A 576716-nucleotide genomic window follows, 5' to 3' on the forward strand; every position below is an offset into this window, starting at 1 on the left:
AGAACTTCATTCATCCATCCTTCAATATCTGTTTCTTTCTAAGTGGCAAACACAGTTCTAGATAATGGCTACTGAAAGCTTGTGTTCTACAAATGGACCAGGATCTTAGTGTTCAGGAACAACTCCTGAGGTGTGGGAGGTCTCACTGAAGAGCTGACATATGTAGTGAGACTGGCAGGCCAAGATCCACGGACACAGCATTCCAACATGTCTGAGCAAACCTGGAAGTAGAATGAGGTGCAAAACACAGAGAACAGGCCAGGGAGGTTGAGTAGAGTTCCTCAGGGGGAAGAAGTATGAGGTGTTCAGCAATGGGATTTCTTATGGGTCCATGAATTTTTAGTATAGCTAATTGCAATTTAGTGACCTCTTACTTTTCCTATTTCTGATACTGTTTTAATCAGCTTTTTTTTGGTGTGTGTATGTGTGTGACTTTGACCAAAAGACCCACCAAGAACAACTTAAAGGAGAAAACATTTGATTCTGCTTTCAGGTCTCAGTCCATAGATGATTGACTCTTGCCCTGAGTCCAAGGTGAGGCACAACATCATGGCAGAAAGGCATGGTGGAGGAAATCAGTCAAGGACACGACAACAGAAAACAGAGAGTTCCACTCACCAAGGGCAAAATATAAACCCCAAGGGCATACACTCTACCTACCTCCAGTTGCTATCCATATCTGTGGATTAATCCACTAATTGGGTTAGGACTTTCATAACCTGATCATTTCTCCTCTGGCCATTCTTGCATTCCTCACACATTAGCTTAAGGGGGTATTTCATATCTAAACTATACCAGTTACAAAGGTACTTGGTCATATGCTTACTTAATGTTATGCAGAGCATTTAGTCCAATAAAGACACATATGGTTTCATAATGAATTACTCAAGGAAACTACTCATTCCCTGTACTTTATGTGTTTAATATCACCAAAATCTTTTTGGATGCTTTTTTCCCCCCAATTAAGGCTTTCCCTTTACTTCCTGCTAATAGTGTCTTGATATATTATAATAGCTTTTTGCAGGAGTGCTATTAACAAGAATTACAGTGTGGGTTTGAAGGAAATAAAAACTTTATAAATAAAATAAGAGATTTTGCAAAAGTCATCCAATCAAACTCTCTTTTACATGTCTCTTCAACATTTACAACAATATCCTTAAGCATATTAATTCCTTGTGACTCTCTAGGGATTCAGAAGTATACATACCTCCATCTGTGGGGTGGATTAGTGACTCAAAAGCATTATTCTATTAGAGCAATATGAGGACATTAATTTATCAGTGCCCAAGTAGTTTCCTTCCAAATATTTCATGAGAGAAACTCATTCATCTCAGCGTGATATAAACTCACATCTCACAGGAGGTACCAGAACTTCAGGGGCCACACTATCCTTTACCCCCCAAGACCATATCAAATCTAAAGGTTCTCTTATTTCTTTAAGTATGCTTATGTTTGTTTTTGTTTTCATTTTAGTTTTTAATATTGCCATGTGTATGCCTACTAGCAAAACCATACATCACAATTAGTTTTCTTATTTAAGTATTGTGGAAGTGTTTTGAAGAAAATTAAGGTTAAGTTAGGACCATATTCTCTGTAATGCCATGTTAGTTTTATAGATGAGGAAACCAGGTTCAGAGCAATGACTTGCTTAGGATCACTGAACTGGTAAGTGCTGGAACCAAGGCTTCAGTCAGACGGAACTCAAAAGGGATATAACATACTTGTAGCAGACTTACGACACTGCATAGAGGCGCTCTGCTAAGTTGGTCGCCATTGTTTTCCAGTGTGAGGAAGGATTTGGAAATTATTTTATTTAAAAATGAAATTGTGGTAGTTTTTGAATTTTCCTGAACTAAGAATTCAGGGTATTGGATCTTGCAGGTTAGTTTTGGGAAACTGGAAGCCTCACCTCCTCTTGTAGGACCCTTGTATCTATATCCAACATTTTCCCCTTTCCTCTATCCAACTCTGAAAAACCTTGACATCAAAATAACTTGTAATTGCTCTCTCCAAAGGATATTTGTGCTTTTGTCTTGTCTTTGTGGAAGAATTAAAAGTTTTGCATCTTTGCAAGAGATTTTAGGAACATTGTCATCAAAAAGGTGGCTACTTAATTTTAGATCATTGCTCTAATATCATCCTAGATTGTTAAGTATAATATTCTACTATAATTGATCTTTATCCAATAAAACAACTTCATGAATATTTCTTCACTATCAAATAATCAATGAATTTCTTTTCTAGATTTGCCAAAATACTAAACTATGAGAGAAGGCATTTTTTTTTTTTTAAATAAAAAGAAGTAAAATCCACACCCTAAACCAATATGCATTAAAGCCAAGATACACACTTGGGTCTTTACTGACTCAAAATTAATTGTACAGACATATATTGAGCATCCACCGTGGTCAAACAGCACTGGAGATTTTTACCAAGACAAGCGATTTGCACCTGTAGTAGCACACAGTTCAGAGGGAAACAGCATCAGGTAAACACACATATTATGCAATGCGTTAAAAGTAATGTAATGAAAACAATATATGGATACCTATTAGAATTTATATTTAAGCCTCCAAGACATCATATTTTGACTAGGAAATTGTCAGTAGAGCTTTACCAAAGATCTTAGACTGGAGATTCTAAAAAGGTCAAAATAAGACATTTCTCCAATGTCCAAGTAGATGTTATTAAAGATTTCATCAATATTTTGGCAGAACAAAATATTTTTTAAAAAAGTTTTCTTTCATTAGATGTGACTGAAGGAGACAGAGGTTGAGGAAAGACATTGAAATTATTACCCAGACAACAGGAACGTCTAAAACTGTCCTGGCTTGAAGAATGATTTCCATGGGAAGATCTATATAAATATATTTTTATTCTACCTTTAGTGGATAAATGGTAAAATTCATCACTTATTTTGAACATAGAGACATTCTGGTTGTTGACAGTTCACTAAGATAACTTAGGAAACTCTGCTGTTAGGTTTCAGTGGAATAAAAAGATTTGCTTTGATAATCGCTGCACTGACTATATGTGCCATAGTAAGAATATCAGTGTCTAACTTAATATTTTTGTTATCTCTCTTCTCACCAGAAGATGAAATGTACCGTTTCTAATATACCTCTATGGTTAGAGAAGTCATTTGTCCTAGGATTACTAAGACTGTCCAGACCATAAAATTTCAGACACTTCTCTTTAGATTTCAAAAGGATCATCAAATACATCCCATCCAGACTTCTCATTGTCCAGATCAGAGACCTGAACTCCAGTGAATTAGGGTACATTGGCCATGTGACACAGACATAGGAGACAAATCCAGAAACAACCTGGCTGGTACCAGCCTCATGTTCGTTCCAGTACAAGTGCTGCTTCATTTGTGGCTTTCCAAAGGCAATTTTGAATTATTTACTGGTGCTTGAATTTCTGGATTCATTGTCAGCATCTAAAATACTGTGTAAACAAAAACCTAACCAAACCTTCCATAATGAAGCAGTTGAATCTATTTTGAAATGCCATTCAGTAAAGCCAAGTTTCAAGGGGATATATGACAATCACATTTCAAGATGTTCCTGAAATAAGTTGTTGGATCTAAAACTTGATATTGGTCTTCTAAGAAGCTAAGTTTGGTGTTGGAATTGACTTTGACTACTCTAGGCCATACTAAGATCCCTGGATTGGCCTTTCTTCACAACCTGTGGGATTATCTTTTTCCCTGTGCTCATCTTTCAAAAATGGTAGATTGGAGGTCTGTCTTTCAATCTGTAAATATTAAGAGAAGATGAATATGAAAACATGTGGTTTCTAAAATACTGTGGATGTACATCTTAAGGGGTTGGCTTTATTTCATTAAAATTTTATTATAAAATTTTATTAAAAAGTTAGTGATTATTGAAATACATAAGATACATATATACTGTATTATAAAATCATAATTCAAATTCCCCATGTTGCTTTATTTACTCTATCACTAAAAATATAACATTCATGCCTATTAGAAAGTTCCTTATAAGTTTACCACCCAAAGACGATTTAAGTCAATCATTTTGTGGTTTTTGCCCCATATTTATTTCAGTTTATTTATATCTCTCCTTATCTCTTAACCAAATCTGCACCAGTTCCTCTACCAATTTGTGTGTTGTTTTTCTCCTCCATTTGCTTTTTAAGTACAATTACTTTTATTTAATCTTAAATATATTTAAAATACATGATTTTAATTTGGGTATTTCTTGGACAGTATAATAAATTAGTCATTTTAACAGAGATTTTTCCATTCTAACCTCTTTTTACATTAAATCCAGAACTCATTGGCTATGTTTCTAATTTGTTAGGATTTTGGTAATTTCCATTAGTACAGTTTGATGACAGCAAAGCCGTATGGCCTCCTTATTTTACCCCCAAATAAATTAGACTATTTTTACACATTTGGGTGAATTTCAGGTTCACTTTGTTAAAATTTCAAATATTTCTACTTGGGAATTACATTGGTTTTAGGAATTAATTTGAGGGCAATGAACATTCATTGTTTCAATCAGTTGAAAAATATCAATTGATTTCCTACTATGTGTCAGGCATTGCTCTGTGAGCCAGCTCTCCAGCAATTTATCTTGCAGACAAAAATCCCAGTGACTCTAGAGCTTACACTCCTGTTTTGAGATACCAAAAATAAACCAGTTCATAGCTGCAATATATAGTTTGTCAGGAGGTAAAGAGAGTACTTTTATCTGAAAATAATGAAAAAAAATAATGAAAAATTTACTTCTTTAATTGTTATATTCCTTTTTTTTTTTTTTTTTTTTTTTTTTTTTTTGTCTTTTCTTGTGTCATCCAGAGTCTACATTCTAGCAAAGAATGGCAGCCTACTGCATGAGGGACAACCTTCAATCTGTTTTTTCTTTCTTTGTTTCAAATCTTCTGCTGTGGTAATATAGTAGCCATCCAAATGGATATGTGTAGGTCCTAGTAGGTTTGTTTGCGTTTTCTAATGATTAGTGATATTGGACATCTTTTCACATGATTGCTGACTCTGTAGTTAATCTGTTTTCTTAAATAAATTTGTATTGGAACATAGCCACTCCCATTCACTTAAAGCCTGTCTATGTCTGTATGCACCGTATCAGCAGAGTAAAATTGTTGTGACAGAGCTCACATGACTAGGAAACCTAAAATATTTTTCCTTTACTAAAAAATTTTGCCTGCCCTTGCTATGGAATATTTTTTGGAACTAGCTACAGCATGCACAGAAATCGCTGGCAACATGTGTTAAAACACTGACACCTGCTCTCTACCTCCTGGAATTCAGGATTCAAGGGAATCAGGTGGGGAGGGCATCAAGTTACGCATATTCAACAAATTCTCAGAGGGTGCTGATACTGCTGGTTTCCGGACTGGTGGCTGAGAAGCACTAGTCTAGAATCCTAAGGGAATGTTAGATAATGGTGATGGTGGATATCCTTATTTTAGTCTTTATTTATTTATTTATTTATTTTTTATTTTTACAGACTGCATTTTGATTCATTGTACACAAATGGGGTACATCATTTCGTTTCTATGGTTGTACACAATGTAGATTCATACCATTCATGTAATCATACATGTACATAGGGTCATGATGTCTGTCTCAGTCCACCATCTTTCATACCCCCTCCCTCTCATTTCCCTCTACATAATCTAAAGTCCCTCCATTTTTCTCTCACCCCTACCCTCCACCCCCATTATATATCATCATCCACTTATCAGGGAAAATATTTGGCCTTTGGTTTCTGGGGATTGCTTATTTTGTTTAGCATGATATTCTCCAATTCCATCCATTTATCTGCAAATGTCATAATATTATTCTTCTTTATGGCTGAATAATATACCACAGTTTCTTTATTCATTCATCTGTTGAAGGGCATCTAGGTTGGTTCCAAATCTAGCTAGTATGAACTGAGCTGCTATAAACATTGATGTGGCTGCGTTACTGTGGTATGCTAATTTTAAGTTCTTTGGTATATTCTTAATTGTATTGGAGATGCTTGTATTTGAAGCATCTCCATTTGACATTGATTGATGTAAGATACCTATTTAAAAATGTGAAAGAAGTATTCTACTTCTGCTTTGTTCAGTGCTTTTGTTTTGTTTTCAGTAAGTCAGGAATAAACATTTAGGATTTATCACAACTTAAGCACTTATCAATTTCTGAAATAAAATCTATTTTTAATGCATTGCCTTTATATGAACTTGTGTATGTGTGTGTGTGTGTGTTGGTCAAGGTGGTTTTAACATTCCCCTGGGTTTGACGAGTCCTCAAACCAGTTGCTTCTTGTCCTTAGGTTCCTGATATCCCTTGAACTCGTAGTTTTCCCTGCCTCTTTGCTAGGTGAGACTTTTTACAATATCTTGCCAGTTTTACAGTCCTGGAAAATATTTGTCAAAGACCTAGGAAATTTTTTTTAAATGGGACTATCAAGAAAGAGAGTGACCCTGTCTCTCAGAATATATGGGAGAAAATGAACCCAACTTTGACAAGTACCAGTTAGGAAACAGAGGTGGCCTAGCCACAGTGGTGAGCACCCTGCCCACACCCCGCCCCCTCACGCCCGCCATCCTCTGCTGCTTTTTCACTAGATCATCCCAATGATTCAAAACTCCCAGCTTTTGTTTCGGTGGAGAAAGTTCTATCTCTCTTTCCACCACAATGGTCTTGAATAAAGGCTTCCTTGACTGTTAACCTTCATTCAGTGCAATTTGTATTGATACACACACACACACACACACACACACACACACACACACACACACACATACATATATGGCTTTGAATTATTTTTTACTTTAGTATTTATGTATCCAATTGTATAAGTAAAAATGTCTCAAGGCTACTTTTATAGTATTTTCACCCAGTTGAAATATCAATCATTTAGCAACCTTATAATGTTAAAGAACAAATTTTGAACATTTTATGGTATTTTGACCCAGGTTCTATAATACAGAAATTCCATTTTCTTTTTTTTTTAATATATTTTTATGACTTTATTTTTTTAATTTTTTTTTACGTAATGCTGAGGATAAAACCCAGTGCCTCACAGTACCTACCATCTGAGGTAGGCACGGTGGTGCGTGCCTGCAAGCCCAGAGGTTCAGGAGGGTGAGGCAGAAGGATTGCAAGTTCAAAGTCAGCCAGCTGTGGCAACTTAGTGAGGCACTAACCAACTTAGCAAGACCCTGTCTCAAAATTAGAAAAAAAAAATAAGTGCTTAACTCAGAGGTTAAGCACCCTGGGTTCAATTCTTGGTACAAAAAACAAAGTCTGCTTCCAGACTCTTAACTGAAACAATTCTTTAGACCATTATACCTGTGGTTATAGATCTCTTCATTTTTCCCCCTACTATTTCTTTCTATTGGTGTCAAATTTGATAATTAATATTTCCCAAAACAATTTTACAAAGCAGTAAATATTGTTTACTGACTTGTTTACAATTCTCCTGTTTTAATCCATATTTTGTGTCTACATATTTCTTGTCTTTTTAATGTTATTGAATTTGTCATAAGTTTGTCTGTTTGACGGTTCTCATTGCATGTTAATTAGTCCCCTCTCCTTTCCAAAGAAATAGTACTCTTTTTTCCTAGTGCATGACTATGTTCATATCTGTTTTTTATTTTTTTCTCATTTTTTCAAATTTATTTTCATAAGGCCTCTTTAAATTGTCAAGATTTGAGTACATTTAAAACACAACCTGGTTTTTATTGAACACAGTTATCACTCAGAGACTTGCAAGATTTGCTTTTTTATCAATTTACACTCATAATACTATTTTTATTTTATGTTAAATCATCAAATTTCAGAAATTTGATAATGGTCTTTTTATTGTTAATGCTATCTATAGAATTGTTAGCATAACCTTATGTTTTTAATGGAAACCTACACCTTGTCTTCTTGATATTTAGCTTTAATACATAGTCCATATTTTATACCCTTTAAAAAGTAATTTTGCACCTAAAAAAAATTGTGCTTAAAGAACTTGAATGCTGAGCTGAGGAGAAAAGATGGTGGTTCAGGGGATAAACATTTACAACTGCTCTGCAAGAATGAATTAAATCAACTGTTCTGTAGTGGCAACAGAGGTAAGGAAACAGGGAAAAGCAGGAAGGCAACTCAGTGAGCCAACATCATACCAAACAGAGAAAAATTGAAAGCATTTCCTCTAAAGTAGGGAACAAGACAAGGATGTCCACTCTTACCACTCCTACTTAATGCAGTACTTGAAATTGAGGCAGAGCAATGAGGCAAGATCAGGAATGGGAAAAGAAGAAGTCAGATTATCTATGTTTTCTGATGTCACAATCCTATACTTAGTAGATCTGATCTGAAAAACTCTACCAGAGACTTTCAGAACTGATAAAAACATTCATCAAATTAGTAGGATATAAGATCAACATGCAAAAATCAATAGCTTTGCTACACTTCCATAGTGATTATGCTGAGAATGAAATCAGGAAAACAGTTTCATCCTTAATAGCCTCAATACATACATACATATATACATATGTATGTACATACATACATAAAATAACTGGGAATAAGTCACAACAAGAAGGTGAAATAACTATAATGAAAATCATAAAATACTAAAGAAAGAAATTGAAGAAGACCTTAGAAGATGGAAAGACCTCCCATACTCTTGAATAGACAATAAATATTGTCAAAATGACCATATTACCAAAAATCTATAAATTCAATGAAATACCCATCAAAATGCCAATGAAATTCTTCACAGAAATAGAAAAGAATCACTCCATTTTAATAGATGTGCAAATCAAAGATGTCTGAAATAGTGAGAAAACAAGCAAACAAACCCTAAAATTCATGTGGAAGAATAGCCACAGCTATTCTGAACAATAAGCTCAAAGTTGGAGACATCACAACATCTGAACTTTCATTATAGTATAGAATTAGATTAATATATACAAACAAACAACAACAATAACAGAATCACATGGTATTGGCATGAAAACAGACCTGAAGACCAATGGAATAAAATAGAAAAAAACAAAGCAAAAACCCACATTGTTACAGCATTCTGAAATTCAACAAAGATGCCAAAAACATATGTTGGAGAAAAGACAACTTTTTAAAAAAATGGTGCTGGGAAACTGGATATCCATGTATGGAAGAATGAAACTAGATTTCCATCTTTCACCCTGCACAAAAATCAACTCAAAGTGGATAAAAAACTTAGGAATCAGACCTTAAACTTTGTACCTGCTAGGAAAAAAAAAAGTCTCATGACTCTAACATATTGTTGCGGACACCAATTTTCTTAACAAGACCCCTAAATCTCAAGAAATAAAACAAAAAGTAACAAGTGGGGTTATGTCAAATTAAAAGCTTCTACGAAGCAAAGGAAACAAGTGTTTGAAGAAAAAGCCTACAGAATGGAAAATATATATATTTGTTAGCTACTTTTCTGATGGGGAATTAATATGCAAAATATATAAAGAACTCAGAAAACTTAATACTGTAAAAACAAATAACCCAATCAGTAAATGGACAAATGATCTAAACAAACATTTCTCAAAAGAAATATATGAAAAAATTCTCAAGATACTTAGCAACCAGGGAAATGTAAATCAAAGCTACAAAATATCCATCTCAATCCAGTTAGAATAGCAATCATCAAGAACACAAGTAACTATAATTGCTGGTGAGGATGTGGAGTAAAAGCTACACTTATTCATTGTTGATGGGACTGCAAATTAGTACAACCACTTTGGAACGCAGTGTGGAGTGGAGATTTCTCAAAAGACCTGGAATGGAACCACCACGAGATTGAGTTATCTTACTCCTTGGTATTTTTCCAGAAGAACTCAAACCATACTACAATAATACATGAATACCAATATTTATAGCAGTGAAATATACAGTAGTTAAGTTATTGGATCAGCCTAGTATCTGCCAACAAATGAATTGGAATGAAAATATGGTACATATACCCAATGGAACTTTACTCAGCCATAAAGAAGAATGAAATTATGTCATTTTCTGGTCATTGGATAGAACTGGAAATCTTCATGCTAAGGGAAATAAACCAGATTCAGAAAGTCAAGGGTTGACTGTTTTCTCTCATATATGGAAGCTAGAAGGAAAAAGAAAAAGGCATAATAAAGGCATGTCACAAAATGGAAGGGAGACCAATAGAGTAGAAGAAGTGGATAGAGAGGAAGGGAGGATGGGAGGGCAGGGGAAGTATTGGGAATCATATCTACCAAATTATGCTAAATCCATGTATGAATATAATACAATGTATCATACACACATATACAGACTTACATATATTTATACATGTAACTGTATTACACTAATTAAAATAACAATCATCACAATAATAATAAAAGAAGGGAGATCAATAAAGTAGAGCAAGTAGATCAAAGGGAGAGAAATGGAAGGTACCAGGCAATTTCAAATTATGTTATGTATATGTATGAATATGACATCATGAATTCCACCATTAGGTATGATCATAATGCACCAATAAGAAAGAATTTGGACTCTGAAATGTATCAATTCTGCAGAGTTGCTTGCATTTTTGAAACTCACAATATTGCCCCATGAGCTAGATCTTTTTAAAACTGAACTGAAATGGTAGGAAGTAGGTTGCCTGTTTCAACCAAGGCTTGACTGAGTGCGTTTGCCCAGTTAGTCATGCTCCAGACTGGGGAAACCGATCCCCCTTTCTTTTTCTCTATTGTTTATTTACTGTAGTGTTACAACCACCATACTTCTTTTTATTGATCTGTAACTTTTACTTCTTTCACCTAGGAGGAAAGTAAGGGGAACTCTGAAAACAAATGTCTTTTTTTAATGAAAGTGAGTAAATTTGAGGGAAACTTCATTAGGAAGTCTATTTCCTATGTCCAACTTGAAGCTAATAACCATGGTCTAGAGTCAAGGGAGAAGGAGCTTCCTTCGGAGCAAGAGTACTTTTCACTTATGTTCAGCTGCATTCATTGCCTGTTTGTAATAGAACAAAAATTTTTACTGAAATGACATATGGGAGATTAGTACATAATTTCTGACTCATATCCACTTAATCCATTTTTATTGAACTTAGGGAAATATGTGTTTCATATATTATTGTCGTTTATGATGTTCCCCAGTGAGGTAATAGCTATTAAGTTATTGGAGTTTGAAGGAACTTCTTATAATCAATTTGTCTTTTGCACAGAAAAAGAACCATGTCTGCTACCCCTAAGCTATGGCTAATTGATGAGAGCTGTAATTGGCTACCTTCATTGCAAGCAAGTCTTCAGTTCCATAGGCCATTTTTTTTTTCCTGCACCACAGAGGTTGTCCTGAGTCATTATTTTGGAACTAATAATATGTGGTTACTCTCCATATCACACTGACATGAAGGATCCTTGGCAAGAAGGAAACTTGGCATAACGCTTTTTAGCATTGTAGAAACTGATACGAAAGTAGTTAGTCTCAAAGACCCTAATTGTGGGCTAATTAAATGAAGCATCATTCTGTCTTAAAATTCACATTGCAAAAATATCACTGTATACAATAATTCTTATTCATTGTATATTTAAACACATTCTTTAACAACTTGGAAATTTAAAAAAAATATTAACAGTTCCCAACTTATAAATAAAATCAACCTGGGAAGCCTCTAAACAGAGTTCCACTTTAGCTTCCTAGCATTTTCAAAGCCATAATCATTCCAAATTGTAGTGAGTTTTGCATTATAACATGGCATTTATATTTCTGTACTTTTATGATTTTAGTAAAATGGTTGATTTCTTTTACTTATGTAAAAGCATATAAAATTGTATTTATAGCACTCCTTTTTATTTTAAATGTCATTTTTGACACACAGAGATATCAGTTATACAACCAAAGAAAATAAAACTATAAAAGTATTGAGGACTTTCAGCCAGATACCAGTGGTCACTAAGGAATCTGAGTGAACCTTGCTCTCTTGGATGAAAAGCAAAGCACTAAAAGGATACACTTGGCCCAAATAGAGATATTTTCTTGGTGACATACTTAGAAAAGGTAGAGAATGTAAGGAAAAAAAACTTTCCACCATGTGAACTAATGTAGTACAAGACTACGTAAAAGCATTCTGCACTACCTGCAGTGGAGAAACACCCAGTTAGGTGGAATCTGCTGAGCATTATCAGGAAGAAGAAATGAAAAGAAGCATGATTGGCATATTCCTGGGCCAGGCAGGGAGAAAATGAGGGAATCAGCATGAACCTGAACCATGGGGTTAACAGGCAAGCAATAGCAGGTTAGAGCTGGCAGGAGATTAGTAATAGCTCCTGATAAATGACCCTTATGAGGATTAAAGAACATGTCAACAGTGGCACTTGCTTCCACTGTCTTGTTTGAAATAGCCACTTGTAGGTTTGATGCAGCAATGAAATAATCACTGGTTTATTAGTTTCAATCACACAGAAAAAAGTCAAATAATGGACCACAATTTCTTCATATTAAAGCAGGAAGATGAAGATATGGAAATGGAATCACAGGGGTCATATTTATTTTGACCTGCCCAGTATATATTCTCCAACTTCTAATAACGTTGTCCAAGATCATTCTTGGGGTCCCTGTTCAATTCTCAGTCTTTGAGGATGGGACAGGGATCACCCTGATCCTAGCTCTAGAAATCATTTTGTGATCTTCATCTGCACAACTAGAGCATAATATAAACTACACTCCACATTAGTCCGAAGGGGTCTGCACTGCTACAAAGATTGGCTCACCTGGAATTTTGTTAGCACAATAGGGAAGTAGGTAGGAAATCCCTTTTCATGAGGGTTGGAGGGAGTGTAACATGTTATGCTGCAGCTTCCAGGTTACCACATTAAGAGGACTGTTCAAGAAAACTCCCACTTGGAAAAGAGCTTAGCTGAGAGCTAAAGACTGATGGGTTCCCGACACTTCCATACTATATCTTGCTGTGCCAAGGTTTCTCCTGCAAGAGTTGAGATTTTCTTCCCATGCTTATGCTACCTTCACTTGGCTTTTGTCAGTTGTAAACAAAATAATCTGAGTAACCAAGAAACATTGTCAGGTTGGAGAGATTTCGGATATTCATGGTAGGACTGATGTACATGTGGTGCTTTTACCAGCTCCACTGAGACGTCAATCATTCGCTGACTTGACATATTCAGTCACTCTTTCTTTCTTATTCATTATTTTTTTGTTTTTTGTTTGGTCTACTTTCTCATACATTGCTGTGACCATTTCTACTTTCATACCATAGATTATTTCATTTTTCTGGGTGAATTTTCTTACCTGTTTTTCTCCATGTGACTATATATTATATCTCTAAAGAATCAATCTTTGATCCTGCCCCAACTAATAAGAATTCTCCTCTACACCCTGTTTTCCCACCTGAATTCCTTCTGAGTTTCTCACATACAACTCCAGACAGGACTCTGGTGTTCCTGTGGGTGTGTCCTTGAGGACTCTATCTTCTAGTCCCCAGCCGTCCCCCTGCCCTTTGCTTCCTGGATACTAGGAGGTGAGCAGCTTTGCTCCTCCATGCACACATACCACCAGTGAGGAGGGAGCTGCTCTGATAGTAATAACTAAAGAGTGTCTGTGACCCAGGTACCATCAGGCCAGAAGTGAAACAGGTACACCCAGGAATTGACATTCTATAGCCAGGTCTGGAAATCTACTAACGTGATGTAAAAGAAACTTTGCAGAGCTGAAACCTAGTTGGGAGAAAAATTTAGAAATGTTCTACCACTCCAAGATAAATTGGGAGAGGGAACAATAGAAAATAAATGGAATATTTAAGCACCAGGTTGGAAAATCACATATGTATGTATTGATGAGATTCAAGTGTTTAAATAATACATTATACACACACACACACACACACACACACACACACACACATACTGTAGGAGGTGGGACTTAGTAGAAGGAAGTACGTGTGTGGAGGTATGCCTTTGATAACTACATTGTGTGTCCAGTCCTTTCCTTCTCTTTCTGTCTCTCTGTATCCATCTCTCTCTACCTCTCTCCTTCCCTGGTTGCCTTGAGGTGAGCAGCTTTGCTCCACCACACCCTTCCTTTATAAATACATATATTCTTACTGTGCTAGAAACTTTCAAGTGGAATTAAGGAATGCAAGAATATTGTGCAGTTATGGACCAATGGCATAAGATTTCACTGTTGTGTAGTCCAGGACTATTCACCAGAGCTTTCTTTGGTTAAATAAATGTCTCATATTTGTGTTGTTCAATGTGGTTGACATGTGTAGCTATTGAACACTTGAAATGGGATAATGTGATTGAAAGACTGAATGTCAACTATTGGTTAATTTTAATGAATTCTGATAGAGCTGATAGCTATCATATTGAACAGGACAGTCATAGGGTATTTATACTATTGATGGGGAAAAGAGTAAAGGATAAAAGATGCTCAAAGTAACCGGCTATCAAACTGACACTGTTGGGGTGTATATGCTTCGGCAGTTGCACCAAGTAAAATTGTCTTGAGAGTATGTACTAGTCAGTTTTCTAGAGAAACAGGATCAATAAAGTTATGGTTTGTATCTGGAATGTCCCCTAAAAGTTTATGTATTGAAGACTTGGTCCCCAGGGCAGCAATGTTCAGAGTCCATTGGATCATGAGGGCCATAACTGCACCAATGGATTAACCCATTGATGGACTCATAGCTGGATGGACTACCAGGAGGTGGAAAAAACTGTAGGAGGTGGGACTTAGTAGATGGAAGTGCCTGTGTGGAGGTATGCCTTTGACAACTACACTGTGTGCCCAGTCCTTTCCTTCTCTTTTTCTCTCTCTCTCTCTCTCTCTCTGTCTTTATCTCTCTCCCTCCTGGTTGCCATGAGATGGGCAGCTTTGCTCCACCACACCCTTCCACCGTGATGTACTGCCTCACCACAGACATGGAAATGATGGAACCAGTTGACAGTCAATTGAAACCTCTGAAACTGTGAGCCAAAACAAAGTTTTCCTCCATTAAATTGTTTCTTGCTAGCATTTTGTCACAATGATATAAAGTTGATTACTACAAATAGGATATGTGCACACAAATATACAGATATACATATACACATAACTGATACATACACATACACACATCTATCTATTGATCTATCTAGACTTATTATAAGAAATCAGATCAGAAGTTATGGAGGTTGAGGAGCCCCAAGAGCTGCAGCTAACAATCTGGATTCCTGAGCTGGTGTGTAAATTCTTGTCTGAATCCAAAGTCCTGAGAACCAGGAGATCCCTAGTGTAAGCACCAGTCCAAAAAACATGTACTCAAGACCCAGGAAGAGCTGATGTTTCAATATGAATCCAAAGACTAAAGAAGACCAAAGGTCAATGCCTCACCTCAAGTGTCTAGGCATAAATATTTCCATCTTACTCAGTCTCTTGCTTAAGTCTTCAGTTGATTGGCCTAGTCTTATTGAGGAGGCAATCTGTTTTTCTCAAAATTCTGATTCAAATGTTAATCTCATTCAGAAACAATCTCATAGGCACACCCAGCATAATGTTTGACCAAATATTTGAACACTTCTTGGCTGTCATGTTTGCACATAAACAATTGCCAATCATTTCTGTCTTCTCACTGGCTGATAAATTATAAGGAAGGAATGCCTTCTGGGAAAGGTTTACTTGATGTTTAAAATTATGTAGAAATGTATTCTCTCTCCTTTTGGTATATAGTGTCAAAACTTGATTCTCCTGTTGGAACTTCTACAGCTGCCTCACTATCAAAACAAGACAGAAGTCAAAACATATAAAAGGCAGAATAAGAAGAACCTCTGAGAAGCAGCACTGGAGCCCTGATGTATGTGCCTGGAGTCCGTACTAGTTTATGAGATTGTCAAGATCTATGAAGCATCTGAAAACATAACCTTTTTGCAAACCAACAAGTTGTCTGCTATGGTTTCGTAGATAGGCATAGGCTTGAGTTTCCTAAGTATATGAAACAACAGATGTTTTAATTCTTAAAACAGCAGTAGTAGAGTATTTGCCCTGCTTCTGAGTCCTTAACTCTAGTATGATATGATGAAGGCCACATGATACCTGTTTTTACAGGTAACAACATGGGTTGTTACAGGAAAGGAACCCTTAGCTTAGGGAACCCAAATCTTTATAATTGGCAGTAATTTTAACAGCCTATTTCCTGTTGCTCATCATGGAGATATTATCTTTACTATTCTGTACATTAAACAACCCTGCTTCTTACTTTGGAGGGAAGAAAACACTGACTCTCTTGCAAGGTCACCTACTATGCAAATAAGCTTGGGAAAGAGACTAGAAGAAAGGCAGTCAGCCCCTCTGCTCATCAGATACAGTAACACAGGAAGTCTGTGGAGGATTATCTCCCTACAGAAAAAATTTCAGTGTTGTTTTAGCTGATTTGCACTGATATTTTTTTGTCACTAGACAGAGAAACAATCCTTACTGAAACATGAAGATGATATAATGATATAAATCTTTTTTTTTTTTTTTTTTTTTTTTTGCGGTACTGGGGATCAAACTCAGGGCCTTGTACTTGCGAGGCAAGCACTCTACTAGCTGAGCTATCTCCCCAGCCCATAAATCTTTATCATGGGAATTAATATACATGTGAGTACCCACTCCAAATCCACAATGTGAATGAGGCATGTGAATTTAACTCCTTAGAGTAACTACGTCCTATGGAGATAGTTATAATGCAACTTACCCAACTTTGCCCTCTCTAATGGCTGAAAAATAGCATTTCTCTTCTCAGTCCAGGCTTGGGGCTAATATGTGAGAGGAGAATGAAGAAAGAAATTAAAAGGAGGCTTGATTTCCTCCTTCCCTCCAGTGCCTCTACAGAGAGACAAAAAGGAGAGGATCGGAGGGAAACCTTGCTGGATTCTGTGTTTTTCACTAAATGCTAAAATGTTTGTCCCCCAAAGTGTCTAAATCAATAGTAATTGTTTATATCCATCAAGTCACCTTTTCAAACTTTTTTCAGAGCTGGACTTCTTATATTTTCATAGAAAATTAACCAAAGCTTTTGACAACCTATTTTCTATTTCAAAGTGAAGTTGCTACACAGGTTGTCAAGTGATTGAAGCTATGAATCAATGTCAAATGATTTTCCTGGAAAGCATTTTATGAAAATTACAGCTGCATTATTCAAAAATAGTTCTGCATTTTTTGAACTTGGTGAAGAAAAAAGGACCTTGTGAATTTGGTTATTGAAAATGGGTTATTTACTTTTAATGAATAGAAACTGTTAAATATGATGAACATGTTAATTTTTAATGAAGCTCACACCTAAGTCTAAAGAAAATGACATGGGAATTTGAATAACAAAGAGCTAGACATATATGCATGGTGCCTGATGTTTTACATTTTCCTAGTAAGGAGAAGAGCTTGTGCTTGGCTAAATAAAAAACCTAAAATGAAAAGAAAAAAGGATTATTCAGGTTATATTCCTCAAGTTGTTCCCAAATTGTCAGATATTTCAAAATCAAAATAAAATGGGGGAAAACATTTTGGCTTATTAATTTAATCAAGGAATATTGGTTTTGTTTTTTTTTTTCCTTCTTAAAAATCATGATAGCTTTTTTCCCCTGCAGTGATCAAAACAAAATTCCTGTTCTCATGGAACTTACATTCTGTAAATGATCTTCTAACAATTCAAATTCAAAATGTCAATCAGATTTACTCTTCAAATGCATTCACTTAATAGCAAAATGAGATCAGTGACTTGAAACTTTGTAGCAATAACTTGAAATATAACATATTGATTCTTGTGTTCTTTCATCTACTTCTTTGACCACCTAACATACAAAAACAACTGAGAGCATGCACACCAAGTTCTCTAAGTTACTTTAAATATGCTTTTCTGTATCCTAAAATTTGTTTTCCCTACCCAACTCTCCAAATATATATCCAGTTGAATAAAGGGTCTTGAAATCTTGATTTTTACCCTGGTGATGAGTAAATTACTCTCCTCTGTATTAGCCCAGCTGTGACCCTCCTTGTTTAAATTTACTGGATAGTAAAGAGCAATGAATAAATTTGGATAATTTTATTAGAGAGTTTAGCCTGAGAATCTCATAAGTAGCTCTATTTTGGTGCTAGGGAAGGACAAAGGGGTGTACCAGGGGTGCGGCTGATCAGAAGATGAAAACCATAGTCCAATTTCTGAAAGTGTTTACAGTTTCCCCTGGGTTTGGAAGTAGACCATAGATGTCATTCGGGAATATTTTAAATTTTGTCATGTTCCCAAAAAGGGTAATAAAAACTAAGGATGTGCTTAGAAGAAGTGGCTGGGCCTCCAGATCTCAGCTAGATGAGAATGCCTGACAGAAGCTATGTGAGGCCATCTGGTCTATCATCGAATGTATCAAAATATGAAAGTGGACAACATCAAAAATGAGAAAGCCACTACCAAGATGTGAGCATTTGGACCACCAACATCAGCGATCAGAGCCACGAGGTCTCCAGCAGTCCATGTAGATGATCAGCTGTGTGCAGACAAACCTGAACTGCACCCTGTCCACACTGATATGCTGGGTGTTGCAGAAGCAGGTGGTGGGTCCCTCCTTTTCCTGCTGGGTGAGGGTGCCCAACACATTATTTTAGAAACTAAACCCACAGAATCAGAAAAGAAAATATTTCACCAATGGAGAGGGGTCTCTGAAGTGGAAATTTTGTACTGCCTAGAGACAGAATAGCAATTTGACCTCTAAAACCATTTGATCGGGTAGAGATTGTCATAGCGGTTTACAGACCTACTTGGGTGTGGACTGAGGTGGGGTGCTGGATACAATCATCTAACAAACCATATCAGAATGCAACAGCAGGTGCCGGGTTTCTCCTGTGTGGGCTTGTGCATCCCCACCAAGGGCACTGTTTCAGAAGGCTGCACACCAGCCAGGCTAGTTTGGGTTGAATCTGCCCCTTTGAAAAGAGGCAGTGACTACTGAGGCTCATGACCATCCAAGAAGTACATGAAGGCAAGTCATGCTCCACTTCTCCACTTGCATTACATCCGCTCACCGTCCAGAGGTCAAAGCATGTCACATGACCAAGCCACCCAAGGTCACTGGAGTAGGGAGGCACTCCACTTCAAAGAAGGAGTGGGGACTGAATATTTACTAAATGAACATTATTCCCATCCATGACACCTACAGAATCAGTTAAGATCAATTTAAAAAATTTCATTGACAAAATTATTTTTAACCAAATATAGAATTTATGAGGTATGGATTATAAAACTATACCCATCTAAATAGAAGCCTCAAGAATTCCCTTTATCCTCCAGGTACCTGTAGGCCCTCCCTAACCCCCATAAAAATATCATTTTGAGTACACAATGGGCAGTTTTCTAGATGCCCAAGACAACTTTTTAAATTTTGTCTTAAAATTCTAGAAGTCAGAAATGTACCAGAAAAATAAATTTAAAAGTTTTTTAAAAATTATATTTGATGTTTATTTGTGACTGGTTTATACTTTGATGTGTTTCTCTTTTTGATTTATACAAGAATTTACTATGTGTGTTTCACCTCGTAGTTAGTGTCACTCTATTTTCTACCATTTGCTATGTTGTTTTAATTATGAGGAATGTAGCTGTTAGTGGGTACTTAGTAAAAGGACTGGTTAAAATACAGATACAACTTCAACTATGACTGTTATATCCTGATGAGGGATATAATAAAGTTGTTTCTTTCCTTTCTAATTTTAAAGGTAGACCAGTATTCTAAATCTTTGCCAAAATTCTGACCTGTTTTGAATTTTATTGATACATAAAAAATGTTACAGGTGGCTTAAAAATTTCTTTTTTAATGTTTTCTCCAAAATGTAAACCCTAAATTATAAAATGCATATTCTTCATTGGATGAATTTTGTTTCTTTCCATATTTATTTGGAAATATCTCTGAACTGGTAATCAGAAAAGTTTGTTGAAGAGATGCAGTTAGAATTGTTTGCTCACTGTGCTGTTGCCCCGGGAGAGACCAGGGGCCTTCTCACAAAGTTCGGTGAAGCCTTTTAGTGGAGGTGTCTCAAACCCTTAAGGAAGGTAAGGTTGATATGTAGAGTTTCCAATCATATCCACCCTTGCAGGATTCACCCCAGAGATTGTCAGGAAACAATTTGAATAGATCAGCCTGTCTGCCTTCCCTCTCTGTCAAGGGTGCTGGCCACTGAGGCAGGGATCCAAAACAGCTTCATAATCAGAGTTTCATTAGGATCTGAACACTGAAGTCTCTTGGTATCATGTCAAAAAGCAAAACACAAGTGTTTTTGAAAATGATTTTGTTCCTGTTTGTTTGGTAAAAGAAAAATTTTAAAAAGTGGTTAGGACTATTGACTTAAGTTTTTCCGTATTTGAATCCCAATCCTGTTTCTGCCACTAACATGATTGATGCTTAACAATTCACTTTTCTGTTTGTGAATCTGGGAGGGCTTATATCTGCTTTTTAGAGTCGTTTGAGACTTGAGCAGATGCATGTAAAGTATTTCATACAGGACTCGGCACATTGTAAATGCTCAATATATTATGAGCATTATTGGTATCTGGCCATTTCCCCATTAATTTGGTAATAAATCTCTTTCCAAACTGTGATCCATTAGCTCTGCAATTGTAAGATCAGGCACATGGGGATTTTGATGGGCAAGGCTTGTGAAAATGCATCATTAAGCATTTTTATGGTATGTTTGAATTGTAACAGAGCCAATTCTACTCTTGAGTAGAGACAACCTTGTTCTCTCCTTGAATAGATTTTGGCATGCATATTTATTTCAGCTCCACCCTGTCTGCCAGGCTGTGTGCTTCTTTGACAGAAAAGTGTAACTGAAGTCACATGGGCTTCTGTTCCGAACACTAATAGGAGCTGCTCAGTTACACTTCACCTTCCTGGCAGCTACTTGAAAACCGGCTCTGTCAGATGGGGTCATGGGAACACTTGGATCAGAGGCATAGTCTTTACATTTATCTGTCCTCTTTCATCAGCCTCCCCAAATGGAGAAACCGGAAGCAAAGTTAGTAAGTGTGTCGTCTTTTAAAGAAAACCAGGTTGATCTAAAGCTGCTTAAGGAAGGTCATCATAGGAGGTGAGAATGTAAGTTTCTATTACCCACAGTCGTGACTCCTAAGATGCACACACTCAAGAAGCAAAAACACTTTTGGCTGTTTTTTTTTGTTTTTTGTTTTTTTGGTTTTTTTTTTTTTTTTTCTTTTTCTTTTTAAGCAGCAGGACTTTGCAAAGATTTTAGACGATTGTTCATTCTCACATCCCAAGAAGTGTTCTTCAACTGCCTTAAGATCCGTTTGTTAAGAGGCATCCTTCCAGTATCCTTATCACTGGAGGAACATTGCCTTGTGGGTTATATTTCCAGAAAAATGCTTGTGATCTGACTCCTGCCTTGCTCTTCAGCCCCCAGTCTTCGTTAGTCTCCCTCCTTCTGCCTCCCTGCCTCCCTGGGCTACCTTTTCCCCAGACAGTCTCAGGTCTTTTGCAGTTTTATTCCTTTGTGTCTATTAGTGCTTCAGCAGGAGATGGCAATTTATGAACAGTAAACACGATGGTACCTTAATATTTCTTTATTATCTAGGATTCAACGGCCACCCCATGCAGTCTTGTGCCACATGACGCATTCCAGGGATAACCCTGTGCAACATGTCTGTGAACTGTATCGCCCTTATTTGTCTCTGCAGCTTTCTCAGGTCTTGCTCACTCTCCATTTCCAGCCCCAGGCTCAGCACTGAACACAAAGATTTTATGAATGATTGAACAAATTGAGACATGAAATTAACAAAATCATGTGAAATAAAAGCATACTGTTTTCTTTCTTTAGTTATTGGCGAGGAGTGGTTGAGGGCAGAGGCTTTGAAGACCCTAACTCAAGTGTCTGTCTTCCCCTGTTCTTACTTAGATTTAAACAAGTTACTAAACCTGAAAATCTGGTTTCCTCATCTCTAAAACCTGATGCAAGCCCCTATCCTCACAGGACTGTCATGTGGAGAACACAAGGGGACCCTTGGCAATAGCTTATCATCATGACTCCCAAGCTGTGCTGAGCACCCTGCGTGCTGGTGCAAACTCACAGGGAGACTATTTGGAGTTTTCCAGGAAAACATGGCACACAGACTAGCAGCTTGATGGTCTGAGCATGAGACTGCACTATGTGAACTCTGATGCTGTCATATTTTGGGGAGGCTGGGTTTTGGTGGTAATGAAAAGACAAGCCTCATGCAAAAATTGATGAGGGGCAGGAACCGAGGTTGGCAATCAACGACCACAGTAATTTTACATTGTAAGAAATCGTGTGATGCCCAATATTTCTATGCAATGCTTTAGTTGTTACGAATATTTTATATTGGAATGAGAATATCTTGCTTTTGAATATCTTGTTTTTGTATCAATAATTTCAAATTGTTACAAAGCTGTTAAAATATAAATGGTTATTTAGGTGTTCGAGCCCAACCATTTAATAAAGAGAACTATTAGGTATTTCTTTAGGCCCGGAGATGACAGGAAAAGTTTGCTGAAATAACAAGGCTCCATAAACCTCCTCCAAATTAAGTGAAGAGCTTCTGTGCTCAGCATAGTGGGTGATAATTCAGTGGACATTAGCTGTTTTAGGGACAATACAGTGAGATACTAATTTGGGTTTTATGTTTTCTCTATTTTTTCTCTTATCTTATTCTGTTTTCAAACATGCATCCCTGTACCTGGTGTTTTATTACCATAGGAAAATTTTAGATGATAGAGTGAAAAACTGTTTCAGAAGACTTTCCAGGGTCCGGAAGGCCAAAGATTGTGTCAGTTCTTTAGAGAAATGTGGGAACAGGATTGAGGGAGGGGTTAAATTTGAAACTGAACATTGGGAGAGACTTCTTATTGCAAATGACAGAAGCTTAATCCAAACTAGTTTGAATTTAAAAGACAAACGAAGATATACACCTAATGACAAAAGTCGGCAGATGGGCTTTTGTCCCGGGGGTCCAGGTGCATGGATGAGGCAGACTGCAGTTTGTCTCCTGCATCACATGGTCCAATCATTCTACGAGTCCCTTGAACATCAATGGAATATGCTGGCTTCTTGTTGTGGTCCAAGGAGGTCTGGATGATAGGAATATTCTGGACCTGTTAGGTGAACTAATGTTTCTGGGGCTAAATGAAACTTGAGAACTAGTGATCCACTGTAGAATGTGATTGAGAGTATCCCCAAGAGGGTCCTGTTCTCTGTGTATCTGCATACTCCACTCATGTCATACAGAGGCCTCTGCAGACTCTGGACAAATTGCAAATACCACTTGCTGACCTTTTTATTCCAAACACTTGGGTAGTTCTTCACATGTACTGTTTATTTAACACTGACAACACCATGAATTAAGCTACCATTTTTATTCTCTCCACACAAAAGGCCTATAACTTGCCCTGGATCATACAACTACTTAGTGGCAGAGAGCACATATAAATTCCACAGTCTGAGCTCTCACTGAATACTGATAGGGAATCTTCACTGCAGATGATAAAAACATCATTCAAACTAGTTCACATTTAAAATAATATATATGTATTACATGTTTATGCCATTATATGTAAGAATATGTATTATTATTTGAATATACACAGACAGCTTGCACACATATGTGTGCGTGTGTGTGTGTGTTTGTGTGTGTGCAGGCGTGTATGCATATAGTCAGTTTGTAGATGGACTATTGACCCACATGGATCCGAGTGTTGGAATGAGACAATTGGCAGTCTGTCTCCTGCATTTTGTGGCTCTACATTCCTCTACGCTGTCCACACTTTGGGTAGATTAAATCCACAGGAGGAAAGGTGGACTTAATCTTCCCAAAGATTAACACCCCCCCTGCCCCCCGCTGAGCTGCCTGCTGATGAACTAGCCCTGCAGGAAGAGAACTCTCCTTTCCCCAAAGTTCCATCTGAAGCTCCAGAAGTCTCACTGTCTTGGCTGCATCACTGCTCAAGCTTGTGCCAACCTCACTGTTACCTGGGAAACAAAATATGTCTGTTGCCTGGATCTGGATCACCTGCCCATCCCTGCAGCAGGTTGGATTCAGCCCTACCCAAATGAGAGGTTTAGACAGTGAGGAAGAGTAGTTCTCGAATAAGGTTGGACTGTTATTAACAGTAAAGAGAGAAAAGATGTTGGCAGGCAAAACAATTAGCCAATTAAAGTACCTCCATTTTGTGTTTTAATAAGAGATGACCTTGAGTTCTTACACTCATGTTAGAAGTGAGCAGAGCACATTTATATTTCTAGAATCATCTGGATTGGGCGCCACTGGTCGCTGTGGATTTCCCATCATGGCTGACACTTCATCTTGCACCTGCTTTTACATTTTCACACAAGGAAAAATGGCGGTAGAAAACCATCCAACCAGGCACCCTTCACTGGTATTCAGGCTTCGAGCAGGGAAGCAAAACCATATCTTCATCTTCATCTCGACTCCATTCAATTACCGGGAGAAAATGTTCTTGGACATCAGGTGGGTGTTTGCCTCTTGTGGTCTAGGCAATCTCCTGGCTGTGCCGCTCCGAGGTACTCATAATAACTCCTCTGCGTGGCAACTAACTCCACGAGGATTCAGTTGCCATGCAACTGCGTGGTAGTTCTCCATAGTACTGCCTTTCCTATGATTACAGACTGAGGAGCTTTTATAGTCATAATAATACCTTACACTCATGCCAGGCCTTTACATAAGAAGATCCCAAAAGGGCGAATAGAGTTGCGCTTTATGTAAGTCTTTTCCACCAAGCACTAAAAATACCCCTGCTCCCCATTGAGCTATGTGGCAGCCATCCGCTCCCAGCTAAAATATATAATAGATATTTTGGCAGGAAGTGATCCAAGGATTACTCATCAGAATTAAAATGTGAAAGGTATTTAGGTGGACATAATAGAAGCATCCTGGGCACCACAGGGGGGATGCTCCTAAGCTGACAACTCTTTGGGGTGTGTCTCTGATTTGGCTATCTGTCAGGGAGGGGTGTCATTATTTCTGCAATCTGTACAGAAGGAGGGGATCAATTGAAAAGAGAATGGGGTCAGGTTCTGCTGGGCCACCCAGCTGCTCCCAGTCTTAAATAGGCTGAGGCCCTCTGTGCAGTCACACCAGGGTAGCATTTGATGTGGTGGAGACAATATTCTAGGTTTCTAATGTCCTATTTTTCATTCTGATGCACAGTGACGCAACTGGCAAGATCTAGCACATTGTTTAAATCCCTTAATAATAAACATTCAGAAATTCAGAGTTTATTATACACCAAACAATATTCTCTCTGAAAGTAAATGAGTCGTCGGGTTCCTTGACAAACACACTTATTAACCTTCTCAATAAAACTATCAGACAATTGAGGAAATCAGAACAAAATTGGTTTGGTCTGAATTTTAACGAACCAGCTAAATAAGTTACGGAAAATAATTTGAAAGGAAAAGGCCCTATTTGCCACAACAAGGCAGTACTTATTTTAGAAGGATGTCTTCCCAAACCCCTGTCTTCTTTCAGCAACCTCTGATAGAAGGTTGGTCCTTGTCTGTGTCTACTCCAGTTACATTGATCTGTCCAGGCTGGAATGTTTTTATCATGTCTTTTTTCCATAATTGTTGAGTGCTAGTTGTCTTTTAATATTCATAGACTCTTCTTTTAATAGAGTCCTTAAAATTTATGTGGACACATGGCTGCCCTGGATAAGACAACTTTTTAAGTCTTTCTTGCAGCTAAGTTTGGCGGTGAGTCTAAATTCTGACTGTAAGTTTTGAGTAGTGAGTCATACATCCTTTGAGTCCTGCTTTCTTCTCCTCTGGGAACTACAGAAGTGGACAGACAATTCCTCTCCGTGATAAGGACTATGAGCCATGAACTACAAGTCTTGAATGCTACTGACAACCTTGTCTACTGTCACATAAAGATATTTAGTTTCTATTCAAAGGATATCAAGCCAAATGTGCCATAGGGAAGAAGAGGGTGGGAAGGAAGGGAGAGAGAGAAAGTGCATGTGGCAGTGTGAGGCTTCAGCCCTGCATCCAGGTAGCTCACATGTGCTTCTGTCCCCAGCCCTCTCACCACCGACTGCTCAGACGCTCTGTGATAAAGGAATCTATCATAGAGGGTTTTTCTCCTTCCCCTCTTCTCAAGTTGTGAAATTCAAGTTTGGTTTCTGTCAAGCAGAAATTCTGATTCATAAATCAAGATAGTCTCTACAACAAAATAGATGGCTTTGTGAATATATTCCCATGAAATTGCCCATTTGGCATCAAAGTCACTACAGGACAGAATGAAAAAAATCGAAGACTTCTAATGTGACTTGAGGTGAAAATTATAGATGAGAATCAGCTAAATATTGACAAACAAACAATTCATTGTCCTCTATGTCCACACAGAAAGTCATGAATGCATTTACATACATATAATATATATATGGAAGTTTTATACATATATGAAAGTTTTGTGCATACAGCTATTACTTGTAGTTTTCAGTTTTTAAGACCTCCATATGAACAGAACCCTACAACTATCCATGGGTTTAAGACAGTTTAAGGGGCTACCTTAAACTTTACATGTATTTCTTACATTGAAAATATTTCCATTAAACATTGACTACTAAATGAAGTGGTTGGAAAAAAAGTCAAATTAAAGACACTAAAAGTAAACTTAGGTTATTTTTAGGTGAACATTTCATAAAGAACCCTAGATTAAAATAGGCTATGTACATCATTAGCTTAAGGTTTGGTTTTGCCTTATTACAGCACCCTGCTATTCATATATTTACTTATAAAATAAAAGAATTATTTTATTTTTTATTTTTTGGGAGAGTACCAGGGGTTGAACTCAGGAGCACTCAACCATGAGCCACATCCCCAGCCCTATGTTTATTTTATTTAGAGACAGGGTCTCACTGAGTTGCTTAGTGTCTCACTTTTGCTGAGGCTGGTTTTGAACTAGCAATCCTCCTGCCTCCTGAGTCTCCCGAGTTGCTGGAATGACAGACATGTAACACTGTGTCCGGTAAAAGAATTAATTTAAAGGTAATCATTATAAAGAATGCTCTGAGTATTTTATATAAGTCCATTCCAACTGAACATGATACTAAAAATCATTGAAATTATAATGAATTTCAGATTCCTATCTGCTAATAGCTTAGACGTACAACATTCCCCTCTAATTCTATCCAGTGATGTAAAATTTAGAATGTCTCCTACAAATTAATTTTTTTCCAAATTCCATTTCTTAGTGTAGTTCTACATTAATAGTCAAACAGGTAAAATTTAGAATTGTAGCAGTGCATTGGATGAGAATATAAATATGTATGTGTGGGTATATTTGTGCATTTTCATATTGCATTTTAAGAGTTTTCTGAACTTGAATCTTTTCAAAGTATGCTTTGTTATTATTCTGACCTTTTTTCCCTGATTCTTGATTTTAATCAGGTCACAGTGACTTGTAAAAAACCATGACGTTATATCAATAAACAGGAATTAAGGAGAATCTGAGTTTCACAAATTTAGTTCACTTCATATCAGTTATATACCCAGATTTAGTCCACATTTTCACTGCTGTGACCAAAGACCTGCTTAGAGTAATTTTAGAAGGGGAAAAGTTTATTTGGGGACTCAAAGTTCCAGAGGTCTTAGTCCATAAATAGCTGACTGCAATTCACAGGGTTCAAGGTCAGGCAGAACATCATGGTGGAAGAGTGTGGTGGACGAAAGCAGCTGGGGACATGAACCAGGAAGCAGAAAGCTCTGCCTCAACAAGGACAAAATATATATCCCAAAGGATCCACTAATGACCCACCTCCTCCAGCCACACCCTACCTCCCTGCAGTCACCAGTTAATTCTTATTAGGAGACTAACACACGGATTAGGCTAAGGGTCTCATAACTCATTCGTTTTACCCAAATGCTTGTATTATCTAACACATGAGCTTTGTTGGGGGGACACCTCCTATCTACACATTATAACATACACTACACTGAACAGTTCACTACATGATCATGTAGGACCTACCTACATGATCTAGGTAGGTCCACCTAGAAACATATCTGGGCACAAAATATCATTTCCCAGATGTAGAGATAGAAATTCGGTCATATCTACTCCAGCCTGTGACCATTTTGGCCTTCTCTCTGGGGGACAGAGCACCAAACTGGGAGCCAGAATATTAGTTTCTGACTGCAGATATTTTGTTAAAGGATGGCACAGATCACAGATTTTTGTGGCCTCAAGTTCTTTTGTTGGAAAATTCATTATTTTCATTCTTATTTTATTTCCTTTAATGTAATACGGCCTTCTTCTCATAATATTTCTATCATTTGATAAGGAATATTTTTTATGTAGATGAGAGAATTACATTTTGTTTGTGTAGAGGAATGACTTGAAATTTGTAATTTAAAATTTAACAGAGGCCTGTGACTAAATCAAACTTTTTTTTGGGACACATTATGTAATGTAATCATTCGTTTTTGTACTTAAAAATAGAACATTTCATCATTTACAAATTGGCAAATATTGGTAATCTTCAATGGCAGATTATCATCTATATAATTTGGTCCATAGAATCATCATAATATTTTTTAATTAATTATTTATTTATTTTTACAGACTGCATTTTGATTCCTCATACACAAATGGGGTATAACTTTTCATTTCTATGGTTGTGCACGATACAGAATCACACCATTCGTGTGATCATACATGCACATAGGGCAATGATGTCTGTCTCATTCCACCATTTTTCATACCCCCCTTCTCCCTCTCATTTCCCTCTTAATAAAATAAATGGAATACGAAGTCACCTTTTTCTCATTTTGATAGCTTGTCCCTTCAGTGTCTCAAAGCCACTTCACTAGATGCCCAGGAATAATTCATTCACCAAAGATTTAGTTTTAATTCATAGTTTTGTGGCTCTACCATTTAAGTCATTTAAATTCGTGCTGTATAGCTATGGGAAGTATACTGATAATAAGGAGAGGAGATTAAAAAGAAGGAAGGAGAGAAGGAAGGAGGGATGGAGGGAGGAAGGGAAGGAGAGAGGAGTGTTTGTCTCTATTTTAAACATTTTTCAGCAAGTGGTATTTATAGTACAACTACTGATCGCAGCTCCTGTTGTAGGCAGCCATTGGGTGTCTAATGTCTTCAGGAGTATTTTCACTTCCCACATTAGCTCTTCACTCTTCCTTTCCTCCAGTGATGGTGTGTGCTTGTCTTTCTTCTTTGTGCTTCCTTCCGGTATTACTGCTAGTCTCTTACATTTAAGATCCAAAGTGATCTACGCTTGGAAAGTAGTTCATTTGCTTTCTTTCATCCTCGACCATTTTTCTGAAGCCATTATATTACTTTTTCTGAGGCATAGCTTTAAGTCTTTTAATTGCTTGAAATTCTGTTTCATCCCATTCATCTCAAACATTAAAAGAAGAAAAAAAAAATAAAATTTGAAAAAATGCGATTTTTAGAGCTACAAATTAATAAACTGTGTCACCTCCATGATTCATTTCTATCATTTCATAGTATTTCTGCCTAGGTACTCTAGCCTTGGCCAGAAAAGTTGAGGTATTATAATTGGAGAGTCAGAGATCTGTTTATAATTTAAAGAGTCATTGAACTACTTGATAACCTCAAAATTAGAATTTACTTGTATGTGAACACAAATAACTTGGAAAGGGTATTTAGTAAAGGTCTACCAAAGACAAAACTTGTGAAGAAAAGAATTTCAGAAACTATGCTGGTCTCCATGGGGTAATGATTTGGGGAAGGGACTCTTCCTCAGGGCTCACGGGTCACTCAGGTAGAAACAGAATTGGGGCTACAAGTCCTCAACATCCTCCATGTCCCCTTCCCTGAGGCCTGAAAGACCTTCCATCCAAACCAAGCTTCATTCAGTGGTAAGAAGCCAGACTGGGACTGAAAGGGTCATCAGAGAACATACCAAAGTTCCCCCATGAAACGTAAATAAATCCTGGTTACTTAGTCAATATTCATTGAAAATTTCTCTTTGCCAAAAAAAAAAATCAAAAAAAAAAAAAAAAAAAACTTTCTTAATAATTAGAATGAGTAAGGTGGAAAATAACATCAAGTCCCCTCCTCACTCAAAATTTTTCTATAACAGCAGAGCCAAACAGGAACTTGATTTATGATAAGTACATTATTAAGATAAAATATGTAATAAAAATGCATGAAAGATAACTAAATAGGGTAATAGGAGCTAAAGTTTTGACTTTTACAAATATTAACTCACAACACCATAACATAGATACTATTTACACTTTTACCAATGATGATGCTGGAACACCAAGTTAAACAATTGTTCAAGATTACGCAGCCCACGAGCAAAGCCAAGATGTAAACCCAGCTGGATAGATGGAGGTGACAGGGAGGTGGGCATTCCAGAGAGAAAGCAATTAAATAAAACTTCATCCAGGAAACTTTGTATTTCAATTTATAGTCAACTAGAGTTACAAGAACATGGGACATTGAGGAGTGATGATTTTGAATTTATTATTTTGACCCAATGTCATTTTTTGAGAGTATATGAAGAGGTCATGCTTTACCTAAGTGATCAACTTCCATGGACACCTTTGTCCCTCTGATAAGTACACTTGCACTAACTAAATGAGGTTTGAAAACAACCTTGCAGGAGAATATATTGTCAGCCTCAGCTTTCATTTGTTTCTTCCATGTATCTCTCTAATTATTGACGGGTATTTTCAAATACTTATGAGCTTAAATAAGACTACTATGTCAGCACTCAGGCGAGACAGCCCGTTGCCTTTGTTGAGTGGAATGAAACTGAGAGGGTGTGCAAGGTTTGGCTCAGTAACAAGTAAGGAAATCACAGAAACCCACCTGCCCCCAAACGGGAGGACTTGATCTCCTAACTCCTGTTTTAAATATTTTCATTAGACAGGTTGTGTTTCCACCCACAACCTACTCCTTTCTTTATGACTTTCTTCCAAACCCTACTTGACCAACAGGCTCAGACCTACTTTTGAATTTTTATGTCTCTATTCTCAATATTGCCAACTTGGTAATACATCAGGGACATTTTCATTCAACAAATCAGTCTGACCCAGTCTTCTCATTTAAAAAATAAATGGACACCCACAGATTCGAAAGACTTCTCTTTTAGGGGGAATTTTGTGAAGATGGAATTTTACATTTTCACCAAAATTAACATATAAAATTATAAAAATAATATACACACTTGTTAAAGGAAACTAAGGAACACATAAATCCATTTTTTTAAAAAAAGTAGAAAAATGCCACCACCCAGATATAAACAAAATTATGCTACTTTTTCTGTACTAACCATTTGCTTCTACATGTAATACTTGCAAAATTTGGGGAAAATCGCTTTTACTCTCAATAATATAATTTGTAAATCAAGAAGAGTTCAAGTGTCTATTCACAAGATTGGTGTGGCAATTGAATGGGTTAATAAAGTACAGCATATGATAAGCACTGTGTATGTGTTTGTTATTATCATTGTTATTATGAATATTATGTCTGCACATGATCATTATCTTACATCATGCTGTTATGTTTTTTATTTTATTCAATTATTTGGTAAAGTTTAGTTCAATTCCTCTTATATGTAAGATATCGATCTATACATTAGGTGGCAAAATAAGCAAGGTACCTCTTTCCATGGGTCTTGCATTAGAATTCAATGAGAAGAAACTGAAGAAACTAAAACAGTAGTAAAATATGTGTATTCAATATACAAGTGTGGCCATATGGATGTATAAACAAGATAAGTGGTTGGTGGGGATTATTTGCAAACAAAGCAGTCTCATTGTAATAACGAGTGCATGGATTGGTTTCCTTTTTCAGACGGAGGCATCAGGAAGAGAATTCAGACAGAAGGGACAGGGTGCCAGATCTGAGATCTAGGTCATTCCAACATGTAGAACTCAAAGTTGAAAAATGTGACCAAGAAGGAGAAGTCCTTGAAATAAGAAGGAAAACAATACAATACGTGGAAAACTCTAGTATTCCAAGTGGGATAATTTCTTATTTGACAATTTTTTTCTTTTTTAATAATACAAGCACATGCAACTACTTAGCTGTGATATATACCATACTGCAAATAACTTCCAAGTTTTGATTTAAATGTTAGCTTTATAAATGTTTCTCCATTTAAATATTTTGCACTTTTATATATTTGATATGTATGTATATATTTATTTATATTTATACATTAAATTAATGTTTTTAGATACAAATATTTCAAAACATTAGAATTTCATTTTTTATTACTCACATATAGATTTTATGATTAAATTAAAATAAAACAAAATTTAAAATTTAGTTCCTCAGTTGCACTAACTACAAGTTAAAGTGTTCGATAACCATGGGTAATGAGTGGCTATTGTATTCCGTCATCACAGAAAAATGTTTTTGAAAGTGCTTCTTTTGAAATAGACAACAAAATCATCTCACTTATGTTAAACCACAGATCCTGATGCAAATGATGAATGGACTACATGTTTGTGCCCTCCCCCTGGTTCCTATGTTGAAATTCTAATACGATGGCATCTGGAGATGGGACTTCGGGAGGCAATTAGGTCAAAGTTCTTTCATCTCCATTTCTCCCACCTCTTTCTCTTCCATTCGAGGAACCACAGCGAAGGCCTTCACCAGAACCCAACCATGCTAGCACCCTGATTTCAGACTTCACCCTCTAGAACTGTGAGAAGTCAATCTCAATTGTTGCCGCCATCCAGGCTATATGCTATCTTGTTGTGACATCCTCAATGGACTGAGGCAGTATGCATGGGGACCTGAATTTCTGCATGTTTAACAAGTCCCCAGATAAGGTTGGTGCTGTGAGTTTTACAACCACACTTTGAGTTGCAAGTGTCTAGATTTATTTGTGTGTGAGAAATTGCAAAAATTTTTTATGTGCATACACATACGTTTCTGTTTATTTAACTTTGTTACATATTGATATGTATGTTTATCATGTGCTAACTATCCATATATGCTTTTCTTCAACTTTTTAACCTCTTCTATTGATCCAGTCAAGTCTTGTGCTATACTGGAATAAAATCAATGTAGATTTGCAGGATATTTTAATATTTAGTTAGGGATATGTGTTGCCAATAGCTTTTCAAGTTCCATCAACATCAAGCTTATTTAAATTGGAATTAGATTCACTAATAGTGAACTTACTAAGGAATCATGCAAGAATTGATTCTAATCTAGAAGAAGAAATTCTTCTATTTTCCCATACCTTTTTGTCTGTTATGAACTGTATGTGTTCCCCAAAATTCACATATGGAAACCCAAATCCTAAAATGTGATATTTGCCGTTTCTCTCTCTTCCTCTCTCCATCAGGTGAGCTATAACCAGGAGGCATAACCAGAAGACAACCACAAACGGGGAAGGGAACTCTCATCAAAACCAAAGCCACCAGCACCCTGACTTTGAATTTGCCAACCTGGAGAACTGGATAAATCACCTAGGCTGTGGTGTTTTGTTACAGACCACTGAGCTAAGACAGTATTTCAAAAGAATTTTATTGTTTCTAGACATCAGCTCCTCATGTTCGTATATGTAGTTGAACTTCTTATAAAATTATCTTATTATTTTTACTCAGTTTTAAACTGGTTATGTTGAACTTTTCAGGTAGAAAACTTATAGAATCCCTTTTCAAGGATTTAGTTTATCATATTTTTTTTTTTTTTTTAAATCAGGGATTGAATCCTGGGGCATTTAACCACCTAGCAATATCCTCAGCCATTTTTTATATTTTATTTAAAGACAGGATCTTACTAAGTTGCTTAGGGCCTCACTAAGTTGCTGAGGCTGACTTCGAACTTATGATCCTCCTGCCTCAGCCTCCTGAGTCATCGGGATTACAGGCATGCATGAATGTGCCCTAGTTTGGCTACTGCTACTTTAAATTTTTCATTCGTGATTTCATTTTTTATATTCATTACAGGTACTTTGAATTTTCTATTTATGCAAGACATGCCAACTGTTGGGACCTTCAGTCATGCATTCATTCAACAAATCCCTAGCACTGGCTAGAGGCAGTCACTATGCAGGGACCCAGGGAATATAAAGGAAGAATTCCTGTCCTTAAGGAGTGTCTAACAAGTACATGTGAAAAATGAAACAGCCTTGTCGAGCAACCTATGAAAGAATTCTCACGACTGTTTTTAATTATTCACTGCATATTTCACAACAGAGAACGGACACCTGCTTTTGAGTATATAAATTAGGATGGTACCAGGGTAAGAAAGATGATTTTCAGAACTTGAGTGGATATCATCCATTCAAAGAAACTCAATGGTTGGTTGGAATGGGGGGTGTCTGATTCCTCGGATGTCTAAATCTTTTTTTAAACAGTATTTTATTATTTTTGAGTATAGAGATAAATATATTTATACTATTTATGAAATATTCACAGGAAAATATTGCTGGACAAAACAAAAAAGAAGTGGTTGGATCTATTCACAAGCTTCTTGCCATGAGAATATTCTTTTTATGCTCAGTTTGCTCCATTGACACTATAAATGTAGTTTTTGTATATCATTAAACCTTAAATCTTTTTTGTTGTTGTTGTTGTTCACACACTGAGTAGCTTGGATCTTGGAGCACCCTAACTGGCATCTGCTGCTACATGACCCCAAGTTATCTGTGTAACATCTCGTTGTCACAGGGAGAAATCATGAGCAGCATATGGTTCCCATTCTACCACGACTTTCATCTCATGCTGTTACCAGAATGCTTAGAAATCCTGATTGGATGGGAAGGAGATCAGCTCTTTCCCTAGTGGAATAATTTCATTATAACAAAGGGGTCACCTCCCTAAGCTAACTGTGGAATGAATAATAGAAAGACTACAGATCACGGGGTAAAAAAACTAAAAAGACCTTTTTTATAAATTATGACATGACTTCAGAGAGGAACTCTTGATGTTTTTGAATAAACACTTTAACATATAGGCAACTAGATTGCTCCTGTCAATCCTTACAGTTCTCATCTGCATCACTTTTATACAAAAAGCATTCCTTACCACCTGGTAATGTATAGAATAAGGAGCACGTCAGGACTGTGCCTCTCCTTCTCTGCCTTCACAGAATGGACCTATTTAACCCTAAAAGTGTCAACTCATTATGTCTGTATAACAGAAAAAGCTAAATTCTACCCTGACTTGAGAGCTTTGAGAGACATATCAAGTCATGCTACCTCTCAATGACTGGTATTCTATGGACACCGGAGTCATTATGTTGACCAACATATAATCTGAATGTACTGGACCATTTATAATTTTATTCTATTTCTTTTACTTTTATCTTTTTAGATATATATGACAATAAAATGTATTTTAACATTTTATACATACATAGAGTATGACTTTCCATTCTGTGGTTGTCCCTGATGTGGAGTTACATTGGTTGTATATTTATGTATGAAGACAGTAAAGTTATGTCTGAATTATTCTATTATCTTTCTTGTTCCATCCACACTTCTTTCCCTTCATTCTTCCTGTCTAATCCAATGAACTTCTATTCTCCCTACCACGTTTTGTGTGTTAGTATCCACATATTAGAGAGAACATTTGGCCTTTGGATTTTTGGAATTGGCTTACTTCACTTAGCGTGAGAGTCTCAAGTTCCATCCATTTACTGGCAAATGCCATAATTTCATTCTTCTTTATGGCTGAGTAATATTCCATTGTGTATATGTACCACATTCTCTTTGCCCATTCATTTGTTGAAGGGCACCTACGTTGGTTCCATAGTTCAGTTATTGTGAATTGAGCTGCTATAAACATTGATGTGGCTGCGTCACTACAGAATGGTGATTTTAAGAACTTTGATATATGCTGAGGAGTGGGATAACTGGGTCAAATGGTGGGTCTGAGGAGTGGGATAACTGGGTCCGAGTTTTCTGAGGAATCTCCATACTGCTGTTCAGAGTGTATACCTTTCTTAATATAAGGAATTTCAACTTCAATTTAGTCCAGTGAATTTTTCTTTATGTAGTATTGGAATGGGTAGAAGTAGGGTCTGAATTTGGTTTTACATACTTTTCTGTTTTGTTCAGTGAGATCTAAAGAAGTGGTTCTGGACATCAATACTCAAAGGTGCCATAAACTAACTCCCATAGACTAGTATGTCTCCAAAGAAGAAACTGTCCAATTAGCAGACACTGAGGCCTGGAACGGAAGAGTGTTGGACTCAGAAAGTGATGTGGTGATTCCCAAGTCCTATTCTATGATATAGGGATGGGGAGGTGGAGAAAAAGAGAGTCAGGGAGGAAAGGAAGGAAGTGAGGGGGGAGGGAGAAAGGGAAGAAAAAAGGAAGAAATGGGAGGAAACGTCATGTTGTTTTCTAAAGTTGAAAATATTCCACTTCCAGCAGTAGCTATTATCATAAGCAGCTATTTACCTGTTTGGGGGGATGAAAATCCTTGTATATTTTTGGCATTTTTTCGTGGTACAATAATGGCAGGTTATTTTTAACCTTAGAAGCTATATGTCAACCTCGCCTCACTGTTTGATCTGTTCTGGTGCACAAAAGAAGGTACGCAGTCCACACAGAGAGCGAGGCTCCTAACCCTGGGCAGCCGATGGGTGTGAGGCTGGAAGCAGCCATTTTATTTACCTGGCTATTATTTCCTCATATGTGGAGGTGGGCTCCCCACTCGCTTATCCAAATACAGTCATTCAGTCTTGATACAACGACTAGTCATGATAAAATATTCTCACTTCCTGAAAGTCTGTTATATAATTTCCATATAAAGAATCTTTCCCACCTTTGGTCATGTGCTGAAAGACAACTTTTATAAGAACACTCCAGTACCAGAAAGAATGATCCATTAGTAAACCCCGTGATCACAGTAGGGGAGCTGCTGCTAGATTAGAAGTGGAACTTGAGGCAATTTTCTACAATGTGCTAAGGTTTTAGGACCTGAGAGAGGGAGATGAGAAGTGGGAGAGAGAGGGGAAGAGAGAGAGGAGAGAAAGAGCACAGGGGAGGAAGAGTGAGCAATGGGGTCTCTTCTCTTTCCCAGTTCTGTTTTCCTTCCTTCTTTTCATCAGTCTAATCTTCCAGGGTAATTTAGAACATTAAGCAGACGTCCTGCCCCTACCACAGCCAGATGCCCAAGACCTGGAAAGAAGTGAAGAGCTCCATGGATTCCCTTTAAACCACATGAAATCAGAAACATGATCGTATTGCAATGAGCTGATTTTACGACCCACCACAACACTTACAAGTTACAGAAACAAAGTCTACAACATCGTAGCATAGTCCCGGATGGCATTTAAGAATTAGGAGAACAAACTTTAGTTTATTATTTTTAGGGTCAGTCGATGCATGAAAAATTACTTTAAATACCGAACATATTTTTTTTTCTAAGAAATTGGATATGAATCTAGATATCTATCTCCTGGGAAAATCAGCTTAGAGGTAAAGGTTATTTACAATGAGAAATGTTGGGGGGAAAAATGAAGAGGAAAATGTACAGGTCACAACTGAATAGTAAGTCCATTTTCCTCTTAAAATTATTATTAAGCATAACCTATGGCTTATTGTTTACCATAGCGCAAGCTTAACATATTTTAAAAATTTGTATTTTTTATTTTTTCTGAGGAAAAGCAGGCTAGATAAAAAATTTGGACTCAACACAGTGTATGTGTGTGTGTGTGTGTATTATATGTGTGTGTATATATTACATATACATTATATGTGTGCATGTATTATATATGTGTATATATAATATCTGTATGTACATATGTGTATATATATGTACAGACACATGCACACACATGTAAGCTGTGGGTATGGTCTGAGTTATATGTAAATATTCAGTAAGATATTAAGAACAGATTGAGAAGAGTGTTTGGGAACAGTAGTAAAATAGAATGACTTCAAATGATTTCTGCAGTGAGTCTATAGGGGTTCATGGCACACGGGCAATAATAATTTTGCCTCTTATTTTAGTAAAATAAAGGTGTGCTCTGAGCGAGACCTTTGTTCCCCGTGTGTCGCTGAGCATGTTCTTCCCAAGCAGGCGAGTTTTGCTCTCCTGCCACGGGAGCAGGTGGCATGAAGCTGTTTTGATGAGGTTACCAGGCTCCTCCCCTCTTTCCCCAAGCAGCAGCCTGAAGTACGTCAGCAGTGATTGTGTGCATGGCTGGGCTGCGCAGGGCGGGTGGAGGCAAAATTGACATCAAACAAGGGTCTCAAACTGAGATCCCAATGTTCCCTTAAGTTGTTGCTCCCTTTTATTAGCCCCGCCAGGGGTGAAAAGCTTTTAACTTAAGCATCCTCTGTACTAAGGACAGTATTTTTTGATGGATTCATATTGTTCTCCACCATGAAGATTGCATGAGTGCTCCCGTGGATATAAATGAGGGGGTTTCTTTGCCCTCTACTCATTTTATTATTTAGTAATCAGACTCCAGCTCAGTTAGATAAAAGAGAGAGGTTCTGTTGCCTAGATGTGAGGCCTTTAATGAGGATGGGAGCCCCCAGGGAGCCGAAATCCAAAGTAGAACGATGCTGCTTTCGGGTTTCTTGTCATTTCTTCAGTTGCTTCTTCTACCTTTTCCAATGGGCCTAGGGAGCAGGAACTATCCAAGGTGCTAGGATGCGGGCAGCTTCGCTGTTCAGTGCAGACGGATTGCAGAAGCAGAGGAGAGAGATTACCGCTTATTTCAGAAGGTAGGTTCTTTGTTTCAGAATCCCTGATTAATCAGCAGCAGCATCAACAGACTAAGGCAGCTGGAGAGGAGAGAGAGAAGCGGGAAGGGAGGGAGTCGGGCAGGGAGGGAGGGAGTGGAGAGAGAGAGAGAGAGAGAGAGTGCGGGTTGTCACGGGGGAGGGACGTTGCCACAAGATAGGCTGCTCCAACCCTTCTGTATGTAAGTGGCAATGAGAAAGAGCATCTTTTTGGCCGAAAGGAGACATTTAGAAAGGATGTTTCTGATTTTTGTTTTCATTTATTTTTGTCTTTACAGAATATAATCAAATGAGGGACCTTAGCCAGCCTGGTAATTGCTTCGCATCTTGTAATCATCTGTGTAGCAAAGTGGGTAAAATCGTCCAATTTCTTCCCGGCTGGACCTGGAAGGAGAGGGGCTGTGTGCTCATCCCCACCCATTAGCTATGCCCTCTTTTCTCCGAATGTCGATGTAAGGAAGCCAGCACCTGTCTTCTGCCACTGCATCTTCCTAGCAAACTTTAAAGGCCATTTTATATGATAGGAAGAACATCAAGAATGCTCTGATCTCTAGTGATGAAGAATCTGGGATTCGACACTTTCCCCATCCAGACACAATGCACTTTAATTGAAGAAAAACTGAGCTGAACTACAAGTCTGTCTCTTATGGTGCTGGATTACTCCTTCAGAACTGCCCTGAGATCAGCCGTGAGAGGGCTCTGACACACAGAAGTCACCTTCTGATTATTGCACTTAGCTCTCCCTGGGGACTTAAATTTTGGTATGTATCTCATTTTTCAGATTCTCTAAGCATGCTGATTGAATCCACCACGAAATAGATCCAGCAACCTGGTTATGAAATGGAACGGGTTTTAGTTAGGGATACTTAATGCTGAAGTTTGCATGTTTTATTAGGTGGAGCAGAAATAAAGCCACAGTGAAGGCATCCAGTGAGCCTCAGCCTATTTTTACTCCTTTTCCCACATAGTTACATTACCATGGAAATGGTTAAACGAGATTTTCATTAGTAAAATAAGCCATGTTGAATTATTAAAAGCATTGAAAATATTTTCCAGGGTATTAATTGGCATTCAAGTTGTGCATGCTAGCTCTTTATCCACTGTTCCATACCATAAATATTTTACAACAATCTCTTAGCACATTTGTGCCAGCAATTTTACATTCTCAGAGGAGACACACCACCACAAAAAAAAAAAAACAAACTACCAGACACACACCAAACTGAAACTGCTTCTTCCTGACTGATCAGTTCTAAACCTCCTTGAGAAACATATTTTCAATCAGGATCAGGAAGCTGTCATTACTTTTATCCAAATAAATTATTTTCTGCAGAACTTTAGGTCTTATTGAGTACGTTAACTTATTTTGTTCAAGTGTTTCCATTCTAATTTTTCCAACTACCTAGTGATATTGTGAATACAAAAAATGCAGGTGTTTCATAGCTGGAAGAATTGTTACATAAAAAAACACTCTCTATTCTCATTTGGAAATCTTAAAGTTGTTTTGGTTTTGTAGAACTAATTTTTAATAAATGTAGTTTTTTTTAAAAGTATAATCCATTTGAAAAGTTTACATGATATAGTTTTAGTCATTTTAACATCCAAGAATTTATAACCAAGTAGTGTGGAATAATGAATAGAAAGCAAAAGTAAACATTAACTCTTTTCCTAATATTTAATGTTTTAGCCAGCACTCCAATTTATTTTATTATATTATATTGCTAAGTGTTAACTGTATAAATTAATGAGAAAACATACACACAGAAGTTACTTTGTTTCTCTGTGGAAAGTGCAACATATGCTATCCCACTGGGCAGACATGGACTCGGGGAGGGACATAAGCAGTTCAGAAAATCAGTGAAAATGAACCCAAGGGAAAATATTACAACTTTGCAAGGGACTAAAGGGAAGTCCAAGAACTTGAAGTATTTAAGTTTAGAGGGAGAAGAGGTGTGAAGATCCCAGAGAAAAGATGGTTGACTATTGTTTGAAATCAATCAATCAATCACAGATTTCCAATGCAATTAAATGGTTTCTGCTGTAGCTCCAGTCAGCAATTTATACAACGGACTGTATCTACTTTGCAAATACTGCCTTGTAAGCGTCTGGAATCAATTGGCCCAAGGCTTCCAAAAGTCCCTCAGCCAGGAGCACTCTGCACGAGCCCCTGTATTAGTGGAACTGTGCAATCCCTTTAGACCAGCAGCAGGCCATGACAATCTGGAAGTTGGGGGGATATCCGATTTGTGATGCGGCTCCATTTACATGCTTTATGCCCATTTTGCCCATTTGGGAAAGGGAGATAGTAGAGAACTCACTGCAAAGTAATTTGCTTTCTGAGAAAAAAGCAATCAGTGCCTTTGTAGTTCCTCAGCAAGCTTTCTTGGTTGTAACTTCAACGTTTCCCATTTCGGGCAGAACAGCTGCATTTTGATGACATTGAGAATAAGAAAAAGAGCGTGACCATGTGTGGAGTTGAGAAAGGATTTTGAGCATAATCAACATGGAATTATAGCACTAATGTTTTATAAGAGTGTATCATAAAAACAATTTTGATGTGATTTACACAGGTTATGGATTATTGCTGGACTATCTATCTAGTCTGTTGATTTGGTCCCACTATGTGAAGTCAGCAAATTTTAGATAGCAGTGTGCAAATACATTTTACATATGCATATGAAGCCTGATTACTTAAATACTTAAATGTTCACTCACAATGTGTTTTCAAATTGATCTGCGTGCATGCACAAAATGTAAAAGAGTCTTCTCTTCTGCTAAACAACAACAAAATTAGTCAAAATTGCCTTGGGAAACTTTTCCTGGATCAATACTAATAGGAAAAATAGGATTCTCTATCTCAGGGAAGAGGCAATGATAAGAGTGGGCGGGAAAATCAAATTTTAATAACTCAGATTCTGATATCTTCCATACAGCATTAAGACAGGTGTTCAAAAAACTGCAGAAATATATAAAGAGACGAGAAAACTTTCCCATCTGCAAATGAAATGAAAACATAAATTTGAAGTGAAGATGGAAAGTCAAACCCTTCATCAGGAAATGTATTCCCTTGTACTTATTATGTTTTTCACGCTTATCAAATATAATAATAATAGCAGAAAAATAAACTGTACCTTATTCTAGCCCCAAGATTATCTTACGGCGTTAACTGTGGCCTAAAATTCAAAAAGCTTCTTATGGAACTCTAAGTATCAGGGAGCAATTCACTCCCAAGCCAGAGCTTTTTCTTCCCTAGCACACAGTATAGGTGGCAAATATCCAGGTTAAGGGCGTTCTCATTACTTTATATCATGAGAGATCAAAGTTTCAGATGGCAAACAACTTTATTTCAGAAATTATGGGTAAACATATAAAGAAGAAAAAAGGAACCATATCAGGAAGTTAATGATTAGTGAATTCAGATGAAAATATGTACAGAATTCTACTCTTGGTAAATAAAAATAAAAGGTTCACAGTAAGGCTATGCCTGACAAGTCAGTGGACACATCCATTTACATCCATCCTTATGGAACTGAACGTTGATATCAAAATGCATGATATTACACTAATGGAGGATTTGCTCAGAATTTTAAGCAAATGGAAAAAAATGCTTAAATGTATATGAGAGGAAAGCTGGCATACTGAATATTTATCTGACTCTTTTTGGACATTTTTTCTCTACCGTATCAAAAACCTTCTGTCATGGGGAAACTCAAGCTTGACCTGAGTTATTACCATGTTCTGTAAATTAAGACTACACTCAGTGTATACCTTAATTGACAAAGGGAATACACCACACAAATACATGTTCTTTGTTAAATTCATTTTTATGTACATATTTCTCAAAAAATGCTTCCTATTTTTTTTTCACTTTAGCACTAAGGATCATAGAGTACCTTAGGTTTTTGTAGCCCCTGGATGGAAGTAGTAGCTACAGAAGGAGAAGAAAGGAAGGAATTTCATTTTTTTTATGTTTCCATGGATTCCATTCAGACACACTTAGTTTATGTTCCACATGTGTATGAAATGGGTAGTTTTATTTTTGTGGGAATAATTATATGTTACTTTCAGCTCTACATTAAGAATAGGAAAGAAGTATTTATGGATTTGCAAAAAAGAAAATAATAAGGTTATTGACTCAGTTCGAAGTTAAATGCTTAGTGTTTAGAATATGGTAAGAATTCCACCAGTTAAAATGCATCTTTGCTAGTTGAGTGTAATTTATTAGTTTGGGAAATGGAACAAAGTCATCTTTGTGAAGGGTGTGGTCCATTGGATATAAGTATCAAAGTGAAAGAATAGAATAAGATAAAGCTGACCAATTAGTCATCCAGTTGAATTTAAGCCAATATCTGTACCTTTTATAAGAATGACCTTGTTTTAATCTAAAAATTAAACAAAAGGATTGTCTCTTGAATGCAGAACACTGAAGTGGAGGAGGAAGGCATAAAATGAGGTTGCAAAGTTGTCTCAGGATTTTTTGGAGATTCTGACTTGGTCATTTTAGGTCCTTTCTCAGAAGAGTCCCTGATGTGAATTGTAAATGATGGCCACAAATTCTAAGAAACACAAACAGCACTGTACTCTTTGGATATATCAGTACAGTGCATTACAAAAAATGAAGGCCACAGATAACCAGTTTTTAACCAGTGCACCATGAGTGTAGGGAGGTGGGACTAAAATCAAATTTGCTTTGAGCGAAAATGGTTGCAGGCACATCCTGGTTCATTTAAAAGAGCTTCCCATCAAAATGCAATGTTCCCCTTCAAGCTCACCCACTTTGTCCTTGCTACTCCATCAGTGTTTAGAGGTCTAGAAGGACAAATTCTTCATACTAAGATATATCTAGATGCTACCCGGAGGAGATGCCCCTTTTGCCTCTTATCAAGTAGGGTCTCCTATGATGCCAACTTAGAAAGTGGGTGCTGAAGACAAACCTTTGTAAAATGCTTGTCTCCGCGGAGCATAAGTGGACTTGGTTTAATATCCAACTCACACTACAGCCGGTCTTGGGGGTTTAGAACACGCTTTACTCAATGCCCATCTCAGCCAGAAATATACATTTTTTTTCTGGGATGAAGAGATTTACAATCCTGCTTGGACTGTGGATTCTTACTCCATCAAATGGTAGTTTAAATGAATTCAACAATTAACATGAGGTTTGCTTTTCTTTAGTGAGGACTTGAATCTATTCATTCATAGATCAGTTGCCTAGAATATATCCTTTTGCCAGAAAGGTGGAGTGCAAGATGGAAATGGGAGATGGAAAGAGTTTTATTCTCCACAGGACCCAGTGCTCTTGTTTTCCAGAGGTGGACAATGGGAGACAATGGATTAGTGGTCTCACCACAAGTGTTTGGCTGGTGGGGAAAAGAATTAAGTTCTGTCTTGGCCTCCATTTGCATATACATGTTTAAGGAAGTCGAATTGTACTAAATAGGCTACTCACCTACCTTTAAAAATAAAATCATTTTTATCAAGGAGTTATTAACCGTCATCCTTGTACAGTTAAGAATTTGGAAAAGCATCTGATAAGTGTGTTTCTAATAGTTATGATCATGTTTATTGAACACATATGCATTTTGTAACTGAATTTTCAAAACATAAGTGAATTTCGATAACCGTTTATTTTTAAAATTTCTTTTTAATGTGGAAACTGGAGCTTAAAGAAGTCAATTAACTTACAAAAGTGATAGATCTAGAAACTCCTTACTTAGAATTTTTAGCCGCATTTCCAGACTTCTCATCTCTGTCCTCCTGGATGTCCCCAGAGCCCCCAACAGCACAAAGTACATTTTGCATGTAGACAAGTACACAGGAAGATGTGATTCATAAACACTGAGAGCATCCTAGTTCATGTTTGAAGACTGCCTTCGATTATTGAAGTGCTCCTTGTCTATCCTCAAAAATTGAGAAAATAAAGTGTTCATGACCAACTAGCGAGGGTCACCTGGATCTGTGTCCTAATTGCACAGACATGCAGTCATTTATGGCTCTTTTCTACCATAGTGTGTACATCTAGGACAGAGTTCTGCCTTCATTAGTGCCTGGTTCTCAACAGGTGCCCAACACCTTCCTGAATAAATGAATGATAATGGAATGGAATACTTCTCTAGACTCGTCACATGAGCATCCATTCTATTTTCATTCTGCATAGTTTTACTTAGATGCTATGGTTGCTTTTCGTTTCAAAAATTTTCATCACCATTTAAAAATATTACTTCTCATAGTATAACTATTTTGTAATAATATTACCTAATATTTTTCTCAGAACAAAAATAAAGTCCAAATCATTTGAAAGATCACTAAGCAAGATAATGTTCAGAAGTCAACAATCAACCTTGTTAAGAATCAGAATATATAAATTATCAGAATAACTGGTGTAATTTGGGTTGGAGGAAAACTTCAGGGAAAAAGTAAAAACCTTAGGATAATAATGCCTCACGCAACTGGGAAATATACAGTTTTGCTAGAGGGTAGAGTGGGAGTGATCATTTCCAGCCTGAGGCATTATCGCTAGCATCCTTGTAATAATGACTTGGGTTGCTTAACTCCGGGAAACTTAATTGCAATACAGTTATGCTGATTTTTTTTTTTTTTAAAATCCAGGCACATCTAATGTTGAAGATGGGGTAGAAGTGAGTTTCCAATAATAGTAATGCTTTAACTCTCTGAGAAATATTTTCTCACATACCCCTCCCTGAAATGGCAATCATTTGTAGCTGTAATCTTCTCTTCTGCCCTGTGTCCACCACTTAAGCATCTAATCTGGTGGACTAATATCAAAATACAATTCAATTACATTATAGTTGGAATTAAAAGACCATTTCATATCTAACCCACTAGGGCTCAAAACAAAGTATAATAAAATTTTAACATAGCCAAAAAATCATTAGTCTATAAACAAAGCCAGTCTCCAGGTTAAAACATTTTTAGATTGGTGGAGAAATCCTAAAATTCTGGATGGGCTTCAAATACGGATTGACTGGCAGCTGGAATGCTAATAAACTCTGATAAGAAGTGATAAGAAGTGAAATTTCCATAGCTACAATCCAGGTTATAAAACATGGTTATACTTGTTAAGAAGTCCAGACTAAAATGATTTGTGATGAAAAGAAAAAAAAAAAAACAGTCTGGGACTTTTACATTAAATAGTTGGACTGATATTTTCAAAACACCTTTTTTTTATGATTTTAGAAGAAAGTAAAAGGCATAAGCTTATTTAAAACTCTTCAATGACCATTTTCCCCTTGTTAATTGGTTTTGCTTTTGATTTTCCAATCTGATTGAAATACACCAGTTTTCTATATAACAGTGAATATGCAATCGAAGACAGTGAGCTTTATTAAAATAAAAGAGTACTGGCAGTGATGTAATTAATTTAACTTTGCTTCTATTTTTATTCGATTAAAGCACAGTTTCTCTAAGCCCTGGCTTCAGTGATTTGGAAAGCTCCTCTTCAAGGTATGCTGGTTCCACAGCCTGCTTGCTCTTCTTTCCTTCTTTCCTTCCTTCCTTCCTTCCTTCCTTCCTTCCTTCCTTCCTTCCTTCCTTCCTTCCGTCCGTCCGTCCGTCTCTCCCGCCCCTCTCTCAATTCATACACACACACACATCCAGTTAACATTAGTGGTTGCCCTTCTTCCTGCCACACCTTCATGATGACATGAGTTAACTTACCTGCACACTGCTGTTGGACTCCATTCTAAACTCTTCACAGTCCTCCTCTTAATCTTCACAATAACAGGAGGTAGGAGTTACTACAACCATCATGTTAGAGGTGAGAGTAGTATGTACTGGTTGAGAGACCCATGGTTTAAAATTTTGTTTTGTCTTGATTTGATGTGATTTTAACCTCTCAGAAATCTGTAATCCCAGCAACTCAGGAGGCTGAGGCAGGAGGATCACCGGTTAGAGCCCAGCTTCAGCAATTTAGCAAGACCCTAAGCAACTTAGTGAGACCCTATCTCAAAAGTATTTTTTTTAAAAGGACTGGGGATGGAGCTCAATGGTTAAGTACCCCTGGGTTCACTTGCTGGTTCTCTTTAAGCCTTCAGGTAGAAGTGATATAACAAATTATCACTGCTTGGGTCACCAAACTGACCAGGATAACAAAGTGCTGGTGATCTACTGTATTTGAGTTAAAGTAAATTATAATAAGAAGTAGTTATTGAGGACCATTATGGAAAAATAGGGGGCCCAAAATGGATTATGTCCTACAGAAATTATACTATAAATGTCTTTGATTGCTATGTTTTGTATGAATAATTCAGATTTATAGATTTTATTTAAAAAATTTCAAGAACAACACATAATACAAAAAGGTTTTTTATTAAATAACTTTATCATTTATATGAAATAGCACAGAAAAGTATTTATGACTGTAATACATGAAACTTGGGTCTGATATGTCTTATTGGTATAAGAATCCTTTTTCAGCCAGCCACTGTGGCAAACATCTGTAAGCCCAGTGACTGGGGAGGTTGAGGCAGGAGGATCACAAGTTTGAGGCCAGCCTCAACAATGTAACAAGCCCTCTCTCAAAAAATTAAAAAGGACTAGATATGTACTCCAGTGGTAAAATGACCCTGGGTAGGATCCCCAGAACCAAAAACAAACAAAACCCCCACATTTTGAAAAACGAAATCACGACTTTAATTACGTAAACTAGATGGCTATCTTCATGCACAATAGCTGCACATTCATTTCACCTTTTAGTCCAGTCATTTTGACCTTGGTCCTGCTAATGAGGGAGTGTTTGATAGTCAGGTAACATTAAATAATAACACTTGAAATATTCCAGAGAATTGTAATGTCCAGGGAGATGTTTCTCCAAATGGATCCTCTGGAACCGTGGGGGACTTGGGGACGCGGTCGGGTGACTGCACCTTGCTCTGCTCCCCATCCGTGCTGAAGCTTGATGCCTTCTGCCCCTGCAGGAAGCGTCCTTCTGCATGATACCCTCCAAGATGACAAGCGCTAACCCGGAGGAGGTGGCCCTGGACTCCTTTCTGCAGTACATCGAGGATCTGGGGATGAAGGCCTACGACGGCCTGGTGATTCAGAATGCCTCGGACATTGCCCGGGAGAACGACCGGCTGAGAAACGAAACGAACCTGGCCTACCTGAAGGAGAAGAACGAGAAGCGCCGCCGACAGGAGGAAGCGATCAAGCGGTAAATATAGTCCGCGTGTCCTAAGCTGTGTGCACTCGAGAAGTCTGCGAGCGCTGCTGGGGCTGTGCCGCTGTCCGCTGGTCAAGGAGGGGCTCTCAGAGCTGCTGGACCTGATGAGATGGGGTGACGGTGGCAGTTCCACCACGGCCAGGGCACCACCCAGCCCGTGACAGGGTCCTCCCCTTAGCGACAAGTTATTTGCTTGCGTGTTGGGCGCATGGAGGTACAGGGCGGCTGGGAAAGAATTCAGTTCCCTCCAAAGGATCTTGCTCAACGACCTCTTGGGAAGAGCCCAAGTGGACACACCACCACTTTAATAGCTAAAGTTGGATGAAAAGCCTCATCTTGAATGGTCTTTGTTTACAGCTCTTACCTTAAAATAGGGTTCATCTTCTCCCTAGAATGTGACCAAATATCATCAGTAATTAACTTTTGGTGGCCTCTGGAGGCAGGTGGAACCCTCAGGGTGTGCTCTCTGTGATAAATTTTATGACTCTTCCATCTCTTACTTGGTACCAGGTATCCCAGGTTGGTTCAAATGAATTATACTCAGGGTGCAAAACCTACCAGCTACAAGTTCATGAAGCTAGATTGCAGTCTTTGAAATCCCAGTGGCTTGGGAGGCTGAGGCAAAGCCAGCCTCAACAACTGAGCGAGACCCTGAGAAACTAAGCAAGACCCTGCCTCAAAATAAAAAATATAAAAAATAAAAAAAAAAAAAAGCTCTAGGGTTGTAGCTCAGTGGTTAAGTGCCCCCTGGGTTTGATTCCCTGAAACAAAAAGCAAATAAGAAAAAAAAAAAAAAAAAAAAAAAATGTGTCCTGGGGCACAATCACCAAAAGAAGGTTGCGTTATGGTTTTTCAAGAGAATGTTACAGTGTTTTAAGCCTGTGTTGGCCAATGGCACCTGTAGACTAACCTGTTGTGTTTGATGAAGTCCTGCTTCTTCCGTGGAATCTATTTGCTAAGTGCAAAAATCTAAAACATAGGAAATAATTCTATCAATTAGCTGCATAACTGAACAACAGTTAAAGTATTTTGGTAGTTCATAGTAGATTTTTTTCATCTAATCTGGCATTAAGATTTTGTTTGCTCTCTGTGAATATTATGACATTAATGATGTGCTATTCATGCTCATAAGGAAACCAAGTAAGGAGTGAGGTTGCACTCCAATATTTTGTGAAAATTAATTTTATGTGAGAGAGAGAGAGAGAGAGATTTGGAAATAACACTAGAAAGAAGTGATGTGGAAGACTGTTTTGAAAGAGTGTATTTTTCCTGTGGACTAGTAAACCAGGAATGTATTCTATTCCCAGGTCAAAAAATATTGGCACAGTTATGTAGGTGATAAACATTTTCACCATTTCACATGTTAATCTTTAAAATGAATTCATTTGCTGTTGGGAACTGTGTTAGATTTTATTTCCACCCTCTCTGGGGTACACCAAATGCCCTTGGGACATTTTTGTCCTGTGGACTGTTTCCAATGGTCTCCTGTATGTGAGCATTTTACTTTGGTTTCAGTTTTGAGTTTTTCAAAATTCTAAACAAAAGGGGTGATCTTATAAGTAACTTCAGCTCTACAATCTGGAGCTTCCTAATTTTGGTGTTATAACTTGACAACTAGTTTTTTATAAGCATATATGAAATTATTTGCAGAATCATTCTATTAGCATTCACAGAGCACCTGTGTGTTCCATACTTATCCATACTAACAACTCCAGTTTCACTAACAATCTTCAGTAGGTTTCTATCTAAAGATATGTAAATACTGAGAATGGAAATGGCTAACTTTTAGATGGTTTACTGTCATGCGTTCAAAGGGGCATAACCAACTGTGCAGAGGAAGTCTAAAGTCCAAGACAACACAGACCAAGAATTTGTATACATGGAAACATGGTGAAACCCTGTCACTACATAGGTGAGGTTCAGGAGACCCAGTTATGTGAACTTTGAGTTGGTCTCTACTGGATTAATAAGCAATACTTTCCATAATTATGATGAAAAGCATAAAAGAGACAGCTCAGAACACACATTGATTTGAAAAAAGGAGCCAAATGATCTGGACACATTTATTTCCACATCACGCCTCCATGCCAAACAGAAGAACAAGTCTTCAGTTGAGAATAGAGGGGGAAAAAAAAAAAGAAAAATGGGAAGGAAATCGCCTTTCTTGTTATGTTCTAATTGGTAAGAGTTGATGGTGGTTTAGACAAGGATGCTAACTGTAGAGTTGGCGTAAAATAATCAAAATATAGGCAACTTCTGAATTATTTGATTGATGGATGTAGGAGTTGTAAAAGGAAGAAATTACAGATTTGGTTCTGTTGTTGTTTTCTATTTCATTTTGATTTTGCCTAAACTGGACAATGATGTTTCACCTAATGAAATGGCAAAGACTTAAAGAGGAGCCAGTTTAGGGACAATGATTGGGGAGCAGGCGCTCAGCTTTGGTTGGTCCATTGTGTGAAAGATCTCCCATGTTCTTGGATAGGCAGAATTAATATTATCAAAATGGCCATACTTCCAAAGGCACTATACAGATTTAATGCAATTCCAATTAAAATCCCTATGACATTTCTCATAGAAACAGAAAAAGCAATCATGAAATTCATCTGGAAGAACAAAAGACCCAGAATAGCCAAAGCAATCCTGGGCAGGAAGAGTGATGCAGGAGGTATCACTATACCAGACCTTAAACTCTACTATAGAGCAATAGTGACAAAAACGGCATGGTACTGGCACCAAAATAGACAGGTTGATCAATGGTACCGGATAGAAGACACAGAGACATACCCACATAAGTACAGTAACCTCATACTAGACAAAGGTGCCAAAAACTTACAATGAAGAAAAGATAGATTCTTCAACAAATGGTGCTGGGAAATCCATATGCAGTAAAATGAAATTAAACCCCTATCTCTCACCCTATACAAAACTCAACTCAAAATGTTGTGTGAAGCCTTTTAAATGCCCAAGTGGAGAGTCTGGACAGGCAGCTGGATAAGGAATCTGGGACTCATGGTAGAGATCAAAGCCGGAGGTATGAGTGTGAGGGCCATATTCTATAGGGTTAGCAGTCAGGAGCAGGAAGAGAACTAGTGCTTACCCTTAGGCAGAGGTGAGGGCAAGACCTAGGACTGTTCCCTGGGGCTTCTACTTGCTCATTTAATGGGAACAATAGAAGAATCTCCTGGAAGTGCAGTTACAGTTAGTGAGAGGAGCAGAAGAACCAGAAAGGGAAAAGATGCCTCAAAGAGGAATGGAAAATGGTTGGAGAAGAGAGGTTTTGCTGATAGGTCAAACACACAGAAGCCTATGAATTCACTGCTGCCTTTGCCAACTCTGTGTTGATAGGAACAGTGTCTTTGGAGGACAAAACCCACTGGAATTATCTTCTTGAGAAAATATGAAGAGAATTGAAGCAAAATATAGGGAATTATTTTGAGAACTTCCAAAGTAAAAAATAAACAAGAACCATGAGAGTAGTTGCAGGGCAAATGTGATATATGGTTTGTTTTGGTTTGGTTTTCATTTTGTTCCCATAGGCAGCAAGAAAACTAGCATGCTGGTGTACAGGAGACCCTGGGAAAGGGAGGCATTGGTGACTCAGGGAAGAAAATGGACTGAGAGACTGTCCTTGAGGAGCGGGGAAGGGAGAGATCTTGGATGGAGCATGGACTGCTCAGAGGTCAGAGCATACGGGAGAGCGAATGAAAACTAGAAAGGCCTCCTACCTGGTCCTCTAAGGCCACAGTGTGAACTCAAAGCAGGAGCCAGACGATGAAGTCAAATGTGTTGGAACACCAGGACATCTGAGAATAAGTAGTGGGAAAAGAAACAGAAGGACAAAATTACAGAATGATTCTGTTTGCCTGCCTTCCCAAAGGTGTAGGACAGCTACAGCTTCAGAATGGAAGGGAAAGCAGGAGCCTGAGGCTTAGGACAAGCTCTGGTTGGGAAACAGCGTGCTGGGAAGGTGACCCAGGCGCACGCCGGTTTTGTGCCTTGCTGGATGAGTAAGCCACACGGCCTTCTCCCACAGCAGTGAGCCTCACCCCTGGGAACGCCCCACACTCAGCCCTCACCTCAAAGGCAATCAGCAGGCAAGACTGGATGATAATGGTGGGAATAACACGCACACTTATGGGAGGTAGTCCTGAGTGAGGTCAGTCATGGCCCAAAGGACAGTCCATTAGTGTCCTTGTAATCATTACATGTGCCAGGAATGGAAAGATGTAGTATGTGTCTTGCTCTCTACACCTCTTCCTGGTTTTTTTTTTTTTTCCCCCAAATCTTTTTCTGAAATTCTTACTGAAAGGATCAGAATACTAGTAGAACTTCCAAAATTGTTGACACTTCTCTGATTTCTTTTTTTTTTTTTTTTGTCCCCAGAAGCAAAGCCCATGTACAGCATGAGGGTGCAGATGTCCCTGGATATGGCCCGCATGGTATGGGGGGCGGGCTACCTAGAGAAAAGTGAAGGAAGCCAGACAAGCCATGGCTTGATGGTAGGAAGAGGGGCCCAAAGCGTCTGGCACTGCCTAGGGACAGTGTATTTCCTCAGGTGGTCCAGTCTCTGAATTTATTATAAGGTTCAAATTCAGTTTTATTCTAGTCACATGGCAAGCAAGGTCCTGAGGTTTTGACAATTTAAAAATAATAATAATCTTTTTGTCCCCCTTCACATACATTTTTAAACGACTCGACTTTTCTAATAAGAAATGTACGTTCTGAGGAAGGCTAAAGCAGCAGTGGTTGCATAGGGTGTTGGGGGTTCCAGAGATGATGACAGATGCAGAATGTCCACAACCAAATCTAACATGCATTTTAATATATTTTTACCATGCAGTTTATGTCAAGTAAAGAAAATTCAATGTGGCATTAATGAACGCAGTCTAATTAATTAAACTTACTTAATGTGTCTCCTGAATACCTTTTAAAATAAATACTATGATTTAATATATAGGCTATAAATGCCAAAATTCTAAAGAGGAAGCATGTTTGACCTTGAAAAGGCATTGATGATAATTCTCTGTGAAATATGCCAGTTGCAATTCCAGAAATGTGCAGACTGCCAAGGATTGCTTAAAAAATGGAAATAGGATTTCATATGATTGACCTTCTGGATCACATATGTGCTGAAATGCCTTTTGTGCTGAAGATGGGAAGCTTAAAACACTGAGCTCTTAGAAAGAGAATATCCTGCCGCTTTCTCAACGACCTAAGTCACTTAGACTTTCTAAGCCCAATTCCTTATTTTTAAACTAACTTGAGCCCCTTGTCACTATTAACTTTCTTATACCTTCACTTCCATTTCTCACGTGGGATTTTACTGAAAAAGCTTGCTTGGTGATAAATACTAAATAAATAAAAAAGTGATGCTGTTAGTGTTTTTCTTAACAGCTCCCAAATAACATTTGGTGGGAAAGAAAGACTTAAAAGGGAGAAAAATTAATGGGGAATAAAAAAAATTCTTTCTGTGGTTCTTTTCTGCTTTTAAAATCCTAATGGCTTTGTGCAGGCACTGTTAAATGAGATTAATTTTTCATTAAATAAAACAACTATAAGGAAACAAACATGCAAAACTCATAGCTTCCAACTAAGTCCATTCTAGACGGATTACAAAATCCTATTTGTCAGAGTAAGGGAAAAGTAAGAAACGGGGTTGAGAGTATATTGAAACATGAACTTGGCTCAGGGAAGGCAAGTGACCAGTGAGAACAGACTCGGGCCCCATCCTGTAAGGATGACCTCTGTGTACCTGTTAGGTCCCCTGGATGTTCACTATTTACAAGCAACCCTGTGTTTAGACCATCAGGTCAGGATTTACACTGAAGGTGATGGACAATCAACTAGTCAGGTGCAGTGGTGCATGCCTGTAGTTCCTGTAACCTGGGAGACTGAGCAGGAGGATCGTGAGTTCAAAGCCAGCCTCAGCAAAAGGGAGGTGCTAAGCAACTCAGTGAGACCCTGTCTCTAAATAAAACACAAAATAGGGCTGGGATATGGCTCAGTGGTTGAGTGCCCCTGAGTTCAATCCAGCCTCAGCAAAAGGGAGGTGCTAAGCAACTCAGTGAGACCCTGTCTCTAAATAAAACACAAAATAGGGCTGGGATATGGCTCAGTGGTTGCGTGCCCCTGAGTTCAATCCCCAGTACCCCTACCCCACCAAAAAAAGAAAGATCATCCTATATCCTACGTACCCAAAGTACAATTAGGGTTCAGGATTCCCTTCAAATATATATATATTTTTATTTCTGAATTCTGAAATTAGCCCCTGTACCATCTAATTTTGTTATTGTTCATAGTATTTTGGACACAAGCAAATATTCCTTAAACTAAAATATGTTCCCAGTACATATCTTTCTGACATAATTTTATTATAAGATGGGGGCTGGATGTTTTTTTTCTAATAATGCAAATGCTACATTAGTGAAATTTCCCCAAACATTGCGAGTCTGGAAGACAGCTCTAGACTTCAGCAAAGTGGTTTTGACACAAAGGACTACTTAGGCTGATTAGCAACGTCTCTATTCCCTGTGGATGCCCTCAAGGGATCTATCTGAGGTTATATTTCCTCTTTAAAAGTGACAGTCAGAAATAGAATTAGATTACTTACAGCTTCTTTTTAAAAACACATGCAATTTCCTATTAGTAGATGTATTTGAAAGTTATTTATATTTGAGGGTTTCAGAATTCTGTTATGCAGAGAGAACCAAAAGACACCAAAGTTCATCCTTTGGATCATCAGGAAAAAATAAAAAGATGTGCCTTTCTTTTGTTAACACGTTGCTTCCCCATAAGCAAATGGTTGTGACCAAGTAGTGAATCGGTTGTTATTTTAGATGATTTCTTTACCCTGAAACACATAATTACAAAAAGAGCTCTTGAAGAAATATTAACTGTAACATAAATTTTAGATATGTACAGTTTCAGAATCATACCGTGATTGGTGGCAGAAGACTATGGAAATAGGGACCACTTATCGAAGTGCTTTTTAGTGAATGATGTGCCCACTGGGTGCAGCTCAAATTGCTACTTTGTTCACAAATAGCTCATCTCATTGGGTTTGTTTTCCTTGGCGACATGTAGAAAAAATGAAGCGCCCTATTTGTATATGAAAAGGGGTATTGAAGCATCATTGCACAGGTGGTTGAAGACAGTTAAATGAACAAAGGTTCAGAAGCACAGGGCTCAAATACTCGAAATATGGGTCAGTGAGGCTTAGAGTGCAGGAAGTCCTGTGCAGTGCCCCAGGTCCTGTGCTCAGAGAAACACAGGGAAAAGCCCTGAGCCACACCATCCAGAAGTAAACTCCAAGCTGTAGCTCCTCAGGGTCTGGCTGCACGCAATGATTCTGCTGATCTGATCTGATGTGAGTTTCTGACCTAATTTTGCTGTAGGACTTAGTGCTCAGGCAGAGAAAACAAGGTTAATGTGTTGATAAGGGGCGAGATTAACAGCAGACAGTATCTTAATAACCCTCTCTAATTTTGGCTTCCTCTTATGTTTGTGATTAATTCAAATCACTTTTCTATTAATCATTTCAGAGGGCCACAAGCTGCTTTGCTTGTTTTTATGTTAAAATTGTGCATCCGGATTGTCTTTGTCAAAGCTAAACAGTATATTCAGGCATGGGAGGAATTTTGGTCATAGTACCAAAGGCATGGGAGGTGCTTATGCATAGAATCATATGATAAGAAGAGATAATTGAATAACTTGCTTTGTTTGTCCCTCTCTGATTGTTCTTTTTTGAGCCGGAAACCATATTTGCAAAACCGATTCGTAATGACTTTATTTATATATATCTTTAGTGCTGGTGGTGAAAGTGAATAATACTGTTACACTTCCAGACAAACATGATGTCTCTCTTGCTGGTCTTTTGCTTTCAGTAGAGGTCACTAACTGCCATAAGATGATTAATCTGAACTTCAGAACTCATCAACTTACAGTTTACCTTATGCGTATGTTTGTAACAGTGGTGATCCTTGACTTCTGGTTCAGTCACCTGCCAGGACAGATTAGGGCAGCATGAGGAACTTTAAGGCAGCCTCTCCGGGTCTCTGGGCACATACCTTTTCCAGAGCTCTTTTTAATGCTGGTTATTTGAACTTTAGTTACACCCTGGACCTAGCACTTACTTTAAATTTTAAGAAGCAAAGTGCCTGTATGACATCTGAAATAAATAGACAGATGTTGGCAAGAGGAGGGTTTTTCAGAATACAGTTGTATGTGGGCCAGTTAGCATGAGAACTGAACTCTGAAAAAGTGAACCTTCCAAATATCCAGCCCTGCGACAACTGAATGATTTAGAAGAAACCTATTGGATACGCTAAGGTAATCTTTCTTTTAGCATTACTGTTAAATATTTAGAGATGGTTACCTATTCTCTGGCCATTGCCTTTTGTTCTACCACTGTTTCTTTGGTTGGTTAGGTTATTGGAGGATATTCTCAATGTTTTAATTAATCATGGCCTTTTAAAAATATTTGCCAAAACAGATAAGGAAAAGAAACCATCAAGGATCAAGGCTATGAGTCAGGGGATATTTCTTTTTTGTGACTGAAAGTGCAGTATCTCTGGGAGAACATGTTTAATGTAACTATTGAAGCTGCTAAAGTAGATGCCGAGCATGCTAATAAAATTGCTCCAAGCCTCTGTCCAACTGTGAGGTAGCCTGAAGAAAATGTCTCTATTATAAATGTATGGGTTGCCTTGAAATTAATTTTAATCATGAGCTGTAGAAGGCAAATCAAACTCCCCTCAAAAAGATGAATCTCTGCTTGAAAGACATGCCTCCAGTTAAAAGTTATTCTCAGTAATGTTCATACTAGGCAATAAATAACAGAATATTCATATCCATGCTAGAATATGAATATAACTAACCTGCTAGGAAGCAGAGGGAAAAAAAATCACTTAAAAAAAAAAAGAAAGAAAATCACTTAGAATAAAATGTACAAGGAAGATTTAAAAAAAAAAAAAGTAAAAAAGCCCAGCATTTAAAATCCATTATTTTAATTAGTAAATTGCATTTTAGTCTTTGATTTGAGGCTAAGTATACCACTTAGCATATTCTGATGTTTGAATAAGAAATGAAGTGATTCAGCATTGAATGAAGAACATCACCAAGGAGACTTTTAATTTTCTTTCAGGCTGTTGTTTATATGTGTCACACAGCTATTTCATTTTTATGTGAAATTTTATTAAGCATTTACTGAGCATCTATTTTATGCCAGGCATTGTTCCAGGTGCCCAGGTTAAAGCAGTGACCTAACAGTAAAAAAGTGCTTGCCTGCCAAGAGATTTACAGTGTTGTGATGGCGACGGGGGCAGAAGCTGGGGAAAACAGACAAAGAACAAGTCAATCAGTTAGAATGTGATAAATTCTATGCAGAAAGCCAAAGCAGGGAATTGGGGATCAGGGTCATGGAAAGATGCAAATTTGGAGAAGTTTGCTCATGGAAAGGCTCAAGGAGGAAGTTACATTTGAGTGAAGACCTGAAATATGTAGTGGAAGAAGCCATGCAGCTGCCTGGGGTAACAGGTTTCTGGGAAGAAGGACGGTCAAGAGATCATGGTCCTGGGTAGGATCATTGCTGGTGTGTTGAAGGAGGGTCAAGGACATTATTGTGGCTGCAACAGAGCCAAACAGGTGAAGCTGAATGAGGTGGGTCTTGGCTCAGGCCACAGGCAATGTGAGTTGGTCTTGCAGGGCGTGGAAGTCCCGGACGGGATTTTGGCTTTACCTCAGGGAGAAATTGGGATAACTCTGAGGAGGATCAAGCTGTGGGAGCGATGAAAACAATTGAGCTGAGGGAAACTCAGGCTCGGACCTGCGTAACCAGTGCTGGATGTGGTGGGAATGGAGATATATTTTAAGGGTAGAATTTGCAGAATTTGGTGACAGATTAGACACAGGGTAAGAGAGTCACATTAAAGGCTGGCACTTCCACTAACTGAGATGGAAAAGAGAGCAGAGAAGTAGGTTTGGGGAAAGGTTTTACACATATTAATTTTGAAATGTTTATTAAGTTTCTTATGATTTAAAATACCTGTTAGAACTTTCTGGTTCTTTTTTGACAAGTCGTAGGTATGAAATTGAGAGTTTTAACAGAAATTTGAAATACTCATAAAACTCTAAAAGTTACACACAAACGTTCTTTATGTTCACGTTTGAGGAGAGATTTTTATTGCAATAAGAAAAATGAACATGAAATATGCCCTCTTATAAATGTTTAAATATATGCTACAGTATTATTAAGGGTGGATACAGTGTTGTACAGCAGATCTCTACAACTTTTCATAGTGAACAACCAAAACTTTATATCCATTGAACAGCAAATGGAGGGTAAGTGTCTGGATTCACCAGAGCAAATGAACAATTTGCCTGCAGGCCTCTGTTTTGTGCAGTTAGTAGAATCAGAGATCTTGACTCTAAGAGCTACGTGATCCACACACTTGGGGGCTTTCTAATTCAGGGCCAAGCTTACAGTCCTCCTCGAATTTAAGAAACCAGGTAAGAGACAAGTCGGCCTACACAGGTCTGACATTTTCAAAAAGGGAAATTGCTGTGAAACAGGCAGATTCAGCTATTGTTAGCATTGGTCATTTTGACTTAGGACCTCTCTGCAATGATGGAGACATGAATAATTAGTTAGCTAATTGATTCTCACGGGACACTTTTTCACTTGGAAGGTATTTTGGTAAACATGTTGTAAGAATTGAACGTGGACTGTGGGATGTGGATAGAGGGCAACAGAGTTTAGGAGCAAGGAGATTCCGGTGTCTGAGTTCAAGAGAGGGTTAGTTTCTTCACTTGCTGGCTTTAGTGATATTTATCAAAATTTCCTTAACTCTTAAATGTCACTCTTTTGTTTTTGTTGGAAGAAACCATGTTCATTTTGTTCAGCTGTTAGAAGAGGGAACAGATCTGACATGAAACTGTGGAGAAACCAGTGGGGGAAGCTGTTTAGAGTTGATGATTGCCACTATTCTTAGCACTATTATTATTATTACTGTTATGGCTTTTCTGACTCTTACCTTAATTTTCATTACACAATGTCATTAATAATGACATGGAGCACCATGTTTGGAAGGGTCCTGCTCCACCTACAGTAAAAACCAACGTGGAAAAGGGATAGATTGCTTGGAGCATTTGCTGATGACTCCAGTCCCCAGCCCCCAGCTATGACTTACATTTTACTTTATCATTTCGTTTCATCTTCTTGTAAACATGTTTTGTCCTTCTTTCCCAAAATATTTAAAATGACAGGAGGAAACTTTTGGCATATGCATAGATTCCAAAGGATGCAGTAATCAATAGTTTTATATCTTAATTATTAAATCAGCTTCCAAGAGCAGAGGAGCTGTTTTTTGCACATAGTAGGTTTTGAAACATTTGTCAGTGCAGATTGTGGTGAGCTCATTCAGTGCACTAATGATGGCTTTCAAGGGAACCGTTAAGCTGGCGTAGCCTGTGTGTGTACTCACAATGCAAATATAATCTGCTAATAAATTTCCAAATATTTTAAGGGAATTACCTTGAAAGTTTAGCCTCTTGGCACATGAACTGTTAAATTTGCACTTTATGGAAATATATTGTTTCTGTAAAATTGCTATATCATTTAGCCTATAGCTGATGAGAGACATAAATAATGGATTCCAGTGGTAGATCCATGGTATTTACAGGAGTTAAAATTTCAAATTCTCTTTTTCTTGATGTTTTGTCATTTAATTTCCCTTTTAGAGAGCAAAATGTTCTCCAAGTCTCACTATAATCGCTATTGCAGGTTGCCCTTTGACTTGGTTTGAGGATGCCGGGGAGGCTGGCCCCATGGTGGTCTCCACTGCCCTGTGTCTGGGGAAACAGCTCTCTCTGCTCACAACTTCTTGTTCGTAACTGTGACATGTTCACCTCTTTAAGAAAAGGAACCACACATGAATGGAGAAGCTTGAGTTTTTAGGAATTGTCCTGAAGGAATGCTTAACTCCCTAGGATGCTCACTGTCAGATTTCAAGAACTGTTTGCAAGCCTGTTTATAAAACACAATTGCAATAGTACTTGTTCTGGAGATAAATGACCAAACAAGAGGGGGAATCACTTTTCAAGCAAGTTGTTTTCTATGTCATTATGAAGAGAACTTTTTTTTTTCCCCCCAACAGTTAGTACTTTATCCTATTTAGGGGAGAGATGGCATTTTGTGATTTACAAAAAATAATGAACTATAATGGAGAAATTTTTAAAAATGATAAAGGGAAATATCTACAGTGATCAGAGCAAGTAAAGACACTTCACTCAGGAGAAAGGGGATGACAGTCCTTTTATCCTCCTCCTATTCCAGGCTAAAAATCCTACAGTGGGAGATTTTTATTCTACGTGAGACCAGAATCTGAAATAATTCATACTCATGTTTCCTTTAAGGTGTTTGAGGAAAAGATCTTAATCAGTGTAAATTACTCTCTCGTGTCTAGAAGCCTCTGGATGATGAAGCAGAGCTAAGAGAGGTGCAGTTCATGATTTCTCTGCTGATTTTTCCTGAGTCCTATTCAAAGTTCTCAAACCCCAGCAGATCCAACTAGATCAATAAAAAGATAGTATTTTGTTTAGAAGAGCATGCCATGATATATAACACCAGTTCATACAAAAATACTCATTTCCAGAAAGTAGTTTTTTCAAATGTCAAATATTGTTATTAGATTGTTTCTTCTTTTTCATGTAATTTTACTTTCTTCCTTCTTAATAACATGGTAGGATTTTAATTCCTTTTTTCCGTTTCCTTTATAATTGGTTTCAATTTCAATCTTTAGTTTTTAATGTATTTGTTCTGTTCTATGTGCCCACAGTTATTTAAAAAGCCTAAGTATTTCAGATAAAAACAAAGCAGGGAAACACATTTTCAAAATGGTACATTGTTCAACAGATTAAATGGGATAAAGAGAAATGGGGGAGGGGGAGAGAAAATGACTGCCCAGTAAAAGCCTTTTTAGCAAATCATACTGAATCTCATTAATAAAGAATACGTCCACTGAAGTCGTACAATCAATCTGCTGTGCGCATTAGTGATGTCTAGTCCAATTCAGGTAGATAAATTGTTCTCTTAGTGTCAGTGGGCTGCCACTCAAATCACAATACCAATAATACATGCCATGCTGAATTTCTCCTGATTCACGACAAATTTTTTTTCACTGAATTAGACTGAACTAAACAGGTATAGATGAGTGATATCTGTTGCAATGAACTCTGCCAACAACAGGGGAGAAAAAAAAGGATAGATAACTGGAGAGACAAGCAATAGACAGGGATGCTGTAAACCAATTTACCAAAAAGAAACTGGGAGACGATATTACAACCAAACACTCTTGCCAAAAGTGTCAATTAAAAATACAACCAGAAAGGTGCAATGGCACATGCCTGTAATCCCAGTGGCACAGGAAACTGAGGCAGGAGGATCACAAGTTCAATGCCAGTCTCAGCAACTTAGCAAGGCCCTAAGCAACTTAGTGAGAATCTGCCTCAGAATTAAAAAAATAAAACAGGCTGGGAATGTGGCTCAGTGGCTAAACACTCCTGTGTTCCATTCATCATACCAAAACCAAAACAAAACAAAAATACAACCGAAAAGCATAGTCAGTACAGAGTTCAAAACCTCAGATGAGAGCATTACTCTAGTGTACATAGGTAACCATCAAATGGAAAGTCTGGGACGCAAGAAGAGAGAAGAGAAACGAAGTCACCATACACTTCCAGGAATATTTTAATTAGAGACTTAACGTGTTTTCTAACCATGAACCATTTCACTGAATGACAGGTACCATGACTAGTATCATTCCAATGAATAGCTCCAGAAACACTCATTATAAATGGCTACTTTTCAAGACCCAATATAATATGGCTTTGTGAGGCTCTGGTTGAATTGATACCATATGATTTTTCTAAAGAAGTCAATCTGTTTCACATAGGACCTGAAAATAAAGGCACCTGCTTTTGAATCTATAGTGGAAAGGAAAGTATTCTGTCACTTCTTACAAGATTAAAAGTCTCCAAGGAGAAATTGTGCATGTAAGAGATCATTTTGAAATGAGGTGGAGACACTGAGCCTGTGCAGTTACAGAGCTGCATTAAAGTGGAGGAAGGAGAGATTAGGGTGCTATTGGGTTTTAGGAAGGAATGTTTCCTGTGGATTTGTCATTAATGCAGTGACCCTATCTGTCCAAGTCTTTCCATTTCAATGTGACTTAGAATTCGACAAAGAAGTCAGCTTAAAGGTATCAACACAATCCCTTGTATAAGTTGCCTTTAGCAAAAGAACCTCTATCTTTAATTTAACACAATTGGCAATCTTGGTGGAGACAGAATGTGATTTAGTTAACACGAAAAGAGAATGACCTCGGTCCCCCTAGAGTTGAATGAGAAGTTCAGTTCCAGCCTGACAGCATGTATGAACTATTGTAACAACAATAACCTGGAAACAAATGGAAAAGGCCTCAGGAACATGGGGAGAGATGGACAAATCCCTCAGCCGGAAGCCTGATGCTGTCCTGGACAGTGCAGGAATGTTTATGCTTAATGTTGAACTGCAATAATGCATGCCCGTTAGGTCACCTCAGCCACACAGATAAAACCCTATTTAAGGATTAGGCTCGTAATGATCAACCTGATGCAATAAAACTATCTCCGTGGGCAACTAGTGGCTCTTGTTAGTTGCTGATAAGGATGTGATGTATGCTGGTAGACAAGAAATAGTGTGAAGTGAATACATTCCACTTGTCTCAACTCCTAGAAGGGTAAATTTAGTTCATATAAGTCTCATTCTTTTACTGAATTAATTGTGAAGATATTGTCAGTAGTGGAAAAAATATGCCCTTTCTATAAAATGTCCTGTGGTGAAGATTTGGAGATATTTAATTCCTCATGTGCTTAGCATAGTCCTCAGGTTACTTAATGAAATGCAATGTCATGCGTTAAGATCAGCCCAGATACTCGAAGTCAACTTGTTTTTTTTCATTTTGTTTACATTCATATCTGAACTTTGGGGGAAAAGGTAGTGTCAGATACCCCTTTCAAATTCTTTTTTTTTTAAATATTATTATTTTTTAGATATACATGACAGTTGAGTATGTTTTGACATGTTGTTCATACATGGAGTATAATTTATTCTAATTAGGATCTCATTCTTGTGGTTGTACACAATATAAAATTACACTGGTCAGGTCTTCATACATGAACATAGGCAAGTTATGTCCAACTCATTCTACTCTCTCTCCCATCCCCATCCCTCTTCCTTCATTCCCCTTTGTCCAATCCAATGAACTTCTTTTCTTCCCCCTCCCCCTTTGTATGTTAGCATCCGCATATCAGAGAGAACACATGGCCTTTGGTTTTGTGGAGTTGGCTTATATCACTTAGTATGAGTCTCCAGGTCCATTCATTTACTGGCAAATGCCACAGTTTCATTCTTCTTTAAGGCTGAGTAATATTCCATTATGTATATATACCACATTTTCTTTATTCATTTATCTGTTGAAGGGCACCTAGTTGGTTCCATGGCTTAGCTATTGTGAATTGAACTGCTATAAACATTGATGTGGCTGCATCACTGTAGTATGCTGATTTTATATATCTTTGGGTACATAAAGAGAGGGGTAACTGGTTCAAATGGTGGTTCCCTTACCGCTTTCAAATTCATTTAGATATATTGAAAAGAAGCTGAACTAAGAAGATTCTATTGTGTATTAGAAATGCTGGCAATGAATTAATGAAGATGAAAGTTCTTATCAAATTGTTTTTCTTCAGTATTTCAAATTAATCAAATATCCAATTTGTATATTTCTTCCAAATATTTTCCATTATTAATTTGTATTATTCAGATTCTAATTATCTTCTCAGGACAAAGCAAATAGCCACATCAATAATATACCACACCACTGTAGCAGCAGTCTTCCACTTGGCCTGGCTTCAAAATTGAAGTAGGCATTTTTAAACCTTTGGATATTGACTTTTGAGAAGTGAATTCCAAGAGCTTTACTCTGCCATTATCTATCAAGTCCTTACATTTACATATCCACCAAAAAAAAAAAAAATGACAGAATGCATCAGTAGGCAATGTAATTACCAATATTTACCCATCTAAACTTCAAAATTCAAATTATAATTTTCTTTCTTTTCTTTGTCAATCTCATTTTAATCTATTTCCTTCTGCCACCCTTATTGCCTTAGTCCCCATAAAACCAAAGCACTAAGTGGAAATAAATTTGACATAAAGAGAAAAGTAAAAGGGGCTAGACGAAGTAAAAGACATTTTAGCCAGGCCATTGCAGAGCAAGAACTCCCAGCTGGGAATCTAGGCTCTGCAAGTCAATACATTGTAAAATGTTTCTGTAGAGTCACTATGAACAGAAACCTTTGGGACTTTGTGAATTAAAAATAATTGAGTCCATTTCTGTTATAGTAAAAGTTGTATATCTACACTCCTTAATTATTGCAGCAACACTGCTTTTCTAGAAGCCAAACATTTGGTCACCTCAGCTATAGAAACTGCTTTTTGAAGGGAGGAAGCATTCCTAAAAAAGGAGACAGAAACATTTTAGGTGGTGAATTTAAGTGTGTAAAATGATCGAGCCTTCTCCCACTGTGGAGGCAGGGAGGCCAGGTCCAGCTCCGGATCTCCAGCCCAGGAGCAGGCCAAGGAAACAGGGGTGGGCATACACAGGGTGCAGTCACCTGCCAGTCACTTTTGTTTAAACTAACGTTGGCGTTCCAGAATTATTATTTGTATTTTAGTTTTTGTGAGCATGTGTGTGTGTGTGTGTGTGTTTTGGTGTGTGTGTGTGTGTGTGTGTGTGTGTGTGTGTGTGTGTTTCATCCATTAATGTTTGATGGATTACTCACAGAGCATTTCTCACCAGGAATTCATCCAACAAGTGAGGGCACTTTGATTATTAAATTGAGGTCTCATGTTAGAGGCCATTAAGCAAATTATTTAGTGCATTTCCTTCAGAAGGCAAAGGCCCAAGTATAGTATTTTATAACTGGTTAATTTCATGCTACAATTAAATTCTTGACACACACACTTGCAGTGGGAAACAATGTGAAGGGAAAAATTAAAGAGGGCTTTCTACTGTCCAGTTTCTATTTGAAAAAGAACTTTCTAAGGGGTCTACATCACACATGTAAAAGACACATTTTTTTTTTCGTCCTATGATAGGATGGAAAGCAGCTGTTGTGTAGAGAATAAGCAAAACAGAAATAAAGGCTTCTGTTTTTAGATTTGCTTTTAGATTTTATAGAACCAGCAGGAGGTTTGTTTTATAATAGATATTAGCAGTCACTTTCAATGAAGATAATTTCAAAGGAAACTTTTTTCTCAAATAACAAAAATGTACTAATTTGATATACATGTTATATATGTCTAATTTTCAATGTGATGACCAGATTGTGAGAAGATGAATGTGTGTGCTTGTGTGTGTGTGTGTGTGTGTGTGTGTGTGTGAGAGAGAGAGAGAGAGAGAGAGAGAGACAGAGAAGGGGAGGGGGGAAGGGGAGAGGGAGAGGAAGGGGAAAATTGAAGTGTAAGCCAAACAAATTCTTTATGGTGCTAATCATCCAAAGAAAGATAAGAAGTTTGTAAGATATAAATTACTAATAATGAAAATCAAATGATCAATATGATATCCTCTGGGGAATTAGTTACACATTTCAGCTGACTCTTGTTTTCTGATTTTTTAAAAAATTTCTGCTTGTTTGGTGTCTTCAAGGTGTAGCCGTTTGAAGTACAGAGCCAGGGTTTCTTCCAAGTAAAATTTCAGTCCTAACTCCTGGTTGGGAGTATGGACAAATTACTTAGATTCTCTGGGCTGCGTTTTTTTCCATGATAAAATGGTGATGGAACCAGTACATATGACTTAGGATGTCTGTAAAAATAAGGAGGATATCAGTTACATGGAGGGCTTAACAGAGAACTAAGAGAAAGCACCGAGACCTGAGTCACTCAACTCCACACCTCCAGGGCAGCCCACGAATCTACTCCATCCTCCACGTCTGGGGTAATAGACACTCAGAAAATAGCGTTAAATGATTCATTGAACAATTGGCTAATATTATTACACTTTGTTCAGGGATGAACAGGAAGTTTAAAATGTGGTATAAATCTGAATAAATGCTCATTCATCCCTCACCCCATGATAAGAACTCTTTTGACATAAATAATGCTTTCATTCTCAAAATTATAAAGCTGTTCTTTTTGGCTTACAATTTTGTTGACTCTTTATGTGGCAAATAAAAAGACCACATATTGGGTAGATCTATTACAATTAGTCAGTTTTGCTTTACCTTGAGTGATTTTATTAAATTCATTCTTGATAAAAAGTTGGAGAGTCCCATTGTTTTAAGAGTATATGTAAGTGCCACAAAGACTGTGAAATGAAAGGCGTTTCCTGGTATTACTGTCCTGAATGAGCCCATTTAGTTTAGATATTTTGGACATAGAAAACAGGTGGGCAATCTAATCTGGAATCATTGAATAAAAGACCTGGGAAATTTAAGAATTTTCTAAAGAATTTGAATAGTAAAGCTAAGATTCCCTCCACACAACTCAAAATAGAGAGATGAATGTTAGGGCATCTCTAAATTGGTTAGCTACAGAATGTTGCCAAGATAATCCTCATTCAATATTTAACACTTGGAACATGTCCACAAAGTGGTCATTTTAAAATGGGTGATGAGATACAAATAATGTTACTCTATCAAATTGTATAATTTTAGGCAAATTTATTTATTCTCAGAGTATCTCAAGTTTCCTCAACTATAAAATTTGTAATCGTAATGATCATATTGCCAAAAGGCACTGAGGACAGAATGGAGTGTCAATATTGCTAGAGAGGTCACCGCTTTCCAGCCACAGAGGAAGTGTGATTCCTTCACAAGGTCAATCTCTTCTCACACCTGTGTCCTTTATGCTCGTCATCACCTGCATCTTGGACAGATCCCTATGACTCCTTTCAGACTCAGCTCAAATAGCATCTCTCTGAGGCCTTCTGTCATCTTCATAGACCTTATTGTTTAACTTTTATCCATTCCCATAGCACACCCTGCATAGCATTCAAACATTTAATGCATCTTCTGTAATGTCTTCCATTCCATATGCAAATTTAAAACTGAGTCAAATAATGGTGAGACTCCGACCAAGAATCCCATTCAAACAAGTGAGTCTAGTTACCTGGAATATTTGTAAAGTGATTCAGATCTTTGCTAGAGTCTCTCAAACAATAGCCAGAGGAACATTTCTTTCAGAAAACCAAGACGATGTTAGTCTGTGCACTGGCAACTCAAGACTCTTCTCTCTCTACTCCCCTTTCTGGTTAAGCTTTCTTTTTAAAATTTTGATTCATGGTACACAAATGGGGTACAACTCTCATTTCTCTGGTTGTACACAAAGTAGATTCACACTGTTTGTGTAATCATACATGTACATAGGGTAATGATGTTAGTGTCATTCTATTATCTTTCCTTCCCCCTGTCCCCTCCCTACCCCTCATTTTCCTCTGCACAATCCATTCTTTCTCCATTCTTGCCTCCCCCCACCATTATTGTGTACACCAAGATAACTTTTTTCAATTTGGGGAGTCTGATGTGAAGGCAAGATAGGCTGATTGTTCCTTCTTCCATCTTTGTGAAGTTCTTGAACTTTGCACAAGAAAGCCAGTTCCTGATCCGACCTAGAAAGCAAGCATTCATCTTCCTTGGGAAGGAAAGAAAGAATGAAGTTTAAAATAATTGTGACTTAAAATGTTCATCATTGTTGCAGTCACAGTTGATTACCGCTTTCTTCACCACCTGAGTTCTTTCTCAATACAGAAATCAAGGTGGAGCCTTGGAAGATGATTGTAAACAGTTCTGAATGTCATTAGCAGCTCTGTTCTTCAAGAACCTTCTCCCTCTACCTCTCTTTCCTTACTCGGGTACCCTTGGTCCCTGGGTCAGCAAATGCTTTCAAAAGTGTATGGAAAACTTTGCATACCAAGGTTTCTGTTCTCACTACTCAACTCTGCTCTTGTAGTATGAAATCACCCACAGGAAACCTTAAATGAAGAAGTATGGCATTACTTGAAAAAATGGTGGCAAGCAGATTTGGCCTGGGGGTCATTGTTTCCCAACACCTGCTAATCTCTCCACTGGTTTTGGTCAAAGTATTTTAACCATCCAGGCCAATTCTTCAGAAAAATCTCACTGTATTCTCCCCTTCTCAAGGATGTGATGCTTCAGAAAGCATTGGAGACTAGACTTTAGAGCGACTTGCTGAATTCTCTAGTTGGCTTGTTGATCCAGCTGCACAGTCAAATTCCAAGAGTACATGGGGGAAGTTTTTCAAGTTCCAGGATAGGTAATTTTCAAGAATTTGTATAATGGAAGAAAGATGTATGTAGTCATAAAGAATACAGTAGCAACTAACATTGATTTAATGCTTATCATATACCATATCCTGTAATTTCTTTACATATTATGTTTATTTAGTCCAGATGATATTCACACGAGACAGATTGTATCATCTATTCTATATGAAAACAAGTCTTGGAGACTTCAAGAAATTCATCAAGATCACCTACTCATTTAGTGGCAGAGTCGGGGCAGACCTCAGACATACTGGACATCAAAGAACAGTTTTGAAAAGGAAAAGAGAATAAGATAGGAAGGATGCATCATTTCAGGGATGAGATTTAGAAATAAGCAATGGCTCACCCATCAGTTACTGCTATTTGAGTTAAATAAGGCAGATCACAAAAGTAGCCCTAACAGAATCCAAATTAATAATCCAAATACTGAATTTGCCTTTACCTAGTGACACTATGGAGAGTCAAGAGGACTTTCTGAACTTTTTAAAAGGATATAAATGTTCCAAAACCAAAAGTTTGGTCTTTGGACAGCTTTAAGTCAAGTCTATAATATTATCTTCAGATTTTCTAGTGATTTAGTGTAGCTGAAATTTTGTAAATTTCTATGAAATTTTGTATGTCCATATTTTGAGGAACAAAGGAAAGTGTTTTTCTTTTGAAATTGATAATATTCAAGTAGCTGAAAGTCCCACTGTAATATAAGACTTATCATAGCAAAATTTGAAACAATGAATCTGGGATTAATATATTTTTAATTATATATTAATAATCCCTTGCCTATATTAAGATAAACTATTTTTTAAAAAAAGATTTGGATGTAACAAATTTGCTTGCAGAACCCAAGGGAACCCTTGCACAAGTGCTAAAATATCCATAAAGTTTCTTCTTGATTTTTTTTTAGTATTAATTTGAATTCTGGTGCATCTATGATAGTGCAGCGTATCAGAAAAAAATGAGTTGCACACTTTGTGCTCACCATGGCAACCCCAGCATCACATGGTGCACGCACTAATCTAGAGCCAAAGAGCTTCACAGGCTCACACACACACACACACACACACACACACACACACACACACACACACAGAGTTCCTCCTGGTCACGTGACTTTGCCTTTAGTCAGTAGCCCTTGCCAGGGTATTCTGATTCTTGCAATTCTGTTTTCTTCAAATCTGTTCAGTCAGGTTTTCTGTCTCTATTTCTCTTTCCTTTTCTCCCCTTTCCTCCCTTCCTCTTTCTGGTACTTTCCCTTATCTTAGAGAATGAAACGGGTAAACTTTTAATTTGCTATCTAAGATTTTCCCAAAAATAATCCTATTAACACATCCACAGCTGGACAAAAAGCATTTTGGAATGTTCAGGAATTTATTAATTTACTGTTTGTGTCTTAGAATGTATAGCACATGAAGCCTTCTTAAAGACTAAGAAAAATTTAAAAATCCATATTATAAGTCATTGGAACTTGCACAAGTTATTTAGATTCTCTTCTTCAACTTTGCAAGGGGCTATTATTTGCTTAGCCATTATTGTAATAGCATGTAAGCTACTTATTAAGTAAAAAGTGATTTATTCTTTCATCAGCTATTCACTCTGCTGGTTGTTAGCTCAAGAATCTTCTGTTATGTTGGATGGTAACTGGAACACCTATTGTACACTAATAGTGTGCTTGCCCCTGCACAAAGTTAACTGCATATATCAACTCAGGTTCCACCACATGAAAAAGAATTGTTCCTATCACCATCTCCATTCTACAGATAAGGAAACTGAGACCCAAGATCTCAAGACCCTAACCATGATGCTGATTTTGTTATTAAAAAAATCCCAAACATAAATACAAATACAAATAGGAAAACAAAAAACAAAGAAATCCTACAAATTTTGAACTCTCTGAGGCATATGAATCCTGTCTCTTGAAAATGGTGGTTCTGTGTTTTTCAAAAGTTGTATCAAATGCCAGCCTAACGTTGTAATCCACTTGGATCAAACACCATGGTTACATGATCACCATATGCTGCTGTTATAGAGGAATCAACCTCATCAACAAATGGTACATTCCTAGCATTCCTTCAGTCTTTCTGTTTACATATTGGTTTAATTAACAAAATTCAATTTTTAGCTTCTTGCTGGGACTCTGCTTCTCTAGTTTAGCTTCAAGAACATTAAGGCAGCAGATTCTACAAACAGGCAACTCCCCAGATCCTATGTAGGGTAATTAATGATTCTTGTGATTTGTGGTAAAGCTTTGAACTTCAAGGGAGTCCATTTTCAATTTCGAGTGTCAATCAGACTCCAATGCTGTTTACCAAGTAATCACATTTATGTGCAAATGTTTTCAGTTAAGAGCCATTGAATAATTGTCTGCCTCTAAAGTAACTCTCTCTCTCTCTTTCTCTCTCTCTCTCTCTTTCTCTCTCTCTCTCTCTTTCTTTTAAATGAGCTTGTTCCATTTTGGAAATGATCCAGAACAAAAATGTCATTAGCAAGTTCTGGGAATTCATTTGCAAACGCATTTATGCATTAAGAAATCCACTTATAAGGCAAGCTATGTTGCATCTACTAAGAAAACTAAAATACTGAGGATCTAAACATAGGAAGAGTTGACTGAAAGTTCCTATCAATGAGTAAAGTCTTCAGATTTCCATGAAATGTGAGACAATAATATATAGTATTTCAAGGATAAACACTGTATTGTGTGAATGGCCATATAATTTATCTGATGATGGGTTTTAAAACTCTTGACTGCAGAAGATAATCAGTAATTGTATATATACATTTGACTGTGCTATGCATGTGTGTTCAAATTCACTTAATAGAAAAGGTAATGTAAATAAAATTATATATATGCATACACACATATATATGCACATGAATATATATATGTATATATACATCTATCTTGAGAGCTAGAGTCATTTGATTCAGATCTACACATTCCAAAATACTAATTAATGTGCCAGTTCATTTGTATCAGAGGCAAAATAACCTTGACTGAAGTAAGATATGACTGGTTCCCTCCTATTCCATCTGTGATAGTTCGAACATTAACAGTCCAGGGCTGATAGGGCTTCTCTGCCACGTTTTGCCTCCAGACTCCCTTAGGATTTTGTTTATCATCTCCCTGCAGATTTCCTCTTGCGATCTCAGGTGGTGCTCTATCCATCTCTTCCCCCCATATCAGCATTTTAGCCATCAGGAAGGGAGATTCAGGTTCCTTTATTCTAGAGCATGACCAAAATATGGTGTACTTTCCTTTCACTCAAATCTTGAGCTGCAAGGGGAGTTTGAAAACGTTTTCAGCTGGGGAAGAAAATGGATATTTATTGAGCATCTGAAGTCTCTACCCCAGCCATTTTTAAGGCTAGAAAATATATGCATGGTGCTGAGGGCAGTATAACCACCTCAAGATCTAGAAGAACATTTGAGGTTAGCAAAAACTTTACTTATCACAAAGCACTGAAAAAGCCCTATAAAATATAATGAAACAAATATCTGATAAATAGCTATGAAGAGTAATTATGTCAAAAATCATGGCAAAAACTTCTTTTTGCCAAAATCTTAAAGCATGAACATTTGCTGCGTATAGCCAACCCTAAATTAAACACGAAAACATCGCCAAATATTTTCAAAGGCAAATTACAAAAGATACATTGAAAGTTTACAACGAATGTTGTATTAAATGATGTATTTGTATGTTTTAGCTTTTTCTGCATGAGTAGAATAGGAATATTCAAAAACCAAATGATTGAATGTTCTTTGAATATTTTGAAATAGTCTTGAATAAATGATTTAAAAATTGTTATAGTTATGCCATTGACATGTGAAAGTTGTGTTTTTCAAAGATCAGTATTTACGACACGTAAAAATGACCGTGAATGGAGTGATCGGAAATAGCACGTGTCTCTTGAATTATCTGTGCCAGTATATTCTAATATAAGGCTTTGCCGTCATCAGAACTGCCCATGAGTCTCTCCTTTTCAGTAATCAAGGAGGGGTTTTGTAAATACTGAAGAGAAGTGTTCTCTCCCCTGATGCAAAGGGTGCTGCTAATTCATGAAGCAAAAGGATTAAACTCATATCTCAGAGGAAGAGACCAAAAATCAAACGTCTCGCCTAGAAACTTTGTCACAGTGAAATGCCTAGTCAAGATGCTGCAAGGAATGGGGGTGGGTGCTGCTGAATGGCCTCAGAAGCAGCTGTCACACTGCCCTGTGCTGCAGTAGCTTCCTAGGGGGATTGAGAGCTGTTCAGGAATTTCTATCAGCCCTCAGTCAAGGCAGCACAAGCCTTTTCACATATAAACAGAAGCAATAAACCTATTTCCCTCATTGAATTCTAGCACAAATTTGAGCTGTTGGGGACATAGGTAGCCAGCTGTTCCTAACATTCAGAGGCATGATGCACATGTAATTAAAAGTGAACATGAAAAAAATAATGTTTTGGGTTTCCATGATGGGAGATGCAATTCCTTTATTTTGCAAATGTTCATGCATTCCACCCATGTGGTTGGTTTCCTACTCTGTGCCTGCATTATTAGTAGACTCTGGAATGTGTATCATGAGCTTGGAGGTGCTGTGTTACAACAGCTGGTATTTCCTGATAATGTATTTTCTCTGTGAACTTTCTCCTCTGAAGACTGTGTACTGTTTCATAACTCATACTTGGAAATATATGGGGCTACCATTATAGATGACACAAGTCTAAATGCACACACACACACACACACACACACACACACACACATACATATGGAAAACTGATAGTGGGAATGGTTGAAAAGAAACTTGAGATCCTTAAGATATGATCAGTCTTCTGCATCTGTGCCAGCCATCAACACTGAACTGATCCTTCATTGGGCATAATGTTATTATTCTCAGAAGCTATTGTGCTACTGACTGAGTGTGCTCTCCAACAAGCCTGAATGTGTCATGGGGTATGAAATGTTGTTTTATCTCACAATAATACTCTTTCTGTGTCTTGACTCATAGTTACCTATAGTTTACGACTTCTTTACTAGCCATTTTCACATATGATTTTGTTTTGTTTTTGTGACATTTCTCCTCTGAATTTACATTCCAGAGAATTGTCATTTGCCCTCAGAGATCTTCAATATTCAACCACACACTGGAAGTAAGACAAGCCAGGCATCACTAAATGAAGACACTATTTCATTTTATTCAATGTATAAAAGGCAATGAAGGATCAGATAAGAAGGGAAAGTGACCCATGTAAAGAGATTTTTAAAAATCCCAGTATTATGAAACTCAACTGTATTTGTATTATGAAGACAAATGAGGATGATTGAAATAAAAACTCCTGAGAGTCAAATGATATATTTTTGAATATACCAGTTTAAATCTCCAAAGAAGTAGTCAAATTGAAGTTTAAATATGTTTGATTTTTTTAAGTTGGACTTGACTTGTCAAATATTCAAATTCAAATCAATGCCTATTGATACAGCCAGCTTATTGATTTAGTTTATTTTAGCAGAGTAAATTGTATATCATTCCCATTCCTAATTATTTAAAAGCCTAAGCATATTCTACATTTTTTTCTAAATTGTTTTCCTTCCCCATAAAGCATCAGCTCAATATCCTAAAGGGATGAATTTGTGCTATAGCAGTAATCCTTCTTGGCTCAGTTACACTTATGCACATAGATATAAATTCAAGCATGCACATACTCATTCAGTTAAACATGTATTTACTATAAGGCCATTCAGGGCAGTGGTAAAGGACTTAAATTCTGGAAACAGATCTAAATTTAGTTTCTGGCCCATCACTTGCCCTTTTTGAGCATTAGTTTGCTTTCTTGTAAATGAGATATGAAAGCAGCTCCCTCATTGGGTATTTGTAAGAAATGAGGCATGGAATATGCCAGATACTAAGTACTGGCAAGTTTAAGATGTAGTTATTTGCTGATCGCCTGCTAGGGACCAGGCACTGTGACTTGCATCATGTACTGGACTCCCATCTCTGGCCTCCACATCCCTCATCTAGTCAAGTTAACACACAGCAGCCAGATTAATGCATCTTATCACATTTGTTCCCTAAAGGTTTATATGCTTTCCTTTTTCTATAAAATAAAGGTCAAATAAGGCCTAGTCCAGTGTTCAGAATCCATTGGTGTCTAAGGTTGCCATAATAAACAAAGCATCACAAATCAGTTATCTCGATCAAAAGAAATGTATTGCCCCATAGTACTGGAAGCTGGAATCTCAAGATCAAGGTATAGACAGTATTGGGTCCTTTTGAACTCTGTGAGGGAGAGTCTGGTCCAGGCCTCTCCCTTGGCCCTGGTGGCATGCTGGCAACCCATGGCGTTGCTTAGTGTGTAGACGCCTCGTTCTGATCTCCGGCATAATCATCACATGATTTTCCTGTATATATATATATATATATATATATATATATATATATATATATGTGTATCCAAATTTCCCTTTTTATAATAACCACTAGTCATATTGAATCAGGGGCCCACCCTATTCAGATGACGTGTGACTTCATCTAATTACATCTGAAATAACCCTCTTTCCAATTAAGGTCATATTTTGAAGTTCTAGGAATTAGGGCTTTGAAATATAAATTTGATGGCATGGCACAATTCAATTCATCAAAACTTTTACTTCAATTCACCTCTACATTATGAGTGAGGTCTCTGGCTAGAGATAGGAAATCCAAAACAGGATCTGCAACGTAATTGCATGTCACAACCTGGTTTCAAAATTCAGCTTTCTTAACTGACTGATTACTTTTATTTCCTTTTTAACTTTTTTTTTTATGGGAAGAAAAACAAAAGGTTGCTGGTCATTATATGTACCATACTTTCCTTCCTGTTTATCTATTATAAGCCTAAAAGATACCAGAGTGTCGTAGTCTGTATTTTTAGTTCTCCTATCAAATGTGGTCTCCTTCACACTCTGTCTTGGCCCTCTCCAGTACCACTACTCTTTCCCCATCCTATCCCTGCTCAAAACACTCTCCTATAAACTTCTACCATATTAGAACCTCGTTCCCTCAGCCATGGTTGATGCTGTTGTTGAGGGAACAGATATGGAGTAGACACAGAGCTATACCATGAGCTGACAAAGGGAATGGTCAAGGTGAAGGAGAAGGTGACTAAGCTCTGAAGTGTAAGGTACAGGTCAGCCATGTTGCACCCATGAGATGAAGTTAAAGTGATTTGTTATTTGATGATGTCCAGCAGCTGTAACTAATGGAAAGGTGGGTTGCGGGATGGAACAGGGACAAGTCACAGTCCCTTCTCCAAAGCCAACTGGAGGGGCTTCGTGAAAATAACAAAAATGGTTGAATCTCATGGAAGATGCAGTGACAAGTTCAAAGTTTCTATTCCTCTGTTTTGATTATCTAAAGAGAGGAGCTGGTATGTACTATTAGTCTTGCTGTATTCTGGGAGAGGTGTCAGAATGAGCCAAAAGGCAGCCAGTCTGTCCCTGTCTAAAGTAGCAGCCATCACGTCTGGCTTAATGCCTGGGGTGGTTTGTGTGACCTTCTCCCCTCTCCAATCACACTGCTTGTAGATCACATTGTTCCATTTCCCCACTTCTGCTTCTAAACAGAATAAAAGTCATATAACCTGATAATTTTTTTTAACTCCTTCAGAAAAAAAAGGAACCTTATCTACCATGCTAAATAAACTCTAATCCATTTATCTGCAAATCTTATATGGTTTTTAATTGCTGCAAATATTTGGCTACATGCTTCATGCATACATAAAATTCAATCATCCTTTCAGTTGAAGAAGCTGAGGTTTAGAGAGACAAAGTGAAGTACCCTACATCAAATAGCTAGGAAGTTTTAGGAATCCTAACATATCTGGAGTTGCCTGACTCCAAAGCTCATTCTTCCAGCTCTTGCATCTTGTTAGTTCTTTTTCCATGAACCAGTGATGGACAGGGGCACCAATTCAAGTAGTCACCGACTAACTGACAATATGATTTCACTAGGTACTCTGACTAATAATGGTTTCCCTCTCTTTCATTCTCTGAACAATATAGCACATGTGTGGCAGAAGTACAGCTGGTTAGATCTGGTTGTTTTCGCATCGTTTTAAGTTACAAGTTGAGAACCTGAGGTGTTCCTCATACCTTACCTTAGCTAATGCCTCCTGAGTTCTTCACCATGCCCAACCCGGTGCTGACTGCCTTGCAGTCAAAACTCCTAATTGTCTGTTTCTGAGTGTTTAACTTTATTGGGTATAAATAAGTTTCATCTGGAGATCCATCACATTAAGTGACATGATGTATAAAGTTGGGCACATTTACGAAGCTATTGCAGTGGCCTAAAGAGACTGCCACAGAGCAAAAGATTCTGGCAAATGCCTCATCAAAGGCAGACACACCCTCTCATTCTTCACAGTGCGGTGCCTTTGCTATGGCATTGCAGTGACAGACTCATCCACCAAGCTCTGGACCAAGATTTAAAAGCCCTATTTGGCAAATGTTATAAAATCATTAACAAATGCCCAGTGCTTTTTATGTAGGACTTTTCTTTGATTTAATTTCTACAGATAAAAATACCAGCATGGTTCAGTAGATAACTTGTATACCATCCTTATTTTCAAATAAAAGATTTAGGAATTAACGATAGTTGGTATCTTTAAGATAATGCCATGGGGGAAGTCCAAGAACAAAACAAGAAGACAATAAAATGATTTATTCATTCATCTACTCATTCATTCAATGCATTAACAATAAGCATTTATTTTTTGTACTAAGAATTTTGATAGTGGATGTAGTAAAGCATATAGCTTGTTCACCCAAACGAGAAGGAGGGTATTAAATAGTTTTCTGGGAAATGTAATATGTAAATCAAACCTATAGGATAAGCAGAAGTTACCCCAGATAAGATTGTGGAAAAGAGTGTTTTAGAACAAAGAAAGAAACATGCTCAGAGGTCCCCAAGCATAAAATGCTTAAGAAATCCAAAGGAGCTCAAGGTGACTGAAGGAGAATGGAGGGGGTAAGTGGGATGTGCTGCAGAAGACAGCTGAGGCCAGATGATGTGGATTCATGTGTGAATCCTAGTGGAGGTGTCAGAGAGTCGGACAATGCCAGTGGATGGTTTGAGGACAATGGAGAAGTTATAACATTGCTGATGACCTAGACAGGAGAGGGAGCTACATGAGGGTTCAGAGGGAGTCCTGGCAGAAGAGAGGGTTGAGTTCCGTTGTAGACCCTGAATACATAATATCAACAAACTCCACCCGTGGTGATAGGTTTTCTGCTCGTGCCTGGGATCATGGCTTAGGCTATAAGAAGATAGACACATCCATGTATCCAAATTTGGTTTTTGGAAGGCAGATTTAAAGGATTTACTTGAGGAAAGGAAGTTGAAGATACAGACAAATGTGTATTGGAAGAAGTAGCTCATGGAATCCAAGCTAAAGAAGAGAATTAGAGCAGAAATGGCTTCATAATTAGGGAGAAAGTAGGAAGGCTAAGATTTGGAATTTCATTTAGATGAAAGAACAAGCGGTAGAACGGAAGAGGAAGCGCGGCAGTGAACTGAGAGGAAGGAAGGTTGTGACAACAGAATCAGGTGTCTGAATTTGCTGTTTCAGTGGTGGAGAGTCTGATCATTACAGACTAGAGGCTGTGGCCACCGGGAGTCATTGAAGTGGACGTTGTTGGAAATGAAGACAGTGAGGACTTGAGAGAGAGAATGGTGTGTGAATCAGTTTCCACTGGATGGTGAAAGACACCCAGCAAGATGGTAGGATATGGAGCAAAGGGGGACCCATGTGCCCCACATCCAGTTAATGTGGGACAAGGACAGTGAGGAAAGCTAGGCAAATGCAGGGATCAGCTGGCCACTGAGGGCTTGGGTGCAGTCATGTGCAGGCAGGGAGAGGCTGATTCCACTTTCATGGGTGACCCACCAAGTAGTGAATGAAGAGGTTCCATTGGACACTAACACTTTAATGAGAGAACGACAGAGTGAAGACATTAATGGCTATTCTAGGAAGTGCTGGAAAACAGTTTTGGTGAGATGATGTAGGGCGAAGCTTGTGGACCGTCAAATATGGTGGTGAGTTCTCATCACAGCAGAAAGGAAAGTAAAACAAACAAAATTCAAACGAAGTGGGCTGTCTCCAAGAAGACTGTGGTTTCTTTGCGCTAATGAACCATAATAAATGCTCAGTAAAGACTTCTCAGTGTGCAGAGGATTATTCATGTGGAATACAGGCTACAAAGCACAGAGTGGAATGGTTTGAGAGTGAGAGGAATGAAGTGGAGTGAAGACAAGGTCAAGGAGAGAGTGGAGTAGATCCGGTACAAGGTATGGGCTTGTGGAAAGACATAATGTTTGGAAATGTGGAAAAAATAGACTATTTTGGGGAAGGCAATATTACATCTGGGGCAGGGACATCTGAAGATCGCTAAATTGTGAAGCATGAATTTACTTCAAGTTTGCCAAAAGATTTAGTTCTCTTGGTGGGTGGAGGCAAATTTGTCAAGAATTTTAAAAACCTGCTGAGCTGTGATAAGTTCACCTGGTGACAGATAAAAGAATCCTTCCTCTGGAGATGCCAAGCAAGTTCTGACTTCTTAGAATGTAGCCCCCCGGGGCTTTCCAAGGTGGCCAGAGGCCTTGGTCAGTGGTGCTGTGAGTGGAGTTCAGTTGTACTGAGCAGCATATCTTTGTTAACTTCTAATCGCAGACCCTTCAAAATGCAGATGCGCCATAACCATATTTCATGACAAGGTACATCCTTTGGAAACTCAATTATCAGAGTAGTGAGGACTGTCACAAAGCAGTGTGAGCTCTCATGTGGCTCATGCTTTCTAAGTATAAAGCCCTGTAAGTCAGTGAATCTTTCTATAGAGCTAATGCTAGGCAACAGTACGCATTTCCCAAAACTTGTATCTATTCAGCATAAGCACAGACGTATCAGTAGGAAAATGATATAATAAATAAAGTCTAATTTAGTGAGGGAAATGTGTAACAGTAGAAGTCTCAGTGAGACTTACTTTCATGTAAGGCACCAAAAATTAGTTTCAACAAAATAGTAAGTAGATTCCAGAGTCTGATGGTCTTCTTTCAGAGACCAGCTATGCCACTTACAGTAAAGGGATATTAGACCAGTTTCTGAACTTGTTTAAGGTTCAGTTTGATCATTAATCAATAAAAAATGCCAATCATGACAATGCCATCTATACCTAAGCACTAGGATCAGTGCCTTATATACAGTAATCACTCCATGAATGATGGTTATTATCACCAACATCATCGTCATCATCAGGAACAGTTACTGAAAGGTCATAACCAATGACTCTAGAGGCCAAGAGGGAGGTCACTGCCAAGTCCATGGAATAAAAAGAAAATAAGGTAGTTGTCTGACAATTTCATTATATCAACATTCAATCGCTCAGAGCAGAGAATTGCTCATAAGAGTCAAATGGCCTGCTGCTATTGACTTTAAACTGCTTGAAAAAAAAATCATATTTGTTCCAAAGCACAGGAGTAGGGAAAAGAGTTGATTAGACATGCAAGAATAGAAAACACAGCAGCACAAAAGTAAAACAAAACAGAACAAACAACAAAAACCCGACATCTCCCATTTAAACACTGCAGAAGGGCCAGGGGACATTTTCTGCCCCCATAGTCATTCTACTCCTCTACCCCTGTGCAGAAAAGATCATCAGACTATCAAAATCTGAAGGCACTGAATACTGAAGGCAAATCACTTAATTTATGGTTTTGCTACATTGACATTCTATTGAAATATTGACAACGAAAAATGGATTGTTTTACTTCTGAGTTTCTGGAAACTGCATTTCTCACAGTAAATGTTTGAATCCTTAATTATAACTGTAATTTGACTTCCTGTGCAATGAAGAAAAACATCAGTCAGAGGCTGGTACTATCCCAAGTGGGTAGAGCATCAATCAGAGGATGGGAGGATCTATCTCCCTTGGTGGTCATAATTTTTATTGTGAATGAGAACATAGGTGTTTAGTTTTTTTTTCCTTAGGTTATGATCATTAGGATATTGATTTTATTTCATACCTGCCTATGGGAATTTGCTTAACCTGAGCCCATTGTTGAGGGATGAATCTCTTCCTTGTGTTTAAACAGATAGTTTCTGAACCTGGAGGGACAGGATTCTTCACCAAGGGCCTCTGACATTCCAGTGCCTGGGGAAGAGCAGTAAGGGAGGTTCAGACTGCACCTGCATGACCTGTAATTGAGTGTCACTGGTCGTCTAAGCTTCCAACTAAAAATATGAGTTTGCTCATGGTAGAGAAACCTGTGAAGAAGATTTTTGCTCTTGACGATGGAGAATTCTCCAAGAGTTACCATGACAGCCTGGGAGAATAGAAACAACAGGTCTTCCTGTGCTGATACCCCTCTGGATTTCTGGATGTTCATTAGAAATTTTAAGCTTTGAAATACATATAGTTTTAATCAGTATGTGTTCCAGTTTATGTATCAGGTTTGTGTCATAGTTTTTTGATTAAAAATAGAGGTACTGATCTTATGACCTGATACAATGTAAGATGCCTCTCTTAAAAGTCTCTTTCACTCATGACCTACTTCTGTCTCACTTCAAATTGGCAAGTAAATGGGTTGGTTCTTCCTGCCAAGTGAGTTATTTAAAAGAGGAACATTAACTTATTTGAATGGGCTTAAGTCAATGTCATTCTGGAAAATGTGATAGCATGCCACACTGGTGCTTAGTCTCATGTACAGGACCTGGGCTTTCAGGAGAAAGACAATTAGAAGCTGCATAATTATTCTTTAATACCAGACCTGTACTTCCAGCAGCTGCCATAGATAGCTTCTCCAAAGCACACCTTAATCATTGCATTGATGAATAACTGACTTTTCTCATAGACCTTTTTTTTTAAATATAGTTACAGCTTTTACAATATTACTTTTCTTTAAAACACCAATGTTTTATTTACTGATGAAATACTACATTCTAATGAAAATATCTCAATTGGTGAAAGATGTTTTTAAAAAGCATATGCACAATGTTTGCATAAGAACTATGTGATGTGATTCACTGGGGACACTGGGCAAAGAGCCAGGATCATAAAATGAAGCTATGTCTGAAACAAAGAGTTGAAGATGAATGGGGTGATGGACAATCAGCTGAACTAGGAACCCAGGCAGGCTATGTTTGAGGATACACGGGGGCTAACGATTGGAGAGAGAACCCCCAGATACCTTAGGTCAAAACATGATGATTGATTAAACGTAGCAAGACTCTGAAAGACATGAATATTGACAGGCATCAGGGTATTTAAAATGTTCTGAGATGGATGTTCAGAAAAACAGCCATGGACCAGAACAAAAGGCAGGATGAAACAATAGGACTTGGATGCCAATAAATCAGGTAAAACTATGACTAAAATTATAACGAGAAAAGATGGATGGTTTCCCATACTGGCTGGAAGCGCACAGATCAAGGATCAAATTACAAAGATCTGTTACTGCCAAAAAAGAATATGCTGGAACTCAGAACCCAAGAAGGAAAAGGACAAGCTTACACAGTAAAGGCAGCAGGGGACTCTAAGCAAGGAGATGGAGTGGTAGCTGCCATGGAAGTAATCAAGTTTTGCTGGTTGGCATAATTTCTTGTTTAAAACAGAAAAATCTTCCTAGGTCTGGTCTCTCTAGGAGGTTCATCTGACTGATGTTACAAGAAGAGGTGGTGTTTCCAAAATGTGTCTTGTGCAGTAGTAATCCTTCAGGGATGCTCTGTGTTTATAAATGCCCACTGATTTTACAATGATTGGGAATGTGCCAAATACTATCTCTAATATTTATGATGCACATTCTTATCATAGAAGCTCTAAGAAGTTGTGCGGAAATAAACCTTTCATTTTTATTCTGTATTTCTAGAATTCCCCAAACTTAGCCCTTGTTGGACAACAGAAATCCCAACAATTCTGCTGTTTGGAAAAATATTTCTAGGCAGAAAAGCATGAACTCAAATCCTGCATCAACTCCTGACTCTGGGCAAGTTACTAATTTCTTCCCTTATAAAACTGAGGTTATTACTAATTTGACAGAGTTATAGGAAGACTCAAAGAAGACAGAAGAATGACAGCATCTACTAAATATTTAAATATGAGCCTTTTCTTCCTGTCATTCCTAAAGCACTGGTAGGCATTATTTTAGGACCCTGGGCACACTGCTCCAGGAATGGACATACGGTGATAAATGATCCTGATATAAATTGAGATTCCTTTACACATCAGTACTTCTTGCTTGACCAGAACCAATCCACAGGTTTGTTGTAAAAAATGATGAACTAGTACATATGTGGTTGCATGGCAAAAAGGGAAAAAGAAAAAGGAAAAGAAAATACAGGCATTAAAATTAGAACTACATTAGCAAGAAACTACCTGTAAAAGAGTAAGATTCTGTTAAACACTTAACCAACTACTTTTTTCTTCAAAATTACATAAAAACAGTACACATAGAGATTTTATATGCACATAGAAATAGTGCACATAGAATTTTGAGTTTTCTCTTGAGGAACAGCTTTACAGTAATTGTTCCATATGATTTTTACTCCTTTCCTTTATACTATTGAAGTTTATGAGATGATTGTTCAGACTTCAATGTTAGTGATCACTGGTCACAGACCCAGGTGAACTAACATACTTGCAGAGATGCAATTCTTGGCCATGTGTGTTCTACTAGCCTGAAGTTTACCACATGGCTTTGCATGGTATTGTGCCAAGCCAAAATGGCAGCCACTAGTTAGAGTGAAATGATCTCAATGGGTTAAATACATAGTGGTCATTATCTGCTCCTGTTGTATGTTTTTCAGATAACCTTGGAATTATTTTAAAAGGTTCAAACTGCATATATTCAAATGGCATCAACGTACTAAGAATTATTGTGCAAGTCATTGATTCCCAGAGAGATTTGTTTCCTCTCTTCATTATGGCATTGACATTTCCCATAGAAACTCAACATGCGGGCTAATGTTTTCTATACCAACATAGCCAGAATCAATACAAGTTAAATTATGTGCACTGGAGACTATGCTTACCCTGCGTACAGTGTTTCTATCTCCCTAGTACACAATCCATCTGTATCCCAACTGTTTCTGTTGGGAATACAAAATTGTGATACAGACTGAGGTGCTCCCCATAAAAATTGTTACAGGAACCTTTATATTCCTGATATTTGTGTGTTTTATTGAGCTTGTACACACACACATACACACTCACACACACTCACAGACACATGTGCAACATGATAATATAAATGTATTAATGAAAATTAAGAGACTAGTATGTATTCAAATAACTTACCTGGAGAAACTATCACAAAGTGTGCAATTATGTATTTTGATTATGAAGGATTTCTAGAATTTGTATATTTGTATTGTGGTGAGAAAGGGGAAGTGGATTTCTGAGTTCTTTATACTTGATTAGCCAGCTGTAACTGGGACCACTTTCCTTCCTCACTACTTGCTTGCCAACTTTTGGTACCATATTAAAATAACGTGGGTTTTTAGAAGTACAAACATTTCTCCAGTCTACTTTGGAAATGTTAATAATATGGGCAATAGTATTTAAAAGAAGATACTACTTGTTTATGTCATTGATTAGTGCCTTCCACAAAGTTGCAAGAAACTCCGAAAATCTGGGACATGTCCCTCTTATTCCCTCCCCTTAACAGCATGAAATATATGGAATGAAAACAAAACAATCAAAAAATATCCTGTATCTTCTGTTTCTTACCTGGCAATGAGCTTTGCTTCTCTGCACTTTGTTCAGATAACTAATCTGCACCAAGAATATTTTGAAGAAAACATGTCAGAGGCACATCACTGACATTTGCTGTGGCAAAACATTAAAGTATGTTTAAGTTACTCACGATTAGAATATATTTCAACTGTCCTAAGTAGAAATGGTGTCTTCACTTCCATAATCAAACTATCACTTTCACCAAACTGATAAGAACAGAAAAATCTTTCTAGTGTTTTAATTAATAACAAAAATTGTATTAATTGAGTAGAAATGACTCTTGCTCGCTGATATTTCCATATTTGAGTTTGAATTTATATGAATCCAAGAAGCCTTATCTTCAAATGACAGATGGACAAAGTTTTTAGAAAACCATCTGGAAAAAATACAGTGCCTTTCTCACTGCTGACACTTTTTGACACTGGGTGTGTTTGTGTTTAATTTGCTGAATCTTGTGTATAGTGGGATTCGCATTATCTGAATTTTTTAAGTGAATGACCCAGATTGGATTTATATCACTCTAATTCCTTTTAAAGATGGCACTTACAAGAAAAATATAGGGCTTAAAACAAAATACGTACAGCCCAATTTGGTGCTGGGTTGAAATAAGAATGAATTAGAACAAAAGTGACCTATAAAGTACTGCAGAGAAGAAAATGGGGATGAAAGATTTTAATCAGCGAGGTGTGTGAATGCATAAACGCAAAATCCAAATAACAAATTTCCCTTGAGGTTTTTATTTTATTTTATTTCCTTATGAGTAATGATATTCATTCATACCTTGGGCTATTAACCTTGCTGCATCTAAATTTCCTCATCTACCAAACTAGCATTAAAAACTATGGCATTATTGTGATGATTAAGTAATTGAAAGCCTAAGAGAGCTATGGAACTTAAGTGACGATTCAGTGCTACTATGTTTTTGTCCATTTATTGAATGATTCTACTCTGCTGAATCTGGGGTACTTAAACAAATAATATTCTCTGGTGTGAATAGTTCCTTTGGGTGCACATAAATGTGGGGAAAAAAACCCACATTAACAATTATTTTAAAAATGAGAAAATATGAAGGTCTATAGAAACACAGAGGATGGAAGGTCTAAAAGAAGAAGGGTCAGAAATGGGAAGACCCAGTACTGTGGTGCCTGCAAATGGTAACAAGCCACAGTGGTTTGCAATTCACTGTGAAATCCAATTATGTGCTATCGATTTATTAAAAACATCATATCCTTCAAGGCAATTGAAATGTCCCCGTTAAGTGGTAAAACAGCCCGCGCACAGCAGCAGGATGATTAACAAGGCCACAAGGATCGGATCGCTACTGCAGCTGTTGGGTTTGGCTGGCAAGGAGACCAATGAGCCTGAATGGATTCAGACTGTTTTTATTTCCTACACAGACAGAAAACACAAGGCCAGCATAGTGTCAGCTCTCCATGTCCTTAGTCCCATAGGACCCCTTACTAGAGTGGCCGTGTGAGACAATAGTGATTCTTCCACTAAGAAGTCAACACTGAACTAGGGCCAAGCAGTTTTATAGACTTACAGGGAGTCCCGCACCTACAGCCTAAGGTGGGGTCGGGGAGCCAGATTGAAAAGAAATTGCTTCATGATGGCTCCTTACCAGATTGCTTACCTCCCCCAGCTCGCCAGAAGTTTCAGGGTGTTCTACCAAAGGTCCAGTAAGACAGTGTTCTAGCTTCTGTGGTTTAGGAGAAGACATGCAAAGTCATTCTACTGGAGCTGGTCCCTTATACTTTAGGTTGGACCTCCCGTTCTTTGATTCCCATGAAAGACATTTCAGCTTCCCTTAAGTGGGTTTTTTTTTAAAATTATTTATTTATTTATTTAATTTTTTTGCAGCCTGCATTTTGATTCATTGTACACAAATGGGGCACATCATTTCCTTTCTATGGTTGTACATGATGTAGATTATGGATTTTTTTTGGTTTGTTTTACCCGACAGTAATTTCTATTAATAACTACAATTACATATGTATAGAAAGACATGTTATTTATATATGAGATTTGTTAATCTTAAAAGATCTTTACGTATTTTAAACTAGTGCCAGATAAATGCCAACTCCATGACACAGTCCTAGAAAGATCTATATTATGACAATATACATCTCCTACCAAAAAAAAATTTTGAATTATAGAGTCTAACACAAATGTAGGATACTAGCAAATAAGAGGAAATATAAATAAGAAAGTGTAAGTAAGAATGTTGTTGAGCACATTCCAAACTTGAAGGTTCAAACCTCAAATCTTTTGTCAATTCTTTAAATTAATATAGAAAGGATGAAAGAATCAGACAAAACGATTAGATAAAAGAGGTTGAATGATCAAATATAATAAATGTAAGAGACTTACAGCACTAAAACTAGAAGGAACTTGGAAGTGTCTGGGGAATAGAAAAATCAATGTCCTGCACATTTTACTGCATCATTTATGCTTAATTCAATATTAGCAATTTGAATTTACAGCTCCCTGGCCAAGAGATTATGGCAGGAGATTCTGACAAGAGAGTAGTCCTGAAGAGCTGCTCAAACAAACGTGATTCTTGTGAATGTTCTCAATGTTCTTGGGTCTGATCTTAGTTTAAAAAAGACCTCTGGGGATTCCATATCAACTGGAGTTTGGGAAGACTGAACCTGGGCTAGAAAGGCAGATGATCCTGATAAGCTGACCCGTCTGATGCCACCTGAGTTTGACTTTTACAGCCCTGCTGGCTAAATACAGAAGGCTGGTAAATGGTAGAACAAGGAAAGCAAAGCATATGGGTAGAAAGACAAAAATGGAGACCGTGGCCAAGTGAAGCTCTTGGAATCCTTTCAGCCAGTTACCATACCACCTCCTGCTTTTGAGGCCATCAGCTATAATTCAATTACAATCATCAGTAACCCTTACATATCAGGAGAAAGTGACATGGTTGTGACTAGGGAATCTCAGACTTAAAGGAGACCCATAGAGTAATGGAAAACAGAGAGAGATTTATTTAAAATGAAATATTAAGAGGTTGGTGGGTGGAAAAGGATGTCAGATTATTTAAGCAGATGCCTCTCTTTTAATGGAATATCTGAATCAATGTGCCCATTCTTTACCTGTCAATTACAAAAAAGTATGTGAATAAATTAGTCCTAAAAGAAACTTCTTATACTAAAGGTTTGGGTCTTGGATACTTCTGAGTGATTGATTTCTGGAACTAAATTAGCATCTATTCACATCTTTTGTGAATATGCATAAGTGCATCCAGGCTTAAGAATCCTCAGTAGTGTTGGCCTTCTCCTCTCCCAGAGAACTCACAACTTCTTATGCTGCAATTTTAAAGCTTCCAAATTATCATCACTGTTTAGAGGCACTGAGTGGTGACCAGCCATCCTTTTGGTCATGCTCCAGAATCAATAGCAGGCAGCAGGGGTTCAATGAACATGTTCTAAGTGTAGGTTGTTAATTTTCAAATCAGTTTGCAAACTGTGAGCTTTGTTTTCATTCATCATCCTTCTGGTTAGCATGCATTCGGATCCATACCCACATCAGGAATGAAAACGATGCATGTGTGTTTCTTATGAGCATTTTTTATAACGTGCACGATGAACCCCTTGGGTCTGATGAAAATAGCTCGGTTACAGAAATCATTGTGTCCTGTAGCATTCAATATAACAGATAATGTATTTTTAATAATTAAGAAAAATAAGAGGCAGTTAAGGAAATACATATTTATCAACAAAATGACAAGTAATTTCCTGACCATAAAATAATAAAATAGAAGATTGTATAGTTCAACTACAGGTGTGAAAGATTTACAGTGAAATATGAGATGTCTACTCACTGTCTTCATTCTGTAATCTAACTTTCCTTAACTGTATGGACTTAACAGCACTAGCCATACTATGTCATTGTGAGGCTCAAATGCAACAATACATATTCTACACAGTATAAACTCTAATAAGCTGAAGAACTCTTAGAGTACTGTAGATATGAGGCACTGTCTACCAGGTGGAAAGCTTTGCTACTTATCAGAGGATATGCGAGCTTGTTATTGATATAGCAAAAATTGCAACGTGAGCAACATTGCAAGAACATTAAATGCATATAACACAAAAGCGAAACAAAATTCTGACTGTTTTCTTACCAAATGCACTTTCATTTTCGAGAATGTACTTTTTCTACCTTGCTCTCAAAGAAAGGAGACCTCTCTCAATACGTGTGTTTCAGACACACATAAGAATTTTCTTATTTATCATAACTAGTTCTGATAATCTGACACCTAATAAATATGTGTTAGGTACCTTTTGGAAGTGCATACCCTGGAGGGTCAGAGAAAAACACATGGTCTTGATTCCTACCTTAAGGATATTCTACTTGGGAAAAAGGTGACATAGACATTAAAAAGAACAAATTCAAAAGTCATCTTGGTAAAATGTCACGTGACCATCTTGGTGTAGGTCTGGTGGATGTTGATTAGGGCACAGCATCCTAGACTGGAGTGGGTGAGGATGGCTCCCCAGTTGGAGATGTGACTTTTGGTGACAATTTTCCACTGGAAAGAATAGATTTAGTTGAGCACTTCTAAGTACACTTATAGAGAGAAGTACATGAAAGAAGTTTCTCTTTCTGATGAGAGTGGTCTAGTCTTTAGCAGGGATGGTAAACCCAACTCAAAATGTCTTGGTGCAGCTTTTGAGCTCAGTGAAATGAACGTCATAGCAATAGAACTGGCTTCAGGCTCAAATGGTGGCCCTTCAAGAGGCAGGAGAAGACACTGTGAATGACTACTGCCTGCAGTTATCCTTCGCAGGTTCAGAGCCCAGTTCTGCCCGGTGATAACTGTATGTTCTTTGGCACACCTTAAAACTGGGGGCCTCAACTTCAACTGTAAACTCAATCATGTTGCTGAGACCTACGGTCAGCATATTTGCCTTGGTAATGCTGAGAAAAATGCCTGGCGCAGAATAATGCTTCAGAAGGGTTAATCTTACGATGGTTAGGACTCTGCTCTTCACATCTCTGCCACCTCTCCCCACCTCTCAGGATCCACAGAGTGTTTAACCCTTCCCAGGCAGAGGACTGGAAGAGAAGGATGTCTTCCTTTAGGTCTTGGCTTTGTCTGGTTGCTCTTATACCAATCACTGTGGCCAGAAACCTCCCAGTTCTGACCAAGCCTGAGCGCTCTTCCTTGGAATACTCTTGGAATAGGTGAGAAAATGCCACCAAGAGTAGGGGAGGGGAACTTTTTCCAAAGCAGAACCGAGGTGCCCTGGACATCTATGTGGAGACTAAGCAGTGGGTAGCAAAAGCAAAACAATACAGTCTACCGAAGTCTGTGGCAGGAGGGATAAAAATCAATGAATTATTAAAAGGAGGGTGGGCACCAGTCAGTGGAGGGTTTCCATCTTTCGTCATGGAACACACAGGTGAGCAAAATGAAGCAAGCTTGGGGACAGAAGACCCAACTGTGGTTGCCGGGTACCAGGAGGATAAGAAATTCTCCCCACCATCTGTCCAGGCCCCCTGTGAGGGACAAAGCCTTTGTTTGATTTTAAACGTGCTTGATCTTTCAATATTTATATTCTCCTTGTCTTAGTAAATATACATGTAGAAACACAAGTGTTCCCTTTTTAAACAGAGAACAATTTCATTGTAGCTAAGGAAGCCAGTGGGCTTTTTTTTTTTTTTTTTTTTTATTGCACTCTGCTGATTTAGATCTGGCAAGACGCCATCACTATCTATAAGAGTAATTTAGAGGCTGGAAATTATTGTGCTCCCTTTTAAAACTGTATCTATGTAATACAGAATGAATGCACTTACCAGACCTAGCAGATGATGTATTCTTCACGGAAACCATTACTGGGATTGTAATTTAAAGTAACAGGTGAACCACTTTAGAGCCTGATAGGAACTTCTGGCTAATTCTATTTCAAACCTCGTGTCACCTCCATTACTCATTTTACTCAGGTACAGATAGGTTTCTGCAGCATTTAAGAAATATTAGCTAAAATACTGGGTCAAATAATGTTTTCCTTAGTTTAACAAGTCTGTTGTCTAATATTTTAATAGGAATGGAAAGTTCATTCATTTGTATACTCATTCAACAAACATTTCATTACTTTCTTCTAAACCGTGTGTTCCTGAGTTGATTTCACTCATTTGTTGAATCCTGTCAATAATTGTGCAGTGAGTACTGTGAACTCCCCACCTTCTCTCCCACACAAACTCACATATACATGAATTGTTATTGATAAATATTAAACGATTTGAAAAAGGCAAATGCGTCACTCCTTAAAATTTAAAATAATATGACCCCACTTAACACCAATTACCAGAAAGTGTCATTGCAGTTGAGGGTAAGATAAAGACCCCAGTCTATTCATGGCTTTATAATCTGAGGGGTTTGGATTCAAAGTCTGTCCCTGCAACTGATTACTTGAGTAATTGAGATAAAGTCCTTAACTTCTTCACACTTGTGTTGAAAATGGAGAATACAAGGGTAAATGTTAGCTGGTATCAGTAACCACCGAGATACAACCTGAATGGACCCGTTGTGAGCAAACAGGTTAGTGTTACAGTCTGTGCCAGATTCCCAGGAAGTGCTCAGTAAATGTTAGCTGGTATCAGTAACCACCCAGATACAATCTGAATGCCCTCCTGTGTTTCTCATTGCCAATGGCCTCTCTGCCTGCAGCTCAGTGCCTGAGAAAGGCAGGAGATTCCCTCGCCCTCAGGCAGCCCCTTTTATCTTTGGACAGATCTCTCAGTTGCTTGGAAAATTACTTATTATGAGGAATAAAATCCTCCCCTGAAACTTCTTTACATAGGTGTGAGTCTTACCCTTAGGGCTGCATTGCACATCTGTCTTTCCTCTTTGCCTTGACAACTCCTCCAACAAATAAAGACACTGGAGGGTGCCCCTGAATTTGATTTGTTTTAAGCTAAGCAGCACAGGAGTGCCTGGGGCATTTTGTTGATTCATCTTTTGATATTGTTTATCTTGAATTGTTTCCTTTCCAAGTCAATGTTAAAAGACAATAAAATCTAACACACACACACACACACACACACACACACACACACACACACCCCCAGCTCAACTTCATCCTCACCAAGTGTTTAGCTAAAACCTACTTGTTAGTTTCAGCTTTATTCTTTGGCCTTTGGAAGCCAGAGTAACAATTAATTAATTAACAGTAACATTAATCGCTGTTTTAATGTGATTCCCAGAATTCCCAAATATGTGCATGATCGACCATTATGACATTATTTAGAAGACCTTCAAATCCAATCAGCACATCTGTTCAGTAAAAAAGAAGACATGTCATTCAGTTTCATAGTTACATCTAACTATTCCCTTTTAAAAATAGGCAAACTTTAAATGTAGTTCAAAATGTAAAAGTTTTTGCTGTTTTCATAAAGATTAAAATTCCATCAATGATTTGTAATATAAATGTTAATTCATTATTGTACAAATGAAATATGATTATGAAAGCTGTTAATTTCATGCACCAAAACATTAATGAAGGCCTTTCAAGCAGTTAAATAAACAGGAAAACATATTGACAGCTAATATAAATGTTTATATTAAATAAGAGACTGTTGGTTGTAGCAATGCTTCTCAGACTTTAATCTGCTTACAAATTGGCTGGGGATCTTGTGAAAATTCACATTCCGATTCAGTGAGATTGGCCCAAAGATTCTGTTATCCCTTGCAAGCTCCTAGGTAATGTCTATTTTGAAAAATATTAAATCCTACTTCTGAAAACAAATAGCTATTAATACAAATACATAGAAAACTAGAATGAGATAGTAGAGTTCAAAGTGGTGAGAATTGTTTGATCATTACAACCAACAAAATAACTTTTAATTACTGTTTTAAATTTTCAGATAGTAATTCCTTTATGGTAACATAGGACAATTTAGAAAAAATATCTCAGCTACTCATTTTTTTAGAGTAGTCGATATTCTTGCTACAATGTAAAACTAAAAATTTTGAAGTAATAGATTTTTTTAACAAAAATTTTGATCATATAACTTTATTATTTATATTTTCAAATGAGAATGTGATGAAGAAGAAGAAGCATTAACATAAGTGATAAGGAGAGGGAAATTAAACATTGGTTGGTTGGGTCTTTGCATGAATCTCTTTCTTTTTCTATGATGACCATTTCACACTTCTGCAGAAACATTTGAGATGCAGGTTGCATTGGTTAAAGGTTCATCAGTCACTAAGCCTCTTTAAGAGTATCGGCAGCTCCTAAAACATTAGTGCTGGCTCACCGATACACAGACCTACCATTCGAAGTCATATCGTGGGGTCCTGTGATAGGCATGTACTCTCAATCAGGAATCACCTGAACAGTTTTGGGACTTCCAGACGCACTTGGCCACAAGAACATTAGCATATTCATCCCCAGGCAGATTGGTCTGGTGTCCAAACGACCTCCTTAAATATGTCATCTGGTGAGTTCTCATCAAAGGCAGTTGTCACACAGTTTTGCATATAAGCCCACCTCTTAATTAGCAATGGGTATATCCCACTCTTTGAAAAACACTCTGAATTTATGAGACATGGATCTAGGAATGAGTCACCTTGGCCCAGATTTTTCTCCATGGGACCACATTTGAGCCATTTGTCATTAATAGCTTCTCATGCTGTCTTCATTTCCCAGCCCGAGATCTGAAGCCTGCCCTCCTGACTGGCGTCCTAGGGTTCTCGACTCTGAGACTGACAGCACAAGCTTGGCTTAGATCTCTGGGTCTGCCTTTACTTTCCGTTCTTCTCTGCCTTCCATTATTGATTCAGTGTGGATTTATCAATCCCTGTCATGTGCCAGGCACCAGTCCAACCCATGTTCCAGAGTCAAAGCAAAGTCACCCTTTGCTCTTCCTCCACCGTCCCTGTCGTATACCCAGAGGTAGTCTCTACTCAGTTCTGAAACCAAGGCAGGCTGGTATTTCATGCAATTATTCACATTCCTTTAAAAAGGATTTCAGGTTTTTCACTACAAGATATACCAGCATTACTAAAATGTAGATGTTACCAATCCTTCAACAAAAAACAACAACAAAAGGCCACCTTGAGTATATCCCAGCACTTTAGATATTATTGTGGTTGTCTTTGTGAATCAAATAAAGAAAAGAAAAGAAAGAAGAAAAATGGCAACACTAGAACTAAAGAAACCACTGATGTACATGCTATAAAGATAGGAAAACCTGAATGTAATTAAACCTAAAACAAGTAATAGAGCAACATCTCAACCTCTGAATCCACAGAACATGATAGACTCTTGTCAATTTCTACCAGGCTGAATGTGTTTAGCTAATAGTAATTATGATCCAACAGATGACTCAATTATGCCATATGCCATTTTATTGGCCCCAAGAGTATATTTGTGAATACACAGAGATAAATGTAATTCATTATTATGTTAATCAAGAACAAAGGTCATGTGGCAGGCAGGTAGGAAAAACATAGTGTGTAATAATACATTAGATTTACTCTATTAACCATTACAAGAGGAAAACAACAGATTTAATACCCAAATGCACCCACAGTGCAAAAGCGATTAGACACAAAGTTTTTTAGAACAAAACTTTTTGATCAAGAAGAAATAATTTGCAATCATTTCTAAGAACTTTTGGGCAAATAATTTGTTGAACTTTAAGTTCTTTTTCTTATTTCTTTATTTGATTATTTGGTATTAAAACTGAACTAATTTCCACTGACAAGAAATAATATTCAGAGTACAAAAGAGATTCAGTTAAGGGATCATTTATAGAATATATGTTGATGAAGGCATTCTCTTTAGCTTTGTTTAAGGGTTTGAAATACAGGTCAGAATCTAGAAAAATCAATGTCAGTATAGTTTTTGAAAAAATAAAATCAATGTTAGTAGAACATTAATCCTTTCCTTTAGAAAGATTATTTAAAATTCTGATTTTGATAGGAGATAAAAGGTTTAGAGTCATCTGATGCCAAGCAAAAGCAGTGGATCCCTGTGCTCGGAAAATAGGGTCCGGAGCTCTGATCCTCACTGAAGAGCATTCTGTTAGATCCTGTGTTCCACCACAGCAGGCACCTGACCCTTGCTTCATGTCATGATTTTTTAAATCAGTGTCAAGGCTCTGGTAAATAAGTGCTCAGTTAAGATTTTTTGATTTTGCCTAACCTTTAGCTATACCATATTTGAATTCATGAGCTGTATTTGAGTTTACTGAAATATAAATGTTTAATTTCTTCTTACCACTTTGATCTAGAAACAACAATCTAATTTTAAAGTAACCTTTTTATTGTTGCTGCTGACTTTTAAACCCATTTATTTTTTTCTTTTTCTAGAGACCAATATGGAAAAGGTGAACAGCAGACCCCTTTTCTGCATAAATAATGTTTTGTTTGAGTTTCATTATCAATTTTTAAATTGATCTTCTCTACTTCTAGTTTGAGTCTCATGCATAGTCTTTTGTAGTGTCTCTTTATTTTTGTAGAAGCAGAAACATCCATGTTCACCAGTTTTTCACTGTGACTAGAGCAAATGCAGAATGAGAAATATTTGTAATCACCTGTGCTCCATTGTACCATATCCATTTTAAAGAAATCTTTCTAATGTGGTTGAGCAGTTTAACTTGTTGGTAGTAATGGTTTTAAATCATGCCTGTTTTAAAATATTTGTTTCTTATTTGAATGATACATTGAACTATAATTGAACATAGAGTCTTCTTTCTCATCCACACAAATGTAGCCTCGAGATCAGGGTGAAGTTCAGGGTTACAGTTAGCAGTTGTTCATCTTTGTATCCCAAGGGACCAACACAGTACCTTTTCTCAGACAGGTGCTGGAATAACATCTATTTCTGTTAAACCAAAAGAAATTACTCCTTCTACCAGTGGAAGAACTGTGTCTGCAGGTTAGCATAAATTTCCATTTTATTATTTCAATATAATGAAAGCCAAATTAAATGAGCATATATATATTTGAAAGAACAACACATGATTTAATCATGATTGAGAGGTAAAGTCTCCTCTTTATGCTTTGGAATCCCATAGATGAAAAGATCAATAAGTGTAATATTTGTAGGCACTCTGGTCCATTTGGAGGGATTTATCTGGGCATGCTTATTCAGTTCTTTCTTATCTTCTTTCTGGAGTAAGATTACAGGAGTAAGAAGGTTTTCTATGCTAGGCATCTTTGAGATTTAAAATTGACGTTTAGGAAACAAATGAACATGGAACTTCTGTGGGCTGGATAGATAAGTGACCAAAAGCTATTCTAGTGACTCTAAGAGGGAATAGATTATTCATAAAATGGATAGGATTTTTTTCCCCCCAAAAAAATGTCAGTGATAATTTGCAGACAGGCATGATGGCAGTTATTCGTATACTCTGTTAGAATCATTCTTCCCCTGCAATAGTTCTGCTTATCCCTCAATGATGGCTTCCCCTAAGTGTCAGACCACTGCTAACACATTTGCTCTACAGATGAAGGGATATAACTGACCAGTCTTGGGTTATGGCCCACAAAATCTTCTGCCAGGGACTTGGGAACATATCAAAATTTCTTCCTATAACTTTGTAACACTGAAAGTACCACCTCTGCTATCATGCACAGTCACGGCACATACATCTTTTCTCATTGTGCAGTCAGTCCTTGGAAAGTGCATTCGAACACCATATAGAAAATGAACATTTTATAGAGGATAGAATCAGCTGCAGACCTGGAAAGGGTGAATCAGTAGGGAAACTCTGTTCTTGGCAAAAGCTTCGAGGAGGGGCAGGCAGAGTGAATTTGAAAGCTGAATTGGTCTCCTGTGCTCATGGAGATGGAAGTCCTTGAGACCTTCATCCGTTATCAATGGGCCAATTTTCTCCATCCTGATTTTTGCTTTGTAGCTTCTACCATATTTTTATTTGAGGGTCATCATAGGGCAGGAAGGGAATCTAAGAATCCATCTATCTTAAAAAGATACTCCTACAATTCCATTATTCTCCAGGAATGGGAGATGGGAGGATGCTTATTTACCAAAATCAACAAGTCATGTTCTTCTTTAGTAATTAATGTTAAGTAAACCTTACTGATGAAAGAATCCTAGATTCTGAAATATTGACGATAACAATTACTGTAGACTTAAATTTTTCAAGTTCAGCATCATTGTTAAGAGTTGAACAAAGAGAGAAAATGATTTATATACTTTTGCTCTATTATTGAGTGAAAGCATGTCTGTTCTCCTGGCACAGATTGCAGTATAATTAAATGTGGGTGTTGCAACATCAACACTAATTAATTAGAAATGTAAATTTCAAGAAAATCTTGATCTTAATTAGAAAGTGATTTTCTCCCTGAAGTCTGTACGTACATCATATCAAAATAAAATGTATAAATATACTTTTGAACATATAAATGTATACTGTGTGAAAATTTGTTATATATATATTTATAGAGGTGTGTTTAGTATATAGGTTTAGTTCATTAGATTTGTTGTTCTACCTATATTTCTATGTAAATCTCTAAATAAATACATAAGGCCCATGATTGTTATTAAATTGGTAGGGGGTGGTTTCTAAGGTTGAAGTCATAAAAAAGATGGAATTTTGATTTAAAGAATGAAACGAAGATTTGTTTCTCTTCCTTCTCTTTCTCTTTCACTCTCTCACTGTGTGCTCTCTTTGGCCTTTTCCTTGCTCTCTTCGCTATTCCATCAACACCTGACATCATTCATTTTGGTACGTCGATTAAGTTTTATCTGTTTTCTTGACTAAATGCACTAGACTAGAAGACTCCAGTTTCCAGTTCTTCCATTGCAATGAATGGCTTTGTAACTTGCATGATGTTATATGTGGGTCAGAGAAGAAGCGCATCAGCTATTCATCTCCTGGATCTTATTAGATCATACATTTCCAGGTCAGCACCGAAGAAATGTGATTCCCCATAAACCACAGTGAAATCCCTGACTTTGCAAATGTGAATGACCTGAATCTGAACATAATCAAAATGCCAGACAAGAGAAGTATTTTTAGTAATTGTGAGTTCTGATCAGAGATCAAAATATCCCTTGGAGTTCCCTCTAATAGCTTTATTTTTTTTTAAATTTTTTTAAAAAATGATTCATTTTAAGTTTCAGTAGTATGCGACTGAACATTTAAAAATATTGATTTAGAACATTTAAAAATATTGATTTAGTCCAGCACAGAGGTACATGCCTGTAATCTCAGCAACTCAGGAAGAAAAGGCTGGAGGATCACAAGTTAGAGGCCAGTCTTGGCAACTTAGTGAGACAGTCTCTTAAATAAAACAAAATGAAGTAAAATAAAGGATTAGGATTGTAGATCAGAGGCAAGGCATCCAGGCAATCTTATTGACATATTTTTATATGGTTGTAATCATCTGTTTCCTACTCACTCATGATTAATAACAGGCAGTTCAAACACAAATCACCTATTAGGAACAGATATGTAACTTGCACAGTCAGGTAGGCCAGGTAAGAATTGAGCAGGTAGAGACTAGTGAACCAGAGAGGGATGCCCCAGTTGAGTCTGTAGCTGACTCCCTGCTCCAGTGGTATAATACACACAACCATTCATTTTAGTATGTGAATCCTGATCTAGCATTTCTAAGGGCAGGCTCACACCTGCACCTCACCAGACCTGGACTTGATTGTAACTACCAGCACAGAGCAAAAGCCTTGGGCAGGTCTGCTGACAGTGCTGCAGTGTGGGACAAAAAAGGCCCACTTCCATCTCTGACATTTGGAATTATTTTGCAGCATATTATTTAGTGGCATGAAAATTTACAGAAATAATTCTGTCAACTTGAATAGGTCATCCATCAATCAATCATGTATGTATTTTCATGTATTTGTAAAGTTGATATATATTTGAAGAATGTTTCATTTGTGCATCAGTTGTTACATTTTCAGAGTTGCTCCTACTTTTAAAAATGGCTTATTCAGCCTTGTTTATAACAGAGAGAGATAACTTCTGGGCAAATTAATTTGCCCCCCAAATACTCTGAAGTTATCAGGAACAGAAGCTGGGCTTTTGTTGTGAACCAACATTCAACTATACTATTTGGACAAATTGTACCTTATGGACAAAATGTATTCAATCAAATCATTTGTTTTTTTGTTTTTTGTTTTTAGTTTTTGTTTTGTTTTGTTTTGTTTTGTTTGGTACACCATCTTATTCTTTCCCAGAAAATCCCTGTTTAGGTCTTTTTCAGAAGACCCTGAAAGCAGTCAGGAGATGAAAAGCAGCAGGCAGAAATGGGACAAACAAAGCAGTTTAGGTGGCTTGGGATTGTGAGCAGCATGCACTTTGTGAATCCTGATGCTCTGCTGTGTGGAGGGGCAATCGGGCCCATCCTGAGGACTCTGGAGCAGCAGACGCATCGGCTCCTTAGAGCGCTGCATGACACAGCTAGTGTGCAGCAAGACCAGGCCTGCCGGTGGCTCTAAAATGAGCTATGAGATGGGAGGATTTGGGAGAAAATGACAGTCAACTGGCTCCCAAACGTGATACACATGGAGCTATCCTGCCTAAAACCCCTTCAAAGAAAGACTTGTCCTCTAAATGGTTGGGCCTGGGGTCAGCAGTGAGACACTGATTGGGGCAAAGGTCCAGGACTGATTGGGGAAAGCTAAATGAGAGACAATTTTGACAGCTATGTAGCTTCAGAACTGCCCCATGCTGTCAGCCAAGGGTGTCCTAAGGACTGTATCACAAGTCTACCCAAATCTGCTTCACCTCCATCCCTCTGCAGGGGTTGGTCCCAAAGGCACTCCCTGGAGAACATCCTGCTTTCCATCACACCACCTCTCTTCATGCTTTGGCTTCAGGAAACTTTAGAGACAAGCAAAGTGAGAAGTCTGATGGAGAAAGTGAGAGAAATTAGGAAGAATTCTCTCTCGATTTGGGAATAAAACTTGAAGGGCCAGGAAAGCAGAGTGAGTGATGACAGAGGACCGGTGATTAACCAATAGAGCAGGATGCTGACTTCAGGTACCTGAGTGGCACAGGAGCCTCTGGACCCACGCAGGTCCTGCCGGTGACAGAGGTTTCTGGATCCATCATTGCCAGATCCTTTGGCTTAAGAACAAGTTAAACAATTATTCATATGAAATTTCTGAGTCTTACAGTATACAGGCTGCCAGAAGAGATTGACATTAGTTTTCTGTTCTAGAACAAACAATATGCCATTCCATTCACCATGTTTGGAAAGGACAGTAATCACTTGAGCAGTGATTGAAGCACAGGTGTGCCCTGGTTTGCAAAGGAAAGTGACCTTCATTGAGCGAGCAGGGACAGGGAGCCAGGGACCTTATTTCTGCTGGTCTTGCATACTGCTTTCCCTCTTGGGCTTACTTACTGAAACTCTCCACTTCTTAGAGCAGTATTTTTGCTATACATTTGACATATGATGAGCTATTTAGAGACTTTTATCCAATTATTGTCAAATATTATAAATATGTACACCTAATTCTGGGATAGTAGAAGTGAATGAAAGTTGCAATTTAGAGTATATAAAAGAGCTGATCTGGGGAAAACAGTGAATTTCTCAGGTTCCCCATAATATCAAGAACAAATGGGGGTGAAGCAAGGGCTGAACTTACCTTTTGGGTCTGATTTTCTTCATGAGTGACAGAAAAGGAACTTCTTTTCCCTTTTTCCTAGAAAATTTTGTCTAAAAGCAAGTTGCTGTACACATTCATGAACAAGACCCTCACGCAGATATCCACATTGTATTATCCATCAACCTTCACAACTCTACATTCCTGTTGGAGTTGCACAGCTCAGGACAGCCTCATGTGTGAACTTATATCACTGTGTGTTTTCTAGATCTATATACATTCTAAAGCAACTCTAAAGCATTGCTGAAAAGCATGCCTAAAGTCCCATCAATGCATTTTAGAGTCTAAAAATCGAAACTCTTTTTTTTCAACAACAATGGACTTAACTTTTCCACACTCAGTCACTTCTGTGATTTTGTGAGGTTTCTGTGAAATGCTCTGTTCCCTAATATTCAGCAATTCTTTATGCATAAAATAACCACGCTCTTAAGAAGCAATCAGCAGGCTTATTAAGGTTCACCTACAATTGAAGGCACCACGTTGTTTATTAATTTACATTGCAAATGTGGTCCTGGTGGCCTTAACCAGTCACTTTAATGGCATGAGTGCTTTGCAGCACATGGATGAGCCTGCCCTTTTTCTGTGCTATCATACAACACTGAAAAAAATAACCTGTATACCACATTTACTGTTACTTCAAACAATGCCACATCCCCCAAACATTTTTCATTCAAATATTTGCAAAAGATTGATACCCCTTCAACAAACCCTGTTTTCCATCTCCCTATTCATTTTAGAGTACTTAATGTATAATCTTTTATTTTGCTGATTTTCTGTGGGTATCATAACCCCCTGTTAGATTTTCTAGTTAACTTTATCTTCAGGATTAAGAAAAATGATCATTTGGGACTTGCTTGGAGGATAAGGGACTGCTTAAGTGAAAACATTAATAGGAAGATGGGAAATATTTTAATTTCCCTATTTCAAGCATTCTTTGCCATATTTAAAACCCCAGGTATGAGCCTAGCTCTGCTCCCCATGGTGAAACTGATTAGGAGTTACGCCAGGTTAAGACGGAGGCCACAGTTGTTGTTCTGATGACATTCCTATTTAAAATGCTCTCCAGCACTACATGCATACTTAAATATAAAAAGGGAGGGAGCCATCCACCCTCAAAAATCAAAACTTGAAGTATGAAGGATATGTCCAGATTTTATCTAAACAATTCTGATTAGACTGATATCTGAAAACTTTTATAATATTGGAAGTAATATTATTTGGTGCAAAGTATTAATCACTGTATCTTCTTGGCTTTGGTTTAACCTCAGTAGCCTTTTTCCCGCCTGAAGTAGCCTTCCACTTTTTAAAAATACCTCTGATTAGACTATCAAGATCTTGCTCCCTTTTAATCAGATTTTTTTCCTAGACCAATCAATTAGCAAAGCATTTATCAAATTATCATGCATGTGAGAATTCCATGCTGGGCTCTGTGACTCTGGAATTCCAAATAGGTTCAAATAGAGTCCTTCACATTTTCTTAACAGAGAAATTAATTTAAAGAAGGAAAATAACACTATGATACCATATACAAAAAAAAACAATTATATAGCATAAACACATTCACTAGTTGGATACAACTGCCCGTTCAACAAGTATTAATTGAGCTCCCAGTACATTCCAGCTGCTACTTCAGGTCCCCTGGATTTGGGGATAGAAGAAGCAACCAGATTAAGTTCTCCAATGTATCCTGCAGTTATGGAGATCCAAAGAGTGTGAACTAAAGATATAAAATGAGGACGGGTTTCCAATAGTGTTTGGATGAATACTGAGCATTGAGAAATGAGTAATTAAACCCTTTTTGAGGAAATGTCATGGGTTCAGTTGTGTCCCACACAAGGACATGTTGAAGTCTGGACCCCTGGGTACCTGCGAATAAATAAGACCTTATTCAGAAACGGAGTCTTTGTAGATATAACTAAATTAACATAAGACCATGGTGAATTGGGCATGCCCTAATCTAACTAGTTTCTCTCTAAGAGGAAGAGGTACAGACACAGTGGACAAACATCCATATGTAGACATTAGCAGAGATTGGAGTGATGTATCTGGAAGCCAAGGAATGCCAAGAATTGCCAGTCACACAAGAAACAGAGACTGTTCTCTATGTTCTTCAGAGAGAGTATGGTCCCATCGGCACCTTGATTTTGGACTTCAAGCCTCCAGAAATTCCTAGAAAGATCTTTCTATATTTTAAGTTTCCAAGTTTTCAGTATTCCCTATGACAACTTTAGAAAATGAATACAAAAATCCAAGAGCAGTTAGTGAGAAAGAAAAGATAAACAAAGAAACAACAGAAACAGCCAGTAGAAGAAGAAAACAAATCATTCAAACCACTGGGTCGATTGAAGTGGGCCACATATTCTAGAAAGAATTGGCATTTAGATTAAGGGCAGGATTGAATGATACATGAATGAACTTAGCCCTAGACAACAGAAAATCATTGAGAAAAAGAGGTATGATAAAAGAGGCTTTTTCAGAGATTAAACTAGCACAACAATATCCAAATTCGGTTACTCTTGGACAACATATACCTGCCTAAGAAAAGAGACTGAGAAAGAGAAGTCACCAAGGACAAGAGAGGACAAAAAGAACAAAGAGGAGTTTCCTTCTAGTTGTGATATTGATTTCATGTAATTTGCAAATGTAGAAGTTTAGACAATACACTGGAATTTCAGCCTTGCCAATGAGAATTTCCCTGTCCATTGGGCAGGTGGTGCTTGAAAACTGATTCCAGCTGGCCAAAATAAAGGGGAGAAATCTAATCACTGAAAGCAAATAGCTAACAGGACTATTCTGGAGATTTCACAGTGAAACATATTGCAGCTTTGGGCTCCATATAAATGGTAGAAAATTGCCTTCTGCACTTCCCATTTAGAACCTGAACCTGGTTCAGCAAATTGGGATGTTTTCCTAATGTTACTGTGACCTATTTATGTGTGTGTCTTTGTGTGTGTGTGCCTGATGTAACAGAAGTGGTGACTCTTCTCTTGTAATATGATTGTAGAAATTCCTGCCCTTCCCTGTTTTCTTCACTTCTGCTCATTCCTGTTTTACCTGCCAAGACATGTACATCATTCCCCCAGTTACTAGAAATAAAAGGAAAAATCCACCAGGTTTCACTTTGACCTATTCATTAGCACAATTTGAAACTCCAAATTTCAGGACAGAAGTGCGGTCTGGCATGCATGTGTGGGATCTCTCGAATTTCCGTTGGTCTTGCTAAAATCTGTGCCACACTGGGGGAAAAGTGTATTCAGCATTCCTGGTGAGTAGAAAGCAGCTGGAATAAAAGTATCTCATTGGGGAGGGGCAGCATATGTCTCCTGAGAAGCACCCCTTTCCCACAAATACAGGGCATGGTACGTTTGGTCTCACCTGCATTCTAGAAGATTAATGGCCAACTCTTTACTTAGGACTGTGGTGAAAACTCAAAGCACAACAAAGCACACACGATACCATTGACCTACAAGGACGAGGAAAACATACTAAGATTCCACGTGTGTATAATCTTACATGAATCTTTCATGAAATATTTATTTTTAGATGGCAATGCCAAATGCATCTTATTAGCATGCATCCTTAGCTTTGCAAATTTGCACACAGTTTAAGTTAAAACAACACTGAGAACTGACCTTCAATGGATGTAGAGGGATTTAAACAAACCTCCATTTTTTGTGGAAATTAAACAAGTGCCAGCCACTGTGTAGAAAATGTCTGCTGGAAACCTTGTCTGTATTGCTGAACGTGTCATAAACAAGGTTGTCCCCAAATGATGCAATTGTCATTTGAAAACCGAGCCTGAGCTGTTATTAATGTAGCGTAGGGATGTATGTTTAGGAATCCTGCCTTTGGTGACCTTGATTGACCTTGATCCCTGGATATCATTAAGGTCATGGGTTAAGATTTAATGTCTTAATGTCTGAGATTATAAAAACTATATCTCCTTTCAAAGGTTTCTTCCCTCCTCTGCATAGAAGACATTGAGGTACATTTTAATTTAAGCAGCTTTTAAAAGTGATTTCACTTACTACACTTTTGGTGGGTCCCAAACTGGACATGCCGTAACACAGGAATGGAAACAGCCTGGGTGGCCACCCCAGGCACAGCTGCAGGTGATCTAGGCAAACCTTTGTAGTGAGTTTTTACTAGGATCCAGGTCTTGGCTGAAGTGCTTTCTGTGGGCATTATCTCACATAGTCTCCATATGTGAAACAGGTTTTACCTTGTTTTACACAAAGTAAGCTGAAAGAAGATGAACGTCCACACATGTGCATAGTAAGTGGCAAGGCTAGGTGTGACTTTGGCTCTGACTGCCTTCAAGCCACGTTCAACTCTTACTATGACAGCGACATGCTTTACTGCAGCACAGAAACCCCCAAACCACCGCTGACGTCACATACTGCTAAATTTAGCATGCAAGATTTAACTCAGAGGTTAAAAACTCTTATGTGTTAGTTAAAAACTACTGACAATAGCTCTCACTGAATGAGTGTTTACCAGACTCTCTGCCCTGGCTATCTATTACCTCCATTGATGTCCTTACCACTCTCTGAGGAAAGCACTGCCATCTTTGTTAGGTTGATGTATTAACTAAGCATAAAGGTGATGAAGTGACTTGCCTAAAGTCACGTATCTAGAAAACAGAGCTGAAAGTTGAACCCTACACAGTTGGTCTAACGAACCAGTTCCTGAAATTCATACTGCCTTCTAAAAGAAAGACGTTTTTCTAAATTAGCCAAATTTGATGTCGTGCCCTCCAAAAATTCAGGCACCCATTTGGTTGTTCTTTAATTTCCTGTGTAGCTGATTGTCATCTACTTACCTACGCATGTTCAAATGCCAATGAGCAAGAAGCTTTTGATTAGAGGAGTGACTTGGGAGAAGGGAGTAGGGAAGGACTCTGTTAGCTTCACAGCCCCAAAAGGAAAAGCTGTTGCCATTGGTTGACTCTGAGGCATGTGTACAAACGCTCTGCTGCCTGAGACCATTTGGTGTAGAGGCAAGACACCTTCAAAATTAAATCATCCCTGAATACATTAATCTATTTTCAAACATGGTACACTACTAATGCTCTTAATTACAGCCCCCAGTAGTTGAAAAAGGGACAAACTACCAAGATACTTTCACTGAGAGCTATTTAAAAATCCTAGGAAGTTTGTCATTTTTAGAAGCATTTATAACCAAATAGTAATTATATTTTTAATTTAAATTTTGGGCACGTGGATGTTTCTGTGAGAGTTCTTTGGAAAGAAATGAGATGAAATATCTTTTTGCTGGCTAGGAATAGCAAAATAGAGCGTTACACTTTGTTTTTCAAAACACTTCCTGTTTCAGAAGATTGTTATTTTCTGTATATGTGGATGAGTGTGAGGATCCACATAACTGTGAAAATTTTCATCTTAAAGCAAACATAGTCCTTAGCATGATAATCTAGTTCCAGGAAGATCAGTATTTACCTTGTCTAGAAGAAATCTTTATTAATATATTTCCTCTAATATAAAATTTGTATGTACTTATGGAAGAACATGGTAGAAAATTTTTGAAGTACAGAAAGTTATGGCAAAAACATAAGGAAAAAGGACTTAGAAGTGAAAAGAGCAAGTGCAATCACTATTTGCATTTTTAACCTGTCACCATACAGAATGTAAACTCACCCAAATTGACCATACTTCCCAATCCAAGTAAGGGATTTTTTTACTTGCCAGGTTTCACACTGGCAAAAAACTAAACCAAACTACTCAACGTAGAACACTAACAAAGTCTATTCTCCCTCCCGTTCTACCCTCATTTGGTGACACTAAAATTAGTTAATGATAGTGATGATATTAGAAACATACACAAAGACCAAGGAAATGAGCGAGACATACTTTCATTTGATTGACATTCTGAGTAGAAATTCAGAATGTCAAGTAATAATGTAAAGTAAAGAGCAATTCTGCATGAAACTGAAAAGCAAGAATGATTCTTTGGCAATTTTCTGTGTTATTATTCTCATAAAATCTAGATTGAGAAAACTTAATTAGATACTCAGATGTGAGACTTACTATTTGCACAAATAAGTTACATAACTGATTTAATGAACTCTTTCATATATTATCCAACAATCTTGTCCTTGAATATACAGAGTTAGAGAGTAAATCAATATTTTGTTCAACATTCAAATCTCCCACTTCAGATTTTAGATACATTCTTGCAATTCTGAACTGATTTTCAATGAGAAACTGAAAAACGCTTGTGTCTGGGTTTTGTTAAGCTACACGTTTAGAATATTTTCTGGTAATATTGATTCTGGAGAAGACACCTCATGTGATATAAAATTTTCATTTTGTAGTGAAAGTAACAAGAGTGGAGAGCTCCAGACTGAGAGAAGTGGGTGATTTTCCTGTAAATATGTGGGATCAGAACCTGTTTAATACAAAATCTCAACAGAGACTTTAGAGAATGAATCTGTTCACAGGTTAAGTGAATCAAGAAAGTCTAAAAGGCAGATTAGTTTCAAAAGATATATGAGAATATTACTACATAAAAAATAGGGTAGGTTTCTGTTCATTGTAGAATAATTCTATTTCTAGTTCCTTTACCGAGTGATGGGCTGGTTTATGTTTAACTGACTCTTAAAAAAGATACACATGCAAATTTATATTTTATAATACACTTCAAGTTTAATTGGTACTATTATCATTTTCTTATATCCACACAATCAAAACAATAAATTAAACCTTGATTTGTAATATTTGCAGATTTTCATGATGTAAATATGATTATTTCAGCTGATTTCTATGTAGGGCCAGACATTCCTGAACACAGAGTAGCAAAGTTCCATACATCATGACACAGCATTATGTCTGTCAGCTACAACAGACCTACCTAACTTCAAGATACAGAGAATATAAAGATGTACAATAATCAGGAAATGGTGAGTTTTTGGCTATGTTTACTTTGTTTCTATTATAATTTATTGAATTTCAAATTTGTATTGTTTGATATTTAAATAATGGTTGTGTTTTACAGAAACTTCCTGAAATTTTAACAGTTGTTTTTTCTATCTTTACCACCCATTTGTCATCTACCACTGCTTAAGTCTTTGAAGAAATGGAACCATGTAAAATACAATTACACAGTGCCTCAATATCATCTGTCGTATGTGTCATACTCAACGTATGTGAGGTATACATATGTGTACAAAGCTTCGATGTACATATAAATCACTTGGCATCTTGTTAAGATGCAGATTCTAATTTAGAAGGTCTGAGATTCTTTGTTCTGACAATGTTCTAGATGTTGCTGGTGTCACTGGTCTGTGGATCAAAGTCAGAATGGCAAAGGTAGCTTACTAGATTCCTTAGAGACTTACAGTAGAAAAGAGCCTCTCATTTGCTCACTCACTCTTTGAATGACACCCTTGAGTTTAATGTGAATTATTATAATTTTCTCCATCATTTCTTTAAATGCAATCAATACATTCTCCTCCCTTGCCTATCTCTCTCCATATGTTTGAAAGGGGCCTTTCCATCTGCCTAAACAGAACAGTATGCAATTAAGCATCATTCTGAAGAGAAAAATGGGAGTTGGGAATTGGTATAGATGGCTATGGCCTCTCTAGAGGGGTGGGGGCTACCACTGAGATTAGTAGGATACAAATGTTCAGGAAAGAATTAGAAAATCAAGCCCGGCATAGTGGTGCAGGCCTGTCACCCCAGCAGCTCAGGAGGCTGAGGCGGGAGGATTGTGAGTTCAAAGCCAGCCTTAGCAACTGGGAGGCCCTAAGGAACTCAGTGAGACACTGTTTCTAAATAAAATACAAACTAGGGCTGGGGATGTGGCTCAGTGGTTGAGTATCCATTAGTTTAATCATCAGTACCAAAAAGAGAGAGAGAGAGAGAGAGAGAGAGAGAGGTGAAAAAGAATCAGAAAACCAAATTAAAAGTCCTCATGTGAAAGTTTATTAATCTCAGTTTTAAAGCAAGTGTGTAAGGAATCCCAGACCAATTCCAATTCAATGAGATACTAGGTCACAGAAAATAAGAAAGCTCTGAATTTCAGTCAGGGATACTTCAAATTAATCTTGTCAGCATTTATAGGAATATAAGTCATTAACAAAACAAAAAAAAATGATCTAAATTCAATCTGTGCTAAGTTCAATCTGTGCTTGTGCCTGAGGGAAGGAAGAATCCAGAAAGAATCTGAGTCCTCATATGGAGGATGAAGACTGAGAGGCCGAGGAGCCACAGTAACTCAAGAACACAATGGTACAGCTGAATAAATAAATCCTGACAGGAGAAGGCAGTCTCTTCTCCCACCCTCTCTCAAGTTCAGAATAGAAACATGCGAATTTTGTTAATCAATCCATTTTTCTGTACGTTGAAGTGACTCTAAGGCAGAACTCCTAGTAGGTTTATTAATACAACAGAGAGGTTTGTGGTCATAAGACTTGTATACTAGTGAGAAGACATATATTCTCCCTTTTGCCTTTGACCACAGGACGCATTTGCTAGAGCCAAGTTCAACAAATAAGTATTTAGTTTCATTGTCTGTATTGTTTTTGTTCTTAGCAGCATGCCCTTAAATCTTTCTTAGGAGTGATACAGGTGAAAAGCTATGTTACTAAAGTTAAATACAAGACAGCACGATTTGAGTAATTCAGGAAAGGGCAACCAAGGATCCTATCAGAGGGTGGAGAGGAAAAGTCTGTGTTGAACTCTGATGTAAGAAGCAGTTTTCATACCATATTATAGATGATTTCAAAATATCTCTTATCACCTATTAGTACAGAAAAAATGACCTGTAAATAGCAGAAGGAATGGAGGATGACTCTCCATGGACAGTTCATAAGAAAATTGTTTTAATAGTGAATGAAAAAAGGAAAGAAATATGACATGCGAGTTTAGGATGCTATTGGGACATCCAATCATTGGAGAGAAATTAGAGATCTGGCCTTTGAGTGTTTATACTGAGAAAATTTCAACAGCAGAGGTGATTAAATAAGGGAGAGAAATAGATTTAGATTTATATATGATTCTCAGAACAGTAAACAAGTAGCAGTAAAAAAATAAAAGGAAACAATGGAAAAGAAGGGAGAATGAACAAGAAAACTATTGAGGCGGGCAGAGCTTCTCTTTACCTCCAGCTAGAAGAGGAACCCAGTTCAATAAATCTGCGGCCACCAAGTTCTTCCTCTTTGCATTTGGTATAATCTGCATGAGAACTTCTTATGCTTGCAAAATCAGGTCAGCTATTTTTAATTTAAAATACAAGTTGTTCTAAATTAATATTATGTCTCAATATATTACAGTATGTCAATATGATCTTATTAAATGAATCTCAGGTAGACTATGTAATGAAAAGGTCCAGACAATTTAAACCACCCTAAACAACCCATTAGGATCATTACAAAGCACTACTACTTAATGCATATCAAAAGTCCCTTAATAAAACAGTATGACAGGCTAAAGGTTCGACTTTGCATGGGGTACTCATAGTCCAGCCAAAATCATAACCTATAATAGCTTTTTTGAATTTGTTCCAATGCAGTGTGAAAATGCTTAGAATTCCAAAGTACCCTAGTTTTTTTTTTTTTTTTTTTTTTTAATTCACGGAAAATTAACAAAGTTATTTGCTTTTGCAAGTCACCTTGTGTACCTTGTAGTATGAACAGCATTTCCTTAAGGGCAAACTTCAGAAGATTCTGAGGCTAAATTTAGCAAGACTGTTAGGATATGGTAAGTGTCCCAATATTTTTAGAATATGTAATTTCGTCAAATTCTTCCCAGTGTGGTTTCCTTCTCTCAGTCCTGTTTTCTACATAGTAGCTTTCTTAATGCAAAATATTATTCCATTTACATATTCTTCAGTTGCCAACTGATCCCAAAGGTGAACATATATTAAGAATTCTAGTTCTTTGACTTGTCTACTGACAGTGTTGGAATTCACCAGCTAACATAACCTTGGTAAAAGTTAAAGCAATCGCATATGCATTATTGTTTAAAGAAATCCAACCTGCTCTAAAGATGCAAATTCCTTACTCAGACAACCATTTCTGATAATCTGGGACATTAATAAATTTCAGCAAATTATTTTCTAATAGGTACAAACTTGTTTAAGATTATTTTAAAATTCATTATAAATTATGTACAGGTATTACTGGGGAGAGAGTGTGGAGAAATTCTTGAAACCCAGAAAATATGATCTTTTACCTCTAAGACTTATAAATATTCAAAAGGGAAGATGGATATATAAATTGAAATTGTAATATAGAAATAAAATATACTGTAAATAATTGGAGGCATAGTAGGAAAACAGGAGGAAAAGAGTGAATAATTAGGTGAGATTAAGGAATATTTTGCAGATGAAAGGCCATTTGAGCCAGTCCTTCCTTGAAGGAATGTATGTTTTTAGTGGGATAGGAAAACTTCATTAAGTGGACTCACAGTCACAAGAAGGGTTTTTGTAGAAGGGCAGGTGCATTGTGTGACTGGCTCAGAGGATATCTTGTGAGGTTATGCAAAGATGGCCAAGGAGTTGGATAGAGCACCTTTAATTGAAAACAAAAAAAGCTATTTGTTTTAATCAGTTGTTCTGCTGCAGTGACTAAATGACCCAACCAGCACAATTATAGAAGAGAAAAGGTTTATTTGAGGGCTCACAGTTTCAGAGGTCTTAGTCCATAGAAGCTGGCTCCATTCCTCAGAATTCAAGGTGAGGCAGAACAACATGGTGGAAGAAGGTGGCAGAGGGAAGCAGCTTGCATCATCAGGAAGCAGAGAGAGAGAGAGAGAGAGAGAGAGAGAGAGAGAGAGAGAGAGACTCCATTTCCCAGACACAAAATATATACTCCAAAGCCACGCCCCAATTCCAGTCTCCTCCAGTCGTACCCTACCACTTCCCATACCCTACCATACCCATCAGGGATTAATTTACTGATAGGGTTAAGACTCTCACAACCCAATCATTTCTCCTCTGAAACTTCCTGCATTACCTCACATGTGAGCTTTTGGGGGACACCTCACATCCAAACCATAACAATATTTAAGAATTACACATACAGACCTGTGTGTGAAGATGACTTAAAACTTGTTTGATATGATTAGACCCATAGAAGACAATTTGGTTTCTTTATGAACACAATTTAATTTTTGAATTTAATTTTTTTAAAGTTGCTACAAGTTGATTTAATAACATTTACCAGGTATTAATTTCAGAATTTACTCTTAAACTCAGAGTAGACATCCTCCTGCTTTTGTACAGTGTCTTTGGTGTGACGCAGCTGATTTTCAATCCAACAAGACTCCAAAACACTGAGCTTGTTTCTCTTCCCCCTTATTGTTCCCTGAGTTGACATCCCTTTGAAATTTCAGAATCAATCTTAATTTGTGTAGCATGAAATCAAAGGGAGAACTCAAAAAAACCTTGGATGATGGCTATTGATCTTTGGTTCTTCTTTCTTAAAAATGCCTTTCTTCAGAAATATTGTCAATTAAAAATATCACAATATATAATTCTTCATCTCTGAGGAGGCAATTAGGTTACTCTTGTTTCCCTTGTAATTCTTCTTAATTAAAGTTTTTTTCATCAATGGTCAAATTCTCTTCACAAAATGATCAAATTATAATGATAACCATTTATTTTTTTTTTTTCAAATTAGTTATTGCCATTTCATCTACTGACCTGTTTAATCCCTGAGGAGGGATTAAAAGTGGAACCTGCGTGTTAGCATGGATACCGGTTCTCCTCTCAAGTGCTTACTCTTCCAGTCCTACCCTGTTGCCACCATCACCTACCATTAGGCACTGTATCAATTATGAGAATGTTTAATAATCTTTTTCCTGCTTCCCTATGCCAGTAATGTTTAAGGGAATATTAAAAAGGAAGGGTGGCTACTAATAATGGATAAATGTGTCACTTCAAAGGAAAGATAATATGGAGATTGCTGAATGGTTCTCCTTCCATGCTTTCCTCTGAGGAACAGCAGAAAACGGAACCTTCCAGAATGTCATTTGTGCTCTTGCTGCTTCACTGCCTGTTCCCCCACTGCCACCTCCTTCTTCCTTTCCAGGATCATCAAGTTCCCTCCTCTAGGTCTCTTAGCTGGATTCCCTAGGTGGTTCTTTTCCCCAGTCAGCCCTACCCTGAGCAAATGACTGAGGTAAACAAATGTGCGATTTTTTTGCAAATGGGAAAAACAGCAGAGTGAAGGAAATGGAGAAACTGCTGTATAGAGGCAGGATGAAGCCTGTGGATCCAGTATTTCAGGGATTCTATGGACTGTTCAGGACTTCTTCAGACAGCTGGTAAATATTTTATCCCTTTTGGAGAAGAGCCTGGCTGGTGTTTTCCTAACAAACGTTGCTATAGTGCACCTGTGAGGATTCTCTGCACTGCTAATTTACCTGCAGATGAGAAATAATGTGGAATCTTCCATATACTAAATTGTTTAAAATTTTAAGTTATAGCACAATGCCAATAAACAGGTACTATAAGGTCTATAAATAACAGCACTATCTGATGTATTTAAAAACTGGGTAACTGAGTTCAAATTTCATGTTAAGTGTTCTTATTTTGAAATCATTGTTATAATAGTAAACAAGAGGACTGGAGGAGACTTCCAGAGGTGATGGACAAGTTTATGGGAGCTTGTGGTGATGGTTTCATTACCACTGAATTTGGGCTTACCAAATTGTATACATGTACAGCTTTTTGTTTGTAAAAAAAAAAAAAAAAAAAAAAAAAAAAAAAAAAAAAAAAAAAAAATTGTAAATATTGGGAGAAAAGTGTTAATCCATCATTTTCCAAAATTCTTGCCCTGGTTTGAGTGGACACTATAAAAAGTATTGGCTTCCTACTCAGTTCCAGAGCTGTTGATGGAGATGGCAATTACTGGGTGGAAACATTGTGAAAATAGCTTCATTTCTAATTATTCATAATCTTGACAAAAGCCTCTCAGGCATGCACTGTATTTAAAATATAAGAGTAATATACCTGAGAGAAAATTTCCTCTAAATAAATATTTACCTTAGTGCCCTAATAGTAGTTCATTTTCAGTTTTACATGGAAAACCAAAATAGTTGTTTATATATCTGAGTCCCCAGAATTGTCTGTACAGAAATCATTTGATGATGTAGCTGCTAAGTGAGTAAAAGTGGTTTAACCATTTCTGCTCCCAGGCACAGGAAAATTATACTCTTACAAAGTGTGCTTTAAATTATATCAATGATATCAGGGATCAATGTTTCCTGGTTAAGGAGTTAAAAAAAACTAAAAATACATGTAGGCAATTTAATTCAAAAAGTTTAGGTAATTATACATAAATGCAGGTTTTTTAAAGTAAAGGATTCATACTTACCAAGATGTGTCTTAGGATGTGATTTGCAGGTAAAAGTTGGAGAACTTGGGAATCTCCCAGTTCGCAATTTTTTTTTCTTACACCATCAGAGTTAATAATGATCATTATATATTTATAAAAAATCAGGATTTCAACTTGGTGCTTTATGCATGTAGGTATTCCACTTTGCTAGAAGACATATTTGACACAATGTTTGGACTGAAAGAGTGTCCTTCTTCCATTGCATGTTCCAGAAATATCTATCCAACTGGACTATGAATTATACAAGGACCAAAAGAGCATCCTTCTTCCATGGGATGCTCCAGGAACGTGTGCAGAATTGGACTGTGTATTTTTCTATGAGGCCACACCAAGTCCATGGCACTCAGTTTTTTATGGTGCTATTATCCTAGTGAGAAGTGGGTGAATTCACAAAAGAGTAAGCAGTTAGGTGTATCACCTAACTATCACCTTAGGGACATGTATGGCCCTAAAGTATTCATGTGAAAACTTCTTGTAAGGAAAGCATATCAATTCATGAAAAACCATAGGGTACATAGCAGAAGTTTCAAATAGCATTTTCAGCACTACTTATAAATAAATACTACTTCCCACAGAATTTTTTTTTTAAGGAGACAGTTTAAAGAGAGAGAGAGAGAGAGAGAGAGAGAGAGAGAGAGAGAGAGAGAGAGAGAGAGAGAGAGAGAGAGAGAGAGAAAGAGAGATCCAGTAGCAATTTTATGTCTTTGTCCACCTTGTTCTTTTAGGTATTGAACTCAGGTGCACTCTACCACTGAGTTACATTCCCAGCACCTTTTACTTTTTATTTTGAAATAAAGTCTCTCTTAGTTGCCCAGACTGACCTTGAATTTGTGATCCCCCTGCCTCAGTCTCCTGAGTCTCTGGATTTGCAGGTGTGAGCCACAGTGCCTGGCCCCACCTTATTTTACCCTGCCTTTGTAAGTAAGACACATACTACAGACTCATGGAAAGGATGGGGCTCCAGCATATATTTTTATAGTTCATAAATCCCATGTGAATAATTATTCTTAGCAAGGAGCACAGCCCTTCACCAGGGCTGGGCCACTCACATCTGTGGTTTCAGGATAGATGCTGAATAACATGTGTTCTCCTATTGATGTGTCTTTCATGTTCAGATATCATTTATCCTTTTATACAATTTCACTTCATAATCTCCATAACACTGTGAAGTGATAAAGCAAGCATTCTCTCTATTACAGGTGAGGGGCTGAGGATTAGAAATTAAATGACTTTCCTAAGCTACTTATCTCAACTAGGCCCATGGACTAAGGAGTCCCCCTGCCTAGAATCCTGATGTTCTATCAGATATCTTTTTTTTTTTTTTTTTTTTGTTCCTACTTGATGATAAACCTCCTGCCAAAGGTTGACTGGTTTAATTTTGGATTTCCTCACCAGAAGAATGAGGGATAGAGTGCTCTAGAAGGTTAGCACCTGCTCTATAATTCTGTTCATCTTACTGCTGAACAGATGCTTTGGGATCAGACTTGGCCAGACTCATTCAGATGTTCTCAGAGTGTGGTCCCCAGCTGGCAGCATCAGCAGCATCTGGGAACTGGTTACAAGTGAAAGTTCTTGATCCTCTCCAGTTCTTTTGAATCAGAAACCCTAAGGGCTCACCAGTTTGGGTTTCTACAAACCCTCTGGGTGATTTTGGGGGAGAGTCTCTGAAATTTGAGATCACCAGCCTGACCTATTCAGACCCGCACTGATGTGCTTAGAAGAGCAGTCATTGGCTCTCAAAACATTTTAGTAACTTCTTACCTAAGCCAGATTTGTGCTTGCTATGACCCAGCAGCTCTTTTGAAAAGGATATTTGAGAGGGAAGCAAGATTAGGTATCTGCAAGGTTATTTGCCCTCTTTAGTCTCTGGCTTCGTGATATTTTCTAGAGGACTGCTTGAAAGCAATGCAAGGGTGAGGAGGAGCCAGAGACTTGGTTGAGTAGTGGGAGTGTGCTCCAGGGCAACCATCTAGGACTAGTACATGGAGTGTACTTGGACTCCATAGCCCTCTACTGAGTCCCACAGCCCCACACTCAGGGCAACACCCAGAAGGAGAAGATGGATATTTTCCAAATTGTTCAAATGAGTAAAATGACCTGGGCAAAACAGGAGAGAAACATGCCATCACCTGGCAAAGTTTCAAAAGCCTAGGTTTGGGTCAGGCTTTCTCAAGAGAGGCATAACTAACATTTTGGACTGGACTGGGTATATTTTTGCTTAGGTTGTTTTACTTTTTTTTTTTCCTTTTTTAGTACTTGGGATTGAACCCAAGGGTGCTTAATCCCCTGAACCATATTTCCAGCCCTTTTTATTTGAGATAGGGTCTTGCTAAGTTGCTTAGGGCTTCATGAAACTGCTAAGACTGGTCTTGAATTTGCAGTCCTCCTGCCTCAGCCTCCCACGTTTTGGTGGGTTTTGGAATGTTTAGAAGTATCTGTGACCTATCCTCATTAAATGCCAGCCTCAGTCCCTGTGTTGGTAGGCTTGACAATCAAAAGCCTCTCAGATATTGCTAAATGCTACTGGGGAAGGGCTCGCCTCTGGTTTGCATGAAAACCAGACATAGGGCATTCCCTTTGTCCCTTCCCCTTCTCAGGAGCCTACGCATGGTGCCCAGGCTGCAATGGCCTTCTGAGCCTTCTTTCTCTGGGCAATTATCTAAGTGCCAGTGTAATAAGAGCATGCCCAGCTTCTTGAGCAACTTCATTGTTCTGCCTGGAATACAAATCAGAAATGCGAGGTACTAGGGGGGCATCTGGTGTTCCTGTGCTCTGGCAGCAGCCAGCTTTGAAGAACAGCCAAGGGTGGGAGCTATGGAAGTAGATGAGCTGAAAACTGCCAGCTATTAGCGTTTCGGTGGGAGGTAAATGTTCCAAGCACTGATACTGCCGAGAATCCTCCGAAGGCCTGTGCAAACAGAGGAGCAGGCAGGAGAGTCACTGAGCCTTGCCTGCTGCTGAGCTGGGCTTACGGTATTACATAGACGTGATCTCTTCCTCCAAATGCCACTGACTTTCTCCACGGAGACATTTGCTTCTCATAAATAACCTTTGAAGTAATCTCTGGATTTATGCCTGGGCCCAACTCATCTAAATTCATTGTCCTCAGTCAAGGCGACCATGACTATTTAAAAATACAGAAGACACTCACCAGGGCCCACTTCCGAGGTGAGTGTCTAGAGAGCAGGTTAGGTTAGGACTCTCTTGCCCACACTTCTGCTCCTCTTCTTCTGACAATTCAAACTGCCTTCGCCCTCTCCTTTGGGAAGACTGTCTGACAGTAGCCATTAACTCCTCCCCCATGCGCATCCATTCCAGCTGTTCCCTATCATTCCCGACATTTAAAACATCTTAATAGGAAAGGCCTTACAGGAGGAGAACTTTAGCCAAGAGTGTAAAAGAAAAGCAACCCTAGGATTGGGAAAAACAAGATCAGCACTTCTGAAATCACGGTCAGACCAAATCCCACATGGTCATCTGGTCACCTGCTGCTTCTCTCTCCTCTGGCTCCTGTCCTCCATAGGCTTTGCCTGGCTTGACTTCTTTCATACTCTAGGAAGAATTGTCATGGTCTCTGCTTTGCCCTGGGAGTTGGGAAGCCGTGGCCTGGCCCTGTCTACCAGCTCCTATCTGGGCAGGAAGTACACACCAGGGATCCCTCTGAGGTGCTGCCTCCAGCTCCAGCATGGCCCCAGATCTCCCTGGGCTCTGCTGTAGGCTGCAGTTTCCTTTCTTGCAGGTTTTCAACTTAATAGAGTCTAATGAGGGATTTTGAATTAGCCTTTATAGACCAGTTTTCTGATCTGACGACACAGACACAGTGTTTTTTGCCAAGGCTCTTTGTTCCTGAGTATTTAGACATACAGTAGCCACCTTTATCTGTTACTTTCTGTGCACCCCCTCCTGCACACTTACACCCCAGAGGAACAATCCCCTAGGTGACATCTCCACATTGGAGCGTTTTCAAACGCATCTTCACCATCTTTGTGTCCATGGCACATCTGTTCACAGCGCTGGCTGAGGCTTTGGGGATGAAAGGAAAGGTCCCGTAAGGGATTGGAAAAGAAAGCTTGGACTCATTCTGCATCACGTTCTCTTTGTTCTCCTCCGAACTTTCTTCTGGCCACATCCATTGGCCATAATAGTGGTTAAACCAAAATTTATGTATTTCCATTTCACAATCCGGCTGCTGCTTAGAAAAAGGAATCGTAGAGAAAAAGCTCTCTATTGTTTTCTCACAGAACTTGAAAGAGAACAGGCATGCCTGGCAGCATGTGCCTAATAAAGTCATAATGCTAGGCTAAGAATGATAGTCCTTGACTTTTAAAAAAGATAATAAACAGATTTTGTTTATTGAATTTTGGGGAAAAAGCTGGACTGCTCATTTTGTAAGTCAATCACATAAACTTAATGGAGTTTTAATTTCATCTCTTGGATAGACACTTGCTTTCTCTAATTTTAGGAGTAGGTGGGCTACTTCCTTTTTTTCCAGTAAGGGTCATTTGCTTGGGGTGGATTTTAGACAGTTCCCTTAAAGGTGCACAGAACCCAGGGAGACAGTTGTTATGAAGTGGATTCCACTCGAGGGATCACTCAGTGTCTTATTGGTAGAACTGAAACAAGAACTTCCATTAAAGAACAAACTAGCTCAAAACCACATAATAAATTGTAACACATGCTCCTCAGGTAAGGAAACGAAGGCTTGCTAGCACAGCTTTGCTAAGAATTTGGGGAAGAGCTGCTACAACTTCATCTAGAAAATGCTTTGACGACTGATGATGTCGATGCTCAGTCGGAGCAATGGGTCTCATTCGCTCAGCCACACCTGGACTTCAAGGTCCGCATATGCTATTTTCATTTTTGTAGAAGCTTTCTTCTGTATTAGAGGTTCCCCTTTTTATTTTCAAGATTTACCAATAGTTGGTAGCTACTCATAAACTAGAAAATAGATTCCTGTTTTCCTTCTTACTAAAGGTGTAAATTTATTTCCCTTTTGAAAGATGAAACCTGTACCAAATTTTGTCATGTTTTCTGAATCCCCGGACTTTCCCCAGCAATGTGGGGTCATGCAGCCAGGATCTGGATGTGAAAGCAGACAGAACAGACTCTTCTTGAAAGTGTAGCGGCTGGACTCACACAGTGCAAAGCTTCCCCACCCTGGAGACCTGTCTGAACACCAGTGCTCTAGAACCCTGACCCAGACCAGATGATAGATCTCTCTGGGGATGCAGTCCTGCCCCAGCATTTAAAAAAATCTACCCGGATGAGTCCATGGGTGAGAACCACTGAATTTCAAGTCCATTTCCCAAAGGATGTTCATCATTCTGTGAGATTCCCAGCAAATACAGTGTGAGAAATACTGCAAACCGTGAAAGGTTTTGGATATTCACTATCTATTCACTGCCTGTCATTCACCCCTTTAACCTGCAGTTAAGAAACCTGTTGAATTGTCTTTAACTAGGTTTTCTAAAAAATAACTTGACTATGAAACTTCTTTAGTTCACATGTTGCCCATGACGAGAGCTTCTATTTGTCAGAGCAGGTCAGGAAACATCAAAGCACATACTCTAGAGACTCTGGGCAGTTTCTAGCTCTGAGACTCAGTTTCTGTTCCATTCCATTCCATTTTGTTCTATATCATTCACATACAAAAGTGTCCCAAAGGTAGTCCTTTGATCATTTACAACATAGCCTTGTCTGACTCCTTTAGTAATAATACATGAGGAGGAAATCATTATTCTGAAAAGAAAACAATTTAAGAAAGCTCCATGGATGATGGCTTGGATCCAAAATGTGTGCTGCTAAGTGAATGAAAAGACCAGCTGTGAAGAAAACTGGGGCTTTTCTTTGTGGATGTAAATACATGTGCTCAACTCTGTGCAAATCAGACTTCACAAGTAGCACCTACTCTTCTTCAGTGAGCCTCCTGGGTGGAAGAAATGGTCAGAAGACAGGATTGGATGTTGTTTGAGAAGATTTGATAATCCAAATCCAGGATTGCCAATCCAGAGCCTAAAAAGATCTGTGCCAGGCTGACCCATACGGAGACCTCTAAGGCATGGCCCTATAAGACAGAGACAACTCACTATTAAATTGAAACTTGGATATTCCTTTGTATTTTCTCAAATGTAGAATTTCCAAACTTTGTCCAAAATTTTGTTACCTAGTTGACACACCTGGAATAGGGCTGGGTACTTTTGTAATAAACTGCACCACTAGTGACTGTTAAGAGGGGGTGCATCCAGTTGTGCCCACCTAGATGAAGTGTTACACACTTGACTGCTACAATGAGATTATCCATTTGGCCCATTATCTAACCAGTAATTTGGAAAGGTGCTTATGTTCCAAGCACTGCACTAGATGCTGGGGAGAGAGTGTGCACCAAGTTGCATGAACTTCATAGTCTTCAGAGTGGTATTTTACATGTTTAATTAACATCCTTTCCTAATATTCCCTAAAGAATTTTTAACAACAGACTTTAAAAAGACAAAAAAAAATTAAATAAAATTGCTGTACTATAGAAGGGCATCACCTATAGTTTACTACCTTTAGGTTAAGTACATAAGCAATGAATGGCATTCTTTGAAATACAATGAAAGAATCAAATTTTGGATAGCTTGCTCTTTAAGGACATAATCAATTCCCTAGCCTGCTTGTGTTGAATAGAAGTGTCCCCTTGCTAGTCAAACCCCTATCTCCTTCCTGGGCCTCTGTGTCTTACTCTGCTTTGTTATTCATGAATCATAATTTGTGTTGAACACTACCACCTCACCCTGCATTTGTTGAAATGTTTTCTTTTGTTTTTTCATTATGGATTTTGACTCAGAGAATTTAAGTGGCTGTGAACTGGCAATCTCTCAGCAATTTCCTGAAATTCAGATTTAGATATGATCTTTATCAAATTTATTTGTACGATTTTTACAATTAGTTGACTTTGGAAAGAACTTGTCTCCCCCTCCTCTGACACGTGTGTTGCAAAACTGTCTGCCACAGACGACGGCTCTCCAGTGGGTTGGGATGGGGGTTTACACCACAGGCGGTTAGTGATATTTCCGGTCATGAGAGACACGTACAGCCTTCACTTTTGGCAGGAGTGCTTTCCTGGTTGAATATGATCTCAGAAAGTCTCATACACTTTGCAAAATCATCGATTATCTGATACTTCCTATAAGGCAGTAAAAGATTTTCTAGGTTGTGTTTGTGCTTTAACCATGTATTTTCTTTATTTTCATTATATGTTGATTGCACATTCTCAAGTCATAGAAAACTGGAAAACTTCACCCTATCTGGCTATGAAACCAGTAGATAATGAACAGGAGGTAGTTACATGAACCAGAGGGGTGTGGACTGAGTCCAGAGCCCGGATAGAAGAGGCCAAGGAGAGAAATGTTCCTGGGAGGTTAAGAGAAGTCCACGTTTACTGCTCCATAGTGCACAGGACAGGTGTGTGGTAGGAAGAGCAAAGTCTTCACATACTCACAAGTCACAGATATCACGTGAAGGTCATCAGAGACAACGCTATTCTAAACAAGTCGTCTTGGGATATTGGAAGCCAAAAGATTCAAATATTACATTTCTGCACTGAGACTCTATACTTGAAATAAAATTTTGTTTTCTTTTAAAAGGTTCCCATGTGTCCTGTCATAAGATCAAGGGAATAGGCAGACCTGGTTCTGAACCAGTTCAGTTCCAAGCCATGCAACCCTGGGCAAGTTAAATAGGTGCCTTAAAATTCATCTTTGCCTTTGCAAAACAAGGATAACAATAGTTCTAATACACAGGGCTCTTTGGAGACAAGTCATGTATAGAAGAATGTGTTAAACATAGGTGGTTATAATTTTATTATCACTATCATTATTATTATGGATATTAATTTCCGCACTATGTCAAACCATTAAATCAAGTATCTGGGATCATTAATCCTCAGTTCAAATGTAAGCAGTGCAGGATGGGAGAAAGACAGACCGTCAGAGAAGCAGAACATTCCACAATTTATTCTACCAGTCTATTTACAGATCAGGGTGTGTTTCTTTCTTCATAAAATGGGTGCATTCATTTCTGTATGGTTTACAAACCAACATGTTGTAGGAGGAATAAATATATTTCATAGAAATGTAAAAGGCTTTGATAATTTAGGTGTGATTTACATGATGATATCTTGCTATAGTTTGTTTATTATAAAGTGTGATTGACTGAAATAAGAACATCTACTACAGTAACATTTTCTTTCCTTGTTTGAAGGTGCTGGGGTTTGAACTCAGGGCCTTGTACATGCTAAGCAAGCACTTTACCCTGGAGCTTCATTCCCAGCCCATTTTCCTTTTCACAGGGTCTCACTAATTTCACCAGATTAGCCTTGAACTTGCAATCTTCCTTCCTCAACCTTTGAGTAGCTGGGATTATGAGGATGCTCCACCATTGCCAGTAGTTTATATATATATATATATATATATATTTTTAAAAAGTATATTTAAAAAGTCTTTCCAAAATGCATACTAGTAAGTAGTGAGATCACCATTCACTATCTCAGCAAGAAGTATGGGTTGATGCTGGATCCTTACCTGAGAGCTATGGAGTGAAATTTGCCAAAAGTCATGTTTATCTGATATATGTTATGATAAATAAATAAAAATGGGAGATTTTACATAAGTATGTGGATTTTTATACTTTCCCCAAACAGCTGATAGCATTGCTTTTCCACCAGAAGGTTTACAAGGGAACAACCTATTATCTCCACCAGAGCCACCACTGTCTGAGCACTGGTAGCTCTTACTTGGATTAATGAGTTAGACTCCTGACTGATCTTTCCCTATGTTCTCACTCTCTAATTCATTATTAATTGGGAACTTGGTTCACACTATGTTACTATTGTTCAAATCTGGCAAAAAGGTTAGCAATGACCTTTACAGGGGAAAAGGAAAAAAGACTCACTTAGTGGCATTTGCTGATTTCTCTCTATAGTGGCCAATCAAACTTCCCATGTGATCATGTTGGATTGGGGAAGATGCATGAGCAGCTCTGCCATGCCCACGAATCCAGCTCCAGGACATGACTGGAAACCTCTGCAGGGACCCCCGGAACCTCTCTAAGCCACGTCTTTACAATGACCATGAATCAAGTCCACATTCGTGGCTACCCCTTTGCAGTCAAGTCCAGCTCCATGCTCTTTTCCCTAGTTTAACCTTCTTTACTACCCAGTTAATTTGTTAACTGGGGATGCACCCTTGTCAACCCACCACACAAATTGTATAACAACTTTTGGCTCTGTTAAGAGAAATAGTTTCTAAAGCCAAGTTGGGGTTGGGAGATGCTGGCAGTTCCATTAATGTGAGAGAACGTGACTCATAGATCACTGTCATTCCTTGAACTAGACAAATTGCTCAATGGCTCTGTGTCCCCACAAAGCTGGATGTGAACCACAGTTTCTGTCACCTGACCTATGTGACTAGCCTAAGGATCTCTGCAGGGAAATGGGAAGTATTGCTTTACTTAACTTTGGAGATGACTTAAAATGGCAAGAGTGAATCAGTTACCGTGATTGTGCAGTCATACTGGATCCTTGACACTGTACAAGTTCAATCACTGATCCAGTTCTGCTGGATTTGTCTTCTTGCTCCAATTAGCCAGTCGCTTCTGTTCCAGAGCCCACCTCCTGGTCTTTGAGGGAAGATACCTGCTATTAAGGTATGAAATCCCATTCCTTCTAGAAAATTCTAAGGACTGTGAGCCAGGTTTAAAGAAATGATATTTAAATAAGCTTTCTATGTGTGCCTGTCATCTCAAAGTATGGTTTGGTGGTTTTGTGGACTTTTACGAACTTAGTGCCTTTATCTAGGAGAATGTTAGTACTCTTACTTTCAGTGATGTTTGGGGGTTGAGCTGTGGTGGGGATAACTGGAATAGATCAGCAAATGCCTGTAGAACTTGTACACTCAACACAGTACATTTTTACTTCCATCTGAATAGGAAGATCTCATTTGCTTGGACTTCACATGACTGACGCATGTAAGACATGGGAAAGCCATAGAGCTTGATAATGTCTATTTTTCTTATCTTGTTATAAGCGAAAATAACAATAAAATGATTGTACTAATTTTATGCAAACTCTGAATTTGGCAAAAAGTATTGAAGAGACTTTATTTTCATATCATATTGTCATATAATGAATGTTTTTAAATCAAATGCTTTGTAGGTATCCAAGTCAGGGAATGTTCCCTTAGGTCAGCAGACTGACCTAAGAGTGGAGAAAGCAGCATACCGGATCTGGTTTATGGCTGAGGTCATGTGTGCCTATGATGACCATCTCCCCTGCTGTTACCCTGAGTTGACTGATCTTGACCTCTTCATTTGACACAGTTTTGCTCATCCCATTAACACCTGAGTACAAGGACAGGGTGTTACGGATATGTGCCAGGGAGTGATAGTAATGAGTGGCCATAAAATTCAAACTGCGTATAGAAACACATGGGCTACAGCAATTGAGGAACACAGAGAAGACTGCAGGGCGAAGGGTAGGAGGGTCTCAATGACAGTTGAGGTTGAACGCACAGAGGAAATGAGCTGGAAAGGCCAATGTTGGTAGGCAGTCAGGGAGAGGGAAGCTTAAAATTGAGGTTATGGGAGGATAAAGTTTGGGCTGTCGTAAGGTCCAGGGTATGACCGTGAGAGTGATGGTTAAGGCAAGAAATAAAGATGCTACCTGTAAGGAGATTTATAAGAAATTCTGTTCCCAGGGAATGTATGTTTACTTAACACTCTTTCTCACTCCTGAATTAGCATACAATTTATAATTCTTGAACCTTTATTTTTTTAAATGAATTGTTTGTAAAGAACTATCTTTTGGTTTCTTTCTAGATCCAGATTCTATATTTTTGAAGAGTTACAAACTCAAAAGTAGAAAACTAAAACAGATGCCCTTCAGTGACGGTTACAAATGTAAAAAAAAAAAAAAAAAAAAAAGAAAAAACCTTGACCATATAATTGTCCTTCTTAAGGTGAACCATTCTTCAGTAAATGAGAAACTCGCTTTTCGGCAAGGCACCATGAAGTCACATGTCCCTGATCCCTTTAGATATCTAGAATGGTTTTATGTTAACAGAGTGAATCTTAGATTTAAATGTGCTTTTCCCTTAAACTGTTAGCCCTGATGAATGTGCATCTTTCTCTGTTGTACAGCCCTGGTTCTCTGTGCTGTCATGTATAACAAATAACAGATGATTAAATATTACAATGAGGTCAACTAAGATTTTTTTCCATCCATTGTAATAGGGAAACTGTTTTTTTTTTTTTTTTTAAGACCCGCTGTGGGCATTAAAACTGTGTCTAATATGTGGTGATAATAGCTTTTAATTTGTTATGAATATAGATGCAGGAGATGAGGTTTGATCAAAGACGAATTGTAACACCAGACCCTGGAGCCCCTTAAGGCTACAACATGAAGCAGATAATCCAAGTGCTCGCCTTGACGCACAGCCTTGGATTCAATTATTTTGTCTGAGGGAAACCAATCAGGGAGAGTGGGTTGTTCCCGGAAAGCCATTCCAGAGAAACAGGGAGCCAGTCTTCTGGCCTCTGCGTAGGCAGTCTGTGACATCTATATTTCAATCTATCATATTATTACATTTGGGTGCATTAAGTAGATGTGCCACCTGTTGTGCGTAAAGGCAGTCCATTGGCCCCTCCATTTAGAGTAACTAATGGATCCATGAATGAGCATTTGGCTCTTAAGTCGTATCTCTAGTGATTCACATTTACATGCCACTCTGATTATAAGGATGAGGGATGGCAGCTTAGTTTTTAGAATTGTAGGCATGATTTTTTTTAACGGGCTTCAGAAATGCCAGTCAGTACAGTTGTCAGCTTTATCAGTTTGCCAAGGTAGTGTGTTCTGCAGAAAGATTCATGAAATGCTTTTTGTTCTTTAACAGGAAAAACACCTCATGAATAAAACCTGACCTTGTTTTACAAGCTCACTTTCATCCACAAATATCCTGGGGGATCATTGGGTAGGATATGACCATCCTATTTAATAGACGAATGAACCTACTTGGAGATGAATTCACTAGTGGTCACTCAATGATGGAAGATCAGAGCTAGGAAAGGAATGTTCTAACCAGGGTGGAAACAAATGTGTGTGTTTGCAGTACGGGTGTATTTGATTGTGTGTGCGTGTGTGTGTGTGTGTGTGTGTGTGTGTATGATCCATACAGACACGTAGATTTTTTTCCACTCTGTAGATAGTGTAGATAGTGGCTTATTTAGTGATTATTTAGTTCTCTTTAGAGTTTGGGAATTTCTGGGTGACATAATATGTTATTCTCAATATTTTACTGTATTGTTTCACTTCCTTCCAAACCCAATTTCTACTTAAAAATATTTTGGTTTGCCAGACTTATGCTACTAAACTGAAATTGCTAGACAGTTGGGACCCATTAATTTAGTGTATATTTGAAAATGAGTTATAATAATTTGTAACCATACTTTATAAACATAGGAATTAATTTATTTTAAATCCCCAAACATCTGAAAGCTATATTTTCTGCTCAAAGAAGCACATTGCTTATATATGACATAAAGGCATGTGTGATATTTCACCCTCATCCTTAAAAATGATAGAATCTCAAGTTTGTATACAATGAAAATATAATAATAAAAGGCCATATAAGAAGAAAATTTGTCAGGTGCGATGGCGCTTACAGCAGGAGAATCACAAGTTCTTGAGGCCAGCCTCTGCAATTCAGCTGGAACCTGTCTCAAAATAAAAAGAGATGGGGATGTAGCTTGGTGGTAGAGCATTCTTGAATTCAAACAAAGAGAAAAAAGGAAAGGAAAAAGAGAAAAAGAAAAATGGTGACATTCGAAAAGAAATTAAAACTGAAGAAAAGAGAAAGAACTGAACTTTTCAAGGAGGAACTAACATTTAATTTGATCTGAACTTGAAGTATGTTTTGTTCAAATGCAGATGTAGTTTAAATGGGGAAAAAAGATAGGGCAAGCCGATCGATGTGAGCAGATGATGTAATTAAATAAAAAGGACGGTGGAACCACATAACGTAAAAGCCTTGGTTGTCTCACAGAGGATCTGGGCTCTAATTTGGGCAACACTGAAGATTCTAAAGAGGGGCATTAAGGGGGTCTTATTCTTTTTTAGGACTATTTTTTTTTTTTCTGGTCAATGACTGGATTGCTGAAGGAAAATGAGATAAAGAATCCAAGTGAACAAGCAAGGCCAAAAGTTAAGCCTTAGAGATGGTTTGGAAAACAGGGGATGGATGACCTGTTGAGTAGGTATATAACAAGAATTTGATGTGACTCATTTGCAAGGTCTTGGTCTCTGTGACTGAGATGATGCTGTTGAAGACAAAGTCCATGGAGAAAACAGGGAGATGCTGCTGAGTTTGCTTTGAACGTGTTGGCCTTACGTGTCAAGGGTACATCCACTGGACTTGCACTTCCCTGATCTAGCACTTTCTTGGGAGGAGAGATACAAGTCTCAGAATGCAGGTAACAGTAGGCTATCAGATTTAAAAATCCATGAACAGGATATTGCTGATGTCTGAATAACTGTCATTTGTCAAGGAGACTAAAAGAAACCCAACCTCGGCCTGTACTAAAGTATGAGGTATAAGAAGATAAATCAGTGAAGGCCCCTCACCAGAAAGATGATAAAATGGGAGAGAGCAGTATTAAGGTAGCCAAAGGAAATGGTACAGTCCAGAAAGAAGCTGTGGTCTAGACCAGAGAAAACAGCTCTAAAGGGATCAAGAAGAACCTAGGCAGAGATAAAAGAAAACTTCTAAGTGTATGCATTAGGCAAAAAATAATAATAATTTAATAGACTGTGTGGTGATAGAACCCTAGTACAGGAGAAACAGAATAACTCATAGGATGATCAAAAGAAAGCAAGTCACCCTCTGAAGCATCTGCAGCAGCTGACAGTGCACGGGAAAGAGAGAGAGGATCGGTAAGTAAAGATGGATGAATGAATGATGAATGGATGAGAAAGAAGGAAAGAAGGAAGATAGGAAGGAGGAAGGGAGGGAGGGAGGGAGGGAGGAAGGAGGAAGAGAGGGAGAGTGGGAGAGAATGACAAGAGAAAGAAAGAAGGAAAGCTATTGCTCTCAAGTGTTTGGGGATACGTGCCCCTAAAGAAAGAGGAGCTGGGATATTTGGGATTGTTGATGAGAATGAGCCAATGGAGGATAAAAAGAAAGAGTAGTATATGTATAAATAACGTGGTGATATAGATTGAATCAGTAAACCACAGAAGGTGTACTGTTAATTATGTAGAGGAATTCAGAGATAGAAAAGAGCAAGACACAGGGACCTCCCACCAGGAGGCTACATCATCTTAGTGAAGCAGACTTTGAGGGGATGTATTGAGGGGCTAGGCTTGGTTTTCCCAAAACTGGGGTACCCTGAAGCTCTCAAGCGGTCATTCTGAGGTATGTACCATTTGTAATTACAGTATTATCTTAACTCTTAAGAAGGGTAGCCTTCGTCAGTTGCACTTCTCATTTAGAAAGACATTGGATTAATTTGGGTTTATACAGAAGATGAAATAGTGATGTATTTTTATTCCTTGATAGTTCATTTTTCACAATGATGCTATATATACGTGTCTAGGATTTCCTGATTTTTCTGAAAAATATATTTTTTCCTTTCACTACCATAAGTCCTCTTAAGTTTAAAAATACTTCTGAGACCAGAGTAGACTATTTTGCAAGAGACTTTCACTATGCTCAAATATTCTAGATCTCTAGTGACCTACAATCCTTGAGATCTTTCATCCAAGACATTTAGAACATGTTCCATTAAATCTATTTTTTAAATGCTTTTTCAGTACTGGGGATTGAACCCAGGGCCTTGTTCATGTCAAGCAAATGCTCTACCACCGAGCCATATCCCCAGTTCTTGTTCCATTAAGTCTTAAGGCAACATAATCTGTAGAAGTGCATATTACAAATGTTTGAGAAGGGTAAATGCCTTATGTTTAAGACAGAGCTGACATTAAAGCTTTTTTATTCCAGTCCTCTGATTTTGTTTGGCAGATCATACCATCTCTCTGTAGAAGGTCAATGAATGTCTGGCAATGTAATTGAGAGCTTTACAAATTCCAAGAACACTCATTTTTTCTGGCTGTGAAATTTTATGCCAGAAATAACTTTGGGTCATACCAATCCCTTTCTGCCAAGATTATGGAAAATCCATACTCTAAAAAATTAGGGTACATGTTTTACTAGTTTTGCTAACTAAGCAATAATAATAAAGATGCATTCAATGGTGAGGTCCGCCATGCTGTGTCATAGATAATGATCTGAGCTGGAAAAGTCACTGGTTACCTTTTTACTAATATGAAACTTTTCAGAAGAGAAAATCCACTGAAACTATACTGAAGAGTATGACATTTGTCGTTCAGTTCTCATGAATTGTTTGGCTCTCTCCTGAATCCAGGGCATTGCTTTACATGTTACCACCTTTGGGAAAGTATGTTCTTCCCCCATGGTCTATTTCCAAGCTGCTTTAAGGTTTGAGAGCAAACGTAACTGCCTCTCTCATAAGCATACAATTCCCTCTCCAGAACATAAGTGTGTGGGAAGGCCAGAAAGTGGCCTCCTGGCTGCGGCATTCAGAGTACCATGGCTGTCAATCAAGATGTTTTACAAAGTTAAAGGAGAATGAAATCTAATCCAGGGATTTGTTAAGTGAAATTTGTTTAGAGCTTCTGCTGCATTATCTCAGACATCAAGTTATCTTCAAAATAGTATGACAGGTTGTTATTGATAGTCTACATTTTGAGGGGAGGAAAACAAATCTAAAGGATTTAATGTGCCTGTGGTTTTAGAACTAATCTGCAGCAGAGCTAGAATTTTCCATGTAATTTTTCAAATTGGTCATTGGGATATGTGAAAATAACCTTTGGACATATGAATTTCTTTTTCTTTTGATACTGGAAATAGTTGTTGACTGATTTTGCTTGTCTCCTAGGGTCATTGCAGCTTTTCTTTCCAATAATAGTTTCAGAATGCCAAAGCCAAAGGATCAAAAAGGAAGGTTCTGAAAATACTAGCAATGCTTCAGAACTCATATCTTTGTCTCACTTATAGTACTCCTACCTTCTGTCCACTTGCTGCAATTAATTAATTTAGGGTCTGTGTTCTTAGGGGGCTCAGAGATTAGTGGACAAGGTCAACTACAGAGTTGATAAAGGAGAAGGACAGACCTCTGAAGGTCCAGAGGAGAGACATCAAGTTCAGCCTTGAGAAAGCCTAGTTGATAATAGAAAGTTTTCTCAAAGAAACTACATCCGAATTGAGTCCTAATCATGACCAAAGGGGTAATTTCAGGCAGAGTGCAGGGTGATTGCTGTCTGGGGTTATAATTTACTTGTCATTTTGTCTCATCAACACCTTAGGCGTGTGGTTACTTTTGAATTTTATCTGTTAATTAACGGTCTGGAATGCTGTCAGGGTGGGACATGTCATAGTAGGGGATTCGTAAGGTGAAGGAGGAAAATGGCGCAGATGAGACTTGGCATAGGATCCAGGTCATAAAAGACCTGGAATATCACGGAAGCATTTGAATTTTTAGTCCAGAGAAATGGAAAGGCTTTCAAAGGGTTTTAATTCAGAGAGTGACATGAGCTAATCTGCATTTAGAAGGATAAGTGTGGCAGCACTGTGGAGACGGATCAGCTAAGAGGCAATTGTATTAATTTAGCCAAGAAGTGATGAGCACCTAAAACCGAAGCAGGGCAGTAGAGATGGGGAGGAAGGGATTACCCAGATCCCTGCATTCGAATTGCTGGCTCTTATAACAGGGACCGAAATTAACAGTGTATGAGTATGCATAGAATTTTGCTTTCTCCTTCCTCATAAATTGAGAAAATGGTAACTGAAGGAAAGGTGAAAATAGAGAATATAACTATATAGCATTACCATCCACCCTGTTGCTTAAAAAAAATGAGAGAGAACTGTGATTCTTAACTATTCCCAAACATAAACATGTGCATTCACTTTGTTAATAGGTACTTATGAGTTGCCCCTTTGAGCCAAGCACTGTTCAAGCCAGTGGAAATATAAGACAACAGGTCTGATCAAGTTCTGCCCCAAGATTCCCGTCTGATTTCTCAATTCCTCCAGATCCTGACTAGCAGCACAGAAATCTTCCTCTCCCCACTTCTCTCCCTCATCTGGTGAAGTCTTACTCATGCTGTGCATCAGCTGCAAAGCCACTTCCTTTCATGGGACTTCCCAGTCGCTCTGCAGTCGTGAGGGCCCCAGGACTTGTTCTTCCATGGCTCCTGCCTGGTGCTTCCTCTCAGTGAGCCTCTGGCCACATGGTGCTGAAGTCATGCTGGTGCTGTAGTCCATGATTTGCTGAGGACACTTACCACTCAGCTTTGAGAGTAGTCACTTGAATATTTTATGAATAAATTGTGAGTAACTTAATTAAATTACTTAATACAGAAGAGTTTCACCCTACTTATATATTAGGCTCATAGTACGCCTTACCAATTAAAGTTTAAGTGGACTTGAAGTTAGCCCCTTCTGCTTGGGAAGTTCAAGGCATTATATGTGAACATTTTTTTAATTTCTAGCTTCCACCACTAGATTGAAAAAAGTGAGCCACATATGGTTCGCTAAACTCATTTCTAAAAACTTGGCAGGTTCTCAAACCATATTCAAAGCTTATGTCAGTTTTGAAGACACAAATAAAATGCATTTTCCATAACTTCCCCTTCTTTGGTTGAATTTTTGGAAAAGATCTCCCACGATGTGAACTTCTGCAAACTATATTCTCAACTGAATCTGAATACCATGATTTGAGTTATTTTTCATATATCCCCTCTTCTGCAAGTCATGACACTTCAAGGACTAACGAAATCTTATTTACGTATAAAAATAAGAAATGTTTTAATTTTAGATTCCAAAGTACCATAGATAATAACATATGTTAATCTCAAAAGCACTTGTCATGTTTTAAGTAAAAGTAAGTCTCTTAAAGATGTTCCATAGAATTTGCTCTGGCTTTAATAAGCATTATGTATCAGGCCTGTCTCTTTAGAAACTCAGAAATGAATAAAAGGAACTTTGATAGAGGACACGCGCGCACACACACACACACACACCCACTCCCTGCTCTAAATACCTCACTTTATTATTCTGATGAGCATTATATCAATAGGCAGTGGTAATGACCTCAAACTCTTGACAAAAAGCTATTTGTAATAAATAATTATATGTTAGTTTTTCAAGCATTGCTCCCGAGTCATGATTACCCTAAGCTCTAACTTTCATTAAAAAAAAAAAAATCATGATTTAGTTTGAGAGATATAACCATAAAATTCATTGAATAGATTTTCTCAAGTCTTTATTAAACCAATAGACAATTATGGCAAAAAGGATAAATTATTTACTTTTGTTCCCTTTCCTTCACTTTGCATTTTTTCCTTTCTATTTGGATTTGGAAGTACATAGCATGACAATTACCATTAAAGCCCACTTACAAACATGGAATTGGTTTATATTGTTAGAATGTTTTTGTTCATGGTGTTTCGGGGTAAAAATTTGTCATGAAAATGGCGATGTTATAGCTTAGAAGAAAAACTTAAAAACTGACATAAAGTTTCATGGCAATCCAGGAAGGAAGGGAATATACACTGTTATTTGTGAAGTTTCATGATTTAGTCTGTTCAGACTGCTGAAACAAAATACCCACAGATTTGGAGGTTTATAAACAGCAGCCATTTATAGTTTTGAGGCCAAGTCCAAGAGGCAGTCTCTTATGTCTACTGAAGGCCTACCTCCTGGCTCACAGAGGGCCTCCATCTTGCCGTGAATTCACACTGCAGAACTGGAGAGGGAGCTCCTGGGTCTCTCTAATAAGGGCACTAATCACATTCATGAAGGTGCAGTCTCATGACCTAGTCAACTCCAGATACCATGAACTTGGGGATAAAGAGTCAACCTAACGATTTGGGGGAGCTCCAACATTTGTCTATAGCACCTCTACTTACATCAGCTATGTTCCTAGGTGATTTTAAAATGTCTTTTATCACTTTAATTTGTTATATCAATTCTAAAAAATATTTTATCCATTATAAAGATAAGAATAATTGAAGATCAGAAATTATATGCCCCTTAACTAAAATTAGATAATTACTAAATACTTGGTTATGTATCTCTTGTTCCTTCTGGAATACTAAATTCAGGGCATATGTGAAGCCTTCTAGCTTGAAGAAACAACATATTTGATGTTTAATGATATTAATCTAAGTATAGCATATGAAGCTAATGGAAACTGAATTTCCTCTCTTTAGGACAGGTTTTTTTCCTCCATTGTTTTACTTTATTATTTCTATAATAGATCACCATTAAAGTTAATAAGAAGGTGTGTAAAAGCCCCCTTTGTAACACTTGACCTCAACACCCAAGAAGCAGCAATAAACAGCCCAACACAGGAAACTGACATCTGAAAAAAATAAAAGGTAGAGGAGTGGAGATATTAAGAACATAAAAGTAGGAAACAGATATCGTAGAGGATATGAAGTGGTGAAAATGAATGTTTGAGCCTAAGGCAAGAAATGCAGAGATTATGGTTTTGAATGAGCAAGTGGGGCTCAGGGAAGACATTAAGGGTAATGGCGAGTGAGCAATTTGGAAGAAAATATGATCACAGCTTAATTTTACTGGAGCCAAATTTCCACGTCAAAGTATACTGCATGATTAAAATATGTGTGTATGTGAACATGTGTGTGTATGTGTGTGTGTATATATATATATATGTATATATATATATATAAAATAAATTAACCAGGCATTAATTATTTCCATTCATGGTGTTAAAATAGAAAGAATATTTCTAAACAATAAATAAGTAGGACACATTCATTTCTTGCTTTGAATCCTTCCTAGTCCTTCCCTGACACCAGGTAGCTTTTCTTTTCTTTTTTTTGGGGGGGGAGGGGTGCTGGGGATCAAACCCAGGTCCTTATGCTTACAAGGCAAGCACTCTACCAACTGAGCTATCTCTCCAGCCCCCAGTTACCTTTTCTAACACACATTAGCCAAAGGCTTTTGTCTAGTGACTGCTGTCTGCAGAGCATTGTGCTGGTTCATTTAGGACTTTACAAGTATCAGAATATCCAACTATATTTGTCTCCCACAAAGTGGAATTTCATGCTTAACGTACCTGGGATTGCTTTAGCAGCAGGCACAACAAGATTCAGGTCTTCTGCAATGCCAAAAGACCTGGTCTCTCTAGTTTCCCTTCATGGGGCATGAACGGTGAAGGAGGTCTGGGCTCCAAGCCAGTGCAGCTTCCACGAAGTGCTTGCCAGTGCTTCAAAGACTCATGGTGACCAGTGGGATTCAGTGTCCACTTGGCCAGGCCTGGGCAACATGCAGATGCAGAGGAAGAAAGTTGACTCCTCACAGGAATTTCCACTGCCAGGAGAAAGGATAATGAATTCCTGGGAAGGAAAATAGCAGATGTCTCCAAAATTCTCTAACAAAGCCCTTTATTTGGTCATCCTCAAATGTTACCTACTTCTTTATTTTTTCCTTTTTAAACAAATACAGGCTAGTGACTGTTTTGTGAGCAAAAATTCAGAATTCTTTCCCTCATGAAGCTGAAAATGTTCTTCAATGTGGCTGTGGTGAGTGTGGACATATGATCAATTGTGTGTCAGATTCCATAATTGGAGCAGATGCATTTATACCTTTCTCTTAAATGGTGGACTTTAGGTAGAGGCATACTATCAGTTCAAATGAGAAAAGGTGTAGCATACTAGTCTCTTGGATCTTTCTATGCTGTTTTCCTAAGCACAGACTATTTTACTGGGCATGACACCCTGGGCATTGTTCTGGGGAGTGGAGATATTCTCCTTGGGTAATGAGGGTTGACTTTTGGCCTTGTGCATCCAAAGAGAAGACAGGAGGAAGGCAGAATCAAATACAGACCTTCCAAGTCATGCTTTTAATGAGTAAAGTCAAAGTATTGATTTCCTTCTACTCATTCACAATGAAATGCCTAACATGAAAGATTCCAACAGTTAACAATGACAGAGGTCAACTTACCCACAAGCAAATTTTATTCTCTTTTTACAGCGTTGGCCTCTATTTCCTTTTCAAATGTTTCCCATTTATTTGATAGTTAAAAGTGCCCTTTCTCTGATACCAGGTAAATAGATCTTATTGAAAAATAAACAGAAAAGAACTTCCCAGTGTTTCAGGAGTCTACAAAGTTAGGAACATAACAGATTACTAATTGGAGATGAATTTTTTAGCTCAACTGTACAGATTCACTACAGAAAGCAAATATTCAAGCAAGCAAAGTCCTAGGTATCCCTTTAGTTTATATTTCAACTTCCAGATGGATTTGCAAAAAAGGCAAGGCACATGTGTGGATGTAAACACACACACACACACACACACACACACACACACACACACACATACATGCACATGCTTATGGAGTAGGATTCTTTTCATCAATGAATCCCAAAGAAGAAGACTCTACTACAAAAATACTGACACGTCTGCTTTAAACCTTCAAACAAAAGCAATACCCCTGTCACTTTTAAAGATGACATTTGACCTCAGGAGGTCACCCTTCTCAGGGGTTGTGTTTTCGTTTCTGAAAGGAAGCAGTTCGTGGAAGGAGACACAAAACATCCATGCTAATGGATTTTCAAGAGGACCAGGAGACAAGTGACAATCCCTGTTGACTACCACTGTCAGCACAGGCTCAAAGGTCTTGTTTTCTACCTTTCTGCATCAATCCTTGCTAATGTGTGCTTTGAAATCATGATGCAGGTATTTTAAGAAAGTTAAGGGACTATATTTGCCTAGATGGTCTTGATTCTTTGAGTTTACCATATACTTTGACCTTCTTTGTGTGGAGGGTTTTGAGATTATAGGATACCATATGCCATGCTTTACAGAGTCGACTTAAAATGCAAGTGGGAGAAGACTTAAACATAATAATTTTAAAGCTACAATTATTGGCTACCTATTATGTATGAAATTTTGTGCTAGGTACTTCATGTGCAGTACCATAGCCATATTAATAATTTGATGGGGCTGATACAACTACTAAGCAGATAAGGAAATTCCCTAGGGATTCAGTGGCTAATGTTTTTCATCTGCTAAATGATGTATCAGGGAATTGAATCCATAACTAATAATCCTAGTGCACATGGCCTGCCCATTAGCCAATAACTTCTTTGGGGGAGAGATTTACAAACTATCAATTACTTCTGGAAGAATATTCCCTCTTGATTTAAGTAATATTTTATTCCTCATGTTTTATGACACAAAAAGTAGCCAACAGACAAGTTGATCTTGCAACATTGCTTTCATTGTGGGAGAAAAAGCATACTTGTTTAAATTCAGGATTATGAAACTTGTTTATTTTTATCATATGGGATGTGTCAGGCTTAATCTATCTTGAGTGTTGGAGTCTGATTGCGAAAAGACTCTGCTTTCTTCAGCCCACATAACTTTCACTTGGAGCCAAGTAGTCCTACAGTAGAGTTGGTTCCTCACTCCACAAGCACCATTTAAATGTTCAGTCTAAAGCAAGAGAGTGACCTATTTTCACAAACATTTCTTCTTTCTGGGATCTCACATTTGTTTTTAGACTTTCTTTTCCTTGGTTCTTTGGTTTCTGAATGTAATAGGTTGTATGACCATTCCCAAGTAGGTCAGTTCAAGTCCCTGGGAAGGACACCAAGATGGTGTTAGAAGGATGAGTGATTTATTGAGGAGATTGTTTGTGAGACAGGAAGAAGGAAGAAGCTTGAATAGGTCAGACAAGGCTCAAGTCACAGTGTAGGTCCGGCATCTATGAAAAAGAGGGGGAAGAACAAGTGATTGATTAGGAAGAGCCTCTGACTATGGTGTAACAATGGGAAAGTCTAGACCAGTTCAAGAGGGGAACCCAGACGTAAGGATTGCCCTGCATCTTACTCATACAATGGCTAGGAGCTGCCCAGTGAGAGAGTACACTTGCCTAAAATGTCATGGCAAATTTGAAGATGGTAGTTGGCAATTGTCAGCTAACTCTTCTCCTCAGAGATGGTTCTCTAGAGGCATCTCCATGGGTGCCACAGTTCATCACTTAGATGTAGTTGATACCTTCCTGAAGGTTTGAGTGACAGCTCTTTCTTGTCTTTCATCCATTTCTTCTTGAGTAGAAATTTACCAGGGTACAGTTACTGTGATAAAAGATAGTCCTCTTCATGGCAGGTTAATGCACCAGATGCTCAATATCTCCCTCCTCCACCACTCTTACTTCACCTTGTCTACTTTAGCACCTCTGAAGGCCTTATTGGCTTACTCAGTGGTGGGACTCATCTCTCTTTCAAGAGAAGTTGGTAACCACAACCCTTCTTAACCAGAGTTTCTGTGTATAACCTTTCAAAGTCACAATTGGTGAGAGTAGGAAGGGACATCCAAGCGAATCACCTTGGTTCCATACTATTTCTCTCTGCCGCATTTAAATGAGGTTCTACATCTTCCTGCTAAACAGAGCTAATGGTCTCTTCCACTTGGTGACCCCTCTTCTTGCCCTCTGTTCTCTGTACAAAGGAAGTTCAAATTGCCTCAGAGATACTTGCACATTTTTGTTCACTGGGATCCTTGCTATGTCTTTTATAATAAATGTGTCCTCCTATGGGGACCAGGACCTTTAACTGATTAAGGTAGAATCCATAATTGTAAGGGTAGCATCTGAGTCCATTGTCAGTTGCTATGAAAGAATACCACAGACAGAGTAGTTTATGAACAACAGAAATTTATTCGGTTCAGTGTTCTGGAGGATGTCAAGTCCAAGAACAAAGGGCTGCACCTGGTGAGGACTTCTTGCTTCACAGAACATGCTGGAAGGCATCACAGGACAAGAGAGCAAGAGATTGAATTCAAAACTTCAAGCTCTTTTGTAATCAGCATTGATCGTTTCATAAATGCAGAACTCTGCTGACCAAAACACTTCACACTAGATCTACCTCTGGGCTCTGTTACAGTGGGGATTAAGTTTTCAATGCATGCTCTTAAGGGGATCCATTCAAGCCACAGCAGATTGGAAACACAAAGTTCCCCAATGGGCCACTGGTAGTCTTCTCAGCTAACTTCATTCCTTCATACCTCATGGTGAGTTCTCTCCTGCAGAGAGATTTCATTGCCACCAGAGCTGCTACACCAGGTACTTGGTCTCCCACTTGTGAGAGGTGCATGCACACCCAAGTGTTATCATGTCATTGGCATTACTTTCCTGTTGGAGGAAAATGTCCCCACCATTGACTTCAAGCTTTTCTGTAAGATTGGTTTCAGTCAATGGAATATGAATGAAAGATTATGCGCCACACTGAGCAGAGGACTTAAAGAGCATTGTATTCATTCATGCTTTTCTTTCTCTCTGAGAGAACAACATATCCTAACAGGGACTAGATCTTAGAATGAAGAAGACATGTGTAGCAGAGCCCCAGCTTATGAACAGCCAGCACAGTTAATACAAGCAGTTACACAAGTTGTTATAAAAAGTTAGGGACTGGGGTCATTTGTTACTGCAGGATAACCTAACAAAGATCTGACTAATGCACTGCATGCTTTCTTTTCTGTGATATTTTGCCTAGTATTTGTGACTTCCTGGCTGCTTCTAATGGTTATTGCCTCAGGAATGGCTCTACCATTCTTAACGTTTCCGAGGGGCCCTGGATTGTCTGCATCAAAAACATACGGAAGTAATTTTATGAACAAACTACTTGGCCATACTTCCAGAGATTCTGATTTGACAGATACAATTCAGTTGTTGTCCTTAGTATGGGGTCTTAGAATCTATATATTTTAAAAACCCCAAAGGACTTAGAGCAAATTCAGAAACCGATTGCAGGCTGCTCCGTCCCAAATTTTCAGTCTGTTTGGGCTGATCAGCTTTCCTGGTTTCTTGAAACTAGCTGTCGGTCCCCTTTGTTATTTAACCCTAGCCTTGGTTTGAACAATGCCCTTTGTGCATTCAACTCACTCTGAGATCCACTTCCTCATCCTACACTCACAGCCTTGCTAAATGAGACTTGCACCTGTACCTGGTATTGTTTGAAGCACACATTGAATTTCTCTTGGAAGAGGGGTGTGTGTGGTCTGTGTGTGTTGTGTGTGTAAGCACATCTGTGAACAAAAGCAGATAGAGTTAGATGACATTGTTTTGTGCTGATAAAAAGATAATTCTGAAATGGATCAGCAAAGCTAATTATCTGTCTGGGAAAGGTGTAGGCCTTATTTAGGTCAAAAGTAACAGAGAAATTGCTGATACAATTATTTCTAGTAACTCATGAATGTCTGTGTGCATTAGTATATGCAGAAATCTCCCCAGGTGGCTGTGTAGCTGGAATGAGATTACTGTCTAAATAAACCCTTAAACCTTGTTTAGTGATACAGCATCAGAAATAAGGGAAAGACATGGGGATGAAAACAACTTGAGGCAAAGTTAGATGAAATCAAATATTTCATCTTCCATGAGAAAGATCAAAGTCACAATCTTCACAAATGTTCCCAGATTGTTGAGCCTGCCTCTCCCCTCTTCCACCCTTATTTTTCCTTAAGTTCTGAATGATTTTTCACAAACCATTCTGATGAAGCTTCTCATTTATGTCTTGATTAATGCTCTTGAAATAAACACAGAAGATGAAATGCACACACAGATTTAGGGCGCTTGGAGCTATGACATGAAGACTCACACTTAGCTGGCATTAGATGTCATTCATGCTTCTGGATATTTCTCTGGTTCATACACTGGGATTCCAGCCACTTTTACTGTAAAGATGAAAAGTTAGTGTCTGCACATCAATAAATATTCAGAAAAAGGTGAACTACATAAAAATATTTTTGATTGAGTGGCACTAATATCATTGGAATGAAATGCCAGAATCAGAGTCTAATGATCTTATTGAGTTCTTTCTGGCTTTATCCACAATGGGCCCATAATTGTCACAAGCTCCAGTTGAAGAGAGGTAAAAAAAAAAAAGTCTCATTTTCCATGATCGTTCCCACTTTTGTTAAACTTATGACCAATGTTATAATGATATTAAAGATATAATAGAAAGATTACAAATCTGACCTTGAATTTTATCATGCTATGAATGCAGAGTCTGCCAAAATTAAGGTTAAAAACTGCCTAGATGAGTTTATGTGCCCAGAAAGGCAAACTCAGCATGCTTTCAAAATTCATAAACTCCAAGGTGTACTTTACTATTTATACATGTCTAAGAAAATCAATTAAATAGTTCTAATGATGCTTCCTTTCAATTTTTCTATTGCTGCATGAAGTTTGTAGGTGGAGAAACTCTATAAAAATCTATCTTGTAAAAGTTCACATTTGTATTCATGTCATAAAAGAGTCACTATTACTTAACAGTATGGAGAGAGGTCCAAGGGCCATTTCCTACATGACTTTTCAATTTCAAATTGAGACGGATTTCTATTTTTAAATGTTTGTTCAAAGTTTCCTGTGTCAAACTTAAGAGTCTTACATTTGAAAGCTTTGCCTACTATGAATGCTTGTGAAAAATTTAAATCCATCTCAGATCTATGCTCTACACTTTAAACTACACCTCTTTACTAGATGCTGCATTTTATTCTGTATATTTTCTTGTTAATAATGTTAAGTTGCTAAAGTGACTGAAGCTCTCAGGAAAATGGAGAAATTGAGTTTCTTCACCAATTTAAAAAAAAGAACTTTCTCTTTCTGCTCTGCTCCTCCCTCCCTCCCTCCCTTCCTCTCCCTCCCTCCCTCCCTCCTTCCTTCCTTCCTTCCTTCCTTCCTTCCTTCCTTCCTTCCTTCCTTCCTTCCTTCCTTCCTTCCCTCGCTCCCTCCCTCCCTCCTTTCTCTCTCTCTCTCTTTCTCTCTCTCTTTCTTTCTGGGTTTGGTAATAGAACTTTTGTTAGTGTTTAATTTTTCCCAATATACTAGGCAGATAAACTAGGGATGATTTTGATGATGTGCAGAAGACTGAATGCTGAGCCCTCAGACTCAGCCATCTATCAAAATGTGGTCTATGAGGAGCTATGGTCATGGAATCCTTGTTTGCTTTTTAAGCCACTGGTAAGATTTCCCTCCATGTAAAGAAAAGCAATCAAAGCTAACGTGTATTATGCTGCATCCCAGCCACCCTTGGGATGCTAAGCAGATGGGCAAAAAGATATCTGGAAATGCTAAGATTTCTGATTATCATCAAATTCTATTTGCTTCATGTTCATAATTTAATGCAAAAGTACAGAATGCTTTCATATGCTACTTAAAATTGCTTTAAAATGCAGCCCACTGTGAAATATGTTTCTTCACTGGTCTCAAGTTAAACCTTGCGACTTCGCACATTGTGAACAGTCCCCTCTGACCTGCACCCCGGCCCCTTCTCCCCTCATGGACTGTGCCTGCTTTCTTTTACAGCATAGGTGGAGACGTAGGGCGAGGCCACGAAGCCAGCTACGTGGGCAAACACTTCCGCATGGGCTTCATGACGATGCCGGCCCCTCAGGACAGGCTTCCCCATCCCTGCTCCAGTGGCTTCACGGTGAGGTCGCAGTCCCTACACTCGGTCGGGGGCACGGAGGATGACAGCAGCTGTGGCTCCCGGAGACAGCCGCCACCCAAGCCCAAGCGGGACCCCAGCACCAAGCTGAGCACCTCCTCCGAGACGGTCAACAGCACTGCGGCCAGCAAGAGCGGGAAGCCCGCCGAGAGGCCAGAAGGTAAAACTCTCAGGCCACCACCCCTCGCCCGCGTCATGCCGGTGAGGACCTTGAAGTCCCAGCCAAGAAAAGCAAGGGGGAAGGCTATTGAATTGGTCTACTCTCAAATAGCCTCTTTTTTTTTTTTTTTTTGGTACTGGGGATTGAACCCAGGGACACTTAACCACTGAGCCACATCCCAAGGCCTGTATTTTATTTTGAGCCAGAGTCTCGCAAAGTTGCTTAGAGCCTCGCCAAGTTGCTGAACTCTTGATCCTCCTGCTTTAGCCTCCCCAGCCGCAGGAGTAACTGGTGTGCTCTACCGCATCTGGCTCAAATACCCTCTTAAAGCTTTGGATCCTTTCAAAATCATCTTGCCTAAAACAAAACAAAACACACACACACACACACACACACACACACACACACAGAGAGAGAGAGAGAGAGAGAGAGAGAGAGAGAGAGAGAGAGAGAGAGAGAGAGAATAGAGAATTAATGTTTTCTAGCTTTTATGAATACTATCAGAATAACTAAAGGAAGTATTGTGCATTTATTGCAGGAAAGTCTTAATACAGGAAAATATAAAAAGTTTGTTATCTTAACTTTTATGATAATCATTTTAACATTATTTTTCCAGTGACTATGAATGCATGCATGTATGTCCTGTGTGAGTATGTATACTATACATTTCAGTCTCTCTCTCTCTCTTTTTTTTTTTTTTTTTTCTGATTTCTACCCATACCTACATTTTCCCTCACCTATGCAATATGTAGAGTTCAGATACATCCCAGTCTCCTTGCTGGCCTATGAATATAAATCAGGTCTCATGAGTTCTTTAGCTCTTGCCTGAATAAGTAAGTTTCAGCTTTTCTGAGCTTTTCCTGAGAGCCCTTTGAGGAGGTAGACATCTTAAGGGTACTCTGACAGCAGCTGACTTAGTCAGTTCCGGCTGCTGTAACAAATTGCCCTAGACTGGGTGGTCTATAAAGAACAGCATTTTATTTCTCACAGTTCTGGAGGCTGGAAGGAGCAGGATGTCAACATGGTCTTTTCCGGGTAGACTGCTGTCTCCTGCTGTGTTCTAACAATGTTAATCCACTTGATGAGAAGTCCACCTTCAAGTCCTCAGTACCTCCCAAAGGTTCCACCTTCAGATACCACCATATGGGGACAGAGATTTCAACATTTTAATTTGGGGGGCACAGCATTCAGTCCATTGCACAAGGCCATTCAGAAATTTACATATCAGTTTGAGAGCAGGGTTCTCAACTGACTGTATAGACTCCCCTGCCCTGTGCACTCTGGACCTTCTTCATAGCAGACTTCCCTGATTCCCCCAGATATCGAGTTTCAGCTGACGTTCACAGCAGAGAGATGGAGCCAGATGGTCCTTTTCTTGATTGGGCAGAATTCTCGGCCACCTGGACTCCAGTTCTCCATGAAAGCTCCCTCACCTTCTAGTCTTCATCTTTCTGTAGAAGCTTAAAATTGGTCCATGAGATTAGGTGCCCTTGAGGTACATGCTGTTTCTCCATTCACCTTCATCTCCCCTTTCTCCCTTCCTGGTGTCCAAGTGCCTTTGGCCAAGACAGTAGTTCACTGCATTATTGAATAATACAAATAAGTGCCTGGAGATGGTGGTAATCCATCAATTCTACAAGGATAAATCTCTTCTTAGTCTGTTTTTTCTACTATGTGTATATGAATAATGCATCATGTGTATCTGTGCATACTCATTTAATAGCACACATGGAAATAACATATACAAGGGTGTATATTTGCAAAATAGAAATCATAGAGCCTAGCATTTCTTGTGTTATATTTTCACTTTATGTGACTATTTTCTGGGGATTTTTTTTGTCAAGGAACATCATTTTTAATGGATGGAAGTGTACATCATAGGAATGTATTTATTATTTACTGATGTATACTTACATTGGTTCCAATTTGTTTAGCTGCAAGGAAGAGTAATACAGTGAACACGTGTATTTAGGGATGACTCTGTTCTTTCTCTGCCTTCTTAGAGTTTATTAGAAATTGGATATTTTTTCTCATGATTTGGGATCATCAGTATGTTTTCCAACTTGTAATACATCAATGAATAGACACTTTTAGAAAACACAGAGGTGTTTAGTTCACTTGTTCATACACCACAGGGCTCCAGAGACATGACTTTCATAAATTTTAAATACCATCTCAGGTTTTCTCTAATAGTGATACAAGGTGTTTGTTATTTCTCTTTATTTTGTGTGATCCTGTGTCCAGAAGTCGTCCTCTCCTACTTCAGTTGCCAGAAAACTACACAATCAATAGCATTAGATTATTTGCAAAAGAAGATTACTGATACTGATGTAAGGCCATGGTTTCTGAGTGATGAGGTCCTGAATGTAATATGGAATCATTCAAGAATAGTAAGAAATAAAAGAACCCCTGAAGGGAGAGCAAAGATAAGACAGGCAGGAAAGGAGCGGAAAGCAATGTGTGTCATGCTGCCGGAAATGCTCATGGGTTCCTGGAAGGAAGGTAGGTACACCCCTCCACTCAGCCCACCTCTGGAAAGGGGTAACAGGTGCTTAGAGTGAGAACGCAGGGAAAATCATAATTACTGTTCCACAGGGAAAAAAAAATTGAGAGACCATTCAATTGTGTTAAAAATAGAACAGACCCCTATCCATTTGGGATGCTTCAGGTGTCTGCTTCCTGGAGGTTATAATTCTCTCTTAGATCCATTCACCATCTGAGGACCTAGGGTTCCCAATGGCTAGTTACCAAAGAGAAGACAGCGGCTCTATAATCTTTTACATCATATGAAGGTAGATGAGGGCAAAGTGACCAAATTAGGACATCAGTGACTTCAGTTGGACTTTGAAAGTTACTTGATGAGCCAGAAGGCCCATAGAGTACGAGCTCTGAGCCCAACATTTGTCCTCACAAAGGAGCTCTTGGGACAGATTGGGAAGCCCTCAACCGTGGTAGGTATTCAGGGTCCTGAGTGAGCTGGATGAACTAAGATCTGGTGCAGAAATGGTAGGCTTTTATGGAAAAGTGATTGTCAATGCAAATTTTACTCTCTCCTCAGAACACTTAAAAGGCAATTGCAAAGCAAGGTACAGTCAGATCTCTTCTAACATATTATGACCTCAATAGTAAGAGAATAAAATCAGTTATTATTGTACAGAGATGGGGGAAATCTCAGTTCAGAGGTGGGGAAATTTTTCTAAGTCCAAATGCAAATGTAAACTCAAAGTCAAAATTATATAAATATGGAGATTGCTCTTTTATGAATTCTCAGTTATTTATAATTGCAAAGTTAACTGGAGTTCATTATAGAACATGTTTTCTTTATAATTTTCCAGCTATCAACATTATAACAGATAAAAAGTGACTTTTATAAATCTTAGCCCGTCTTTTCTTTTTATATTAAATGTCAGCAAAATCAAAATATTGATTCAGTGGCATTAGAATGATTTCCATGGTAACCAGCTCCTATTTAAGTACAGGATTATGACTTCCCTATGGATAAAAGTAAAAAGAACTGGACTTGTAATAAAATGGCTCTTCAGAATAGAAAAAGAAAGACAGAATGAAAGATAAACTTGAACACAACAACAAAACTCATATACCAAGAAAAGTACAATTCATCATCTAAAACTTATAATTCTCTCACATTAAAAACATACATGTACTACTATATGTAAAGAACATAAAATGGGAATCAGTATAATATGAATATTTTAATTACCCTTTTCTGTCACTTCAGTGTGGTACCTGTTTATTTTTAGGCGATATTAAATGAAATAAAAAGAGTTAACTAGAAACAATACAGGGCCTTAAATACAATGTGTCTCATGTGTGATCCACCAAAGAAGCCACTTCACAACCTCTCCTCAGCCATTCCTACTCCATTAGTGAACTACCTCATTCCTCAATAATGTCATTCTAAGAGATTCTGTATGGAGTGGGCAAAAGGGACTGTACTTAGAGGCAAATACATTAGGCAAGTGACCTAGTGAGTTTTTTTTTTTTTTAACCCTTAAGATAATTATTAAAAAATACTGAAAAATTGATAGTATACTGCCTTTCTCATGGTCTTATGACCACCCAGGGATCTAATGCCAATGAGTGCATGATTGAAAGAAATTGCCGTACAAATAGAAGTCAATACAGTTTTATATGTGTAATTACCACTTCATAATATTCTTGAATAACATGAAATTTTGGTTCAGTATAACACATATATTAAAAGCAAATAAGATGCCAGGTGTCAGGTGTGCTGACACATGTCTGTAATCCCAGTGGCTCAGGAGACTGAGGCAAGAGGCAGGAGGATCATGAGTTCAAAGCCAGCCTGAGCAACAAGTGACTAAGCAACTCGGTGAGACCCTGTCTCTCAATAAAATACAGAATAGGGCTGGGGATGTGGCTCAGTGGTTCAGTGCCCCTGAGTTCAATCCCCAGTACCTCTCCCCTCCAAAGAAATAGTAAATAAGAGAGGAAAAGAATAGATATACCCACCCATTCTACATGTTGTTAGAACTTAAGAAATTTTACATATGGCTATTATTGAAAAGATAGATTTTTAAAAGTGCTGATTAGGATGTAGAGATAAGGGAACCCTTGCACACTGATGCTGAGAATGTAAATAGGTGCAGCCATTAAGGAAAACAGTCTGGAGAATCCTCAAAAACTTAAAAGTACAACTACTGTATGATCAGCAATACCACTGCTGGGTATATCCAACAGATTGCAGCAATATGTTAAGGAGAAATATGTACTCCCACATTTATGACAGCAGTAATAAATAATTATTCACAGTAACTGAGGCACGTAGTCAAACTAAGTGTCCACCAACTGAAGAACAGATAAAGAAAATATGACACATGACACACACACAGACACATATACACATAACACACAGTGGAATATTTTTCAGTGACAAAAAGAATTTTCAGCAACATGGATGAATCTGGAAGACATGTTAAGTGACATAAGACAGGTACAGAAAGACAAGTACTATGTGATCTTACATGGTACTTGAACATCAAATAACTGAACTCACAGAAGCAGAGATGGACTGGTGACTACCAGGGGCTGAGAGTTGGGGACATTTTGGTCAAAGGATATAAAATTTAAGTTAAATAGGAGGAGAAAATTCAAGAGTAAAGTTCTATTGTGCATCATGGTGACTAAAGTTAACTATTGATATAGTAAACTCTTGAAAATCACAGTAGAAATTAAGAATTCTGAGCAGAGTTTAAGTGTTCTTACTACAAATAGCCTGGGAAGTGATGCATTTGTTAATGACCTCAGTTTATTTTTTCCACTGTACATATTTCAGGACCACATGGCAAACATGATAAGCATATATAATTTTGATAATTAAAAAAAATGAGAAAAAATTTACACAATGACCCAAGTAAACAGGGGAATACCCTATGGGTATAGTAATTTGTAATAATATTATGACATTAATAAAAATTTCCCTGGTGTTATAAGCTTTTATTAATATTATGACTAAGGGTTCGATAAGGGTTCCCTTATTGAACTTATTTTTTTAAAAAATTATGTATTAACTTCCATTTTGTTATGAGTTCTTCATTCCAGTCATTGATAACATCCTCTCATGACTTTCTGTACAAAGCAATGAAGAAATAGTTTCTAATTGGAATAGGTACTCTAGTTTCTGATTTTGTTTTTTAGAGATGTTTGATGGAGTCACATCTTTTGATTCAAAAACTGGAATGCCTGCTGAAATGATTATCCTGAAAAACTTGGAATGTGTCATTGAGCCAGAATATAATAAAAGCTAAGTTTATTCCAAGGTCACTGCCTTAAAAGCAACCAAAACCTCCCAAAAGTTGTTTCAGTCAAATTTGTTACTGTTATGACTAAAAGAGCTAACAAGAATAATTTTAGGAGGAAAAAGTTATTTTGACTCATGGTTTCAGAGGTCTCAGTTCCAGATGGCCGACTCCATTGCTCTGGACCCAAGATGAGGCACAACATCATGACAGGAGTGTGTGGTGGAGGAAAGCAGTTCAGGATATGGAACCAGGAAAGAGAGAGTAAAAGGAGAGAGAGAGAGAGAGAGAGAGAGAGAGAGAGAGAGAGAGAGAGAGAGAGAGAGAGAGAGAGAGAGAGAGAGAGTCCCCTCACCCAGAGACAGAATATACACCCCAAGGGCAGGTCCCCATGGACCCAGCTCCTCCAGCAATACCCTGTCTGCCTACAGTTTACCATCCATCCAGCTCCTCCAGCAATACCCTGCCTGCCTGCAGTTAATATCCAGCCAGCTCCTCCAGCAATACCCTGCCTGCCTGCAGTTACTATCCAGCCAGCTCCTCCAGCAATACCCTGCCTGCCTATAGTTTGCCATCCATCCAGCTCCTCCAGCAATACCCTGCCTGCCTGCAGTTACTATCCAGCCAGCTCCTCCAGCAATACCCTGCCTGCCTGCAGTTACTATCCAGCCAGCTCCTCCAGCAATACCCTGCCTGCCTATAGTTTGCCATCCATCCAGCTCCTCCAGCAATACCTCGCCTGCCTATAGTTTACCATCATCCTGCTCCTCCAGCAATACCCTGCCTGCCTGCAGTTACCATCCAGCCAGTAATTCCTTATCAGGTGATTAACTCACTGATTAGTTCAAGGCTCTCATAACCCAATCGTTTCATCTCTACACGACTTTGCATTGTCTCACACATGAGCTGTTGGGGGACACCTCACATTTAAATGATAAGAGTTATCCAAAATATTTAATTTAGAGTTTTTAATAATGTTTTCATGCCTCCATTTATTCATCAAACACCTTGTTGTACTGGAGATTCTACAAGGAACAGAAGTGGTGCTTTCCTTCATTTTGCGTACCATTTTCTTTTTAAATTCTCTGCCTCAACCTGTTTGAGTTTATTCATTTTACAGAGCCAGCAACAATTTAAATGAATGATTTCCAGAAACCAAAGTACATATGGCAAGATAGCTCTGGGAGTTTCTTCCTTTTAATTAGTTGTTTAGCGAGGGAAGAAATAGTTTTGCATATTTTAATCATGTGTTTCTTCTAGAAAGAATATTTATTGCTCTTTGACTGTTTGGTGTTGACAATTTAAAGGTGCCTTAATCTGGTTTTCTACCAATGTTAATTTCAACAACAATCTGGGGGTAGTTGAGGAAAGAAGAATAGAAACAAAATTGAGTATTTTTCTTTCTTTCTTTCTTTTTTAATCTCAGGGGAACTGATAGGTTTCCCAGGTCAGAATCCCAGTTTGGAACCCAAGTCTGCATCAGTAATGGATGGCCACAGACTCAATTTTACTTTCACAGTTGCCAGCCCAGATATATGGTGACCATACTATTTTTAAAAATATCCTACTTATTTTATGACTTAGCATAACAAACATCAATAAATAGGGCCGTGGAGGCAAACAAACCTTGTTTTCCTGTTAATGCTGCCAACATTAAGTGCTCCTTCTCTCTCTCAGCCTCAGTCTCTCACCTGTGCCGTGGGACTAGCAAACCCGGCCTCGTGTTCTAGGCAGAGTTCTAAAACAGTACCCAAGATTACCTCCTTGCTGCTTTTCCACTGTGTAATCCTTGGACCTGACACCCTGCTGCTGGCTTGAAGATGGAGGAAGCCATATGGCCAAGCACGCAGGCAGTCTCTAGGAGTGAAAGCAGCCTCCTGGCTGAAAGTCAGAAAGCACAGAGACTCAGTCCTATAACTGTAAGAACTGGATTTTGTTGATAACAAGAATGAACTTCAAAGTGGATTTCCAGAAACCAAGCAGACAGATGAGGACTCAGCCTGACTGTCACTGTGACTTCAGCAGGTGGGACCCTGAGCAGAGAAGCCAGTCTTTTGGGTTCTGGATGTTCCCAGACTTCTGATCTATAGCAGTGTGAGCTAAGATAGGGTATTGATTTGTAAACTGCTAGATTTGTGATAACTTGTTAAGAGCAACAGCTTACAAAGAAAGCTCTTAGGCAGAGGAATGAGGACTTCAGTCCATTAGCAAAGCACCTGGTTCTCAGGGGTCTGGCCTCCCTTCCTCCCTGAGATAGTGGGGGGTGGTGAAGATGATGGCAGTTACTTTCTAGACTTTCCTGGTCATACTGAAAATAAATGAGATGAAGGAATCTCAGAAAATACTGACATATCAAGACTTTTAACTATCTGCTTAGCTTTTTCTTAATTTATTTTGCTTTTTTTCCTGGAAGGGTCTTTCCTTTCTTTTCAACATTTTTTGTTCCTTTAAAGAGCACATCAGTGGTTTTTCTGGGGCTTTCTGACTGAGTCCTTTAGGTAACTGCAGCTCACCTTCCTTCATATGACAAGTGGCACTTGTCCTTCACAGCCTGTTCCCAAGAGGTGCTCTAAGCCGCATTAATCACCATAAGAGTAAAACACAAAGAAATGCATAAGCAAGCCCTGGGAATCTCCATCGTCTTAGCATTGGATAGTGATGGCGTTCTTGTGAGGTTCTTGTTCGTTTTATGCGGAGGGGCTGGAGGAAGTCATCACTCAAGACCCACATTTCTGGATTTCTCTTTCTGGTTGGCAGCATCAAAAGCTACTGTAAAATCCCCCTGTCACCAGGTGCTGTTCAGATGAAGATGGACTTGTACATCTACCATGGGTGGTCTTTGCCTGAATGCTCCTAAATCTCCCAAATGAAGCAGTGTGCCAGTCACATCTCAGGCAATGCATCTTCTTCTCAGTCCTTGCCATGTGACTGTCTAATCCAAACAACTACCTGACCTTTGAATGGTCTAACCCAATACTTTTCTTCCACTAAGAGTCCAGCATCGGCCTGATTTGTCTCAGTTCTTGATTCAAAAGAGGACTCCTAATCCACATTGTTGGCACAGATAGATTCTTCAAGGAGAGGTCAACAAGCCCAAAGGTCCTGACTCTCTATTTTGGTTGGGGCACTGATTTTGAGGGCGTTTTATTGTGTGCAACAAACCACTGCAAATTTAGTGTCTTCAAATAGCATACTTTATTGCACACCTTTATTATCCTTCTCAGGTTCTCTTGAGGCTGCAATAAAGGGTGCCTAGGGGGGTGCATTCTGATCTGAGGCTCGTGTCCTTGCTAAAGCTTATACAGTTGTTGGCAGAATTTATTTTCTTGAAATTATGGAACACACAGTAGATTATTCCTTCAAGGACAACAGGCAAGTCCCTTGGACGTTCATTCTCTCCCTACAGGCAAAAGTTGGTCCTCTTTTAAAGAGCTTACCTGAATAGCACAAGCTCACATAGAATGACTTCCCTTTCATTAACTCTGAGTCAACTAATAGGAACCATACATTTAGATGGAAAATCCCTTTATCTCTTTCCATGTGCTGTAACTTAATCACTAAAGTAAAACACCATCATATTCATAGTCCTGCCTACTCTCAAATAAAGAGAATTATGTAAGTCATAAACCAAAAAGAGCAGGAATCTTCAGGGACAGCCTAGAATTCTTCAACTCAGAGTGATGCTGAGGAGAACAGTAATGTATTTCTTTCCCAGAATCTACCCAACTATCTATAGGGTACTTCAAAAATCAACTTGTGGGAAAGTTAATTAGCAATGCCAGAGATAAGGTCTAATTCTATAGGATATCATAATTGGTAAATAAATAGGGCACAATAACTTCCCTTCCCTTGTTCCTTTTTGTCTTTCCTTTTTTTCCATAAAATGGAAGTCATCCCTTCTGCCAAGTGCCTGGATTATTTTATTGGGTTGAAAGTGAGAAAATTTTATTTCTTTTGACATCATTCTTATAAGACCTATGGAAATACTTTCCTTAGTCCAGCAGCTCCCAGGCCAAAGAACTTCTAAAACATAAAGATCCAAATAGAATATTAAAACTAAATTGGTGCAAATATTAAAATTGCAGTGTGCATGTCCAGCAGTCTATTTGATCCCCACTGCTGATTTTCCTAGTTCCTCATCTCTGTTTCTGACCCAGTATGCTAGCTTTACCCAACAGTCACCTGCCCGCTTGGCACAGTATCGTTGATATAGCAGACATCCTCCTCAGTGCTTTGTCCTGTGGATGTCCCCAGACACCCTGATTGTTGCCGTTGGTGGTGGTAATTTAAGCTGGGTACCTTCCTGATCTCTCTCTGCCTGTCCAGTAGCATTTTGATGACAAATGGTATGAGACCATTTGTTCTCAAGTTATGTAAGTTCTCAATTGCAGTAATTGCATCAATTTTCAATAATAGCTAAATGGACCTCAGAAAGCACATCTCATCCAGTGAAGTGGAGTAGAAACAGTAAAAAACACAACCTTCAATGCAACTTTCCACATGGTCTATTTTTGTTGGACTTTGAACTCTCATAGAAATTTATCTCTTCTCTTCATTTATACTAAAATATTTAGAGAAGAATGTAGTTTATTGTTAATTACTACCTATTAAACTGTTTTAGAAAAAATGGAGGAAAGGACATCATAGCCTGCCTTCCCTAAGTGACTTCCAACTCTCTTCTCCATGAAACCCTCCCTCTTCTCTATTTCTCTACACTTAAGTTTGTCTCCTAATTCCTAAAAAGAACTGTGACCACCATCTTTAGAAGGCAGCTGAGGGCCTGCTGGTACTTACATAGGACAGTTTCCTGGGAGCTAACCTATCCCAATCCCAACATTCCCAAGCCTAGTCAACATCTTTCAGAAGCATTTCCGATGAAAACATGTTCCTCATTTGATTACATAAAGCATTTGATACTTTACTGAGCTTTCAAAATATATTTTATTTCAAGAATCTGCCCTCATCTTTATACTCTCTATCTCATAGATGCAATAATAGTGGGAAGGACTCTTTCTAATGGATTAACTTCCCCTAATACAGGTTGGAAATGGGATCAATTCATATCAGACTCCATCCCTGACCTGGTGGCTCCCTCAAACCCTGATCCTGTCTCTGTCCTTTCTTATTCAGCTGGAAGCTAACAGGCCTCTGCACGCCCCACTGCCTCTGCTCTCACTGTTGCACATCCACAGTTTACTGCCCGCTGAGTCTGCCCCCACTGTGCCACTGAGTTGACCTTGGTTCCCATCTCAATGGTGGTCTTCTATCCCGATCCTTTGTTATTTCTCTTCAACATTTTAGACTGTCAGCTGCAATGCTTCCTACTTTTCTAACCCTGGGCACTTCATGCATGGTCCTCTACTGATTTTCTTCCTCTTCATCTTCTCTCATTCTTTTTTGAAAGGATATTTCATTTGGCTGGATACTTAAATAATGATGTCTCCGGGCTCTGCCTTTTGCTTTTCTATCTCTCATTCTAATATTTTTTTGAATAAGTCATGAATTCTACGTATGCTCCAATGTCTGCCTGGATCTCTGACTTACTTTTCTCTCTAGCTAGTCTCAAACTCTTCATATTCACACTGACCCAGTTGTTTCCTGTTTCCTATCTTGACACCCAAATAAAGCCTTCTCAGATTGTGTTCCTGGACCCTGAAGTTTTATCAGTGATCCAGTCTGACCCCTCCTGCTTCTCTCACGTCTGTGACTCCATCCCCTAGTCCGTTTGCGCTCCTATCTCAGGCCATTGCCATTTCCAGCTGAACAATTGCATGGATGCCAAACTGGTCTTCCTGCTGCTTCACCTTCCCAAATCTATCTTCCCAATCATCCAGAGAGGTTGCCCTCAGGTAAACCTCAATCACAGCACCATTCTTCTCATGATTTCAACTAAGCATGTCACTGTCCTGCTCATCGTATATCTGACCAAGGCAAGCTGGTTAGCATGACCGTCATCCTGATCATGTCTCCTGTCACTCAGGGGTCTCATAGCAGACCCAAACTACCTAATTCTCTCTAGACAGGCCAAGCTTATTTCTGCCCCTATTCTAAATCAGTCTCTATAGCAAATTTCGACTCATCCAACAAGGTCCCAGGTCTACTGCTACTTTTTCTATCATAACTTAATGTAAGTGCTTTTTTCCCCCTGCAACTGAATTATATTGTAGGTGAACTGCACTGCAGGTATAACTTCATTTCATCTACAATTAAATTTTAATTTTATTCTAAACATTTGACTACACTATTTATTTATTTTTGTATTCCAAGGAGTGTAAGCATTCCAGAAGGACCTGGGTCTTGTCTTTTTGTCTTTGTACCTTTAATGCCTACCACAGAATAGTGCTTATTAGGCAGTGTTGAATAGGAATATTTTGAATATTGGACATTTTCACAAATACGTTTTTCAGGAAACTAGTTCTTGTGCAAGGTTAATGGGTTTTTAGGTGTCTCTAGTGTAGAAAGAAGTTCAGACATTTAGAGAACATTAAGGACAGGCCCGGGATCCACAATCCTGAGTAAGCGTGTCCTTTGTCTGTTCGTCTCTCGGTCCCACCCTGTTTTCTCTATGATGTAGTAACTCACAATTTAAAAGATGAGATTGTTGTGCCCTTTTGCCTGCTATTAGTTTTATAAAACCTATGTGTCTTCTGTTGTTTTGAATTTCTGAATCCTGATTGGGACATAAATCAGTTATGGGTGGCAGCAAAGAATACTGCTGATGGGTAGCAGGTACCTCTTAGTTTATCTGAATAATATAAATCAAAGAATGTTTGACTTGTGCCATTTGGATCAGCTAAAAAGGGATATGTATCTCAATTAAGATGCAAAACAGAGCTGAGAGTTCATTCCCTTTAGTGAATGTTAGATATTAAATTTAATTGTTCCTATGCTTGTATATTTCAAGATCTCACTTGGAAATTTCTAGCATATTCTTAGAGACCAGGTTTATTCTTCCAGATTAAGAGTGTTTTTCTATTCTACAAGCACCAGTTTTTGAGTGGTTCTTCATCCTACCTTCCAGGAGAGTGTATAAAGCCATTTTTAAGGCAGAGTGACTACATATGTGCATAAATCTTGCCCTTAATTGATTTCAATGAAGCATACATTTATTGCTGAAAAACTGCTTTGATTTTATGGTCCTATGTCGGTACTGAGAGTGTCTGTAATATGAATCATTTTATATGATTTTTCTTGTTAAGTGGGAGGGCAGTGATTTAAGACTAGCTTTTTATTTATTTAATTATTTATTTTGCTATTAAAATATATCAAATTAAGTTGACTGCATGGAGTGGAACAGAAACACATCACCCATGGGAACCTCTGCTTTCTGACAAGTTCATTTAACCAAAATGACTGAAAACTGAGAAACAAACAAAGAGAGTGCAGGGAAGCCAAACTCCTTCTTGCACTAAGGCATGTGAATTTTATTTTTTTTTTATTTTGTAATTTTCTTTATTTTTACTTAGTATAAACTTAATTTCAGGTCTGGAACCACATAGCAGATTACAGGCAATTAGCAAGCTTGAGAAAAAGAATGGAAAGAGGGCTCCATGACTCTAGATAAAGTTTCAAGAGTTTAATCACTTAGTACCAAGACAGAGAGCACCATGCGCCCACAGGGTCTTGCTCCTCATCCCCAGGGACAGCTGTCTGTGGAGTATTGATTTCCCTGAGGATGTTATTAGTCAGTGAACATTTATCAAGTGTCTGCTAGTTACCAGGCACTGTGGTAGGTTGTGGAGGAAATTATCCTCCCCTAAAAGTCATTACAGCCAGCAAGGACCACTGACTAGCAGCCACAGAGAGGTGGGGGTCAGTGCCTTGGAAGAAGAAGCACAGGTATGTTGTAAGCATAGGTCAGGGCACGAACCCAGACAGGAGGAGTGGCTCCTCAGAGGAAATGTCTTAAACTGTTGGAACAAAGGATGCCATGGATTTTAAGAATATGTCTCATTAACATACTTAAAATAAAATGTACATTGCCACTGAGTGAGAATTCTCTTACCTTTCTGGAAAAAGTGACTATCAAAATTGGGTTATATCCTTGCATTTCCAGATTGTTAAAGTTCTCTTTCCTTTATATGCTACAATCTTTATTTGGGGAGCTGAGGTGTTTATTTCATTTTACATGGTTTTCCATCTCTATGAGGAAAAAGGTCTAGGATCTCTTTAAATGAAAGCTAAGCGCACATAATGATGAGGGTCTCTTAAACGTACTTCCACATAGTACACCAACAGCTCCCATTAGTTATAGAATGGCAACAGAAATGAAAATTAATTGTAGTTTTCCCCTCTACCTATGTCTGGGTTATTTGGACATGATATTTTACATGCTTTTTAAACTTTGGAAAATGAAAGAAAATATATACACTATATATTTGCCATCAAATCAAGGAAGTCAAAGCAATACAGATCTGTTCCTTAGTTGAAATGTCCCCTTACATTTCTACTCAAAATTCAGATTTCGGTGTTTGTAAAATCTTTGTTTTAACAGCAATGTGCAACCAGTTTGAAAGTGAATATATTAAAGGTAAAATTAATTGTCATATTCAAAAAACAACTTGAGTTTGGAGTTGCCGATTTGGTTAAAATGGCTAAATGATTTGGAATATTGAGATAATACTCATTTGGTGGGCAAGATAATATTCTTATTTGGAGGCTGCATATATAGTGGTGAGCAGCTTCTGTAATTAACTATCGAGGACAAGTAGAAGAATTGGCATTTCCCTCAGTCCCAAAGGATATGGAAATGCTCACTGCATCCACTGCAAACAAGTTAAATTCCCCCATTATTGGCCATCTCTCATTTTTCAGAGAGATGGCTGTTTGTGATTGTTACTTCAACAAATATTTATTGAGCACCTCTAATGTCCCAGGCACTGTTTTGAGATGGACCCATGAGCAAGAGAGGAAAAGATACTTACCTTCATATTGTTTATAGTCTACCAGAAGTAAAACAGCTGATAAACAAGCAACACTGTAAATTCATGAACTTAAAAACTTACACTGGAAGGTAATCAATGCTCTGGAAGAAAGAAAAATTCTAAACTAGGTGAAGAGATCGAGAAGGTAATTCTAAGTGAAGAGGACAAAATAGACTTTATCCTCAGCCTAATCAGGGGACGAAAACCATATGGTAAATTGAAGATGGAAAGTTAAAGTATCTTGAACCATAACAGAGGGTAGAGTAACAGAGCACTAGCTAGTAAAATGTAAAGCAAACTGCAAAGAATTCAGGAATAGAAGACAAAGGAGCAGTGCTGAGACAGAGCACCCTTCAGCCCAAGGGAGGCCCAGGGGTGTCACTAGATAGTGAAGACATTGCTGGGGAGCTGTGCAGGCAGAAATGTACCCTCTGGATTTCTAAAAATCCACCCACAGGTGATGGGGAGAGCTATTCTCAGGGGTTTCCTCCCCAGAAACCTTCCACAGTAACATTGTTTGGGATCAGCAGGCAGTTCATGACTTTGGTGTTTCAAGAGCTAAATCCAAATGGACACTGGGGAAACCAGCTGATGGGGCTTGGCCAGTGAAATGCTGCAACCATGAAGCAGAATCCTTTTCTGCTGCAATTATATCCAGCATCCTCTACTGACAGAGCTTAACATTAGGCCAACCAACCCTGGAGGAAATAGCTGAGGGCCACAATTCCTCTTCCCAAGGAAAACCAGATGAATTTGGAACATAGAGACAATCAATTAATCACTTGCACAGACAGTAAAGATGTGAACATCTGGAGGTAGCTTTTGTTCCAAGTACAGAAAAAGTTGCTGAAGAAGCCCAAAGGCTAGAGAGTACTTAGCAAGGAGAGAATGGTGGGAGAAATATTTTGGATAAAAAGGACAAGAGCAGGAATCAACATCAGAGGGAAAAGAAGGTGTGACCACGTAGGACCTTCCTTATATGCCATCTTAAAGGCTTTGGGCTTTATTCCAAGGAACCAGTGCAGGAGTTTGAGCAGGAGGGTGGCATGACCTATCCGGAAAGAATCACTGTGATGCTGTTGAGGACAGATTCCTATAGGTCAGTCATACGGTCAGAAAGATGACATCCACAGGAGGCTGTGGGTAGTGGCTTAGGTCCAGTGGGAGCCGTGGAATGGGAGATAGAAGTGTCGACTTTTCTGTTGAAGCAGTTACACCTATTCCCATTTCTGCTCCTCCCTCGTTGGAAATAGATATAGATAGATCGTGATATCTTTAGGATATGTATGTCCTAGCTGTAAAAACTTTGCAGTGAAGAAGGGATGCTGGTACTCTATACAGATTAAGACTCATTAAAAGTTTGTCAATGATTACATTTACATTTATTTCTTGTAAGATAAAAGACTGTATGCAAGGCACCAATGAGCTTCAGTAAAAGATCTATAGTGTTTAAATTATAATATAGCAGTCAGAGCCATTTCATAAAACAAACAAATGCAAAAGGTTGTATTTAACTTTCATCTCTCTCAAATGCAACTCTGGTTTAGAACTTGTCTGAGATAAAGTCCACCCTCTATGACATCCCCAAGACCACTCTAGCTGCCTGTCAGCCACCAAGCCATCTTCCTTTTGGCTTCCCAAGCTCTACCACAGGCCATGGAGCTCAGTGCTCAGGACCTGTGCTGCTCCCTTCTGCTGGGCAAATACGCCTGCTTCCTGTCCCCTTGCCTTTACCCATGGCATTGCTGGTACTGCCCTGCATCCCCCTGGCCTTTGCGAAGTCCCTTGCGTGGTACATACTCCTGCCTCGAAACTCACTCACTCGTTTCCTGAGTGAAGACCTATCCCCTCCTCGGTGGCCATATTTCCCTTTTCTCTGTGCTCCTTACCAGGCCATGCCAATGGCCTCGACATTGTTGGCTCTTCTGGCTGACCATCTTCTCCTTGGAGCAGTGCATTCTAAAGGTCTTACTCTTCTTTATATCCCTATTATATTTGTTATTTTAAATAAATTCATATTGAAGTTAACTTTTATTTACTTGGAAATAAGTCCTAGAAATCAATATTAAATCTAGTAATTAGAGACATGTCATCAAAAAATAGTTAATTCTTGCCAACGCTTTTTCACCATTATAGACTGAATGAGATATTTAGCCAGTAGTTACTTTCTCTCCAGTAGTATTTATTGAACTGGGAAGAAATTCTTTCCAATATTCAGTATTATTTGTGGCATTTCTCACCCCAACAAGTACAATAAAAACCACATTATATTACTACATTTTTAATATGAAGGGCAATTATTTTCTCTTGGCTCTGGTATTTATGGAGACCATCACACCAAGGAGGCCAAATTCTTTCTGAACCTTTTTCATATATTACCTCCTGAGTGAACATGACATGAAATATGTATCTGTTTTATTAATACTCAAGTTATCATCAAATGTAAGTGATGAAAATACATACCTGTGTACAAAGCAATGCACCCCCATATTCAATGGAATGCTCATGTATCTTGAAATTTACTAGGGATGTTGAATTTCCTGAAACTTCAGAACTCTAAGAGAGGGAGCAAAACAAAATAAAGAGAGAATTAAGTGAAATGTATAGCCATAATTTGTAGAAACATTGAGGAGGAAACAATTCGAAGATATCTGTCAAGAAAGAGAATAAATCAGCACTGTAATGAGAACCCATAATTTGACAAGAAAAGGGTCCATATTGGGAAATACTTCTGAAAACATTTTTTTAAACTTAAGAACTCTCCATCCTTAAAGGATAATTTGGGGCTAAGTTGTTTGGTTATCTTGAAGTAATAAGCCCAAAGAGGTACTAAATGAGTCCTTAAGTGAAGGTAAAATTTCTTAGAAACTGGCCATTAGAAAAGTTTCTCCACTTCCTAGAAGGATACTCAGATTCTATTCACTTGTTTATCTTGTCTCTGGTATAAAATTTTTGAGTTGCATTGTAATTATGCATCTACATATTTGTTTTCAACTCTAAATAGGGAACTACTGTAGTACAGGAGTCATATTAATTTAACGTAGTGTTTGGTGTTCAGTTAAATGTTTTGAAAGAATAAGAGAATCAAGCAAAGCTCGTATGATTCTATACTGAAAAGGCAAAAATATAATATATACAATGGAGTCACTGTGGATATGGGAAGGATTGGTAAAGAACTGGTTTCAGATTTCCATGCTTGAGATACTTGTCAAAAATTCAAGTGGAGATGTGGGGATGGAGAGTAAGCAATTGGATATAGTGCTCTGAAGGACAAGGTTAGAGATACAGATATTGTTGTCATTAGAATAAAGATGACACTTAGCCATTGAATTAGATAAAAATCATCTTGGGAAAGAATGCACAAGTTCAAAGGGTCTACAGACAGTCCATATTTTACTCAACCTCAGTCAAGTATGAGAAGAGAAAAAGCAGAGAAAAAGTAACGAGTAAGTTAGGGGAGAAGCATGAAGTATTTTAAAAGCCAGGTCACAAGAAGGTATTAAGATATACTGATTAATGATAAAAAAAAATGTTGAGAACTTAATGGGGCTGAAGAGAGAGAGAGAAATCTATTGGAGGTCACTGGTGATCAGGGCAGAAATACTTTGGGGAGTGAAGGAGGAGCAAGCTAAATTGGAGTGTAGCTGAAGAGAAAATGTACTGTGAGAGAGTGGAGAGAGGGCAATCCTGAATTTTTGAGAAGATTTCCTATAAAAATAAGCAGAGAAATGGGTGGTGGCTAGAAGGAGATGAAGGATCAGGTGACCATGGCAATACATTCTTCTGTGAATTGTGGGTGGAATGGGATCTTGATGGAATGGTGAGGAGACAATCTGGAAGGCAGGGAAAGACTGATGAAGGTGAGGGACAAGATAACCAAGGAGAACAGTCCCTGAGAAGCTAACACCTTTGTGGCCTGAGAGAGGGATAGGTTTTTTTCCTCTGTACTCAAAGAGAAGTTCAGGAATCGAATGTGAATTCTGGTTTCTTCTCTTGGTGCTGATGTCATGAGAAAAATTCTTCTTGGTGTTGTACCAATTATTTATTGCTATGTAACAGACTACCCCATAACTTTATGCCTTAATGTTTATTAATTATTTTTCATTATTCTGAGGTTTAACTAGACTAAGTTGGGCAGTTCGACTCCATGTGGTGTAGTTGAGATCTATGCACTCAGCTGGGAGCTTGGCTGGAAGATGACCTGTCACTCTGTAGCATCTATCTTCATGTGGCTTTGCAGGGGGCAGCTGTCTATCTTCACAGCATAGCAAGTAGTTTCCAAAAGCAAGCACTTCTAAGAGGATATTCCTGCTATACAAGTATTTACCACATCTGTGTGCTCTATGCTTGCTAATATTTCATTGACAAAGCAAGTCATATAACCAAAGCCTAAACCAATAAGGAAGAGACCGCACAAGGACATGCATACCAGGAGGTCACACTCCCTGGGGACCACTAGAGTAGCTGTCTCTCACAGGTTATTTTTATTTCTTAAACAAAACACTGTTATCTGCTAAAAGTTAGCTAGGAAAGAAATGCAAAAGTGAGACTTTCATGGGAACTAGAAAGACATCGTAATGTTTTGGGGCACTTCTGAGTGCCTACATGACCTATATTCATACCTGTAATAGATAATAACATCAATCTTCCATTATTGTGACTTTGTCTAATATTCTTCATCCACTCTCCATTGCACACAGAAAGCAGACAGATCCATGAGATTATTTATAGATGCTCACTCTATTTGGGAGAAAGAATATGAACAGTAGGACATGACACTATCTATAGTATCTATCTTTTTTTTTTTTTTCTTTCGTCAATCCCTCTTACTCTTCTTCTTTAAGGAGAAATCAACTTGAATAAAATTATGTCATTTGCTGGTAAATGGATGGAACTGGAGATCATTATGCTAAGGGAAAAAATTGCTCAGAAGGTAAAGGAATGAATGTTTCTTCATATGTAGAAGCTGAAGATGGAGAGGAGGGTGGAGAGAAAGAGAGGGAGAGAGAGGGAGGAAGAGATAGAGGAGAGGGCATTGGGATGCACTGGGGTACAAAATCTAACAAATTATCCGGTCTATGTACAAATATACCAAAATGAATCCTATATATTTACATAGATATAATGCACTGATTAAGATAATTATAATACTAGAAGGGAGATGATTAGAGGATCAGGGTAGGGAGGATGGGAGGGAAAGGAAAGGTACTGGGGAAGGAGATTGGGCACATTATGTTATGTACATGTACAGATATGGCATAAGGAATCCTACTATTAGGTATAATTACAATACACCAATAAAAGTAAAAACCAATAAATAAAAACTCATTGTAATAAATTTAGATGTTCCTTATGTGCAAGCCTATATATTAAAGTCTTGGATGCTGATAAAAAGAGGTGGTTGACAATTTTGCTTCATTTGTGCAATTTAAAGGAAGATTGACCAAAATTCCCCTCACATTTTCAAAGGTTCCTAGTTTAGCTCATGTCCAGGCACAAAGAGAGAAACAACATATCAAATTTGTTATTGAAACACAGAATTTCAGCTGAGGAAGAATTCAGCTGATACGGAAGGACTGGAAAGGCTGGAAGAAGACACCTAGGTGGTCTGGAAGCAGTAAGTACAGGAAGTAGCTGCTATCCTATTATGGACTGAAAGTTTATGGCCCCCTAAAATCCCCATGCTGAAGTCCAATTCCCAATGCAATGATTTCAGGAAGCAGTGCTTTGGGGAAGTGACGAGGTCATGAGGGATTAGTGCCCCTGGATGAAGAACGGACTCATTCCCTGCCCCCCCACTCTTCTTTATCTTATGAACATACAAGACAGAAGCCTACAACCTGGAGGGCTAAGTGTGCTGGCACCCTGATCCCAGACCTCCACCCCCCAGTACTGAAAGAAATAGTTTTGAACACAGATTGTAGTACTTTGACTCTTGTAGGCAGTACTTAGTAGAGTAGTTAGTACTTAGTCTGAAAGAAGACTTCCTTTGAGAGAAAAAGAGAATAAAGCAATCTAACAGGCAGCACCTAGCTTCCCTAACCTGATTTGCAGAGCCCCAAACCCTAGACTCAAGGACGGAACACAGAAGGGTGGAGATGGACGAGTGATGAGGTCATGGCACCCAGCCCAGTGTCTTATAAGCATTGTCTCGGTCCTCTGCCTCTTCAGCTAAGGGAGGGGGAAGAACAAAGGCGAGTGCAGACTGGAGGAAGGTGACTTCACATGTCTTGATCCTTTAGGAGGCCTTAAAGTAGGGCTGGACCAGTGCTCTTCTCTCTTCATGTTTATGAATGTGACTGCAGTTTTAAGTTTTCAATATCAGAGTGTATGCCTTCCATTTCCAGCTTATAAGGTAAAGAAATGAATCAACCATTATAAAGGTTTTTAAAAAAAGATAAAAAGTGCTTCCCCAAAATAAAAATTAAACAAACAACATTTGCACATTCAATTAAAACTCATAGTAATCTGGTCTCTTAGTTTCATTACTAATGTTTCAATATGCCAGGTTTTCACTTTTCAGTGGCATTAATAGCAGTAAGTTAAACAATATATATACTAAAGTAGCTCATGTTTCTTTCTTGTTTCCACCTCTGGCCTTAATATAAACTACCTGTATTGTAGAAAAATTCCCCAATCTATAAATGTGCCATCAGAAAACATTTATCTTGGTAACAGCAAAAGCACAGATCATGGGAATTTTGAGCAGCTTCTATGAAACAACCAAGCTTTCAAAACTCAGTATCAGAGCACCATACAGAAACAGCAAGCATTTTCCAGTTTTCCTTCCCAATTTTTATCTTTATTTCCTATGCAAAATATGCTCATGCTTTTGGCATGATTTTTAGAGATCATTTGTAGACTGAAAGGATCATATTCTAGCTTTATTCCAGAAGAATTTATGTTTTGACCAGCAATTTGGAAGGAGGTGTGAGCAGCCAAAATAAATATAGGCTCCGGTGGGAGGTGAGAGCAAGCATTTTGTTTCTTATATTTTAAAAATATATTTTGTGCACCTGAGCTGAGTGTTCATTACCTTTTCCTTCTTTTTTGCAAATGCCACGTAGAAGAAAGCAGGGTCAAGTGTGGCTGATCAAGAAACAACCCTGTTCTCCAAAGCATTCCTCTCGTGTTGTTTAGAATCACCATCACAACCAGATCCTTTGTTGTCAAAATCTCTTAGATATCCCGTAGGTTAATAATAACAGACTTGGGTTTTAGGGGTCCCTGAAATCTCCAGATTAGGCTTCATCCAAACATCTATCAATGGTGCATGTGTAATCAAAAGACACGGCCCGCATGCTGAATGGATCTTGACCAGATTTTCCTGAGGACATGGAAGGGTGCCCTGATACAGTGCACCAGGGAGCCCTGACTTACAACCTGTCAAAGCCTGACTAGCTCTTCTTCTCTTCCTCTGTCTAAAAATAACAACAGCAAAATTCATTTAGAGCTAGGAGCACAATAGGAGCCCTAGGGTTTCCAGAATCTCCATGGGAGCTGGTGAAGGATGCAGATGAAAGAGATTACTGAGGAGGCCCTCCCTCCCTTCTGTTCCACTCACCCTGGGCAGCCACCACCTAGACATTAGCTAAAGTGCGCTTCTCCCTGCCCCCCAAACCCTGCTGCCCCACAACAGTCCTTATCCTGTTCTTTTGTTTCCGTGGTAAGTTATTACTTTATCATGTAGTTTATTTGTTTATTATGGTTGTTTATTGTCTGAATATTACTGGTATGTAAACTCTAATGACAGCAGGATCATAAAATAAAACTACAGTTATAAATATTTATAAATAAAAACTTCATTGGAAAGCTAGCTTTCTTTAAAGTGAATATTTTTACGAATACTATCTTAGGTAAACAGACATTTTCTGATTCTGAAAAAATTCTTTGTAAATATGTTAATTACATGAAGCATAGCCTTTTGTGGATGTTAAGCATATTATATAGGCTGACACCTGCTGCTGGAAACAGAACTTTAGTGGTTGACCATGTTGTCTTTAGTTATGTTCCACTTCAGACCATCAGTCAGGTTCAGGTCTACCATAAATGCCTCTCATTCTGGGACCTATGATAAATGGCAGCAGCACTTGGTACATGGTTTTCTCATGAGCATGACTGAAAGATAGCATGTTTCTTTTACGTTCTGGGAATTGAATATCTTATTTCATTTTTGCTCCATCCACCCATCCATCCATGTATCCTGCCATTCATCCACCCATCTTTCCATTCTTCCATCCTTTCAAATTATTTAGTTCCTGCTTATTACATATCAAGTATTTTAGAAAATGGAGGTGTAGGATGAATAAGATTTTAAAAATCTTCCAATTTCACAGAGCTTTTATTTTAGCAGAGAGCATAGATGTATGAGTTGAAACATAAATACAATTTTAGACAGTGAGAATATTGTGAATAGAAGGGAATGAAGAAATAAGGTGAGAAGCAATGTTCTATATGTAGCCAGGGAGGGCCTTTCACAAAATTTGAGCCAAGAATAAAACAACCAAGCATGTGCATGTATGTAACCAAATCTATTACTCTAATCAGGATGACCATACAAAAACAAACAAAAACCTTGTTAAGCTTCTACATTTTATTATTTTTACTTTTTTTTTCTTCTCCTTCCTTGTGTCCATTTGTCATGTTTAAGCTGTCGGGTGAATACAAAAGAGGGCTAAGTAGGGTAGGCAAGGCTGATTGCCAAGATCTACAATTTGCCCAGGAATTTGAAGACTAGTTGGAATCATGTTGAGGGGCAGTTATTTCTCTAACAAAGGCAATTAATTGAGCAAATAAAGTAGATTAATGCTACCTAATGCATTATAGTATTAAATTAGGAGATGCAGGGAAAAATCTTCAGAACTACTCCTTTCTGACCTCAGTTTTACTATACTGACAATGCTGCTCTGGGTGTTGCTACATTTGGATATAATTTGCTCCCCCAGGATTCAAGCATTGGAGACTTGGTCCTCATGGTGGCAGTACTGAAGTGGTGGATGTTAAGTGGTGGGACCTAGAGGGTGGGTTTCAGATGATCCATGGTGTTGCCCGCAGAAGAGATCATGAGAGAGGACTCTCTTTGGCTTCCTGTTTGAACCTGTGATTTCTTCCTCACACATACTCCTGCCATTATGATGCCTTCAGCCATTAGGCTCACCAGACACCAAACCAATCAGGCTGCTCAATCTTGGACTTTCCACTTCCAAAACTATGAGCTAAGCAAACCTCTTTTCTTCAAAAGTATCCAGCTTTGGGTATTTCATTATAGTAATGCAAAACTAACTAATACATGTGCTGATCGGCTTGATTCTGCAGTAAAATTCTCCAACAGTGTGGTCTGATTGTGGAGGAAGGGCTGGCTTTGCCAATCAACAGTCCCAGTTTTAGGATGTGAGCATCTATAGGGTTGTCATCATTCTGCCTATCACAGCTTCTCTTTAGATTTATGACTATATCCCCTACTAATTTGGGAGACATCAACAGAGTATTTTTTAATGAGACTAATTTGAATCTGGGGAATAGGTAAGGAGAACAAAAGCATTGCCTTAGCATGGTGATATCACTTAGCTTCCTACCAAGAACGCAGCACATCTGGGAGCTGAGTACTCTGTGACATGTTCCCAGAAAGCTCCAGCCTATTTGGATTTTTAAGTGGAATTTGAGTCACCCTTGAGGCTATTTTATGACAACCTAGAGAAATTATTTTTATTATATTGGGAGGTGGGGACTGTCTCTCCCCACCTCCTCTGTTTATGTTTTAGTATCATTCCCCCTCTGTCCTTTTGATGAATTCCAAATTGTTCCTGGGAGGAAACTGATGATAATTCTAATTTCAGCTGCCCGTGCTTTGGGGACTGATTTGGGGCTTGTCTTTGATATTGTGCTTCTCTAATCATAATCCTGATTTTTTGAAATATGAGTGTCAGTGGAGAAAAGGCTTGCCAACTTCATCGCTCATTTATCACCGAGAGGATGCTTTTAAGGAAGGTCTTAAATGAAGGCATTGTACAAATGCCAAAAGCAAAAAAAATTAAAAAGTGCTATGTCGGGGGATTAGGAAAAGCTTCCCATTGTCTGACCTCAATTAGAAAAAGCAGAAATATTTCTAAAGATTGTTTCTAAGATGCCAGCATGGCTTACTGGATGCTGGATATAGTTAACTCTCGCCTGAGCTGAAGCCTCAACCATTTGTGATCCAATAACCTCCTTCCATTGCTTCTTTCCAGAAATTCCTCCTGAATGTAGGTATGGTCTTCTCAGGTCCTATGTTTGAATGTGAATCTTTGCATACTGGGAGTGAAGAGGAGTGATTATGTGCAAAATAAATGGGAAGAATTTTAAATTTTCTAAAAGCTACATAAACAGAAGATTTAATTATTTGAGATAAAAGAGGGAGGGTTTCCAACAATTTTTTTTCATTATTACTCTTATAAAGAGCTTTCTAAGATATATTTTCTCTAATTATCCTCTCATGAAATTTTAATAGCACTGATATACTGAATATCTATTCATGTGCCATGTGTACATCTGTGCTTTAAACGTGGAAAGAATAAGACACTTTGCTCCTTCCCAAAGAACCAATTTTTATCATGTGGGAAAAATATTGCCCTCATTGAAAATTCATAATGTAAATCCAAGGGGTATGCTTTCTTTCCTCCCCACCTTCATAATATTGTAATTATGTATTTTAAAAGTGAAACCTCCCTGTAAACATATGTAACTGTATCACCAGTGGGTTCTACATCATGCACAACCAGAAGAATGAGAACTTATACTCCATTATATATGATATACCAAAGTGCATTCTACTGTCATGTATAACTAATTAAAACAAATACAAAAATTTTTTAAGAAGTGAAACCTCATTATGTCCTGAACATTATAATATATACATATGCAAAAACAATGATAAAGAACAGCCCTTGCCCATCCCCACCCCTGCTGAGTCAAGGAAATATTTTCAGTATTATTCCAAATACTTTTCCATACACACACACACACACACACACACACACAAAGTATACACATACATTACAAAAATATGATTTCATAAATAGTGATCACTTTTCTATGTTGAGGAATAGTACAACAACATTGCTTTATTTTTTTGTAGAGTACTTCATTATAAGTTATAAATACCTCATAATTGAATGCACAATGCTCTTTTTGGATATTTCTGGGTTTTTTAAATAACTTATTCTCAAAGAAACAGCACTGTTAGAGAGCTGTGGACATCTCTTCCTATATGACTGAACATCTCTCTGGGATGTATGTCTGCAAGACCAATCTTCCAGGCAAAGTCAAGGCCCTTTTCAAGAAATTTGATACATGGTGCAGAATTTCACACCAGAACACTGTGGTTTCTTTCAAAAACCATAATCATAGCAGAAATTTGGGTAACTGAGTGGTATCTTTCTTACCAATAAAATATTGCATTTGCATCCAGATGATTGGGCATATTTTTAGAGGGTATAATTGTTCAATTGGAACAGAAAGTCTCCTGAGCAAGCAAGAACTGGAAGGAGATTTGTGATGTATTCAGAATTTTACATGTGTAACTTGGCTCAGCGAAACTATAGGTTTTTTTATTTCCTGGACAATGGGGTAGGGAAAATGGTTTTAGTCCAAGTTGATTTTTCTTTGATCCATTCTAATTTCCTTTCATTTTATTATTTTAAAGTTGTCTACACCATTGCCCATCCTTGAATGAATTTGCTATAGAAAGTCAGAGATGGAAGAGATGCAGGTAAAAAAGTTCTTCCACAAATGCTTTTCCATGATTTCTCATGAGTAATCAAGGAAAAAATATTTTTTGATTGACTGGGAGATTATGGGCACTGCTCTAGGCCTGGGAGTTGTACTCATGACTAAAAATAAGCACCCACCATGATGAATTTTATGTTTCAGTGGAGGAAGGCAGACAATAAGCAAGTAAGCATAAATTAATAGGATGGCAATTACTAATGGAAGCCATGAAGATAGATAAGTGAATATGTGTTGGAGTGGACAGGAGGCAAGGGAAGGACCACTTTAGGTAAGGTGACCAGAAAAAACTCTCAGTGACTATATGATAACTTGAGATGAATTAAAAAGAAGAAGTAGAGGAAGGTGCACAGATATCGCAGGAAGAAATCCACCAGGCCGATGGAACGGCAAGTGCAAAGACTCTGGGATCACTGCATGCTGGGCAATTTAGGAATGGGAAGCAGTCCAGTGTGGTGGGAGCAGAATAAATCTGGAGAGGGGTCTGGAAGATGAAGTTGGAAAGGGGCAGGCCTTATGCTTTGGATCTGGAATGTCCCTCATGTGTTGAAGTCTTGGCCCCCCAGGAAGCAATGTTCAGAAGTGGGGCTTTTGGGAGGTGATTGGACCAGGAGGGCTCTGACCTCATCAATGAGTCAATCTATTGATAGACGTATAGCTGAATGGACTGTTGGAAGTCACAGAAACTATAGGACTTGGGAGTTAGAGGGATTGAGTCCTTAGGGAATATATCTTGTGTCTGGTTCTTTCTTCTTTCTCTTCCTCTATCTCTCTGGTTCCCAGCTGCCATGAGGTGAGTAGCTTTGCTTTGCCATGCCTTCCCACCATGATATTCTGCCTCACCTAGGCCAAGAATCAATGGAACTAGTCAACCATGGACTGAAATCTCTGAAACTGAGTCAAAATACATCTCTTCTCCTTTAGGTTGATTTCCTCAGGTATTTTGTCAGAGTTTTGGAAAGCTGACTAGCACAATGTGGATTACTTAATGTATGGCATTATAAGATGCAGTACCTCATACTTTGAATCATTGCATTCATCCACTCAACTATATTTTAAAATTCCTGCTATGTCCCAGATTCCTGACTATACTTTGGTCATAGCAGGAAGATGAAGGCAGCCAGAGCTGTCATGGAGCAAGGATTCTAGGGGAAGACAGATAAGCATGGAGGCAATTAGAGTTTAATGCGATTGGGTGAAAAGAGGGCTTTAGCTGGGTAACAACTCACCTACATAGTTGCAATACAAAAATCGGTAGATTTCTAATAAAACAATTTGTGTTTCTTTCAGCGACCTGCAAATATCCTTCTACATTTTGCATTCATGGTGTCATTTTGACATTAAATGTTAAATCATCTGCTTAGCTCAGTGGATTGAGCCCAGGAATTTGAGGCTACACCTTATCATTGGTTTCCTTCAATTCATAGCAAAGAAAAATAAATAATTTAATAAAGGACAGACTCCCTATCTTCTGAAATGTTTTATATCTAACGAGAACTTAGTTAAAAATTAGAATATTAAGAAAAGCTCACTGGAAATCTGAAAGATGGAGTGGGGCAGGAGGGTGTGGGTGAGGCAGGTTGGATCCATTGGTGCTTTTCCTCTTTGTTTTGTCACTTGTTAGTCTCACTTGCTGGTAAATAGTTAGAAATTATACATATTAGGTTTCCTTTTACATGGTAAATTCACTGCAGGGAAGAACAGTTTCTGCTATTGCTTGGTGTGGGCGTATGACAAATGAGACATAAACGAGAAAAAACAATTCTTTCCATCAGACTCTGATCACAAAAATACGTAGAATAACTCTAGAAATCCAGGGCCCGTGACTTCTGCTCACTCTAAGTGCATTTACCATGTGTGCCCAATATCTCAATTAACTTCCAACTTTGGGAATTTCCACTATTGTTTGAAGCAACTTGCTGGGCTGTGCCTTTGGGAAGCTCTTATTCTCTGGTTTAAGTACTGTGTACTTTACGGCGATTGTGGAAGAAATTTAGGACATGGGTTGATTGCAAAGAATTCATATCTCCAAGGCAACACTGGCATTCTTATTGGCTGAGAACAGTTTGTCTTCCCTGTTTGGGCCTTTGTGTTATTTGAAAGGCATCTTGGGGGCACATTTGCTTGAGGACATTCAGTGGAGGAGATGGAAGAGGCAGCTCTGTTCCCAGTTACCTTGCATGCTTGCTCAGTATAGTCTGTACCTGCTGAGCAGCCCAGGACACCACCCCAGAATTATTCCTGTTAAGATAAACCTCCTCTCATGCAGGATCTCTCCTTGGACATAGCCAACTCCATGTTCCCTTATAGTTGTTTTGTCTGCACCTAATCTGCCAGTTTATCTTGAGGACACTTTGAATCTTTTATATTAGTGACAAGCATTTGCAGCTTCTTACACTATGACTGTTTTTCTTTTTCTTTTTCCTTCTTTTTCTTTTTTTTTAAACTGGAATAGAACCCAGTGGCACTCCACCATTGAGCTACATCCCCAGTCCTTTTTATTTTGAGACACGGTCTCTTGCTAAAGGTCTGGCTAAGTTGCCAAGGCTTGCCTTGGACTTGTGATCCTCCTGCCTCAGCCTCCTGAATCTCTGGGATTCCAGGTTTGGACCACCAGGCCTGGATTCTGGTTCTTCTTTCTTTATTTTTCTATATGGATGTCTCATAATGAGACAAGTTCTACCCATTTACTTCATTGAAAGGTACTTCTGAAATAAATTTAATAAAGGGTGTTTAGAAGGAAATGGCTCTGTTAACATTGACATCTTGTTACTAGTAACTTTGTAAAATTCATGATTTTATTCTAAAACTGGCACCGAGCTAGTAGGGCTTCAGAGCTAAGGAAGACACACAGTCTTTTCATCTAAGAGACAAGAAAGACATTATCAAACAACCGCACATTGACCTGAGATGGTGGCAACAACCAAAAGAGGGAGGGTTCCAGGGAATTTTCTTTGACTTTTAGGAAAGAATGAAAATTAAAGCAAGACTTAAATGCTTAGTTGGAAAGGAAGCAGAGGAATGCAGGGCATTGCAGCTATGAGGAGAATTGACAGGAGAGCCCTCAGCAGGGCAAGTATTTTCAGGTCTGCTTCACTGAAAGAGAAGCCTCTGGCTGCAGGCACTTATCAAGGAGGAGAGCCCCAAGAAACTTGGTGGGAGAAAGAGATCAGAGCCATGTCACAGAAGACCTTCTGTAGAGTAATAATCGTGGGACTCATGTGGTCAGCTTTCTGTCAATGTGACAATACACAAGGGAATCAACAGAAAGGGGAGAAAGTTTATAACTGCTCATGGTTTCAGTCCCATCACTTTGGCCCTACCAGGGCAGGAATGTGTGGTGGAGGAGAAGGTCACTCACTTTGTGGTAGATGGGAAAAGCAAAAGAGGGAGTGAGGTGAGGCTGGGGACCTGATATCCCTTTCAAGGACAGTCTTCCACTAGGCCCCAGTATTTCAAGGTCCCAAAACCTTCCAGTAGTGTCATGGACTGGAGACAAGGCTTGGGCATTTGGGGACACATCTAACTCACAGCAGAAGGCTTTATCTGGATTTGAGCAGGGGGTAGGAGAAGTGTATTCAAGAGATGGTCAGAGTCAATTGAGTACAGTCATTTAACTATCTAATAGATGTTTACCTATAAATGATCACAAAACAGGGCATTTCTGGATATATAGATGGATATAGATACATGCACATATACACACAAATTCACATTTGAGTTAGAAAGCATATTTGAGATAAGGCTTAGAGACACTTTTCTACATTTTTTTTTTTTATTAATCAAGATGACTATGAATTGAAGGTTTAAGTTTTAGGTTGACATTCCAGCCTGGTGAGTTAGAGTTTGAAGATATGACTTAGGAATGGGAAAAGATTTACAAGGAATCATCTGAAAACAATCATCTGAGAGTAACACAGCATGAGTAAACTATATGCCCTCTCCTTTTATATATCCTGTGCTCTGGATTTTAACATAAAGAGAACAAACCTAAATTCACAATTAAACCAAATAATAACATTTGCAGCTGTCATAACTATTTGAGTAAAGAAAGGCTGGATTCACAAACATCCCCATGACACCATCCAAGGCAAGGACAGCTGAAGTCTCCAGGGAGTGGCCCACACTCAGCCTGTCTGCTCAGAAACTGCTGTTTCAGAAATATTGCTTTTTTCAAAAATTACTGTGGATTCAGGACAGCCAAATAAAAGGAGCAACAAAAGAGCAAGTCTGTTCTAAGCCTTGGGTTTAGAAGTCGAGCCTGATTACTTTTCATTGTTTCATGATGCCCCAATGTATCTTTAGTAATCCCTAAAGAGCAGAAAAGACCAGTGTCTGGTCCCCATGACCAGTGAGAGTCCGCTATGGATCGAGCCATTGTCTCAGGATGACTGGGACCATTTTCCTTATCTGACTGTAGCAAAAAGAAAGGTAATTTAAATCCTACTGAGGAGAAGAGTTACTGAAGAATTGGGATTAAATGAAAACTACTTAAAATGAAATAAAATCCTTTCCCTTTTCCAACTCTAATCATCAGGAAAGCTTAGTATGAACTACTCAGAGATCATGCAATATATGTAAAATCAAAAATGAGTGACATAAATGTAGTAAATGTATGTGTTCATTCCATAAACATGGTAGAAAGCTTGGGGATATTCTTGGGATGAGTTGCCTTTTTTGTTTTTCTTAGAAAATGTTTTTTATCATCTACTCACAGTCTTCCTAAATTGGAGAAGCATAGTGAAAACCCCAGATGCTATTTCACAAAACCTTAGGAGTCTGTCTATGGTTTGGGAAAACTGAGTTTGAATCCTGGTTGGAGAATTGCATTACCACACATGTATGTGATTTATAGCTGTCTTTTTCTGTTTCGTTGTGGTTTTAGTTGCATTTATCAATTACAACTCACCCAAGAAATATTGTGAATGTGTGTGTGTGCATGCATTTAAAGATAGAAGGAACCAAAAATGCCAACACTGAAATGATAATACCCAGAAAATTCTAATACCTAATAGTTCAAAAAAATTAGATTTCTCAAAGTAAATTCAGTCCTGTTATATGGATATTCATGGTATATAAACCTAATTCAGAAGGAAACTGGAATATTGATCTCATAGTTCATTAAACATAAAATCTATATTTATTTGGTAATCATTCATTTTACAATTTCCTAGAGCTGGTGGGTTCTTTGATATTGGCTCCATTAATTTTTATAGCACTGTGCTGAATAAATGTGAAGTATGTATGAACGCGTCTGCCTTCATTACATTGCTACCAATGCTGTCAGAGAGATTTTTAAAAGGAGAGTGATAATAACTATAGCAATATTGATTCTACATTTAAGCACTTCCGATGTCCCAGACAGTATGCTAGATACTTTAGTGTAGTGTCTTAGAATCTTTTCAACGTCCTAGGAATAAACACCATTATGTGCATTTAACAATTGAGTTCAACAAAACTTGACGAGATTAGTGCTGAGTTTTCCCCAGATTACACAACTAATTTTGGGGTTTAGAATTCAGGCTAATCTGACTCATAAAATACTATTATTAATACTTGAAAAGGTTGATTAGCACATCCTTCACCATGTATTTGTAAAATAAATGTGACCACTATCTACAGAGTCAAATTATTCTTTGAAAGCAAGGCAACTAGAGTCAGCCCTCTGGGGTCCACAGTCACAATCTGTACTTAAGCAAGTAATTCAGTCTCTCTATAACTAAATTTTAATGCCTGAAAATGGAGTTTTTAGTAGTATCTACTTCATGGGACTATGGTGAGGATGAAATAATTCTCCTCAAAGTATGTTGCCAGTGCAAGGTACACACTTGCTAACTGGGAGCTGTAATAATAATAGCAGTTGTTATTACTGCTTCCTATCGATACAGCAGCTGTTATTATTATTACCTTCATTATTGGAGCCATAGCTCCTCTAGGGGAGCTGGTGGCACATATCAACACAACTTCAATGAGTCTGGAGAATGTTTTATGGCTTTGGAATTTCACGCTGGTTTCTCTATGATCTCAGATACTTAGAAAGATCAAAAACATTTCTATCTTTATAGCACAACTAGGCGAAGTTACAAAGGGTAATCCCCAGTGGACTGTGTCTGTGGAACTGTAGGGATTGGCTTCTACAGGGTTGACTGCCCCAGGGACAGAAGTAATGTTCTAATCGTTAATCAGATTTTTATCCCAACTCGTTTTTCCTTACCATAATATCATCCTGGGTGGAATCCAAATTAACTGATCTTCTATTGGGTTCTAAGCATCATGAGTTTTCCATGGCCACTTTGATGTTATCACATTTCCTCCCTTGTGGATGGGAAATCAACTTATTTTGTAACTTGCTTTCACTATAGGTAGAGATGCTGCAAATGATAGCTACTGTGAACTTGTGAAGGAAACTGAGTGATGGTTTCAAAATATTCAGTTAAAGCAAGAACAAAGTTATAACCAGGGGCTTAATAACGCATTTGTCCCTAAGTTGTAAATGTGTGCATTGTCTTTCCTGGCTAGAACTTCCTAGCATTTGATTAGCCTCTGGATGGAGATGATTCATATACAGAGATAAAACCACCCCAGAGAGCCCTTGGCTTGGAAAATAGTGATGATACATGTTGTGTATTTATTGAAATTATTTTCTTAAATGTGCCTGAGATGAAATGCTCCTAAGAACTCTAAGGAGGTAGACTCTCATTTTAAAAATTGAAAATGGAGGAAAGATAGAAGGAAATCAAAAGGGACAGATGAGAAAAAGGATTTGAAAACTTTAAATCAAACCTTTGTAGTCCATTGCCAGTGAACAGTGATGGCAAGTAATCATTGATGGCTTCACTAATGGGAGCAGGTCTGTGTTGTTTGTTGGGACTTTCAAAAGATAAGTTGATTCTGCCTTTGAAAATTTCATGGCTTTTAGAAGAGAGAAGATGTTAAGCAAGTACCAGGTAGGAAATGAGGAAGTTTAAGGTGAGGTGAGGCAATAACTGTAGTGAGAGGGAGGAGGTGGCGACATTGGACTTGGAGCTTAAAGGTTGAGAAGTTTTCTTTAGGGAAGTGACTGAACACACCCGTCTGGGGGTCCAGGTGCAATGGCCAGTCAGCCAACAGTGAAGGTTATACAAAGGATGCCGGTGGAGGAAAGGATGGAAATCCTTTGTTTGGTGGTGACTGTGGCTGGCCTGCCATGGTAGAAGTCATTATCCTGCTGCCTCTGGTGCTGGCTGTATAGATCTTTGTGTGACAGAGAGATCCCAGCCCAGCATCACTTTCATACACAGGACAGGTGAGAGCTGTAAAGGAATTTCAGGGTCACTTGGATCCCTATGTCTCTCATTGGTGTCATGGTTTCTAATGGCCTTGCTATATTAAGTTTGTATCCAGGAATACATTTTCTCTGGGAAATGACTGAACCCGATTCATGATCTGGGACAATGCTTACAAAACCCATCAGACCTTAAGTGCTTTATACCTTGTGGTATCTTGCTTGCTTGTGATTTGCCTCTCCCTGTTCCTTTCCTATTTCCCTATGACTTGTCCTTAGTGCCTAAGGGAGCTGAGAAGGAACATTTTAATTTTTCTGGCCTTTGTTTTTTGGCAGGTGAACTATTCAACGTCCCTTGATTTCTCCCCCTGGATAGTTTAGTAGTCCTTCATCAACCCCTCCCCACCCACACTTTCATTTCTTTGGCACCTGTTACAGCTCTCCAATGGCCTCATCCCCATTTTTTGCCACTGAAGTTGAATGATGTCTAAGGTAATGGCAAGTTATAGGTTGCTCATGGCTCTTTAGGGTGACTGTAAGTAAAAATCTCAAATGCCAACTGTAAGAATGCCAGAGGTCTTCCACTCACTCAACAACCAACAAATATTAACCTTGAACCTGCAATATTCTAGTCAGCTTACCCCAGTTGAGTCAATAATGATCAAGAGAGACATGGAAACACTCACTGTTCTCAAGGAAATTAAAGTCAAACAGGGAAAAAGCAGATACCTACACAGTCATCTGAAAACTCACACTAACCAACTGAGAAAAAAGCAAGAGAAATACCCAATGGTAACCAGCGTTGACTGGGTGGTCATGGGGTGACATCGATGCTGAGATCTGAGTGACACAAAGGAGCCAGCCATGGGCAGACAGTCCCCAACTTAAAATGGTTTGGTTTTCCACATTTTGACTTTATCGTGGTGTGAAAGTGATACACACTGAATTTTGAGCTGTTCCCAGGCTGTTGGTATGAGGTATGGCACTCTCTCAGGATGCTGGGCAGTGGCAACAGGTCACAGTTCCCAGTCAGCAAGGTGATCACAAAGGGAAGCAAGGACGTTCAACAGTGTGTTGTGTTGCTAAGCTACAATGTTTGGTAGGTCAGGCGTATTGAGGAAAACTTACGATGTTTTTAAGTTCGAGGTCGTTTATTGGGACAGAATCCAACAGGAAGGTGAGAAGCACTGCACAGGGGACACGAGCACTCCTGGGAACAGGAATAAACTTGGTGTTTTAGGGAAACTGAAATATTAATAGATACACTTTTGGAGGACCTGACAAGTGGCAGGCATTCTGCTGAGGGTTTTAAATGAACATATTCATTTTCTCATTTAATTCTCGTTATCAGCCCTGTAAATATCTCTTTCTTGTAGAATAACAAATAATGGTTTAAGAGTACTTGGTACACAGTGTGAAAGGACTGGAGACCCCATCTGTCTGACTGCAAAGCCTGTTCTCTTTTCACTATACTTACTTTTCCACCTTTCTCCTGACTTGTGCTCTGCTTTACACCTCTCTTAGGTTTTGAGACCTGATATCTTTGCATACCCTCCAAATGGGATCATCCCTGCAGAATAGCTCCGCTCCCTGGTGGAAATGTTGCCTCCAGTTCTTTACTCCTGCTAGACTTGAGTGAGAGGTGAAGTGGCAGGTGGAATCTGAGAGCCCACCGTAGTATACTCAAGGCAATTGCTGCACATAGCCACCATTTCTGTCTCTTACAAGCTGGCCACATGTCATGGGCTTTCCCTGTCTAGAGCAGGAGAGAGATTTGAAAACAAGGTACTGGGCAGGCATGGAGATATCAAAAGAGAAACTTGGGATAAACACTGTGAACAGAGGGCCATGTCTTTTTGAGAATGATGGCTGCCTGCCTGGAGAGATTTCCACAAATGGTGTCACTGTGGTATTTACCCTGGTGCCTGAACTGGCCTCAATCTGCAGGCTCAGAAACTCCATCTCATCACATGTCATGGAAATAAGCTTAGAAGCATTGGGTGGATGAAACCAGAATTGTGCTTTGCTCACTTCTAATGAGAAACATTATGCATATATTTTGGAAATGAATATTATTAAAAGATTTCTTAGTGAATCTGAACTTATGAAAAGAAGGACTCATAGGAATTATGGATGTACTGACTTCAGGCTCTGTTAGCATGCTGTGCCCATCTTTATGACAGAGATTTAACAGAGGCTCAGATCCCCTGGTTGTGGCTGGCAGCGGGTGGGGTGAATCTCCTGGTTTTGTATTTCCTGTGGCAGCAAACTTTACTCTGATCTGTTCTTCTTTTTATGTGTTAATACTGTCTCTCTGATTTCAAGTCAGTCTTTTTGACCAGAAAGTAACCAATCACTTTTTATCTCTTCTCTGCATCATCCTGTGGTAAATCTTTCATACTCAGAAAACAATCTTACTTCCTAAATTTCTACATTCTGGAAGGATGCTTTCTGCATCCTCAGGGTACAGTCTGTACTCTAGTTCAATGAAAATGACAATAACATTTTTCTATGAGACATCCACATGCACAGGAAATTAATTTGGAAACTCGTTTTGGTTATCTACTGCTGTATGATAAGCCAAACCAAAATGCTATGGCTTTATGGCTTGGAAGAATGATTTATTATTTTTTATTGTTCTGTTAGTTGATTTGACTTCATGGGCTCTGCCTGTGTGACACTGGTGAGGGCTTCTCATTTGGCTGCACTCAGCTGGTGGTTGGTACAGATTAGAAGTTTGGTGAAGGCTTCACTCCAAAAACTGGTCTTTCTCCTCACATGCCCTTTTCACATGACTAGGCTGAGTTTCTTCATGGTGTGTTGATCTAAGGGGTCTTATATGAGAACTGGCTTTCAAGATAGAGGAAGTGAAAGCTGCCAGTCTTCCTAAGTCCAATCTAGAATTCTCATGTTTGTCCGTTCTTTTGGTCAAGGCAAGTCACAAGGCCACCCTTGCTTCAGGAAAAGAGAAAGAGATTTCAATTATTGATAGGTGGAATGCATAATCTGAAAAAAAGGAATTAAAGGTGGCTATATTTGAAGATTATCTATCCCTATTTGACCTCTAGCTACAATATTTCTAATAGGCAAATATTCTCAACCTTTTGCCCAGAAGTTTCACTATATTGCAACATGATCTTGAAATCTAAGATATCATCATCTAAGTCATACATATGTACAATGAGACTCATGGGGTACAGCTTCTCAGGCAGGTCTCCTTGGTTGCAGGTCCTCATAGGCAAAGGTTTTGAATGAAAAGCACAATTGATCTGCACTATGGAAACTCAACATATTCTGCCACATCAGAGACAGGAAAACTGCAATGCACAGTCTCATTTGAAAGAAATGGAGATAGGAAGATGGATGGTACATATGAATTCACTGGTCCATGTCTATTCAGGAGACCATTTAGATACATGTGACCAGTTCTCTCTAATCTGAGAGCAGAAATACTTGTTTACGAAGGTCAGCTCTGCTTCCTGGTTTTGGGCGTCTGTGGTTCTTGATTTTCCCCCCTGGATTCTTGAATCTGGCTTTCCAAGTCATTCTTTCTGATCCCAAAGACATGACCTGTATCTGTAGGTGAGCAAATTGTTCAGTTCATTTGTAGCCTTTCCTAATTTGGAGGCCCAATGTTTTTATAAATTTAAATTTTGAATCTCTTCTTTCTGTTTTAGTCAAAGTTGGCAAACTACCTTTATAATTTCAACAAATCATGTCATATTCCATTTCATTAGATGAAAGAACCACAGATTGCTTTGAGACAGGCCATTCTCTACTTACAGATATGGTTATAATATTTTAGAACAACACTTGCAGAATTCTCTTTTTTAAAATGTTTTTATTAGTGCATTATAGTTATACATAATAGTAGAGAGATTCTTAAATGCCCCCAGTCCACTACCTTAAATCTTTCAGAGTTCTCAAGAAGGGATCTTCTAACCAAACCCATAATTTGATTTTTACCACAGGTCATGTTTTAGTGGTAGGGCACTGATTCTGACTTTACCCTGAGGCTGTACTTTTTAATTTTAAAACCTTTTGCTACCCAGACAAGGCTTCTAGGCAAGTACTGCCATGGAACTGTTTGCCATCCTATCTGCTTAGGAACTGAGAAGTTCCTTCCTTAGAACCTCTCTCTCTTTCAATGTTTGATCAGGTGGCTAAAGAAAGTCAAATTACACTTTTAATATTTTTCCAGAACTTTCTTTAGTGAGGTTCACCATTTCACCAGGTATATTTTGTATTTTCTACATTACCACAACCAACAGTCCTCTCAGTTTTTCCTCAGTCTGTAACACAGCTCTTCTTTACTCCAGCCTCTGATAACAATTTCCTCATTGTTATGGTTTGGATATTACATGTCCCCAAAATGCTCATGTGTGAGACAATGCAAGAAAGCTTAGAGTTGAAATGATTAGGTTATGAAAACCTTAAAGCAATTAGTGAATTAATCCCCTGATAGGGACTAACTGGGTGGTGACCCTAGGCAGGTAGGATGTGGCTGGAGGAGGCACACCCTGGGGGTGTCCCTTTCGGGTATATATTTTGTTGTGAGGAAAGCTCCCTCTATCTGCTTTCTGGTGCAATGTCTTCGGCCACCTCTCCACAACACTCTCCCACCATGATGTTCAGCCTCACCTCAAGTCCTAAGCCCTGAGGAATGGAGCCAGCTATCTATGGACTGAAGCCACTGAAACTGTGAGCCCCCAAATAAAATTTTCCTGCTAAAGTTTTTCTCATCAGGTCTTTTGATCACAACAACGAAGAAGCTGACTAAAACACTCATGAACTTTGTAGCTGCTCAACAGTCTTCTCACTGTCTTTCAAGTACATGCTTCATCAAGTCCTAAAGCTGATGTACAAGTTTTAGACTTTTGTTATAGCAGCACCACACTCTGGTAAAAGTTATAGGTATACATAACCACATAATAGATATCCCAATATTTAGAGACATAAAAGCAGTGACTATATTTGCTCATAATTCCATGAGTCAAACTCAAGAGGACACAGCAGGAATGATCTTTCACAGATGCAAAATGTCTTCTCACTAATCTGGAAGAACACAAATAGCTGGTGTCAGGGTGACTGGGATAGCTTTACTGGGGTCATATGGGTGGAATTTCACATATGGCTGGAATTTCATTTTCATTATTGATTCTGCTTCTTGGTTCTCTCCCCCCGTGGCCATCTTGGGTTTCCTCATAAGATGGTGACCTCTGAGAGGTTAGACTTCTTCTTACATGGCTGGCTTCCTTTGGAAGAAGAGAGAAGCTGGCAGATTAAAAGGGCGAAGAAATAGATTGCACCTCTTGTTGAATGTGAAGGTGCACATAGGGAGAGAAAGAACTGGTGAAGCCATTACCAGAGACTACAAATCAGTGAGTTTTCTGGGTTAGGGTTCTTCAACCTTTCAACCTATATGAAGTACATGTGACTTAGGGAATTTCTGTATGTTTACAAATAAATATTATTTCAAGATACAAACTTTACCCCATCACATTGCTATTATTTATGTATGAGATGTCTCCCAAAAGCTCACATGTGAGACAATGCAGGAATGTTCAGAGGTGAATTTTGAGACATATAACCTAATGAGTGTATTAATCCATTTGAGAGCTTAATCATTTGAAAGGATTAATAGGTGATACCTGTGGCAGGAAGAACATGGCTGAAGGACGTAGGTTACTGGGGAAGTGCCTTTGGAGTTTACATCTTGTCCCTTGTGAGAAAAGCTCTGTTGGCAACCGGACTGTCATGAACTGAGCTGCTTTCCTCTGCCATGTCCTTCCTCCATGATCTTCTCTCACCTCAGACATAGAGTGATGGAGTCAGCTGAACATGGGTTGAACTTCTGAAACCAGGAGTCACAAAAACTTTTCTTCCTTTAAGTATTGCTTGTCAGATCTTTTGGTCACAGCAAAGAAAACACATGAAATGAACTCATGTTTTCTAATCTATTTTAAATCTTTGTTTGTTTTGGTATTTACAGTAGGAACAAGAAAGTGGAGTAATGTACAAAATGGAGTGGGTTTAGAGTTGTAGGACCTGTGCTACAGTCCTGGATCTGGTGGCACTAAAAGCAGATAACTCAAATCAGTGTTTGGCTTGGGACAAAGTCGGGCTTGGGACTAGCTCAGCAGTATAGTTTGAAAGTTGAGTGGAACTGCAGGAACTCTGGTTTAAGTTCAAAGACGTGGTTCTATCCCCCTTCTCCATCTCATTTGAGGGGCATGACACTGGGCAAATTACATGAAGAACTTTGAAGAACCCAGGCCTCGCACACACTAGGCAAGCCGCTGAGATACACTGAGTTACATCACTACACTGAGATGAGCCACTGAGATTCGCTCCTAGTCCTTTTTGAAAATTTTATTTTATTTTGATACAGGCTGCCCTCGAACTTTGATTCTTCTGTGTCAGCCTCCAGAGTAGCTGAGATTACAAGTATGCGCCACCACACCTGGCTTTAATCAATTTTGAAAAGCAAGTTATAGACTCCAATTGCATTTTACAACTAGTGAGTTGACTAATTCAAAGAACAATGAGTCTGATCCCCTGTCTATGTAACAAAGTGAGTGTAAATAAAAATGTTCTTCAAAGTAATTTTCCATTTCATGCACCTTGAGTGAGGTGAGGAAGCTTATGTCTTTGAGTTTAAATAGAAGCTCCTTCAGTTCCACTCAGACTTCAGATTACCTTGCTGGGCCAGTCCCAAGGCTGACTTGGTTCAGTTCCACCCAAATACTGATTCTAGTTCTCTGATTTCTATTGCCACCAGATGCAGGACCATAATGCAGATCCTACAACTCTAAACCTGCACCTTATCACACTTTCTTGTTCCTACTGTAAAAAGGCCAAGGGCATTTGCAAATTCCATCCCTTAACAAATATCTTAATTAAAAATAAACAAAAAATGTAGTACTGTAGGGCTTGTGACTGCAAAAATAAAAATATCCCTCAGATCTGTGCAATTGTGAGTTGTGAAAAGAGAGTTATTGTGAGCACAGTTCTGCTGAAAGTGGTAAAAGTGTCTCTCACTTTCAGAATCATCCTTTTGCAGCATCGCAGTGTGAACAGTGTTTCCCTCCAATAGATTCACATTTCCCAGTTGGTATCACTTACTTGAATATATCTCTGTAGCAAGATGTACAAAATTATGGTCTGTTTTTATGGCCTAGGCTGAGAGGAATTATACTTTCTGCCACATACAGAGTAGTGAATCACATAGCTCCTCCCTCGTGTCCTTATCTCAAAGGGTGTAGGAGATTGAATTGAAGTTATGCGATTTTCTTTAGAAATATAGTTGATTAGGAATTAATATCTGTTTATCAGTCACATGTGGAGTGTAGGCTGGATAATCTCTAAGACTCCAAACTGGGATTCTGTGGCCACAGAGTCTTCCCAGGAGGGCAAAAGTTGACCTGCATCCTGTCTCTTTTTTACCTCTTAGGTGAAGAACACCGACAGATGCCAAAGCATGATTTCACATTACATTTTTTTTAATAAGAAAACTGAATTTCTGAAGGATAGGTTGACAAAGGACATGCTGAATTTCCAAAATTAGCTGTGAAAGACAGATCATCTAGGCATGACTAAAAGCCGTGCATAACCTTTGTGCTCAGATATATCATTTCAAAAATGTCACTTTCTGCTTATTCAATGCTACTCTCATTATTCTATTTTAAGCATTAAAATTTGTGTTCTGGAGCTGAACAGAAATTATTGCTCCTATCTTTGGGCTTATTAGAAATAATTTAAAATTCATTTAAGAATGATAAAAATCACCTTTTCATTATGGTTGAATTCAGTTGAATGTTGAAATTTGCAATGCAATTTTTATTGTCTTTTATTAGCAATATTTTAGTCTCTACATATGGAGCTCGAGACTTTTTTTAAGTATCTTATGAAAAAAATTTCATCTTAAAATGATTTTTTCCTTTACTTTTTAATTGCCTAGAGTGAGCTTGAAGTAGAATAAATTATGGGACAAGGTAGCCAAAAAGTCAGACTTTTCCTTATACAGAGAAACTTTGTAAAAAGCATCTATGAGACTTGAAACACATTTTCATTGCTCTACAAATTATTTGCTCAATATATGCACATGGTAAAACCAGAGGATACAGGGGAAATGAGAAAAAATAAGTTATTTAGAAAAGAAATTCCTTCTGTTTTGATTTTTCTGAGAGGAAATATGATTTTGAGTGGGGGTGTATAATGAAAAGAAGATCTTGAAAAGGCAAAAAGCCCCTTCCCCCCACATTCATCTTGAAGGAATGGATCAGTCATTTCTGAATTATTTATCACTGTATTATCTGGATCAAAACTAAAGTGGAGAAGTAGGAAGAGATCTGTTCAAATTACATGAATCTTCCAGCAGGGAAGGAAGAGGGAAGCAGTTTGCCTAGGCAGTGAGGGGTTTCCTGGGCAAGGCTGGCTGGAGAATCACTTCAGTTGATGGGCAGCAAAGAAGTAGAACAGAGAGGAGCGTGGAGAAGGAATGCCAAAGCAAACAACTCCCCAAATGACAACATCAAGAAAATGGGTCAGATTTAAGAAGCACGTGCCTTGGCACAACTTAGAGACAGGCTGAAGAGTCAAATCAAGAATTATGAAAATAATAGATCACATAGTGAGAGGGGGCTCTTGGAGAGTATCTGGTATGAGCATCTCTGTTTGTAGCAGGAATGTGCCCTGTGGTGTTTTTGCAGGAGGTGAGCAGGGACGGAGAAGGGGACATGAGACATTTAAAAGGCTGCCTGGGGAAGTTGTGGTAATTCCTAAAATAACAAAGCCAGTCAAAGTATCCCAATGCCATGGAATGAAACCAAAGCAGGTTCTTATATTGTCCCACTGGAACAGGTCTTAACATAAGGTTCAATGAGCATACTGCTTAGTTGGCTCAGGCTGCTGTAATAAAATAAGTAGTTGATTTAAGTCTCAGAAATGTGTTCTTTTTTAGTTCTTGAGGCTACAAGTCCAGAATCAAGATGCTAACATGGCTGACTTCTGGGGTGGGCTGTCTACCTGGCTTGTGGACTGAATATCTCTTTTGTGTTCTGACATGGGGGGAGCGGGAGATTCTCTCTCCTTAGATCACATCAGGAGATCCCCACTCTCATGATCTCATTTGAACCTAATTATCTCCCAAAGTCTCCATCTCCAAATGCCATCAAATTGAGGGTTAGGGCTTCAACATATAAATTTTATTTGTTGTTGTTGGGAAGAAGAACACAATTTGGTCAATAGCAACTGTCAACTTTGATCATCTCACAGCCACCGTAGGAGTCATATAGTATATTTGGTTTTCCTTACAGACAATATCTATAATTGGTTTGACATTGAAATTGACCCAACAGTTCAGACTCTTTCTTATGAATCAGCTGTTCTACCTTAATTCCAAGTAGGCTGTGTTCTGGGGGTGGGGGTGGGGGAATCTTTTTCTTCAATAATGTCATAGATTTTAAGTGTCTCTTGTTCATTTGTTCCATTTATTTTGGCAAACAAAACACAGTGTCATTTGCTCACATTTTGTGTACAATTCCCAGCATTGGTTTTATACATTCCAATGTCACCTTCTAATCTGTGTGGGAAAGAGAAATTTTGTTTCTAGGCTTGTCCAACTAATGTTGCTTCCATGAATACCATACCACTCTGAGATCTACCATTGATGGCTAGTAATTTAGGAGAGAATAATGAAAATCGTATTCTAATTATGATTGATTCTATAAATGGGAGTTATTCACCTTGTGGAGAACACACCTTAATTCTTAAGACTCAGGTTAACCATCTACTCATAAAGCACCTAACCACGCAGAAGCCTATCCTATAAGGACCCCCTCCTACCATACACCATTCAACCACTAAAACCCAACAGTTAATGGCAAATATTTTTCCAGAGCTTGAGTTACTTAATTTAGAAGGATTCCTTGTGGTTGAGGATGACAGGAAACAAGTTTTGAAGAATAGTCTGTGTGGGATTTGTTTCCTCTTAATCCTGATCCTTTCAAAATTCTTTCATTGCTAAGTCAACACCTTCATTGATAGGTAGTTTTACACTGCTCCATCTCATAATTTTACTGTACTCCAGCTCATACTGTTGCATATAATCTGATGACTATAATCACGTGAAAATTACTATACTCCATAGATTTCAAAATCAGTAAAATCAATGCTAAGTTGGGTGGTATAGGGAAGATATTGATTGCTTTTTTTCCTCCTAAAAATGAAGTGACTGAATAATTTAAGCCCCATTATGTCTCTTGGAATTTTACTTTGGGCACTAAAGGACTTCACTGCCACAGCCCCCCTGGGAAATGACATCAAAATATTTGCTCCCATGGGTTAAAGGAAAAGTCTAGACACATTAAGAATCTTCTCTTTGAAAGCTGTTTGATTGTAGGGAGTATGATTATCATCATGATCCTGATGGAACAGAACATTTGAAATCATTGAAATCAACTGAGATAGTCACTACTAGAATATTTGATGGTTTCCATCTTGTTATAGGCATGCATGGTGCATAGAGTAACCACCTAACTAATCCTTAAGCACTTTCTTCTTTAGTTTTGGTAAAGCTCCTAGGCCACAATCATGCTACTTGAAAAAAACAAAAGGGAACTTAGTAGTTTCCTGATTTGTGCCTTGAGACTCCCCTCTTAAGGCTGAAAATCATAGAGAAGCCTAATTATTTCCTTGAGGTTAGCACCTATAAACTAAACTGTCAACTTCGACGGTAAGCCACCATCTAGTGTAAGCAGCTACATTCTGTCACATTGCATAATGATGATAATCATTATAATCACATATCAACACAATGAGATAATGAGATAATAACCAGGCTCCAGTACCTTCCCTGCATGCTAAACAATTGATTTCAGTCACAGACATTTGTCAGCTTGTTCCACCTAACTGGATGATGTCAGAAGTTTATGTTCTGTCAAAAGAGGGGGCTTCCAGCAGGAGGAGAGATGCATTGGTTCACACATCTGCTATGAATTTCCAGCAGTTATTCTTGAAGATTATGTATCATTCCCTGGGTTTCTCTGTTTTAAAACTCCCCAGGAAGTTCTGATGTGTCATCAGAACATATCTAATAAAGTTTCTTCAAGACAGCATTTAGGATATCATACAAGATCTTATGAACAAAAACCAGACAAATACACCATAATCAACAATACCTGGAGATTTGGAGATTAACTTGTCTAGCCTCATAAGATTTTTACATTAATTTCCCCTGAAGTATCAGATCCATCTTCATAGAAGCTATTTATTTGAACCAAGACGGAGATTAAGTCTAGCAGGCTAGGAAATATTTATCCTAAATGAAAGCAAGATGCGATCTTGGGGAACAGTCACATCAGTAAAAGGGCTCAATGTCTATGGTGTTTTTGTGAACACTTGTGCATTACAGACACTTGATTTTAAATAAAAATCCTGAGTTTCTTCCTCATTTCTTGCAGTTCAGTTTTATGAAGTTTGTGATTGCTGTTATGCCGCAAGCTTCATCTGTAGTTTCTGTTTAGAAATTCCAACTCGGGTGAATAGCCCTGACATTAAAGTCTTTATCAGCTTTGGAGTATTAATTAGTCTGAAGATGAGAATTCCTGTTGTTCTGTGTGTTAGTTGATTTTGTAGTGGTCACCAAAATACCTGAGAACAATTTAGAGAAGGAGAAGTTTATTTTGAGCTCAAGATTTCAGAGGTTCAGCCCATGGTTGGCTGACTCCATTGCTCTAGGCTGAAGATGAGGCAGAACCTCAGGGCAGAAAGGTGTGGTGGAAGAAAGGACGCAGCTGGTGGCAGCCAGGAAGCAGAGAAAGGACATGAGGAACCAGGGGAAGAATATGCAATCCCCAAGGCATATACCAGTGACCTATTTCTTCCAGCTACACCTCACCTGCCTGGAGGAACCATCTTTCAATCAATTTGATTCATTAATCCATCAAATTGACTAACACACCAATTAGGTTTAGCTCTCACAATTTTAATCATTTCACTTCCTACACGAACACAGGAGCTTTTGGGAGAGACCTTCCATCTAAACCTAATGTTCTGCCATCAGGTTTTTCTAAATATAGGAAACATTTGATTCTATGGTTGATTTTTAGTCTAAGCCTCAAGCTAGAAATGAAGTTGGCTATTCCTCCCATCAAAGTCACCAAATTTATAGCAATAAATAACAGTACAAATCGTTTTTGAAAGCTTTCCTATTATATTCATCTATTTTACTATTTTGTTCTTTCAGTGTCTGCCAAACCAAGACCCCACAGTGATGAATATTCAAAGAAGATTCCCCCTCCGAAACCTAAACGGAATCCAAACACTCAGCTTAGCACGTCTTTTGATGAAACGTACATCAAAAAGCACGGGGGGCCCAGGAGGACATCGCTGCCCCGGGACTCCTCCCTCTCCCAGGTCAGCAGCCCGGCAGGGGACCCCGAGGAGGAGGAGCCGGTGTACATCGAGATGGTGGGGAACATTCTTAGAGACTTCAGGAAAGAGGACGACGACCAGAGCGAGGCCGTCTACGAGGAAATGAAGTACCCCATTTTCGACGACTTAGGCCAAGATTCCAAGTGTGACTTTGACCATCACAGTTGTTCTTCGCAGTGTGCTACTCCCACGGTGCCTGACTTGGACTTCGCCAAGTCCTCAGTGCCATGCACGCCCAAGGGGCTGCTGTGTGACATCCCCCCGCCCTTCCCTAACTTGCTGTCTCACCGACCCCCGCTGCTGGTGTTCCCGCCCGCCCCAGTGCACTGCTCCCCCAATTCCGACGAGTCTCCGCTCACGCCCCTGGAGGTCACCAAGCTTCCCGTGCTGGAAAACGTGTCTTACCTGAAGCAGGCGGCCGGCGCGTCCCCGTCCTCACTGCCCGCCCACGCCTCGGGCCACGCCAAACTGGAGAAGGACCAGCCGGGCGCCCTGGGGCCTGCGTCCGCCTCGTGCGCGCTCTCCTCGTCGCCTCCGCCTCCCTCCACCTTGTACCGAACGCAGTCCCCCCACGGCTACCCCAAAAGTCACTCCACCTCGCCCTCGCCAGTGAGCATGGGGCGGTCCCTGACCCCGCTGAGCCTCAAGCGGCCTCCCCCCTACGACGCCGTGCATTCAGGAAGCCTGACCAGGAGCTCGCCCTCAGTGCCTCACTCCAGCCCCAGGCCCGTGTCGCAGGATGGGGCCAAGATGGTCCACGCGGCGGTGAACACCCACGGGCCGGCGCCCGGCGGCTCCCGGTCCAGGACGCCCACCAGTCCTTTGGAGGAACTCACCAGCCTCTTTACCTCAGGACGCAGCCTGCTGAGGAAGTCGTCCAGCGGCCGGCGCTCCAAGGAGCCGGCGGAGAGTAAGTGTGCCGAGGCCTCGGGAGCCACCCAGCTCGCCCGACCAGAGACGCGCAGGCCCCGAGGCCAGCGGGCCAGGCGCCCAGCGCAGGGTCTCGAGTCCCGTGAGTCCACAGGGCAGAACGCAGAGGGCATTATTTTACTTTTGGCCCGCTAAACAAAATGGGATCCCCTGAATATGAGTGGAAAGAATGACAAGTGGCAATTTGCACACTGTAACATCCTACTTAAAATGAAGAGGGATTTTTTTTTTTTTTAAGAAAGTGTAAAATCAAAATTCTTACATTGGGTCTGAAAAGTTTAACAGAAAGCAGACTACTATGAATTTTTTTTTTTTTGGGTGGGGTTTAGGTTTTCTTTTTTTTTTTTTTAGTTATACATGACAATAGGATTTATTTTGACATAGTTGTAAAGGCACGGAATATAATTGGTTCTAATTGTTGAATTTTAAATAAAAATCTTGATTTTATATGACAGGTAAATCACATACGGAATTATTAAATGTTACAACCTACCCTTTGTTTACATTGAAGTCTTTATCAGAAAACCTTTTTGGATAGAATTTGGAATGTAGGACTTTTTTTTAACATAAGGAATGATCCTCTCTGCAATCTTTATGTTGTTTTATTTTTTGCTTCACTGAAAACCAGAATATACTCATCGTTTTCCTTTTAAAAGCCATATTAATTCCCATCTTAGATTTTATAGTCTTCCTGGATCCGTTTAGATGCAGAAAAATCACTATCAACACTATTTTGACCACTTGCTTTCAACACCAGAACACTTCTCTACCTAAAGAACTCTTTTATAAACCCCAAGCAAATTATAAGTACATAGTAAAGTCAAAACATATCCAGGTCCATTTTCTCCACGTCTAATTCCTGAAGTTACACTATCTTCTTAAAAATACCTTAGACAACTAAACTGATAATTAATCATTTACCTCTCAAATGATCCCATCCCATGATATTTAAAAATCTATTTATACAGTCATACTGAGGACTTTCCCTAAAAGGAAAAGAGATCCTTAACACTTTTTGATGAAAAAGGTGATGACAGCGTTTCTAGTTAATAGTCATGTGTAGTTATAGGCCACTTTTTCTTTGATTCACTTTTTCCCCTTTTACCTGGAGAGGTTTATGAAAACGTTAGCTACTTACATAATTATCCCCCAAAGATTTCACTTGCCTAAAGGCAGCATTTTCTAATACTCTAAGCATGCATGGATTTGCCTTCATATAGACATACAAAAATTTTTTTTTAATTATTTTAAGATTTGAATTTAAAATGAGAAGCAATCTCTTTTTAGAGCAGTGTTTCCCAATGAGGACAATTTTGCCCTCAGGTATATTTGGCTATGACTAGTGACATTATTGGATTGTCAAAACAGTAGTACTAGTGGCAAATAATACAGCCTGCTATCCATGAGATGGCGCACACACACACCCACACCCCCCCCCACACACACACACACAAATGAAAAGTAAAAGATTATCTGATTCACAATGTAAATAGTATAAATGTTGGGAAACCCTGGTCTAGATAATTTATTAAAACTTAAAATTTCCTTAACTTGATTGATTTGGTTTTCACATAGATCAATAAGTATTTTAGAATAAAAGACAACAGGTGAAGAAAAGTGTTTTGCTTTTACATACATAACTGTTGGTGTGAAATTAATGGAAATTTTATCTTAGAATTGTTGAAACTATTGAATTTTCTCCCTACCTTTCGGCTTCTTTGGGGGATTCTAAGCAACTCCAGCTGGCAGTTATGCCAATTAGCTAGAAAAAGTATATGTAAAAGAAATGATTAACTAATGAAGTTATTTCTAGAAAAATCCATCTGTTAGAATCGGTCTGTGTGTTATATGTCACAGAATCCTCTATTCAGAGCTCTGTGTGCTTCTAAAACAAAGCTTGTTCATGGAAAAGTGATTCCGATTCTTTACAGCTTTTAGGGAGCTCAGCTGGGAATCCTTCCCATGTACTATTAACCACGTATCAACCCTTGAGAGAAATGGCTTGCCCTGAATCACATTAGCATTAGTATAAAAATTTACATAAGTGGGAGGGAGGAAAAACTCAGATAGTGCATATGAATAATCAAACTACTATTTCCTTTTGCCGTCAGAGAAAAATAGAAAGATGCCATTAGATTCTAACAAAATCATCAGAAACATTCTCAAATGTAAAAGGCTAGACCAAAATCTCAGATAATTGAGAGTTAACTGATAGTTGCTCTCACAGTATACTCAAGGATGCAACTCTTCCCTGTTTTTCTTGCCTGATAGGATCTGTAGATACCTGTTGATACCTTAGGAACAGAGTAAGTGACAAGAAATCATATTGTATTCAAAACTCTGGAGTCTTATTGTTTTTTAACATTTCGGAATTTTTTGCTTACCTTTCATGGATAAAAGTGAATTGGATATGTCTCTTGTCATGCTACTTTTGCTTTATTCGAAGAGTTGATTTTGATAATTTCCTGGTATCTACCTTAAACAAACATAATCTTTGTTTTAACTGAAATAATCTCAAAATTTATACCTTTGATTCTTATTTTTAATAATCTATACAAGGTACACCTAATGTGACAATTTCATATGTAAAAGGTCACACTTGTTGGTTATTGGGCAGTGAGAAAGATAAAATAAGACATGTGTGGTACATTATGAATAAATTCCATTTTGCTTCAGGGTTTTCTAAATACAGTCCTCATATTAATTGTTATGGAAGGCATTTTCCCCTGGTTGCTGCAACATTGCAAAGTTAATTAATTCAGTACATTTGATAACTTCTGTAATTAATACTTTTTCTTTTATTTGGTTACCAATATATTTTTAAATTTGTGCAGAGATGGATTATGTGACACATGTAAGTTGTGATACAACTCACAGGTCAATGCTGTAAATCTTTGTGTCCTTCTAAGAAGTAAGCCAGGTGCAAAGATACTTCACAGAAAACTTCAGTGGGTTACAGAAAACCTAACTGGTGGTGATTTTTGACCCGTCACATCTTCTTATTTTGTCTATCCTTTATGACTTTGATTGGAATCTTTGAACATGTAGGTCATGAATGAGCCATTTTGTTTTAATAAATCATATGCCATGAATCATAGAAATCAATATCCAAGACCAAATGGAATAAAAGAGGAAGCATTCTTCTTTTCCTCCTCTTAGTCCATTTTGTGCTACTGTAATAGAATACCTGAGACTAATCTATGAGAACAGAGAGTGATTTGGTTCATGGTTTTGGAGGCTGTGAGGTCCAAGAGCACGGTTCCAGCACCCAGAAAGGCCTTTGTGCTGCCTCTTTCCATGGTGGAAGGTGGGAGAGCAAGGGAGGATGAAAGCTGGAGAGCGACACAGGGTCACACTCACTTTTTTTGCTCTCAGGATGACTAACTGCTCCTGGGAACATGGGAGAGGTCCACTCATGAGGCCGGCCTCCTTCCCTGGTCACCTCTTCCTAGGCACCGCCTCCCAACACTGGTACAACAAATATATCCTTTAAAATACTCATTTAATATACACTGTATTTATACAGGATGCATTGTCCCATTTTTAAGAAAATGAAGAGTCTCTTCATAAGCTGTAGCTCTCTTGATAACTCAGGGTCCTTGCTCTGATGGTCAGTGGTATGCCGACTATATGCTGATGCAAAGTGCCTAGCAAGGTGGCCCACACACCCTGCGTGGAGGCTGTCATTGTTCAGTTCATTGGTAACAGATGTGATGCATCTGTCCTAAGCAGTAGCTTAGGACTGCTGGGATGGCCCCAGGGGGTTTCTGGAGGTGTTGAGCCCAGTAACCTACTTCTGCTCTTTAAATTCAACTCTCATCTGTTTCTATGGTTTTCCCACCTCCTCCCCCTTCTTGCAGGTGGTGTTGGTGATGCATCTAACCTTGCTCCCCTTTTTATTCCTTTCCTCATTGTATTATCATACAGCTCATCACCTGGGAACCAAGAAACCAGATGCTCAGACTTGTCCTAGGAGTCTCTCCAATAGTGAAGTATGTGAGCTCCAGTGTAGAGACTGTGAACTTTCAAAGGCTACTTTAACCCACTATTAAGTCTCAAGTGAACTTCCTGGATTCATATCTGAGAGGTCAGGAATATCAGCTTCCCCAAAAGTAAGCTGCTCTGGGAAACATGTAAAGATCATTGGTTCATTTTAGGACAATCTACACATTTTGTTTAGTCTACTTCAAACTTTTTTTCATTGAAATTTACTAAAATAGTTAAGGACTTTCCTTCCATCCTTTTCTTTCTCATGAAAGCAGTGTTTACATAAAGGACAAACTCAGATGTTGAAAAGCCAAAGGGGAGAGAGGAGATAGTAAATGATGATTTTAGAACTGTTGCTTCCAGTGGACAATAGGTGAACCTTTAGCCTGTGACTGCCCACCAATCAGCATGTTTGCTTTGGGCAGGGCTTCTGGATGGCTTAGTTGGTGGCTTGAAGCCACCTGGCCAAGCTAGGGGCTAGAACTGGGACCACCAGAACTCTGAGTTTCTTCAAAGATACTCAGGAGTTGATCTACATTCAGAACAACTGAAGAGTTCTCAGAGGATACCATGAAGGAATTCCAGAAGGTCTAGTAGGACTAAGGCCTGTTAGTTTTGTTAAACATATTAAATAAAGATGCTACAATTTCAGGAACCTTCTCTTGCTGTTTCTTGGTTGTCCACCAGGCTTTGAGTCATACACTGCAGCCTCAAACTTTTTCCTGCCTTAGCAAGGCACTTCTAGCAACACTGACAGGAAATCGAGCCATGAATTGGGTTTTGATGTTGCTTTTGGTCCTGGACCTTAGGGACATGTCCAGACTTGAGAGAAATTCCTCACATAGTTCAAAGCATGGCAGACAAAGGACATAGAAAATGTAGGCGATTGATCTGAAGATCTCCTGCATCACTTTACCCAGATATTGTTAACAATATTGATTCCTGGGTCTTATCATAGATGGTTCAATGAGGAACTCAGTGGGTTGAGCCTGGAATGTTGACTATTTAACAATCCCTGGTGACATGGACACCTTCTGTCAAACAATACCTTAATGACATGGCTAAATATTAGCATCACCATTTGCTTGTAAGCAAGGAAAAACTGTAATATATTGCTTTTATCTAACAGAGTAAAAGACAGAGTTTGTGCAACAGAAGCAAGGGACATAGAGAAAGAACAGAGAGAGCTTCAAATGAGTGAATGCTCCTTTACTTTCTCTGACCAAGTGACTGATAAGCTGGCAGCATGTAAAGAGGACAGTCAGGTGATTGGGGTGGATCAAAGGAGGGAACAATTTCTCTCCCTACTGACTCTTCAGAGACAACAGAACCTGTGGTGGGTCATCTGTGAATAATGCCTGCCAATCTTCATGAGAATCCTTCATGAGAATTCCTGGACACTTAGCAGCACTGGCAAGAGCTCGTGGAGACAGAAGCAGGCAGGGCAGACGAGACTCACCAGGCAACAGCCCTCATCCTGGGAGTCAGTCTAGGTGATCTAGGCCCTTGATACAGGGAGGACTAGCCAGAGTGAGGGACGACACCCAGATGGGGCACCACGACTCAGAACAAGAGTCACCAGACAACACTGGTCACGTCTTGTCACTGTGGTAAAGCAGAGAGAGTGCTGTGCCTCAAAGGAGACACAGGAGGGTGGGAGTCGTGGGGCACAAGGAATAGGGAATAACGGACAGTGAGGATGAGGGGGTCTGTCTCCGTGACCAGCCAAGGATCTCCAGAGTGGAGACGAGGATGGGGATGTTAATAGAAGAGTGAGGTGATGGGGTTCTTAGAAAATGCCTCAACCTCAAGTAGGCTTGTCTCAGGACACCATCAAGACCAACTAAGCTAAAAGCAGGAGGCATCAAAGAAACTAGTAGTGAAGACCTAGGGAAAGAAAGCAGCATCCAAGTCTTTCCTGGAGAGCACCACTGTTAAAATAGCAGCAGATTCTTTACGTTTATGCTGTTTTCTGTACCTCAGGCACTTTTTTTTTTTTTTTTTTTTTTTTTTTTTTTGGGTACTGGGGATCAAACGCAGGGCCTTGTGCTTGCAAGGCAAGCACTCTACAGACTGAGCTATCTCCCCAGCCCACCTCAGGTACTTTCTAAGAGTTTTAAATGTATTTATTCCTCCTAACAATACTCAGGAGCAAGTTATTAACAATTTTAAAGATGAGAGAAACTGAGGAACTATTTGCCCTGAGTCATGTGGGCAGTAGATCTGGGATTTGAACCAGATTATTTGGTTCCAGTTCCTTGTCTTATTGATTATTGATTTATACTGGATCATTTTTCAACTTCTTTCCCTGCCCTGTTGCCATTAAATCCACCATCTGACTTTGAAACTCTAAGGGTTCATGATGTTACCACTCCCAAGGGTGTGGTAACAAGAAGAAACCAAATCTGTGCAAATGATATGGCCGGATCAGTAGTTGTCATCAAAATAGGAAGGAAATAGTAACTCTTTGCAGCACCCACCAAAACTCATTTTGGAATATGTTAGTCACTTTAGTAAGGTCTTCTGAGCTGTGCCTGAAGTTATGTGGTCTGTCCAGTGCACCTCAAAATCACCTAAATGATGTGGGTGAAGAGATGTGAGTGAGTGCAGATCTCAATGTCTCTAAGTATAACTTAAGAATATCTGTGCAGGCATCTGATTTTTAGCACTGACCTACCCACAAGAAGAGTCCATCCTAGGGATGTAGGGCTTTTGTCTTGACTGCTTGCATCTCAGTCATAGCTAAGCAGTAGATTGATGGCCCATGGCTACCGCAGAGGGAAAAGGAATCCATCCATCGAAAACACCAGCCAATGCTCAAAGGCTATGAGAACCCTCGTAGCACTGATCTAGAAACCAATTCAGGCAAAACAAACCAAAAGAACTTCAAAAAGGCTCTTTATAAATGCTTTCCAGTGCCACTTCATTTCCCTTTAGACTTTTGTAAGTTGACTGAATCAGACCTTTTTTTTTTTTATTTTTAAATACAGTTCTCCAAGAATAAGTTGGCCTATTTGATTATTTTTTAAGCTAAAAAAAAATTCTATTTGGGATAATGAGGTTAAATTGAGTATAAGTAAAATTTCTTGATTTTGAAAATGCATGTGACTCCTTGGTTAATTGGGACCATGACATTGTCTGTTTTTCTCATTCAGTTTCTCCTACAATTGCAATATAGAATCACTGAAGAAGACATAATTTCATAAATAATTGCTCACCTTTCTGGGGGGGTGGACTGCAGCTGTCTTTGATTGATGCAGGCAGACATGTTTATCCCCTGTGTTTATGTTCTCTGGCTGCTGAATCTTTAAGTGCAATTTCTTGTCAGCAATTTAATCAGCAATTCTCTCCATTAAGAAGAACCTTCCCTGCTTTAGATTTTTTAAATGCAGTAACATTTTCAATTCAGAAATAAAGCTACCTCAGTCTATTTTTTTAAATAAGATTCCCTCAGTCACATTTAATTTTATGCATATGAAATACACTAGAACTGATTTCTTTCCCTCCTGTTCAATTAGCTGAAAAGAGAAACTTAATTCCTGACTTTTATTTGCTATCATGAATTCTCAACACTTTAACATCTACAATTAACTAAATATGAGGTCCAGGTGAGTGGTTTCCTACTGACCACACCTTACTGCCCATGTCCTATATTCTAACTCTATGTGACTCAGAAGTCTAAGAGAGGCAGTTTCCATCTTGGCTTAACCCTGAATAGGGTTTGAGACTCTGGATGGTCACTTCACTGTCAGTGACTCAGTTTTCTCACATTTCAAATGAAATATTAGATGATAAAACACCGAGTCTCCTCTGCTACCCTACGTGGTACTTCTTGGACTACTGGTTGATCTGAAAATCCTCAGACAAGCTTCCTCCCTGACTTTCTGTCTGATGTTTTCTCCCTTGTGGAAAGAACTTCCCCAAATTCCATAAAACAATATCAATCTAATTTTAAATTCCAGCTCAGATTCTAACAACTCCACAGAGTTTTCCATATGCTCTTTTCTTTGTTTTCTACAGTGATATGAAACTTATTCTGATGCGTTCTAAAGTGTGTTTTATTTTGTTTCTCATTAAGACAAAAAACTAGGGAGGATAGGACCACATCTTTTCATCATGTTTCTTCTCCTAACAAGTGGTCTAGTACAATCTTTCTCAAAGTTGAAACATGATAAATATTTATTGAACTAGTTGAATTAATAGACACAGTAACTTGAGAGGGCTATTGAACTTGAGAAGAAGAAAGCCACATGAGAAATGTTTGACCAACCATTAAATGAAAAAAGGATCAGCTTCTATGAATTAGGAAAAAAATTACATTGCAATCAATACAGTCATTCAGCAAAAATGGAGCTATGCAGAATGCTGAATTCATTGCTTCTGACCTTAAGTGGCACACTTTACAGAATGGCTATTCTATTGCAGGCAGATTTATTGGGAAAAAGAAAGAAATAAAGAACATTACCATCAAGCATTTAAATGTGCATCATTTTGAAGATGTCAGCCATCATCAGTTTCTACACAAATGAATGAGCTGTGAAAATTGATCCCTTTTTGATATTTGGAGATAAAAAGATACATTTTTAAAAGAAAGTAAGAGACTAACATTGTAAAGAAGGAATTCTAATCTTATAACACTTTACATTATTGAATTCAAATAAGAGAAAGAGAACACATTCAAATGAGTCATTTAACCTCTTTGAAGGAAAGGTACTGCATAAATCCAGGGAATGTCACGATATCACTGGTGGTCTTGAATGTATGTATGCCCAGGTAAACATGAGTTTTAGTTACAAAATGTTTAAAAGCTTGTCCAATTTTCAAAAACAAATCAGTTTTTCAGATTTTGATAAAGTAATGTCAATCTCAGGTTTAATAAGTGTCTGCATTGGTGTTTCTTGGTTGAAGCAATCTCACTGTTGCTTTTGATGGAAGTGAGGTTAATTAAGTATTTCACTTCTAGTACAATAACCAATCACCTGGAGAATCTGGGCTATTGCTGCTTCCAAATTAAAGAAATAAAAATACTGAAGATAGTCTAAAAGGAGAGGAAGGAGAGTTAGTAAAGCAGTCTATACATTTTAGCCAAATGTAGCCAGAACAGTTGACTATAAGGGAAAATTCCAATCCAGAAATTTGTACTATTTGTACTATTCTTTTGACTGTAGATGTGATAGGAAAAACTCTCTCCCAAATTTTCTGCTGGACAAGTTTTGGATGCATTCAAAATAACATTTTCTATTTTTTGAACATATACTCTTGTTATGGATGAAAATTATAGTTAACATGAGAATGAGATAAGAAATGTTAGCTACAAACAATCAGAAAGATTGGGGTGTCAGTGTGTTATCCGCGGTGCCATGGGTAGGTATGTCCACTATGTCCTTTTGTACCCAAAGGACAAATGAGAACTCCTAAGAACTAGAAGACTTGGAAAGGATTTGATTGTTAGTGTCCTCCAACAGAATGATCAGAACTGAAGTTAAACATTGCTCTATTTAAATTATTACCTTCTGGAAATCAAAATTGTCTCCATATCCACATACTAGTTTTGTTCTTTTGACCAAGTACTTAAAAGTTAACCACTTGCCAATGATTAATGACAAGGGAGAGGTATCAAAATGAGGAAATCTTTTTGTGAGTGTCAAAATAAGAGAAATTTCAGAGTTAAGACAGATTGCATCACCGTAGTTCTTCTTCAGCTTGCTGACAATCTCACTTTAAGCCTAAAAATTGCATTTTGGCTTCTGAACCAAGGTATATGTATGGTGGCTATTTAATCTTGACTGTAATAAAATTTCCTATTGAAGTTTTAAAGGAAAAAAAAAATAGAAGCTTGCAGATAATCAATGCAGACAAGTTCTTTGCCAGAATATAATATAAATGACCTCTAATCCAGTTCCTAGTTGAGTCCTCATGCCCCTCTAAAGACTCATGAGCCGTGTCTTTATTGTACACATTCCTCTAGGCATTCTTCTCAGCTGTCACCAGAATCACTCACCAAGCTTTATCTACAACATTCTAAGCCTTCTCCAGCTTGCATCTTCAAACGTTTCCAAAGTCTACTTGCAAACTAGTTTCAAAGGCTTCTAAATCTCTTGGTCAGGTTAGTCACAGCAATGATGGCACTCTTGGCACCAAGTTGTATGTTACTTAGGTTTTTGTTGCTGTGATCGATTTGCAGGAGAAGGAACAATTTAGAGGAGAAGAAGTTTAAGTTCATGGTTCCTGAGATTCAATCCACGGTTAGCTGACTCCATCACTTTGGGCCTGAAATGAAGTAGTACATCAGGGCAGGAGGGCATAATGAAAGAAAGGTGTTCACGTCATAGTAGCTAGGAAGCAGACATAGACTGTGAGGCTTCATGGAGAAAATATGTAATCTCTACAATATGCCCCCTATGACCTAGTTCTTCTATCTACACCCCGCCTGCTTACAGTTACGACTTAATACAGTCATTCTTCAAATTCTTAACCTATCACGTGCATTTATTTGCTGATTAGGTTACAGTTCTCGTAACCTAATTATTTCACCTCTGAACATCCCTGCATTGACACAGGATCTTTTAGGTGACACATCATATCCGAAGCATAAACAAATAAACAAACTTTAATTGTTATACAGCTCTAAAGGGTGATTATCAGATCCTACGGTACAAGTAGAAAGAATAAATATTTCACTAAAACACAGGCTGAGGTTGAAAATGAATTAAATATTCAAAAATTCCCTGTTGTTTGTGCAACTTTCTATTCAGTTGGACTTGGGTAAAGGATCTGACATCTTAAGTGAATTGTCCTGGTACCTGGATGTCAGGAGCATAAAGAACTGAAGAGGATGTAAGTCATTCTCTGTTCCCACAGGAGGCAAGCTGTTTACAGGTTGCTAAATGAAATCTAAGCCTTGAAAGCTGAGGGAATACTATCATACTGAGTAGTGACCCGTACCCTTCCCCTATAAGAACAACTCAACACAAAGAGGCTACTTTCATTACATGAAGGACTGGGCAACATGAGGACTTGATTGTGAAAGATAACTTGCCAGCTAGAGAAACAATTCATCATAATTATGTGTTTTTCAAATATAGTGAATATTTCTTAAATTTTCTGGTTATAAATAATTTTCCTCATGAAATGAAAACTTTGCTTTCAAAAAGCAAAGTATTATCCAAAGAATTTGGTGGAAACCATGAAGACTCAAACAATTAATATAAAAACACTCAGTATGTACATGAAAGACTGTTAAAAGTATGATTTGCAAAGGCTTGATTTTAAGCACAAAGTCTTGTTTTATTTTAAAATAATTACCTAAAATTTAAAAAATAAAGTCGTTATTTGAAAAAACAGAACATTGTCAAAAGGCAAATGCTGGAATTCTATTTTAAAATACTTGTATAATCTCAAATACACAGAAAGTACCCTAACCTGCTAAATACAGATTTACTGGCAAGTGGAAGGAAGGTAGAAGTGGCCATCCAGAATGTTATTCATAAGGGAGAGGCTGCAGACGCAGAAGGAGCTGTGCAAATGCTCACTGTCAATTGTCTCCTTTTTGTATGACTTCCATGGCTTTCCTAGTAAAGTCTTTATCCAGATGCTAATTAAGCAGAGGTTTACTTTGCACATCAATTTTTAATATTCATTCCTCACAGTTAAATGAAACCTGCAGCGTGAGGCTTCTCCAGTTAAAAGCAGCCCTGACCTACTTCCTTGTGAAATCAATGGAGGGCTTCACAACACTCTTGAGTAGCTGACATTTAGGGAAGCCAGCTCGTAATCTGTGTTGGTGTAAAATGTGTTTCTCTGGGTATCAGTATTCTTTCCTCTCTCCCTGTCTGCCTAGCTCCCTCCCTTCCTTTCTTCCTTTTTATCTTGTTTACTTCCCTCCCTCCTTCCCCTCTCTCTGCTTCTTTCTGCCCTGCGCCACCTTTCCCTTTCTCTTCTTTCTCTTTCCCTACTTCCTTCTTAAAACCTAAAAATGGCCCCAGCACGGCAAAAAAAAAAAAAAAAAAAAAAAAAACCTAAAAATGGGGAAGTCTGTGGAAGCTGGTGAGCCAGATAAGAGAGGCCACCCTAGAGTTATGTACCCCCGGGGGGATTGTGGATTGATGTGTCAGCTACATATTTAATGACTTCAAAACTAATAGGAACTCCTAGGTCCGAGATTAAAGAAGGAAAAGAAAGGCCTAAAAGGCACCCATTTACATTCAAATAAATTCCACACACACACGCACACACACACACAAGCAAAATTGAATCCACCAGGATATGGTCTTCAGATATTATATTCCAAGACTTTGAAAGTAAGAACATATGGCATGAGGCAAACCTTTTTGAAGACTAGTGTGACAGAGACCTGAACTGTAGGACATGAAAATGAAATAGGAAGCAAAACAACCATACAGAGAAGCAGTAGTCATTAGGGTGTGGAGGAGCTCGCTGAGTCTGTCTGGCCAGAGGTTCCTACGGATGAGGAGGATATTTCCCTTTAAGGGTTAACCTGCAGCCACACAAATGTGAGTGTGCAAACTTGACCCATGACCATGGAGAATCTTCCTCATGCAAAATTACAAAATAATAAGGTGAAGTGGGCCTAAGCCTATAAGAATCATGGAAGAAGGTAGAGTAAATTCAGTTTTATGGTCCATACATGTGAAGAGCAATTTGAAGTCCAGGCTGATTGTGTTAAAGTTGAAGATCTATACCTTTAAATAAATCAAATTTAGAGATGTATGTTACTTCCCCCCAATGAGTCATGCCAATACTGAAATCCAAATATTCAAGGACATTTTCTGAAGGAAAACGTGGCCACTAAAAGTGCTGTTAGGAAAAGAATGGAGGAGGAGGCAGGTGGATTTAGGATCAAGCTCTTCAGAAAGATGCCATTTCTCTCTCCCTTGCTTCGAGACTGGGCCCTCTGGCTTTCCTGGCCCACGCTCAACATTTCCTTAGATCCCGAAGCTTGTGAAGACCTGGGCATCCTGGTGTTACTCTGATGGCCTGTGTCTGGCAACCCTCAGGTGATTGAGCCTCTCTTTGAGGTTTACTTATAGCTTCACGTAAAACACCTGCACTGCAAACACCACCTCTCCTCTTTCTTATTCCTTTTCTTTTTTCTTATTTTTCTCCTCCTCATTTTTAACCTATGAACCTAATCCAAAAGATGGATAGAAGAACCTTCTGAGGTATTATTCATTAACCAGATTGATTTTGTCAGAAGGAAGTCTGCTACCAGATAATTTATGGAACAGAATAAGACAGTAATAAAAAGTATCAGTAGCATTGGGAATAAGGAATAACATCTAATACTTGTTCTGTTTTTTCCCCCTTTTGTCTTTGTATCTAAATCACACACACACACACACACACACACAAACAGCAAGATTCTGACATCCTTTGTGATTAAACAGTTTGCCCATGAATTTGTGTGTGTGTGTGTGTCTGTGTGTGTGTGTGTGTGTAAGAGTGTGAAGAAAAGATGATGGCAGGAGTTCAGATAAGGACAGAGGTGACTGTTACTTAGCCTAAAAGAAGATGAAAAAAATAGAAGAAAACAAAAGAGTTGGCAATGATATTGCCAAAAAATGAATCCAAGAGAACTTTCATTCTTTTCTTTCCTGGACCCAAAAGAGAATAAGTGTAGAATAAAATCAGCAACTCCCTGATCCTTCCTTAGACTGCAAGCTAGAACTGGAGCTCAGTAAATATTTGCTAGACTTTGGGAATAATAATATTGAACTCCCTCATATTACAGACAAACGAAATCCAAATAGATCCAAAACCTTGAGCAAGAAGACCCTGATATCCTGAGAAGCATAATTAGAAACAGCCTGGTACTTCCCAACATTGCTCAGGACAGCAATATTTAAATATATTCCTATCAGTATTGCCTGCAGCTTGACTTGATATTCTTAAATAGATTCTTTTAAAATGTTATTTTTGGTAAAAGAAAAAAATCAACTATGGTTAATTGACTTTTCCCAGTGAGCCTCTTTTCAAATTAATATGTGTTTTTCCCCATACTATGAAAAACCTCTATATTTGTCAACATTTATTCCCAAATACTGTTACTCTCTCTAACCATATTTATACATAGAATCAATAAATTGAAATCAGCAACAAATGCAGTAGAGTGTACATTCAATTATGTAGCCATTGAATTATCCCTAAAAGGGTTAATATTTCTGCCTTACTTGTCTTATGAAATTTTAATAGCTATGTCATCTTTATCCTTCCCAATATGGCTACTAGTAACTGTGATTCCAATAATGCCAAGTTTTGCATTTTCTCTGGTAGACATTAAATATTCTTATTACCCTTTATGAAGAAGGAATTATTCTTCTTAGCATTTAGTGTTTGCTTTAGAAACAATTATGAATGTATTTTCAGAATTACATATTTCAGGAAGAATGGAAATGATATTTTTCTTCCCATGCATTAATATTTTTAGTGCCTGAATGCCTCTGATTCTTTTAGAGATTGAAGCATTTTTCCATCTGCCTGTTAAAATGATTTGAGTCTTAATTAAAGTTGACTGCACCTGTGCGTACATTCAACTACCCACACAACTCCCACCTAGGAAGGAAAAGCATGTCTGTCATTCCTTCAAAAATGAAAAGAGGGGACTTAAAAAATAGATATATAAGACAGACAACACAGAGAAGTGGTAAGTAAGTTTCTTGGCTTTCTTAGATCAAGGACTTTTTGGCGCCCAAGGATTGTTTGGCAATTGGTGTAAAAGAGTTTTCTTCCCTAAACCGCTGACTGCCTTCTTAGCCTGAGAAAGCCAAATTCAGAGAATCAGAATTCAACAACAAATTATCATGGGTCTCCTCACTGGTGGCTTATTTGAGTAGTTGGATTCAGCAGTCCAGCCTTTCTTTAGTTATGAAATTGGGGAATGATCATAAGAAAAATAAATTAATAGATAATGAAGAACACCTTCAATATTTGAAAAGGGGGCTATTTTTTCTCTATAACTTTTCCCCAAGGAATTCTAATAACTCCTAATAATTCTAATAAATACAAATAGATTAGCCCCTATATACATATGTGTATATGTATGTATATGTGAGTGTATTTTTTAACCTTTTCTTTTGGGGAAAGGAGATAATATATTTTTATTTGAAATATATTATTTGATAATATATTTTTACACAGAAGTAAAGGGCCTAACTAATACACGAAATTAATAATCCAAAATATATTAAATATTGCTAAAATATTCCCATAGGATTTAACTGAGATTCTGAACCTTGACTTTATTTTAGAAAGAGTAGATATGTTTAAAAGTTTCAGATGCCAAGGCCCAACCCTCAGGGAGGCTTTTTTAATTGTGGTTCAGGTATAGATACTTTTTTTGAAAGCTTCCCAAATATCTCTAATATACAGTCAGAAATAGGAAAATCTAATATTGAATTTATTCTGGTACTTATCAGTAAAATCCTAGACTTGAAGATCCTTGAGCCTAGATGCCTCATTTACAGATAAGCAAAGGTGTGCTCTGAAGGGAAAAGCGATTTGCCCTAAGGCCTCAGAGTTAATTAGGGACTAAGTCTAAACTGGTGGAGGGAGGGCGTTTGTAACCCCAAAGACAACTGCAAACACAGCAGTGGTTGCACCATGCTTTGTTAGGACTCCTTCTGACACATGTCTAGAAGGTTGAACTCCTTGTACATTGTTTCAAAATTGCTGGCCTGAGTTTAGGCCCTGCATTTTTGGTACCAATTTTACACCCTCCAAGAGCATGTAGGTCATTTCTATAATAATGTGGTAGTAGCCTATGCAGCAGGAATTTGATTCTGATCCACAGATGCCTGTTGGTAATTTCCTATGCACATTGACTCAATCTTGAGGATATATGACAATGTTCTACATTGTGCAAGTTTTCCCAGTTCATAAAATGTATTTCCTTGATTTTTCCAGTGATTCTCTTTCTCTCACATTATCCAAGAGATTATTCTGCCTTTGCTACTTAAAAACAAGTGGGAACAGAAACAGTAGTGACATTGATAGAATTCTACGTTTTTCCCTCCATTATAGAAAAAGTTCATTTGGATTCCTTGCATTCGATAGATAATTGGTCTACATTTCCCCCGAGGCCCTAGTAAGCAGATTTTTCTTATGAAGCAAAATCCTATTCAGTTTCTCATAAAAGGGCAACTCAAATCATAACCGCAGATTTTTTTGTTCTGTTCACACCATTGTTACTTCTCCTAGGGCTTGGCATCATTTCTCCTGCATTTTCAGTGTGTGTGTTTGTTCCTGCTGTTGGCAGCTTCCAAAGATACTCTATATATAACCACCCTCTTCTATCCTGTGGTGAGATACCATTAATTAGTTTGAAATTCTCCTTAAAACAGACCAATATCACAGTTTTAAGAACATTGGGCTTCTTAGGGAGGAAGAAGACAATAAGAGATACTCTCATCAAACATCATTTCTGGAATATATTTGGGCTCAGATAAACCTTGTTTAACCTCAACCTATAGAAACGAAGCATATGATTTTAAGTCCTGGGTATTTATTTTTCATAGAGTTTCAGATTCAGAAATTGTCTTAGAAGTGGGTCTGAGTTGTCTTAGAGTACGCAGAGGCAGAGAAAGAAAACATACCCAGTGTCACAACAGATCATGGCACGGCAGGTGCATTTCCAGAGTCAAATTTTCCCAATGATTAAATCGAGAGATCTTTTCCTATGCCAGTGTCTAGTCTGCACTGCTATTACTAGGGCAGCAGAGAACAGAACAGATCTAAGATCACACACATTTGAGTCTACATGGCTTCTTTCTTAGAGTGTTCTTTTTCTTTCTTATTTTTTCAGGCTGTTAGTTTCATGTTAATTTGGTGCCTGTGTCCTACTCAAGAATGACTCTAGTTGCATGTCTTCTGTAACTTTTGGTACACAATAAGGATGCACACAAAACATACTACATGAACATCTGTGTCTGAACCAGGTTATTGAGGTCCACAACCCTAAAATTCTGCTTAAACCATAATGTAGAATTCTATTTTTCCCTACAGTAGATTTCTATCAGTTCTGTCTCTATCAGCTGTGTGAAGAGCTACATTCAGAAGGAATCAACAGAGCTTCAATTCTGTCATGTCTTCAATGGGAAAGAAGGGCTAAAAGCACACCACTACCATGACAGGGGTCTCGGAGAGCTGTGGGCATAAATATTTAATGTGGCAGATTATAGGTTGGCATTTGCATTTTTATGCTCTATTCTGAAGTAAAAAGGATTGTTGAACAGTAAGGACACTTTCCATAATCATGTTCATTTTTAATATGCAGAGAATTGACTGTAGGTTCAGAGTAGTTATTTAATGAATTCTCAATATAACCTTGTCTGGTATTTCTCTCACTAAATCTTGACATCAGATTCAAACCAGACAATGGAATTGGTTAACAAAAAGTGATTCTTGTCATCAACAGGTGATTGATTTTGAATTCCCAAAAATATGAACATAGTGTGGTAGTCACAAGTTCACCTGCATTAAATATAAAGACTAATAATTGTTTATCAAGCAGATATACTACTAAATATTTAATAATTCTGCATTTTTGCTTCTAGGCCTATACAACCCTTTGAGAAGACTTTTTTAGATGTTGGTGACATCCTAAGGTTGTGGTGGCAATATCTGGAGTTATGTGGATTTCAAATGCACAGAGATAAGGTGGTACTGATGATGAACATGTTAGGAAGTTTTTCATCACTGTGAACAAAATACCTGACAGGAACAACTTAGAGGAGAAGCAGTTTATTTGGAGCTCATGGTTTCAGAGGTCTCAGTTCATAGTTGCGCAACTTCAACCTCTGGGCCTGAGGTGAGATAGAACATCATGGTGGAAGAGAATGAAGGAAGAAAGTTGCTCAACCCATGACAGAGAGAGAGCACAAGGGGCAAATATATATAATCCCCAAGGCATGGCCCTGGTGACTCACTTTGTCTAGCCATGCCCCACCTGCCTTCGTTTACCAGCCAGTAAGCCATTCAAATTATTAATCCATCAAATGGATTCATTCACTGATTAGGTCAAAACTCATAATGTAATCATTTTGCCTCTCACATTAATGCAGAAGCTTTTGGGAAACCATAACATTAAGCTTCTGACCTTGGGAGCTTCTTGCAATTCATCCTTCTGGTCGATCTTGCATACTGTCCTAGATGAATCATCCTTTAAAACCAATGGCATGACTATATTCTGTTCCTTAAATACAAATGCAAACTCTTTGACCTTTTACTTGAAACTTTAATGGGTTTCTTCTTTTTTATGTAAATTCAGATCTCATTCTTTCTAGTTTAAAACTTGTCTTTGAGCAACAGGCTAAATTTGTTATGGAGCCATTGTTTCTCTCCATTCTTCTTTTGAGAGTCCCTGTTGTGCTGTTTGGTCAGGCTGGATGTTTCTGGGTTTTTATTTATCTATACTCTATGTATCCCAGTCTTCTTTAACCACTCCAAGGTGACTTTCTGGAAAGGAGGGTGTAGGCTTTTCATTTCTTTTGCATCATTCTTAGTCCTGGGCACAATGCTCTGAATGTGAATATATGTGATTAGATTTGGAAAGATGGTATCCATGGCTGTGGTTCTGTTTCCTATCCAAATGTTACTCTTGACTGTTCTCCCCCTCTATATTCCAGCCCTGCTTCTCCACAGACCTTCTATTGTCTTCTCTGTTCATTCCTGTCACTGGGTCATTGTAATCACAATGATTTCTAAATTATGACTACTGCAATCTACCCTACAGAACGCTGCCAACATTTCTTATAAATCCTTTAATAGGATCCCCGAGAACAGTGCCTACTAGATTACAAATCTATCAGTCAGAAAATAATTGGCTGATAATTTTAGATCTTTAGGTCTTTTTGATAATTATAGGCATTTGATATTCTTGCATTCTGAACAAACTAACCAAGGATGGGGAGGATCAAGACAGCAAGCTATAGTCATCCTAAGTCCCAAATTGGGCCATTCATATGCTTCTTATTTAGGCCTCCCAATTGTGAAGGCTGCTGTAAGAGTTTGGAGGCCTTTACTTCTTGTTCTGCCACTTCTGTTCCCCCTCCCCAGCAGTATTTCCCTGTCTACTCGTTAGACCTTGAGGTACATCTAGCAGTCTCAGCACCAGCTTTTGGTAGGACAAACACAAGGCAAGAGGATACACGAGGACCCCGTTCATGTCCATTAATGCAAGGATTCCTGTGGATCAGGCTATACAGGGAGAGGTCTAGAAAAGAAGATGGGCATGGGCACAGGTTTTTGGTTTCATAACTTCTTTCTCTATGATAAGGATGCAATAGAAAAAGAATCAGAATGGGAATCTTCAAAGTGCAGTTCCAGGACAGGGACTCTGGTAGCCTAGGCCTTCATTATATTTGCTTTATGTAAGTTTTCTTCAAGTAAGAGACTGAAACACCATGATGTTAAAGTATAAATAGCATAATATTATAGGAGATTTGGAAAGGTCCTTAAAGGTTCCTTAACATTGCAAGACATTCACATTTTTTTTTTAAATGAAGAAATGGAATTCCAGAAAAAATAATCTGATAACCTTGAGCCAATACAATCAAGTATTTCTGGATAAGTATTATAGCCTCATTGCACATTGGTCTCCTCATCAATAAAATGGGGATTATGTAATTACATAATAATTATTCTGCAAATATTCATTCTCTAATGCCACATCTATTTCCTACCACTCCGACACTTGACACGGTTCTGTTGGAGTGGAGGATTCAACACTTGACACAGTTCTGTCGAAAGATCATCCTCCCTCTTGGGGCCCATAAGTGTGGCGTGTCTCCATGTGCAGTTGCTTTTAATACTAATAATCAATATATCCTTTGATTCAGATTATAGAGACTACTGGGGAGATTTCATGGTGCTGGGACACAAAATAGCATACAATAAAGTTTAATATTAATACTTAGATGAAATTATAAATAAGCAATTATGATTTACTCAAATTTTAGGGAGCCTATGATTTCTTTTAGTATACAAATTCTCTAAAAGTTATATATAAGTATGTGAGAGTATTCCTCTGAGCTTCGATGTGGTGTTTGGTTTTCATTGCTTTCTTAGTGTTTATGATTAAGTTTAAGGATATTTTTCCCACATAATAAATAAATAGGCTAATCATAGGTATAATTTGTATTCTTCCAATGTCTAGTTAGAGTTTTAGTCCATCATTGAGTACATGAAATAGAATAAATATTAACTATAAGCTGATATCTCTATTCTCTGTTAGTAATAACAAAAAACATTCCACTGTTAATAACTAACATTAGCTGTCTTGGAAGGGGCAACTTCTACAGAAGCTTAATGTCGCATTCTTTCAGGGAAATTAAAACTAAACAGAGTCTGGTGCCCTCTGCCTTTCTGGGAACTGTTTTTCTTTTTAAGCTTCATATAGTAAACATGTTTCTTGAATAAGATCATTAATTATACTCTTGAAGATTTTTACTTAACATTTCCTTGTATTAACCATGAAATGATGTAATCAATACCAAAGGAAAAACATACAAAAAGACTCTGTGAACAATAAAGATTCAGACTCAGCCTCAGAACACTTGGTGTCTCTGTGTGCTGTTTCTCCACCGTATTGACGCCTCCGGTCCACCTCGGACCCCCGACTGCTGCTCGGGCTGGACCCCGGCACTCTCTCACTCATTTATTCACATTTCTTCATCTTCAAATAAAATCTAGAGGGCACCAGAACTAGATTAAGGTTCCACGTACTGTTGACGTATTAATCCACTAGACCTGCCATAACAAAGTGCCACCACTGAGTTGTGTGTCTTAAACATATATTTTCTCATAGTTCTGAAGTCCAAGACCAAAGCTTTGGCAGGTTTGCTCTCTCCTGAGGCCTCTCCTTTTGGTGCACAAATAGTGACCTTCTTGAGCCCTCATGTGACTTTTTCTCTGTATGTGCACGCATCATTAGTGTTTCCTCCTCACAAGGACACAAGTAATATAAGGCCCTACCCTTATAGCCTCATTTAAGCTTAATTACCTCATTTAAGTTCCCATCTCCAAATTACTCACATTGGGGGTTAGAGCTTGAACATGTTAATTATAGGGATAGAGATAATTCATTCCTTAACTCGAATAGTTTATAGAAGGAAATAGTCAATAATTGGAAATTTCAGTTACATGTCAGGGTTTCATCTTTTTTTTTTTTTTCTCTAAAACCAAGTCACAAAATAAAATGGGATGGATTATCTGAATTTCAGTCCTATCTTTGCCAGTAGCAGGCCCTGTCATCAGGTCACCCTTTCAGTTTTCAAAATGCATTCTATATAACAACCCATCCCTTGAGATTGTACTTACGAGAGGAAAGAAAATCACCCTAGATAAAAAGATGATAAAAATCTACAGATTACATCAACCTGTTAGATTTGCAGTGTGCAATAATTCAGTAAAGACTTGAAGAAATCTTAAGAGAAACACCTGCAGGTTTAATTTTGTTTAATCCAGCTTGTTCTAAAAGTAAACTGTGAAATTAATCTTTAAATACACCTACAGTCCATTTAGTTATAGGGTGTTTATACCATGTGGAATTTGTGTTTAGCCTATATTAAAAAAAAATCTTAATTTATGGACTTCAAGTTTTTAGCAAACTGGGTGTGTTGGGGTGCAGAAAGGAAGATAGCTGGGCTGAAAACAAAATTTGAGAATGTATTGGAGATGGAAATGAAATACAGAACTGGGGAGATTATATCACTCCATTATAGAAAGTCTAGGAAAAAATAACCTGTTATGATTTAGACATGAGGTGTCCCCCAAAGTTCATGAGCTATTGCAAGAAAGTTTGAGATGAAATGATTGGTTATAAGAAGTTTAACCTCAGTGCATGAATCCCCTTGATAGGTTTTAACTTGGTGGTAACTGTAGGCAGATAGGGTATGCTTGAGGAAGTGGCTCGTGTGGCATGCCTTTGAGGTATATACTTTGTCCTTGTTGAGCAGAACTCTCTCTCTCTCTCTGCTTCCTGGGTGCCTTGTTCCCAACTGCTTTCCTCAGTCACACACATCCACCATGATGTTCTGCCTCTCCTTGTGCCCCAAGGAATGGAGCTGGTCTTCTATGCACTGAGACCCCCGAAACCATGAACCTCCAAATAAGCCTTTTCTCTTCTAATTGTTCCTGTCAGGTCTTTTGGTCACAGCAGAAAAAAAAAAAAAAAAAAAAAAAAAACTGATTAAAATAAAATATACTCCAACCCCAGTTTATAGATTTTTCCTTCTTTGGATTCTACTAAGGAAAAAGGAATACTTATAAGACTATGGCCTCTGTCTCTTCTCTCTACTATAACTAGAGTAATCTTTTATAAATCTTAATTTTGTGTATGTATTTTTTTATCCATACATAGAATATTGATTTGCTTTTCTTTTCTCAGTATAACAGTGAGATGCTTTCAGGAAGAAGACCTGCCATACTGAACAGCTCCCAGTTGCTGCTTATTTTCTCCTCCTTTGTTCACTCCAGCTTTTTAGACCTTTCTCTTGTCTAACTTGCCATGTGTTGAACAAATATTTTCCTTTGCTGCAAAACTCATCTATCCCATCCTCCCCCTCCCATTTGCCTTCTTGAATCACTGATTAAGATCTCTTGACTTCACTACTAGGAAAAAAATAATCTGTTGTAACTTTTCATTTCAACTACCATCCCTACTTGTAGATATTATCAGAACTCTAATCCTATGTTAGTTCATATAATTATGTTCTTCCTAACTTAGAATAGGAGCCCCATCCAGAAGTCATGACATTTGAGTTCACTGTGCTGTGCCGCGAGGTCATAGTGCCTGACATTGCAAAATGTCTAAACAAGTATTATCCAAGGCAAGCATGTATACATTACCACTGGTTGGACAAAAGAAAATGATATACTCTTATTTTTACATAAATTAATCCAGGGAATAGTATTTCAGAATAAATGGCTAAAATCAGCCTTAGATGATTTGCATTCTGTTTTCTGATTTACTTTGGCGTTACTAACAAGTATTGCTTGGTGACCGTGGTTTGGCTTGCAGTGCTATGCAAGAGTACTAATGCAGTGTGCCCCATCTGAAAACTACTGTGAGCTTCTTTATAACTGTGTATTACTGTGTCAGCAGATGAGTTGTGTATGATCGAAATCATGCACATTCACCCCAAATCTCATCATATTAATTTTCTTGCTTATACAATCTTCAAGTTTTCTTTTAGAAAAGTTGCTATTGCTACTTTTAATAAGATTAACAATCCTTGTGGAGAGATTCCAAGCAGAAGATAAAGCAAAAGTAAGCTTCCCTGTTCAGAGATCAGAGTTCACATCCTGCTTTTACCAGTTACTTACCTTTGTCTGGCTTTGGGGAATTTATGTAAACTTCTGTTTTCCTTGATGAGTGTCTTAGTCAGCTCAGGCTACTGTAACATAACACCTTTGACTGTGTGGCTTAAACAGCAGATATTTATTTCTCATAGCTCTGGAGGAGGAATGTTCAAGATCAAGGTGAAAGAATGTTCATCAGTTCCTGGTGAGCGTTCTCTTCCTAGATAGCAACTATTTTCTCTTTGTAGCCTCATGTGGCAGAAAGAAAGCACCAGTGTTTCTTCTTCTTATAAACACACTAATTCCCTTAGGACCTCATCCAAACCTAAGTACCTCCCAGAGACTCCACTTTGGAGTGTGCAATAACATTGTACAGGGGCTTAGTGTGCAAAATTGGGGGACTCCAACATCATCCATAATGCTGAGTTTTTTTTAACCAACAGGACCCCAAATTTGCCTTGCTGAGCTTATTAACCCACAGATAATTGAACTGTATTTTTTTTTTTTAAACCAGGGCTCATATTTAGTTGAGGTCTTCTAATCAGATTACAGGGAAAATGTTGGATCTTAGATTTGCCAATGATCCTAATTAAATCTCAAATTTTTCTGAAGAGCACACTTTTTTCATTTATTTTATAGTTCATTGTGATTTGATTTGGTGGAGTGAATAGTAGGAAGGATTAAATTATATGACACAGTCATTTTGAATAATCTAAAGTTGAGGTACATTTTAGAACAGAGTCTCATGAACTATTTGGCTTTTTTTCTTAGAACTTTTTTATTGGAAGAATAAATTTTTAGACTTAGGAGGATCTTCAGAAACTATTTGTTTCAAATTTATAATTTTTGAGGGGAAAGTCAAGCCTCCGCAAGGATTGCCTCCTCAAATCCCCAGAGATTTTTAATATTGGTCCCATTCCAGAATTGTTTACAATTTGTGCATTTGCTTGGAAATATTTTTGTATTTTCGTTAATATATACATTTACATCTCTAGATTATTTTTCTGTTAAAGAAATATGCATTTTTCTGAATATTTTAAAATAATTGTATTTTGATCCCCAGCTCTGCAAAATGAAAAAAAAAATCATTATTTAATTATTTCTTAGACATAATAGGTTTTCCAATATTGGGAAAAAAAAAAAAAAAAAAACTAGGGCCATCCTCATTCAAATGAATATAAGCAAAATATACAAGCTCTATGAATGACCAGGATACAGTATTTGTTAACTGAAATCATGTCTTTAAAATATTTATTAAATACTCAGGAAATAATATCAGATTTGTAAAGAAGTTTTCTTATCACTAGAGCTAAGAGAAAAAGCATTGTATGAAATTTTGAACCATATTTGGCAACCTAACTAATTTCTCAGCCCCTTACATTTTCTATCAGTATGCCAATGAAAAATATTTTCTTTATTTGAAACTCAAGTATCTTATATTGAGACTGCTTTTTAAAGGAGGGAAATGAAGGTTAATATTGGCTAACGTCTGTATTAGGGTGGTTCAACGACCTCAGCAAACGGCTGCTGGACCTCGGTGTCTTGATAGAATACGACTTCTCTTTAGGTCGTGTCACAGGCCCAGGATTTTGTCACAGGCAGGATGATAATCAAATAGTGGGTTCAGTCAAAGAGGAGATGTTCTTCCCACTGTTATTGGGAGGTTTCCATCTGGAGCCTCTGCCAGCTCCTAGGAACTCAGTGAAGTTTAGCCAGAAGATAAGCAGCTTGTGAGACGTTTGATGTCCAGCCTTGAAGTAGCCAGATCACATTCCGGTGCCAGGCCTCAGTGAGGTGGCTCTTTCCACCTGAAGGGAATGCTGGGAAGATGGACTCATATGATCCCCAGGGAGAAGGGTGACAGAGATTTGGCTCATGTGGCTAGTCTCTAGGTCCTCTTGACTTTCACAATGTAAGCATAAACAAAAGTATAGATTGTGTTCTCCAAATAAATTGTGTCTCTGCCCTATGTCATTAGAATTTCTGGATGAAAGCATTACTAAAATCTTTCAACACCTAAGTGTTGCTGATGACTTCAGAGCAGGCTTTTTAGGGTAGAAATAATTTGGTAGAAATATATTTACAGCCCTCACACACTTTGACTAAAAGTGAATGATTCAATTGTCTGTATGTTTCATTGAGAAATTTAAAAATTCTGTTTTGGAATGGCAAGTAGAATTTATTGGGGGAAATAAATATGATTTCAAATTGTTTTTAATCACAACCATAAAAAAGAAATTATTGAGTGTAAGCCAGTAAGTATGTGAGTTCCAAGGTGTTGTGGGGAGAGGTTCCCATGGATCAATGGTCAGGAAACTCACTTCTTCCTTAAGTCTTTGCTATTTGCCATACTGTGACCTTGGGCAAGTTGTGTAGGTTTGAATAAAACACTTTTACTCCTGCGGAAGGATTAGAATTCATGGCAGAGTCCATGCTACTTCAGCGTGTGTCATCTGTGTACCAAGGTTTTACCTTACTTGGTCTCTTGGCACAATCTGGAGTTTCTTTCTGATCATTTAAAATCAGGGAATCTGCAGATGCCTGAACTATTGTTCTTTCTCTCTCTATTTGAAGGGAAGGCATCTCTTAGATGTAGGAACTGACAAAACTGACCCCAAATGACAGAGTTCACACAAGACAGAAGGAATAATAAAAAAATAAAAAGTTGCCCTGCCCCCGACAGCCCTTTCCTGGCAGAGATGGGAGCTTTTGCCCTCTGTCCCCTCCAGGCTCCGGGGATGGAGTGACAGAAGTGGGAGTAGAGGGCCCCAGGGCTTGCCTGGACTCTGGGGTGAACTGTCTCTCTGTCTGGAAGGCTCTGATCAGCTGCACGCAGCACAGTTGAAAAAGACATGATGACATGCAATTAGATGCCAGGTCAGGATGCCTGGAGAGTGAGAGTTCTAGATTTGTATTCTGAAGATGAGATCATGGGGCGATAGACTGCTGCACTCTGGATTCTCCAGGGTGTTTATTTAAGAACAGGCAAACTTTTCTGAGTTGCTACAGAACCAGGAGAACTGCTATGCTGTGCATATGTGTCCCTTAACATTCATGTGTTAGAACCTTAAATGACCCAGTCTCAGGTCTTCTGTTATAGCCCCGTGAACAGACTGAGACAAGTAGCCAAAACCAAGAAACAGTAGTGGGAAGGAAGCTGACTTCGGCTCTCTGTAGGAGCTTTTTAATGGTTAGAGATGTTCAAAACTGAGCCAGAGTTTCCCAGGAGACTAGAACTCTCACTCCCTGGGGCTATCCCACAGAGGAGGAGGACCACCTCAGTGATTATGAGCATGAACGCCTGACTTTGAACAAGCTGCTGCAATAGGTGATTTCCCAAGTCCCTTTCAGTTCTAAAATTTGGTACCTCAATCTGGTACTCATCTGATGATGCAACTTACTTCTCTCTGAGCACTTTGAGTAGGTCGTCTTTTCTTCTTAATTGATCTGCCTTGACCACCTTCCGTTGTTTCATCATTCGGAAGTTGGAGCAGAATGGAGTTAATTTGCTCCTGTTGATTCTGCCAACATGAGCATCAGTCCTGAAGCATTCTTTATGTCTGTAGTAAGTTCCAATGTTCATCAGCAACGTGTGCTTTGGGTCCTGTATTGCCCAGCGCAGTGAAAGCTCATACTTTGTAACCAAGAGATCCTCTTATGAGATTGTGAAATGTCAAGAATAATAGCAAACATAAAGTTCTCTTATCTGTAGTTGCTGAATCACCTCATGCTCATAGAAACAACTAAATTTAATGGTAAATCAATCCTTTTAGATATTGGAGTGGAAAGGAAAATGGAATGATGATCCTGTAAGAAAATCATGTGATGGATCAAAATTCCAAATAATGCTCATTCTTCCAGGAAAATTATATATATATATATGTGTGTGTGTGTGTGTGTGTGTGTGTGTGTGTGTGTGTATGATCTACTGTTAGCAAACTAAGTAGAAATATTTATGATTTAACCCAAAGATAATTCTGACTACAGTCATGAATTCACATTCATGAGTTATTGAAGGTTATTGATCCATGCTTGCCACGGCTCATGTGCTAGGAGGCATTGGCGAGATGGTATGAGCCTTAGCTGTGGTTAGAGCAAAGAGTGAAAGCAAATAAGTTAACTATTCTGGCTGAACCATGTTTGTGTATTTGTTCATCTTTTGGTTCTCACTGGGGACTCAGCTATTGAGTACCAACACAAAAGATGCTTACAATCAGGTAGAGGGGCAGATGATAAATCAACAGCCACAAATGACAAGCAATGTATTGATATGTGACCTGGGAGTACAGGTGTGGCCTCTCTACACTGTGTCATAGAAGGCATGGGCTAGGCCAGAAATTACAGATTTCACTGTCGCATCATGTTTTTTAGCCTACAGAAGTGGAGACCATCTCTGTACCTCATGGGTATGCCCAGATGCGTATGAAATGCGAGAACCAAAGCCAATGTGTCACTTTGACTCCAAGAAGCCACAGCCTCTTGTCACCTTGACCCAAAGAAGCCACAAGTCTCTTATATTATTTTTGTCACATTGTTTCAAGGCCCTTGAGCCACATAGTAATCTACCTGTCTAGGTACAGACCAACAAATCAGGGCTGACATTGAACAGGAGACAACACTACACCAACAGATCAGGGCTGACAGGAGGGGACAACTTTGCACTTTTATTTTATTGTGATTGCTACAGATGAAGTACAACCACATGACAAGCTCCGAGATCACTTTCTGAGGCAGGACTAGGCCATCCCAAGTCTTATTACTAACCCTTTACTCCCACCTTAAGTTCAAAGTAGGGAAAGGAGGTAGGAAAGACTTCTTGGCCTGATAGCCCCAGAGCTGAGTATTCCCAAAGGACAATACTTGGTAATTAGCTACTTATTTCATTTTGGAGGTAGAAGTGTATCAGGGTGAAGGATCATAAACATATAGAGAACAACCCATCAAACATATTATTAATATTTGTGATGAGAAAAAATGTTGAGGGCTACCAAAGCACCATAGAGGAAGGACCTTGTGTTTCAAATAGAAGCCTTGGATCCTGATTCTGAAGGCCTTGGGGAACCTGGAAGCAGTGGAACAAAAAAGGAGCTGAAGGGGTCCATGACAGGAGTCAGGCAGGTAGGGAGTTTGCTCTAACAGAAAGGAGGAAGGTGAGGACCAGAACTGTAGCAGTGATGGAGGAGGAAGCAGCTTGAAGAAGCATGGTACATTTCTGTTTCCTGTCTGGATCCCAAGGGCTGCTATGCCCAGGACACTCCCCACGTGGGGCTAGCCTCCTTGTGGGTGGTTCCTCAGGCAGCAGTGAAAGAGTTGCTAGCAATGCTATGTAAGGAAACTTAAGTGCATTATCTCTTAATCTTCACAGGAACACAACAACAGCAATTGTTATTATCTTCACTTGCAGAGTTGGAAATTGAGGTTCAGGAACCTTGACTAAGGTTAAGTAGCAAATAAATGGTGTGGCCGAAGTGTGAAACCAAGTTGTCTGACTCTGGAGATCCTGGTCTTCTGAGCTAGAAAAAGAGCATGTTTGGAGCCAGTGGTAGTGCTGTCTGTTTTAACCTGCTGCCCTGTTCCCTACCCCAGGCAGCACGAGTCAAAGCCCATTGGTACCATATTTTACTTTTCAAAGATGTTAAAGGGGTCTTTAGGTGGGGTGACTTTTAAGATCCTTAGTTATGGGAGAGGGAATGTTGATGAGGAAGAGCAAATAGGGGATATTGCTAAGACTGGTATCTGAAATGGGCAGTTCAGAGGAGGAATGCATCCAAGCCAGGAGAACCAAGCTGTTCTAGTGCCCCAGGTCCATGACAGAGAAGAGGAGAACAGAGGCAGGCAGGCAGCTGTGTACTGGATGTAGGAGAAAGAATCAGGAAGTAAGAAAACTTTGAGAAGGAAGGTCAGTGTCAGCTGCATGAAGTTTGAGACACTATAATCTTAGAGAATATTTGGTCATGGAAACACTGATCCCTGATCTGTTCTCCTTGTTTTCTTTTTTGGCTGTAAGAACATTAAGACAATGATATGCAAAACACAGAGCCTGAAAAAAGAAATGCAATTCAGTAATACATGGATTTTCACAACAAGAATTTGATTTGAGATCATATTTCAATGTGAGAGCCTGATTATAGAGCGGGTGTCAACATTTGCTTAGTTGCTCATTCGAGGAACAGAACATGAGGAGCACATTCTATGTATTTGGCACTGTGTGCTACCAGCAGGGCCGTAACTGTGAACACCGAGAAGCATAAATTCCACAGAAAACTTTACCATAATATGTAGGATGGATCTTGTTCCATGAAGTTCATGTTACTAAAATCAATTTATGTACTAAAATATATGAATATGGATAGTTATATCCTTATTCTCCTGAATAGATTTGAATTTACAAAATGTCTTTATTATGTATTTCTTAGTCTGAGTATACACACACACACACACACACACACACACACACACACATTTATATATGAAACCAGATTTAATTCCAAATAAAAATGGTCATTACTACACTTATGATTTTCCTACAGCTTTTTCAGCTCTGCTTTCTACCTAGGAGACAGACATTTATGTAGGCACAAGTCAGAGGAGTACAATTTCTTCAGTTCTTTTATTTGAGTTTCTCTAAATATATCTGCCCAAATTCATGGCAGACTAACCCTTGGCATTTGGAAACAAAGAAAAAAGAAAAGAAAAAAAAAAAAGTTCTTTTTTTTTTTTTCCTCCAAACCTGCCTGAGCTTTTGTGTCGTTGAGTCATGAGACCTGAATGACACTCCCCTGATAGGTACATAGGCATAACATGAATGAGAATGGACAGTGATGTGGCCATAAGTGCCTTGACCCACATCTTGGCCCTTCTTTTGTTTTTCAAATGCATAAGCCTGCAGGAACAATATTGAGCCCAGTGTTAGGATGGAGCAATGTTTGTCTTTGACTAATTCCAATTCCAGTGAGAGAGGATTTTATATAAGTGTGTGAACGTTAAGAAAAAAAGGAAGTTCTTATTATTGGCAATGGAAGAATATACACAAGCAGATAGTAAAGCAAGCACCCAGTGGTTTGTTTAAAATATGGAAGAGAATGTGGGGTGAAGCAGATGGACCACTAGTCGCTGAGGCTGTGACATTTGAAAGCCAGAGTTACATTTTCTTTGAAACTGTGAAAAAACAGCTTGGGAATAGTCTGGAATGTTCTTTTCTGATTCTGCTTTCATTCCATTTGTCTCTGGGAACTGAAAAGCAAGTGATGGGTAAATTGTCTTATCCAGTGATTATACTAAAATGTATTACCTTTAACATATTTTGACACATAATATTTGATTTTAGTATAACTGGAACTTAAGTTTATAAAAAAGTCCATTTAAAGACCCCAAATCCTGCAGTTGTTATGGGATGACCATCCTGATTTAAGTTCATCTCATAGAATGTTACTCATGTCATGCATTTACATAACTGCATAGCATCTCAGAGCTGGAAGGAACTATAGCAATGTGAAAATAAAAGAAGATCAGACAAATGAAAATGGGCAGAGATTTTTTTTATTCAGAGCTTGCATTTGGCAGAGACTCAGAGGCAGACAGGGGAATAGGAAAGCAAAGTGGAAAAAGAAATGCTAAATTTAGCCCAAAGATGCCTCCATACAATCTAACTTAGTGTATAAACAAACTGCAACCTAACTTAAGATTATATACTTATAACAAATAGCAGAGTTTAGGCCAATCATAGCAGCCAAGTTTTCAGCTAATCACAGGCTATAACTGCCAAAACATGTCCAATGCTGGAAATGTAGCAAATTTCTTCATGTCATTTTTGTTATCTGTCTATAAATATGGCCTGCTCACATCCCTGAATGAAGCTCTCTGAAATTTTATTGGTTTAGACTACTGCTCAATTCATGAATTATCTCTGCTTAAGTTCTACTGAATTTAATTTGTCTAAAGTTTTTCTTTTAACATAAGAAAGTCTTCAGTTATGCCCTGACTGAAGGCTATTAGCCTGGGAAAGTGGGAATCATGCTAACTAGAAGTAGGGCATGCTTCTTGATTGGTTAAAGGTGTATATTTGGCTTTATCTATTTTGTTCTCAGTTGGATACTGGAGCAAAAATTGGGGAAGTTATCAGTTATTAGTGCAGTTATATTAGCTTTTTGTTATTGTGATCAAAACACCTAACACAAATAAGAGGAAAAAATATTTATTTTGGTTTACAATTCAGAGGCTTCAGTCTGAGGTCCTCTGGCTCCATTGCTTTGGGCCTGAGGTGAGCCAGAAAATCATGGCAGAAGGAAAGAAGTGTCAGAAGAAAGTTGCTGGGCTCACAGCGGTTGGAAAGCAAGAAAGGGGGTCACGGGAAATGATGCAGACTCCGTGATGCTTCCCCGCAAACCAATTCCCTTCAACTAGACCCCACCTCCACCATTTCCACCGTCACAGCCCAACATTTCAGAGCTGGGGCCTTCTGTGCAACTGAGGCAGCGTGAAGACCCACCCTTTAAACCCTATTCTTTCTATCAAGTCAGAAAGATTTCACATATTTTGCTCAGAGTAACTGGACTGAGTTTATTGAAGGAATAGGGAAAAGGAAGGGAACTCTCTCAATGGAGAGAGTAGGGTCTCTCAGAGAAGAGAGGGTCAATGTGCCTCTCTGCATTCCAGTTTTATTGGTGATCCCAGAGAAGTTTCCAGAGAGTCCCACCCAGATCCACCTCTTGACTTTTGACTGACAGCAAGATGACATCAGACTTTTAAGTACCTATTGCCACAACAATTCTAGGTCCCCTTGGCCCATGCTGAGCAGTTCTCATTGGATTAATCATATATTTTTACAGATCTTATGGTTAGGAGGAATTATCCTTATCTTCTGGAATCTGGTCAGTGAAAAGTGTCACGAAGTCTCTCCCTTCAAAGAAACCTGGATTTCTCTTATCAAAGTTATTTCATGCCTGCGTTCCCTGGCAGATAACAGATAGTTTACTGAGGAATGTGATCAATCCTGTCCATTTAGGCCAGGCAGGGCTGCAGGTAAATTGCTTTTTGGCAAAGAAAGTATGTGGGAGTCAGTACAGTGGGACAATTTTATGGAATTATTCTCTTAACCTCATGTTCCCACTGTAGTGTTCTGTCTGTCCCCTAACACCAATAGATGACTGGTGTTAATTATCAATTCCACAAATTAATTCATTAATTCATCAAATGGATTAATCCACTAATGACTAAATGGATTAATCCACTAATAAGGTTAGAGATTCTCATGATTCAATCATTTCCTGAAAGCCTGACCTCTGAACATTGCTGTGTGGGGACGAAGCCTTCAACACAGGGGTCTTTGGGGGATACTCCATATCCAAACCAGAGCTCTAGTCTTGACCAGTTGAGACCAACTGTTACATGGGTGGGCTATGGTTTGGCTTTCTGGATTTGTAGCTAATATTGTGGCCTGACTTCCTACCAGTCTGGCTTATCCTGTAGAGAGTGGCTTCCTGGGCTGGTTACTACAGACAATGGATTAGAGTTCTATTTTTACATGTGGTCTGGGAACTTTCCATTTGTATATACCATTTCTTAATGATCGTATAGTTTAAATGTGGAATGATTAAATTCATAAAGAGGGAGTGTTATTATTTATTTTAATGAATATTACTTTTGTGTGTCAAATTTTAGGTTCCAAAATATTTAAATATGTAGAATATTGTTAAATTCTTCAAATAAACCGAAGGAAGTTATCCCCATTTTGTACTTCGGAAAAATGAGGCTCCTGGAGGAGAAACCAGGAGTTGCGTCACAGGGGTCACCAGGCAGGGTGGAGGAGTGAAGGCCTCTCAGACTCCTGATCACGGCCGCCCTGCGTAGCACGACTACTCTTTCTCCTACCGATCCAGATGGTGGGACCAAAGTGCAACATTTGTGTTGCCACCCTTGAAAGTCGATGAGTATTTGAACCTAATTGTAGAGACAGTAGAATCCAGGTGCTTCGGATCATTTTTGCAGTGGCTTATTCACTTCAGTTTTTCTTAAACTCAGAACTTGGTGAAGTTTACAACTGTGATAATCAGATTTTGAAACTGTGATCAGCTGCATGCCACTTTAAATACATTTATTATCACTTGATGCTCTTGTTGCATTAGAAATACTGTGTTCCCTACACATATCAGAAAGACACCTGAGGAGTTGAGAAACCTATTAAATAAATGAATTAGTTAAATGAAATACCTATCGAAAAGAATGCTAGGTACTGAGGGCAGTGAACTTTTAAAAATGCAAAAGAAAAGGAAAGTAAATCCAGCATCCTTCCTCAGCTCTCAGGGCTCTTGAGGAGAGCAGATACATAGATGGTGTAAGGCAAGGTTCATGAACAATGACCCTAACCCAGCAGGGGTGGTGACAGGGTAGTGGGCTTCAAGAGGACACTTAAATTGAGTAACCAGTTGAGTGGTTACTGAGCAAAGATAAAATTTATGTGTATTCAAGCAGGAACATTAATAATTATGGAAGACAGCCTTGTAATTCTTGGGGGTGGAGTAGGGAGGAGACGCCTTAAGCATTTTAGTAATGCTGATTGAGTATAGTGAACAAAAGAAGTGAGGACGTTAGGACCTTAAAACAAGAAGAATCTTGTGGGTCATAGGAAGGAGCCTAGTCCTTACCACAGGGTAACTCCAGGCTTCTCTAAAGGATCAGATTTGCACTTTAAATAGATGACTTTGGCAGTATAAGGAGCTTGTACTTCAAGGAGTCAAAGCAGAGTCAAGTTGTAATAATTCAAAGGCGATGATTACTGCTTGAGCTGGAGCAGTCGAGGTAGATATGATAAAAAGTAGAAGAGAAGAGGGAATAAGACATTCAGAAATAAAATCTGCAGAATTCTACTGATGGATTTGGACAGTAGTAATTAAAGAATGGGAGACACAAACTTCTAGAACAGATGGTTAGCTGGACAGGAGATTCTATCAGTTTAAGGAGAAATGTTATCTGTCAAGTATCTGAAATGTTAAATTTGTGTTTTTTTCCACAGCAGATCTGATGGATTCACTGAGCAGGCAGTTGGGTAAATGAATTGAAAGCTAAGAATTGTCCAGGCCTCTGATAAAGTATTAAAGATCACTAACATTCAGATGATTGCTAGCTGAGCCCTGCAGGATAAAATCATGGAAAGAGTGTAGAGAGAATGACAAGGACTGTGGCTAAGCTCCTACCTTGGAGCCACCAATATGTCAGGGACCCCTGAAGCAATAGAAAGTATAAGCAACACAAAAAGGGCGTTAGACGTAGAAGTAAACACAGGAGAGGAACCATCAGTAAAACCAAAAGGATCGAACATGTATATAAATGAGTAAAGGAGAAATTGTCACTGACTAAAAAGGCCTTTTAAATTCATCAACTAAAAGGTGGTAGGTGATCTTAGAGAAAACAGGTTTAGTGGAGTGCTTGGGCTGAACTCAGGTCACAGTGGGTAGTAAACAAAAGATGGGAAAGTAAAGAGTGGATGTAAATTGTTCATTAAGAGCCCTTAAAGATGATCACGAGGGAAGAGTTATTAAAGAAGACTTCAGATTCATTTTCCAAAGAGAAAACTACATTCCCATATGGTGATATTAACTTACACACCTGAGATAAAGATCACATGGTATCTATGTCCCTATGGCATTTAAATATTGTAGTTTCCAACACAAGTCTAAGTTCTCTACAACATATTGGAAGCGTTTTAGAAAATCACTCTTTAAATTCTTAAAAGAAATTTAGGACTGATTTGACTTCTGTTTAATGGAAGGTAATTTTGTTAATACACAGAATCTACAGAGGAGCTGAAAGTCCGCAGCCATAGCACGGAACCACTGCCAAAGTTGGAAAGCAAAGAGAGAGGGCACCATGGGTCATCATCCTCCAGAGAGCCTGTCAAAGCTCAGGAATGGGATGGAACACCAGGTCCACCTGTGGTCACCAGTAGGATGGGAAGGTGCTCTGTGAGCCCCACCTTGTTGGCAGGAAACCACAGCTCAGGTAAGTAGGATTATGGTCTTCCTGATGGTAATTCTTCATGATTCTAAAAACTGCTCTCATGAAATTACTACTTGGAGAAACATCACCACAGAAATATCTGTCTCCACTTAGAGATTATCAATAGGCCCTCATATGAAGGAGCACACAGTGTATGGCACCAATCCAGGGCCCTGCTATTCACAGAGATGACAGGTAAGTAAATGGAGCTGTGTTGAGCTGACAGCTCGAAAGGTTTTGTACTAAATTTCTTCAAACACATCTAACGGCCTCCAATAAAGTAGATTTTAATTTAAGAAGTTTGAATGTTGTAGTAGTTATGCCTCCTTTGCTTCAAAAACTATTTTAGGCAACTGGCAAAATTTGAACAAAGTAAAATGGAAGAGAGATATGTGACGAAGATGACTGAAGGCAGTAGAAAAAGTAGATATTTTGAGGCCACTGAAGTGGTGAGCCGAGAAGAGTAACTGGGCACTGCACCTAGACTTCAAATCAAAGTGAAAAGGGAAGTTTTCATCTAATACACCTCTAAATTTCATCTTGAAATTAAAATGTGCAATGCAGTTTTGCATGGTTAATAGATAAATATCATTATATATCCATTTTTAACAGCAGCATACATCTGCTTTGAACTGACTGATGCACACGCTGTTCTCACAAAAAGCTGACAACTGAAGTGAACTGGGAGCAATCAAGGAAGCTCCTGTAGTTTTCAGGTTTCTATTCCTTCAGAGTGTTAGGGCTCTAAAGTAAAGATCAATCCTTTAATTTTTTTTTTTCAACTTTGACACTCACCTTTAGAAAGCAGTTCACACGAATTTAGTCTATGGTCTCTCTCACACTCATGCATATGTTAAAATTTTAGCAGGATGAATGATTACTGCAGTTGGGGAGCGATACTGCTGACAAATTCCCAGCAATAGCAAATTCCCTGCTCAAAACTGCAGCTTAGTTTGGGTGGTGGAACCAAGCCTGTGATCATGTGGAAGATCAACATCACAGCCTGAGTTCAAATCTGGCAAGAAATGTGTGCATTTAGCAGTAATTTCAAAAGGTATTTTATAGTGAAGTATAGATTTCTATAGATGAATGAGAAAAAATATATTTGTTTATCTGGTAAAAAGAATAAAAAAGAGGGAACAAATGATTTTTATCACTGCCTCAAATGATTGACATCACTTATTGATTGAGGCTTCAGATTAGTTTCAGGCTTATTAGTATTTTTTAAAGAATTTTCTAAATTTATACCAGTTCTATTTAAATTATGTGAATAACAAAATATATTGTGACCACAGATATATTTTAGGAAAACCAGAAGTAATACCTGTGTGCCTATGATGCAACAGCTACTGTTTTAGGGTCTGAAGATGCAACAATAAATGTAATATTCTTGCATTGGGTATTCAAGGTCTGGTGTAAGAAAGATTGAAAATTGCGATGTAATATGTTTTAGTCAGGGTACTCCAGAGAAAAAGAACCAATAAAATATTCATATGTATACAGAAAGAGATTTATTATAAGGATATAATGGCTAATTTGAATAGTCAACTTGATTGGATTAAGAGAGGCCAATGATTAAGAGACTTCTGGGTGTGTCAGAGATGGAGTATCTAGGAATGATTGGAATGTGTGGTAGCCAACTGAAGTGGAGACCCTCCCTAAGCATGGGCAGAACCATCCAATAGGAAGGTGGTTTGGATGGAATAGAAGTTGGAAGAACAAGGAAGCAGATGCAGATGCAAGCTTGACTTCTTGACTGAGTTCTTGATTGCTGTTTCCATCATCTAAGGATATCAGACTCTCACTTCTTCACTCTTTCAAAGCAGACTCTGCCTGTGATTCTCCAGGGAGTTTCCAGAAGCCTTTGGTCTCAGACTAGGGTAGCACCGTTTATCCCTTCTCTTCTGAGATTTCACATCTTGGACTGTGCAGCTGCTGGTTCTTCCAGCTCTCCAGCCTGCAGATGGCTATTGTGAACCATCCATTTTCTGGTTGTGTAAGCCAATCTAATAAATCCCCTTTTTATGATCATACTTCCTGTTGATTCTGTTCCTCTAGAGAACCCTGACTAATACAGAGGGGTTGGCTCATATAATTAGGTAGGCTTAGAAGTCCTGTGATCTGCCATCTACAAATTGAAAGCCCAGGAAAGCCAATGGTGTGGTTCAGTTCAATCTCAAAGGTATGACAACCCTGGAAGTCGATAGTGCAAATCCCAGTGTGAGTCCAGACGTTTAAGAATCAGAGTGCTGATGTCCAAGAGCAGAGGATGGACAGCCCAGCTAAGAAGAGAGAGTGCGTTCTTGGAACCAAGTGTGTTGTCTATGAAGAATAGGGGAAGGTAGATTGAAAAAAATGCAGACATAGGTGTAAAGTTCCTGAAGGGCCTTAATGGCCCTCGTTGGCTCCCTTTGCATCAAGTCACGAGGTAGACTATGCAGGTGCTTTACTATGGCACAAGGCTATCATCAAGGACCCAGGAACTGACTGTGTGCTGTCCTTCTCAGTGTCTTCTTCTTCTACCCTTGAAGATTGTTTGCATAATCACAGCTGAACCCATGGTTTGGGTATCAGGCCCCAGCAGACTCTGTCCCTTTCATCTAATCTGTCAGAAATTGGAAACATGCTAAGGTCCAACCACTTAGTGAAAGGGAAGGGACTCACTGGGCTTATTGAGAGCCTTTCTTTCCCCTAAATCAAGATTTTTTCATGTCTATAAATAACAGTGTATTAGCAGGCATAAGGGACCAGAGATTGCATAAGAAATGGACAATATCTGCCACATCATTATTAGATTTTGACCATTATGTGGTGAATATTTGGTAAATATAAAGGTAAAAATAGTTTAATTTGTTTTGCATCATGGAAGACTCAAGGATAACTCCAAGGCTGTAAACTTGGGTGATAGGGAGGCCATTTACTGAGACAGGGATAGTCCACAGGAGATATGGAGCAAAGTTTAGAAGTGAATGTCAGAACTTGAACTTTGACCATGGAGATTGGGATGTCTCTTGGATATAGAATTGAGAAGACAGTTGGAATCATAGATCTGAAGCTAGGGAGATGTGGTGGGATTCAGTACTCCAAACTAGTTAGAACACAGACTGGAAAAGCCCAAATTAGAAGAGAAGAAAACTGAAATGAGAAAAAAAATTGAGGTGGGACCCTGGGAAATCTGAACATTTCACAGGGTGTGCACAAGCAGAAGAATCTGGGGTAATGAATTGAAATGATGCGCTTAGATGGTCTGTAATGAAACCCTTACTAAACACATAATAAGTTGCATAGAAATTGATAAACATAACCTTTAGTATCGCCAACACTTTGACATGAATCTTCAAGGAAATTCAGAGTGTAAACAGAGTTTATATCAGAGTTTCACTTCCTTCTGCCTCAAATTCCTGAAACATCTATTTTGGTTTACAGCATCTAAAATCTGTTCTCCTGAGTCCTTAGCTGTCTTTATAGAGCAGTAAATTGTCTATTGACCAGAAGAAATGGCATAAATATTTTTAGTCCCTCATGCTCCCCATTGTAGGTTAGATAAAGGTAGAAGAAAATATTTTTGTTAAAAATTTTGTTATCGAGTTTTTATAGCCCTAAAAAATTCAAAGTATAAAGGCAAATGTAGTCACGTATTTAATGTCATTGCAAGTCAGAGTACCTTATGTGAAAGAGCTACTCAAAAGATCATTGCCAATTCTTGGTTCTGTAGTTTACCCTTCCGGCACTTTTGAGTAGGAAATGGAGAAAAGGAAAAACAAACAAATAAAAACAACAACAACAAAACTTTGTTGTGTTGTTAGCTTTACTTTTTTTGAAGGGAAAGAACTTAGGATGCCAGTTCTGTCCTATTAAATGCCACAGTTCCCTTAGTGAAAAAGCCTCAATGGAGACTCTGAAGTTCACTTGTCTTTGTACGTGAAGAGAGCACTTTGGACTTGCTGTTGTGGAAGAGAAAAGAATGAGTCAGTAGGAACTGCCTCCTTCTTCTTCGCATTGCTTCTTTGTCGTCTCCAGGTCACTGAGCCACTGAACTAATCATCCCCTATAAGAAACATGAGAACAGTAATCTGTCACCCTCTGCCTAAGCCACCGAGGTGTCAACACCACACCCAACACAGAGAGGAAAGTAGATACTGCAGACAAACTCCTCTCTCCCCTTTTCAGATTCCTGCCTCTGGAAACATCCCCCCGCCCAGCACCACTCACACACATATACCTGTAAACTTCTACCAGTCACAGACCGTTGCTTTACCAAAAGTGGTTTAGCCACTTGAAATGGTTGTTCTAACGGCTCTTGTGAGGACTGGAGGGATTGCTGAAGTAAAGCAAACATGTCAGGAGATCTCAATTCTAATTAACATTGCCGCTGGTTGCTGCTGCACTTTATTAAAGTTACTGTTGTTTAGTAAATCAGAGATTCCCTAGAGGGCGATTCTTGAAGGCAGTGGGAAACTGGGACCCAAATGCTTGTAAAAATAATGGAAAAAAGTGGGGAGATTATTTAAGTAAATATGATATTTACAAAAAAAAAAAAATATCAGATTTCAATCACTAAATCAATTAACAAACAGTTTCCAAGCAGCTTGTATCCAACTCTGTTTTGGTTTCTGGGGGACACATATTCATACATTCATACACAGCACTGTAAGCTACTTAAAATACAGTCTCTGTCACTCAAAGATCTTACTCTGCTTCCTTATGCCTCATTACTACTGTACATACTTTAATTAGTTAGTAATTAAATGTATTATTTTCATTATTGTCTTCTGTTTACAATACCTTTAAAATCATTCTAAGAACAAAAAAGTAATGCACACTTGAAAAATGATACAGGGCTTAATAAGAGACACTGAGCCTGAAACTAGGATTTTATCAGATCTTCTTAAAAATCATTATTGTCAGCTGAGTAAAAGAGAACATCCCATGTGGAATGGAGAAGGTGAACCCAGGGTAGAAGAGCACGTGAGTGTTCATGAAATGTGCACATGCGCGCGTGCACACACACACACACACACACACACAGAGCTAATAGCGTAACATTTAAATCTAAGCAAGAATGGAAATCCAGTGAGCTGGAAGACTAGGGACCTTTAGTAAGTGTCAGCTTCTCTGTGCTCACCCTCGTGTAGTTCTGCTGTAGTGAGCAGGGCTCGGTGCTGGCTGATATGTCCGCAGGACAGACACACCCTTTAGCAGGTGGAGAGGACAGGTGCCCTTGGTCAAAGAGGGCATGCTTTCCTCACACAGGAAGCACATAGAAATGGACATCACTCTCACAAAAGAAAATAACTTTTCCACTTTTCTTGAAGCTTGAAACCCTTTTAGTGTAAGCTATGTCTTCTCACACTTGGTAGAAGCGTGGATATGAAAACCACTTTTTCTCCTTTAAGGAAAAGCCATTGCAAGCTGGTGAACCTCGGGAGTGGCAGTAGACCTGGCAAGCACAGGGTGTGTCAAGGACACAGAAGCAGCCCACTACCTACTGATGCTGCCATGTGAAATGCTTACCTGAAGTTTGCATTGCTATTATGTGAAATCTTCCAATTTTTAAGTGTAGCTCAATTTTCAGAAAACATGAACAATTCACTTCTTTTTTTGGATAAGATCTGAAGCCTACCAGTTTACATTTATTGGTTTGCAAAATCAAGTGTGATCATTAGTTAGAGGCGTGCATTCAACCCTACAGTGCAGAGTCTGGGTTCCAGAAGAAGCAGCAAGTGCCACTGGATACCTTGCTCTCTCTCCTTTAATTTTCCAGGAGCTACAGACACTTGGTAAAGCCATGCTAGTGTAGGAATTGGGGAAGGACAGTCATGTAGCCTTTGATGGTCAGGCAGGGAGGGATAGTTTTTTAACTCTAGAAGAGGAACAGACATCTAGAATTCTATGAATAGTGAGGACCAGCAGCCTGGTCCCTCATAATACCCTCAAATAGTGCCAAGACTTCTGAAGGCTAGAGAAAATAGAAGAGTTTTCCACTGAGGCTGGACTTGATGCATCAAGGTCTCAACTTCCAATGTATAGAGTCCTGTACTTCAAGAGACTGACTTGGAAAACAGACTCCTGTGATAACCATGGTGAGCTCAAGACTAGGAGGACCCTACTGTGTATTTGACTCTGCAGAATATAGTTCTGGGTCTTTTCACAGCCCACTATATGGGGAAGCGTATTCTACAGCCATTTAAGATTCTACCTTTTATATCCAAGCAGAGCTGTGTACACACAAGTTCAGAGAAGTGAAAAATAGATATGAACCTAATTTCACTTAAAGGAAGAAACATGGCATTTCTTGGATATTGTATATTATACTAATTATAAATGCGTGTATGTATAATATGATGGTTGAGCACTGAGGTTGAACTGCTGGCAAATGTGAATTTAAATCCTGACTGTTTTTCATTTGTGATAATATCCTGATAATATCTCTCTGAATTTCATTTAGAAAAGAGGGATGATAATAATACCTAACTCATGGATACTATCAAGAATTTATGGCAAGAGTTAAATAAGATAAAAATGCACTGAACCCAATGAATTTTCAATAACACTAGTTGTTCCTATGATTCCTGGCGCATTTACAGATAGCTTTGCAGCAAAGCAGAGAAAACCATTGGTCTCGGATGACGAAGAAATGAGGGAAAGTTTCCCATAAGAAGTGGCCTTTGGGCTGGGCCTTGAACTGAGCAGAAGCGAGACTATTAAAATAAATAGGTTGATTAATTAATTTATTAATAGTAGCAAGAATGGTGAGGAAAACCACCCTGGAGTATTTTGTGGGAGACAGTGAAAACCTGGCTTTGACACAGCAATTCATACACCCTAGACTGTGTTTCCTAAGATATTTGTACCTATAATTCTTATCCACATCACCGTTTTGAAGATTGGGGAAATCAAGAAGATGTTTGAGTGTTGTTCAAAGGCCTACCACCAGGGACCTGAAAGAACTGGGAGAATGGGGACCATTTAATATGAGCAATAAAAAACTGGGTTTTGGGAATGGATGGTACTGGAATGAACCCAAGATTACAGTCGTTAAGCACTGAAGTTTTATGCATTGATCTGTAAGAACGATGCTTTCTTCTTGAAAATTCAGAAACATATTTACTCTACTCAATAACACCAGAATGACTGGATAAATTTACTGATAAACTTACTGAAGCAAAAACTCAAAGATATTCATGAGCCAGCCTTTTAGGTCCACAAATAGGCCCAAGCAGAGTTAGAGAATTGAAAAGCAGGTGAGCAGCACAGAACAAGGTGATGGACCCAGGGACATGCAACAGTGCATGTGACGATAATTCCTGCTATGCTCCTCTTCTCTTCTCTTCTCCTCTCTTCTCTTCTCTTCTCTTCTCTTCTCTTCTCTTCTCTTCTCTTCTCTTCTCTTCTCTTCTCTTCTCTTCTCTTCTCTTCTCTTCTCTTTTGTCTTGTCTTTTCTTTTTTTTGGTACCAGGGACTGAACCCAGAGGCACTTAAGACTGAGTCACATCCCCAGCCTTTGTTTTTTATTTTGACACAACTTACTTTAGGGCCTTGTTAAATTGCTGAGGTTGAATTTGAACTTGTGATCCTCCTGCCTCAGCCTCCTGAGCTGCTGGGATTACAGGAGTGTGCCACTATGTTTTATTTTTAAGTGTAAGTAAAAGATGGTTGGCAACAATATTAATAAATTAATATTTTGGTGGTAATGGCTTAAGGAAATTACATAACACTGCTATCTTACCTTGTAGGTCATTATGAGCACTACATTTTTAAAACTGCCTAAAAATGCCTGGTATAAAGCCAGCTTAAAATAGCTAAGAGACCAAGTTGATTCTATTCCCATTTAATTTTACAGGAAAAGGTTCCCCTGTCCCCCAGGACTAAGACTGAATATTTCCTTTGGAAAGTTAAGCACATGGCAAATCTGATATGTTTTACTTGAGCTACTTGTATGTAGTCTCACTGGGTATGGACTACTATTAGTGCAACAGCCTGTGATTTACTTAATTGTGCATGTTTCAGCAAAGATTTTAGGCCAGTTTGATGACCATTTTTGGATTCTCTTGAGAACACATTTGTAAATGAAATTTGGAGAAATGATTAGAGACAATCCTTAAGACTTAGTTGTTACATCATACACAGTTATCAAAAAGTAATATTAATCTTTCATGCTTCTGTTGTGCTGGGTGGTAAGTAATGGGATCCAAGACCATGCCAGTGCAGAGGTAGGAATCGTAAGAAAATACTGATATCCGTAAATGTACACATAAACTTTAATATATATCCAACTTGACATCCAGTCATCAATTTCCTTTTCCTTTATTTTCTAACGAAAGTTTTGAGCAGCTACTCAGAATCAGCAGGAACTAGGTGCTCAGGGAAGGGCAGAGACATATGGTAGACCCTGGACTCACAGTGTAGCAGTGTTTTAGTCAGCTTTTATTGCTCCTGTGACCAAAACACCTGACAAGAAAAATTTTAGGAGGAAAAGTTTATTTGGGGGCTCATGGTTTCAGAGGTCTCAGTTCAGAGATGACCGACTCCATTGCTCTGGGCCCAAGGTGAGGCAGGACATCCTGGTGGAAGGGTGTGTCTGAGGAAAGGAGCTGGTAACATGGAAGCAGGAAGCACAGAGAAACACTCCACTCACCAGATACAAAAAATATACCCCAAAGATTCACCCCAAATGACCTACCTCCTCCAACCATACCCTGATTGCCTCAGTTAATTCCTATTAGGGGATTAATTCACTGATTCATTGGATTAATGATGATTAATTCTGTGATAACCCAATCATTTCATCTCTAAACTTTCTTGCACTGTCTCACACATGAAGTTTTGGGGGACACCTAATATCTAAATCATAATACTCTGCTCCTGGCCCCACAAAGCTCATGCTTGTCTTGCAATGCAAAATTCAGTTAGCCCAGTTTCAAGAGTTCTCACAGACTTAACAATTCAAGCATTGCCCAAAAGCATACATCCAAAGTCTCCTCTGAGACTCAAGGCAAACCTTTTATTATAAGCCCCTGTGAAAACACAAAAGTCAGCTTGTTTTATATATACATATATATATATAAATGTGTGTGTGTGTATATATATATATTTATTTATAGTTATATTTATATAAAGAGAAAGCCAGTTATACATATATATTTATATGTTTATATACATGTATATATGTGTATATAAACATATAAAAGTACAGATTAAGAATTTTCATTCCAAAAGGAAGAAACAGGGATATAGAAAGAAGGCATAGGACCAAAGTAAGACCAAAATGAAGCTGGGCAAAGAAGTCTCGTAGTTCCATGTCTGGCATCTGCAGCACATGACTCCATGATTCTGCAGAAAACGTGTAGCTCTGCCCCTGTGGCCTTGATGGTGGCAGCCCACATGGCCTCTCTCCTGGCTGGTCTGTGCCTGATTCCTGTGGCATTCCTAGGCAAACATCCCATGTTACTGGCATCTCTCAATCGTGGTGGTCTCCACTACAGCTCTGGCTTCCTCCTCACTTCTCCACTCTTTGCTCTTTCAGGAGTAGCCTGCATGGACTCCAACCCTGGGGCACGAGGCTGGCCTCCCAGGCCTTTCTTTGACATGTTGATGGAAACCTCCATGACTTCTAACTCCAGCATCTTGCAGTCTTGCAGAACCAGACCACGTGGTCGGTGCCAAGGTCTGCCATCATCTTGAGCAGTAACCAAGGCCCTAGAGACCATGGTTGCAGTAGTCGCTGTGTGCCTGGGTGACTGAGCATGGTGAAACAACTTCTTAGGCTCTCTGTGCAAGTATGGTGACCCACTGGTCTCTTCTTCAATAAATTTTTTACTTCTACACCCTTGAGCCTGAGATGAATATGGTCTTGCCAGTTCCTGAGATGCCCACAAGTCATCTTTCCTGGTGTCTCTGTGTAGTCTTAAGAATTTCTTTTGTGGATGTCATGTCTTTAACAGTCACACATTCCTTAGTCCCAGTTTTATTCATAGTTCTTTAGCCAAACTGCAAGTTTTAAATTTTTTTTCTGTTTTGCTTTCTGTTCCTAAATATCACAATAAATTTGGTTAAAAGTTGTCAGCAATACCCATTCCACAACCTGAATATGATGCTGCCTAGAAATTTATTCCACCAGATTCAGAAGTCCATCACCCTTAAATTCAGCCTCACAGAAAGTCTCAGGACATGGGCAAGCTGCAAACAAATTCTTAGCTGGAACATAATAGGAATGGCCTCTAGTCCAGTTTCCAGTAGAGCCCTCTTTCTCTGAAATCTCATGTGCCCTGTCTTTATTGTGCACAGTACTATTGGTCTTCTGAGCTCCCACCAGAATTATAAGCTCTGCTTGCAACAATTCAAAATTCCTCCCATATATTCCCATATATTCCAAAAAGCTCCAAAAGCTTCTAAACCACATGGTCAGGTTAGTCACAGCAACCACCCCATTTTTTGGTACCAATTTCTGTTTTAGTCAACTTTTTCACTGCTGTGACCAAAAGACCTGACAAGAACAATTTTAGAAGGAAAAGTTTATTTGGGAGCTTATTCTTTCAGAGGTCTTAGTCTGTAGATGGCCAAGTTCATTGCTTTGGGCCCCAGGTAAGGCAAAACCCCATGGTGGAAGGGTGTGGCTGAGGAAAGCAGCTGGGAAGATGTCACCAGGAAGCAGAAAGAGACTCTACTCACAAAATACAAAATATTTACCCCTAAGGAACACCCCAAATGACCTACCTCCTCCATTCACACTCTCCCAGCCTTCAGTTATGACTCAGTTCATTCTTCTCAGGGCATTCATTTCCTGTTTGGGTTAAGGTTCTCATAACCTAATCATTTTATCTCTCAACTTTCTTGCATTGTCTTACACTTAAGCCCTTGGGGAACACCACACATCTAAACCAGAATAAGCAGGGAATGAAGAAAATAAAAGACTCTTCTAAATACTAATGGAGAAAATGTAGGGTGTTATAAGAAAACCCAGCATAATCACATAGTTTGTTCTTTGGCTAAAAGGAAGATAATTCCAAGAGGATTTCTGGAGAATGTGATCTGAAACTAGTATGATAAGTAGGAGCCAGACAAATAGGAGGGGAGAGGGGATTTCCTACATCTCACTTACAGAAGTGTGGGAGAAAATAATATATTTCATTTTGAACCCTAATGTTAAATATTTAAATATGTATACATAATTTCCAAATTATATCCTCTTTTCTTTCTTTCTTCAGTTTCTTCATGTGGACTGCCTTTGCTAGGCTACTGTGGCCACAATAATGGTCCCAGTTATTCCCTTTTCCCTGTTTTCAGGCCCCTGTTAATGTGCTTTTTTGGTTCCTTATCAAGAAAGGTCAATTTCCTATCTGTCAAATCTGGGTTGGACTTTTGTCTTGGAATTAACGTTGTGTGAATTCTGAGCATCTACTTCAAGAGGGATGCATGCTTCCATTTGTTCTTTTTTAACCCTGCCACCACCACGTGAGAGCAAACCAGGGCTAGCCTGTTGGAGGATGAGCTAGACATGCAAGAAAGCCAAGAGGCTCCAACTTTCAGTCAACTTGCGAATGTGGGAGAAGGCACAGCATGGAACAGCAGAACCACCTACCTGCTCCACATTGGGCTGCAGATGTGCAAATGAGTCAGGCGAAGAGCAGAAAACTGGAAGCTGACCTGGGGGAAACTGAGGGGAATTAAGGCACAGGTTTGGGCGTGAAGTGATAGTAGATAATTGATACGGATATCATGGTCTCTTTGAATTTTGCTATGTCCCCCTAAATGAACGTGCTTTGTCATCATTATATGACCATACAGGATAATGGCGAACATGTAGAGCATGCTCATTGACAAAAAGTTCAAGCAAAAAATGACAACCCACCCTCCTATCTTTTCTTTCACCATCTGACTTTTCAAAGGATTATGCTTAACCATTGCATTTTCATAGTTTAGGACCTGTGCTATGATCAGGACTGTGGGTTCCCCAGTATATCCACTTTTAGTATGTGGCAGAAGAGCAAACCAGTCTGGTAGAGTTCGGGTGTTCACTGTAATTTGGACTTCGCTGTAGGATGTTGACTAACTTCCTGCTTGGCTTCCCTTCAGCCCCAGGCAGCTGTGGGCTTCAGTGTCTACGACCCTCAAGGCTACCATTCTGTACTGTGTGCTCAGGCACCAGGAGCCGATTCTCCACATCTGCTCTGCTTTCCAGTTCTAATTGGGTGCTTGCTTACTTCCTTGGGGAACATTTGCCAGGTCCTGCTGTGTGGTTCTGCTCACTGTTTTCTCACTCTAGAGTTTAACTCTCCCTTTCTGAATTCTACTAGTAAACACATAAAGAATTCTCATTTGAAGAGTCTGCAGAGAGTCGTGTAAGTCATATCCCCAATGGCTCACTTTTATTTCTCTGTGGAAAACTGTGACTTCTGCTGGCTAGAGTTTGTGTTCAATAGAGACAAGTGTTATTTGTATTTCCCTTCATGCTGGTCATACAGCTTTGAAGAGTAACAAGAAAAGGAGAATTGGGAGTGAGTTAAACATTTTAAATGGTCAGAAAATGTCTTAATAGAATTTGAATGTAAATAAACAGGGTATAAAATGCAAAAGCCTAATTACAAAATAATAGAAGATAATTACTCTCACATCCCAAGCCAAAAACCAGACCACAGAAGCACAGCTTGCAAAGGAGGTGAATAAAATGAATATTGCTGTCCTTAACTGAACTCTCATTTGAGCCTAGGAAAGTGGTTAGAGGCAAAGAGAAAGAGACTAGAGGTTAGAAATGATTTTGGGTAGACCGTGTGTGCGTGTGTCTGAGGGTGCACACATATGGTAAGTGTCCATCCTTAATGAAGGAAGGAAAGAAATGTCTCCCTGGTGAAGAATCAGGTAAAACACTTCAATGGAACTATTTGGAAAACTTGATATTGTTTCTAGCAATTCGGGGACACAGTGGAGGAAAATGTACAGGAGTTTAGGTGAATGATCTAAGTCCACGGAACAGAACGCTCCTGGGCAAGGAACCATGCAGCTGCTGATGGTGGCTTAAAGATGTGTGCAAGATGTGTCTCCCCTGAACTGTTCAGCCCTGCAGAGGCACCTTGCAGAGGGCCTAGAATGTGGAGCTGCCGGGATCAGTGAGGACTCCCAAGGTGCACTACAGGATGCCCGTCAATCAAGGAAAGACAGAAGACATAGCCATAGTTCTCAAGACGAGAGATGGCCAGTCCTGGGAGGCCTCCAGGCACACTTGAAGCACCCAAGAAGAGAGACTTCCAGTGTCAACTGCCGAATGCCTGCTACAGCCAGAGGGAGAGATGTCATTTCATGCCAAGTCCCATCAAAAACCTTTCCTAGTCCTCATCTCTCCTCCTCCCTCCCGCTTCTACTAGTGAGAGTAGACTTTTAGGACCTAATTGAGGGCAGGGGGAAAAGGAAAGGGATGTGAGGCAAAAAGAGGGGCCTTTTCTTTGTAACAAGAGAGAAGCATTTCCTTGAAACAGGGCTTAAAATGTTGATCACTCTTTAAGTAACTGGCCATTTGAATTATGACTTCTGTACCACTTTTTGTAACTTGTAGAAATTGAACGATTTTCAGTTATCAAAGTGAAAAAATCCTGAGATTTGGCCTAGGGATTCTTCAAAGGGCAAAAGAGAACTAGCTCCTTGGAGCTGGTTGGAGTTCATTTGTGGGGAGAAAAGAATAAGATGGTTTTGTGATTGCATATAACATCTTGGATATTACAATGAACAATTAAATATGCAAGATTAAAGAATACAGAATCTGGTAAAATTACAAAATTGCTCTAAGAATATTATAAATTATATTTAACCTAGTTATGGGGAATTTGCGTTGATCATCTTTGTAGATTATTTGTGAACCACTCAGGACAATGCCTTACATGTATAAATCATGCATTAATATGTACTGTCTCATTTGTACTTCACAAAAGTCTGTGCATCGAAGGGCTGGTTTCATTATCTGGTTTTTCAGTGAAAAAAAATGAAGCTCAAAAGAAATCAAGTAAATCTCCAGACTCTTTTGTAAGTAGTGGTTTCAAACCAAGGAATGGGCTTCAGGTTTCTGATCCTTAGCACAACTCTCACCCCTGCAGTTACTTAGATTGGATTTCTTTTTCTCTGCATGCACCTGAATTCACTCACATATTGTATTCAACATAAAATGATTCACCTATTGTATTCAATATAAAATTATCAAGCAAGGAACATGTGTGGGGGTGGGGGGGCAAATAGCTATTAATGACAAAAGTAAAACTGTAGTTAAGGATCTTTGATGAAGGCCACAAGGAAAGTGACATAGCCTTTCCTTTAGAGTGTGTTACCTGGCATCCAATGACTTGGAGACTAAGATGTCAAGGTGAATTAGGAGGAAAAGCAATCAATCAAGAGGACAGGGGTGGTGCATGACCCCACTCTGTGTAGTTGGACACGGTGGAGGGGCTAAATGAAGGGCAGAGGAGAAGCCGAAAGCCTGCCTCTGATTTGCGTCTTAGCTAAAAATGACAGGAAACCATTTATGGATTGTAAACCCAGGGCTTATGTGATCACATATACAGAGCCAGCTAATTTATTATCCTCCTAAACCAAGGGAAACAGAATTATGAAGATAAATACACTGCCCCAAATAAAGTCTTCTAAATCCCAAGAAAGATGTTTTCTTTGCTCTTCAGTGCACTGCTCTTCAGACACTTAGTCTAAAGGAAAACCTGTGCCACCTTCCTTGGTGGCCTTCATCATGGCATTTCTGTTTCTCTAACTCATTGAAAGGTATTTATAACTGATTGTGTTAGTGCATCAAAAATTAATGAGCAACCATATTCCTCATGTGTTTCTGGTGTTCAAGAAACGACATTCTCTGTGCTTTTCTTCATGAAGTCTCGTTCAGCACACCTGTGAGAACAGCACCTCAGCAGGTGATGGAAAATCTGATCCCTGCCTTCCAGCAGCTTATTTGGCCTGGTTTGAGTGAACATTATACAAGGAAGGGACATTATTGACTCAGTTCAGTAAAACAGGACACTGGCCTGTTTCCCAGTGGTTTTGAAAATCTTTCCTCATCCCTTTATATTTTCATTCCTATTTTTTTTCTAGAAGAGCAATTGGTTAAAGTTATGTGAGCAGTCTGAAGCCGAGGAATGTGGTGATATTAAACCTGAGTTTGTGTGTGTGTGTGCGCGCACACATAACTGTGCATCCATTTACAGGCTTGAAGCTAGTCGTAGTTCATCAGATTTGCAGAGTCCGCTAACTACTTAATGCCATAAACTGGGTGTCTATCTACCTATCCAGTGCACAAAATTCACATACATATATATTTTCCCTTAAACTTGATTTTTACTGAACACTTGCATAGAGCATGGTATTGGTTATAGTACAGATACGCTGAACACTGTTAGAAAAAAACTTACAACTTGATTAGTAACTTTCTTATCATTAGAGACATTCTGAATCTCCATACTTTGTTGGATTCTATCGAGGAAAAATAATCAGGCATAAACAATTCAGATGATGCAGAAGGTCCCTTTATTTTACTTGTTGCTCAGTAAAAATCGATCCTGCTTGAGAACCAGGATGACAGTGGGCTGGCTGAATTTTGACTGGCTGAATTTTGACTATAAAATCAGCAAGCTGGGTCTTCCACTGCAGGACACTTACCTGGCTCCTCCCTGGACTCCCTCCAGGCACCGCCCTTCCTGACGCTGCTCCTGTTGGCATCCATTGACTTTCTTTGGGAAGGCCCTGTGAGTACACTGAGCCAAGCACTCACGAGGAATACCCTTTCTATTTTTGTGAAAAGTCATAGAAGACATTGCAAAACAGAAGGTTCTGTTTGACTTAAGCGAGGCATTTACAGAGACTATCTGTGGAAGCTTTGTAATTCCACCAGGATACATAAAAAAATAATAATAATAATATGTTCACTGCCATCTGCTGTCCAAGACAGATACTACAACCCCAATACTGATTTGAAGAATGGTTGAATATATATATATATATATATATATTTTTTTTTTTTTTTTTTTGCTGGACCTATGGTGAAAGTGAAGAAAAGGATTGAACTCTTTTTGTAAATGCAAACTGTGAAAATAATTCATCTTCTATACTGACCTTATTCTTTAAAATTTGTTTTAAAATAATTCATTTTCAGATATCAGTAGTTATCACATGACTTAGGGAAATACGGTGGGGAAAGAGATAGGCTCAGACCCTGCTCTCAAAGAGCAGAGAGTTAAGTAGAGGAGGAAAGGGTCAAATGCAGGAGGCAGCATGGAGCTGAAGCATTAAAACCCTACAATAAGAAGGCATGTAGATTTTGGAGAATCCAACGCAGCACGGAAGGACCAGCAGCCAATGAGGCAGGCTCTCTAAACAAAGCCGTGTGTGCAACTGTGACGAAGCAATTGGATGTAAAAGCAAAAGAAAAGTGAGGTTTACCTTTAAATAGTAAAACAGAGCAGACATATCCTGAGATAGTCTTGGGTGTTGATCACCAGTCAAACCTTTGCCCTTATTAACTTAGTTAATGCTTACAATAAACTCATGAAGTAGATACCTGCATTTCTCCTATTTTACCTGTGAACAAATGAAGCTTGGGGAGATCAAGAAAATTATCCTAGATCATTCAGGTAATAAGAGATGAGAGTTTGCCGACCTCAGTGAAAGAGACCTCCTTCCCCAGAGCTCCAGCAAAAGTATGAAGGCAACGCTCATTGATTGACTTGGGTCACGTGGCCACCCCGAGCCAATCAGTGAGACTGAAGGGATGGAAGCACTGATTGGTCAGACCTGTGCCATGTGACCATGTCTGGACCTGGAGCCCAAGTTAGTACTTACTGTAGAAGTATAAGACCTGTGATGACCAGTGATATTCTGCAAAAGAGAGGAAATGGACTCTGAATACTTAACAGTGGTAGGTGACTACTACTCCTTCTTGAAATTTATTTCTAAATAAATTTCTATGTTTTTAATAATTTGTTACCAAAACATTTACCAGCTGTTTTATAAAATTCTAGTAACTATCAATCTTGAGCTATTCTACTGCCATTGTTAGCAAATAAAATACAAAAACACTGACTAGACAGGAGGAATAAAGGCAATGGCCTTAAGAAACTAGCTCACGATCAGTCAAGAATGTCTTTGAAGTCATTTGAGTTACCCAACAGGTTTCACTTATTAGCATTAAAGAATCAGAAATGAACTTGGTGCTCTCTTCCTATAGATGATGGAAAGTGCCCTGAGAGTTTGGATGACTTCCCTCAGGCTCACAGGAAGTTAATAGCTTTTCCTGGACTTTGCCAGAGAGATTTTTCTAGAGCAATGCCCATTGGTGGTTCCCAAATCCCTGAAGTTTTCAGAGGTTACCCATGTTTCTTATGCTTAAGCATGATACTTTCCCTTGTTTTGATGTTTGTTTTTAAAATAAGTGGTAAATGAGTGGTATGAAATATTATCTTTTTAAGAAAACTCCACAGAGATGCAGAATCCTTATAAAGCTCCAATTTTCTAACTCTGGCCTCAAAGACCCCCTTTGTTCTTGAAATTATTGAGAAACCCAAAATACTTTCCTTTATGTGAGTTTAGTCTAACAATATTTATATTAGCAAATAAAATAGAGAATTTAAAAATTACCTATTCATTAAAAAAAGCTATTGTATGTTATAAATAACATTCTTACATTAAAAATAACTGTTTTCTGAAACTGTAGCAAATGATGGGCAGCTTGAACTTGTTTTACATTTGGGAAATCTTGTTAATGAATAACCCATTAGAACATAGGTTCTCATATCTGCTTTGGAGTCAATCTATTGTATATATGTTGCTTTGGTTAAATATATAAAGGAAATCTGACCACATAAAGGTATAGAGTTGAAAAGAGAGGATTATTGAAACTCCCTGTTTATGCAGTTGTGTATACTATTCTTTAATATAGTTCCAGAGCTTGATGGATAGTACCTTCTTAAAGGTTAGTTTCAAAATTAGCAGCATTTTAATAAACTTGTCATTCTCTGTTACATTAAAATCCGCTGGATTATCTTGAACTATAAAGTGCAATTTTTATGTGCCATGATTTATAACATCATGCATTTAGAAAATATCAATTCATTAAGTCATGCAGATCTTCCATATGTTGACTCATTTTGTATAAAAAAAAATCAATGCACCATATTCACTAAATCACTAATGATCTCATAGAAAGACTTTATCAGAATGCTCTAAAGCTCACTGAGATAGAGCCAAGTTTTTGAAATTTTCGTTTTGTGTGAATGCTCAAATTTATTATTGCCAACATATACTTAACATAAGTTATCTTCCCTGGACCATCTTTATTCATTTTAAGAAAATACCTGCCAATACCCAAGGCTCTGGGGCAGTGTGCACAGTCATGGTATAAGCCAGTGTCACTGCTATAGTGACAACAGCTTTACCCATTGTTTTGACTTTCAGTGTATTTGTATAGACAGTGAAAGAAGCAAATATCACCTTTTTTTGTACTCTCATAAGGGTAGCTTTGACCTCACTCTCTGATTGTCAAAGGATCTTAGCCATTGCTAGAGATCAGAGTGAGGTCTCTGCTGCAGAGGACTTGATCATGGAATCTGAGCTTAGTTTTCTCCTGATCCACACCTTCCTCAGTTTGTCTGTAGTAGTCAGTTGGTTCAAGGCAGCCACGTAAGGAATGTGTTCATTGAAATAGAACATGCTAGTGATGAGGACCATAAAATGTATAATAACTAGAAACACTTTCTCTCAAGATTTTTGTTCATTAATAAAGTGACAAAACCTATGACAATGAAAAGGAAATGTCATTACTGATAAGCCCAGTTTTTATTATAGTTTATTAGGAGGAAATAGTTTTCACATTAACAAGTTGAGTGATGAGCATAGTTTAAGCTTCATACTTCCTTCTTCTTCTTTTGTTATTTAGAAGCAAAACATAATATTTTTTAAGTAGTTCAAATGAATTTTTCCGATTTTTTTCCTAAGGTTGCCCCTTTGTCTGTCAGTTCATTATGTTTTTATGCCATAACACAGTGGAATTTCTGTCACTATGGTAATATGCATTTGGTCCTGAAACAAATAATGATATTTCTTTTGACTTTTGTATCTTGACTCATGAATTTGCCCTATGTAGTAATTTTCATGATAATTATCTTATTTGACTTTTAAATAGATAAAATACCATGTTGTATACACATATAAAGTCATTTGAATCTGAAGTGATTTTTAAAAATAAAAGTACATTTTATATTCACCTAAAGCATCGTAGATGATGATCCTATGGGTGTTTTAGAAATTATGTGTTGCTATAAATGAGGCTGTCAAATAAACAAATGATTAGTGCTTCACTATACTATGTTGCCACGTAAGAGGCCACACATTACAGCATCTTGGGCATCCTGTCTGTGAAGCAGTGTGATTTGCATTCTCTGTACAAGAATGTGGGAGACAAGGGCCATGCTAGCCCTTTAGATCACAAGAAGGAATATAAATGGGAACCCCAACTTGACATATGTGATTCTCTTTCTCTTCTGTATGGAACATCTCCTGTAACTCTGTATCCGTTGCTGGATCACAAGCTACCCACCATGTTGCCCTGAGGTCTTTGCCAGAATTCCAGTTTTCCCAAGAATTATCAATTACTCCAGTATAAATCATTGTATTATCTGACCTCTTCAGATAATGCTACCTCAGTCCTACTGGAAGACATTCACAGTTATGCAAGTCTTTGCTTCTTCCTCAGAGGAAAACTGTAGAATTCTGGAGAGAAGAAGGGGAGTGTGTGTGGAAGAGAGAGAGGAGAGAGAGAGAGAGAGAGAGAATGAATGAATAGATGAATGTTATTTATGTGTACTACCAGGATAGAGTCTTGCATCCTTATGGTTTTCTTTCCTTTTTCAGTGATCACAAAATAATCTCAGCAACTATCATATTTGTTTTATTTTTTCATCACCGTAGTTACAATACCCAGGCCACTGCCTACTCAGAAAGATTTCTGAATGTAGTATTGAAAAAAATATAATAGCACGGAAGTTCTAAAAGAAACTGCCTCATTAACACTAATGAAAATGTAAAAACCAGAACAAAATATGGTATTTTATTGTTAAATTTAATATTAAACAATGTCATTACATTTGAAAAACTATCTGTAGATTAGATTGTCACTCTTTAAAGAATTCCTAAGTGTGCCTGATTACTGTGTAGATATCATACCAATTGTGAATTAATGGCGCTGCTAAGAGTTCAATAATTGCAAAGCAAATTATAAAAACCTATTCAAAGTATAACAGGAGAAATTACATTTACTGTGGGGCAGGAGGACATCTTACTATGTTTGCTATGATGTGTGGTGAAAGCTTTGAAAGAAAGTGTTTGGAACCCAAGGAAGTTAAATGTAATCATGGCAAGCCTGCCTCTTATTACTGAGGTGCCAGTTTATCTCAGATAGCATATGGGTTGTTTTTAAAATGTCTTCCCCAGAAATTGGAGCTTGTATTAAGAGCCTTGGTATTTTGGGGAATGGGGAAAAAGGTCACTCGGTTACTCCTGTGTAATCCCTTGCGTCATTCACTTAGACTTTCAACAGCAAGCCTGACTTGGTGGAATCATCATGATCTGTCTTTGCTAGTACCCAAAAAATGTGGATTATTTTGAAAAACAATATAGGGAAAAGATATGTCTCCTCAAAAGTTGGCTGATTTTATTCTTTGATGATCGATGAAAGTGTATCTTCTTTCTTTTTTCTTTTGTGAAAATGCACTAATCTCTTAACATCTGTGAAGATTCAGTTGTTGAGAACAGACATGTTTGCCTTTGCTTCCTGAGAGCAAAGAGAATACCAGAACCCCAAAGAACGGCAGCGATGCCTCGGAGGTCCTCTTGTAGAGATAGATACTCAGGGACATAATCTAGGGGAAGATGAGAATGGTGATCTTAGAAAACAGTAATGAAGAACAAAGCAAAGGAGGCTGCATGCACTAAGAATAAAAATAGACATCATAAGTAACATGGTCCATGTGTCTACTTAAAAAGATGCTGATGAGTTTACAGCTGATTTGGAAATACCTCACTGTGGTCACCTGACAGTGGGTTTTCTCTAAGGAGTTTCAAGTGTGTATCTCTGTCCCTCCTTTGTCTTCCTTTTCCTCGCTTCCTGCCTCCCCCTCTCTTCCATCTCTTTCTGAATGTACTACATCTTTCTTGTTCTCTGCTCTTCATGGACATTGCACAAGCAACAGCAGCTTGCACTTCTGAAATGTTAGTGATAGAGTTTTCAGAGGAAGGTTTTGAAACCTTTCCATACCTTTTCTATGAGAAGAACACGGTACCTCTAGTTCCATAATTAATCTCTTAATGGAATGAGTTTTTTCTTGAGGTAGAAAAGCTGTATCTTATATTTCTTTCTAGGTATAGTTCCATTGTTTTTGGACTGAAAAAAAAAAAAAAAGCCTTGGATATTTCTTAAAAATTAAAATCAGGATGGAAACAGAGGGTTTTTTTTGTTTTTTTTGGTTTTTTTTTTTTTTTTTTTTCTTTTCCTAGTGATGTCATACTCGCTGTTTAAGTCTGAGTACTATATCACTGGAAGTAAGTGAGCTGGACGATTTAACTTCAATGTCACAGGTCTAGCACTCTCTAAGAGGCTTAATTACAGTTAGGATTTCCAGGACTGTTTTCTACAATTATTTTGATTAAAGAAAGCTCAGTTGAAGCAACCTCATAAAGATTGATGTCATCAACTCAGTTGCACAAATACCACAACAAGTCCCAATGCCTTTAAGTCCCAATGCCTTTGAAAGTGACAGAAGAGCCAAAATGAGTGAGATAAATTTTTTAAAAATGTCCCTACTGCATGATAGCTTTCAGCATCAATGCTGCAGTGTATGGGTCCGCATATGAGTGTGTGCATGATGACTTGGTGGGAATCATCTCAGTCTCCATTAGCAGGTGGAGTCATAGCCCGCTGGGTTTGAACATTCCACCACCAGGTGAGCTGACTCCAAAGCTAGCCCTTCAGGTGACTGACTAGGGGTTTCTTTGCTACATGCAGCTGGTGGCTAGTGGTTTCTATTACAGACCTAAGTGGGGCTTGATACCTACACAGAACCTTCGTGGACCCAAGGAGGCAAAGCCTGGCCTGTGCAGGTTAAGATGAAATCAGCATTTTGCCTGGATTTGGAGAGGCTCAGTCTGCACATTGGAGATATTGGTGTCTACATTTGAAAGAGTCTGTTAAGTCAGGAAGCCTCCACAGGAGCAGTTAATTCTTAGGTACAATTAGATATGTGTAAAGGCCTTCCATCTTGTCAGTCTCTTTCTCAGATCATACCTTTAACATAACTGGAAAGGGCCTTACAGTAATAATATTATTTATCAACCTCTCCTAAGGAAAAACATGAATTTTTTCACTTCTTGGGACTGAGTGTGTTAACTCAGGAATGAATACATGTACAAATTGGCTCATTATGAAGACATGTCGACCAGGATTCTGATGGATGATTTACCTGTTACTTCATATAATAAAAGATGGCGCCACAAGGTGGACCAGGATTTATGCTTCCTAGTAATGGAGTTATTATAATTAGTAGGGGTGATATTTTATCTATGTCATCATAGGATACACCCATTTAATTCTCTCTTCAGCAGGGATTCAGTGATATTTTCATGAATGGGGTGGCAGATATTTCAAATCACTATACCAACAGTAAGAAAAGAGTTTTCTGAAGATGGATCTTAGAGGATAGCATCCTCTTGATGAGAATCACCAATTTCACGAGGCGGGGGACACAGACCTGAATTTCAACTCTTATATTCTGTGTTGTCTGATGTCCCTCTATGATTTTAGAAGTAGCATTGACCCAAAGATAAATCTAATCTGGGTGTCTTCGGTGAAAGAAGAATGCATAACTGAAACACTTACTATCTGGTTCCCTATCAGCAAAAATCCTCAAAACACTTACCAAGTATGGAAGATCCTTTAATGTGCTAAGGCATCTCAGAAGAGAGAGGAAAACTGTGCACTTTACACAGGAAGTACATCTTGAAGTAGGTTTTGGAAACGTGTGAGATTTGGTTCTATAAACAGTCTATGGTTAGGAACAGCTTGAGATGAGGATGGAAGCAGATCAAGGTGGATCCTGAGGGGAATTGGGATATATGTGTTCTTGGGAGTCAAGGAGCCATGGCAAAAGAGGGTGGATGGGACTTTGAAAAGTGAGTTTAAATTGTTATGATATTAAGTATGTAATCATTGAAAAAAAATTTGAACAAAGTAGGTGTGCTGAAAAGTAATCTAAGGAACTCCATCTGGCATTTGGTCCACATTACTTGTGAACAGAGAGATTAACCAGCAAGGAGGTTTCTGGGACATGAGGTTGGAGATAAATACTATAAAGCTATTGCAAAGTAAAAAGACAAAGTGCCACAGGACTAACTTTACAGAGAAAGGGAAAGAAAACTCTGATTAGAATACAAATTTGTTCAGAAAAATGGAAGCGGTACTTCTGCTGGACATAGGAAAATTATTCGGGAGGTGGAAGACCTAGAGGAGAAGCTCTGTCTTGGTTTTTCAGCTGAGCCTGTGTGCACTGCTTGGTGTGCATGCAGAACACTGAGATCCAAGACCAAACAAGAGCACAGGGAGAACACAGATCTACAGGAGCCTGCATGTGAGAGGGAGAAGATTGGATCAGGAGCCACAGGAGTGCTCTTCCAGATGCAGAGTGCAGAGTGAGGAGGTGAAGCAGAAGACAAGAGAGGAGAGAAGCGAACGCCATGAGGCTTACAGAAAAGGGGAAGCGACAAGAAATAGAGTCAATTTCCTTAAGTATAGAAGAAGAAATAGAGCAAAGTGTGTGTGTGTGTGTGTGTGTGTGTGTGTGTGTATACATGTGAGTGTTTAGCAGAGGTGAGAACTGACATTCTTCCAAAGCACTTGAATATGCCAGGTATTTTTCTCTGAACTTTCCAAGTCATTTTGTTCCATCTGTCTACCTACCATGAACTCAACTCTTCCCCATTACTCCTGGGTGATAGAATATTCCACCTACTACATATTTACTTAGAATAACACATATGCAATACAGGGAATGAAAGAATGCATTCTGAATTCTTTTGATTTTTGGATAGGTTGGAAAGAAATCCATGGATCCAGAATCCTTGTCACTTCAGATTTTTGTCACATAACACTTGCAGAGTTTTTAGAGGATAATCACAAATGTAAAGTAAATAGAAATAAGTGAAAAGAAAAAACCTTAGTCATCATAGAAAGCATAATGAATATAGTCATTGGAAGGATGGAAGGCAGGAAGAATACAAGCTAGTAGCAGCTTTGGAGCAGACAGATAAGCCATTTTAGGAGTGTGGAGTCCTCTAGACAACAGCATCTACCTGTTTCTCCTGTAACAGATATTACTGCTAGCTACAGCAGTCACTCCACAGAAACTAACCTTAAATGGGAATAAAATGTGCAAGGGATCAGGCCTGAGCTACCAGAGATTTTTTCTTTATCCCCAGGCCTCAGAGAGCTAATATTAGAATAAAGGTTCTTCAGAAACAATGCTGTGGTGTGTTATTCAACTGCCAATTATTAGCCAACATTCAAAAAGCTTTCTTCATATTTCCAGAAACATGTAGCAAAAACCATAAGGGGAAGGAGAAGCCATCCTGTCCCTGCAGACGTTTACTCCGACTACCTGTTGCCTTTTCCTCCTTGTTCGCAGACCTAAAGTAAGCTGCAAGTTAGGCCGATCGGCAATCCACGTCAGGTGTGCCTCCACCTCAGCTCCTCCTCTCAGGCAAGCCAGTGACCTGCAACAGAGCCAGGTACCATCATCGTTAGCCAATCGTGATTGACTTCCTGTGCTGCAACTGCCAAAATGCTTCCCACTTCTGGTCTGTCCTGTGTCGCTGTAGACAACTCTTGCATTTGCCTTTAATTTTTCTCTGTGTGGACGGGGTGGGGGATGAGTTCTGGCCTTCGGTGTTTTCATCTCAAGAGGAACGTCTTTCTTCTTTGTGACGGGTGAAAGTTCTTTGCTGTTGTTATCAAATCGTTTTTGTTTCCATCATTCTGTAATATAAATGTAGTAAACTTGTACTGTATGTATCGCCATAGTGGCTATTCTTTAAAATTCTTTCTCTTTCCATGTTTTGTGTATTTTTATACCGTCTCTGAAAATTTATCAACATTTGATAAATTTATCTACTTTGTTTTATGTAAATTTCTTTTTAAATGTTTTGTCCACAATATTGCACAGATGTTATCAATGAATTTGTACATATCTTTTAGCTCTTATTCTATTATACTGTATATTTGTGGCAGTTTACTTTTATTTTATTTAGCTTGGAGCATGATTGTAAGATACTGTGAATATTGATGTCCTTATAAATATTCATATACCAACTCATTTGCATTGAACACGGCAGCTAGTCTTTCTTCTTTTTAGGCTACAGAGACAAATTGACTGACCAGATAATCTAGATATTTACCAAAAGCTATAGATTAATAAGGCAACCTCCAAATAAATGACTTTTTTTTTTTTTCCTACCAGTAATATCAGAAATGTTCTCAGAAAGGGAATGTTAAGTGTTCATGCATGGTAAATGAGATCTCTATTATCACTTGGAGAAAAGAGGCAAGAAATAAAAGCATAAGCTAAAACATCATTTAATTCTTTAAAGTACAGTATGTTGCTCTGAAGTTCATTTGGGTGTGTGGTTATGAATGAGGAATTCAGTATGTGGAAATTCACTCACATAAATGTCCTATATGTAAATTCCCAATCGGAATTCAACACATCGACTCAATTTGTAAAGCATGATCATTGTGGCTGTGAAGTGCTGTAGGTGTTAAATGGGATAATGTCACCCTGGAGTGGGTTCTCCCTGCCTCCCAGGTTCAACATTGCATTCATGAAACTCTTCTGAAACAATAAATGATAAAACTAATGATGATACCTCCTTGGGAACTGCCCACTACTGATTAGCAAATTATATATTCATCCATTATTTTAAATGTCAACTATTTGAAAAGCATAACCACACAGATTAATTGCATTTCTATAATGAGAGGCAGTGTGCTTCTTAGAATTTTTGTCTGCCTTATATGCACAGTGTTTTATTTGTGATTATGTGAGGTGTCCTACAACACATAAGTGCTTCTCTTGAGGGGGTTTTCAAGTGGCACTTGGAACTTCTTGTGTCTTAAACAGTTAAATGCCTTTGTAACTAAATGTAGTCCTCTTAAATGCTTTTGTGTTTTTTGGTTGTTTGTTTTTGTGTTTCTCTTGTTTTGGTACCAGGGATAGAACCTAGTGGCACTTAACCACTGAGCTACATCCTCAGCCCTTTTTTAAAATTTTTAGTTAAAGACAGGGTCTCGCTCAAGTTGTTGAAGTTTGGGTTTGAAGTTGCAATCCTCCGCCTCAGCCTCCTGAGTTGCTGGATTACAGGGGGTGGGGACACCATGCCTGGCTCTTAAACACTTTGAATAAAAAGGAAGTAGAAGAGATAAGACAATAAGTAAGTAATAACACAGCCTCACTAAGGTAAACTGCCTGATTTCAAAAAATGCTGTGTTTACTAGTATCTAAAATTTAAAACATTGGATGCAGAGAGAGTTTTGATTTTGGTGGAAAATTGCGTTAATACAATCCATTTTCCAGGTATTCAGTTGCTGCTGTTACATTATTACCTTCAGTATCTCAGAAAGGTTCTGTGTGTTGTGTTTTGCTTTTTCTAATTGCCTTTATAATTGCTTCATCTAAGACCCTTCAGCCCTCAACGCAAGCAGGTTCCTAGAGCAACTTCCGCACACAGGCAAGCACCTCTTTGTGCCTCTGCATTATCAACTCTTTGCTCACCTGATGGGAAATTCTTCATTTTTCAAAATACAGTATCTTTTATATGCCATCAGTTTCCTTACCTATGGAAGGAAATTCTGACAGATCAACAGAGGTGGGCCATCAGGGCTAAGAATGAGGACCGTGACCGAGTACCAGTGGTAGTCACGCTTAGCCCTGTATCCTGGAAATGAAGGGTGGACTCAGCTCAGGTGAACCTTGCTCTGAATTGACCAAAGCCAACCAGCGTGCCCTACAGGTCCTCTTTCCCTTAGTCCCCAGCCCTCAACCCTAGTCTTGATTCAGCTGTCTTAAGTTACAGGGAGACTGACATTGCTCTCTGCTCCAGAATGTGAAGCAAGGATGAAAGATGTTCAAACCACTTCTCTAGACCCAAATACTCAGACTCTATTCAGGCTTATGGAGCATGTAGCATTATTAAAGGTGGCAATCATTCTGACCACTAATAAAGCAGTTTTCCAACACTGAATCCCTAGTGGTTCCAGAATCCAGAATTCTAAATAGGACATAAGTAGAATTCTTTCTCAGAATCATGGAAAACACTGAGATCTATTTAAGCAATTGGAAGCAGTCAACAAATACCACACAATCCCGGGGTGCCTGTCTATGAGGAGTCTGGCCTGAGGAAGACCTCATTTACGGAATATTGTTTACACCCTGTTTCTTTTCGGTATTCTCAGTCCTAGTTCATCACTTACACTTAGAAAGTGCTTTGTGCTTTCTAACGAGTGTTTCAGGTGGCATGAGGTAGAACTGCTAAGCATTGTTCCAGCAAAGGTGAGCAGAGGTGCCAAAAGTGACTGACCCCAATCCCTGCAGCCTAATAGAACTAATAGGATGTGACTGTTCCTAGAGTCTAAGGCCAGTCGTGACATGGCCCAGCCATCGCGGCGGGTGAAAACAAAGGGGAGGTAAGGTTTGATCACTTTACTACCTGTTTCAGCATCAGGTACAATGCAGGCATGAGATCTGTAGAAATGATAAAATATTATCTGACTGGGATTTCAAAAATATGTAAGCTAAAATAAGAAAGCTAGGGAAAGAAAGTATGAGTTTCAAGCACGTAGGCTTTGTTCTACAATGCATTGTTCTGTGAAATCCAGAGAGACGAAAATCAGATTTTCTTCTTTTGTAAATTCACTCTTGAGCAAATAGACTAGATGTGGGAAATTCGCGGACATTTTCTTTGGGATTTTAATGCAATACAACTACTTGTTTTGACATTTGCCATAAATGCAAATCGTTGGGAATTAAACTGAGTTTCTCTGCCACTAAAAAAGTTAATTTCTTAGTTATGAAAGTAACGTTGTACAAACATACAAGTCATCTGTTGAACTTGGAGCACCTGTTACTTTCTCCTAGTGTTTTTCCTCTGTAATAGAGGAGAAAGCCAGGTGCTCAGAAGAAAGAGATGTGAGTGCTTTAGGAAACAGCAGCTGATGTGCATGCCGTTCCCCATCCCTGTCTGAGAACAGGCCCTCTCTTCAGGGCCCCGCGGGGGACAGCACCATCATCCAGTCTTCCTGCAGCAGGCAGAGGAGCAGGGCATGTAAGCCCCAGCTGTCCTTCAAGAAGGGAGCTGCAGGATGCGTCTCCAGGCCGTCTCTCAGGATGCTCCTGAGGACCATTAAACTCACTTTTTTGTGAAGGAAGGAGATGCGGGCACCATGCACCCCCCGCACACACACACTCATGAACATAGACACTTCACTAAGGGCCCAAAGGCTTGACTGGAACTTTGCCGTCCTTCTGAGGCTTATTTATCACTTGAGCTGGGTTATCTCTGATGGTCTTCGATTTGGGGGAGAGGAGGAAGAGAAGACCATCTGCAGTTTCATGTGGTGTACATTTCAAAGTCTAACAGAGCCAGATCCCTTTAGAAACCCGTGCAGAAAGCCTCAGCCCCTCACTTGTCATCTCCTGTGCTGTGGGCCCCTGGACCATCAGGCCTGTGTCCTCCCACCCAGGACAGGCCTCTCCTGGCTCCTGCCTTTTCATACTTCGAGGCTGTTGTTCAGGCTAGTAGTCTGGGTCCTTCCGACTTGCCCTTCAGAAGCGCATATCAAATCCTTTTGATCGCAGCCCTCCAGCCCCTCCGTGCTCCTGATATCCTGCTTCTGGGTGGTGGCCTCGAGCATAATGAGAGCTGCCAGGCTGCCTCTGCGACCCAGAGACTCTCTGTCCCCACAGGGTCCATAGCTGTCTGCACACCTGCCTCTGGCTGGCCCTTCTGGATGCTGAAAGAACACGCTCAGGTGACTCTTCGTAGATTGGTGTATATCCAGAGATATTTCTAGACCTACTTGCATGTTGAAATTGTTTTCTAGATACTTTAACAAAAGGAAGATAAATAATCCACCAACAGGGTCATGAGCTCAGTGTATACAAAGATGAAGGTGAAGGGCTTAGGGTTCCTTGGCAGGGACTGTGCCCAGTCCCAACGTGCTCCTCCATTGCCCAACATATGTGAGGAGCCAGTGGTCTTTGCTGACTGACTCAGTCTCTCCCTCTATAATTGTTCCCTGAAAAAGTTTCTTCTCGCAAAGTCTTATTTTGTCCCTGTTCTTCATCCCTTTTTTTTTTTTTTACCTCCAGAGTTGCCATGTTTGACTTTCCCATGGTCCCTGAAATGCTTGGCCTTACGGCACTGAAGACCCCCCCCCCCCCCCACTGTCTCTTAAGATCTCTCACAGTTTGGGGCTTTAAGTTTCTGGATTGCAAGGATATTTGCACATAAAATGTGTAGGCGCCCCTGGAGCAGGAGGAGGGCACCAGCCATAGGGCGATCCAACAGTAACATTTTGAGGTATAAAATGAGGATGCAGAGAAGAAATCAACCTCTTCCACTCAGTGCCCCAAATTAACCCCAAATAACCTAACTTTAAAGGCCGTGCCCTCATTTAATATCTCCTTCCGTTACATCAGGTAGAAAAATTGAACAAAACCTAAGGGTGATGTGGGAAATCTCTATACCTTCTTCTCAATTCTGCTGAAAACTTAGAACGGCTCCGAAAAAAATAAAGTTAAAAAGCAATACAAAACCTGAGAGCAGAGAAGCTCCAACCACATTTCCTCTGTGGGATGCTTGGGAAGAGGTGACCAGCTTGGCCAAGGCCGGGCATCGTTCAGCTCGGCTCATGCCGAGTAGACCTAGAGCATGGGTCCTAGAGCATGGGTTGCCAGGGCTGCTTCTGACCAGTTGGGCACATTTTCACCTAGAAAATGCTCAAGTTCTGTGGTGGACATGAAGGAACAGTGTGGATAAGAGGAAGGCCCCAGGAAATGTGGGTGGAGGGCACGCAAGGCAGGCTTTATAGGTGGCTCTTGGGCTGGCTTGATGCCGCATGGAGACCACCTGACAAGTATTTCCAAGCATGGAAAAATCCAAGAGGGTACTTGGAAACGCCCCGTTCAGTTCACAACAACAAGGGCAGTATCATGTCAAAGAACTACTTATCTTCACCAAATTTAAATCATAAAGTGTTATATTAACAGATTATGTATTCAAATGATGGTTGTTATAAGAATGATATTGAGGATTGTATCTGTGAAATGAAATGTAGAAGTTCATATTGCAAATGAGAATGTCAGTGACTAAATTGGTATATTGCCATGTATTGTGGCTTCATTGCATTAAAATAATGCAAGTACCAAAAACAAACAAACAAACCATTATCTTACATGTGGTTTCTGTAATCCTATTTGATCGATTTATAAAATTTGAAGTTTTAGTTTTTGTGGCACTTTCTATGGGCTATATTTAATGTCATATTTAAAGAAGAAAAATTTTGTTAAGACCTTTAAATGACATAAATAGCAGCTGAATCCAGTAATATGGGAAATGAAATGTTGGTATTATTTGATACCTATATTCATAAAAAGAATTTAGACAGCAGTAACTCAGATGACATTTTATAACTAACTGAAGTGTATGCTGAGAAATTTGGACATATTATTTAGCCGTCACATGCTTATGAGCTTTTGTGTATGTTAAGTTACAATATTTGGTGACAGAGTGTTTGGGGGTCATCTTTTAAAGTCAAGTAGTGTCATAACAAGCTCCTCAGTAGCTCCATTATTGAGTGAAGAAAAACAAAACCAGCTAGTTCCTGCCATTTTATTCCTCTGGAGTATGAGAGAGAGCATATAGTAAACAAGAGAATATTCTCTGAGAAGCCTTGAACTAAATAGAGTTCACACCTCCATCAGCAGACAGCTGATGGGTACTGTTGCTACCCCTAGTGACAACTTAGGGTACTAAAGTGAGGTTCCATGCTTTGTCCGAGTTTTTGCACTTGTCAGATATCAGAATCTATTATCTGAACTACTCAGCTAAATTAAAAACCCAGCCAAAATTTAGAGACACTCAAAAATATATTACCATCCCAACTTCACAAGTTGGTAGCTATGTGACTGTAAATACATCGATCAAATTTTCTGTTTTATTGTCTGTAAAATGGAGGCACTATTATATGTCTAGTGTGGTTGTTGAGGATTAATGAAGTAAGAGCTGTACAAAAAGTTCTAGGCAGACATTATTCCTTAGGAAAATATAATTCACTCTCCTTTTTCTTAAAGTCTTTTCATCTTCCCAAAACTCAACTCTCGTACTTGCTGAAAATTTTAAGGAGAGTGGTTCTGGTCAGTAATATTCCATAGAAGGTAAGCACAGAGGGAAGGGTGATAGTAAAATGAGATAGATGTTTCTATGGTTAGTGGTTTTGAATTCTCTGTAGATAGTGTGTTTCCTTATTGACTATACCCACAGGAGCTGGGTTTCTCTCACCTTGTCTTTAATACAACACTTGATCTCTAATTTTATTCATTATTTTTGTCTCATGCAAATGAGAAAATAGATACTCATTATTTAATCATATAATGGGGAGTCTGTGTCTGGCATTTCTTCTTACCTTCAGGTCACATGTGGTTTAGATGCAAAAATAAATAGAAATGAGCTACAGGTATCATTTCCGAAATGTTAGATCACCTGTCCTCAGATACTACTTATGCCCCTATTTGAATTAATGTATGGATAAATGCAGTGGAAATGTTAAGGCCAAGTAGGACACTATCATCTGCATCCATCTGCAGGGGTCAGGACTAAAGATTTGAGACCTTTTTTTTTTTCTTTTGGCCAATGTCAGCATTTATTTAAAGCTTCCCCAGACCAATTGCAAATGGATTTTTTTTTTAATCCACATTATGAACCTTATGAAGCATATCAATTTAACTATTGAAATGAATGTAGGTCTCTAGCCCAGGATGGCCCTTCCAGCTTGGAGAAAAGCATAGCAGTAGGTGGGTACATGGCGCCCTCTAGCAGTTGAAGTGCACGTTGCAACTAGTAGTTGGCTTTTCAAAATAATCCAGTTAAAACAAAACCCTCTGTTTAAGGCAGAGGGGACTTGTTTCTCTTTTAGATGTGTCTTTTTAATACTTTTGGGAAGGGGCCATAATGAATCAAATCCAGTGATCTCTAAAAGCTGTGCATTATTTATGAACAGATACAGTTGTTTTCACTAGGATTTATGACATGAATTATAATCACCTAGTCTAGTCTGAGTGCAGGAGAGGTCATTATCCCTCTTTTGCAGACTGAAAAGAAAAAGAACAGAGAAAACTTAATTGGCTGAATGGAAGAATTCCTTTTGTTTGCCATTAACATCTTTGAGACATAGCTAAGATTTTTTTTTCCCTAAAAAAAAGCCATTTTTTTCTCTAACTAGTAGTAAATTAACCTCCAAATTAAATTATAGGTGGATTAAGAATAAAGGTTTATACTATATTAATATTGGCTCACTGTTGCACTGCATGTCACTGAGAATAATAAATACATCCACCTGGCGAGTGCCTTACTTAAGAAGCATTAGAGACCTTTAATTTCTCCACCCAGCTCACCTGCTGGGTAACTCTTTGTTCTTTAGTCTTTAGTCATTTGTGCTGCAAATGAATATTACCTTCAGGTTGAAAGCACCTTCTCAAATGAAACAGATTTCTAAAATTGCTTTTTTGTTGAGCTCATTAAGTGCTTGACACAGTGCTCAGAAATCTATATTATCAAATTTTACTCTCATGGTACACCTATGACATAGGCATACCATCCCTCTGTCACTGTCAAGGAAACCAGAGAAAAAGGGTTTCTGTCGCTTGTTGCTGATCTCACAGGTGGTCAGCCGCTGCACGCACATGTGCTGTAAGCCCAGGTGGTTATCTCTACCAAAGCTCTGCTCCATACACCGCTGCTGGGGTGTGCCTGCCTCTCTGAATTTGCTCTTTTCCTTCACTTTCATCCATCCATTTATTTAATCACTCTTTGATTTTCCAGGTCTTGTCTTCTTAGAAAAGTTAGAAAGCAAAGTATTAAAGATTTCTTAGGAGATGAATTCCAAAGGACTTCTACTAAGCAGGGTGCCACCTATGAAGAAAATTTCTGAGGGAGAGATGGGATAGGAAGGGGGAGGAACTCCTGGAGGAAAGCTGAGTGGCACTGGTTGGTTGCACCCATACTCTTGTGGACCATGGGGTATGGATGTGAGAGCCCACCTAACCCTTTCACATTCTGAAAAGAAAATACACCCCTCTCTCACAGCTGGACTTGTGGACATGAATTGCTAGATTAGTGGTGTACATTTACCCAACACCACACAAAGCACAATAATATATTCACCAAGGTTCTTCTGACTTCTGGGCTCCCATAGCAATCCGTTGAACAGACACTATAAAGGGGAAGAAGAACAACCATACTGTCAGTTCAAAGGGCTTGTTTTCTAAAGCAAATGCTGCATTAGAGCTAGTTAATAATCCCTGGTTGTCAGCTGTTTTGACAGGGATGGTATTTGGTATTTGCAATGCTACATTTAATGACTTCCTTCCCAGAAAATCAGGAAGTTATTTGAAGGACCAAAAGGTATCAAGAGTAATCCTAACTAACCCAATAAACTTTGCATATGAAAGGACTGGAAGCCAACAGAGCCAAAGTTGTTTATCATTGGAGGCACACTTCAGGAAGGACCCCAATCTGGGCTATCACTTGTATAGCATAAACCGAAGTCATGAACCAGGGACTTACCCCCAAAGGTGAGTGTCTCCAGGCTTTGTGGAATGTCCAGGTATTTTGATGTCAACCTCTGTTTGAAACAAGATAATGGACGGGAAAGTGCACTTTAGAATTGAATGGATAAACACAAATACTTATTTTGGATCATTCGTTTATTTGACCTATGGGCTCTTTTTAACATTTCGTTTGAGTAAAGAAGTGCAAAACTCTTCTAAGAACACCTGCACTGGGGAAGCCAGAGGAGCAGGAGAGTGGAAGGGAGACTGGGGCCACACAAGCAGCTTCACTGTTTGGGCTCCTTTCTCGAATCCAAAGGTGTCTTGCAAGATGACCAGGCAGTATTGTGACAAGCTCACCCAGTATGTGTCTCCAGTATGGCTGTCTACTCCCAGATCCATTCTCTCATCCAGAGGAGAGTGGGGGTATGTTAATCACCGGGTGCACAAGTCCCTAGGGCTGCCCTTGCCTAGAGAGTGGAAGATGCACTACTGTGTGCAGATTCCAGGGCCTGTGTGACCTGGCCCTGGCCTGGTTCAGCTCCGCCACCCACCGCCAGCTTCTTACACCCTCTCTACCATGCTCTCTCACTTTCCCATGCTCCGGGATGCCCCCAGCCAGTTATATGTTAAATGTTAACTTCTTGGAACTTCCTCATAAGTACTGAGTTGCTGGCAAACTATCACTTATCCTTCAAATGTGGGGTCACCTTGGTTCCTCTGTTCTATTATGGGAAAGAAGTCTGCAGAGTCAAATAAATTCCTTTCCTACCTTGCAGATATGTGTGGAACTTGGAGAAGGAGAGGTATTCTATTGGATATTTCTCTAATACATTTGATCATGAATCTGTTCTTTTCATTTTTAAAAATTTGTCTCTTTTGATTCCAAAAATACACCTTATAATTGTTTGCATTAGACTGTAGGCTTCTTGAGGGTTGGGAATGTATATTTTCTCCTTGGAAACGTCTAGTTGTTTCAATACATATTGGATGAAAAAATAAATTAATACTAAGGGTGGAAACAGACACGCCTATTATTGTAAAGCTGTTGTGATGATTTGCGGAGGTGTTTTGACTCCTGGCAGGGGGTTCTGCCTATAGTCATGACAGTTTTCCCTCAGTAGTTAATTCACTAGTCGCACCTGCTTGCCGAGGATGAAAGAGAGGTTAGAGAAGAGAATGGGAATGAAGCACCACTGAGACAGGTAACATAATGCTGCAATTCACGTTGAGAGAGAAATCTCTATTAAACTCAATCCTAGAAATCAGTTTGAAAAAATGAGTGGCTTTATAATGGAAGGAGAAGTAACATATCGTGGGAACCATTCTAGAAAGACCTTCTGTACTTAAAAGAGAAAGACCTTATACATTTAGGACCAAATAGTAACATGGACTGGAGTGAATTAAGACCTTGATAGTCTTCAAGAACAGAAATGATTAGGAAGACTTTTCCCCAGATATAATTCAATAGACAATTATATCTTTAAAAATAACATTCACATGATACCTACATTCATTTGATTTTACTTAGATATTCTTCTTTTAAAATTTTACATGAAGTTTGTTGAAATGGCACTCCACTCCATCTTTTCTCTCTTTTCTTCTCTATTGTTCCGCCCTCGCTTTGAGAGTTGCCTGCTGGGTTATTTAGCACTTGTTACATGCCTGCAGAATTTCTAAAATTTCTCCTGAAGCCAAGTTTAAATATAAAGTCAAAAAGTTGAAAAAACTGTGAAGAGTCTCAGTGACAAGCAGCTATCAGCTATGAGAGTTTTGAATGGAGAGGTCACCCTCTGCTGCACCGTCTGCTTCCCTATGTGCAGTTGCAAGCCGGCTTGTAACAACTTTGTCTTGTAGCAGCTAGCTGGTGAGCTGTGAAGACCGCTGGCTCCAGCTGCCAGGAGAGGGCCACGCTTCTTCTTCCCCTGTGCCCTTCACAGGCAGGGATGCATCCTACCTGAACCTACCTGAGTGATAAATCTCAATAAGACCAAGATCTTCTCCGAGTCTGTCACTGACATGGAAAAACCGAGGGGCAGAGTGAGGCCCATGGGCCGATCCGGAGTAGGACAGATGGTGTCCTTGTTCCTTTCTCACCTTTCCTCCCTCCTTTCTCCTCCCTCCCAGCTGCTCTCAGGTGCTTTGCCGGGTATGGCTGGACCTGAGGAAATATGTTCCTGGAGGATGCGAGGTACAGGCATCTCATACTGCTTTGGCAACCTTGCACACCGTGGCTCTGAAAACAGCCACCTGAGGTCTCAGCAAAAGTGTAGTGGGGCTAGAATAAATTGGGGGCATTCTATTTTTTCTTCTCTTTCCAAAGCCTCCATGTTCTAAAATTGCCCACCTTGTGCAAAGTTATCACCTCCTATGTCTCAGTCCCCCTATTTAGTCTACCTTCTGTTGCCCCACCAGCCGAACACTATTAATGAACATATGTAACTGTCTTTGACATTTTGGAGTAATTCACATTAGTAATTTAGAGTTTACAAATGACTTTTATATATTCAGTCAACAAATCCTTATCATTCACCTGCTAAACACCAGATGCTCTGCTTGATGCTCTGAGTTTGCAAGATGCTGATGCAAACTCCTCTGTTCAAAGGCTTTTCAACCTAATAAAGAAGTCAGGTTGTGTGTGTGTGTGTGTGTGTGTGTGTGTGTGTACTTGCAGTTCAGGGTAATCAAGAAGCATATACACAGAGACAAAGGGATTGACTACCAATGTTGGGGACGCCATTGACTGTGGTCAAGCAGAACTTTCCAGAAGGAGGCAGTGACATTGATGGACATTTTAGTAAGAGTAGGTAGAAGGCCATTAGAGGTAAGAGTTGCCAAGGAGTTAGGAACCTGAAGTCAAACAACTTGTCAGGGAAACAAGCCATTTAGCATGACAGGAGCAAAACATGTTCAGCTGGGAGATATAGGAGGAAAGAGCTTAAGTGAGGAAGAATGACTGGGGAAACTTCTGGAGAATTGGGAGCCATAATCATGATAACCATTAATCACATTTCACAAATGAGGACACCGATCCACCCAAGATTTAATCAACCAAAATTTGCAGAGGAGCTGTCTTAAAATTCAGATTCTGATTCCCTAAGATCATGGCGCTTAAGCAGGAGATGACAGGATGATTATAGCAGAGAGCCCTTCCCTAGACAATTAGCATCACAAAAGGGGAAATCCTTACCTCAAAAGAATCTATAATGGATAGAGTACCTAAGAGCATTCATTTGTTTGCTTCACATTTTGTTTTTTAGTTTGGTAATTTTTCAATGACAGAAAAATTGGGTGGCTAGTACAGCGTGTATGCTATTAAACACACGTATTTATTTTTTTTCATGCCACTTCATCCCTGACAATTTGAATGTATATCTTCTGAAAACAACAATATTTTTCTCAACCACTAAACTCAAAAGAGCAGTCAAATAACCTATAATCAAGTCTATGTTCGAATACAAAGTTCATTTTCAAATCTCTACACATGCTCCAGTTCAGGATCCAATCAAGGAATGACCACACGTTGACATTTAGTCATACGTTTCTTTTTCTTATGTTCAGATCTCCTTTAATCACAAATGTTTTCCCTAGTCTTTCAAAATACAATTTCAGGGTTCAGTACAATTTATTTTATTTTTTCAGAACTTCCCTCAGTTGATTTGTCTGAGAATTTACTTGCCACTAGATGTGACTTGTTTAGCAAGGTGGCTACATGTGGTGGTTTTCTCTGAGAATCACAGGGTGCCTGTCACGGTTTCTTTCATAACTAGGAACTGGGATCTGAGTGCACAGTTGAGTCTGTTTCTGCAGATTCTCTACTCCTAGAACTCTGCACGGGGGCCTCTGAAAGCCGTCCACTACAGCGACAAATTTGTGGTTAAAGGTTTTATGTCTCTTGAGTTTTCTGTAGGAAAATTTACATGAATTAATTAGGTTTTATCAGTTTCTAAGTAATTTGGCCTCATGTTCTCTTTTGTGACCATCACAACAGTTCTGCAAATAGCATCTTCTCTGAAGAGAAAACGAACTAAGGAAAGGTCAAAATGGCAGACAAGGGTCTAGAACTGGTCCATTCTCACTCTCAAAGCAACGTCCTTTCCAGTAAGCATCAGCTACAATCTGATCTCACTGGGTATGCTAAAGCAAGTGTCTCATGCAGTCTGTCACCACTAGAGGGCATCCAAGGATTTATAAAGTTATGGCTGTGTCTGTTTGGACTAGGCATCTTTTAGACTGAAGTTTACTACAGGATCATGGGAATACATGAATAAATAGAGATCACAAACATGGTGGCCTAGCTGGTGTCCCCCATTTCTGTTTGCTAATTTCAGCTTAAAATACATCGCATATGCATGAACTGTAAATACAATGCAACAAGGTTAAGGATAAATATGAGTACCGACTAACTCCAAAATAAGTATATGACCTATATTTAATTTATGGTGAGATTTTACATAGGAACATACAGTTGGTTGTTTTAAAGTATGTATTATCTACCTGTAGAAATAGAGAACGTGGTGCATGAATTTATTACTATTTTTCATGTCTTTCTCTCCCTGTTTATTTTTTAAATTTTCACAGAATGCATCTTGATTCATTGTACACAAATGGACACTTTGATTCATTGTACACATTGTACACTTTTCATTTCTATGATTGTACACAATGTAGAGTCACACCATTTGTATAATCATATATGCACAGAGGATAATGATGTTTGTCTCATTCCACTATCTTTCCTTCCCCAGCTCCCTCCCATCCACTCATTTCCCTCTCCGTAATCCAGCATTCCTCCATTCTTCCCTTACAGCTCCCCCCACTGTTATGTATCAGCATCCACTTATCAGAGAAAACATTCAGTCCTTGGCTTTTTGGGATTGATTTATTTCACTTATTCTCCAGCTCCATTCATTTACCTGCAAATGCCATAATTTTATTCTTCTTTATGACTGAGTAATATTCCATTGTGTATATACCACACTTTCTTTATCCATTGTTTCTCCCTATTTAGGAATCAAAAGTCATTATGAGGCCGGGCACTGTGGCACATGCCTGTAATCTCAGCGACTCAGAAGGCTGAGGCAGGAGGATCACAAGTTCAAAGTCAGCCTCAGCAACTTAGCAAGGCCCCAAGTAACTTAGCAAGAACATGTCTCAAAATAAAAAAATGAAAAGGGCTGTGGATGTGACTCAGTGGGTAAGCATCCCTGGGTTCAATCCCTGGTACCCCCCAAAAAAAATAAAAATAAAAAAAAATAAAGTGCAAATTTGGCTTTTGTTATATTGTGTTGCTTTAAAATTAAAGATCCCAAAACACGTTTTTGCATATTACATTTTTATCTACCATGAGTAAGATGTTACTATGTTTAATTCATCCTTCAAAAACTCGTTGCCATGAATAAATATGGAACAAAGCTAATCTTTATATATCTCCTCTGACTCTGGATTATAAAAACAAAACCTATATAGACGTAAAAGTAGAAGCCTATGTTTTAATTACTCAAAGTCAGAATAGTAATAAAATGACAATCATTTAGTTAGGGGGAACAGAAAAATATACAACCGCATGAAAACAGGTATCCAGAGCGTACTGGGAGAAGTTCAGTTTGTTCTGTAATTAGAAAATCTTCAGAAAATGCTGAAGTGAATAACAGAAAACACCAGTTTCTTTAGTATTCAAAATGATGAAAGGGAGAAAATGTTAAGTAGTCTTTAGGTATAGTTGTGATAGATTTTAAAGAGACAAAAAAAAAAGTAAAGAAATAAAAAGAAAAATTTATTTCTGCTTAGCAGTCAGATGATATGCAGAGCTTAGATAGGCTAAATTAACAGACACAGTCATTCAAACCTTCCAGCTTTTTGAAGTATCCTCTGAAAAATGTCAGGGTTATAGAAGTTTACCAGGGCCACAGGGGTACACCTTAGGAGAAATTGCTTTGCATATTCTTGTTTGTTCAGGTGCTTTTTGCTGCAAACAGTGGACCTGGCATTTGCTGGTCCTGAGTTAGAAGATCTTGATGACTCCCTTTGCCCCAAACCAACTTTGCTATCTTGCATTTCCATGGCCCTTTAATGGTGGATAGAGGAAACGGGTGTATGCTGTTGTGTGATGTGGATTTTTTATTGGAGGGGGGTACTGGAGTTTAAACTCAGGGGCACTCAACTACTGAGCCACATCCCTAGCCCTATTTTGTATTTTAATTAGGGACAGTGCCTCTCTGCTGCTGAGGCTGGTTTTGAACTTGCCATCTTCCCGTCTCAGCGCCCCCCCCCGCCCCCGAGCCACTGGGATTAAAGGCCTGCGCCACCGCATCTGGCCTTGCGTGATGTTTTTACTAGACCTGAAAATAAAACCGTGGGCTGTTTTACAGGGAGAGGTCATGGAATCCTTCCTTTGGATAATTTGAAAACTACAATATATTTCCAAATTGGTGAGATGATAGTAGTGTGGTTCTGCCAGAGGCAAGAGAAAGGATGACTAGGTTAGTCTTCAGGATTTTTGACCATAAATCTATAGGAAAAAAGGTAAAAAATTCTGGGGGGGGAAAAAAGCCTTAATCATCATCTGTATACCCTCACATTGCCACAAAGCGGTGCTATTGCCTAAGTTTATCTCCTTCCTGGAAGGCACCTTCAATATTTCCCCTCAAAGTCTTACAGTAGGCTTTCAGCCTCCTTTTGGAACCCTCAAGTGGCGATTTATTCATTCTCATGTATTTTGGAATGATAGAGGTCTGGATTAAAATCAAACTCCTAAAATTTCTTGGGACTATTTATAACTATTTCTTTAGAAAAATAAGTGAAAACCTTGGATCACTACAATGCACATTCCACAAATGGCACCGTATTTCTAGGCAGTGATCAGAGATGAGGTCCTTACCTTGGCCACTTGTGACTCAAACTGATGGTCGTATCACCTTTTTGGTAATAGGATTCTGGCCCTAATGAGCGATTATTAGACCGGCAGGATAGTCAGAAAGCTGAGTCTCTTTGAGAAATAAAACAAGGGCAGCTTGTCACTCTGGCAGTATCTGCTCTTCCCTGGCGGAGAGGATGAAAAGGCCAAAGGACTCTTTAGCCCTCTCTGTACTCACTACCAGCAGCTCTGTTTCCCTTTGTGTTGGGCACAATGACAAGCAGGCTTTCTTTGCTGGCCCAGCTGGGCTGCAGAACTAAAGCTCACAAATTTGCCATGTGAGCAGAGGATCCCTTTCAGAACCGAGGAAGTCAGGTGAAGCTATAAAGCTTGGAGTCAGTTCTCCTGAGTGGGGTCCAAGAGAGTTTCAGTAATTAGCTTTCTGCTCTGAGAGGTGCTGTCTAGAGAGAAGTAAAAGTAAATGAAAAACTTTCTGTTCTCCTAGCAAGACTTTGATGAGGAGACTAGGAGTCTTGAAGAGAGTCTAACTTGTAAACCGCTACCCCAGAGGGCTGTGAATATGTATTCTTTGTGGTGTTTGGATTGGGAGTTTAAAACATGTACCGAGGTGTCATGGTAAGAAGGGCTATGTATTCGGTGTTTGCAAATCAAATGCTTTGTGAAGTAGACTTGAAAATGGTCTGACATTTTATTAGTCCCCCTCAGAAGAGTTTATTATAGCTTTATCTAAAAGCTTTGTTGAGGATGTGGGAAAGGTTAGTGTGTTGGGAATAATTGACAGGAAATATTTAGGCTCACACTTGCCCCTTGGGGCTGAGATGGGTCACCATGAGAAGGGGAGCCACGAGTTGCGGAGGGACAATGACTGGCAGAGAAACCAGGGACCTGTGACGTGAATTGTTACCCATGCCTTGAGTGAGGGTACCATCCTATGACCGTGATCTCCGTTGATTTTTCTCCTTTTTTCACTCTTTGAGACCAGGAAGCCCCTCAGTTCTTGTCATTAGTCAACTGACAAGTGGGACAATGTTTCCTTGCATTTCTCAATTCAGATCTATTTGCAGATTCTCCTGGGAACAGTGTGCTGGGAGAGAACTGGAGGTTACATTTGGTCACAGAGGGAGTGTTGGGAAGTTTGGTTGGTGTTTGACAAGTGCAGGAGAGCCATCGGAATTCAGGGAATTCAGAAAGGGGGTGTCATTAGACGTCTTTGTCTAATTATATGATTCTAGAGTCAAACAAGTATCTGTGAAGTGGGGATCAGACCCCAGTTTTGCATGCTAACAAGAAAGAAATGATGGGATTCTTAATCTCTACAGGAGAATGATTGTCCAGTACTACCTTCTCTAATTATTTGACAAGAAACATTTTTCCCACGACCCATCTGTTACATTAGTGATTTTGCTGTAATTCATTGTTTACTAAGAGTGAAAGAGTTTCCACTGCTTTCCTCAAAACTTACAACAAATTAATTGCCATATCTTTGGAGGTCAAGTTCTTTCTAACCTTTTTCTAAAATTTCCTGGGAAGGAGGCAACTTTCCTTTAATGGGTAGCATTTTTATAATAGAGAGTAAAAAAAATAAAAATTGAACAGTTTGCTTCTTCCCCAAATGTTATATTTGTTTGAATTGCACGATAAGGTGTGAGATAGAAGCCTGAGGGCCCAGAGGGATCCCAGCTGGAATAGGCTAATTCATGAAATGCCTTGCTCTCGAAGTGGTGAGATCAGATGTGAATGTGCAGATGTGTGGAGGCTCCAGGCTTAATCCTGGCTCAATTATCCCCTTGCTGAGTTCCATGGACAAATTATTTAACCTCTCTGACTCAGGTGCCTTATCTGAAAAATGGCAGTAATTAAGAGGAGCTGTAATTATAGTCCTAAAGAGTGTAGGATAATGGTAATTTATGATAAAATGGATTGACAACATCATTGGTTTTCTTATCATTGCTCAATCCTCAAAGGGCAATGAATATATTATTTTATGCCTATTCCAGCTAAGAGAAAGATATTAAATATATTATATGAGAAACTTGGCAAGTGTTGTTCAGGGAAAAACGTAGCTTAACAAGTATGAACACAATTGCCATTGCTTTTGGAGGCATGTTCTCACTTTTCAGTAATGCTTAAAGCAAGTACTTTATCTTGGAGGGAAAAAGGTAGAAAAGACAGTACTACTAATACCTTATAATTAGAAACAGTGACCTTATAAAAAATTAATACTAAAAGTGAGAAGTTTTGTATTAATTATGCTCCAAATTTTATGGACATATTGAGACAATGCCTCAATATTTAAAATATTTTCTCTACAATGTTCATTAAAATATTTGATAATCATATTAAGTGAAAGTACATTTATTTATCATCCATGTAATTTCAAACAATGTTTAAATATCACAAACATTGGTAATATATTTTCATTTTCAGAATGGAGCTTCCTGTGGCCTAGATTTTCTTTAAAAATCTAGTTTATGATTAACTTTCATCTTTCTTCCACTTTGAAAGAATATGTTAGCATGCAGAAAGATGGCAGCTTTTAGAACTAGCCAGCTTTACTTAAAACATTCATTCTGTTCCTTCCCACCCAGCTCTGAACCTTGTTTCCTGATCTGTAATATAGATAAATTTAGTATGATTTTTGTAAATATTGTTACATGGATCTATACAGTTGGATGAACTCATCCATGGAGTGGCTAGCTCATTTCTAACCCTCTGTGAGGGCTCAGCTCACCTCACTCAGTGAGTGATATAGCCCAGCTTCAAGTTGGAATACCTAAAGAAGTTCCAAAGCCAGAAGAAGTGATTTTTATGCAGTTTTACAAAAGCAGTCTCTTTCTTGTTAAGCAAAGACATCTCTGACAGGAAGTAGTGTTGTTCAGGTTTCAAAGTAGGGAGAAAGCTCTGGATTCTAGAAAGACTTTGCCTTATAATAAACTGCCAAAGAGTATGAGCATTGCCGTTGAGCTGGGGTTTTATTATATCAACTTATTTGTAGAGTAGATTCTGTCCTATTATAGGTGCCAAATATGTAGTGTCTTCTACATTAACCTACTGGAAACAATTTGTGTGTGTGTGTGTGTGTGTGTGTGTGTGTGTGTGAGACTGGGGGTTGAACCCAATACCTCCTCCATTCTAAGTAAGTGCTCTACCATTGAGCTTCTCCCCCAACCCATTTATTTGCATTTTTCTATAGTTCTAGTGTTCAATTTTCTTAGGAAGTTCTTTTTCTTATTAAATTAAAGGAATTTTATGGTAAGAATCAATCTTCAAATGATAGACATAGCATCTTACATTTATATGTCTTTAGTATAAGGATGTGATATATTTTGTTGGATTAACACAATCAAATTATAAAAGAAACATAAAACATAAAAGTGTTTCTGTTTAATAAAATGAAAAGCTGAGATAGTACAAAACCTATCAATGTCCCCTTCATTGCAATTCTATTTCCTGAAAAGTGGAGATGTATTATGACCTGTCAAAAGGCTAGTTTTTTTTTTCCTTCTGAATCCACACATTGTGTATTTTACATATATTTATAGGTTATATATAAAGAGGTCAACTCATCACTATGTTGCATAACATAACATTCCCGTAATTACTCATTTATCCATTCACAGAAGTTTTTTAAAGATGAGACAAATTATTAAAAAATACCATCTTAAGCCATTCTATTCTAGGCCTGGCTCTAGCTATATAAAAAGGCAGGTAGACATTGTCCAATAGATATAGTTCCTCACACTTCATGTGTGTATTTTATATTCGCATTGCTGACTAGATAGGTGAGTAGCACAGTTACTATAAAACACACCTCAAAGATTCAGTGTTTTCTTTTGTCTTTAAAAATCTACTTCTCTTTCACTCAAAATCCAACCAGGATGTTCCCCTTGATGGGTGCTCTGGAGTGTTGGGCCTCCCAGCCCGCAGCTCTGCCATTCCAGGAGAAACTTTGAATCCTCTGTGGAATCACTGTCCCAGGTTGATAGAGAAGTATGGGGGAAGGATAGAAGATCTCAGATGAAAGATTTTATCCGTTTGTCCCGAGGAAGATGCACAGTGAGAATTGTCATAAGGCCCTGTGAATCTGCAAAGGAGTCGGTCCTCAATAAATCATTATTGCAGACATAAGTGCATGAATTCTGACGGCTTCAATGGTGCCAAGGGAAAGGAATGGTGTCTGAGGAGTCTGACATTTTAGGACTCGCTGATGGGTTCCTGCATTCGGAGAGAAGCAGTGGAGATTTTGGATTGTGGACGGGATCTGGCTATTCCTTTGGGCAAGTGAATCCTTCAAGACTAGGTGGCTTAATTTATGAAATAGAGCAAACAAGGGGACACTTATTGACCAGGTGCTATTTTCCAAGAACAGTGGTAGATGCGTAACATAAAACATTTGTCTGAAACCTTATCATCTCACTACCTTCATGTGACTATCCCAGTGGCAGGGCCACATGGTATTAGACTAAAATTGGCTGAGAGTGCTATGGAGTTGGTTCACTTTAGTTTGGATTCCTGTTCATCCATAGAGTTGCTCATTCCGTTCGGCCTGTTTTGTACTTACAGAACCTCACTTCTTCATCTACACAGTGGGCATCCTAGTCTCAACCTTACGGGGGCTGGTGGTAGGAATAAAGATGAGGTAAGCGTATGTACAGCATTTGGAAGAAACTTGGACAGTGTTTGCTCAACGTGTGTTAATTATCATATATTGTTTTTAGCATCCAACTACCATTATTACTGCAGAGAAGTATCCTCTAGTCCTCATTGATCTTTGTTATCTTTTGAAAGAGACAAACCATCCAACCATGGCAAGGTATGATCCTGAGCTTAAATTTTGTTCTTCCTTGGCCAATGTAGAACCATTTATACTTATATTACTAGAGAATACTCCTTATATATTGCTCTTGAGGAAGATAATACATGCAAAATACTATCTTGAAAAAATATAGGCTCTTAATTTTTTTCCACTGTGTTTCTAAGTACACCCATGAGAAATTATAGGGCTTTGTAAGAACAATCTATGAACTATCTTACCAAAATCTAGCAAATGCCTTTGGAATTGTCTTTATTTTGGTGGAGTGTGGAGAGTCATGGGGAAAATAGTTGCAATATGGAAGAAGATATTAAAGTAAAAGAATAGATCAGATTTTTTTGACTGACAACTCTAATAATTGAACCTGCTAGCTACACACTATTGCAAAACACCCGTATCCTCTTGCTTCTCTCTTATCCTGATTTTTAATTTTCCTCCACTTGGGTTTTTTGTTTGTTTGTTTTTGTTTTTTTCCAAAATGGATTATAGTTTTTAGTCCTGGTAAGGACTGGAGAGAAGGGAGCTTGTCCTTATAGTATTCATGAAAGCATGGTTTTATGAAGGTATATTGGTCACTTCTTCAGACTGTTGGACATTGGGTCCAAACAGCTATTAAAAAGGATTCCTCATATTCTCAAAAGTAGTTGACATGTTGTATCTGTGGAATGAGACTTAGTGGTCTTGATTCAAAGAAGTCATTTTTCAATTTGAATCAAAATCGATATGGTCTTTCATAGCTGGACAGAGCCCAGATTTCTGATAAGGGCGGAGTCATTGCTTCATGTTTCAGTGGCAACCCAGGCTTTGTAGACATAATACTGTTGCCAGTGAGACATTGCTGGGAAGACATGCGGCATGGTGAAAACAGTTATCTGGAACAAATTGGTATAGTGATAATTATTTTCCTCTGTCTGCTCTTCCTGTTACTGTTTAAAGTCTTATCTCTCTGTTGACCCTCCTCTTCTTGAAGCATGCCTCTGAAAGACTTGATTATGAGAAGTGCTGTGTTGGTTCCTGAACTGGGTACAAAATATGGTAGAAGCATAAGAACAATCCTGGAGTAATTTCCAGCATGATATTTATTGTGTTAGTATCTGCTTTGATTCTACATCTTACCATAAGCTGATCCTTATTTACAAATGAGAATAAAATCATGGCGCACAGGCAATCCTTGGAAAGGTGGGTGATGAGAGGGCCGGGGATGGCGTGGGCCTTTTCAAGGTACACACTGCCATCACCAGCAGCTGAAAGAGATTAAGCTTATCTCAACTCTAGAACCTTCTTGTAAATAGTAATACCGAAAAGATACTTTTAAGCTAGTTGGCATCCTCAATGCTAGAAACATTAATCTCCATTTAATAAAATGTCTTCCAGTTATTTGTACTTAAGCAAGCTACATCAGCTTATCCTCATGAAAAGAAAGTTGATAGCAAGTAAGAGCCTTATTAGCTTTAATAACTTGGAATTAAGATTCTAGTGAAGGCCTATGTGGTATCTCTGTCCAGTAAATCTTATATACTTCTGCTTTACCTAGATACGTAGATAGGCCTGTGCCATTATGTTTTAGCTACTCTGAAGGATGCCTTCTTGAACAGTGCATTAGTAAGGGTTCTCTAGAGGAGCAAAATCAACAGAACCAACTTTTTATATGATTATAAAAAGGGTTTTTATTAGATTGGCTTACACAACCAGAAGCTGGACAGCCTCACAATGGCTGAGAGCTGGAGGAAACAGTAGCTGCATAGTCCAAGAAGTTGAAGACTCAGAGCAAGAGGGATCAGTCATGACACCCTAGTTTGGACCCCAAAGCCTGGAAACTCTCTGGAGAGTCACTGGGCAGAGTCTTCTTTAGAAAAGTGAAGGAGCTAAAGCTGATGTCCTAAAGTGATCACAGCAGCAATCAGGAACCCGATAAAAAGAATTGAGCTTGCATCTACTTCTGCTTCCTGCTCTGACTTTTGTTCCATCCGAGTCTCCGACCTATTAGTCTGTGCTGCCCACACTTGGGGTGGGTCTCTGCTTCGGTCTGCTGTCCCACGTGCCATCATTCCTGGGAACAGCCCCATTGAGACACCCAAAAAACCCATTAGACTTGGGCATTTCTTAATCCAAACAAGCTGACAATTTAGATTAACCATCACAGACAGTAAGTCAACAGCATGGAAAACAGGAGAGGAGCATGGGAGGGAAGGAAGATGAAGACACCAGGGCAGCTGGGCAGGACTCTCTTGTGAATTCCTGACTGGTCGACCATGAGCTGAGAGTGAACAACTTCTTCCTAACTGATTTCCAGATTCCCATATAAGCTTCATTTTTTCCTGTCTTTCCATACTGACCCCATAAAAACCTGAGTGAATTTGGTTAGAAGAAAAAAATTACCAATCCCTTTTGAGGAAATCCAATTATAATAGAAGTCCAATTAATTTATGGACAAAATTACAAGTGTTATTTGCATTACTTGGGGAGTTAGTGCTAGTTTTCAGTAGGATGAAGGCCCCAGGCTCTGTGTTGATGTGGCTCAGATTTGGAATTGCAGAATAAAAGATAATTTATTTAAATGGAGCAGCTATGGAGACACAGACCCTAGTGCCTGCAGCCACATGGGAGACAATGGGAATGAGCACTTTTGTACTTTGATAGATTCAACAGTACACAAAATCTTTTTTAACTGTATGGAAAGTTTCACTACCAATGAAATAAAAAATGGCAACTGGCACTTTGCCCCAGCTGAGACTATAATGGGGATTAGGTTGAATTTTAGGGACCCATCTATTTAAGGAAGACAGAGAAAACTGGGCTCCAGCTAACTGTTGCCATGTTTCTCTGATTTTCAAGAGAATCCAAAATAGAGGCAACTCTTTGCCTGGCCTTGGCCTTCTTCCCCATCTCCACCTCAACTTTCTCTTTTTTGCTCTAAATTGAGTCTCCTGATTTCTCCTTCATGAGTTCTAAATAGTAAATGTTGGGCAGTTTACAGGAAACACAACTGTGGGCCTGAAGCAGCTTTGCATTCTGTACTCTGAATTCTCTTGTCCTTTCTGACCTGAAATCCAGAGCACGTGCAGAGTACCTTTTCCCAAGCAAGTCAAACAGAAAAGCTGGTTCCAGTTGGAATTTTTGTGATTGCCAGTTTGTTTCTCCTTCCATAGTATAGTTGTGCTCATATTGAGCAATCCACTCTCGTGGAAAAAAAAAAAACAAACAATATTTTATATCTATTAGACCCAGCTCAATTCAGAGTTAAAAGAACTAAAAGTGTTTTTTAGTGTTTTGGCACTTATTATCAAAGTCTCTTTCTTGGGATTACCAGACTGCTTGCCTATGAGTCTTCTTGCTAGATAAAGCAAATGTTTACCAAGATGGGGACTCCCTCATTTATTTGTGGTCAAGTCCATATAGATTATTAAAAACCAGAAGATTATAATGAAATTAAACTTTAAATTAAATTAATGTTAATGGCAGCAATTAAGAAAATACATTTAGTGGAGAACATTAATACTTTTGTTGTAATTGAATTTTATCTTGTATTACTGCTTGCTCCTTCAGGGAATGTCTCTTTAAGGTTTTCTACTTACATAAATTTCTCATTCATTTAAAAACATGTAAATTAATTCTGAAACCTGCTCAGAGGTTTTTTAAAAATTTTTTTTTTATTACAAACAATTAGCTTATTCAATTAATAGATGAAATTGTATCTGTAGTAATTATAGGGTTTAAATGCTTAGAAATATCCTGTCTTTCTGGAAAATATGTATCACATTTTGTATATAACCACTTAACTTTCCAAGGGCAAAGATTTTATAATCATAAACAGTAAAAAACCAAATAACGAATCACATGTTGTTTTTCTAAGGCTATGCTCTGGATCTGCCTGTGGACACAGACATAATATTTTTTTATATTTGAACATGAATCAACTTTGCCCTGTGAAACCTTATTTTGCATTGTAATAAATTAATGTCTTGTATAATATATCACTCATGCTCATATCCAATGTCCTTCAAAACTCTATACAAACTTTATTTCAGTAAAACTTTGTCAGTTTCAGACACTTAAGAATTGAATCACAAATTAACTCTTTATCATGTAATATTTTCATTATTTTTCAAAGTTATTGCATGTTTTTCTGTACCTTTACAGAGAATAATCTCATTACACCTGTATGTTTACTTTATAAACATGTGTAAAGAGGTAAGTACAATGTCACTCAAATGCATGGATTTTGCCTTATTGTGTGAATATATTTTTATTGTGCATTTGATCATAGTCTTCCACCAGAGAATATACATTAAATTATATAAAATCATATGTGCTTACCAATTTGTACATCATATCTGTTTCTAAGAGATACAAAGTTGATGTTCCATCCTGGAAACTGGCTTTGCTTTTAGTTGTCATCTTGGGATATGAAAACATGATATATTTTTAAGACCTGGAAATTTTATTATTTTCTAAGATTCTTTTTAAGATTTAATTTAATTTTCAAACCAATACCTAAAAACCTAAAAATTGTACATAATAATGTTTAAATATATGCATATATTGCATTATATTTAAATCAGACTAAACCTATCTTCTCAATCACCTATCAAATGGAAAAAGCATTCAATGTTCTTTCCTCTAGGTTTCTGAGATGTACCATACATTCCTGTTCTCTCTAGTCACCCATCTGTGCAACAGAACACCAAAACTTCTTTCTTTGGTCTGATTGTGACTTAGTCCCCATTGATCAACTTCCCCCTATCCCTACACTCCCAGTTTTTATAATTCAGTGATAGCAAAGAATTTTTGAAACAATGGTTTTATGCAATTAACATTTTCCTTCATATCACCTTTAAAGGTGGTATGAAATCTATCCCTGATCTTTGCCCCCCAACTCAGTACATCAGCTAACATTTTTGTGCAACTCATTCAAGGGACACTAACTTCTCACTATAATCGTGAACGTACTTGGAGAAGCATAACCATATGTGGAAGGATCATACTATTTGTTTGCTACCATGAAACTGAGGAAAAAGGGGCTTATTGAATGAACTGCATTGTGACTGGTAAAATAAGAATACCTTCAGGGGAATTCAGATGCTGTGCCTAGAGCAGGCAATGCATTCTGGGTACATGGTAATAAGGAGGTTCTACCAGTCAGTAAGTGATATAGTTGGGAGTGAGATGAGCAGGAGGTATTTTTAGGCAGCAAGAAAGGAATTATGCATTGTTCTCATTGTAATAATTATCATTCATTTCTTGGACATAATCTCTATTGGGATACTTTACCCTTGAATATTTGGCTAACACTTCAAGAAAGAAGCCAGGACAGAGGTAAAGTGAATAGTAATGAGAAAATATCCTTGAAATTCTACCTCAGAATATTAAAAGCAATCCTTGACAGCCTTCTAGTGCCCTATGAATGTTCTCGTGGGTGAGAGGCCAGGAAGCTGCCTTGTGGATAGAAGGTCTGACGGGGACACCAGCTGGACAGGTCTGCTCTGTTGACCTTCCCCTTTCCTGTCTTGTTTTCTGAGATGGGTGTAACCCCCTTCTAAATTTGATTTTCTCATGTAGAAAAGAGTGGCCGCAGGGTCACTGTGAGGATGAAATGAAATGAAGTCAGCACAGAACCCACAAAGCTCTGAGGAAAGGCTGCAGTCACTGGGCTCTTGTCCCTGATGATGGTGAAAAGGAAAGTGGTAGAGGTGACGACAAAATCAAGTCAATGTGTCTTTATCCTCCAGAGTTTTCACAGCTTCTGAACCTGTCGTCTTTCAGAGGCAAACTGCACCACTCTTACTTCATCTAGTACACTTTCCTGTGGCAGTGGCTATATGAAGTGAGAGAACCACAATAATTGTGTGTGTGTGTGTGTGTTTGTGTGTGTATGTGTGTTCACCACTGTGGGCAACTCCAGCCATAATTAGCTGGAGACAATTTAGTGTGATGACAGGGGCACAGACTAAATTCAGCAATTCCAATTCCAATTCTGCCTCCTATTAGACATATGATACTCTACCTGTTGCTTGAACTTCTCAAATCTTATCACCTAAAAAATAAAAATAAAACATGCATAGCCTTATTACTCTTTAGGGAATTGGTGCACACACATGTCCATAGAGTGACTGGAGCATAGTTATGTGCAATAAATCATGGTTGGTGATATTATTATATTACTGATGTTATTATTATTAGATTTTGATAGTCCTCCCCTCCAACATATGTTTTGCCAACTTGCTTTAGAACTTTTACAAAATCATTGAAGAAAGTTTTGAGTTCATTCCTTTTACATCAATCAAGGATTTCAAGATGTGGGCTTTTTTTTTTTTCCACTTTTTTACCCTTTTTCTTGAGTGAATTTACTGACACATAAAAATGTATTCTTCAGTAATACTTTTATAATTTTATGTTTTAAAATAACATAACTCAAAGACATGTAGCAAGTTTCAACAACTTAATCATTGACCTGTGCTACTTGTATTTGTAAACTTACAAATACATGAATACATTCCACATGTATGAAAGATGGATGGATTATACTTGGAATAATTTGCTAACATCAAAATCTATCTGATACCTCCTCCCAAAGCCTCAGTTGATTCTTTACTTGTGTGCTGCACCCAGTGAGCATGAACAGACAGTGGGAAGAGCCAGACCTTGAGAAAATGCTTCTCTGCCATCTTGACGGAATAGGCTCTTACCATCTGTCACTCATGTTCTGTATTTCTCAGTCTACCTTCCATCAGAATCAGCTGGGAAACCTAATTAAACTGAGCATGACTTTACCCACATCTAAGTCGTAAAAGACTTGTGGAGCATTGGTCTGTTGCTCAACATAAGCCACAGGGCCAAGGATTGATGCTCAGAGTGTGAAAGTGGTGTTCTTGGCAGTAGAACCCCCAGGATGACTCATGTGGTGTTACAGGCTCAGTTTCAGGTTAGGTGCCTCCTGTGGTTCATAAATTCCAGGAAATAATTTTTAAACCATGTACAATTTGGGCTATTGTTGGATTCAAGTGAGCCAAACTGGAATGAAATCATTTATTAAATGAAGGACTTCAAAATTGCCTTTCCTGAAAATATTCAGAAAACACTGCATCCATTTGTTTTTTCACTCATTCATTTTGTGAACATTGATTGGATATTTCCCCTGTACTAGAGGTGAGGGTATGCAGAGTAACAAGTGTCTTCACAGGGCATGTGGTCCACAGGGAGTAGAAGAGCTTATTTTTTAAGAGTGTCTGCTTTTAAAGAAATGCCAAATTATTCATTCAGTCCTCAGCGAAACAGGGGTTTTATTATTCTCATTTTATGAATAAAGAAATAAGGTCTCTGAAATGTTATATAACTAGACCCTGGTCTCAAAATTGATAATTGATAAAAATATGTCATCTTATCCATTTTGTACTGTCGCCTAAGAAAATAGAAAATAACACACACACACACACACACACACACAGATATGCACAAATAGGATAGATTTTATTAAAGAAAGAATGCATAGTGTATTAGCTTGGCATAAGTCTTCACTGTCCCTGCTTAGCAGGGTAGTTGAAGCCATCCTCAATTCCTAGAAGTGACTTGTGATTTGATGCTTGCTTAAAAAGCATCACTATAAGATTAACGGGGTAGGCACTTTCCTCCTTTTACAGACAGAAGAAATGAGCAACATATGTTAACATGAAACTATTTTTCTTTATAGCCATGCCAATTTTTAAGACATAAATTTATGCTTTTTGGTTTTTTGATAGTGTATTTTACATAATTGATTATGCAAGCACATATACAGATAGATAAAATCAAAGACCATATGTGACTTAATATGCAGCATGTGATGTTTTGCATCATGTGCCTCATAGTCAATCAGACTGTTGTGTGTCAAAGGAGATGTTCAGATCTACAAAGAGAAAGGAAGTAGGCCTGCGATTTTGCATTGAAAAGCAACTCTGAAATCAAGTCATGGTTCTCATTTTGTCAGTATATCTATATCACTACTAAATTTAGACATGGGAAATAAACACTGAAATTTCAGTACATGCCTTGGGTATAGATGTCCCTAATAATCATTTCATAAAACATGCATTCTGAGTCAACCGTCTGATAAACAAGGAAGAACTACAAGAGAATAATTTTTAAAATACCCCAAAGACCAGAGTTAAAGATCAAAAAGAAAAAAAATCGGCAAAACACTATAGAAAAACTTAAGCTATACCAAAGGAACTTGCTACTTTTAATAATATAATCAAAGTCTAGAAGCTAGAAACATTTTATCTATAATCTTTAATTCTCATTTAATTTCTCAAGCAAGAAACAAGATATGTAATTTGCTCTACACTATCCAAGTGATATTGAAGACCCAGATCAAATTCAAGCCAATAGAATTGAAAATTCTTTTTACTTGCTTTGGTCTTGCACACTTATATTATCTATTCAAATACCTTCATTCTGGTCTTTATTTTCAAAATAGGAGGGATGGAAAACTAGCAGTTACTGCTGACTCATTCTCCTAGCCTTGAATTTTAACTTTTCAAAGTTGAATAAATGGGGTTCATAATGATAAAGCTACATGGGATATTTGACTGTACCTTTTTAACATTTAGCACCAAGCTACTGTTATGTTGGATCACCTGTATAAGCTTCCAATATATTAATTATTTTATATGAGATACATAGACAAGCCATAATCATTCAATGAAAAACTTTTACTTTTCTGTGTGATGATTACTAGAAAGATTTGTGATTTTACACTAAGTAATGAAGCAATTTTATAAAGTGATCACGTTGACAAATATAGGTTATTATAACCCACTTGCTATTGGTCAATTTCAAAAGGTTTATTGAGGGCTAATGCTATTGTCTATGCTTTGTAAAGTTGACCACTTCCTTCTGAAATATAGCTGGAAAAAATGAGAAATATAATTCAGTAAAATGGGGGGGGAATTTTCTCAAAATAAATTGTGAGTGTTATGTTGAGTCACAAGAGTGACATCACAGATAAAGAAATCGTGGCAGGGTTATTAAAGGAGGGGGTGACCTAATATGAAACCTCTTACCTAAAGAATTTAAGCCAGGTAAATTTATTACCTGGTACTTTATTTCTTTAATTCCAAAATCATATTTTTCCTTATAGAGTTGTAATTATAAAATGTATAGTTACCATACCCAAGTAATTTTTTCTAAGTGAATTGGCACAATAAATTTGAAACCTATGTTTAATGAATCAAACTTGATATGAAAAATATTGTAGACATGTAAATCAATGGTCTTCATTTGTTTTATACCCCTTTTTATAGCACCAATATCAATGTATTTTTTCCCATCTTCTATCAGACTGTTCTCATGGGAACTTATTTTGAGGTCAGCTGAGCATTTACTTAGTCAAAAACATGTTTAGGGAAAAGCATGATGATAGAGCAATACTAGTTTGATTCAGTAACCATTTACTATAATGAAGATCAGTGGAAATTTAACAATTTTTGTGTTTAATTTATCCATTCAAAATGATTTTCCTACTTTTATAGGTCTAGTATACTTCATTCTTGACCTTTTTAGATACTGTAGTAATCATAGTAAAGTGGTTAGTAATTTGTTAAATTAACTGTATTTTTTTTGTTTCATATGATCAATCAGGGGTTATCAATTTTTTTTTCTCTAAAAAGGGCCAGATTGTAAATATTTTAAGCTTTGGGAGCCATATGATCTCTGTCTCAACTTAACTCTACTTTGTAGGCAATATGCCAACAAATAAGCATGCTACTGTGCCAAAAAATTTATTTATATACACTGCCATTTGCATTTGATGTAATTTCCATGTGTCAACAAATATTATTCTTTTGATTTTTTTCAACTGTTTCAAAATGTAGGAAAAAAAATATTGCTTCGGTTCTGTATAAAACCAGGCAGTGGACCTTTTGAGGCCCATGGGTTACATTTTGCCAGCCCCTACTTGTGTAAAAAAGCCAAGGGACTTGATTTTCCTGTATGCTTTATTAATGAAGATGCAACCTCTTTGCCCACTAACAGGAAAAGGAAGAACATTTTCAATGAGAGCGATAGTATCCCTGGCTGGCCTCATGACTCCAAGGATAGGGAGGACACAGGTTGTTTTGGGTCATGCATACTGGGCCTTTACTGCCTCATCACTTCACCAATGGCATGCGTGATCTTCTGGAAACACTTTTTGTGCAGTGAAGAGAAGATCCAGAGATTCCTGATAGCTTCTTTTTTTGTCCTGGATAAAACTTTTACTTCCAGTGCAGAAGATGATGGTTTCTCATAAAATTGGCTACCAGGTGGAAGAAGTTGACACAGAGAGACCAAGGTGGGATTGACAGATCTTTTCACTCAGGCCATTTGAAAATCAGTATAGATTATTTAATCTAGTGTTTGAGAAATCAAATTTTCTTCATAGTCTTAACACTCAGCTATGAACTTAATTCCAAAGTCAATATGCAATGTTTAACATTGAATTCTGTCTCCTAAGTCTTTGGTAAACCATTATTTATTCACATACAAACTAATGAAGGTACAACAACAACAATCATTTGAGATATGCATACTTGTATCAGTTTTGTGCTCATGCCATTTTTAATTTGAATTTTTCCATGTGCTTATTTCAGAGTAAAGTTTTGCTCTCTCTGATTTAGGTATTTTGGAAAATTGAGTATTTTCCACATACATGTGGAGATTTCTTATTGTATAGCATTGCTATTCTTTTCTTTGAAGAAAATATACACTTAATCTCAGGAAGTTCTTAATTTTTATTCTTAGAGGAAGCAATTATTGACATGAACTAAAGACTCCTCCTCATTTATGCCAGTATTTCAGGAACAGGTTGCTACAGTGTATGAGTTATTCCCACTTGACATGGTTTTAGCGCATTGTCCCCCATACCATGTATATGGTACATGATGTATGTACCAATATGTATAATATGTGTATACAGGAGGTACAAGGTACATAAAATATGCGTGTGAAGTATATGCAAATACACATATTTTGTCTATCTGAATTATGTACCATATTCTTATTATTTATATATATAGAAAATTCAGATATGCATAACTTTTCAATGTAACACAACTAGCAGGATCCTAATCAAGTTATTTAACTTTTTTCCTTATACAGTGTTGCTTCTGTTTAAAAAATTAAAAGATACCATTAAAACTAACATTTTGAAAAAATATAGACTTTTCATTTTATTCTTTAATATGTGTGTGTTTTAAGTTTGTGATTTCCAGAAAAGCTACAAAGAGTGCAAAAGATTCCAGTGTGGCCTATGCTCACTGTTTCCCCTGTGGCTAAGACCTTACCTATCTGTGGTTCATTTTGTTGTAACTGATGAATTGACGTTCAGACACTAGAATCAGGTACAGTCCATACTTCACCCCAATTTCTTTAGTTTTTATCTAATGTCATTTTTGCTGCTCCTCAGTCCCTTCTAGAACAGCACATACATTTCATTTAGTCCTGGGTTCTCCTTACTCTCCCCTAGACTGTGACAGTTTCTCAGACTTTCCTTCTTTGAATGACTTTGACAGCTTTCAGCACTACTGGTTTGGTATTTTGTAGAATGTCCCTTATTCTGAGTTTGTCTAGTATTTTCTCTTGATTAGAGTGGAGTTATGGCTTGGTGGGGAGGATGGGAAAGGTAAAGGGCTATCATCGTAGTAAGCACACCTACTGTCAACATGCCTTATCATTGTTCATCTGTTGAAGGTGAATAATTGCTTTGCCCGTCTGGGCTACTGTAACAAAATGCCACAAACTGGTAGTTTATAAACAATGAAAAGTTATTTGTCACAGTTTTGGAGTCTGAGAAGTTCAAGATCAGAGTAACACCGAGGTTGGATTTGAGGGCCAAGTAGTCTTGCAGGTTGCAGGCTTTAACATCTTGCCATGTCCCCAAATGGTGGAAGGGGAAAAAGAGCTTCCTTGGGACTCCTGAAGGTCTCACCTCTTAGTACTGCCACCTCAGAAGTGAGGATTGCAGCATGTGAACTTTGGGAAGGCAGAAGCATTTAGGCCACAGGACCAGGGTTTACTCCTCTCCTCCCTTTCTATACTGCGCTCTTTAGAATGGAAATTGCTGTGTCGATCATGCAGCTGGTGGAGATTTTTGTTTTACCTCCTTGGCTGGGAACTTCACTTGATTTTATTTCTACAAACTTATTCAAGAAGATTGTCTCTGCTGAATTATGTTAATATAAAAAATCTCAACTTGGAGACATGTACCCATAATCGAACAATTGTCATATAATAGTTTCCCAATGTGTGTTTACCTCCCCTGCGTACCTTTTCATCTTTTCATGATATATAAAACAAATGCATTTGGATTAAAGATAAAAACATGGCCACTTAGGTAACTAAGTAAAAGAATTTATTTAATGGCTTTAGTTTCAAATTAGTTGTAATGGTCTTTTCTCAAGTTTTTTTCAACTGTAGAGAAAGATGGAATGGGAATTTACAGCTGTATTTCAACAAAATACAAAGAATTTTGTGATAAAAGAAAAAAAAACAGAACAGTGTTGAAGTTTGCATGGGTAGCATTTTTAACACATTTTATATCATTGTAAAACATGATATTTGTATATCGGAAATAAGGAATGAAAGTGAAACATCTTAAGTCACAGCAAAATATACTTAGACACGTTAGGGGGATTTGATCCTATTAATGGCCATAGCATTAGAATTCAATTTGGAGAATTAAAAAGAATATATTTATTTTGCATTCATAATGTTCCAACAATCTGTATTTGAATATTTTTCTTACCACCTAGCTCTCTTTTAGGTATTGGGCAATATACTTTCTCATGGAATTTCAGGTTTGGGCAATGTTTTCTCAAATGATTTATCTGGTCACCAAAAGAGGAGAGTTAAACATTAAGGAGTAAATCTGAAAGAAAAGCAGTTGTTACTTTTTTAAAAATTAATTCTATAGACCATTCTGTCAGTTAAGTGGACATATGAGTATTTGAAGAAAGGAAAAGCATAAAAAATATGAAAATTCACATATTTATAATTCTTTATTCTGACACTTCTATTTCTTAGCTATTAAAATGTTTTATTTCTCTTAATAAATTTACACATTTATATAATAAATTTCTAGTTGAAAAAACACAAATTTATTACAAATAATACAATAAAACGTTCTAATAACTGTGAAATACATTGTTGACACAGTTGTCAAAGCAGCCCTGGAAAAATATTTTGTAGTCACCCATCCTGACTCACACCACAAAAATATTAAAGAAAATTAAGTGATACATGCTGTAATGTTTGTGTGGAAAGGTAAATAAAATACAAATGGAGGGAGTGATACTCTAAGAAATATTTGCCTTAAAGAAATTTGGAGATTTTCCAATCATGTTGAAATGTGCAAAACATAAGATTTTACTAAGAATAAGATTATTGGGAGAATTTTTTTGACAGGCAACAAAAATTGTTCAATGATGGTAGGTTTTGTTCAATTCATAATTTTACAGAGGGGTTAGAACTCTGTTATGCATGTTGAACTCCAAATATGGATGAGATTAAGGTCTTACCTTTGGGAATTCTTTGTTATAAATTCCATTATGACAGTTTATAGTCATTCAATAAATTTTGCTTCTATTTCCACCAAAAGAGAGTTACTGTATTTTTATTCCATAGATCACAATATTAGGAAACCTCAGAGACCTTTTAAAAAATCTTTGAGCTGCTTTGTCAGTCTCCTATTGGGACACACATCAGTTCATTATATTACTTAACAAGCACCTAAAATTTTATGTAAAATTTGAATACCCTTGACCAAGGTCTTGCACTACAGACAAGAAGACATTAGGTGGTATATACATGGCCCATCCTTCCAAGGTACTTTATCACGTTAGGTACATTGTAAGATATTTATTTAAGAACTTAATCTTTTGGATCTTTGACTCAGTTACCTGATCAACACATTTTAGTCACAATAAAACTATAAATACATTTGCACTTATACCACCTGGAAATGGTAATATAGACAATAATGACTACTATAATTTTAAAGTAATTTTCAAGTGATGAAGCATGCTATAGTAGAAAGAATATCATCCTTGGAGTCAGACAGCTAGATGTCACTTAATAACTGTGAAATTGACCTAATTCCTTAAACTTCTGACACTCAGCTTTCTAATTGTGGTGGGTAGATAAATCCTAGCTTTCAGTGAAGTGTGGTGGATATAAACGACGAAGAGTTCTTTGCAGAGAGAGTAGATATGTCAAGGTTCAAGGCTTTTGTCAGTAATAAAATAAGAAAATGTAGGCAATGCTGTACTGTTTTTAAGTGAGGTGGCCTTCATTATCACTTTAAATCTCACACCAGCTTCTGAAAGTGAGGTATTGCCAATTAAGTTGTTCAGAGAAAGAATCCAGAAGCTGAGTGAACAGTGGAAATTTGGCATGCCCAGGATTTGAATCTCTATTTTCTGACTTTAGGTCCTGCCCTCTCCCTAAAGGATTAGGGTTGTTGAGAATTCTATTAGTTTTGTTCATGCTAAATATTCCCTGCCTGGCTTTCGGCAAGATAGGCAACTTCTTGAAGTTTTAGCTTCCTTATCCATGTGTTCAAGAAATTATCTTCCCAGCCCTGTCCTGTACCTTACACATTAAGAGGCAGTGTGGTGTAGTTGTTAAAGGAACAGCTACTAGAAATGAACTCTTTTGTTCAAATCCCAGCTTCCATTCATTGACTCTATTACTTTGGGCAAATTCCAAAGTCTCTTTCTCATTTTATTCATTACTATGGGCTACCAAATAGTATTTATTTCAAAGCATCTTTCTTGTGAAGAATAAATGAAACAAACCATGCAAAGTACTTAGCATGAGATCTATATAGATTAAGTATTAGGCATTTTTTTTTTTTTTTTTTTTTTTGTAAGATCCAGTTCAGTAACTTCAAGTGAACGACTTTAACCCTGCGAATCATAGAGTGGATTTGCTTAATTAAATTCAAGCTTCTCCATCCTAGCTGGGCTCATGAGCCAATCTCACAGCCTTCTTTGCGGGACAGACTCTATTCCAGTGAAAGTTACTGAAACACTTTGAACCACATATACCTGAGATCTGTCTAACAATACATGTACATGTACCAGTACATAGTCCACCCTGAACTTTCTCCTGCTAAGCCAATTGACCTGATGAATCTTTTCCTGTTTCTGAAACTAATCAGGATCTGTGTCCATGTAGAGATCAATGATTCTAACTCAACATTTTCAGAAGTCTCAAAAACTAGCAAAAACTTCTTTGCAGAAGAATTATTGAAGCATTTATATTCCAAACATATGGTGCACACTGAAAGTCATTTCAGCGGGAATAAATATTTAGAATATTTATTCTCCTACATGCTACTCATAAACAATCCTAAGGTTTTAAAATTCATTTCAAGGGTGAAAATATTCATTAACTTATTTGCAACATATAGTCCTGTTAAAGTTTTATTTCCATATTTGGGGACTTTTAGAACACATTGGGAAAATATGTGTGACTGTATAATTATTAAATAATATCATGATGTTTACCTATTTAAATACAATGTTTTTAAATAGTTTTCATTTTGCTTTGGAAGAATTAACGTATTTTCAATCCATTCTGAGAGTTTTTAAAGGAAGTGCAGAAACAGCTGACATTTTTCTAAATGACAACTAACAGTGCAAAATAAGCTTTCATTGCATGTTTTCTTCAGTATCCACTCTTTCTTTTCTGCTAGGTGGCATGCATGCAGTGGTTTCATGGAGACCATACAATGCTTGAGATGATTGAGAAAAAGCGTTGCTTGTGCAAGGAAATAAAGGCTAGACAGAAAACGGAAAAGGGCCTTTGCAAACAGGATAGCATGCCTATCCTACCCAGCTGGAAGAAGAACGCAGGTGCAAAGAAGTGCAGCCCTCCACCCTATTCTAAACAGCAAACGGTATTCTGGGACACGGCCATATGAGCATGTGGAGGATGGTGGCAGCTCCTGGTCACTTACTACCAAGAGGGAGGTCGACTCGGTTATGTGAAAATTAATTGTTACATATCTTCTCTGCTGGAGTGGAGTGCCACAGGAAGCTGTGCTTACCTGTGGTACATACAAGGTGAAATGTATATGTCTTTGCAATTAAGGCACACTTATTTATCCCGGATTATTTTGAATCCAGAAGATATTAAATTGTAAATATTTTACTAGTTTATGGGTGACATCTGAAATAATACACGCTATACATATATATATATATAAATTACAGAAATATCAAGTTTACTATATGATATAATTTCGGTATTAACTGGTTTGTTATCTCTTTTATATGTAATCCTTGATGCCTTTTACTATTAATTTTTGCATTCAAATGTTTTTTTTTCCCCCTCCTGCCCACATTTGGCTTGTGTACAGTGACTCACAGCTATACATCATATCCAGTCACATAATATAGGATCTGGTGCTAGTAATGTAAAAACTGCATATCATATTTGTGAAGCGCATCTGCTGCTTTTTAATTTTTTAAGGTTTGACAGGAAACGAATGCAAATGTGATGTTAATTTAGACATCCACGTTACATTGACACCAATATTTTTCTTTCATGAGAATTTCTCTTCAATATCCTCTTCTTTATACTTAACATTGGTTAGACTCCAGAGAAGGTAATTAGGATACATTTGAACATCCCAGCCGGACGCATTTCCTTCACAAATGACTTTAGGGACATGTGTCCTTGCATCATGGATCTGATTGGAGGAGACCAGGGTTCACTGTGACAATGGAAGGAATAAGGAGTCAGAGCTGGTGAGGGTGACTGCGTCCAGTAGCACTCCACACCATCACTATTTTTAAGTAACTTCTCATGTGCATGATCGTTTCCTCTAGAAACAAACATTCAACTAGACTAATTTACATATGTATGTACACACAATGCCAATCCTTCTCAAATTTTAATCCCATTGATGAAAAGTATTTCTTGCTTTTTTTTCAAACTAATTATCAAATTTTTGGGTCATAATCTGTACATGACCATCACATCCATTCTGACTGATTATGACTCCATGACCAAAGAATAATGATCACTTCTTTATTTTATTTTGTTTCAAGGAAGAAACAGGAAATGCAGGGGATAGAAGATAAGGTGGATTCGATTTTATGTGGTGGTAAAATTTAAGTTTTTTAAAAAAATCATATATATCTTTTGAAAGTAATTTGTTAGGTGAATATAAATGTTGCCACGGATAAATAAAAAGGAAAGTATCACATATATTTTGTATATTTAAATTACTATTTATGCTTCCTAAAATTGACAGTATGTGGTTCTTTGTTATCAATCAATTTAGTATTATATTTCTGAGGGAAAAGTGTGTGTTTGAAGTTATTGTCATAGTAGTTTTCCTTGTAAGAGTATTGACAGCAATAGTACCATGCTGCTCAATAAAACCAAATATAACAGGAGTTGGGGAATTTTTGTAATCTATATTGACAAAAACTTAGTAATGCTTTATTGGTAATAGTTTCTTTCAAGAGCCTTTGAATTGCTATAACATAATTTTTTAGAGTTTTATAATTAATGTATATTTTGATGTCAAATTAGAATTCTGAAAGAATAAGGAAAAAGGTAAGTGGGAGCAAGTGTGTATCTGTGTGTGTGTGTGTGTGTGCACACATGCGTGCAAAGAAATGTATACATAAAATGCTTACTGAAGATTTAGGTTTTGCTTGTGTAAGTGAGGTGTTGAAGAAAGCAGAATCAAAAATACAGGAAATCACAGAAGGGTCATAAGTAGCTTAAATGAATCCTGCCTCCATGTTTCACCAGCTGTAGATTCTATTTCAAACCCAATAATTAATGGATTACAAATTTATGAATAATGAAAATGCGTTACATAAATTGATACAATGTGTTTATGTTGTTATCCTGATTTAAATGATCATGACTATAAATATACCACTCAATCATATATGACATCAATTCTCAATTTCTTTATGATCTTGGTACATATGTATTCAGGCTTAGTATGTTAAAGATTATTCCTCCTTCAAAATGTATATTTAGGTAACATCTTCCTATTAGGAGATACAAGTGTGTTTCTCAGATGCTGATCTTGCTCGTATCTCTCTGAATTAGACAGAAAATATTTTTTTAATGCCAGTCACTTGTCGAGATGGAAATACTAGAACAATTCTTCCCATTTGTTCTGTCAAATTCATGCTAGGGCAAGATTTCATGCAACTCTTTTTCCAAGTTATTTTATGAGGAGGTTTAAAAATTTGACCTCAGAGAAACACTTCCATTTATTTTGACAGATTTCTTCCTACATGGGAAGTAACTGAAATATCTGGAAAAGTGACTTCACTTGGATTTGAATCAAGAACTGTTACTCTGTGCCTATGTAATAGAGAGTTGTCCATGGCGGCAATAGCCATTATGTAATCAATTTCCTCTGTGTATGGTATTTCTCTATGTGGAGAAATGGAGGCCATTAGCATCAAGAGGAAAGTAAACTGACTCTCTGGCAGTACTAAATCAGGACACCTCCACATGCAAATCTGGTCAGAAGATAACCTGCAGGCAGTACACTGCCATGATAAAGCTCATATTTCCAGCAGTGCCAAAGAACAAATCAGATCATGGCACAGTTATCAGGTTGAAAGATCTCAGATCTATAAAAAATGATCTTTTTTACAGCAAATTCTGTAGAAACAGAATTTTATTGACTGTCAGACAGATCTTTTTATTTGTGAAATACTTCTTAGCAGAGAAGAAACAAATTTCTTTAAAACTGATGGAAAGGAATAATGAAATACTGCATTTTTTTCCCAGAGAAGCCTAAGTCACCTGTGGTATTACAGTCATCCTTCACGAAGACACTGCCAATGTTTTCCCCTCAGTTATGCTACTGAAGCAAATTTGGAGTGAAAAGTGGTGGGTTGGTATAAACAAAGGTTCATGTCCATCCATATGAAATAATTGGGAGAATAAAAACATTAAGATATAAAATACCTATTTGTACATAAATATATACATATATATATATATATATATATATACACAAACATTTTAAAAACACAGTGATTGAATACAATTGGACACAACTTCACTTTTCAAATTAGTGACTCCATTTCCAAATAGTGAACACATTTTCTTTGCTTCCAGAAAACAGAGAAATTGTTTTCTCTTATCCCACTGTGGCATAGGTGTGGGCCTTCTTGACATGCAGAATTTGGTTTGATTTTTTTGACTGAATTTAGTGATCAAGTCAATCAAACTAAATAACCCTACTGAGTTATTATTCTAACCAACTGAGACACCAAAACAATGCGTATACAAATTACAAGTTCATATCACCTACATGGTACAGCAAGTCAATAGAGTTTGTAAAATGACTATGCTTATATGTGAAATCAAGAAAAAGATTCCTATGATTTAAGTAGTAAGCAATTCTGAAATGAAGGGTAACTCACTCTTGCAATGGAGTACAGGTAGACTGGCAATTCACAATGCATTGTGTCATGGACTTAAGTTGAAATAAAAGAAAAATGGTACCTGTAGTGTTGAGATGATTTCACTCTATCTTCCTTCTATGGGAGAATAGAGTTAATTGAAAAATGTGAACAATTTGTTACTAACCCTTTCTTTCTTTAACAGTTCATTATTAAGGAATTTATTAATAATTTTTTAAAAAGTTTCTGAAGCACTTGGAATTAATCATGGAAAAAGATGTGATCCTTGCCTTCAAGGAGCCAAATTATGCAATCAGGATGTTTTCAAAATAAAACCAGTTTTCAAAAGATGCACAATTTCATGTTTAACAGCTTTTGTGTGTTTATATAGCATTCTCATTTTCTTCAGCGCAAGTGTACAGTCAAAATACTAAAACATACTAAATTTAATGTCTAAGTATAAAACTTGTTTATGTGTAAGCCTCTGGATGTACGCATACAATATATACTACTGTCTATGTAAATCAGTAAAAGGATAACACGCTTTGCCATGTTAGATTTGAGCATTATGGCTTGGGGTTAGGATGATTTAAAACCCTTTGATATTTGGGTCAATTACATTGTAGCAAAATGTGTGCAGTGTGGAAAAAGTGTCTGATTACATTTCCCTTTAAATATTGTAAAGTTTCAAATTTAAGGGGAAGCACTTTCAAAGAAATCTTTGGATCAATCTCAACCAAACATGTGAAAATCTTTCAAAGTGTTTAGTTGTTCCCAAATTCAACTGGGTTTGCTCACCCTAAAAGCATCTACATTTACAAATGTGTACACCTACATACAGAATACATACTGTATATAAATAATATATATGGAAATGTTTAGTAATGCACTTCTTTTGTTTGGAACTCCTTAACATTTATAGTGTAGCAATTTGTGTAAAGTGCACTGTGATTATTTAAAAAAAAAAAAAAAAAGCACAGTAAAGTCACAGGTCTTGTTATCTTGCACTAAAGAAGTGTTTACGTATTTAGCAATTGTATGTTTACTTTCTTGCTCTTTTCAAACAATTGAAACAAATAACTATGAACAATGGTATAAAATAATATGTTTTTTAGTGGCTAATGGCACTACATTTTTAAAAGACAGGGTTTTTAAAGAAAACCATTTAACATCCATTCCAATATAACATGTTTACCATATCTGAAAGTCTGAATGTCATATCACAGTTTTCATAACTCATTAGAAATGTCAGGTATGTGCCTGAAAAAAATGTGCAAATAAGCATTAGATAACAGATTTCTCTACTTGTGTGTTATTTAGCCATTTCTATATATATAATAATATAAACACTGATGTTTTAATGTCTCTTAATTTTTGTACTTGATTTTTTTAGGTAACATGTAATTATAAATGTACTTTGATACTACTGAAGTAACCAGATGTTGTTTGAAAACAACTTGATTTCTTTAGTGCATTGACAATATTTTACAATACTTTTGTGCTTATTTATTTGTGCTCCCGTGTAATTATAATAAAAGCAATAGTTTAAATTAGTTAACTGTCATTCCTCGTATTTATTCATTAAGAAACAAGATCAATAAGAACTCTTTGAAAGAAAGCACACTAATATTTCAACTTCAACAGTTGTCTATGAGATTATAAGTATTGTGGAAGATTGTGCTGGTGAGCACAGAGTCTGAAACTTTAATTATGTGGACCCAGATGATCCTTAGTCACCATTTATCACTTCTGCCTCTAGATGACCCACTGTATTAATAGGAGAAACCTTGACATCTCTCTTTCTTCCTATACCCCCAACTCCAGCTAAATGACTCAAAGTGTATCTCAGGGTGCTGAGGGCATTAGAGAATTAAATTCCTTCAGCCTAAACCTGTGCATGCCACCAAAGTATTTAGTGAAAGGGTACTTGACTTGTGTATTTATTTAATCATAGCTCTAGAATTCACCCAGTTAAACAAGGAGGACTTCAGTATGCTTAATTTTGCTAGGATGTCAATAAATAAAATGATTTTATTGATACTCTGAAATATATGACAAGATTCTGAAACTCAGTGAATTTACAAAAAGTACACCTATAAGAATGCAGTATCCTGAAATGGCCTCTAATGGCTGCTTTATCAACCACTTAGGTTTTCTTCCATATACCCAATCTCAGTGTAATTTATGCATTTTCACAATTCCTTAATAGTTATTTTTCATGTTCATTTTAAAAAAGGAATCCAATTTATTTTCACTTTAGTCCCACTCCTCTAGCTACTCAAATAAATGTTCAGGGTACCATTCTGACTCTTGGTTAACTAAGACGTAATCTGTCACCACGCCACTAAGCTTACATTCAATTCAGTCAAGAAGTACCCCCATATTTAGGGTTAATCTCTTTCACTTTGCTAACCCCCATTAAAACCTCTTTTTTTTTCCCGTTTTTTGATCTCAGACACTGCTTAAATTAAGACCAAGATGGGTTATGGATAAAATGATATCCATCCTCCTATGGCAGTTGGTGTTTGCAAAGATTCTTATTAACATGTGTGAGTAAATGTCAGACAATGTGACAGACCAGGAGATTAAAAGGACATTTTAAAGAAAACTTTCCATATTATGTTCTCTAGAGTAGTTCTTCTAACACTTTGCTGTCCAGAAAAAAATCACATAGATAATTTTTTTTTTTTTTTTTGGTACTGTGAATTGAACTTAGTGGCACTTAACTACTGAGCCACATCCTCAGCCCTTTTTCATATATTATTTAGAGACAGGGTCTTGATGAGTTGCTTAGGGCCTCATTGAGTTGCTGAAGCTGGCTTTGAACCTGTAATCCTCCTGCCTCAGTCTCCCAAGTCACTGGGATGGATAATTCTTAAACACCCAATTTGCAGAAGGCATCTGGAGGTATAAAACATCTATAGTTTATAAAATCACCCAAATGATTCCAATATGCAGCCAATTTAAGAATTCCAGCAGTGTGCGGTGCTTCTCAAACTTTAGCACACATATTTATCAGATCTTGTTAGCCCAAAGGTTTTGGTTTAATGAAGACTGAGATGTGGCCTCTTATAGCAAGGTCTCTGGAGATATTAACACCACCTGTTCAGAGATACCCTTTGAACATTGACCTGTAGGCAACTTGCTTCTCTACCTATGTTTAGGGAGACTTTAGGAGCATACTCTAGAGCTCTGCTACCCAAAATGTTCCACTGATGGACAGCATAGCATTGACCTGGGACTTGTTAGAAGTGCAAAATCTTGAGCTCCATCCCAGATGAATTTTGGGGCTGAGGCTCATGAATCCTCTTCAGCAAACTATCCAGACAATTCTCCATCCAATTTTTAATTTTTAATTCCAGCAAAATTTTAGGAACATTGCCTTGGATCAATATGTTTTCTAACATTGTAGAATATTACATTTATCTTGAGAGATTTTTATTTAATATTGTTGTGGGTCCTACTCTCAAAGAGTTTTATCAGCCTGGAATCAGGGCTAAACAACTTTTCCTTCCACTTCAACTCCTCCTTTTTTCTCCTTTCTTTCCTAGGGAATCCCTCCCTGGCCTCAACCAGGGGATTAGAATATGAAATCGATGCTGAGAAAGTTAGATGAGAGAATCAATTCTGAATCTATATCTTGTCACTTCTCCCAGAAATAACATTGTATCCATAGGACAAAATCCAAGAAACTCAACTTTTCATATTCCTCCTCATCAAAATAACTTACAATACCGCATGGCATAGAGCGATACAGAGCTGGGTGCAGTTGCACACATCTGCAATCCCAGTGACATGGGAGGCTGAGGCAAGAGGATCACAAGTTCCAGACCAACCTCAGCAACTTACTAAGTACATGTCCCAAAATTTAAAAAAAGTAAATAAAAGGGACAGGTGATGTGGTTCAGTGGTAAAGTACACCTGAGTTCAATCCCCATTACCAAAAGAAAAATTGTGGAAGAAAGTTCCAGTTTTTTATTAAATCAGTTCCCCAGGATGAGTCATTCATCTGCCATTTGAGGAGAAAATATTTCATGGAAAAAGGTTTACATTTTTAAAAACTCTCTAAATGTTGCAAATAAATTAGTGCTAGGTGTTCTTAATTGTCACTAATAGAATTCTGTCAGATTTCCTAGCAGCTGGGATTTATGTGTACCTCTCAACCTCTCAAACAGCCCTTTTCACCCTCCTCTTCTCCACAGGTATTGTGTTTGAGTTTCCATTACACCACCATCTGTCATGTAATAGCCATCTCTTTGGGGATTTGTCTTCTATAATACATGATAAATTCCAGAAAGAGGAGCTAAGATTTGTTCTTTGTAAACTTGGTATCCCTAAAGTACCTAGCCAATTGCTCTGCACATAAAAGTACTAAAAAAAAAAAAAGTTCATTGACTTTATTTATTTATTTATTCAACAAATATTCACTCAGGTTTCCCTGTATAACGAACATGGTTGTAGGCAGGAGCAGGACAAAGCCACAGCACTTGTAAAATTTAAATCCTGATTGGTTTATATATTTCTCTGAGGTTATAACTTCTACTTCTCTCTTTATTTACATAAAACAAATATTGGATGAGACCTTAAAGTGATGCTTTGTAATTTATAGCTCAAATTGCTATGTATACATGTAAGTATTTAGGAAGATTGATCGATCTATCTCTGTTATCTAACAGATAACATTTTGTTATCAAAAGAAATTAAGGCACTTTGTATTATTGTATAAAATATAGCACATACATAAAATATATTAGAAATGTGTGAGAGCTTTATCAATAATGAAAAACAAAATGAGAGCATGAGATAAAACCAACCAGGAGTTATTTTAGTTCACAAAAATGCATGTAGTAGTAACCAAAATAATTAATAATTATGAACATCATTTATCACAATAAAATACCTATTATAATGATAATGACTGCTGCAATTTATTATATAGTGTGTCCCAGACACTGAACTATGTTTTTAAAATTTGTTATTGCTTACCTCAACTCTGTGTTTACATTCATTTTCTGAATAAAGAAGCTAAAGTTTAGGAAACTAACACACGTTACAGTAGTTATACATTGTATGGAAATTCAATCAAGGTCTATCCAAATTAAAAATCAGTGCAAGCTATACTTTCATTTAAATTAATTTTGTCTGTTTGCTCTTCATCATCTGGTGAGAATGAAAGCCATTTCCATCACGATCAGATCCATGTGGCCGGAAGGGGACAGACCCAGCCAACGTCCACACCCATGCTCATCCCTAGGAAGGCAGGGTGTATCCTGCAACACAATGAAGTTCATAGGTACATGGCTCAGAGTGCAGGATCTTAGGTTTGTGGAAATCTTTGCCCTTTTGTCAGAATTAGGGAGTGTTCAGAAGGCTGAAAGGAACTGCTGTCATACGGATTCTACAAGGCATCTACCTCAGGAGACTTTCTTACCACTCCCCTCATTCTCTGGAATTTGGTAATTTGGCTTCACAGATCACACATATAGACATATTGGTCGCTTAGCAAACGCACACTGTGGCTTTTACAATGGAAAGATTCTGAAGAAAATGATATAGACCCCGAGACCACTTTGGAGGTCATAAGACATCCCTGGTTACCAGCCTCTCAAAATGGTCTACTTGCCTAAGGATTTTCTAGACTTTTTCTAAGACTAGCCTTCAAAGTTTCGTCCTATCCTAATGAATCCTTCACTTCTCATGGAGCACAGTATTACATTTTCCAGGTTCCAAATAGTCCCACCAGGTTACAGAAAACCATCAACCAGTATATTGCATTTAAGTCCTTCCTCTCACAGATCAACATCATACACCAGCGGTCTCAAATTCAAATGATCATATGCACGATGTAAGACACAGTTGCCAACGAGCAAAGTAGAACTTGAAGAAAAGGCCAGGGGGTAAATGAAACAACGGTATCTTGTAGCATAAACTTGAACCTGAGGGCAGGAAGTTTTCTGGGGAAAGATACAAGGGTAGGGATATCAGGAAACTAAAAAATAAGATTAGGGTTATTTAGTTTTGGGGGAAAAAAGCATATTTCTCTTCTTGAAGATTACCAGATGCAATCAGTGAAGGAGGTTTAGCTCATTTTTATTTGAATGTGAGGCTTCCTTCAAATTAATATTAGGATCCCACATAAGAGGCCACCAAGGAATTTGGTCAGAGCAGTCTAGAAAGCAAGACAGAAAGTCAAGGCATAAAAATGAAGAAAACTGGTATAGAGAAACAAGGAAATAGGCAGAAAACCACAAATCACCGAGCACTGATGAAAAGTAACAACGTGAATAAAATGAATAAAAGAATATACAGTAAAGAACAAAAAAGATCTTTAATGTAGTTAGATTGATCACTAGGAAATGTGCTCAATGTAAACCTAACGAGGCTTAAATTTCATGCTGCACACTTCACAACTGTTGGAGGAGGTTGGAGAGATCCTGGCAAAGTGTTCATATGGTCCTGATTTTGTAAATTTGTAAAAGTAGACTCTGTCTGGCCTAGAGTCAGTTCAGAGTGACATCTTTTTTTCTCCTCCAGTTGACCTTCCACCCTACTACCCTTGCTTTGGGGTCACTGGAATGGATGTGAAAATTTTGAATAGCAAGCTAAGAACATTGGATGCATGATTACATTAGGCTAATGGGGTATTTTCCTGTGGTCTGCAGAATTCATAACTTTGTACATTTTTGGAATTGCTCCTAATTCTCATGTATATCTTACATAGCCATCCAAAGGATATAATTTCTATACAACTAAAACTGTTACAAAAATGTTAAAAATGAGAAAAAAATAAGAATGCATAAAATATGAATTACTTCAGCTCCTTGCTCTTCTCTTTCTTCTTCAAACAAAAGGAAATAAAAAAGTATATAGTTAAGAGACAGAAGCCACACTAACAACCATTTCAGAGTAATATAATTTAGATCTATAACAAACACTGAGATCCAAAGCCTATTTTCAGCATGCTTTACTCATCACCAAAGTGTCCCAAATCCTGGATATGTTATATCCTTCAGAATACAAGAGTTGTGATTTTTGTATGAGAATGGATGAAATTGAACTATTTGGAAAGTTAGCCACCTACGTCCACATAAAAATGGTTAGATAAGAAAGAGTTAGATACAACAGTAAAAACAATCCTACGTCCGCTCATCCCCCAAACTTGCCCTTCCTTGCCTGCTGTACGAAAATTAAGTTGGGACCTTCCCATATTTGTTTCTTGGTAGCTGGGGTGGTGCTAAGCTTTGTCAGCATAGAGTGATGACGAGAGGCTGTAGCGGCTTCTCACCCTTGTTCTTTTTTTCTTTTTATTTTTTCTCACACTGTTACTTTATTTAAAAAAAAAAAAATACTTTATTTGCTCTAATACATGCCAGTAGAATGCATTTATGTATTTTGACAGATCATACATAAATGGAGTATAATTTCTCATTCTTCTGATTGTACATGTTGTAGGATCACATCAGTCATGCAGTCATATATGGACATGTGGTAATAATGTCTGTTCCACTCTACTGTCCATCCTACCCCCTACCCCTGCCCCTCCCTTCACTCCCCTCTACCTAATCCAAAGTAACTATTCTTCACTAGCACACACCCACTTATTGTGAATTAGCATCCACATATCAGAGAAAACATTTGACCTTTCGTGTTGGGTGTTGGGCTTATTTTGCTTAGCATGATATTCTCCAACTCCATCCATTTACCAGCAAATGCCATAATTGTCATTCATCCGTCTAGTTTTTCCTTCTATTGTGCAGTGCCGGTATCATGCGCATGGACCATCTGGCGGTGCTCACCTCTCCTGAGTTTCAGTGGCACCCTAGAGGGATATTTCCTGGTTGCCCAGGGACTGTGAACCAGGTTTGGCCAAGAGAAATTCCCCTGTCACCCAGTGGGCTAAAGTTACACATTCTCTAGTGAGATCTGAATGACAGAACTAAGGAAGGGATTTGTGCCTTCCGTTTGCTTCTTTTTTGGGTAAACTTCCTCAGTCCCAGGATTCTCTTACTGCTTGATAGATTTTCCATGGTGTAGTTAATAGTTCTTTACATAAACTTTCCTTGTTCAAAGTAATGTGTGATTTCTGTCTCTTTGTTGACTGATAGGATAATACTTCATTTTTACTCTGTTTTTGATTTTTGCAAACACTTTTATAAAGGATTATATAGTACCCCAATAGCATACATGTGCATTTTATAAATTGTATAGCTGTCTTTTAATTTTAATTTGCAAAGCATTCAAATTCATGATTTTTTTTCTTTCGCTGCAGTGTTGGTATTAGAACTTTGATCATATTAGGCAATTGCTCTACCACTGAGTTATACCCTGAGACCATGATGAACTTTTTGAGCCAAAATTAATATTAATCTGTTTTGGTTACATTTAGTTGACAAATATATTGATAAATTCTGTATTATTTTATTGGAATACTCTTAATATCTTGATACTAAAAGAAATACTTCTTTGAAATTAAGTGATCTCTCCAGTTTCATTCCCCTCAGATTCATTATTTTTGTTAATAATAAATGAAATTAAATTTAATGCTTCTGATGCTTTAAAAGACTGAACACAGGTAGCAGAGTTTGGTCTTGAAGTGGAAGAACAACCCTAATTGTTTGAAATTTGCAAGAATGAGAAAGGGATAAAAACATGGGAAATTTTGTGGAGGATAAGGTGAGTGTTTGCGGTAGTTCATTTCTGAAGCCCATGATTTTTCCCAATAGAAAGACGCCATCTGCTTTTAAGAAAATATAGAAGGATTGGTGAGAATGAGCAAAATGATCAGGCAGATGGCCATGATTAAATGTGTTTTCAAGTCTTCCTGAGGACTCTGCTTATGCAAAGATGCTGTTCCCTAGGATTCCTCAGCCCTCAGGGTGGAGAGAGATGGGAGGCAGACCCTGGAACTGGTCCAATTGCTCTGATATTATCATGGCACAAACTTGTATCCAGACCTGAGAAAGAGGAGAGATTAATCATTTATCAGCAAAATTCATTTTTCTCTTCTGGGTAGGTATACCACTAAATTATGTTTCCTGAGTCACACTTGGGTGTGACCTTTGACTTACTTTGAAATGTGCCTAGAAAAGATGAACATCTATGCAAGGTTTGGTCTGTGTGAACTTCTGAGGCCCCTTCGTGACTCCGCCTCTTCCAGCTCACTGGGTGGACTCCCTTAACTCTTTTTTTTTTTAAAATTGTTTTATTTTTATTGTAAACAAATGGGATACATCTTGTTTCTCTCTTTGTACATGAAGTTAGGAAAATTACCCCATTCACAATAGCTTCAAATAAAATAAAGCACTTGGGAATCAATCTATCAAAAGAGGTGAGAGACCTCTAGAATGAGAACTACAGAACACTAAAGAAAGAAATTAAAGAAAACCTTAACTCTTACTCTCAACGGTCCGCCAAATGCTAATGATGCTCTAGGTGACTTCTACTCTTTTCTGAATCTGTGTATAAAATGGATTTACCCCTTCCTGGCTCATACATATTTTTAAGTGTAGAACCACTCTGAACCTTAATATAAAGATAAAATAATATATCAAATATAAAGTTTTTATATAAATATAAAGTTTATATTTAATATAAAATTAAATCATTATATGTTTGGATCCATTTCTGATACTAGTGTCTCACTCTTAGACAATAAGATACTGCAGACTGGATGATGGCTTAAAGAATGGAAATTGATCTTGTAGTTCTGAAGCTTGGGTAGTCCAAGTTCAATACATGAGCTGATTTATAGGCTCCACCTTCGTAACCTAGTTACTTCCCAAGACTCCTGTCCCTATGTACAATTCACATTAGAGATGAGAGTTTCAACTTATGGACATGCTGTCCATAGCAATTATTCTAACCTGGTCTGACACATATACAATGGATTTAGAAAATAAGTGCCTCTATAGGAGACAGGAGAACGACGAAGGGGCTCAATGTGCACTGTCTCTATTATTCAACATAAAGTTGGTTTCTTTTACTATATGAAATTGTCATGGAAATACAAATGAATCGATGAATAAACAAATTCTAGTAGAATTTTGGAGGAGAAAGCTCTGTGAGGGTACCAGGAACCATATGATTATTGTTCATTCTTACGAAATAAATGAATGTAAATATTTTGCTGCTTGTACTACTTATATACAGAACATAAAAGTCACCCATTCTGACGCTATCTTAATTTGTTTTCTACTGCTATAAAAGAACACACAGCGGGTAATTTGTAAAATCATCTCTTGAAGATCTCATTTCTTAAAACCATCATGATGACAATTGAATCTCAACAAGGGTTTTGGAAGGGACATTCTAACTATGGCATTTTTGTCCCTGATTCCCCCAAAGTCATGTCCTTCTCACAAACAAAATATATCCCCTCTATTCTAATAGTCTCAAAGCCTATTCATTCCAGCAGCAACTCCAAAAGTTTAATGTTTCATCCAAATAAAATATAACTGAGACTCATGACAGGATTCATCCCGGAGCAAATTACCTCCAACCCGAGTCTGTGAAATGAAAAAATGCTATTACTTCCTAAATGCAAATATGGACAGGCATAGGAAAAACATTCCCACTCCAAAAGTGAGAAACAGGAAGAGGATAAAGGGTGACTGCTCCCAAGTTCAGTTCAAAACCTAACAGAAAAAAACATTAAATCTGAAAGCTGCAGTCAGAACTGCCGCTTTCAAGAATACAAATAATAGTAAGTGTTGGCAAGAATGTGGGGGGAAAGGTACATCCATACATTGGTGGTAAGACTGCAAATTAGTGCAACCACTCTGGAAAGCAGTATGGAGATTTCTGAAGAAACTCGAGATGGAACCAACATATTACCCAATTGTATACCACTCCTTGGCATTTATCCAAAAGCTCTAAAATCAGCACACTACAGTGATGCAGCCACATCAATGTTTATAGCAGCATAATTCATATATCCAAGCTATGGAACCAATTTAGTTGCCCAACAGATGAATGGATAAAGAAAATGTGGTGTATATACACAATGGAGTTTTACTCAGCCATAAAGAAGAATAAAATTATGGTATTTGCTGGTAAATGAATGGAACCGGAGTACATCATGCTAAGTGAAATAAGCCAGACTCAGAAAGTCAAGGAATAAATGTTTTCTCCCATCTGTTGAAGCAAGACTGAAATAAGGGGGAAAATGAAAAAGAAAAAAAGAAAAGAAAGGAATGATTCCATGAAAATATAAGAGAGATCAGTAGAGGAAGAAGATTGAGGGGGATAGGCAGAGGGACAGGCAAGGGAAGAATAGTAGAATGAATTGGACAAAAGTTTCCATATGTGACTGTGCCATAGTGATCTCACCTTTATGTATATTCATAAGACCTAGTCAAATAAAAACCTGTAAATAAATATAAGAAAGATCAGCAGAGTGGAGGAAAGGGGAGAGGGGGAGCATGGAGGAAAGGGAAAAGGGAAATACTGGGGACTGAATAGAGAAAATCGTGTTCCATGTTTGTATAATTATGTCAAAATGTGTTCTCTATGCATAAAATGAACTAATAAAAGAAAGAACAAATCTTAAAGCTGAAAAATAATTTCATTAGTCTCCATATCCCACATCCTGAGTACCCTGGTGCATGGGGTGAATCCTTGAGGACTCAGGCAGCAAAACCCCTATGGCTTTGCTGGACTTAGTCTACCAGCAGCATGAGTTTTGTAAGGGATGCTCCAACCATAGCAGACACCTTATAGATTCTGAAGCATAACATTTTCTAAAATATTAAATGGCATAATGACACTAACATGATGCATAGAAGGGACTTCTCATTGTACTATTTCTCTCCTTGTCAGGGATCTCCAAATCTTCTTGGTCTCTCATTTGCCTTCTCACACCTTCCCTAGGGAAGAAGGAATGACATGTAAGTTTTAGTTTGGGGAAATGTAGTTTCAATGCGCTCCATGTCTTACCGAGGGCAGTCCTTCTGATCTACTACTATATGAAGCCTTGTAGATCTGACTGCAAACATTGGCCTTGATAATACATTATCATCTCATGTCTCATAACTTGGAAGACAGGCAAATGTTGGGAGTAAATTAAACTTAATTACATATTAAATATGTAAATCTTCTCTACTTGGGAAACCTATTCCTTCTAGAAAAAAAAAATCTGGCTGGATAAATACCTGTGAATATGTAGGGAGTGGGAAATTGAACATAGCATGTGGACATAAAGGTTTTCTTGGAAAAACATGAAACTGGAAAGAAAGACCCATGGATGACCTGCCCATGTGGCAGGGATGGGCTGGAGCTCTCCCATTTGCTCCACTCTCCTCCTTTCCCTATTGTCTTCTCCTAGCCCTGTTTCAGTCAGTGATACTACAGGCTCAATACCTGGTTGGAACTCAACTTCCAATACTTTGGTAGTTTCCCTCATGATGGTGAACATTTCTAGAATACTTAAATAAAACTGGGATTAAAGACTCACTTTCATGGGCTTGGTTTTTAAGGCAGTTTAATGACTGATCATTCTCAAAAACTATACCCACTCAACTTGAGTACCAATAGTGTAAATGTGCCGGTTCTTCACAAATTTTCCCCACTTTAGTCCCACCAGAAGCAGACACTGAGAAAGGACTTGGGATATAAGAGGTTTGTTAGGGTCAATAAATGTGAAGCAAAATGGGAGAAGGCAGAACTGGGCTGAGGATAAAGCCAAAAAGCAATGTGGACCCAACAAGGTTTACACCAACCTGCAAAGGACAACTGAGTGAGCTCTGCAGCTATGGAGAGGCCATAGTGACTGCAACTTAACACTCAAAGGCACAAGCAGTAGCTATGGCCTTAGAGATGCCAAGCTGGAGGAACGTCATACCCTCAGTCCCCCACGGCTGGGATGAAGTTCCTCCAGGACACCGGGTAGCACCTCATTGACTTTACAGTGCATGTTAAGCTAAAACTTCAAAACCCAACCAAATTCTGTTTCATGGTTGGCCAGCTAACTCTAATGTCATCTGTGTGAGAAAGGGCACGTGACATTAAGATGAACAATAGAAGAAAACTTACCCTGACGGATTTCAAAATATACTCTAAGGTCCAGTAATGAAAATCATGTCATGTTTGAAGAAAGAATATATAAATACAGAACAAATAACAAAATAGAGACCAGAGCTCAGTAGTAGAGTGCTTGCCTAGCATTCTTGAAGCCTTGGATTTTTTCCCCAGAATTTCAAAACAGAAAGAAAAAAAAAAAAATTCAGAGAGAAATGAACATCAGTGTGGAATGAATGAGGCATGTCAAATCAGTAGGAGACAAAAATGATTCCACAAATCATGTGGGCATAATCACTCATTCATTCAAACAAAAAGCAAATTTGGGTCACTAATTTATAATATTCACTGAAAAACACCCTAGCTGGATTGAAAAGTAAATGTAACATAACATCCAAAACTAGAATGACATTTCATAAATGTGCCAAGTTGTAATAATAATTTATTTGGCAATGCTTTGCTGTGCAGTGTAAGAGTTCTTTAGTAAAACAAGCTCCAGATTCCAGTCAAGATGACTGACAGATATCACTATAGGAAAGTGAAAAGCATGCAACAAAAGGATCATGAATATCATAAAAAGGCAAAAGATAGATCAGTAGAAAATGTCTGTAACATGCATATTGTACAAGGACATCCAACACACAAGAATCCCTAAAAATCAGTATGAAAAACCAAATAACAGAAACATGTCTGAATAATATCAACAATTCAGTAGAGTCAAATCAATAATCAGAAAGTACAAAATAACACTGGTAAGTATTTTTAGCTCAGCAGATCCTGCCCAAGTAGAATTACTGATAGTTGCATCTAATTTTGGCCACCCTATGAGTTAATGTGTATTCTCATGATTATTTCTATTTGTATAAATTACTATAGTCTTTCTAGAAGATGGTTTTAGCTACATTTGTCAAAATTGACACTACATAAAATCTGCCTGTGGGTACAAAAATGTAAGAGTTAAATACAAGCTAGTGTATTGCCAGTATTTTGTATGTGTGAACAATTGGAAGTGATTTAGGGAAATGGTTGAAATGAAAATTGTATTCCAGTAATATCTGTATGAATTGAGAAATATTCGAATATGCCGCAGTAGTAAACGGCCTCCTAATCTCACTGAGTTAAAACACCAGGAGGTTTCTTGCTCACACACCATCCTCTCAGGTCAGTTGGAGGTTCTGCCCTGTGTCCTCAAGGCCAAGGCAGATGGGGTTCCTGCTGACCTGGAGCATTATATTATGTCCCTCGCAGAGAACAGGGTGTGGGGGCTTGCAGACAGCTTTTAAAGCTTCCACCTGAAAGTGAGACCTCCTACTTAACATTTCCTACTTACGTGCCTCACCTAAGAGCACTGCAAATTAAATCTGCATTTTGCCTCTAAGGAATACTAGAAATGAAGAAACTACCACACTATGAAATATAAAATTCTCCAACCAGAAAGAATGAGGCAGATAAATATTCTGATATTTTAATTAAAAAGTCATCTAGCTCTATGGTATATTTAAATTATATTGCTATTTTAAAAGCATATTTAATTGTGTGTGTACATATGTATTTATGTAAACAGACAAGATTTTGCAATGGTAAAACAAGCCATTAACACTAAGATTATGGTCCATTGTAGTTGGAGAGTAATGGTGGGACACTTTTAGTTTTACTTAACATACTGGAATAGACTTTTTGAAATACGATTATAGGAATGTAATACTCACTTGATTTAAAAACAAATTTTTAAAAAGCCACCACAAGTTCTTGAATCATCTCTTACTTCTTTGCATGGGGAAAATCCGTGGAGAGGTGAACTGGAACAATGAACATTCATTACCTATATCTTGTGTGTCCCAAAAATTATTTGTGTGAATCCATGAAGATGCCAAATATCTATGAGCTGTTCCCAGATGAAGGGTCTTTCTCCCTTATTCTTTTCAAAAATTTTAAAAATTTGTTCTAATTAGTTATACATGACAGTAGAATGCATTTATGTATTTTGATAAATCCTACATAAAAGGAGTATAATTTCTCAATTTTCTGATCTTACATATTGCAGGATCACATCGGTCATGCAGTCATATATCTACATGAGGTAATGATGTTTGTTTCACTCTATCCTTCCTGCCCTGCTACCCCTGCCCCTCCCCTCACTCCCCTTTACCTAATCTAAAATAACTCTATTGTTCCCTAGTGCCCCCCACCCCATTGTGAATTAGCATCTGCATATCAGAGAAAACATTCAGCCTTTGGGTTTGGCTTATTTTGCTTAGCACAATATTCTCCAACTCCATCCATTTACCAGTAAATGCCATAATTTACTTCTTTAAAGCTTAGTACATCTCACTCCAATCAGAATGGCAATTATCAAGAATACAAGCAACATTAAATGTTGGCGAGGTTGTAGGGGAAAAGGTACACCCATGCATTGCTGTGGGAATGCAAATTGGTGCAACCATTGTTTAAAGCAATATGGAGATTCCTCAGCAAACCTGGAATGGACCCACCATTTGACCCAGCTACCTCACTCCTTGGTTTATACTCAAAGGACTTAAAATCAACATACTATAGTGATGGATCTATGTCAATGTTTATAGCAGCTCAATTCACAATAGCTAAGCTATGGAATCAATCAAGGTGTCCTTCAATAGATGAATGGATAAAGAAAATGTGGTATATATCTCCCTTATTCTTATTAGACTAAAATAAATTTCACTAGGGATCTTAGGCCTTCCTCTTCCCTGTAGCCTCCTACATCTTAAAGCAAGTTATTTAGGAAAAAATCCTGACACTTTGTTTTAAATACCTTTTTTGCCACTGTGGCAAAGAAAGCTGACAAGAACAATTACAGGAGGTGAAGTTTATTTTGAGACTCAGTTTCAGAGACCTCCATCCATAGATGGCCTACTCCATTCCTCAGGGCCTGAAATGAGGCAGAACATCTTGGCAGAAGAGTATGGTTGAGGAAAGCATCTGGGAATATGGCACCAGGAAGGAGAGAGAGAGAGAGAGAGAGAGAGAGAGAGAGAGAGAGAGAGAGAGAGAGAGAGCTTTCTGTTCAAAAAAAAACAAAATATATATCCCAAAGGCGTGCCCCCAATGAGCCACCTCCCAGCTTTCAGTTAATTCCTACCAGGAATTAATCAATTAATGCATTGATTATGTTAAAGCCTTCATAACCCAATCATTTCACCTCTAAACTTTCTTGCATTTTCTCAAACATGAGCATTTGGGAGGTACCTAGTATACAAACCACAACACCTCTCTTCTTCAGTAGTAATCACTGCATACACACACACACACGCACACACACACGGGGTTGTCCTAAGTTTGGTCTGTATTGATTCTTAAACTGTTTTGACTAGTAACTTCCTGTAATTAAAGGCAGTGAGAACTCCTAGCCCACACCAGGCTATTGGGAGGTCTTTTATAATCAAAGCAAGTCTCCAGGATTCAGCTATACTTAACAGCTGTCAGAAAGCCAACTCAGAGTTACGCAAGCAGTTGTATAAGCTCATCGAAGGTGGGCTCTGTCTTTTAGACATGAAAGATTCATTAGAGTCAGGAAAGACAAGTGTCTGTTCAGGTGGCACAACCCTATGAAGCCCATGTGTCTCAAGTTGGAGTTTGAGGCAGAAGTCATCCAGAAGTCCAAGAATGCACTCTGAAATCCTGATCTTTAAGACTTGAGGGCTCAGAGACTGACTTCATGCAATGGTGGAGTTGCTGAGTAGTGCCCATGCATTATTCTCTCCACCAGGGAAGGGATGTTTCTAAAACACATTCTGTTAATTTAACAAGCCTCTGATGCTGAGCAGAGAGACGGCTTGCTGATGCACTTTCACTGGCCCACCCTGGAATGTGAGCTTCTATCTACTGTCTCCATAAGCACCTCCTCATGTATGCTTTATTCAGGTAAGTCCAATATCAAGTAAGCACTCTAAGATACAAATTTAAGTAAATGCAAAAATGCTACTGTCTATGCCAAAGTGAAAATAAATCACACACACCATAACCCTAAGCATATGAAGCGTGAGGCAGCAGGGGAGGGTCACTGAAGCTAGCAACAAGGGGGTCCATTATCCACAGAGGATTTATCAACAATAATATAACTGGTTTAGTCAGCATTTTTATTGCTGTGATCAAAGACCTGACAAGAAAACATAAAGAGGAAACGTTTATATGAGGGTCATGGTTTCTGAAGTTTCAGTCCATAGATGGCCAACTCCACTGCTTTGGACCTGAAAGTGAGGCAGGAAGAGTGGTGGAAGAGTGTGGTGGAGCAAAGAGACTCAGGACATGGCAATAAGGAAGCAAAGAGAGCCCTGCTCCCCATGGTCCCAAAGTCAGGCCCCCAGTGACCCAACTCCTCCTGCCACACCATACCTGCCTATAGTTACCACGTGGTTAACCCATTCAAGTGTATTAATGCACTGATTAAGTTAAGGCTCTCAGAACCCAACTGTTTTTGCCTTTAAACTTTCTTGCACTGTTTCACACATAAGCTTTTGGGAGAGAACTCATACTTCAAATATAACAATGACCAACCAACCAGTCTACTGTTTGTTATTACTGTGTGCTAGAGTGAAGGTGTGTGTACATGATGTCAATGATGAACTCTTTTATGAAAAAAAATCATTTGTCTAAGTTTCAAACCATTTTTATAGTACTTGCTGATTAATAATACTAATGATCTATTTAAACATTAAATTAGCCATATGTATTATACACTTTTAATAAACATGGTATTTTACTTCAAAGTTAATTAAGAGAATACCCAAGTATACAGGTGGAAGCACATACTCAAATTATAGGGATTTCTTTTAAGGATAAATTTATAGTGGTTCAGAATCATTTGCATTTACTTTGGCCATAGTTCACACATTCAGTCCCTCCGTTGCTGAATTTAAACAGGTGGGAGATCCAAAATGGATCATTCTTGCTGACTGATATAAAGACAAAGAAAATTAACTAATTGCAGTTTTTCATGCTAATCTATGTGACACATAGAATTTATAATGTGTTTAATTTGTAAAATGGTGTGACCTATGAGGGGCAATATATTTGGTTTGATAAGGGCCAATTTTAATTTGCAAAAGAAATAGTTTATGGAAAGTAGATAATATATTACATTCATATAAATAAAATTGATATACATATTACATACATAAAACTTAAATTGAAATTTATTTTTCTTCCTTAATCATTTTGTTTTTTTAACCTAAAGAGAAAAATAAAATGTTACTTTAGTGGTATAATTTAATAGAGACTAAATTAAGCTTTTTGCAAATGTTGAGTTTTTTAATTAAAAACAGCCCTTCTTTATTATAGATGATAGAAAAATGATATGCTCTGTTTCATCTACCACTAATAATAACAATGTTTGAAAATTACCTCCCTCTCTTTTGATCTCCGTTTTTACTCCACTTATCTTCCCTCTGTCCTTATGATATCCAACCTCCCTGACCACCTTCTTTCCCTTAACCAATGTTAAGTTTTCTTAATGTTTGTCCATATTAGTGAATTGTTAATGAAAAATAATCTATAAAGCTTATAGATGATTATATATATGAAGTTCAAATAAAAAGCACTTTGTCTATGTTTCTGTTCTGGTTATTATTTTTATTAGTTTCATATCATGAGCATCACTAAAACCAATTCTTCCTGCAGAGGTGGGATATTAAAAGTGATCACACATTTTAGAAAAACAAAAGCAAACAAATTAGGTGCTAACTACAATATAGGACACAGACCCAGACTCAGAGGCACAGGCTCACTCCTTGACCCCTCTCTCCCTGTGGACTTTCTTCAGCCCCTTAAGCATTCCCAGGAGAGGAGCTCCAGCTTCCCATTGCCCACTGCTCTCAGGACCTTCCCAAGCTTTTTCTGTTAATATTTGAGTTTCCCTGGAGGCCTGCCAGGGGTAAGAAGTGGAAAGAAGGAAAGGGAGTCAGTGGGTTCCTCACTTGTTTTGAAGATATGGATAAATTTGTATTTCCAATAGTTCGATCTTTCTGTGTTTGCACCAGGAAAAGTGTATAAGAAACTTTGAAAGAGATGTTGGGTTGGCTGAAACTGTCCTTTGGTGTTGTCTTAACAGGCTTCCATGTCAGGTGTGCTGTGCATCTCAACATAATAGCACACTTCAAAAGGGGATAAAGTTTTGCTGCCTACTTCTCAAATATACACAATGTTCAGAATTGTGGAATTAAACTCCCCAGAAAGTCTCATCTACTTAGTAGCACAGCGAGGATTTTCCTTTACATCTGGCTTTAAAACCCTCTCGTTTTCCACAACCTTGTTTCCCATAGTGAATAATAATTTAAGTAAATATCAAATGATACCAGACCTTACATCAAAATGATGAGAATGTAAAGTTTTCCAAAATAAAGTGCAAAAACCCACCCATGGGAATGGTAACTGAATCAGTCAGATTTTCTGGAGAAATAAAACCATCTAAGGGAGAATTACTATAAAACATCAGCTCATACACTTATGGAGGTGAGAAGTCTCAACGTTTGTGAATTGAGTTGACAGACTGGAGACCCAGGAAAGTCTCTGTACAGATTCAGTCCAAAAGCCAGAAGGCTAGAGCCTAGGAGAAGCTGAAATTTCTACTCAAATTTAAGGACAGGAATAAAACCCCAAACCAAAAGCAATGCTTCAGCTCAAAGGCAGATAGGTGAATGATTCCCAATTTTTCCCTATTCATATTGGCAAATAATTTCCTGTTATTTGAGGATGGGTCAGAATTTTTGATCCATTCAGGTTTGTAACTGATTGGATGAGACCTATCCACCTTAGGGAGAGAACCCAGTTACTCAGTCTATCAATATAAACGTTAACTCATCCAACCCACCCTCACAGAAACACCTAGAATAATGTTTGACCTAACTTCTGGGCACCCCATGGCCTAGTCAAGTTAATCTATAAAATTAGCCATTATAGAAACTTCATAGTGTAATGAACTCACTTCTGAAAACTGCAAATTTTTCTGGATGTTAATTTTGCAAACATTAGATTGTACAAATATACAATATGCCACCATTCCTGTCTTCTTGCAACTTCATTATACATAATAAAGAAACTGTATCTTTATGTTATGACATATCTGGACTGAGATTCATATATTTTGTTTTGCGTACAGTGATTAACTTGATTCTTAGATAAAAGGTGAGAAGTTTCAAAAAATATTTTGGAAATTCTTCTGGGTTATTTGATTCTTAAATTTTCATTTAGGCCTATTCATTTTTTATTCATATGATGTCCAATTATCAAATATGTTTGCCAAAATAGATCTACTTTCTTCCCTTTTAATAAAATCTGTGTTTGCATTTTTAGAGAATCAATGGCACTTTGCTGATTTTTCTTAGTAGACTTTTTCATGTTTTAAGTTATAATAACTTTGCTCACGGAGTTGTTAGTTATCTTTTCATCCTGTGTTACAGAGGAGGTCAGAAAACCTCAACATATAACTCTATGAAATTGGATGTAGTGTATTGCATTCAGAAAACACTTTATTTCAATGATTACTGCCCATGAAAACTGTCAGAAATTTTTATTGATGCACTTAGTTAAAAATTATCAAGGTAATAATTTTATAGTATTTAATATTTTCAAGTGGGATTGAATCTATTAAATCTGATTAGTAGTCAATGGACCCTTGAAGCTTGAAATAAAATGATATCAGACTCATCAATCAAAGCACTAAAGAGTTAGAAGGTTTTGCAAAATTTTCTACCTAGTACTCTTCCTGTATTTAGATTACATTGGTTCCAAATTCTAAGAATCTATTCTATTTTTAAACCTCACAGTATTCCCTAAAGTTGTTTTACAAAAAGGGCCACTTAGTGGCTATGGTATGTAGTAATAATAAAATCCTTTTTTATATATTTTAAAGCATAAAACAAGCATCCTGGAGATTTATCTTTCTCTTCACTTCAAAAATTTATAAAATCCTGGTTAGCAACTACTATCTTATTTTTAGAAAATTCTTTAGATTTTATTGGGAGTTGTTTAGAATATCAATTTAAGTATAACAAAGTTCCTATTTAACACATTGAAATGATCTTCCAATTACAGAAGAAAGCAAATAGGAGAAAACAACAACAGGAGGAAACAACAACAAAATATCTGATCTGTGCAGGTCCCCTGAGGGTTGAGTGCTGATCTAAACTTTCTCTGAGATGCTGAAGCACAAGGCTGGTGACACCTGGGAACCCAGACTTCCAGGTGGTAGAAAGTCTGCCTGTTCCTTATCCTCCAAGAAGCCTTTTCCTCTAGCAGATCCAAAAGGCTGAGGTGAAGGTCATGGCATAAACAGTACAAAGCTCACAAGTGCAAGAGCCCAGCCCTAAGGTCGTAAAACTCAGACAGGAGTGGTTTTAAAAGTTTCCATCCCCAAACTCGAGATGAGGGTGAGACTCATCCAGACTGAACTGACACTTCTATCAATTTGAGTCAGTTTTGAAAGCATTTTGATTCTTTGGGAATTGTGGATTTAGTGTTTGGTAAGACTCACTGGCAAAGGCTACTTGGTATTAATATTTTTCAGCTTGAATTTGAATTGAGATTCAGATGTCCTTGGGGTGTGGTGTTGAGAGTACTAGGAATTTATTTAAAGAATCAATTTTCAGAAGAGATTTGGTCAGAGGATTGTCTACACCCAGGATATTCCTTCTTCAAAGAGAAAAAGCCAAAAAAAAAAAAAAAAAAAAGAATAAAAGAAGCTAATTATTGAAGGACTGTCCTGAGAGATGTCACAGATTGAGCCAAATCATCAACTTGGGTCTTTCCAACTGTATCGAGAGCTTAGAATGCTCTGGGCTGGGAGGAAATGGTGAAAGGTCAGAATAAGGCAACAGAAAGTCAGATACTGGTCTCTGATAAAGAGACTTATGCTTCAAACTCCCCTAAAGTTTAAATGCTTGAGGGAGGCCGTGGGGATGGGGTGGAGCGGAGATATGGAGAAGTTCCACAGAGTTTAGGGAATTCAGAATCAGAAGAGCTTTTAAAGGAATTTCTCTTTGAAACAAACTCTTAGAATGTGACAAGCCACACAGAATCTAACATAAGTGACCTGGGGCCAGAAGAGTATGAGGGAGTTGTGAAGTTAAGGAAGAATGTCACTGGCAAGGTGAGAGAAGAGAATGAGTTAAGTGGGGGAAATGCGTGGAAGACAGGCAGGGTGGAGACAGCCTCATCATGAGACGTGGGGAAAGGTCCCCAGTACCACACAAATCACATGGAACAAGAAATAGGCCCCCATATATATTGCCAGTGTCATAAGCGATCGACGTGAAAGATAAGAGTGATAACATGAATATCAAATATTGAAACTAGTGGTGGAGAACATACGCAGGTAAGCTAAATCATTTCTTTACAGTGATAAGAAAATAGGTCTTTACTGTGTTGAAGAACATCAGTAAACATTATCTAAAATTATAGTGGGAAACACCATGAGATCTAAAAGCAAGCAACTTTAAAAGAGATCTGTAGGGCATGTGTAATGAGCACAATGGGGTTGACTATCTGTGAGTGCAAAACCTGATAACCCAATCAGGAGATTAAAGAGTGGAGAGGCTTATTACTTGGGGCAAATAAGGAGCACATGAGATAATTCTGTGCTGTGACTGCCTGAAGAAAGAAAGCAAGAGGCTTCATAGGGGAAATTTGTACATATTGATGTAGACTCACCCTCACTGTAGAGATGGGCCCCATTGTTGAGCGTGCTTCCCTTAGTGGAGGGGCATGCCCTTGAGCGGAGAATTCAGTATTTAAATGAACAACGTTCACTGTAGTCACCTAAAGAGAGCGAGTCACAGGGATTAGACATTTTGCTTGGTTACTTGTGTGTCTGGAAGGCCTTTCCTGAAGCAAATAATAACAACTTTGATGGAGCAAGAATGCACAGAAACATATATCATATTTTAACATATTAAGAAACATATATCAACCTCTCTTGTTTTCAGTTTGACATCTTTAAAAAGGAGGGGAGATTTTAACTTCCTCCAATAATCATTACCAGTGTTTCACCTGGGAATTTCATCTCGAGAAGTTAATTCTGAGGACTAGGGTGTGGTTCAGTAGAGCCCTTGCCTAGAAGTTAATCTGTGTATAGCATTCAGGAACACAATAAATGCTATGTGAAGATTAGGTTTCACTGCTGAGTATTTCTGACCCATGGCAGATTTATATTTTCCTACAGAATGTTGACTGCTAGATCTATGTAACGGGGTTATTGTGATAATCCACATTTCATGTATCAATTTTAGTGGGCCACTGGGTTCCCAGGTTAACATTGTTTCTGAATGAGCCCAGGAGGTGAGGAATTTTCCAGATGTGATTAACATCTGAATTAGTGGACTCAGGAAAGAAGCAGGTACCTCCCCAAACTGCATGCACATGGTACAGTTCTTTGAGGGCCAGAGTAGAACAAAATGTGAAGAAGTAAGGACTCCTCCCCTTTTCTTTCCCTACTACATCCCTTCAACAGGACCTCTCATTTAATTTCTTCCTGCCCTAGTACTGGGACTTACACTGTTGACTCTGCTTCTCAGGCCTTTGAACTTGAACTGAGTTGTAACACTAGCTTTCCTGGTTCTCTAACCTGGCAGATGGGGAACTTCTCATGCTTCATCCTGTGAGCTAATTTATATAAATATGTATAAAATCTCCAAGTGCTCTAATCCTCCGGAGATCCCTATTGACTAGTACAGTTATATTTATACTTTTAATCCATTGCTGACAGGAATACAAATCTCCTCTGAATGGGCTGCTTCCTCTTCCTCTCACAGCTCCATGTTTGGTTGAGTTTCCCTTCTCACATGGTCCATCTCAGCAGCCTTCTTCTGGGAATTCCTCCTCTCCCTAGGCCTTCTGCTCTCCATCTCATCTACCACACTTCCTCCAGAAGATCTTCCTAACCACACAAGATCCATCTTCTCCATAAAAAGTCCTCAATCATTTTCAGTTGCCCAAATAGAAAGTAATAAATCTGTTGCAAAGTAATAAATCTGTTCTACCCCTGGCCCCTACCACTGTTGACTCCTTGTGAACAAGCTGTAATAAACTTTGGTATTTATCCAGATACTATATTGAGATAGTCATTCCTTTCAGCAGGTATTGGAAAAATATAAATAATAGCACTTCAGTATATGTTTATAAATTAAATGAGTGAAAAATAAAAGCCAATCTTTCTATACATGTTTGGGACTCTGGTTGAAACACACATATTTGAGGGATGAGTTTATACATGAATAAATTAACATCTGTTCATTCTGAGCTCAAGAACTCCCATTAAACACAAATAATTGAATTTAACTACCCTCTGTATTTGAGTTTTTTCCTTTTAGAATTAAAAACTTCAATCCAGAGTATAGTTAAATGTCTAGGTATTTTTAAAATAGGTGAGATTTAAATGCAAAATTAGAGCCAAAAAGTGTGTATTCAATGTTTTATCCATTATGATTCATTATGTAAAAACTTTTGCTGTATGACAAGCATTCATCCCCAAACATTAGACTTCTTTTCAGTCTTCATTTGTTCTTGCTATAGTGATGTTACAGAGAATCCCAGCTCACCAGAAGCGGTATAGGGCCTTAGTCACATCTCTGTGAGCATGGATGTTGTAAAGGCAGATTTTTTTAAAGCAGAATAGGCTAGGGCCTGGGTGGCATAAGACAGGTGTGTGTTAATGTGGGATGGTAAATGGCAATGGCTGAAATTCAACAACAGGAGGACAAGGGGAGGATCTCAGTGGATGCACCTGACTGTTTTTAAAGGACAGATAAGAAAAGACCTCAATGTATTGGGCTGCAACTCCAGGGTCAACCTGGAGAACTGGACCACAGCTTGGTTGCTGTGAAGCAGCGTCTAGCTTCTGGGTTTCATTTGTTCCCCCTTTTCAATATTCAAGTCATTTTGGTGGTAATTCACCAAAGACTGGATGGGACATCTACTTATTTGGCTTGAGGCTGGGGGTTGGGAGCCTCTGATGGAGTTGGTGTGATGAGAAACAGCTTGGACTTTGGTAAGCAAATGAGTTCATCTCATTTCGATTACAGGGTTTATGTCTCCCATTTAGTTATAAGAAGATACCATAAAAATTTAATTGCCTAGAGGCAGAAAACTGTGACAAACCTTTTATTTATTCCCTGTGTCACTTCTTGGATTTTAATAGCACAGGCTTCAGGAATAATTTCTAAATCAAACAAACAGGAACACTGCTGAAATAGGAGGAGTTGAATTAGTGAGAACCAATAGACACCATGAATGAATAAGATCTTGAAATCAAAGAAGAATTTAAAATTTATTTCTTGTTTCCAGCGGGGAGATGACAGTTAAAATTCTGGGCCTATTCCTGGGGGAGACCTTGGGTTCATGTTTGTAGTTGGTCCTCTATCTCCACTGATTCCGCATACATGGATTCAACCAACTATGGATGGAGAATCTTTAGAAGAGAATATTGTGTCTGTATTAAACATTTGCAACTATTTTCATGTCATTATTCCCTAAAGATTTCAATATGACAACTATTGGCCTAGCATTTACATTGAGTTAGGTATTATACATAATCTAGAGATGATTTAAAGTATACAGAAGAACATGTATAGGATATGTGCAAATCTACTGAATCAATTCCCATGGACACCAACAGATGCCTGCCCTTCCAAGCAGGACTATGACTGCATTTGAACCTTACTGATTCTGTCATTGGATCTCTCATATAAAGCAGTCTAAGATTTCTATAGGTATCTCTGGAATTATTTAGTCTGGTGATGATTTTGACTTTATCCTTGACAACTATGTCGATTGTGCTTTGCATTCATTATACTAATCACATTTTTTATTGCTTTCATGATTATTTGTTTTTTGGTAAGAAGTCATATCTTTTCTGTCCACTGAAGTCTATCAACACATAGCATGGAGCCTGTAAGACCTGCCATGTAATTGATAGCAGTTGAATAAAAGAGAGATGATTTGAATTTAAAGGATTAATGTTTGACTAAAAATGTCATTAGAGGACCGAACAAGTATTAATAGTTGATGATTGCCAAAAAGATTTTGGCTAAACTCAGGCAAAAAGTAGCTAAAATTTTCCAAAATGGAATACGATTCTATGGGAATCGTCTAACTTCCTGCTTACATAGTGAAGACTCTGTATTTAGATCCCGGTAGCAATCAGGGGACGTATATTCATCGCTCCAGGAATGGAAGCACACTGCCACTCTGGCTTCTCCTGTCCAGCCTTCTCTTGTCCTTCAGTTACTTCCATTTCTCAATGTGAACTTCCTCCTTTTACTTTTTACTGTCCTCTCAATGAGAGAGTTTAAAACTCTGGAACACTCTCTCCAAGCATCAAGACGTCACTCTGTTTCCAGACCATTCTTCTTTGATAACCATCTCATTTTACGTACACATTTTCTTGCTTCCCAAAAACCATGAATACATTAAACACAGAAATCATCTTATGTGTCATTGGATCCCCAGCTTCTAGACTAGGTCTGATGCTTATCAGGGTATCAGTAAAACTTGGTGCAATGAGCAAATAAATGAATCTTGGTCTAAACTTTAACAATTGCCTTGTAGCATGTGGCAGTTAATTTAATGTTTCAACTTACTGGGCTAAGGGTTGCCCAGGTATTAAGTTAAATATTAGCCTGGGTGTCACTCTAAAGTTGTGTTTGGATGAGTTTAACATTTAAGTTGGTAGACAGAGTAAAGCACACTACACTCCTTAAGGTGAGTGGGCCTCAACTGATCAGTTATAGGTCTGAACATAACAAAAGGGGTAGCCCTTCCCTGAACAGGAGGAAATTCCTCCTGCCAGACTGCCTTTGAACTGAGACATCTTTTCTTTTTCCTTCCCTGCCTTTGGCCTGGCTTGGAAATGTCAGCTCTTTTTGAGTCTCAAGCCTGGGGCCTTTAAACCGAACTACATCATTGTCTCTCTTGAGTCTCCTACTTGTTACTTGCAGACTTTTCAGCCTCCTTCATCATTTGAACAGATTCTTCATGATCAATCTCATCCTCTGGAGAATGCTGGTGAATACACCTCGTCAGTCAAAACAAAATTAATAGAATTTTTTTTTAACTTTCTAAGGTCTCTAGAAGGTTTTCTTTTTTCTAGTTTTTCTAGAAGTTATAATATATTGATCTAGATTGCTAAAGTTTTAAGATTAGCATTTTGTCCTAACTAGTATTTACTTTCTTTTTCTTTGCATACCTGTACACTTTCTCCCTGTTTCTCACTTCTAATGACAGGTTAGAAGTATTTTGCTTGATCTTCAAACATACACAGAAAAACATATATTTCTTCTGAATTTGACACACAATTCTCAATAAAGCCAATATTCAGTACTTCTTCATAGGCATATACAGCCCAATGATATGTCAATTATTTTCCATGAATGCAAATTATTGTCTTGCATGAGCTTTGATGATTTGAGAGATTAGACCTGCATTTTCAGGTACCAATTCTTAGTAAAGTATTACTTAAAATGTTAAATGTTCCATATCAACTTGGATACAGGTTTACAAGTGTGTTAAAAAGTAAATGCTCATTGACAGAGTCAAGAAAGAAGTAAAGGGTCATGTAGAATTAAAATTTTAAGGTTGGTATTCTGGGGGGAAAAAGTCCAGTAAATCTCCAGTTATTTGGAATTCATTTTTAGGAGCATAGAAGGAATGCCTTAAAATTTTTAGATTATGTAAATGATTAAGCTGAGGACAAAAAACAAAACAAAATACAAAAATAGATTTTTGGAAACTGAGCCACAATTAAAGCTGATAGTTAATGTGATATGGGCTAGTCAATTAGCTAGCCAGAAGTTAACTGTTTGGGACATTATTTTTGGACCTTAACGCTGTCAGGAAGAGAGAGCTTTCAAAAACATTACAAGATGGTGTCATTCTATGTTAAAAATTCACCAATGAATTCTCACCTTTCACACAGGATCTAATTTCCTTTCTTTAATCAATTAATCCCTATTCCTGATCATGAAGTTTCAATCCCATTAACCCTGTTTCTGCCAAATTTATTTATTCTTCAGTGTGTTCGTACTGTTTCCTTTTTGTCAATTTCTTTTCGGCAAATCTTGTTTGCTCCAGTCTTTCAGGTGTGAGCTCTGAGATCACCCTCATCTAGTCTTCTCTGAGAATTCCACAGACTTGGTCCTCCTCTTCTGCCTCAAACAACACTCTATGGGTTTCCTTATTTATTTTTTAAATGCAGTTATCAGAACTGGTCTTCATATCTTTCTCTGAGTCTTCATGGGGACAGGGACCTGGTCTGCTTTGTTCACTACGACATTCCCAGCTCCTAGGAAACCACTTGGCAAGAGTAAGAGGGGAATTTGAGTGAACAAATGGGTCACATATAAATAGTAGCCTGGTGATGATAAAAGCTGTCAAAGCTGATATTTAGAATCATCGCAGAGTGGGTGACCATTCTCCTTTGATGTCTCTTCCAACATTTAAAATTAACTATTTCTTCATTTTAAAATATATGAATTATATGAGGATGATTATATAAGTATTATATAATTCAAGGTCTCATCCAAAAAAAAAAAAAAAAACTTATTCTACAATAAGGTACTTGAAGGTTAATTATAAAATTAGGTTAAATCAGGTTAAATCATGTTACTCTAAGGGACTGTGTTCATCAAAAGATGCCAGAATAAGAAAAGATGCTGTAATAAGCCTAAACAAATATATTTTATTCACTTTTATCCATTTTTAAAACAAATATTTGCATGTATTTGTTAAATGAGAATGAGCTCACAACACAAATTAGGAAAAGCAATCTTTAGTGTCAGGACTAAGTTTCGAAAAAGCTCAAAGATATTTTCCTTAATATGGTGACTGAGAATGAAAACCAGTATGGCTAAAAACTAAAAGTTTAGTTTGTCATAAAAAGAATTCAGTCATTCTGATCTATAGATTGTCGAAACAAAGAGACTTTGCCTACAGATGTCGAGAACAAACGTTTCCTTGAAGCCACTGACTACACATTTCATAATTTCATTTATGCTTGAATTTTGGAACATTGAAAGATGTAAATCATACTTCAGAAACCAAATGAGGCAGGTGTAACAAAAATCCAGTTTCAGGTGTGCATTGGCTGATGTCCAAGCAGAGCATGAGCGTTTCAGGGTACCCTGGCCCCAGGCAGGGGATTGCTGTCACGGAAGAGCACTTGAAGCGGCTTCTTGCTGGGACTTGCTTTATCATCAATGGCTCTCCAGCAAGGTAGGATTGTTGAGGTGCTGGGAAACTGTTCCCCACATTGGACTCTATTATTCACACTTCTTTATAAAGACAATTTATGATCCCATTAATTTATGTTGGCAGGGGAAAAACGCAAAATACATACAAATCTAGCATTTTTGTCTTCAGAAAACATTTATACACTACACTGGATGGTGAGGGTGGTACTTAAAAGGCTCATAGGTAAAATTATTAGAGAAACTAGTAGCTTAGCAGTGGGGTAACGATATCTGCTTGCAATTATAATATTTTGTAATGCACGTTTATATTGAGACTAAAATAATGAAGAGCTCCAAATTCAACTTGAGAGACAATGTGAGATAAATATCCTTCTAGAAAGTCTGCTGAACCACAGAAGAGGAGTAGGGTTTAACAGAATGAGAGACTAGGGAAACAGACATTTCACTGCAAAGGGACGCATGAGCCAAACAGATAATGTTTTAACACTGGGGTTCGAGCAGCTTGGAAGTGTCTGAAATGTCAAGCCTTCAGAGGAAGATATAGACCATGATAAGAAAGCTCCTTGAGCTGTGGCAATAAGCTGGGATATTTTCAAAACCATATTTTGTGTCCTTCATACCAAGAAGGTAAAATAGTACATTTCACGCTTACCCCCACTTCAAAAGGACCCTTTAGGTATCTTTCACTACTTGAGGTGTGGGCTGGACAGAGTTTGCTGTGGGCAGGGATTCAGGCACATATGATAGATCTTTCTCAGCATTCTTCACACACTGCTGTGGTCCCTAGGCAAACTCTTATTTTTAGATTTCCAGGGCTGCCTTCAAAATGGCCTCTTTCTTCTCTGGAGTCCTCTCATCATCATCTGCATCTCTGGGCTCCAGTAAGATATTCTGCTTCCAGCAGCCTTGAATGGCTTCAAGGGGAGAGAAATACATAAGGAAACCCTAGTTTCCTGAACACCCTCTATTTCAAGCATCTTTTACCTAGTCTAGAGTGACTGGCTGTTGGCAAAATAGAAAACATTTTGTCCAAAGAACCTATCTCCATCTCTGCTGTTAGAGGCAACATAAACAGTCCCTCTATAACCTGGGTATGGCTGTGGTTATACTGGGAAAAGAAGTGGGTATGTGGTTGCTCTCAGAGGATTTAGCTGGACATGGGCGAATGAAGCCTTTTAAGCCATGGTCAATCCACTAAAAGTTCTGAGCAGAAGAATAAGATGGATTTGTTACTTTATTTTTCAATAGACATTTGGCAGCACATGGAAGATGGATTGAGGAACATTTCTGGAGTCATGGCAAATCTGATGCAGCAGTTTTCACTGGGTGGGGAAAGCCTTCTTTGGGAACAATTCAATTGTCAGAACAGCTAGGAGATGAGCATCCCTTTACAGAATACAGTCAATGTATTATTGTTTTCATTAAACAGACTGTGTACATCTAACTAACAAGATCTAACTGACTTCAGGTGATGGACATTGCAAGAAGAGAGCAGAGGGAGACACCTGGTTAGAAGGACCTTCGGAGAGTTGCCTGGGTGGGTGGGAGATGTTCAAGGCATTTAGATGAACGCAGTCCTGGTGTTGGAGGAAACAAGAGCCAAGGGCCTTGTGAGAGGGTGCATGCAGGGTGGATGGAGGCACTGGAGGAAGAACAGGAAGGTTTGACTTCTGACAAATATAAAGAAAGGAGATCCACATCAGAAAAAAAGGAGGGGAGGCAACAAAGTCTTCAGTATTTGTCATGTTTTCTAAACTTGCTCCCCACTCAAAGTGATTTCTGAGGTTCATTCTGGACTCTGTTGGTAGGTACTATATTAAGACTTGAACTCTTACCTCCAAGAATTGCTGATTATTTCCATGGGGATTAGATACCCCATTGATTAGTGTGACTTTTCCTGGCTTAAGGTTATTTAGAAAATGGTGTATGCTATGTCCATAGCAGTCAAGATTCATCTATCATCCTATATATATGAAATATGTATGTATATTTATAATATGTATGTGTGAGAGTGTGTGTGTGTGTGTAAATTTCTTGGCTGACCTTTGAATTATTTTGACATAAAGCCTGTTTTGTGTAATTCTCCTAAATACAGTTTGAATTCCTCTCCAACACTGATAAGGGAACATCTGGAACTTCACAAGTTCTTAACCATGGAACACAAGTATAATAATCTCAATCTGCTAATGGCAAGATAGACTAACCATCAGATACCATGTCCTGCAGACCTATCTGACTAACTTGACCCATCTGACTAGCTAACTTGACCCATCTGACTATCTAACTTGACCCATCTGACTAACTAACTTGACCCTTCTGACTAACTAACTTGACCCTTCTGACTAACTTGCAACCCCTGGTGTCATTCTCTCCTCCTTGGCTAACATTGGAAATGAATCTTATTATTATAGAGCAGGGAGAGATCTTCCAGACAGATCCTGCAGCATTTCAAATGAAATCATATTTAAGAAGCAATAAAACCAAAGTCAACACCATTAAATCCAGCTAAAAATGGTTTCACATTCTGGACTTATCATAGGTGTAGTCTAAAATGATTGTAGTTCATTAATTTTCTGTTTAGTCATCTGTGATGCTGAGACTGCCAATACTACTTCAGTTTTTGAATATTTTAATGTGGAACAGGAAAATGCCTGGGATATTCTGGGAATAATATAAAGTTGTTTATGTGATTCCAGAAGTAACTCCCTAATTATGGAAGGGAGAGGTTTCATATTGCCCAATAAAATGGTGTCACAGGTAAAATTTGGAGAGTGATTAATCAGCACTTTAATTCAAGTTTAGACAAGGTATTTCAACCCAGGGAGGCTATCTATTCTATTCTACCTCTCCCTGAGCTCTGTATCCAGGCCTGGAGTCTGAGTATTTGTAGAGAACCCGTCTGAGCTACTCTGTGTTTCCAAGGGAGCTTCTCCACACACTGTGTCAATCTCTCCCCTCAGCCTCTTCCCGCTTTGTGAGGTCTTGCCCTCTTTTATCAGTATCTATATAATTTCAGGCATTTTCCTAGTCTATTCTAGAGCTGCCACTCTATGCATGGGAATGTTTTGGAAAATGATATATAGAAAAGGGCAAAGACCTCATTGATGCAGGCTGTCTAAGTGGCAGACATTTACACAGTGAGGATTAACCTCCTCTTCAAAGGTTGCTGCCCCTTGTTATGTTAAAAGTGTGTCTCTTTCCCTTGTTTCCTTACATTGCACTATAGAGAAATTACCTTTACCTAGGTGGGTTGGTTGTTCGTGTTAAGTGCAGAAATAAAAACAACAACAACAACAAAAACACAAAACTCCTGCACATTATAAAACCAGAAAAGTGATCACTTGCTTTGACTCCTGAGGCTTCCTCTGCTTGGTTAGGAGATGGGGCTCTGCAGGAATATGTACCCAAGATATGTTAAGAAAAGATTGTGATTATTTTATAAGCAACGAGGATATATGATGTTTCCTTTAATTTTAGCAAAAGTGGTTTTGTTTCTATATGAATGTGTGTATACATATATTCCTATATTCACATGCATGCATGTTAACATGTATGTGCCTACCTACCTATCTCTCTACCTAACCATCCATCATTCAAGGTAAGCCCAGAAGATTGGGGTCCAGAGCTGGACTGTCCTATAGTTATGTAATGGTAGCCAGGAAAGTCAGAGAACTCATCAAGGGTATGGGAAGAAGAATAACCCAGGCATGGACTGGGAAGAGAGTAGGAACCCCAGACCACCATACGATATTGGAGGCCGAGAAGGAAGATTGCTCATGATGGAGTTGGCTAGTATGGTAAATTAATTTTGACATTGGGTATTCACTATTGACTTGCTTTCTGCATTCTGCTATGGCACAGCAACAACTTCCTCCATCTTGAACTTCTAAAAACTTCACTTACAATAGGAGCATGAAGAGAATACCACCTGCAGCTAATGGCCAGGTGAACCATCAGTTATGAGGTGGGCAACAGGTACGCCTTGAGGGCGGCATGTGAGCTGGGTGAGGCCGAGTACCTTCGCACTCTGTGGGTCACCCTTGTGGCACACCTGGTCCAGACACACACCCAATGGTTCTCAACAGGTGTTGATTTTTTTGTCCCTCATGGGACATTTGTCAATGTCTTGGGACATTTTTGACCATTTTAATGGGGAGGACAGTACTGGCATCTTAGTGGGTAGAGGCCAGGGTTGCTGTTGGGCTTCCTCCAATACACAGGGCAGTCCCTGCCACAGAGAATTATTCCAATCCAATGTCCATGGTACTGAGCAGTATTCAATTTAAGTTCCTGGTATTTGAGAGAGAATTTTAGAAGTGTTTCTTCTCCATGCTCTAAAAGATTCTGCATCCTGTGGTTTGAGAAAGTTCTTCTTTACTATTTTTCCATTCAGTATTCCCTTTTAAACTTTGCCCCTCACCTCAAATAGTGGAAAGGATGGTCAATATATAACTGGGTTTTTGATGTAGAAAGATGGAAATATTTCAGATTTCGTGAAAAGGACTCGGAGATTATTAACATTGATGAACAATTATTAAATAGTCTGGCAGTTCTGTCTCAGATTTATTGTAGCAATTTGATCTTTTTACCTACTTATTAATTTTTTGATCCAAGTTCTTCTTGCTCTTCTTTCCCAACATGAACCTTTAAGAAGGACTCACATTCAGAGACTGGACATCAGAGGAAAAAATTCACAGATCAGCTAGTGGTAATAGTCATGAGCTGAGTAGTAAATGTGCTCCTATCTTTTGCTGATGTGTGTAGCATGTTTATCATCCTGACTCCGTGTATGTACTTCCTACTATATCATTTCATGCTTTAGAAATTTTAAGGTTAAAATTGATAATAAAGAGTATCAAGATTGTGTTATGACCTCCCAAGAGGTCTGTGAAAGAACAAGTAGTTCCAAGGTTTGTATCTGCTCATCTTAAAATATTCATATGCATAACCCAACACCTGCCCTTTGACATATGATGTTCCAAATCAGCAGAAAGTCTTCCAAGTAATTGATGGGACAGGGGAGAAGGAGAATATGAGTCATTAAAATATAGACACAAACTTTGTCAGACAAACTGATGGGATTTCTGCCAAAGAAAAATATCTTACAGTTGGGCCACCCTCATAGATCTCTCCAACAGACATAACCAGATATTGATGGTACTTAGAGACTGAATTCTACAGTCCCAAATTATCAGCCCCTAACATGTCATTGGATTTGAGAAGGGTTGTTTGAGTTAAAATGTTATTTCTAAGCAAATAATAGAAGGATAATGTGGTGCTCACATTCTAAAAGTATTTACCTTGTGTGTTAGAAACAAGAAAATCATAAATTCAAACTATTTGGGAATCCGAGTCAAGACTAATTATCCATAAGAGTCACCCAGAATACACATTAAAGGTGGATGTTCCTCCACCCACTCCCATGAGTTCTGACTCAGTCATTTTTCAGAGGCTCTGTGGGGATTTCTGAGCAGTGGTCTGTAGGTTCAGCTTTACTAAGGCTGTCAAGGGAGCCAGCTCAAGGTTGTTGGGTAACAAGAAAATAACTGGGCATATGGTAAAGGCTCAACAAATGTTTGTTAAATTAATTATCTTTAGCTCTTTTCCTATACATTGAAATTTTCTTTTTGCTTTGATGGGAGTAGATTTCTCACAGCCTTATTTGTATCTGTATTGCTTCAGAGAAACATACATCTTCCTCATTTATCTTCATGTTGTGTTACATGAATTTCAATTGCTGGTGTTAGAAAACTCCTGTTACATTAACTTTTTTTTTTTTTCTTGGTAATGTGACTTGGGGTCTTCTTTGGTCTACCTTAGACTTGGTTTTAAAATTTTAAATTTGGGAAAGTAAGTAATTACTTCTCAGAATATCAGATAACACTGAAATATCAGATAACACTGAAAAGAGAAAAAGAAAGTAAGCATGTGAAAAATGCAGTGTAAACTATTAAGCCTGATATTAATATTACCAATGTAATAGTTCCTAGAAATCCTTGTATACTGGAACTCAGTTGGCTAATGGAGTGCATTAGCTTTCTGTCACTGTGGCAAAATATCTGAGAAAGTCAACTTAAGAGAAAGAAAGAATTTCTGGGGCTCACAGAAAATTTAAGAGATTTTGGTCTATGGTCACAATTGCTCTGGGCCTGTGGCAGCACAGTACATTATAGCTGGGACAAATGGTGGAGGAGACATAGTCACACTCATGGCAGCCAGAAGCAAAAATAGAGAAAAGGAGGGCTGGAATCCTAATATCCTCTTCAAAGGCAATCCTCAGTGACCTCCATTCCTTCTACCACACCTCACCTTGAAGGTTCTACCACCTCCCAATAGCAGCCTGGGATGAGAACCAAGCCTTCAGATCATGGACCTTTAGGAGACAAGCACAATCTATCTGTAGCATGGAGTCAGTGAAAGTGGAGTGCTTCTATTTCTCTGCTCTAGAAAAATGTGCTTTCCTCAATAACTGGGAGGAAGCTGGGACCAAAGCGAATTAAATACTAGTTGATGAGTTAATGTCATACCATCATACTACTTCCACATCTTTTTAGCATGGTGTTTCAAGAGTCAGCATCACCGAAGCCCTGGGTACTTTAATGTTAGCTCATTCCAATGACAGAGGTTCAGCACCCTGAGGAGGTCAGTTAACCTCCAGCAGCAGAATGGGTCTGTTGAATGGGGAAGGCTTATAAAAATAGTCATCCCATTTTGGGGGTCCCCCTGTTTCTCTTTCTCTCTCTCTCTCTCTCTCTCTCTCTCTCTCTCTCTGTGTGTGAGAGAGAGACAGAGACAGAAAGAGAAGCAGAGACAGAGAGACAGATTGAAAGGGAGGTAGAAAGGCAGACACATACATCCACTTCTCTTAGTCATTAATTCTCCCCCTATGAAGGATGTCAGATATGCTTCTCCCTTAAACTGGGTGATAAAAGACATGGTGGTTTAAGGGTATCAGTAACCAATTAAATGTTGGCAGTGGGGAAGAAGGTGAACAACTAAAAGTAATTCCAAAGCTTTCTTTGCTTTTTGATGAAAATGATAGAAGGAGCTTGAGAAATGAATCATATACTGCCACCTTCCTGAGAAACCCAGGTGCTTCCCTGTTTTAAAATTAGAATATCAAAAATTAAAGGAAATAAAGTGTGATAACAGAGAAAATATGTTAGGAATTTGTCATATTGGCATAAGTTAGTCATACATCTCACAAAACAAGATAGATTTCAGGGCAGGTGTCATTTACCTGAAGGGCACAGTGACCCACTGGGATCTGGCTTGGCTCAGCCTTCTGTCATCTTCTGCATTAGTTAGGATTCCTTAAGTCAGTGCATCAAAAGTACTACTTGAATTACCAGAAGAAGGGAGAAATGCACTGGAAAGTTTCCTTCCTAAACATAGGGTTCATTCTCATGGATTAAACTTCCCTAAGAGCAAATGAACAGGAAAGTCATTCCCTAAATCTTGTGTCTTTCATCTGCAGGTTTCAAGAAGATAATGGCATGGTAAGTTAGGTCAGATCTAATATACAAATAGCAAGTGAAATCCTAAAGACTCAGTGTATGTACTGGGGAGCATACAAGTTTTTACTTCTATTCTTTCCATGGGTGTTGAATGCTGTTGTCAGTTTTCTCACTGTTGTAACTAAAAGACCTGATAAGAATAATTGTAGAGGAGGAAAAATTATTTGGGGCCCACAGTTTCAGAGTTCTCAGTCTGTAGACAGCCAACTCCATTCCTCAGGGCTTGAGGTGAGGCAGGACATCATGGCAGAGGAATGGTGGAGGGAAGCGGCTCACATGATGATCAGGATGCAGACAGAGACTCCGCTCTTCAGAGTTAAAACATACACCCCAAAGGCAAGTCCCCAATGACCTACCTCCTCCAGCCATACCCTACCTGCTTTCAGTTACCATCAGTTAATCTCATCAGTGCATTAATTCACTGATTGGGTTAACCCAATCACTTCTCCTCTTGTCTCTCACTTGAACTTTTGGGGGACACCTCACATCTAAACCATAACTTTCTGCCCCTGATCTCCAAAAGCTCAAGATCATCTCTGAATGCAAAATACATTTAGTCCATTTCCAAGAGTCCCCATAGTCCCAACAGTTCCAAGATTCCCCAAAAGTTCAAGTCCAACATCTCCTCTGAGACTCCAGGGCAATATCACAATGTGAGAATCTGTAAAAATCAAAAGTGATTTACAAGCATCCAATATATGAAAGTACAGAGTAAACATTTTCATTCACAAAAATAAGGACATAGAAATAAAGGTAGTAAGGGTAGGACAAAAGCAAGATTGAAATACAGCTGGGCAAACAAGTCCTACAGCTCCATGTCCAGCATCTAGGGCACATGACATGATGATGTTCTATCCACAGAGCTTCTGTAGCTTTGTCCCGGTGGCCTTGTTGGTTGCAGCCTAAATGGCTTTTCTGCTCGATTATCTCTGCTCGATTCCTGCAGTCTTCCTCAGCAGACATTCCCTAGAACTGGCATTTCTTAATCTTGGAAGTCTCCACTGCAGCTTTGGCTTTCTCCTCACATCTCCATGCATCAGCCTCTGGGGCGGGGGGGGGGGGGGAGGGGGTGTCCACCGGGACTCTGACCTTGATGCACTTTGCCTGCCCTCCCAGACCTTCCTTTGAAATCATACTGGAAGCTTCATGACCACCTACCTCCAGCATCCTGCATTCCTGCAGAACCAGCACCATGTGGTTGATGCCAAAATCTGTCACCATCTCCAGCAGTAGCCAAGCCTCCAGGGACCCTGGCTGCTGCAGCCTCTAAGTTTCTAGGAGGCTGAATGCATTGAAAAAACTTCCTAGGCCCCCTTGTGCAGGAAGGGTGTCCCACTGGTCTCTTCTCAAGCAAAATTTTACTTTCACTTCCTTGAGTCTAAGAAGAATGTGATCTTGCCAATTCCTGTGATTCCCTCAAGCCATCTTTCTTATAGTCTGTGGGCAAAGTCTTTAGCCTTTCTTTGGTGGCAGTAATGTCTTTAACAATTACAACTTCCTTAGCCCCAGTTTACTCTTGATTTTCAAGTCCAGCTTTTTCAAATATTTCTGCTCTGCTTTCTGCTCCTGAATATCACAACAAGCTTGTTTAAAAGCTGACAGCAATATCCATGCCACATCCTGAATGCTACGCTGTCTAGATATTTCTTCTGCCAGATTAAGAAGTTCATCACATTTAAAATCAAAATCAAAGAAAATCTCAGGACACAGGAAAAATGCAGAGAACTTCTCAGCCAGAACATAAACAAATGGCCTCTACTTCAAATTCCAATGAGTCCCCCTTCTCTGAACCCTCTTGAGACCTGTCTTCACTGTCCACAGTCCTATTGGGATTCTGGTCTTTTGAGTTCCCACCAGAATTGGCCATTAAGTTCCACTTAGAACAATCTAAAACATTTTCAGCTTGCACTGCTAACCTCCTCAAAATCCTCAAAATTTCTCCCCCCAATTCCAAAAAGCTCCAAAAAATTCTGAATCACATGGTCATGTTCCTTACAGCAATGACCCCCACGCTCAGTACCAATTTTCATTTTAATTAGCTTTTTCATTGCTGACTAAAGATAGGTCCAGAACAATTGTTGAGATGGAAAAGTTTATTTGAGGGCTCATGGTTTCAGAGGTCTCAATCCACAGACAGTGATCTTCATTGCTCAGAGCTCCAGGTGAGACTCAACATCATGGCAGAAGAGTGTCGTGGAGGGAATTGGCTCACCTGATGATCAAGAATCAGAGGGAGATTCCACTCACCAGATGCAAACTACATACCCATAAACCACGCCCCCAATGCCCATCTTCAACAGTCACACTCTACCTGCCATCAGTTATCACTCAGTTAATCCGTTTAGGGGATTAATTCACTGCTTGGTTTAAGACTCTCATAACCTAATCATTTCTCTTCTAAACCTTTTTGCATTGTCCACACATGAACTTTTGAGGGACACCTCACATCCAAACCATAAGAGTAGGTATTCAGTCTTCATTTAATTGCTGAGCTCTAGAGTTTTGCAGTCCATAGTATGTGAGGAGGATGTTTTTAATGTACTTTTTGTTGGCATTATTTCACTTCTTTTTCTAATAATGCAAGCTAATAATGGCCGGGATAGTGCATGAGTAGTGTTGGGGAATAATTGGAGTAATATCTTTGGTTTTTCAACAAGATTGGTAGGGTGTGCACTGATCTACCTGGCAATTCTTATAGGAAGGTCCTTGATGAAATGCCAAGGTAGCCATCTGAAATAAGGTCATTGTTCAAGGGGATGAACAGATAAGAACAGAAGCCAATGGAACTGACCATATCAGATAGTGTTCATAGTCTTCTCTGCTCTGCTTTGTGGGACGGCCTTTTTTCACATCTCCTACTTGCTTATGAGTTTGTCTATACCATTGGACTAGAAGCTTCTTAAGGACAAAACCTGCATGTCATTTGCTTTTGTGTCTCCGGAACCTAGCAGAGAATGTGGTTTTTGATGTGCAATATGAGAGATGTAGGTTGAATGAAAGAACTTAATAGGTAAACCTGGCGATTATCTTTTAGGAATCAAACGCTAATTTTCCAAACTCAGACATAATATAATAAGCTTTCTTATGTTGAAACTGTCAGCATTTTTAGAAATTGATCCCAGGCAGACTTCACATTTGTGCAATTCAGCATAAAGGGCAGTGCATCCTTCCTGCCCAGCATGATATCTGATGTTTAGCTCAGCAGAACGTTATCATACATCCACTCTTTATTCCATATGCTGGGAAAGCTGCACATAGTTCATTAGGGAGGGTGAGGGTGGATCCACTCCAGTATTTAGATTCCTAAACTGTTTTCAATTAGGAAATGACTTCTGTGTTTCTCCCACCCAGGTGCTTTTGATTAGCAAGAAGCACAAATACACAGTCACACAGACATGTACTCCCACGGTCCGAACCTGCAAGGGCTCATCAAGTCTTAGCTGGCTCACATTTCTATACATTCCTTGACACACACAGATGCTTCTGGAACCTTATGCATTGCTGCCAGACTCCACAAGGCTAACTGCGGAACACCCAGGGTTGTTTTTGATTTTGATTCTGAAGCATGGTCTATAGGGTAGAGGCCTTCTGCTCAGCAGCTGTTGACCTCACTAAGCCTTGGCCTGCTGTCCCTGGAGTTGCGTTTAGGTTGGAGTGTGTATATTTTCCACCACTGAAAAATGGGCTGGTGTGGATCATTTCTAGATCTTTAGAAGGGAAAGTTACTATTATGTTAATCCTGACGATATCTACGCCTATTATACTTGAACATCAGGCTCAGATGAGAATCTCTGAGAATACAAAGGGTGGTGGAAAGGCTTCTTTTGTCCCCTTCCCCCAATTTTTGTCCCCCTCAGCAGCCACACAGCCTTTTGCTGGACTGATTAGCTGATCAGCTAACTCTGCTGATGAACGGCAATAACTTCACATAACCTTCAATGTTAAAAGCAGAAATTCCTGGCATGCCTTACAGGCCTCTAGCTCCCTCCGCAGCCTCATTTCACATCAGTCCCCCCTTTAGTCTAGCCTTGACTCTCAAGCCTTTTGGTCTGTGTACACACCGTTCCCTTGGTCTGCTTTCCTCATTTAGCCTTCCTGATTGTATCCAGTCCTCCCAGATGGGCCTTCATCTCACATATAATTTCCACAGCAGTTTCCCAGGGACAGTTTTTAATTGAACTATGTGATTATTTAAAATACATCTGCATACTCACACAAACAGAAACCATGTCTATGTTTTTCGTCACAGCACTGCTGTGCGTGACACACAAAGTTCATGGGTGTGCTAAGTTTGGGTAATGGCCGAGAAATGGCCCCTCCCCCTCATGCCTGCTCTCTGCCCACACATATCCTTTCACTGTGTCTTTGGCAGCTGAAGGAGTCATGATAAGGATGTGTTACAATCAGAGAACATAGATAATCTATATGCCTAGATAATTTATAAATTCATATTTTGGCCTTCAAATGTGTGCTTGTTTTGCAAACCCCAAATAACATAGCACATTCTTCCAATTAGAACTTGCAATCTAGTGCATAATAGGTGCTTAATAAAGTGTGCTATCCGTATTAGTACGTACATGGGCCCTTTTCAGCTTTATTCACCCACTACCCCAATAGCTAGGCCAATAATTATAGCAGCACACCTTAGTAGGTGATGTTGAATAATACTCCTTTCAATGGTTTTGCACTTCCCAGGCAAGACAATCTCAATTACATCATTCACAGCCAATTTTAAAATAAACATCTTCTGTCACTAGGTCCCAGAGATGCAAAACCCTAGAAAAATTTAAACAAATATTTTGATTTTGTTTACGTATGTGCCACCAGCTGCTTCAGAAAATCTTCTTGGGAAAAACAGAAATTACAGAGGAAGAAACCCATATTGTAAACACCTGGATTTAAATACTCAACCAAAAGCCAGAAAGTAAACACTGCAGCATTAAACTCAATCAACTGGAAGAAACCTACTCCCCAGTGGATTGGAGACAGCGTTTAATTTCACATGAAAGAGACTGAATAAGTGGCAGGCCAACATGGGAAGAAAGGCTCCCAGGTGTGGGGCTGACATGCTTTGTCTGAGTGGGCGCTGTGGACCGCTGAACAGGTTGGAACGCCCCACACGTACTGAACTCTGTTTCTGTCTGCAGCTTGTAGAGGAAAGCTATTTGTTCACACAGTCAGTTTTGTTAGTTGAGAGCAAATTTGCTATGTGTCTTCCATTTAATTCAGATAAAAATATACGAAGAGTATAGTACTAGGTGTCAGGAATAAAAGCACTCCTTTCCTTCAGGAATCAATGATTTAGTAAGAGCTGAAATATCTGTAAACAATTGAATGATGTTTGTGACAGATGCTGAAAGAGAGAGGTTTGGGGTAGAACTAGAGAGGGGGCTGCAAAGTGGAAATGATGAACTCTTGCAGGTCATGGGAAAGTCTTCGTAGAAGAAATGAGACCTCGGTTGAGTTTTGAAGCATGCATAGGACTTTCTTCACTATTTAGGAAATAGAAGATAAATTGGTAAATGTGAAGGGGGTTGCAGGCACAGAAAGCATCCTGGTGAAAACAAAGGGGTGTACCCAAGACTGTGCCAGGGTCCAAGCATGCATGCGGGTCAACTGCTGTGTGCCTTGGGTAGGTTGAGTCTGGATCACCTCATCCACTCATATGCTCTATTGTCCTATGGGACTTCACTTCCAAAACACACACACACACAAATTATTTTGAATTTCAAAATGATGACAGTAGAAGACTAAACCAAATCAGTATAGGGAAGGGCCATGGGCTACTGCGTAATTCCACACCCATGAGTTCAGCTTCACACTCAGCACGATTCTAAATGCAGAGTCACGTCCTATATGACCAACGAGCATTCAATTACCCCCCCCCCCCAATTTAGCATCAATTGAGCTTGGGACACAGAGATGAGTTGCAGAATGGAGGAGGGGAAATTGGGATGCCATGGATGAAGCGTCTGAAAGAGACAGAGCCCAGATCACGCAAAGCTTAATGGCAGACTGGGGTTTGGTGTTTACCTAATGGTCAAGAAGCACCGCTGGAGGATTTCAGGCAGGCAGGGATACCACATGGTGAGATTTGTACTTTAGGACATTCAATCTGGTGTTAATGTGACAGGTGGATTTGATGCAAGAGAAGCAGAAGGAAGGGGAACCACATCCAAGTATTACAAGAAGGGGGCTATTTTACCTCTCTCTCTGGCTAGAGACATGGTTGGTACCCATTGATAGCTGCTCTGTGTTCAAGTTCTGAATGGACACCCTCTACTCTCATACCACAATGCAAAGTTCCTTGGGGTGGAGGGAGTGTTGGTACCTTTTAAATAGTAGATGCTTAATGTGTATTTCCTATTCATCTGAAATCCCCTTAGCTATTTAAATAATCACATCAAGTCTTGTCTTTAGATATTTTAGTCTGAATTAAACCAAAATGGTGTTAACATAAAGGGCATTGAATTATACTGGTACCACTGTGCATTCCATGGAAACCACTAGTGTTTACCATGATCCTGAATAAAGTTAAATACCTGAATGTGATTATCACTGAGAAATAATAAAAACAAACCACTGCATTGGGTTGTAATTGTATTGCAAATCAATCAATGTACATTCATTGGTCAGGATAATTTTGTCATGATTCTACTTTTTGAGGAGAGGTGATATTTATTTATATCACATGCTTTTAGTAGCAATCTTTTATCGCCTACAATTGTGGCACTACAGTCAAGAAGGATTAGGTCTTCTCAAATTGAGACCACTGGGTTGTGGTCTTTAAAATTGGCAATGAATTCACAAGGGGAGAGATTAAAATTCACCTTTCTCTGAGAGTTTTCACCAAATTAGAATCTCTCTGGGTGGGCTTGGGATTCTGAATTTTTCTCAAGCTTTCTTGATTTATACTTCACGGATAATAAATTTCTCCCTTTTTAATGTGATCTTGGTGCCCATGGTTGTAACTTTTCCAGAAAGTCATACAAATGAAACAGGGAACATTTGTCTTTTTGACCTGGTTTTCTTTCACATAACATGATAACTTTGGGGTCTGTCACTTTAAATCAGTACCCATTCCTGTGTACCGTGTGGAGAACACTGAGTACATTCCATTCTATAGGGTAGCTAGGCTGCACTTGGCTTCTTCATGCTCTTGCTGGTCAGACTCTCTAAATTCTTTCAAAGTTTTGCAGTTCATTGCAAAACGTAGCAGGGGGTGAGAACCACTACCCCAGAAAGTCTTACTATGAATATTACTTTAGATTTTACCAAGTGCTTTTTGTTGTCTACATTATTATGCTTCCACTCATTGATTTAATATGTTATATGTGACAAAGTAGAATGACTGGGGACTCTTCTAGAGATCACACTATTTACTGCACAACAAAACCATCCGTATCTGCTTACCCATTATCTTCTGTTTGATAACAACTAAATGCATATACTTTTCAATGGCATAGTGAATTCATAACCCTTGTATCAATCTATTCCTATATCAATACAGCTTGAAAATGTTGGTGGAACATTTATAAAAAAAATTATCGACCTTCTCAATCATCTTATCCTAGCTAAAAATGGAAAATTATTTTCTCTAAAGACAGAGTAGTTTTAGGACCCATGATTATTAGATCATCAAACATACATGGTTTTGACCACTTGGAGAGGGTTCTGAGGGTATCTCAGTGCCCAAGTCTATAAATCATAATTAAGAACACTGCATAAGGACATGGCCAATTCTTTCTTGAACGCTTGGTTGTGACCCTCTATCTGTGCCTCCCATGTCCATCCAAGGCAAAACATAGAAGCCAAAGCATCAGAAATATCATGGGAACTTCAACATTAGAATGAGTGGAAGTATTTGTCGGTGTTTATTTTTCGAGCGAGTTTCTCGGGAAGTTTCGGATTTCTGTGGTTTGATAGATTATGGTGATGTCGGATATGGAGTACAACCAAAAGTCATCCTGAAAGGGCCTGGTGCCCGAGGAGTCCACAGAGGTTTACACAATCCAGCTTACAGAACTTAAAACACAGTTTGAGGGAGTTTCTCTGAGTAAGTAAAACTTCAACTTCATTGTTTGAAAGGAATGAAGTGGATGAAGTTGAGACAAGATGGAGGCCAAGATGGAGGAACACCTCGCTCCACCCTGAAAATGCTGCTATTGAGACCTGAGCTCTTAGGGCTGATGTTCTTCATGACTATTACGATCTTTTGGCCTTAGGAAATCAAACTGTTACCTGGAATTTCAAGTCTCCCTTGTCCGCCCTAAAAATAAAAATTGCTTTCTGCCCTATCATGACTCACCTTTGCTTTCCACTCTGCGAAAGCTCATGATCATTCTTGAATGGTTAGAAGAGTTTAGGGAGATTTATTCCTCCCCTTGCTGGCCATTCCCTTACCCCACTGCAAAAGTCTTTTCTTTTGGCAATGATAGGATGAGGGAGCAGTGACCTCCCAGAGGATTCTCGCTGTTGTTGCTTCCCCAACATACGTGCACACACAGACATGTTACTGAAGCAATCCCTGGTTCCTGAGGATGTGCCAAATCTTGCAGATAGCAATGAGGTAATTCTAAAGTAAATTATATCCATGTCTCCTGACAAACACTGGAAACAACTTAAGAAAGAATTGCTGCAGGAATTAAAGAAAACCTTAGTGAAATGAAATAAAATTGAATGACTTTACATCATTTTAAGATAATATCTAGTTAAATAGTTTAATTCTTGTATGCTGGTTTGAGTAGTGTCCTTCTAGGAACCTCAGAATGTGACCTTATTTGGAAATGGGTTCTTTGCAGTTATTATTAGGAGGATGAGGTCACACTCAACAAGGTTGGGCCCTTAATCCACTATGACTGGTGGCCTTATAAGAGTGTGAGCAGAGACACAGACACGGGGAGGGAAGATAGCCACATGGAGACAGAGGTTGAGGCTGATGTCATATTGTCACAAGCCAAGGAAAGGCTGAGCTACCAGAGACTGGAAAAGGAATAAAATTCCTCCCCTGGATGCTTGGGAGATATCATGACCTTGCCAACATGCTGATTTTGGAGTTTTAGACTGCAGAACTCTCAGAGAATAAATTTCTGCTTTTTAAAGCCACCCAGTTTCTGGCACTTTGATATGACAGCCTAGCGAACAAATTCAGCTTGACTCAGAATTTTTGGCCAAAGACAGAGGTCAAAGCTGACCCTTCTCCAACCTGTTGGTCTAGAAAGAGTTGGGAAAACTTTTGGAATCAATAAAGGGAACAGCACCTCCCCTCCCAGACTCAGGACTTCACAGTGATGTGTGTTGTGCTCTGTGTGCTGACCCTATCAGGATTACCTCAGTGCTCAAAACAGATTTCCTACCCAGACCCAAACCTCTGAGCTTAAAATGTGCCTGGTCACAGCTAAGGAATCTGAATTTTGCTAAGTCCCTAAGACATTCCGTTTTTGTGTTACTGTAGATTCAACCAAGGGGTGCTTTATTACTGAGATACGTCCCCAGCCCTCTTTGTTTTTGAGACAGAGTCTGGCTAAATTACTGAGGCTGGCCTCTAATTTGTGATCCTCCACCTTCAGCCTCCCAAGTCACTAATATTAAAGGCATGTACCACTATGTCTGGCTCCTAAGTTATTCTTATGAAACTAGAGTTTTAGAATCATAGAGAATTCTATCTATTATCATCTTTGAAAAATAATCAAACAAAAATCAATCAGTTCATTGAGTGCCAACAACCCTGTCTTCAAGTTTGTAGATGGAGTCAAGTGAAATCCAAACTTCGCAGGACGTGGTCTCATATGGAGACACAGACTCATATGGAGACACAGAATTGCCAACAATGCATAGCCAGTGGCACTTAGTATTCTTCCCTGCTCTTCAACCCACAAAATGAATAATGACAACAAGTAATTGGTCCTCCAACGTTCTGACAATGACATAGCAGTGGGAACTTGGAAAACATGGAGAAAAACTAGTGAATGTAAAACCTGCTCCCTGTTTGGCTTTCTTCTTTATCTCTTTGATAAAAAGGAATAATTACACACCATTAAAATTTAAAAGTTTATTAATATCAAATTGACAGAAGAGAAAAATACTTTTCTAAACAGAAATATCATTTAACAAGACCTCAATCACTTGGATTTCACTTTACATAGAAAATTGAGGCACAAAACTGGTTAAAAGATTTGAAATGTAAATTCTACATCTTTTTTAATAGTATAGATAATCCAGAGTCTTATCTAATGTATGTATGCTTCACATAAATATAAATGTGTGCTATGTGGTTGTACTTGGTCACTCCTCTTGATTCCTTTACAAATCATTTTGAATTTTGAAAAATTTAGAAGCACAGAAAAGATAACAGAATCAATGTCAACAGTGAGCTGTACAGTTACTTCCCCAAATTAACAGATGTTAAACTCTTTCTCCATAATATTATTATGAACAAAGTTCAGAGCTTTATGGACAAAACTGGACACTTTCTCTATTTGCCTCTTGAGTTCCCATCTCTCATTCCTCCTGTAGAGGAAATTGCCACTCCATTGTTCTCAAATCTGTTTTGTCATTTCTCATCACTGTGTTCTCTCATTTATGTCTACTTGGTGTTATATATATAGATATATATTTATTATAATTTTTGTTCAGTTTTATGGCCCAATTGTGCTCTATGAGTTGAATATAAAGTGCTTTCTTTTGTGTATTTTGGATTCCAAATAATGGTGTGGGGCTCTCCCAGACACGGTCTATGTGGATGAGGAAAAGGTTAACTGCCACAGGATGATGTTGGCTGTTTATCAGTCAATTGCCCATAGACTTATCTGATCAATAACACTCAAGAGCCAATACTCTTTTTAGATGTGACCATACTGCTCTGGTCTCTAACAAGATGGAGAAGCCCAACTCTCTTTTATTTATAGACACACAGGTAAAGGGGGCCAAGACCGGGAGGAGCTGCTTCTGTGATGGACAGGGTGGGATGGAGTTAGGGGAGCCATTCGCTTAGGGGGACTGATCCAGGAGACAGGGAACCACTCCAACACCGTGCCACATGCTTCCTGGCAATCTGGGACAGACCTCCATGGCCGCTGGTTCCTGGAAGCCAGGCCTCTGCGTCCCATGCCTCAATCTCGTCTGATTCTGCTGAATAAGGATGGCTTCCCACAGAACAGGTTGTTTTTCCCAAAATAGTCCCAATGTTGAGGTACCGTATTTTTTAATTTTATAAATGAAACCTGTTTTGCTTCTACTTCATCCTTGGTGCTGTTGGTGTGAGGGCACTGGTGGTTTATGTAGTGTGGACCTGCTAGCTGAAGCCCTTGCTCTCTTCTCGGTCTCAGCCATCCGGTGGAGTGCTCTGGGGCCTCCGAGGCATTTGTGGGCTGCAGGTACAAGTGGTTTTGCTCATGCTTTCTTTGTGTTGCCTGTGAGGGATTCAAGCTCCATGGCAGGTATACGGTGGGACACTAGTGATCTTGCCAGTAAATTACTCCTGTGTGTCTTCAGAGCTGGGCCACTAGGAGGGTGATGCTGAGTTTCCAAAGGCTCGACTGAAAAAGAGTCCACTTTATGAGGTGAGAGAAAAAGGTACAGCGGCTCCTCAGCTAGGAAGCTGACCATCTCATCCTGATCCAGGGCCTGGGGAAGCTCTTTGCACACGGCACTCTGGGCATGACTGACTCACAGAGGCCATCCTTTTGAGCAGCATCCTCTTCAACAATTGAATAAGTAATTTATCCAATCCTTACAAAATGAAATAAATGCTAATTATTACAATAAAAGAAACACAGAGAACATTTTCTTTTACTGAATTTAATGTATATACCCTTACGATAAAAATGAAGTTATTATATATGAAAAGGAATGAATTGCCAATTTTAAATTATGTGTATCTTTTTGAATATGGTGGAGGAAGTATACCTGTATAGCCTGTTGCAGTAATGAATAAAAACATGTTTTTCCTTTTCAGCCTTAAAATAGTAAGTATAATACAAATTCTTTTTTCATAAAAACTTTTAATGAGGTTAAAAATACTCCCTGTTATTTATGGCAGGGTGAGAAGTTCATTTTCACCCCAAGTGGCTATTGTTGTAATACCTTATCTGCATCTATTGAGAAAAATTACAGGGCTTTATCTCATGATGCATTAAATTACCAAAATTAGTTTCCTAACCTTAAACATACTTAATTTCTGGGATAAATTTTATTTGGCTATAATTTTTTTAAACACAGTGTAGAAATTTAACGTAATGAGACTTCACACAGGATGGTTTCATCTACAATCAGCAAATGCGATTATTATTTTTTCTTTCACTATTCTTGATAGGTTTACTACCATAACTATACTTTGAATCTTTGAAAAAAAGATTTTCCTTTTTTCTTTCTTTTCTTTGAAATGATTTGTGGAAGGATCATATTTATAAATTGATTATTCATAAAGTACAAATTCTCTACTTGGAGTTTTCATAAAGCTTGCCTGTAAAATCCTCGAGATCACTTTTCTTCCAGGGTTTGTTTATGAGCTAGGCTGGGAGATGGATTTTATTCTTTTAATAAGCAGTTTGTTTACTTTAATGGTTATTGGTCTATTGGAGCTTTCTATTTCTTATTTCTAACAGCCTATTGAGGTATAATTTATATGCCATAAAATCAATGTCCAATTCAATGAATTTTCGTAAATTAATGGAATTGTAGGACCATCACCACCATCCAGTTTTAGGACCTTTCCATCATATCAGAAAGGTCCCCTGTGCCCACGGAGTTAGTTCTTACTCCCACCTCCAACCCTAACAAACCATCAAGTCTTTTTTCTGTCTGACAGAGATGTGCATTTCTTGGCATTTTCCTGTAAATAAATTCACATAAAATGAGGACTTAAGCTCTCTCTTAGCATAATATTTTGAGCTCATTGACATGACAGCATAAAACAGCACTTTATTCATTTTTATTAACAAATCTGTGTTTTTTGAGTTTGTCTTGCATCTTTTATTTCCCCAATGTTATTTTGTTTCTAACTTCATTGATGAAAGTTTTGCTTGGATTGTAATATTATTCCCTTATTATTATTTAAACCTTTTGTCATTATGATTCCTATTTTCATTCTAAGTATTTGCAAGAATTGAATTAAACCTATTTCTTTGAGTATCTTGACAAAGGTTTTATATTTTTAATGTTTACTAAGGAAACAGTTCTAGATTTTGATAGTGTTTCTATTTCATTTTCCCCCAACCTACAGATGCATTGTATTCGAACAGGTAATGTAGCAGAAATTATACAGTTTTTAAAGAATGCTGAGGCTATTTGTTACTTCTGTTGTACGAAATGCTGCTGAAAACATGTTTATACACATCTCCTTATACTTCATGTATCTTGAAAGAAAATTTCCAAGAACGTAAAAGAGGTTAATTTCTGTATCGTACGAATAAGTACCTTCAATTTCACTTTAAATCTCTAAATTTTACAAAAGAAAATGATTGCTTTTAAAATTTCCAAATTTTTCCCTCAAAAGCCTTCTACAAAATAAGTTGTCTCCAAGTTAGAATTGTATAGTATTTAAGTTTACATAGTCTGACACCAGCTGTTTTAGAATACAGTAGACCAGTATCACTATTGGGCCTTTAAGAACTACTACAGTTTTTATCATCCATATATAACATCTGGTAATTCTCTATTTTGTTCTGGCATAGTTAGACCACACTAATTTCAAAACATAAAGTGGAAAGCTTTCATTGTTATGTTTTCAGACCTCATGTTTCAACTTGAGCTAATGCACACTTTTCATGATGCTTAATTATTATTGAACTGTGTATTTCCCTCTTGCATTTTAATATTCCAGTCTCTGAATTTGCTTTAGATGATAGTGGTTATGTTTAATAGTGTTAATTCTAACCTATTTTGTTATAAATAAATGCCCTTAATTTATGTATAATTTTTTATTTTTCTTTTACTACTACTGAATTGGTTAAGTGAGCTCTAGTGTAAAATACTAAAACCAACAAAAATGGATAGTCTCAACATTGTTGTCTTATTCTTGTTTTAGTTTAGATGAAATTTTAACATGAACGGTATTTAATTTTATTGATTGCTTCTTCTGTATCTACAAAACTAACGATGATACTTTTGTTTTAGTTTGTTGATATGGTGACTTTCATTAATCCCTTCTTTAGTCTTTAATCTTGCTTTTCTGGAGAAAAAAAATGACTTTTGTTATAGTGTTCCATTATTTTAAAGCATATCTGGAGTTGTTTTCTAAAACATATAATATATTATATATATACTTATATATTCGGGAGATCAGCCCATATATTTTCTTCTTGCTAATAAGAATCTCATAGAATTTTGTATTTATCATTCACTTTATTTTTAATACCTGCATATCAGAGGGTTTAATCATATTTTTCATGGTCCATTATCATCATTTTTCTTTTTATTATTATTGCTATTATTATTTATCACTGCTCTCAAATCACTTTTCCTCTGTATTAGAGCATTAGCCTAAGTTATTATAAAAAAAGACCTCAACAACACAGTTGCTATAATAAGACAGGAAAATTATTTCCATTGGCATCTATGCATTAAAGTCCCTTTCGGCATCACCGTTTCATTTCAGCCCAAAGGAAGGGAGTAGGTTTGCATGGAGAGGAAGCTTCCTAGTGCCTCCTTAAAACTTAAGTCACATGACTACAACAGGCTGCAAAGGCAGCTGCAAAATGGAGAGATTATATTCTTAGGGAGAGGAACAGCCCCTGATATTGGGCATGCCTCTGTACACCCAGGAATCTGTGTATGTCTTCTTCCCAAGCTAGTACTCATTCACCCCAGGGAGACAAAGTGCCCCCCCGCCCAAGGGACAGAACCTAATGCCTCTGCCCCTTCCCATAACCTATGTATGATGAAGGTGAAAATAGGAGTTCCTAGTTTCATGAACACAGACTGACTATAAAGTGCTTTGATGTCTCCGATTTTCTGGAAGTAGAGTTTTTCTATTTCTCATCATATTTAGAGTGGAGTCTCCATAAATTCTAGGTACCTGAATTCTATGTGCAAAGGTCTGTGGACTACATTACATTCTCCATGAGGGCTGAGATCCAAACTTCAGCCTGTACTCAATCTGTACAGCATCTTCCAGGAGTCCCACATTCACGCATGCACCACTGATACCACTGATATTCAGTCGCTGGTTGGTATCTGGCACGTGAAGATTTTCTTTCTTTTTCTGAATATGTAATATAGTCAATATTTGGCACTTTTCTGTGTATTATTCATTACAGTGTGTTTCAAGAAGTAGGGAATTTCTTACTGTAGCTCAATTTCTGGAAATTTGCTGTATCGTTTCATCTATTCTACATGTTCTTATAACATAAATTCTAAAACTTATCCTAATTTGTTACTCTTTCTTAGTTGGTTCATTCTATTTAGATAATATTGAAGATCCCTAATGAAATAATGAGAGGTATTAATTTTGAACACAGATGTGACTAACAGCATTTTAATTCTAAATTCTTCATAGCCTTTAACTTTCATGTAGATATTTATGATTTGATTAAATCCATGGAACTTGGGATTTTTTTTTTTTTTACCGTTTATTTAGAAACTTTTATAGTTTGTTTTGATCATTGTAAGTTGATCCCAGACAATGAATGCAATCCTCACTGTTTTCAGATTCAGGTATGGTCTTAGGGTATTATTTTGGTAGTGCTAAAAGACGTAATGTTTCCCACAGGTTGTCCTGTCTATTTGAAGACACTGTGAGCATTAGGGGTCCCTGAGATTCGAAATTGCTTATTCTATTTGATTTTCTCCTCAGAGCACATTGAAGGGCAATTTAAAGTAAATTTTACTGAAATACACAGAGGTTGGGCAATATACTATATGTTATGTATTAATACTATATGTGTGTGCATGTGCACACGTAAATATGCATATACACAGACATAATTATCACATATGCACATCATACAAATTACCCTATATGATATGATTATATATATAATTGTCTTCTTTCTGCTCCTATAAAAGTGATATATGCATTTGTGACATTTTTCCTTATTTTTTTTAATAAGCTCTACTCATTTTTTTCTGACTAAAACCCTTGGTGTTCACAGGAAACCCCTACTATGGATACAGAAAAAAATAACCTGAAATGATTAATAAATTCTTTGTGCACATTTGTGTGTTGCAACAGCTATTATCTTGACACCCGCAATTCTTGTCATTGTAATGATTCTGGGAATTTATCCAACACTCTTGTCCTCTCTTGCTCTGGAAGTTTAAAAGACAAGTTCATTGAAAATATATTGGCTTTTTGCTTTTTCCAAAAAAATGTTTATGAGAATTGTGGTTTTGAGTTACTTGTATCAGCACTGTTTGATATTTCTGGTTATAATTTTATGAAAGATGGCAATAGTTTAATAAAACAATACCACTCTTTTCTTCAAAGCCAATGTAGTTCAACAGACCAGATACATTTGGCTGCATCTTACAGGAATGGAATGGTTATATAAGCTATGATAGTTTGCTAAGTTTTAGAACTTTTGATTGGCTGTATCCAATGCCTTAGGCATATACTTTTAAGAGCTAATTTTTGACATTTTGTGATTTAGTCTGTCACATAATTTTAACTTGAAAGTGCATTTAAAATATTACTATTTTTAAAAAGACAAGTGAAATTGTAAAATATCACATTAGTATTTTGGAAAATACAAATAAGAACAATAAAATGCTAACAAGAGAAAAAGAAATCTCACATTACTAGAGGAAATATAAAACTACTTTTTATATACAGTGTTTTGGCAATGTCAATGTAAATACTAACAGGCATCTATTTAACACAAGATCTTACAATTGGGAATTAACCCTGCAAATGTATTTTCACCTATTTACAAAGGGTCATGCACAGTCAATATCTATCAAATAGAAAATATTAAAATTTTATGTGCTTCATAAATAGAATGCAATGTTATGAAGTAAGAAAAATTAAGGTATACCCTTGTATCAGTGTTCTACGTTGCATAAAAATTATAACGAAGTCCACAGTTTACAACAATGCATATTTATCGTCTCTCATTGTTTGTGGGTCGGGACTGGGACCCCAGACACCGCTTACTTGGGGTTTCTCAGGTCTCTTATCACTGCAGTGAAGCTTTGCTGAAGGCTGCCTCAGCTCCCAGAGGCCATAGTTCTTAAGGCAGCATGAATTCCTTTCCATGTGGTCCCTGACTTCATGAAGTAAGTAAGGAGAGGCTCTAGAGAACATCTGTTAGCAAGACAGTCTTAACTCTCAGTCCTATCGCATCCCTTCACCTTAGCCACACGTCGGCCATCCTTCAGGTGAGGAGATCATGAAAGGCATGGGTAGCTTTGTTCTGATATGGAATAATTTTTAAGACACGATATTGAGTGAAAAAAGGATATTATTATTGTGTCTGTGTGGCTGTGTTTATTTCATCTCTGAAGAAAATCATTTAGGAAGGATTCTTGGAGGAAAGAAGATTAGTAATTAATTTTTAAATATTTTTTCAATGTTGCAATTTTTTATATCTTGTGCACATGTACCCACTGAGAGTTATATTTCATGCCCATTTTTAAAAACATAAGATTTATCAATTTTGCAAAATTAAATAATATTAATTCCATTTTGCAAAGGATTCAAGAATCGAAGCTCTGAATTTCAATTTTGTCTGTAGCAATTCACAGTTACTTAATCATTCTGAGGTCCATTCTTCTTACTTATAATAAAGTTCAAATAAACAATGCCTCAAATTGTTTTCAAATGCACCATATTATAAATCAATCAAAATAGTCACCTAAACAATATTAAAATGTAATAAATTTTTACATACGGAAAGATGTTTAAAGTATGGAATAGAGGAGAAACACAAGGAAGCTCTTCAGCACACCAAGGCCAAGTTGAAGAAGAACAAAAAAGGGGGAAAAGTTTGGGAAAAAAAAAGAAGAAAATATAAGCAAAGCAGAGTAGGAGAGCTTTGAAACTGGGGCAAAGCTCATGTTGAAATGGCTAAAAATTCATAAAAAGAGAAAACATACCATCAACATAAAAGTAACAGAACAGTAGTGTACCACAGAACAATAGTCATTGCCTCTTTCATTTTTGTATTAAATTTTTACTTTGATGTAATTGTACATTTGCAGGTAATTAGAAACAGTAACAGTATATCTAATTTCTCCCAAAGATAAAATTCTGGCAAAACTACAGTGCAGTGTAATAACTAGGATATCAACATTAATGGAGTCAAAATAAACATTCCCATCATTATAGAGACCCCAGACTTTGTCCTTTGATTGGCACACCCATTTGTTTCCTGCCACCTCTCCTTACCCTCTGGCAACTATTAATCTGCTCCCCACTTTTTAATAATTTTATCATTTCAGAAATAGTATGCAAGTGGAATCTTATGGTGTTAATGTTTTCATGCATTTTCTCTCATTATTATTCTCTGGAATTTTGTCCATACAGCTGCATTTATCAGTAGTTTATTCTTTTTGATTCCATGGTACAAATGCTGTACACAATGTTTCACTACTTGTCCTTGAAGGAAGGATATCTGGGTTGTTTCTGGTTTTGAGTTTTAATACAGTGGTCATAAACATTTGTGTACATGTTTTTGTGTGTGTCTAAGTCTGTATTTCTCTGAGAAACTTCCCAGGAGTGCAATTGCTGCATCTTTTGGTAGCTGCACATTTAGTTTTTTAAATTGTTTAACATTTTATTTATTCATTCATTCATTCATTCATTCATTCATTCATTCATTCATTCATTTATTTTGGGGTACTGGGGATTGAACTCAGAGGCTCTCGACCACTGAACCACATCCCAATCCTATTTTGTTTTCTTTAATTTCATTTAGAGACAGGGTCTCGGTGAGTTCCTTAGTGCTTCACTTATGCTGAGACGACTTTGAACTTGAGATCCTCCTGCCTCAGCCTCCCAAGCCGCTAGGATTACAGGTGCGTGCCACCACACCCAGTTAGTCTATTTTTGAAGGAACTGAAGAATTGCTTTCCAAAATCCCAATTTCATTTTCTATTCCCACCAGCAATGTAGACACGATCCAATTTCTTCATATCCTCACTAGCATCTTGTTTGTCTCTTTTCTTTTTTAGCCATTCTGATTGGAGTACAGTGATAGATCATTTGGCTTTCATTTGTGTTTCCTACTTGCTAATGATGTTTAATAACTTTCCACTTGCTCATTTGCCATCTGTTCACATTCTTCAGTGAAATGTCTGTGCCTTTGACAATGTTCTAATTGCATTGTTTGAATATTCAACATTGAATTGTAGAAGTAATATACCTTTATATTATCAACATCAACTCCTTCATGATCTATTTGGGTTGCAAATATTATCTTCCCGTATGTAGCTCTTATTTTCAATTTTTAACAAGGTCTTTTATAGAGCAAGTGTTTTTAGTTTTGATGAGACTGAATTTACCAATTTTCTCCTTTTTCTTTTTTGTATGGTAAGTCTATGAATGCTGCCTAGTCCCGAATCCTGAATATTTTCTCCTTTTTGTTTGTTTGTTTGTTTGAAACATTTTATAATTTTATGTTTTATATTGAAGACCAGAATCTGCTTTCATTTAATTTTTTGTCTAAACAGGGAGACTTAGATTGACGTTCCAATTTTCCCTCTGCAGATTGCAGTTGCTTCAACAGAGATTTGATCAGTCTCTCTTTCCTCTTTTGATTTGCTTTTGTATCTGTCAAAATTCAGCTGGGCAACTGGTTGAATGTCAAGTTGGGTGTATTTGTGTTAGGAGGTTTTCTGTTTATTTTCTATTTCTATTTAGGGGATTTTCTATTCTTCTTAATTGATTCTTGTGTATTCCTACACCAGTTCCACAGAATCTTGAATACTGTACCTGTTAAATGTATCTAGAAGTTATGTAGAACTATGCTTTCACATTTATACTTGCCCCCAAATTAAATTATTTTACTATTTCAGTTAAATTGCTCGGTTAAATACCTCTTTGTGTTAGTGACTTTATATATTGGTTTTCTAGTTCTAATTTCATTTGTCTCTGCACTTTCCTTTCTTCTCTTTGTTTTTGGTTTTATTTTTCTATTTTTTACTAGGTTATTCTATAAAGAGCTTTGTTATTGATTTTTGATTTATCTCTCTGTCTTGTATATATATTTAATACAATGAAATTTTCTCAACACTGCTTCAGGTATGATCCACACAATTCAATATGCTGTATTTTCATGTTCATTCTGTTCAATATTTTAAAATTTCCCCTGAGATTTCCTCTTTGGTTGTGAGTTATTCAGAAGTATATTGGTTAATTTCTCAAGATTTAAAGATTTTAACATCTTTCTTTTATTGATTCCAAGTTTTACTCCATTTTATCATATCACCTACTCTATATGACTCCAAAATTTTCAAATTTGCTGAGTTTTATTTTAAAGATAGCTTCTGGTCTATACTCTATGAGCACTTGAAAGGGATGTGTAACTTTTATCTTATGGGGTGGAATGTTCTAGCAATGTGCTAGAATCTGTTGGTTGATCATATTTTTGAGTTTCCTTATAACCAATACAGTAAGTTTCTGCTTCACATATTTTGCAGATTTGTTGCTTACTGCATACACGCGTATAAAGAACACCACTCTCATTCTCTGATCATTTTAGTTTGCTCCAAGATCTACTGTAGCTGATCTTCATTTAAATATTGTGGCTTTCCTGGTTTAAGGTTTGCATAATTTATATTTGTTCATCCTGTTACTATCAATTAACGTAGTTTTATATATATATATATATAGTGGATTTTATATATATATATGTATATCCACTATATATATATATATAGTGGATTTCTTGTAGCCACTATGTTTATTTTTTACTAATCTCTGTCTTTTGATTGATTTGTTTGACCATTTATTTATTTATTTAGTTTTATGTTCCATGAAGTTTATTTTCATAAAGCAGCAGGGCCTGATATGACCTATCTGTCTGTAGTGGTTGCTTGACACTAATCTAGATGGATCTATTTAAAAAAAAATAAAAAAGAACTCTAATGAGTTCTTGGCATGGTCTAGAAGAAGATTAAGACTAAAAAAGTAAGAAAGGAAATAAAATATAACAGTAGCATTTACTAAAATCAAAATAAGTGCTCATTGCAGCACTATGTGCTTTATGAGAACTAAAACACAATAAAAGACATATATTGAATGTATGGTGAATTCTTTTGGGAGAGGTTAATAGAAAAGGGAGTGGGACATTATAATGAGTAAATAAAATAAGGGAAATGGTTTTGAGGAATCAGTGAGTATATTGTGCTTTTATTGGAATTTTGAGAAACTCAGCCCTCTGTTGCTGACCAAGAAAAGATATATTCAAAATAATATAAAAAGACATGCTCAAAATGATATAAAAAGACCAACAAACTTTCTTTTTCTATTTGAACTGAAATTAAGACAACTGTATAAAAATACTTCTTGGATCTAGATAATGGCAACATGTCCTCATCCTGTAATTCTACTAAATATTCTAATGCTAATAAACATTTATTGAATGCAACCTAAGGGTGAGTAGTCTGTCTTAGAAAGTTGACCATTTACTTTTAATGTAATAATTGATATGTATGGCTTCAATGTGCCATTGCATATTTTTTATTTGCCTTCTGTATTTTAATTTTCTTTTCATCCATTAATTATTTGAATATCTTTAGGTAAAGTAATTTATTTATTTGCTTATTAGTATATCTTTTTCATGGTTTCAGAGTGATTGCTCTAGATTTTGCATTTAATATGTGTAAGTTGTTATAGTCTACTTTTCCATCATTTTATCAGGTCAAATGAAGTGCAGCAACTTTTTTCCCTTTAAGTTATTTTATTCTCTCTCATTTATGACCGTTCAATGTTTCCTCTGCATACATTTTGAAACACTCTGGACAGTTTAAGTTTTGTCTTGATTTGCCACAATTTAGAAAACTCAAGAGCTTACTGCACGCATTCTTCTTTCCTGATATTCCAGTATACCTTCTTTTATTTTTATCCTTTATTCTTGTAAACTTTTCTTGAGACATTCTTTCTAAATAGTTCAACTGCTTAGTTTTTCTTACCTTTTTTTCATCTCAGAATGTTTCAGTTTTTCTTTTTATTACAGAAGGATAGTTTCACTGGTTGTAGGATTCTGAATTGAAGTTCTTATATTTAATCACTTGAAAATTACCATTTTCTTTTTTCTGGCCACCCTGATTTCTGTGACAGATTCGTTTTAATTCTAATAGTTTCCATCTGTTGGCAGAAGTTTTATCTCAATTCTTTGTAATCAATCAGCTTATGCATCTTGCTAGATTTGGGAAATTTTCAACCAGTTTTTCCAATACTTTTCTTAACCTCTTTCTTGTTTTGTTTCAGTGAAATGAGATAATACTAGACCTTTGTTATAACCCCTTCATTCCCTTAGGATCTATTAATTTTTTATTCTGTCAATTTTCTCTCTGGTTTAGATCAGATAATTTCTAGTTCAATTTTCCAGTTAGCTAATTATTTTCTCTGACTTCTCCAGTCTCTTGAGCATGCCCATTGAGCTCTTTGATCTTAGTTATTACATTGTTCTTTAGTTACATATTTCCTACTAAATTCTTCATAACTTATTCTTCTTTGCTATGATTCTATTTCTTTGCTGAGACTTTCAGTTTTTTCCATTTCCTGTAAATATATCCATAATTGCTTTATGGAATATTCAAAAAATCATAGCTGATCTTAAATTCTACTTTCATATAATTGAGCCTTTCTGCCTTCTTGGTGTTGGCAAATCTGTTGACTATAATGTTTCATTTAGTTTGAGGTATTTTGTTTCTTAGAATGATGAATGGTTTTTAATTGAAATCTGGACATCTTTCTTAATATGTTATGAGATTCAGAATCTTATTTAAACCTGTTATAATTAACTTTTCAATTTTTCTTTGGCAAGGTAAGCAACAATACCACTACATTACTGGCCAAAGGTCAGTAAAAGTTCAGATTACTCACTCAGCCTCAAAGGTCAGACTCCTCATTACTGCATGGGGAGAGGACATGTAGGAATGAGAGTATCAGCTCCGTCCCTGGCCTTCTGTGACATGGGCAGGGGTATATTCAGATCATCATTATAGCCTCATAAAAGTGAAATCCTAGGCTATTAACTAATTTGCTTTCTTCCATGTATGGGTATGGGGACCATAACAGTATCTGTGTGCTTTGAAGGCATACCGTATTTATTTTCTAAAAGTTGTCTATATTAAGCAACTTCTTTCCTGGTACTTTTGTATGAGTGAAAAGACTTTTGTTGGGGATTCTTTAATTGTCTGCTCTGTGGCATTTATGAGTTATCTACTGATTTTGCTCCAAAAAGAGTGAGACTAAATATGAGACTAAATGAAAACCCAGGGAACTCACCACTGAAGTTTTCTCTGGGTCTCAAGGTCTCTAGTAGTCGGCCTTCTATTATTTAGAATCTTCTCAAATTTATTCTGTATGTAACTTCCAAGACTTTTATCTATATCAAGAGGTCTATTCCATCTCTCCAGAAACAGAAGCCAAAACTAGTTTTTAAAACATGAACTTATATCTTACTCTATTATACCAAGGATTTGAGACAGATTGTAAAATGAAGATGGTTGAAGTGTAATTGTTGACAGCATATGTTTAAGTGTGTTTCTCTGTGTAAAACTTTCAATGAAGAAAGACAACTCAAGTATCACAACTCCATGACTCTTTTTCCTGTGTCCCCTTCCTTAAGAATTGCTCTCTGTTCTAATACAGCACATCATTTGAAAATCAAGCATTTGTCATTACATAAATAATTCAGAGTATATATATGTATATGTATATATATATATACTTGCACATGCATATATAGTAGAAATATATTTGTATGTATGCATATATACATATATCTGCATTTTCTTTCTCCTCTAATTATAATCTAGTCACTAAAAACAGAGCTTCCTAAAAAATATGAATCTATTTTTTATATATGAAAAATGTTCAACATTCTTAGCAATTAGGGAAATGCAAATCAAAACTACATTGAGATTTCATCTCATTCCATCTAGAATGGCAATCATCAAGAATAAAAATAATAATTATAAACAAGAACACAGAGGAAAAGATACATTTATATTCTGTTTTGGGACTTCAAATGGGTACTACTACTTTGGAAGGCGGTATGGAGATTCCTGAAAAGTTCAGGAATGGAACCACCATATGATTCAACTATTCCACTCCTTGGTATTTCTAGCAAACTACTATGCTTAGATAAAAATGCTCTATGAATTGAACACATCAGTCTTCGTGTTTCTGGGTTTGTGTGGCAGTGAACTTGATCTCACAAAAAGTCTCAGTTTTTCTTAGCATGCTAAATATTTTTTTAATGTTTTTAATATATTTTTTAATATTTTTAATGTGTAAATATTTGGAATCCTCACCATACTTAAAAAAGAGATGGAGAGGTGGTCTGAGTAGGATGCTGTCAAATAGTTACCTATAGTGGCTTTGCAATGTTTTATCTTACCTAAGAGGCTTCCAGTCCTTCCATATCCTCATCAATACTTGCTATCACCAATTATTTAATAATAGTTATTCTGAGTGCTATATTTCAGTGTCTACTGAGAGTTTCAATTGGCTTCCCCAATTTGTGAAGCATTGGTTATATGCTTCTTCATAACATGGTATCCCCTTTGGCAAATGTTTATTTAAGTATTTTATTTTAAAATTTTATATGTCTATCTTCTTCTAATTGACTTTCAGTGTTTTTTATATTTATCAGTACAAGAATCTTGCTTTTCTTTTTCTTTTTTATTATTTCTTGATACAGGTACCTAGATAACTAATTTTAAGACTTTGTTCTTTTCAAATATATGCATATAAGGTTATAAACTTTCCTTTGATTACACCACTAGGTACATCCTACAAATTTTGATGTCTCCTATTTTCATTGCCATTTAGTTAAAATTTGCTTGTAATTTCTGTTGAATATTTTAATTTTAGTGGATTAATTAAATGTTTGTTACTTAATTTCCAATATTTGGTTATTTTAACAGCTATTTCAATTTTTGTTGTTGTTGTTTTTCCAAGTTATATTCTACAGAGTTTCTGAAATGCACTTTGCATCAATCCTTTCAATTTTTTGGAGGCTTGCTTTATTTTCATGATCAATGTGTGGTCTTTTTTAAGCTCCACTTGATCTTTGTTCTACATAGATTATGTCCATTTCTTCATTCATTTATTGAACTCTTTCTCAAGGGGCTAAATATGCAATGATAGGTCTAAAGCACATATATTCATATATATTTTCTTCAAAGATTGAAAACCAAAATTTTGCTCTTACCTTTGACAATAATTTACATTAGTCTTCATTTTTATTTATTTACTTTTGGTGTGTGTCATAAGAGATCAATTTGTTCCTTTCTACAATGCACAGAATTAGATAGATCAAGTGGTATTCATGATCACAATCTTAAAAGTGACAATAAGGAGATTCAGCATCTTCTGCAAGGGGTTTAAGACCACCTATCTATAGTACTTATGGTGTCAAGGTGGAGCAGAACAATATGTTTGAGATTCCTTTGTGTAACTGCATGTTCTGTACATGGGAAAGTTGTACAATATTATCATATGCAGTTCTCAAGAAAATAAATAGCTCAGATATTATTTAAAACTGTAGCTTTCTTTACCAATTATCACTCTTTCTGTAGTCAGCTCTAGCATGGAGACACACTATTCCTTACTAGTACCTCTTTCTCCAAACACACAACTGCTTTTTGAGAATTTTGAAGCCTAATTAAGAATCAGCTACTTACATGGCATGTTTCCTGAAATATTTCAAAGGGTTAAGATTTGAATTTCCAGCCTAAATTTGCCATGAATTTCCCTCCATTCTTTGTAGAGGAGGCATAATAAAAAGACTTACAACTTAGATTTAAGGAGCCTTTTTGGGTGGAGATTCCATGGTGGTTATAAGCTTTAATCTTGACCTACACTTCCTCTTTCAAAAATAGACTCCAAGCATTGTTCCCTGGGTATAATTATAAATGATCTTTCCAGAAAAAGTACAACTCTGTTTGGAAAGAACCTAGTAAGTACTATTGAAATCTGTGTGATTGAAGGTTGGGCAGACTCTAAGAGGCTAAAACCAGAAATTCCTTAAAGCCATGACATTCTTTCTTTGTGGCCAAGTAGCACACATGGAGGAAAGAATCCTGTCTAGGTCTCAAAGATTTGGATGAAGATATTTCACAGGATTAAAATTTTCTTTGAAATTATTTTAAACTGCTATTTTAAGATCTGGCATCTGAGTTACTGCCATTGTAAACATAGGACTTGTGCTATTTTGTTTTTCTGCTAAAATGAGCATAAATGAAACATTCAGAAAGAACCAACATTTATTTTATGGCTCTCAGATAATTGAAATGGGCAGATGTTGGCATAATTTCTTTCAATGTAAAGACTTTGTCCTTTAACATAGTGGACACTTTGGGGGATTCACAGAACTTTTGTTTACAAGAGTAAAATAATATCCTCAGTGCCCTGTGATTATAGCAAGTAGGACAGTATACCATTCCTGCAGCCAGTTTCATGAATTAATCTAGATAAATTGTATTTTCTTTGCAGATTTTAATTAATACCTACAAATCTGCAAACTTCTTACATATTGAAAAGCATCAAGAATTGTATAATTTTAAGAAGACTTTTGATATTCTTAAATATTACTTAAAAATGTTCTTTTGGATTGGGAATTTACCTCAATGGTAGATTATGTGCTCAGCATGAGCAAAGATCTAGGTTTGATCCCAGTGCTACACACACACGTGCGCGCACACACACACACGTGTGTTATCCTATCTTGAATTTTTAAAGTAAAACTCTGAAACAATATTTCGTATCAAACATCTCATATGGTGCGTGCTTTACTTCATTTAAAAAATAAACAATTTATCCAACACGAGCTTCATTATTATAATTCAAAGTCATCATCATTCTATAAAATATAATTTTCTAAACTGAAAACATGTAAAATGCATTCAATCATGTAGGTTTAGCAAAAGATAAAGTTTTTGATGACTTGATTCAGAAGAATGTTCCGGTTAATGTCGTCTATATCTAGTGAACAAAAAATATTTGCAGATAATCCTTAAAATCAATGACATTTTCATGTGACTACCTTCCTGCCTTCCTCTCCTCCACAAGTGTCTACTGACGACATCTTTTGGGCCAAATAAGGTGCTAAGTGTGCATGGTGTGAAAATAAGTGCAGCAAGACTTCTGCTATAGTGTAGAAGGAAGTGTACATGTAAAGAAAGCATTTATTATAGTCCATGCTATACTGAGTTTTAAACAAAGCACTACAGACTAAAAATATATAGAATAATTTCAGAGGTATGGATGAGAAATCACTTCACAGAAGAGGCATAATTTAAGCAGGGCATTGAAAACATTTAAAAGCTTAAAAAGAAGAAAATTCTTGTTAATATTAAAAGCATATGCTTAATCTTAATTCAGAGCAAAAATCCAAGTAAAATTTTAATGGGCACTAGAATCAACAGTGAGTTTCCTTCAAATGATATCTACTCCTTTCCAACTCATCTCAAAAATTTCCTTCGCCTGGCAAGCCTTGTTCAAGATTTATTACAGGACGAAGTCACTGCAAATATTGTGAAAATATTATTTCTTTCAGGTATAGAGGAGGCAGAAAATGATTTAGAACTACTGGTTAGTGCAAAACTCCGTTGACACTTGGATGAACTGCTTAAAATGTTTAAAGGGGCAGCTGGCTTTGCAAGAGGAATCTGTGTGTACCACCAACGTTAAGCAAGAGCACCTGTCCCAAAATGAAGAAGGATTCACAAAAGCTTCTCCAACAGGGCATGGCTGAGACTTCATTGTAGATTAGGGACAGTGACTTGTTTGGTTTAGCATGTATATCTTAACACAGTTACTTGGAGTGTGATCCGAATCAAAGTTACCTGGCATGTAAACATATATTTCTGGGATACTTGTAAGATTCACTGAATCATAACATCTGGGTATGAAAGTTGTGACTGGCCTTTAATGGCTTACCATGTGATAGTTTGCCTGCTAAAGTTAGAGATGGAACGAACCAAATTCCGAAGAAGATGAAGTCAATACTTCTTCTCCGCTGAAACTTGTTAGTTGAAGCAGATGGAGGTCGGATATAGCAGAAATAGGCATTTGTCTGTCTTTAAGTTTACTATCAACTCCTCTAAACCTGTTTCTTCATCTTTACATCTAGTTCAATAATTATTAAAGTAGATGATTTTTAATTTTCCTTAATATTCATGCTTTCATCCTGATAGAATTTTTTTCCTAGTTCCACCTACTCTGTGATAAGTGTTTCTGTATGAGAACCACAGATAAAACATTTTCGGGGAGAATTATGGGTCCTAACACTCAAGTTGTCAGATAATATAATTTGTCAGTCGTCAGATGATATAACCTGGATGCTGTATGTGGGACTACTTCAGAAAGAATATTCTTCTCAGCAAGGCTATTTTTGTGTCTGAGTAAGTTTTGAGAATTAAATTTTCTCTATGCTGAAAGCTCCGTTAAGGTAGATTTACAATAATTGCCCTTTAGAGCTTTAAGGGACTCTCACTTTACAAGAACTTTAATGGATACAAAATAGTTTATTATTCAATCCTTAAGGGCACAGAAGTCAATTCTTTGAATTAACTTTTAGTACAGAGCTGGCTATTAAAAGGACAAATTCCCTTTTGAGGGATTAGAATGATGAACTTTTAGACTGTCCATAACTTTCAGGGAATCAAGGAGAGTCTATGTTATGATAGAAGATCCTGGAATTATGAAGGGGAAGGAGAATATTGTAAAACTTTAGGATTTTCAGGAGACCCTTAGACATCTTCTTGAGTCAGTATATGAATGTTTAGCTGCTTCTTTCCAGGAAAGACTCTTCAAAGTGCATTTTGGGGTGATCATGAAAGGCGTGAAGAAGAGGTATGTGAACCATAAAATAAAGGTGAGTGCATTTCTAGACTCACCCAAAGCAAAATAATAAGAGGCACATTATAAAAGTATTCACCCCATCAGTGAACTTGGGAAGTTCTTTGTGCTTGAGCTACGATTCGTTAGCTATGAGATCTCTAGTAGCACTGACTGTGGCTAAACATTGCAGCTAAAGCTATGAGCGGGTCAGAAGGAACTACAATGGTCACAAAAGTTTCTAAGATGTTTTGCTCAAGTAGAAAAATTCATTTTGTGGCGAGGGCCCACAAAGACCTTGTTTTTGCTTGTACTTTCCCTCCAAAATAAAGTTTCATGTCAAAGGGGCTTTTGTTCAACCTCAGAGCATGAGGTTTTTGAGGGTTTCTTGTGCAACGTTGCTTTCCTCGGTTCTGTGCCACTGCCTTTTCTACCACTTGAAGACTGTGCTGTGTTTCTCCTTGTACTCCAGCCTCTTACTTGACTGTGGAGGGTGCTCTCTTACCTTACCCCCCTCCACCATTGGGTAGCCAGTCGCACGGTGGCTTCAGCTCTGGTCTCTGCTGGGGTTGCATCCTGAGACTGTGTGCTCATCCCTTAGGGGAAGTCCTCCTCTTGATTTTCTGCATGAGGCTCCTACATTTCTGAATAAGTCACCTCGGTTCTCAGTGTGGGGAGCCTTCTGCAGCCCTCTCCAGTCTAGCCACTGCCATCTTTCTTTCTGCATCTTGGTCCTTTCCACGAAACTCCACAGACACCTCACAATTCAGAACAAAACTCTCTCTTCTCTCCCAGACTCTGAGATCAACATCCCTCTGGCGTTTGTCTTGCCATGCGTAGAGGACAGCAATAAATGATTTTTCTGTAGGAATTCAATGAAGAATTTCAATTTGGATGAAACAGTGATATTAAGACAGGAAAATCTCCAATTCTACCAAAAAAAAAAAAAAAAAAAAACACCTAAAGATGTTGGGGAAAAAAAAAAAAAAAAACCTGAGGGAAAATAGCTTTGGAGATTCCATATATGCACAAATGAGAGAAGTAGTCATAATTTCATAAGATACTGAGGTTTTTATCAAGGGAGTAAGTATGTTATGGGTTCTTATTTCTAGGACCTAAAATTTTCAGGGGAGAATATATACAAACTTGCGGTAAAAGAAAGGCAAGAAGTAGAAATGAGGACCTGTCCTTGGTGAAGATCATGAGAAGATTCTTCTACTGAGCAGGTAAGCCTGCACAATGAGTTGCCATAGAGACCAAATTGACATTAAATGTCAATTTTAATATAAACCTTAGGAATTGTAGAATGTTTTGAATAATTGATATCGATACGGTTCCTCAGAGGCAAACACTAAGCCATTTATTAAGGCTGACTACACAATTCTGGTTTTTTTTTTTTTGGACTCAAATATTTCTAACATAATCTCATTGACTCAAACTATTTGGATGGATAGTTATCCATCATGAGGAGAAGCTAGTAGACAAAATATACCAAAAAAAAAAAAAAAAAAAGAAAGAAAAAGAGAAAGATAATGCCCACCAGGTCACAATGGTGCACACCTGTCATCCCAGTTACTTATAAGAGTCTGAGGTAGGAGGACCCCTTATGCCCACAAGTTCAAGACCAACCTGGGCATGAGACCCATCTTAATAATAACAACAACAGCAAAGCATAATAAAATCAAATTAAAGATATTTTAAAATAAAGTGTTTAGTATTATTAAAGATTTAAATAAGTAATAGAAAACATAGAAATTATGTAGTAAAAAGAGAGGAGAAATCAAAAGGGCCAAATAGACCTTAAGGAAATGAAAAAAGAAAGTAATTAAATTTAAATTTCCAATTTTTATGGGTTAAGACCTTAAAATCCATTATCACACAATTTATAGTAATGGGTGTGTGTCAAAAATAAAGCAAGTCTAAATTGACATTGAACTAGCTCTTTCAGAATGCATGATGCAGCAAAGAACCATGCTTACAGGTCCCATTATTTCCACCTACTTTGTAGCAGGAAGAAAATTAAAATTACTTCAAGGAGTTGGAAAAACAAACACGGTAAGTCAGAATAAAATAAGAGAAAGTAAAGAATAAAAATGAGATACCTAAGCACTTAAATAGAAAATAAATTCTAGAGGATCTATGATGGTTAATTTGTGTGTCACCCTGATTGAGCCCTGGGATGCTCAGATAGCTGATGGAACATTAGATCTATGTGTGTCCATGAGGGGTTTCTGGAAGAGGTTTTTATTTTAATTGGTTGAGCAAAAAATGAACACCTTCACCAATGTGGGCATCGTCCAATCCCATGAGGACCTCAGTAGGACAAAAGGAGGGACAGCTAATTTGCTCTTTCCTCCTAGCTGAGACATTCACTTGTGCCTACCCTCAGTCAGTAGAGGTTCTGCTTCTTGGCCTTGGACCCCACTGAGAATCACACTATGGCCTCTCCCCGCTCTCAGGCCTTTGGAATTGAGATGAATCTGTGCACCTGTTTCCTGGTTCTCTAGCTCGCAGACAGCAAATCGTGGAACACTTGGCTCCATGACTGCATGAGCCGATGCCCGTTATGTTCATTTCCTGTGGTTCTCATGCTCTAGCCGACCTTAGTACACAGCACAACAAACAGTAGAGGCTAATGCATCAGTTTTCTCCTGCCCAAGTTGAGAGGGTACTTAAACAAGAGTAGGAATTCATATATGGAAATACAAAATACTATAGGCATATTCATTAAATTTGAATCTTTAGATGACATGGAGCAATTTGTGAAAAAAATGAAATTGCCATTAGTGACTGAAAAAAAAAAAGGAAAAGAAAACCTTAATTAGCTCATTTACTGTATAATTTCATTGGAGACAAAATGAGACTCCACCTCAAAACTAATCTAAGATAGTTTTGGGCTCAAACAAGAAAAGTAGAATTTTAAAATTATAGAAGAAAATTATAGAAAATATTTTAAGGAAATAGCATGAAGAAAATTTTTCTTGAATAAAAGGCAGAAAACACAAATAATACAGAAAAAATATATCACATTATTTGCACATTCTTTCTGATAACCCTTAAATAAACTTTATAAATCTGGGGGCAGCACCCTAGACCAATTGGAGCTGCGAAAACATTTGGCAGGAGTTCCTTTACGTTTTGTCTTCTGCTCATCATGGCCCCAGACTTACTCACCTAATGCACATTTTCACAAAATTGTGAGAAATACATTTTTGTTGTTGAAGTTGGTATTTTTGTTATAGGATCCCAAACAGAATAGACATGAGGTGACATTTAGTGACTTTTAACCTGGGATCTTCTAATTGTATTCCAAATGTTGCAAATGCTAAGATTCTTATATTGACTTTTCTCCAGACTATGTGTCTATGTGTGGGGAGCCGGGAAGGGAGAGAGGAGGGGAGGAAAGGAGAGGGAGAAATAAATATCTGCATCTTTTAATTTGGAGTTTTTTGTAATACGTAGTATATTAACAACTTGGTTTTAGTTGGAAGTGTTATGAGAACATTATTATGCTTTTTCTACAGCTTAAATTTTAAGTGACGTTAAAAGAAATAAGAGTCATCTATACGTTACAGTGTTGCAGGAACAGCTCACCTTCTTCAGCCATTGACCCCATGAGTCAAGCTAGGAGGTGCTGCTTAACTGCCAGTCAACCCTTCCAGCGTAATAACAAAAATCCATAGAGGACTCATGGGAAAGACACTGCGTCTAATTTTTTGGATCTCTTAACCCTAAATTAAGATGATCAGCCATATATAGTTTTCATGTTATTATAGATTCAGGCCTACAACTTCTCAGAAAGTCAAATCCATAGTTGTACTTTGCAATTTTAATTTTTTTTTTTAATTTGAAAAGTCTGCAGCTGTGGGACAGATGACTTCTTCACTCCAACCATTTTCTGTGGATTCCAGAGCACATTTGGATACTGCACTGAGCATGCACTTACTTAGCAAACTACGCGCCTTGCAATGACAGAGCCTCATCAACAGCAGACCGGATCATCGGCCATTTCCTGTTAGGAATCTTGTCCATGACAGGATGAGACATTCAGAACAGCGTTTGCTTCTCCAGTTTTGTGGCATAGCTGAAAAATCACGTTCCGGTAACTTTATGTTTGGACTGGCCAGCTTCATGGTGAAGTCAGGTTGAAAAAACTACGGGAAACTGTGGGTGGTTTCTCCCTAACACATCCTCAGAATGGGAGAAAGTACTCAAGCCTCATATTAAGGGGCCTGTTCCTTTTCATGTGGTGATTTCTTCCTTGTTACCAATAAGGAGTCTGAATTGAACACCTTGCACACTGTTGTTCTATTAGTTAAGAACTGGGTTTGGTTGAAACATCATGTGTATTTGTAATGAGAAAAGCTAAGTTGAGTAAACAGAGCAGGGGTTTTTTTAACTGGAAATTTTGCGAATGATCTGAAGCCATTACTTCCTGTTCATCATACATAATGGGAATATTACAGGCAATTATTCACCACTCAGTCTCTTCACGCTGGATGCAAGAGGCCACCACGTCCAAAGGTCTTTTTTAAAACTCGACTTTACATATCGCCAGTTTCCAGGGAACTTTGTAGTAATGTAGTTGTTGAAATATTTGAATATCTTTAGCTTTGGGTTTCTATACTCAGCATTTTCTTTTCTTTTTTGGTTTCACATTTTGCTTAGGAGATCCTGCAAGAGCTAGTAAGTACTACTGCTCTCCACTTTTTGACTTGTATTTCTTGGAACACATTAGAATTGTCAGCAACATGAGTCCTTTCAAAAATTAATTTAGGTATTTAGGTTGAGAATTAAAATTCTCTGTATTTAGTAACATGTGCCCTTTTCCTTAAGTGCAACCAGAAGTGTTATAACTTACTACTTAGCGAATGCCTATAGGATTCTTTCTCTGTAGTGGGACTAGTCAATGCCTTCTCTTATATCTAGGCCTATTTATTTTTTTCTCCATAACAGAGTCCTGATTTTAGCTAAGACATCAATGCCTGAAATAAGCCCACATATCTCCCTAAACATGCTGGATGTAGCACACTGCTATTACATGGCCATAAGATTTAGTGGTAATATTTTTATTGGAAAACTTCCCAAAGGAAAGGATAATTCCCTTCTTTATTCTTTTTATATCTTACAGTTTGGAATGTAATTGTGATAGTTGGAGCATTAGCAGTTACTTTGGGCCATAAAACAATAGCAAGGTTTGTAGTTCCCAGTACTGAAAGGTCCCTGGGGCCCTTTTATGGAGTACCAGTGATGGGTTATACATTTCTGGACTTCTTTTACAAGAAAGAAAAATGAAAAGTGTAAATCCAAAACTAATTTTAGCTAGAAGTCCCCATATAAATATAATAATAAATAATGATAATCATAATAATGAATATTCAGTTTTTTGTGGTGTATCTGATAACATACTGAACACTCTACTAATTAATTTAACCCTCACTATAAACCTTAAAATATATTATTACTTCTTTTTTAATAGATGAGACAACAAAGGTTGAGAAGGTTGAAGTAGCAGACAGAAGACCAGGACTCCAAATATGGGAAATCAGACTCTAGAGCATCCATTCCCTCCACCAAGTCACGGCTCTCCATCAGGGAATCAATGTGGGTCACTGGGTAGCTGGCGACCACACTTCCTGTGCACATCAGGTCATCCTTAGTTCTCTGCCATCCCTGTGACCCCTTCAACTCTAGAAGTATATGCAAATTGAAGAAAATGAGCATCTATTCATCTGCTTCTATTTTCTAGCACCAAGAAACACATGATATATATTCTTAGATTGAGCCAAAGCCCTCTGAGGGAAGATGATAAAGATGAAGAGTTAAGACCAGGGTCTCTGGAGTCCAGTTTCATAAGATTATGGAGGAATTAAAACAGTCAATCTCTGAAAAGTACTGAGAACATAGCCTCAGTCTTATAAAAGATGCAAACACATAGTAACTACTGAATGAAACTGAGTTATTAATATTCCCTTTATATTATAGATAAGTCAACAAACTCTCCTCTGTGAACTGTGTTCTCTTGGAAATAGACTCAGATGCAGAGAGTCACGTGCAAAAAGTTGGTTGGAAAATGCTTGCAGCAACAATACCTGGGGGTAGTGTGGGGTGGGGGAAGCAAGTGAGCTCACACACACACACACACACACACACACACACACACACACACACACACACAGGTTAGCTATGTTTATGTAACAGATTTATTTTTTTTAACTTTTTAATAAAAATGTTTTCCCAGCAAACAAGCTGTGGAGGCATTGCACAAGATGGACGCCAATGATCCGGGGAAGCGGGAACTTGCTCTGTATTGGGGCTGCATTTTCTGCCACTTGCATAGCTCCCATGTGCTGGAAGCAGCATCTCTAGAAGGCACTATTCTATTCCTTTGTTGAGCTATATGGTTTGAACATTTCTCTGCAGAAAAGAACTGTGTCCTGAGACAGACAAAACACATGGAAATATTTAGCCAAGAAACCTCTTAATTATGCTTAACCCACCTTTTTACCCCACATCCCATCCCCTCTTCTGCTGTGAACATCCTAGGGAATGCGTGTCAGCAAAGACCACTCTGTGCTCATCTGCTCCGGATTTCTCTGTCCCCTTAACTGGGGATCTTAACAGGGTCTGTCTCAGTGTCCAGACCCTCTCAGTTCCTATATCCCCCCTCACTGGTTCAGAGGGGCTGCCAGGACTGATGCCACACTGTCCATCCTCCCCAGCAGCTGGTGGACAATGGAGGGATCTATTTTGGAATAGAGGGCAACTTTGCTTATGCTCTTCCTCCTTCATAATGTCCTCCCAGAGGTCTGGGGTCCTGCCTGATCTGAGGTCCCTATTCCATCCTAGCTCCAACAATGTCCTTCTTTGTGACAGCAGAACCATCTCACTGCATTAAGTACCTCCTCTCACAATATTGACCCATGCAGCAGCCCTGCCCCCAGTTCCTCAGATTCTCATCTTGACCACCATTTGGGACCACTCTGCACTCTGTACTCTTTAGAGTCAGATTGGACAGCAGAGTGGACCTTTCTTCACTCTGCACTGGAGCAAGATCAGGAGGCAATAAGGGAAAACTGTACTTCTACTCAGAACTATATTGAGCTTCCTCTTGTACCACCCATCTCCTAGCATACTGCTCAAGATGAAATTGGTTCTGCATTGCCTGGACCATTTGTACTTAAGCCTTGTTAGAAAAATGACCTGTCTGTAGGTGGAATGTGATATGTAACTGTGATTCCACTAGGGGTGTCCAATGTTAGATGTCTTCCTAGAACTGCCAGATGTAAATGCAGTGAGGTACTCTGGAAATGGGGCATAATGCCAATCTCAGGAGCCTGGTCATCTAGCTGGGAAGATAAAACATTGCGTATTGCCATCAGTGTCAGTGAGTGAAGAATTGCTATGAGGCTGAGTGTTTTAGCCCATCATACCCACAGTCAGTATTTCTATTTTGTGTAGGAAGACCTCATGGAAAAGGAAAGACCTCATCCAGACTTTGAAAGTATAAGAAATAAATAAGAAGTGGTCCACTTGTTAAGCTACTCTTTCCAACAGTTGCTTTGTGTTTCAGGAAGATTTAAGAATAGAGAGAGGCCCTTGGTTTCAGGAACTGCATCATAATTGAGAGAGAGAACCGAGAGACAAGAAATATTAATGCATTCACTAATAACACTATAAATGCCATATGAATATGTGGAACCAGCTTCAAATGTTGCAGAACTGCAGAGAAGAAGAAAAATCAGATGGAATTGAAGAGGTTGTGAAAGTCTTAGAGAGATAGTAGGAATTAATCTCAAAATAGGGGTTATTTGGGTCATGGAGGGGTACTGGGAAGAGTCAATAAGGGACTAAGAAAGAAACTCATATGAGTGTGGTCACAGGTTTTGGTTGGTCTGGTCACTTAATTATTATTAGCATCAACTTTAATTTCCAGTGTGTTTTGATTTGGGTGATAAATTGGGTGGTCACTGACTCACAAGGGACTTTTCTATGATCCCTTTTGATGGACATTTCATTAATGGATCTAGAAAATCCCTAACTTAAAAAATGCTTACTTTTCTTGGTTTGTGTTTCAAGTGTTTTGAAAGTTTGCTCATATTTCCAATATAACTTTTCAAGTGAAAATGAAATATGCAGCGCATGCCATTTGTCTTTGGCCCACAAGACTCCATTGCATGCATTATGTATGATCCTGTTTCCTTGGGAGCATGATGGAGTAGAGGAAGCGGGTTCCTGTGGTCCTTCAAACTGTTTCCCCCTGTGGATCCGTCATACTATGTGATAGCTCCATTTCCATCACCCAGAGTTCCAACTCCAAAAATGAGCTTGAGGAAAATGTGTTCTTTATAAAAGTGGCTTTCCAAGGTGTTTCTTTCAGCAAAAGATGTTTCTGTGTGGCACAGACAACCCCTTCACCAGAGTCATAACTGTGTATCTGCTGAAAGATGATAGATATTAGTGGGTGCTAATGTTCCAAAGGGTTGATATTTTCTGTGAATGAACTCTTGCACATTTATGGGAAATCCACAAACTTAATTTCTGTTTCAGATCCAAGGGTGTATTAAATGGGTAGTAATATCAAAGAAAATAGACAACTTGGAAATCCTATTGCTCAAATTTCAAATATAAAATATTCAATTCCAGCCTTATGACTTACAGAAAGCTGAAATAATAGATATTATTGCTGGGAGGGAAAAACCACATTGTTTCCACATATTTGAAAATACTGAATTTCTCAAACTTTTTTCAGACATAAAATCTCACTTTCTGTGACTCAAAAATTATCTGTTTACTACATGGTAAGATTCCTACCAGCTTGGAATCCTGGGATTTGTATAAATAGCATCACTTGTCCAGAAACAGCTAAGCAAGCTGCTTAGGGGCATCAGTTCACCCAGCTCTCTTTCCTTGCTCCCTGTCTCCTTCCTCCTCTGTAGTTCTGGCTGGGGGGTCTCAGGCATGCTGGCTCCTTCTTGACCCATTTGGCACTGACACCATCATTATTGCCACTCCCAGCAGCAATCCTGAGAAATCAGCCCTGTTTCGACCCCCTGTTTCTAAACCCAGACACGATTATAGTGTGAAAACCAGAAGAGAGAGGAGCCTGGGCATTGCTGGGAGGGAGATACCCTTGGCTTTGTAAGATAGTTGGAGATCTTTCATCCCTAACACCAGATGGACTCCGGAATTATTGAGACCGGCCACTGTATTGGTTGTTCTGAAACTGCCCTTTTGTGAGTTTGAGAGGGTAAAGCAGAGTTTCAAATCTGTAAACTGTATCTGAACTATCGAAGATGGTGCTATTAGCCACGTGTATTTAAGTTCAGATGAATAAAATTCAAAATTAATTTCCTTAGTTATGAGACTCACATTTGAAGTACTCAATAACCACATGTTGTTATTTAAATTAATAAAACTTAATAAAATAAAATCCATTTCCTTAATTGTACTAGCTACATTTTAAGTATTGAACAGCTTTATGTAGCTACTAACTACCATAATGGGGAAAGGAATGAAAACTTTTTTTTCTATTGTAGAAAAAACATTCTTTAAATAACACTGAGATTTATGATCTCTAATCAAAATACATAGTAAAGGTTGCATGATATTAAGTAGAACCATGACATGTTTACTTTGAAAACAGAATAACACGAAGAGGTATAACCAAGGTGATGGAAATTTTGGAAAAGAAAATCTTACGGCAGGTCAAGAAGAGAAATTTTGTTACTGCCTATACATTTCATAATAAGACTTTACCTCACTTCTTCCTGTAAATTCTAAGAATAACCAGTCCCAAGTTTCCTGAAAAGCCATGTGCTTTGATTCAACTTAAGCAAAATTTAAAATTACAAAATGTTAAAACAACATCTTTGGAAAGCTTTCATTTATGTAAAATATATTTAAATAAAAACATATTACTTAAGGAGTAGTAGTCTATTTTAATGTATCAGAATGCACTGACTTAATCCTTTTAGGCCAATGAAAATGCAGAAATTACAGAATACCATAAACCAGGTGATTTATAAACATATTTTTACTTTTTACTGTTTAGGAGGTGAGAAAAAGTACCATCAAGACACTGGAAGATCCAGACAGCTCTCCTCCCAGTTCACGCAGTCATCCTGTGCGTGAGTCTTTTCATGGTGGCCTAGTAAAAGTTTTGCTCCAGAGTCTCTTTCATAAGAATACTAATCTCATTCCTCATGGGAGAGTGGAGTCCCCATGGCCTAATCGTGTGCCATTTTTCAATATCACCAGATTGTGGGTTAGAATTTCAACATATGAATCTGGGGAGATTTCAAACATATATATGGCATTCTACTCCTGCACCCCCAATGTATGTCCTCATATGAAAAATGGTCACCAAAGTGTGATTGTCTATCATAGCAGTTCACAGTGACTAAAACAGAAACTGGTACTGAAAAGCGGAGTCATTGCTGTAATAAATACCCAAAAATATAGAAGCAGCTTAGGGACTGGGTAATGGGTAGAAACTGGAAGATTGAGAGGTGCAAGCTAGAAAAATCCTACAGTGCTGTGAAAGGACTTTTCAAGTAATTCTATTAAGGGCTCAGATATATAAGAGGATGACTGTAAAGAAATTTTCAATCTTCCTGGAAAATACCAAGTAACTATGAACCAAATATTGATGGAAGTACAGACAGTAAAGGACATTGTTGCAAGATCTCAGATGGAAATGAGGGGAATTTTAAATGGAAAATCAAGGAAAGAGCCAGGTGCAATGGTGTGCACCTGTAAATCAGCAGCTTGAAAGGGTGAGTCAGGAAAATCACAAGTTTGAGGCCAGCTTTGGCAACTTAGCAAGAATTTTTCTCAACATAAAAAAATGAAAAAGTTTTGAGGGTATAACTCAGTGGTAGAGTACCCTTGGCTTCAATTCCCAGAAAAAAAAAAATAAATAAAAGGAAGAGAAGGAGGAGGAAAAGAAGAAAAAAGAGACAAAAGATGCTAAAGAAAAGGTGGTTCTTGTTATAAAGGTGCAAAGACGTTGGTTGTATTATGAACATATTCTAGTACTTTGTGAAACAGAATTTGTGAGTCATTCCACTGAATACTTAGCTGCAGTGATTTCTAAGCAGAATTGAAGTTTCAGCTCCCAAATGCTTATAATAAAAGGTGAGAGGAGAAAATTGACTTAAAGATGGAATTGTTAACAAAGGGAACTTGAATTTCAACATTTGGAAAGTTGTCAGCCTACCCATATTGCAGAAAATGGAAGAGTATGTTCCAAAGAACATGCTAAGGATATGGCCAAGAGACCCTTTGATGAGGAGTTAGCAGAAGTGTGGATAGTAGGCTCCAGTCAGTCATCCCAACAGAAGCCGATGCTGCCTTTAACACAAGAGAAGCATGATTCTGTGTTGATTTAGAGATTTTTAGGGTGACCTCCTTGCCTTGAAGGGGGACTATTACCTTTCCTTCAGCAGGCCAGGGGGTAAACCTGCAAAATCTGTAGGGGCCTAACAATTCATTGACAAAACTGCAGGGTAGGACTGCTGCCTTAGCCTTGGGACCTCCACCTCAATAGACACAGGGGGCCGAGTACTGAGGCAAATAGAATTATTCTCAGATCCTAAGATTTCATGGAGCTTGCCTTTAGTTTGAATTACTTGGAATCCATTATCCCTTTATTCCTCCTGTTTCTCCATTATAAAGAAATGTCCGTCAGATGCCTTTCCCACCATTACATTTTGGACACACAAAATTTGTATGGTTTCACAGATTTATAGGCAAAGAGGAATTTCCCTCATAGTGGGTCATACCTGGAGTCTCACCCATATCTGAGTTAGGTGATATTTGGATGAGCCTTTGGATTTCAGAGCTTAGAGTTGTTGGAATGAGTTAAGACTTTTGGAGCTGTTGATATAGTGAATGTAGTTGCAATATGGCCAGAAAATAAAATGAGGGGGTGGCAGGGCTGGAAAACTACAGACTGAGTTTTTTGACTGTCCTACTAAATTCATAAAATCATATGAAGAAATCTTAACCCCCACATGATGGTATTTTGAGGTGGGTCCTATTGTAGGTAATTTTGGATTGAATATGGTTAGTACCCTTATAAAAGAGGTTCTAGAGAGCTCCCTTGGCCTTTCTGTCATGTGAAGTCTCAGTGAGATGGGTGCCTACAGACCAGAAACTGGGCCCTCCCTTGCCAAATTTTCTGGCACTGTGATCTTGAACTTTTGGGCTTCCACATCTATGAGAAGTAAATTTTTACTGTTCACAAGTCAGTCTGCTGTGGTAGCACAAATAGATTAAGATATGCACAAAACTTCCTCCAAAATAAGAAGTAAGAAGATGAAGTCCTGAATTCATTTCTGATTTTATGTGGTTTCTTGAAATGTATCTTTTCTTAATTCATTTTTTCCCCTCTAAAATTTTTAATAACACTGTCTTGGAGGAATTTTATGAGAATAAGATTTAAGGCCAATGTGACATACTGTTTACTCAGATGTTTCTATTCTAATGAAAATTTCTATGCCTTATTTCAGTTAATATTTGAAACACAATGCATGTCACAGAGAAAAGTCTCATTAATTGACACAATCCAAAGATCAAAATCAAATAAGTAAGTTCAGATGAAACCACAATATTTCTTTCATACTTTATAATACTCCATTCACCTCAAATATTATGTATATATAACTAAACACTTTCAAAAACTTTTCCTAAGATTAAAAAAGAAACACTAAACTTTTCTATTGAAGTCAATAATCATGAATTTTTAACTTAGCAATTTATTTTAAAAATATTCAGTTCCTGCTATGAGTTGGACATTATGCTGGGTCCTGGGAGCAGAGAGCTGAAGGAGAAAGTCCATGTCCCTGTCCACCTAGACCTGGCAACCTGCTGTAGAGGTAGAAAGAGGCCACAGACAAGAAAAGGTTCATTTTCACTAGTACTGAATGTGGTAAACACAAGAAAGAAATTCATACCATGCAGAATGAGTGGAATGGTGTATGGAATACTGTGTCGAATAGTCAGAGAAAATGTCCTGTTGACGGACAAGAGTTTAAGATGGAGGACTGCAGTGTAAAGACATCTCAGGAAGAATGCTTTACATGCTCATAGGAAGTATGTCTATTTATAGCTCTATCTATATACCTTTATATGTGGCTTATGCAAAGGAAGAAAAAAATGTTAACAGTTGGTAGGTCTGGTTTGTAAATGAGTTTTTGATTTTTAAAATTTCATTTATTTAATAATCTTCTTTTGTCATCATTGTTACTGGGGATTGAACTCAGGGATGTTCTACCATGGAGTTACATCCCTAGTCCTTTCTATTTTATTTTTTAATATTGAGTCAGGTCTCACTAAGTTACTTAGGGCCTTGCTTAGTTGCTGAGGCTGGCCTCAAGTGTGTGATCCTTCTGCCTCAGTCTCCAAAATCACTGGAAATAAAGGTGTGCATCACCATTCCTGGCATTTGTCAATAACAGGCATGGCTAGATGGTCAATGCACTATCCACTGGGCCGCAGATCTGGTGACTTATTTAACAAGCTTTTTAAGTACTTATGGTGTTTTATGCTGGGAGCCAGAGACCAGAAACACCATGCTAGCTAAAGAGCCTTCTCAGTTGCCTCTGAGAGCTGCCTTGGAGGATTACTGGCCTGTAGGAATGGAGAGTGTGGTTTGGTAATAAGTATCCTCTTTGCAAAACAAACAAACAAACAAAAAAAGCAGTCAGATTTTAAAACCAAACAAACACAAAAATAACAAAAACAAGAGAAAGGAAGTCTTAAGATTATACACCACCCAAAGCCCATCCTCCTTGCATAGACATTTCAGTTTCATCACCTGCTCCAGCAATCTCTATGATTGGCAAGGCCACATTTATAGCTTACACTGAAAAATAAGACGTCTCTTTAATTAGATGTTTGCAGAAATCATGAAGGGTCAGTGAGAAAGAAGATACGGCCAAAAAGCTGATTTGGTTTCTGTTCATCCCTCCACCTGCTCTTCAAAGACTGGGGTTTGTTTCCCGCTCATTGTGTCTGGCATGGAGTCGGCAGGCATCTGTGACACTTTCACTATTGTGATCTAGGTCAGCTTTGCCCACGGGAGAAGGAAGGATCTGGCTCCCTGAATCAAAGACCTAAAAAGGTCACTGAGGGAGTGTGCCTATAATCTTGAAGTTTGTTTTGTAAACAAGTCCTCTTTAATCATGGCATCCAAGTTCTTCTCTGTCACTTCAAAGTATTTCCACACTCACCCCAACTCACATTTTTGGTACATGGGCAAGGATCAAGCTTGGCAAAGGCAGTTAGCCATGATTACCACTCACCACTTGGTTTGTCTATTTAAAAATCTCAGTAAGTTCCCTGAACGATTATTAAGAACATCTTTCTGAAAGAATTAATCTGATCAAGCCATTTATTTCAAGCGGTACATTCCAATAGCATCTGGAGATGGAGGGTGCGCAGCTGCGTGGACAGTCATAGGTCTTTATTTGCAGGACGGTGTGGGAGACAGGTCTGTCCGCTTTTCCTGTTCAGTCCTATGGTAGTTTCATGCTAGGTGTCGGTGAATAAAGATAAAGTAAGACTGATGCCCTGGAGTTGATTAGCATGTTAAGGCTGCAACCTTAAATTAATTCAGAAAATGCATTGAATTTAGGGATCCTATCAGATTTTACATTCCTGTGTGCTAGTGTTTCTTGTCATACCAGATGATGAGGGGTTTTTTGCTTCTTTGTTTATTTGTTTTGTTTTTCAGTGCTGGGGTTGAACTCATGGCCTCCTGCATGCTGGGTCACTGAGCCACACCCCTAGCCCATGAGTTCCTTTTTAGCTATCCCTGACATCAGTCTAACAGGGATCTGGAAGTATCCAGGGCTGTAAGTTGTAAGAGCGAGTGTGTCTTTGAATGAATGATCTTTGCCACGGTGATGCTCATTCTAGCGGCAAATCAGTAAGTGGCCAGTCTGCCTACCAGAACACAACTCAGAGTCAAGAATGTATGTGAAAACAGGTCTCCCAGTGTCTATGATCGATGGGACATGGCAGCATCCTTATTTGCCTGATCCCTTACTGGGAGGTGAGCTCCCCACCAACCACCAAGTCCTGCTGAAGCTTGTTTGGGTGTAATTCTGACCATCCTAGTTTAGTGGTTTTCTGAATAAACAAGAAATAGCAAACTAACGTGGACACATGGAGAATCACAAAATCACAGACATAACGTTGACAGGAAATGATTACAATGGGGATTGATACTTCATATGATGTTTTTGAATATCTGACTGCTGACTGTTAAACTAGAACCAAATTTTATAACAAGTTTTGTGTACTTATCTATGTGACTAATTATTTAATAAACTTTCCTTGCAGTTCAGTAGATAGGCTCTGAAAAGTGCCTTCTGGCTGATCATTGGAAAAACAAATGTATTGTATTCATTTAAAACAATGTGAAGTAGTTAAAAACATTCACGCTCACCACAAAGAGCTGCTCACATCTATTGGACACATGGTGTTGGAAAGAGTTTCCTATTTGATTCTCACAGAATTTTTGTGCAGTAAATGAATCAGATACTGTTAGTATCGCAATTAAATAGGAAAGAAAATTGAGGATCTGAGAAGGTATGTGATTTGTCTGAAGTCATCCAGCCCAGGATGGTTGAGTTTGGGGATCCTTACTCAGGGAGTCTGATATAAAATCATCATGAATTTCATACACTTTATAAATTGACAGTGCCTAAACTTTTGTGATTATCTCTCTGGGTGCTCCAGGATTTCCTTTCCCTTATTACAACAGGAACTGAGCTGAGATGTCTGTTTCCCACCTGAACCTCTACACCTTAGGACCCTTACGCTCTCTGGTCAACCATTCCCACATCCATTTCCGGGTTCTCTCTTTGGACCTGCTTTGCAGGTGTCTCCACTCCAGGCAATCCACACGTCCTTTACAGCAACACATTCCTTCCTTTCTGACCAGAACAGCTGGTGCATTTACACAGCGGTATTCCTGTGCACAGTGGGCAAAGATGTGGGAATGGAGGAAAGACAGGAGGACCCGTGTTGGAGTTCCTGGAGGACCACGGTATCAGAACACTGTGGTTGGTGTGCTGTTATCTCATTTTAGAAAGGCCTTATTTAGGGAAATGAAAGAACACAGAATTTGAAGTTAGAAGGCCCCCTGGCAGGACTGACTGCTGTCTCTGTTATGAATAACCGATCTCAGCTCTCTGAGCCTCAGATCTTTACTCCCAGAACGGCAATGATATCAGCACATGCAGCTTTTGAGAGAGTGTAAGTGAAAAATATTTAAAATATTGTAAGAGGACAAAGGACTGTCAGTCATTTGTCTATGGCATCACTATAGTGTCCTAGCATCGCTTTGAGTTAATCAATTCTGTTTGGGTTCATAATTTTGTCTTAGAGCAAGAAATTTGGCTGAGGTTCATGACCTGTCAGAAAAAGCATAGTGTGGTATTGAAGTGGTCTGAGGGTCTCCAGGTAGCGCAGACGTCCATCAGCCAGGGTGGAAGAATGATACCCAGACTGCCATCTGCAGGGTTGGCTCCCTCTGGGTCGCGCTGCACCTCCTCTACCTTTAAGTGCCTGGCCCCTGCACGTACATCAACGCTCCTTGCATTTTAATTCATTATTCACAAATGGGGTACAAATTTTTGTTTCTATGGTGGTGCATGATGTAGATTCATATCATTCTTGTAATCATACATGTACATAGAGTAATGATGTCTGTCTCATTTCATCATTTTTCAGACCCCTCCCTCTCATTGCCCTGTACATAATCTAAAGTTCCTCTATTCTTCTCTCACTCTCCCACCCCCATTATATATCATTATCCACTTTTCAGGGAAAACATTTAACCTTTGGTTTTTTGGGATTGGTTCATTTCACTTAGCATGATATTCTCCAACTCCATCCAATTACATTCAAATGCCATAATTTTATTCTTCTTTATGACTGAATAATATTCCATTGTGAATATATACCAGTTTCTTTATCCATTCATCTGTAGAAGGGCATCTAGGTTGGTTCCACAACCTAGCTATTGTGAATTGAGTTGCTATAAACATTGATGTAGCTGTGTTACTGTAGTATGCTGATTTTAAGTCCTTTGGGTATGAGTGGGATAACTGGTTCAAAAGGTGGGTCCATTCCAAGTTTTCTGAGGAATCACCATGCTGCTTTCCAGAGTGGCTACACCAATTTGCAACTCCCCCAGCAATGTAAAAGTGTGCCTCTTTCCCCACATCCACGCCAACATCTTTATTGTCTGTGTTCTTGATTAGAGCCATTCTAATTGGAGTAAGATGAAATCTTAGAATTGTTTTAATTTGCATTTCTCTAATTACTAGAGATGTTGGACATTTCTTCATATATTTATTAATCACCTGTATATCTTCTTCTGTAAAGCGTCCAGTTCCTTGGCACATTTATTGGTTGAGTTCTTTGTATTTTTGGTGTAAAGTTTTGTAAGTTCTTTATAAATTTTGGAGTTTAGTGCTCTGTCTGAAGAGCATGTGAAAAATATTTTCTCCCACTCTGTAGGCTCTTTTCACATTATTGATTGCATCCTACTTTTTGAAATGGATCAGTGGTAGCCACTGAATACTTGGGGAGATAGGAAAGCAAAACAGTTTCTAATGTGAACCACTTTTGAGTATGATGCTATTATTGAATGAGTCTATTCATCTTCAGAACATAAAGCAAAACTGGCCTTATTAATTGCCTGCCAAGATGAAAAGGCAGTATGAAATATACTGTATTAGATTGTGATCATTTTGACTAAATATTTTAATGACATCTTTGTTGTATTTAAACCCTCAGGTGTGTTAAAGTTAAAAGCGTACTGAAAAATCAAATGGAAAAGTAATCTTGCGAATCTATTTACCTACCCTTGGTGGTGTGGACTATCCCGAAATTCACCTCAATTGAGAGAGGTGGGGGTCACTTTGACTTGGACGCAGGTAGCCCCTTCTGCAATCCCAAGACTGGATTTTTACTCTCTCAATGAAATCAAAGGGTTGTTTGCTTCTGGGTATCTTCCGGAACTTTGAATAGATTAAGATTCTCTGTCATAGAAAATGTTCTTCCTGTGTCTCTTTCTCTCCCCTCTTTCCCTTCCTCCCTCCTTTCCAAGTAAGAATAAGTGCTACACCATAAATTCATCATCCACCATTCCTATTTATTTAGGATAACCAAACCTTGTATTATTAATTTTCTGAAATAACAACATCCAAGAAATACATTCCATATATAAGGAAAAAGCTTTGATTCTTCAACTTAACATTCACAATTCATCCATTAAGATCTAAAAGAAGCAGTGCACAACTTCCAATATTTGGTTTACTCACTGTTTCCAATAGAAACTAGATTTCTTTGCAGTAGGTCTGAATCCCAGAACTACCTGATAAGAGACCAATGGTTGCCTTAACTATTTCTTAAGCATACTCCCTAAAATCACTGAAATGCCTCTTTCCCTTGTTAGTGATTCCCAGAAAGGATTTTATTTTTATTCAAAAATTTATACAGAAAGTATAATTTGAATCCCTCACAAAACATTGTTTTCTGGGAGAATTTAGCACTTCCTTATGTTTATCAGAAATATAAAATGATATTTTTAGTTTTTAAAAAGTGTCCCAGGGCAAACAGTTTACCATGATTGGTTTTAAGTAGCTATTCTGAGGCACATATTTTCTTATTAGCATATAACAGGTTAGCACTCTGAGACAAAAGATACTACATAAACTCTACAATATGCAAATATTCAGTTCTGGATATGATTGCTCTCTCTCTCTCTGTAAATGATAGTTGAAACTAAGGTAGACAGATGCATATGTGAATGATCTCAAACTTTGGACTGGACCATAAAAATTGCTATGACCCAAATAATATGATGTATGAAAAATCAGTAGAAAGAAATTCTTATAGGTTAAGGAATCTGATATTAATACCTATAATGTTAGTAATTACAGGTATGAGTACTTTTTTATTTTTTTACAATTTCATGTGTTTCAGAAATACAAATATAATGATATTTTAAAAATCTAAATCTCTTTCATATATATCTAAGGTCCATCAATTAAATAAACTTTTTTCACTTTCATAAAATGAAGAATAGTTATGAACTTACTGTTTTCTATATCGGTTAAAAATTTCCCCCAAATCATTTCAAATAAAAATGAAATGAAATTTTAAATTGAATCAACACAGGCTTTAGATTAATTACCGATACCCCATGTAGGATCATAGAATTTTATAGTCTGAGTATTGAATTTTTTAAATTTAGATGTTCTATTAAAAGTTTGATTTTCCCTCTGTTCGTTATAGTAGCTACGGAACTCCTCTGTTTACCCTTCTGCTGTTGTTGTCTTTGAACTTAGCACCTTTCCTAACATGGAGATGAGTAGATGTTAAAATACCCAGTTAAAAGTTAAAACATGATATAATTAGTTTTTCTTCTGAAGGATTCATAAAAGAGATGTGAAGAGAAGCACAAACATTAACCAGCATCTGTTTCAACACAAAAACCTACTCTACAAAATTGGTATACTTGAGGTTGGGGATGTAGACCAGTGGTGGGATACTCACCCAGCAGGACAAGATTCTGTTCCCAGTTCTACAAAAGATCTGTCAACCTGAATAAATCACCATGAATTTTTCTTCACTGTGGTCTGAGAATATACTTTGCATTACTTCTGTCATTTAAAATTTTTAGTGGGTTAATGAACAAGAGTATGAACTATCAAGGAATGTTCCATCTGAGTTGGAAATAACACATCCTGTGCTATTGATGGAAGGGGTATTCTGTAAATGTCACTAGATCAATATGGCGGTCACTAGAACATCTATGTCACTAGAACATCTCTACCCATGTTGACTTCCTGCCTACTCTATCTGCATTTCACATTCAGGCTTAAATATATTCCGAGTTAATATTTTTGGAAGGTGTAAGATCCATATTTAGATCCATTAGTTTGCATGTGATTTTCTAGTTTTAGGCGTGCCATTTGTTCCAAAGACTATCCTTTCTTTGATAAATTGCTTTGGATCCTTCTCAAAAAGATAAGTTGAGTGTATCTATGTGGATCTACTCCTTTGTCCATTCTGTTCCATTGACATGGTTTTCTTTTTTCTTTTGTTTTCTAATTTCAAACTACCTTGCTTGCTGTAGCAATTTTGTAATTCTTGGAACGGGATGATGTCAGTCCCCTGATTTTGTTCTTTTTCACTATGATTTTGGGTTTTCTATGTATTTTTCATGTAACCGTTAGAATAAGATTGTTGAGATCTACTAAGCAGCTCCCTAGGATTTTGAGGATTTTGACTGGATGGAATTGAATATAAAGATCATGTTGTGAAGAACTGACAATCTGACAATGTTAGAGTTTCTACCCAAGTTCATGGGATACATCTCCATTTATTTAATTCTTTGATTTCATTGATCAAAGTTTTACAGTTTCCCCCTCACATGTATCTTGTACATAGTTATTAATGTACAACTCATTTCTACCATTTCCACATTGCCTTTGATGCTGATGCAATGATATTGTTTTAAACTTCGAATTCCGATTATTCCCTGGACTTTTGCATATTAACTTTGTCTCCTGTAACCTGATTATAATCACTTAATTTCAAGAATTTTGTCATCATTATTGATTCTTTAGGATTTTCTAGAGAATGGTTTCGCTAGTGAAGGAGGACAGTTTTATTTTTTCTTTTCTAATTTTATACATACCTTTTTGTGTTAGCATTCTTCAGAGAAACAATCAATAGAATAAATATATATAAATGAGTGTGTGTGTGTGTGTATATGTATATATAAGTTTTTCTACAAAATGTCTTAATTTGTTTAAACTGGTACAACAAAATACTATAAACTGGATAGCTTTTAAACAACGGACTGTTATTTCAGTTCAGCATACTGATATGTCCAGGATCAAAGTGGCAACAGATTTCATGTCTGGTTCATCCAGGGTGCTGTCTGACTTGCTCTCATATGGTGACAGGGCAACACCTTCAGGATGACTTTTCTTCTAATACTATCACCTGGTGACACAAGTTTAGCATATGAGTTTGGGGTGCAGGGACACAGCATGCAGACCACAGATCTTGATTTTACTATGGAGGCTTGTAGTATTTAGATCTTCAGGTGAGATGACAAGTTGGAGACCCAGTAAAACTCATGGCATAATTCCCATCTAGAGAGGAACTGATTGATGTTTCAATGAACATCGAAGGGCAGAAATAGCCCATATCCCAGTTGAAAACTATCAAGCAGGAAGAATTCTTTGCTACTCAGGAAAACACTTTTGTTTATCTTTTCCTTCTTAGATCTTCAAATTATTGGATGAGGCCCACTCACATAATGAAGAGTAATATGCTTTACACAGTCTATAAATTCTCATATTAATCTAATTGGAAAACACCCTCACAGAGACAATCAGAATATTGTTTGACCCAATAACTAGACATCAAATGACCCCATTTCATTGATGTGTAAAATTAACCATCAAACTTTTATTTATTTTTTTTTCTTGACAGTATGAAGTAAACAGGAGTAATGAGAGATGACTCTTGCCTTGTTCTTGATCTTAAGCGGGGAGAGTGGGGATCGCTCAGCATTGGGTATGATGTCAACATTAGACATGAAGTTGTTCATATGTTTTTAACAGATAGTCTTTACCAGTTGAGAAAATTCCCCTCAACTCCTAGTTTACTAACAGTTTTTTTTAAATTTGTTTGTCATGAATGGATAATGAATTTTGTCAAATTCTCTTGTGGATTAATATGATCAGATAGTTTTTCTCCTTTGGCATATTGATGAGGTAGATTATCTTTATAGATTTTTGAATATCAAACCAGCCTTGAATACCTAGACATAATCCCATGTATGTATAGCATATAATGTTTTTTGCTGTATTTGTTGTTTTTTTTGAAGATTTTACATCTCTGTGCATAAGAGATATGTTTGTGTTTTTAGTTTTCCTTTCTTGCAATATCTTTGACTTTAGCTATTATGCTATTATCTGACAGTTTTTGCCTCATGTAAACACAATTGTATCCTTTTGAAGCATACAATACATGTTTAGGATTGTACATCTCATCATCAAGTAATATCTCTATCCCTGATAATCTTTTCTTAGAAGTCTCCTTTGTCTAACTTAACATAACTTTTCCACTTACTTTTCATTAGTTTTATCATGATATATCTTCCTCCATCTCTTTACTTTTAACTTTTCAGGATCTTCATAATTAAAGTGAGTACCTTATGCATTTGATAGAGTTGTGTCTTGTCAATTAATTTTGAGAGAATATTTTACTATTTTTAAATAATTTAACAATATTTAAATTGATAGAATTTTTAACATTCTATGATACTACCTATGTGAAAATAGTTGCACCCAAAAATAAGGTAAGAATTACTTTGGTTATTAGGATACATTCAAAAGTGCTGAAAGACCCCTTTGATCTTTTCAAATTCACTTTTACTTTGATGTTCATTTTAATTTCTTTGCTGGCACTTGATTTTTTTATAATTAGTTTTTAATATGCTTCCAAGTATATTTAGGGTGAAATGAAAATTATACTTGCTTCTAGTTAACATCAAATTAAAAGATTTATTGAAATACTTTCTTCTGAGGTTGTATTAGAAATGTAGCCAGAGCTAAAGTGCATCAATTTATTAATTAACTGTCATTGTAGGTAGATGATCAGACATTTTTAAAGTTCATCAGATGTTAGTACAATTTAATGGGTATAAACAACAGGTTTATAATCAAATAGGCAAAGTTTCAAATTCTCACTGTGCCACACAACTGCTCTACGACCACGGGCACTTATTTAAACTCTCCAAGTTGCAAATGTCAACAAACTATGTACTCAGAGAGATGTGTCTTCTTGACCACAATCTATCATTTTGTAGCTATTTAAATTAGTTATATAAATTATAAAACTTCTCAAGTCTGTTTCTCATCTGTTAAATGGGATATTACAAACGGATAATTGTGTTTCTGAAAATTTAAAACATGTTATACCACAGCCATTAATCAAATATAAACTAGATGCTATCTGATACAAAATATAGCCCCTAAATAAATGATAAAATCATTTTTAATTTTTGAATTAGAAATCATTAATATTAATATGGTTTTTAAATGTTTTCAGCCTTTTATGATTTTTCTGTTGTAATACTTTAAATATTAAAAATGTTAAAATGATTCTTTACATTCTTTTTTTAACTGTGTAATCTTTATTCAATTTACAAGTTAAACACAGAAATGCATACAAACACACACATAATTTTTCTTTTCTACCTACATAGCATCACACTATTACAGTATTTTATAACTTGCTTTTCCCTTTCAACAATGTTTCATTTTTTATATTAAGTATTCTTACACAATATAATTTTAAGGATTCCATAGTAAACCACTATGTAGTGGAATTATGATAATATTTGGCCAGTCACTGAGGTCTATTTGGGTGTTCAATTTATTAATATATAAATATGCTGCTCTAAATATTCTGACTCATGTGCATCTGTAATTACTTCTTTTTTTCTTTTGAAGATTTAAGGTATTTTATTAACAGCTACTACAAATAGATAGCTCAATTAGTTTACAAAGTACAAAATCAATATATAAAAATCAGTAGTTTACATATATTCAATCTTTTCGAAGATTTAATGGAAGAAAAGATTTCATATATAACAGTAACAAAAATATATTAATATGTTTATCAATAAAAATGTGAGACCTATTAAAAATAAAAATTAAAATACCACTGAAGGCAAAAAAAGTAGTCTTTCTACAAATAGAAATACCATATTATTGTGTAATATTTGTAAATTCAACAAAATCTCAATGAAAACTTAACATTTTAAGTTATATCACCTGATGCCAAATTTAGTTTAAAAAGTAAACATAGAAGTGCTACCAGCACTAAAACACATTAAGGCATTTTTGAAAGCCTAAATAATTTAAGAGTACAATACTGGTGTATTAGCAAAACAGAATGCCCAGAACTTAGAACACTCAGATACATACAGAATTTGAATGTATAAAGAGGTCATCATCTCAAATCACTGGGAAAAAGTAGTCAATACATATTATAGGAATAAGTAAAGTAATATCCCTGCCTTACCATGATAAATTCCATATGTACCAAAGATAATAATAATACAACCATTAAGTAATAAAAAGAAAACTTGAATATTTTTCTTTAGAAATCTGGAGTTAGCAAGAACTATCCAACCTTTCATGACTCAAAATCCCCAAGTCATAAATTATTTAACTGGTACTTTTGGTTACATAAAAATCAATTTTTTATGGAAAGAAGCATCATAAACACACCTTAAAAAAGACAACTAAGGAAGATATTTACAGCTTATATCACAGAGAGTTATCCTTCCTAACATGTAAATTGACAAAATCATAACTGTTTCAAACATAGGAAAATTTTGATCGATGAGTTTAGGCCATTAACATTCAGGGTTATTATTGAGATATGATTTGTATTCCCAGTCATTCTGCTTTATTTTCGGTTTTTAACTTGACTTGTTTTCTCCTTTGATTGGCCTATCCTTTAGGGTAGTTCCTCCCTTTGTTGACCTACATTGTTGTTTTTCATTTCCTCCTCATGGAATATTATGTTGATAATATTCTGCAGTGCAGGCTTTCTATTTGCAAATTCTTTTAACTTTTAACTTTTTTTTTTTTTTTTTTAATCATGGAAGGATTTTATTTCATCCTCAAATCTGAAGGTTAGTTTTGCTGGGTATAAAATTCTTGGTTGGCAACCATGTTCTTTCAGAGCATGAAATATGTTGTTTCAGGCCCTTCTAGCTTTTATGATCTGGGATGAGACATCTTCTGATATCTGTATTGGTTTCCCCCTATATAGAACTCTATGTTTTCTCTCAAAGCCTTTAAAACTCTATCTTTATTTTGGATGTTAGGCATTTTAATTATAATGTGCTTTGGTGTGGATCTATTGTAATTTTGTGCATTTGGTGTTCCCTAAGCTTCTTTTAGTTGATTGTCCATTTTACTCTTCAGGTTTGGGAAATTTTCTGATATTATTTCATTGAATAGGTTGTTTATTCCTTTGGTTTGTATCTCTGTGTCTTCCTCAATCCTGATATTTCCTAAATTTGGTCTTTTCATGATATCCCATAGTTCTTGGGGGTTCCATTCGCGATTTCTTACAATCTTCTCTGTTTGGTCCACTTTATTTTCAAGATTAAATATTTTTTTTGTCTGAGGTTCTGTCTTCTAACTGATCTAGTCTATTGGTGATGCTTTCCATTGAGTTTTTTGTTTAGTTTATTTTTTCCTTCATTTCAAGTATTTCTGCTTGATTTTTTTTTCAGAATCTCTATCTCTCTGTTGAAATGATCTTTAGCTTCCTGCTTTTTCAACTATTTCCTACAGTGATCATTCATTGCCTCCATTTGCTCTCTCATCTTATCTTTTGCTTCATGAATCATTTTAATTATGTATATTCTGAACTCCTTTTCTGACATTTCTCCTACCAAGCTGTCATTGGGGAATATTAATATAGAATCTTGGTTTATTTGGAATACTTTCTTCCCTTGTTTTTTCATGTTGTTCACATATCTTTCCCTTTAGCAGTGCAGATATGGGGTATTGCAGTTTCCTCCCTATAGGCTTATAGTGACTCTGCAGGTTTCCAGAACCTCTTCTTTAAGGGGGAGATCAATATTAGCAGCACCCAGTATAGACAATATGCAGCCCTAAATCAAATACCCCCTATGAAGATGTTAACAACATTGTCATGGTAAACAGAGATAATGAGTTCAGTTATTATCTACAGTATAACAAATAGATTTGCAATGAGGTCTACAATTTCTAATGGTGAACAAAGAGGATGGAGAGAGGTGTAGGATGTAACTGTTAATGGGATGAGAAAAGAGTATATAGAAGTACTAGATTGTAGGTAGAGTAAAAGTGGGATCAAAAGAAGTTGGTTGTTAGCATGAGAAAAGGGAGAAAGAGACTCTGAGGAAACAGGTAAATGAAATGAAGACAGAGAGAGAAAAATAAAAACTTACAATTTTTTCAAAAAGGTGAAAAGAAACCTATACTACAACAGTCATATACTATTCAAACCTCCCAGTCTTCAGTAACCTGATGCATGAGAGGTACCTGACAATGAGCTTCCAGTTTCCAGCAGGCATCTCAGGATGGGATTGGTTCCACCTAAAGATAGCAGCTTTCGCTTTCAGGATAATCCAAGATGGCCACTCTGGCTTCAAATGTGTTGGCAAATGGGGAGCTACTGTACAGGGAGTGGGTGCTGAGCCTGTGTGGGGTGCAGTCAGTTGGGCTGGTGGGTCCTGGAGGTCCTGGCTGTTGTCCCAAAATGGCAGCAGTCACATGTAACCAAACCTGTAGGTATGTGACAGTGAACTTCCAGGCAACAGGAGGCAGTTGGCAATCTGCTGTGGTTTGTGGCTGGTCTCAGGATACCAGTAGATGAATGGCAGGTGAACCTCTGGTGGTGGGTGATGGGTAGGTGAAAGGTGGGTAATGGACAGGCAAGAGGTGGAAGATAGGCAGTAGTCAGTGAGCAATCTGCACTCAAAAGGTAGTCAATATGCTGGCAGACTGCAGGCGATGGAGGTGAACAAATGGGGTAAACAGCAGGGGAATCCATGAGCAGCAAAGACTGCCTCACAGTGAAACAGATTTTCCTCTGCTTGAAACCCAAGTTATGGAGTGACAAGGATCACAGCCTCCTTCTAGTCCACCATCTTGGATCTCTCTTTTCATTCTTGATGTCTACAAAAAACAAAAACTCAGAGTCTTAAATATATATATATTTTTTTTTTTAAATTTATTTATTTATTTTATTGTAAACAAATGGGATACATGTTGTTTCTCTGTTTGTTCATGGCATAAAGGCATACCATTTGTGTAATCATAAATTTACATAGGGTATTGTTTGATTCATTCTGTTATTTTTTCCCTTCCCCCCACCCCTCCCACCCCTCTTTTCCCTCTATAAGTCCTTCCTTCCTCCATTCTTGCCCCCCTCCCTAACCCTAACTTTAACCCTAACACTAACCCTTCCCTCCCCCCATTATGTGTCATCATCCACTTATTAGCGATATCATTTGTCCTTTGGCTTTTTGAGATTGGCTTATCTCACTTAGCATGATATCCTCCAATTTCATCCATTTACCTGCAAATGCCATAATTTTATCATTCCTTATGGCTGAGTAATATTCCATTGTATATATATACCACATTTTCTTTATCCATTCGTCAATTGAAGGACATCTAGGTTGGTTCCACAGTCTGGCTATTGTGAATTGAGCAGCTATGAACATTGATGTGGCTGTATCTCTGTAGTATGCTGATTTTAAGTCCTTTGGGTATAGGCCAAGGAGTGGGATAGCTGGGTCAAATGGTGGTTCCATTCCAAGTTTTCTAAGGAATCTCCACACTGCTTTCCAGAGTGGCTGCACTTTCAACATGTTGGCTTAGGACCAGACTTCCTTAACAGGACTCCCATAGCATAAGAAATAAAAGCAAGAATCAATAACTGGGATAGATTCAAACTAAAAAGCTTTCTCTCAGCAAAGGAAACTATCAGCAATGCGAAGAAAGAGCCTACAGAGTGGGAGAAAATCTTTGCCAATCATACTTCAGATAGAGCACTAATCTCCAGAATCTATAAAGAACTCAAAAAACTCTACACCAAGAATACAAACAATCCAATCGACAAATGGGCTAAGGAAATGAATAGACACTTCACAGAAGAAGATCTACAAGCAATCAACAAACATATGGAAAAACGTTCAACATCTCTTAAATATATTGATTAAAAACTAATGATTGATATGTACATGAATATAGCAGAATTTGCTTTATAATTTTTCATCTCTTGGAGAGCAGATGGATAGTAGTTTATAGATTGCAAACATAGGTACATAGGTGAAAAGTGAGGAAGAAGTGGAAATATACTGTTGTAAGGCATCATATTATACAGTATGTGGCATTATAGTCTTTAGGTATCAAGTATAATAAGTTAAGAATATAAATTACAAACCTAGAGAAACTAAAAATAATAAAAAAGAGATACTGCTGGTAAAGTTAAAAGATAAAATCCACAAATAGTTTGTACAAAAGAGTGATGTGACAGAGGTTAAAAAATAAGAAATACTGTAAGGAACAAAGTAAATATAAAAAACATACTGACAATTACAACAAATGTAAATAGTCTCTGAACTCCACTGAAATGGCAGAGTTGCTCACATTGAACACAGAAGTGCAACATATGATTTTGTATTATGAGAAAGAAGCCAGACAAAAATTATTATATAATCTAACATTATATATGATTTTACTTACATGAGATTAGGTAAGTGTTATGGTTTGGATGTGAGGTGTCTCCCAACAGCTTATGTGTGATACAATGCAAGAAGGTTCAGAGGAGAAATGATTGGGTTATGAGACTATTTAATTCCATGATGGGATTAACTGAGTGGTAACTGAGGGTGGGTAGGATGTGACTGGGGGCGGGGGGTCACTGGGGGTGTGGCTTTGGGGTATATATTTTGTGTCAGGCAAGTGAAGTCTTTCTCTTTCTAAATCATCATATGATCTGCTTCTCTCCACCACGCTCCTCTGCCATGATATTCAGCCTCACCTCAAGCCTGGAGGCATGGAGCCCCCTGTGGAGGCACTGAGACCTCTGAAACTGTGAGACTCCAAATGAACTTTTCGTCCTCTACAATGTTCTGGTCAGGTCTTTTAGACCAGCAGAGAAAAAGCTGACTAAAACAATGTGAGTGCATCTTAGTGACAGAAAACATATCACTGTTTTCCAGGGACTAAATGTAAGGGGAGCAGATTGATTTCAGTTGGGTGTGAGGGAACTTTGGGGGATGATAGAGATTTCTTAAAATCTGAAATCTTGTTATATAATTTATGTAAGGTGGTAAGCTTGCCTTTTCCAAAGTGGTTTGCTGTTGCCTAAGAGAGTAGAGTAACTTCCAAGAAATTGATCAGTAACCAGATTCTGTTCAGATACTAATAGGTGAGCATAAACCTGTGGTTGACTAATAGTGTGCCTTAACCTCGCTATTGCATAATGGGCATATCATTTTTGGAAAAGAAAAAAAAAAAAGAGGTGAATTTTGTGCAAACTTAAAGAATGTGTTGAGCTGACCCGCTCAAAGGCAATGGGAGAGACTTTTAAGAATTTAAACCAAGCATTATAAATGCACATTGATGGCAAAACTCAGACCCTTCCAGCAAATGATCATTGCTTAAAGGTGGAGCTATTCAATGACATATCTCTTAGCTGTTTGTTGCTTATTGTGAAGTTGTTAATGATGAAAAACTTGAACTCAATCTATAAAATAATCAAAAACCAAAAATGCAGGCCAATATAGAAAGTGACTAAGTTCTTTCTGGTAATTTAAGGAACTGGAATTCACTTAAAGCAAAATAAATTGTTAGAAGTGCCCCCATGGGTGTCCATTAGAGCTTTATGGCAGATTTAAGGACTTGGAATGGCCTCACTGTGGACCCAAGAGGCCTGAGTGTCTCTTTGATCAATTATTGTGCTTTCATTAAAATATTTTTACTTTACTGTGGAGGCATCTTGATCTCCCTGCATCTTGCTACCACTGTCAGATCAGCTAAGTCTTTTACTTTTAACGGTCATCACTTCTCACTGCTAATGTGTCCCATATTTAAGGAGTTCAACGTGGAGCTGATACAAATCTTTCCTGCTGGACTGAGAATCGACTTCTGCTTGCAGTGAAAGATGTTCATCATAAAATCTTGTGAAATTCATGTGCTATCCTCTTAACAATTTGGCTGATAAAGTAACATAAATAGTAACACTGGCAGCTCAGCCCTGTTGATGGCTGTCTATAACAATAGAGGTACTTGACACGCGCTGTAGTCCTATATTGCAACTTTGTAGCATTTCTTTGCATTTCTATGTTGTCCTGAAGTATCTTTTTGGAAAATGGCTGGTTACTACCCAAATCATCCCCTCCCACACACACTAACTGTTGACTCTGGGCAGCAAATCTGTTCTTTGAAGATTCACTGGACCAGTTTTTAAAAAGTCACATCATATAAGGAAAGCTCACACTCCTTCACATTAAAGGGAAGTTACATGAATTTATTAGAAATCTGCAAAATATTTCAATTTTCTGAAATCATCAAATAGTAGCACATTCATCAATTTTTAAGTGAAAGCCTTTCTTATGGCTACTCAGCATTTTCATTTTATTTCTAACTTTTGCTTCTTTACTTCTTTATTTTGTAAAAAGAAGTAGCACTTATAACGGCATTCATACAGGATGTGTACAGTTTTTGAACAACTAGATTATTATTGGTTCATATTTATTTGAGCCTTCTGAAAATTAAAAGTATTTATGCTCAATTTTTGAAACAATTTTGTCTTCTTACTGATTTATATTTATTTGTAAGAACCCAAGTTAGTGGAATATACTCTAATATGTGAAGGGTGAGACAAGGGGTAGGATGTAGCTAAGTGGTAAAGCACTTACTTAGCATTCATGAGGCCCTAGATTCAATCCCCAGTACCACCAAAAAAGTATATAAATAAATAAAGTCAGGCTAACATCATGTTTGTCTTACCAGTTAGCAACATGCAAAAATCAGTCTTTAAAAGGAAAATTCTTGTACTTAGGTGTTTTTGTTACTAATTTACATATCTATATATCTGTATATATATATATATGTACGCGCACGCACACACACACACACACATACGTATGCTTACATCTATATTAAGTTTATCTGAAATTACTTATTTTTTACTTTCTAAAATTGTGGTTAATTACAATCATTGCCATGTATTTCTTCTGTTCTTCCCCTGTACACTACCATTTTCATATAAAAAATATAGGTGATGTGTTGGGTTCCTATGGCTCAGTGTTTAAAATAACAGAAATTTTTTCTCTCATTGTCCTGGAGGCAAGAAACCCTAAATCCAGGGTTGTTCCACATTGTTCTATTAGGTTCTGATGACTTCCAGGAGTCCTTGATGTTCGTTGACCTGCAGAAATGTCACCCCGATCTCTACCCCTGTCTTCACACAGCCTTGTCCCCCGTGCGTGTGTCTCTTCCTCTCCTCCTATAAGAACCCCAGCAATGCTGGCTAAAGGCCCACCCTAACCTAGTCTGACCTCATCTTAACTTCATCACATCTGCAAAGGCCCTATTTCCAAATAATGTCACATTCATGTGTGCCAAGGTTTAGGACTTCCATATATATTTCTGGGGGACACAATTTAACCAAGAGAAGTTGTTTATAAGACATACATGCACACACATGCATACACTGCATCTTCCTTTCTTCACAGACTAATATCTATGTAAATATCTCAAGGGCAATCCCTACAGCTGCCAAAGCTGTCCCTATTGTGTTCTATGGTATGGCTGCTCAGTTGGTTCACCTATTCATTGTTGATGGACATTCTTTGTTTTTTGGGGGTATTGTCCTGTCAATCAAGCTGTGCTAAGAACTTTGATGTCTGTGGCCTTCCCAATTGGTTCTGTGTATCTATGTAATTGGGTCCTAGATATGGGATCAAAAGGAATATGTGTTTTAAAACTGCCTAGGTGTCCTCAGATTGATATGCAAAAGTTGCTGTAATTTCTCTTTCCCTCAACAGTAAAAGAGTGAGCCTCTTTTCTTGTATTTTTGCCAAAATAGTCTCCAAAGTTTTATTTACTTTTTCAATATAATCAGTGTAAAGTAATATTTTATTCCTTAAGTTAACATTTCTTCATTAGTTGGTTTCATTCATTCTGTTGGTCATTTGTATTTGGTTTGTATTTTAATGTTGTAATACCCACCTTTTCTCTCCCAATTCACATGATCTTGTTGGGAGGTAAATACATATATTTAAGTTTTATTAGAGTCATCTCTCTCTCTATATATATACACTTGTACATGTATATATTTCTCTGCATAAAAAATTTGCTAATTAATTTTTCATGTAAAGTTTTATAATTTATATAGTCAAGTATAAATCATCTTTCTTCTTATGAGCCCTAAGTTGATATATTGATTGTGAAATGTTACCCTGGAGCAGCTGGTTCCTACATTTCTTAAAGCAATTTTGGCTGCTGCTATTTGTCTTCTGCTGTTGCTGCTCTGCTTCTTTCTCATAATAATTCCACCCTTAGATATTTTTTTTTCCAAGCTAATGACCGCTCAGACATCCTTCCTTGTGAACTGGTGTGTCTGTGTTAGTCAACTCTTGCCTGGGAGATGAGCAGAATGAATTCATACATTTAAAGGGTACATGGCCTCCCCTTACCTTTTCTCCCTCACTCTGACTAGTATTTGTGAATTACTTTGAACTGTGAGGACATCAAGTACCTGAAAACTACAAAGTAATAGAAGGACACTCAGTTCTGTGTCATGGGAATGATGAAATCAGTTCCACAATTGTAGCAGGGTGATTGCCTGGGAAAGAAACTATCTTGCTTGAGCCATTGTTATTTGGGAACTCGTTATAGCAGCCACAAGCATACCTAACTGACATAGAAACCCAAGAATTTTGTGTGTTCTACGTTTGGAAAAGGGGTTTCCATCTGGTAAAGAATCTTTGAACAAAGTGACATTTGGGGTTCTATTCACATTAAAAGGTTAGCTTGTCTACATAACTCAGCCTGCTGAAAAAATAAAATAAAATCTTGTCCCATTATTTTTCCAGCATATATTTAATAATTCATCAATATCTCTATGTTTATTCAGGCACATAGTAATTATTTTTCTGAAGCAGTGCTAACAGAAAGCCAAAGAAGTTCAAATAGCAACTTTGCAAATATGATTACAGACTCCAAATTGAGGTTGACATTATCAATGGTGGGTGTGAAAATTCCTGAGGCAGCAGAGGTACCGGAGTGACTAACACCTGTTTTCCTTATTTCACAACAGTATGTACTGCACCTAAAAGAGCATCAGCTCTCATCCCACACTCTCTCAGCAAACCTGTCTTCATGCATTCAGAAAGCATTGTCTGATCTAAATTTAAGTAGTAATACTTTTCAGTGCTGATAGTCTTTAGAACTGGAATATTTGATAGAAGTTGAGGAGATAAAGTTTGCATGACCAATATTTTCAATTCTCTTTTTCACTAAACTTGTCTGCCTCATCCCAACCCTTCTTAAATGCTGGATTTTTCCAGGTGGGAACTTCAGTCACCTTCTTCTGTCCTGTTTCCACTCAAAATTAACTCTCCTTTTTCTCCTCCTCCTCCTCCTCTTCCTTTTTGGTACTGTGGAGTATACCCAGGCGGACTCCACCACTGAGCTCTATCCCCAGCCCTTTGTTTCTGCTTTTTCTTTTGAGACAGGATCTCACCAAGTTGCTGGAACTGTCCTTGAACTTGTCATCCTGCTGCCTCAGCCTCGTGTGGTACTGAGACTACAGTGTGCATGTGACCCTTTTTCTCTCTGAGATCTAGACATGACCTTGCTTCTCCATATGTGTGAGGAAATTCTTACCCCATTCTTATCTTAGTCCAGTCAGCCTGGAAGAAAAAATTCTATCACTACCTCGACTTTCTGAGTAATTCTGTATAGAACAATTCACCCTTACTCAGAAAAGGAAGATGGGCCTGTTTATGACTGCCTCCAAGGCTAGAGCTGATGGATGTCTGGTCTTCCCTCTGAAGCTGTCCACTCATGCCAGGTGGAAAAGCCATGGACTGTCTTCTCCCCATGGCTCTTGAGAGTCAAGGCTGAGTAAATACTGGTTTTCAAAGGCAGGCAGAGTGGTCATGCTGTAGAGCTGCTATTTGCCTGCAGCTGGGTTGCACAAATAAATAGATCAGACTGTAATTGTTACAGAGCCAGCAGGATGTTTGAGATCCAAGTGTCCCATGGCCTGAAATTACTTAGGGGATAGTAGAAAAACCCCAGTTTAATCCAAAATCAAGGCCACCTTCACCCCACTCAGGAGACTAAAATCTCTATATGTTTGAGTTGTTGAATTCTAGGTATCTAGTGAGAAGGCTATGCTCTCCAGTTCCCTTATCTTGATCTTCAATTAGTTAAATCTATGAAGAGGAGGGTGATAAATTAGAGCCCATAAAAATCAGGCCTCAGATTACTTTTCATCTGTAGAGATAAAGAATAATCTTTCAAGTGTAAAAGGCGGAGGAAATAGAAAATGAGTGAAGAGAGGAAGAGAGAGAAAGAGGATAAACATAGGAAAAAAATATGAGAACGATAAACAGTTTTTAAAAATGTTCTTGAGAAGTGTCCATGAGATTTGGAAATTAGGAGTCTCTTTCCTTCCAAGATAGGAGTGACTTAAGTCGGTTGAAAGCATAAAACTATGAGTGGAGGCAGCATCATGTTTGTGGTAATTAATGTATGAAGAATAGTGACAGGTCACATAATGAGCATGAAGCTGTGGACCAGATTGCTCATGGGCAGAATCGGGAGTTCACGTCATCACACTTCAAAAATGAAACTTAGGCAATAGCCATCGGGTCGTGAGAGTAGCTATGCATCTCTCAAAGTTTATATAAACAGATATATTCTTTTTTTGTCAGGGGAGGTTACTGGGAATTGAACTCAGGGGCACTTAACCACTGAGCCACATCCCCACCCAACCCAATTTTGTATTTTATTTAGAGACTGGGTCTCACTGAGTTGCTTAGTGCCTCACTTTTGCTGAGGCTGGTTCTGAACTCACAATCTTCCAGTCTCAGCCTCCTGAGCCACCATGCCCAGCTTAAACTGATAGATTCTTCGGAGTAGAATTAAACCACTAGACCCCATTTACTACGTGTGTCTGAGAAGAAATTCACTCTTTTTTTCTTTTTCGAAGTCATATCCATTTACTTAATTAATATTTATTACACTATGCAGTTTACTAGAAAGCAGTCATAAAAGAGTGAACGTGTAGAGCAGTAACTCATCCTTATGGAATTTACAGTGAAGTAGGGAATGCAGGCTTTAAAAAATAATTATATTAACATGAAATAAGTGCTAAGGAAGAAAAATTGGAAGGAGCTTCATCATTAATACCTGGAAACCTGGTTTGTTCTGGGTGGATAAGAGAATAAGAGCAGGTGAGGGGGCCTCCAGCAGAAGACACATATTGTTGAGACTTAAAAGGGAAGGGGTATGGGAGAATTTCATGGGGCAGAAGGAACATTGACCTACAGGGTCTTGAGGGACAGAGATTGTAGAGTGTTCACAGAATGGAGATCTCAGGACTGTTGGAACAAAGAAGGAAGAGTAAGAATGACAAACAGTGACTTAAGAGAGGTAAGGATCAGACCAATATGGGTCAAATTAAGGACCTTTAATTCTATCCTTAAAAGGTTGTGAACAGAAGAAAGGCATGACCGCACTCTGATTTGGTAGGGTCTCAGGAGAGAATCAACATGAAAATAGTGGCCCAGACAGAGGTCTTGCAGGGTCCCTGGTGATGAGAAGGAAGAGGAATGAAAAAACCCAAAAGTAGTTTAAGAGAAAGAATGGATGGTTTGCGGCTAGGTTTCATCATCTGAGTAAGGAAAATGAAGGGGATCAGGATAAATCGTAGGCTCTGGTTTGGCATCTGAGTGGGTGAGGATGCCATTTCCTAATATGAGAAATAATTGCCAGGCATCGGAGGCACACCTGTAATCCCAGTTCCTAGAGAGGCTGACGCAGGAGGATTCCAAGTTCAAGGCCAGCCTAGGAAACTTAGAGAAACCCTGTCTCAAAGTTTAAAATAAAAATAAGAAGATTGGGGACATAAGTCAGTGGTAGAGTGCCCAGACCATCATTTTAAAGATAGGATAGATGTTCCACATGCCTTTCTAGTCTTCCAATATCTAAGCCTCAATGAAATTACTGACTGTGTTGTTCTGCCTAGGCTACCACAAAAAATATGGCAGACCACAGTCTTAAACAATCTTAATGTATCGTATAGCAGTTCCAGAGACTGATTTCTCTTGAAAAATTCTGTCTCCAAAACACTTTGCCATGGTGTATCCATTGAGTCCAGAGTCTTCCTGCATAAACTCCTAATACTTGTGAACTAGTATTACTAGTGTTGAGAGAAATTTGGTCTAAAAATTTTACAACATTTATTCTACTTTTTTTTTTATACATTGTTAGAATACAGAAACATAAGATTTTTGTCTCCTTGATGCATGGGGCAAATCTTTTAACAACTCATAAAAATGATCAAGCGCCTATTGATATTTTAGAGATTTATATTTTTTGGATCATATTAGCACAAAGATGAAACACATAATATATCAAAGATATTATTATCCCAGATATTTATTTATAAAGTAAAATATAAATTGTATTTAAAAGCTTGGGTAACAAACTTTACACAGGGCTTAACATTGTGGTCTTTATATCTTTGTAGATTTGTTGTGGGTCTCATTGTTAATGAACCAAGCCTTTGATTATCAAAGGTTACTTGCATTTGTGCACTTTGAATTCATGAAAAATTATTATGACTAAAGAGAAATGGTGATTAATAGATTGATTGTTATCCATACCAAGTAAAGGCTGACTCTCTTCTTGCAACATTGCTAAAATAATGTTTTCTAGTATTGTCATAGACTCAATCCTTTAGACTGCCATCATAAATATGTCATTGGTTGCTCACATTTTCAGATTAGCATACAGGATTTTTCTAAATCACTGGTAGAAAGACAATCTGGGTCTTGGGTGAGATTTTTAAATTGATTATCCATATGAAATATTATTACACTTGTGTAAAAATATGTAATGGAACATTAGACTGTAATAACAAAAATCTCTAAGAACCTAAGTCCTGGATATGAGTTTAACTTTACAGATATAAAAGGCGGTTTGTCCTTTACATGAATATAAACTTCATTAACAATCTGTGAGAGATAATGTTCGGTCATCCATTCTTTCCATCAACCAATCTTCAGAAAGCTAGAGAATCACTATACACAAGACAGTTCATTTAACAAATAATATACAATTGTCAACACGGAAAATATTATCAAATATCAGCATACCATCAAAAACTAGGATACATGCCAGGCACAGTGGCACAGGCCTGCAATCCCAGCAGCTCAAGTGCCTGGGGCAGGAGAATTGCAAGTTCAAAGCCAGCCTCATCGGCTTAGCCAGGCCCTCAGCAACTAAGCGAGATCCTGTCTCAAAATAAAAAAGGAAAGAGGCCAGAGAGGTTGCTCAGTGGTTAATCACCCCTGGGTTCACTATCTGGTACCAAACAAACAAACACACAAACAAAATAGTAGGATACATAACATTACCACAATATATCATCTCACACAAATACTTTCATGAAAACTAGTTTTAATAAATATTAAGAAAAACAAACAAAAATCAGTGAACATTTGTAAGAAATGTAAATAAATGAAAAAAAATCTGTGGTTTTTAGAATGTAAAATTATAACTTTTTGTATCTTTAAACAGTAAATGGGAATGCAGATGAAAGCAATGTGTTTATTAGTATTATATTTGTTATTAATATGAAATTATATCCAGCAGTTAATTTCTACAAACTGACATTTTTTAAGATCAAACATTTCTTGGGTACTGTACTATATCAGTCTATTAATAAGAACATAACAATTCCAAAAAAGGACAGTTTTAAAATTTGTTAGAATTTTATTTTTCCCACTTTGCTCACTGCTTTTTGCCTTGGAAATCTCATGTGATCTCTACATCCAAAATACTGATTCAGTCAGCCAATGTTCCAGGGCAGAATTGTGAAACTATCTAAGCAGAAACATTGGTTTCCTTTTGTTTTTAAAATTTCAAATTTATTGTCAAGAAATACTTTTAAAAAATACAATAAAAGAATCATTTTAAAAAGAGATTTTAAAAGACATACAAATTATAAGCCTCCTTTAAAAAAAAAAAAAAACTACTGGATTCAACAGACAAAACTGTCAAAGTGCTACAAAATCTTTTATAAATGCTTCTATACTTCTCTTATCCAGGACCAGTAATAGACACCAAACTTTGAATACTATTGTCCAGAAGACACAGAAGAGAAGAAACAAAAATACCCGTTTAAAATAAAGCAAGGGGGTGCTAAGGTAGTTTAATTTTACATGATGTGGGAAGAAAAGTCATACCAGAGCAGGTAACTTCAGAGCTAAGACATAAAGGAAATGAGTCCCAACCATGTGAATAAGTGGGAAAATGCCACCCTTGGCCAAAGGAATGGGCAAAGCAAAGGTCAAGTGTGGGGGGCGGTGACAGAAGATGGGAGAGCAGTTACTGAGGTCAGGGGTCTCTGATGTCCTCATGGCTATGGCATGTCTGGTTTCAGGGAGTGTTTCTGTGCCAAGGGCACAGGATGACCTGCATGAGGAGGTTCTGTGCAAGAGTCCTATCAGCTCTGACCTTGATCTCAGGCACACAGCTCCGAGAAAGGAAGGAATTCTTATGCTAGACAACTACAGCGTTTTACCAGCTGGCTTCTCCTGTTCCTGCTCACCTTATACCAACTTTTAACAATGGACTTTCTTGAGAGCTACACGAAGCTCCTAACATTGCCTTTGCAACTATGGAAAAGCTATGTAGATACCCCAGTTTCTGTAACATTCCTGAATACAAAGAATAATGGTTGTATAGTCTTTAACCTGATAATGAGACATATGTAAATAAAGATTGCTGGCGTAATTCTTTAGACCTACATCTCCATCAGAGAGCAGGCTCCACCTGATCCCAGCCTAATCTTCAAGATCTATGTCTGTCAATATTTATTTTCCAATCCCCCTTCATCCCTCACTGGACCCCAGAGTTTGTCCACTGGTCGTGATAGTCAAGTAGTTTAAACAAGAAGGAGCAAAAAATTAAGTGAAAAGAGGAAAGAAAAGGCCAGATTCTGTCAATCTGAGGACTTGATCTTTTGCTCTGACACCTGAGGTGGGAAGACAGTCCCTGGAGGGTCTTCAGCAGAGGGGAGACATGGTCTAAACTGTGCTGGAGAGAGGACCCCACCAGCTGCCAAACAGGAGACTGCCAAGCTCCACAGCAGAATTGAGGAAATCTCAATAATCGTGACATGGTAGTTTTGGACCCAGTGGAAGTGTTAAGAAGACATTGATTTATAGGCATATTTGAAAGAAGAACTGAGAACATTTGCTAATGATTTGACTAAGTGGCTTAGGATAAGGAAGGTTCACATCAACTTAGCTGTTTTGTTTGTACTTAGTAAGTACAAGGATGAAATTGACATTTACTAAAATAGGGAAGACTGGGTGGGTTAAGCTGGGCAATAACTCAGATCAGTTACAGATGTATTATGTTGGAGAGACCTAGCAAACATACCAGTGGAGGTGCTGAGAAGGCAGTCTGATCTATAGAGGAAAGGAATTGAAAGCAAGAAATTTAAAAAGTGTTCAAAGGAATGTATGTTGTAATGGGGATCTGATTTGGTCATTTTACAAAGTACACATGGATTGCAATATCATGTTGTACCCCATAATTATTAAGTATTAATCAAAAGTAAAATAAAACTTTAGAAAATATTGGACAGTAATTGGATATAGTGTAGGTTTTCTTTTAATAGGGGACACAATAAACATTTTTATGCTGATATGAGATACACAAAAGATAGAGCTGATAATGCGAGAGGAGGGGGAAACTTGCTTGATTGATGTTATTTCCATTAGGTGAGATGCAGATGGGACTTAGTGCACAAATAATAAGTTTGGTCACAGACTGTACCAGGGAGAGCTTATTCATGGTAAGAAAAGAGACAGGAAACAGGCATCACCTGTGCTCAGGTGGGTGGGGAGAGGCTATAGTAGAAATGAGAAGCCATATCAGCAGCTAGAAGTGAAGGGAGTATAATGTGTTAAGAGATTGAAGAGGGAGGAAAGGAGTAAGCCAGCTGTGAGAGTGGAAGTGAATGAATTACATAAATTTGATGCATTAGCCAGGTATCACCAAGGACCACTGGGAGTTACAGGCCACAGAGCCGTGAGGGACAAGCCAGCATGTGTATGTTTTCACCAACCTAGTTCAGCTGTGTGGCTGGAGGAACAGAGTAGGCAACACTGGTTGTTTTGACAGAATATACACTGAAGTGACAGGGTGGCGAGATTGAGTAGAGTTTGATGGCAGACTCAAGGATGATGTCAAACTCAGGAAGAAAAAAGTAAGTGCATTAAGGGAAAAGAAAATTAATTAAAGCGTGTTGAATCAATGGATCAGAGAGTCTGAGTGGTGAGTGGATTTCTAGGATTTAGGCATTGGAAAGAACGAGATGGAAAAAAAGAAATGTTGGTTGGGGAATGCATAGGGAAGCAGGTAAGTCATGACGGGCCTATGGTGTGACCAGCATGAGCTGAAGTAGAGAGGACACAAGGCTCTGAGGGAAGCTTGATGGGCAAGATGTGAGATGAAGATGAAGGTGGCCACACCTTACCATAGGAGCCATGACTCACAGAGTGACCATGAACCTGAAATCTTCAAGGAATGAAAGGAGAGTTAGAAGAAGACAGATGATTGCAATAGGTGGGGCTGGTGGTTGGCCTAGACTGATGGTATGATTTTCAAAGTTGGCATTGCAAGAGATGGAAGAGCCCAAAAGGATCTACCAGTGGCATTCATGAGTAACAGGAACAGTTCCACTGCTCACAGGTAAAAGGGGTGTTGGAGAGAAAAAATATGAAGTTTGTCAAAGAACAACAAATGTCTAGGTTTCTGTGGGTGATGATGTAATAGAATTATTTTGTAGAAAAGGTTGAAGATAGAGATTTTGCTGATGGTTCTGGTATGCATGCTACTTTGTACTTCATCCTCAGTATATGAGCTTAATTATTATGCCTTTTAATCACAACATTTCCCAATACAGTTAGTTATTGCCTGTGTAGCTGATTAAACAGAGTCTCCTCAAATGCATGGCTAGAACTTCCAAACCCAAACTTATTTGGAAGTATGTTCTCTGGGGATGTAATTAAGGATCTTGAGGTGAAATCATTCTGGATTTAGGTGGCCTCTAAATCCAAGAGCTGGTATCTTTTTAAGAGGAGAGATGGCACAGAAAGACACACCAAACAGGGGAGACAGACACACAGAGTAGGTGATCATGTGACAAAGGAGGCAAAGATCAGAGGGATGCATTTACAAGCCAAGGAAATGCAAGGATTGCTGGAGTAACCAGATGCTCTAAAAGAGGAATAAAACAAGTCTTCTTTCAGACCCTCCAAAAGGAACCAACCCTCAAGAAGACTTTGGATTTAGGCCTCCATGAACTGGGCAAGAATAAATGTCTGGTGTTTTAAGCGGCCCAGACTCTTCCTTTTTCTCTGTCTCCCAAGAGTGTTTGATCTGGCCAAGCGGTTCTTCTTTCCCAGCTCCTTTGCTGTCCTTGACTTGGTTTCCTGATGTGGGATGGCCTTAGCTAGGATGAAGAGGATTTTCTTCATATGGTCACTAAAGCCTCTTCACATGGCAGGGTTTTAAGGGAGAGTGGAACAACATGCATCTTCAAGCCCTGGTCTGTGGCACATGCTTGAACTCTAAAGCAAGTGAAATGCCAAGGCCACAGTTAGTATGGGCGGGCACCATCAAAGGGCACGGCTTCACAGAAGCCTGAAACCTGAGTTGTAATGCAACCACTTGGCAAAGAGCAAGTCACTGGTTATGATGTTTGATTACATATTTTCCCCAACTGCCAAAACCTAGTTGATATTCCAATTGCTTGTGCAAATTTGAATATTTGTTAAATAATTGTCAATTGGCCTAACCCTGTGTCTAGGAAGGGGTTAAGGCAGCTGGTCTATAATCTCTTCATTATTTTTAATGGAGACCATCCTCTAAGGAAAGAAAGGCAAATGGCCCCAGCCATTACCCAGTATCAGTGTAATAACTAGATGTCCAGATAAGCAGGCCAATAGTGTTTTCTAGAGTCCCTATCTTTGAAATGTTCTTAATATAATATCCCTGGCTAAGCATTGTTTTTGCTTATTAAACATTCAAGTCAAATACTTACGTTATGGAGTATGGCTTCCTAAAAAACATCATGTATAAAATGAATGTGTTTTTTAAGGTAAATGCTCCCCGCAGTGAGCGATGATGAAACCAGACAGTGTGTAGGTGATGCAGGAAGGAAGGACAACTAGAGAGGCCTTCCATGTCCCATGCCCAGGCCCCTTTGCTAGTTGTTTGTACCTCACTTGCAAGGCAACCCTGATTGCCTGTCTTTGCAAGGCCTAATCATTTGTGAGACCTCTGATCAGTGTGAGTGTGATTTGGCAATCTAGTCTGTTGCCCTAGCACAGGCTATTAGCTTAATAATGCATTAGTCACATTTTAAAAGTGCTTGAGGAGCATAATCTCCTGGGGTTTATGAGTTCCCACTAGTATAACATACACACAATTCCATTTCAATTGGAAGTGAATCTCCCACTTTCCTGTTTGTTTGGTCATATTGCACATTTTGGTAGCGTAATAACTGCTTATGGAGGCTATGATTGACCAACACAAGGCCACACATTCCTATTTACTCTTTCAACAGATGCTTATTTAGTAAATATCCTCACTGTGTTAACCATTGCTCATGGATCTGAGTCAAGTGCTATCTACCTGGAGCTGTAACCAGTGAAGTGTCTCTGCATAATCTGTTGTAGACTCGTGGTTTTGTGAAATAGAGTGAATACCTCCTTCATTATTTCAATACTCTCAATTTATGACAAACATTCTGGACTACTGATACTAAATTTCTATGTAGGTTTGTAACAGTTCACAGAAAGGCAAAATCTTTATATCACATTTTGAATAGCACTGAAAAGGGACATAAAACAATAATGAAAAGGCACTAAACCTCATTCTGATAGAGAATCTCTAACGAAACAAAGTAAAATACAACATCTGTATCATGAGGTGTTTTGAAACAAATATTATAAAGTAAGTGAGCCTATATTTTGCTGATGGAAAACAATTTTATAAGCATGGAAAATCTCTGTAAATCCATATCCAAAATTGATAGCAAGGGTTTTGCCCAAGGATGGAAAATAAATAATGGTGGTTATGTTGTAACAATACCCTGAACTTTTAACCTTCAATACCCTTTATTTTTCCTTTAACTGTGTACATCCAATACCTATTCAAAATAATAAACATTAACACTGGAATGTAATAATAAATGGAGGCATAAAGCTCTAGTTAGTAAAAATATGTATGTATATTCTTCAAAGTTCATTGTGAAAATTAATCATTTTGATGGTAAAAATATTATTAGTCTGAGTGCAATTAATCTCTGCTCACGTTTCATACATCATCCGGTATCACCCTACACCACACATCCCTACCACACAAGCACACATACAAACACATACACACATGAAATATATGTTACATGATATTCTAGTTTTTCTGCCATTGCTTTTATTCATTTGGTTTAAAAGAGGGATATTCATATCAGATGTTCTGGGTACTTATGAAGAAGAAATTTTCTTTGATTCCTTTGGGGACATTACATCCATCCAAATAAAAGATCAAAGGACTCCAGCAAGGTGAGACTTGAGCACAGCTGCTTCTCTTGTTTCTGATAGCCTCATCATGTGTGCACCACATGAAAATATCAGTTTGTGCACGGATGGGTGACAGTTTTTCAAAAGAAAATTCACATGCTCAGTCTTCAACTTTTCCTGTTCAGAAGAATTCGTATTTGAGCTTATATATAAGCTACATCCTGAGAAATCAAGTAAGAGTAATCATAAAGAAATAATAGAAACAACTGTAAATAGGGTACTCAATTCATGTTTTCAGGAAAAACGCCCAAGAATGAACTTGGCCCAATCAGATACTGATGCCATTTTAAAGGTAGAGAAGAATTATATGGCTATGAAAGCAAAGGAAGACACTGACAGTAATTGTAGCTTTTTACCTTTGATTATGAAATAAATTAATTAACTGGTTCATTTGACATACAATCCTGGAAATGAACTTCCTTCTATCTGTAAGACATGTTGCAATAAGCTGTACTTGAAGAGACAATCACATATGATTAAGACTTGCTTTCTCTCTTCAAGCAGCTGGGAATTCAGGAGGGAAAACGTAAGAGAAGAAGTAGTAACAAAGAGGAAATACGTGATGAGCCATCAGAAACGTAAAAAGAAATCTAAGGAAAACCTGGTGTAAGGAAACGCCACCTCAGTGTAGAGTGCCAGTGTGAATTTCATGAAGGTCATCCAAAAGGCAAAATCAGATTGTCAAGGAAGGGCACTCGCTCCATCTTCCTCAGAGATGCTGGAAAACACCGTCCATGCCGTCGCCAGCCCACTGAGGGGAAGAGTTCTGCTCAGTTGAGGTCACTTCAGGAAACCACAGTAGCACCCAGACAGGGCTGTGAGGGGTTAAGCTGTCTGGTCTACGGACACCCCCTTCTGGTGGTTAATGCACATCTGGAAGGTGAACTTTCGTGTGTGTTCTTAACATGTATCCAGGAAGGAAGCCGCTTTGCACTGACATCCGAGTTAGAGATCTAAGACCTGCAACTAACACTGAGTGCCACCTTTGCAAATTGGGAGAGAAAGCGCTTGATTGTAAAATCTTCTTCTGTTCCTTATTATGACTGGTATTGATAAAGCTTCAGATGATGTGGTTTGGGTTTCAATATGCTTTGGTTCAAACCCCTACTAGGTGTGTGACCTTGGATAAATTATTTTTCCTTCCTCACCCTTGATCCATCACTCATAAAATGCACATTAGATGACATATAAAATATTTACATCTTACAGAGTAAACATTCAATAAATCTACTATAATGAAAACAGCATTGCTATTATTTATCTTCCATGAGTGAATACACCATTTTACGTTCATGACTAGGGGCTGGGATTGTAGCTCAGTGGTATAGCACTTGCCCAGCATATGTGAGGCACTGGGCTTGATCTTCAGCACCACATAAAAATAAATAAATAAATAAATAAATAAATAAATAAATAAAGGTATTGCCAATCTACAACTAAAAATATATTTTCTTTAAAAAGGCCAGGAATATTTGCCTAGAAATATCTCCATTAAGTTTCCATTTACTCAAGTCCTCTTCATTTTTATGATCCTATCATGTCCAATTTTATATATTTTCTACAATGCTTAAAATTGTTCTAGTTCTCAAATTAACATTTGTTTGATCAAATTCAAATTAATGTTTGTTGGTAAGGTGAAAGAATTAATAAGCTGTCAAAAATGGTAAAATGAGCTAATCTGAGTTATTTCTACTGCCATAATTTGAGCACTGTGATAGGCAACAACAGCACCACCATTATCCACACCATTGGTGCAAAAATCGATGACTTCTAGAACAGTAACTTGATTGTAGTAAATCCTCACTGAATATTTAAAACTTGACCTAATATGGAGAATATATTTACATACATTAATGTTACCTAACGTTTGTTTACTTGGGAGTCGGATAAACTTGATGTCAATCTTGGTTCTACCTTGGACTAGTGCACAACTCTCAAGAGTTTTATTTAATAAATATGACAACTTAGCAAGACCCTAAGCAACTTAGCAAGACCTTGTTTCGAAATTATAAAAGAAAAAGAAAAAGAAGCATGAACATGAGAGGGAATGTTGCTCAGTGGTTAAAGACTCCCAGGTTCAACTCCTAATATCAAAAAAAAAGTACCTGATGATTGGTTTTCTCAGGAATTTCTGAACAGCGTTAATGGCACCAACATGAATGATACACTAAAATTGACCTTTCCTCTTTCCCAGAATGAATAGTAGGTATGTTAAAAAAGCAGAAAATTAATGATAAGTAAATAGCATAATGGATATAACAGAGAGTCAAGGATTTGAAAGCTTGAATATATAAAGCTGAGACTCATCCAACATGCCTCAGCAGACTTCGTAATCACAACCATCATCTCCAGAACAGCACTGATTATGAGGCACTTCAGAAAAATTAAGTGAATTCCTTTTCCCTGTTAGTTTTCATGAGTGTATAACTGCAAATGATATTGACATTTAAATTCTCTTTCCAAAAACCAAACTGATCTCCCCAACTTTGAGTCAATATATACCATAACTCCACCATTTCTAGTTATAAGTAATGACCCTGGAAAAATACTGTTGGAAACTAAGGAGAAAGAAAATGTGAGTTTCTAGGAACCAAAGTTTCTTACCCAAATTTTATTACATTGCATTGGCTTTCATGCTGCTGGTCGCCTATAAGAATGGTAGGTCCAGCTTGCAGAGATTAGAGATTTAATATCAGTATTTGATCAATCTCTTAAGTTACATATCAACATTTACTAAATATTTATCACAGCACACATGCTATGTCAGTAAGTCAAAAATATTACCACTTTTCACGTATCTCCACATTAAAATAAAGTTGTTTCTGCAGCAAGAGTGGAAAATTTTGTCAGAGAAGCTCTATACACAAAAGAATAGGGATGAGATACATTAGCATGTGATCTACTTTCCACCGAATATAGAAGTAATACATGAGTAAATGCTAATATCATGTAATACAGAGGCTGGAAAAGGACATAGAAGACAATGTGGAATCTCCTTCGACTGCACCCTCAGCCAGAGCTCCACCTGGGATGTAGGTGTGACCTCTACAATTGTGCTATACATTGACATACACTTATACCTATATACATGTATGGGTATATATATGTACATACATACACATATATGGGTGTGTGTGTGTATATATGTATATATATATACACATACACATGTGTATGTATACATATGTGCACATACATATTTGTATATGCACATACATATAGAAATAAATAGTTTCAAAGGTTTGTGGATTTGTTTTAAACAAATCAGCTCATGGTATAATATGATTCTACAATTTATTTTCTCATAGATACGTTTAGGGAATTTTCTCACGTTGGTCTACATGACCCTATTTTTAATCCCTAAGATAGAAATCATAATGACCAGCTTCTAAAAGAGTGAGAATAAAACTATCTTTATCTCTAAATGTAATTAATACTGGGTCCTGGATATAAAGTTAAGTCCTTTAGTTTATTTCTTAAATTTAATTCAATATTCCTTATTTGAAATCAGAAAGAAATAAACGTTGTACTCATTATAGAATGAAAGTGTTCTCATTAAAAGTAGAGATACTGCCAGGTGCAGTAGTGCACACCTGTAATATCAGCAGTTTGGGAGGCTGAGGCAGGAGGACCACAGATTGTTCAAAGCCAATCTCAACAACTTAGCAAGGTTGTAAGCAACCTAGTGAGACCCTGTTTCAAAAATAAAAAAAATAAAATAAAATGCCTGGGGATGTGGCTTAGGAGTTAAGCATCCTTAGGTTCAATTGCTGGTAGCATAAAAAAAAAAAAATTAGAAATATTACTTAGATAAGAATATTCGACTTTTAAAAGCATCATTTTAAACAGTCTTGTATTGACCATTTGGAATTATTTCTGGTACATATATTTTTTAATTTATACAAAGGTAGCAGGGTTATAGATATGGCCATAAGAAATGATATGTAAGCTAAGTTCTTTAGATAGAATACCTGGCCATCATGTTACAAAATCTGTAGCAACCAGTCACACCCTAGTGTAAGTGAGCATTACCCCCAGAGCCCCGCTGCACAAAGCGCATGATCCATACTGTGGCCGGCACCGGACAGAAAGATGGGAGGAGCGTCCAGGCCAGAAAAACCGCAAATGGGAGGGACCTGAGTCACAGACAGGTACACCGAAAGTTTGAGACTCTGAGGAAAATCTGAATTGAAAAAAGAAAGTAGCCGATCACACAGACCCTGAGACACGGATGTGATGAGAAGAGAAGAAGGAAAGGAAGGAGAAAGCGGGGCGAGGAGAAGGAAAAGGGCAGAAGGGGGATGGGACCAGTCCACGGGAGGCAGCAACCTCAAAGGTCCCAGCGACGCAGGAGGAATTGTGAAGAGGCAGAGAATAAAAAAGGCCGGACCCAGTGCCTCAGAGACGAGGAGACCAGGAAATTCCTGGAGGTGTGACGATTTGTGACGTTTAGATCCACAAAGAGGCACAATCTGGAAGGGACAGCTGGTGAGGGAGTTGGAAGTGCTTCTCCTACTTTATTAAGGTTTAAATCCAAACTCACCCAGTAATCCTTACACAGACAAGCCTGGACAGTCTTATAAGGTCTATAAAAACGATCCCCATCTCCTATTCTCCTGTATTATATTTTATTTATACTGAGAGAAACCCCAGGAGACAGACTTTTCTAGCATGTTCTTGGGTTGACTTAATTCCAAATGGGTCTTAAAAAAAAAAAAAAAAAAAAAAAAGGCCTGCAGCAGTTATGCAGCTCAGCAGGCATAAACAGGTTTCTCTCTGTTACATCACCTGTAAGATTATCATTCTATTTGTGTTTCTCCTTGGTGTTCACAATGTACGCTACCAATTATTTAGTTGTGGAGAAATTCCTGTGTTGTTTTGAAATAGGTGATAATCAGTTTCAAAATTTGACATGCATGAAATTTGATGTCCAAAAACATTAGGGTTCTCAGATATGTTTTCTATTTATAGTGGTGATAGGGACAAGATGAGGACTTAATTTAGTTCTCACCAATCTGAGAGGTGACAACCTCTGTTCTTACATTTCCATTCTTTTCTTCATTCTTAAATTTCTCTGTGCATACATATTAATAAAAAATAGCTGACGGCAGCCTGGCTTGCTATCTCCCTGTGTGTCTCATGTGTGAGTCGGTGGAGAGAATGCTACACTGGGGAATTATCTCAGTTGCAGTGCCCAGCCTAGCAGGCCAACAAGCACAAGAGAGGACAATAGATCTTGCCCAGTGTCACTGGGCTTGACAATGACTATGTTGGTTAAAAAAGAGTCTAGCATCCATATTAGTTGTCTAGTTCAGAGTCAGGACAGGTGAAGAGAGAATCGCCCGACACTACAAGTGCCGTTTGTGCAACACAGTGGCTGGTGCATCTCTCTGCCTTGTGTAGGCCTGGTGTTCTGCCCAGGGTCAGTACAGAGCTGCTCAGCTTTGCTCTTGCAGGAGTACTTCCGTGTTGAGTTAAAGATGAAAAGTGTCCTGCTGTCATAGTCTATTATTGCTCAGTCACATGAGAAGGTGAAGCTACAGATTCTATGCAACCATCTATCCACATAGGCATCTGTTTCTTTTCCTTTCATTCCATTTAGTCATTTATTCAATAAGTATTCATTGTGCATAAGCTTTGCTTCAGGGACTTTGAGACAATGTAGATGAATAGAATCCTCTAAGAGTCCTGGGAGCAGCTCCAGGGTCTATCAAATCAGACTGTTTTGCAGTTTATCCCATGGTGACCTCACTCTTGAACAGTTGTAGCCTTGAAGTTCCCCCAAGAAGAGTTGGACAATGTCTTGCCCCTTGTAACATTAGGAAGTAAAAGGTCTAAAAACTCATGAGGGCTAGGCATGGTAGTGTTTACCAGTAATCCTAGCAGCTCCGGAAGATGAAGCAGGAGAATCACAAATCAAAGCCAGCCTCAGCAACTTAGCAAGGCCCTAAGAAACTTAGTGAATCCCTGTCTCTACAAAATATATAAAACGGGCTGGGGATGTGGCTCAGTGGTTGAGTGCCCTTGGGTTCAATCCCTGATACTGAAGCAAACAAACAAAAACTCATAAGGCCCAAATGTCACCAAAACCCAAATACCTGAAATTAGATGGTGACTGTTTAGTTTGTGAATGAGAGAACCTCATGTTTAAAAAATTCAAACAGGTAGAAAAGTTTGGGCACATTCATGGCCTGGTGCTTTGGCTCTGGTGCTTTTTTTCATTAACTCTTTGAAATTAATTTTCAAAGTTTGGAATAATTGCTTTTTAATAAAGGAAGATAATAATGCTTTCAGAAAATAACAAACAAATGATCTGGTCACTTACTTTTCGATGCATATTTCCCGCTGCTGATGAGCTCTGTGAGCTATGCTCTGCTGGGCCGCTGCTTCTACAGTGAGCCAGAGGCAGAATGTAGCTTGATCACCAGGGTTGGACTTTCTTATACAAATACTAAGGTACCAACAACTATAGCTATGCCTATGAATTTATCAATCTTAATAAGTGTATGTGTCTTTAATGAAGGGATAAATAATGTAACTTGGTACTTCACCTAAAAATAAAAGTATTTATTGAAAAAAAAAGTATATATATACATGTGGGTATACACATGCAATCATACAAACGTATCTGCCCATGTGCATGTGCACAGAGATACCCATACACAAACACACAGAAGCACCAGGATTTAGATTTCCAACATGTGTTAGGTCATGTGTCAGAGACTCTGTTTTTTCATTTTGTTTGGTTTTATATGTCAGTTTCTAAATTCCTTCACATCACTATTTCTTCCCCCATTTATATAAGGTCTAATCCTAATATGCTAATTATTCCTACAATACCTATAATGGCTGGGCTCCCATGATTGAATCCTGATTTATAACTGTGGAGGGTGGAGAAGGTTATTGTAGGAAGATGGAAGTATGTGGGCTTAATGTGGAGCTCTTGTTTATGTATTTTTTAAAATAATATTTTAGCTGACCCAGTGGTGTAATCCTATAATCCCAATTACTTGAGAGTCTGATGTAGAAGGAGCACAAATTTGAGGCCAGTCTTGCAACTTAATAAGAACCTGTCTCAGAGTAAAAAATAACAAGGGCTGGGGGTGTAAAGTGCTCTGGGTTCAATAATGATGGTGATAGTAATATTAATAATAATAATGATAATATCATTATAAATGATATGACATGTAATATTTATAATCCAGCAATCCCACTACCGGATATAGGTTCAAATGAAATAAAATAATCATATCAAAGAGATCCTGCACACTCATGTTTATTAAAGCACTTCTTCCCAACAGGCAAGAAATGGAATTGACCAAAATTTCTACCAACAGATTAGCAGACACAGAAAGCATGGCGTATATGCTCAACATGTTTCTTGGAGGTAGAATTAACAGGACTGGGATGAAATGTTAAAGCACTTCATGAGATTCCTTCTACAAACTAGATTTCTGGATTTCTTTAAAAAATGGAAAGTTCTGACAAGAGCAGCCTCTTCTGACCCAAGGCCCCTGGAATGGGGCCTCTGGTTTTTCAAAACCCCAATTGATTGCTCGCTCCCATTTTACACATTTCTCATCTTATTTCTTGACAGTTTGTTCTTGGTTCTTCATAAACCTTGATGAAGTGCTTAATACATAATATTCCCTTTCTGTGAAGTTGTTTCTATTGTTAAGAAGTTTCATAGAGAAATAGAAAGATATTGAGCTTTTGAGTCAGAATCGTTGCAAATAATTAAAGTACTACTCATTAGTGCAGTCACACTGGACCTTTCTGAATTTCCTAGCCTAAAACAATGAAGTTGAAAACATCTGTTGTGCACCCCACCAGCTGCTTTGAGGATTAGACTGGGGCCAAAGCTCTGCTCCTAAGGTTACACCATCAGGCCCAGCTCACACCTCACGTTACGTTACCTTCTGTTTCAACGCCTTGCATACTTTGTATTTCTTCCTCTCTATGAAGTGATTAATACCTGGAGGACTGGCAATGTTCCTGATTCATCTTTGACTCTACCATGGCTTGAGCGTAGACCTTTGTACATAGTGGCACCAAGAAAAGTAATGTATATGGGACATTCTACAAGCTGTAAATCTGTTCTGACATGTAAAAATTAATGCAGCTCCTAATCATGGTGTCCTGATTCTCTGACTACTGGCCTAAAATAGGATCACCTGATCCATACAGGTTGGTCCCATTTCAGTCTGAATCAATAGCCAAGTCCCCAAATTCCCTACCAATGACCTAAAATCTCTTCTAATTGGACTTAATGATATTTGGCCAACACCCAGTGTACCTGGACATGTGGAAAGACAAAGTGTATTCCCTGGGTTCATCAGGGAAGCCACTAGCTTTTGAATAAGACATTCGTTTATTATGTGTAACTATTGACTTTAGTGCTTGCTTGCCTCTCAATGTTAATGACACCATCCAGTCATTGAGACAACTAAAAGTGTCCTCTTCTTATTTACTCTGTGGAGAGAGTGCCCTGTTGGTGAAGACTAAGGAGGGTTCTTTCCTAAAGCTGGCAGGAAATCAAATGCTACCAAGTATTGAAGGAATAGTGATGCTATTTCTGTAGCATCTGTAGGCCGCTGGAGAGTCAACCATCACACACCGTCAGGAAGTTTGAAACGTCAGCAAGACCCGTGTTCACTTCCATCGCTACAATCATAACCCAGAGATCAGAACCTACTTCTCTCTTATTCCATTAAGAACAGAACTGATACCTTTGACTGTCATTATGTTAGGTAGTTTTAATGCCTCAACCCATGGCATATTCTCAACAAACCAACATTAAGTATTAATATCCCCAAGGATATTGGAGCTAAGGAGGCTCCAAAGTCTTAGTAATTTTCCATTACCCCAGCTACATGAGGGACAAACCTTTTATTTCAAGGATCAGAAAGCAAATGTTTTAAGGTTCTGTGCATGTTATAATTTTTGCCACAACTCCTTTATCATTCATTGTACTGCAAAAGTAACCATATAAATGTATAAACAAAGAAATGCTGTGTTCCAATAAAACTTTATTTGTAAAATTTGAATTTTAAAGAATTTTCTTTTTTTAATTATTTTTTTTTTATTTTTACAGACTGCATTTTGATTCATTGTACACAAATAGGGTATATCATTTCATTTCTATGGTTGCACATGATGTAGAGTTATACCATTTGTGTAATCATACATGTACATCGGGTAATGACATCTGTCTCATTCCACAATTTTTCATACCCCCTCCTTCTCATTTCTCTTTATGTAATCTGAAGTTCCTCCATTCGTCTCTCACTCCCCACACTCCCAACCCCCATTATATATCATCATCTACTTTTCAGGGAAAACATTCGGCCTTTGGTTTTTTGGGACTGACTTATTTCACTTAGCATGATATTCTCCAATTCCATCCATTTATCTGCTAATGCCATAATATTATTCTTCTTTATGGCTGATTAATATTCCATTTTGTATATATACCACTGTTTCTTTATCCATTAATCTGTTGAAGGGCATCTAGGTTGGGTCCACAATACAGCTATTGTGAATTGAGCTGCTATAAAAATTGATGTTGTTGCATTACTGTAGTATGCTAATTTTAAGTCCTTTGGGTATAATCTGAGGAGTGGGATAACTGGGTCAAAAGTGGGTCCATTCCAAGTTTTCTGAGGATTCTCTACGCTGCTTTCAATGTGATTATATATTTTTCTTTTTGAATTCTTTTGGACCCTGCAAAATGCAAAAAGGAAAAATTTAAAAACTAGATTATGAGCACAAAATAGCAGAAAGTAGGCTGGATTTCGAAGGTAGTCCTGAATCATGTTGCTCATTCCTGCTACATCGTGCCACATTATCACCCAGAAAAGTCTCGCTGGGTCCTAAGTTGGAATCAGAGCATTTTTTTGGCATCTATCTGTGAGGCACAACTGTTTGCTCCACACACTTATGAAGAGTGCTCTCTACACTAGGACTATCATTGGTGACCATGGCCTGAAGCCTGGAGGGAATTTGTGGAGCTTATAGTTCTTGATAACTCTGAACCACTGGGTCACTTACAGAAGGTTATGTCCCATGAACTCCTGCATCTTACATAATGTCCCAGACCCCACTAGGAATGTCACCTCTTTGTGAAGCTGTAGCTGTGCATGATTTTGTTTTCTTAAGAAGAAACTGTTCTTTAGGCCTGACATTGACCCATGTATTTTACTAATGTATGTTTTGTATTTTGAGCACAAACATTCCAAAGGCTGGACTTGAGAAGCAAGTTTTAGATGGCTCCTTTCTTTCCCTCTTTAAGATCAAGCCACACAATTGACAACAATCAGTAACCCACACCTGTCACTTGGCACCAGCTGAACTTGCTCCTCAGGGATTCACCCTGGACCACATTCAAAGCAGAAGCAAGAGAGGCAGCTGCCTGGGGAGAAGCAGCCCAACTTGAACAGGTGCCTGGAGGCCCGAAGCCTTCAAATATTTAAATGGGATCACTGTTCACAAGTAACTTTAAACACACTCATTTATCTTTTGGATTTGCCTTCAAGCCCATTTTGTCAAAGAAGTTGAGTTTCCTTCTGCAGGTTCACCTATCATTTTAGAAAGTATTTGTGGTTTTCTTTTCTCCTCCTCCTGTTCCTCCTCCTCCTTCTTCTTTTACATAGTGAATCAATATATTGCCACAAACTCAGCATAACAATTTATTTTAAATATCCAATTCATTAGGATATGAATGAAATAAAATACAATCCTCTAGACTAAGGAAAAAAATTTTAAAACCATAGTTTTCTCCTCAGCATAAAAATATGAGGTCCATGGCAATTTTATGTTTGAGTTTTAGATTTATTGTAGATTTGAATTCAAATTGTAGAAAGAGAAGCCACAGGAAAGAACCAAGGAAACCTCAAGATGTTTCACATGGAATCCATTTGTGGGCATTGGGGAGCAGCAGGTCTGTGCTGGGCAACAGAGTCCCCTGAATGTGATTTAAGGTGAGAAGTGGATGTTTACGATGATTGCTAATTAGATTTGGCAATTTCTTTTACCTTCACTCCAAAGTGAGGTCAGCTTCCAAAGCTGTGGCTCTGGGACTTTCTCTCTCTCTCTCTCTCTCTTTTTTTTTTTTTTTTTGTTGCTTTAAACTCCTTATAATTTGATTTATTTTTTGAATAATTGTTATATGTTTTCATATAACAATTATATTTTTATTTTTTTAATTTTATTTTTATCATATTTATTCTTTTCTTTAAAGAAATATCATTTTAAGGTATGACCTTCTTAATGGCTGACAGGCCAATACTGCTGGAAGAACATCATTTCAACACCTTGCTTGGCAATTTTCATGGCTGTTATTATTTTTCTTTTGGTTTATTTTTATTTTACTGATTGGTGTGTCTAATTTTAACTATGATCTTAGCCCATGATAAGCAATTCACAGTTTTATATCAAAGCAGAAAAACATCAATGTAGCACATCCATAACAAGGATTTGGTAAATTCTTTTGCTTTTCCTTTTGCATGGTTTTGATTTTGTTGTACACATTTCTTTGGGATCAACATATATATATATATATATTTTTTTTTTTTTTGAAATGTTATCGTTGTTACAGCCTGCCTATTAATGAAGATGTATTTACTAAAACATGTCCTTGATTGAAATTTTAAAGATAAGAAAATCATTCATTCACTTTTTCATGAAACTGTACTTCTTCTTAAATCCCTCCAGGACTTCTGTGGGTGCTGGATCACAGTTCGCAGTAGGTCAGGCACATTTTCCCACCCAGACAGCTGCCAAGTTAATGGAAGAGGCGAAAAATAAACTATTAGGATATGCTTTAGAATACATGTCATTGTATAAAAATGATATCAAATAGTAACTCTAATAATGCTAAATGTACCATTCTCCTTCAATACATAGTGATGGGGTCTAGCTGAAATGTAAATGTGGCAGTATTTGGAGAAAGTGGATCTGTGCAGTCAAAGGGAACAAGAGGCTCAGAAAGTGCTGTGTGCATCCCCAAAAAGTCATTGACTATAGATACTAATTCCATTTTCCATCTGAATGAATTGAAGCTCAGAGAAGTTAAGTGCACCAAAGATTCTGGCCTCTAATGTTTGGCTAAGATCAGGAGAGGCAGCTTTAGGGGCAAGGTGGTTAGGATCATATACCCCAACCAGATCTCTGGGATCCAACTTCTGCCGCTGGCTGGCTTGTGATCTTGAGCATATTGTTAAACCTCTGTGTTACTCTCCTTTAATTATAAGGTGGGTATATGAAGAATACCTTCCTCATTAAAGCTAGAATAAGGATTAGATTCACAATAACCAAATATTTATAACAATGCTGAGCATAAAACTAGCATCATACAGTGTTTGCTAAATAAAATAAAATTTAAAATGTGATTACCAGTTCTGTCTGACCCCAGAACTTTCTCTTTCTATACTGCCCCACACTGATTCAGAAAATGCAGCCACAAATCCTAGGTTTATCTCCCCTTCCTTCTCTCTCCTATCAGCTGTAGCCTCTGAGGCCACAAGAGGGGAGTCAGAGGTCGAGAAGAGGCGAGAAAGCATGAATCCCCCTTTCAGCCATTATGGCCACCATGTCCACTTTCCTTAAAAAGTCGATTTACCCTGAAAATCGAACTCATTTTCAGGGTAAAGCAGACAAACTAAGCATTACTCTAAGACCTTCATGGAGGGGGTAAAACAAACATAAGTAAACAAACAACAACAAACACCTTTTCTGTGTGGTTCATTTAGCAGGATGCTTTTGTTTGTGCTCCAATTGATGTTTTTAAATGAAGCTGTTGAGTTCATATCAACAGTTCTGAGCCTTCTTCCCAGTACATTAATCAAGGTATCACTATGGGGAAGAAGTTGAATCACTTAGCATCTTATATTCAAGAATTGGATAAACCCATGACTATCTAGACACATTTAACAGAATACAGAATTCCTAACAATCAGTGACCTAGCAAATGCAACTGTGATGGATTGTGGTGTATCTAGAATTTTCTGATACCATGGGGCATAATTATATATTTGGTTACAAAATTTCTGATGGGAAATAGACTTATCAATTGAACGTAAGAACTGTAAAATACATGCCTGATCTTCTTAGTTATTAAAACCTCTAATAAAATAAATAAATCAACTTAGCCAGTATGTCCTTGAAGTCTAAAAATGCTGTTTTCTAGATTAAAAAAACCAAAAATGTGCTTGCTTATCAGTACTCTAGAGAACAAATAAATCTTCTTCACTAATGGCATGATTCATTTCCTTCCTTGAGTGCAATTCCAATCAATATGTAAAAACATTCAATCCCACATTAATCTGGTTGATGTTTTATAAAATGATGTTAAACGTTTAAGAATTGGAAAGGTAATTTAAGCTAAACATATTTTTAAAATTTTATGCTTGCCACAATGAAATCCTAACAGGTTTAATAAAAAAATATTTAAATATACATAAAACATGTTTTTCAGGGAACAACTCAAGTCTCTAGTTTTTACCTTTATAAATGAATTAAATTGATTTTAAATTTTACCACTTCTTTGTTATTTGTCATCTTCTGGCAAAGTTTAATTTCTCCAGTTTTTACATATTCTGACTGCTCTGTTGGGAATAAAAAGTCTTCCATTTACAGATCTTTGGTACCTTAATTTAATCCTCTGTGCAATGGAGAATAAGTGTGTGTATCCCATGAGGCTGTATGAATCAAGCAGAATTTTACACACAAAAAAAAGACCTTGGAAAAAATCCTTAGCATATATTAAGTAAATTAAAGTGTTGGCATTATTGTTAATAATAAAAAAGAGTGTATATTAATGTATCTACACAGGCACAAAGCCTTGACTTTTATTTTCCTCCTTTATTGTATTATTTACTGTTTAAAAGGTAAAGTCAATTATTGTTTCTAAACTCTACTTCCAAGAGGATGTTATGTATGTTTCAAAATTTCAATATATAATAGAAAGTGAGGTTGATTCGTTAATGCATTAATTCAGCAAGTATCAGCAAACTTCTATGACAAACTACGCTCTAGTTCAGAATAAGGCATGAATTGTGCCTCGGGGTCTAAGAACTTTGCCTCTTGGAGGAATGCGGGGCATGAAAATTTTACTACTTCGGCATTCATGTGCAAATTATTATAATAGAGGTATTAGATAAAGTCTGGTAGAACTCAAAACATCCTTGAGATTTTAAGCTAATGCCAAATATTTCTCGAGTACATCATTAATATAATTTTGTTTTTCACTCTATTGATTGCTTATTTATATCTGCTTTTATAAAATCTGTAGCTTTTGTCCCTTGATTTTGTAGTCCTAACAATTCAGTGGTTGGAAAAAAAGGTACAAAAATCAAATGTATAGCATTGATAATGAAATAATAATGCTAACAAATGATGTAAGCAATGTCAAATTGTAGTGACATGGGATTTTCAAGGATGGTTCAACAAATTGAGGGGAATTTTTTGGTAAGGCTTTGGTAGAACAGCTCAGTTTGGCCCTTGACAGATAGGACTTGCAAAGTACCAGAGAGGTCAGAGTGCAAATGATGTGCTGTGGACTGTTTCCTGGCTACACAGGAAGGTTAATGGAACAGTCAAAGGACTGAGGGACATGAAGGCGGGTTTTGAGGCTCCTTGAGTATAACTTAAGAATTTTGTTTCCTGTAACCACAGGAGAGAGTTACCGTACCCTGTACATATTAGATAACCAACAAATAATTCATACTTCCACAAAATGCATTTTGAAAACAGAAAGCACCAAAGTAGGGACCCAATTGGGAATTTAAGTAATAATCCAATAGGAAAAAAGGAACAATTAAAAATACTTAATATCTATGCAGTTGGAAAAGTACTACTGAACAGCCTTATCCTAATAAACTGCAGTGATTCAAAGTGGCCAGAATAGACAAGACAAGTTTTAAAACAGTAGCAAAATGCATGCCAAGAACTGCTGGTGCTTCATCTCAGGTCACTGATGAATACTTGGGAAGCAGAATAGACACATGAGAAAGTATTTTCTGCTTTTTATTGACTGCATACAGTTTGTTAATTGCATTAAGAGACAATACAGCATCAGGAAACCAATTTCATGCCAAATCCCCCCACCATGACCCAACAGTTTTGATTTTTTTTATTTCTTATAAAGTTTTTTTTATTTCTACATGTGCCTCCCTTTTTAATAGGCTTAATCATTAAGTATCTGCAATTCTGTTGTCTTTCCTCTCATTGAGTCCATTGCATCTCTTTTTCATAGTGCTTCTGTCTTTCTGACTGCAGTGGTTGGCTAATATTTTTTGATTAATGCCTTATACTTTATTGTCCTTCTATTGTTGGATATTTAGGTTGTTTCTGTTTTTTCACTGGTGGAGTTAATAGTGTAATTAATAATTTTATGCACATAGTTGTGTTCCTCTTTTGAATTATTTCCTTAGGATAAATTCTCAGGAGAGATATTACTGGGTCAAAAGGTATAAAGGTTTTTATAGCCTTTCAGACACGTTGCCAAATTGCTTTCCGAAAGGATTTTACTACATCAATTTATAATCCCCCAGGTGCTGCTCCTGATGGTAATACATGCATTTCCACCCACTTACTATCCCTTACTATCCATTACAGAATCTACCATGAGGGCCCACACTCTCCCCCATGCAGATGATTCCTATTTCATGTCTAGTCTTACAAAGTAATCATGGTTTCTTTTGTTGCTTCAATTCTATGAAGAAATTCCTGTTCCTACCTACGGCACCCTGCAGAATCATTAACATAGAACATTTTCCCAACAGCAAGTGGTGGATAATCAGGGTTTTTACTTCATTGTGGGGAAATTTTTGAAAAGACTCTGAAAGGGAAGAACAATGGAGTAAAGTGGAAACAGAGAGATTGAGTATTTGTTTAACTAGATTCCTGAGATCTGACTCTAGTCTTCTCTCCCGTGCTCCAGAGTCCCAGGTTGCTCTGCACAGGTGCTGAAAATTCCTGTGAAGCATACCTGGCCCCCAAAATGGGACCGTTGGCATTCAGGGATATGGCCATTGACTAGAAATGGGAATGTTGGCCCCTGCTAATCAGAATTTACATCGAGATGTGATGTTAGAGAACTACAGAAACCCGGCCTTCCTGGAATCCAAAGGCGGGACAAGATGGTGGATTAGCGGGAAGTGGTTTTTCTCATAGCTCTGAGACATCCAAGAAAACTGCTTCTCTGTGGGGTGGTGCTACAGTCTAGGGGTGCTAGGTTCATTGTCTCAGCCTTTGTGTCCTCAAGAACAAGACACAGAGGTAGTAAGCAAAAGATAGGTTTATTGCAAAAGCAATAGAGATAGAGTTCTCTGGGAATAAGGGACCCTAGAGCTGGGAATCTGGTGGGGCAGCTTTGGCAAGTTGGAATTTTCTCCTTTCCTTATCTTCTCCCTGTCTACACTTTCCTCACTATTATGATTGGTGTCCCCTGTGTCCATGCATCTGTTTTAGTTTTTCTATGGGATCCCCTACTTCAGAGCAGGAGCGTGCAAGTGTCTGACTGGGTTCCTTACTGGTATCCACCAGCACTTCCGTTTACCAGGAAGTTGATCTCATGGGAAGATCCTCTCCATGCTCCTTTGCTTTGGTCCTGTCCCCAATCTCATTTCCCATCTTATCCTGGTTGCCTAAGCCCTTCTATATCTGCCTAGTGGGTCAAAAAAGCACTTCATTTATGTTCAATATTGGACAGAGAGACTTGGAGACTGGAAAATTTGGGGTGCATCACACAAGGATAAAGAATCGAATTGGAGCCAAGCTCCTGGTAGGAGACAGAGAAATGAGCACATGAGATGGAAAAAGACTAAAAAGTGCTGTGGACAGTCTTGGCACGGAGAATTCAGGGACAGCCTGCCCTGGGCCCATCTAGAGGCTACTGGGTTCATCAAACTGGTGCACAAAAGTCACCCTACACCTGCCTGCTGTGCATGGAGGGCCTAAGTACGAGATACTTTTGGATATTCACACTTTTGTAGCATCAATTAGACTGGGAATTTAGATCGGTGAGTTCTGGGCTGAGTCCAATACATGAATCCGGCAGATGCCAGCCACGAGATCTAGACTAAGCCTAGCAAATCAGGAGAATTTCTGGTATGGAGACCATTTTGCCCAGTAATACAGGTTAGAAAGGCTGGAGAAAACCTGCCCTCCTCCACTCCCTTGAACCTGGCAGCATGCAGGATAAGCTGCAGTGGGTACAGAATCTGAACAGGCAGAGTGACAAAGTTCAATGCTCAGGGGCATAACTTGGGAGGCCAGAAAGGGCAATATCCACGAACCCAAGAAGCAGTGAAGGACAGGTTCTTTCTTGCCAAAGGAGGCTAAGGAGGTACAGCCTGATAACTCCCCATGCAGTAAAATGCCCGGGGCAGAACGAGACCTAACCCCAGCCCCGGAGCTTCTCTTACAGAAACGCATCTCATAAAACTCAGCGGCATCTGTCCCTGGGAGTGAAGCCAAAAACATCTTCCACGGCTCCCCACACCATCCTGCTGAGAAGGGAAGCTGAGAAACCGAAAGGCGGCATGGCACAGACAGCAAGCCTAAACTCTCATTGACTATTCTGTTTTTGATTTTTTTTTCTGAATTTTCATTTTACTTTTGTTTTGAATAAGTACTGATTGCCATTTATACATTTGTACATATACGTATTTGTTCTTGCTTTCTCATTTCTAGCATTTCTTAAAGGTAGTTATTCTTTCTTACTCTGTTTTTTGAGGTGAGGTTTTTTGATTGGTATATGGTGGCTTGGTTCTGTATCGTCAGTTTCACAACTCTGATTCCCTTTGTTTCTATTTCTCTCTTTCCTCTTGCTAACAGCCAAACTCTACTGCTGTCACTTTTACTCTTTCTTGAATTCTTTTACTTCGATTTTTTTCTCCTCTCTCCTCATAAGCAGCACATCCTCTGCTGCCTCTGCATTGCCCTTAGCCAAGCTAACAAAGAGAAAGAGAGAAAAATGCAAATTACTAAAATTGGTGATGAAAATGGAAATATCACCACAGATACTAATGAAATACAGAGGATAATTAGAAACTATTTTGAAAATCTGTACTCCAAAAAGCTAGAAAATCTTGAAGACATTGATAATTTCCTAGAGACATATAACCTAACCAAATTGAACCAGGAGGATACAGAAAATTTAAGCATATCAATTTTCAAGTAATGAGATGAAAGAAGTCATCAAGAGCCTACCAACAAAGAAAAAGCCCAGAACCAGACGGAACCAAACCTTTAAAGAAGAACTAATGCCAATCATCCTCAAATCATTCCACAAAATAGAAAAGGAAGTAACTGTTCAAAACTCACATTAAGAAGTCAATGTCATTCTGATACCCAAACCAGACAAAGATACATTGAGGAAAGAAAACTTCAGACCAATATCCTTGATGAATATAAATGCAAAAATTCTCAATAAAATACTGGCAAATCACATATAAAAACACATTAAAAAGACAGTGCACCATGACTAAGTGGGGTTCATCCAGGGATGCCAGGTTGGTTCAATATACAGAAATCAATACATATAATTCATCACATAAAGACAAGAATCACATGATTATTTCAACAGAAGCAGAAAGAAAAATACATTATCCATTCATCATTAAAACTAGAAAAAAATAGGAATAAAGGATCATACTTTAACATTGTAAAAGCTATATACAACAAACCCAAGGCCAACATCATTCTAAATGGAAAAAAAAAACCTGAAAGTATTCCATCTCAAACTAGGAACAAGACAGGAATGCTCATTTTCGTTCACCATTTCTATTTAACATAGTCCTTAAAACTCTAGCCAGAGCAATTAGGCAAAAAATTAAATAAAAGGAATACAAATAGGAAAATAAGAGCTAAACCAGCTCTTTTTGCAGAGAATATGATTCTATATTTAGAAGACCCAAAAGACTCCACCAGAAATCTTCAGGAACTCATAAATGAGTCCAGCAAAGTCGCAGGATACAAATTTAACACACATAAATCAATTGTGATTCTATACTCCAAAGAAGAGTTAGCTGAAAGAGAAATTAGGAAAATCATCCCATTTGCAATAGCCTCAAATAAATTAAAATATTTGGGAATCAATTTAGCAAATGAGGTAAAAGTCTTCTACAGTGAAAATTACAGAACACCAAATAAAAAAATTGAGAAAGACCTTAGAAAATGGAATAATCTCCCATGTTCTTGGATGGGCAGAATTAATACTATCAAAATGGCCATACTACCAAAAGTGCTATACAGATTCACTGCAATTCTCATCAAAATTCCAATGACGTTCCTCATGGAAATACAAAGAGCGTTCATTAAGTTCATCTACAAGATCATGAGGGCCAGAGTAGCAAAAGCAATTCTTGGTGAGAAAAGCAAAGCAGGAGGCAGCACAAAACCAGATCTAAAATTATACTACAGAACTATAGTAACAAAAAATACCATGGTATTGGCATTAAAACAGGCAAGAAGACCAATGGAACAGAATAGAAGACACAGAGACAAACACTCAAACACAGTGACGTCATATGAGACACAGGCAGCACACATTGGATACATGCATACACGTAATCATACATTGGAGAAAAGATAGCCTCTTCAACAAATGGTGCTGGGAAAACTAGAAATGCATATGTAGTAGAATGAAATTTAAACCCTGTCTCTAACCTTGCATAAAATGCAGTTCAACGTGGATCAGGGACCTAGGTATAGACCAGAAATCCTACATCTACTATAAGAAATTGTAGGCACAAATATCCACATGTCAGTTTAGGAAACAAATTCCTCAGCAAGACTTCCAAAGCACAAGAAGCAAAATCGATAATTAATAAGTGGGATGGCATCAAACTAAAACGTTTCTTCATGCAAAGGAAACAATCAACAGTATGAAGAGAAAGACTTTAGAATGGGTGAAAATCTTTGTCATCTGCACTTCAGATAGTGCATTAATTTCCAAGATATATAAAGAACTAAAAAACTTAACACCAAAAACAAACAACAACAACAACAACAACAACAACAACAAAAAACGAAATAACACAATCAATAAATGGGTAAAGGAACTGAACGGAAACTTCACAGAAGAAGAAATATGAATGGTCAACAAATACATAAAAAATATTCAAAATCTCTAGAAATTAGAGAAATGCAAATTAAAAATACACTGAGATTTTTATCTCACTCCAGTCAGAATGGCAACAATCAAGAATACAAGCAATGATAAATGTTGGTGAGAATGTGGGGAAAAAGGTACAATCATACATTGCTGGAGGGACTGCAAATTGTTGCAACCCCTCTGGAAAGCAGTATGGAGATTCCTCAAAAAACTTGGAATGGAACCACCATTTCACCCAGTTATCCCACTCCTCCGTATACCCAACTGATTTAAAATTAGCATACTACAGTGACACAGTCACGTCAATGTTTAGAGCAGCTCAATTCACAATAGCTAAGCTACGGAACCTAACTAGGTACACTTCAACAGATGAATGGATAAAAGAATGGTGGTATACATACACAATGAAGTATTACTAAGTCATAAAGAAGAATGATTTTATGACATTTGCCAGCAAATGGATGGATCTGGAAGCTATCAACCTAAATGAAATAAACCAGTTCCCCAAAACCAAATGTTGAATGTTCTCTCTGGTATCCAGAAGCTAACCCATAATCAGGGGTTGAGTGAAGGCAAAGAATGTAAGGGCAATAGATTAGAATGGGGAATTGAGGGAAGGGAGGTGAGGTAAGCAGAAGAAAGACAATGGAGTGAATCGGACATAATTTCCCCATCTACATATATTAAAACAACACAGTGAATCCCCTCACCATGTACATCCTTAAGAATAAAACTCTGACTAGAATAAGATATTTCATGCTTGTATAATTATATCAAAATGATTTCTGCTACCATGTGTAACTAAAAAGATCCAATAAAAATTTTTAAAAGTATTTGTTTAATTACCAAGGTTTTCATGGCCTCCCAAGTATGTTAGAATTCAATTTTGCATTTTACCTTTTCAATAAATTACTTATAGATCTGTGAGTCCTTATGATTTTGATTATGATTCCCTCAAGTTTAGGAAGGCATAAATGTTGTGACATAGTCTCCTCAAACACTTGAGTCACAAAGATAGTAAGAACTTTTTCTGGAGTGAGAGTTAGCCCCTGAGTCCTGCTCTGTAATTTATAACCCTCATGCCATGAGAAGTAATCTGACTTTTCTGAATCTCAGATTCTTTGTTCCTGAAATGAGAATGGCATTAATTTCCTCTTTATCCTACCCTGAGGACTGGGTGAGATTACACATGTGTTGTGCCTAGAACACAGAATGCCTCTGATAAATATTAACTCTGAGGAAGCATTAGCACAGATTAACTGTGTTTTCTTTAGTAAAACTAGTTAAGGTGTGCTAAGAAGTCATGGGCACACGATCTAGCAGTAGAATACCCTGAGAGTATTTCTGAAACATGTTCCAGCCTGGTCTTACCTGAACAGTCTGAAAGTTCTCAATCTCTTCTCCCTAGAAAAATAAAACCTCTGCATTCTGGACTCCCAGACTCTAAAACAGAGTCCATTGGCATCAGAATAAAAAGTGTCTGCTCCTATTGATCTCATTTTGAAAATGAAGAAACGAAATCTCCAGGAACTTACATAGTCAGTTTAATATTGCATAATTAACTAAAAGTATAAAAATCAAAGTAAGCATTCTTATTTCTTCCTAGGAGTTTATAATTCAGAAATAGCCAAGTAGATCCTGGAATTCTTAATTGTTATGTCTTTTAAAATGACAGTTTTGTGTAAAAACACAGAAAGAACTGCAAAACAAAAAGCGATTTGATCAAAGAAATGTAAAACTAAAAAGTCATTTTGATCATTTTGATCATTTGATTACTTCTTTTCTGACAATATCAAGGATCAGCCCTAACTAGATAATGTAGAAGTTTTACTGAATTATTTCCTAATCCACATTATATAATGTAGTGTTTCTACCCAGCCCATTTTATGGACTGGGAGGTACAACACATTTAGCTGTGTAGTATTGGTCTGCAAGATCACTAACTCGGAGGCAAGTCACAAAAAATAATTACTTTCAGCGTGGTTTAATTCTACAAGTGGCTGATTTTCAAAATTCCTGAGATTTTCAAAATTCAAGAAAAAAGTAACTGTATGATAAGGTTTCTTCAAAGGTGAGGAGTGAGATGGTCAGATCCTGGAGAACCCCTGGTCCACAGGTACTAAGGAGGTGCATAAAGGAAAACAGCGTCTAGAGACCTTCCAATGAAGCTGGACTCACATCTGCACAACCGAGGCGTGGAGAAGGTGACCTGTGATACAAGAGAGGAGATTTTCTGTGAAGAAAATATTTTTTAAAGGCGTAAAAAGAAAATCTGAGACAAAGTAAACATATCAGAGACCCATACAATAAAGGAAATAATTATTTCCATTTATAAAGACAGCTGTCCAGTTAGCACAGGGAAATTGTAAGAGACGAACACTTTCATGGGAACACTAAGGCACGGTGGGTATCCTTCCAGCCCACAGATTTGCACCAGCCTGTGGCGATCACAACCAAGTTAATTAAATTCTAAAAGATGGTGAGAACTTCATAGGAGAGAGGAGACTCACAGTCATCTGAATTCATGAGAAGAATTCTTTATACACAAGGGAAAGGACTTAATAGTCATACTTCTAATTTAAACACGCTCTTTGGGGATGCTTATGGACCCGTGTGTCAGATTCAGTTTTGAGGAGCCCAGCACTGACTGACACTCCAGTTCTTCCACACATGTCTTCACCAATTGTTGAGGGCCAGGATGCTGACATTGGGAGCAAGACAGGACAATTAAATCAACTCCTCCAAGGGAAGGAGGTCCTGCGCCAACACCACCAAGTCAGAACAATCATTCTCTGCCTCAGAGTGGAGGGAGAGCAAGAGAGTCAGAGGAACCCACCTGGGGAGTTCAAGACCCTCCACTACTTCTAAGGCTAAAACAGGAAATTTTAAAAGAAATGACAAAATGAGAAATACATCAAGAAAGAAAATAGTCAACTAAAGTAGATCCAGAAATTATTAAGAGATTGAAATTCAAAGAGGTGAACTATAAAATAATAATCATGAAATATGTTAAATGATATACTAGAAACGATGGGCAATGTTTGTGAGAGGAAGTACGTTGAGACCTGTTTTCCTCTACCAAGGGCAGAAAAATGGTGCAGGGGAACTGAGGAAAACAACTCTAAGGGGTTCTAAGCAACTGTGACTTATAAGTCACCCTCTACAAGGCTTTGGGCAAACCAGCTAGGTGGGGAATTGGAGAGAAGCAAAAACTCTTCAGACACCATTTCTGGTGACGAGGAGCATAGATTCTTGAGATCTTGTTGGTTCTCAGCCCTCAAGCCTGACTCCGTTCAAAAATATTTCGATCTAATGAACTAAAGCTGCGGCAAGTTCCTCATCCAATTTATATCATCACCCTCTTGGTTGATTGGGGGAAAAGTGTGATTTCTTTTAGAGACAAATATTTTGACATGCAATAAAAATTCAAAAGAAATGAGAGAATGTGAAATATGGTCAAGAAAGGAAATAGTCAACTGAAGTAGATCCAGAAATTATGAAGAGAGGAACGGTACAATAATTATCATGAAATATGTTAAATGGTACAGTAGAAAAGATGGATGATATTCATGAAAGGATAAGAATGCCAAATGGAAATGGTAGAAATGGAAAACACAAAATAAAAAATAACACATTATATTAAGTGACTTTGACATATTGGATACAGCAATCTTCAGTTCTCTGCAGTGAACTTGAATACTGGTCAATAGAAAATACCTAACTCAAACATAAGACGGGTGAAAAAAAATGAGGTCATTTTAAAACTTCAAATTCTTTGATACTTTCCCATTGATAGGAGACTCTGGTTTCCCTGACAAATAGAACATATTTAGAACATATTTAAAGTGCCAGTCTTGTGGGTTCTGAGACTGTTAGCAAAGGTCATTGCATTTCTAGTCTTGAAATTCAGCTGCCATGCTTTGAAGAAACTCAAGCTAAATGGAAGGAAGTAGTATACGTGTCTTGCCTGCCAGTCTTCACTTAGGCCATAGTGGATGACTGCGTCATCCGGCAGGTGCATGGGTAAAAAAAATCTCAGAGGTGGTTCTAACTGAAGCTTTTCTGATGTGAGTCAGATGGTCTCATCTGAGAACTGGCCAGCTGGTGCCAGTCAATGCCAAGACCACAAGAGATGGTAATAACAAAAAAAGTTTGTTTTTCCTCTATTAAATTTTAGATGATATTACACAGTATTCGGTACCTGAAACAGAATGAGATCTGTGAAATAACACTAAATAATTTAACATATAGCTTATGAAGAGAGTCCCTGAAAAAAATAGTTTGAATAGGGCAAATGACTGGAAAACTTTCTAAAACTAATAAAAATCCATCAACCCAGAAAGATAAAAATTATGGCAAAATCAAAACAAGCATTGTATACTGATGTAAAATCAATAATAAAAAGATGAACTAGCACATAAGAAAAATTTTAAAAATGTTTGAAAAGACATTTCACAAGAGAATACAAAAAAGTGCTCATAACAACTTTACACATCATAACTGGAGATAACCCAGGTGTCCGCACACTAAAGAACAAATTGTGGTCCACTAATACAATGGAATATTACCCAGCAACAATCATGAACAACCAAAAGAAAGTATTTATAAAAGATTACATTATGGATAATTTAGTTTATAAACTAATCCATGGCCTAGAAATCATAGCAGTAATTTCCTTTGCCTAAAATGTTAGATTTAATTGAAAAAGGGCATGAGGGAACTTTCTTAAAAGTGGGCAGTAGTCTACATCTTGTTTCAGGCATTGATTACAAAATTGCCAAAGCATAATAAATTTAATATCGGTGAATTTTGATGAAAGTAAATAAAGATCAATAAAAAATTAAAATCTTTTCAGGGTCAATAATAGAGTTCCATATTATCTGGAAAAGCATCAGTAAAATTCCCTATAGGGATATATGTTTAAGCCAGGTTATCCACGTCTCTCTAAGAAGGATGTTACCCTTCAGGATTGCTAATTCCTTCCATCTTCATCTATTTCTCAGTCACCTGCTATATTTAACATGGTGGGAAATGGGTTTCCCTATTTTACCAGCTTTGTAGAAAGCCCGTAAATCTGAGGAAAAAAAAAAAAAAAAAAACAGATAATGAAGACCTCTGCATTCTAAAGAGTTGTTTTAGTTCATATATCTCTGATTGCTAAATGGATATCCAAAACCTGGGAACTGGACAGGAACTAGGTCCTGTGTGATTTCTGAATCAGTTCTACCAATGTCAGCATTTCCTACCTCTCAGCTTATTATTTTTATAAAGTAAAAATTCTGTTTGAATAGTTATAGTTTATTCCATGTTACATACAACAAAATGCTTTCTCATGTAATGTGTTTGGAAAGTGGAGATTTTTACAAAATTTTTTTGTGGCAACACTTATCTTGCTCAGCCTCCAACTTTCTTATCCCTGAGGTTATAGCTTGCTCAAGACAATTAGTAATCCAATGCTGCCATGGAAACCAGAGTGGAGTCAAAGACCTCCTGAGAGAACCTGGATCAAGGGCCTATATGCAAATTTGCCAAAGGGACTGATGCTTTGATTTGCTCTTATAATTTTTATAAAAATAAGGGAAAAAAATGGCCAGAACTGTCTATAACGACAACCATGAGAAAAGTCTAGATTGAGGGCAGTCTGTATCTCTAAAGTTGGCAAATATTTCTGTGAATCAAATTGACACCATGGCAGGTAGCCAGACTAGAGTCATCTAGAAAAACCCTGCTCAGGAAGGCTGCTCATCATAGTGATTTGAAACTCTGCAGATTACAGCAGTTCAAATAGGAAATCATGGAGGCCAGATGTTGCATCATCAAAAAATGATACGGTTCTCGTTCCCCAGCAGGGAAGGTATGTTCCCACAGGATTTGTGAAGATTTTCCACGAAGAAAAAAAATGTCTCACTTAAGTATCTACTGAATGCGATAGCAGCTTAATTCTTAATTCTTTTTTTATTAAAATATTTTTTATTTTTACAGACACATTTTGATTCATTGTACACAAATGGGGCACAACTTTTCATTTCTATGGTTGTACACAATGTAGATTCACACCATTCGTGTAATCATATCATGCTAAGTGAAATAGGCCAAGCCCCCAAAACCAAAGGCTGAATGTTTTCTCTGATAAGTGCATGACAATATATAACAAGGGGAGTTGATGGGGGGAAGAGAAGAATTCTTAATTCTAATCTAACCCCAATGAACCCATTTATAAGGGATCAGAATTGGAAGACAGAGAGCGACGCTGGAAGTAGTCCAGGATGAGAGAAGACACACATGCTATTCTCTTTCTTTCTTTCTGCTCCAGGCTTCTGAACTTGAGCCATACTTGAACAGAAAGAATTCAGGGAGGTGCAAGGAAGAGGACTTAAGAGTGGATGCTTTTAAAATCTTGGCAACAAAGCTCGCTCCAAATATGAGATTATTGGTTAATGCTGACAAAGGACCAGAGTTACGAAAAGATCTGCCCAAGATATCATCCTGAAATGGAGAAGACATGTGCTAAGAAACAGGCTTCAAAAGCAGTGGAGAGAAAACATAAATCTACTCTACACTCTACCTTATCATGTGCGATTGTATACATGTATACGTGTGTGTGTGTGTGTGTGTAACAGTTGGGGACTGTATATGTGTATGTAGAAAACAACGATAGAAACTTTGTCTTATCAGATACATGAAAGTGCCTTAGAGAAATTGTATTTTGTGTACATGCTATTTATGTAGAATTTGACAAATTGATAGGTAGAGAATAAAGAATGTGGAAAGAAGAATATGGAATCCCTAATGTACTTGCTTATGTAATTTAATATATTTAATTTTTTTTTTGGTAGGATTATTTTGTAAATGGTGCAAGTACATCTTATCTGGAAAGAAATAAGATTGGCTCCTGTAAAAACAGAGTGGGCTCCCCAGATCCCTCTTCTTATCCCGTCTGCTGAGAGCACTTCTTGCAGACAGTCCCTGGAGGTCAGTCTTCCTTGGAATTACTCCCCTGAAAAAGAGCTTTCTCACCCAAAGTCTTTCTACCTGCTAGTACAACCTTGACTCAGGTTCCTTGCCAGAACTTTAAAGATCAGTCCTGGTTTCAGAACTTCACAGGTTTGACTGGAGTCTTCATTGAAACACCCTTACGATGCAACCCCTCCCTCTTTCCATTCCTACTATTCCTTTCCCTTCCACATGCAAAATCCAAAGTGCACTCACTGATAAAACTATGCTTATCAGTCATCCTCTCAGAGTCAGCTGCTACGGGATCCAACTGCTAACAGACCTGAATCTTCAACTCCATATCAATCTATAGGCAGAAATGGATAACTAAATAGTCTAAGCAGAAATATAGTAGGAAAACTTAAAATGCTATATTTACCTATCTAGGGATGGAAGGAACTTTCTTAATGAAAGCTAGAAAACCAGGTGATATTTTTTTTTTTAAAAATTAAACAAAAATTCTTCCATATAAAAATCACTTTTGAGTACACATTTTTCTTTCAATCTTCTTTAAATCTGCTTCAAGCAGCCTTTTGCCATGTCACATAATAAATATCTGTTTAATTAATAAATAAATGAATGGCAAAAAGACTTGACTCCAGGGACTGTGTCTGCTTGCTCTAAATTCACCAAGTTGCACTCCCTGCAGGATATGCTCTGGTAACACCCTGGACTCCAACAGAGGCCTTGGCCAAGGTACATTCTCCCTCTGGCTCTTCACCGGCTTGTTGGGTGTGCCTGCTCCCTACAGCTCTGCCATTCCACTGGCCTGTGAGGCATGCTGCCCTCTGAGCTCTGGTTTCTGTAAGCAACACCCTTCTGTTATTTCACAGGCCTTGTTATGCAGCCTTCTCTGTGTCTTACCTCACTGACAGAAGCAAACCTAACTTTCTCCAGGTCAGGGTTTTCCTGGACAGTGACTATCTTGTTAGGAATAAACTGGGCATAGATAAAACAAGAGCCAAATGGGCATCTGCTGGGATAAGCAAATTTCCTATGAAGACACCTGACCACCAGGCAGACATTGGCATAGACCAAATGCCAAGATAGAAATGTACCCATAGAAGACACAGTCCAAGTCTATGGCTGCATCCCCAGGAGCTTCTTAGGAGTAGGGCTGAAGTTCACATTCACTCTTATGAAAGGGAACGCAAGACAAAATTAGAGAATACAACAGAAGTTGTGAGACATGCAGAGCCTGGGAGATCCCACAGGTCCTGGAAATAAAGGATGAAAGCTAATGTAGCCACTCAGTGTACCAGTAACAGGGCAGAGGTTCACCAGGCTCAGAGCAATCAGGGAACTAGAGTCTGTGAAAAATTAACTCATGTAGAAGGCACTCTGCTCTTCCACATTGCTATCTGCCCTGGTACTCCTGAACACCCTCACTGATAACACACTTCTCTCCCCCAGTCTAGAGCCCTCTTTCTCTCCCCTACCCTTAGCACCCCACTGTCTACCAGTTAACTTTGAAAGATTTCCACAAATTACTGTTTAGTAATAGAAGAAAAATGCAAATATGTTTACCAGATTATTTTATTTTCATTAATATGACCAAAATCCTCTAACTACATACATAGGTACGCAAACTTATATCCTAAATACATAATACACAAACATATGTTCATACATATGACTAAAATGATTAAGAATATGAACAAAGGTGAAAGGCTATTTACTATGTTAGCATGTGCCAGAGGGGACCAGGAGAGAGGATGATGGAGATTAAGAGGAAGAGATAAGACAAACCTTGCTTTAAATATATATGTATGGTTTGATTACAGCTGTGCATTTCTCTACATAGGATGGAAATGTAAAATCAATTCTAATAATTTCAGAAGTGAATGCAAAATAACACATTTTAGTTTTCACAAGTTTAAAAATTGGGATGCAGATTGTAGAATTCCTTGCAAAGTAATGATATGAGGATTCAAATCAGGGTCTGAAATCCTACATGATAGAAAAGATTGGGAAGTTAGCCCAGGAATCCAAAACCACCCCTCAAATCCAGACCCTATAGGGAGTCTCCTACCATTGGTTTAACTTGCCATTTGAGATAACTGTGTCTTTTTCTACACAATATGACTGTACAAATATAACACTAACCCACCATTCCAGTGCAAATTGGTATTCAGAATGAAGACTAACTTTTAAAATACTGTTTTCTTTAGAATGAACACAAGAAAATGGTTAACAGGGAGTTGCAATAATTTTGACTTCATCATTTCCTAGATTTGCTTGTTTGTTTAATTACCCAGAAAATTGTGACATAAATGACTTAATTTTTTTTTCCACAAGCTTTATAAACATGAAAGCTTAGCTACTAGTAGTTCCAAGAAAGCAGAGTTGGGGTGGGTTCTGAGGGTGATGGTTTGTACCTGATACAAAGCAAACATTTCAGTTGTGTCTAATCAGAAACAGATTTTGTTTTGAATTCCTGTGTCAAATCCAGCAGTTCACATTGAGGAATCTGCACAGAGGCACCAAAGACTTCTCTATTATTCATTTAAGACTGTTTTGTTCATGTCACTGTAACCTTGGAAAGAACACAGTGTCCTTAAGAGCTAAAAAAAAATGCTGTACACGAACCTCATAAAGTACATTAAGGTTAAACTCTGTCCTGTGAAAAGGACTGTGAATTACTGGAAGATAAGAGTCTGGGTTTTGTTTGTTGCTTGTTTGGTTGTTTTTTTGTTGTTGTGTTTTTTAATCTGGATTAAGGGATACATGGAGGACTTGCAGCTTATGGCTTTCATCAAAGTCACTAGATTAAGAATATCAGTAAATTATTACAAATAAATAAGAGCAGGCCAGTAACTTTTGAGTAGTTCTTTTAATTTTTGGAAGAAATATAATAAGAAGAGTTAAACAGGAATATTGGCAAGTGAAGCTTTTGTTTCCAGTTCTACCTTGGTCGCTAGGTATTACTGAATGCTATCAAAAGCAAACATTATTTTTTGGTAAGAGCTTTATATTCAATCTCTGAAATCAAAGGAGTTTCTTTGAAACAGAAGACTGCCTTTCTCACAATCAAGAAATAAACTTTGGTCTAGACAAACATGTGGGTCTACATTTTGGGGCACTTGTTAAGAGTAGGTTAACACAATAAAAACCTGTTTTCAACATGTTGATAGGGTCAGGGAGAACACAAGGTAAGGAGCACCTTAATTGTAGGTACGTATGGAAAATTATCAACAGCATGATTTTGGTTAAATCATTTATATGTTTTATATAAGTAGTTTCAAGATTAGGATTGTGTACACATGGCTCTAATTAAATCCTTAAAGCCCATGCCATGGAAATACCAATAAAGCCTTTGGGGTCATCAGACAGTCAAACCCATAGGAATAAGCCAGAGCAGGGACCCTGTGTTTACTCCAAATTCTACAGCTCAACAAATGGAGTGACTCAAATTCTGTCTTGATTTTAGAGAATCAGGCATGTATTTCTCACACATGGAAGTTTGACTAGGAATCTGGATCTACTCACTTTGGAATAGCGTATGTCACTTTGGAATTTAATTTCCTGTGTAGGAAAGCAAAATGGATCGCTCAACTCAAGCTGTGGTTCTGAGCAGGGACTTTTCTCTCCAACTGTTCTTAGAGGATACAGAATAAAGGCAGTGAAATATTTCCTCAAATTGTAGGCAAATAGCTTTGGACCTTCTGATGACTATTTAATAAGGAATTTTGACTCTAAGATTCTTTTAGTAAGCTGCTCATGAAAATATTGAAGTTGCTGATTTGAGAGATATTTCACATGATTTATTTCATCTTCTTTTTAAAATTCAATAAGCAGGGTGTGTGTTTAAGGAACAAAAAGCCAGAATGACTTAATTATGATTCATTTTCATACCCATTTTTCTTCATAACTACATTACCATTCTCTGTGTGGAGCTTTTAGTTGCCTGCAGACATATATAATACATAAGATAGGTCCCAAACTGATTTTTTTTTGAAAATCTGTATGAAGGAGTGTATGTAGGATGTGTATGTAATGCTTTTATTTTAAAAATACTAAAAATTAGGATTTTTAAGAATGAATTAAAAGAATAATTATCTTCAGTTTGATACTCTGACTTTTTAGCTTGTGGAAGGTAGTTGTAAACTCAAGCATTGTCCTCAAATGGAAAATTTTAAAAATTAGTCAGTTAAAATTTATTCAGACAAGGGAGCCTTAATATTCTGGGAACTAATTGGACATGGTTTGTTTCCTTCCTGTTCAGTTAAACACAGATTACAGAGGCGTAGCAATTAGCAGTTATCACGGGTCCTAGTGTGTGCTGGGAACTCTGTCAGGTTTTCCTATGCACTATCTTATTTAAATCTCATAACAACCCTATAACTGCTGTACGAGAGAAATCCCATCATTTCAACACCTTAAAAACTAGATTTCATCACTTACATAAAACACAATTATTCATTATTTGGAGCAGCAGATGTCTTCTCTACAGAGTCATTCAGGGACTAAGGCTGAAGGAGGTATGACCTTGTGCACAAATGTGGCTCCCAGTGATCAAGACAGGTCATCACAGGGAGGACGAGATATGGAGGACTGGATGGGATGATTCTTTTGGTCAGGCTTTAAGTGGCATGTAACATAGAACCCAGTCACAGGGCCACAACTTACTGTACAGGGAACTGGGAAATGTCACCTAATTCTACACCCAAGAGGAATGGGGAATCAGTATGTCATATGAGTAGCTAGCCAGTCCCTCTCTCAATACATTCTACTTTACTACTAAAAAAGGTATGGCATTAAGAAGTTTCAACTCTAGTATATGATGGACTACAAGGTTCTTCTATTAAATATTTATTTTTGAACAGCTGAGTTTGCTATGTGGTTTAACATGTTCTGTATTTACTGTATTCTGAATTTAAAATTCTGTGCATCCTGATAAATACCTAGTTTAATATGAGATGCCTAATAAATGGATTGGCTCAGAAGTTTTTCAAATAAACTTTATTTTTATTTGGAAGTAGGTTAATTCCTTGTAGTTTTTCAGTAGCCAGATATGTAAAAAACTAAGTTATAGTAAGACTAAATAGTCAAAATGATCTTGGTTGAATATCAGAGTCTACTGAATAAGGTTAACTGATTGAACTATGGAGCCACTAGAAGACAAGTCAGAAGGCAATACAAAGGTATGGTGTAGTTAAAACAAGACCCACATGCACGTCAGGTTGTATGTCATACCTTTGCTTAGTTGCAGTTAGTCCTCAGAAACTACCTGCAAAGTGTAAAAGAGCCCAAGTAGCCAATAGGCAGTGAATGGCTAAACCCACCTTTCTCTCTTCCCTCACTATGAGAATCTCAATCGAAGCAACACAGGGAAAGACTAAAAATGAATGGAGCTGATACTTTTAAAAATCAAAGAACTTTGAGAGTATCCATTAAATCTAGCTGCCCAGATGTTGGGTGAGATCCAATTTCCTGTTTTCTCTGAGGTCCAGAAGAATTTTAGGTTTTCCTTTTGTTCTGTAAACTTTTCTGTGTGTTTCCAGTAAATTTCTCCTAGCTAAGTCTTCTGTTGCAATCAATTTTAAAATAGTGCAAAGTCCTATACGTATCACCAAAGTTTTTTTTTTTTTTTTTTTTGGTATCTTTAGCATTAGCAGTGCCAATTTAACAGTTGTGACTTTAAGGTTACTTTGGTCACCCAAGAAATAAACATCATCATTCATCCATCATACACACACACACACTTTTTGGCAAGTAATGGGCAGTAAGTCATTGGATACACACACTTTATGCATATATATATATATATATATATATATATATATCCCCATCCATTATTTATCTATTACATTTAATCTTTTATGATGTCAGAATTTATTCTAAATTTCTTTGAGGTTTCCAAATTTTAAACTTTATAAGCTAGTCTCATATTAATATAAATGTTTCCCAGCTATGGAAGACAAGAAGAGTATATATCTTCAGGAGATTCTGAGAAAATCAGCTAAGCAAATCTTATGTGCAGTGTCTCCAGGTCTTGTATTCTATTTTAAAAATTAATAGATTTTTATTCATCCCTATGGAATGCCCATCTCTGGTTATCATTTTTATCATCTTTATTGTCGCTAAGCAGTTTTTACATGACTTTGGGCAATGTTCATGATCCAGAGGACAAATAATGTTCACCTCCGAGCTCTGAGTGGTAGCTAGACCAATGCCATGTTCTCTTAAGGATAGGAATTGATAATATGTTTGCCTCAAAGTTACCCTTGATAAACTTTTAAAATTTATGTTTTAAGATAGAGCATTATCATTAACAGTTTTTCATCATTAGATTATCAGTTGAGCCTCATACTGGCCATGTTGTCAACACTTATACTTAAATTCATTCTAATTTTCCACAAGATAATAGAGATGTTGAAAATACATGAAATGTATGAGTTATTTTAATCCATTAAAGCATTAAAGATGTCCACCAAACAGGCTGTAAGTGGACTGAGGAACTTCTTGCAGTCTTAACTTTTATTCAAGAAGGTGAGACCAGAGCTGTTCCATAATTCAGCAGTTCCAAACTGGACCCCACATGTCCCCATGTGCTCAGCAGAGCTCCCTGGAGATCGCACATTGCTGTGCTTCCCATGGTGGATATACAGTATCCTACTGATCCATGAGATTTATCTGCTCACCTATACTGAGAATAGCAATGCACTGTGAAAATTCAGCATTCACTGAATTTAGCATTCACTATAACCACAGATCCTTTCTCACACTCTCTTGCCTAAGGACCATCTGCTCTCTGTATGAATCCTAGAATTTTTAGTCACTGGTTTGACACCTACCAATCTTTCAATATCCATCAGGTGCCACTTTGAACTCACCAAATGATATGGTCCTCTCTGTTCTTTGATCATAGCTTACTTCTGCTTTCATCACAGAATTTCTGCTCCACTCCACACACTGTGATACTGATGTCTATAAATCAGTCACCTGTACAACTTAGGGAGGAAGGGGGGAACTAAAATCTTTTCTACTCATCTCTTCTTACAGAATGAACATTGGTTTCCACCAAATAAAATATGCTTCATACATAAATAATGAATGGATAAATAAAAGAATTGAAGTACACGGAGGGTGGGGGTTATATGTATGGAGTGTGTTGTTCCACAAACCAGAGAACTATTTATGCACTGTAATAATCTGTGAGAAGAAATCTCCAACCAAAGACCTTAAATATAGATATATCTTGATATTTGACAAGAGACAAACAACTTTAATAATACTGGTGTTCTGAGGCATCCTGAAAATCAAATCTCTATATTCTCATGCTCCCAAAAAAGATTTATCTGTGGTAAGGGGTTGTTTTCTTGGGTTATTACATCCATTCTAGGCCCTATATAGTCTAGTATAATAACACCAAGTGATGTTCTTTAAACTAAATCAAGTCACCTCACTTTTCACAGGTCTTCCAAAAGAGTTCCAATTTACTGTAAAGTCCACGTTCTTACCAGATATTCATGATCTGGATACTCATGACTCTAATTCCAGTTCCTACCTCTATACCTGCTCATGGTTTGGTCTTATAAACCTCCCTGTGTCTCTCTAAAATCAGGGTCTTGCCACATCTTACACCCTTTCCCCAGATGACCTCTGAATACTTCCTTGGTGGCTGAGGTCAGTGATGCCTCATCACAGTGGCTATGATCACACTGATGACAACACTGGATAAATGTGACCTCCATCACTATTCTGTGTCCCTGAAGCTGTTTTATTAATTTCATAACAGCTTTCATCCCTGAACATATTATGTGTGTGTGTTTAGGGAGTGAAAACAACCAGGTCCAGAAGGTCACACACTCTATGATGTCACTCATATAACTTTATCAGAATTATAAAACTGTAATATATATATTACTGTAATATATATATATATAGTGCCCCATTTGAGTACAATTGTAGAGTCAATTGATGTTTGCAGATTTCTACTTAATATATATAGGTTTAGTTCACATACACTTTGCTTTATTCACTGGTAAATTCTGATATAATATTATATATATATATATATATAATTCTGATGTAATACTAATTATTATTAATATTAGTTCACATATACCCAACTAAACAGTTCTTGAAAATGGAAACTTTGTTTCATTCATGAATTCCTTTGCTTAGTGTAGTACTGGTCAAAAGGGGAGTATTAAAGATGGTGGACCGAGACAAACATCATTACCCTATGTACGTGTATGATTACATGAATGGTGTGACTCTACATCATGTACAACCATAGAAATGAAAAGTTGTACCCCATTAGTGTACAATGAATCAAAATGCAGTCTGTAAAAATAAAAAAAGGCACTTAGTGATATTTATTGAATTGATTAATAAAAACTTATTTTAAACTTAAGTAAGTCATACCAAACAATTTACAACTTCATTCTGAGATTTAATTTATAAAATTATTAGAAATACACAAATGTTGTAAAGATAGTATATACAGAGAAATCCTGTGTACTCTTACCCAGTTTCTATTCCCAAAGTTTGCATCTTAAGTAGTTATAATGTGAGACCAAACCAAAGTATTAATGTAGAGTCAATTTAATTAATACAAAGTATTAATGTAGAGTCTACTTAATTTTAACAAATACATATATTCATTCACCACCACAATTATGATACAGAGCTATTCCATACTGTAAAACACTTCCCTTGTGGCAAAATTATATATATATAATTATATATAATTTTGGGCAACTAAAACCATATATATATATATATATATATATATATATATATACCTCCTTCTTCCCCTCTTCATCCTTAACTAGGCATCTACTAATCTGATTTTCATCTCTACAGTATTATACTTCTGATAATATCATATGAATGAAGTCATAGAGTGTGTGACCTTCTGAACCTGGCCGTTTTCACTCAGCCTAATGTTCTCAACATCCATCCAAACTGTTACACATATAATTGTTCTGTTCTTTTTCTATTGCCGAGGAAAGGCCTCTGATGGGGAAGAACCTCAGTTTAAATACCCACCTGAGGAGAGACATTTTGGCTCTTCAGGGTTTGGCTACCTCCCACAAAGCTTCTTTGTAAAATACTGTCCAAGTTTGTGTGTGAACGTGAGTTATTTTGGGGGAGGTGATCAATATTCAGAAGTGTAATTGCTGAATATAAGTTAATTTGTATCTTTTAGATTTTTAAAAAAAATAAATTTACCGAATATTCTCCAGAGTAGCTATACAGGTTTATATTCCTACCTGCCAGCAATGTGTGTAGACCTGTTTTTTCTGCCTCTTTGCTGATACTTGATTCTCTCTCTGTCTCTCTGCATGCTTTAAGAGTTGTATAGTGATGTCTCATTTCCTTAATGGTTAATGATGCTAAATTCCTGCTCATGCTTAGTGTTGTCATCATATATTTACCCATTTTTTATCTGGATTATTTCATTTTTCTATTATTAATTCTTAGGTGTTTTTCACATATCCTAGATGAGTCATTTGGTCAATATTTTCTTGACCTCTGTAGCTTGTCTTTCAATTCTCTTAGCAGTGTCTTTTATTGAGTATATATATATATTTTTATTATTGAAGTCCTGCTAATTTTTCTCTATTACAAATTGTGATTTTGCTCTTATGTCTAAGAACTCTTCATCATGTTGTAGGATCAGAAAATGTGCTCCTGAATTATGTTCCCCAAATTTTATTTTATTAAATTTTACATTTAATTCCATAACATCTGTTGAATTGTTTTTCGTTTAAGGTGTGAATTTGAGCTCTTGTGTAATGTCTGAGGTCCTTATTTGTCTATAAATACTCATTCTTTCCAATACTATTTTTAGAAGAGCTATTTTCCTTTGCATATGTATTTTAGAAAAATATTATTTATACTTGAAAAAAATCTAAGATTTTATAGGATTTACATTAAATTTGCATATTAATTTAGAGAGAATTAACTACCTTACTAACACCCATGAAAATAAAATATTTTTCATTCACTTAGATCTTATTTGATTTTTTTATCAGTATTTTATAATTTTCAGTATAGAAATACTTTGCATGGCTTCTTAGATTTACCCTGAAGTGTTTGGTTTTCAGGTGATTATAAAAGATATTGGATCCTTAATTTTCATTATCACTCATTCATTGCTAGTATATAAAAGTGCTGGATTTTATTCTTTCTTAGGAACTTGCTGAATTCATTTTTATTCCTGGAGATTTTTTAGTAGATACATTGGGATTTTTCTGCATGGGCTATCTGAACATATATACTTTTATTCATTTTTTTCCTGTCTGCATGATTTCTATGGGTTTTTTCCTTTATTTTCTGGCTGGATTTTCTGGTATTATATTAAATAGGTAGTGGTTAGCATGTAATCATCACAGCCTTGCTCCTAATTTTGTAGGGAATGCATTCAGTTTTGGACAATCACATCTGACATAACCTTTTGCAGTTATAGATACATGCTTTGTTTCAACAAAGAATTTCTCTAATTCTAGTTTCCTGAGAGTCGTAATATGAATAATCATTAAATTTTGTCAATTTTTACATCAATTTTTATGATAGTATGATTTTCCTCTTTTGCCCTGTTTATATTGTGAATTTCACTGACTTTCAACTATTGAGTTAGTCTTCCATCAGAAGCATAAATTTGGAATATTCTGGCATGAAGACCCTGTATAGATGAAACTGAAAACATTATCTAACGACTAAGTAAGACAGTATATATTATAAATTGTAGGACAAATGTTATTTCAGAAAGAATAATTGACCATCTGAGAACTTAGGTAAACTGCAGTCATATAAAACACTTCCTAAGTCAGAGAAAGCAGGAAGGAGGTTAGGGGGAAGACCAATAAGAACAAGTGAAAAATTAGAAAGCAGTTACAAATATGGTAAATATTGATCCAATTATATCAACTAGGGCTTTAAATGTTAATGGCCTATATATAACAATAAATGAGTTGGCAAAGAAGATTTTAAAACTACCCAATTACATGCTGTTTAAAGAAACTGTCTAACATCACAGCTCAAAAATAAAAGGATGGAGAAATATATATGCTAACACTTATCAAACAAAAACTGTAGCACTTAATATTAACATCAAACAAGGGCGATTTCACAGTAGCAAATATAATCAGGGATAAATAAGCTTATTGGATAAAGGGGTTAATTCCCGAAAAAGATCATAATAATATTAAAGAGGTAGGCATCTAACAAGAGGAAACCAAATTACCAGAGGCAAAAACTGACAAAACTAACCAAAGAATTAGACACATTGTTACAGTTGGAGACATTAGCACCTTCTGTGGAAAACTGTAGATAAAGTAGACAGAAAATTTGTAAGGATGGATGGGACCTAAAGAGTTCCGTCAGTCACTTATTTTATCCATTCATATTTTTAGAACACTTCTCCCAAAAATCAGAGATCATTCACTTAAGCTCGTGTGGAATTGTTACCAAATTGCATGGAACAAGTAGACCACATCCTGGACCATAAACAAACCTATAAAATGTGGAAGAATAGAAATCATACAAAATATATTATCAGAACAATTAAATAGGAAATCAATAAAGGTAGCTGTTTTAGTCAGCTATTTCACTGCTGTGACTAAATAATCCGAGCAGCACAGCTGTAGAGGAGGAGGAGTTTATTTGAGGGCTCACAGTTTCAGAAGTCTCAGTCCATAGAAGGCCTGTTCCATTCCCCAGGGCTCCAGATGAGGCAGAATATCATGGTGGAAGAGTGTGGCAGAGGGAAGCAGCTTGCATCATCAGGAAGGAGAGAGAGAGAGAGTCTCCACTTTCCAGATACAAAATATATATCGCAAAGTCACACCCCAATTCCAATCTTCTCCAGACACACCCTACCACTTCAGTTACCACTCAGTTAATCCTTATCAGTGGATTAAATCACTGATTGGGTTAAGACTCCCAGAACTCAAGTCATGTTTCCTGTGAACCTCTTGCATCGTCTCAAGTGAGCTTTTGGGGACACCTCACATCCAAATTATAACAGTAGCTAAAAATCATCATATTTGGAAAGTTAATAACACCTTTCTAAATAATGCAAGAGTCAAATAAGAAGTCACAAGAGAAAATTAAAAAATTTAGAACTAAAGAAAAAGAAAAAAAAGGCAGGTTTTCAAAATTCATAGAATTCAGGAAAAAAGTCCTCAAAGGAAAATTTATAATATTGAATGCATATGGTAATCAAGACCAAAACAAGGAAGATCCTAAGTCAATAACCTAAGTATGGACTTTAGGAAATGAGCAAAAAATGAAAAAAGAAGCCAAAGAAATCATAAGAGAGGAAATAAAACTTAGAGCAGAGATCAACGATACTGAAAACAAAAAAGCAATAGAGAATATCAATTAAAGCTAGTTTACTAAAAATATAAAAATATTCTATACAATTCTTGCTGATAATGAAGGAGAAAAGAGAAGATACAAATAACCAATACCAGGGTGAAAGCTAAGCCACGAATACTCATCTCATGTACAATACAGAGCTATGTTTATACATGACAAGGGAATACCACAAACAATTCTACACCCACACATTTGATAACTTAGATAAAATGGACTGATTCCTTGAAAACACAAAACATTGAAACTTATCAAATGAAAAATATGCAACAAACATAAGCTGTTTCAAGTATAAAATACTTAAATCAATTGTTGAGAAAAATAAAGAAAACATTCATCAGGTCCAGATAATTTTACTCTTATTAAGTTTAAATATAAGCATGTGTGAAAGACATTTCTATGAAAATGAGATTGATCATAACCCAGGAGAAAAATATCAGCAAGTTATTTATCTGAAGAAAACACTTGAATCAAAATACACAGAGAACTCTTAAACTTGAAAATACAAAAACAACACAATTGTCCAGTTATTAAAATGGGCAAAATATTGGAACTGACACTTTACCAGAGAAGATATACAGATGTCACAAATGCTCAATATCAGGGAAATTTGCCATCAGGGAAATGCAAATTAATTAATGATAAAATATGTCTTTTGGGTGGCTTAAAACTAAATAACAATTTCTGGGAAAAAAACAATTCAGAGTAACAGGGATTCTCATACTTTTGGTAGAAAAAAAAATTGGTAGTAATTTCGGAAGACAAACTGACTATTTGTTACATGGTGAAACTAAACCTTATCTTATGATCCAACAATTATGCTCCTACATATTCACCCAGCTGAGTTGGAAAATTATGCCTATAAAAATCATGCACATTATAATAACATTATAATCATATACATACACATATATCATATATTATAACATTATAATCATATTATGCCTATATGATATATGTATCATATCTTATAACATTATATTCTTTTCCCCAGGAACTCTCAGCAGACATTCCCGTCTCAGTGGGTGTATCACTAAGGAGACTTAGTTTGGTCCTGGGGTCGTGCCCCTGAAACAAACCCACTGAGACCTTTATGCAGTGGAGAACCAGTCAGTGACAGAAGGGAACAAAATCCAACTCCCATTGAAGAAGTTTGGAGGATTGTGCAGGTAGGGGTGGGGGTGGGTCAAGAGGTCAGAGCTATGGATGGTGGATTTGTGGGGCCTGCTGTTTCCCTGCCAGTGAAGATAGCTGCTCTGTCCTCCTCACAGGATTCCCAAAGGGCACTAGGGACCCAGATGCTCTGAGGTGTTTGGCACCATCCCAGCCCTGGGAGTGCATTGGGTCAGTCTCTTCGGAGTAAATGTCTGCCAAGGAAAAGTCACTTTCCGCACTAGCTCAACTGGCAAGCAGAGCTTCTGAGAGCTATTCCAATTGGCTCCAATTCCATTTTACTCCTGCTGGTCATCTGGCAAATGCCACAAAAGAAAGGGTGAATAAGCACCAGCCTTTGCTCCTTACGAGGTGCACAGCCTCAGACATGGTGATCTGCATAGGTACTGAACATTTGTTCTTGGCCACCTGCATGGTCGACCACCTTGGTGGAGACAACTGTTGCATTTTTTATTGAGACTTTTTTTATTTGCTGTTGGGTATGTGTTGTTCTTTTGTTCTTGTTTTTGTTTTTGTTTTTTTTTGTGTGTGTGTCTATGTGTAATTTTCACTCTTTTTTACTCTCACTTTAAAGGCTTATTTTTATAAGTTATTTTTATTTATATATGATAGTAGAATTCATTTTGATACAATTATACAAGCATGAAATATGTATTACTATAGTTAGAACACCGTTCTTATGGATATACATACTGGTTGTATTCATATAAGTACAAAGGAAAATTATTTCTGATCCATCCACTATCTTTACCTATCCTCCCTCCCTTCCCTTTCTTTCCTCTTTTTCTAATCTAATCAATATATATTCTTCCCATCCCCCACCTTATTGTGGGTTAGCTACCACATATCATTTTTTGGGCCTGGCTTACTTCACTTAGCAGGATAATCTCCAGGTCCATCAATTTACTTGCAAATATTGTAAAGCCGTTCTTCTTTATGACTGAATAATACCATATATACATAAAACAATTTCTTTATCCATTCATCTGTTGAAGGGCATCTGAGTTGGTTCCATAGCTTAGTTATTGTATAGTAAGCTGCTATAAACATTGGTGGATACATCACTAAGATTCAAATTTTAAATTTTTCTTTTCTTCCTTGTTTCTTTGGGTTTATGTGTTTGCATTTTTTCCCCTGTTTTTACTTTCTACCTTTCTCCCACTTACTTTCTTTTCTCTTTTTGGATTTTCTAATTTTTATTTTTCTTTCATTTTTCCTTGTTAAATGATTTTAGCTATATCCTTTCTTAACATTTTAGTTTATTCTGTATTATTTTTCCCTCATAATTTCTGTTGGTGTTGTGGATGTTATTTGACTTTTATTTTATTTCTAATATGGTTTGTTTTTATTTGTGTCATTAGTGTTTCTTTCTTTTTTTTAAATCAAATCTTTAGTTGTACATGGACACAATTCCTTTGCTTTTTAAATTTATTCTCCTGTGGTGCTGAGGATTGAACCCAGTGCCTCACACGTGCTGGGTAAGCACTCTACCACTGAGCTACAAACCCAGTTCCCAGTACTGTTTCTTCTCTTTTGTTTTTCAATGTGGTGCTGAGGATGGAGTCTTCCACTTTGAGCTTGTTGGGTAGATGCTTTGACACTGAGCTGCATTCTTAGCCCAGATAAGAGAGACTGCTCATTACTCATGACCAAGCCCTGCTGGAATATAGGTGGATACTCCAACTTAAAGAAGTGGAGGAGATCAAATCCCGCAACCAAAAGCAGGCACAGTTAGGGTACTGAAGGCCTTCTCCTGGATGTGAGTCTCTATAGCAATAACCAAGAGAAATAACTCAACTTTGTGAGCAAGGCACCTACAAGGAAATCTCAGTAAAAATCACTTTCACGTCCTTGAAGACAGCACACTGTTGACAAGTCTGAAGAAATAACCACCACGAGTGCACCCCATTTACTCTTCTGTCTGCAACACACCCACCTGAACTACCAGAGGGACCCCAACTTTCATAAGACTTACAAAGTAAGCAGAACCCTTAGGCTTCAATACAGTAGGCACCATGCCAAAACACATCAATTACAGCCAGGGAAGCCCCAAGGAAATTGCACTGCTTGGTTCATTTCACCAGAAACCAATAGCCCACGGTACATCATCAAGGGAAGGCTATTCCTTCAGAAGCCCCTTACAAATATCCCAATAGCTGCCCAAATCTCAACATAGAAGTATGAGAAACCTGAAAAAACAAGGAAGCATGACGACTCCAAATTTTCTTAGTTCTTTAACAACATATTTTAAAAATATTAAAATGCATAATGTGCTGGACAAAAAAGAATTCAAAAGAATTGTGTTAAAAAAAAAAAAAGTCAGTGAAATCAGGCATAATAGCACACGCCTGTAATCCCAAAGTTTTGTGAGGGTCACAGGTTTAAGGTCAGTTTCAGCATTTAGGAAAACTATTGACAACTTAACAAAACACTATCTCAAAATTTTAAAAAATTAAAAAGTACTAGAGACATAACTCAATGTAAAGTGCCCTGGGTTGGATCATTGGTACAAAATAAAATCAATGAATTTAAAGAGGACCCAAATAAATGACCTAGCACATTAAGAAATATAGTGCATGGTATGGAGGAGCAATACAATAAAGAGACACTGAGGTAGAGCCAAACAGAAATCTCAGAAATGAAAAGTTCAGTAAGTCGAAATAAAATTTCAGTTGAAAAGTTCATTAGTAGGCTAAATCAAATGAAAGAAAGAATACCAGGGCTTGACAACAAGCTTGATGAAGCATGATATTTAGAAAAAAATAATAAAAAAAAAAGAAAGAAGAACATAATATACAAGATCTATTGGGCACAATTACAATTAAAAGACCAAATGTGTAGATCATGGGCATAGAAAAAGGAGAAGAGGTGCAGGTAAAAGGAAGGAATAGAAATTATATTTAGTGAAATAATAGAAAATTTCCCAAATCTGTGTAAAATGATGGACATCCAGGTACAAGAGGCAATGAGAGTCCTACATAGACATAACCAGGAAAAAAAAAAAAAAAAAAAAAAACTTTTCATGTCATATTATAGTTTAACTACTAAAAGTACAGAATGAAGAAAGAATATCAAAAGCTGTAAGAGAGAAGTGTCAAGCCATTTTTGAGGCAAATTCTTCAGAAAAACAGAAGATTTCTCAGAAGAAATCCTGAACACCAGGAGAGCATGTGTGACTTATTCTATACCCTAAAAAAGTAAACAAACAAATCTGTCAATCTAGTTTACTATATCTAGATAAGCTGTCCTTCAGAATCAAAAAAGAAACAAAGGCCTTCCAAGATAAGTATAAACTACAGAAATTTATGATAACTAAAATGGTGTTCTAGAAGACACTTAAAGAAATGTTACAAACAAAAGAGGAAATCAAGATAAATAAAAGACCATAGAGAAGAAAAAAACTCTCTCTAGAAGATAAGATGAAAAAATGTGAACTAAGAAAGAATTGAACATTATTAATTGAGAAAATCATCAAACCTCTTGATAAAATATGAAGAAATTAATGAACATAGATTATTTGAAAAGACCAGAAGAAAAAGGATACAATGACAAGAATTCGCACACACTTTTTATTAATAGCTTTGAATGTAAATGATCTAAATTGTACAATTAAAATATGCAATTGGATGATTGGATTAAATCAAGACCAATAATGTGCTACCTGTGAGGAACTTATCTCCCAGCAAGGACATACAAAGACTGAAAGGGAAAGGATGGAAAAAGATAGTCTAAGCAAATGGAACCCAAAAACAAGCAGCAAGAATTGCTATATTCATATCTAACAAAAGGGACTTCAAGACAAAATTAAGCAGAAGAAACAAAGAATTTCACCTCATATCGAGCAAGGGAACATCCATGCAAAAAATAAAAAAGATTGTAAATATATATGCACCAAATATTACAGCACCCAGTGTTATAAAACCCAAACTAATGGACATAAAAGGAGAGAGAGGCTCCAATACAGTAATAGTGGGTGATTACAATACTTAACTCTCACCAGTAAATAGACTAAAGAGATAAAAAATCAACTAAAAAACATCAGAGTTAAATTATACTATAAATCAAGTGGACTTAACAGTCATCTTCAGACTATTCCATCCAACATCTTTAGAATGCATATTCTTTTCAGCAGCACAAGGAAATTTTTCCAAAATCACACATTATGCCATAATGCAAATGTTAAAAAATTTTTTTTTTAAATTCAAGTTATCTTTTTTGTATCTCATCAGGTCAAAATGGAAATCAACAACAAGGGAAACTATAGAAACTACAGAAATACACTGATACTGAATAATATACTTTTTAATGAATGGTGAGTCACTGAAGAAGTCAGGGCAGAAATTTTAAAAATCCTAGAATTAAATGAAAATGGAAACACAACATACCAGAATCTGTTGGGCACAACAAAGCAATATTTATAAGAAAGTTTATATCCATGAGTCTCTACATTTAAAAAACTGAGAGATTTCTAATAACCAATCTAATAATACATTTCTAGATCTTAGAAAAACAAGAACAAAGTAAACCAAAAATTATTGGAAGGGAAGAAAAAATAAAGATTAGAGATGCACTAAATGAAATCGAGACTAAAAGAATACTACAAAGAATCAGTAAAATAAAGAATTAGTTCTTGGAAAATATAGATAAGATTGACAAGTGCTTAGCCAAACTAACCAAAAGAAAGAGAGGAAGACACAAATAAAATTAGAGACAAAAAAAGGGGGATATTACAACAGATACCACTGAAATCCAGATCATCATTAGGGACTATTGTGAAAACTCTATTTAAAAAAAAAAAAAAAAGGAAATTCAAGAAGAAATGAAAAAGTTTCTAGATATACAACAGTCTTTCAAATTTAAACCAACAGGATATTTTTAAATATCAAGTGCAAAATAGCAAGCTATGAAATTGAAGCAGTAATAGTCTCCCAATAAAGAAAAACCCAAGACCAGACAGACACCCTACTGAATTCTACCAGACTTTATAAGAACTAATTCTAATTCTCCTCGAACTGTTCCATACAATAGAAGGGGAAGGAATCCTTCTAAGTACAGAATCAGTGATAGAAATCATATGATCAGTTCAAAATCATTCTTTTCCAATATTCAACATCCCTTCAAGATAAAAACCCTGATGAAACTAGGCATCAAAGATAATACCTCAGCATAATAAACCCATAACTAACATCATACTGAATGTGGAAAAGCTGAAAACATTTCACCTAAAAACAGGAATGAGAAAAGGATGTCTGCTTCACCACTTTTATTCAGTTTAGCAATTGAAATTTTAACCAGTGCAATTGGACAAAAAAAAAGAACTAAAAGGAATACAAACAGAAAAGAAGGAAATCAAGTTATTCCTCTTTGCATTTGATATACTTCTTTACTTAGAAAGCCCTAAAGACTCCATCTGAAGACTCAGCGCTGATAAAGAAATCGAACAAAGTAGCAGGGTACAAAATCATCATAAACCAATAATAAACTCACTCAGAAAGAAATCAGCAAAATAATCTTATTCACAATATCTTTTAAAAAGGAAATGCAAAGCTAAAAATAACTAGAAATAAGCCTAGCCAAGGAAGTGAAAGATCTCTACCATGACAAATCAAAAAACACTCAAGAAGAAATTAAAGAAGGCACTAAGAAAATGGAAATACCACCCATGTGTGTTCATGGATTGGGAGAATGACTATTGTAAAGGGGCCACACTACCAAGAGTGATCTACAGAATTAATGCAATTATCGTTGAAATGTCAATGATTTTCTTCACAGAACTGGAAAAAACAATCTGGGAATTTGTGTGGAAGCAAAAAAGACCATGAATGGCTAATGAAATCCTAAATAAAAAGAGCAACACAGGAGGAATCACCATGCCTGATTTAAAAAATATACAACAGAGTCGTTTCAAAACCAGCATGGTATCAGCATAGAAATTGACACTCAGACCTATAGAACAGAATAGAGGACCCATAAATAAACCCACATATCTACAAATATCTACAGCTATCTGATTGTCCACTAAGGTGCTGAAGTATACATTAGAGACAAGACAGCCTCTTCAAATAAATGATGCTGTGAAAACTGGATAATCACATGTAGAAGAATACTACTCTAATACTCTAATACTGTAGAAAACCCAACTCAAAATGGACCAAGGACCTGAATGTAAGATCTGAATCTTTAAAACTACTGCAAGAAAACATAGGGGAAACACTTCAAGATACTGGCATAGGCAACAATTTTCTGGATAGGACACCAAGAAATTAAGAGATAGAAGCAAGAATTGACATATGGGATTACATCAAATTAAAATGCTTACAAAGAGTAAAGAGAACAATGAACTGAACAAAGTGTCAGCCTACAGACTGGTAGAAAATCTTTGCCAGCTATTCATCTGACAGAGGATCAATCTCAATAAAATATAAAGAACTCAAAAAAGTTAACAACAATCAAGTTATCCAATCAATAAATGAGCAAATGATCTGAATAGACACTTCTCAAGAGAAGTACAAATGGACAGTAAATGTATGAAAAATGTTTAATATCATTAGCCATCAGCAGAATGCAAATCACTTCTCGGTTTATACCAAAGGACTTAAAATCAGCATATTACACTGGTACAGCTCCATCAATGTTTACAGCAGCTCAATTCACAATAACTAAACTATGGAACCAACCCAGGTGCCCTTAAACAGATGAATGGATTTTAAAAAATATGATATATGTATATATATATGATTGATGGAATATTAGTCAGATTTGAAGAAGAATGATATTATGGCATTTGAAGGTCAATGGATGGAGTTGAAGAATATCATGCTAAGTGAAATAAGCCAATCCCAAAAAAACAAAAAATGAATGTTTTCTCTTATATATGGATGCTAATTCACAATGGGGGGTGGATAGGGAAGAATAGAGTTACTTTAAATTAGGTAGAGGGGATTGAAGGGAAGGAAGGTAGTATGGGAATAGGAAGAATAGTGTATTAGTAGAATAAATCAGACATTATTACCCTGCATACATATATAACTATACAACTAATGGGATTGTACATCTTGTATAACCAAAAGAATGAGATATTATATTCCATCTGAATATGATGTATCAAAGTGTATTCTACTGTCATGTATAACTAATTATAACAAATTAAAATTAAAAAAAAAAAACTTTCATTATGACTTCATCTCACCCCAGTCAGAATGACTATTATCAAAACAACAACAACAAAAAAATAACAAATGTGAAGTAAAAGGAACCCTTTATACATTGCTGGTGGGAATGTAAGTTATCAGTCACAATGAAAACAACCACATGATTCATCAATGCCATTCCTAAGTCTGTACCCAAAGGAAATGAAGTTAGCATACCAAAGAGTTACCTATAGTATTGCAGCACTGTTCAAATCACCAAGGTGTGGAATTAACCTAGCTGACCATGGGAAGATAAATGGATTGAAAATGAAATGGAAGAAAAATATGGCATATATACATAATGGAGTTTAATCCAATAATAAAGATAATGAAATTATTTAATTTGTAGAAAAACTGATGAAACTAAAATTTATCATGTTAAGTGAAATTAGTCAGGCACAGAAAGATAAGTATCACATGATTTTTTTCTTGTATTTTGAGAACTAAGAATTAATGAAAGAAAGAGGAAGGAAGGAAGGAAGGAAGGAAGGAAGGAAGGAAGGAAGGAAGGAAGGAAGGAAGGAAGGAAGGAAGGAAGGAGGGAAGGAAGGAAGGAAGGAAAAAAAGAAGGAATGAAGAGACAGACCAGAAAATAGAGATGGGGTATAGGGAAGGGGTCCAAGGGCAGTGATGAAAGAAGGTGGGCAAGAAAGTGGAGTTTGAATGCTGTATATGATCAAGGCATGATATTTGTACAATTGGTATGATTGAATAATTATAAATCAAAAAGAAAAAAAAATGGAAAATCCAGAGAAAAAATAGCTAAGTTTAAATTTAGAAACTCAGAGGACCCCTGTTTGAATTGTGGCTCAGTTTTTAATTCTAGATCCATGATATACTGAGTGATTTATTCTCCAGTTCATCCATAGTTTGCATATTGAACATCTTGAAACAGAATACTGTCCAACAATAAAAAGAAATTAGCTACCAAGCCATACATAAAATGGATGAATCTAAAACTATATTGGTCAGCTAAGGAAGTTGGTGTGAAAAGATGGTGTACAGCAGGGTTCCTTTTATATGACAATTTGGAAAAGGTAAAATTACAGAAACAAGTGTCACTGGTTGCCAGGGTTTTGCAGAGAAGGAGGGTTGAATACCTAAGGCGTACTGGACTTCTTAGGTCAGTGTAACTGTTCCGTATGTCACAATGTTATGGGGCTATATATTCATTAAAACCCATAGACCTTTATAGAGAAAAAAATTAGCCTTAACATATGTATATTTAAAACATCATTTAGCAGGTGGGGGATCCCAGGAGGAAAGGCAGCTGATGAAAATACGGAACTATATTTCAAAAGTATTTACAACCTTTCTGGAAGATTTAGGTGGAAAAAAAGGAATAAATAATTTCAGAGATAAATGGAGACTCCAAGACCAAAGTAACTCTATGTAAGTTTTATATAAATCCAAAAGTTCTTTAAAATTTTTATTTGAAAAATACCCTTTTTTTAAAAAAAGTAATTCTAATGTGAAAAAACACCAATAAAATAATGTGGAAAAAAGTAAATATATGGACCTAAAAACATGTTGGTGTGGCCTATGGAGAGCTGGAATACTATTGGCAGCATGGGTGCTTTGTTTACACGTAAGACTCATCTTTTATCTTTGCATGCACATCATGTTTTGTTTGTTTCTTTTTTATCACCGTGTGATTTAGGACTCCCTGTTCTTGCAAACCTCTCACTTGCTTATGCTAACTTTGCTGTCACCTTTCAACTGGTAGTTACTATTAATAGGAAAGCAAACTGAAGTGCCTTGGACAAGGACAAAAAGAGGGAGAAATAGAATGGGGGTGGGAAGAAGGGGAAGGAAGGAAGGAGAGGAAGAAGGAAAGAAAGAAAATGCCTAAGTGTTAATACACAAGTGGTAATCGGTTTCCTAGGAGGCAATGGATTTTGTATGTATCTACATTCGATATGGTGTAATTTGGATACCAAATCTGTAGTAATGGTTAAAGTTTACCACTTAGTGTTGTAAATATTGCTGGGAAGGGATTTTGAAAATACTGTTGCGACCAACCATATTTGATTAGTACATTGAAGGTTGTCTACAATTCCATTCTCAGTATGCATTGCTAGGAGGTCACCATAATTTTGGAAGAACTCTCAATCAGAACAAGTCTTATTTGATATTCTATAAAAAGGCTTTATCATATTGGCAGTGAGCTACGATTAAAGTGCTGTGAACATCATGGTTAGATCTAACTTTTAAACCTCAAAAATATATTCATAGATCAGAAGTACTAGAATTGAAGTCTCTCAACATGGTAACTAACCCCAAGTCAGTCTGCATGCTTTGGTCATATTAATGCTTCTAAGGTGAAGGTCAAGAAAACATCACTCTCAGTTCAAAAATAAATTTAAAAAATGGTTAAGATTTGCCATGTGCAGGAAGTAGCCTCCTCATGTGAAGAGGTTCGTGTGGAGAGCACATCCCCCAGAACTATAGCTTGAGGTCGTCATCACAAGTTAAGACTCAGGAGGTGTTTTACTTAGCTGTTGTGCCACTGTGACCAAAAGACCTGGCAAGAACAATTATAAAGGAGGAAAACTTCTTTGGGGACTCACAGTTTCAGAGGTCTCAACCCATAGATGGCTGGCTGCATCGCTGTGGGCCTGCTGTGGGGAAGTGCATCATGGTAAAGAACAAGGAGGACAAATGGTAACCAGGAAGCAGCAAGGTGGGGGAGCTCTGCTCACCAGGGACAAAATATATGCCCTGAAGGCACAGCTCCAGTGATCTACTTCCTCCAGTCACACCTTACCCTGTTACTGTTACTGTCCGGTTACTCCATATCAGTGGATTAATCCACTGATTAGATCAAAACTCTCATAACTCAATCCTTCTACCTCTGAAACTTCTTTCATTGTCTAACACATAGACTTTTGGGGGACACCTCATGTCTAAACCATTACAGAAGATATAAGTCAGTTTGGAAAATGCTGCATTGATGATGTTTGATGATTTTTTTTTTTTTACTGAAGATAATGGAAATTTTATGTGGTACAATCTGATAAATAAAATCTGCTGGAGTTGTAGATGAAAAAGAGGAAGCACATAAGAGTTTCCCTAACTTTCCCAAGGAAGCAGATATCCTGATTTTTGCTATCTGTCACAGTCATTTACCTATTCTTATTTCTGAGTGGAAAAATACTGTATATTAGGATACCATATAGACTTTTGAAACTGCTCCAACTTAAAGTTTCTTCTTTGTAACTTGGTGCTCAGTGGTAATAGCTTGATCTATAATTCATACTTCTTAGCAAACTCACCTATGACAAATGGCTTAGGAAGCTACCACCTCTGGTTTTCACTTGAGGCATGACTCTGATGTTGAAATGCTAAGTTGGAGTTTGGCATTTATAACAAGTTTCTTGAGAAATTGGTCACATAAGCCAATGCTTCTGAAGCTGATCTCTTAAATATATATTAAGTAGCCCTATGTTCAAGTAACTGTGTTGTCTCTTCAAACCCAAAGTGTTCATAATTCAGAGGGAGATGCATATTCACACAATTTATTTAAATGACATCCAAAGGGGTATGGGAGTCTAGAAGAGAAGGTAATTCTTCTGAATCTTGTAATTGGACACAAATTCCCAGAAACATGATTGTTGTGCCAAGCTACAACTAAAGAGTTAACACATGGAAAATCCATAATAATAGAATCGGAAAATGAGAAAATGTGCATAGAAATATCACATAACAAGAACGTCTGGTGTCTTCGGGTGAAGGGCATCTTTCATGTCATGGCAATATCTAAAAACCTATGGCCATAGCATAGAAAGATGGATTTTTGGATATAGGATATGGTGCTCTTAATACCTTTCTAACTATTTGTCTAGATCTACTTAACTGTCACCTTTTATGCCTCAAAAGAAAAAAAAAGAAAAGAAAAAGAAAAGAAAGAAAGAAAAGAATGAGATCCATGGTAGTGTTCCCTCATCAGTGAAATGTCTCTTGAAGGACAATGACTTTCCTCATAGGAAAGAGAATACTGGGATGGAAAAGGTCCACCAAATCCATCAGGGGCATTCCTACAGTTACCAGAGTTAGGTTTATGTGTCTGGCTGTAGTAATGATGAATACATCCCAGGGGCAACTTGGAAGGACGAGGTAGAGAGATTTAGGAGGGACGGTTTATGGGCTTTGGAATTATGTTTGGTGATTTTAAGGAGAAATTAGAGAAGCCCGAGTCCGTTCTGAATTGGGCACTCTCAAGCAAGAGGTAGCTCATGACTGGCTATCCTAGTAAATGTATGACCGAGTGGCAAGATGAAGGCAGAGCCAGAACGATGGGAGAGCAGAGATCGCGCGTGATGGCCAGGAGAGGAGCAGTCTGTCGTGTCTGAGGTGCTGGCACAGTCTCTCCGTGTCCTGTGGGGGATGTTGCAGTCTGCTTATCAACAAGGGCTAACTTTAGTCTTGCTGTCTTGCTGATTGTTGGTAGGGCTGACTGTCATTTTTTCGTTCATAGTGTCCTCAGCCACCAACATTCCTTCTAATTATCTGCTAAAGACACATCAACATTTTTTTTTCAAACAAGTGATATACTGAATCATTTAAAAAAAAAAAAAACAAAACTGTAGCTGCTGCTGTGGTTTGATACATTTTGTCTTCTTCCATGTTGAAATGCGATTGCCATCGTGGTGGTTGGGAACTGGGCCTTTCAGAGGTGACTATGTCCTTAAGAGAGTTACTGAGTGTGATGACAGAATTTTGCAAAGTCAGGTTGCCTCTTCTTTGTCTCTTCCACAGGAGCTTACTTGCCCTTCTGCCATGAGGTCCTCATCAGAGGCTGAGCAGAGGTTAGCCTCAGGTTTTTGGCCTTTCCAGCCTCCATAACTGTGAGCCAAAACAAACTATTCCTTATGACTCACCAGTTCGGAGTTTCCTATTACAGCAACACAAAACAAACGAGGAAGGCTGAGCGTGGTAGTGCACACCTGCGGTCCCAGCAACTCAGTAGGCCGAGGCAGAAGTGTTGCAAGTTTGAAGTTAGTCTCAGCGATGTAGCGAGGTCCTATCTCAAAATAATCCATTTCAATTATTAATCCAGCAAATGGATTAATCCACTGTTTAGGTCATAGTTTTCATAATCTATCATTTCACTTCTAAACATTCCTGCATTGCCTAACACATGAGCTGTTCAGGGAATATTAAGGAATCAAAGCATAACAGAAGGAGACTTTTAAAAAAAATCTAAGTAAAAATAATGTAAGCTTAAGTTTAAGCACTGAGATTAAAAGGAGTAAGAAAATTCAAGAGATACTTCCATGCAGGATTCATGATTTACTAGTCAAATGATACGGGTCATTCGGGTCATTCAGTAGGAGGACTGAAAGAATTTTTTAGTAAGTATCTTGAATATGCATAAATAATTAAGTACCTCTTTAAAAATACACATTACGCTCCATCCTTTTGTATATACATTGTGGGTTTTATACAAGGATTGGAAGATGAACAAAAGACAGACTGCCTTTGTATGGTTCACTGTCAAGAGAGGCATACAGCTATCTCAAACACACAATGAAAGTAAATGATCTAGGGAAGAAGTCTGTAAACCCACAGAGAGTGGGGAATTAGGACCTTCCCCAAGGAGGTAGCCTGGAATTTGGGACTGGAAATATAAACAGAAGAGAGAATAGAGGATAAGGCTAGTTGAACTAGAAATTGAATTGCTAATGTTACCAAGACACAAATATGAATATATAACCCTGAACAGCTAATCATTAAATACCAGGGAAGGCTACCATAGAGTGAACGGTGATGCTGGGGATGAAAGAACGCTTGGAAGAGAATTTCGAACCTTAAAAAAAATCATTAGGATTTGAGTCCATGCTAATGAAATGTACTTGTGAACTGTAGGTCACTGAGAGCCGTAAATGAGAGTCAAGGCAATGAACAGCAGTGGTCTCTCATGCACATTAATTAGGGCTTTTTGTATTACCAATAGTTAAAGCCGAACTGGCCCTGTGGATTATATGTACCTCAGTCCTCTAACCCATAGTGTGCCTTTTGCTCAGCCACACCTTCACTCTCCTGGACATATTAAACTCCATTCTGTTTACAAAGACCTCCACTGACATGGATTACACTATTGCACTTAAAATCCAGTTCCAGTGATAACAACCTTCACTGCCAGGAAGTCAGCTGCTTTCTTTTCAGGCTTGCAGGTTCCTGTGTCAGGTCACCAAGGAGCTGTGATTGATGTTTCCTGAAGCCGCAATCCCTACCTGGGACTCAGGAGCACTTGGAGGTACATAGCTAATTTTCCTAAGTAAACCAGGAAAGCACACTTTGTGATTGCATATCAGAGCATTCCCAGACTTTTCATTTCTATGTTTCTTTTGTTCAGATTTTTTGAAAAGTTTCTTGTCAAATTCTCCATGAACAAATAGACTAATAGATAAACTCCTTACATCTCGATAGATGTAGGAGCTGAAGGAAAATTCTCCATGCTGTTTTAAAATCCCAACTAAAAGGCTAACAAGTCCCTGGTGATACTCATGGCCCTAGCATGGTGACAGGTAAGGACATGCTAATAATCAGATTCAGACATGGTGCTCAGCAAGGAGAGCAAGTGGCACCTGACATTGGCTTAGAAAAGTTATAGACTTCAAAGTTTTGTAACAAGCACAGCTCAAGCTGTCTTCATGGTTTTCTTTTAAGGTGAAGCCACTTGGGAGGTTCAGTACAGTTGAGAGTGAGTGCCTTATTCTGAGTCTTTTAAACATCATTATGTTTCTTCCTCTTCCTGTTATAGACCCTTCCTCTACACATTCTTGGGGCACCTTCACTGCCCTGCTCATTCCTGAGAGCACAGCTTCAGAGCTGATCTAGTTTGGATCCCACAAACCTCATTCCTTACTCTGCCTGGGTTGCCTCTTTGGAGTGTCCATTATTTCAGGCAACTGATAATGTGAAAACAAATTATTTTCTAGATATTTTCTCCTGCAATCACTTTTTTGTTTTATTATTTGTTCCAGATTTATCCAGAAGATTTCCTTAAACATCATTTTAAATTTGCAATGTTTTTGGTTTATTTCTCTTTTTTACATGCATTTTATCTGCACCTTTCTGCTTATATCTTAAATATAGTGTATGTTTTCATATATATGACATAGATATAGAAACACATATCTACCAGATAAATACATAATCTGCATTTCCTCCTTACTTCACACGAAATATATACTCTTAAAAATTATCTCAGGATGGATGTTATATTTCTGCCACACTTTTGTTTAATGATCACCATTTTATGTTCTCCTGGTATTGAGAACAGATTTTCAGGAAATGCTTAGAATATGAAATAATTTACACACATACATATGAAATCTTAAACGATCTAACCTTTAAAAAATCCTCAATCATACAAAGCATAACTCACAGTCATATTTGTCAGAGCTCACCAGAGACACAGAACAAATGGGACAGGTAGATATATAGATCTTTTATAAGAAATGAAGTCATATGATTACAGAGATCAAGCCCCAAGATATGCTATTGACAAGTTGGAGACCCATGAGGGTGGATGATATAGTTCCAGTCAAAATGCCAGCAGGCTTAAGACCCAGGAAAAGTCAGTGTTTCAGTTTTAGCTAAAGGCAAGAGGAAAAACAGAACAAAACAAACAAACAAACAAACAAACAAACAAAAAAGCAACCAATATCCTAGCTCATGGCAGTCAGGAAGGAAAAGGTGGAAATTCCCTCTTGCTCACTGTAGGTCAGTCTTTTTATTTTATTGGGTCCCTTATCAACTGGCTGGGGTAACACACACATACATAATGGAAGACAATCCACTTCACAGTTTGATGATCTAAATGTTAATCTCATCCAAAAATGTCATCAGAAATATATACCTAGAATATTGTCTAAGTATCTGGGTACATTGTATGGTCCAGTCAAGTCGAGGCATAAAATTAACAATTATGACATCCAAGTTATTTACCTAACTAAAAGGAGCTTGTTTTGGTCTCAGATGAACAAGGATTCATAGTCTTGGAATTTTAAATAGGCTGATTGACATCATGTTAAAAAGTATTTTATGCTCAAAATTTATTTAATTTTTAAAGAGGTGAACTCCCAAATCACACATTTATTGCCTGTGTTCATTTCCCCTTTCTACCAGTACTTTAAAAAGGATTAAAAATTAAATTTAAAAAGTAAATACCCCATTAATTTTTCAGTAAGCATGTTTTATGTGCACATAGAAACATTGCATGTGTAATCTAGACAAAAAGGGGAAGAAGGTCAAGAGGGAATAATTAGTTGCAAACAAACATATTTCATCACTGAAATACATGGCCAAGGAAAAGGAAGAAACAGTCTCCTACTGGTTGCTCTGTTAAATGTTATTTTGTAATTTAATTAAATCAAAAGACATATTGGCCAACAAATTAAAAGTCATTTCCCTGGAACATTAAAATGTCTCATCTAGTATTTGCTCTGTCAAGTCTGATTCAACTATATTCTTTAATGTTGGTTCCTAAGATTTAATTTTGGTTAAACTTTTATTTGGGAGTAATTGTAGATTTATATGAAGTTGAATTTAGTACTGAGAAATCCCTGTAACCTCTGCTCATTTCTCCAATGGTAACATCTTGCATAACTCCAGTACAATATCACAACATGGACATTGGCATTGACAAAAACCCACTGATTTTATTCAGATTTCATCAGTTTTTCACATGTTTATTTCTCTTTGTGTATGTCTGCATGCAATTTTATCATATATGGAGATCTGAGTAATTGCCATCACAGTCAAGATGTAAGATTTCAATTATTTAAGCTTTTAGTGATCATCGTGACAAGTTAGTCCACTAAAGGAGATGGTGAAATCTACTAATGCTAACCATGAAAAGAGTCAGAAAGAAGCGAGATCAAATAAAGAAAGCACTAGTTTGTTGGAGAGCACAATTGGTGACTAGCATGGATTTGCCAGAGTTACAGGGCCACCAAGACTTGGGGAGTAAACTATTCTCACAACCACATCCCAGCCAAGGGTCACCACCATGTGAAACGTGCAATTGCTTGGCTTGCAGAGATTCCCAAATTTTCAACAGAGTGCAATTCATTTGTCCTCATTTGAGTACGAACCTTTCTTTATTAGAAATTAGGCCATGTGCCAGATAAAATGGTCAGCAAATAGGATCTATCCTCCATCCCTATTAGCCAAGTTAGTGCTCCCTATTTGTTGGTTTCTGCTTCAAGTGCTGTAGATCAGAGACTAAAGTCAGGTTGATGTGAGTTCAAAACTCGACTCTTCAAGTGTGTATCAGTGTGCCAGTGTGTACCTTTCAGACTCAGGTTATTCAACTCTAACACTGTGGTAAACTAAAATAAACATAAAATGTTTCACAAAAAATACCTGGAATAGACTCTTGTATGTAGAGATCCTTAGTAACACCTGTTCCCTTTCTAACATGCACACACACACCCAGAGAGACCGAAACAGAGTCCTCTTCCAGTTTGTCCACGTCGTTGGAATGAAACTGAAAAGGCAGAAGTAAACCATTATACTGCCAAGAATCACACGACCAGTCATCTAAATCTGACAAGCAGTGATAGCATTACCAGAAGAAAACAATCTGGAATCATCTGCGCTGCTCTTCCCCTTCATTAGAATATCCCGTCAGGTTTGGCTGCACCACAGGGGCTCAGAGCAGCCTGGGTCAGGTCCTGTGGTGGTCTACTACTGTCTAATCCTCTCAGGGACTTTCTTTTAGCTTAAATTTTCCAGACCAGGCCAATTTCTGCCTCAGGAATTTGCATTTCTTCCTTCTCTAGTTGAATATCCCTCTTCATGTAGCAAACTAACATAACCCTCACATGATTCAGAGTTTTCCTTAGTGTTACCTCTGCCAGTTAGACCTCTCCTGAGCACACTATTTAAAATGACAAAGTCCCTTCCTGCCACTACCATTCCCAGAAATCCCCATCACTGAGAATCCTGTCTCATAATTCTTATTCCAATTTGACTTACTATTTGACTTACTCTAAACCTGTTCCCTCCCTCTAGCCAGTCTAGAATGTCAGCTCCATGGAACTAGTTGATGCTCCATAAAACATTGACTGAATAAGTGGCTGAATTAGAGTTCACAGGTCAGGGAACACTAAATTTTTGAGCAGTAAAATTCTAAGGAGTTTCAAGCTTGGCAGGTATTGGTTAGAACTTACAAAATAGCTCCGTCGCTGTTCACTCTGCACAAAGGTGGACTCACTATTGAGGCTCCTTCACAACCAATTAGGGCAACCAACTCATTTTGCTCTGAAATTGGCTGTGGTTTGTGTGTCAAAAGAGGTCAAAATATGAAAGTTTCTTGGTTCAACCTTTGTACCCAATGAATTCTAAATCATGTAGTAGGCAGTGCGTATGCACTCTTTGCTGCTGTGTAACAAGTTACAACAAATGCGAATTGGACTACGACCAGTTTCTTCTCCCATTGCTTCTGTAGTTCAGACACCCAGCACAGTGTCGCTGGTTCTCTGTTTAGGATATCACAGATGAAAATTAGGTATCGACTGGTCTGAGTTCCTTACCTGCAGCTCTGGTCTTCTGTCTCTTGTGAGTCTGTATATTACTTTCCCAGTTACTTTTACCATTTTACCTTTTCATCAAGCACTAATTTAAAGAACCAATTCAGATAGATATGTGACTTGAAAGGACTTTGTGTGATTATAATAGATTATGCTGTCATTTAATCTATAGAGGGTAGGTAAATAGCATCCCTTAATGAAAAATGCCTTAAGAAATAGTCCAGTAGAAGTGAATTATTTGCTATTTAATGCTATTAGATATTTAATAAAGATACAGGGAAAACTAATTGAATCATCGCATAAAATATCCTAATCCTTCTGGGTAAAATAAATGGCTATAATAATACCTTCGGTATTATCTGGAAGGCATTCTGATACATAAATCTCAACAATTCTGCTTTCTTCCACCTCCTTATAATATTGCATAAAAATTCAAATTCACCATACTTTACAGATGGCTAAAAACCTGAATTGCTGACTATGTGCCAAATGTCATGAGCTTCACTGATCCCTTTCACAGAGGCAGTGTGTTTTTATACAAACTTACATGCGGTGAATACTAACCTGTGTGAAGAAGGGAGTTTGTAAGAAACGATGTCTTGCTTTGAGCATCTGGCAGGAAAATACCAATAATTATAGCATTTCAAGTTTTTTTTTTTTTAATGGAACTTTCTGTGGCGTTGCACATGAAACATAAAAAGAAACTGATTGCTTACATCTCAACTGTAGAAGCAATTTAAATTTGATTTCTTTTTAGGTGAGCATTCAGAAACATATTCAAATGTGAAACCAATTTAATTATTTTTAAAAAGTGTACAAAAATATTACGGAAAGTTGAGATCCTTAGTTTTATGTGGAAGCATAGAATTTTCTCTTGTTTCAGAAAAACATACTGGAAAAAGAGATTTACCATTTCCTTTCTTTTTGTTTCAATTCATTTAACTCCCTGATTTCTTCCCTCCTTTCTTCCTCCCTCCCTCCCTTCTTCCTTCCTGCCTTCTTTCCTTCTTCCTTTCCTTCTTTTCCCTCCTTTCCTTCTTTCCTTCATCCATTCCTTCTTCTAGAACTATTAGTTAAGGCTCCATTATGTTCTAGGGATCTAGAGGTACAGTAAATAAAACTAACATGATCCCTGCCCTTATGCAGTTTATATTCTATTTGGGAAGACAGTTAAAATAATAATGAATATATAGCATTAGAAATAAAAAAATCAGAAAAATTTAAGCAACTGGTAGGGGGTGAAGTGAGATGATGCAGGTTGCCATTTATATTCTGAGAAAGACCTGTTAGAACATTCTGGGATCTCATGTAGCACGCATCCACCTTTTATTTTTTGTTTCTTTTGTTAATGTATATGAGCACAGGAAAGGGGAGGTCCTTCTTTTGCCTACACCAGCAATGGTGACTTCTCTCTCCCAAGATTTTCAGGAGCTCCTTTGCTTGAAATTAATTCACATAAGAAGTCTTAAACACGCTAAGGACTGAAATCAGTGCAGGAACACTAGTTGGCGAGGTTCTTAGCGCCTCTCTGTGACTAGGTGTACTGAAGTGGAACAAAACATTAAGAAATGACTTCATGGGGTGGGCAAAGGAGATGATGCAGTAGAGGGTCTAAAAGGTACGCTTTTAGGTAGCTGGAAGGAGGGCTGGGGAGGCACCTGCAGGGTGAACTGGCAGCATCAGGGGAGAGGTAGGAAGATGAACGGATCTCAGACATTAAATCCCCATCTTTTGCCCTGGTTTCCATACCTGCTGTACATGAAACTTTTAAGTGGTGACACATGAATTCATGCTGAAGGAATTTGCCTAACAAGGGTGCCCAGTAGTATCCACATTTTGAAAACTTCATTAACATAGAAAGAGCACTAGGGTTTAGCTAGGAAAAAATGTGGTTCTTTGAATGATACACTGACCTGGAGCAACCTCTCCCTTTGAATTTATATTACTAAACAGCTCACTGTTCCTGGCTCTTATGATTTTATGGGAGGCATGCTTCTTATCAGTTTAAGCAAACATTTTTGTGATTCTGATTTCTATCATGGCTCTTTTATTTTGTGCATTCCTTTCTGTACCTGTAGTGTGTTACTCATTTCATCTTTATTTCTATTTTAGGGCCACTTTGAATTATGTGTATTTCTTTAAAAGGTGACTGGAAGTTTTACATTATGATTTGAATCTGAGTGTGTTGAAGTCTTAATATGAAGTTTAAATGAAAACGGTACTACTATCTATACATCACAATACACTTGATCTTTTTTAATCATAAGTTTCTTTTGTTTCCTTCTCATTTCCTTAATGCCTCTTCCTCCTTTGTCTATTTATGTCACTCAGACTCTCACTTTTGCTTTGTTCCTATGCTGTTAAGTTCTTTTTATCCTCAATGTAGTGAAGATGCTATGACTTTTTGTGTGATTAGACTATTCTTGTTGGATTTTTACAGATTTGTTTCATATAAAAAAAGAAGAAAAAGGAAAACGAACAAAATATGATGAGATGCTTAATTCCCAAATATTCATAGTATAATATCAGAAAATTTGAATTTTGATCCCAAAGGATTTTTATTTGGTGACTTTTATTCAAGACACCAGGGCAAGGCAAGATTTGATTTAAATATGAAGATGAATACCATATACATTCACATTAAAATTTTGCCACCTCATCTGTAGCTTCTAACACATTATAGCATTGACAATATACAAGTATAGTATTTTTTTCAATTTAAAACAATTTATTATTATTCCAGAAGTAGATGATGTGTTCATCTTTTTTTTTTTTTTTCTTTGAAATGGCCTTTATTTCCATGGGATTCTTTAAGAATGAGCTTTAGTCTCTATATTTTTTGAACCTGTATTTTTAATATATGTGACCTTTTGGTTATTGCTAAAAGGCAATACAAGATGTGCATTAAGGAAATGATGAATTAGATATAGGTTGTTGTGAATATGTTCTTTGCTTCTTGACAGCTCAAAGTCATGAAGACAATTTTCTCAGGTTAAAAAAATGGGTCCATTTAAAACTGGGATTGCGTTCATCATTGGTGTCACGGTTGGCAATGAAGTGTGACGGGCGGCTGTTAACTCTGGCAACTTGTCATGTACCAGCTGTTTTGTCACAACTCAGAGACCCCACAGGCAAATTCTGAGCTGAAACAATTAAATGATGAAGAAATAGAATCATATAAAAATAACACCCCAAACCAAAAGACCTTCACGTTTCAGTAAGCAGGTGCATCCTCACGGGGGACTGGTCATGAGAGGAGACCCATTTGCCTTTTGTATTTTCAAGACAAAACAACACAACATTGTGATTTTCCATGATACCTCTAAATTTTGACAAAATTCTTAGGCTAGTAATTTGTTTTTCCTTTAAAATTCTAACTAGAAAGGGGCAGTACAAATGAGACAAGATTATTTCAAGGATATTTCTTAAAATAAAAGTTCCCAAAAGAAGTACCTAAATTATCATAGTTATAATGTGAGATCTCCAATCCTTAGCAATTTTGTGGCTAGTACATTCAAAACTGGGCAGTACTTCAGGACATATCCTTGGACATCATACTTCCAAAGGAATTCAAATTTGAATATAAGTGGTACCACTTCAGAAAATCTTGAGATTTTTCTAGTTCTTTCTCTTAGTCTTTGAAATAATGAACTCAAGACCCTTATCTGGTGCATTCATCACTTGCCAATTCCCAGCTCATCTGCGAGTTTAGAGTAAAAGCAATATTTAGTAGCCTTATGTATGAGGGTCAAGGAACATGATAAGGTTTCTGTCACCCATGGAGAAAATTTTCCACCTGCTTTGAAGGGCTGGAGCCCTCTTGGGCTGTGTGATGGGCTTGGACAGTTTTGGGTAAGATGTTGGTGTTTGTAGGGTCCCTCCACCTTTCCATCATCATCCACATTAACGTAATTCTATTATGTCTCTCCTAGTAGTTGTGCCAGGGAACAGCAGGGCAGGCCAGGATCCTTACTCTAGTGTCCCAGGGGCCCAGAGCACTCTGAGTGGAGGGCTCAGAGGAAGGAAGAAGGAGCACTAGACTAAAGTAATGAGACAAGACACCAGGTGGAGTGCAATGCATCTGGGTCCAGATCCCGAGTCCTCTATGCCTGCCATGTGGCCCTTGACAAGTTATTCAACAAGGTAGTCTGCGACTGCGCTTGTTCATTAAATGAGCAGACTGAGCCTCCTCTTAGTGTCATTATGAGGGTTAAGGAACATGATCCTCATAGGGTTATTAACAATAAAAAAAAAAAAAAGAATCTGTCAATAGGGCCTCAATAAGCATTTTCTTTTTGATTTTGAATATTTCCGTGTTCAACTTCCATCGTTGTTACCATCCCTATCATCATCATTTTTTTGTTTCATAGCTTCAAACTACATCAAATACTTTGCTTTTTATTTCTTTTGGGAAATACTTCTCAACTTCCTTCCTTTCCCATGTGCGCTTCTCCCACCCTAAAAAGGGTCATCCTTGTGTAACTGTGCTTGCCTTATTTTCTATGATAGCGTCAATTCACTGCATGGAAAAGTCGCATTTATCTGCATGCCTCTCTCCTACTCTGTGGTGGTTTTCTGTATCAAGTGCTCAATATCCTTGTGGAATTTTATTGTATCAGGTTTGGATGTCACTTGGCTTTACTGTTGCCTCACACAGTTGCAGAACCATTACTTATCATTTGAAGTATTTTTTTATACAAATTCAAAACAAGGAGATCAAATCCAGGGCCTCCTACATGACATGGAATCAATTGCTCAACCACTGAGCCACATCCCCCTGCCCTAGGTGATTTTTTTTTTTTAAAGTCAAGACACAGAACTGAATCTCAAAATATTGAAATTAACCTTTCCCCTAGAAAAGTGAAAAATTTTTTATTCCCATTACAAAAGGTTTATCATAAATTGAGAGTAAGTTTATGGTAAAATATTTATGAGAAAGGCATCAAAGTGTTAAATCTTGAGTCATTCTCTGAGTAAAAAAGAAAACAAAACAAAATCCTTTATGAGGTCAAGCCCTGAAAACTTGGGAATCTCTAGGGTACTTAGAATGATGGAGGCAACAGGAGGCTTCTTCATTTCTTTGTTTGTGATACTATATTTCCAAGGACTTGGGGCATCTTGACATGACTTCCTGAAGAATAGTCTGCTCCAAAAATTCAATCATGATTCGAGGCACATATCTGAACTAATTTGATTCCTACTTTGGAGTGAAAATTGGTAAGAAATGCCTTATACCTCACACATGTCTTCAGGTTTTCAAGAATTAGGCCAGAAGGGAAAAATGAATTTCACGGATAAAAGGACTCATGTCAATCATTCATCTGTTACCTGAAGCAATGATAACAGCGGCAGAAATGCCAGAAAGGGTTTGAACACTTGCTGATTAGACCACAGAGTGAGAAACCAAGAAACCAGAGAATGACCCAAGCTGTAGCAGAAACACTGTTCCCTGGGATGCTTTATCACCATAGGGATCTCTGCTGGGGGAGGGGTAACATTTAAAGAACTTGGGACTCAAGGAACTTTCAAGGCAATGTTTTAACGATAATGATTGTATTAGTGGATTTATATTGTGATAATTCCTCAATGATAAATAAGTGATTATAGGGTGTCATAGAATAAAGTTGCACTATCCCAGAAAAGAGCATATCTGGTCACTAACACTGTTTTGGAAGTACTGGGAATCCAAGGCCACATAGATTTCAGCCCAATAGGACCATAATCATGGAATACAGTATCTTAGATAAAGGGATTATGGAATGCTAAATCTGGATGGCACCAAAGCCAATTGCACCCTTTCCTCCTTTTCTGTCTTTCTTTTCTTTTTTCTTACTTTTCTTTCTTTTAATTTATTTTATTTTTTTTGACAGAGAAGATATCACAAACTCAGGGTAGGTTGCTGGAAATATTTACTACACATTTCAGGTTGCAAATGTTGAAACTCAGATCAAATGAGTTACAACAGCAACAACAAAAACGTAGGTCCACAGCTGCAAAGCTCAGGGGCTTTTGTCTTCAGGAACACCTTCATTCAGAAACCCAAATACAGTCACAAAGAACTTGATTCTCTCCACATCTCAGAACGCCCCTCCTTGTATCTCGGGCTTTCAGGTGACAGCAGCTGCTTCTGCTTCCCACCATTTAAGTCCCACAGCTAGATGGAAAGAAATTCCCTTTCTTGTTACTGTCTATTCATGGCTCCAAAAAGCAGGGAGGGTTTCTTTAACCAGACCTGCTATAGACTAAGTCCCCACTGGTGACCCAATCACTGTGGCCAGGGAAACATAAAGAAACAACTGGCTGAGACTTCACATGAGAGTGGATATTTTACTCTTTCTTTGGTGATTTTTGTTTTTAATTGACACAAAATTACACATACATATGAAATACAGGATGGCATCTCAATACAGGTATGTAATGTATAATAATCAAATCAAGGTAATTGACATATTTGTCATTTCATACATTTACCATTTGTGTGTGTGCACGTGCATGCATGTGTGTGTTTTGGGACTATTGCAAATACCTTTTTCTAGGTATTTTGAAATGTACAAAAATTATCATTAACAATAGTCACCCTAAGTGCTATAGATAACTAGAAATATTATCCATATCTATGTTTTTAGACCAAAACTACTTATCAATACAAAACTTTTTCTATGTCTCACTCCCTTCTAAGCTTCTCAGCCTCTGATGTCTACTATTCCACTTTCTACTTTCATGAGATCAACTTATTTAGTTTACACATATGAGTGAGAACGTGAGGTATTTGTCTTGCTGAGCCTGGCTTATTTCACTTAACATAATGTCCTTCAGGCTCATCCACCTTGCACAAATGAAAATCTTTCATTCCTTTTTATGAACGAATGATATTCATGTGTGTGTGTATTTCACATTTTCTTTATTCGTCACACTTAGGTGGATTCCATATCTTGACTATTGTGAATAGTTTATCACAAACATGGGAGTACAGGTGTCTCATTGACATTCGCACTTGCTCACATCCCATGTGTACAAAGGAAAGAGTTCTCATTGGAAGGATGGACTGGTTGAAAAATAAAATGTAAGAAATATATATATATATATATATATATATATCAGAAATAGAGACTAGAAGATAAGAATATTTTTGAAGCAGGGGGGTGACTGATTGAGCCATTCAGAAGGATCTGGCGCTAACAAAAAAGCAGTCCGTGTTCGCTTTATATTTATAGCAGTATAGATCAAAAAGGGCTGGTAGGAGCTTCATTGCAGAAAACAGGATGTGGGGTGGAGGTAAGCAGGCCATTTGACTCTAGTGGGTCACTCCCACCTCCAGTGCCATACTTGAACCTGAATGGTGAGCTAACGCAGGACCACGTGACTCAGGCATTCTCGAATAGTGTATATCCAACTGTGAGTCCCTGAGGCCAGGTATTCCTGGTTAATAACTTGAACTTTATGGTTCTCATACCAGTCATGGATGGCTCCCTGCAATTCACCAAGCAGTGAAATTCTGGGGTCATGTGGTAGTTTTAGTTTTAGTTTTTTGAAGCATCTCCAAAGTGCTTTCCATAAAGGCTCTCCTAGTTTACATCCCCACCATTGGTGTGTAAGAATTCTGTTTCTCCCCACCCAAACCAGCATTTGTCCTGTTTTGTCTTTTTTTATAATAGCTATTCAAACCAGGGTGAGATGTTACCTCACTGGGCTGTTGATTTACAGTTCCTGGTGATTAGTGATGTTTAGCATATTTTCATGTGCTTTTTGACCATTCGTATGTCTTCTTTTTGAGCAAAATCTATTCAGATCATTTTCAACTTTTAAAATCTGAGTGTATGTTCTTTGCTGTTGAGTTCCTCCCATATTCTGAATGTGCCATTTGGTGGAAAATCAGTTTACCCACATGTTCTCACATTCTATGGGTTTGTCTCTTCTATTCAGTTTGTTATGAAGGACCATTTTAGGTAGGAATAATCTCATTTGTCTATTTTTGGTTTTGTTTCTTGTACTTTTGAGGTCATATAAATAATCTTTACTCATACCAATGTCTTAACATATTTTCCCCATATTTTCTTCATAGTTTCAAAGTTTCAGTTCCTAAATTTGTTTGATCCAGTTTGAATTGATTTTTTATAAAGGTGAAAGAGAGATGACTGATTTTATTTTTCTGTTTATGATCAGAAGTTTTACTAGCACCATTTATTGAAGAGACTGTCTTTTCTCCAATGCCTGATCTTGATACCTTGTTCAAAAATCAACTGAATGTAAATATGAGGATTTATTTTCAGGTTGAGTACTCTGTTCCATCGGTCTATGTGTCTATTTCTATCCCAGTACTATGCTGTTTTGTTGCTGTAGACTTGTAGTATATTTTAAATCAGGTATTACAATGCCTTCAGCTTTGACTTTTTGCTTTGCTATTTGGGGTTATTTATGATTCCATATGAATGTTAGGATGTTTTCAGTTTTCTTTTTGTTTTTGTGTGTTTGTTTGTTTGTTTGTTTGTTTGTGGTGCTGGGGATTGAACCCAGGGCCCTGTGCTTGCAAGGCAAGCATTTTACCAACTGAGCTATCTCCCCAGTCCTTCATTTTTCTATTTTGTGACTAGCACAATTGATATTTTGGCAAGAATTTCATTGAATCTGTATTGAATCTGTAGATCACTTTGGGGAGTATGAATATTTAAACAATATTAATTTCTCCAATCCATGAACATGGGATATCGTTCTACTTTTTTTGTGTCCTCCTCAATATATTTTATTTATATTTTACCATTTCCACTGTAGAGATATTCACCTCCCTGTTTAAATTTATTCATTTTTTTTTCTCAGTGGGGTTGTTTCTGTAGCTGATATAGATGGTGTTCTTTCTTTTACAGCTAGTTTGTTTTTGGAGTTTAGAAACACTATTTTTTTTTTTTTTTGTATCTGCAATTTTAGTGAATTTTCTTATCAATTCTATTTTTTGTTTTAAACTGGTGGAATCCTTAGGTTTTTCTATATATAGGATCTTGTCGCCTGCAAACAGAGACAACTTTACTTCTTCCTTTCCAGTTTGAATTCATGCACTTCTTTTTCTTGCCAAATTGCCCTGGATAAAACTTCTAGCACTACATTGAATTTGAATTGTGAAAATGGACATATGTATCTCATTCCAGATTTAGAAGACGAACTCTCATCTTTTTGCTTTTTAGAATAATATTGTAACCACGAGTTTGTCATATATGGTTTTTATTGTGTTGAAATATGTTCTTCTTTACCTGGACATTTCACTGTTAAAGATGAAGATAGGACCCAGATCTCATGGGCTGAGAATAGAGAATGAAGTTTCGGGGGGGGGGGGGGGAAAGGAGTGAGATTTTATCTGAAGAAAATAGACATAACCTGAGAGAGTGAACAACTATTAAGTCAAGAATTAATCCAGAATTGTGCCAGGAGCTCTTGTGTTCCCCCACTAAAATATTGCATTCCTCAATCATCACATTAAAAACATATATGACACAAGAATGTGGTATGTGGTATTTATGATCCTTCATATTTGGTATTCTCCATGACAAGAGGACTATAGTCAGATGAATTATGGGCTGACTTTGTGAGCAGAGATGATATGCCACATTTCTGAAGAAACTCTTCAATAAGTAGTAATGGTTTACCAAACTTTTCCCATCATAACCAGCAGTACTACAGCGAAGAAGATTCTCCGTTTGTCTCATTGCCAGAAGTGAAGGCAAAATGATACAAAGCCACAGGCAACCTATAAAACACAGCAAGTAAGAGAGAAATTGACCTTTCTTGTTATATTCTCAAGGTATTGTTTTGTCTATTATCACAATATCACTTCATTTAGCCTGATCGATATAATCTCCTGCAAAGACTGACCAACTTTGTTTCTCTTTCTGCATGTGTAAGACAGAGAATCTTCTCTGCAGATTTCCTAATCTTGTTTCTCTCAGCAAAGTTAGGCTAATCAAGGCCTGGTTAAATTTGATATATTGTTTTTGTTTGGTAAGATTAACTGAATTGTGTTTTCTCTATGTTTAATCTGACATTTGCAATATACTTATTATGTGACATTGGAGAAACCTCTTCATTTCCTTAGACTTTATATTTTTTATTTGTGAAATATTGTGTTTAGTCCCTAGATGATTTCCAAAGTAACTCTGTCAATGAATACCTATAGTTCCTTGCGTTCATATTCTCCATCTTTCACAACGCTTCTTGTATTTTGTAATCATACATTTCATCGTTGTTGCTTTTTAAAATCTCTCTTCACACTAGACTATAAAGTTCATAAAAACAGAGTTCTTCTCTGCCTTTTTCAGTACCCTGTATCCAGTGTGTGGCAGAAAGTCCCAATCATAACAGAATGAATAATGTTATTTGGATTCTATAAGTGTATCTTTGGTTTGAAAAAATGATCTAGATTAATAACTTTAAGTAGGCATTACCTTGCCTTTGTCCAAATTAAAATTTATGTGTGCATTCAGAACTAATGCGCAATATGTATTGTTTAACACAGAAAGTTACCACTTCTTTAGCCTTGGTAGTACAGAACTTTACAAATCATTCTTGCTACTCATTGCAAATCCAAAAATGAAACAAAAAAAATTTAGTTCACAGGTATGGAGTGCTGGAAGTTAAAGCATATGGATAGGTGTCCACTCTACAACGGGGCCCATAGGCCCAGGTTTTTAAAAATTTAACATTGATGTTAAAAAAATTCTACCAGATTGAATTTTGAAGTAGTTCCGCCTTTTGCCTCTAGATGTCTCACCTAGAATTCCCATTGTAGAAGATATTCTGATGCAATACCCCAACTATAGGCTTGGCTAAAATGTCATCCTGGGAACTGAGAGCAAACCATGTGGATTTCACTGCAGTTGGATCAAAATATTCCTCCAGTATTTTTTTAACTTTCTGGAAAAATGCAAATAACAGATGGTGGGAGAATAGGCAGATTTATGAGGAAAGTGACTTTGTATTAGTCATTCAGATGAGGCACATCCCAAGGAGCCCTGCCTTCTTGGCTGTGACGAAGAGTTTCCAGGTGTAACCCTTGATAGTGGGAAAGTGATATTTAAGATAATGGTCATCAGCCTATCTTGACAACTTTTTCTCCATTTCAAAAATTATTCCTATCTTTTATATTCCCGTTGGTGAATGTGGAATTTGACATACTAATGTATTTATTTAGACTATGGCCTATGTAAGAAAATTAATAATGATTTTCCCTAAGGAAAAAATGATTCTACTTGTTAAACAAGAAACAAAGTAACAATTTTACTTCTTGAGAGGATATGGGCAAGGAAGGAGTTTATTAAGATTTTGAACATGAGTAATGAGAAATAATTCCCTTGTAAATATTCCTATTAGGAAACACGTTTCCCAATACCATAGATTTTACAGATTAATATATACTATATATGAAAGTACTCTGATAATACTTAGTACCTAAGGGAAACGTGAAAAAGACAGATGACTTAAAATGGTTTAGAAGTAATATTCAATTCAGATGTTATTCAAATGTCTGCAAAGTGTTATAGAACGTAATTATTTGGTTATGTTTAGATATACTGAGCTTCATCTAAAAAAAAAAAAAAATCTAGATTTCTTTAAAGAAAGAGGGATACCTTCCCATTTCCTGGAATAGTTCTGGCAAAAGCAGACAATTCATATTTATGTGTTGAAAACATTTTTCGTATGAAAGATTAACAGAATCTGCTTCTTTTCTTGCTTATTTACTAAAAACAGAGTTTTCTTTCTTCAGAGATTTTTATTGTGCTAGGCTTACGTGTCTATGTCATTTATTTTTCTCTAGTTTTATGACTTTTGCCAGTCATTTTAATTTAATTCAAATCAGATACCAATAAAGCTAGCAAAATGTATGAATCTCAAAATATGTTGCATAACTAATGACTTTGGCAAGATGAAAAAAGAAAGAAAAAAATCCCAGCATGACCCACTTTACATCTTTACATTTTTGTTTCATTTTGACAAATTTTTTAGTTGATTCACCCAGTTTGAATTATATGTAAATATTTTACTTCTATATTTAAAGTATTTTCAAAGAATCGCCACTACCTACCCAGTTTTCTATGAACTTTTGAGCCTGTTTATAAAGCTCTCCTTTGGCTAGTCCATCCTCCTCCTTCATCTTTTTCTTCCCCTAACAATTAAAAAAAAAAATCTAAGATCTCTTCTCATATGACCTATTGTGGCAAATACTACCTGTGTACTTCCCATTCTGGTGCATCCAGGTGGAAATGATCAAATCTGTTTCACCTGAAAAGGTTGAAGAACCGTTAATGGCTTACTTTCTCAAGTCTCCATTTGAATTTCCAGGTCACTGAGGTTAGCCGCTGTGACTTATTCCTAAGAACGTTGGCCTTCAATAAAATCTGATTGACATAAACTGAATTCTACCTGTCAGTGTCAAAGTTAAAGGAATAGGATGGCAATGTAATCAGGGGAGGAAAGGTGATACGATTCTCATAAATACTGATGTGAGGCAGGAATCCAAGGGAGAGAGGCACATTGAGGCCCTGAGGCAAAATGGTGGAAGAAGACAAAGAGGTTAGGGAGAAGGACAGCTCCTTGTTCCCTTATGCCTGACTGGTTCTGTTGGGGAGATTTTCTGTCTTAGCTCCACCTCATTTTGAAATCCCCAACTAATTTCTTAGCAGTTTGCTGGGAATTTTTGTTCTGTGGGTCCTTGGTATCCAGGCAGGGATCAACCAAGGATGAGATTGTGCCACGCAGGTCCTGAGAAGTGAGGAAGGGGAACCCACCTCCCCGTCTGTGTTTTTTCCCTGCACAATAATATCCTGGTGGCTTCAGACCCCCTGTTCCTTGTCATACCTGCTTCTCAGAACACATCTGATTGCCTGATCCGCAGGGCAGGTAAAATTCCTTGGGAAACCTTCCATTCAAATATGGGGACTTCTATTTGCCTATGAAAGTGGGAAATATTTAAGTTTTTAACCAGTTATGATTTTTGGATGATTCACTTAGATTCTCTTGATCTCAGTTTTCCAATGCTCAAGGATTTCTCAAATTATGTGCTGAATTTCTTACAGAACCCTTCCATATGGAAGTTGCTATATTTTTTTCTATCTTGGGAATCAACATAGTGGTGTTAAAGCAAATACTCTAATCTAGATGGCTCAATTATTTTTTGTCTATTAGCCATCTAATATTAAGTAGCCATATTTATAGTATAGATAGATGTAATCTAATTTTTAAAAGAAACATTATGCCATTTAAAGGAATTATTAGACCCTATACTTTTAGTTTCTCCTTTTCAGTTATATAAGAAAATGAAATAATATTTAATTTCTTTATAAATTAAATGCACATTTATTGACACTATTCCATGAGCCAACTTCTGCCAAGTACTTACAGTCCAGCAATGAAAAGACTTCGAGCCCTCCACGTGGAATAGTGACTTGAACTGAGTGAAGGGCTGATAATTCTAATTCTATTTTATATTTTGGAGCTGTTGTCACCGCACTGCTTTTATGATTCTATGATCATCTAGTTTTTTTTCTCTAATCAAACAGTAAAATTTGCTTTATAAAATGCTACATTACAATGATGTTAATAATCACAAATATATTGTATTAGAATACTGAACATTTTAAACACAACTAAATTTCGGTACATATACCAAAGTTACAAAGAATATAGAAAAATATGACTATGTAACAACAAATCTCAAAATATATACAACTATAAAAAATGTGGAGAAGAAAGCATTCCACATCCAGGTTTATGTAAGCAATTTAAACCTATGTCCTTTTCCTGTTATTGTTTTGATGTTAAGCTTTCATAGGTAAATCAATGAAAATGCTGTATTTTTCTATAAAAAAAGAATATAGAAGAAATAAATGGGAGCTGAGGCAGAGTTTATCATTTGGATTTAGAACTCTGCAGAAAGGCTGCGTGAACCTAATGCTAACAGTCAATATGTATTAAGGTTCTGAAAGAGTCAAACAAACGACTCTTTTGATTGACAACATTTCAGAGTCTTTAATGGAGGTACTGTGCATTACAGATGATGTGGGCAGGTATGGATAAACCAACAGGGGACTGAGGAGCACATTCCAGGCTGGCAGCTGTGAGGAGCTGTTGCCATCCTTATCGTTGAACTTGGAGCAGACAGTTGGATGAATGGGAATGGGGTTGCCCAGGAAGCAAGATGACCACTGGCTGCCACACAGCTCACCTGTGAAAGACCACCCAAGAGAAAGACTGGCGGGGGAGTGGATCACACTCTGCTCAGTCTCCTTTTCCAATGGATCTGCTTGTGTGAGTCCCACTGGCCAAACCCACTGGGAACCAGAGAGCAAGGTAGACCCATTACACCGTTTAGAGGTCAGCCTTCTGCAGCACAGAGTGGAGTCAAGGAGGCTGGTTCTTGGACCCCATGAAGAATGGGAGTAATTACCGTAATTAGGAGTTATTAAAATGATTTATTGATGACTGTTTTAACTTAACATTAAAAATGACTTTCACGATGGAAAAATGCATTACTTTCTAGTTTATTTTGAAATCACTTTTTCAACTTCAAATTATTAATTCAATTATTCACATATCTAAAGACTTGAAATGATCTGAGCCCACCTTCCTTAACATCACTTATGTATCACAGGGAAGAATATTTTCTCAAAAATTAGTTAAAAACTTTAACATTTTAATTATTTAGTGACAATAGAGGCATTCCTCAGGCTACATGGAATAGAGTAAGCACTTCAAAATACATTGAAAAAAATGTTGAATGAAAAAAGAAGTATATTTATATACAGACTTCATCACCAAAGATTTTGCTTTCATCCATTTTAAGACACAGAATAAGCTTATAGTTTGTATAAGACTAAAAGTTCAGCCCACCCCAAAACAAAATAAAGTAAAACTATGAATAGAATAATGCTAGTATCTAGTGACTATCAGAGGAATCCATGGTCTAGATTTCTTCTCAGGAACAGATCATTATTATTCAGTTTTCTTTATAACTTTTTTATCCCCACTTTAACATGGAGAAACATTCCAGGGGATCTGCAATTTAAAAAAAGCTACCAGACTTAAAGTCACATGCTTGTTGATCATAGCTAGCTACAAATTAGTAATAACTGCTAATTTTTGTTGAACCAGTCACTTCATTTTATTTGCTTCTATTTTAATTTTGCAGTTAAAAATAAAAGACAAAGGTAACGCCATTCAGTTTGTTAACTTTTCTTAATACCAACACACACACACACACACACACACACACACACACACACACACACACACTTGCACACATACTTCACCTGGCTTAGATCAAGATACCTGCTCTGTCAAGGGCAATATATTCTGCAAAATGTTCCTTACAGTTCAACATGTCATACGTTAAGTACATATCAAATATTCGGTACAATTTGGCCAATTCAGCACAACTGGCAAACCCTTCATAAGAAAGGCCACAATGTCACACTGACATGAAAATAGAATCTGGGATGAGAAGTGGAGAGAAAAATAAAAGTTCTCTTAAGGTCAAGGGCAACAGCTGAGCAGCTCTGGGGTACCTGCTTCAAAGGATATAGTGTCTTGTGTTTATAGATAAAATGTTGGTCTCTATGGGGAGAGGGTGGTCACAGGAACAAATATCCCTGACACCCAAACAAAATAATCCCAAATAAAATGGATGATGTAGTCCATAGTAAAAAGGGAGATAACTATTCATGGGAAAAATGCATGACCTCACCCTTTTAGAATACACAGTGATTCATCAGCATTCTCTAGCTTTCTTTCTTGCTTGCTTTGAATCTCACAACTCAGTCCCTTTCTCTTTTGACCTCAAGTTTAGCTCACTTAATAGAGGGTGCTGGGGGTTTGGCAAGGATGGTCAAATTTAAGGAAGTCCATGGTTTGGGGAAAAATTTTTTTATCCAATAATTTAGAGGCACTGTCCTTGCTGATGAAACACTTTTCTCAAAAGTGAAATGTTATCCTTGTTGCTTTACTTGTTTTTTTCTTTTTCTTTTTCATTTTTTGGTCTCAGGAAAACTGTATATTAACTTGGCTGAAAAAGGCTCTGTGATCATGAGGAAAATGTTATGGGAATAATATATTAAATGTATTTATAAGCAAGCGGAATCAGCTAAAAATATCATTACAAGCAGGCTAAGTTATAATTTTCAATTGTGGTGCTTTCAAAACCCTACAAGTGCCATCAGTCCATCTCCTTCTTATTAAAAGGCACCATAGTTTAATCACGTCACTGTGAAACCGTGGCCTCAGAATCGCAACCAAATTGTTTGCACAGTGTTATGTATCTAAGGAAACAAATGTGAACTTCTAGAATTACATTATTAGTTTCTTTTGAGCCATGTGCTCTTCAAAGGTTTTTTCAGAATCTAGCCATGCTGTGTCACACAGGAGCCAATTGCTCCCTGGGAGGAAGCCTCAGGCCTCTCATTACTCCTTCTGCAAATATCTAGCTCCCTTCTGGCTAGTTGGTGATTTTTGGTTCTGGCAAGATGGAGGCAAACAGAGCAAATCTCTACCAGGTTTGCTCTGCCAGGCATCTGCAACTTAATACCAGACTTTCAGGAGTCTATTGGTGAAAAGATGGTGATCAATCTGCTGCTGTCTACTAAACTCTATCGGCAGTTCCCAGCCTACATGATGCCCTGTTGCCTGTTACAATGCAGCTTCCCAGGCCCTGCCTCCTGGGATGCAGTCAGCAGGGCTGGTGGTGAAATCAACATTGCATTCTGGGTAATCCTTGGGCCTAACGGCTATACTTTGAGAAACACAGCACTGTGTTATCCTATGTCTGAAAGCTAATCTGTGAAACAGAATCAGGCAGGCTGGGAGATAGCTCAGTCGGTAGAGTGCTTGCCTTGTAAGCACAAGGCCCTGGGTTCGATCCCCAGTACCCCCCCCCCCAAAAAAAAAAAAAAAAATCAGAATCAGGCCAACACCTTCTATCTGTCCTAAATGATTCTAGAAGAATCATTTCACTGATGCGCAGTAGCTGGTGACTCAACTCCGACCAGCACAGGTGCAGCCTGACCCTCAATCTTCAAGTGGTCTCCCCAAATTGCCCACTAGCAAGTAGTGCTGTAGCAGGGTAGTTGGGGATAACTTAGCAATGACACCCCTGCCTCGACTGGTCTGGTAGCTCTGATGTGGATGAAATTATGGTCACCAGCACTGCCCATCCCACCATGGAGCCCAGATGAAGGACATCATGCTACATTCTGAACAAACACAGGCGGATGATGTGGAGGGTTTTGCACAGTTGTCTTATGTCAGAGGCGTTGATGCATGCCTGCAGGTCTATGGGGCTTGCAGACCTGTGCCCACACACGTTTCTGCCTGGCTTCTGGCCTTGCTGTCGCTGGCTGGGCAGATCAAGCATTTTACTTTCATTCAAGAGCTTTTCTTTCTGCTTATTTGCACTTGTATCATTCTGTACCCTGATAGTAAACCCCCTCTGGTTCAGATAGCTTACACTTCATGCTGTCAGCATTATACTCGTTTACCCAAGAGATCTGAGTGTAAATATCTTTAGGACTTCTCTGAGATGGTTTGACCAACCAAATTTGCAAGCTACTTAGTTTTGGGAATCTGTTGTTTACTTAGGGAACTCAAACTTAGAGTCCCTTCCAGGGCAGATAAGTGCAAATCATCAACTCATTATTTAAAACTTAATGACTACTAGTATAAATCAATATTATTTGAGGCATAATTTATATACAATAAAATACCCATATAAAGTGTATAGCTTGATATCTTTTTTTTTTTTTAAACTAGGCTTTCTAGGGCCGTTTGATGTTGACAGTACAATTGCTCCCTCAATTACAAATGTTCTTCTCTGCTAGGTGATAATGAGGGAGACTGTTGCATCTATGTGAACCAGGAGTACACTGATGACTTTCTAGGCATTTTAAAATTTTTTAATGATAATTACATATTTACAGGACGTTTCAAGAATAGTACAGTGGATCCCATACATGCCTTATTCAGTGTCCCTTAGTGCTTGCCTCTTACATGATTACCATGTAATACCCAAATTAGGGACCTGCCATTAGTATGAAGGGTACGTAGAGTTCTGTCATTTGTCACATGGGTGGATTCTGTAATCGCCACCATGACTGAGACATAAAACTGTTCTGACATCACAGAGATTCACCTCCTGCTACCCCATTATAATCACACCCACAATGGTTCTTTCGTCTGCTACCTAGTCCCTGACAACCACCAATCTCTAGTTTGTCTTTATGGCTTTGTCATTTCAAGAATGTTATATAAATGGAATCATTCAGAATATTAGATAAGTGGCATTTATCACTCCACACAATGCCCGTAGGAGTCATCTAAATGGATGTGCTTTGCTCTTTTTATTGCTGAGTAATGCTCTGATTTACGCTTGCTTATATGTTGGACTTATCTATATGCCATTCCTTTTCAAAGGCTGTAAGATGGCCTATACCAAATTATATACCACCAACGCTAAGAAAACACGCATGCAAAGTTAGGAGTATTGACAACAGAGCAGCAGAGTATGCTAACCTTAGTGACTGGTTAACATAATCACTATGGCTAAGTTTCAGAGCTGGCTCTGAAATTTCTGGCATCCTGAGTAAAAAGAGAACATGATAAATGGCAGAGCTCCTCTTATTAGAAAGAGGAAGACTGCCAGTTCTTAAATGGGGAGAACTATTCTGCTGGTGTGAAATATAAAAAAAGAATAATAATAATAACTCATGAGAAGTTTTACATAGAGCATATTGATGTAATGGATAACATTCTCAGTAATATTTCTACAGCAAATGCAAACACAGACATCGCTTTGCTGGCTACTTTTCATTATGAGTTATCAGTCTCAAGGCAAAAAGCAAATTATTAAAGTACACTCCATAAAGGCCAACCAACAAGATATATTATGAGCCTAGCACTTGGACACAGCAATAAGTCCTGAGTTGTGCTTTCAAGCATAGTAGTGTGACTCAACTTAGATTTCTGGTTCTTCACCTTAGCCATTTTGTAAGTAGTTGAGGTCATAGGAACAGTTACAGAACCTTGTATTTTCAGAAGATGACTTCCTTAAAATATGACACTGACATCTCTCTATCAACATGTTGGGTCTAGCTTTCCCCCTCTTGAACATGGGTGGGCTTCAGAGAAGAAATGCTATATGATTTGGGATATTAGCTTCCACTCACCTCTGCCTAGTCTTCATCTCTCTCTCTCTCTCTCTCCATCTTTCCCTCTTCCTCTCTCTCTCCCTCCTCCCCCCATCCCTCCTTGCATTGCTGGATTCCGAGTCAACACATAAGAAGTTCAACCATCCTGAACCTGTCATGCTGGAGAGAGCACATGAAGAAGATGCATAGAGACACATGGTGATTAAGAATTTGTCCAAGGAAACCCCAGCTTTTCTAGACCAGAGTGTTTAAATCCTCCCAAGGGCTCGGATATGGGAACAAAGAAGTTGTAATGGTTAATTTGAATTGTCAACTTGATTGGATTAAGATATGCCTATGATTAAGAGGCCTCTGAAAGTGTCAATAGGGTGTGTCCAGGAATGACTGGAATGTGGGATAGGAACGGAAATAGAGCCCCTTTCCTAGTGTGGGCAGTAAAGTCCAATGGGATGGAATAAGAGTTGGAAGAACAAGGAAGCAGATGCAGGTGTAAGCTCGGCTCTTCTGGAAGGGGTGATGGATTGCTGCTTCAATCGTCTGAAGATATTAGACTCTTGCTTCTTCACTCTTCCAAGGTGGACTCTACCAGTGATTCTCCAGGTCATTTCCAAGAAGCCTTGGTCTCTGACTAGGGTTGCACTGTTGATCTTTCTTGTTCTGGGGCTTCCAAGTCTTGGACTGAGCAGCTGCTGGTGCTTCCAGCTCTCCAGCTGCAGATGGCCATTATGGACTATCCAGCTTCTGTTCATGTAAGCCAATCTAATAAATCCCCTTTTATAATTATACTTCCTGTTGATTCTGTTCCTCTAGAGAACCCTGACTAATACAGAAGTCTTGGAGTTGATTGAACCTCAGACACCTTCTAACTGCAATCTCAGGAAAGGATATTAATTCATTTTCAATGAGATCTGGAGCAAATTATTTGGACTTCCTAGATCTAGGAGAGTGATTGAATTGCAAACCACTCTGCTATTTGCAAGTGCTGATGAAAAAAATGTGTAGGAAGATCCTGTATGTTTCAGTTAATTTTGAATCATCTAGAAATCAAGATTTCCTTGAAATATTAAAGAAAAAGAACCATTTACTTTTATAGGAGCTCCTTTTCTGAAAAACCTTCATAAGACGAAAACTAAATGCAGAAACTTTAACACATCCTTCTAACAATTTCAACTGTAATGAACTTTATTATGTGTGCTAATTTTCCAAAGCTTCCTTTCTTCATTCTTTGTGTCTTGTTTTCAAAAAATGTTTTCTCCTTTCATTCCAGCTTCCAGAGCAGAGCTGATTATATGCATCTGGCTGATCCTAAAAGAGTATCCTTTTAGGATTCTACAGAATCTGAAGGTCCATATTGGCCTAAAAAATCCTTAATGTTACAACAGAGTGAACTTACTAGGACCTTCCCAAGGGCACGGTGTGGATTGCAAGCTCTGGCACCTGTCAGTGCTTGCTCTCTTCAGAGAAGCCACCTGACTCTCTGGCTCCATGAATATGCATGATGCATTTTTTGCATCAAGAACTGCGTGGCATCTAAGGATAGCCAGAAGGGTGAGGAGCGTGTGTAGAGACTGGAGATCGCGGTCTGCTTGCTGGTCACTGGTAGGCTCACTCTTCACACTTAAGTGCCCTCCAAGTCCACCTACCTTTGCCCCATGATACCACACTACAACCAATGCTTACTAACTTGTTATCCACCACTCTTCCTGTGTAATTGTGACATGTTATAAAACCAGGAAATGACCCTTTTTCTCATAAAATCTAAGAAGTATGAAATGGAAATAATGTATCATCACTGGTTGCAAGTCCCTGAAGATAAATATATACTTTCCTGAACTTTGTCTTATTTGGATCAAATTAACAATTTTAATTAACCTGTAGCTGTTAATCCCTTAATCATTTTCTATTATTTTTCAATTCAAAATCATGCCGATTCAGGATTCTAAAACTAGTTGTATATCATGGATCTTCAACAGTACACTCTTCCTTCTTTTTATTAATTAAGTGAAGAGATTAACATGTCCCTAAACCTTCATTAAATTCCACATTGCTAGAGAAACCTTTCTTTACTACATCTTCCCCTTTCCACTTAGAATATGTCTTCTGGTACACACACTTTGTATATATTGCATACTTTTCTTTCAGAGCTCTAATCTAAAGTTAATTATTATTTGTATCCTGTATTCCTTGCTACCCATCAGTAAAATCCATGAAGGTAAAAACAGTTTTATCTGCCACACTCATCTTTATAGGCCTATGGGAGAAGCCATCAGAAATACTCGCTAAATGAGTGAAGCATAGCCTCTCATCTCAGACATTCTCTTCTCAGAGATTTATTGTTTCCTCTTTTTGAATAGGTAATAAATAAGAAAATTTATGGAATAATGTTGCAGTTAAGACAATGTGACTGACTTGGAAGAAATCATAGTTGAGTAATATTCAGTAATAAAATATTGAAAGAATCAAGAGGTAGTTATATCCCTAGGAGAAGGTGTATACAGACTGACTCAAGTAGGAACTTGGACCTTGGACCTTGAAATAGGAATGGGAAGAAGTGAGGGAATTACAGACAATGGAAGAATTGGTAAAATCGAGGAGAGAAACGTATATTCTACTCATTGCAGGGGCAGTTTTATGTGTATGTCCCTCTGGGGAAGATGTCCTTATAGGAACACCATGAAATATAAACTTTAAGAACTTATTTGTGGAATTTATGGATAATTTTTAATGGTAGAGTCCAGTCTGTGTTCCATAAGTACTGGAAACCACAGTATTATTCAAACAGTTAAGTGGAATCATGAAAAACTTGTCATGGAAAGGTGCATTTGGTAGTTTAATGCAAGGTAGATTGAGGAGAGACAGTCCAGAGGGAAAAAGGATGACTTGCTGAAGGACCCTAAGAAGTGTAGAGGAAGTTGGAATTAAAGGAAGGTTATACGTGATTTGCTTTATAAAATATGGTAAGATGCTAGGAATCAACATGCGTTGTACAGGCAGCTAGAAGGCATAGAAAAGAGGTAAGCAACACAGATAGGACAACTGGGAAGATGATAATAATGAACAGAAGGTGGGAGGACATGTGGAAGGAATTCTTTGTATGGATCAGATGATGAATTAGAGACTGTAAATGATCATTTCCAATGGGATCTATAAGTGGCCACATGATATAAGCAAAAGTAATAGAAGATGAGACTTTGAGGCTGAATTCAGTGATGGAATAATTGAGTTTATTATGATTGATTTTGTAACTTAGGTACTAGTCAGATTTTACAAAGATCCCATGTGTCTTCAAAAACAATGTGCTAATGGTTATGGGATTAGTTTTTATATCTCTTTTCAGTTAAGCACATTAATTATGTCATTCAAAACTATATCCTTACTAGTTTTGTTGCCAATTATTTTGTCAAGTTTCAAAGAGAAGTATATTAAAATCTTTTGGTAAAGCTTCAGTGAGTGTTTAAAAATAATTTGTTTTTGTTTTGTTTTGTTTTTTTGCGGTGCTGGGGATTGAATCCAGGGCCTTGTGCATGCAAGACAAGCACTCTACCAACTGAGCTGTATCCCCAGCCCCAATAATTTGTTTTTAAAAATTAAAATAACAAAACAAAACAAAAAACTTGTATATAAGTGTGGTATATTGCCTTTAAATAAAGTTCATTAATGATGCTATTTAAAAATTCTATATTTTATTACAACTTTTCAGCTTAATCTTTAAAGTTTCTGAGAGTTATGTTAATGTCTCTACTGACTTTCGTTGCCCAAAATTTTGAATATAAATCTGTCACTTTTTCTTTGTAGATTTTAGGATTATCTTGTATCCAAGTTCAAAATTAAAACTTTCTGGTGAATTATTCATTTTATCACTAAGTTGGAAATTTTTATCCATAATAAAGTTTATTTTTCTCCAACATTATATTACTTCGTGAGATTTGTTTTGTAACTTATTGTAACTAATTTGTTTTGTAACAGTCTTTGTAGGTCAACTTACTTATAAACAGCTCATAGCTAGGGTTTTGAAAAATCAAAACTGAGAATTTCTTTTTTATGAAAGATAATTTGCTCTTTCAATTTTTATTTGATTTGTTGATGCATTTTTATTTCAGTCCACTACTTGTAACCTATTTATAAACCCTTTTCCTTAGTCATTATTTACTCCTCAAAAGTTTCCTCTGTATGTGTTTGTGTGTGTGTGTGTGTGTGTGTGTGTGTGAGAGAGAGAGAGAGAGAGAGAGAGAGGGAGAGGGAGGGAGGGAAAGAGAAAGAGAGAGACTGAATGTATTCTTTAACACTTCCTCAGTGAAGGCTTATGAGTCATAATATATCTTTGTCTGAAAATTCCTTAATTTTGCAATATCTTGAATTGATAATCTGGTTAAATGAAAATATATTTCAAATGGGTTGAAATACTTATTTATATAAATGTATCTCCCTTTCTAAAATGCAAGCCTTTTAAGGAGAGTAATGATATCCAATTTGTTTTTAAATTACCCGAAAAGTCTAACTCAGTGCTGTAGGCACAACAGGTATTCTATTAGTGGACAGCATGGCCAAGGGACCATCTCTCATGTGCAGGACATTATTTCAGATAAACCCCATCTTAAAGGAGGGTAATGATACCATTTCAGTCAACTTTGTATTGCCACTGAGACCACAAGACCTGAAAAGAAAAATTTTGGAGAAGGAAAAAGTTTATTTGGTGCTCCCAGTTTTAGAGGTCTCAGGCCATAGGTGGACCATCTCCATCGCTCTGGGCCTGAGGAGAGGCAGGACATTATGAAACAAAGGTGTGGAGGAGAAAGGAGCACAGGACATGGTACCAAAAAGCACAGAGAGACAGCTCTACTCTCCAGGGACAAATATACACCCCCAAGGCACATCTCCATGGCCTACCTCCTCCAGCCACACCCTACCTGCTTACAGTTACCGTGCATTTAATTCATTCAAATGAATTAACTCACTGATTGTGTTAAAGCTTTTGTAACCCAATCATTTCCCTTCTGAACTTTCTTGCATTGTCTCACACCTGAGATTTTGGGGGACACCTCATATCTAAACCATAACAGATATATACCTTATTATCTCTTTCGACCCAGGTAAAGGTAAATTCTGGGGTTCCTTAGACACTTGGGGGAAAACACAGAAACACTTGTTCAGTCTAACTCCTCCCTGGAATTTTCTTGAGTTTATGCAGCAATTTATTTGGTCTGAAACTAATTGTTTCAGGCAAATAATAAAGAACAATGAAGTGATGAACTGTTTTTCCTAAGGTATTTATGTCCTTTTTAAAGTTGTTAACTATGCAAATACAATGAGCTTTTGCTCATAATTGAAATTTTTTAAAATTTGAGTTACTTTGAGATTTACAGAAGAAATGTTCTTTACCAAAACTGGTATTTCTTTTATTTATCTACAAAATAAGAACAATAAATTGTTCTTCTGTAAACATGCTCTAAGGACAGTGGGTGTATTACCAGGACAAGAAGCAAGGCTAGAGTGGGTCTGTGTTGGAAGAGAATAACTCTGCTCACATGCCAAAGGAGAGAACCAAGATGTTCAGTTACCTTTGAAATAAGAAGTCACTGAGCACAGTTGCATATGCTTCATAGAATTGTAAACTTTCTGTTTTTCATTAGAGAAAAAAATGAAGCATACCACTCCCCTGTAAGGGGTGGCAAGATGAAGGGAGGATAAAAAGATGATTGTGCATAAAAAAATTAACCTCCCCAAAAAGACATACTGACTTGAGTAAAAAAAAAAAAAAAAAAAAAAAGCCTATATACCCATTTATTTATTCATTCATCATTCACTATCATTATTTTTTTTCATAATTATTTGAGTATATACAAATGTGTTAGGCTCTGCAAGATCCTGGCATTATGAAAATCAGAAAGAATTGGCCTCTGCCTCAAAGAGTCTAAGTTAAATTAAACATATTATCTACTAGTATAATAAATACTGTACTAGATGCATTACAATAAAGCAGAGTATTGTTTTGGAAGGATAGTCCTCAATACCAGTGCACATTGATTTACCTGGACAATCTAGCACAAGAACTCTTCAGGATAGAATGCGTAACACCAGGTGGAGTGGCAGGTGTGTCCCCATGGTGCAGATGGCCACACAGGGCTGTTAGAACCAGACATTTAAGCATGGGCAACATCAGCAAGACCTCCTTTGCTCTGATGCCAAGCTTAGAAGTCACCTTCCCTTCACATTAACCTTTCTGCAGATTAAGTATGGGAAGAGAGGTGCTGACCACACCAACAGAAATATCCCAGTGCACTCGACACATCTCTCATTGCAAATTTGCATTCTTGTGCAAATATTCTTCCAGGAAGCTTGATTACAACTTAGTCCCTCCCCTGCTGTTCCCCAGAGGCGTATCCATTCTTTATGTGCTGAATAAATCAAGCTTCTGAGATGAAAGCCGAGTGGTAACTCTGAACCTTGGAGAATTCATCAAAGCAAATGCCACCTTGTTTCCCCGATGACACCTCTGATCTCACAGCATGTCCTGCATTTTCACACATCTACAGGTACAAGTGTTTATCATGAATATTTTACTCACAGTTCTTTTATGTGCTCAATTTGAGGTAGTGATCGAAGTTAACTCACTCCCAAGAACATCCCTGCCCAAGAGCAGGAATGCTCATTATTCCCACTGGGGCTGGTTCCTCATGCCCTCTGCACTGACACTGTCCTAAAATTGGAACTGATTTCAGTCTTCTTTCCCACTATGGAGCTTCCTCTTATGGGGAAACCACCCGGAAGCCAAGACTTTGTGCAAGAAAACTGCTTGCAAATTACACAGAATCAAAGCAAAACTTACTGTTTGGCTCATTTTTAGCTTTGTAACCCTGAAATTTCCATTGTGGCTGTGCCCCAAAAGGACCATTAGTTTGTCATTGAATCCCATGATGTGTTTTCTGAAAGTCAGGACTCCTGACTTGTGATCATCCATGCTCCCACATCCATCCAAGGTGAGTTCATTCTTCATTTGCCTTGTTTCTCCCTCACGATTCATCAGTATTTTCTGGACCCAATTTGCTTCTGGTGAACAAAACCCTCTCCCTCATCCTGCTGTGCTATCTCTCTTTTACCCACTATTTTGCTTCTATAACTTTGAGTACCTTCGTTATGGTTTCGATGTGAGTTGTCCCCCAAAAGCTCATGTGTAAGACAGTGCAAGAAAGTTCAGAGGAGCAATGCTTGGGTTGTGAGAGTCTTAACCCAATCAATGATTTAATCCCCTCATAGGAATTAACTGAGTGGTAACTGAAGTACTAGGTGTGGCTGGAGGAGGTGGGAATTGGGGTGTGGCTTTGGGTATTTATTTGTATCTGGCAAGTAGACACTCTCTCTGCTTCTGGTCACCATGTTGTGAGCTGCTTCCCTTGGCCACACTTTCCTGTCATGATGTTCAGCCTCACCTGCAGCCCCCAGGAATGGTCTTCTATGGACTAAAATCTCTGAAACTGTGAGCCCTCAAATAAATAATAAATATAAACTATAAAAACTAAAATAATAAATATAAATAATAAATATAATAAATATTATTATATAAACAATAAAAAGAAACTTTTCCTCCTCTGTAGTTGTTCTGGTCGGATCCTTTAGTCACAGCAGTGAAAAAGCTGACTAAAACAATTTCCAATTTTTAATCTACCTCCTATACCTACTTCCTACTAATAAAAACATTTAAAAATTACCATAAATTTCACAACTTAAAATGATGGAAGTTTATTATTTATATTTTCTAACTTCTGAAATTTAGGCATGGTGTGGCTAGACTCTGTTCAGGATCTCACTGAGAGGAAATCCAGGTGTGGATTGTGGTTAGTCTCATCTGAGCTCAGGGTTCTTTTTCAAGGTCATAGATTGGCAGTGGAACATATTTGATTGAAGCTGGAGAGAGGAGCTCCCTATATTCCTTCTAGTTGTGAGCCAAAGACAGCTCCCAGCAACTGGAGGATGCCTGCAGTTCCTTGTCCCGTGGCCCCATAGGTCTTTACCTTCAGGGTTGCTTCATCCGCTGTCTTTGACTTTGTGTCTGGCCAGAAAAAATGCTCTGGTTTTAAAAAGCCCATGCAATTAGCTCAGGTCTACCCAGATAATCTTCTCATATCAAGGTTCCCTGATTTATGACTTTAATTATATCTGGAAAATCCCTTCACACCAGTATCTACATTACTGTTCTAATTAATTGGGAGAAGGGGCATATGCCAGTGAGCGTGAACGTTAGAGAGACCATCTTCAGAATTCTGCCTCCTACAGTCAGGTTTACTATGAAATGAATAAATGATGAGCTTCAAGGTGACTCATCTGCGTCACTTTTCCATGTTTTTAGGAGAGAATGCACTTGTGTATTGCATCCAGATTCAATTAAAACAACTGGGGCTGGGGTTGTGGCTCAGTAGTACAGCACTTACCTAGCATGTGTGAGGCACTGGGTTTGATCCTCAGTACCACATAGAAATTTAAAAAATAAATAAATAAAATAAAAGCATTGTGTCCATCTACAACTAAAAAATAAAATTTAAGAAAACAGAAACAAAAACAACTGTCATTTCCCACTCCAGATTTTCTGAGGGTTTTGTTGTTGTTGTTGTTCGTTCATGGTATTTTGGAGACCCAGCTAAAGAGATGGCAATGTCAAGTTAGGGATAATTAATCTCTACTTAGTGGGGGGTTTTATGTGGTCCTGATCACTTCTGTGAAGTAGCTGATGAGAGTTTTCAGGAATACCGCTCTCTATGCCCACTCACCTGCCAGGTAACACAAAACCAGGGCCCATACTGCATTACAGATGAGACTCACAGGACCTAGTTCTGGAAACATGTGAGAACAAAGGGAGGAAATCAAGTCTTAAAAAGAATGGAGCCAAAGCTGGTCTCTGGAAAATGCTTCACAAAATCAGAAATTACAAGGAGAGACTTGGTTTCCCATCACCATACGGTTGAGAGCAAAGCTTTTTACTCTTAGAAATGTGATTAGTAAGGAAATATATTCAGTTGAAAAATGCACAACACAATTTTACTGAAAATGGAATATTTAATAAAATTTGAATACATCATTTGATCTATTTGGAAAGACAGTGAGAATTTTATGGAAAAATTGCAGGCATTTGGTATTGGTATATATGATGAGTATCTTCTTCATCAGATTTGAATTTACTAAGGAGTTTAAAGAAAAGTCTCATGAAACAAGTAACAAAGATGAACAATGAAATCAGTAGAAATGATTCTTATAATGGAAACCAAATTGTAGCCAAAATATACCCAGATTATACCCAAAGTAATCATTTCTCATGGGGAAGAAATACATTATCAAGAGAAGTAGTTAATAGTTGCTTGGAATTCTTTGTAATCTAATTAGTGAAGAGAAATGAATCATGTAAAATAAACTTCTTGCTTATTTTTTGCCAATTACCACCACAGATGAAAGATAATATAATAAGCACAAATTGGTTAATGAATATCCCTAACTTAATGAGTGATTCACATTGAACAGTGAATAGGGAAACGTCTAAGTCCCTAAAATTTTAAAGCACACATATGACAGAAATTGGTAGAGGTCCATTCACTCCTATAATTTAAAAATTTATTAATTCTTCAATAATTAAAAATAAAAAACAATATTTGGCCATTTGTAAGAATTATTGGATTTTCTTTCTATTCTTGTAGCAAATATTTCAAATTTGTCTTCTAAAGACATGATCAAAGAGTATGCAAGTACATCATGTAAGAGTGTCTCATGTTACTTCTTATGAATTTTGTTCTACTTGTGAATTTGTCAGTATTTCAAAACTTGGAACAGTCTGATCTCTACTTTTCTCAATAAATATCTTCATCAGTTTCAGATTTTTTTGTACACAATACTGCGTGTGGATTTTAAAGAAGTCCTCCCACATTGTATGAGATTCAGGTCTCAGAAAACCTGAATCCCCATCCCATCCTCATACTCTGTATTATATCTCAGGACTCCTTATGGGATATCGACATACAGAACTTCTCATTTAGACACAAAGTGATGCCCTCACTCTCTCCTCTTGGGAAATACAAGGTCCTAAATGGACTTATTCTCCACCAGGACCTTATGTCTTCCTTCATGGGCCTGGTGCAGGAGCAGGAAGCTACCACTCAGAGCTGTACAATTGACATCAGACCAGACCCCAGACCCTGCAGTTTAGGTTTGAAAGTGAGCATAAGCGATTTTTAAAAATAAAATAGCATAAAATTAACTATTTCAAAGTGTGCAATTCAGTGACAATTCCAGTGTTGTGCAACTGCCAGTTCTATCTGATTCTAACACATTTCCATCCCTTTCCAAGGAAGCTCTCTCTCTCCTCAAGGGACTGGAGTGTCAACAGAGATCATCTGTTCTCGGAGTAGAATGACTAGTCAGATTCAGCTTGCTTCCCTACTTTACCAATCTTCATTTTGAGGGGAGGAAGGCAGACTTCTCTTCATGTTTCCAAACCCCAAGTTCTATGCCTGAAACGATAAATAGAAACAAAGGGGTCAACATTCTCAGCCCCCAGACTTCCGGAATCTTCTTGTAATCATTCTGGAGCCTGAGAGGGTTTGTTTGTGTTATCTGTTCTGATTGAAACCCACCTCTCTGCCCCACCCCCTTAAGAGTTAATGGTCAAAAGTTTCAAATAAAGCCTCAGATGCATTCCTGGGAGATACCTCTCCTGCTGCCCCACTGCTGCTTGCAAAACTGTGGCTTCTGGGGTATTAGTGAATCCTACTTCCATCATTCCAGATCTCCTGTGTGGGTTGTTTTCCAACCTCAACAGTTTGGTCCAATGCCTCATTCTCTTACTTGCCTCCAATTTGATTCAAGACCAGCAGGCTTTGGAGGAGTGTTCCCATTATCTTTCTGCAATCGGATTGCAGATAATGCAACACTTCCCTACATACAGGGAGACTTGTAACTATGTGTCTCCATATTATTCCAAAAGTACCTGAGAACTTGAGATTCCCCTCCACTGCCTCTCCATCTCTGCTGCATGCATGGTATTTTCTTACAATTAACCACAGCAAGCTTGTATCTGCAGCAAATATTGTCAACTGGGGCTTCCCATGCATGTCCAATAGCCAACCTCATAGTTCATCTTACTCCGGGAGATCATGTCTCAGCAGATGAGGCAGATTTTGAGTTCTGAGTCCATCATAGGTATCACTTCTGCTTCTAGAAAGTTTCATCTTCTTATGATGTTGGGTATCAATCAAGGATCAATTAAACAATGGTTATTAACTTGTAATTTTTAAAGACTTGCTCACACAACATTATACACCCTCCTTTGTCTCTGAAACAGCCAATCTGGAGTCAAGTAATTCCAGAAGGTGACATGGTGCTTAGAATGTATGATATTGGATAGTACAATTAAACATTTATTAAGATTATTGTTTGTTCTTAACACAGTAAAGAGGAAGAAAGGAAGACGGGGAAGAGGACAACTACCAGCAGAGCTACATCTGGATAATGGCAGTGAAGGTACATCATGATTCAGGTGCAGGGGGGATGTTTAATCAAAGATGGTGCTTAGGACCGCCTCTTCAATTAATGGTCATTGATGGTGCCTCAAAACGTAAGCGATTAACTAGGTCCTCTTTCCCCACTTGATACTAACATTGAAAACAAACTCACATCAACACTTTTCTACATTTAGCATAAAGATATACCCACATAAAAGCATTTGGGAGTACAGTAGATTTCACTAAAGAAGAGGGAAATAGGAAGATTCACATTACTGAGCAAAATATCAAACAAAAACTTCACGAGACCTTTCAGTTCATCCCAATGCACCTCTGACCACTAGAGTTCTTCTCTGAGTCCCTCTGCTGTCCTCACTGGTCAGCAATAATGTCCCACTGCCTGCACAGAGATGTGGATACCCTTCGTAGTTTTGTGTGATACCCTAGAAAACATGGTCATTTGAATTTTTCACTCTGCCTCCTTTACCCCTTTGGGGATTAGGGCCAAGTGCCTGGTTTTCTTATTCCAATCTTATAAAAATTCTAATAAATTGCATATTTTCCATGTTGTTGAAATTAAATTGAGAGAATATCAGTCTAACTACTGCTGCAGAGAAAGACACAGGAATTTATGCACTAAGGTCCCAGTGCAATTAATTTCATCTTACCTTTCCTACAAGAAAGGATTAAAGCCAGAAAAAGAGATTTAAAGCAAACAAGGACTCAGAATTCTCATATCTTTATTAATTCTTTTGAAGAATAATAAATTGTTCTCTTCTGTTTTGTCTATCCTAGCTAGAACTAATTATACTAGTTAATTAGCATATGTACTAATATATGTAATATGTATATGTATATTAGAAAGTTTGGTGATGTCATCAAATTTCAAAAGCTATTCTTGACTACTTACCCAGTAACTGTGGGTATAGATACTGTTACACTTTTTATACAAAAAAAAAAAAAGAAAAAAAATCAGTAACTTCCCTCATCACATGAAAGCATCTAAAATTACTTACCAGTAATTTTTGTTTTTCTATGGAATTGCATTATTTATCCTATCAACTGAAATGTGGTCAAAATACATCTTTAGCAGTGAAATATTATGTACTAGAGAAGACAGGCTAGAAGAGTTAATCTACTTGATTACAACATTCATTTAAGAATCTCTAATTTTTTTTTTTGTTTGCTAAAGTTCTCCCCACACATGACTCTCAGAGAGCTGGCCACAATGAAGAATCGTAACCTTGTTTGACTGAGCTCTACTCCCTGTCTTGGTTTGCCACCCTCCAGAATTGGAACATTGTTAAAATGTGCAGACCTCCCACTGTTTACCAAAACCAGTTTCTTGTTAATCATGGCAAAATGACTAGCTCTGAAAATACTCTTCTAAGAACCCCTGTGAACTCACCGCAACTCCAATGTAATGCCCATTTAGAAGGGTTTCTGTGAGTCCTTTAAAATTTTGTGGTTTATCACACATTGCCAAAAACTTGCCTGCAGTGCTGTTTATCAGCACTAAATTATTTCAAGTGCTCTTCCTGTTAAGGCATTCAATGTTCTGTGTGACTCCTTATGCTAATGTTATATTTATCACTGGTATTTCTGCTCACATGAAACAAAGCACATTCATAAAATCTGGATTTCACACAAAGGTTGCTTTTTCTTCAAGGTTGCATTTAAATTGATTCCTTCTAAGTATTTCCTCTATATTCCTATAAATCTGATACGGAGACTGGATGGATCAGTCACTGAAGAGAATCAGATAATGCGTTACACATTAAGGCAAAGTAAATTTAACCAACCACCAGTAAAAATGGATTTAGATGTGTGTGGTTTTTGTGAAACATGCAATCTGTTGTGTTTGATCTGGTCTTTTTTTTGGTGGGGGGGTTGAGGTAGTTCATGCACAAACACACTAAATGAGTATATGTTTATGTAGGCAAATAAATGATCCTTTTCTTTTTGAACCAGCTCCCAGACTCACCTCTGATTCCAAGTGAGGCAAGGAACTTTGGGTGGAGTTCACCTAAGCCCCCAGACACAGCCCCTTTGTATATCATCCCAAAAGAGGCAGTTACTGCATGATTTTGAGAGACAAAATGTGGTGTTCATCTCTATTCTTGCTCAGGTTCACCACTGAGCATGACTTTTATATTCAAATAGATATTCTTCAGAATTTTAACCATGTCTTTAATAGACCTATATTATTAAGTATAAAAGTATTGCTAAAAGCAAAATACAACTGCACGAAGGTTTAATTGTAAATGTGATTCAATCAGTTAGACTAACTGAAGGAATTTGGTCAACTAGGTAACTCAGCTAGTAAAAGCAAAGCACCAGAAAAAGGAGTTGGTAGAATAGTTAGTTGAAATGGTCAGATGTTTGTGTTTCCTCCAGAATCAATGTTAAAAATCTCAACCCCAACATAATGGTTCCAAGAGGTAGGGCTTTGGGGAGGTAATTAGGTCATGAGGATGGAACTCTGATAGATAGGATTAGTGCCCTTATAAAGGGAACACAGATAATTCTTTCAACTTACTGCCACATAGGATTTAATAAGAAGTTTGCAGTCTGGGATTCAGTAGAGAATCCTGACCCAATCATGCTAGCACCCTGGTATCAGACTTCTGGCCCCCAAAATTGAAAAAAAAAAAAAAAAAAAGTTATATTGCCATCTGGTGTTGTAACCCATAAGGTCCAAAGGTAAGAAATCTGTCTGAGACTCTAAATAGTACCCACCCAAAATTAAAATTGAAAAATTGAAATATCAATTGAATCCGCTCATTTGAAAAGCAAATACTAGTAACATACAAATTGCTAAAGCCCAGAAAGAGAGTTCCATGTAATACAAAGTTAGTGCTAATATTCTTGAACATATATATATGTATATACATATATATTTGAAAGCCCACAAGGTCATCTGAATGGAGTTCCTAATAATTGTATGAGTGAGGAAAATAACTTAGAATATAATTAAAAGTAATTTATAGACACTGAATATTTATTCTATCAAAAACATTTCAAGAAATTTAACAACAGCAACAATATTAAGAACTTGTCCCTCTGAGGTGATTTCAGTATAATGATGGAGCCATATGAAAGAAAATTTTCTAGCTCAGATCCACCAGACTAAACATAGGCTCCAAAAGCAAAGAAAAGGCATTTTTAATGGCTCTAAACGTTTTCATATTCCTACATTTCTAATAACAAACTACTAGTCTTTTTTGCTCAATTGAAACAATTTAACTTACTTTCTGTATAAAAATCTGACCTGTGACATTTTTCTTACGCCCTGTGATCTCCTTCAGGGACCAGGAACTTACCCTGTGGTCTGGAAGGGGTCTGGATGGTTACACAGTCACTTCACAGCTTCTCTAGTCACCTGAAGTAGAAAGTGGCAAGGAGATGATTCAGAAAAAGAAGTGGGAGTTCAGCATTTTATTTTCTCATATGGATTTTCTTATTATTTATTAGGAAAAGATTTGAACAGGTTAAGTCTCTCTGTAAACAATTTTGTTTCTGATGCAATGCTTTATTAATGGAATCACATTTCTGGAAACACTTTGAGCCCCATAAAGCATTATACTCTCTGAAAGGATGTGACAGTCCTATCAAACATGTTGTCTGCATTTTTTAAAAAGTAAGTTACTTGCTACTGATTTAAAGTTTGGTATGGGAGGTATTACACAGTATAGATTTAAGCATATTTGTGTGGAAAAGGAATGCTTTCTGCTAGAGAATTTGGGGAAATACCTGTAGAATACAAGTCTCAAATGCAACAAATCATTTGCATACTTGTGCTTTTGATAGACAAACATGAGACCCTTTCACTGTTTCCATAGTGGTTTTCTCGGTGTATGCACTTTGCTTTTGATGTTTGGTTTATCTAGTGACATACCAGCACTTCTTAACAAAACATCCAAAATGTCTAAGTTGCTTTTACATTCCTCTGACATCATGTCTCCTTTTGCAAAAGAGGTTTGTCCCCCTTGCTAATGTTTTTACAACTGTTTTCATCAAGCTCTTTGTCACTAAATACATAGTTAGAGACAACTTTGGCAAAACAAACCTGTGAAATACAGACTATGTGTGGCAAGTGTCCAGAAAGCTGGCAAAGTTGAACATCTACAGCAGTTATGAAGTTGAGTCTGCCTTTTCAGTTGTATTAATCTAATATCACTTGGAGTTTGTTGCCCACTTCCTAGATAAAAGCTTAATTCCTGAAATGATCTACAGTTTCTGAGCTTGGAGAAAGAAAAGAGTTGCTTAATACATGATTAACATCTTAAGAATAATTGTTAAAGTGTTTTACTTGAATTGCTGCCCCAACCTCTACGGTACTATATTTCATTCTGAAGACTTACTGATAAAAGTTTCAAGGGATATGTCTTCATTTTTCCAAGAAATGGTCAGTGCCTCTTCAATGCCAGGCTCTGTGCAAGATACTGAAAATGTAGCAGACAATAACAACAAAAATAAATGTGGAGCCTGCTAAATTTTGAATTGTTTGTCCAAATTCATACTGAATCCCTAACCCCCAATCTGACAGTATCTGGAGAGAGGGCCTTTAAGGAAGAAATTGAGGTTAAATGAGGTCAAAAACACATGGCCTGAAAGTCTACCTCCACCCCTGCGTGTACAGAGAGTCATGTGAGGACATAGCAAGAAGGAGCTTGTCTGCAAGCCAGAAGAGGCTTTACTACAAACCAAATTTTCTGGCACATTGATCTGGACTTCTGGCCTCTAGAACGGTGAGAAAATAAATTTCTCCTGTTTAAATCACCCAATGTGTGGTATTTTGTTATGGCAGTCATAGGATACTAAGACACCTTCCATCATGCAGCTTTGAATCTTAACAGAAGACAGCATAAGGCTGATTTATGGACAAGAAAGGGCAAGAGTAGAGCAGCTCAGCCACACATGTCCTGTCATGAAGACCCACAGAATTGTTCCCATGACTCCACACAAAGCCAACCCAATGCTTAGACACTTAATGTGTCTAATGGCAATTCTTGTCTTGTCTCCAAATGCTTAATTTATCCTGAAGCAATACTGATGCATATGTGCATGTAGTCAGATAAGAGACAGGAACACAGTGATAGGACTTGGCAGAAATGGCTTTCTTTTGCACAAAATATCGCAAAAGTTTAATCACGTAAATGTTGACTAGAGCTCTATTTTAAAGATCATCCAACAGAAATACCTTAGCCTGAGAATGCTCAAATGCACACTTGGGAAAAGTTCTTATCCATGGAGAAATGGAAATATTTCAGAGGAATTTCCCATTTCACATACCACTTCAACTGGGCAATTTTAGACTCCTGATAACCTTCTTTCCCTTCTTTTCTGATTCCAAAATAGTTCAGAATGCCATATTCTTGCTCCTTAAATGAAAAGTCTTTCCATTCTTAAATCCTTGAAAGATTCTCTATCCTTCTGGTCATTCCCCATTCATTAAGAGAATCACTCATTGCAGATCTCAAAATTGGATTAAACAACACCTGAAGTCGCTATCTCTGCCCATTGAAAAAGAAAAAGGTGAACACAGACCATTCTGTGTGCTCTCAGAAACATTTACTTTCCCTTTTATGTACACAATGCTGCATTTCCTAGTAGTATCTGGACCCTAGGATATGAAAACAGGAACGATTTTTTCCTTCTTTCTTCCAGGCCAGGCCTGACCCTAAAATATCCTGCACATCTTCTATGCTCTCCTTTCACCCACTACACTGCTGGAAGCAAAGGATTTCAAGATGGTAGACACATATGTTGGAAAAAGCTAAGGTCCCAGAATCTCTGCCCTACCTTCACAGGCTCAAGTGAAAAATAAGATGCCCTGAGCTTTCAAGGTCTTCTTTTTACAGCTTTTAAAAGGAATACCCCCGAATAATAATTTTGTTATGTTTTCCTATTTTAGGCAGCTGATCTTTGGGACAACACTTTCAGATGATAAATCTTTCAAAGTTGACACAATAGAACTTTCTGAACTTCTTTAGATCATCACAGAATGTCTTTACTTGAGGTATTCATTCACGGTCATCTACTCGTTCAACACCGGGATACCACCTGCTTACTCTGGGCACTTGGGCACTAACCCAGAGGTCACTAACTAGAACAATAATTTTACCATTTCTCTAAATGCGATTTTGCTCTTCTGCCTTCAACTTTGGTATTGGAGCTTGAGTCCTCTTAAATTCCTATGTTGAAATTCTCACTCCCAAGTGAATAGCATTTGGAGGTAAGATCTTTTGAGAGACAATTAGGTAATTTGGTAGGGTTCTCATCAATGGGATTAGTGCCCTTAGAAAAGGGGCCCAGGGTAACTCATTACCCCCCTACCATGTGAGGACACAGCAGGCACTTCTTTACCTCCTGAGGTAAACCTCTGTAGAAGGTCACTGTCAGTCATTTTAGATGTCACTCCTGGATTGGGTACTTTTAACCACAAGATACAAGCCAGGTCAATGAAGTCAAGGCTTGGCCACTATTGAATTGCAAAGGTTTGACCAATGCCCCACCCCTTTCCCTCTTCTTTTGGTGATGTTGATTCTTATCCTTGGATTCTTTACAAAATGTACTGAGTTTTGCTTAATGAGAATGTAATAGTAGGTTAAGGGACAAAATATATTTTAATTATGATCTTCAGTCTTTTTTTTTTACTTCAGACTATTTCATAAAACAGTCAAATAAACAATATTCCTTTAGTACCTGTGCATCCTCTAAAAATACAACACTTTTTTTCTTGATTCCTTGAGGAAGATCCTCCTTCCTTAATCTCCTTAATCTGTTGAATTTTAGAAAAGTGCATATAAAATTCAAGATTGGGTGTTCTTTTTTTGTGATGTAATTGATGAATCAGTTCTAAGCCTGTTTTTGATCTTTTTTTTTTTTTTTTTTTTTTACAGATTTGTCTCTAATAATAAAATACGTTTGGAAATCAAGATTATAAATTTTGCTGGAGAAGTCCTATGTTCACAGATGATGGAAAAATTTAGTAGAGAGCAAAGGTAAAATGTAAAAGTACCACAGAGTGTAGGAAGAGATCGCCATATTGTCTGAGAGGGAGTAGAATTTGTTCCTTTCAACAGAAGTGGACAAACTTTCTCCTCTGAGACTTCAGGGAAGAACTTTACATGGAGACTCGAGACTGTTTACTAAGTTAGTTTTTCTCCTTGGTTCACTCTATGCCATACTGCAAATTTAATGTTTACAGATAAGTACTATATTTCTTCATATATCAAGACATTAAACTGTGAATGAGCCTCTTAATTTCTTCTCATTTAAAGAAATATCAATGTACTCTTCTTATGGATTAAAAACAAAACAGAACAAAACAAAAGAAACGAGCTTCAAATGTACTCAGCTATGTACACAGTTGGGTGGAATATATACATACCATATGCAGTATGAATCATGGGGCCACCCTGAACGATTTTCAAGGATGATTTGATAATACCCAGTGCTGCCTCATACTACAGCTTTAGATCCTATTCTTGGGTTAGTTAGATGAAACACAATTTCCTTCTGGTGCCCAGTTTGAAGAATTCTATCAGATTGTTTTTGGAGATATTTTTATCAACTAATTATACCTACATTAAATCTAAATACCAGAAAGAAGAAGATAAAGAATGTTTTTCAAGGCTATAAATAGGGAAAATATATAAAGAAATATACTCAGCATTGCAGAGAAAAAACATCATTAAAGTAACAATAAGACCCATATCTACTTATTTAATATTTTTTTGGACCATTCTGCTTCAAGCAATAGAACTAGCAATTCAAAAAACAATAGAAGAAACAAAACTAAATAAACTATATTTACTATATGATAAACTTGCTTGTATCAGTGTCCAAGTTGGCTAGTGTGTTAAAGCCTTTCAGTAACTCATTTTGGGGAAGGTGTCCAGAATTTGCAGCATGCTTTTTAAAGAAATCTTATAGAGAGCAAAAGTAACCAACTGGTTGTTTTGGTGAGCAAACAAAACTCTGGTTTGGTAAACTCAAGGTAAGCTCTGTCAGTTCCTGAGCAAGAGAGTACTGAGTGCTCACTATGCACCTGTCTCCTCAATAGACTTTGATTCCCTAAGTGAAGATACAATATTTTATTCATCATGATGTTCTTGGCACAGTTCTTAATTCATGGTAGACATACTACAAATGATTGTTGAATCCAATGCTCTTAATTCAAATCATAGTTAATGGTCTTAATGAGTTGAAATGACCCCAAATAATTCTCTGCCCACTTGCAATAAGTGTAAGATGATTTTTAATCTTGTGTATGCATGCTCTTTCCACATATAGTATATATGCTTAAAGTACTATAAATTTTCACAGAACATTATTTTCTGACCCCATCCTCTCCTTGCAGTGCAATAGCTATATGATGATTTTTCATGATTGATAGTTGAATTCATTTTTCAATGAGATACCCGGATCCAAGTGAATGCTTTAATATTTCAACCTCTTAAAAATGTAATGAAAAACCTGTCATGGATAATAAGTTGCAATGAAGTGCTTGAGTACTTTAAATGACAGGCTCTCTGTGATTTCAAATTCCAGGTCTTCTGGATGTGGATGTGAGGTATATAGTTAATGAAGCTAAGGATGGTAACTGTGAAGAAAAATATAATAATTTGGTAAATCTTATAATCCACAACAAGAGCCAAAATAATCACTTATTTGAAGTTAAAATGAGAAAATAACTTTAAGAGTCTTTATATTAGAAACCGTGAGAAGCAATCTGAGGAGTCCTTAAACAGATTTCTCATCTCTTTTTATTAGTGTACTTAGTTTTTTTCTAATGCTTCTTTTTTTCTGTGTTATGCTATATGTTAACCTCAATAACGTAACACTGAACAAACCTGGATTCCTAGAGCTAAATAATTCTGTAAGTTTTACTATCAATGGGGTCTTGGTGTTCCTAAAACTGTCAAATGAATAATCATAAAAGTTAAGTTTACTTTTCTTTACTATGTATACCAAGATTTATATTTAAAGAATTAGAATGGCTTCCTAGATGTCACCCAGAATCAAAAGTTCTATTGCACTAGTAAATGTGATTTTCCACTTCAGGTAAGTTCCTTTTTCCAGTCTGTGTTTTATGTGGTTGTTTGTTACTGAGACAAACCAAATGGCTAAATCAATACAAATGGCCCTCGAGGTCTAGAGAGACCACAAGAAAGTGCAGCATCATTAAACTAAATTACAGACAAGCACTTATGGAGACAAATAAGTATTTTGTTACCGTAAGTCTTTTTTTTTATGGGGAAGATGATTGAAAATGTTTACAAAACATGAATGGTACCAGGAACAAGGTTTTTATGGTAATGTACTAATGGTTAGGTATAACTTAGTTGTTACGGCTGTTTAAATCAGAGAAAAGTGTAGGCCTAGAACTAGAAATCTGAGTGTTCTTCTAAGCCCCAGCATATATCTGATATTAGGAAGCACATCAGGCAATTTAACCCAAGAGAATTGATAGGGAAATGAGAGATGGAGGAGTAACAGGGCTAGCTAGAGAGCATGACATTAGCCCTATTACTCTGCAAGTATGACCCATCGGGTGGCGGGGGAAGACAGGCTCTGGAGTGGGTGGCAATGCCAGAATGGTAGAACTCAGGTGCTTCGGGAAGGTAAAACCCAGTCTCAGTGGGGGCTTCCCGTCCTGTTCTCCAGGAAAATGTCCCCAGAGGGCCAGACTGATTTCATCAGTGCCCTTTAGCACATAAAAATGGAAAGTCACATACAAATGACATTTTAAAAAGTAATCATTTGAAAACTTAGTGCCAAGTACATCTCAAAGGATGGAAGAATAAATTACCTGGGGTCTTTAACATCTGGGAAAACTGAGGGTGGCATCAACTTGTGGTCCTGAGAAAAACCGTAGGTGTGATCCGAACTTCATAAGTGACACTTTAGAACAGAAGTCACCTTAAAGCGGATTGTGACTGTTCCTGGGAGCAAAACAAAACACATTGCTTTAATTAACCTCCTTCAGTGAGGCATATACAGTGAGTATTGGAAAAATTTCTCTGTATTATGAAATAATTTAGTGATGGTGTTTGAAGTCCTAACAGGACTTCTTTCTTGTTTTTTGTTTGTTTGTTTCTTCCTTTTGCTTTTTCTGACTACCTTTAAGCCTTAATATAAGAGATATTTCAGGAAAAAAAATGTGCGAATTATTTTCATGACAGACACACAGATTTATATCTTTACATGAACTCTATCTGAAAAGTTCAAATTTGTTATTGCTTTCCTGAAACATATTATTCATAAACACACTATCCATTTCTGCTCTCAGTGTCTAAAAGGGTCATGAATTTGAAAGAACAGCGTGTGTGCGCACGTGCACATCTCTGCCAGTTGTTATTTTGAGAGATTAAATGGGAACTGAATAGACGATTCACTAAATCAAAAATATTCTTTTGTTGGTTGTAAATTCTATTGGGAAACACTTTTAAAAAGCACATAAATATAGTTTATGACATTTTGGGGGAATATATTAGATTCAAGGGTTTAGAGAAAATTTGCTTTCAACATAGCACCTTTATTATATGTGAAAAAAGATAAAATTTAAAGAAACTGCTGAAATATAGATACATTAGTTTTTTTTTTGTGTGTGTGTGTGTGTGTGTGTGTGTGTGTGTGTGTGTGTTTCCCCTGCGACCAGTGTGGTACAGCTGTCTAGTACTCATATACATGCACTGCTCTTTCAAACTCAGGTTTCCAGAAGGATCGGGTTTCCTTATCTTTGCATTAAGCATTCCTGAGCAAACTAGCTCAGTTGAGAATTTGTGACCAGAGGCGACATGGGTTACTTCCAGGCTAGAGCATTTAATTGCTGATCTGGGTCTTCTGGCCCTCTTTCCCTTTCTGACGCTGATGGAGAAAGACCCAGATTCTAATGATGGAACTATGGTTGGCAGGATCGTGGGTTAACAAATCCCTGGCAAGATAATTACCTGAGAAAGTTACCTGGATGCATGGGCAACTCCACACTGGCCAAAAAACAAACATTTGTGGTTTTAAACCTTTTTTTTTTTTTTTTTTTAATTCTCTGTCATTTCATCACAATGTGAATACACTAATGTATATAACTTTATATAAAACTTTTTGCTTTATGGTATTTCCATGTAAGATCTAATATAACAATGATCATGCTTTGATAGGGTATTGGGTTTAATGCAAAAATAGCATACTAGAAGATGAGACACCAATAAATAATAACAGAAAACAATATGACCAAAGTCAGTTCATCTTTATACAACAATTTGGAACATAAAAAAATATGGTGCCAGAGAGTTAGTATTCAAATATTGTATTGGCAACCTTTTTTTTTTTTTTTTTGTCTTAGAAAAGAATCTCCTGACCTGTACAAGCAGATTTTTTTTAAACTAACTCTTAACTATGTCAATATTCTATAGCAGTCAGTATCTCTGATTTACAGGCTACTATAGTTGGCAGAGGACTATGAAGAGAAACTCTGAAGGTGATGTTTGAGTGTCTTATTTCTGGAGGCAGGAAATGACAAATACAGCCAAGGGAAACCCAATCCATGCCAGCTATCCTTGGGAATAACAGAATTCAATTGTTTTATGTTAATGTTATTATTTTTTAGAACATCATAAAAATAGCACATTTTGAAAAATAAATTTTCCTTTCCTGAGAATGAAATTCTTGTAAGAGAAGAGTTTTTTGGTAGAGATCTTCATCTGAGAGTCTCTACACTAATAAAAACTATGGAAAAGTTATGGAGGTCCTAAGAAAAGAATTGGAATACCAAGATTGCCGACCATTTTGGGTTGCTGTGCTTTGAGGAAGACAACATATTTGACTGACTCTCTTCACACCTTGTTGCAATCCACTCATTGGAAAGTTCTGAGGTGATGTCAGAATTGAGAATCCATCATAAATGTCACTGCAGTGTCCTCACTGCCTTCTATTCTTGGTCTTAAACCCCTTCCCCTGAATAACTCATGTCAGATGGGAGTGCAGACATTCTGAAATCAACTAAACAGAAGTACAGGGAATATTTTTACTTTTTTTTCCTTAAACTAATAGCTCTGTGTGTGTGTGTGTGTGTGTGTGTGTGTGTGTGTGTGTTTATGTATATGTTTTATCTCTCATGAGGACAGAACAGGAGCAAACATTCTCAGAATCATCTGGTTTAGGCAGAATCGTGTTCCCTGGTCAAAATGATAACCATAAAAAGTGTCCACATCCTAAACCTTAGAACCTATGAGTATATTGTGTCATATGACCAAAGGTTATTAATTAGGGTTGCACAAGAAATTAAGGCTGCAAGTCTTCCGACCTTAGATTAGGGAGATGGATCATCCTGGATTTTCCAGGTGGCCCCTATGTATTCAGCGGGATTCTTAAACATGGGAAAGGCAAACGTACAAGAATCAGTGCCACAGTGTTATGATGTGAGAAAAGCTCAACTTGCTTTGGGAGCTGTAAGTCAAGGAATGCACACGATTTTGGAAGCTGAGACAGCAAGGAAATGGATTTACTCTAATGGGCTCTGGAGAGAAAAACATTCCTCCTGAAATCAGGAGTTTAGCCCAGTGAGACTCATGTCAAATTTCTAACATAAAAATGTGAGAAAGCAGATATGTGTTTTAAAATAGTAAATTTGTGCTAGTTTTGTTTTCATTACAATAACAAATGAATATAACTATAAAGGTATATTAGAAATAAGCAATCTGAAATGATCTTTAAATCTCTGAGAAAATGCCACAGGAGTATAGTAGTAACTATTTTTAATTTCTACTGACAGCTAAATGATTAATATTAATAATAAAGTAAATGGATTTGAATGGGATTTTATTGAAAATGAGCTTTATTCTTCAGACTATAAATGTTTGGGGAAACAAAATCTAACTCCTAAAAGAAATGGAACATTAGATATTCCCTGTGCTCAGCTTTGCTCAGAAGCAGCTCTGCGGAAAACCTGAGAGATGAACTACATTCTCCTGTGAGGTCCTTCCAAGCTCTCGAGTCTCTAATTGAAGAAGGATAAATCATAACAAGCAAGGATCTTGAAAGGTCAAGCCATAAAGTTTGCCACTGAGTCGGACTGGGTCACGAGCTGAGAATGTCATTTAATACTGAGGCAGACTGTAAATTTGCCAATCCAATCAGACTCTACTTTGATGTTATGCTTTGCTTTGTCGGCTTTGGTTTATGGCAGTCGATGTTTATTTTCACATATACTTTCCTCTTTACTCCTTTATAAAATTCTTGAAATTGGCTCTTGTTGCATCCTACTTAAGGCAATGTATTAAGTCAAGCCAACCAGTAAGCTTCCACCATCACTTGGCTCCAATTTCAACCCCATTATTGTATAAAATTTCATGTTTACAACATTCTAACTCTGTGTTAAGAATAACAACCTCAGTCACCAAAGCTTATGGGCCTTCCACATTTCCAAGTATGACAAACAGTCATGAAAAAGTCATGCACGAAAACCAAACATTCTCAAATTTATTTTGTGGAGTAGTAACATTTATCTAACTGCAAATGGGAACTTTTTATTCAGTACAGAGATCCTGGTGTGGTTCTAAATGCTTAGGAAGGACGGTGAAGACAGATTCTTTTCAAACCACTTAAAAATCTGATGGGGGAATAATAAACAGCAAAATACCCATTTACATCTCCACAGATTATTAGCGTACAAAGACCTTTGAAGAAATTTAGGGAAAAATCTTAAAATTATGGCAGGTGTTAAGTAATGAAAAATAGAATTTTCTACTAAATCTTAATTAACTAGTCCTTTGTGATTATGCTCGTTGCTAAATTAACTAATTGGAATGGAACGTAAGAGGTTATTAAACACAAGTATGATTTCCTTCAACATGGAATCTATTCATTTAGCACTTGGGAATCTTAGTGTTTGGTATATCAGATGAAAATGCTTTCAGAATTTTATAGTTTAAAATAGATACTTTAGTATTAAAGCAATTATGATACTGATATGTGGGGGGAGCAGCTGTGAAAGAAGATGGAAGCTGAGAGTCAGGAGCCTGAAATCCAATCACTTCTTTTTCACCATGGAGTATTACTTCCTGGGTCTCAGTTTTCAGTAATACAAATTGAAGTATCAGAGTATGCTCTTCCAGCAATTTAAGAAAACAGATCTAGAACCTTCTGCACACTTTTGTATGGGCAACTGAAATACAAGGACAAACAGAGTAAGTGCACAGAAATTATGAATCAATCCCCTTCCTGCATAGTGCAACCTGTCTGCTGTAAATTATTAGGACATAATATTTAGATAGTTACATACTGGTAATTGTGTGTTCTGTATCTATGAAAATGAATCCTCTAGTATTTCAAACTCAAAATTCCTATGATAAAATAACATAAGAACTTAGCGTTAGGAGAATAAATATCTGTAATATTGGTAAACATATAGCTAAGAAGACTTCAAGAATCAATTTTAATATGAAAAAATTAAAACCTTTAAGTAGATCGAATTCAGAACTGAAAAAAAATACTTTCATAAAATTAATTTATAAAATAATGCCTGAGGGACAGGAATACCAAATCACTTTTTATGTCTAGATGTTTATGTGAAATTTTTATTCATTTATTTATTTTCTTATTTTTTACAGACTGCATTTTGATTCATTGTACACAATGGGGTAGGTATATCATTTCATTTCTATGGTTGTGTTCAATGTAGATTCATACCATTTGTGTAATCATACATGTACATTGGGTAATGATGTCTGTCGCATTCCACCATTTTTATATCCCCCTTCCTCTCATTTCCCTCTATGTAATCTGAAGTTCCTTCATTCTTCTCTCACCCCATACCCCCCAATCCCATTATAGATCATCAACCACTTATCAGAGAAAACTTTCAGCCTTTGGTTTTTTGGGATTGGCTTATTTCACTTAGCATGATATTCTCCAATTCCATCCATTTATTTGCAAATGCCATAATATTATTCTTCTTTATGGCTGAATAATATTCCATTGTGCATATATACCACAGTTTCTTTATTCATTCATCTGGTGAAGGGCATCTAGGTTGGTTCCACAATCTAGCTATTATGAATTGAGCTGCTACAAACATTGATGTGGCTGCTTTACTGTAGTATGCTGATTTTAAGTCTGTTGGTTATGAACCGAGGAGTGGGATAACTGGGTCAAAAGGTGGATCCATTCCAAGTTTTCTAAGGAATCTCCATACTGCTTTCCAGAGTGACTGCATCAATTTGCAACTCTATCAGCAATGTAAAAGTGTACCTTTTCCCCCACATCCACGCCAACATCTATTATTCATTCTAATTAGAGTAAGATGAAATCTTAGAGTTGTTTTAATTTGCATCTATCTAATTACTAGAGATGTTGAACACTTTTTCATATATTTATTAATCCCCTGTATGTCTTCTTCTGTAAGGTGTCTGTCCAGTTCCTTGGCCCATTTGTTGATTGGGTTCTTTGTATTTTTGGTGTATGGTTTTGTAAGTTCTTTATAAATTTTGGAGACAAGTGCTCTTTCTGAAGTGCATGTGGAAAAGATTTTCTCCCACTCTGTACTGTAGGCTCTCTTTTCACATTATTGATTGCATCCTTTGCTGAGAAAAAGCTTTTTAGTTTGAGTCCATCCTGTTTATTGATTCTTGCTTTGTTTTCTTGTGCTTTGGAAGTCTTGTTAAGGAAGTCTGATCCTAAGCCAGCATGATGAAGATTTGGATCTACTTTGTCTTCTGTTTGGTGCAGAGTTTCTGGTCTAATTCCTAAGTCCTTGATCCACTTTGAGTTGAGTTTTGTGCAGGGTGAGAGAGTTTTAATTTCATTTTACTGCATATGGACTTCCAGTTTTCCCAGCACCATTTGTTGAACAGGCTATCTTTTCTCCATTTTATGTTTTTGGCTTTTTTGTCTAGTATAACTGTATTTATGTGAGTTCATCTCTGTGTCTTCTATTCTGAACCATTGGTCTGCCTGTCTACTTTGGTGCCAATACCATACCATTTTTGTTACTATTGCTCTGAAGTATAGTTTAAGGTCTGGTATTGTGATACCTCCTGCTTCACTTTTTCTGCTCAGGATTGTTTTGACTATAGGAGGTCTCTTATTCTACTGGATGAAGTTCATGATTGCTTTCTCTATTTCTATGAGGAATGTCATTGGGATTTTAATTGGAATTGCATTGAATCTGTATAGCATCTTTGGTAGAATGGCCATTTGGACAACATTAATTCTACCTATCCAAGAACATGGGAGATATTTCCATCTTCCAAGGTTTTCTACAATTTTTCTTTAGTGTTCTGTAGTTTTCATTTTAGAGGTCTTTCAGTTCTTTTGTTAGATCAATTCCCAAGGATTTTTTTTTTTGAGGCTATTGTGAATAGATTGGTTTCCCTAACTTCTCTTTCAGAGGATTCATCACTTATGAAATATTTATATTTTACAAGCAAAGATGAAAGTCATTCTAAAAATTACTGATCTTCAAACATTTTTTTGGTTGGTGTTTTGCTTGGTGTTGAAGATTTTACCAAAGCCCCCTTGCATGCACTTATGCTATCTCTTAAGCTCTAGTTTTTCCTCACTTATGTTTCTGGTCTGAGGCACCATCAGGCTCTACTCCTAGCAAGGAATGGCTCATTTTGATGCTCCTAGCTGAAAACCTAGAGAATTTGGATGAGGTGTTCATGGTTCATCTCAGGAATTCAGTCATCCTGCAGTTTGCTTTCACCCTCCAGTCTTCTCCATTGGCTCTCCTGCCTCCAAGCCGCCATTAGGCAATGACAAATCACACTCAAATGGACATTTGCACATGCCTAAGTATTCTTGTTCCAAACCCCTCAAAGCGTTGGTTCATTAATGTCTGAAGTAGACCTAAGTACAGTTTGAATTGTTTACAAATAATTGATAAGCATAAGCACAGGTTGAGAAAACACTGTTTCTTGTACAAAAGCTCTGCTACCCAAAGGCCCTTTCTTTTAGCACCAGTTGTTGTATTCCTCGCCAACTTAGGGTACTGCTTCCCAACAAATCCTTCAGTTTGTTTTTTGTTGTTCTGTATTACTTCAGACATTTTCAGCTGAAAGTGAGAAATTCAAACTTAGAAAGTCAGAATCATAGAAAAGAAAAAAAGGTTGCTTCATATAACCAGAAGTCCAAGGACAGAGCATCTTTTTCTCCCTTCTAAATTTTTAGACTGACATCTGAGTTGGCCCAATTATTGGCACCACCACCACATAGACTAGATTCCTCGATTAAAATAGTTTCAGGATAATATTCCACAAACCTAAAAAAGTTAATCTTTTTCAACTCCCACAGAAATTGAAGACAGGGAGCATCCATGGTTTTATGCCAATCTCTTACACAGTCTAATAATATATGGTACTCTGGGTGATCTAGTCTAGATAATATATCCAAGAAGTGGAAGAGGGAGGAAGAAAATATAGGAGATAGAGGTACAGTACCTTGATTGAACCCCTACCAAAAGAATATGTAATGTAGGATATATTTCTAAAGAAAGATGGGAAATTATTCTGAGCAAACAAAAATGACACTTAGATTAATTCAATCTACACAGACTTCCAAAATAATGCAATTTTGAAAAATTGCTTTATAAATTCCAGAACAAGCAAACTATGGTACTGTTCAGAAGATCCTAAAAACATAGTTATATACCAACAAATAGAAAATGTAGGTTTAGATTGTATTAGTAATTTAACAAATATATTATCTTAGGTACCAGTATTTTTCTTGGCTCCATGAAATTAGACTAGAGTGGCCATATTTTTTCATATCACACATGCTTAGAGTGAATTTGCCCATATTAATCGATCAAAAGTTGGGGTGTTTTATGGCTTTTATTTTCTTTCTCAACATTCACTCCTCCTCTTTGAGCACTTAAATTTCACTTTGGAAACCAAATTTTATTTTGGTCCAGTCTACAACCATAACCTGTAATGGTCCCTATCCTATGTTGTCTCAGTTCTCTAAGAAAGAAATCCCACTCTCTTAAAATAACCTGTGAGACCTACTTATGAAGCCTGTCCCAGTACCTCTTGAACTCTTACCTCTCTTCGCTTGCTCCTTTCCAGTCACACTGCTCGGCCCCTTTCTGAAACACTCCTCCTATAGCAGAGTCACAGGCTTTACTCCCTCACACCAGTAAGTTCTTTCTTCTAAGATTTCTTTTTTCAGAACTGATTGTATTAATCATTCTGTCTAAAACAGATAATCCCTCTCTATCTCATTAGCCTCTGACTTTTTAAAAAATATATTACCACCCAACACTATATTCTTGTTTGTTTTCTTACACACTGACGTGTAAAATTCAATTAAGATTCCTTTGTTCATTGTTATATTTCAGGACCCAGGACAGTACCTACTATAATGTGGGTGCATAATAAATAGTCGTTAAATAAATTCCTGACAGAAGAAAGAGTGCATGAATAGTCACATCATCCAAATCCAATGTAGACACAGCACCTAGGCCTAGCCTATCAAAATATCACATCCCCTGTCTACAGTGATGTTTCATTTGGCTATGAGACCTATATTGAGCAGATGACATGTATTAATAGTAAATATGTGATACTTCAGGAAAAAGAAATCAAAGCAATGAGGGTCAATCTGCATAGATGGACTCTTGTCTATGACATGGAGGATGATGACCTTGGTAACCAAATGCTCTGAGCCCTGTTTTTTTCTCCTTAAAGCAGTTAAAGCTTATTTTGTTTCACCTAAAGTTGAAACATCTAAGTACACTACAATTAGTAATTGATGAGCGTATCAACTTTTGAAAGTCAATTTGTGTAAAGTTTTATTTTACATCCTGTTAATCCGGAAAACAGTTTATTAATTTTAGCATATATAAATTCTCACCATCTTTGCACGAATGCAAAGATGAATAAATGACATTTATTCATATCATTTATCTATGTGTCTACTGAGTCATCACTATTGACTTGGGGATTTTTATATTACTGTGACCAGTCCATCAATTAAGCTGTAGTCAGTCTTCTCCCATCTTTTAGCAGATCCAGAAAGTCTTAGAACAGGAAGGACCTAACAATCTTGTCATCCTCCTCATAGTATAATAGGAAATAGTCATATATATGGTTAATTTTCACAAGCTTTGTCCTTTACCTAGTTAAATTTTGGCACTTACATATTCACAAATAGAAATGCAGCTGTGAAGTTGAAACCAAATTAGCAGTCAGTTGGTGACTAAAGGTTTCATAGCAGGTGCAGCCCTTAAATTTATCTTGTCTCACATTCCAGATGATGCAACAAGTGCAAATGCCAGAGCCTCATACAAGTGAACGCAAATACCCCAAGTGAATGGCCAGGAGTAATGGCAGATAATTGGTGTCATGGCTGCTGTTAAGACATTTTGACTTAAGTGACAATGATAGCATTCGACCATAATAGAGATAATGCCATCTTATTAATTTGGGTCACTGTTATTCAGTGTCTAAAATGTGGCCTGGCCTTTCCCATTAGCATTTATTCACTATGACCTTTCAGTGGTAGGATTATGTCCCAGGCCCAAAACAGCACTAAGAATCAGAGGTTATAAATTACTACCCCAGTGTACGTAAGTTTGGAGCACAAAATGGCATCTTAGTTACTTCACTTTTAACAACTGACTTAGAAAAGCTATCAAAAATTGGGGGTGAGAGTTCAGTGGGCAGAGCAATTTCATGCATGATGGTGGCATCATTATAGATCTCCTTTAAGGAGGTCACACAACATCTTGTTGTATGCACAGTTTTAAGAATTCAACATATGTTAACTGAGTTAATTCTCATATCAGCTCCATGAGGTAGGTGAAAAGATTACCTCTGTTATATAATTATGAACACTGAAGTGAGCTGATAGTTAGAAAAATTGCTCAAATCAATATTCACTGGACTCCACAAAATTAGATTGATAAGCAGTTTAAATAAAATTAGAATTTTCTCTGTGGACATCATTGCTTACTCATTTGTTAAGTATATAAAAAGCCTCTACTATGTTCTAGTATTAATTTGGAGACAATATGGATCTATAGGACTAAAAAAAAATAGTAAGATCCATTTTATCAGGTTTTATTGCCTACAGCAGGGAGATAATGTACAAAATGATTCTTCTTCAGTCTTACATGTGTTCTTTGTTTTCAATTTGTTCTAATTGTTATACATGACAATAGAATGCATTTTGACACGTTATACATAAATGGAGTATAACTTCTCATTCTTCTGGTTGTACATGATGTGGGATTACACTGGTTGTATAATCATGTATGCACATAGGGTAATAAAGTCCTATGTGCATGTTCTTCTTACCCCCCCACTCTCTCCCCTCCCTTCACTCCCCTCTGCCCAATCCAAAGTACCTCTATTCTTCCCTGGCATCCTCCTTATTGTTGAAGAACTAAATTGAACACAGAGATGAGTGGGGAATAGAGAAGCCACTTTAAGTAAGGAGTCAGGAAATGCCCTCTCGCTCAGAAAGGCAGCATTTTAGTTGATACTTAGTGAGTCATATGAAAGAAAGAGGAAAGAACACTGCAGGCACACTAGACAGCAAGGAAAAGTTTTCTTCTACAGACAGATTTTGGTATGAAAAAGCACAGAAAAGGTCCCTGGGACTGGCATGTACAATAGAGGATGAGGTCAGAGGACCAGAGACACAGATTCTAGAGGGTTTCCTTGGCCAAGGGAAGGATTTTCAACTGCAGTAGGCCAGCACTGTAGACTTTTAAATATTTGTGTGCAATTCACACATCTTGATTTACATTTTTAAAACATGATTTGGCTTGCTTTTTTGAGAATGGATTTTAGGATAAATGTGAAAAAGTGCAAGAGTGAAGACCAGTTGAGAGGGTGCTGAAAAATTCAGTTTAGAATATTATTGGAGGTATCTTTGAAAAGAAAAAAATGCTAAAACTTTTCTCCAATTGTTTTATTAAAAGACGTCTGTAGAATTTTCATAGCACCCCCCGCCATGGGAAAAAAAGGAGACATGAAAGATCAGGCATTAGAACCTAAATGTGGACTGGGTGCTCTGCTGTGTGGTTTCCTGTGGGGTCTCCAAGCTCCCCTCCATGAGGCCTATCTGTATCCACCATATTGTACAATATAACTCTTGTTTATTGTTGTGGTTTTGGATATGAAGTGCCCCTGCAAAGACTCGTGTGTTGAGGGCTTTGTCCCCAGTGCAACAATGTCCAGAATGATTGGATCATGGGAGCTTCAGCCTCTTTAAGCTTGGGCTTTATTCTCTTCCTGAAAAATCTTAAAATTTGCCAGCTCTTACAGCACATCTGCATGGATGAGTCGTTTCCAATTCACCTTACCATTTCCCTGTTCCTATAAGCACATTGTAGTTAGGAATTATATCTTTTAGCTCTGGATAGCCATGACTAACCACAAGGTCAAAAACAGGGTAGGCATTCTAGAAGAAAAATAGAAAAAAAAAGAGGGAAGGGAAGGAGGAAGAGACTGAGGAGAGAGGAAATGAGGAAGCGGAAGAGAGAGACACTAATAGAGGAAGGAAGGAAAGAAGGAAGCTAGTTCTTAGATTCTTTTATCACCAACCCTGAACATAATGCTTGTTCCAAAGTTTCACAAAATTGAAACTTTCTTAGGACCTTGCTCCAAAATCTGAAAAGAACAGAGCAGGTCCATTATTTGCCTACTGTTCTATTTTTTCTTTGTCAAATATATCCCTTATACATTATCAAACAGTTGTAGCAAATTTTCAAAAATACTATCAGTCTCTTTCATCACATTTCTTGTGTTTTTGCCTCATGGCACATTCTTTCAAATGTTGGTTTTTCATGCTTTGAAATCACTGATTATGTTAGCCAAGTGCAAAGGGCACTATTTAGGAGAACTAGACTGAATTAATTTTTAATGCTGGTTCAATTACATTAAGTATTGCATGAATATATACAATAGGTATAGAATAAATATATGCAATATTTTTCTTTTCAAAAGATTGCAATATGATTGATGGAGAAAATATGGTTGAACAGCTAGCATGATATAAAAAGCAATATACAAATATATATACATGTATGTGTGTGTGTATATATATATATTTTTTTTTTTTTAATTTAGAGACAGGATCTCACTGAGTTGCTTAGGTCATGCTAAATTGCTGAGACTGGTTTTGAACTTGCAGTCCTCCTGCTTCAGCCTCCCTAGTCATTGGGATTACAGGAATGCACCACTGCCTGGCTTCTTGACTTGCTTCTAATAAAATGAATACAGAAAACTTGAAGGAACATTTTAGAGTATGCAAGATCATCTTTCTATCTTGCCAGCTCTCTCTCCCTTGGTGTAACTCTCTTGTCCTCACTCTGAAGAAAATAACTACCAGGTTACAGGATGCCCTGTGGAGAGGTTCGGGGGCAAGAAACTTGTAGAGCTTTCACTAACTGCCCAAGAGGAGGTAAATTCTGCCAGTAATGACCATGAGTGATGATAAGTGAGTCTGAAAGCAAATTTTCCCCAGTCAAGCCTTCAGATGCCATTGCAGCCCTGGCTGATGCTTTGATCACAACCTGTGCTTGCATCCCCAATCCCCAGAAACTGATATAATTAGTGACTGTTGTCTTAAATCATGACATCGTTGTTTGCACAGTCATAAATATGAATACGATCACCGTCATCACCAGTAACACCATGTATCGAGAAAAATCAAAATGGTATTGATATGGTAGGTTTTGGAATAAGTTGAAAAATTATCTAAATTATTGTGATTCTGGTCTTTCCACCGGACTTCTTATACACTTGATAGAAAGATGAGACGGGGCCTCGATTCCCTTACCCCCACAGTGCCTGTGAGAGCATATTCAAACGAAATATTTAAATAAGAAACAAATGAGAATAGAGTGACTTGCCAGGCATTAGAGAGCAATACAGGATTTCAAACTAAAAAGTAATATAAAGAAAACTGTATTTATGGCAGGTTACTTGGGTGGCATCGGCACTGTGGAACATAGGAGGAAATGCTGTCATGGAGGTCAGCTTTACTCTGTGTATGTGGACATATTTGGACAGACTAAAAGAAGAAAGGGAAGAAAGATACTCAGAAATAAAGAGCAGGTCTTCAAGACAGGCAGAGATCACCAGGCTGTGCCCAGAATGCCAGATTGTTAAAAAAGTCAGTATAAATAATCGATGGTTGAATCTCTCCTTCTTTCTACTCCCACTAGTGGGAGGTAACTAAACCAGAAATTCCCTATTCAGTACTTCTTCAACTACTGTCCATCTATAGTCGAAACAACTACAAATATGAGGTCTGACAGCTTCAAAGAGTAGCTGAGGTCACATGCCAGAGCAGGGTTTGCAGAAAGAAAGGAATCATACAAATGAATTCAGAATGCTCAAATCTTTTGTTCTGCAACCTCCCGACATCTTATGTGATCTCAAAACACATAAAATAATGCTTCGCCCATCTAAGGTAAAGGCGTGAGACAAAGCAACATTACTGTATCTGAGGATGAGTTCATTATCTTTTGGTTGAAAAGCACAGTGCTAAAAGAAGAACAAACAACAAAGAAATCACACACACACACACACACACACACACACACACACACACACCTGTGTCCTAAGGAATCTTACAGTCTAACTAGGTTTTAAAAATGAAAATCCATAAAAATAAGTAAACGAAGAAGCATTATATGATAGAGACACTTGTAGTATATAGCACAAAATAATAAGAGTGATTTAGCTGTGTCAATATTTACTGGGATATTGATTTGCATGTATTAACTCTATTAACATATAACATAGAAATCAAATATTTGAGACATTTTTCTAAGGCACCACTTTTTTTCTTCATGTGTCTCTGGCTTGTCATTTCTTTGTTTTCCATCTGTCTTTTCTCTTTGTTTTGTTGCTAGAAACTACCTTGGCCTTCCACAAAAGTAACAAATGATTATTTAAATGGAATAATATGCATAAACAGGATTGATAGCGGTGTGACAATGAGAGATAAATTGCTTGTTCTACAATAAAATACACCGTCTACATAATTTTATTGAGAAAAGTTGAATAAAATAACATTTGAGATTTATGCTGATGTGAGTGGTTCTTTAGGTGAGAGAACAATTAGGCTGTTGAAAGTTTGTATACTCTTTTTTCCTAAGCGAAAATCTCATTTAAATATAACATAAAGTACTATAAGTAAATAGCAGAAAGATCAGTAGAGGGAACAGGGAGAGGGAGGAGGAGGGGAGGGGAAGTAGTGGAGACTGAATTAGAACAACTGGTATTCCATGCCTTTATAATTATGTCAGACTGAATCCTAACGTTTTCTATAACTAAAAAGAACCAATATAAAAAGAACATAGATGTATGAGTGTGTGTGTGTGTATAAACATGATTACAGAAAAGTACACAAACCATGTGTAAACCTCAGTGAAGTTTTACATAATGACTTAAACTATGTAGCTGGCACTCAACTCAAAAAGCGGAATATTTCTTGCCCTGCACAGTAGCCCCCAACTCAGTTCTACCCTTTTGTAGGATTAGAAACTCCACAAATGTCTCTTCTTATAGACAACATAGGTTTTATGTATTTAATTAAGGGTTTACTTGAATGTGTCTAATTTTCTTCATATCGTGTAAAATTCTATCTACGTAGTGATGTTCTATGTATGTCTATATTAATAGGTCACAACATATGTATCCATTGGAAATTGGAGTTGTTCTTAGTTTGAGACTGTTTCAACTACTAATGCTGTAAACCATCTACCCTCAAATGAGAGATGCATATGGAATCCAACAAGCACTGTGCCATTATATCATGTTCAATAAGACAGAATATTATCCTTACCAGTCCGATCCTCAGTCTTGAACTACAGTCAAGTTTGGGAAAAATTGAAGTTTTGGAAGTAAGGTAACTTTCCCAAGATGACATGACCAGAAAGTGGGGAAAGCAGGATACAAGATTCACAAACAGAATCTCTATTTTGTACCAGGAATTCCTGTGGAAGCAATTGTCATAGCAATAAATAAAAGAGATCGCAATCCCTGCATCCGCTGTAGTTGGTTTGGGGCGAGTAGGTGATAAAATGTGTCAGACGTTAGTAGCTGAGGTGGTGTGCTGAAGAGGGAGATAATAGGGGAAATAAGGAGAGGGAAGGGTGTTGATTCAGTCTGGGTAAGCAAAGGTTAGAGAAGACTGATGAGGAGCATGCCATTTGAATTAAAATCCTTAAGAAACTGACCCTGCTTTACTGCAGAGTCCATGCTGTTTACTACCATATGAAACCAATACACATTTATGACTTTTTAGAGTTGTCCTGAAAATGGTTCATCATTCAAGAAAATCAATTGCCCACACTTTAGGGTATAGATCATTAAATAAATCAAAACAAAACAAAGGCCAATGGGACTGAATTTAGACTAGATTTAATTGTAGGAGCTTCAAAGACTGATTCTGAGTAAGTAGCAGAGTCATTTTTACATCTTCCTCCAAATAGAGGTTGATAAGACAGAGCTGGGCATAAGGTGAGGTTGATCAGCTAGAAGGTCACTGGTGTTTAGACAAATACCATTAACTAGTGACAAGATTAGAGATAGAACATTAAAGGATTAAACTACTAAGACTTGCCATTTTGACTTCACCTTTACTCTGAAGAATAATTTAAAGAGTAAAATACAAAATGGTATGATTTGAATTTTTAAATATTTTACATACTAATATATATACTTAATTAATTGGGTCATATGAGTATCACACACTAATTTTCATTTTTCTTACCTTAAAAGAATTAGGTTAAAATACTCTGGAAAAAGATTGTTGCCTCTGATATGAATAAACAGCTCTTATAGAAGAAGAAAGAGGAGGACAAAATATCTGAAGAAACAGTGACCTAATATGTCATATGTTTTATAAATAGCATGCATTTTATATTCAAGTAGCTCAAGAAGGATAAACAAAAAACAAGGAAACTCAAGCAGATCATAATCAAACGACTCAAACCCAAGATGAAGAGGAAATCTTGAATGGAGTCAGAGGAAAACAAAGAATTACACAAAATGGGAAATTAATTTGATTGACAGTTCTCACTAGAAACAAAGGAGAGCAAAAGACAGAGAAGTACATGCTTTATGCACTGAAAGAAAAATAAAATAATACTTCAGTGAAAATAAGAATGAAGGAAAAATAAGAGAGTTTCATATTTTAAAAATCCCTAAGACAATTCATCACCAGCAGAATTGTGTAAGAAATGCTAAATAAAATTTTTTTAAGTAGTGAGAAATTATACTAGATGGATACCCAGAACCCTTCAGGAAAAAAATTAAGGACATTGGCATTGGTAAATAACTATGCAAATATAAAAGATGATTTCCTCTTCATTTTTAAGTCAATAGAATTTCAAAGCATAAAATCACAATATTACTATTTAATGTTTGTAATGCATCTGGATATAATACATAGGACAACTTAAATTTTTTTAAAAGAGATGCAAGGTAAATGGAACTCAGTTATAAGATTTCTACAGTTTTCAAAAAGTGGGAAAATGTTAGGTCTAGTATTATTTTGCTTTTATGAGATATTCAGATTACTCACTTCTTGCCTTTAATTTTCTACTAGTTCCTTCTGTTTTATTGTTTTATTGTATTTTTCTCTGTATAAATGGGTCTATTTTAGATTTTGCTATGTTTATTTTATTTCCTCACTAGTAGAAATTTAGCTATTCCTACTGTGATGGTGGATTTTCGGTGTCAATTTGACTAGATTAAGAAGATCTGGAGAGCTTGCAAAGCATTATTTTGGGGTGTGCTTGTGAGAGTGACCCCTGAGCCCACTGGCCTGAGTCTTAGTGGACTTAGTAATTGGGGACCCTCTGCCCTTGGAGTGCGAGGGAATCATCCAAAGGAATATAATAAAAAAGAAAAATATTTCCTTTGTCTTTCCATTGATATTGGGATACACTTTTTTTCTCCTCTGCCTTTGGACTTCAGACCCCAGACTCTGGCCTCTGGACACCAGGATTTATACCAGCAGCCCACCTGCTAAGAGCTATGCCATTAGTTTCCCTGATTCACAGGCCTTCAGGCACGTGGCTTATGAAAACATTTGACAATCTGGGAGAATTAAAACTCAATGCAAACATGGGGAAACTTATTTTGAAAATTATTTTTTAAGAGGCAGAAGAACATTTAGAAAAGTTGCAGATATTATTAATAAAATTCAAGGAAACAGGCTGCATACACAAAACAGCAGATAAAGCAAAATATGTTTAATAAAGAGAAAGGTGAAAAGAACACCTAGGGACAAATTAATAGGGAAAAAGTAAGACATTCACCAAAGAAAAATTCTAATAAACAATAAAACAAATTGGGGCACTTAAAATGAGCAACAGGAGTGCTACGTAAAATATGTGGTTACAACCAGAGAAGTGGGGAAGGGAGGGAGGCCTTGCACCTTGATCCAAATTCTAAAGAAAAGAGCAAAGAAATTAACCTGGAGAGCAATGCAGATGAGAGCACAGATTTAAGCATGCAGTTTATTGTTATTCATAAAGAAGAAACCAAAAGTAAGAACACAGGGGCAAAGCTCAAATATACCAGAGAAAATGATTTTTTGTACCTATAGATGGAAAAATTTATTTTCTTAATATTTGCCTGAGTATCAGGCAAAATTAATGAAATATATGTCAATATATGCAACTCCTGGAGATTTTTTTTTTAATTTTAGGGCACAGTAGGAAGGTTACAGATCATCAGTCAGAAGAAAAATATATCAGAAGAAGCATTTATTTGCAGAGATCTAAGTTATATTTTTGGATCTTTAAACAAACACCAGGCAGTGAGGGTAGTGGGGCTGGGAAGGGATCCCAGGAATTCCTTAAGAGCACAAGGTGCTCTTCAAATGTGGAGGTAACAGGACACTGGAAAGGGGACCGTGCAAAGTGTAATGTGGAAAGCTCACCCGTACACATGAGAACACTTGAATAAATGTCCAGACATCCAAGGGATGTATCAAATTAACACTAATGATAAATAAAACTTCCAGAATAGGTAAATGCTGATAACAGAATGCAGGTTACAGAAAAATGAATCCCTGAGTTTTAAAAGACTGTAGTAATTGTTCATTATGGTCTATATAAATGTTGGAATAAGTTCATGCTACAAAGATGAATTAGTTGAAGCCATTATTATGATAGATAATAATAACAACAATAATTTCAAGTCTGGAAATATTTAGGGAAAAAAATGTCAATTTTTTTTAATGTACATAGGAAACATTAGTTAGGATTCTCCAGAGAACATATATAACAGGAGATTTGTGTGTGTATGTATATAGAGGAAGAGACAGACAGACAGACAGACAGACACACACACACACACACACACACACACAGATTTATTCACTTTGTTATGGTAGCTGAGAAAACCTCCATGATCTGCCATCTGTAGGCTGAAGACCCAGGAGCACCAGTGTTGAAGTTCGAAGGCCTGAGAACCAGACACGTAAGGGTGTAGATGCCAGCTTCAGCCTCAAGGTCTGAGAACCAGGACAACTAAGACTGGAGTTAGGACTCTTATCCTTCTCTGGTCTATTCAGAGCCTCAGTGGGTTGGATATTGCCCAACCACATGGGGGAGTGCCATCAGGTTTACCTAGTCTATAGATTTGAACGTTATTTTCCTCTAAGATACAACCTCAAAGTCATGTAGCAATACTTTTCAACCAGATATGTGGGCATCCAGTGGCCCAGTCCAGTCATCACAGAAAATCAGCCATCACAGAGAATACCGTTCGTTCACCACATCTATGGCCAACTTGTGACCTCACTACCCCAGAGATACATATTAATAAATATAAAAGCAAATTCCGTCTGGTAAGAGTAAGTTGGCCCTATAGAAAGAGTATGTAAGGTGACACATGAAAGGTGTCTGATAAATGAGCTGATTCCACACTGGGTAGAAAAGTGTGCAGGTTCACACAGAAAGAGGAGGGAAGGGACACTGGCAGTGGAAGCTCTAGGGAGTTCTTCCTCGGGTAACAGTGGAAGCAAGGAAACAGTGATGAGAAGGTAGGAGCCTGTCATCGTCTCAGAGAAACATGGATTTGGGATTTCGCCATCATGACAGGAATGACCTTTCTCCATACGGAAGATGTCACTCCAGTGGTGTGAAAATGGAAGCCAATGGGCTACATAAACCCTGCAATAAACTCTCAGGCTTAGGCTATGAGAGACGGATAATGCACCAACATGGGAAGCATGCTGACTTCATTTTAGTACCGTGGTAATCGTGTTTTTTATACCTTTGTCTTCTAACTGTAAATGGGATACTTTGACACACTTGTGAGAATTGGGTGGTTTATTCCATTTGGAACTACCCCTGCCTGGCATGCATCAAGTGCTTAATAACTGCTGGCGTTCTTACCAGCAGCATTTCCCGGGTGGAATGCGTGTCTGCCTGCGGGTGCCCTTGGGTAAGCTTCTTCCGCAGCTCCTCCATGCGTGTCCCCTGAGGGTTACCAGCACGTGAGAACTGGTGTACACCAAAGTGACAGAGGCAGAGAAGAGGGCGCACCCCTTCCATTGACTGTTATTTTCTCCCCTCTGCCACCTTTTTTTTTTTTTTTTTTTTCTTCTCATTTAGGAGTCTCTATCCTTCACCTTCTATTGCTGTTAACTCAAAGCCTCTAGTGGCCTCTTTCATTTCCTGGCTTCAATTACCTTGGTGTGCTGATGATTCTAGAATTTGTGTCCCAGCCCGTTTCTCTCCAGTTCTCCTCAGTGCTCATCTGAAGGCTACTTATTTACCCCAGATTATTTCCTTCTCCTTTCCAAACCCGTTTTGCTCATGTTTTTCAAGTCACAAATCAAAATGATCTAAAATCCACCCTCCTTCTCATACTTACCTATCCCTATGGAAAAAGCACTTTTTTCAATTAAAAAAAAAAAAAAAAGGTTATCACACTAATAAAAGCTCATAATTAAAACCACACTAGAGTAGGCTACATAATAAAGAACAACGTACCGATCATATTGGGATGTGTGTGGGGTGAGGACAGCACTTTTTAAAATTATTATCTAATTCTTTTCCACAGATATGAATAAAAATTATAGGTAGGAATACAATTTCTCTTGGTTTTAAAATGAACACATATTTGGTTACCTTCTCGTATGATAGGTTAGAGTTTGGCAACTGACATCACTAGCCTCCTTTCACCTCCTAATATAAGTGTAAACATTACTGCCAGTTTTTCATTGGTGACTTCAGCTACTGAGGAATGAATGGATTTTCCACTTCTTATTTAGTCACACATATTTAGTGTTTTTTGTTTTGTTTTGTTTTTGTAAAATGGCGATTTTCATACTCTTGCTTTAGTCAACTCTTTCACCTCTGTGACCAAAAGACCTGACAAGAACAATTAGAGGAAGAAAAGTATATCTGGAGCTCACAATTTCAGAGGTCTCAGTAAATAGACAGCTGATTCTGTTCCTCAGAGCCCGGGATGAGAGAGCACACCATGGCAGAAAGGTGTGGTGGAGGAAAATATTTTAGAATATGGCTCCAGGAAGCAGAGAGAGAGGGCTCCACTGATCAAGGATAAAATACACACCCCAAAGGCTGGCACCCAGTGCCTTACCTCCTCCAGTCATACCCCACCTGCCGACAGTTACCACTAGTTAATCCATCAGGAGATTCACGCACTGATTAGATTAAGGCTCTCCTAACCCAATCATTTCACCTCTAAACTTTCTTGCATTGTCTCTTACATGAGTTTCTGGGAACACCTAATATCTAATTGTCCTCCTGTCATACTCTGGGAGATTTGCCTCCCTTCTTTTTTTTTTTTTTTTAATTTTTTTATTTATTTATTTTTTATATTTATTTTTATGTAGTGCTAAGGATTGAACCCAGTGCCTCACATGTGCTAGGTAAGCACTCTACCACTGAGCCACAACCCTCGTCCCTAAAAATGTCTTTTTTTTTTTATTGTAAACAAATGGGATACATGTTGTTTCTCTGTTTGCACATGGCGCAAAGGCATACCATTTGTGTAATCATAAATTTACATAGAGTAATGTTGTTTGATTCATTCTGTTATTTTTTCCTTTCCCCCCACCACTCCCACCCCTCTTTTCCCTCTATACAGTGCTTCCTTCCTCCATACTTGCCCCCCTCCCTAACCCTAACTCTAACCCTAACACTAACCCTTCCCTCCCCCCCATTATGTGTCATCCTCCACTTATTAGTGATATCATTCGTCCTTTGGCTTTTTGAGATTGGCTAATCTCACTTAGCATGATATTCTCCAATTTCATGCATTTGCCTGCAAATGCCATAATTTTATCATTCTTTATGGCTGAGTAATATTCCATTGTATATATATATACCACAGTTTCTTTATCCACTCATCAATTGAAGGGCATCTAGGTTGGTTCCACAGTCTGGCTATTGTGAATTGAGCAGCTATGAACATTGATGTGGCTGTATCTCTGTAGTATGCTGATTTTAAGTCCTTTGGGTATAGGCCAAGGAGTGGGATAGCTGGGTCAAATGGAGGGTCCATTCCAAGTTTTCTAAGGAATCTCCACACTGCTTTCCAGAGTGGCTGCACTAATTTGCAGCCCCACCAGCAATGTATGAGTGTACCTTTCTCCCCACATCCTCGCCAACACCTGTTGTTGCTCGTATTCTTGATAATCGCCATTCTAATTGGGGTGAGATGGAATCTAAGGGTGGTTTTGATTTGCATTTCTCTTATTACTAGAGATGTTGAACATTTTTCCATATGTTTGTTGATTGCTTGTAGATCTTCTTCTGTGAAGTGTCTATTCATTTCCTTAGCCCATTTGTCGACTGGATTATTTGAATTCTTGGAGTAGAGTTTTTTGAGTTCTTTATAGATTCTGGAGATTAGTGCTCTATCTGAAGTATGATTGGCAAAGATATTCTCCCACTCTGTAGGCTCTTTCTTCGCATTGCTGATAGTTTCCTTTGCTGAGAGAAAGCTTTTTAGTTTGAATCTATCCCAGTGGCTGATTCTAGCTTTTATTTCTTGTGCTATGGGAGTCCTGTTAAGGAAGTCTGGTCCTAGACCAACAAGATGAAGATTTGGACCTACTTTTTCTTCTATAATCTGCAGGGTCTCTGGTCTGATTCCGAGGTCCTTAATCCATTTTGAGTTTAGTTTCGTGCATGGTGAGAGATATGGGTTTAGTTTCATTCTGTTGCATATGGATTTCCAATTCTCCCAGCACCATTTGTTGAAGAGGCTATCTTTTCTCCATTGCATATTTTTGGCCCCTTTGTCTAGTATGAGAAAATTGTATTTATTTGGGTTTGTGTCCGTGTCCTCTATTCTGTACCATTGATCTACCTTTCTATTTTGGTACCAATACCATGCCGTTTTTGTTACTATTGCTTTGTAGTAGAGTTGAAGATCTGGTATTGCAATACCCCCTGTTTCACTCTTCCTGCTAAGGATTGCTTTAGCTATTCTGGGTTTCTTATTCTTCCAGATGAATTTCATAATTGCTTGCTCTATTTCTGTAAGGTACGTCATTCGGATTTTAATTGGAATTGCATTGAATTTGTATAGCACTTTAGTGCCTCCCTTCTGAAACTACTTATCAGATTCCAAGTCTACCTTCTTCTGAATCTTCTCCAGCAAGCTTCTACACATATCCTTAATTAGTTTCCTAAAGAAGGCAGCCAAGGAGAGATTTTGTATTTCTTTAGAAACCAATATTATTATCCTCTATCTTTCTGACTATAAGAGATATTTTGACATTATTTTCTACTTCTTTGTTTTCTTTGAAAATTGTACTCCAATTTTGAGCAACTTTTCACATTCTTTGCTTATTTTTTCATAAGTCATTCTTGTTTTATCAATATCATATCTTCTTGAATCTGACAACACTACTGAGAAAGTCTTATAATTTTTTCCTTCCTTGATCTATCACTGTTTGCTTTGTCATTTGTTCTGCCTTTCTTTTTAATTTGGCTGGTATTCTTTGAAGTTCTGGAAATCACTCTCATCTGTTCCCATGTTACAATATAGCCATAAAAAGATGACTTAAGACCAGCAAGGATCTAGGCAGGTGCTGTTGTCCTGCATTCTTGGCTTTCCAATGATTAGACAATGAACTAGCCATGATGCTAGGCATCACCCAAATTCGACAGTGCCAGACTTATATTGTAGATATCGAAGGTTGCAATAGATACCTGGGAACTAAGAAGCAAGCCACTCAGTCTCTATAGCAGAAAATAGAAGGGAGAGAACAGTTTGACAATGGCTACTGAGTTAGTCAATGACTTTTGTCTGCCATACTCTTCACCTCTCCTCAAATATATTCATTAAATCTGCCTCACCTAAAAGTCCAATTTTAATATCTTGACAGGACTAAGAAACTCTCAGTGGTCAGGTTCTTGACCAGCCTCCTTTTGAAAATCCACAGTGAGGAATTGAACCTCAGACACCTTCGGGATCTTTTGAGTCTGTGTTTTTGCTCTTCTATTCAGTTGAAAACATGCCCTCCCTTGTTTAACCCTTGCAATTCTGCATTATTTCAATAATCACATTGCACTGTACATTTTTCATGCAAATTCCTCAACTAAGTGTCACATTCTTTAATGACAGCCACAGTAGGCAGTACACTACTTTTTATAGAGAAATCATGCAATATTTTTATTTAATGAACAAAACTTGTAAAAATGATATTTGCCACTTATTGAGTATTGTCCTACATACTTAGGCATATTGGTTAAATTAATCTTGATAATACCACACAAGGCAGCAACTGAGGCACAAAAAGGTAAGGAGTCTCTGGCATTCCTCATCTAGCATCCGTTGCTATTCTCCTTCAAGCTGTTCAAGTACAAGATCCAGGCATCAGTCTTATTTTTTTTCAATGTCTTTAGTAGTTCAGTATAGTTATATATAATATTAGGGTTCATTTTGACACAGTTATACAAGTATAGGATATAATTTTTTCCAATTCAGTCCCCAGTACTTCCCTTTTTTAAAATTAGTGCATTATGGATATGCGTGAAGGTGAGAGTCACGGTGGTGTAGTCATACATGTACGTAGGAAAGTGAAGTCATTCATTCAGTGTTTCCCTCTTTACACATCCCTCCTTCCTTCCCCTCAATTCCTTCCTCTACGCCACTGATCTCTTTTCTAATCTCCTGGAGTTCCCCTTCTCCCTACTCTTTCTTTCTCCTCCCCTTTTATTTTGGCCTAGCTTCTGCCCTGAGAGAAAGCATTCAACCCTTAACTTTCTAGGTCTGGCTTATTTCGCTGAGCATGATATTCTTCAGTTCCATCCATTTACCAGCAAATGTCATAATTTCATTCTTTCTTATGACTGAGCAAAACTGCTTTGTGAATATATGTCATGTTTTCTTTATCCATTCATCTGTTCATGGGCACCTAGGCTGGTTCCATAGCTTGCCTATGGTGAACTGTGCTGCTCTAAACATTGCTGTGGCTGCATCCCTATCAGTATGCTGATTTTAGATCTTAACACATTTGCTCCCTTAACTATCGTGTCCAATCGGTCAATTGACAAGTGTTGCTTGCTTTGTGTAAAAAGCACACCATGCATCTGTCCACTTCACTCCCAGTCCATTACCCTTCGTACTCACTCACCCAATTATTGCCCCAGCCTTCTAACTAGTCTCCTGGTTTGTGAGGGATGTGAGTTGTTTTTATTTATTTTTTAATTTTTTGGTACTGCAGATTGAACCCAGTGGCCCTTAACCACTGAGTCACATCCCCAGCACTTTTTATTTTTTATTTTGAGGCAGGGTCTTGCTAAGTTGCTTAGGGCCTCACTAAATTGGCGACTCTTTCTAATGCCTTCTTCCTTCTTGGCCTGAATGATCTTTGAACAGTGATGACTGTACCACAGCACTCACTAGCTTGATACCTTCTATTGCAACTCATTACAACTTTGAATAAATTATTTGGAATAAAATTCCTTATCAGTGTTCCAAAGACCCGCATGATCTGGCTGCTGCATGGGTGGGCCCTTTCCTACACCTCTTTGTCTCACTCTCTTGTTAAGAAAACATAGGGGTGTTCACCTTGAAAGTTCAGTGCAACACCCTGAGGTACTTTTCAACCTGTCTGCTCCTCAGTCTGCTTGCTCAGTCTGGAACTCCTTCCTCAGACCCTGTGTCTTCAGCTTCACCTGGCCAGCTTAATCTTTTTTTTTTTTTCAGGAATCATTTTAAATATCTTTTTTATTTTAATTTTTATTTGTTCTAATTAGTTATATGTGACAGCAGAATGCATTTCCATTCATTGAACACAAATGGAGCACAACTATTCATTTTTCTGGTTGTACTTGACATAGAGTCCGTACCATTCATGCGGTCATACCAGTACCTAGGTTAATGATGTCAATCTCATTCCATCACCTTTCCCATCCCCCCCCTTCTCTCCCCTCACTTCCCTCTGCCCAAACCAAAATTCCTCCATTTATCTACCCGCATTATGTATTAGCATCTACATATAAGAAAAAAAAATTGTTCTTTAGTATGGGGGATTGGTTTCTTTTGCTTGGCATGATAGTTTCCAACTCCATTCATTTACCTGCAAATGCCATAATTTTATTCTCCTTTAAGGCAGAGTAATATTCCATTGTGTGCGTCTGCCACAGCTTCATCTGTTGAAGGGCATCTAGGTTGGTTCCATAGTTTATCTACTATGAATTAAGCTGCTATATACATTGATGTGGCTGCATCACTGTACTATGCAGATTTTAAATCTTTCGGGTATAAACCAAGGAGTGGAATAGCTGGATCAAATGGTGGTTCCATTCCAAGTTCGCTAAGGAATCTCCATACTGTTTTCCACAGTGGTTGCACTAATTTGCAGTCCCACCAGCAATAAATGGGCATACATTTTTCCGCACATCCTTGCCAACACCTATGGCTTCTTGTATTCTTGATCATTACCATTCTCACTAGAATGAGATGATATCTTATAGTAGTTTTGATTTTTATTTCTCTAATTATTAGAGATGTTGAACATTTTTCATATATTTGTTGATTGATTATATATCTTCTGCAAAGTGTGTGCTCAGTTCCTTAGCCCATTTATTGATTGGGTTATTTGGTTTTCTGGTGTTAAGGTTTTTGAGTTCTTCATATATCCTGGAGATTAGTGCTGTATCTGATGTGCATGTGGTAAAGATTTTCTCCCACTCTGTAGTCTCTCTCTTCGATTCTTGGTTGTTTCCTTTGTTGAGAAGAAACTTGTAGATTGAATCCATCTCATTTGTTGATTTTTTTTTTTTTTTTATTTCTTGTGCTTTATAAGTCTTGTTAAGGAAGTCAGATCCTAAGCTGACATGTTGAAAATTTGGGCCTGCTTTTTCTTCTATTAGGTGCAGGGTCTCTGGTCTGATTCCTAGGTTCTTGGTCCACCTTGAGTTGAGTTTTGTACAGGGTGAGAGATAGGGATTTAAATTCATTTTGCTGCATATGGATTTCAAATTTTCCCAGCACCATAATTGATTTCTCTATTTCCATGAGGAAAGACATTGGGATTTTAATTGGAATTGCATTGTCTCTGCATAATGCTCTTGGTAATATGACCATTTCGGCTATATTAATCCTGCCTATCCAAGAACATAAAAGATCTTTCCATCTTCTAATTTCTTTCTTTAGTGTTCTGTAGTTTTCATTGAACAGGTATTTCATTTCTTTTGTTAGATTGATTCCCAAGTTTTTTTTTTCTTAGACTATGGTGAATGGGGTTGTTTTCCTAAACCTGAAGAATAAAATGGGAAATCAAATACAAGAGGCTTATAGGACACTAAATGTACAAAATTACAACAGACCAACACCAAGGCACATTAAAATGAAAATTCCTAGCATACAAAATAAAGATAGAATCTTAAGGCCACAAGAGAAAAGTGTCAGATTACATATTGGGGGAAACCAATTCAGACCTCAGCAGATTTAGCTCTGAGAGATAATCAATGCCAACCAAGAATCTTAAACCCAGCAAAATTAAATTTCAGATTTGATGATGAGATAAAAACCTTCCATGATAAACAAAAGTTAAAAGAATTTATAACTAGAAAGCTTGTGCTACAGAACATTCTCATTTAAGTATCTTTTCTTGCAAGGATTTTTCTCCACCACACATTCTTACATAAGTACTTCTAGAACTTTATATTACCAAGTTCTGCTCCATTCTTTCATATGAAAATTCACTCAGTTAGGAACAAGAACAATTAAGACTTAATTCCCATTTTTTGTGAACCTAACCTAACTAAATAGGTATGCCATTATAAATCAATATAAAAATTCTACAATAGAGGTATTTACACAGTTCCATGTCAAGAAAAGGAGAGAATATATTAATTTGGCCTATATGAAGGCTGGAGGGAAAAGCTTTACTGTGTAACAAATAATTTTATTGTGAATTTCAGAGTAGCTCTGAATTCAGGCAAGAGATGTGGTTTGATCAGTAAAAGCATTGTTATTTAAAACAAGTAAATCTCTCAGTCTTTCTCTTGAACAGTGTCATTTTTTTTATTTTATTTTAAAATTAAAATTGTATTATGTTTCCAGTGGACAGTTAGAGAATTTTTGAATTGAAACTTGAAATCTGACAAAAAAAAAAAAAAATCATGAAATCTGGGACTACAGATTTGAAAGGGACATTATGGTATGGCATATAGCCTCTGTCATGGGCTTATAAATCTCCTGGTTTTGTTCACATTTCCAAAAATAACTCTCCATTAGCAGCTTTGTTCTTACTATGTCCACTCAGAGCAAGCTATTCATTTTGCAGCTAACTATTCAGAATACTCCACAACAGAGAAAAATTAAGAGCTGTTAAAGTACACTATCTACTAGTAAAACAACAAAGCTAAAAGATTACGTGGAGATGAGAAAAATAGCTGCATATAATTTTAGGCTGATATTCCCCTTCCCCATCATTCCAGAGTTATTTCTGAATTTCTGTTCCTAAAATATCAGCGGTAGTTTCTATTTTACTATGAATCTTAGTCAGCACTCTGAATTTGATTCAACTGTGATTATAACTCTAGAGCATTTTAGTTATTGCCAAAACATTAGCTTGGAGGTCCAAATTACTTGTAAACTCCCTATAAGTAATGCTATTTTGATTTTCTTAAAATATATAGAAGTAGATGGACTCAGTCTAAATCACAGTTATAAATGAGTTAAAAGTGTTAGACAATTTTCAATATTTATGTCAAAAATAAAGGTTACATATAAACTCTGAACTTGTGCTATCAGAAACTAGAGCGCACTTAAAATCTGATCAAACATAATAATTTGGTACAGTTAAATTTATACTTAAACTGTAAATACCTAGTTTTCACGTGGATACCCCTTGCGTTGTTAAAGTAATGACAGTATTCATTGCAAGGTAATGTGATTATGTTCTATAAAACACAGGATGTCATCAGGCTATTAGCAAAAAATGAGGGAGGAAAGACCTCTAAAAATTCATTCCTCCCATAAAAACAGCAAAAGAAACTGATTAAAATTGCCCAAACTCCAGGAATTAGCTAAAGGATACTGCAACCAGGGCAGTGTTTAAGTAAAAACAAAGCAAAGCAAAAAAATCTGCTGAACATCAATAAAAACGGCAGACTCTGTTTCATTCCCAGTTACTGTAGTTTCATCCTCAGTGCTTCAACTCAGCAGAAGCCTTGAAATATAGCAGCCTATATTCCCAGCAATTCTGGGAGAACAGACCTCATTCCCAAACAATTGTCATTATTTGGTCATTCTGGTGGGTCCCTGAAAAAAAACCCACTCAAAAGGATGTCTTTATTCAAACTCACTTGAATTCACACACTCAGAGGAGAGGGTATTTATTGTTTTAAGTCACATTTGCCTGTGGCAATGTATAAAAGTCAGGGCAAATGATTGACTAACCAAAAAGCTTAAAAGCAATAGATGCAGAATTAAATGCCCATAGGGATATTGAAAAGATCTGACATTTTCCTGGAAATCTAGAAGGCAATGTGGAGGCACAGGCTGTGTGTAGCTGTGTGTGTGCTCACAGAAGCCATGAGTGGTCCCGAACTTTCATCCTCTACCGACCTTGAGACTCACATGAAAATACAGACTATAACACAAAGCTGGATAAAGCAAGAAAGAGCACCAAAAACTGTAATATGGATAAATATAAATAGCAGTATATTTTTGTTTATATCTCCTGTTTTCCTTCTATCTGATTTAAATGATAACTATATAATACATTTACTATACAGCTGAGATAATGTGTCCAAAATATACATTTAGTTTGTGGTAATAATAACGTAAAGTAGGAGATAGAAGCAAATCATAGAAACAAAAAGTTGTACACCGTATGTCTATAATGAATCAAAATGCAGTCTGTAAAAATTTAAAAAATAATTTAAAAAATTATCCAGTTAGGTCAAGATTTGTGGTTTGGTGTTATCATTGCCAATCACCATTGCCTTGGTGATCCCAGGGATTTGTCAATATACAGGTCAAGTGCTGTGTCTTCCCCCCCTACCCCCAAATGAATGTCTGCTCTCATTTCTGACAGATACAAAAAAATTTTAAAAATACCAGAGATTTTATACACTATTAAAATTAAGTTAAAAAAATTAAGTTGATGATCCCAGATAAACAACAAATAATACAAAATAAGAGAATTAAAATGTTATGCTAGAAAATGTCTATTTGACACAAAAGAAGATAGTAGTAGGGAAACTGTGGAGCAAAAAAAAATATGGAAAACAACAAAATGTCACATGTAAACCATACCGTAGAAGTAAATTAATTAAATTCTCCAAGTAAGACAGAAGTTGGCAGAATGGATTCAAGAAACAGCATTCAAGCATAAATCATGTATGTGATACACTTTTAGACACAAATGCACAAAGTGGTTTAGAGTAACAGTGAAAAGACACACCATGCAAATGGTATCCAAATGAGAACAGAGGATGATGTGATAATAATCATACAAATTACACTTTCAGATACAAAGTAGTACCAGAGACAAAGCATATTTCATAACAAAAAACAAAATTGAAGGAAGAAATAGATAATTGGGCAATAATCACTGATTTAAATATTTCTCTTTAAATAATGTGTAAAACAAATAGAAGATCAGTAAAGAAATAGAATATTCAACTAATATTATATAACAAGTAGATAATGAATACCTGTTGAACACATCACCCAACAAAAACAAAGGTTCACACATTAGTTTCCAGTGTACATGGGACATTCTTCAGGATGAATCTCATGCTAGGCCATAAAATCATTCAGAATAAGTTTTAAAGAATCAAAATCATATAGTGCACGCTCCCTGACCACAGTGAAATAAAATTAAAAATAAATTATGGAAGGAAATTTGGAAAATTTACAAAAATTCAGACATTAAATACACTCTCTTAACTAATCAATGGGACTAAGAAGAAATCACAAACTGGAAGAAGATTTAAAATGAATAAAAATGGGAAGAAAACATACCAAAACTTATGGGATGCCACCAAAGCAGGGCTTAGAAAGAAATTTATTTCTCTAAATGCTTACATAAGAAGGGAAGAAAATCTCAAGTAAATGACCTAAAGATACCCAGTAAGAAGCTTGAGAAGGAAGAAAAAACTAAGCTCAAAACAAGCAGAAGGAAGGAGACAAAGATTAGATGGAAATAGAAGAACAATAGAATTAATGAAATCAAGTGTTGTTTTTTTGAAAAGATCAACACATTGAAAAAACACTAAGATACATGAACCAAGGAGGAGAAAAGGAGAAAAGGCTCTAATTGCTAAACTGCAATAGGAAACATTACTACTAGCATGGTATAAATAGAAGGGATTATAAAGAAATACTATGTGTGATAATATGTCAACAAACTGGGTGACCTGGATAAATTGAATAAATTTTTTGGGTACAAAAAAATATTAAAACTAATTTGCAAAGAAAGAAAAAAAAAAACCTAAATAAATCTATAACAAAGAGTAGAAATAAAATTTAAAATAATAAAAATAAAAGTCCCCACAAAATCTAAGCCTATACTAATTTGCCATTGAAGTATATAAAATGTTTAAAGGATAATTAACATGGATTCTTCACAAACGCCCCCCACAAAAACATGAAAGGGAAGGAAAACCTTCCTAACTCATTCAGGGAGGACAGTATTACCTTAATATCAAAATTAAACAGAGGCATTGGGAGAAAAGAAAACTGCAATCCAATATTTGAATATGGGAACGAGAATCTTCAGCAATATACTAGTAAACAAAATCCAAAAAATATATATCCAAAAATATTTACAAGAAATAAAACTCTATTTGAAAATGACACAAACTTATTTATAGAAAATCCCAATAATACAAAAAAAAATCAGAATCAGGAAATGAGTTCATCAAGGTTGCAAGGATACAAGATCAATAAGCAAAAAAATCAGTTGCATTTCTACACACCATCAGAGAATAATCTTAAAATAAAAATAATTTCATTTACAACAGCATCAAGCAAAATAAAATGCTTAAGAATGAATTTAAACAAGACATGCAAAATTCATATACTAGGAACTGCAGAATATTTTTTTAAAGGAACTAAAGATCTAAAAAATGAAATAAAAGGAGTGGTACTTATGTTCATAGATGAGAAGATATAATATCGTTAAGAAAGTAGTACTCCTAAAAATTGATCCATAAACTCATCAAAATTCTTAAAAATTCTTTCTTTCTTTTTCAAAAAATAGGCAGGATTATCATAAAAATCCTAATGGAATCTCAAGGGACAAAAAACAGCCAAAACAGTCTTGAAAAAGATGAACAAATTTGGAAGACTCGTGTTTCCTGATTTCAAAACCTCCAACAAAGCAACAGTAATAAAAACAATATGCACTAAGATAAGGCTAAATGAGGGATAAATATAAAAAAATGAAGCTCTACAAATCAATCTATATACCTAGTGTCAATGAATTTTTGTGAGAGTACTATATTAATTTCATAGAATTACCATAATAAAGGATACAAACTGGGTTGCTTGAAATAACATAGAGTTTGTCATTGTTGTTTTGCTCTTCGCAGATTCTGTTGGTTTTCTGGCAACCCTGAGGGTTCCTTGACTTACAGTTTTGTAAGTCCAATGGCTTTTATCCTCACATGTGCTATAACTATGTGTCACTATCTTCACATGCCATCTTAGAAGGACACCAGTCATATTGCCATATGAACTCACCGGATTCCAGTGTAACCTCATCCTAACAATTATATCTGTAATCATCATATTTTTAAAAAAATATTATATTCCCAAGTATCTGGAATTAGGATTTCAACATATTGTTGGGGAACAGGGCACTATTCAACAACAAAAGGTATTAAGACAATTCTATGAAGAAAAAAATTGGTCTTTTCCACCAAATGGTGCTGAAACAACTAAGAATCTATATGCTGAATTTGGATGTGCTACCTCACACTATAATTCAAAATAGACCAAATACTTAAGTGTATGATTTAAAACTCTAAACTTTTAAAGAAAGTATAGATATGAACCTTCATGATATGGATTAGGTAGTTTTTACATATGTATGAAACCAAAAACCCAAGGGAAAATAAATAAATTTCGACTTCACTAAAATTAAAGCTATTTGTGCCTGAGAAGACATTACCATATAATTAAAGAGATAAATATCTCTCACTTCTCCCAGTATAAGAGAATATTGTCAAACCATATGTCTGACAATGGTCTACAATCCAGACTTAACAATATAAGGACACCCAAATTTTAAAAATGGACAAAAAGCATAAATAGAAAGTTCTCCAAAGAAGTTATATAATTGCAAATAAACACCTGAAAATACATTCAACATCATTTTCATCATCAAGAAAATGCAAACTGAAATCATAATGAGATACCACTTCACACCTAGTAAGAAGACTATAATTTTAAAATAAATTAAAAATAAAAATAGCAAGTGTTGGTGAGGATATAGAGAAATTAGAATCCTCATATATTTCTGGTAAGAATGTAAAATGATACAGGAAGCACTCTTCCCCCACTTCCTGCTATACAGATGGACTTTAGGAACAGTTCTGAATAAGGTGTTTGCTTGGAAGATTAGTGGGAGCTGAAACCATTAAGGGAGATTGAAGGGATTTATATGCCAATCAAGCAAATAAATGATATTTTAATCTCTAGGCAATGGGGGAACCATTGAATTATGTTTTCAAGCAAACTTTAAGAAAGACGTGGCTGGAAAGTAAGGAGCTACCCAGAGTCCAGTTGAAAATGGTGAGGGTCATAAAGACATTGGTCACATGAAGAAGGGGATGAATCTAAGAAACCATTTAGAAATTAAATAACAGGATATGCTGCTTAATTGGATAGAAAGATTATGGAGATTCAGGAGAAAGCTGGTGCTAAAGGATGGTGATCCTCTTAATAGAGGGAAAGATCAGAAAAAAGAGTGGGTTTAGTAGAAATCTTCAGGATGAATGTTTTTCAGTAGAATATCACATTATATACTTGTACTCACATATTAAGCGTATGCCAGGTATCATGATAAGCCTTGGATACGAAAAAAAAACTTAACAATATTTATCACCAAGTTGACCCTGGTTGGAAATGGGGTACATTGAGGAAGGAAGTGGGGACTAAGAGCTTCACAGTGTCGGTGTGGTAGAGTGCTGAACTAGTTATGCATAGTATATTACTTACCATAGTTGGAAGGTAGGGGTCTTTGGGAAGTGACATCTAAGCTGAATCCCTAGGAGTAAGGGTATTAGCAGCAGGAAGAATAACATAAGCCAACAGAAGGTGAGGTTCGTGGCATGTCAAGTACCATGGCGTTTCTTAAGTGGGCAACTGGAAATGCTGTTCTTAAGAGAGTTGATATCCAAAGATGCAGTTCTGGAATGTCAACCTCTAATGGAGAGGTTATGAAACAATGATAAGTTTGGAACCCAAGGAAAGAGTGAAGGTAGAGAAGAATTCTGAAAGAAAGTTGAAATTTAGAGAAAATTTTGAACATGCAGTTCCCAGACAATGGGGATTCCCAGTGCTCATCTCCTGGACACGGTAGAAACACAATATCACAATTTCTACCCCAAACCTATTGAGTCACTCTGCAGGTGGGTTCAGCAATGTGGGTTTTAATAAGCCCACCAGGTAATTGTATTGAAGTTGAAATTTGAAATCTACTGATACAGAGATTAAAGGAAGGGAGCCAGAAATAGTGACTTTAATAAAACAGGAGTCAGGGAGCCAGGATAAGAAATGGGAGTTGGAATGGTTTAGGAACCGGAAAGGAGCATTTGAAGATATAAAGAGGCTTCTCAAGGTCAGGAGCTGAAGAAAGAGTGATATAGTGAGGACTTTAAAAGAGACCTTTTCTTTTAGGTGCTTTGGGGAAAGCTCTGCCAGGGAAGTTTCATCGGAGTTAGAAGACAGAAGCTAAAGAAATTGTCAGGAAGAAGACAATTTACATGGATCCAGCAAGGGAGGGCCATGTTTCTGAGTCCAGAAGTGATGAAAAAACAGAAATGGGAGAACAGCATGCAGCAAAGAGTCTTGATAAGTCTGAGAGGTAGTTTGCTTTCAAGATGGAGGACCCAGTTTGGGGTTGCATGAATCCATCTCTGGCAAGATCCAACACAAGAGGTAATTTTGGACTGCCACTAGCCAATGTTTTTCCAGGAGGAACAATAAAAGTTGCCACACTTAACACTTCATTTTAATTTGAATTAGATCTGTTGATTGTTTAAATGATGGGGTAGCCTTTCCTGAATCCCTTCAGTATGGCAATATTTTTTTTTACTACCCCTGTGGAAATAACAATGCATACATGTGTTTGGGTCATGGCAAAAAAAGATAAAGTTTAAATAAAATTTTAGATAAAAAAAAAATCCTGATGGCAATTTTCAGTTACAAAGAAAGTCATGTTTTATTTTTAAATTATAAAGTTAGTAAGTAGACAGAATGATTATTCTGAATACTCAAGGTTATTATTTAAATCAAGATCCTTTCTTCTACAGAAACCGTATGGCATTCATTCATTCCATAGAAATTTACTAAAAACTTACTATATATCAAGCATTATCCTCCTTTGTTGCTTACCGAGTTGTGAACAATCAAACAAACCCTTTTTGTCACAGAGCTCATTAGATGACTGGACAAAACATAAGCAGGTATACAAAGTACACAGGGAACCCTAAGCGATGAACCATGTGTAAGGGAACAGAATTTGGTGGTGGGTTGGAGAGTGACTCATTCATTACACAGTGCTAACACCTGTAGCAAAAGAACGTACATGTGATGCTGGCTTCACATTTACCATCCAGGGGAGTTCCATACAGAGGAGGCAGAGGTAAGGTGCACCGAGTAGCCATTCAGAGATTCAGGTGAGGTCAACTGTCCCATATTCGACTTTCCACCTTCCTTTGAATGATGATAGCGGAGGACGGTGCGTGAGAGCGTTTTGTGTTTCTCACCTCGGCTCCACCGGCATCACTTCTTCTAACATTCCATTGGCTCATACTCAACCACAGCTATCCCAGCTCCCGACTCCCCAGCTATGAGACAGACTAGGAAACAGCCTCTGGACTTCCCAGGCAGAATGGAAAACTGACAAGTTGGAAGATCACCCAGACTATGGTGACAAACCAGTGAAGAGTCCTAGGGACAGAACGGGTTTTATTATTTACATGCCTCAGAGACTCCTCTGACTATGAATAATGGATCAGAAAAGGACAGAAATGGAAGTATGTGACCACTTAGAAGATTCTTGTAAATAAAAGATGATGGTGGCTTAAGGATGGACTTGGACAAAAACAACTTCTAGTGGAGATGAAGAGAGGATGGAACACATCGAGATGAACTTGAAGGTCTTCAAAACAAAGAGAGTTTAGAAGAGAGATAATTTGTGAATTAGGTCTTCTCCACATACCACCTCCTTAGTCCTTATTTCTTATTGTGGGCCTTTACTTAGTCATGTGTTATATTAATTTTGCACCCAACTAACCTTAGTGTTCAGCTTTAGTTTTACTTAGCAATGCTTGAGAGTGGTTTTATCCCCAACTGTTGTTACTGGATGCTTGGATGGTATCCCTTTCTGTAAGCCACAGGAATAAACATTTCAAAGAACTTATACACCTTGAGTCCCCTCTCCAGTTCTTCGAAAAGACTAGACTTAAATCTAGGGGTGAGAATCTCCAGAGGCTAGGGGTGGGAAGAGGGAAATGAAGTCAGTTTCAAGCACATGTGACAGTCGTGATTCATAATGAGAAACTGGGTCAGAATTTGCAGCGGGGGAAGCACCAGGAAAAGATGATTTTTATTATAAAAACATGTATTTAATTACAGCTCAAAGCTAGAGTAGGGGGTGAACTGCACAGCTGGAAGGAGAAAGCAAATTAATTTGTTGACTTTTGAAGACCTCTTACAGTGAAATATGCCCCCTCCTGTGTTAGCACCGGGTTATAACTGAAGAATTTTCAGAGTAGCCTCAAAACAAATGTAGGCAGATGCAACAGCAAATAACTCATATGAGGTATTTCCTCAGGCTTGTGAACTATGAGAACTGGGCTGTGGTTTCTTTTTAGAAAGTAAACAGTCTGGCCAGCAGTTAGGATTGCTTTACTTAGCAGGCTATCTCACCTCCAGCGATGATCACGCCCTTGGTAAACAGCGCCCTGATACAGAGTCAATATTCATCACTGAACCCCCTCAGGAGACCCAGTTGACAAAAGCAGTCCCCTGGCATCCAGGAAATATGGTCAAATACATATTAAGTCAGTGCGTTAAAATAGAGGCCATTGGATTAAAGTTTCTAAGACTTCACATATTAGTTATTAAATAACCCTACTTACATAAAAATCTTTGTGAATTTCATGATGACTAGATAAAGTATTTTTTGGTCATGTACTGAACAACGTAATAAAGTATAAAATAAGCCCTCTCCTATTAAAGATCAGTCACCAAGGTGGAGTTAAAAACTGTAGGTATGTATTTTTTTTTTCCTGTAGGTATATTAATAGCTAATAATCAAAGTTCCCTCCGGGAAAAAAAAATCAGAGAAAATCAGATTTAATAAGCATCTTAAAGAACTTAGTATCTGGAAAGTCACACCAAGGGTTTAGAATCATAAATAAGACACTAGTTGAAAACTAACTAAAGCACAAGAGTACTAGATGCCAAGTTTGTCAATATTCAGTATTTTTGAAATTAGCAAAACTCAGAGAATCTGATCCTTATGGAAAATCATCAATCAGAATGCTATCACTGAATATATTAGGGATTTAGAACATATTTTAAAGAAAAATGAAACAACTAGTGCATTTGAAACTAAAGCACTAATATGTAATGTCTTTTTATGATATCTGAAAAATTGTCTGAATAACTCTTTAAAACCTGAAACAATTACAGTGAAGAAAGAATGCTAACACTATAAGGGATCTGTATTTAATTTTATTGAATTGTACTAATATTTTGGTTTTATTTGATGTTAAGAAACTAAGTTAGTGTTCAAATTTTAATTATTTCTTCATAAGCATTTATTGATAATTTGGTATGCAAAAGACAGGGCTACATGCAATCACTGAATTTAAATATACTACAGATTTTATTTACATACTTTATATAAGTATATTCAACCTGAAGACATTAATGTAGTAATATGTTAAGTCTTTAGTAATTTCTAAACATTTACATTGAGATTATCTAAGATTAATTCTGATGTCATAGATACCTAAATTGCCAAGAAATTTCCAGTTAGTTTAAGTCATGCATAAAGACTTATAGCACTTAGACTCCAGTTTACTAAAAAATATAAAATAGTAGAATCAGCATTGGCCAGGTATTCAGGACAACTCCATTCTGTTCCTGGTTCTTCCAATAAACTGGCCACAGAAAATTTTGCAACTCACTCATCCTCTGGGCCTGTCTAGTCTAGAAAATGCCTTGGTGGACCAAATCATATTTTCTGTTCTCTCTGGGTGTTCCAAAATGGTAGCCATATATGAAGTGCATTTCTGGTGTTTCATATTAGGCTACTGTGTAAAAACTTCAATCACAAGTGCAAGCCACTGCAGTTTGTGTAATAGTTGCTCCTGCAATTCTAACATCAGATTCTGACTTCTAAATGTGAACAGTAGTAGACTTGGAACTGTCTCAGTGTCACCAAGATAGCCCTAGCATCAACAGGATTCTGGGTTCAGACTTCTACCAAAGAATCAGGAAAACAACAATCCCTTGGCATCCTAACTCCAGCACAAATAATGTTACTGTTCTAAACCTAGCCACACTTGGACAGGAATGCATTCTAGTTACTAAATAAAATTAATTCGAATTTTGAGAGGGAGGAGGGGGTATGAAAAATGGTGAAATGAGACAGACATCATCACCCTATGTACATGTGTGATTACATGAATGGTATGAATCTACATCGTGCACAACCACAGAAATGAAAAGATGTACCCCAATTGTGTACAATGAATCAAAATGTGGTCTGTAAAAATAAAAAAAAGATTAAAAAAAATTTTTTATATATTTAACTTGACTAAATGTGCAAAAACCAGTTAGCCAAATAAATATCAAATGCTATATCAGGAATTATATCTAGTTTTGAAAACTAATATTTAAGTTTAATCAAGATGTGTCTTTAAAACATCAGGATCAAGGAATAGTCTAAAAGCACCAGAGGTATCAAAGACAGAAGCTACTAGTAATTATAAAGCCAACAAGTCTTGCAGTCAACATCAATAGAACTTACTGTGTCAGACCCTGTTCTAAGTGCTTTAAATACACTCGCTCATTTAACTCATTTAATCCTCACAAATAAAACTCTGAGGAAGGAACTGTTGTTGCAGTATTTCACAGATGATAAAACTAAGCAACGGAGAGGCCAAGCAAGAGGTTCACTTGCTTTTGATCATACAACCATAAAGAAGAAAAACTGGTCTTCAAATTAAAATAGTCTGGCTCTAGAATCCAGGCTATTAATCACCCACTATACTGGCTCTGTATAACTGTTGAAAAGAAAGAAAACAATAACAACAGAACAGCACACAACTTAGCAGGCAGTTTTCAAGGAATATTGCTGGACAGGCACTGTCATTAGTATGACATTCTTGCTCTAAAATGCTCCCATTCCTCTTGGTAGATAAGAGCTCAAATATATTTAATGAATTCAAAGGAAGCATAAATGGGATCTCTGCCTTCAAAGAGTTGGGAGTTAAATTTTGCTGATAATATATAAGCTTAGAAAAGCAAGGTCTTGCTCCAGAAGAGCAGGTATGAGTGAACTGAACAGGAAGGAAAGATGAAGAGGTAGAGAGGACAGGAAAGAGCGCAAACCCCTTCATTGTTATCCTTGATTTGATGCTTAAAAAACTCAAATTAATCCCTTCCAGTCAAAGTACCATGTGAAACCTGCTTATTTTATACAGGGATGGCAGACCATTAAATTATCATCAGAAAGTAAATAGCTCCCTTTGGTTGATTGTCTTCCCACTTCATCCTTCTATCAGACGTGGTGGTTCCCTAGAGGACCCCAACACTGTTCAGGCTCCAGGGACAAAGCCCACGGGAGAGGCTGGGTGCCCCACAGTTATGAAATGCACAGCAATGGAAGAAAGAACAAAGTGGGCCAAAAAGCGCCATGGGTTGTATAATTCCACTCAGTAGTCTCCTTGCTGAACAATTAGGGAAAGGGCATTTGAGAATGAAGTGATTGAGAGGTGCATCCTACACTTAGATCTGCAAATGGGGAAAAAATAAAGTTACTTTATTTCTCTTTACTGATTCCTAAGGGAAAATGAAATTTCCTACTGCAAGCAAGAGCAAAAAAATTTGCTTTTTCTTTTTCCACCTCTTACAGTAAAATGCATTTTGGATATCTAGGACTCCTTATGAAATATTCCAAAGGGTATCATAGATTTTCTTGGCTGCACAATTGCCACAATTTCTGGGACTTAATGCCCAGAAATTGTGGAGACTCCTATAAGATGCCTAATGAATTATTTTAGAAATCTGTTTGATTTATTTTCCCATTTGCTTGTTCCTTCTGCCATAACCAAAGTTACTGTAAACAGTTTGACTTTCGGAAACCAGATGGGTAAAATCTCTGAGAACAAAGGTTCTTGGCTAAATTAATAAGCAAGGGAGCCTATTGTCTTTTGCATCGATGCTTTGCCCACAGACTAGCTTTGCGGAGTCATTTCTTTATTTCCCAGATGTATTTTTATATGTGTAAATTTTAGGAAGAACAAGAGCTGAAAATTTGCCTATGGAAAATAATTATTTGGAAACAACTGAGTGCCTATATTTCAAATGCAGTTCTTCTGGTAAGGATTACAGCTTTAACAAAATAATAAGATATATATTTGTGCATTATGTATGTATGTACACAGGCATGTACACAAATAGGTATAACATTGTTTTTACATTGCATTTGATACATTGCATTTTATGTGTTCATTTTACTTAAGATAAATATTAACGATTAATGAAGTTATTATTTTCTTTTTATTGATTTTGGAAAATAGATATGGTCAAAATTAGGGACACAGTTTGAATATCTCTGCCTTTATCTGAAGGTTGGATAAAAGAAAGTTAATATGTTTGCAAAACTGAAGAGCACATAATTTCAGGATAAATACTTTAGAAATGTATGATACTTGAGTCAACAAAGTAGACTATTTGAAAAAAAGAACAGTAGCAAAGAAAGAGAAAAAAAATTGGGGAAAGACAAATCGAACTGGAGAATGAGTCTACCACTAAAATTCTACATTTTCTTTCTGTACTTTCAGTTTGTAGATAATATACTCCCTCTCAGAAAGCTTCAAATTAATGGATGTATCTTTTATCACTTGATATAATACATCATTAGCTATTTATGGAAGTGGCTCCGGGAATCGCCTGCAAATATGTGACTGAGAAATTACTTGTGGTAGAGGTTATATGATAAAATGGTTCAACTGGGACTGAACCAGTTGAATGGTTCAATGGTTCAACTGGAGCCAACTGTATGTCTGTTCTCCACAGCCGCTATGGGAAGGGGTTCACAGAGCTGGGCCAGCCTTTTGAGTGTAGGGACAATGACCCATGTGGGACTGAAGTACATGTCTCATTGATAAGGCTAGGTGAGGTAGCATGTTTTAGAGTACACTGCTCTTTCTAAAACTCAGAAAAAACTGTGGAGAGAGTTGGGTCTGGAGAAAAACAGATTCCTTTACCAACAAATGGGTCATTTGGAAAATCACCAACTTGCCTCCCATCTCATTCAGAAATAAACCAATGAGAATCAACTTAAAAATTATATTGTCGAGGAGGTTTCAAGATGGCGGCCTAAAGGGAGGCTGCATTTCATGTTGCTCCAGGACTCAGGATTCAAAACAGGAGATATTGAGACACTTGGGACCAACTCAAAGCAGCCGGGTGACTCTCACCCGTTGGGAAGGCGTCCCGGATGGGACCGTGGTCCCGGAATGCAGGGAACTTGTGAAGTAGAACTGCCGGCGAGACACACCTCCCCCCGCTGGAGCAGTGAACTCGGACAACTGGGAGCACCGTAAAGGAGGCTGCTCGGCACAGCGCTGGGACTCGGAGCAACCACTGGGGCTCCGGCGGCTGCCCAGGGGAGGAGTGGCGAGGAGAGCTGTGTAGACTCAGGACACCGGGGCCTGCCCTGAGGAGGAGGAGGAGGAGCGTGGCCACTTGGATTCGGAGTGACTGCACCAGAGCTACAGGCGGTTGCCAGAGGAGAAGCTGCGCGGCGAGCTGTTTGGACTCAGGGCGACTGCTTCTGAACCCCGGGGCCTGCCCTGAGGACGAGGAGGAGGAAGAGGAGCGCGGCCGCTTGGATTCGGGGTGACTACACCAGAGCTACAGGCGGTTGCCAGAGGAGGGGCTGCGTGGCGAGCTGTTTGGACTCAGACCACTTCTGAACACCGGGACCTGCCCAGAGGAGTAGGAGGAGGAGGAGGAGGAGCGCGGCGGGTCGTTTGGACTCGCAGTGACTGCATTAGTGCTCCAGGCAGCTGCTCAGAGGAGAAGGCGAGTGGTGAGTTGTTTGGACTTAAAGTGACAGCTCCTGAACACAGGGGGGCTGCCTGGAGGAGGAACGTGGTGGGTCGCTTGGTCTTGAGTGGCCGCACCAGAGCTCCGGGCGGTTGCCCAGAGGACCCGTGCAGTGGGTCACGTGGATTCAGAGCCACTCAGAGCGACCGCTCCTGAACACCCGGGGGGTTATCTGGAGAAGGAGGAGGAACGGGGAGGGTCACTTTGACTCGGAGTGATTGATTGCCCAGGGCTACGGTGGTTGGTGGGAGAGGAGGCACGCAGTGAGTTGCTTGGACTCCTAGTGACCGCACCAGAATACTGGGCGGCTGTCTGGAGGAAGAGGCGTGTGGCAGGTCTCTGGGACTCAGAGCGATTGTTCGGGGCCCCACGTGGCTGCTCAGAGGAGGGGCCACATAGCCAGGCAATTAGGTGCAGAGCAGGGTTACAGGATCTAGGAGGCTTCTGGGTGGAAGAGCCGCACAGAGACAGGCTTAGGGCAGAGCGAAGGTTCCAGGCCTGCGGGCAGATTCTCTGAGGAGGGTCAGCCGAAGGAGATTCATCTGCGAAGGGTGAGGCTCCCAGGCCCACGAGGTAGGGCCGGGCCCCTGGGAACTTTGAGAGGAAGGCAGCCCAGCCCAGGCGGTATCTGTAAATTGAGGGGAACCTCTAGGAGGGAACTGACCAGTGAGACCTCCCCACCAGGTGAGTCTTCCCTGCCGGGTGAGGTTTCCCTACAAGGACGGTAAAACCAGAGACTCAGGCCCAAACAGGCCTTGCCTCAGCCCGCAGCCTAGGTCCCCTTTGGATGGCCATTCGTCAACAAGTGGAGGCACCTCTGCCCACTAGCAGGGATTATACCCCACCTGAAGGACACCACTCCTAGAGAGGCATCTTCCATGTGGAGCACCGCACTATCAACTTCCTCCAAGACTTCAGCCTACTGAAGGCTAAGGGGGGATATATATAGAAATCTTCAGGGACATTGTAAGTCAATAGAGGAAATCTGCAATATCTCAGCGGTCCACAGATACCTGAACAATATGAGAAAAATGCTGCAAACAAATCTAGATGTTACATCAATAAAACCCAATGACAGTATGGCAGAAGAAATGACAGAAAAGGAGTTCAGAATGTACATAATTAAAATGATCAGAGAAGCAAACGATGAGATGAGAGAGCAAATGCAAGCATTGAATGATCGCACCAATCGACAGTTAAAAGAGCAAATACAGGAAGCAAAAGATCATTTCAATAAAGAGTTAGAGATATTGAAAAAAAACCAAACAGAAATCCTTGACATGAAGGAAACAATAAACCAAATTAAAAACTCCATAGAAAGCATATCCAATAGGATAGAACACCTGGAAGACAGAACCTCAGACATTGAAGACAAAATATTTAACCTTGAAAACAAAGTTGAACAGAGAAGATGGTAAGAAATCATGAACAGAATCTACAAGAACTATGGGATATCATGAAAAGGCCAAATTTAAGAATTATTGGGATTGAGGAAGGCCTAGAGAAACAAGCCAAAGGAATGAACAATTTATTAAATGAAATAATATCAGAAAATTTCCCAAATCTGAAGAATGAAATGGAAAATCAAGTTCAAGAGGCTTATAGGACTCCAAATACACAAAATTACAACAGACCCACACCAAGGAACATTATAATGAAAATACCTAACATACAAAATAAAGACAGAATTTTAAAGGCTGTGAGAGAAAAGAAACAAATTACATTCAGGGGGAAACCAATACGGATATCAGCAGATTTTTCAATCCAGACCCTAAAAGCTAGAAGGGCCTGGAACAACTTTTTTCAAGCCCTGAAAGAAAATGGATGCCAACCAAGAATCTTATACCCAGCAAAACTTACCTTCAAATTTGACGATGAAATAAAATCCTTCCATGATAAACAAAAGCTAAAAGAATTTACAAAAAGAAAGCCAGCACCTCAGAACATTCTCAGCAAAATATTCCATGAGGAAGAGATGAAAAACAAAGAAGCAAATCAGCAAAGGGAGTAATTATCCTAAAGGAATTGTCAAATAAAGGAGGAAACAAGTTGTGTCAAACAAATAAATAAACAAAATTTAAAAAATGAACCAAATGACCGAGAAACCAAATCATTTCTCTATAATAACCCTGAATGTTAATGGCCTGAATTCATCAATCAAAAGACATAGACTGGCAGACTGGATTAAAAAGAAATATCCAACAATATGTTGCCTGCAAGAGACTCACCTCATAGAAAAAGATACCCAGAGACTAAAGGTGAAAGGATGGGGAAAAACATACCATGCACATGGACTCAGCAAAAAAGCTGGAGTATCCATCCTCATTTCCGATAATGTGGACTTCAAGCCAAAGTTAGTCAGAAGGGATAAAGAAGGACATTTCATACTGCTTAAGGGAAGCATAAATCAGCAAGATATAACAATCATAAACATCTATGCCCCAAACAGTGGCTCATCCATGTATGTCAAACAAATCCTTCTCAATTTCAGAAACCAAATAGACCATAACACAATAATACTAGGTGATTTTAACACGCCTCTCTCACCACTGGACAGATCTTCCAGACAAAAATTGAACAAAGAAACCATAGATCTCAATAACACAATCAATAATTTAGACTTAACGGACATTTATAGAATATACCATCCAACCAAGAGTGAATACACTTTCTTCTCAGCAGCACATGGATCCTTCTCTAAAATAGACCATATATTATGCCACAAAGCTAATGTTAGCAAATACAAGAAGATAGAGACACTAGCATGTATTCTATCAGATCATAATGGATTGAAGTTAGAAATAAATGAAAGAGTAAAACACAGAAACTATTCCAACATCTGGAGATTAAACAATATGCTATTATATGATGAATGGATAACAGAAGATATTAGGAAGGAAATTAAAAAATTCTTAGAGGTAAATGAGAACAAAGAAACATCATATCAAAATCTCTGGGACACTATGAAAGCAGTACTTAGAGGGAAATTTATTTCATGGAGCGCATTTAATAAAAGAAGTAAAACTCAACAAATAAACGACCTAACACTACAGCTCAAAGCCCTAGAAAAAGAAGAACAGATCAGCAACAAAAGTAGTAGAAGACAGGAAATAGTTAAACTCAGAGTTGAAATCAATGAAATTGAAACAAAAGAAACAATACAAAAAATTGACAAAATAAATAGTTGGTTCTTCGAAAAAATAAACAAAATTGATAAACCTTTGGCCACACTAACAAAGAGAAGACGAGAGAAAACCCAAATCACTAAAATTCGGAATGAACAAGAAAATATCACAACAGTCAGGATTGAAATACAAAACATAATTAGAAGCTATTTTGAAAATCTATACTCCAACAAAATAGAAAATTTCGAAGACATCAACAGGTTTCTAGAGACATATGAATTGCCTAAACTGAATGAGGAGGACATAAATAATTTAAATAGATCAATTTCAAGTACTGAAATAGAAGAAGTCATCAAAAACCTACCAACAAAGAAAAGTCCGGGACCAGATGGGTTCTCAGCCGAGTTCTACAAAGCCTTTAAAGAAGAGCTCATTCCAATACTTCTCAAAGTATTCCATAAAATAGCAGAGGAGGGAACCCTCCCAAACTCATTCTATGAAGCCAATATCACACTAATACCTAAACCAGACAGAGACACTTTGAGGAAAGAAAATTTCAGACCAATATCCTTAATGAACATCGACGCAAAAATTCTCAACAAAATTTTAGCAAATCGCATACAAAAACATATTAAAAAGATAGTGCACCATGATCAAGTGGGTTTTATCCCAGGGATGCAAGGTTGGTTCAACATCAGGAAATCAATAAACGTAATTCACCATATTAATAGACTTAAAGTCAAGAATCACATCATTATTTCAATAGATGCAGAAAAAGCATTTGATAAAATACAGCACCCCTTCATGCTCAAAACACTAGAAAAAAATAGGGATAGTGGGAACATTCCTTAACATTGTAAAGGTCATTTATGCTAAGCCCATGCTAATATCATTCTAAATGGTGAAAAACTGAAAGCATTCCCCCTAAAAACTGGAACAAGGCAGGGATGCCCTCTTTCACCACTTCTATTCAACATCGTTCTTGAGACTCTGGCCAGAGCAATTAGACAAACCAAAGAAATTAAAGGGATACGAATTGGAAAAGAAGAACTCAAACTATCCCTGTTCGCTGATGACATGATTATATATTTAGAGGAACCTGGAAATTCCACCAGAAAACTCTTAGAACTCATAAGTGAATTCAGTAAAGTAGCAGGTTACAAGATCAATGCCCATAAATCCAATGCATTTTTATACATAAGTGATGAATCTTCAGAAAGAGAAATTAGGAAAACTACCCCATTCAAAATAGCCTCGAAAAAAATAAAATACTTGGGAATCAATCTCACAAAAGAGGTGAAAGACCTCTACAATGAGAACTATACAACACTAAAGAAAGAAATTAAAGAACACCTTAGAAGATGCAAAGATCTTCTATGTTCTTGGATAGGAAGAATTAATATTGTCAAAATGGCCGTACTACCTAAAGTGCTATACAAATTCAATGCAATTCCAATTAAAATCCCAATGACGCACCTTACAGAAATAGAGCAAGCAATTATGAAATTCATCTGGAAGAATAAGAAACCCAGAATAGCTAAAGCAATCCTTAGCAGGAAGAGTGAAACAGGGGGTATTGCAATACCAGATCTTCAACAAAAACAGCATGGTATTGGTACCAAAATAGGTAGATCAATGGTACAGAATAGAGGACACGGACACAAACCCAAATAAATACAATTTTCTCATACTAGACAAAGGGGCCAAAAATATGCAATGGAGAAAAGATAGCCTCTTCAACAAATGGTGCTGGGAGAATTGGAAATCCATATGCAACAGAATGAAACTAAACCCATATCTCTCACCATGCACGAAGCTAAACTCAAAATGGATTAAGGACCTCGGAATCAGACCAGAGACCCTGCAGATTATAGAAGAAAAAGTAGGTCCAAATCTTCACCTTGTTGGTCTAGGATCAGACTTCCTTAACAGGACTCCCATAGCACAAGAAATAAAAGCTAGAATCAACCACTGGGATAGATTCAAACTAAAAAGCTTTCTCTCAGCAAAGGAAACTATCAGCAATGCGAAGAAAGAGCCTACAGAGTGGGAGAATATCTTTGCCAATCATACTTCAGATAGAGCACTAATCTCCAGAATCTATAAAGAACTCAAAAAACTCTACTCCAAGAATTCAAATAATCCAGTCGACAAATGGGCTAAGGAAATGAATAGACACTTCACAGAAGATGATCTACAAGCAATCAACAAACATATGGAAAAATGTTCAACATCTCTAGTAATAAGAGAAATGCAAATCAAAACCACCCTAAGATTCCATCTCACCCCAATTAGAATGGCGATTATCAAGAATACGAGCAACAACAGGTGTTGGCGAGGATGTGGGGAGAAAGGTACACTCATACATTGCTGGTGGGGCTGCAAATTAGTGCAGCCACTCTGGAAAGCAGTGTGGAGATTCCTTAGAAAACTTGGAATGGACCCTCCATTTGACCCAGCTATCCCACTCCTTGGCCTATACCCAAAGGACTTAAAATCAGCATACTACAGAGATACAGCCACATCAATGTTCATAGCTGCTCAATTCACAATAGCCAGACTGTGGAACCAACCTAGATGCCCTTCAGTTGATGAGTGGATAAAGAAACTGTGGTATATATATACAATGGAACATTACTCAGCCATAAAGAATGATAAAATTATGGCATTTGCAGGCAAATGGATGAAATTGGAGAATATCATGCTAAGTGAGATAAGCCAATCTCAAAAAGCCAAAGGACGAATGATATCGCTAATAAGTGGAGGATGACACATAATGGGGGGGAGGGAAGGGTTAGTGTTAGGGTTAGAGTTAGGGTTAGGGAGGGGGGCAAGTATGGAGGAAGGAAGTACTGTATAGAGGGTAAAGAGGGGTGGGAGGGGTGGGGGGAAGGCAAAAAATAACAGAATGAATCAAACAACATTACTCTATGTAAATTTATGACTACACAAATGGTATGCCTTTATGCCATATACAAGCAGAGAAACAACATGTATCCCATTTGTTTACAATAAAAAAAAAAAAAAAATTATATTGTCAAGTGAGTAACTGACCGAAAAGCAAATCAGCATTTGTTATTGTTGGTTGACCAATCTCCTTATGTTTTAATTGGCTGTTTCATTGTTATGAACAAAAGCCCTGACAAGAATAACAGAAGAGGAAAAGTTTATTTGGGGCTCACAGTTTCAAAGGTTTCAGTCCATAGATGGCCAACTCCATAGTTCTGGGCCCCAAGCTAAGACAGAACATCATGGAGGAAGAGGATGGAGGAGGAAAACACCTTAAGACAGGACAATAAGGAAGTGGAGAGAGCTCTGCTCACAAGGGACAAAGTAAAAACCCCAAAGGCACAGCCCAGTGACCCAACTCCTCCAACCATACCCTACCTGCCTTCTGTTACAGCCCAGTTAATCCATCTCAGTTGATGAACATGCTGATTTGATGAAAGCTCTCATAACTTTTACCTCTAAAGTTTCTTGCACTGTCTTACATGTGAGCTATTGGGAGACACCTCATATCTAGACCATAACACCTTATATACAATGAACAGCCTGTATTCTGAGGGCAAATTCTTATCTTTAATCTAGCACAGAATCACAGCTGCATTATGAATAATTAACAGGTACAAAAGGTCAGATAGGAGGAATAAGTTCTGTTGTTCTGTGGAGCCGCAGGGTAACTGTAATTAACAGTCATGTACATTTCAAAATAGCTAGAACAGAAGATTTGAATGTTCTCACCACAAAGAAATGATATAAGTTTGGGGTGATGAATATGCAAAACATCTTGATCATCGTACATTGTATACATGTACTTGTGCTCAAAACACCACACTGGAATCCATAATTACCTACAATTAAATTCTTAAAAAGGTTTTTTTAAGATGTGTACTGTCTGAGAAATGGTTTACTGAATTTTTTTCTTAAAGTTATTTCACAGGAAGCCTTTTTCTCAGAGATCTGAGAATACTGGCAGAACTAGTAGATAAAATAGCACATAGGAAAAAGAAATTCCTAAAGAAAGAAGAAACCTGCAGAGTCAGTTGGAATGCTGCCAATGGAAGGGTGTCCTGGCACTCAGACCCCGGGTGGTCTGGTCTTTTAGGAGCAATGCCCTTACTGAGTCATCTCATTCCCTTCCTCAGTTCTGGCCCCCTGTCTACAGCAATCATCTGATCCCAGTTGGCTTCCCATGGAGATTTGCCTCAGGTGGGGACACGCCAGCTGAACTGTAGCATTGTCACAGCAGCCTCAGGACTTGACCGTACTTCCAGTCCTTCAACTCCTCTTTGTCATCCCCCTCAGATTTCTTGAATTATTTCAGAGTCTTGACTTACTCCTTGACAACGTTCTAAATTCCTTTGTTCCTCTCTCTTGTCTTCTGTTGAAATCACAAGTCAGAATGAACTTTTAACCAGGGATTCTCTCTAGATTGGTGCCCAAGCTACTGAAGAAGAAGATCTTGCACTGGTTACTGAATCAGAGATTACTGAACTTAAGCAGGCCCTCAGGACTGCCTGAAGAACATTATCATCCCTGCTGCACTCAGTCTCCAAAACTCCAAAGGGACTCCTTCAAATCTTCTCTGTTGCTGTCAGATACCCAATCCCCTCATCTCCTCCTACTTTTGCTCCATAGAGAAGTGGAAGGCATCCAGAGGAAGACTCTCATTGTTCCACTAGGAAGCTGTTATCCCACTATGCTTGGATGAATCTCATATTTCTTTTCTTTTAGGAATGAGAAAATGGAACCACCTCAAATTTAAGGCCAATCCAATATCATGTTTGGGCCATTACTAGACACCTTATGTTACTGTCAGAGAGCATACACTACTAAATGCCACAGTCAGAGACCTCTTACTACTAAATACCTCTCTTTCATGCACATTTTATTATAATCATCAATGCGTGTGAATTGTACATATCAGTGGGTCCACTCGTGTGTACTGTGCTTTGGTTGTATCCATCCTCTAATGACCATCTCTTACCCTCACATTACCCTCCCCAGACTTCCCCCTCCCCTTCCCTAGTTGACTCTGTACTAATTTCAGGGCCTCATTTTTTCTCCTAGATCCCAAATATTTACTCATCTTTCGGTATTTAGTTTATTTCACTTAACATAATAACTTTTATCTAGTTTCATCCATTTTCCTAAAAATGACTATTTTATTCTTCTTTATGCCTGAAAAATAAACTATACACATTCATATATACATCTCATGTTTTCTTTAATCATTCATCCATTGATGGGCACCTAGGCTGATTCTGTACCTTGGATATTGTGAATATTGTTGTAATGAACATGGGTGTACAGATAACTCTTACATGCTAACTTCATTTCCTTTGGGTATATACACAGGACAGGTATAGCTGAGAGTTCTATTTCTAATTTTTTGAAGAGTTTCCATACTACTTTCCATAGTGGCTGTACCAATCTACATTCTCACCAACAATGTTCAAAGTTTCTTTTTTCCTTCATCCCTGCCAGAAGTTATTTTTTTTATATATAATAGTCATTCTGATTGGCTTGAGATGGAGTCTCAATGCAGCATTTCCCTGATGGCTAAAGATAGTGAGACCTTTTTCATATATTTGTTGAAAGCTTACATTTCTTCTTCTGTTCAGATTATTTGCTCATTTATTGATTGTATAATTTGTCCTTTTTTCATTTTTTTCTTTGTTCTAATTGGTTATACATGACAGTAGAATGCCTTTTGACATATTGTACACAAATGGATCATAACTTCTCATTCCTCTGGCTGTACATGGTGCTGAGTCACACCAGTAGTATAATCATACATGTATATAGGGTAATAATGTCTGTCTTATTTCCATCCTTACCCCATCACGCCTCCTCTCACTCCCCTCTGCACAATCCAACGTTCCTTCATTCTCCCCTACCCTCCCACCCCCACTATAGATCAGCATCCACTTATCACAGAAAACATTCGTCCTTTGATTTTTTGGAATTGGCTTTTTCACTTAGCATAATATTCTCTAGTTTCATCCATTTACCTACAAATGCCATAATTTCATTCTTTTTAAGGCTGAGTAATATTCCATGGTGTATATGTACCATAATTTATTCATCCATTCATCTGTTGAAGGGCATCTAGGTTGGTTCCATAGTTTAACTATTGTGAATTGAGTTGCTATAAACATTGATGTGGCTGTGTTACTGTAGTATGCTGATTTTTACTCCTCTGGGTATAAACCAAGGAGTAGGATAGCTGGGTCAAATGGTGGCTCCATTCCACAACTTGTTCTTTTGTTGTTAGTATTTTGAGATCTTTGTATACCTGAATATTAGACCTATGTCACATGAATGGTGTTATGATTTAAATATGAGGCGTCCTCCAAAAGCTCATGTGAGACAATGAAAGAAAGTTTGGAGTTGGAATGATTGGATTATAAAAGCCTTAGCCTAATCAGTGTGTTAATCCCCTGATAGGGATTAACTGAGTGGTGACAGCAGGCAGGTTGGGTGTGGCAGGAGGACTTGGGTCATTTGGGGCGTGCCTTTGGGGAATGTGTTCTGTCTCTGTGAGCAGAGCTCTCACGCTGCTTTCTGATGGCCATGCCTGAGTCCTTTCCCTCTACTCCATTCTTCCACCTCCATTCTTCCACCATGATGTTCAGCCTCACCTTGGGCCCAGAGCAATGGAGCCAGTCATCTATGGACTGAAACCTCTGAAACCATGAGCCCCAAATAAATTTTCCCTCCTCTAAAATTATTCTTGTCAGGTCTTTTGGTCACTGCAGCAAAAAACAACAAACAAAAAACAAACAAAAAAAACTGACTGAAGCAAACAGGCAGCAATGATTTTCTCTTATTCGGTAGTCTGTCTCTTTGCTCTGTTATTTCCTTTGCTGTGCAGAAGCTTTTTAATTTGATGAAATACCATTTGTTAATTCTTGCTTTAATTTCCTGACCTATTCCTAGTCAGGAAATAGTTGCCCGTGCCCATATCTGGAAGTGCTTTCCTGTGTTTTCCTTCAGTAGCTTCCGTAGCATTTTTCATCAGCATGAAACATGCTCACACGTCTTGAATAAAACACACATGCACACACACACACACGCACGACCCCCCACCACAGTCACAGTTGGAGGATGCATTTCCTCTTCTTCCCTTCCCAACTTTTCTTAAAAGTCCTCTATATTCAGTGTGGCCTATCCTTAATTTTCTTGCATTATGTTGGGTGGATCTTTGGATGAATTATTTAATCTAGTTTATAAATTTATTTTTTCTTTTAAAATATTTTAATCAATTTTGATCATTTATATTTCAGTAGCAAGGTCCACTTAATCTCAAATGTCCAAATAAATAGGATAATATAAATTTAGGAAAAATCTTTTCATTTTTGTTCATTTTTTTGACAGTTTTTGCTCAGACTACTTTCTCACATAATGTTGTTCATCTTTATTTTGTCCTTGTTTTTCAACCAGACTTTTCAAAGTTTTGTCCAAATTATTACAATTTTCAAAGAGCTGGTTTTGAATTTATTAATAGTTTCCATATTCATGTTTTCTAATTGCAGCTTCCATCATTGATAATTCTTTTCTGCTATCAACTTGAAGTTTATTTTTTTATGTTCTTTATTTGATTGGTATTATCTGTACCACGGATGGAACCCAGGAGTGCTTTACCACTGAGCTGTATCCCCAGCCTTTTCTTTTCTTTCTTTCTTTTTTTTTTTTATTTTGAGACAGGATCTCAGTAAGTTGCTTGGACCTTGCTAAATTGCTGGAGGTGGCTTTGCACATGTGATCCTCCTGCCTCAGACTCCTGAGTTGCTGGGATTACAATCATGTGCAACAACCCCAGGCCCTTGCTTACCTTCTTAAGCAAATGTAATGATTCAGTTGCTACTATTTTGTTCACATATATTTCATACTATTACTCTTTTCTAGTTTGGGTTTCATAAATAAATTTTTAAAATTCTTAGAAAAATTATGTGAAGTATATTTTTAGTTCTCTATATATTTCCTTTGATTTGTAATTTAGGGACTTGCTTGAGATTTCCTTTATTATTTTGAACCTTGGCAAGTTTTTATAACACACATGCATGCTTGGAAAAAAATTAGATAGATAGATATCTTAAGAATAAATCATTTCAGACACTGCCTTGGTCTCTTTGTACTATTATAAGAGTACCGTATATTGGGTTGTTTACAAAGAAAGAGAACTGTTTCTCACAGTTCTAGAGGCTAGGAAGTCCAAGATCAAGGCAACAGAGGTTAGTTGTTTGGTGAGAGATGTCTGCTTCCAAGATGGCAGCTTATAACCATGTCCTTACATGTGGAAAAAGGACACCAGGGAGAAATAGCTCCTTTTGAACCTCTTTTACAATGGCATTAATTCTCTTCGTGAGAGCTCTGCCCTCATGGCCTAGTCGCCTCCCAGAGGTCCACATCCTTATACGGGAGCACCTCAGACCACAGCATCCACCTGCAGCCCATCAGTACTCATGCCATCCTTGTGGGTGAAATAGACTCATTCCATCCCAGTGGCCTCAAAAGTCTAAACTCCTAGCATCAACTCAAAAGTCTAAAGTACTGATATTCCTCTATGTTAAGTATTGATTTATACTGATGCAAATTTTCCCTAACTTTGAACCTGAGAAATCAGATAAGTTACATTACTTCCAAAATAAAAGGAAATGATGGGACAGACATGGGATAGACATTTCACTTCCAAAAGGAAAGAAGAAAGGGGTAACAGGTCCCAAGGAAGTCTAGAACTCAATAAGGCAAATAGTTCTGAGACTCGAGAATCATCTTTGACTTCCTTTCCCACTTTCTGGACGCACTGTTGAGGCAGGGCTGGGCCCCACGGCCCTACCCCCATGGCTTCGCCCGCAGAGCTCATGTTTTAAAAAGTCAGCGGTTGGAGTTCACGTCCCTGTGGCTCTCTCAGTAGGTAGTGCATGCTGGTGGATTGACAGGTCTCCTGTGTGGGGGTGACCCTACCTCCACGGCTCTATTAAGTAGTGCCATAGAGGGAGCTTTTTTCAGTGGCTCTCATAACACAGTCATTCTGGGTGTGATTCTCGTAGGGTCTCTATGGAACTCCAGTCTCGAGACTCTCCAAGGCATTATTTGAAATCTAGGTGGAAGTAACCACACATGCACAGCCCTTGCTGGCTCTGCTCCTTTAGGCCTGGCTCTAGGCAGGCTCCAACAAGATTTACTGCTTGTGTCTTCTGGAAGGTCAACCCAAACTGGACCTAGGCCATCCCAAGCCACAGCGGGGCAGTCAAACAATGTTGCACCAGAATAAGTGAAGCAGAAACTTGAGGTGACACTGGGCTGCTAACTCCAAAGTCCCATGCACACACTGGGATCCTCCTATAATACTCTTCTCCCCTCAAAGCCGTGGCTCTCTGGGTCTGTGAGGGAGTGGCGGCCTCCAAGATCTTCAAAGTGACTATGAGGTCGCTCTTCCATTGTCTCCATGAATAGCATCTGGCTTCATCGTACCTATACTGATCTCCTTGTCAAGTGTTTCTTTGGGCACACACTTGGTGTTCTCTCCTGAACGCGTTTCATAAAACTTTCCACTTCCAGGCTGACGAGTGTCCAGATCTTCGAGTTCCTTTTCCCTTTTGATTATAAATTACATCTTTATTTCACTTCTCACTTCTCTCATTTTACTGTGAACCATCTAGAAAAGCAACACAACACCCTGAACACATTATTTAGAGATTTCTTCTGCCAAATACCATAAGTCGCCTCCAGTTATGCTTTTGACAAATGACTAGGACATGGATGAACTTCAGCCAAGTTCTTCACTCCTTTTTAACTGAATGGCTTCCCTGCAGTTTCCACCAAGATGCTCCTTGTTCTCATTTTAAACCTAAACACAATGGTCTTTACTGCCCACATTCCCTTTTGTTTTATTTTATTTGTTGTAATTAGTTATACAAGACAGTAGAATGCACTTCGACACATCATACATAAATGGAGTATGATTTCTCATTCTTCTGGTTGTACCTGATGTAGAATCACAACAGTCCTGTAGGAGTATATGTACATAGAGTAATAATGTCAGATTCAGTCTACTATCCTTCCTACCACCATACCCCTTCTCTCCCTTTTATCTAATCACAAAGTAACTCTATTCTTCCCCATCCCTCCCCACTTCCTGTGAATTAGCATTTGCATATCAGAGTAAACATTCAGCTTTTCGATTTTGGGGTTTGGCTTATTTCACTTTGCATAATATTATCCAGCTCCACCCATTTACCAACAAATGCCATAATATCATTCTTCTTCATGGCAAAGTGATATTCCATTTCAACCCACATTCTTATCACAATAACTTGGATATCTCTGAAGAGTTTAAGAATCTCTCTATCTCTCCTCTCCTGAACGCTCTTTAGAATCACTCTTAGTACTTTGTTCATGGCACAACCCTTTAAATTCTTCTATTACCCAGTTCCAAAACTACTTGCACATTTTCAGGTATTTGTCGTAGCAACACCCCACTTCTGAGTGTCAACTTCTATTTCAGTCCATGTGTGCTACTATAACAAAATGTTCTTGGAGATTTATAAATAAAAGAGATTCATTTCTCACAGGTCTGGGAGCTGGGAAGATCAAGATCAAGCTCCTGGAAGGTTTTGGTGTCTGCTGAGAGGTCTCTGCTTCTAAGATGATGACTGGGATGGTTTGGGTAAGTGTCCCCCACAGGCCCATGTGTGAAAGGTTTGGTCAACAACCTGCAGTGCTATTGGAAAGCTCTGAAGCCCTTCAGAGCAGGGGCCTCATGAAAGAAAGTTAGGCTATGGAGGACATGGTCTTGAAAGGGACATCAAGACTGAAACATCTTCCTCCCTCTTTGTGTCCTGGCTGCCATGGGGCGAGCGATTGTTCCACCACACACTCCCAGCCATGAGGTGCAGCTTTGCTCAAAGCAACAAGAGTAGGGACTGCAGTCTTTGAAATTGTGAGGATAAATGTGCTTTTCTTCTTTTTAAGTTGATTTATCTCAGGAATTTGTCACAGTGATGCAAAGCTGACCAACACAATGCCTTATTGCTGGTCTTCACATGGTAGAGGACAAAAGGGGAAAATAAGTCCCTGGCACCTCTTAGAAGGCATTAATCCCATTCATGAAGGTTTTGACTTCATGTACTAATCACCTCTTAAAGACCTCACCTCTTACTATTATCACACTGGTGATAAGCTGTCAACATGTGGATTTTGAAGAAAGACATTTAGTCCACAACAGAGGAAAAGATCTGTATTTGTATAAAAAATATAATTTTAGTTTATATAACATACCTCCTACAAAGTTTTGTGTACATTTGTGGGATTTTTGTTGGTACCGTGGTTTCAAAAAGTTCACACTTAACAATGTAAACCAAAGCCAACAAGCCAAAGTTCTGAAAAACTTTTAACAAAACGCACATTTTTTAGAACTTCACATTAAATTGCCCTTCATATGACACTTCTTCTCAAAAATTCTCCTTATAAATTATGACCACAATATTTTAAACTAAATTATTTCATTTATTCTGCATTTTCTATATTTGATTTTTCAAAATTCATTTAACCTAAATTTTCCTTTTTGTAAATAAAGCAGCACAAAGACACCTTTTAAAAATCTATTAACAATGTTTTCTTACTCCCACCTCCTAAATTTATCAATGTTAATGTTCTGGTGTGTATACTTCTACAGTTTTTCTCTGGATTCATGTAAATGTGTTAGCTTTCAACTGCTGTGACAAATACTGAAATAAACAACTTTTAAGGAAAAGAGGTTTACTTTGGTTCATGGTTTCAAAAGTTTCAGTCAATAGATGGTTGACTCCATTGCTTTTGGGCTTCCCATGATGCAGAATATCATGGGGAGGAAGGTGTGGAGTAGTAAAGCTATTCATCTCATGGTAGCTGGGAAACAGAGTAAAGGCCTGGGAACTAACATACCCTTCGAGGTGTCCCTCGATGACCTAACTTCCTCCCTCTTAGGCCCCACCTCCCAAAATTCCCATAACCTCCCAATAGCACCACGGACTGGTGATTAAACCTTTAATACATGATATTTTGGGGGACAGTCAAGATCCAAACAGTAATAATGAGCAACTACTAATCTATCTGATAGTAGGATGAAGAGGAGAGGATCTGCTGTGGAAAAATGGGCATCAATAAAAATAAGCTCCTCATAATTTATAGACTCCATAATGTAATATTGGAATCTACCTCTTGAATCTTTTCTTTTGAATTAAAAAAAGACAAATGAACAAAGTAGAAAAAAGCTTCCTAAGCATTTTTCTTAGGTATTCAGTTTAAAATATACCATGTCAAATCCCAGGGTAATTACATTTGAGAAACATTTCGTGGGTATGTTCTATGGTCTGAATTTTGTTCCCCAAATTCTTATGTTACAGCCCTAATTGTCAATGTGATCATAGTTGAAGGTCGGTATATTAGACAGCTTTTTCATCACTGTGACCAAAAGATCTAACAAAAACAATTTTAGAAGAGGAAATGTTTATTTGGGGCTCATAGTTTCAGAGGCCTGAGTGCTAGATGGCCCATCTCATAGCCCTGGTCCTGAGGTAAGGGGGAGCATCATGGCAGAAGAAGTGGTGAAGGAAACAGCTCAGGCCATGGCACCAGGAGGCAGAAAGAGCCCTCCTTCCCCAGGAACAAGATATGTACTCCAAAGTCACACCTCCAGTTACCTACCTCCTCCACCCTACCTGCCTGTATTTACCACCCAGTTCATTCCAGTTAGGTGATTAACACACTGGTTAGTCTTAAACTCTCATAGCCCAATCATTCTGTTTGACTCACTCACAAGCTTTTGGGGACAGTATCCTCCTGACTGGAATTAGTGCCCGTATAAATACAGTCATGAGAGAGATGATCTCCTTCTCAGTCATGTGTAGATACAGCAGGAAAGTGACCATCTGCAAACCAGGAAGTGGAGCTGCACTGGACAATTAATTTACTGCTGATGTCTTGATCTTGGACCTGCCAGCCTCAAAACAGTGAGAGAAAAAAATATTTGTTACTAAGTCATCCATTCATTAGTATTGTTTTAATAGTAGTGTTTGGTTAAAAAAAAAAAAAATATATATATATATACATATATATAGATATAAATATCATACATGTGGTATATAATATAGATGTATATTGTATTTTATATATATATATATATATATATATATGTATATATATATATATCCTGAAGTTTAAAAACAAGCATGTCCAGATGGCTTGTTGGTTTCATCTTGGAGAGAGGATGTCCATGTAAGGGCCCTTGGTTTGCCATGCCTGAGACCCAATCTCCTCTGAAAGCTTTGTAATTCTATACCTTTGAAATAAGTATATCAAAGGAATATAAAAATCTGTCCATTTTAATCTGTCCTTATTATTTGTTAGGGAAAAATAATTGTTAATTCAGACAAGAAAAATTCAAAGAAAAAAGAAAAAGAATCAAAACCATTTTGAACTGTTGTACATGGTATTTATTCCACTTTGATCTGCTCTGCTTGCATTTGGCTTGCGGATCACCTGTTTAGGGTCTAAATTTCCCATATGTGCAAAAGATTCTGTGAATCTAAAGAAGTCAATTATGCAGTTTCCTCCACTTGTCAGAAAGGTAAAATGCACTTAGAAAGGGCAGGATTGTTTTAGCTCCAAACTAAGGAATGTCTGCATCAAAGCAAGCTTCCAGTGACCTTGGTCATGCTCTGATTACTAACTAGTCCTGACGACATATATCATTTTCAGCAGGAAACTTCAAAGAAATTGAGATTCTGGATACCTTATGATAGATGCAAAGTGATGAAATCCCCACTCTGATGCTAATTATTTGTTTTGAAGTTACTGGTGCACATAATACAATCTGTTTTTAAACAGCTTTTGATGAAAAAAAACTACACAGCGAGAGGAAGCTTTCACTAAAAAGTGGAGGTCAGGCACATTTGCAACTGGAGGTCTCGCATGCACTCCCCAACACACAAGCCTGGAGAATTCAAAAAGGATATGCTTGTTCCATTTTTCTCAATAGAAAACGACAACACTGAAAACAACTCAGAACTATGAAAAAAGGATAATATGGGCCTGCACAAGAAATATCTATAGCTAGACCACTACAGTGCAGTCATGAAACTAGACGTACGAATTTTTATTGGGTATATTGTCATGGGAGAATATCACATAAGTATCGAATCAGATTACAGGGCACATGCATGATGATCCCATTTGGCTGTGCGATGCTTGTGTGGGTGTGCACATACATGAGCATGCTGGTGACATACTGATGTACACATATACATGCACATTCACCTCATCCACTTTGGACGAATTCAAATTCCTTTATTTCATCTGGTGTGTGCATGTGTTGACCAAAGTGGTTTTCTCTAGGTACAGAGTTTAATGTTTTTTCTGGGAAGGGTTTTGGACAGTTTCCTTGCCTTCTCCATGGCTCTAGCCCCCAGCAAACAGGCCCAGTTCAATCCCAGTTTCTTCTAGAATGAGTCTACCTTCTGACACATGACCCTTCCCCCCGAGTGCTTGCTAATCTCTCTTCCTCTTTGTGTTCTTTTAGAACAAGTCTGATAATGGTTTCCTGATAGTTCAGCTTGGAGAGTTGCTGTCCAGGTTAACTACCTTGGTCTAGAACAATTAAGAGCTGACAATGACTGCATTCAGTTGGAAATATCTGGATGCCATATTGTCTCCAATTTGCTTCTTCATTATTCCATCACCAGTATTAAAGTTGGTTGGTGTAAATTCTTAAGAGACCCTGTGTGCCTGGTTGGGCCCTGATGGACAGCACACCTTCACACTCACAGACACTAAGAGGGCTGGGCCTATGGTGGCCCCCAGGAATCTTACTCTAGAGTCCCTCTCCCTGAGTACCATACTACATCATCCCCTCAATTTAACTTATCCCTGGCCTGGAATATATAAGTGAAATTGGTTTAAGTTCCTTAGTCCACACTAAGGGAAGAGCAATCTGCTCCCTGACTCTTAAATCTAAGACTCTTGGGGTTTCCTGTTCTGTGTTCCTGCTCTCACTGGATTTAATCTCATTTATTTTACTGCTCTGGTTTTATGCTCAGCTGTTTGGGTTCTTGGTCTCCTTTCTTGAGATCATGCCTTCTGGTCCTTATCTATCTCATGCAAAGTGGCCAATTGACAGGAGAGTTACAGGTTCAAAGCCAGCCTCAGCAACTTAGCAAGGCCCTAAACAACTTAGCAAGACCCTGTCTTAAAATAAAATATAACATAAAGGGCTGAAGATGTGCTTCAGTGGTTAAGCACCATTGGGTTCAATTCCAGGTACCAAAAAAAAAAAAAAAAAAAAAAAAGTGGCCAATTAAGATAAAGTCAGTTGTTCCCTAAAAAGAACTCTGGTGTCATTTACTAAAGTGACAATTCCTCACTTATTCACGTGGGTTATTTCTGGTTGGTGAGGATCAATGATCATTTTATTTTAATTTTTAATTTGCGTGTGTGTGTGTGTGTGTGTTATTAGGGATTGAACCCAGAAGTACTCTATCACTAAGCTACATCCTTACCAACCAGAGGTTGTTCCATTTTTCTCAATAGAAAATGACAACACTGAAAATAACTCAAAGCCATGAAAATGGATAATATGGGCCTGCATAAGAAATATTTATAGCTAGACATCTATGATGCAGTCATGAAACTAGGTATATGAATTTCCTTTTCTATTTTGAGACAAGGTCTCCCTAAGTTGTTCAGGCTGGCCTTGGACTTGTGTTTCTTCTACTTTAGCCTCCCAAGTAGATAGTATTATAAACATGTACCACCATGCCTATGTCAATGACCTTCTTTACGTTAATATTTAATTTTAAGTTACTATCATGTAAGTAAAATAACTGTCAACCACAGTAACTGTTAACATTTTCCTAAAGATAAAATTCACCATGATTTCAGAAATAGCATCCCCTCGCCTTGGATATTTCCTCATCCTGATGTCTCATCAAGGTCTTCTTCCCCTGCATCTAAGCTATCAGTCCTTGGTCTGCTTTTATCAAGACTTCTGTTGGTCAGTTTGCTAAGAATCTCTCTCCCTGAATTCTCCTCTCAGTAACATTCTATCCACTGACCTCTTAGACTATAAATCCCCACTTAATGTTGTTGTATTTGGAGTTGAGCCTGATCACTCTTTCCTGTTGCAATAGTCCTATTTTGATAGTCTTGAATAAAGTCTTCCTTACCATTTTAACAAGTATCTGAATTTTTTTTTCCTTTAGCAAAAGGCATCCTGAAGGAGGCTATACAGAAATAAATCATGAAAAAAGAGAAAGAGCAAAAGAAGAGGGGCAATGTCGAAGAGCAGTGAAGAACATTCCAGATTGAGGAGAAGCATTTGAAGAGGCAGTTTTGCTATATTTGGAGCAGTACAAATTTCATGTGGTTGGAGAATAAGATGCATCCAATACAGTGGTATGAGTTGAGGCCAGAGATGTGGGCCAGGAACTGCTCATGCATGAAGGACTTTGTGTACCATGCCAAGTAGTGTGTATTTGATACACTGAAGGATTTTGAGCAGAAATGTGACATCGCTGGACTTGCATTTTAGAGAACCGTTGTCATGTCTGTGCTGAGCATGCATGGAGGATGGTGCCTCCATGGGCTGCCTGCCTGAGGACAAAGCTTGGAGAGAAGTGAATAAGGAACATTTCAATGAAGAGCACATGGTGGGCACATGGCATGGGTGGGGCTGGATCAGTGCACTTAGGGATCTATGAGAGATGAATCTGAATGGCAAGTAAATTAGCACAGGAGAGGAGCTGGGGAGTCCTGGGTTTCCTTGACTGACAGGATTGGGAAAATGGATGCTTACTTATTGAAATAGAATACATAAGAGAAGGGGAGAACTTCAAAGAAAAGATGGTTTCTTTTTTTTTTTTTTTGTTACATCCCATTATGAGAAATTTAGAGAATGAAAATTGCTGAACGGCTGTGCAATCTTTTGGAATTAGCTGTGTAAGACCAAATTACAGTAATTCATAACTATAATCATTCTAAAACCATTTGATTTTAATATGTTTCAAATATTTTTACTGTATAATTTATAAGAAAATTATTCTATATTAAAATGGTCATTTTCTCTAATTGCATATTACCAAATCAGGATAGGCAATGAGCAGAAATGTGTTTGGGTAAATTTGCAAGGCAGTATTGGCTAGAATTGCTGAAGTGGCTTATTGTTGCGCTGTCCTGGATAGAATGTCATAGATAACACTAGGAATGTCTTATTTCTGATTGTTATTTATTTATCCTGGGATAGAGCCAATGAGTTTAAACTATCATTAATATGAAGATCTCTCCCTTTCACTGAGATATTAAATATAAGTTAGACTTGAACTGATTCAAAATTATGTCCTCCACTTTTGACAATTTGGAGCGGAAAGCAGAGAAGAGAAGAGATTCCCAAAGGAAACCTTGCTCAAATATAGATAGGATATGCATGTAGAAATCCAATTAATAATCCACTGGAAAATGTTGCAATATGTATGTAAATGTCAATGTTTACTACAAATTCCATTGGTCCAAATATATGAACATCTGAAGATGATTCAATTTCTACTGCCTTTCAAATGCTCCTCACAAAGAGACAACTCTGACCACCACACTGAACGGAAACACACACATCACATTTCCTCTTAAAGAGTAAATAAAGAGTATTCTCTTATCCCATGAAAGCACTCAGCAACCTGAGGTATATTTTGAATATGTCAGGTGGCAAATTCTTTACTTGATAAATTTCTGGTGAAACTAGTCTTTGGAAATGAGTCTACACATATAAAAAGCAGAAAAAAATTGTAAATATTAGATGTAGGAATTATACCAGGGAGAAATGGAAAGGGGCTAAAGGTATGAAGGTAAGTTATACAACATGCAAAATAAACTGCTAGTTTTGGTGAACACTAACTAACTAAATTGCAGGGGAATGTCAGAGTTCTCTTCCTTTCACCCAGGAAAATAAATAAGTGGAAGAAAATCACTGGGCCATTCTGCTATATCACTCTGGATAAAAGAATACTTATTATAAGTCAGTGGAATAGTACCAGTATAATAATAGCTTGGAGTTCACATTTTAATCCTACAGTTATGCAAACCAGCAATAAGGATTTTTCTTTCTTAGAGATAATAAAAGTATGGAAATTTATAAACAATAAACTCTGTACTCAAAAATAACTTCAGGTGTTTATTTTTATTTTGTGGCTATGGGTTGAAGTAGTTTAGTTCTTTCCATCTGATAAAATCAAGAGTATGTTTGCTTTCAGATATACAAAAGAAAGAGAAAAAAACCCTTTTGTATTATTAATAAACATCATAGAATACTGATCTCAGATTTACCAGCATACAATATTATTTGATGGTATATTTACTTCATGAAATCTTTAATAATGTTATCATATGATCTGCTTGGGGATTGGGTTTAGCTTAATTTGGGGGTACCTTTTCCTGAACTGGTAGATGGGGTTAGGTTTTTGTGTTTCTTTGAAAGACTAAAGGATAAAATGAACTATTTCTAGCTTTTTAAAATTAATGCAATAATGAAACAAGACATACCACAGGGCATAGGATTGAGACAAGTCAAGAAGTATAGGAAATAACCACAGCTTCTACTAACATGCTCAACCAAGAACATAATTACCAAAATAACCTTGGAAAGGGGAGCCAGTGCTGGGCACTGTAGTGCTGACTGCCTGATTTCAATTACTCTAGCTTAAATGGAATGAAATAGGGTTCCGACTCTGTTAATTAACAAGCCTATCCACAGGTGATCTCTAAACGCTCGTGTGAAGCTCCTATTAATGCAGACACCGTACCCCCCTAGAAATGGCACGTCTGCATATTTAACCCAATTACGCCATTTACAAGAGAAGTGGAGTTCTTTTATTTTTTCCACAAGAAAATTATAGTGAAGAGTGAAGGGAGAAAGAGGAAGGAGCAAGGCAGAGGGAATGTTGCATACATTAACAAATAATGATCTGGAGGCAGTGCCTTTCTTGAATTAGTTCATTTTAAGAGGAACAAAGGGGCTATCCTGCTGGGGACATTTTCAGCAGGGATGCCTGCCTGGCTTATTTTGATCTGCACCATGATGTGGTTTCAATTAGCAGTAGCACTTACAAGACTCGTAGCAGTCATTGTACCAGAAAATATGAGCCTAAGGGCCTGAATAGCACTTTAGATGTATGTGGGGGACGTCTGAGAGTACTGAGCTCCAACTTCTCTCTGGCTAACCATCCACGTCCTTAGTAGTCTCTTTAGGTTTTGCGAATCTGAGTTTGGTGTCTTTTCACATCTCTACCAGGCCCTCTGAAACTTTGTTTCTTCTCTTATTCTACTTGCCTAACTCAGCACTGGGCAGAGTCAAAAGGATTTTTTTTACTTCAGTAATACAAGTTTCAATGACTTTGGTATTAGAGATGTTATAATACAGATAAATTAACTTATATTCACTGTTCATATTTATTAAAATCCTTCAAGATAGGAAGGAAAGTGAAGGAGAGATGAGATCAATGGGGCAATTGGTCTCGCACGATGCAAAAAGAAATCAGAACAAGCAAAAAAAAAAAAATCCAGAAGAATGGTAGGGACTGGTTTCAATGCCAGTTGCTCTTTCTGAGATGACCTCAAAAACCTGATACAAAAGAGCCCCCAACTGAAGTAAACCATTTGTCACTGTGAGAGTCAGTACCTCAGGGCTGAGATGTCCTCTGAATGGTCTATGTCTATTAGGTAGGCCCTACCACCAGCAGAGTCACCATAGCTGGCTTACGACCATTAAATTCAAACCATTTACACAATCCTGCAGGACTAATAGAATCAAGGAGAAAAATGATTTTCCCTTATAGTTGTACATAGAAAAGGTCTTGTGAGAACTGTGTAGATTATAAAACCACATTTCATTGTGTAGAATATAATATAAATGAATTAAGCTAATTATACTGAAATAATTTACCTGTTGCTAATAACTGTGTAACTCATGGATCAGCAAATTCTGGCCATGGGCCAAATCTGGTCCACCTACTCGAACATAGCCACGCTCATTTGTCTATGGATTAGTTACCTGTTTTCCTAGATGAGAAGAGTTGAGTAATTTTTATATCCCCAAAAGTATGTCCCCAAATAATACAAAATATTTATTATGTGTTCCTTGATGGAAAAGGTTTGCTAATACCTTGTGTGATTTATTTTTCACTTTGAGAAAAATGTAATGCTCTAAGTTTCCTGGTTTATTATGCCTCTAGCAAAAAGAAAAAAGAAAGAAAGAAAGAAAGAAAGAAAGAAAGAAAGAAAGAAAGAAAGAAAGAAAGAAAGAAAAGAAAAGAAAAGGAAGGAAGAAAGACAGGCAAGAAAGAATCTTGTAGGTACATTGAACTTATTTATATATATAACTAGTTCTGAGACAGTGTCACCCAATAAAAGCTCAGTAGAACCACAGCACATAACTGTTACCTGCACTACTGTTGATGAGAAAGCTGTAGATAACAGAAAGCAAGATGAACTATTCAGCAGTGGCTTCATTGGAAAGAAAATGAGACTTTCAGAAAATCTCAGTGCTTGTTCTTTATCTTAAATATGATATTGGCTTAAAACCCCTATTACCTCTGAACTAAGAGGTGAATCAAAATACATTTCTAAGTATTCAAAGACAGTTATTCACAAGCCAAAGGGCTTCACTGAATAAACCTCTCCCTTAATGTATTGTAAAAATAATGAATACTGTTTTAAATGTCAAGAAATGATTAAAAGAAATAAAAATATAATTAATGAAGGCTTACAATTTGAACAAATGTCTCAATTCAAATTATTGACATTTAAGTGACTATTGATGTACAAACAGATATTCTTTGTATTATGACAATACTAACCAGTCTGGAACCCAGACCCAGGTGTGCAAAAAAAGCAGAAGAATCAGAAAAATGGAATTGAAGGGCAAGATATCAATCTGGAATGACTGAAAACAAGACTGCCTAAGAACTATTAGCAAAAGCTAATAAATCATAATAAATATATTAATAATAATAAAAACAATAATAAAAATAGTATTAATATTTATTGGTAACTTATACTTGTATGTAAGCTGTGAATGACACACATATACATTGAGATGTATACATGGAAACATTTATACATGCACACACTTACTATCCAGAATGATTTTGTTTATTTTATTTATTTTATAATATTGGTAAACTTTTGTCTCAACTATTCCTGTTAAGTACTGTACAAATTCTCAAGTAAAAGAATACTTGAATTTATTTTCACATCAATGTAAGCTTATAAATAAGATAGGCCATATACCTACATTACAGACTATACAAGTAACAGAGCAGAATTATTTTTCTGAATGAATACAAATAATTATTTTCTTATGGTTCATTCATTTCCATCATTGATTTGCCTATTGTATTCTAAATATGTACAAAATGCCTAGTGTGTGCCAAGCATTGGTCTTGCACTTTTGATTCATCAGGTAGCAGAACAGTAATCTCCATCCTCATGGATGGAATGATCTATTCCAGGCAACAGGTAACTAATGACTCTTGCACAGGCAAATCTGGCTGCAGCACCTTCAAATATATATCCTAATTTTCCTCTCATCTTCACCTCTGCCACTACTATCCCAGGCCTCATATGTCATCTGGATTAATTCACGAAGCTCTTGATTGCTCTCCCGGACTCTACCCTTTCCCTGAGTTATATTTTCCACACTAGAACTAGGGTAACTTTATGGAAATCTAGCTCAGGAAAAGGACCTTCTCTTCTGAAAGCCCTCTGATGGGCTTCCATCCCACAAGAATAAAATGAAAAGTCCTACAACTGCTTCCAAGGATCTTCCCGCAACCTCATCTCTGATTTCATACCCCACCATCTACTCCAGACCCAAGGGTTTCTGGACTTGCTCCTTGGGAAGACGGGGCATCAAGACAAAAGGTTGTTGGGCGTGCTGCTGCCGACAGCTGTTCTTTCTCCAGGATTCACCAGGCCTTGCTCCTTCCCTTCATTCCCGTGCCAGTTCCTCAAACAATACATCCCTGCCTCTCTCTTTCAAATAATACCACACTCACCATGCCATCTTCTTTCCCTGAACCACCGCCATCTTTGTGTCTGGACTACCTGACACTATTTACACATTAGTGGTTCTTTGATTATGCTTTGGATTATCATAAATATAACTGCCTACATTCTCCCTTTGTTCTTTTCTGGATGTTGATAATTTAGGTATGTCTTGAATATTGACTATATTATTAACTACAGGTCTCCCTGCCATCAGTTTGACTTTTAGATCATCTGTTTCCTTAGTTCACAGAATAACAGAAACTTAGAACGGCAGATCTTCAAAGCTTAATGTTATGACATAATAACATTTGATTCAAAATAAGGATAAGTGATTTCTAAGACTTTTCCATTGGTCCTCAGATTTATTTTGACTAATTCACACTATCTAATTAAACTATCAAATTATTGAAGACTTTATTTGAACATCATTTTAATAAAGTCAGGTATAATACCCCATAATGAGGAAAAAATTATATACATATACACATATGCATGGTATGCAAATCTATAAATTAAAGAATCAAAATGACTTGCTTTTCAAGGAAGAATAATTAGGGGATTCCTGTTAGTATAAGCTAATGAACATGACTTAATATTTGCTGATAGTTTTTTCAGGTTTGGGACTACAGGACTCATATGAACTTTCACCTCACCTACATGCTTATTCTGATTTCACATGTGCATCACCACCAGGTAGCACAAACCCTCTGGGTCTATAGTCCTTCAGAATCAGTTCCGTTGTCGTTTGATTGGTTACTATTTTTACATTCCATAAGGTGATCTTCACATAACAAATATCTAGCAAAGTTCATTTGTCCTGCTGTTAGTTAGGGATGAAAATAGATAGCAGCAAGTTCACCTCTCCAATTTAGCTGAAAATATTAAAATACAACTGAAAAGCAGGCTGGAGATGACAGTGATTGTAAAAATAAGTTGATGACGCCTTGTCTTGTCTCTGCTGCTCCAGCCGCTTCCTTTCTGCAGGATCATTTGTAGCAACACTTGCACAACTGTGAGGCAAAACAAGTATCAAACAAAGGTCATCATTCCCAAAGGAGAAAGTGGAGCTGAGAAACAAGAGGATGTTGCCAACAACACAAGGAATTTATGTTGGGCAAAACCAAGGCCGGTATCCTCTCTCTGATGTGACTTCAGGCAAAATTCTTGAGAGGCTTTCCTCTTCAAGACAGGAACGCGAATTCAGGAAACAGGATGATTTAGGCTCACTAGCTGCACTATACAACAGATGTTGATCAATGTATTCTCCTTATACTGTGTAACCTTACCAATGAATGAGTATTATAATAATAATAGATTGCACAAGATTTTCAAGAAGAATTATCAATAATGTTTGCATGCCCTAGCTATAGTGATGTATGATCCATAAATATTAGGATGTATTAGTATTCTTGATTCTGTACAACAACTTTGCCTTTGATTTGATATTTTAAAAGTGCAGGGTCTTGAACTTGAGGCAGGAGAATCACAAGTTTGAGGTCAGCCTGGGTAAACTTGGCAAAACCCTGTCTCAAAATAAAAAGGGGGTTTGGGCTGTGTGTAGTTAAATGGCGGAGCACTTGCCTGGCGTGTGCAGGGCCCTGGGTTCCATTCCCAGTACTGTAGGTGCCATCTCCATTTTGCTTTACTTGTAAAGAAAACTTGTTTGTGCCCTGAAGTCTCTTTATCTTCACCAAAACCACCGTAAGGAGGGCCTTCCTCTTTTCCCCGAAAAAAGATGCCAGCTAGTTCCAGAACCCTGCCTGTCTCTGACATTTTGCATCAAGCAATCCTCCTCAAGTACCATCTCTACCCCACTTATCTTCTGCCACACACCTTCAGTGGTCCCTGCACATCACCACAGGTAAGACCAAACAGCCTCACTGTGAAACGTGAGGTATTCAAACTACTTACTTCATAGTTTGTAGCATTGACGCTTCAGACTGATCTTTCCCTAACCCCGTTCCTTCAGGACTCATGATCGTAGTGTGGCATAGTAGGAAAGCATATCATCTCTGAAATCGCAGGGGTTATGTTGGAATCTTGGCTCCCCCAAGCAAAGGAAGTAGCAGGCAGTATACACCAGAGGTTACTGAATCCCACAAAACCTGCGTTTCCTCCCATGTAAAATGAGGCTATTCATAGTAAAAGTGTGTTTTATTAGATTCAGTAAGGTAAGTAATGTCAAGCATGGGGCCTGAACCACAGTAAACACGCAGTAAACAGGAGCACCTTGGGTGGGAACACACCTGGGCTACTTTCCTCTCTCTGTCTGGCCAGAGCCTCCGGCCTGTCTCTTGTATCCTCTACTTTCTGGTAATGTGACACTGCCACATATTCCTTAGTGTTCACATATTTCACATTACATTCCTGATAGGTTATTCGTCCTCTGAGGGCAGAGAGTCTATTTCATCTTTAGTAGACGCCATGGTGCCTGCACAGATTGCCCTCTGCTGAAACTGCCTTAGAATGGAGCATCCTGAGGGGCTGGCTGCAGGACCAGGGAGGGAACAGGTAGTTCTTTATGCTTCTCTGATTCACATCACTGACCAACATCACCAACATTTAACCACACCTGGGGACCTTTGAGATAACCGTGAGTGAGATCTGGAATTAGAGCAAAGATAGGGTCAGAAGCTGGCAGACATCGACATCACCTATACGGCCTGGCCCAGATTTCACCATCATGCCTCTGATAAAAGATGTACCTACCATGCCTTCGTCCACATCTCCTGTTCTCCACCTACCATGTATACGTGTTGAGGATTTGCTTCTTCAAAGAATCATTTTGTCTGTTCAGATGGCATGCAGGTCATATTTTGACAGGATCAAGGGCAAAGAAGTTGACCTCAAAATCTATTAATTCTACAAAAAACAAGATGACATTTTGTAGATAGAAACAGACAGCCCTTCTGTCCTTGAGTACTTTGTTCCAGGAATATAGAGATTGTAACCTACCTTGGCCCCAAATGGTTACTTGCGATAGATAAGATGAAATTGACATTTAACAAAATTGAGCACTACCAGGCATTATGTCCTGAAAACCTACTGAGAAGGATCATCCATTTTGTTTTTTAATATTGATGAAATGGAGAATGATTTTTAAACACAATAATAAAAGCCTGCCTTCAGGTCATCTTATTTCAATATCCCTAATGCTGTACATATTCACTATAGTAAAAGAATATATTATTCGGAAGAAATCCTTACAGAGATACATAATGTAAAAACAGATTAGAATTGCCCATATGTGTATATGTGTGACTACGTTTAGCCCTGGGTGCTAGACATATGTGTAACATATACTTTACATAATATTTGTTATAATGTATGTATTTCATATATGCTATAATTTAAAATATATGTAATAAATAAATAAATTATAAAAATACCTGTTTAAGTGAACTCAAAATAATTTTCCAAGAACACACACAGTGAAACTTATGTAAAGAGTCATATATATTTTGGTCTGAGAGTTCTTTTCATACTGAAAATATGCAATTTTAGACACTTTAACTTTTACCTTGTACCTTAAATCTATTCCCCTGTAGTAGACCACCTGGGTACCAGAAGAGCAAAGGTTTATCAGATATTAATAGCAATAGGGACAAATCCACTTTCAGGAAGATCTGGGGGAAGGATAAGGTCTTTGTAACACTTATATACACCACATACTCACACCTACGCATCAACCAGGCTTTGGGTATCTGCTATCCCTGAGGAAGGAGCTAGGATAAGGTAGCTTTTCACCAACGTAGGGAAACTACCAGAGAAGGATTCCACTGAGAGCCAGCCTCCACAGCTGAGGCTGGCGCACATCTGGAGGCACACCACAGAACCCACTACTGCGGCCTTGTTGTGAGCTCCTAAGAGGTCAGCCTTTGTGTTTTCTATCTCTTCTTCTATGTGCTCGTCCACATTTTATTGTATGATTCTCCTATGAACCAACTACCATCACCCCTTCTTTTTCCACAAGCTTTCCAAAGTCCTCAAAACTCTTCATGAAACACAAGCCATCTAAGAGTGCCGCTTTCTTCTCTAGTGATGAACCCAGTTTCCCGTGCCCAGCTAGTACAGGTAAACACAGACAGAGCGACATCTTTGTCCATCCTCACTGCCAGATTTTTCCCTCTGCACTCCTTTATCACACACAAATAGGGATATTTTGTCTTCGGCTCTTACTCCTTTCTCCTAGTCAATGACGTCCTTGTTACTGTCCCAGGAAGGCTGGAGCAAGCCTCATGGTATTATACTGTACCCAACGTGTTGTCACCATCCAGGGTGACTTAAGATCCACATGCACAACTTATAAATACTTTATTCTCCTTGTATTTAGACTGTGGCTCACAGACCAGCAATGCTGACATCAGCTGAAAACTCTGACAAATTTATAAACTCAGTCCCCTGTAGAGCTACTGACTTAGAAACCCAGTGTTAGTTAGATCCTGAGATGCTTGATACACATCAAAGCTAGAGGGCCCTACCCTTGACTCTCCATTCCTTGCCTTTTTCATCTCTGACCTTCACATGTCCTCTGCTAGACAGCACCTCTTCTTTGACTGCATTGAAGTACTAAGATCACTAAGCCTTACTTTTTTATTCCCAGATTGATATATTCTTCTTATTGTTCTTCTCATAAAACTCTTGGAAGGACTGGAAGCACTGTTCTTCCAGAAGAGATGTTCCTTACATTACTAAAGAGCATCTATAATTCTACTTGCAGGATAGAAAATTAAAAATGAATCAAATGAAGCTGGGCTGGGGGAGTACAGTGCTGGGGATGGCCATGCTCCCACTTTGACTTTGGATTCTGACTGAAAATTGAAATAGATGCTTCATACGTCCATTGTTTTTTCTTTTTTTTTTTATAGATTCTTGTTTTATATTGTTCATTGTTTTATATAGATTTTATAGCAATTTCACATCTAGTACCTCATTTAATGATGAAAGTGCAAGATAAAAAGCTTCCTATTTTGTTGGTGATGTGATTCAGATTGAGAGAGCAAAGGTCTGTAAGCTATTCAGGTCTTCAAAGCAACCAATCCAGGACCCAACCTCAGATTTGCTGATTCCAACTTCTACACACCTTCTATCATGGTTATAAGATAGCCATTTATTCCAGAATTCCATACCCAAAAGAAAATAGTGCAACTTGATGCTAAAAAAAAAAGTACAGGAATTTATTATTCTCTAATGTCAATTTGCACTGCCTAAATAAAAGGATGATTTTGTACCTTTTACACAGTAATGTAATTTCATTCAATGGAATATTATGGAGAAAATTTTTTAAATGTTATAGCATTAAAGATGGCAAAAGACAGTTTAATAGCATTGACTTCTTCCATTATTTTGTCTGTATAATTTTTGAGAGTATATATAAATTATTTACTTTTTTGGTTATCTAAAAGTAAGCTTGCTGTCAGTTTGGTAAGTCTGATTTAATGTTTGACATTAAATGGTATGTTAGATGGTACGTTAGTCAGGTTTACATTACTATAAAACACTGGAAATAAATAAACTTATAAAGAAGGAAGGTTCAATTTGGGTCACAATTCATTTTGTTTCAGTTAATGACTAATTGGTCCCACTGCTTTGAACCTGTGCTGAGGTAACACATGTTGTAGAAGAAGACAACTCACCTCCTGGCCAGGTGTGAAAGAGAGGAGACTAATATCCAATAATCCCCTCCGAGGTCATAGCCTCAAAGGCAAAACCTTACACTAGGCCCCACCTCTTAAAGGTTCCTACCACCTTCCAATAGAGCCAGACTGAGGAGCAAGCATTTGACACATGGGTCTTCGAAGGATGTTCCAGATCCAAACAAAGCAGATGGGATTAAAATACTGGTTTTAACTATTTTATAGAGCTAATTTCTAAATTAATTGTGATAGAAACCAAGAAGCACAAAGCATAATATTTGTTACCATTCAGATAGAATGTCTGGAAATATCCAAGTTATCAATTTAACTTTATCAGGCATGTGAGGAGAGTCCCCTGTGTGTAAAATCCATTCTTAGGTACAATGATCCAAATATCCAATAAAAAATACCGTCGTTTCCAGGGAATTTGCCATCTAGTGCATCTAGCGTGCAATGTAAAATGATGATAGAGGCTTTGATAATGACACAACATAGAAAGTAACTCCAAGCTCAAAACGGCCAGAAGAAGAAAGTGTTAATTAAGGTGGCAGCAAAGGGAAGGAATTCACAAAGGAAAGAGCATTTGACTCGAGCCTCCAAGAGTCAATGGCCACCATGACAGGGTGGAATCAATATGGCCCTGATTTTACTACAGCACACCATGCAAGGCTTGAGCTATGGGACAGGGCTGACAAGTAGAGGAGGAAGAATAGGTCCCAGTAAATGGTGAGGATCTGGTGAGATTGGTTGGGTTAAATCATAGAGTCATGCAGTGCTTGACAAAGAGTGTGCATATTCAGATAGTGATTTGCAGGTAGCAGAGGCATGACAAAATCTAACAAGAATGTTTGGGGTAAATTAAAATACAGAGCAGGGCTATCCAAGATGGCAGTCTAGAGGGTGACTGCATCTCCTGTCACTCCAGAACCCAGGACTCAAGAAGGGGAGGCATTGAGAGACTCGGACTAAAATAGAGCCATGGGTGAAGCTTGGCCTGGGCAGCAGGCCTGGATAGGGGCGGCTTATCAGAGCAGGGCAGGGCAACTACAGTCTTCCCCAGGTAGCCCTGCTCCCTCCGGTGGCAGGCTCCTTTCCTGGCCAGCTTCTTGGAGCAGACCACCCAGTGAGAGCCTTTCTGCACAGAGCCAGCTCCAAGCCCTGGAACCAGTAGTGGGCTAGGGGCAGCTTTCTTCAGAAGCACTGCATTATCAAGTTACTCCAAGACTTCAGGCTACTGAAGGCTGGGAGGTGGTACATTGGAAATCCACAGGGACACTATAAGCCAATAGAGGAAATCTGCAATATCTCAGAGTCCCACTGACATCTGACCAATATGAGAAAACAAGGGAAGAAGATGTCCCAAACAAACCTAGATACTATATCAATAAAACCCAATGACAGCACAGCAGAAGAAATGTCAGAAAGGGAGTTCAGAATGTACATAATTAAAAAAATCAGGGAAGCAAATGAGGAGATGAAAGAGCAAATGCAGGCATTGAAGGAGGAGATGAAAGAGCAAATGCAGGCATTGAAGGAGGAGATGAAAGAGCAAATGCAGGCATTAAATGATTGTGCCAATCAACAATTAAAAGACCAAATATGGGAAGCAAGAGATCATTTCAATAAAGAGTTAGAGATACTGAAAAAAAAAAAAAAAAAAAAGAAAAACAGAAATACTTGAAATGAAGGAAACAATAAACCAAGTTAAAAACTCCATAGAAAGCATAACCAACAAGATAGAACACCTGGAAGACAGAACCTCAGACATTGAAGACAAAATATTTAATCTTGAAACCAAAGTTGACCAAACAGAGAAGATGGTAAGAAATCATGAACAGAATCTACAAGAATTATGGGATATCATGAAAGGGCCAAATTTGAGAATTATTGGGACTGAGGAAGGCTTAGAGAAACAAACCAGAGGAATGAACAATCTATTCAATGAAATAATATCAGAAAATTTCCCAAATCTGAAGAATGAAATGGAAAACCAAGTACAAGAAGCTTATAGGACTCCAAATATACAAAATTACAACAGACCCACACCAAGGCACATTATTATGAAAATACCTAACATTCAAAATAAAGACAGAATTTTAAAGGCCGCGAGAGAAAAGAATCAAATTACATTCAGGTGGAAACCGATAAGAATATCAGCAGATTTTTCAATCCAGACCCTAAAAGCTAGAAGTGCCTCGAACAACATTTACCAAGCCCGGAAAGAAAACAGATGCCAACCAAAAATCTTATACCCAGCAAAACATACTTTCATATTTGATGACGAAATAAGATCCTTCCATGATAAACAAAAGCTAAAGGAATTTACAAAAAGAAAGCTGGCATTACAGAACATTCTCAACAAAATATTCCATGAGGAAGAGATGAAAAACAACAATGCAAATCAGCAACAGGAGGAACTAGCCTAAAGGAATAGCCAAATAAAGGAGAAATCAAATCATGTCAAAAAACAAAAATGAGTCAAATGACTGGGAATACAAATCATATCACAATAATAACCCTGAATGTTAATGGCCTGAACTCATCAATCAAAAGACATAGACTGGCAGACTGGATTAAAAAGAAAAATCCAACAATATGCTGCCTGCAAGAGACTCATCTCATAGAAAGAGATACCCATAGACTAAAGGTGAAAGGATGGGAAAAAACATACCATGCACATGGACACAGCAAAAAAGCTGGAGTATCCATCCTCATTTCAGATAATGTGGACTTCAAGCCAAAACAAGTCAGAAGGGATGAAGAAGGACATTACATACTGCTTAAGGGAAGCATAAATCAGCAAGACCTAACAATCATGAATATCTATGCCCCGAACATTGGCTCATCAAACAAATCCTTCTCAATTCCAGAAATCAAATAGACCACAACACAATAATACTAGGTGATTTTAACACACCTCTCTCACCACTGGATAGATCTTCCAAACAAAAATTGAATAAAGAAACCATAGATCTCAATAACACAATCAACAATTTAGACTTAACTGACATATATAGAATATACCATCCAACAAAGAATGAATACACTTTCTTCTCAGCAGCACATGGATCCTTCTTTAAAATAGACCATATTTTATGCCACAAAGCTACTGTTAGCAAATACAAGATAGAGATACTACCTTGTACTCTATCATATCATAATGGATTGAAATTAGAAATAAGTGACAGAATAAAAAACAGAAACTTCTCCAATACCTGGCGATTAAATAATACACTATTATATGATGAATGGATAACAGAAGACATCAGGAGGGAAATAAAAAAATTCTTAGAAGTAAACGAGAACAAAGACACAGCATATCAAAATCTCTGGGACACTATGAAAGCAGTACTTAGAGGAAGATTTATTTCATGGGGATCATTCAACAAAAGAAGTAGAAATCAACAAATAAACGACTTAACACTACAGCTCAAAGCCTAGAAAAAGAAGAGCAGACCAACACCAAAAGTAGTAGAAGACAGGAAATAGTTAAAATCAGAGCCAAAAATCAACCAAATTGAAACAAAAGAAACAATCGGAAAAATTAACAAAATAAATAGTTGGTTCTTTGAAAAAATAAACAAAATTGATAAACCCTTAGCCACGCTAACAAAGAGAAAGAGGGAGAAAACTCAAATTACAAAAATTCGGAATGAATAAGGAAATATCACAACAGACATGAGTGAAATACAAAACATAATTAGAAGCTATTTTGAAAATCTATACTCCAACAAAACAGAAAACCTCGAAGACATCAACAAGTTTCTAGAGACATATGAATTACCTAAACTGAACGAGGAGGACATACACAACTTAAATAAATCAATTTCAAGCAATGAAATAGAAGAGGTCATCAAAAGCCTACCAACAAAGAAAAGTCAGCGACCAGATGGGTTCTCAGCCGAGTCCTACAAAACCTTTAAAGAAGACCTCATTCCAATACTTCTCAAAGTATTCCATGAAATAGAAGAGGAGGGAACCCTTCCAAACTCATTCTATGAAGCCAATACCTAAACCAGACAGAGACACTTTGAGGAAAGAAAATTTCAGACCAATATCCTTAATGAACATCGACCCAAAAATTCTCAACAAAATTCTAGCAAATCGCATACAAACTATATTAAAAAGATAGTGCACCACGATCAAGTGGGTTTTATCCCAGGGATGCAAGGTTGGTTCAACATCTGGAAATCAATATATGTCATTCACCACATCAACAGACTTAAAGTTAAGAATCACATCATTATTTCAATAGATGCAGAGAAAGCATTTGATAAAATACAGCATCCCTTCATGCTCAAAACACTAGAAAAATTTGGGTAGTAGGACCATTCCTTAACATTGTAAAGGCCATCTACACTAAGCCCATGGCCAATATCATTCTAAATGGTGAAAAACTGAAAGCATTCTCCCTAAAAACTGAAACAAGGCAGGGATGCCCTCTTTCACCACTTCTATTCAACATCGTTTTTGAGACTCTAGCCAGAGCAATTAGACAAACCAAAGAAATTAAAGGGATACAAATTGGAAAAGAAGAGCTCAGACTATCCCTGTTCGCTGATGACATGATTATATATTTAGAGGAACCTGGAAATTCCACCAGAAAACTCTTAGAACTCATAAGTGAATTCAGTAAAGTAGCAGGTTACAAGATCAATGCTCATAAATCCAATGCATTTTTATACGTAAGTGATGAATCTTCAGAAAGAGAAATTAGGAAAACTACCCCATTCACAATAGCATCAAAAAAATAAATAAAATACTTGGGAATCAATCTCACAAAAGAGGTGAAAGACCTCTACAATGAGAACTACAGAACACTAAAGAAAGAAATTAAAGAAAACCTTAGAAGATGGAGAGATCTCCCACGTTCTTGGATAGGCAGAATTAATATTGTCAAAATGGCCATACTACCAAAAGTGCTATACAGATTCAATGCAATTTCAATTAAAATCCCAATGATGTACCTTACAGAAATAGAGCAAGCAATTATGAAATTCATCTGGAAGGATAAAAAACCCAGAATAGCTAAAGCAATCCTCAGTAGAACTAGCAAAGCTGGGGGTATCCCAATACCACATCTTCAACTCTATTACAAAGCAATAGTAACAAAAATGACATGGTATTGGTACCAAAATAGACAGGTAGATCAATGGTACAGAATAGAGGACACGGACACAAACCCAAATAAATAAAATTTTCTCATACTAGACAAAGGGGCCAAAAATATGCAATGGAGAAAAAGATAGTCTCTTCAACAAATGCTGCTGGGAAAACTGGAAAACCATATGCAACAGAATGAAATTAAACCCCTATCTCTCACCCTGCACAAATCTCAACTCTAAATGGATCAAGGACCTCGGAATCAGACCAGAGACCCTGCATCTTATAGAAGAAAAAGTAGGTCCAAACCTTCTACTTGTTGGCTTAGGATCAGACTTTCTTAACAGGACTCCCATAGCCCAAGAAATAAAAGCAAGAATTAATAACTGGGATAGATTCAAACTAAAAAGCTTTCTCTCAGCAAAGGAAACTATCAGTAATGTGAAGAGAGAGCCTACAGAGTGGGAGAATATCTTTGCCACTCATACTTCAGATAGAGCACTAATTTACAGAATCTCTAAAGAACTCAAAAAACTCTACACCAAGAATACAAATAATCCAATCAACAAATGGGCTAAGGAAATGAACAGACACTTCACAGAAGAAGATCTACAAGCAATCAACAGATATATGAAAAAATGTTCAACATCTCTAGTAATAAGAGAAATGCAAATCAAAACTACCCTAAGATTCCATCTCACCCCAATTAGAATGGCGATTATCAAGAACACAAGTAATAATAGGTGTTGGCGAGTATGTGGGGAAAAAGGTACACTCATACATTGCTGGTGGGTTTGCAAATTAGTGCAGCCACTCTGGAAAGCAGTATGGAGATTCCTCAGAAAGCTTGGAATGGACCCTCCATTTGACCCAGCTATCCCACTCCTTGGCCTATACCCAAAGGACTTAAAATCAGCATACTACAGAGATACAGCCACATCAATGTTCATAGCTGCTCAATTCACCATAGCCAGATTGTGGAACCAACCTAGATGTCCTTCAATTGATGAATGGATAAAGAAACTGTGGCATATATATACAATGGAATATTACTCCTCCATGAAGAATGATAAAATTATGGTATTTGCAGGCAAATGGATGAAATTGGAGAATATCATGCTAACTGAGATAAGCCAATCTCAAAAAACTAAAGGATGAATGATCTTGCTGATAAGCAGATGAGGACACATAATGGGGGGTGGGTGGGGTTAGTGTTAGGGTTAGGGTTAGGTTTAGGGTTAGGGTTAAGGAGGGTGGCAAGAATGGAGGAAGGACAGACTGTATAGAGGGAAAAAAGGGGTGGGTGGGGTGGGGGGAAGGGAAAAAATAATAGAATGAATCAAAAGCATTGTTCTATGTAAATTTATGATTACACAAATGGTACGCCTTGACTCCATGGACAAATAGAGAAACAACATGTATCCCATTTGTTTACAATTAAAAAAAAAGACAGTTAAAAAAATAAAATAAAATATGGAACAATTAAGTCTGAGAAAGTGACTTGGGAGGTTACTCAAACTAGTGAAGTAGCAAATAGAATGAAAAGACAATATGGACTGAAAAACATTTCAGAAGTAAAAATACCAAGATGGATTCACTCACTCCATGCAAAGAAGGGAGAGGAAACATGGCAGAGAGAACCCAAAGGATATAGAATTCTCTGGATAAACGAGGGAAACTGGTTCCCAGTGCTGCTCTGAGAGCAAGGACCCAAAGCTCCAGTCTCAGAGATTCTTACTGAGGATGCCGGGGATGATGCTGGAAATCTTCATTTTAGACTCTCCCCAGCTAATACTTCCTGGGACAATCCTGCCACAGGCAGGGTATGTGGCAAACTGTGTTGAGAACCCCAAGCTGTTCCATCAAAGGACACTTTGTTCCCATTTTAGAGGGAGGATGTGTCCACTGCCTTGGGAGAAAGATGGTGTCAGCATGGATAACCTTTGTTACTGGCTTATTTCATAGGATCCCATGAGGAAACTGGTTTTGAGTACATTAACTTTTCAAAAAACTCAAAGAGGTAGATGACTTTCATCTAAAAAGCCATTATTATGCTGGTGTTTTTTGTTTTTTGTTTTTTTTAAATTGTCCTCTATTCAAACTGCAGACATGTGAAGCCCTTCTACAGACCAAGTCTTAGGCTACTACAGTGGAGGCTATCACGGCGGTCTGCGAAGGAGAGCAAATGAAGATGGGGTCTTAGTGTTTCATTAATAGAGTCTTTACTTACTTCAATGTAGAACAATCTTAAAGAAACAGAAACAATTTTAGAGAGTTAATCAGCCATCTGGAATACAAAATATATGTTCTTCATTAAATGTGTGTGTGTGTGTGTGTGTGTGTGTGTGTGTGTGTTTTTCTGGGGTTGAACCCAGGGACACTTTACCAATGAAC

General features: G+C 37.7%; 1 protein-coding gene and 1 long non-coding RNA gene across 3 annotated transcripts; one reads left to right on the forward strand and one right to left on the reverse strand.

The window, feature by feature from the left end:
• Nucleotides 1–38438: 38438 nt before the first annotated feature.
• Nucleotides 38439–289641, forward strand: NYAP2 (neuronal tyrosine-phosphorylated phosphoinositide-3-kinase adaptor 2). Its single transcript, XM_079133635.1, is given in 10 exon segments — nt 38439–38688; nt 38985–39467; nt 47640–47875; nt 140426–140727; nt 186706–187803; nt 222915–223128; nt 247832–247865; nt 247867–247894; nt 247897–247934; nt 284426–289641. Coding segments are annotated over 8 exon segments (2163 nt in total). The 5' UTR covers nt 38439–38688; nt 38985–39467; nt 47640–47654; the 3' UTR covers nt 284654–289641.
• LOC306657535 lies at nt 138527–187782 on the reverse strand. Of its 2 annotated transcripts, none has more exons than XR_013762822.1 (3): nt 187730–187782; nt 140962–141084; nt 138527–138792 (listed from the first exon to the last, which is right to left on the reverse strand). It is a non-coding gene; the product is annotated as an uncharacterized lncRNA (long non-coding RNA). The 2 variants fall into 2 exon arrangements; XR_013762823.1 differs by lacking the exon at nt 187730–187782 and adding an exon at nt 187299–187424.
• Nucleotides 289642–576716: the final 287075 nt, after the last annotated feature.

Source organism: Sciurus vulgaris, assembly GCF_902686455.1.
Source record: "Sciurus vulgaris genome assembly, chromosome: 3".
NCBI lineage: Eukaryota > Metazoa > Chordata > Mammalia > Rodentia > Sciuridae > Sciurus > Sciurus vulgaris.